Source organism: Coffea arabica, chromosome 1c (genome assembly GCF_036785885.1).
Source record: "Coffea arabica cultivar ET-39 chromosome 1c, Coffea Arabica ET-39 HiFi, whole genome shotgun sequence".
Lineage (NCBI taxonomy): Eukaryota > Viridiplantae > Streptophyta > Magnoliopsida > Gentianales > Rubiaceae > Coffea > Coffea arabica.
Window position 1 is genome coordinate 26,695,905 of NC_092310.1, and position 576,716 is coordinate 27,272,620.

Sequence of the window (576,716 nt, forward strand, 5' to 3'; positions counted from 1 at the left end):
AGATTTAAGTGCAAGGTTGCTCCATCTCTTTGGTTACTAAGGTGAGTTGAGAAGGACCCCTCTCCTCCCTCTAATGATGTTAAATTCATGCTTGGTGATAGTAGGAGATGCAAGTTTATGGATTAAAACTTGATTTTGGTTGAATTGGTGAATTTTTTTATTTTTTTGAGGAATTTTCTGGTTTAATGTGATCATGGTGTTGTGGTCATGTATGATGATTGGAAATGATGTTTAATGACTCTAGGAGGTGGAAAAAGTGATTAAGTGCAATCAATTTCTGTTTTGGAAGAAATTTCAGAAAATTAGGTTTTGTAGTTCTTCATTCTGCCCGAATTTATTGCACTATGCTAGAGGCCGAATTGGCCTTTACTCAAAACATTAAAGTTGTAGGTATTGGTGAGTTTGAAGTGCCTCCAAAATTTCAGGTCATTTGGATATGTGTAGAGTGAGTTATGCCGAAATTACTGTAGCTGTTCTGCTTTGATCAGAATGCGAAAACTGCGATAGTAATTGGCCATTTTGACTGGAATTGGTTTGGATTTTGGAGTTGGTGTCTTCTGATGAAATGTAGCTGGATGTCTTAGCTAACTTATGCCTTTGTAATTTCGGCATTTGGACTTGTATGGACTGAGATATACCGATTATAGTTTTCTGTGTTTTGCAAACCTGTTTCGGTGATTCTGGTTTAGTGTTTGGCATTTTTGACCTAGTTGGGCTAGGAACTGGATTGAGTGACCTTCTACATTGTTGTAGCCCTGTTTCATAGCTTCGAAACGGTGGGTCTTACACCCCCAACCGATAATTGTAGTGAGAGTTGTGCCATTACCGCATTATGACGTCAAAACTGTTTTTCTGGTTTTGAGCTTAACCTTCATTTCCTGACTTTTCTCTAGCTTGACTTGTCTTTGTACTACTTGGAGCTTGCTGAATGGATATTAGATGAACTTATTTGTGTGACTTTGGAACTGGCTGGAGTAATAATGAAGCCATGATGGCTGGAAAAGTTAGCAAATGTAGGGGAAGTGCTGTCCGAACTTTGAAGGGACTTGTTTGCATTGGGTTTGTGATCTAAGGCTTGGAGTTGAGCAAGGCAATGATACATGATGGATGGTTTCTGAGCCGTGGAGGTGAGTGACCCTAAACTGTTTCCAAAGTTATTTATGAACCGTTTCTTGCACTATTTACTTGATTGCATATCACGAGTGCTTGCATGTGGCCCATGACATGTTTTGGCTTAAATGAGTACTTGGAATTCGTGTGCTGAACACCAACGTCTCCACCTCTGTGTACTGTTCGTCTGGAGCAAATGGCTCCCCCTCTGATTGTTTACTGTTAAATGTTTGTTTGGAGCGTTGGGTGTTTAAGTACAACGATTTCACTGGCTCAAGAGAGCAATAAACGTACATGTGATTACCGATTCATGACATCATTGAAATGAACGATTGTGAAATATATTTGATTACTGATTTTTACTGGTTACTCGCTGAGCTTTTAGCTCACCCCCAAAATGCTTTATTCCCCTCCACAGGGCTCGTGGCGAAGGAAAGGCTTGTAGTACTTGTTCATGTGACCGGATGAGTTATCTCTTGTACAGTTTAGATTTGGATTTATTCTATGTACGAGTTGGGCTTGTATCAATATTTGGAATTGAAACGGATGTAAGTATACATCCCACGATTGGAATTAGTTTCCGCTGCATTTGTGATATGTAATTATTGGAGAATTTGATGTAATTTTGAGAGTTATATTGTAATATATTTGAGGATTGTAGTGAACGACTGAGTCCCGGCGAGAGCTGGGCAGGCGGCCCGCCGAACCCTCTGGTTCGCCTTAGGGGGAGGTGGGGCCGTCACACATACCATTTCATGTCATTCAAGCATTTGATTCATTCAATCATTCATTTCATTTCAATCAATTCAATCATGAGTTATTTATTTCAAATGAGAACGAGTGTGGTAAAGTACACACTCGACTCCATTTTCAAAATATCCAATCATTAATAACAGTTAAATATGTATCAAGTTCACATACACTTGATACTCACCAAATAATTCAAGAAGTAAAGTACACTTGAGGGTTCAGGCGTCTACCGTGCGATCCTCTCGAAGGTCCTCTTGAGTGCTTGAGCAATTAATAATAACTATTACACACTATCGCTTAAAACCCCTAATTATCGAAGAAGATTGTACTAGTGTATAATCTAAGAAGATATCACGAAAATGAACCTTAATTACTCGCAAATCGAGGCTCAAAAGTGGGGTTTTAAAACACAAGAGAAATTTGATTTTCATCTTTGAAATCAAGTGTAAAACGGTCAAGTGGTATCGAAGGAATATGAGGAGTTCTAAAAGCACAATTTCCTTTAAGTTCGGAACTTTTAGATTTGACAAGCAATCTTTGAAAAATCACATCTCACTCTCTGAAGGTTCAAAATTGGAAAACTTGGTACCGTCCGAAACTACTTCCAAAGTACTAAAAGTTCCTAGAAGAAATTTTCCATCATTCAAAATGCATGACATTCAAAATCCAGCTCAAAGTTGCTATTTTGGAATATCAAGACAGTTTCGAGGTTGGTTTTTGGCCAACTTTGAAAATTCGGCAAAATTCATAGAATGCGAACTAGCCTCTGAAATTTGCAACTCAATTAGAGTTACAATCAAAGTTTAAAAAACAATAAGCAAAACAAGAATTGGAGTTTTGAGCGCCAAGATATAGCAGCTCAAAGTTGCTGAAAATTTCTCACTGCACAAGGGTTTTCCAGATTTAAAGCATGAACTTTGAGACTTTGGTTGTGCATAAAAATGGACTTGGAATGGTACAAAATTTGGTAGTATTACCCTACCATATAAGGGTTATTCCTCTGTAAAATTTCATATAAAAATTCGTAGGGGAATTCAGTTAACAAAGACACTAAAGTTCCAAGAATTTCCAAGGCAAATCTGCCTTGTACTTCCGTTTTCCCGTTTTCCCAAGGAATAAGGGGAATGACAGGAGAACGAACGAACGAACGAACGAATAGCTCCATGTGAGCCCGTATCCTTTTAATGAATGTGTTATTATCGCTTTCCATTGTAAATGTTTCTTGAACTATTGATACTCTATATTTAATGTATTGGATTGATTGTTTGATTATGGGTTCAAAACCTCACTGAGCTTTTAGCTCATTCCTTTAGTTTTGTTTTCCTTATCAGGGGACGGCGAGCAGGATGAGAGCTCTGTATAGAGTAGCCTAGTCTAGTTCTTTGATTTTGTAATGGTTCTCGCCCTGATGCTTGGCACGGGTTGGATATGTGGTGAATTGAGAACCTTTGTATATTCGATGTTTGTACTCCCTTTTGAGATAGTGATGTATATAAGTTTTGCTTTAAGTTTTGGATTGTCGTTATATTTATTCTTGTGGGTTTATTCTGGTTTTGTTTGAGGGTTGAAGTGAACGACTGAGTCCCGGCGAGAGCTGGGCAGGCGGTCCATCGAACCCTTTGGTTCGCCTTAGGGGGAGGTGGGGCTGTTACTGTGACGGCCCCACCTCCCCCTAAGGCGAACCAGAGGGTTCGGCGGGCCGCCTGCCCAGCTCTCGCCGGGACTCAGTCGTTCACTACAATCCTCAAATATATTACAATATAACTCTCAAAATTACATCAAATTCTCCAATAATTACATATCACAAATGCAGCGGAAACTAATTCCAATCGTGGGATGTATACTTACATCCGTTTCAATTCCAAATATTGATACAAGCCCAACTCGTACATAAAATAAATCCAAATCTAAACTGTACAAGAGATAACTCATCCGGTCACATGAACAAGTACTACAAGCCTTTCCTTCGCCACGAGCCCTGTGGAGGGGAATAAAACATTTTGGGGGTGAGCTAAAAGCTCAGCGAGTAACCAGTAAAAATCAGTAATCAAATATATTTCACAATCGTTCATTTCAATGATGTCATGAATCGGTAATCACATGTACGTTTATTGCTCTCTTGAGCCAGTGAAATCGTTGTACTTAAACACCCAACGCTCCAAACAAACATTTAACAGTAAACAATCAGAGGGGGAGCCATTTGCTCCAGATGAACAGTACACAGAGGTGGAGACGTTGGTGTTCAGCACACGAATTCCAAGTACTCATTTAAGCCAAAACATGTCATGGGCCACATGCAAGCACTCATGATATGCAATCAAGTAAATAGTGCAAGAAACGGTTCATAAGTAACTTTGGAAACAGTTTAGGGTCACTCACCTCCACGGCTCAGAAACCATCCATCATGTATCATTGCCTTGCTCAACTCCAAGCCTTCGATCACAAACCCAATGCAAACAAGTCCCTTCAAAGTTCGGACAGCACTTCCCCTACATTTGCTAACTTTTCCAGCTATCATGGCTTCATTATTACTCCAGCCAGTCCCAAAGTCACACAAATAAGTTCATCTAATATCCATTCAGCAAGCTCCAAGTAGTACAAAGACAAGTCAAGCTAGGGAAAAGTCCGGAAATGAAGGTTAAGCTCAAAACCAGAAAAACAGTTTTGACGTCATAATGCGGTAATGGCACAACTCTCACTACAATTATCGGTTGGGGGTGTAAGACCCACCGTTTCGAAACTATGAAACAGGGCTACAACAATGTAGAAGGTCACTCAATCCAGTTCCTAGCCCAACTAGGTCAAAAATGCCAAACACTAAACCAGAATCACCAAAACAGGTTTGCAAAACACAGAAAACTGTAATCGGTATATCTCAGTCCATACAAGTCCAAATGCCGAAATTCCAAAGGCATAAGTTAGCTAAGACATCCAGCTACATTTCATCAGAAGACACCAACTCCAAAATCCAAACCAATTCCAGTCAAAATGGCCAATTACTATCGCAGTTTTCGCATTCTGATCAAAGCAGAACAGCTACAGTAATTTCGGCATAACTCACTCTACACTAATCCAAATGACCTGAAATTTTACAGGCACCTCAAACACATCAATACCTACAACCTTCATGTTTTGAGCAAAGTCCAATTCGGCCTCTAACCTTATGATATAAAACCGGACAGAATTAGGGGTTTATGAACCCTAACTTTCCAAAATTTATTCCAAATCCAAAATTGGTTGCAAATATCAATCATTTCCATCCACTAGAGTCATAACCCCTCATTATCAATCATCATAAACAACCACAACACCATAATCCAATTAAACCAGAAAAATCATCATAAAATTGAAAACTTCACCAAATCACTTCAAACCAAGATAAAAACCAGAAATTTCAGCACTCTAATCACTACTAATCATATCTTAAGCATCAATAGGTGTAGGTGGAAGTTTAAGCTTCACTTACCAAGAAACAAGAGAGAGAGAGATGTTGGCCACCTTAGACCTTCAAACAAACTTCACTACAACACTTACTAGCACTAGAAGAAAGGTTTTTATGGAGTAGAATCTAATCTAGGCTTTTGTTTGTGGGAGATTGAAGCAAATGGAGCTTGAAAGTTGAAGAAATGCACTTCCTTCTTGAGCTAGGGAGATCCGGCCACCAAGAGAAGAAAATGGTGATTTTTGTGCATTTTTTTTGATATTTAATCCTTTGGTCAAAAAAGTCAAGAAAGTGAATAGTAATTCTTAAAGTCCAACCAATGAGAATGTGACACTTGTCACCTCATTAAATGCATTCCTATCCTTTTTTTTCTTCTCTCACATCAATCATTTCACACACTCTACTTGTCTATTAACACCCGATAAATTTTACACAGTATCCGGAATTTAACCTAATTGGCCGAATTTTTCCGAACTTTTCGCACTAGTGGGTCCCACGTCCAATACATATTCTTAATTTTTTAAAAACTCACTAATGCTAGAAAAATCATCTAAAAACTTTAGTTGCTCATAAAATCCACCCAGATAATATTTCTAAGCCAGAAATGCAAAAATTATGCAATTAAAGGAACTAAAACCCTAGGAAAATATTAGGGTTTTTACGGGTTCTCACACTCTTTTTTTTCGGGGCGTCACAATCTCCCCTCCTTAAAAGAATGTCGTCCTCGACATTCCATCTTGTACTAATCAAGTCAAGTCATCCCGCAAGAATCACTAATATTTCAAACCAAGCCCACAGTCCGGCATCCTAGACTTCAAGCTTAGGATACACTACAGAGATCTGAAGCCTAAGCTCTGATACCAACTGTGACGGCCCCACCTCCCCCTAAGGCGAACCAGAGGGTTCGGCGGGCCGCCTGCCCAGCTCTCGCCGGGACTCAGTCGTTCACTACAATCCTCAAATATATTACAATATAACTCTCAAAATTACATCAAATTCTCCAATAATTACATATCACAAATGCAGCGGAAACTAATTCCAATCGTGGGATGTATACTTACATCCGTTTCAATTCCAAATATTGATACAAGCCCAACTCGTACATAAAATAAATCCAAATCTAAACTGTACAAGAGATAACTCATCCGGTCACATGAACAAGTACTACAAGCCTTTCCTTCGCCACGAGCCCTGTGGAGGGGAATAAAACATTTTGGGGGTGAGCTAAAAGCTCAGCGAGTAACCAGTAAAAATCAGTAATCAAATATATTTCACAATCGTTCATTTCAATGATGTCATGAATCGGTAATCACATGTACGTTTATTGCTCTCTTGAGCCAGTGAAATCGTTGTACTTAAACACCCAACGCTCCAAACAAACATTTAACAGTAAACAATCAGAGGGGGAGCCATTTGCTCCAGATGAACAGTACACAGAGGTGGAGACGTTGGTGTTCAGCACACGAATTCCAAGTACTCATTTAAGCCAAAACATGTCATGGGCCACATGCAAGCACTCATGATATGCAATCAAGTAAATAGTGCAAGAAACGGTTCATAAGTAACTTTGGAAACAGTTTAGGGTCACTCACCTCCACGGCTCAGAAACCATCCATCATGTATCATTGCCTTGCTCAACTCCAAGCCTTCGATCACAAACCCAATGCAAACAAGTCCCTTCAAAGTTCGGACAGCACTTCCCCTACATTTGCTAACTTTTCCAGCTATCATGGCTTCATTATTACTCCAGCCAGTCCCAAAGTCACACAAATAAGTTCATCTAATATCCATTCAGCAAGCTCCAAGTAGTACAAAGACAAGTCAAGCTAGGGAAAAGTCCGGAAATGAAGGTTAAGCTCAAAACCAGAAAAACAGTTTTGACGTCATAATGCGGTAATGGCACAACTCTCACTACAATTATCGGTTGGGGGTGTAAGACCCACCGTTTCGAAACTATGAAACAGGGCTACAACAATGTAGAAGGTCACTCAATCCAGTTCCTAGCCCAACTAGGTCAAAAATGCCAAACACTAAACCAGAATCACCAAAACAGGTTTGCAAAACACAGAAAACTGTAATCGGTATATCTCAGTCCATACAAGTCCAAATGCCGAAATTCCAAAGGCATAAGTTAGCTAAGACATCCAGCTACATTTCATCAGAAGACACCAACTCCAAAATCCAAACCAATTCCAGTCAAAATGGCCAATTACTATCGCAGTTTTCGCATTCTGATCAAAGCAGAACAGCTACAGTAATTTCGGCATAACTCACTCTACACTAATCCAAATGACCTGAAATTTTACAGGCACCTCAAACACATCAATACCTACAACCTTCATGTTTTGAGCAAAGTCCAATTCGGCCTCTAACCTTATGATATAAAACCGGACAGAATTAGGGGTTTATGAACCCTAACTTTCCAAAATTTATTCCAAATCCAAAATTGGTTGCAAATATCAATCATTTCCATCCACTAGAGTCATAACCCCTCATTATCAATCATCATAAACAACCACAACACCATAATCCAATTAAACCAGAAAAATCATCATAAAATTGAAAACTTCACCAAATCACTTCAAACCAAGATAAAAACCAGAAATTTCAGCACTCTAATCACTACTAATCATATCTTAAGCATCAATAGGTGTAGGTGGAAGTTTAAGCTTCACTTACCAAGAAACAAGAGAGAGAGAGATGTTGGCCACCTTAGACCTTCAAACAAACTTCACTACAACACTTACTAGCACTAGAAGAAAGGTTTTTATGGAGTAGAATCTAATCTAGGCTTTTGTTTGTGGGAGATTGAAGCAAATGGAGCTTGAAAGTTGAAGAAATGCACTTCCTTCTTGAGCTAGGGAGATCCGGCCACCAAGAGAAGAAAATGGTGATTTTTGTGCATTTTTTTTGATATTTAATCCTTTGGTCAAAAAAGTCAAGAAAGTGAATAGTAATTCTTAAAGTCCAACCAATGAGAATGTGACACTTGTCACCTCATTAAATGCATTCCTATCCTTTTTTTTCTTCTCTCACATCAATCATTTCACACACTCTACTTGTCTATTAACACCCGATAAATTTTACACAGTATCCGGAATTTAACCTAATTGGCCGAATTTTTTCGAACTTTTCGCACTAGTGGGTCCCACGTCCAATACATATTCTTAATTTTTTAAAAACTCACTAATGCTAGAAAAATCATCTAAAAACTTTAGTTGCTCAAAAAATCCACCCAGATAATATTTCTAAGCCAGAAATGCAAAAATTATGCAATTAAAGGAACTAAAACCCTAGGAAAATATTAGGGTTTTTACGGGTTCTCACACTCTTTTTTTTCGGGGCGTCACAGTTACAGTTGGTATGTGACAGCCCCACCTTCCTCTAAGGCGAACCAAAGGGGTTAGCGGACTGCCTGCCCAGCTCTCGCCAGGACTAACGGTGCAGATTAGAGCTATCTAATGCGTTCCGGAACTTACCAACGAGCGTAAGCAAGTCAAAATGGCAAAATAACCCAAAATAAGAAAAATGAAATCCGGAGTCGGCCATGAGAGTAACCGACCCGTCAGAACCCAACCGAAAGAGCACGCAAACATTCACATCTGAACTTTAGCGATTACAATCCAAAATTACAATCCAAAATGACATACAAAAGTTTTCAAAAGTTAATACATATACACGGTTTGCCAAATCAAAAGAGAAAACGCCCCAAAAGTACACTTAGGGTTTTAATACATGAGCTATACAAAAGATATGTTCAACTAGCTCAATTTGGCAGTCATTTGTCAAATCCAGACCAAAAGGGTTTATTTTCCTGTAAGGAAAACAAAAGGGTACAGAAAGGGGTGAGCTTGCGCTCAATGAGGTACCAAACAGATAGTAATAAAATCATGGCATTTCACGTTTAGCAAATCAAGTACACATGCCAGATGTAAAGCAAAGGAACCAATGATTCAAATCAGAAGGATACGGGTGGCTCTCAGGAGCCAAATTTCCAGCGCAGTACTTGATCCAAACCAGTTGACTCTCCATCAACGTATATAGAACCAACGCGTCCGTAGACCCCTCTTCACACCGAATTCCGTCCACCAAACACCCCTTTACCGGGCCTGCTCACCTCAACAGAAACAGAAATGGTAATACTCGAGTATACCGGAATCAAGGGTTTCAATACCCAAAGATCCCAAACAGACTACCGTGGTTCGTTATCTAATCGTCCAGGCCCTTGCCGGCCCGACTCGAATAACTTAGCCACAGGATTTGAGCTCATAGGTCACAGAAAGGTCGTTGGACTCAAGCTTCCAAACGACGTCAGAACAGATACAGATAACAGATCCAGATACAGATAACAGATACAGATACAGATACAGATACAGATAGCAGATTCAGATACGCGTTCAAAATTGGCATATGAACAGACCAGAGAACGAGTGTGATAAAGTACACCCTCGCCTCCATTTTATCAAAACAGTATTTGGCTTCAATAGTCATAAATCAAGTATTCAGATATTCAGATATTTCACATAACGGGTAGCAGGTAGTGGAACACTCACCGGCTCAACTTCAAAAGTTTTCACTTCAGATTGGCCTTAATTGCCAAGAAACCCTAAAATAATCAAAATAAACCAATTGAAGGTTTCACTTCCAGAATCGAGTAAACAGAATGCACATGTGAGGCTCGACTACTAGTCGTATGCCTCGCCAAATAATTACTAATGCAAGGGTGCAAAACATGATTTTTTGGAACAAAAAGGTAACATGAAGACCTAGGTTTAACAACCCAAAAGCCCTTCATTTCTACCAAAAGGCAAATCCAACTTAAAGGAACCAAACGTCCTCGAAAATCAGGCAGCACTTCCCCTAAAATTCTTACTTTTCCAGCCATTAAGGCTTCATTATTTCCTCGAATCAGTCCCAACATCTCACACAAAATTCACCTCATTTCCCAAAAGCCGTTCACTAGGCTGAAAGTAGTACAAGTACAAAAGTTAGCTAGGAAATGACCGGAATAAGAGTAAGCCTTAAAACATGTAAACAAATACAATGAGACTCGATAACGAATCATAAATCAATGCCAAATATGACCCCAATAGGGTTCCATAAACATATACAAACATTAGAGAAAACCAGAAAATTCGGAAATGCAATTAGCTTTGGCCTTGAAAAAAAACAGTTTTTGACCTCTTTTTGCGGTAATGGCACCAAATGCCCTACAATTATCGGATGAAGGTGTAAGACCCACCATTTCGAAGCTAAACGACAGGGATACAACATCACAGAAGGTTACTCAACCCAGTTTTGAGTGCAAACAGGTCAAAAATGCAAGATACCACATCAAAACGTAAAACAGAATCACCAAAACGCATTCTAGCGGAAACATCATAACTCAGGCTCTACAAGTTCAAATCCAGAAATTCCAAAACCATCTGAAAGCTAAGAAACAGGGCTAAATTTCATCAGAAGGCCTCAACAACTCATTCGGAAGCAATCCAGACCAAAACAACCAATTACAGAAGCAAATCCCAATTTCGGGTAAAACCAGAACAGCAATAGTAATTTCGACTTATCTCATTCTACACTACTCCGATTGACCTGAAATTTTGTAGGCACCTATAAAATATCATTCCCTACAACTTTCATGTTTTGAGCTAAGGCCAATTCTGTGACGGCCCCACCTCCCCCTAAGGCGAACCAGAGGGTTCGGCGGGCCGCCTGCCCTGCTCTCGCCGGGACTCAGTCGTTCACTACAATCCTCAAATATATTACAATATAACTCTCAAAATTACATCAAATTCTCCAATAATTACATATCACAAATGCAGCGGAAACTAATTCCAATCGTGGGATGTATACTTACATCCGTTTCAATTCCAAATATTGATACAAGCCCAACTCGTACATAAAATAAATTCAAATCTAAACTGTACAAGAGATAACTCATCCGGTCACATGAACAAGTACTACAAGCCTTTCCTTCGCCACGAGCCCTGTGGAGGGGAATAAAAACATTTTGGGGGTGAGCTAAAAGCTCAGCGAGTAACCAGTAAAAATCAGTAATCAAATATATTTCACAATCGTTCATTTCAATGATGTCATGAATCGGTAATCACATGTACGTTTATTGCTCTCTTGAGCCAGTGAAATCGTTGTACTTGAACACCCAACGCTCCAAACAAACATTTAACAGTAAACAATCAGAGGGGGAGCCATTTGCTCCAGACGAACAGTACACAGAGGTGGAGACGTTGGTGTTCAGCACACGAATTCCAAGTACTCATTTAAGCCAAAACATGTCATGGGCCACATGCAAGCACTCGTGATATGCAATCAAGTAAATAGTGCAAGAAACGGTTCATAAATAACTTTGGAAACAGTTTAGGGTCACTCACCTCCACGGCTCAGAAACCATCCATCATGTATCATTGCCTTGCTCAACTCCAAGCCTTAGATCACAAACCCAATGCAAACAAGTCCCTTCAAAGTTCGGACAGCACTTCCCCTACATTTGCTAACTTTTCCAGCCATCATGGCTTCATTATTACTCCAGCCAGTTCCAAAGTCACACAAATAAGTTCATCTAATATCCATTCAGCAAGCTCCAAGTAGTACAAAGACAAGTCAAGCTAGGGAAAAGTCCGGAAATGAAGGTTAAGCTCAAAACCAGAAAAACAGTTTTGACGTCATAATGCGGTAATGGCACAACTCTCACTACAATTATCGGTTGGGGGTGTAAGACCCACCGTTTCGAAGCTATGAAATAGGGGTACAACAATGTAGAAGGTCACTCAATCCAGTTCCTAGCCCAACTAGGTCAAAAATGCCAAACACTAAACCAGAATCACCAAAACAGGTTTGCAAAACACAGAAAACTGTAATCGGTATATCTCAGTCCATACAAGTCCAAATGCCGAAATTCCAAAGGCATAAGTTAGCTAAGACATCCAGCTACATTTCATCAGAAGACACCAACTCCAAAATCCAAACCAATTCCAGTCACAATGGCCAATTACTATCGCAGTTTTCGCATTCTGATCAAAGCAGAACAGCTACAGTAATTTCGGCATAACTCACTCTACACATATCCAAATGACCTGAAATTTTGCAGGCACTTCAAACTCACCAATACCTACAACTTTCATGTTTTGAGTAAAGGCCAATTCGGCCTCTAACATAGTGCAATAAATTCGGGCAGAATGAAGAACTACAAAACCTAATTTTCTTAAATTTCTTCCAAAACAGAAATTGATTGCACTTAATCACTTTTTCCACCTCCTAGAGTCATTAAACATCATTTCCAATCATCATACATGACCACAACACCATGATCACATTAAACCAGAAAATTCCTCAAAAAAATAAAAAACTTCACCAATTCAACCAAAATCAAGTTTTAATCCATAAACTTGCATCTCCTACTATCACCAAGCATGAATTTAACATCATTAGAGGGAGGAGAGGGGTCCTTCTCAACTCACCTTAGTAACCAAAGAGATGGAGCAACCTTGCACTTAAATCTTCCAAATCACTTCACCAAGAACCTTAATCCAACCAAGAGAAGAGTTTTTATAGAGTAAAACTAAAATTAAACGGTTAAAAGTGAAGATTAAGCAAGCTTGGAGCAAAGAAATTGGAGAGCTTCTCTTCCCTTATTGCTTGAAGGTGGCCGGCCATATGAAGCTTAGCAATGAAGATATTTTGGTCAATTTTTGAAGTTATTATGGTAAATGGTAAAAGGTTGAATAGTAAGTCAAAGTCCAAGACTTAATCTTATGGTGACACTTGTCACCCTTAGGTTTAAAACTTATCTTTTGTCTCTCCAATTACAAATATCTTAACACCTTGTAAAATAATATCACTTAATACAAAATTCCAACAAGTTGTAAAACAAATATAATGCATTTACCGCACTTGCGGGTCCCACGTCCAAAATACGCTTTTAATTTCTCAAAAACTAACCGATACTAGAAAAATCATTTTAAAACTATTTTTGCTCATAAACTTTATCTGGAAAATTTTTCTAATCAAGAAAATGTAGAAAAGGCGGGCAATTAAAAAAAATAAACCCTAGAAAATTAGAAAATTTTCGGGTTCTCAAACTCAGTTTTTTTTCGGAGCGTCACAAATTCGGCCTCTATCTATGACCTAAAATTTCGGACAGAATGAAGAACCAAGGAACCCTAATTTTCCAGATTTCTTCCAAAACAGAAATTGATTGCAATTGTCCACTTTTTCCACCTCCCAGCTTCCTCAAATATCATTTCCAAACATCATACATAACCACATAATAATAATCATATGAAAACAGAAAAATCCTAATTAAATAGAAAGTGTCATCAATCTCAACCAAAATCATGAAATAACACCGAAGATCATCACTTTAACTCACTTAGGTTGCTCATTAAGCATTATTGGAAAGAGAAAAGGAGTTTCTTCAGTACTCACCTTGATACCCAAAGGAATGGAGCAACCTTGCACTTAAATCTTCCAAATTACTTCACAAAACAACTCACTATCACTCCCTTAAGGGTTTCTATGGAACAAAAACAAGATTAAACGGTTGATTGGTTGAATTTGAGCAAGATTGAAGCAAGAGTTTGGAGAGTTTTTCTTTCCCTTTTGTTGTTTGAAGAGAATCGGCCAAGGAGAGAAGAAAATAAGGAAATTTTTGGTCAATTTTGATATTAATTTGGTAAAGACATGAATAGTGGTCATACAAGTCAATCCAACCAAATGGTGACACTTGTCACCTAATTAATGAATCTCTATCTCTTTGTTCCCTCTCACACCAATCCCTTGGTAACCTCTAAATATCTCATAACACCCGGTAAAATAATTCCAGTATTCAAAACTTAATCTAGTTGGCCGAATTTTTCCGAACTTTTCGCACTAGTGGGTCCCACGTCCGGTATACGCTCTTAATTTCTCAAAATCCATTTGATACTAGAAAAATCATCTAAAAACTATATCTGCTCATAAAATTTATCTAGAAAAATTTTCCGGATACAGAAAGTGCAGAAAACAAGCCATGAAAAATGCGAAAATCGAGAAAATGCAAATTACGGGTTCTCACATGGTATCAGAGCCTGCTTCGCGTGATCTCTGCGCGGAGTGAGATTGGGCTAAGTGGTGAATAAGTATGAAGGATTAAGTGCTCGTTGAGCTTAAGCTATGGAGTCATGAATTGTTATTAGGCTTTAAATCTTTCTCCCAGTATTTGAGGACAATTGATAGGTATGTCAGGTAGGAATCTCGATTGTAGATAGTTTACTCTTGGGACTGGCCAGCTCAAGATGTGAATTATCTTATTTCGGATTCTCGTGCCTGAGTACTCCAGAGTTGAGGGTGATTTTCACTGAGTGTGGGACGACAAGTCGCGTTTTCTTTCGTTTTGCCCTTACATTGCTCCTACATGTCATTTACTTGTGGTATGTTAATACCTACATATATAGTACTTGCTACACTTGACTTTGTCTAACTTGAAATGTCTCTTGGTGTATATGGTGCATTATATTGTGTATATGTCTCCTTGTATATTTGGTGTGTTATATCTTGTTGTTTTAGTCAATTTACTGTGTTACATACTAAATCACCTTTTGAAAAAGAATTTCGAGGACGAAATTCTTTGAAGGAGGGGAGATTGTGATACCCCAACTTTCAGGATCATCTTTTATTTAGTCTCAAAGAGGATATTACGATTTCTTTAGTTTATTTTTATTTTGAAAACATTATTTTGTTTTAAAGAAGAAACTAAAGTTATTTTTTTGGGTTTGATTTAAAACCTTGTTTTATTTTAAAAGACTAGAAACCCTAAACATCTAATCAAAACCCTAGGTTCACTTGTGACTGACCGTTTTTCAAATTTCGTATATTTTAACCAAAACCCTAAATTCAATTTATGGGATTGTAAAACCCCTCACATTTTTCTTAAAAATCCCATTTTATTTGGAACTTATGATTTTATAATAGCCCTACTACCCAATCACACCACAATAAGTGTAAATGAATATAGAAGTAAGAGTTTTCGTTGTCCGTTTCCAAGTTAGAGCGAATTAGGGTTTTCACGTTTTTTCGTAGTGTGCCTATTCGGTACGGAGTGAGGATCAAATTTGGTAGGTAAGAGTGACTTTTGGATGAGGAAATATTATATGATTTGAAATGATAATAATAAGTTGATTAGAAGGTAAAAACCGTAGTATACGCGGTTTAAGAAGAATCGGCTCAAACCGACGGGTATCGTTCACTATCGATTGAACCCACCACTTGACCACCATTTCCTTACCACCACATACCCTTGATATTTTTGCAAAATATCCCCCCTCATCCTCAGCCATATGACCAAAATATGTGGCCCAAAATGCAAGGAAAAGAAAGCAAAATTTGGATGGTTTAGGTGGTGACAAGTGTTGCAAACCTATGGTTCCTTGACCAAGATAATTTTCTTTGCTTCTTATCTTCACATTGGCTCCATTTCTTCACTATTTTACCCTGGTCTGGCCGAGCTTAAGAGAGAGAGAGAGAGAGAGAGAGAGCAAGAGAAACAACTCCAATCCATCTTGAGTTTGAACCATTTGAGTGCAACCAAGAAAAACTAAACTGATTAATCACTAGTTTGGAAGCTTGGCAAGCTTAAGGAACCAAAAATTTCAAGGAGATGTGATGGATCATCCTTGCAAGCTCTTGTCTTGAGGTATAATGGCTGATCAACCTTTCTTTCTCCATTAATCATGATTAAGTCGGGTATTAATGCTAGTATTGTGCTTGTGATGCTTGTTTCAAGTGATTTTGATGATTAGATGGATGACTTTTGAGTTAGGGTTTCTTGTGGGTTAGGTGTTGTATGATGTATATATATGGTATATGATCATGTAAAGGTGAAAGTAGTGGTAGTTTCAAGGTAAAAATGAGAAGTATAGCTTGAATATAGCAAAATTCCAGATTTCTGGAAATTGTAGATTCAGTTCTGCCCGGTTCCAGTTCTTCATGTTAGAAGCCAAATTAGGCTTAGCATAAAACATGAAAGTTGTAGATCATGATATTTTATAGTTTTCTACGAAATTTCAGCTCAATCGGAGCAACGTAGCCTGTGCAAAAGACAAAAAAACTCCTGACTCTCATAGGTTTAGTCCAGTGGACAATTTTGATATTTCACAACACTAACCGTGTCTGTTCACCCTGATGTGTACAGAATTAGCCTTTGGCCAAAACATAAAAGTTGTATTACTATGTCTTATATTTCCAACGCCCCTGGAATCACCTCGATTGGAGTTCGGTAGCCTGAGTTATTGTCATTTAAACATAGCATGGTTAACTGACCTATTTGTGTGATTCTGGTTCAGTAATTTCAAATTTCGACCCAGATACACTATGAACTGGACTAGGTAGTCTTCATAAAAGGTGTAGCTCTATTCCTTAGCTTCAAAACAGTATAAATTTCACCCCAATCCGATAAGCGTAGCTTCAGTTGTGTGCATTACGCAAAAAAACATCAAATCTGTCTTTTGTTTCTTGACACAAACTTCATTTCCGCAAATGCTCCTAGCTTGATTTTGTACTTGTATGACTTGGACCCTATGGAATGGCTATTGAAATGAGATGATTTTGTATATGACTTTGGGTTTGACTGAGGAAAATAATGAAGCCATAAATGGCTGGAAAATAGGTAAATACAAAGGGTGTGCTGCCCAAATTTACGCTCGAGAACTAGGTCGATATACTTGCGACTTGAGTAAGGTTTGAGAGCGAATACCACGTGAACCATCTAGGGTATTTATGTTTTCTTTGCCACTTCGACTCAAATAGCTATTTTAAAGTTTTACAAGTGAGTCTAAGTTTTACAAATATTTTACTTATGTCCTTTGGTTTCAATGTACTCTTTTCACTACCAAAACCATATTTATACTTTGTACTAGTACGTATTCAACTTTTCTTTGACTCACTTACATCTTTGATGGTTGAAGCATAATGTGTTCATTTGATTATATTAGGATACCTTGGTGATTGAGGTGTATCCGGAAGGAAACTTTGGACGTTATTTTGCTTAACTAGGTGAGTGTTCCTTGTTTGCTATATTTTCCTTGACTTCATGGCTTGTGTTATTATTTGATAATGTGTTAAGTGCTTTCAAGGATTTCCAAAACAAGTTTTCTAGGCAAGCGTGTACTTTATCGTGCTCGACCTAATTGAACGTTGGTATACTCGAGTATTACCCTGGTGTCGGGTGTAGTCCGGCCAACATCCGGATGGGGGTGAAATGAAATGAATGAACGAGTGGCAATGAATGAACGAATGAGGGTTTTAATTACAAAAATGCATTTTCAAATAATTGGAGGACTAAGGGGAATGACAGGAGAATGAACGAACGAACGAACGAATGAACGAACGAATAGCTCCATGTGAGCCCGTATCCTTTTAATGAATGTGTGATTATTGCTTTCCATTGTAAATGTTTCTTGAACTATTGATACTCTATGTTTAATGTATTGGATTGATTGTTTGATTATGTGTTCAGAACCTCACTAAGCTTTTAGCTCATTCCTTTAGTTTTGTTTTCCTTAACAGGGGACGGCGAGCAGGATGAGAGCTCTGTATAGACTAGCCTAGTCTAGTTCTTTGATTTTGTAATGGTTCTCTCCTTGGTGCTTGGCACGGGCTGGATGTGTGGTGAATTGAGAACCTTTGTATATTCGATGTTCGTACTCCCTTTAGAGATAGTGATGTACATAAGTTTTGCTTTAAGTTTTGGATCGTCGTTATATTTATTCTTGTGCGTTTATTCTAGTTTTGTTTGGGGTTGAAGTGAATGACTGAGTCCTGGCGAGAGCTGGGCAGGCGGTCCACCGAACCCTTTGGTTCGCCTTAGGGGGAGGTTGGGCTGTCACAGTTGGTATCAGAGCCTGCTTCGCGTGATCTCTGCGCGGAGTGAGCTTGGGCTAAGTGGTGAATAAGTATGAATGATTAAGTGCTCGTTGAGCTTAAGCTATGGAGTCATGAATTGTTATTAGGCCTTAAATCTTTCTCCCAGTATTTGAGTACAATTGATAGATACGTCAGGTAAGAATCTAGATTGTAGATAGTTTACTCTTGGGACTGGCCATCTCGATATGTGAATTATCTTATTTCGGATTTTCGTGTGTGACGACCCCACCTTCCCCTAAGGCATACCAAAGGGTTCGGCAGACCGCCTGCCCAGCTCTCGCCAGGACTCACTCACTCGTATCACGTGCGTACATCCGTTGACCATAAATAACATCGCAATTCAAGCTTATAATTTATATTGATGCACAATCAAGATACAAAGCCTCAATATACCCAAACTGGTTCAAAGTGTATACAATCCAGATACAAAACATTCTATTTGAGTTATAGCGCGAGTACAAGTCAAAAGTCTAAACAACTAGACTATGCTAGTCTTTACACGTCTCACGCCTCGCTCGTACCCCTATAAGGAAAACAAAACTAACGGAGTGAGCCAAAGTTCAGTGAAGTTCCAAATATCAAATTTGCCATCAAACAAAGTAGTAACAGTTTAATAGTGAAATAGCGAGCAAACAAGTCCAATAAAAGAGATGATACTTCAGGTAGTCAAGAAATATATGGATCATATTCACATGTAAGGATACAGTGGCTCATGTCTCGGCTCCATCCCAGCTTGATCGATTGGTAATTGACACTCCGTCAACTTTCAAGTAATAACTAGTCCAGAAAGAAAACCCCACTTCACTCCAGTCTCTGTCCACCGATCAACCCCCTTTTCCGGGCCTGCACGCCACACGAAACACGGGTGGTAATACTCGAGTATACCGATTAGCCGAGGAAATAACACTCCACTCGACATTACTAGTTACCCAGGGTTCGTTATCTAATCGACCAGGCCCTTGCCGGCTCAACTCGATTAACTAGCCACAAGGTTTCTAGAATTCCAGACAAGATACAATTCATATGCATGTAGAGCAAGTCAAATGAAATCGATAAACAAGAACAATTCTCGTTAGGGCAGGTGTGATAAAGTACACCCTTGCCCGATCAAATCACTTATATATCATGTAATCACATTGGTCAAAGATAAATCACAAATATCAAGTTCAATCAGATATTTGGAAGCACCCACCAAAAGTAGTGCCTCTAGTGTTCGCGTCTGGGTGGTACTCCGTGTTTGGAGTCCAAATCTGCGATAAAACTTGACTTAAAAACTTTGAAAATCGATTAAGGTTCAAAACTTAGAAGTTTCGTTCACTAAGAATCAAGAAATTGAAATTCACTTGGAGAGTGTCCGTGAAATAGTTGCTCGCTTTTCAAACTGAAAAATTCTGTAACATGTTTACTTGGAAATAACTTTTGAGTCGAAAGTGCAAGGAAAACAGATTTATAGTGATTATTACCGATTTTCCTAAGGGTACAAGTTCGGCTAGGTCCTTACTTATATACCTCGAAAAAAGAAGACGCAAATCCTAGATGATTCAAGTAGTGATCACTCTTAACCCTTGCTCAAGTCGCAAGTATATTTCTCTAGTCCTCGAGCGTAAATTTGGGCAGCACGCCCTTTGTATTTTCCTATTTCCAGCCATTTATGGTTTCATTCTTTTCCTCAATCAAACCCAAAGTTACACACAACACAAATTCATTTCAATAGCCGTTCAATAGGCTCAAGACAATACAAGGACAAAAATCAAGCTAACAACAAGTACGGAAATGAAGTTTAACAAAAGACAGATTTGATGGATTTTTGCGGAATGGACACATCTGAAGCTACGCTTATCAGATTGGGATGGAATTTATATTTTTTCGAAGCTAAGACAGAGGGCTACAATTTTGATGAAGACCACTTAGTCCAAATCCCAGTGTAACCTAGTCAAATTCCCAATTCACATAACCAACTTCCAACTAACCGGCTAGTTAACCGTACTACATTTAAATGACCATATCTCAGGCTACCAAAGTCCGTTTAAGGCGTTCTTAGAGGAGTTGAAAAGCTAAGATAGAGTACTAAAACTTTCATGTTTTGGTAAATGGCTAAATCAGCACGGATCATAGTGAATAGACACAGTCAACTGGATGAACTGTCTAAAACGGATCACTGGATGCATCCTAGGACAGTGAGGGTATTTTGGTCTTTTAACAGGCTACATTGCTCCGATTGAGTTGAAATTTTGTAGGAAACTATAAAACATCATTCTATACAACTTTCATGTTTTATCCTAAGCCTAATTCGGCCTCTAACATCATGAACTAACACCAGACAGAACTGAACTACAATTTTCCAGAAATCTGAAATTTTACGGTTTCAAAGGAAACTTTCTTCATTTCTTGCTTCAATCACTACCACAACCTCTTATATAAGCTTAAATACAACATATAATATCCATACAGCAAGTATAGGCAGAAAATCCTTCAAACCCTAACTCATATAACTCAAGAACATACACTATATCCATCCAAATCATTATAATAGCTATCATGCACCACAATTTTATGCCAAGTTAAGCAAGATTAGGAGTAAGAAATGGTAAATCAGCATTATTACCTTGCTAAAGATACTACCAAGAGCAGCCCTAGCTTTTCCTTCCAAAATTTCACCAACACACCACTAGCTAAACACTCAAAGAAGGTTTTAATCGGTTTAGTTTCTTGTTTCCTCACTTGGATGGCTCAAACTCAAGATGGATTGGTGAAGCTCTCCCTTGGTTTTTCTCTCCCTCTCTCTCGGCCAAAGCAAGCAGGAAATGAGGAAGAAAGGAAGCTAAATGGTGATAAGAAGGCAAAACAATTTGGTCTTGGTCAAGGCCCTAGATGGCCAACAAGTGTCACTACCAATTTCCACTCATTTTTTTGTTTCTTTTCCTTGCCAATTTGGTCAAACTTTTCGCCCAAAGCCAGCTGAGAACGAGGGGAAATTTTACTCAAATATTAATGAGCTTATATGGTAAGAAAGTGGTGACCAAGTGGTGTGTTCAATCGGTAGAGCACGGTACACGTCGGTTCGCACCATTTTTCCTTAAATCACACGTACTAGGGTTTTTACTTCCTATTCACTAACTTTTTATCATTGCTTCTAATCACATATTATTTCTCACCTAAAAGTCACTCTTAAGCACCAAATTTGATCCCCACTCCATATCAAAAAATCACCCTACAGAAAAACGTGAAAACCCTAACTTGCTCGAACTTGAAAACGAAAAGTGAAACCCTACTTTCTAGGTTCATTTGCACTTATTGTGGAATGATTGGGTAGGAGGCTATAATAAATGAATAATTTCCAAATAAAAGGGCATTTTTGAGAGAAATATAAGGAATTTGCGAGTCCTCACACTCTCTCCTCATTAAAAGAATTTCGACCTCGAAATTCATACCTTTCATCGTGAACAGGTCGGGATATTTCTCTTGCATGTCTTTTTCTAGCTCCCAGGTTGCTTCTTCCACTTCATGATGCTTCCATAGAACCTTTACTAATGGAATCTGCTTGTTTCTCAGGTCCTTCACCTTTCGATCCAATATTTGAATGGGTCGTTCTTCATAGGTTAAGGACTCATCGAGTTCAACATCTTCGGGTGGCAAAATGTGAGTCGGATCCGGATGGTATTTCTTAAGCAAAGAAACATGGAAAACGTCATGGATCCGAGACAAACTAGCTGGTAACTCAAGTTGATAAGCCACCTTTCCTATTCGCTGGAGTATATTGAAAGGTCCTATGTATCGTGGTTGCAATTTCTTCCCTTTTCCTGCTCTAATTTTTCCTTTCAACGGGGTAATCCGAAGAAACACCTTATCCCCTATCTCAAACTCCAAATCCTTCCTCCGATGATCGGCATAACTCTTTTGTCGGCTTTGGGCTGTTTGAAGTCTCTAGCGGATCACCTTTACCCGTTCGTAGGCTTCCTCAACCCATGGTACTGTAGTCGGATCTATAATCTTTCTCTCTCCTACTTCATCCCAATGGATTGGGGATCGACATCGTTGTCCATACAAGGCTTCATATGGGGCCATTTGAATGGAGGAATGATAACTATTGTTATATGCAAATTCAACCAAGGTTAAGTATCAGCTCCAACTTCCTCCAAAGTCCACAATACAGGCTCTCAGCATATCCTCAAGAGTTTGAATGGTTCTCTAAGATTATCCATCAGTTTGCGGGTAATATGTTGTACTATAATTCAACTTAGTTACTAGAGCCTCTTGGAATTTCTACCAGAATCGGGATACAAACCTAGGGTCTCTATCGGATACAATGCTCACTGGTACCCCATGTAGTCTCACCACTTCATCCATATAAAGTTTGGCAAGTTTCTCCAAAGAATATTTCATATTTACTGACAGGAAATGTGCGGTCTTAGTTAATCGATCCACTATTACCCAAATTGCATCATGCCCCTTTTGTGTTCGTGACAACCCTGATACAAAATCCATCGTTATGTGCTCCCATTTCCATTCAGGGATCTCTAAAGGCTGTAACAGACCTGATAGTTTTTGATGCTCAGCTTTCACTTGTTGGCACGTAAGACACCTTTGTACAAACTGGGCAATCTCCGCCTTCATATTCTCCCACCAATACAGACTTTTGAGATCTTGGTACATCTTATTATTCCCTGGGTGCACCGTATACCTAGAGCAGTGTGATTCCTCCAAAATCTCCCTCTTTAACTCCTCCTCCCTAGGTACAACGACACGATTTCGGAACTTCAAGATTCCATCAGGACCTAGGTTAAAGTTAGGCAACTCCCCTTTCTTCACATTTTCCACCCACTTTTGCACCATTGTGTCCTTCACTTGGGCCTCTTTGATCTGATCCAACAGTGTCGACTTCATCTCAATATTTTCAAAAATCACCTTCTTCGGTTCCAGACGAGGTTTCCACTCACATACATCTTCCAACAAGCTCCACTCTCTCACCATGGAACTTGCTAGTTGAGCCTTTCGGCTTAAAGCATCTGCTACAACGTTGGCCTTTCCGGGATGATAGTTAATCGTGTAATCATAATCTTTTAAGAACTCCACCCACCGACGTTGTTTTAGATTTAGCTCCTTCTGAGAAAATAGATACTTAAGACTCTTGTGATCCTTATATACCTCGAAAGTCACACCTTATAGATAGTGTCGCCATTTTTTCAAAGCAAACACAACAGCTGCAAGCTCCAAGTCATGGGTTGGATAGTTTTGCTCATGAGGTTTTAACTTCCGAGATGCATAGGCAATCACATTCCTATTTTACATCAACACACACCCTAACCCCTCTTTTGAAGCATCGGTATAAATCGTGTAGCTATCGTTCCCATTGGGCAAAACCAACACTAGAGCCATAGTCAATTGCTTCTTAAGCTCTTGGAAACTACTCTCACAGTTAACATCCCAAATGTACTTTTCTTGTTTCTTGGTCAAGTTAGTTAAGGGTCCCATAATTCTCGAGAAGTTCTTTATAAATCGGCGGTAGTACCCTGCTAAACCTAGAAAACTTCACACCTCTGTAGGATTCTTTGGTCGCTTCCATTTGGCTACAGCTTTCACTTTCGCCGGGGCTACAGCAAGCCCATCTTTTGAAATTATATGACCTAGGAACGCCACTTTTTCTAGCCAAAATTCACACTTGCTGAACTTAGCGAACAATTGGTGCTCTCTTAGGGTTTGTAGCACTATTCGCAAGTGTTGTTCATGCTCCTCCCTTGATTTCGAATATACTAGGATATCATCAATGAACACCACTACAAACCTATCCAAGTAAGGTTTAAACACTCGATACATTAAGCCCATGAATGCCGTCGGGGCATTGGTTAAGCCAAAAGGCATTATCGCAAACTCAAAATGCCCATATCGAGTGTTAAACGCCGTTTTTGGCACATTCTCCTTTCTGATTCTTAACTGATAGTACCCTTGTCGCAGATCCAATTTCAAAAACACCACAGTCCCTTGTAACTGATCAAACAACTCATCAATGTGGGACAAAGAATATTTATTCTTAACAGTTACTGCATTCAGCCCTCGATAGTCAATGCATAACCTTAAACTCCCGTCCTTCTTTTTAACAAATAGCACTGGAGCTCCCCATAGTGACTCGCTCTCATGTATGAACCCCCATTCTAGCAAATCCTGCAATTGCACCTTTAACTCCTTATACTAAGCAGGTGCCATTCGATAAGGGGTTTTAGAGATGGGAGTAGTTCCGGGTACTAGATCAACCTTAAATTCAATCTCCCTTTCGGGTGACAGTAACCCCAACTCCTCCGAAAATACATCCGGGTATTCACTGATTACCGGCATGTCCTCCAACTTCATCTTTTCTCCCGGAGTGTTAACTAGAAAAGCTAGACAACCGCATGCCCCATGACTAAGCAATTTCTTAGCCCTTATTCCCGAAAAGAGCGCAGATGAGGCTAACATACCCCTCACGTCTAACTTCAAAGTTGCCTCATCTGGTATGTAAAACTCTATCACTTTCATCCTACAATCTACCCGAGCATGGTAATGACCTAGTCAATCCATACCTAGAATGACATCGTACCCCTTAATGGCTAGACTAATGAGGTCGACTACCAATTTCCGTTCACCAACCCAAATATCACAATTCCTGTACACCTCATTCGCAAGTTGATGTGAAACCCCGATCTAGACAACCAAAACACCATGGTTTAGGCAGTGAAAATCTGACCCAACTAATCCCTAGAAGTCATGAACAATTTTGATATTATCTCAACCCGTCATTACTCGAATTAACGAACCAAATTGGAGGTAGTAGAACGCCACAATCAAGGAGATACTCGATTGATAAGTTCAGGTGAATAACTTGAGAAGATTCTCAAGTATTCAAAGGAAGCTCTCTTGCCAAAGAGAAAGTGAAAACTCACTAATTGTATTTAATAGTCAAAAACTGATCTGAAACAAAGAGAAAGTGGGGCTATTTATAGCCCTTACAAGCATTAACCCTAATCCAAAAAGTTGACCAAACTACCCTACATACTTAAGAAAGATTTTGGTCCTTACTTACTAACAAATGGGTCGCAATTAAACTAGCTTAATTACCGAGACTTTCTAAAGCGAGAAATAACCAAAATCGACGAGAAAAATCAAATAATCCTACTAAACTCAAGCATTCGTGCAATCAACTAGTTTTCACTTGAATCTTCCAATTCCCCATGTGCTTGAATGGGCCTTGGTCTTTATATTCTCATCATTCCCCTCCTCTTAAAGGTGATTTGTCCCCAAATCATGACTCCCTTACAAAACAAAAGTGAAGAGAGCATGTGTATAGTCACCAAGCAGCCTGCATGTCGCCGTCTTAAGCGAAGAATGATCATGACATCCTTGGGTGGAACAAGGACAACTCGTGGTGGTGGTAGATATATGTTGCGGACAGCAAGATTTCCATGAAAATGGTCACACAAGCGACGTCTCAACCGTATGGGTGGATTGTGGGCGGACGCCCGGTGAACCGAAGTTTGGTTGGGCTGTGAGTTGTACGCATCAAGACGTGCAAAAACTGCATCAAAGGCCAATGTAACTCGACTAGTGTTGGTTGGAATTACTTGACCAGCACTCTCTTCGCAGATCTCTATGGTTGCGGGTATTGCACACTGCAAGATGAAGGATATCTGACCACGAACAACCTGCACAAATGAAAACACGTTAAACATCACAAAGATGGAACAATCCAGCTCCCAGTGCCCGATGTTGTCCTCAGGTTTAGCGAGCATGATCAATGTTCGCCCTTTCTTTTCCTTGCCTTCTAATCGATCCAACTCACATTCCCTCTGTAAAACATTTTGGTCCTCTCGAACTTGTGTAGGTGAGAGTGGAACAAGTATGACCCTTGTCCCTTTATGCATGAACGAGTATTTGTTGGAATGACCTTCATAAGTAACCTCGCGATCAAATTGCCAAGGTCTTCCAAGAATAAGATGGGCAGCTTGCATAGGAACCACGTCACACACCAACTCATCCTCATATCTCCCAATGTTAAACTTCACAGAAACCTGCTTGGACACTCGCACTTCGCCGCAATCACTAAACCATTGAAGTTTATATGGTGTAGGGTGATCTTGGACAGGTAGGTGTAACTTCTTGACAAATAAGGCACTGGCGACATTGGTACAACTTCCTCCGTCGATAATCAAGCTACACACTTTCCCGTTAACTAGACATCGGGTATAGAAGATGTTGGTACGCTGCTCTTCTTCATTTGTGCGTTGAGCACTCAATGCCAACCTTGTAACAAGGCCTAGTCCAACTGGTTGGTCAGGGGCAATTATCTCTTCTTCCTCAACCAATGGTGGCATGCCTTCATACTCATCCTCCTCATCCGTTAGCACTTCACCACTTGGAAACATGAGCATGGTCCTTCGGTTTGGGCATTGGGACGCGATGTGACTGAAACCTTGACACTTAAAGCACTTAGTGTCGTGGTTTCTAGGTTTAAATGCCCCTAGATCAGCCTTAAATTCGGCCCTTTGGGTCGGTGTTGAAGATAACGAACCAGGCACCCATGCTCCATTCGAAACCCCACTTGCCTTGGCTGACTTTTACTCACTCGTGTGGGTAATCTAGCCTTTATACTGCTGAGTTCTCCAATTTCCAGATTGGACGTTGGAGCTTTGGTGGGGGATACCCCTCCTCTTGAGCCTCTTTTCCACCTTGATAGCTTTGTCCAATAATTCATCCATGTCAAGGTAATGTTGGAGCTCCACAACATCTGCAATTTCAGTGTGTAGTCCTCTCAAGAAACGTGCCATGGTTGCCTCTATATCCTCCCGAACATCAGCCCGCAGCATGGCCATCTCCATCTCCTTGAAGTAATCCTCAACCGTCATACTACCTTGGGTGAGAGTTTGCAATTTATGGTGCAAATCCCTGTGGTAATACGCTGGTATGAAGCGCTTCCTCGTGATCCTTTTGAGTTCTTCCCAGGTGCGAATGAGTGGTGTTTCATTTCTCCTTTGTCTGGTGCGAATCTGATCCCACCAAACGGCTGCGTATTCAGTGAACTCAATGGTTGCCAACTTTACTTTTTGGGACTCTGAGTAGTGGTTGCAGTCAAAGAACATCTCAGTCTTCCTCTCCCATTCCAAATATGTTTCAGGGTCCGACTTGCCTGGAAAGGTAGGAATTTTGAGCTTGATTCCCTTTAGTTCATCATCCCCTTGATTAGGGATGCGTTTATAATTTCGGAATCAGTTTCCATCTGTCATGTCCTCCTCATTGTTCGAATCACCTAACTCCTCCACGTATGGTTGTCTCTTGGAGGCATTCTTGCCTAGGGTTGATTGCTCCACCTTATCCTCCAGTGTATCAATTCTCTGAGCCATGCGATCAATGGCGCCTGTTAATGCTTCAAGAACATGTTTCATGTCATAAGGGTCACTTGTCGCATGAGTTTGAGACATGTTTATAGAGTACCTGCAAGGCTCAACAAACAGTTAGTAGAAACTGCCTCACTCACTCCCTTAGTGTATCACTCACCCTCGTGTATGTCACTCAAAGTGCTCCAATGGACTTACCAAACACCTTTACCTGTTGGGTTAGGTAGTTTGAGAAATGCTGCTCAAGCCCAAATAATTGTTACCAACTTCTTCCTCAAGAGTAATCACGGAGATGTAGGAGAAAGTGTATGGAAGTGTTCCTAAAAGCTAGGAGAAAATATAGGAGAAAGTGTAGGAGAGTGTTCCTAAAATCTAGGAAGAGAATATAGGAGAGTTTCCTAAAGTGGATGAGAGAATATAGGAGAGTTTCCTAAAGTGGATGAGAGAATATAGGAGAGTTTCCTAAAAATGTATGAGAGAATTTAGGAAAGTTTCATAAAAATACATGGGAGACTTTAGGAAAGTTTACAAAAGAAATGGATGAGAGAGTTTAGGAAAGTTTCCTAAAAAAAATGGATGAGAGAATTTAGGAAAGTTTCCAAAAAAAAAAAATCGATGAGAGAATTTGGGAAAGTTTCCTAAAAAGGTAGCAGAGAGAGTGTTCAAATGAGTACAAAGAGTTATCCAAGTGCTTTACTTAGTTTCCTAATTGATTTTGGAAAAAAGTTAGTTTTTGGAAATCCTTTGAAAATCCTTTTCCTCTTGAACAACTTTTGGTAACCTTCTACTTTTGGTAATCTTCTTGAAACAACCTTTGGTAATCTTCTTGAAACAACTTTTGGTAACTTCCAAATTCTACTCCAAGAAAGATTGCACAAATCAGATTTGGTTCCCTATTCAAAACAATTCGGTTGCCACTTTCTTTCCTTTCCATTTTTTTTTTCGACTACAACTATCAACCACGACACAAAACAAGGAAGTCCACAAATAATAACTACCAAGAACTCCAAGATCTTTCAAGAACTTTCAAGGAAGTTGTCAGGAACTTCAGAAATTTCAAGATTGTGATCAAGAATGCAAGAAGCTCAAGATTATTGTAAGTTCTCTTCAAGATTCACAAAATTCCAACAAGTTTTGCCAAAATCCAAATTTGAAAACTAAGTAAACAAGTTGGATAACACAAACAACAAGGCTGGACAGATTTGTATTCGGATGAACAGTAACTATGAACAGTGTCGGTGAACAGTATGATGAACAGTGTTGGTGTGAACAGTACCGGTGAACAGTGACTCTTTTTTTTTTTTTTTTGGTTCTAAACAAACGAACAGATTGGGATAAACATATATGACTCGAAATACACGAAAAAAAAAAAGATATAACCTGGTGGTTGTCGACTAGCTCTGGTACCAACTGATGTGAAACAAAGAGGAAGTGGGGCTATTTATAGCCCTTACAAGCATTAACCCTAATCCAAAAAGTTGACCAAACTACCCTACATACTTAAGAAAGATTTTGGGCCTTACTTATTAACAAATGGGCCGCAATTAAACTAGCTTAATTACCGAGACTTTCTAAAGCGAGAAATAACCAAAATCGACGAGAAAAATCAAATAATCCTACTAAACTCAAGCATTCGTGCAATCAACTAGTTTTCACTTGAATCTTCCAATTCCCCATGTGCTTGAATGGGCCTTGGTCTTTATATTCTCATCACAAGTAAAATTTGGTTACCCGTAGGTGTCCTTACTTCTAAGTCATAAGGTAGCCTTTCAACTTTCATGTCAATTCCAAGCATAAATGTAGGGTTAACAAAAGAATGAGTAGCACCGGGGTCTATCAAAATTTTGGCTAACCGGTGAAAAACAGGGATCGTACCTTCTACTACTTCCGTTGGTTCAGGCACGGATTGTTGGTCCAGCGAATACACTCTGGCCGGTACCCTCGACCTGGTCCCTCCGACATTGGTCGGCTTTGGGTTTGACGTGGCAGTCGACTGAGTATCACTAATCAACGGGCAGTTGACTATCTGGTGCTCCGTACTTCCACAGACTTCTGAGCCTTTCTCCAGCATTCATCCTCTGTATGGTTCGATTTTCCACAATATCTGTATGTTACTCGGGGAGTGGAGGTCTGGCCTCCCTGTGGGATTCCTCTACCTTGTCCCCTACCACTTTGACCTCCTCTCTAGGCACCTCCTCTCTGAGCACTTTCCCTAGATGCACTCGAAAATTGTCCACCTCCAGCCCCACGACCGGATTTAGCAGGTGGCATGTTCCGATCACTCCGCACTGACCCTTGGGCTCCACTAGGTACCCCTTTTCGTTTGGCGTGGAAATTTCTCACTTGTACCCTGGCAGTCTCTATCCTTTGGGCCTTCTCCAAAACCTCCGTAAACGTATTAATCTGAGCTGCCGCCAAGGCCTCTTGTATCTCCACATTGAGCCCTTGCACAAATCTCCGTACTCTTCTTTGCTCCGTAGCGATCAGCTCAGGAGCAAATTTTGACAATTTCGTAAACTGAGTCTCATACTCAGCTACGCTAGAAGTTCCTTGCCGGAGGTTAATAAAATCGTCCTCTCTTCTCTCCTGGACGATAGGCGGAAGGTATTTTTCGTTAAACTCCCGTACAAAGTTTAACCAGGTCCATGCAGTTCCCTCTCTCTTCCGTTTGGCCCTAACTACATTCCACCAAGCCCTGTCTGGACCTTCGAACTGAAAAATAGCGAATTGCACTTGCCTCTCCTCTGTATAGTTTAAAGCGGCAAAGATGTTAATCATGGCCTCCAGCCATTTCTTGGCTCCGTCCGGGTCTGGTCCTCCCAAGAATTTAGGTGGAGAGAACTTCTGGAATCTCTCTAAGGCCCTATCTTGCCCATTATCGGGATCCCTAGGTTGATTTACAGGAGCTTGACCCTGTTGTTCCACTAAATGGGCCAGAATATTGGTCATTTGCTGGATGGCAGTTGCCACTTGATCTCCCCCTGCAACCTGGGGTTCAGGTTGTGGCTCAATCGTTGCCTCTCTCTCCTCTCTCGATTCTTGCACCGGTTCTTGTGCTTGTCTACCCCCGCGGCCACGACTAGGACCTCATCCTCGGTTAGTTCCTCTGGATTGACTTCTTCTACCCTCCATGTTTTGGATTTAACCAACTATGGACATATAAACAAAGTAAGGTATGACTCATATAACACGTTGCAAAAGGATAAATAAAGGTAATAAAACGCATTATAAACAAGTACTTTATATACGTAGCAAACAAGTCACATATACATGCCAACCTAGGCAAGTCAAAGGCTATACTAGCCAAGGAACATAGAACAAAAGAAACCCTATTTACATCCACCGTGACACGTCAAAGTCTAAAACAAAAGAAAACGTGTCGTCCTACTATGTTCCTAACTATCCCACAAAAATCTCCTTAGTTCTCAATCCTAAAAAGTCGTCTGGCTAGACGCCGACCCAATTGACTTCGCGGATGCACTCGGCTCCTCCTCTAGGTCCTCCTCAGGATCCTCCTCCGGATCCTCCTCAGGAGCACCAGGAACCTCAGGGACTACAGTCACTTGACCCTCCTCGGCCAAGTCCTGTATCACATCCTCTACCAGTGCCTCGCACTCGGTCAGGATATGGCCGGTCCGGTCTCGGATGTCCTCAACCACTTGCATGAGGCGTCCAGTAGTCGCCTAAGCCTGCTCGCGGAAGGCATCAGTTCGCTGCTGCTCCTCCAAAACCGAGGCCTCCAGCTCTCGGATCCTAGCTCCCTGGACTCGAAGAGTAGCATGGAAACACTCTATCTCCGACTGGCACCTACGATTGGCGCTACCCAATCGTCTCCGCTCGTCGCCCACCGCAAGCACTACCCGATCAGGGTAGGAGTAGGTCTTCCAGCAGTCGCAGCGTCGGATCTTGCGCGCTGGGGACCACCGCTACACTGGCCCACCGGGGCTCTCTTGGTACGTGATCACGCGACAGACGGGCCCCTCCAGATATGGCTCATCAGTAGGAACGTCAGTAGGTACATCAGTAGGCACGAGCTGAGACGGCCCCGCACCCCCAGAAGCGTCGGTACCCGCCATCACCTATGTTTGCAAGTAACATTGCAAAAGTAAGTACACAACACGTAGAAAACAAGGCTAAAGGCTAATCTTAAGAATAAAACCCTAGCCTATCGTATCAAGCTCTCAGTCTATCCAGATCAATTCACAACCTAGGCTCTGATACTACCTGTGACGACCCCACCTTCTCCTAAGGCGTACCAAAAGGTTCGGCGGACCGCTTGCCCAGCTCTCGCCAGGGCTCACTCACTCGTATCGTGTGCGTACATCCGTGGACCATAAATAACATCGCAATTCAAGCTTATAATTTACATTGATGCACAATCAAGATACAAAGCCTCAATATACCCAAACTAGTTCAAAGTGTATACAATCCAGATACAAAACATTCTATTCGAGTAATAGCGTGAGTACAAGTCAAAAGTCAAAACAACTAGACTACGCTAGTACCCCTGTAAGGAAAACAAAACTAACGGAGTGAGCCAAAGCTCAGTGAAGTTCCAAATATCAAATTTGCCATCAAACAAAGTAATAACAGTGTAATAGTGAAATAGCGAGCAAACAAGTCCAATCAAAGAGATGATACTTCAGGTAGTCAAGAAATATATGGATCATATTCACATGTAAGGATACAGACCCTTGCTCGCTCAACTCGATTAACTAGCCATAAGATTTCTGGAATTCCAAACAAGATACAATTCATATGCATGTAGAGCAAGTCAAGTGAAATCGATAAACAAGAACAATTCTCGTTAGGACAAGTGTGATAAAGTACACCCTTGTCCGATCAAATCACTTATATATCATGTAATCACATTGGTCAAAGATAAATCACAATTATCAAGTTCAATCAGATATTTGGAAGTACTCACCAAAAGTAGTGCCTCTAGTGTTTGCGTCTAGGTGGTACTCCGGGTTTGGAGTCCAAATCTGCGATAAAACTTGACTTAAGAACTTTGAAAATCGATTAAGGTTCGAAACTTAGACGTTTTGTTCAATAAGAATCAAGAAATTGAAATTCACTTGGAGAGTGGTCGTGAAATAGTTGCTCGCTTTTCAAACTGAAAAATTCTGTAACATGTTTACTTGAAAATAACTTTTGAGTCGAAAGTGCAAGGAAAACAGATTTATAGTGATTATTACCGTTCTTCCTAAGGGTACAAGTCCGGCTAGGTCCTTACTTATATACCTCGAAAAAAGAAGACGCAAATCCTAGATGATTCAAGTAGTGATCACTCTTAACCCTTGCTCAAGTCGCAAGTATATTTCTCTAGTCCTCGAGCGTAAATTTGGGCAGCACGCCCTTTGTATTTTCCTATTTCCAGCCATTTATGGTTTCATTCTTTTCCTCAATCAAACCCAAAGTTACACACAACACAAATTCATTTCAATAGCCATTCAATAGGCTCAAGACAATACAAGGACAAAAATCAAGCTAACAACAAGTGTGGAAATGAAGTTTAACAAAAGACAGATTTGACGGGTTTTTACGGAATGGACACATCGGAAGGTACGCTTATCAGATTGGCATGGAATTTATACCATTTCGAAGCTAAGATAGAGGGCTACGATTTTGATGAAGACCACTTAGTCCAAATCCCAGTGTACCCTAGTCAAATTCCCAATTCACAGAACCAACTTCCAACTAACTGGCTAGTTAACCGTACTACATTTAAATGGCCATTTCTCAGGCTACCAAAGTCCGTTTAAGACATTCTTGGAGGCGTTGAAAAGCTAAGACAGAGTACTAAAACTTTTATGTTTTGGTAAATGGCTAAATCAGCAGGGATCATAGTGAATAGACACGGTCAACTGGATGAACTGTCTAAAACGGATCACTGGATGCATCCTAGGGCAGTGAGGGTATTTTGGTCTTTTCACAGGCTACATTGCTACGATTGAGTTGAAATTTTGTAGGAAACTATAAAACATCATTCTATACAACTTTCATGTTTTATTCTAAGCCTAATTCGGCCTCTAACATCATGAACTTGAACCAGACAGAACTGAACTACAATTTTCCAGAAATCTGAAATTTTACGGTTTCAAAGGAAACTTTCTTCATTTCTTGCTTCAATCACTACCACAACCTCTTATATAAGCTTAGATACAACATATACTATCCATACAGAATGTATAGGCAGAAAATCCTTCAAACCCTAACTCATATAACTCAAGAACATACACTATATCCATCCAAATCATTATAATAGCTATCATGCACCACAATTTTATGCCAAGTTAAGCAAGATTAGGAGTAAGAAATGGTAAATCAGCATTATTACCTTGCTAAAGATACTACCAAGAGCAGCCCTAGCTTTTCCTTCCAAAATTTCACCAACACACCACTAGCTAAACACTCAAAGAAGGTTTTAATCGGTTTAGTTTCTTGTTTCCTCACTTGGATGGCTCAAACTCAAGATGGATTGGTGAAGCTCTCCCTTGGTTTTTCTCTCCCTCTCTCTCGGTCAAAGCAAGCAGAAAATGAGGAAGAAAGGAAGCTAAATGGTGGTAAGAAGGCAAAACAATTTGGTCTTGGTCAAGGCCCTAGATGGCCAACAAGTGTCACTACCAATTTCCACTCATTTTTTTGTTTCTTTTCCTTGCCAATTTGGTCAAAATTTTCGGCCAAAGCCAGCTGAGAATGAGGGGATATTTTGCTCAAATATTAATGAGCTTATATGGTAAGAAAGTGGTGACCAAGTGGTGTGTTCAATCGGTAGTGCACGGTACACGTCGGTTCGCACCGTTTTTCCTTAAATCACACGTACTAGGGTTTTTACTTCCTATTCACTAACTTTTTATCATTGCTTCTAATCACATATTATTTCTCACCTAAAAGTCACTCTTAAGCACCAAATTTGATCCCCACTCCATATCGAAAAATCACCCTACGGAAAAACGTGAAAACCCTAACTTGCTCGAACTTGAAAACGAAAAGTGAAACCCTACTTTCTAGGTTCATTTGCACTTATTGTGGAATGATTGGGTAGGGGGCTATAATAAATGAATAATTTCCAAATAAAAGGGCATTTTTAAGAAAAATATAAGGAATTTGCGAGTCCTCACATCGTGCCTGAGTACTCCAGAGTTGAGGCGCTGCTAAGTACTTGAGACTTGCATTTTGGGAATATGAACAGGCTTTGTCCGGCTAGAGTGAGTACAAAAGATCAATGGGCACCTTGGGAAGGGGAGTAGGAAACCGAACGGTGGTGATTTTCACTGAGTGTGGGACGACAGGTCGCGTTTTCTTTCGTTTTGCCCTTGCATTGCTCCTACATGTCATTTACTTGTGGTATGTTAATACCTACATATATAGTACTTGCTGCACTTGACTTTGTCTAACTTGAAATGTCTCTTGGTGTATATGGTGCATTATATTGTGTATATGTCTCCTTGTATATTTGGTATGTTATATCTTGTTGTTTTAGTCAATTTACTGTGTTACATACTAAATCACCTTTTGAAAAAAAATTTCGAGGATGAAATTCTTTGAAGGAGGGGAGATTGTGATGCCCCAACTTTTAGGATCATCTTTTGTTTAGTCTCAAAGAGGATATTACGGTTTCTTTAGTTTATTTTTATTTTAAAAACATTATTTTGTTTTAAAGAAGAAACTAAAGTTATTTCTTTGGGTTTGATTTAAAACCTTGTTTTATTTTAAAAGACTAGAAACCCTAAACGTCTAATAAAAACCCTAGGTTCACTTGTGACTGACCGTTTTTCAAATTTCTTATATTTTAACCGAAACCCTAAATTCTATTTATGGGATTGTAAAACCCCTCACATTTTTCTTAAAAATCTCCTTTTATTTGGAACTTATGATTTTATAATAGCCCTACTACCCAATCACACCACAATAAGTGTAAATGAATATAGAAGTAAGGGTTTTCGTTGTCCGTTTCCAAGTTAGAGCGAATTAGGGTTTTCACGTTTTTTCGTAGTGTGACTATTCGGTACGGAATGAGGATCAAATTTGGTAGGTAAGAGTGACTTTTGGATGAAGAAATATTATATGATTTGAAGTGATAATAATAAGTTAGTGATTAGAAGGTAAAAGCCCTAGTATACGCGGTTTAAGAAAAATCGGCTCAAACCGACGGGTATCGTTCACTGCCGATTGAACCCCACCACTTGACCACCACTTCCTTACCACCACATACCCTTGATATTTTTGCAAAATATCCCCCCTCATCCTCAGCCATATGACCGAAATATGTGGCTCAAAATGCAAGGAAAAGAAAGCAAAATGTGGATGGTTTAGGTGGTGACAAGTGTTGCAAACCTATGGTTCCTTGACCAAGCTAATTTTCTTTGCTTTTTATCTTCACATTCGCTCCATTTCTTCACTATTTGCCCCTAGTCTCGCCGAGCTTAAGAGAGAGAGAGAGAGCATGAGAAACAACTTCAATCCATCTTGAGTTTGAACCATTTGAGTGCAACCAAGAAAAACTAAACCGATTAATCACTAGTTTGGAAGTTTGGGAAGCTTAAGGAACCAAAAAGTTCAAGGAGAGGTGACGGATCATCCTTGTAAGCTCTTGTCTTGAGGTATAATGGCTGATCAACCTTTCTTTCTCCATTAATCATGATTAAGTTGGGTATTAATGCTAGTATTGTGCTTGTGATGCTTGTTTCAAGTGATTTTGATGATTAGATGGATGACTTTTGAGTTAGGGTTTCTTGTGGGTTAGGTGTTGTATGATGTATATATATGGTATATGATCATGTAAAGGTGAAAGTAGTGGTAGTTTCTGTAGACACCAAATTTTTGGTGTAATTTCATTTACTGTTTATTTTTATTTTTTATTTTTTATTTGTCGTGTTAGTTTTATTCGATTTTTAGTTTTTAGTTTATAGTTTTATTTTTATTTTTATTTTTAAGTTTTTAGCATAGAATTTCTTGAAAAAAAAAAAGAAAAAAGGAAAAATCATAAAAAAAAGGAAAAAAAAAAAGAGGAAATTTTGTTCACAAAAATATGTTTATTTCTTTAAATTCAACCTTTTTGCACTTTAGTTATTTTTATTAAGTTATTTGAAAAAAAAAGGGAAAAGAAGAAAATTTGAAAAATGGACATTTTTGTTGTTTTTATTTATTTAGTTTGTTTTTTTTATTTATTTGTTTTCATTCTTATTATTATTACATGGTTTTGTCATTTTGTTATTATTATTATTATTATTTATATGCTGTATTTTAAAAAAAAAAAAAAAAAAAAAACCAACGCGCAGCATGCAAGCTGCGTTTTTGCCGCAGCTTGCAAGTGAACTTTGGGTAGCTCCTTAGCTGCAAATATATCAGAAAGGGCTGGGGTTTAGGTTTTGGGGTTTGCTCATATAAAAGCCAAGAGAAAGGGGACGGCTGCAAACGGAAGAAAATAACACAGAGAAAAGAAAAACGGCAAAAAAAAGGATCGATACACAGAGGGAAAAAGAAGAAAGGAATCTGGAAAAGGAGGAGGGTTTGGGAGAGCCAGAAATTTAGAGAACGAGAGAGAGAGTGGAGAGTTCTGCAAAGGGGTGGCGGACAGAAAACAAAAGAAGCTAATGGCCAAATCAGGAAGATTGCTGGGCAGAGGGAAAAGAAATCCATTATCGGGCTATTGATGCTTTGCGTTCAGATTGAAGTATTCAGCCGCCAAATCTGAGTTCCAAGTAGCAGTTCCTCCAACGCTAGGCGCTCCTGAGGGTAACTCTCTCTTCATTAGATAGGGTTCGTATGTCTCACCTGGGAATTTTGTGACTTGTCTCAACCATAAGGTGTTGAAGGTAATCCCTTTGCCTTTGATCTCTCACGCAAGTTCAGATTTTTATTGAGTAGGTCAAGGAAAAACCTTGTTGCATCTTGTTCCCTTTGTGTTTTGTTGCATGATGTGTGTCTGAGGTTTGTCCTTGCAAACAAAGTCTGATGTTTGTTTAGGAAGTATAGTTTGGTTTCGAATGGGCTGTGTGGTCCTATTCTTGAAGCAGACATCTGAGATTATGAATTCCTATCCTTGTGTGCCGTTTGTTTTTCATGGTCTTGGCTAGTTATATTTCTATGTTTAGTTGCTTCGATGGGTTTGAGCTTGGTGACCGTATTTGAATGATAAGGGACTGTATTATGGGTTGTTATTTCAATTTTTGGCCAGCACTGGAACGATGAAGACTGCAGGAAAATATGAGGTTCCGACAAAGCTCATTTCCTACTGTCTCTTTGATTATTGCCGCCTCCCTCTTTGTTGTTGCGTGGGTAGTTGCGGTTTTGGGTTTGCATGCTTAGGGACTGGAATACTTGAATCATGTTCAAATGTTTGATGAAAAAGTAAATTTCAGATTGCTAAGTCACTGTCACACGAATGTTTTGTCCAGAATTTTTCCACCAATTTTTGCCATGTTTTTCTTGTTATTTGGATGACTGAGTCGAGTGTTTTGTTGTTTAGCTTAAAACTATGATTTTGGTTAACATTTTCTACTTGAGCAAAGCTATGTGTTTGAGTTTGAAATCTGATTTCCAAAGCATAGCTAATGGTAACTGAAAAATTGCAGCAAGAACTCTGCGAAAATATTTGGAACTTGCTAGTTTTATTCATTTTTAGATTTCCTTTGTTTGCATGTTTAATTTTGCATTTTGATAAGAATCTAGGGAGTCTGAATGTTGGACATGAATCTCTGTTTCAAATTGTCTTGAGCTGCATGGGTTACTAAATGCCGCAAGTTGCAAGAGCTTGCTAATGAAAATTGCAGGAGTTTGACTGCTGAAAGTTCTCTTGTTGGTGGAATATTTCTCAATTAACTTGTATGAAAAAGCTTCTAAGAATTGCATTGCCATGAGGTGTTTAGTCATGTTTTGTTTAGAGTTAGTTCAAAGTTTGTTAGTTGAAGGTTTGAAATGAAACTTGCGTGTGAAATGGAAGCTGCCAATACATTTTGTTTGAAAGGCAGTAGGCTTCATCTTAAGTTGCAGAAATTTGCAACAAGAAATCTGGTTCTATGGTCACATCTTGGCTTTGTTTCATTGCGCTTTGCATGATTAGTTTTTGGGCATGATGTTGGTCTTAAGGAAGCTAATAAACGTTGCATTTGAAGCCCTGTCCAAGATGTTTGGGTGACTAGTAAAATGTTTGAGTTTGCAGAAAATATAGCAACCAGAAATGAAGAAGCTGTCCGTATGCATGCATGTAAATGTTCAAGAAAATTGCATTAAACCCCCCCAAGTCTCCCCTTGTTCCACCATGACCCAACCAATTGAATGTTTTCTCAATTTGGTCCTTGGTAGTTTTTAATTTTACAACTTCATTGCTTGTTTGCTTCAATTAACTACTATGCTTTGTTTAAATTGCACCTCATGCATGAATTTAAGAGCTTTATGACCATGTGAGCCCGTGTTTGCATGTTTTCTTTAATTTTTCTTAAATAAAGTGGTACCTTGACCTTTTTATTGTTTTGAAGCCATTTTTACTTCATTTGATTACCAACTCAAGGGAGGTATAACTTTCTTTTACCTTTTATTTGTCTCTCCTATGTGATCCAATGTGCTAAGTGAATTGCATGACTACTTTGCTTTCTTTACATTTCTTAAATTCCTTTCATTCCTTTCATTTACTTTTGCTTTATTAAGTTTTTTTCTTTTATGGGGTATGTGTACACCTCTTGGCTTGTAATAGATAGGGCTTTGCCGAGCAGTTTGGTCCATTTTCCCCTTCCCCTTTGTTTTAGTTAGTGAATGTAAAGTTCATTAGCTTGGTTGCATGCTTATGTGTTACGTGCTACTTGTTTTATTAGGTTTTGCATCTAGTCGAGCATGTTAAGTGTTACGTGCTACGTGTTTATGAGTGTTTGGCATGTCTACTAGCTTTCTGTAGTGTAGATGAATGGAATGGATGAATGTACGTTTCCACTAGTCCAACGCTAGTCGGAATTCATAGAATGGACTAGTCCAACGCTAGACCCTTAGGGATTTCCCCTCGTTAGTACATGTTTGCATGTTCATTACATGTCATGCATTCTTTTTAGTTTTGTCATTTTTTGCATGCCCCCGACTCCCTTTCCCCTCACTTTAGGACTTGCATCTCATGCTAGTTAGGGTACATTTGCCTGAAGAGTCCCCTTCTGATAAGGGAAACGAGCGAGTGTGGCTACTCGATAGCCTTAGCACGCTAGTTTTGCTTTCTAATCAAAGGGAAAATCGAAGTCGAAAAGTTAGTAGTCATTCCCATACCCGACCTGATGCATTCCTTTAGGTTCATTCATTCTCATTTATCACTTACTCATTTTTTTTCCAATTCACATTTCCTCATCACTTTTCCTTTCCTTATTGTTCAATTTGATTTCTACTTCACAAAATTGCACTTAATTACACCTATATGCACTTATCACTATATTTCATACACTTGCACACAAACACTTGGATTTTTCATACAATTTCACACATGCACCTTTTCATACACTTGCACACAAACACTTGGATTTTTCATACAATTTCACACGTTCACCTTTTTATACACTTGCACACTTGCACTTTAGCCATCATTTGCATTAATCGGCCTCTATAAGGTTTTCCTTTATTGGCCGCCACAATTCATGTGGTTGGGACCAAAAACCTTACAAGAGACATTTTAGAATTTAGGTTTGCATTTTTTCCTTCTTTTTGCATTCATGTAGTGCATCCAAATGTAATAAATTCTTTGGTTAAAACAAGAAAATCTTTGATTAAATCATGCAACTAGCCTTGGCTAGGTCAAAGGGGTGCCTTGGATTTTATCCTTGCCTTCCCCTTTGTCAAATGTGACTCCCGAACCTTTTTCATTGGTTTACGTAGATTAGGAGTCGTTTAAAAAGGGTTTCTCACTACTTTTTCCTATTTTTCTTTAAAAATACATTTTTTAGGTGACTTTGTACACCTTAACTCATTACCAAGTGGCGACTCCGTATTTAGTTTTAAAAACCCTTTTTAAACTATAATTTTGGGTCAAATCGTTGCATTCTCAAAACCCCATTTAGACCCATTTTTCTTTTAAATCACGATTCATTTTACAATCACAAAAATACATTTTTAAACAATTCATTTACTTATCAAAAAATGGGGCGCGACAGTTGGCGACTCCACTGGGGAATTTCGAGAGTCCGAGCAAATTTGATTTAATCAACCTTTTTCTTCTTTTAACCTTTTCATATATCACATTTGGGTGTTTTAGGGTTGCATTTTTTCCTTTTTTAGGATTTTGCATTTCACGCGTGTCCAACTAATCCCTCGACTCATGAATGTATGTTTGAATGAATGTTTACTTGTTATCTCGCGCTTGCATTGCATTTTGGGAGGTATGGGTCACCCTAGAGCCTCGCGTTGGTTCTTGACCCTTCCCCTCCAAACGAGCACTAGCATACGAGCATACGCTTTACTTCTTTTATCCCTTTTATTTTTCTTTAGTGGCTTGTCACGCCACTCCACCCTATTAGGATTAGGTGACTCACTTGGCCATGTGATCACGACACGATGTGTGTGTAGCATGTTCCAATGAGTCACTCAATCTTCCGCTTTAAGCTATGGGTTGATAGCCTTTAGCTTTTAGTCGAAGGTTGAGGATTTTGATAGATTCACTCAAACACGTAGCCGTGACACGATGTGTGCGTAGCGGTGTTTGGGGAATCGCTCGAGCCACCGACAAAGAACCTTGGGATTGATGACCCTTGGTTTCTAAGTCTGAAGGCTCGGGGACCTGAGCTTATCGAGTCTAGATGCATTAGCGAACCCCAGGCTCATGCATCCATATTAGAATTGCCTAGGGTAGAGTCGGCCTTATCCTGAGCTAGGCACACTATTCACGAGGGGAGGGGTCCAACCCCTTTCTCCCTTTTATTGCTTTATTTCTTTGTATTGATTTCGTTGCTACAATGTGTTATGTGTATTTATCTGGCTGAACTAACTTTTCTTGGTTTTATGTCCCCATTGCATTCACAAACCCTATCAAATAAGAGGTCTGGCATGACCTTCTTTTAGAACCTACCCTCGTAGATAGGTTATTGCACGTTTAAAGATTTTGGTATATTGCATTCATAGATTTTGGTAATTGCATAGCATTTTAGGCCTACCCTGGCAAATAAAGGGTTCCTTAGGTCACGTTTCATTTCGAATTGCACATTTTATCGCTTTAATAACTGGCATCATGCATTAAACCCTAGAAAGGGAATGCCATTTAGGGGATCCCATATTAGGAATAAACCGCCTTGTGTCTCGGATACTTAATCCAAAGAGATTTGCACGTTTACATTTTGTACCATCCAAAGGGGTAGTGCACAAGGTAAGGTAGGATCCGATCATCTTCATAAGAGCGATTTTTGGAATATGAGCATCTAATAATCACTTTTTGGCCATTCTTAAACCTAATTGGTAAAACTCCCTTGCGTAAAAGGACATTAATTTGAAGAAATTTCACAAATGATTCCTCATTGTTGAGACGATAAATTGAGGCCAAATCGTGATTTTGGAAGGCTCATAGACTAATTTTTTTGAAACCATCAATGGCCGGCCGATTCAATTGATCCTTTTTTGTCAATTCATAATCAATTTTGAATAAACCATCTTTTGACCAATTTACCCTTTTTAGGGTCATTTGGTCGATTTTGAATAAATCGTCAATTCATTTGACCAATTTACCCTTTTTAGGGTCATTTGACCAATTTACCCTTTTTAGGGTCATTTGGTCGATTTTGAATAAATCGTCAATTCATTTGATCAATTTACCCTTTTTAGGGTCATTCGGCCGATTTTTGAATAAATCCCTAATTCAATTTCATTCATTTGACCAATTTACCCTTTTTAGGGTCATTTGACTAATTTACCCTTTTTAGGGTCATTCGATCGATTTTGAATAAATCATCAATTCATTTGACCAATTTACCCTTTTTAGGGTCATCCGGTCGATTTTGAATAAATCGTCAATTCATTTGACAAATTTACCCTTTTCAGGGTCGTTCGGCCGATTTTTGAATAAATCCCTAATTCAATTTCATTCATTTGGCCAATTTACCCATTTTTAGGGCAACCGAGCCGATTTTGAATAAATCAAGTTTCGTTCAATCTATTTGATCAATTTACCCTTTTTAGGGTGATCTGATTAATTTTGGATAAATTAAATTTTATTCAATTCATTTGACCTGTTTCCCTTTTTAGGGTAATCCCGTCGATTTTTAATAAACTGTCAATTGCATTTGACCAATTAGAATTTCAATGTCATTTTCAAATAGGGGAACCTAGTCAATTTTGAGAAAATCATCAGTTGGAGTTTTGATCCGTGCTTCACTGAGAAAGTTTGTCAACGAATTCCAATCTCTTCGATAGGAAGTTCGTCAAGGTCATACCCGTACGTTTTTTGCAAATTCTTATATCGATCAAAAGTGATCAATCCCTTCGGACGAGGTCCTCATTTTGACCAACGTCTCTTCTCATTCCAATGGGCCAAATTTTTCAAATTATTTTTCACTCCATGAGTTGATCAGATCCATCAGGTATTGTATAGTGCCTACTCTAGCGGATTGCATTTTCATGCTAGGCCTACCCTTGGCACAAAAAGGGTTCCCCCATAGGACATGCATACCGATTTTGCAACTTTGCCTACTAACTCTGGGTATTTTTCTTTTGTTTTCCCCCTCCCCTGCATTCATAAAAATGTTTCAATAAGATGAAAATATTCTTCTATATCTGATGATAATTTTAATCCAATAAAGTTTGAAGATTACAAGTGTTATTTGATTCTGGGGCAGATCCTACAATGAAAACATAAATGATCTATCTGGAAGCTCTACACTAAAGCCTCTGAGAGATTTTGTAATTGTTTTCCAAAGGAAAATTTTGTATATTTGATTTGTTAATACATTTGGTTTCAAAAGAAAAGGAGACAAAAAGTGTATATGTGGAGCTCTTTACAAGTTTCTCTCTTCTCATTTGTATCGTAATTGAATGAGAAATTTTGTTTCAAACTTTTTCAGTAATAAAATTTTTGGACAATCATTGTTTTGTGTATATTTATGTACATTTCATTCTTTATTCTTACTCATTGGAGATTTCATGATGAATTTTGAAAAATAAAACTAAGTTGAGATTTTTTCAACCTCCAGCCTGAATTTCACAAGTGTATACTCTCCTAAAATCATTACACTCGATTGGCAATCCGAGCCATACAATAAGAGTGCTCAGGAAAAGAGGTGAATGGTCACTCAAAAGGCCCAATGAGATACCTTCACTTAACCCCAAAATAAAATCAGTCACATTGGTTGATAAATTGATAAATTGGAGCCATCTTTGCTTGAAAATATCCATTGTGTTTCACCGATTCAGTTCACATCTAAGTGAAAGCAAAAAAATGTGCATTACTCTTGTTTGTTTTGAAAATTTGGAATGATACTTCGAGCATTCTTTTCTCTACCTATACACATTTTATCATTTGCTCTCCCATTTGAGCCTTTGAAAGAATAATTTCGCTTCAAATAAGAGCCTTAATGATCACTACCCTACATTGGGAAGATTTTCAAAAGAGGAATGGATTTTCAATGACCATTTCACTACTTTGGTTGTCATGAGGTGTAAGAATGATATTTTGGCCATCGTTTCTACAATCTAAACACCATTTATCCCTTGCATCCTCATTTGAGCCAAAAAATTGGTGGTTCTTTTCGAGTGCACATATGATCGCACCCCACATTGGGGAAGGAGATTGGGGAATTTTAAAAAAAAAGAAAAAGGAAAAGGGGAAAGGGAACCGCGAATTGGGGAAATTTGATTCCACTTGGGTTCCAATTTTCGAAAAAGAAGAAAAGGAAGGGTTTTGTCCGACGAACCACTTATGGAGAGTCTTCCTCAGTCAATTAATTCAGATACATGCCAGAAATTTTGGCGTTAATGAAAGTTTCCTTTCAGAGTTATTGTAAGGATCAGAATAAAAGTCAGGCCCTCTTCTTTTCCAATCAAACATTCTATCCCTCGTTATCCCTTTTGAGCCTTCAGAATAAAATACTTCATTTGGCAACCCCTGAGAATCGCAAACCCCACACTGGGGCAAGTTTGAAAAAGAAAGAAAAGTCCCAAGAGGTGAAAAGTGATAAAGCAACAAAATCAAAAGGGAAAAAGAAAACCTCGGTTAAGCATAAACTGGGGCAAATTTTGTGAAAATGCAAAAGAATGGCAAAAGGTCGAAAAATCAAAAGAAAATGAAAGAGAAAAAGCCTCAATTGAGCATAAACTGGGGCAAATTTTGATTTAACCCTAAAATAGGGTTGGCACAACAATGCGATCTCAGATTACTTAAACCATTCTTGAAATCTGCTTTCAAGCCTTAACTCTTCTAAACACCCCACCAAACCCCATTACAAAAGCCGAAAGTCCTGACTTCTGTTCTTTGCAATGGCCCTGTCAAGAAAATTTCTGATGCCGGAAAATTTTAGCTGTATTTCTGAATTGCCTGGGTATGGGATTGATGCTACTCACCAGGTAAAAATCCACCAAGTTGAGGAAAAGAGGCAAAAAGCAAAGCAAGAAAAGTAAATGTAAGAAAATGCAGAAAAATTCGACGCTGAAGTCCCTGGTGAGTGATGAGAAAAATGCAAACAAAGTTTGAGATCTTTAAGTTCAAAATAGGGGCAATTTTGGGAAAATGCGATTTTCGGTGCAATGTCCTTGAAAGTTTTATTCTTTAACTATCGTTTCAAGCCGCATTACAAGCCAATAAAGTCCATCGTTGACTTATTCCTTCATGACAATCCAAAGGGAGGATCATGCTCATAAGAAATTCATCAAATCATTTGTGATCATAAGGGTATAACCCTTTTCCACATGTTTAGCTATCACTTCTGTCCATACGTTACAAGCCTAGAAGCTTGCATGTTGACTACGTTTTCTTAAGAAATGAGGGTGACAAACTATTTGCTTTCACTAAGATGTGACATTGAATGGATTAGATACAATTGGGGCACAAAAAAAAAAAACAAAAACAAAACACAAACAAAAAAAAAATGAGACAGATTCTGACCTCCCATTTCCTTAGCCATTTCAAAAATAAAGTCACTTGATTGGTCCTGAAAAGATGAGCCAACCAGAAATGGTGACACATTACCCAAAACACCAATGCTAAAAGTGAGGAAGAAATCTTCTTGATTTGGTGTTATTTCGAGGAATTCATCATGAAGTTTCTGCATGAGTTCAAACTTGACGTTTAAAGTTTCTTCACATTGTTGTATATGTGCATTCTTTTCTAAATTTTAGAAAGTGCGGTTTTTCTTTGTTCAAATAAATGGGAAATCATCTGAACAAATATTTGCAATCAAGGGAGCCCACACAGGGGCAAATATTTTTGTTAGTCCAATTGAGGATTTCGCCCAAGAATCAAATAATGCATCTTTCAAATCAATCACGCTGCTCTTTTCATGTAAATGTGAATGCATGTCATATTTTGGTAAGCCCCATGTGCAGGTATTCATTGTTGAAATCGACGAAAGAGCATCTGGTCGATGTGGAAGGCCGATGCCGAAGAAAGAGAAAAAGAAGGGAAAAGGGCCCTACACTGGGGCAAATTATTTTTGAAAAAGATTCTTACACAAAATCAGAAAAATTCAAAAATTTCAAAAGTCAAAAATCAAGTTCAAATTCTTGTTTCTTGGAAAATCAAATTTAATTGCTTGTTTCTTGGCAAATCAAATTCAATTTCTTGACCAATTGGATGGCAGGATTGGGTTTTATCCCACTGACCATTCGCAAAAGCACGTTGGGACCGGGTTTTATCCCGCTGACCGCTTACCTCGGCAGGACCGGGTTTTATCCCGCTGACCGCTTACTTCGGCAGGACCGGGTTTTATCCCGCTGACCGCTTACTTCGGCAGGACCGGGTTTTATCCCGCTGACCGCTTACCTCGGCAGGACCGGGTTTTATCCCGCTGACCGCTTACTTCGGCAGGACCGGGTCTTATCCCGCTGACCGCTTACCTCGGCAGGACCGGGTTTTATCCCGCTCTTATCCCGCTGACCGCTTACCTCGGCAGGACCGGGTTTTATCCCGCTGACCGCTTACTTCGGCAGGACCGGGTTCTATCCCGCTGACCGCTTACCTCGGCAGGACCGGGTCTTATCCCGCTGACCGCTTATCTCGGCAGGACCGGGTTTTATCCCGCTGACCGCTTATTTCGTTGGGACCGGATTTTATCCCGTCAACCTTGACAGGCTCGGGTTTAATCCCACTGACCAATTCATTATACTGGGGCGAGTTATTTCGACAAGTCTCTCTCAGTCAAAAAAATAAAAAAAAATCAATAAAAAAAAAATCAATAAAAAAAAATAAAAAAAAAAAATCAAAGTCAAAAATCAAATCATGTTCATCACTGCAGGCTCGGGTCTATCCCGTTTTAAGTTTCCTGTTCGGGTCTATCCCGTTTTAAATTTTCTGTCTGGGTCTATCCCATTTACATTTCTGTCCGGGTCTATCCCGTGGGTCTATCCCATTTAAATTTCTGTCCGGGTTTATCCCGCTTTAGATTTCATGTTCGGGTCTATCTCGTTTTAAATTCCTGTTCGGGCCAGTCCCGTTTTAAATTTCCCGTTTGGATCAATCCCATTTTAAAGTTTTCATTTAAAAAAAAAAAAAAAAAAAAAACAAATTTCTGTTAAAGAGGTCAGTCCTCGTTTCAGAAGCGTCCGTCGTCCGGATCGTTTGCAGCCGAATAACACAGGTAAGTATTTGGTGTCTACTTCTTTGTCTCAAGTTTTTTCAAAACTCAGACAAAGAGGGGCAAACTGTAGACACCAAATTTTGATTATTTTTAATTTCATTTTTTATCATTTATTATTTATTTATCTATTTATTATTTATTATTTATTATTTATTTTTAATTGGGTTAGATTCATCATTTTCATTTTTGTAAGATGTTAAAAGTGGCCTTAATTCTCTTAAATTTGGTTTGAAAATTGTTAATTTATTTTTAATTGATTTTTGAAGAAAAATGAAAGTGACAAAATAGGTGGAAATGTGCATGTTGAACAAGTGTACAAAACAATCATTAGACAAGTGTCTAAGGAATTATAGGACAAGTGTATAGGGGGTAGGTGTCAAGGACACTTGTTAGGCTTAGGGATTATTTTGGAAACAAAAAGGGAAAAGAAAAAAACAACAGCAAAAAAGGGGGAAAGCAAAAGAAAAAGGAAATAGAGAGGTTGGAGCTACGGAGGGCTGGGGTGAGGGACGGAGATGAAAAAGAGCGGCGGCGAGGTTTGAGGAAACAAAAAAAAAAACAGAGGAAAGGGGGCCGCGGCCGCAAACAAAAAAAAAAAAAAAAAAAAAACAACAGAGCAACGCAGCGAAAGAGCTGAAGGAGAAGGGCCGAATGCTGCAAGGATGTTTTCCTCTAGATTTGATCCAAGGTGCACAGGTTTTACTTCTCGAATTAGATCTTCCAGCAGTTCACCAGATAATACCGTCTCTTTTTTCATTCTTCTCGTCGAGATTTTGTCAGCAGAAGAGGGCAGACTCGTCGGCTAACCTAAAAACCAAAGATGCTAGCAGAGTGTTGAGACCAAAAAAAGAAACAGGGGAGACCGAGAGAGTTGAAAAATTGAGAAAGGGGAGGAAAAGCTTCGGTTGGATCAAGAGCAAAAAAAAAAAAATGAAAGAAAGGAAATAGAGGGAGCCGGAAGGAAGGCCGAGAGAGGTTTGGGTTCGAAAACAAAAGCAAAGGGAAAACAGGGGGAGGTCGGCGAAGGTTTCGGCTAAGAGAAAACAGAAAAAGAAAAGTTTCGGCAAAGCAACGCAAAAACAGAGCAAGGAAAGTTCATCAGATGCTGCCACCGGAATTTGCCGCCACCACCTCACTGGAACCGCCACTGGTCGCTCCCTCCGTCGACCACCACCAGTGTAACAGCCCCACCTTCCCCTAAGGCGAACCAAAGGGGTTAGCGGACTGCCTGCCCAGCTCTCGCCAGGACTACGGAGCGGTTACACGCGTTCTAAAACGATTCGGAAATGCAAAAGTGCGCTCGGACAAGCCACAAGAACCAAAATAACAAAATAATAAGCAAAAGGAAAACAATGAATAGTGCCTGGAATAGGGGAAACCGAGAACCCACCAAACAGTAATACATAGCAATTCAACATTTACAACTACACTTGGCATGTCAAAAACTATACATATGGTATACACATATTCGGTTTGCCATTCAGAAGATGAACCCAATACACATTAGGGTTTCATGAGATGAGCTATTCAAAATAGACATATACATGGCTCAATTTGGCAACCAACAAGTATGAGCTTCCAAAAGTGATTATTTTCCTGTAAGGAAAACAAAAGGGAACAGAAAGGGGTGAGCTTGCGCTCAATGAGGTACCAAACAGATAGCAATAAAATCATGGCATTTCACGTTTAACAAATCAGATACACATGCCAGATATAAAGCAACGGAACCACTGATTCAAATCAGAAGGATACGGGTGGCTCTCAGGAGCCAAATTTCCAGCGCAGTACTTGATCCAGACCGGTTGACCCTCCGTCAACGTATATAGAACCAAAGTGTCCGTAGACCCCTCTTCACTCCAAATTCCGTCCACCAAACACCCCTTTACCGGGCCCGCTCACCATATCAGTAACAGAAATGGTAATACTCGAGTATACCGGAACCCAAGGGTCTCAATACCCAAAGATCCCCGAACAGACTACCGTGGTTCGTTATCTAATCGTCCAGGCCCTTGCCGGCCCGACTTGAATAACTTAGCCACAGGATTTGAGCTCATAGGTCACAGAAAGGTCGTTGGACACAAGCTTCCAAACGACGTCAGAACAGATACAGTTTCAGATACAGATAACAGATTCAGTACAGTTTCAGATACAGATACAGATAACAGATTCAGATAGACGTTCAGAATTGGAATATGAACAGACCAGAGAACGAGTGTGATAAAGTACACCCTCGCCTCCACTTTATCAAAGCAGTACTTGGCTTCAATAGTCATAAGTCAAGTATTCAGATATTCAGATATTTCACATAAAGGGTAGCAGGCAGTGGTACACTCACCGATTCAACTTCAAAAGTTTCACTTCAGATTGGCCTTAATCGCCAAGAAACCCTAAAATAATCAAAATAAACCAATTGAAGGTTTCATATCTAGAATCGAATAAACGGAATGCACAAGTGAGACATACTAATGCAAGGGTGCAAAAACATGATTTTCTTGAAAACAAAAAGATAACATCAAGACCTAGGCGCAAACAACCCAGAAGCCCTTCATTTCCATCAAAAGGCAAATCCAACTTAAAGAACCAAACGGCCTAGAAAATCGGGCAGCACTTCCCCTAAATTTCTTACTTTTCCAGCCATTAAGGCTTCATTATTTCCTCAAATCAGTCCCAACACCTCACACAAAAGTCATCTCATTCCCAAAAGCCGTTCACTAGGCTCAAAGTAGTACAAGTACAAAAGTTAGCTAGAAAATGACCGGAATAAGAGTAAGCCTTAAAACCATGCCAACCAATAGGGTTTCATAAAGCCATGCCAATCACAACCCCAATAGGGTTTCATATACATATATAAGCATAATAGCAAACCAGAAATTAGAAAATGACCTTAGTCTTGGCCCCAAATAGAAAACTGTTTTACACTCATTATGCGGTAATGGCGTCAAATTCTCTACGGTTATCGGATGGGGGTGTAAGACCCACCGTTTCGAAGCTATGAAACCGGGCTACAATAATGTAGAAGACCACTCAATCCAGTTCGTAACACAACTAGGTCAAATATGCCAAATACTAACCCAGAATTCCTAAAACAGGTTCACAAAACACAAAAAACTGTAATCAGTATATCTCAGTCCATACAAGTCCAAATGCCGAAATTCCAAAGGCATATGTTAGCTAAGACACTCAGCTACATTTCATCAGAAGACATCAACTCCAGAATCCAAACCAATTCCAGTCAAAATGGCCAATTACTATCGCAGTTTTCGCATTCTGTCCAAAGCAGAACAGCTACAGTAATTTCGTCATAACTCATTCTACATTAATCCAAATGACCTAAAATTTTACAGGCATCTCCATCACATCAATACCAACAACTTTCATGTTTTGAGCAAAGTCTAATTCGGCGTCTAACCCAGTGATCTAAAACCGGACAGAATTGGGGTTCAAGAACCCTAACTTTTCAAATTTCACACCAAATCCAAAATTGATTGCATTTAACCACATTTCACATCCACTAGAGCCATTTCCAACCATTACAATTCATCATACAAGCCCCCAACATCAAGATCATATTAAACCAGAAAAATTCCCAATAAAATAAAAACTTCACCAAAACAAGCCAAATCAAGAAACAAATCATATATTCCTTCTCTCATGCCCCCATTAAGCACAAAATAAGCATTATTAGATGTAGTAGGGTGTTTCAAGCTTCACTTACCAAGAACCAAGAGAGAGGAAGATGTGGAGCACCTTAGTCCTTCAAACAAAGTTCACTAAAGCTCTCACTATCACTAAAAGGTAAGATTTTATGGAGCAAAAACTAAGTTAATCACATGAGTTGGTGGATTTGGTCTTGTTAGAAGCTTGAATGTTGAAGAGTTTTGTCTTCCTTGGAGCTTAAGAGGGCCGGCTATGGTGGAGAGAAAATGAGGAAATTTTAATGAATTTTTGAGATATTTAACCTTTGGTCAAAAAGTCAAAATTTGGAATAGTAATTCTTAAAAAAGTATCCAATAAGAAAGTGACATGTGTCACTCTATTCAATGCAACCTTATCATTCTTTTCTCTCTCACATCAATCACTTCACACACTCTACTTATCTCTTAACACCCGATAAATGATATACAGTATCTAAAAATTAACCTTATTGGCCGAATTTTTCCGAACTTTTCGCACTAGTGGGTCCCACGTCCACTATTTATTCTTAATTTTCTAAAAACTCACCAATGCTAGAAAAATCATCTAAAACTTATATTTACTCATAAAAATTATCTAGAAAATTTTCCGGATACAGAAAGTGCAGAAAACAAACCATTGAAAATAAGAAAACCTGGAAATATAATAAAACCTAGAAAATGGAAAGATTACGGGTTCTCACACTCTCTCCCCCTTAAAGAAATTTCGCCCTCGAAATTTTACCTTCACAATTTAAAGTAACCAATGGCCTGTACCTTCTCCGTCTTCAGAGTCAGAAGAAATAAGGTTCTTCATTTTAGTCCCTTTTCCACTTGACGGGCCAGGGTCGGTCTTGGTTGGCTGCTGGTTCCTTTCTTTTCGCGCAATAACCCCCGGGCAATTAGCAACCAAATGCTCGGCGCTCCCACAACACAGACATCTCCTCCCCTTTTTCCAGCAATCCACTTCAATATGATTGGATTTTCTACAATATCCACAAATTATCTCACCTCTCGCTCCACGGCCCTTCTTCACAATTGATCTACCAGCTTTACCCTTTTTCTTTGCATGGAAGATCTTCAGTTGTGGCTTTGCAATTCCCGTCCTTTGAGCTTCCTCTGGTGTTCCCATAGATGTATTACCTTGTGCCATTGCTACGGTCTCCTTGGAAATCTCTTCGTATTTCCTCTTTAACTCCATATTTTGGTGTAAGAGCTCAAGTTTCTCCGAATACTCTTGCTTCCATTGCCTTTCCCAGTACTCGGTCAGCCTCCTTTGAACCTCTAATTCATCTTGGAGAACCAAAATTTCCTGATACGGATCAACCCAATGTGCCATCTTACTGAAGTGCTGGAACTCGGATGCTAGCCTGCCGGGCAAAACAATGGGTCATAATACATTCTTAAGTACAAGTGGCACTCCCGGTCCTTGTCCAGCTATTGTTTCCCTTTTCTTTTCTTGATTCCTGGCCTCATTTAGTTCCACGTCCACGACGACATCTTCCTCACATATATATATATATATATTTTTTCTCTCTTTTCTTTTTCCCCTTTCCCACAGTACTGCAACGCATAACTACAGTAAAGTGACAAAAGTAATCGAATTCTAGCACACCAATTACACCAAAGACATATACACATATAACACGCCATGTATCAAGAAAACGGATAACCAAGTACACCAACACATGCCAATTAGACAGATAATCCTATGCACAATACCCAAACCACTGTCATGTCATAAGGGTATCAAGCAAATCAAGAGTAAAGGCGATATAGTCCCAGACCCAATTAAAATAACCCCGTCCGATCCCTCACGTCACTTACTATGCAAATTAGATATCCAATAACCTCTTGGACTCATTCTAGCCAAACAAAGCCTATTCATGTTCCCAAAATGCAAATTCCACATACTTAACACCGCCTCTACTCTGAAGTACTCAGGCACAAGAATCCGAAATAAGACAATTCACCTCTCGAGCTGGCAGTCCCAAGAGTAAACCATCTACAATCGAAATTCCCACCAGACGTACCGATCTATGTTCCTCAGATACCACAAGAAAAGTTAAGGCCTATAACATTCACAATTCAGAACTTAGGCTCGATCGAGCACTTATTCCTTCATACCAATTCACCACATAGTCCAGGCTCACTCCGCGCAGAGACCACGCGAAGCAGGCTCTGATACCACCTGTAACAGCCCCACCTTCCCCTAAGGCGAACCAAAGGGGTTAGCGGACTGCCTGCCCAGCTCTCGCCAGGACTACGGAGCGGTTACACGCGTTCTAAAACGATTCGGAAATGCAAAAGTGCGCTCGGACAAGCCACAAGAACCAAAATAACAAAATAATAAGCAAAAGGAAAACAATGAATAGTGCCTGGAATAGGGGAAACCGAGAACCCACCAAACAGTAATACATAGCAATTCAACATTTACAACTACACTTGGCATGTCAAAAACTATACATATGGTATACACATATTCGGTTTGCCATTCAGAAGATGAACCCAATACACATTAGGGTTTCATGAGATGAGCTATTCAAAATAGACATATACATGGCTCAATTTGGCAACCAACAAGTATGAGCTTCCAAAAGTGATTATTTTCCTGTAAGGAAAACAAAAGGGAACAGAAAGGGGTGAGCTTGCGCTCAATGAGGTACCAAACAGATAGCAATAAAATCATGGCATTTCACGTTTAACAAATCAGATACACATGCCAGATATAAAGCAACGGAACCACTGATTCAAATCAGAAGGATACGGGTGGCTCTCAGGAGCCAAATTTCCAGCGCAGTACTTGATCCAGACCGGTTGACCCTCCGTCAACGTATATAGAACCAAAGTGTCCGTAGACCCCTCTTCACTCCAAATTCCGTCCACCAAACACCCCTTTACCGGGCCCGCTCACCATATCAGTAACAGAAATGGTAATACTCGAGTATACCGGAACCCAAGGGTCTCAATACCCAAAGATCCCCGAACAGACTACCGTGGTTCGTTATCTAATCGTCCAGGCCCTTGCCGGCCCGACTTGAATAACTTAGCCACAGGATTTGAGCTCATAGGTCACAGAAAGGTCGTTGGACACAAGCTTCCAAACGACGTCAGAACAGATACAGTTTCAGATACAGATAACAGATTCAGTACAGTTTCAGATACAGATACAGATAACAGATTCAGATAGACGTTCAGAATTGGAATATGAACAGACCAGAGAACGAGTGTGATAAAGTACACCCTCGCCTCCACTTTATCAAAGCAGTACTTGGCTTCAATAGTCATAAGTCAAGTATTCAGATATTCAGATATTTCACATAAAGGGTAGCAGGCAGTGGTACACTCACCGATTCAACTTCAAAAGTTTCACTTCAGATTGGCCTTAATCGCCAAGAAACCCTAAAATAATCAAAATAAACCAATTGAAGGTTTCATATCTAGAATCGAATAAACGGAATGCACAAGTGAGACATACTAATGCAAGGGTGCAAAAACATGATTTTCTTGAAAACAAAAAGATAACATCAAGACCTAGGCGCAAACAACCCAGAAGCCCTTCATTTCCATCAAAAGGCAAATCCAACTTAAAGAACCAAACGGCCTAGAAAATCGGGCAGCACTTCCCCTAAATTTCTTACTTTTCCAGCCATTAAGGCTTCATTATTTCCTCAAATCAGTCCCAACACCTCACACAAAAGTCATCTCATTCCCAAAAGCCGTTCACTAGGCTCAAAGTAGTACAAGTACAAAAGTTAGCTAGAAAATGACCGGAATAAGAGTAAGCCTTAAAACCATGCCAACCAATAGGGTTTCATAAAGCCATGCCAATCACAACCCCAATAGGGTTTCATATACATATATAAGCATAATAGCAAACCAGAAATTAGAAAATGGCCTTAGTCTTGGCCCCAAATAGAAAACTGTTTTACACTCATTCTGCGGTAATGGCGTCAAATTCTCTACGGTTATCGGATGGGGGTGTAAGACCCACCGTTTCGAAGCTATGAAACCGGGATACAATAATGTAGAAGACCACTCAATCCAGTTCGTAACACAACTAGGTCAAATATGCCAAATACTAACCCAGAATTCCTAAAACAGGTTCACAAAACACAAAAAACTGTAATCAGTATATCTCAGTCCATACAAGTCCAAATGCCGAAATTCCAAAGGCATATGTTAGCTAAGACACTCAGCTACATTTCATCAGAAGACACCAACTCCAGAATCCAAACCAATTCCAGTCAAAATGGCCAATTACTATCGCAGTTTTCGCATTCTGTCCAAAGCAGAACAGCTACAGTAATTTCGTCATAACTCATTCTACATTAATCCAAATGACCTAAAATTTTACAGGCATCTCCATCACATCAATACCAACAACTTTCATGTTTTGAGCAAAGTCTAATTCGGCGTCTAACCCAGTGATCTAAAACCGGACAGAATTGGGGTTCAAGAACCCTAACTTTTCAAATTTCACACCAAATCCAAAATTGATTGCATTTAACCACATTTCACATCCACTAGAGCCATTTCCAACCATTACAATTCATCATACAAGCCCCCAACATCAAGATCATATTAAACCAGAAAAATTCCCAATAAAATAAAAACTTCACCAAAACAAGCCAAATCAAGAAACAAATCATATATTCCTTCTCTCATGCCCCATTAAGCACAAAATAAGCATTATTAGATGTAGTAGGGTGTTTCAAGCTTCACTTACCAAGAACCAAGAGAGAGGAAGATGTGGAGCACCTTAGTCCTTCAAACAAAGTTCACTAAAGCTCTCACTATCACTAAAAGGTAAGATTTTATGGAGCAAAAACTAAGTTAATCACATGAGTTGGTGGATTTGGTCTTGTTAGAAGCTTGAATGTTGAAGAGTTTTGTCTTCCTTGGAGCTTAAGAGGGCCGGCTATGGTGGAGAGAAAATGAGGAAATTTTAATGAATTTTTGAGATATTTAACCTTTGGTCAAAAAGTCAAAATTTGGAATAGTAATTCTTAAAAAAGTATCCAATAAGAAAGTGACATGTGTCACTCTATTCAATGCAACCTTATCATTCTTTTCTCTCTCACATCAATCACTTCACACACTCTACTTATCTCTTAACACCCGATAAATGATATACAGTATCTAAAAATTAACCTTATTGGCCGAATTTTTCCGAACTTTTCGCACTAGTGGGTCCCACGTCCACTATTTATTCTTAATTTTCTAAAAACTCACCAATGCTAGAAAAATCATCTAAAACTTATATTTACTCATAAAAATTATCTAGAAAATTTTCCGGATACAGAAAGTGCAGAAAACAAACCATTGAAAATAAGAAAACCTGGAAATATAATAAAACCTAGAAAATGGAAAGATTACGGGTTCTCACAACCAGGCCACCACCAGTCTGCATCCGCTGCTGCTCGCTCCATCCATCGACCACCACGAGCGGACTTTCACTTGGAGAGGGTGTACGGTAAGCCGCCATTGTCTTTCAAATTTCAGTTTTATTCAAGCTTGCAAAGCCTGTTTTTGTATTTTTGTTTTCACGTTTGTGGCTTGTAGCAATTGTTTCTGTTGAATTATTCATGAATTGGGAATATTTATGCTTTGGATGTCGGCTGGACTGAAGTTTTTTTGTTTATGACAAATTTTTGGGGCTGATCATTACACCTTTTGAACAGAGAAATTGCTGAATTTGTAATGCCCAGTAGCTGCTCGATTAAATGCCTAATTGAAAGTTCTCTTTGAAAGACAATTCACTTGCATTTTAACGTGTGAAGAAAAATGAGCATTTGGTTTGCTCAGCTGCTTGTCCGAACATAATAACCAATTTTTCATGGGAAAATAGTGTTGGACCGTTCGTACCTTTTCTGTTTTATTTTCTTTCCTTATGCTTGAATCCGAATTGATGTGATAAGAGGAAGTGTCGTGCGCTTCATTGATTGTTGGAAGTAATTGGATTTGAAACCAGATTTTCTGGTATTGCTGACCAAAAAGGGATCCAAAAGGCTAAACTGATGTTAAGCTCGTTGGAGAAGACAATCCATTGTCTAAAATGGCGTTCTCAACCCATACATTTTTGCTTCTGCTGGGATATAATTCCAAAAGTTTTGAACTCTATAATTTGCCCCCGAATTTGTTATAATTCCTTCAATTAGATCCCTGTTTTGTTGCATTTGACCCCCTCAAGTTCCCCCCCTTATTCTGATATGATCCTAAAAATTGGAAAATCTGAACTAATTTTGCCCTCTTAAGCTTAATCCTCTGTTTGCATATTTTATGTGATTTCTGGATAGATTAATGCTGTGTTTTAATGCATAATCAAAGCTTTATTAATTTTTAGTTGGGTTTTATCTTGTTGGGTTTGATAACATTTGTTTGGTTTTCTTGTTGGGCTTAGGAAAGTAAAAATTCAAAGCTTTTGATTGGATTGGGCTGGAATGATAAAAGATGGGTTAATCTGATTTTTTTTAGGCTTTCGGTTTGGGCTTGTGGAAGGAGCCCAGATGTTTTGGTTGGACCAATCAACAGGCCAGCCCATCTGTTTTTCTTGGATTTTCTTTGAAGGGCTGAAGATAGTTTTGGCCCAAACGAATAAGCAAATGGTCCAATAGTTTGATCCATTAAGAAACCAGAAAACTATTTTTGCAGATCAGTCCCTGTATTTTCCTTTAACTCTACTGTGGCCCTCAAAACTTTCAGTTTCTTTCGATTAGGTCCTTAATTTAATTGTCATTGGGTCCCTAAACTTTATTTCTCTTTAATTGTGACCCCAAAATTTTGTCAATTTGTGCAATCAAGTCCTTTCTTCTTTTGACTTCTTCAATGTGAGTTGCTTACATGATTCAATTGATTCAATTTCAAGTTTACCATTTTATTTTTTATGATTATTTGTTAAATAAAGTGATGCCTTGACTCGTTTATTATTTTGGAGGGTAAATAAGTGGTTTTACTCCATTGGAGCCCCAATTCAAGGGAGGTATAATTTCTTTTATCCCTCTTTGTGTCTTTCCTATGTGACCCAACGTGCTAAGTGCATTGCATGTCTACTTTGCTTTCCTAGCTTTTCTTTAATTCCTTTTACTTATATCATTCACTTTTTGTTTTCATTAAATTATTCTTTTAATGGGGTATGTGTACACCTCTTGGCTTGTAATAGATAGGGCTGTGGCGAGCAATTTGGTCCATTTTCCCCTTCCCCTTTTGTTTTAGTTAGTGAATGTAATAAGTTCATTAGCTTAGTTGCATGCCTATGTGTTACTTGTTAATTGCTTTATTAGGGCCTTGCATCTAGTCGAGCATGCTAAATGTTACGTGCTACGTGTTTATGAGTATTTGGTATGTCTACTTGCTTTCCATAGTGTGGATGAATGGAATGGATGAATGCACGTCACCACACTAGTCCAACGCTAGTTGTGGCTTCTTTTATCGTTTCCACTATTCCAACGCTAGTCGGAATTCATAGAATGGGCTAGTCCAACGCTAGACCCAATAGGCTTTTTCCTTTCTTTTCATTAGTGCATCATTTGCTTGTTCACCACATATCATGCAACTTTCTTTAGTTTTATCATTGGGCATGCCCCTCAAACCCCTTTTCCCACCATTTTTAGGGTTTTTGCATCTCATGCTAGCTATAGGGTTCACTTTGCTTGAGTGTCCCCTCCGATAAGCGAAACGAGCGAGTGTGGCTACTCGATAGCCTTAGCACGCTAGTTTTGCCTTCTAATCAAAGGGAAAATCGAAGTCAAAAAAAGTTAGGAGTCATTCCCATACCCGACCTGATGCATTCCTTTAGGTTCATTCATTCTCATTTTATCACTTATTCATTTTTCAATTCACATTTCCTCATCACTTTTCCTTTCCTTATTGTTCATTTTGATTTCTACTTCACAAAAGTGCACTTAATTAAACCTATATGCACTTATCACTATATTTCATACACTTGCACACAAACACTTGGATTTTTCATACAATTTCACACGTGCACCCTTTTATACACTTGCACACTTGTACTTTAGCCATCATTTGCATTAATCGACCTCTATAAGGTTTTCCTTTATTGGCCGCCACAATTCATGTGGTTGGGACCAAAAACCTTACAAGAGACATCTTAGAATCTAGGGTTTTGCATTTCATGTAGCACATCCAAATGTAATAAATTCTTTGGTTAAAACAAGAAAATCTTTGATTAAATCACGCAACTAGCCTTGGCTAGGTCAAAGGGGTGCCTTGGATTGTATCCTTGCCTTCCCCTTTGTCAAATGTGACTCCCGAACCTTTTTCCTTAGTTTACGTGGACTAGGAGTCGTTTAAAAGGGGTTTCTTACTAATTTTTTTCTCATTTTTCTTAAAAAATTCATTTTTTAGGTGACTTGGTACACCTTAACTCATTACCAAGTGGCGACTCCGTTCTTCATTTCAAAAACCCTTTTTAAACTATAATTTTGGGTCAAATCGTCGCATTCTCAACCCCCCATTGAGGCCCACTTTTCTTTTAAATCACAATTCATTTTTTTTTTTCAAATCAAAACACAATTCTTCCAAACCATTTTATTTATTTATCAAAAAATGGGGCGCGACAGTTTCAAGGTAAAAATGAGAAGTATAGCTTGAACATAGCAAAATTCCAGATTTCTGGAAATTGTAGCATCAGTTCTGCCCGATTCCAGTTCTTCATGTTAGAGGCCGAATTAGGCTTAGCATAAAACATGAAAGTTGTAGAGAATGATATTTTTGTCTACAAAATTTCAGCTCAATCGGAGCAACGTAGCCTACGAAAAGACAAAAATACCCCTGACTCTCATAGGTTTAGTCCAGTGGACAATTTTGATATTTCACAACACTAACCATGCCTGTTCACCCTGATGTGTACTAAATTAGCCTTTGGCCAAAACATAAAATTGTATTACTATGTCTTAGCTTTCCAACGCCCCTAGAATCACCTCGATTGGAGTTCGGTAGCCTGAGTTATTGTCATTTAAACATAGCATGGTTAACTGACCTGTTTGTCCGATTCTGGTTCAGTAATTTGAAATTTTGACCAAGATACACTATGAACTAGACTAGGTGGTCTTCATAAAAGTTGTAGGTCTCTTCCTTCGCTTCGAAATGGTATAAATTTCACCCCAATCTGAGAAGCGTAGCTTTAGTTGTGTCCGTTACGCAAAACAACGTCAAATCTGTCTTTTGTTTCTTGACACAAACTTCATTTCCGCACATGCTCCTAGCTTGATTTTGTACTTGTATGACTTGGACCCTATGGAATGGCTATTGAAATGAGATGATTTTGTATATGACTTTGGATTTGACTGAGGAAAAGAATGAAGCCATAAATGGTTGGAAAATAGGTAAATACAAAGGGCGTGCTACCCAAATTTACGCTCGAGAATTAGGTCGATATACTTGCGACTTGAGTAAGGTTTGAGAGCGAATACCACGTGAACCATCTAGGGTATTTATGTTTTCTTTGCCACTTTGACTCAAATAGCTATTTTAAAGTTTTACAAGTGAGTTTAAGTTTTACAAATATTTTACTTATGTCCTCCGGTTTCAATGTACTCTTTTCACTACCAAAACCATATTTATACTTTGTACTAGTACGTATTCGACTTTTCTTTGACTCACTTACATCTTTGATGGTTGAAGCATAATGTGTTCATTTGATTATATTAGGATACCTTGGTGATTGAGAGTGTATCCGGAAGGAAACTTTGGATGTTCTTTTGCTTAAATAGGTGAGTGTTCCTTGTTTGCTATATTTTCCTTGATTTCATGGCTTGTGTTATTGTTTGATAATGTGTTAAGTGCTTTCAAGGATTTCCAAAACGAGTTTTCTAGGCGAGCGTGTACTTTATCGCATTTGACCTAAATGAAACGTGAAATTTTCAATGATTTAATGATTGATACATTAGTTGTGCATGATGTAAGCCTTTTGGCTGAACTGGGCCCTGCCCTTCGTTACCGATCGACTCGAGCCAGAAGCGGACTCGGTCGGGCGATATGGTGACCCTGGGTGTGAACGTTGGTATACTCGAGTATTACCTTGTTGTCGGGTGAAATCCGGCCAACGTCCGGATGGGGGTGAAATGAAATGAATGAACGAGTGGCAATGAATGAACGAATGAGGGTTTTACTTACAAAAATGCATTTTCAAATAATTGGAGGAATAAGAGGAATGACAGGAGAACGAACGAACGAACGAATAGCTCCATGTGAGCCGTATCCTTTTAATGAATGTGTTATTATCGCTTTCCATTGTAAATGTTTCTTGAACTATTGATACTCTATGTTTAATGTATTGGATTGATTGTTTGATTATGGGTTCAAAACCTCACTGAGCTTTTAGCTCATTCCTTTAGTTTTGTTTTCCTTAACAGGGGACGGCGAGCAGGATGAGAGCTCTGTATAGAGTAGCCTAGTCTAGTTCTTTGATTTTGTAATGGTTCTCACCCTGGTGCTTGGCACGGGCTGGATGTGTGGTGAATTGAGAACCTTTGTATATTCGATGTTTGTACTCCCTTTTGAGATAGTGATGTACATAAGTTTTGCTTTAAGTTTCGAATCGTCGTTACATTTATTCTTGTGGGTTTATTCTGGTTTTGTTTGAGGGTTGAAGTGAACGACTGAATCTCGATGAGAGTTGGGCAGGCGGTCCGCCGAACCCTTTGGTTCGCCTTAGGGGGACGTGGGGCTGTCACACCTACTGCTCCAGATGCTGTAAACAAGGCCATGCTGCCCCAGACTGTCAGCACTGCTCGAAGCGTAGGGAGAATAGCGGAGCGGCATAGTTGGCTCTGGGATCCGCCGTCACGGACGTTGCACAGCCAGTGCCTGCCAAAGCGGGTCAAGAAACCAGGGTGATGGGTGCCGCCTCCCTCACTCCAGGGCCATGCACAGATGGAAATGGCGTAGCCAATGGATCTGCACAGGCCACCCCCACCTTCCAACCAGGCGTTTCTGGTGCCCAGCGTCTAGGGGCGGGGGCCATAGTATCGAGGGCATTAGCGCAAGAGGGCCAGGTGGCGGGTAGCGGTGCCTCCTCTCTTGCGCCGAAGCAGCACTCCGACGGACACGCTGCTGCTGAGGGGCCAGCTCAGGTTGCCATCATTCCAGTTTTGCTGTTTGGTGCTCTCCCAGGGACGAGGTTGCCAGCGCAACCTAGTGGAAACAGTGCTTGGGCCAATGCAATACATGACTTCCCTGCTACCATTCCTACTGATAGGCATACGCGGGGTCTTCTGGATGACATGATACACTCTTACACCATCAGGGAGGCAAAGGGAAGCCGTGCCTCCTCAGGCACAGAGGGAGAGGCAGCGCGGGCTCCTAGTGAGGACCGCGGCCTGCTGACCTCCTCTCTCAGGAAGTTTAGCGCCTCCTTGGCTCAGCGCCTTCCACTACTTGCCCGAGATGAAGACAGATTTGTTATCGTGACCTCGAGGAAGTCTCGAAAGAAAAGGAGTCACATCAAACTTCCACGGCAAATTCTCACGAGGCAAGCTTCTAAAGCCGTTGTTCCTTCTTCCTTTTTTTTTCAAATGAATAATTTCCTAATTTGGAATATAAGGGGGGCGGTGAGTAAATCGTCTATCTGTCACCTGAAGCACTTAGTTCATTCTCACAATATTTCTGTTCTGGTCCTTCTTGAGCCGTTGGCAGATGCCGCCCGATAGAAGGTCTTCGTTTCAAACTTTCTTTTGATTTTAGTTTGTTCAATGTCTCTAACAAAATTTGGCTTTTGTGGAGATCTGGTTTCCACTTTACTGTTTTATGCAACTCTGAGCAATTCCTCCATGTCATGATGACACACAACTGTTGACCTAATCTGGGGATTGCTACTTTTGTCTACGCCAAATGCATACGGGTGGAGCGTCAATCACTGTGGTCAGACCTGGTTTCGATCGCTAATACGGTCGTGCGGCCGTGGTTGGTAGGTGGGGATTTCAACGTCATTTCGCCGATTATAGAATATGTAGGGCGATCTGTCCAAGATCTAGGGGCGATCACTGACTTCAATGAAGCAATAAGAGTTGCTCTCTCACGGAAGTGCCCTTTTCGGGCTGCTCCTTCACGTGGGACCAGGATTAGAGTTGGTGCACGAGTGTGGAAGCGTCTGGACAGTGTGCTAGTCAACCAAGCTTGGCTTGACTTTGCGGCCAACACAGCTATCCAACACCTTAGTCGCACTTCCTCAGATCACTCCCCCCTGCTGCTCACTATTCGAAAGGATTGTACTCGCGTCCCAAAGGCTTTTAAATTCCAAAATTTTTGGCTTTCGGGCAGCAATTTTCTACAAGTGGTCCGCGATAATTGGCAGCTCCCTGTCCAGGGGTATGGCATGCACTCCCTATCGAATAAACTCAGGAGACTTAAGAGATGCTTGAAAGATTGGAATAGACAGCATTACGGGAATATCTTCCACATGGTGAAACAGCAAGAGTTGGAGGTACAACAACGGGAGGCCAAATACAAAGCCCAACAAACAGATGATGCTAGATGCGCGCTTCATCGTGCCCAAGCTCAGTTCCTTTCCAGCCTGAGGAATGAAGAGGATTTTTTGCAGCAAAAGGCGAGAATCAAATGGGCTAAGGAGGGGGACCGTAATACCCGTTTTCTCCAAGCCTCCGTTCGGGACAAACGGGCCAAACTCGCCATCCATAAAATCAAGGACGAAACAGGGTCGTGGGTGGAAGAGGAAGACCAAATTGCAGCAGTGGCTGAAAAGTTTTTCAAGGACTTGCTCACCACTAATGAACCGGTTGAGGTCGAATAATTGATACGGGATATTCCTGTCCTTGTGACTGGGGATTAAAATAACCAGTTACTGGGGGACGTGTCCCTCAAAGAAGTGAGACAGGCGGTATTTGCTCTGGATGGCAAAAGCGCTCCGGGCCCGGATGGCTTTTCTGGTACTTTCTTCACTTACTGCTGGGATATTATAGCAGACGATGTCCTGCAGGCAACCAGAGACTTCATGGCGGGAACCCCAATCCCGAAGGGCATCAGTAGTACTCTCATTGTCTTGATCCCGAAGAAACCGAACCCCTCCTCCTTCTTGATTTTTCGGCTTATTAGCTTGTGCACATTCGTTAGCAAGGTCTTTACTAAAGTCCTCGCTAACAGACTGCGAGATTTTCTATCGGCTCTTATCTCGCCAGAGCAATCCGCCTTTGTCCCAGGTTGGGACATTGCGGAAAACATTCTTCTTGCACAACAGCTAGTTGGGTCCCTCAACAGGAAAGCATGGGGCCACAACTGCATTCTCAAGCTCGACATGATGAAGACATTTGACAGGGTCTCTTGGTTTTTTCTCGAGCAGCTCCTGGGGAAGTTCGCTTTTCACCCCCGTTTTATTTGCCTCATCACCAATAACCTTTCCCATAGCTGGTTCTCGGTTTTGGTGAACGGTAGTCCAAAGAGGTTCTTTCAGGCAACCCAGGGGCTCAAACAGGGAGATCCTCTCTCTCCGCTGCTGTTTATTCTTGTCTCTGAAGCCTTGAGTCGGGGGTTGACTAGGCTTGCTCAGGAGGGCAGCATCACCCTTTCGCTCTGCCACGGGGTTGTTTTCCCATTACGCACCTCTCTTTCGCCGAAGACGTTGTTGTCTTCACGAGGGGCGATCGGCACTCCTTGATGTGCTTGATGGCTTTCTTGGACACCTTCCAGCGAGGGTCGGGTCAGAAAATGAATAAGCAAAAAGTTCCTTTATTACCCCCACACTGTACGGAGTGGCTCCTATTTGCAGGATCCAGCACATCACCGGTTTCAGGCACGGCTCGCTTCCATTTGTGTACCTGGGCTGCAATCTCTATAATGGCCGCCGAAGGAAGGAATATTTCCAATATCTAACAGAGAAGCTGTCGGCTAAGGTTGCGGGATGGAAGAAGAAGCTTCTTTCCCCGAGAGGGCGTCTAATCCTAATTCGGCACGTCCTCTCTTCCATTCTTCTGCATGTGTTGGCGGTCATGGACCCTCCAGCAACTGTGCTTAGGAATTTTGACAAAATTATTGCTGATTTTTTCTGGAGTGAGTCGGAAGAGGACCCCCGGCACCATTGGCGGGCCTGGCAGGATTTGTGTTACCCCACTACTGAGGATGGACTGGGTTTGCGGAGTTTTCATGATGCCCAAGTGGCGTTTAGTTGTAAGCTTTGGTGGAGATATCGGATCGTGGAGTCGCTGTGGGCTAGGTTCATGCATTCTAAATACGGTTCGGGCCAGATACGCAGCGCCCCCTTAAGGGTATGAAGGCGGATGCTCACCGTGCAGTCCACCGTTGACCGTTTCTCTGAGGACTTGGACCTCCAAGAGGGGAAACGCGTCTGGACTCTCACGGCCTCTGGGAGCTTTTCCATCTCCTCTGCCTACGAAGCAACCAGGGAGGCACGGGCGACCCTACTATCCAGGAAGTTAGTATGGGACCGGCGCCTTCCCTGCAAGGTCTCCATCTTTATGTGGAAGATGCTGAATGAGTACCTTCCCTTCCCTGAAACCTTGCGCAGGATAGGCTTCTAGCTCCCCTCTAAGTGCCTTTTCTGCCCCAGCGAGAAAACATGTGGTCATTTGGGGTTCTTTTCCTATGCCCTCGGCCTCCCAAGGTTTTCATCGAATGGCGTCCTGATGAGATTGCAACACTGGTGGTCCAATGCTTCTTTCAACTCAGCCAAGGGATTGGTGTTTATACTTTTGCCATCTATCATTTGCTGGGAGGTTTGGAAGGTTAGGAGCCACCTATTCCACAATGGTGGCAATGCTTGTCCGTCACAAGTTTGTCGCCAAATTCAGCTGAGTGTCTTGTCCATCTCGCATGTGTTCCCTTTTGTGTAGGCTACACCGGAGGACTCAAAGCTCATGTCTCTGGGGTTGGTTTCTCGCCTCTCTCGGCCTAAGCCAAAAGTCCCTGTCCCAATACTGTGGAAATGGCCGTCTCCAGGCACAGTCAAACTCAATGTGAATGGCTCATCCCTAGGGAACCCGTGCCTCTCTGGCGGCGTTACCGTGGTGCGGAGCCCATCAGAGGACATTCTGTTTAGCTTCACAAAGTTTTTTGGGATTAGAACAAACATGGAGGCAGAGGCCCTAGCACTTCTGGAGGGGATAATGCTTTGTATGGACCACGGCCTCACCACAGTAGATATTGAAACATATTAAAAAACCCTAGTGCTTATGTTGCAGGGCAAGTCTCAGGTCCCTTGGAGGCTATGGCAGTCCTTCTCTCACATTCAACAACTGGCCCTAGGCAAGCAGTTCACCTTCACCCACATCTTCCGGAAGGCCAATGCGGTGGCCAATGCCCTTATAGCCCTCGCAAGCTCTTCTCAGCACTCTTCGGTCCTCTCACCGACACAACTCCCAAGCACATCATAGGTCTAGTTGCTTTAGACAGAGCCCAACTCCCTTATATTAGGATAGTTCATCCCCATGACTATATACTGGAGTAACCCTCCCTCTCTCTTTCTCCCAATGTACCCCCATTTTTTAAGTGGAATAAGATCTCTTTTTTCTTTAAAAAAAAACTTGAGTACTTAATCATAAAAATAACTATTTTAGAGATATAAACATGAGTCCTCACATGAGTCTAGTATTAATTTCTCAAATCTCCAATAAATTTTTATCAGCGTGTCATTCGGAAAACTATCGACGCGCGAGCGGTATACGCTTAATTAGAACTCACTCACCTCTAATTCCTCAATTAACTTTTCTTAATCTACTATTGATCATTCTTAATTCCCCAAGATAATTGCACTCTCGGATAGAATATCACCTCGAGACACGTGTACTCATTATTCCTCACTTAAACGAACCTCCGAAAAATTAAATTTGCTAACAGAACGTTTTAAAAACATAAGGAAGACATCGTTCCATACGAATGGACTTAAAATGGCTGAAATAAATTATTCAGAGAAAACGGGTGAATAAATATTTAAATAAACCAATAGCACTTGATAAAAATAAGAAAATTTTCGGGTCCTCACAACTTTTCCCTCCAATCTTCAAAGACAAGCCACAACACACAACTCTCTCATTTCTCTCTCTCCATTCTCGGCCAACACAAGAAAAGAAAAGGGAAGGAAGAAACTTCATCTTCTAGCTTTCATTTCACTCACAAATTCTCCACCAAATCACTCACAACTTGGAGTACCACTCTAGCTAGGAGCAAGGAGCAATCTTGTGGATTTTCTTAGAGAATTTTCGGTGGAAAAATCTGATATTCATCTAGGGTTCCAAGGGTAATCACTTCCTCTCTTTAATCTTTCCATTTCCCCAAAGTTTAGCGATTAATCTTCATGGGTTTGAAACCCTAACCGTGTTGTAGGCTAGCGGATTTTGGGAAACCATTTATTTCGCTTTAAATCATAGGCTAGCTGTCTTGATGAGGCCTTTAGGTAGCTGACTTGATGTTTTAATGTGTGATTATGGTTGTTTATGTGATGAATGAGATGATTTCAGTTAGAAAGTGGACAGAAATCGAATGAAAGTTGTGAAGGCAAGCTGGCCGAAAATTTTGTCCGTGTTGTTCTGTTTTATTTTGAAATTTTGAAGCTTGGTTGGCTGTGAAATTGATTGGTATATGTTGTATATTGTGTGTACATAGTGCCTTTCAAAAAGTATATTGAATGGTTGTGTAAAACTTGAGTTTTGATGAAGATTCAAATATGGAAAACACATAGCAGGGTACTCGGACAGTGCTTTTTTGTCCTAACGTAACACTTTGTACAAAATTGAAAATTGAGTGCCGTTTACAGAATTCAAAACTAGACATTCAAAGCTTTCCAACGGTATAAAAATCCCCTGCTAGTTCATTTTGAGTGATCCGTAGCAAATCGGCAAAGTCGGCTATTCTGCTTTGCCTATGTGTTCAAATGAAACGGGGAAGCTGCATCTTGTGGCTCGATTTTGTCCCACTTGTGAAAATATTTTTGTGATGACCCCACCTCCACCCTAGGGCGTACCCTAGGGTTTAGCGAGTCGGTTTGCCCAGCTCTCACCAGAACTCACTCACGTTTAACTCGAGAAAAGAACTTACAACCATAGAAAAGAAATAAACAACGATTCCAAGCTTAACATATACATTGATGCTCAAATCCAGATACAAGACTTATACATGCCCAAATATATCAAGGTGTTTACAATCCAGGTGCAACCAACACTAGTCGAGCACTAGCGCGAGTAAAATTTCAAAATCCAAAAAAACTAGACTACGCTAGCCTGTACAATCTCACGCCTCGCTCGTATCTCCTGTAAGGAAAACAAAACTAAAAGAATGAACTAAAAGCCCAGTGAGGTTCTATACACATAATCGAGCAATTAAATCCAGAACATTAATCATTTAATAGCAAATAATCTAGAAAATATTTTACATATAAAAGCAATAATAACCCACTCATTAAAAGGATACATGCACACGAGGAGCCATTCGGTCATTCGTTCACCAACTATTTTCCTTATTCATCCAACATTAGAAAACATTTGCAAGTGAAAACTATGTTCTTGACATTCATTTATTCATTTCATTTCCCGCCACTAGCCAATTCACTGGCCCGTCTCCACCAATCTTCATGGTCGTACTCGAATATACCAAAACACTGTTCCAGGATCGCCAGCCGCCCGACCGAGTCCGCTTTTGGCTCGAGTCGACTGGCAATGAAGGGCAAGGGCCCAGTTCAGCCAAAAAGCTTACATTCATGCACAAATAGCATTCAATCATTGAAAATTCACTTTGGTTTGGGTCGAGTGCAATAAAGTACACACTCGCCCAACGAAAATCCATTTAGCAATCCTTGGAAAGCATTTAACATTCAAGCAAACATTCACAAATAGTCACATAGTCACTTATTGTACAAACACACAAGGAACACTCACCAGTTTAAACAAAATAACATCAAAAGTTTCCTTCCAGATTATGCCCTCGATCACCGACAAACCCTAAAAATAACCAAGAGAAAATATTATGGTTCAATTAATCAAAATCTAGATGAACCATCAAAAATCCATAAATTACTAGTACAAATATGAAAATACAGTTTAGAGTGAATAACAATATTTGAACTTCCAAATCACGAAAAATCTTGAGCCATTTCTCAAATTCAAACATAATGAAAGAAAATTCCGGGGATCAGTAGTTGAAACCAATCCCAAATTGAAGTGAGCAAATGTAATTCAAAGTTTTCGAGATAAAACTAATACTTGTCATCTTAGTTGATACCAAATCTTGGTCAAAAACAAATCACATACTACTATTGAAGTGCATTCAAGGATACATATGTAACTTAAGATCCAACTAACTCTAAAATTAAACCTTACATCTTACTAATATTCATAAGAGCAAGTAATAGAAATTTGGGCAGCATGCCCTTTGTATTTAGCTATTTTCCAGCCACTTAGGGCTTCATTTCTTTCCTCAACTCAACCCAACTTCAACATAAAAGCAAGATTAACAAGATAGCTCTTCAGCTAGGCTTAAGATCATCCAATTATAAGTCAATTCTAACAATAAAACCATCAAAACCAAACTAGAAACTAGTATTAAAGAAGAATGCCTAAGCAGCAGGTTTGACATCTCTCGGCGTTTTAGTCACAACTAAAGCTACACTTATCGGATTGGGATAAATTTTATGGAGTTTCGAAGCTCAGACAGAGAGCTACATTTCTTATCAGACATCAATACCCAGTTCGTGCATTTTCAAGGTCAAAATGTGAAATCTCAGAGAAAATAGAAAGTTGCCCATGAAATAGGGGTATTTTAGTCATTTCACACTCTACAGTGCTCTGATTGAGTTGAAATTTTACAGGTAGATAGTTAACTCCATTCCTTAAAAATTTTATGTTTTGAGCAAGGACGGATTCGGCCATTATCATGGACGAATGTGTAGGTCAGTGTGGTTCTTAAAACAGGGCAAATTAGTACTAAGTGCTGGAAAATTCTACCGACTTCACAACTTCATGATATCTTCCATAAAACTTCCATATTCAAGTCATCTATCCAATAAAATACAACATAAGAAAGTGAAGAAGAGTTTCTTAGCTTAATACCTTCAAACCTCAAGGAAAAACACAAAACCAAGGCTGCTTATGCAAAATCACTCCACCTCAAGCTTCCTTATCACCTTGTTGCACCTTTGTTCGGATTAGATTTGTGGTTCTTGTTGATTTCTCTCCAAATCAATCAAAACCCAAGATGAAATTTGAAGTTTCTCCTCTCTTTTCTCTCTCTCTAGTTCGGCCAAGGAAGGAAGAAAATGAATAGGCTTTGAGGAGAGTTTACAAGATAAAGACTAGAATGGTCTTTGGTCAAAGTTGACTTGATGACCACCACTTATTTTTATTCTTATTTTTGTTCTTTTTCCTCTCTTTTTTGGTCAAAAATTTTGACCATCTTAAGATAAAATTAAGGAAAGGAAAAATAAAATAAAAACAAAGAGATTATGGTAAGAAAGTATTGGTCAAGTGTGGTACTCAACCGGTAACAAACGGCGCACGTCGGTTCAAGCCTATTTCCTTCACTCTCTTGCATTTGTGTTTTAACTCATGATTCACTAATTTATTATTAGCACTTCTAATCACACACTTTCTCTTACTTAATACTTGTTCTTATCCACCAAATTTAATGCACACACCTCACCAATTAATCACACTCTCGAAATACGCAAAAATTGTAATTTACGCTAACTATAGAAGTAATGATGAAACTCTTAATTCTATGATTCATTGCAACTATGAAGGATATAAATGAGTAGTAAAGCTATTATAAAGTAATTTATTCAAAATAAAAGGGAATTTTAAAAAAATAAGAAGAATTTTGCAAGTTCTCACAATTTTCAAAACGAAGTCTTCTGATAAATTGTAGCATTTTGAACCTAGTTTCCAACGCCATAAACCATTTTCAATTTGGAGTTGTATAGAGCTAGGTATGGTTTGATTTCGAAAATACAACAAAGCTGGAAATTGGAAATTTTCCCTTCCTTGCTGACCGAATGGTCAAATCTGTTTTGGGATGTTATATTTCAAACATTTTAGTGTCATTTAACCATCAATTGCTTATTAAATGTTTCTGGAATCTTGGTTCCAAAAATGGAGTGAATTGGGGCTGATTTCGTCAGACAAAACATTTGAAAAAAAAGAGAAGTAGGATGGTAGATTAGCTTTGACACATTTCACAAACTTTGGTCATTTTGTTAACTGAGTCTTTATCTAAATTTTGATAGATAGGTATTCCATATATCGAGGTTTAAGTGTACCAAATTTGGCATAATTTCAATACCATTTCGATACCCAAATGATGCCCCAGAGATTGCTCTTCAAATCTGAAAATTCACTGATCAAGTCGTGAAAATCAATTGACTTTAAACTGTTATATCTTGTTGTTCAAAACTCCGAATTTTGTTCCATTTGTTGTGTTTGAAACTTTGTTTGGGACTCTTATTGTGTTATAAATTTCAGAGACTGATTCATTTTCTGGGAATTTTACCGAATTTCCAAACATCGCCAAAAACCAAGACTGGTTCTGTCTTGCTTTCTTGAATCAACAATTTTGAGCTGAAAAATGAATGGCTTCTGTTTGGAATCTTGGAAAAGTGTCTTCTAGAAACTTTTAGTAGTTTGAATCTAGTTTCCAATGGTATAAAGTTTTCCATTTTTGGACGTGCCAAACTCAAGATCTAATTTTACCAAGTTAATCGCGAAAAGCTGAAAATTCATGATTTCTTGGGAAATGAGATTTTGAGAACTTTTCATTGTCTTTCGATATCGATCATCCGTTTTAAACTCATTTTCATGGAGGATGCAATTTTCTCTTGTGACTTTAAATCCTTACTTTTGAATCTCGATTTTTGAGATATTAAAGTTCTTTTAAGGCATTGTCTTAGTATTATGCAAGTGTACATTCTTCCTTGTTTGGCAAGGGGTTTGTAAGTATTTGTAAGTGATAGTTAATTGTTATTTCTTCAGGCACTCAAGAGGATCTTGAAGAGAATCTTGGAGCTGATCACTAAAGATCTTATTTGCACTTACTCACTTATTTTGAATTGGTGAGTGTCAAGTGCATGAATAGTTGCAAATTATGTGAATTGCTTCTTATTGATTAAGTGATTTACAATTGTCGAGTTGAGTGTGTACTTTATCGCAGTCATTCTCTTTTAATTGGTTATGTAATTGAATTGCTCATAGTTGAATTTATAATTGTGGTTGAATATGGCGATTGGAGTGAATCTCATCGGCTTATATTTGTATTTGTCTTTTGGAGTGAACCTCATCGACTTATAATGAAAATCAGGGGATGCCCAAATCTCAATTGGCCGACCTTGCAACTCGAGCCAGCATGGGTTTGGTCGAGAAGTTCGGTGAACCATGAGATAATTAAAAACTTGATCTATTAAGAGATCTCGCTTGACATACTGGTAGAGTAGTGCCTTTTATAAAAGAAGTGTGGGCCCGGGACAGGGGGTGTAATGGTGAACGGTAATTGTCGCGCCCCATTTTTGATAAATAAATAAATGGTTTAAAAATGTATTTTTTGATTCAATTTGTGATTGGAAAATGAATTATGATTTAAAAGAAAAATGGGTCTAAATGGGGGTGAGAATGCGACGATTTGACCCAAAATTATAGTTTAAAAAGGGTTTTTGAAATAAAAAATCGGAGTCGCCACTTGATAATGAGTTAAGGTGTACCAAGTCACCTAAAAATGAATTTTTAAAGAAAAAATAAAAAAAATAGTAAGAAACCCCTTTTAAACGACTCCTAGTCCACGTAAACCAATGAAAAAGGTTCGGGAGTCACATTTGACGAAGGGGAAGGCAAGGATAAAAATCCAAGGCACACCTTCGACCTAGCCAAGGCTAGTTGCGTGATTTAATCAAAGATTTTCTTGTTTTAACCAAAGAATTTATTACATTTGGATGCACTACATGAATACAAACCCTAGACCTAGGGGGATTGGGGCAAAATTTCTCTCCAAAGCTTGAGTGATGCCAATCACATTAATTGTGAAGCCCAATAATGATTCTTTGGAGAGGTCACATATAATCCTAAATGACGTAAAAATGAATGAAATGAATGCGTGCCATGTGAAAATGTGAGTTTGTGTGAAGTGGAAAAGTGATAAAAACAATAGCGTGTAAGTGAAAGTGTGCAAATGAAGATAAAAGTGTTTGTGTGCAAGTGAAAAGATATAGAGGTGTACGTGTGAAAATGAGAGGAAAAATGAAAGTGTAATAAGCATATAAAATGATAGAGTGGATTTAAAATGTATGCGCCTAGGGAATGTATGCATGTTGGGCACGGGGAGACCTAAATCGTGACTCAATTTTCCCTTTGATAGAGGGAATACAAGCGTGCTAAGGCTTAGAAAAAGCCACACTCGTCTATATCCCATATTTAAGGGGACTCTCAAGCAAATGTACCCTATCACTAGCATGAATATGCAAAACCTAAAGTGAGAGGGAAGGGATTAGAGGGGCATGCCAAATGATAGAAAAACTAGGAAATATGCGTGAAATGAAGTGAAACACGCAAATATGCACCTACGAAAGGGGACGCCCTATTGGGTCTAGCATTGGACTAGCCCTTTCTATAAATGAGCCACAACTAGCGTTGGACTAGTGTGGTGACGTACATTCATCCATCACATTCATCCATGGCTATAGAAAGCAAGTAGACATGCCAAACACTCATAAACACATAGCACGTAACACTTAGCATGCTCGACTAGATGCAAGAGCCTAATAAAGCAAATTAACACATAGCAACAAAGGTAAGCAACCAAACTAATAAATCTATTACATTTGCTAGTTAGGCACACGTCTTCAATAGGTCTTCATCAAATGCTCCTTCAAGCCCTATCTATTACAAGCCAAGAGGTGTACACATACCCCATAAAAGAATAACTTAACAAAAAGCAAGAGTAAATGAAATAAAGGAACTAAAGAAAAGCAAGGAAAGCAATTTAGACATGCAATTCTCACTTAGCACGTTGGATCACAAAGGAGAGACAAAAAAAGATAAGAGAAGTTATACCTCCCTTGAGTTGGTGCCTTAAACAGTGTGAAATCACTTATTTATCCTCCAAAATAAAAGAAATGGTCAAGGTACCAATTTATTTGGAAAACTTAAAAGAAATGCGCAAAACAAAGCTCACTTAATCGTAAAGCCCCTAAAGTTATGACTAAGTGGAATTGACAAAGCATGGTAGTTAATTGAAGCAAAGCAAGCATTGCAATTTCAAGGATTAAAGCTGCCAAGGACCAAATTGATGACATTATTCAATTGGTTGGGTCATAGTGAAATGAAGGGGAACTTGGGGGGTCAAAAATGCAATTTTAGAAACTATTTCTTCATGCAAAGCATGCATACGAAGAAAATTTCTGCATTTTAAAGCTTTCTGCAACTAGAATGCCGGCTGCACTCATGCAGGAAAACAGCAAGCCTTCAATTAATTCCACAAGTCCCATCTTAACACAAATCATACAATGACACAAGATCAAGAATTCAAGATCCCTTCTCCTCAACAGATTCGCAGAAACCAGAAAAAACACTGCCAGAAACCGAAATTTGGAAAGAGAGATCATGCTGCAATTTGGAAATTTTTCGGCCATTTGAGCTTTCATTCCCAAAAACCACCAGAAAATTTGCAGCCCAACATTCATTAGATTTCTCATGTGCACACAATGGACAATGCAATCAAGGAAGACTAAAAAAAAACTGCCCAGTTGAAATGCATTCATACTTTTCTTGCTGCAATTTGCAGATCACACTCGCGCCAACGAATTACCAAGGCAAGGAAACAAGAAACGGAAAAGCAGCAATCAAGACAACATCAAAACATACTTGCCGAAACTTCATACTATATTTCTGAGCTGCATCTGACCGGCAGCAAACAAACAACTTGGAGCATCAGAGATCATTAAAGGAGGAAAACCCATGGCTCAACCCATTTCATTTTCATGAAGGAAAGAAAACGCAAAAGCTGATAGCTTTTAGTTGACGAAATCCCAACCAAACATGTTCAACAAACAACTACCGAAGTTATGCTAACAAACAATGCATTCTGCAGACAAACCATGTATTCTAATGGCCCAGATACTAGTCACGCTCATCAAGCAAGAAACCTACGTCTAGTTTTTAGAAGAAACAGAACAAAATAAGGTTTAAGACTACCTCTTTTCTGTCTTTTAGAATCAAACCACCGTGGATATGCTGGGATGAGCAAAAATTCACAGAGTCCAGCTCGCAAACTCTGATGGAGGGCTGTGAAGCTCCAATCTTCAGGTCCGCAGCCTCCTCCTTTTCTCCAATAGCCTTCCTTTTGTATTCTTTCTCTAACTCAGCCGCCACTAGCTATCTTCAAAAACCCTCGGCCAAAAACCTCCAGCTTTCTCTCAGTCCCCCGTTCTCTCGGTCTCACTCCCTCTTTTGCCGTTACTCTCTATTGCCCCTTCTAACCGTCACCTCTTCTCCCTTCTGTTTGCTAGCTTTCTGTTTTCAGATCTTCATCCTCCCATAAACTCTTCCCTTTCTCCTTCAGTTTCTCTCTAGCCCTCCGCCGCTTGCTAAACCTCTCTCGACCTCTTGTTTTTCCTTATGCAGCCGTCCGTTCCTTTTCTTTTCCTTTTCCAGATCCTTTTGCCGTTATCCTAAAAACACTCTCAGCCATTGCTACCAAAGACCTCCCAAAACCTTTCTGCCCAACCACCCTAGCCTCTTCCTTAGCCGTCCCTCCTCCTTCCGTTTTTTTTTTCGCCGCCAACTAGCCCCTTAATCTCTCACTTTATCCCCTTTCCAGCCACCACAAAAACTGCGCTCTTTTCTTCTAAGACCCTAGTCGCTCATCTCTCTCCACCAGCCGTCAAGTCTTCTCTGGTTTTTTCTTTTCTTCGCCGTCCCTTTCTCTCGGCCTCTCCAGATTTTTCCAGCCGTTCCCCCCTTGTCTCTTACTCTCGCTCAGCCGTCATCCAAAACCTCCCTCTCGGTCTCACTCGGCTGTCCCTATCTATCCCCTCTTTTTGTTTTCTTTTCCTTTTCTAGCTGTCCAAACTCCCAAAACTTCCCCCTGCTTGCGGCTGCTGTTTTCCCAAAATGCAAATCCAATTTTCCCCTTTTTTTCATTTTCCATTTTCATCGTTTTTCTCATTTTTCTCTTTTTTTTCTTTTTTTTCTTTTTTTTTTTGATATTTTATGCTAAAATGTCTAAAAATGAGATTAGTAAAACCAAACTAAAATAAATATCAATAAAACTAATAATAAAAAAAATAATGTAAAAAATTTGGTGTCTACAGTTTGCCCCTCTTTGTCTGAGTTTTGGAAAAACTTGAGACAAAGAAGTAAACACCAAATACTTACCTGCGTTATTCGGCTGCGAATTACGCAAACGATGGTGACTGACCCCTGACAGGAAATTTTAAAAATCGGGACTGACCCGAGACAGAAATTTAAACGAGACTGACCCGAACAGGAATTTAGACGGGACTGACCCGAACAGGAATTTAAACGGGGCTGACCCGAACAGGAATTTAAACGGGACTGACAGGAATTTAAACGGGACTGACCCGAACAGAAACGAAAATCATGGGACTGGCCCGAATAAAATGAAAATCATGAGACGCACGCTAGTGGGACTGACCCACGGCTAGCGGCGATGAAAATGAAATGCACACTGGCGGGACTAACCTCACGCTCCGGCGGCAATGAAAATGAAATGCTCACTGGCGGGACTAACCTCACGCTCCAGTGGCTGTGAAAATGAAATGTCTTAACAATCGGACAGTGGGATCAAACCCGAGCCTGCCGTGATGAACTTGATTTGATTTTTGATTTTTTGATTTTTTTTTTTGACTTTTGATTTTTTTTTATTTTTGATCTTTTGATTTTTTTTGATTTTTTGATTTTTTGATTTTTTTTGATTTTTTATTTTTTTTTGATTTTTTGATTTTTGATTTTTTTTCGAGAGAATCTTTTTCAAAAATAATTTGCCCCAGTACGATGAATTGGTCAGTGGGATTAAACCCGAGCCTGCCTCAGTTGCACAGAATCTAAGCCCAATCGGGATGTTGGCGGCATAAAGTCCAGGCCCAACGGGATCTTTGAAATGTTGGCGGCACGAAATCCAGGCCCAACGTGCTATTTGGAATGTTGGCGGCACAAAGTCCAGGCCCAACTTGATATTTGGAATGTTGGCGGCACGAAATGTTGGCGGCACGAAATCCAGGCCCAACTTGATCTTTGGAATGTTGGCGGCACGAAATCCAGGCCCAACTTGCTATTTGGAATGTTGGCGGCACGAAATCCTGGCCCAACGTGAACTTTGTGAAGTTGGCGGCACCAAGTCCAGGCCCAAAGTGCTTTTTGTGAAGTTGGCGGCACGAAATCCTGGCCCAACGGGATGTGATGTTGGCGGCACGAAATCCAGGCCCAACTTGATGTTTGAAATGTTGGCGGCACAAAATCCAGGCCCAACGAGATTTTTGAGATGTTGGCGGCACCAAGTCCAGGCCCAACTTGATCTTTGAGATGTTGGCGACACCAAGTCCAGGCCCAACGTGGTCTTTGTGATGTTGGCGGCATTAAATCCAGGCCCAACAGGATGTGATGTTTGGGATGTTTGTGAATGGTCAGTGGGATAAGACCCAGTCCTGCCATCCAATAGGTCAAGAAATTGAATTTGATTTTTCAAGAAACAAGAATTTGAACTTGATTTTTGAATTTTGAATTTTTCTGATTTTTCGAGAGAATCTTTTTCAAAAATAATTTGCCCCCAGTGTAGGGCCCTTTTCCCTTCTTTCTTCTCTTTCCACGACATTGGCCTTCCACATCACCAGATGCTCTTTCATTGATTTCAACTATGAATACCTGCGCAGGGGGCTTATGACATGCACTTGAATTTCATGAAAAGAGCAGCGTGATTGATTTGAAAAATGTATTATTTGCTTCTTGGACGAAGTCCTCAAATGTGTTACAAAAATATTTGCCCCAGTGTAGGCCTATTTAATTGCAAAAAATTTGTTTGAATGACCCTCCATTTATTTGAACAAAGTAACACATCATGTGAAGAAAATTGAATGTCTTGCTTAAACTCATATAGCAAATTTCATGATGCATTTCTCAAAATAACGCCAAATTACCAAAGATTTCTTCCCCACTTCAGCATCTGTGCTTTGGGTAACGGGTCACCACTTCTTGTTGGCTCATCTTTCAGGACCAATCAAGTGACTTTATTTCTGATTTTGAGGTGGCCAAGGAAAATGAGAGGTCAAGATTTGTCTGGTTTTTTGTGCCCAAATTGTATGTAATCCCTTCAATACCACATCTTAGTGAAAGCAAAGAGTTTGTCACCCCTATTTCTTAAGAAAACTTAGTCAACACATAGGTTTTGTATGCTTGCAACAGTGGGGTAGAAACGATAGCTAAACATGCGAAAACTGGTTATACCCCCATGATCACAAATGATTGATGGACTTCTTATGGGCATAATACTCACTTTGGGTTGTCATGAAGGAATAAGTCAACGATGGACTTTGTTAGCTTGTAATATGGTTTGAAACGATAGTTGAAGGATAAGACTTTCAAGGACATTGCACTACAGATCGCATTTTTCCAAAATTGCCCCTATTTTGAACCCGAAGATTCTGAACTTTGTTTGATCACTCAATAGGGACTTCACCATCGAATCTTTTGTATTTCATTTTTCCTTTTTGCTTTTCCGTTTTCTTTTCTTTGATCTGGTGGGTTTTTACATGGTGAGTAGCGTCAACCCCATACCCAAGCAATTCAGAAATACAGCTAAAATTTTCCGGCATCAGAAATTTTCTTGACAGGACCATTGCAAAGAACAGAAGTCAGGGTTTTTGGTTTTTGTAATGGGGTTTGGTGGAGTGCTTAGAAAAGTTAAGGCTTGAAAGCGGATTTCGAGAGTGGTTTAAGTAATCTGAGATCGCATTGTTGTGCCAACCCTATTTTAGGGTTAAATCAAGACTTGCCCCAGTTTATGCTCAATTGAGGCTTTTTCACTTTCATTTTCTTTCTTCTTTTGACTTTTCGGCCTTTTGCCATTCTTTGGAAACTTTCACAAAATTTGCCCCAGTTTATTTTTGAACTGAGGTTCTCTTTCTCTTTTCTTTTGGATTTTGTTGCTTTATCACTTTTTTCACTTCTTGAAATTTTTCCTTTTTTCAAGTCAAACTTGCCCCCAGTGTGGGGTTTGCGATTCTCAGGGGTTGCCAAATGAAGTATTTTATTCTGAAGGCTCAAAAGGGATAACTAGGGATAGAATGCTTGATTGGAAAAGAAGAGGGCCTGACTTTTATTCTGTTCCTTACAATAACTTTGAAAGGAAACTTTCATTAATGGGAAATTTCTGGCATGTATCTGAATTAACTGACTGAGGAAGACCCTCGTTCATCCATATTTGTGAAACATAGGCGGTCCGTGCGGACAAATCTCCTTATTTTCTCTTTTTTTTTTTCCTTTTTTTTTCAAAATTGGAACCCAAGTGGAATCAAATTTTTCCCAATTTGCGGTTCCCTTTCCCCTTTTTTTCAAAATTTCCCAATCTTCTTCCCCAAAGTGGGGTGCGATCATATGTGCACTCGAAAAGAACCACCAATTTTTTGGCTCAAATGAGGATGCAAGGGATAAATGGTGTTTAGGTTGTAGAAACGACGGCCAAAACATCATTCTTACACTTCATGACAATCAACGTAAGGCAATGCTCATTGAAAATCCACTCCCTTTTGATATTTGAAAATTTTCCATGTAGGGTAGTGATCATCAAGGCGCTCATTTGAAACGAAATTATTCTTTTAAAGGCTCAAATGGGAGAGCAAATGATAAAATGTGTATAGGTAGAGAAACGAATGCTCAAAGTATTATTCCAAATTTTCAAAACAAACAAGAATAATGCACATTTTTGCTTTCACTTAGATGTGAGTTGAATATAATTAGACACATCGGACACTTTCAAGCCAAGGTTGCCCCAATTTGCAATTTATCAATCAATGTGACTGATTTTATTTTGGGGTTAAGTGAAGGAGAAAAGGTATCTCATTGGGCCTTTTGAGTGACCTCTTTTATTTTTGAGCACTTTTATTGTACAGGTTGGATCACCAATCGAGTGTAAGGATTTTAGAAAGCATACACTTGTGAATTTTCAGGCTGGAGGTTGAGGAAACCTCAATTTGGTCTTATTTATCAAAATTCATCATGAACTCTCCAATGAGTAAGAATAAAGAATGAAATGTTCATAAATATACACAAAACAATAATTGTCCAAAAAATTTTATTGCTGAAAAAATTTGAAACAAAATTTCCCGTTCAATTATGATACAAATGAGAAGAGAGAAACTTGTAAAGAGCTCCACATATATACACTTTTTGTCTCCTTTTCTTTTGGAACAAAATGTATTAACAAATCAAATATACAAAATTTTCCTTTGGAAAACAATTACAACATCTCTCAGAGGCTTTAGCGTAGAGCTTCCAGATAAATCATTTATGTTTTCATTGTAGGATCTGCCCAAAAATCACACAATACTTGCAATTTTGATACTTTATTAGATCGGAAGTGCCATCAGATATAGAAAAACATTTTCCCTTTATTGAAGTATTTTATGAATGCAGGGAAGGGGGAAAACAAAAGAAAAATACCCTGAATTAGCAAGAAAGAATATAAAATCGGTATGCATGTCCTATGGGGGGACCCTTTTTGTGCCAAGGGTAGGCTTAGCATGAAAATGCAATCCTCTAGGGTAGGCACTATACCATACCTGATGGATCTGATCAACTCATTGAGTGAAAAATAATTTTGAAGAATTTGGTCAATTGGAGAGACGAAAGACATTTGTCAAAATAAGGACAATGTCCGAATGAATTGATCACAAATGCACGGGTTTGACCTTGACGAACTTCCTATCAAAGAGATTGGAATTCATTGACAAATTTTCTCAGTGAAGCATGGGTCAAAACTCCAACTGATCAAACGGCTAAATGCAATGGATGGTCTTCTCAAAATCGACTAGGTTTCTCAATTTGAAATTCGACACTGAAACCCTGATTGGTCAAATGGGTTGAATGCCATTGACAGTTTATTTAAAATCGACCAAATTACCCTGAAAAGGGAAACGGGTCAAATGAATTGAATGAAATCGAGAATTTATTCAAAATTGACCAGATCGCCCTAAAAGGGTAAACTGGTCCAATGAATCGGACGAAATAAATGATTTATCAAAAATCGCCAAAATTGCCCTAACTAATCAAATGAATTGAATGAAATTGGTGATTTATTCAAAAATTGACTAGATTGCCCTAAAATTGAGTGAATTAGCCAAATGAAATGAAAATTTATTCAAAAATCGACCGGATGACCCTAAAAATGAGTGAATTGGCCAAATGGAATGAAAATTTATTCAAAAATCGATCGGATGACCCTAAAAAGGGTAAATTGGTCAAATGAATTGATGATTTATTCAAAAATCGACCGGATGACCCTAAAAAGGGTAAATTGGTCAAATAAATTGATGATTTATTCAAAAATCGACCGGATGACCCTAAAAAGGGTAAATTAGTCAAATGAATTGATGATTTATTCAAAAATGGATCGGATGACCCTAAAAAGGGTAAATTGATAAAATAGACTGAATGAAATTGATGAATGAAATGGTTCAATGGATTGAATAGAAAACATCAAGCTATCCACTGGTAGTTTCAAAAAATTATTGCAATGCATTAACCTATGAGCCTTCTAAAAATCAAATTTTGACCCCAATTTATTTATCATCTCAATAGGAGGAATTATTTGTGAATTTTCTAATTAATGTCCTTTTTGCAAGGGGTTTTTACCAACTTTGATAAAATGGCCAAAAAGTGATTATTAGACGCTCATATTCCAAAAATCGCTCTTATGAAGACGATCGGATCCTACCTTACCTTGTGCACTACCCCTTTGGATGGTACAAAATGTAAACGTGCAAGTCTCTTTGGATTAAGTATCCGAGACACAAGGTGGTTTATTCCTGACACGGGATCCCCTAAATGGCATTCCCTTTCTAGGGTTAATGCATGATGCCAGTTTATTAAAGCTATGTAAATATGTGACAAATATGACCTAAAGGACATAAATAATGCATCGAGGGGGAAAAGGTTTAAAATGTAATGTATTTATTAAGTATAATGACTGAAATTTAAACATGTGAGTTATCTAGTGGGTAAGTCACTAAAAGAGTGCCAAAAAAGCCTCTTATTGCTAAGGCACATGAATGCAAGCCAAGAAAACAAAAGAATGGTTAGTGCAATTGATAATACACATAACATATTGGGAGCAATTAAGAAAAAGAATGACAATAAAGCAAGTAAAAGGGGTGGAACCCCTTCCCTCGTGCCTAATGTGCTTAAAATAGGGTGAGGCTGACTCTAACCTAGGAAAATTCTAACATGGATGCATGAGGCTGGGGCTCACTAATGCAACTAAACTCGATAAGGCTTCGGCTCCCAAGCCTTCAGACCTAAAGGCAAAGGGTCATCACTCCCAAGGCCCTTGGTCGGTGGCTCGAGTGATCCCTTAGGTAGCGCTATGGGCGCAGCGCACACCATCCGCCTACCCAAGGCGATCGATCCTAATCCTACAAGGCGGTGTGGGAAAAGCCCACGAAAATAAAATAAAATGGGATAACAATAAATAAACGTGCACGTATGAAGTGCTCCCTATTTTGAGGGAAAGGGTTGAGAACCAACGCGAGGCTCTAAAGGTGACACACACCCCCCCCCAAATGCAATGCAAGCGCGAGATAAACAAGTAAACATACATCCAATCAACCAATCATACATTCGTGAGGGAGTAATTTGAGACGCGTGAGATGCAAAATCCTAAAAAAGGAAAAAAATGCAACCCTAAAACACCCAAATGTGATATATGAAAAGGTTAAAAGAAGAAAAATGTTGATTAAATCAAATTTGCTCGGACTCTCGAATGTCCCCAGTGGAGTCGCCAACTGTCGCGCCCCATTTTTGATAAATAAATAAATGGTTTAAAAATGTATTTTTTGATTCAATTTGTGATTGGAAAATGAATTGTGATTTAAAAGAAAAATGGGTCTAAATGGGGGTTTGAGAATGCGACGATTTGACCCATAATTATAGTTTAAAAAGGGTTTTTGAAATAAAAAATCGGAGTCGCCACTTGGTAATGAGTTAAGGTGTACCAAGTCACCTAAAAATGAATTTTTAAAGAAAAAATAAAAAAAAATAGTAAGAAACCCCTTTTAAACGACTCATAGTCCACGTAAACCAATGAAAAAGGTTCGGGAGTAACATTTGACGAAGGGGAAGGCAAGGATAAAAATCCAAGGCACCCCTTCGACCTAGCCAAGGCTAATTGCGTGATTTAATCAAAGATTTTCTTGTTTTAACCAAAGAATTTATTACATTTGGATGCACTACATGAATACAAACCCTAGACCTAGGGGGATTGGGGCAAAATTTCTCTCCAAAGCTTGAGTGATGCCAATCACATTAATTGTGAAGCCCAATAATGATTCTTTGGAGAGGTCACATATAATCCTAAATGACGTAAAAATGAATGAAATGAATGCGTGCCATGTGAAAATGTGAGTTTGTGTGAAGTGGAAAAGTGATAAAAACAATAGCGTGTAAGTGAAAGTGTGCAAATGAAGATAAAAGTGTTTGTGTGCAAGTGAAAAGATATAGAGGTGTACGTGTGAAAATGAGAGGAAAAATGAAAGTGTAATAAGGATATAAAATGATAGAGTGGATTTAAAATGTATGCGCCTAGGGAATGTATGCATATTGGGCACGGGGAGACCTAAATCGTGACTCAATTTTCCCTTTGATAGAGGGAATACAAGCGTGCTAAGGCTTAGAAAAAGCCACACTCGTCTATATCCCATATTTAAGGGGACTCTCAAGCAAATGTACCCTATCACTAGCATGAATATGCAAAACCTAAAGTGAGAGGGAAGGGATTAGAGGGGCATGCCAAATGATAGAAAAACTAGGAAAAATGCGTGAAATGAAGTGAAACACGCAAATATGCACCTACGAAAGGGGACGCCCTATTGGGTCTAGAATTGGACTAGCCCTTTCTATAAATGAGCCACAACTAGCGTTGGACTAGTGTGGTGACGTACATTCATCCATCACATTCATCCATGGCTATAGAAAGCAAGTAGACATGCCAAACACTCATAAACACATAGCACGTAACACTTAGCATGCTCGACTAGATGCAAGAGCCTAATAAAGCAAATTAACACATAGCAACAAAGGTAAGCAACCAAACTAATAAATCTATTACATTTGCTAGCTAGGCACACGTCTTCAATAGGTCTTCATCAAATGCTCATTCATGCCCTATCTATTACAAGCCAAGAGGTGTACACATACCCCATAAAAGAATAACTTAACAAAAAGCAAGAGTAAATGAAATAAAGGAACTAAAGAAAAGCAAGGAAAGCAATTTAGACATGCAATTCTCACTTAGCACGTTGGATCACATAGGAGAGACAAAAAAAGATAAGAGAAGTTATACCTCCCTTGAGTTGGTGCCTTAAACGGTGTGAAATCACTTATTTATCCTCCAAAATAAAAGAAATGGTCAAGGTACCAATTTATTTGGAAAAATTAAAAGAAATGCGCAAAACAAAGCTCACTTAATCGTAAAGCCCCTAAAGTTATGACTAAGTGGAATTGACAAAGCATGGTAGTTAATTGAAGCAAAGCAAGCATTGCAATTTCAAGGATTAAAGCTGCCAAGGACCAAATTGATGACATTATTCAATTGGTTGGGTCATAGTGAAACTATTTCTTCATGCAAAGCATGCATACGAAGAAGATTTCTGCATTTTAAAGCTTTCTGCAACTAGAATGCCGGCTGCACTCATGCAGGAAAACAGCAAGCCTTCAATTAATTCCACAAGTCCCATCTTAACACAAATCATACAATGACACAAGATCAAGAATTCAAGATCCCTTCTCCTCAACAGATTCGCAGAAACCAGAAAAAACACTGCCAGAAACCGAAATTTGGAAAGAGAGATCATGCTGCAATTTGGAAATTTTTCGGCCATTTGAGCTTTCATTCCCAGAAACCACCAGAAAATTTGCAACCCAACATTCATTAGATTTCTCATGTGCACACAATGGACAATGCAATCAAGGAAGACTAAAAAAAAACTGCCCAGTTGAAATGCATTCATACTTTTCTTGCTGCAATTTGCAGATCACACTCGCGCCAACGAATTACCAAGGCAAGGAAACAAGAAACGGAAAAGCAGCAATCAAGACAACATCAAAACATACTTGCCGAAACTTCATACTATATTTCTGAGCTGCATCTGACCGGCAGCAAACAAACAACTTGGAGCATCAGAGATCATTAAAGGAGGAAAACCCATGGCTCAACCCATTTCATTTTCATGAAGGAAAGAAAACGCAAAAGCTGATAGCTTTTAGTTGACGAAATCCCAACCAAACATGTTCAACAAACAACTACCGAAGTTATGCTAACAAACAATGCATTCTGCAGACAAACCATGTATTCTAATGGCCCAGATACTAGTCACGCTCATCAAGCAAGAAACCCACGTCTAGTTTTTAGAAGAAACAGAACAAAATAAGGTTTAAGACTACCTCTTTTCTGTCTTTTAGAATCAAACCACCGTGGATATGCTGGGATGAGCAAAAATTCACAGAGTCCAGCTCGCAAACTCTGATGGAGGGCTGTGAAGCTCCAATCTTCAGGTCCGCAGCCTCCTCCTTTTCTCCAGTAGCCTTCCTTTTGTATTCTTTCTCTAACTCAGCCGCCACTAGCTATCTTCAAAAACCCTCGGCCAAAAACCTCCAGCTTTCTCTCAGTCCCCCGTTCTCTCGGTCTCACTCCCTCTTTTGCCGTTACTCTCTATTGCCCCTTCTAGCCGTCACCTCTTCTCCCTCCTGTTTGCTAGCTTTCTGTTTTCAGATCTTCATCCTCCCATAAACTCTTCCCTTTCTCCTTCAGTTTCTCTCTAGCCCTCCGCCGCTTGCTAAACCTCTCTCGACCTCTTGTTTTTCCTTATGCAGCCGTCCGTTCCTTTTCTTTTCCTTTTCCAGATCCTTTTGCCGTTATCCTAAAAACACTCTCAGCCATTGCTACCAAAGACCTCCCAAAACCTTTCTGCCCAACCACCCTAGCCGCTTCCTTAGCCGTCCCTCCTCCTTCCGTTTTCTTTTTTCGCCGCCAACTAGCCCCTTAATCTCTCACTTTATCCCCTTTCCAGCCACCACAAAAACTGCGCTCTTTTCTTCTAAGACCCTAGTCGCTCATCTCTCTCCACCAGCCGTCAAGTCTTCTCTGGTTTTTTCTTTTCTTCGCCGTCCCTTTCTCTCGGCCTCTCCAGATTTTTCCAGCCGTTCCCCCCTTGTCTCTTACTCTCGCTCAGCCGTCATCCAAAACCTCCCTCTCGGTCTCACTCGGCTGTCCCTATCTATCCCCTCGTTTTGTTTTCTTTTCCTTTTCTAGCCGTCCAAACTCCCAAAACTTCCCCCTGCTTGCGGCTGCTGTTTTTGTTTTCTATTTATATCAAAACCCACACCCTCAAACCCTTCTCTCAAGGGTGAGGATGAGAGTGCCAGTTTGTTCAGCATCCTAAGGCCATCCGATGGCTACCAATGAATTTTCCAAGCTTCTGCAAATCTGATGCATGCGGATCTTTTTTTTTTTTTAATTAAATAATAAAAATTAAAAACAAAAACAATTAAATTAACATTAGAAACAACAAAATGCAAATCCAATTTTCCCCTTTTTTTCATTTTCCATTTTCATCGTTTTTCTCTTTTTTTTTTTCTTTTTTTTCTTTTTTTTTTTTGATATTTTATGCTAAAATGTCTAAAAATGCGATTAGTAAAACCAAACTAAAATAAATATCAATAAAACTAATAATAAAAAAAAATAAAGTCAAAATTTTGGTGTCTACAGTAATTGTAGAGTAAGTGGAGTTCTACGGACTTAATACCTACCCGATTTTGACAGAGTGTCATCCGGTGGAGGTATTTGATCGAGCCTTGGCGAAGATAGTGGAATCTAGCTCTTGAGAGCTTCTGTATCCTTATTAAGTGTGTTAATATTATTCATGGGTTACTTGAACTTCCTTGTTTTACTTCTCGTACAAATGCCATTGTTACATGAACTATGTGTTTGCATGTTTTCTTGGCCTCACTAAGCGTTAGCTCACCCCATTAATTTGTTTTCCTTAATAGGAGCTCGGAATGGAAAGAATTTTGAAGAAGCCGACTGAATTACTTTTGATTAGAATCTTGGAATATAATTGATTAGTCGACTTCTAGTGGTTGTATTTTGGGAAAAGTTGATGTACTTTTGGTGACTTATGATGTAAGATTTGAATGTTCCATTAAGGAAGCGACTTTGCTTCATTTCAACTTTTATTATTGGTCGTGTACCTTTAAGTTTAAATTTGACTTGTATCGAGTCCTGCGAGAGCTGGGCTGGCGTTCCGCGGATACTCTTGGATTCGCCCTTGGGAGAAGTGGGGGCGTCACCGTTGGTATTAGAGTTTAGGTTTTAGATCTCTGTAGTGTATCTTAGGCTAAAAGTTTAGGATGCCGGACTGTGGGACTAGTTTGAAAATTAAGTGACCGCTTGTAGGGATGAAAATTAGAGTCTAGATTTGAATTAGTGGACAAGGGGTTTTGATCTTGTGGGAGATATGTGGGATAGTATGAAACGATCAAATCTAGTTTGTTTAGTATATTTGGATCCATCTAAGCTTTTAATTTTAAGTGTGAGTTATGGAATGTAATGGTGGTATTGAGCTGTCTTGGGGGCGTCTTCCGGTGGTCCATTGTCGAACCCAACTCGCCGAACTAGGACTTCATGTGACTGCTAGAGGACTTACTCATACCCCAATAACATGGTGTTAGCAGCAATCAATCACCGAAGGTGGTTGTCCAAGGAAACTAGGGTAGTTCGAGAGGATAATAGAGGACTGAGGGCAACCGTGGATGCCCAGACTATTAGAATTCATGAATTGGAGACGGAGGTACTCGAGGAGCGAAGAAAAGACTAAGGCTCCTTATGAGCAGCTCTAGGAGGTTAAGAGTCGACTTGTTAGGGTAGTACACGAAATTAGAGACCGGACGGATGGGTTGATGGCTGGGTGTGTTACTTTGGTCGAGCAAGTGGTGGATGGCAAGACAATTGACGGGGAAAGTGAGGAAGAAACTCCTAGTGCTGAAAGTGAAGATGATACTAAAGTAGCAGAGACTTCTGACCCCGCAAACCACCAAGCTAGTGATCTGGTCTACTTTAGTAGTTTTTTGTCAAGAATAATCGGGGTGGTGCTTGTTCAAAGGCCATCACATTTTATATTTTGCTTAACTATGCTTCCTACCTTTTTAAGGCAATTGAACGTTACTTATGAGATGCTTGACTTTATTGCTTTATGACTTCAAATCTTTGCTATGGGTTGTACACATTTGCAATTATTTCAGTGTCTCCCTTATTATTTTTGTTTTGCATGATCAAAGTGTCATTTTCAAATTTCACTTATGTGTACTCATTTTACGTCATGCTTTTATAAATGTTAAATTTATGGGCGGCCAAAAAAGTAAGGGGCCGAGGGCAAGGGGTTAGGCAACCCCAAGTTCAAGGGAATGATTAGGGAACGGCTGTTAGACCAAACCCAAAACCCTAGGAATGAAGGGGATAACCAAGTAACTTCTGCTATTAACCATATGATTGATATCTTAGTATGATTAGTTAAGCACCAAAGCCCTAAACCAATCAACCAACCTAGGAACCAAGAGAGGTGTGAGGATAGAGCGATTCTTGAAGTTCGTCCATCTAAGTTTCACGGAGGATCTAACCTCGAAACAGTAGAAATTGGTTTGAGGGAATGAAATAAGGCACTAGTGAGAGCAAGATGTTAGAGCTTCTTCTTGAGCAACTTTGTAAGTGAATATTGGAGAGTGAATTAGAGTGTGAAACTTTTATATTAAGGACGAAGATCTCAGTATTTTGTTATAAGTGATGATAGTAATCTTGTGGAGACTCAAAAGTTCGTCCATATTAAGCAGAGAATAGTTAAGATTTATTTTTTGGGGTAACCTATAACCAAATGAATGAAAGAGTAATATGGTCAGAGTTTCCATTGTGAATAGTGTGACGCCCCCACTTCTCCCTAAGGTGAACCAAAGGGTATCCGCGGGACGCCTGCCCAACTCTCGCCAGGACTCGATTCAAATCCCTTTCAAGCTTAATACAATACTTGCAATCACAACAAGACAAAGTAAGAAAGATAAGTCGCTTCCATAAATAACATTAAAATTTACACCACGAGTTCCAAAATATATCAATCATCCAATTCTTACATTAGTTCCCACAAGATACATCAATCCTCAAAATATACAACAACCACAAAGTCTAGTCAATTACATTTGGAATCCTAACACAAAAGCACAACAGAAGGGTTTCTCCGAGTTCACTCCAAGTCCATGCCTGTTAAGAAAAACAAAACTATAGGGTGAGCAATTGCTCGTGAGGTCAAGAAACACACATGCAAGCACATTGTCCAAATAACAATCCCAATTAGCAAGAAAATGATAATAATCAAGTAATTTATAATTCAAGTGAAATATAAACAGAAACAATTCAAGGATATGGTAGCTCTCAAGAACTATGTTCCACTTGCTTTGCCATGTCTCAATTGTATACCTTCCTGTGGTGACTCTCCATCAACCGAGTCGGTATATCCAATCCGTAGAACTTCACTTACCTCTCATGTCCGTCCACCTTACAAACCCCCACCGGGCCCAAACGAATATAAAGGCGCTATTGCACGAGTAGGCCAAGCAAGATCTCTCCAATAGATCAAGTTTATCATGTTATTCTCATGGCTCATCGAGGTTCCCGACCAAACCCATGCCTGCTCGAGTCCCAAGTTTGGCCTATGAGTTTGGGCGTCTCCCATGTAACATTTGTGAGTCGAGGAGATTCACTCCAATGGTATATGCAGCCATAGCATACCATTTCATTTCATTCAAGCATTTAATCATTCATCTCATTCAATCAAGTCATTCATAATTCATTCGTTTCATTTCAATCAATTCAATCATGAGTCATTCATTTTAAATGAGAATGAGTGCGATAAAGTACACACTTGCCTCTATTTTCAAAATCTCCAATCAATTATAAAAATTAAACATGTATCAAGTACTCATACACTTAACACTCACCAAGTAAAACAAAGGAGAAATTGTCACTCGAAGGTTTAGGCGTCCACCGTGGGATCCTCTTGAAGGTCCTCTTGTGTGCCTGAGCAAGTAATAACGAACTACTACTTAGAAACCCCAATTATCCAAGAAGATTGCACTAGCATACAATCTAAGAAAATCTTATGAAAAATGAGCCTTAATTACTCGTAAATCGAGGCTCAAAGGTGGTGATGTGTGCACGGACCTTGGCCCGCCCAATGATCCAGTCCGAGTTCCATTGGGTCCAGTCACACGTGCACGGGCCAAGCTCTTGAAAGAATCCCTCCAAGGCCTTGTCCGAATTGTCCAAGACCAACATGGAGTCCATAGAGATATTGAAGGCTTACGAGGAGACAATCAAGCTATCTACACCACGATCCAAGCCCATGAGAAAACAAGTGGACTTCTAAGAGAGTTGGTCAAGTAGGGCCTTAGGCCTTAGTGTTTAATAGAGTTGGATTAGTTTACTTAGTAGAACATGGGCCGGCCCATCTTGACACCAAGATGGCCGAAATTCCCTTTCCTCTTTTCCTTAGGGTTTTAGTAACCCTTAGCCTATAAAATGGCTTGCTTTGTAAGGTTTTGGGGCAGACGTGTTATCAATAAAGTTTGATTATTTTCGATTCTTCTTGTTAAGAGAGATTTGAGCCTTCTACTTGCTTTGGCAAGGGTTATTGAGCAATCTTACGTCTTGTCCTTGATTGTTCTACCGACCTATCCACTTGAGTAACCACCTAGATTGGAGTCATCGTTCTACCACTTTTAACCGATTCGTGTCGTCCGTGTTGGTTTTAGGACCCGCAATCCAAGCGTTGGACAACCCCACTAGATCCTTGGGCAATGTGCTACGTGTCTCGAAACGAGTTGATCGAGGACCGTATCAGTTGGCTTCAGAGCTTTGGTGGAGGTATCTTCCGTTATATCCGTTGTTTTGTCTTTATTTGTTATCTAGAATTCCTTGTTTCCACTACCGTGTTTAAAAAAAAAAATTCTGTTCGTTATCGTGTTGTTCTCGTTGCGTCGTTTTCGTTGGAAAAATTCTGTCTGCACTTTTCTTTCTTCGTTGTGTCAAATCTGTACGAAATTTTGCTTGGTCTTTGTGAGTCCAATTTCTGTCCATTTGTCCATAGTTGTTGTAGACAAATCTGTCCGCAAATTGTTTCGTGGTATTGAGTCCTTTGTTGCATCAAATTTCTACCCGTATGTGTTTCCATCGTTGCTTCTAAACCTGTCCGTAAGTATTGCTCATTGTTTTGCATCAAACCTGTCCATGCATGTGTCGTTGTTGCCGTTGCTAATCTGACCGTATCTTGTGTCCTTGTTGCATCCAAAACTCTGCCCAAGTTGATAGTCCAAGCCGAAGCTACAAGAAAGCAAGTAGGCGACGGCTAGGGTTTAGCTTTGACGGCTAGGGTTTTATATTCCAAATCTGTCCACATCGGTTCATGAGTCATCCAAACTATTTTCTTAATTTTCTAATCTGATGTTGGGTTAAAAATTGTTGGTGTTGTGCAATCTTGAAGAGAATCTACAAGATTTTAGGGTTTTTTTAAGTTCTTGGTTACTACCTAGAAGTTCTTGAAATTCTTGAAAGTATCTTGCTAGTTCTTGAGGGACTTGGGTTGTGCGTTATTGCGAGTTGAGGGCCTGACATTATTTCTGAAATTTTACTACTTCAGCCGAGTATATGTGTTGTTCTTTAAGTTAAAAAAAATAGAAACGAAAAGAAAAGAAAGAAAGCCATCGGGTGGCAAGAAAAAGAAAAAAAGAGAAAACAAACGAAACCAAACGAGGGAGTTGAAATTTATTGCCAAATCAGTCTCTTACATCGTGCTTGTACCCCAAACAGAAAATTCGAACAAAAAGGAAAGAAACTCAAAAGTTTTGGCCTACCTCTTCTTGCAATTCTTGATCACCTTGTGCCTTGATAACTTGAACCACCCTTCGAGGTTCTTGAATTTCTTGACCACCTTGTTTCTTGAAAAATTGAACCTCCCTTCAAATAAACAACTTCCTATACTCTCTTGCGGTGATGAAGGGCTTCCTTGGCCTAGGAGTAAAATTCTTGGGAGCATCTTGAGCAACCCGTGGGGGTGAAGCTTGCGTGAGGGCACTTGCATCTTCTTGCCACGAAGCCATAGTCGAAACTATCTTGGTTGTTGCGCAAGGTGGGAGGGAAGCTGAATCTCGTTTGTGTATGTGAGAGCTCGGGTTGTGTGTGAGAGGAGTCGGCAGCTTTGGAGAACTTTATAGAATCCCAACCGACATTGGTAAAGTGATTTGGAAGGAGAAAAAATCTGGAAATTTTCGGTTAGCATAGGTAGAAACCAAATCTGATTTGCAAGTCTACTTGGAGAGGGATTTGGGAGTTTCTAAAGGTTGTGCAAGAAAGGTTTTCTAAAGAGTTTCTAAAACCAACTTGTTTTCCAAATCAATTTAGGAAACTAAGTAAAAACACTTGGATAACCCCTTTGTTTCCCTCTTGGCCACTTTCCTATATTCTCTCCTACGTTTTAGGAACCCACTCCTACACTTTAGGAAACTAGGATTTCTTTCTCTTTGTGTTCACATTGGCACCTTTTCCTTGCTGTCTGCCACCCCATCTTTTACAAATTTGCCCTTTCTACTTCATTTTGCACTCCCATTTGTGTCTTGCCTTCTTGATTACTCTTGTGAAAAGAGTTGGTGACGATTATTGGACTTGAGCAGCATTTCTCACCTACCTAAACCGACAGGTAAAGGTATTGGGTAAGATCTTTAAAGAGTGCTTTGTGTGATAAACACGAGAGAGAGTGACACACTAAGGGAGTGAAGTGAGGATATACTTGCATTATTTTTCGTGCTACTAACCTTTTGCAGGGCATAAAGAGGGACATGGAGCAACAACACCCAACCACAGGCTACTCCTTGATGTTCACCTCCATGAAGAACGAGCTCAGGCGAATTAGTGAGCAACAAATGGTGGAGTTGCACTCGCGGTTTGACGAGCTATCTAAGAGTCTCACACGAGGTTCCCGTTCAAAGTCTCACAACCAGAGTAACCATGGCATCAAAGAGGCAAATAGTGAGGGATACTCTGCTAGCGAGGATGAAGGATGACCCGATAAGCCTAGAGGGGACACGTCTAAGAACGAATTCAAGGGACTTAAAATTCTAGTACCCACGTTCAAAGGCAAGAGTGACCCTGAAGCTTACTTGGAATGGGAAGGCCGCATCGAGATGATCTTCGATTGCTATGATTATAGTGAGGAACAAAAAGTGAAAGTTGCCACCGTTGAGTTCACCGACTACGCCTTAGTCTGGTGGGACCAAGTGAGGACCCATAGGAGGAGAATGGGAGAACCACGAGTCCAAACTTGGTGAGAACTCAAGGCATTGATGCGTAAGAGATTCGTTCTAAGCTACTACAATCGAGATCTCCACTCCAAACTGCAAACCCTCGCTCAAGGCAACACGAGTATGGAGGACTATTACGAGGAGATCGAGATGGCCATGATGAGGGCGAACATTCAAGAAGATGGTGAAGCGACCATCGCCAGGTTTCTTAGAGGTCTCAATCCTGACCTTCAAGAAGCCTTGGAGCTCCAACATTATTTGGACATCAATGACCTTCTTGAACCAGCCATCAAGGCTGAAAGGGGAAAGAAATTGAGGCGTGGACCCGTACCTTCCAAACTTCCAACTCTCCTTTCTGGAAGGGAAATCTACCACTGAGAACAACCCACGAAGTTGGAAATTCGGCTACACCAACTCCTTCTAGCCGAATTCAAGGTAATGCCTCTAATCGTAATACCAATTTTACCCTTAACAAAACTGTTGATGCATCCAGGTCTACTTTTAAGGCATCACATGAGACTCCTAAGACTAAGAGTAGGGACATCAAGTGTTTTAAATGCCAAGGGTTTGGACATATTCAGTCTTAATGTCCCAACCAAAGGGTCATGTTAATCACTCACAATGGCGAGATCGTGTCCGATGATGATGATTGTGAGGAGATGCCTGGATTGATCAAAGGTGACTGCCTTGAGGCAGACTCGGCAGAGGAAGATTGCTCTCCTACACAAGGAGAAGTAAGTTGCTTAATGGCACGACGAGTGCTAACCGCTCGAGTTAAGGAGGACAAGCAACTATAAAGAGAGAACTTATTTTACACTCGTTGTAAAGTAGGTGACAAAGTATGTAGCCTTATCATCGATAGTGGGAGTTGCACGAATGTGGCGAGCTTGCTCATGGTTGAGAGTTTAGGGCTCCCAACTACTAGACATCCACACCCTTATCGCCTCCAATGGCTAAGTGAGGATGGAGAGGTATGCGTCTTCAAACAGGTACGCGTTCCCTTTTCAATTGGTACTTACATTGATGAAGTCGTGTGTGACATAGCGCCTATGCATGCTGCACATGTCATCTTGGGGAGAGCCTGGCAATTTGACAAACATGTCACATTCGATGGAAGGGCAAAATAAGTACACACTTTTACACGATGGCAAATGTAAGGTCCTCACACCACTCACACCTGCACAAGTGTATGAGGACCAACTTAAGTTGTAAAAAGAGTGTGAACAAGACCGTCAAAGGAGGAAACAAAAGGCGGTCGATCCTGGCAAAAGCTCCACTTCTACAAGTGAGCAATTACCAAGGGTCAAGGGAGCACACCTAGTGTTACGCATGACAATTCACCCACTACACCTACCACTAGGAAGCAAAATATGATCATTAAGGCTAAGGACGTTAGAAAAGTTGTGAATTCTGATCAGCCTGTACTTTTCATGATTTGCAAACATGTGCTCTTAGATGTTGCTGAGCTCGATAAGGCATTACCTTTGAATATAGTTGCCCTTTTACAGGAATTCGAGGATGTATTCCCTGATGAGGTCCCTGATAGTTTATCACCCATTCGAGGGATTGAGCACCAAATAGACCTGATTCCTGGAGCACCACTATCCAGTAAACTGGCTTACCGCATGGGTCCAGAGGAGACAAAGGAGTTTCAACGACAAGTTGATAGCCTGTTAGGTAAGGGTTGGGTGAAAGAAAGTCTAAGTCCTTGTGCTGTGCCTGTAATACTTGTTCCCAAAATGGATGGTACTTGGCGCATGTGCACTGACTGTAGGGCCGTCAATGCTATTACTGTTAAATATCGTTATCCCATTCCTAGACTAGATGATATGCTTGATGAACTCGATGGTGCTGTTATATTCACTAAAATTGATTTAAGGAGTGGCTATCATCAAATTAGGATGAAAGAAGGCGATGAATGGAAAATGGCCTTCAAAACCAAACATGGTTTCTATGAGTGGCTAGTCATGCCTGTTGGGTTGACTAACGCCCCTAGTACATTCATGCGGTTAATGAACCATGTTTTGAGACATTTCATTGGAAAATTTGTCATTGTTTACTTTGACGATATTCTAATATATAGTTGCAGTGAACAAGAGCACATGGAGCATGTGAGATTAGTTCTTGAGACACTTCGACAAGCGCGTTTATATGCTAACCTTAAGAAGTTCACCTTTTGTACTAACGAACTTATGTTTTTAGGATATGTAGTTGTAGACACCAAATTTTTAATTTATTCTTATTTTTATTTTTAGTGATAATTATTATTTATTTTTATTTACTAATCTCATGATTTTTGTTTCTGGCATTTTTTTTAGCATGTTATAGTATTTTAGATTATTATTATTTATTATTTTATTCTAGTTTTTGTTTATTTTTCTATATTTATTGTTGCTCGTTTAGTCGTTTAATTTTATTGTAAGACTTTTAGTATTAAGCTTTGTCGGAAAAGGAAAATTGTTCAAAAAAAAAAATGCTTTATATTTGATTTAACTAATTATAAAAAAAAAGAAAAAAAGAAAACCAAGCTCATACACCAGGAGCCACACAGGATCCGAGCCCTTGCCTTCATTTTTTACCAGCACAAGGTACAAAGCGGCGAAGGAAACTCTAGTTTCATTTATTCACTCCATTTTTCCCCTCCGTCTGATTGGTTCCAACAAAAATCCCTAGCTTGATCCAAGGTTTGTCATAAATCATGAAGATCTAAGGTTGTAAAAATGTGCAAAGAATGGAGTTTATTTGTGTGCCTTAGATGTTAGGTTTCGGGAGTAAGTTGCTGGTATAAAAGCTGGGAGAAAGCAACCGAGAGAAAAGGTGGTGGGGAGGTGGCTGGAGTCTAATAGAAAGGAGAGAGAAACTGGAGAGTTGGAGTGGCGGCGGTGGTTGAGAAAACTGGACGAGGGAGAACTGAGAGTGAGAGTGAGAGAGGAAGCTATCATTGTCTTCATCGTGCTGTCATCCGTTGCAAATCTGCATCGAGAGGAAAAGCAAGGGAATAGGCTACGGAGAACAAAGGAGAGGCAGAGGAAGAAGAAGCTGGTTCTTGTTGGAGTCCATTTCTCCGCTGTCCAGGCGTTGTTCGACCATTCAACAGAGGGTTAAAGGTAATCCTTCCATCATATTCGTTCATGGGTTATGGGATTCTATATCAGAAAAACATTAAAATTTCTGCCGCTATAACTGTGGCCGTGCTCTTTTGCTGTCTTCTTTCTTTATAAACTTGCTAGTTGTGGATCTGATATAGGGGTGGCAATTTTCGACACGACCTGAAAACACGACACGAATCTAACACGAAATTAATGGGTTTGGGTTGAGGTTTTGGGAATTCGGGTCAGAATCGGGTTGGACCCGATGAACCCGAAAAGAAAACAGGTCGATTTCGGGTCAACCCGTGGTGACATGATATGACCCGATATGACCCGTTTACGAATTAAAAATAATTTAATAAATATAAAAATAATTTTATCTAACTAACCTAAGTTATTCTTTTTTTCAAAGGCATTAATTACTTAATCATAAATGAATTTATTTAATTTGTGTGAAGTTGAAATTATTATATTTGGACAAATAATATATTATATTATTTTTTACTTTTATACTGTTTTAATTTATTTTATATTTTGTTTGGGATAAAACACTTTTACGGTGTTTAATTTATTTTAGATTTGGTTTGGAATTACTTATTTAAATTTTTATTACTTGATTATGTAATTAGTTTTGTGAGAAATTGATTTTATTAGAAATTACAGTGATAAATTAATAAATTAAAATTAAGTTTCGGGTCATTTCGGGTCCACCCGCCAACCTGTCAACCTGAAATTTTCGGGTTCGGGTCAGCATACCTGACCGTCACGGGTTGGCGGGTCGGGTTCGGGTCAACAGATTTTCTGGCGGGTTGACCCGAACCCGACCCGCCAACCTGATTTGGACCCGAATTGCCACCCCTAATCTGATAGGGCGGGGAATGAGTTGACCCATATTGTTTTGTGTTTCTTTGTTGTGAAAAATTGACCAAAGTTGTTCCAATACATCTCTCGTGACAGTTTATTGCTTCCTTTGTTGTTCGTTTCCTATGAGAGTGATTAAATGGTTCGGTTAAGTTTTTCTGTTGAGATTTTACGTAGAGAGTAGGCTTGGTAGTCGTGTTTAGGCCGAGAGTTGGTATTTATAGGCTTATGAGTATAACTAGAAAGAATTTGCAGAAAAAGAAACCAGGGTTTTTGTATGACAGTTTGTAGGCTTAGGTGCTTTGAGTCAATGCATGTTTAAGTAGGTTTGGGACTATCAATGAGGCGCCGAGAGACGCTGCAATAAAATTAGAGTCCTCTACCTTGCTAAAGCAAATAAAATTCTGATTTTTTGGGTTGCTGCAGTTTCGGGAATGGCTGGGATTTCCTTGTTGCTTTGTTTGATGTTTGATAGTGAATTATGTATGCGTTTAAAACAGCAATCAATGGTAACGCAGATCTGCTGCCTTTTGTTTGTGCTGCCCCCATTTTGTTTCCCATTGTTCATTTAGTTTGCTTAAGTCGTTGTTTTCTTACACCTCTGTGGAATCTTGCTCAGTAGCTTTTCTTGAAGGATTTTTTGGTTTGGTTGGTATTAGGAGAGTTTGGAGTGGTTGAAGCCATCGGCTTCTGGGTTTATTTATCTTGTTTTGGGTTTGTTTTCTCGCAAGTTTGGTGAAATTGTAGCAGATTTTGAGGTTTATTGTTCTTCCTCTTGTGTTTTATCATGTTCATGATCTAAGTGTTCATGTCTTGTTGGCGACTTGTGAACCAAAAAGCCACTAGCTTTTACATTTCTCTCTCCCCATGAAGCTGGAACTGATGTTATCCGTTGGTTCCTCCTTTGGTGATATTCGTGGTTTTAAAAAAAGAAAAAAGAAAAGAACTTGGTTTTATGGCTTACGTTTACCTGAAAATTTGGAAACGATTTGAAGTTTGATGGTTTGAGTGAAGTGTTTGAAAAATTTCTTTTGTTCCTGATGATCCCCCATTAATTCATCAGAAACCAACTGCAGTTTTCTTTAGCCTACAATTCCCTCATGTTTTCATTCGCTTGGATTGTCAGTGGCCATGGTGTTCATCAAAGGGTGTTGAGGGTTTCTAGGGGATCTGTGTTGATGAATGTTTGCTTTCGATTTGAGTTTGGTATCAGAAATGCGTTGCCTTGTTTTATTGTTCCTCTCTCTTATCCCAAGTTTTTGCATTCTGTGTTTAGCTAGCGAACCAATTAGAACTCTCTTGTGATGTTCGGCATGTATGCATCTAAGCTGCATAAAAAGTGCGTAAAATGGTTGCAGAAGAAGGAATTGCAGAACCTTCAAGAAAATAACGTCTCTTTGGTTTGCATGCATGAAGATCTTTCACAATTTGCATTTCAACCTCACATGTTTCTCCTCGTTCTACAAAGGCCCAATTATGTTCTAATCTCTTGCAATTAGGTCCTAGAATATTGTGTCAGTCCCACAGACAACCAAGAGGGGGGGTGAATTGGTTTGATTAAAATCTTAACCAAGTTTATGCACTTTTTCTTTAATGAAAATTTACCTTCCTTTTTAGTAATGATCAACCAAGTAGATTAGAAGACAATAGCAATATTGATCAGAGAAGCAAGTATAGATAAGCAATGAAGATTTTATTAAACAGAAATGTAAAATAGAGAAACAAACCAAGTGTCTACCAAGCTTTACCCAAACTTGAAGACCAAACACTAGGAAGAGCAACTTCTCTTTGATGAACGAAGATCAACTAGATGTACAATGGAGGGAGCACTTCCTCCTTGCCCTAAGCCTCACTTAGTCAAGCTAGGAAGTTTTACAATCACACAGAAAACCCTCAACAAAGCTACACTAAAGATCCTTTCAACCACAAAAGAAATGCTCAACAGAAATTCACACCACTTTAAAACAAATCTGCTTTGGAGACTATTTTCTAGCTAAAATATCTCACTAGATCTTGTAAACAAAGTGTGCAATGATTTTTCGATTATTCCTAATTTTGATCTTAGATGAATGAACTGTTCTAATGGCAAAGCTTTCGTAAAAATATCAGCAAATTGATCTTTAGAACAAACATAATTTACACAAATTTCACCTTTTTGAACAAGATCACGAATAAAGTGATGCTTTATATCTATGTGTTTTGTCCTAGAATGATGAATAGGATTTTTGGTCAAATTGATAGCACTAGTATTATCACAGAATACAGGCATGCAGTCATACAACAATCCAAAATCATTCAAAGTGTGCTTCATCCATAGAAGTTGAGCACAACATGCACTAGCGGCAATATATTCCGCCTCGGTGGTAGACAAAGAGATTGCACATTGTTTCTTGCTAAACCAAGAGACTAAACAATTTCCAAGAAAATGACAAGTTCCACTCGTACTCTTTCTATCCACATGACAACCTCCAAAATCAGCATCCGAATAACCATATAGAGCAAACTCATTAGATCTAGCATACCAAAGACCATAGTCTAATGTACCTTTCAAATACCTAAAAATTCTTTTTACAGCATTCAAATGTGATTCTTTTGGACAAGATTGAAATCTAGCACACAAGCAAACAGCAAACATAATATCAGGTCTACTTGCGGTTAAATAAAGTAGGCTTCCGATCATACCTCTATAATGCTTTTCATCCACATGATTACCTTCTTCATCTTTGTCAAGCTTTGTAGAAGTGCACATTGGAGTTCCAACTTGTTTTGAGTCCTCCATGCCAAACCTTTTCAGCAATTCCTTGGTATATTTTGGTTGATTTATAAAAATTCCCTCAAGAGCTTGATGTATTTGAAGTCCAAGGAAGAAATTTAATTCTCCCATCATACTCATTTCAAATTCATTTTGCATAGTGGTGGAAAACTCCTTACATAGATACTCATTAGTAGCACCCAAAATAATATCATCAACATATATTTGCACAATAAGAAGGTCTTTCAACACATGCTTAGTAAAAAGTGTGGTGTCCACAACACCCCTTTTGAAACCTTTTTCAATCAAGAACCCACTTAATCTTTCATACCAAGCTCTTGGAGCCTGTTTTAAACCATATAAAGCTTTAGAAAGTTTAAACACATGACTTGGAAATTTTGTATTTTCAAAACCGGGGGGTTGATCCACGTACACTTCTTGATCAATAAAACCATTTAAAAAGGCACTTTTAACATCCATTTGAAACAATTTGAAACCTTTGAAGCAAGCAAAAGCAAGAAGCATTCTAATAGATTCTAATCTTGCTACGGGAGCAAATGTTTCATCAAAATCAATTCCTTCTTCTTGTGCATATCCTTTAGCAACTAATCTGGCTTTATTTCTTACAACAACACCTTTATCATCCAACTTATTTCTAAAAATCCACTTTGTGCCAATGATAGGCTGATTTTGAGGTCTATCAACAAGTGTCCAAACTTCATTTCTCTCAAATTGATTAAGTTCCTCTTGCATAGCCAAAATCCAGTTTTCATCCTTTAAAGCATCATTGATATTTTTAGGTTCAAAAAGAGAAACTAAAGCAAAATTATCAATCAATTTTCTAGATGAGGAACGAGTGTTTACCTTCTCGGATGGATCACCAATTATAAGTTCTTTTGGATGATTTTGGCTGAATTTCCAAGCCTTGGGAAGATCTTTGAGTGGATCATCATTTTTGTCTTCATCTTCCACTTCTTGATCATTATGAACTTCATTTTCCATTTCAGTTGCTGCTGGTTTAGAACTTCCTTCATTCCCAATTGATAACTTTTCCATTCCTTCTCGAACACCTACATCATCATCCTCACACAAACTTTTGGAATTATCATCATTGGCTTCATCAAATGTTATATGTATAGCTTCTTCAATCACAAGAGTCCTTCTATTAAAAACTCTATATCCTCTTTTATTTTCACAATATCCCAAAAATATTCCTTCATCAGATTTTTTATCAAACTTACCAAGATGTTCCTTTAGATTCAAAATAAAGCATTTACAACCAAATACTTTGAAATAACCAACCGTAGGTTTCTTATCAAAAATCAGTTCATAAGGAGTTTTCTTCAAAATAGGTCTCAAGAGAATTCTATTCATCACATAACATGCAGTGTTTACCGCTTCAGCCCAAAGGTATTTAGGCAATCTACATTCATTCAACATAGTTCTAGCAGCCTCTTGGAGAGTCCTGTTTTTCCTTTCCACAACACCATTTTGCTGTGGAGTCCTTGCAATAGAAAACTCATGAGTTATACCATTATAATCACAAAATTCTGGAAAACCACAAAATTTGAATTCGGTTCCATTATCACTTCTAATTCTAACAATTTTTAAACCAAGCAGATTTTGCACTTTAGCAAACAATGAAGTAAAATTCTTGAAGGCATCATCTTTATGAGCAAGAAATATCACCCAAGTGTATCTAGAATAATCATCCACAATCACAAAACAGTATTTCTTACCACCCAAGCTAGAGATTTGAGTAGGGCCAAATAAGTCAAGATGCAAGAGTTCTAAGGGTTTTGAAGTAGATACACACTTCTTTGTTTTAAAAGAAACTTTTGTTTGCTTACCAAATTGACATGCATCACATATTTTATCCTTTTCAAAACTGATTTTTGGCAAGCCTCTAACTAGTTCCTTTTTCGAAATTTCCTTTAGTAAGTCCATGTTAAAATGACAAAGTCTTCTATGCCACAACCAAGGATCTTCATTTGAAGCTTTAAGACATTTTAAGCTAGAAGAATCAACTTTATCAAGAATCACAATATATATGTCATTAAACCTCTTTCCTTTGAACACAACATTATATTTGGAATCAAGTACAATGCATTCAAGCTTTTTAAACAACACATACAAGTCTTTATCACACAATTGACTAACACTAAGCAAGTTATAACCTAAGTTATCAACCAAGAGCACATTATGAACAAAAGTTTCACCATCCTTACCAACATCACCTATTCCAATTGTCTTAGCTTTCACATCATCACCAAATGTTACCTTTCCACTTGATTTTGATTTCAGCTTTATGAACAAGGAAGGATCACCGGTCATGTGCCTTGAGCAACCGCTATCAATGAACCATTTGGACTTGTTTGAGCATTTTTCCTGAAAAGAAAGGGTTTTTGGTACCCTTTTTAATTTTTGGGTCCATAATAGTTAGCATTGTATCTAACTAACCACATGCACTTCATCCCTTTGTTCAGATTTCTTTTCACATAGCAATTACCTTTCAAATGCCCTCTTTGACAACAAAAACCACACAAAATGGAAGAGTCCTTAACATGTACTGGTTTGATATATCTCAATCCACCTCTTCTATATGTTGTGAACCCATGTGCAATTTTGTTGTGTGCAAATGTTCTTTGAAAAGTAGTAGGATGGGTAAATAACATGTTCCTTTTGCTAAACTCCTGCTTTCTTGCTTTCAGAGTCTCATCCAAGTTGTCCATCCTTTTTTTCAAATCACCCTGTCTTTCCTTCAGCATTTCACAAATATTTGTCTTTCTATCAAGCTCATCTTGAACATTACATCCGGCTCTTACAAGACTTTCATTGTCGGTCTTTAGTTGTTTATTTTGTTGAAAAAGACTTGCATTTTCTTGAATGAGAAAAGCCATTTTCTGTTTTAACTGCTTGTTTTTATCATAAGATTCCTTCAAGGCATTATGCAGCTTTTCAACAAAAGATTCAAGATCATCATCTTCATCATTATCACTTTCAGATTGAGAGTGTGTGGAAGTTACCTCATTATTTCCAATAGCCATGAAGGCCATTTGAGCAGATTCTTCTTCTTCTTCAACTTCTCCTTCGGAGTTGCATTCATTCCAAGTAATCTGAAAATTGTTGAATCTTGGCTTTCGATCAGCTTTTCCATCTTTCATCTTCTTCATGGGGCATTCGTTTGCATAATGTCCAATCTGTCCACATTCGAAGCATTTGTCCAACTGTTTCTTGTTGAAATCTTGTTTACCTTTATACTTTGTGATAGATGGCTGATTCTGGAATTGATTGCTAGGTCCTCCCCTTCTAAACTTTCTTTTATTCAAGATTCTCTTGAAGCCTCTGGTGATGAGAGCAAGATCATTATCATCACCATCTGAGTCTTCATCATCCAAGTGAGCTGTATCATCTTCACCTTGAGTAGTCTTTAGAGCAATGTTTCTCTTTGCTCTAGCATCCTCTTCCTCCTGCACTTTAGATCTCAGTTTCAACTCATAAGAGGTTAATGAGTTAATGATAGATTCAATAGGCACAGAACTTAAATCCTTAGCCTCTTCTATTGCAGTCACTTTATTTTCCCATTCTTTGCCCAAAGCATTGAGAATTTTCCTGTTCTTCTCTCCCAAGGTGTACTCTTTGCCCAACGCCTCGAGATCTTTGATCAAGTCAGTGAACCTGCAATACATTTTGTCAATATCCTCAAGAGGTTCAATTTTAAATGATTCATATTTTGTGACCAAGATGGCTTTTTTCTGTTCTTTCACATTGTCACCACCCTCATGGATTTCTCTTAGTTTATCCCACATTTCTTTAGCCGATTTGCAGCCTTTTACTCTGATTGATTCATTTGAATCTAGGGCACTATAAATAACATTCATGGCCTTGGCATTCAATGTGAGGTTAGTTCTATCTTGAGCATTCATTTCAGCTCTCATTTTTGGCCGAAGCAACCCTGTATCTGCATCAAGAAAGTTAGCTTCATGCGGTCCTTCACTCACAATAAACCATAGTTCAATATCAATAGATTGTAAAAAGATAATCATCCGTTCTTTCCAGCTAACATAGTTAGAGCCATTGAACATGGGAGGCCTAGTAACAGATTGCCCCTCAACATGGAAGCTAAAAGACAGGGCTACAACATCACAGAAGGTCACTCAACCTAGTTTTGAGTGCAAACAGGTCAAAAATGCAATATACTATATCAAAAACGTAAAACAGATTCACCAAAACGCATTCTAGCGGAAACATCATAACTCAGGCTCTACAAGTCCAAATCCAGAAATTCGAAAGGCATATGGTAGCTAAGACATCAAGATACATTTCATCAGAAGACCTCAAAGGCCAAATCATGCATTTTCATGGTCGAAAATGGAAGACTACACGAAAACAGAAATCTGGGCGCGAAACAGGTTTCGAAAACAGTCAAGGGTGTTTCGGTCATTTCACATGCTACAGTGGTCGGATCAAGTTGAAAATTTACAGGCAACTAGTTTATAGCCTTGGTTACAACTTTCATGTTTTGGAAAAAATCTAATTCGGTGAGGATCAGGGTGAAAAGTCACGGTTAAATTGAGTGAAAAGGCAACCCTGTTCGCAGCACCCCTTCCTGGATCAGTCTCGGTATTTTTGACTTATCGCATTCTACACTACTCCAATTGTCCTGAAACTTTACAGGCACCTCAAAAACATCAATACCTACAACTTTTATGTTTTAAGCAAAGGCCAATTCGGCCTCTAACCATATGATACAAAACCGGACAGAATTGGGGATATAAAACCCTAGCTTTCTCAAATTCCTTCCAAATCCAAAATTGGTTGCAATTACCAATCATTTACACCTACTAGAGTCATTAAACATCATTTCCAACCATCATGGACAGCCACAACATCATGATCAAATTAAACCAGAAAAATCATCACTAAATTAAAAACTTCACCAATTCATCTCAAACCAAGAAATAAACCACAAATTTCAGCACTTTAGCTACCACTAAGCACAACTTAAGCTTCATTAAGTGTAGGAGGGAATTCACACACCACTCACCTAGTAAACAAGAGAGGGAGAGTTGTAGGACACCTTATCTTCTCCAAACACTTCACCAAAGCATTTACTAACACCAAATAGAGAGGTTTTATGGAGTAGAATCAAAGTTGGATGGTTGAGTAAGTTGATTGAAGCAAGAGTGAACCCAAAATCTTGAAGAGTTTTCTTCCTTTTGTTGCTCAAGAGATTCGGCCAAGAGGTTGAAGACAAGAGTGAATTTTTGTTCAATTTTTGAGATATTTAATCAAATGGGCAAAAGGTCAAAAAAATGAATAGTAAGTCATAAGTTACCACCAACCTCATAGTGACACATGTCACCTCCTTTAATGCAATCCTATCCTTATTTTTCCCTCTCACATCAATCACTTCACATCCTCTACTTATCTCTTAACACCCGATAAATTTCCACCAGTATCCGGAATTTACCCTAATGGCCGAATTTTTCCGAACTTTTCGCACTAGTGGGTCCCACGTCCATTATATATTCTTAATCTTTCAAAAACTCTCCAATGCTAGAAAAATCATCTAAAAACTATAATTACTCATAAAAGTCACCAGAAAAATTTTCCTAAGCTAGAAAATGCAGAAAACATGCCATTAAAGGGGAAAAACCCTTGGAAAATTATTAAGAGGAATTTACGGGTTCTCACACATTTGTATATTATTATTTTCTTTACTTTTTCTTTCTTTCGAGTTTCATGAATTGCATTATTCGTGACTTATTCGAAGAGTCTTTATTGGGCTTCACAATTAATGTGATTGGCACCAAATAAGCTTTGAAGATACATTTCGACCCCCGATACCCTCCTAGGTTTAGGGTTTGCATTCATATAGTACATCCAAATGTGATAAATCTTTAGGTTAAAAATAAGAAAATCCTTGACTAAATCGCGCAACTAGCCTTGGCTAGGTTGAAAGAGTGCCTTGGATTCTTATCCTTGCCTTCCCTTTCTTCAAATGTGACTCCCGAATCTTTTTCCCTGATTTTTTGTAGACTTGGAGTCGTTTAAAAAGGGTTTTTTTACTTTTTCCTTTAAAAATTCATTTTTAGGTGACTTGGCACACCTTAACTCTATACCAAGTGGCGACTCCGATTTTTCACTCAAAAACTGTGACGACCCCACCTCCCCCTGAGGCGTACCAAAGGGTTTGGCGGACTGCCTGCCCAGCTCTCGCCAGGACTCACTCACTCGCATCACGTGCATTCATTCAGGGACCATAAATAACATTCACATTTCAAGCTTAGAATTTACATTGAAGAAAATCAAAGTACAAAACCTCAATATACCCAAACCGGTTCACAACGGATACAATCCAAATACAAAACATTCTATTCGAGGAATAGCGCGAGTACAAGTCAAAAGTCAAAACAACTAGTCTACGCTAGTCTTTACATATCTCACGCCTCGCTCGTACCCCCTGTAAGGAAAACAAATAGCGTGGTATGAGCTAAAAGCCCAGTGAGGTTCCAAATAGCAAATTGATCATTATTTATAGGTACAAGTTTTCGATATAGCAAAGTAACGAGCATGAAGAGTTCATAAAAGCGAACAATAACACTTCAAGTAGCAATCTCAAAATGAGCGAGTGTAAAAGTTTTTCAAACTCAACAATAATCCAATAAGCAATAATCAATCCAAAGCATAAGGATACGGATGGCTCTCATGAGCCAACTTCCATTCATCATCAGGAGCTTGATCACGTAGTAGTTGACACTCCGTCAACTTTCAAGTAAAGGAACCAATCCAGTAGAGCACCACTTACACGACTCTCCGTCCACCGTTCACACCCCCTACTGGGCCCAAAATCCTCAATAAACACGGGTGGTAATACTCGAGTATACCGATTAGCCGAGGAGGTATCACTCCACTCGACAAAACAAGAGACCCAGGGTTCGTTACCCAATCGACCAAGCCCTTGCCGGCTCGACTAGAGTAACTCGCCACAGGGTTTCTGGAATTCCAGGAAGTGCGCACATCAAGTATATCAAGTCAATTGCAATCAATAAACAAGTATATCACGTAAGGGCAAGTGCGATAAAGTACACTCTTGCCCTATCAATTCACGTATATAACATGTACTCATATTGGTCACGTATCAAGTTCAAGCATCTAGTGCAATTCGGTATTTGAAAGCACTCACCACAAGATATAGTGCCTTTACTGGTCACTTTCAGGTTATACTCCGGGTTCGGAGTCCAAATCTGCGATAAAACTCAGGGCTTGTTTGGAAGTGAAGTTTTTGGCCAAGTTTTTTAGCTACTAGTTTTTTAACAACTTTTGCTACAGGAACCCCAAAAAACTTATCAAAGTTTTTTACTTACACACTTCAAAATAATATACATAAAAACTTTCCCTTTAACTTTTCTTCTTTTTCCTCCCCCACCCAACCGGCCACCACCTCCACCACTGCTTCCGGCGCTGGTAACTATTCCGGCCAACTTTTGCCGGCCTTCCTCTTTTTTCTTTTTCTCTCTCTCCCCTCCCCCTTTGACCGATATGTTGGTTTCCAAAATCTCTTTTTTCTTTTTTTTTTTAATTCTCCCTCCCCCCTCCCCTCTTTCCCTCTGCCTTTCCCCGCCACCTTCCCCCTCCCGCAGCTTGGAGAGAAGGAAAATTGTAAAAAAAAAAAAAAATTACACTCGGCTGTTGCTGCTTATTCTGCCAGCAAGATAAGGAGAGGAGAGGGAGATGGAACATTGGAAAAAAAAAATCATTTCTGTTGCTGCAAAACTCAGGTGGAGGGAGAGGGAGGGGTGGCGGGAGGTGGCATTGGTGGAGTTGTTGTTGGGGGTGGCGGAGGTAACGGGGAAGGGGGAGGGGGAAGGAAGAAGAAGAAGAGAGGAAAGAAAAGAAAAAGGAAAGAAAGAGAAAGAAAAAAAAAGTTTTTCACCTTAAAAAACTTCTATAAAATTTTTCACCTTACAAAAATTTCTACAAAATTTTTTTAAAAATTTTTACAGTGCACTACAGTAAAGTTTTAGACAAACTCCAAAAAAACTCAGGTTCCAAACAGGCCCTCAGTTTGAGAACTTTGAACATGACTAGAATTCGAAACTTAGGCGTTTCGTCAATAAAGATCAAGAAATTGAAATTCACTTGGAGAGTAGTCGTGAAACACTTGCTCGCTTTTTAAACGATAAAACTTTGTAACATTTATACTTGAAAATGTCATGTGAGTCCAAAGTACAAGGAAAACATATTTCGAGCAATCATTATTTCATTTCTCAAGGGTACCAGTTCGGCCAAGTACTAATGTATAACCCTCGATAAACAAAGTAGCAAAGGTCACCGCTAGTTCAAGTGATAATCACTTAACCTTTACTCAAGTCGCTAGTATAGTTTTCTAGTCCTCGAGTAAAAATTCGGACAGCATGCCCTTTGTGTTTACCTAATTTTCCAGCCATTTAGGCTTCATTGTTTTTCTCAAACACAACCCAACATCATTCATATCAGCAATTTATGTCAAGAGCCGTTCCATAGGCTCACAATATCATAATAACAAGAATCGCATTAAGTACAAGTGCAGAAATTCAATTCAATACAAGACAGATTTGACGTACAAATGCGGGAATAACATATCCGAGGCTACGCTTATCGGATTAAGACGAAACCTGTGCTGATACGAAGATAAGACACAGAGCTACAATGTTCATGAAGGTCACTTAGTCCATTTCCTAATGTATCTTAGTCAAATTCTCAAATTACTAAACCAGAAACCAATTCGTCGGCTGTTTAGACGCAGAACACTGTAATGGACATAACTCAGTGTACACAGATCCTAATTAGGTTTTCTTAGAGGCATTTTAAAGCTACTTCAGAACACTACAACTTTCATGTTTTGGCCCAGAGCTAAATCAGAATGGATCCTGGTCAAAAATCGTGATAAACTGGACTGAACTGAAGAAACGGACTGCTGGGAAATACTTAGAACAGTAGGGGTATTTTGGACTTTTCACGTTCTATGTTGCTCCGATTGAGCTGAAATTTTGTAGGCACCTATAAAATGCCATTATATACAACTTTTATTCTTTGACCTAAGGCCAAAACAGCCTCTAACATATAGATAAAAATTCGGACAGAATGTTAGGACCATTTTCCAGATTTTGGAAATTTTGAGTTTCTAGTGAATCTTTCCTTAATTTCTTGGTCCAATCACTACCAAAACACCATATAACACCTCAATTGCAACATATAAACATCATACAATCATTTGGGCAGAATTTCTATAAGCCCTAGTTCATCAAATAAATTGGGGAAAACTACTAAAACATGCTAATCATCCATAATCTCACCATAATATCAAGTTACTAGGCTTAATTTAACAAGATTAGAAGTGAAACTTGGAGAGATAAACTCTCTTACCTTGAATAAAAGTCACCAAGAGTAGCACAAGCTCTCCCCCTCAAGAATCACACCACAACTCACTAGCTAGTCACTCAATAACAAGTTTAATCGGTTTACTTTGCTCGATTCCTCACTTATTTGTTGGATTTGGAGATGAAATGAAAGATTTTCCCTTGGAGTTTCTCTCCTTGTTGTTCTCAGCCAGCACCAGCAGAAATGAGGAAGAAATTGCTAAGTGTTGGATTTAAATGGTTAATAATGGTCTTGGTTAAGAAACCATGAGGTGACACTGTCACCACCACCACCCTTTCTTTTTCTCTTTCTTTCTTGCCTTTCTTGGCCACTAATTTCGGTCAAGGCTGCTACAATATAAGAAGATATTATGTACAAAAGTCAACAAACTTGTTGGGTAAGAAAAATGGTGGTCAAGTGGTGCGTTCAATCGGTAATGCGCGGGATCCGCCGGTTCGCGCCGTTTTTCTTAAAAACTCACGTACTAGGTTTTTCACTTCCCATTCACTAACCTTATACCATTGCCACTAGTCACATACTATTCCTCACTTAAAAGCCACTTTTAATCCCCAAATTAATTCTTACTCTGTACCGAAAATTCATCCGGCGAAAAATCGCGAAAACCCTAATTTGCTCCAATCTTGAAAACGAAAAGTGAAACCCTACTTTCTAAGTTTATTTACACTTATTGTGGAATGATTGAGTAGTAGGGCTTTAATAAATAATGAATTTCCAAATAAAAGGAACTTTTTAAGAAAAACGTGAGGAATTTTCCAATTCCAGTAATTCAAATTAGGGTTTCAATAAAAATATGAGAGATTTAGGAAAACCGGTTAGTCACAAGTAAACTAGGGTTTTTAGCTACAATTTTAGGGTTTCTAGTCTTTTTAAAACAAAATTAGGTTTTAATCAAACCCAAAGAAATACACTTTAATATTTTCTTCACAACAACCTCCTAATATTCGGGATGTTACAATCTCCCCTCCTTAAAAGAATTTCGTCCTCGAAATTCATACATATACTTCGAAATGACGTAGGGTATTTTCCTTATATATTCGTTTCCAGCTGTTAGGTCTCATTATGGCCAAACTTAGTTAAACAATAGAAATTACGAATCGTACCTTCTACTATCTCTGTTGGTTCAGGTACTGCCTGTTGGTTCAAGGCATACGCTCTAGCTGGCACTTTTGGCTTAGTCCCTCCTACACTTGCTTGTTCAGGGTTTAGGCGTGATCTACGGGGACAGGTTGCAAGCTGGTGTTCGGTGCTACCACACCATAAACATTTTCCCGCCTTCCGCCAACAATCACTCTCCACGTGATTGGTCTTCCCACAGTACCCGCAAGGTACTTGAGGCGTTGAGGTCTGACCTCCTTGTGAGGCACCTCTTGCTTGGCCCCAACCACGCGAAACTCCTCTTGGAGTACTTTCCTTAGCCGTCTTTGATATTTTCTCACCACCATCTCCTCGACCTATTTTAGAAGGTGGCATATCTAAATCACCTTGCCCTTGCCATTGATTTCCACCAGGTGCACCTCTCTTTTTTGCATGAAAAGCTCTCACTTGTGCCCTAGCAGTCTCTATCCTTAGGGCCTTCTCTAGAACCTCCGTGAATGTATTAATTTGGACTGCCGCTAAAGCTTCTTGTAACTCCACATTCAGCCCTTGTATAAACCTCCGTACTTTCCTTGGTTCCGTAGCAATCAGCTCAGGGGCAAATTTTGACAATTTCGTAAACTGGGTCTCATACTCAGTTACACTCATTATTCCTTGACGAAGTTTAATGAAATCGTCCTCTCGTTTTTTTTGGACGATAGGAGGAAGATATTTCTCGTTGAAATCCCGTACAAAGTTTAACCAAGTCCATGCAGCCCTCACTACATTCCACCAAGCCCTAGCTGGCCCCTCAAACTGAAATACAGCGAATTGGACTTGTCTCTCCTCCGTATAGTTTAGGGCAGCAAAAATATTTATCATGGCCTCCAGCCATTTCTCAGCCTCATACGGGTCTGGCCCTCCTAAAAACTTGGGTGGAGAGAACTTTTGGAATCTCTCCAAGGCCCTATCTTGTCCATTACCAGGGTCCCTAGGTTGATTTACAGGGGCTTGACCCTGTTGTTCCACTAAACGGGCCAGAATATTGGTCATTTGCTGGATGGCAGTTGCCACTTGATCTCCCCCTATAGCTTGGGGTTCAGGTTGTGGCTCAACCGTTGCCTCTCTTTCCTCTCTCGGTTCTCGTACTGGTTCCTGGGCTTGTCTACCCCCACGGCTACGACTAGGACCGCGTCCTCGGTTAGTTCCCCTAGCTTGACTTCTTCTACCCTCCATGGTTTGTAGCGAATCAACTATGACAATAACCAACTAATCAATAATAGAATATAGCCACTAAGTAACTATATAAATATAAACAGTACAAAACAGAATAATGCAAATCATAAACCCTTCTAAATCATAAAACAAGGCAATACAATACATTCAATCAAAACAAGTCACATAACTTATAAAGCATTAACCCTAGGTATCGCTCAAGCACTACATTTAATCAAGGCTCGAAACACGTGAATAAGAAGGATCCTAAATCCCATGAATATCTTCAAGATATCTCAAGTCCAAACTATTCGCATTCCCCGTGCTTTTGCTTCCTCAATCCAAACTTATCCCAATATTACGCGAGATCTCAACTGATCGTAAAGGTGTTACTCCTTGGTATTCGGGGACAAGAATCCAAAAATATGATAATTCACCACTCAAGCTGGCCAGGCTCAAGAGCAAATCACCCGTATTAGAGATTCCTACCCAACATACATATCTAAGGTCCCCAACAATAAACAGTTGTTCCACACTTAACAAGTCAATCCCCACAGTCCGAGAACCCTCTCCCGGCACGAGCTCAATAGGAGCTCTGATACCATCTGTGACGACCCCACCTCCCCCTGAGGCGTACCAAAGGGTTTGGCGGACCGCCTGCCCAACTCTCGCCAGGACTCACTCACTCGCATCACGTGCATTCATTCAGGGACCATAAATAACATTCACATTTCAAGCTTAGAATTTACATTGAAGAAAATCAAAGTACAAAACCTCAATATACCCAAACTGGTTCACAACGGATACAATCCAAATACAAAACATTCTATTCGAGGAATAGCGCGAGTACAAGTCAAAAGTCAAAACAACTAGTCTACGCTAGTCTTTACATATCTCACGCCTCGCTCGTACCCCCTGTAAGGAAAACAAATAGCGTGGTATGAGCTAAAAGCCCAGTGAGGTTCCAAATAGCAAATTGATCATTATTTATAGGTACAAGTTTTCGATATAGCAAAGTAACGAGCATGAAGAGTTCATAAAAGCGAACAATAACACTTCAAGTAGCAATCTCAAAATGAGCGAGTGTAAAAGTTTTTCAAACTCAACAATAATCCAATAAGCAATAATCAATCCAAAGCATAAGGATACGGATGGCTCTCATGAGCCAACTTCCATTCATCATCAGGAGCTTGATCACGTAGTAGTTGACACTCCGTCAACTTTCAAGTAAAGGAACCAATCCAGTAGAGCACCACTTACACGACTCTCCGTCCACCGTTCACACCCCCTACTGGGCCCAAAATCCTCAATAAACACGGGTGGTAATACTCGAGTATACCGATTAGCCGAGGAGGTATCACTCCACTCGACAAAACAAGAGACCCAGGGTTCGTTACCCAATAGACCAAGCCCTTGCCGGCTCGACTAGAGTAACTCGCCACAGGGTTTCTGGAATTCCAGGAAGTGCGCACATCAAGTATATCAAGTCAATTGCAATCAATAAACAAGTATATCACGTAAGGGCAAGTGCGATAAAGTACACTCTTGCCCTATCAATTCACGTATATAACATGTACTCATATTGGTCACGTATCAAGTTCAAGCATCTAGTGCAATTCGGTATTTGAAAGCACTCACCACAAGATATAGTGCCTTTACTGGTCACTTTCAGGTTATACTCCGGGTTCGGAGTCCAAATCTGCGATAAAACTCAGTTTGAGAACTTTGAACATGACTAGAATTCGAAACTTAGGCGTTTCGTCAATAAAGATCAAGAAATTGAAATTCACTTGGAGAGTAGTCGTGAAACACTTGCTCGCTTTTTAAACGATAAAACTTTGTAACATTTATACTTGAAAATGTCATGTGAGTCCAAAGTACAAGGAAAACATATTTCGAGCAATCATTATTTCATTTCTCAAGGGTACCAGTTCGGCCAAGTACTAATGTATAACCCTCAATAAACAAAGTAGCAAAGGTCACCGCTAGTTCAAGTGATAATCACTTAACCTTTACTCAAGTCGCTAGTATAGTTTTCTAGTCCTCGAGTAAAAATTCGGACAGCATGCCCTTTGTGTTTACCTAATTTTTCAGCCATTTAGGCTTCATTGTTTTTCTCAAACACAACCCAACATCATTCATATCAGCAATTTATGTCAAGAGCCGTTCCATAGGCTCACAATATCATAATAACAAGAATCGCATTAAGTACAAGTGCAGAAATTCAATTCAATACAAGACAGATTTGACATACAAATGCGGGAATAACATATCCGAGGCTACGCTTATCGGATTAAGACGAAACCTGTGCCGATACGAAGCTAAGACATAGAGCTACAATGTTCATGAAGGTCACTTAGTCCATTTTGTGACAGCCCCACTTTCCCCTAAGGCGTACCAAAGGGGTGAACGGACTGCCTGCCCAGCTCTCGCCAGGACTAACGATGCAGACCAGAACTATCTATAGCGATCCGAAACTTACAAACGAGCGTAAACAAGTCAAAATGGTAAAATAACCCAAAATAAAAAATGAAATCCGGAGTCGGCCATGAATAGTAACCGACCCGTCAGAACCCAACCGAAATAGCTAACAAACATTCACATCTGAACTTTAGCGTTTACAAATCAAAATGACATACAAAAGTTTTCAAAAGTTAATATATACACATGGTTTGCCAAATCAAAAGAGAAAACGCCCCCAAAAGTACACTTAGGGTTTTAATACATGAGCTATACAAAAGATATGTTCGACTAGCTCAATTTGGCAGCCATTTGTCAAATCCAGACCAAAAGGGGTTTATTTTCCTGTAAGGAAAACAAAAGGAACAGAAAGGGGTGAGCTTGCGCTCAATGAGGTACCAAACATATAGCAGAAAAATCATGGCATTTCACATTTTACAAAATCAGATACACATGCTAGATGTAAAGCAAAGGAATCAAGGATTCAAATCAGAAGGATACGGGTGGCTCTCAGGAGCCAAATTTCCGGCGCCGTACTTGATCCAAATCGGTTGACTCTCCGTCAACGTATATAGAACCAATGCGTCCGTAGACCCCTCTTTACACCGAATTCCGTCCACCAAACACCCCTTTACCGGGCCCGCTCACCGTAACCGAACAGAAATGGTAATACTCGAGTATACCCGGAATCAAGGGTCTCAATACCCAAAATCCCCGAACAGACTACCGTGGTTCGTTATCTAATTGTCCAGGCCCTTGCCGGCCCGACTCGAATAACTTAGCCACAGGATTGAGCTCATAGGTCATAGAAATCCGAACAGATGCAGACACAGATAACAGATTCAGATACAGATACAGAATAGCAGATTCAGATAGCAGATTCAGATAGGCACTCAAAATTGGCATATGGACAGACAAGAGAACGAGTGTGATAAAGTACACCCTCGTCTCCAACAATTAAACAGATTGCAGAGCAAAAATCAAGTTAAACAGCAATGGAGGGGAGTGGTACACTCACCGGCTCAACTTCAAAAGTTTTCACTTCAGATTGGCCTTAATCGCCAAGAAACCCTAAAATAATCAAAATAAACCAATTGAAGGTTTTACTTCCAGAATCGAGTAAACAGAATGCACATGTGAGGCTCGACTACTAGTCGTATGCCTCGCCAAATAATTACTAATGCAAGGGTGCAAAACATGATTTTCTTGGAAACGAAAAGATAACATCAAGACCTAGGCGCAAACAACCCAAAAGCCCTTCATTTCCATCAAAAGGCAAATCCAACTTAAAGAACCAAACGGCCTAGAAAATCGGGCAGCACTTCCCCTAAATTTCTTACTTTTCCAGCCATTAAGGCTTCATTATTTCCTCAAATCAGTCCCAACACCTCACACAAAAGTCATCTCATTCCCAAAAGCCGTTCACTAGGCTCAAAGTAGTACAAGTACAAAAGTTAGCTAGAAAATGACCGGAATAAGAGTAAGCCTTAAAACCATGCCAACCAATAGGGTTTCATATACATATATAAGCATAATAGCAAACCAGAAATTAGAAAATGGCCTTAGTCTTGGCCCCAAATAGAAAACTGTTTTACACTCATTATGCGGTAATGGCGTCAAATTCTCTACGGTTATCGGATGGGGGTGTAAGACCCACCGTTTCGAAGCTATGAAACAGGGCTACAATAATGTAGAAGACCACTCAATCCAGTTCGTAAGACAACTAGGTCAAATATGCCAAATACTAACCCAGAATTCCTAAAACAGGTTCACAAAACACAAAAAACTGTAATCGGTATATCTCAGTCCATACAAGTCCAAATGCTGAAATTCCAAAGGCATAAGTTAGCTAAGACATCCAACTACATTTCATCAGAAGACACCAACTTCAAAATCCAAACCAAAACCAGTCAAAATGGCCAATTACTATCGCAGTTTTCGCATTCTGTCCAAAGCAGAACAGCTACAGTAATTTCGTCATAACTCATTCTACATTAATCCAAATGACCTGAAATTTTACAGGAACCTCCAACACATCAATACCTACAACTTTCATGTTTTAAGAAAAGTCTAATTCGGCCTCTAACCCAGTGATCTAAAACCGGACAGAATTGGGATTTTATGAACCCTAACTTTCCATTTTTCACACCAAATCCAAAATTGATTGCATTTAACCACAATTCACACTCACTAGAGTCATTTCCAACACCATTACAATTCATCATACAAGCCCCCAACATCAAGATCATATTAAACCAGAAAAATTCCCAATAAAATAAAAACTTCACCAAAACAAGCCAAATCAAGAGATAAATCACATTTTCAAACACTCAAGCCACTTCTAAGCATCATATAACCATTATTAGAGGTAGTAGGGTGTTCAAGCAACACTTACCAAGAAATCAAGAGAGAGAGGGATTGTGGACACCTTAGCTTCTCCAAAAAATTTCACCAAATCACTTACTAGCACCAACTAGAGGGAATTTATGGAGTAGAAACTAGTTTAAGTAATTTTCTTGGAAGATTTGAGCTAGTTTGAAGCTTGAAACTTGGAGAAGTTTTCTTCCTTTTCCTTGCAAGAGGTTCGGCCATGAGAGAGAGAAGAAATGGTGATTTTTGTGAAATTTTAAGATATTTAATCACTTGGTAAAAAAAGTCAAAAAGTGAATAGTGTCCAACCAATCAAATGGTGACACTTGTCACTTCATAAATGAATCTCTATCTCTTTGTTTCCCCCTCATACCAATCCAAATAACATCCTCTACTTATCTCTTAACACCCGATAAATTAACTCCAGTATCCAAAACTTAACCTTATTGGCCGAATTTTTTCGAACTTTTCGCACTAGTGGGTCCCACGTCCATTATACACTCTTAATTTTCCAAAACTCTCCAATACTAGAAAAACCATCTAAAAACAATAATTACTCATAAAATTCACTAAGAAAATATTTCTACGCCAGAAAATGCAGAAAACATGCAATTAAGGGGAAATAAACCCTAGGAAAATAATTAGGGTTTTACGGGTTCTCACACATTTCCTAATGTATCTTAGTCAAATTCTCAAATTACTAAACCAGAAACCAATTCGTCGGCTGTTTAGACGCAGAATACTGTAATGAACATAACTCAGTGTACACAGATCCTAATCAGGTTTTCTTAGAGGCATTTTAAAGCTACTTCAGAACACTACAACTTTCATGTTTTGGCCCAGAGATAAATCAGAATGGATCCTGGTCAAAAATCGTGATAAACTGGACTGAACTGAAGAAACGGACTGCTGGGAAATACTTAGAACAGTAGGGGTATTTTGGACTTTTCACGTTCTACGTTGCTCTGATTGAGCTGAAATTTTGTAGGCACCTATAAAATGCCATTATCTACAACTTTTACTCTTTGACCTAAGGCCAAAACAGCCTCTAACATATAGATAAAAATTCGGACAGAATGTTAGGACCATTTTCCAGATTTTGGAAACTTTGAGTTTCTAGTGAATCTTTCCTTAATTTCTTGGTCCAATCACTACCAAAACACCATATAACACCTCAATTGCAACATATAAACATCATACAATCATTTGGGCAGAATTTCCATAAGCCCTAGTTCATCAAATAAATTGGGGAAAACTACTAAAACATGCTAATCATCCATAATCTCACCATAATATCAAGTTACTAGGCTTAATTTAACAAGATTAGAAGTGAAACTTGGAGAGATAAACTCTCTTACCTTGAATAAAAGTCACCAAGAGTAGCACAAGCTCTCCCCCTCAAGAATCACACCACAACTCACTAGCTAGTCACTCGATAACAAGTTTAATCGGTTTACTTTGCTCGATTCCTCACTTATTTGTTGGATTTGGAGATGAAATGAAAGATTTTCCCTTGGAGTTTCTCTCCTTGTTGTTCTCGGCCAGCACCAGCAGAAATGAGGAAGAAATTGCTAAGTGTTGGATTTAAATGGTTAATAATGGTCTTGGTTAAGAAACCATGAGGTGACACTGTCACCACCACCACCCTTTCTTTTTCTCTTTCTTTCTTGCCTTTCTTGGCCACTAATTTCGGTCAAGGCTGCTACAATATAAGAAGATATTATGTACAAAAGTCAACAAACTTGTTGGGTAAGAAAAATGGTGGTCAAGTGGTGCGTTCAATCGGTAATGCGCGGGATCCGCCGGTTCGCGCCGTTTTTCTTAAAAACTCACGTACTAGGTTTTTCACTTCCCATTCACTAACCTTATACCATTGCCACTAGTCACATACTATTCCTCACTTAAAAGTCACTTTTAATCCCCAAATTAATTCTTACTCTGTACCGAAAATTCATCCGGCGAAAAATCGCGAAAACCCTAATTTGCTCCAATCTTGAAAACGAAAAGTGAAACCCTACTTTCTAGGTTTATTTACACTTATTGTGGAATGATTGAGTAGTAGGGCTTTAATAAATAATGAATTTCCAAATAAAAGGAACTTTTTAAGAAAAACGTGAGGAATTTTCCAATTCCAGTAATTCAAATTAGGGTTTCAATTAAAATATGAGAGATTTAGGAAAACCGGTTAGTCACAAGTAAACTAGGGTTTTTAGCTACAATTTTAGGGTTTCTAGTCTTTTTAAAAAAAAATTAGGTTTTAATCAAACCCAAAGAAATACACTTTAATATTTTCTTCACAACAACCTCCTAATATTCGGGATGTTACAAAAACCCTTTTTAAACTATATTTTGGGTCAAATCGTCGCATTTTCAAGTCCTATTTAGACCCATGTTTTTCATTTTCTTTAAAAATCAAAAATTCATTTTCCTAAACTAATTTATTTTTCTTATAAAAATGGGGCGCGACACCCTCTTAGATTGTAGTAGGCATCCCCCGAATGTAATAGTTAGGGTTTTATTTTCTTTATTTGCCTTATGTGTGTTTTGCCTGTCTATGTGCTATGTGTTACCGCTTTCTTAGGTTCTTGCATCTAGATATCATGCTTATGTGTTATGTGCTATATGTGATTTATGTGTTTACATGCTTTTATTAGGTCTTACATGATTTATTTGATTGTAACCAATGTGTGACGTCACCACACTAGTCCAATGCTAGTTGTGGCCCTTTGTTCCAACTTTTCTCACTAGTCCAATGCTAGTGGGAAATTGTAGGCATGGGCTAGTCCAACGCTAGACCCTTAGGAGCCCCTCGCACGTTAGATCATGATTGTGTGATAAAATCACTTCATCTCACTCATATTTTCACTTTTTAGGGTCTTTTATCACTTTTTGCATGACATCCCTCCTTATACGTATATCCCTTCCCCCATATTTTCCCTTATATATATTACTTACCCCTTTGTATGAAAACATAACATCAAACTTGCATTTCATTTAAAAAATAGAAACTAGGTTAGATCATTTGCGTGCTAGATTAGGAAAATCCCTTGGGTATGGGATATGGACGAGTTTGGCTTTTTAGCCTTAGCACGCTCGTATTCCCTCTATTAAAGGGAACATTAAGTCACGAATATTAGTCCCCCGCACCCGACATGATGCATTCCCTTAGGTCACGTATATTTTTATAATTATTTTTATTTTTCTTTTCTTTTCTTAAAGTCTCATTTTTTTGCATTATTCGTGACCTCTCCAAAGAGTCTTTATTGGGCGTCACAATTAATGTGATTGGTACCAAGTAAGTTTTGAAGATATATTTCGACCCCCCGATACCCTCTTAGGTCTAGGGTTTACATTCATATAAATGTGATAAATCTTTAGGTTAAAATAAGAAAATTTTTGACTAAATCGCGCAACTAGCTTTGGCTAGGTTGAAAGGGTGCCTTGGATTCTTATCCTTGCCTTCCCTTTCTTCAAATGTGACTCCCGAATCTTTTTCTCTGATTTTCGTAGACTTGGAGTCGTTTAAAAAGGGTTTTATACTTTTTCCTTTAAAATTCATGTTTAGGTGACTTGGTACACCTCAACTCAATACCAAGTGGCAACTCCATTTTCCATTCAAAAAACCCTTTTTAAACTATATTTTGGGTCAAATCGTCGCATTTTCAAGTCCCATTTAGACCCATGTTTTTTATTTTCTTTTTTAAATCAAAAATTCATTTTCCAATCAAAAATCGAATCAAAAGCCATTTTCCTAAACTCGTCTTTTATTTTTCTTATAAAAATGGGGCGCGACAGTAGTGAGCTCACAGGGAATCAAAGTGGACGAGTCCAAGATTGAGGCCATCAAGCAATGGCCAACTCCAACATCCGTCCATGAGGTGCGCAGCTTCCATGGATTAGCAGGTTTCTACCGACGATTTGTAAAATACTTCAGCACCATTACTGCCTTATTGACTACCGTGACCAAGAAGAATGACAAATTCTATTGGGGGGAAACCCAAGAACAAGTATTTCTTACCCTCAAGGACAAACTCACACATGCACCTATTCTAACATTACCTAACTTTAACAAGACTTTTGAAATAGAATGTGATGCTTCTGGTGTAGGTATTGGTGCTGTCCTCATGCAAGACAAGAGGCCTTGTGCATTTTTAGTGAGAAGCTGGGAGGTGCTGCTTTGGACTACCACACGTATGACAAAGAGCTTTATGCACTTGTACGAGTATTGGAGACCTGGCAACACTACCTCTGCCCAAGGGAGTTCGTGATACACACTGATCACGAATCCTTGAAATTTCTCAAGAGCCAACCAAAGTTAAGCAAGCACCATGCCAAATGGGTAAGTTTTATCGACGCCTTCTCCTATGTCATTAAGTACAAAACCGGCAAAACGAATGTGGTATGTTATGCTTTATCTCGTAGACATTCTTTGCTTGCTGTTCTTGATGCCAAGTTGTTAGGGTTTGAGATGCTCAAGGAGATATATGCCCATGACCATGACTTTGGGGAAGTCTATGCATCTTGTATAAAGAGTCCACATGGAAAGTACTTCTTGCACAATAGATTTTTGTTTTATGTGGATAAATTGTGTGTCCCTAACTCTTCTATTCGTGATCTTTTGATTCGAGAGGCACATAGTAGTGGTCTCATGGGACACTTTGACATTGTTAAGACTCTAGCCATGTTACAAGAGCACTTTTATTGGCCTCACATGCATAGGGATGTCGAACGCATGATTGGTAGATACGTCACTTGTCATAAGGCGAAGTCCAAAACAAATCCATATGGCCTATATACCCCATTGCCTATTCCTCACTATCCTTGGGTAGACTTGTTTATGGACTTTGTCTTAGGACTACCTAGGTCACCAAGGGGTAATGATTCCATCTTTGTCGTAATTGATAGATTCTCTAAGATGGCACATTTTATCCCCTGTCACAAAAATAACGATGCATCTCACATTGGTAATTTGTTCTTCAAAGAAATTGTCCGTCTGCATGGCATGCCTAAGACCATTGTTAGCGATAGAGATGTAAAGTTCTTGAGTTACTTTTGGAAGACTTTGTGGTCTAAACTTGGCACTAGATTATTATTCTCCACCACCAGTCATCCACAAAGCGATGGACCAACTGAAGTTGTCAATCGCACACTTGGCACTCTACTTCGGGTTTTGATTAAAAAGAATCTTAAAATTTGGGAAGAGTGTTTGCCTCATGTTGAATTTGCCTACAATCGAACTGTTCATAGTACCACACACTACTCACCTTTTGAGATTGTTTATGGCTTTAACCCGCTGACCCCCTTTGATTTAGCACCCTTACCTTCCTCTGAGCACACAAGCTTAGATGGGAAAAAGAAAGCTGATTTTGTGCGCAGGTTACATGAAGCCCTTCGAGCAAACATTGAGAGGCATACTCAGCAATACATCCAGCAAGCCAACAAGCACCGTCGTAAGATGATTTTTGAGCCTGGAGATTGGGTTTGGCTACACTTGAGCAAAGAGAGATTCCCCAAGCAGCGTCAAAGCAAGTTGTCCCCAAGAGGTGATGGACCCTTTCGAGTGCTCCAACGAGTCAATGACAACGCTTACAAATTGGAGTTACCTAAGGAGTACAATGTTAGTGTGACCTTCAATGTCGCGGATTTGAGCCTATTTCTTGACGAGAAGGAACCAGATTTGAGGGCAAATCCTTCTCAAGAGGAGGGGACTGAAGTGTGCACGGACCTTGACCCGCCCAATGACCCAGTCTGAGTTCTATTGGGCCTAATCACACGTGCACGGGCCAAGCTCTTCAAAGAATCCCTCCAAGGCCTTGTCCGAATTGTCCAAGACCAACATGGAGTCCATAGAGATATTGAAGGCTTAGGAGGAGACAATCAAGCTATCTACACCACGATCCAAGCCCATTAGGAAACAAGTGGACCTCCAAGAGAGTTGGTCGAGTAAGGCCTTAGGCCTTAGTGTTTAATAGATTTGGATTAGTTTACTTAGTAGAACATGGACCGGCCTATCTTGACACCAAGATGGCCGAAATTCCCTTTCCTCTTTCCCTTAGGGTTTTAGCAACTCTTATTCTATAAAAAGGCTTGCTTTGTAAGGTTTTGGGGCAGACGTGTTATCAATAAAGTTTGATTATTTTCGATTCTTCTTGTTGAGAGAGATTCGAGCCTTCTACTTGTTTTGGCAAGGGTTATTCAGCAATCTTGCGTCTTGTCCTTGATTGTTCTACCGACCTATCCACTCGAGTTACCACCTCGATTGGAGTCGTTGTTCTACCACCTTCAACCGATTCGTGTCATCCGTGTTAGTTTTAGGACCCGCAATCTAAGCGTTGGACAATCTCGCTAGATCCTTGGGCAATGTGCTACGTGTCTCGAAATGAGTTGATCGAGGACCGTATCAGGTGGGGTTTTAAAACATGAGAAATCTTATTTTCATCTTTGAAATCAATTGTAAAACGATCAAATGATATCAAAGGAAAAGAGAGAGTTTGAAAAACTCCATTTCCTTTAAGTTAGGAATTTTCATATTTGTTACATGTACTTTGAAAAATCGTATCTCACTCTCTACAAGTCCAAAATTTGAAAACTTGATACCGTTGAAAACTAATTTCAAAGTACTAAAGTTCATAAATGATACTTTTCCATGATTCCAAATAGAATATATTCAAAATTTGCCTCAAAATTGCTGTTTTGGAATGCCAAGACAGATTTGGGTTGATTTTCGGCAAAGTTTGGAAATTCAGCAAAATTCACACAATTCGAACTAGCCTCTGAAATTCGGAACACAATTAGAGTTACAATCAAAGTTTTCAACACAACAAGTGGAACAAGAATTGGAGTTTTGAGCACCAAGATATAATGGCTCAAATAAGCTTGAGCTTTGGTACTTTAGTTGGCATCGAAATGGACTTGAAATGACACTAAATTTGGCAATATTACACTACCATATAAGAGCTATTCCTCTATAAATTTTCATGCAAAAATTCACATGGAAAGTCAGTTAACCAAGTCATTAAAACTCCAAGAATTTCCAAGGCAAAACTGCCTTGTCATTCCGTTTTCTTTTTCCCTAAACGTTTGGCCAATAACAACATCTCAAATATGATTCATTTGTGTAGAAAATGTCTAAGAAACATCCAAGATATATTTGGTAGCTGATTAACACCAAGGATTTCGAATAACAAGTCCCAAATCAAGATTAGCTATAAATCAGTCCAGAATTAGGGTTTACTTTCACGAAGACAGCTCTGTAATCTGGCCACAACTCACTCAATTCAACTCAGAATTGAGCGTGGTTGGTGGCGTTGAAAACTACATTCATAAGGATACAATTTCTTAGAAGGAATCATTTAAAATTCTATCCACAACTAGCTCACATTTGAGCATCAAGTCGCAGCTCAAAACAGGGCTTCTAGTACAGACGAGAAACAGAACAGGCAACTTTACAAGGTTGATAGGCTCACTCAGGTGGAATCAGGGCATGCACTTTGTACTATTGGAAAACTAGAAATTTCTAGTTTCTAGTGCCACAAACAGCACTCGATTTCGACGTCGGGGCAAAGAGTTATAGCTATTTGAAAATCACTGCCAGAGCAATACGAGACATAATTCCAGTTTTGGTAAAATTTTGAAATCTCAACATTTTCTCATCCAAATCACGTAATATTTTGTAGAAACTTTCCACAAAACCTATATTACACATTTACATAAAAAAAGTCAATTGGACCACAAAAAAATGCACCAAAGTGCACGGTAATAGTAGAGGCAGAAACAATAAAATTTCCCTTTCACTTCCTTTGAGTTTTCTTCCACAATACAACTTATTTTCACTAGATTAAGCACTAATCCAACATAATTAACATCAAATCTCATCAAATCAGTTCATCAAGCTATTGTGGAATTTTATAGAGCCCACTCACAAGATTTCCAACAATATAAAACTACCCATGTGAATCTATGAGCTCATAAGTGCAAGATAACTTCCATAAACTAAGATTTAAGAGGTTGATCATTGTTTACCTTTGTAGATGACTAAAACAGAAAATTTTGGTCCTTGGAAGCTAAAGAAAATTGTGAGAAGCAAGCCCTTTTCCTAGCTTAGGTTGATCTTCAAGTGGTTTGCAAGTTGTGTGTAGATTTTGGAGTGATTTGGGTGAGATTTGAGTGATGAAATGCAGAAGAATTTTGGTAGCTTTCTTCCTCCTTGTGGCTGGCTGCTATGGTGAGAAAGAGAGAGTGTGTTTTGCTGAAATGAAGCTTCCTTGAAAAACTTAAGTGTGTGGTTCAAATTGCCTCAAAAGTCAACTCTCTCCTCGCGCACACACGCACACGTTCCGTGCTCGATTCCTCTCGAGTTTGTTTCACTTGTGCACTAAATCTCTAATGCACTTGTGAGAACCCGTAATTTTTCCAATTTCTAGGTTTTATTATATTTCTAGGTTTTCTTATTTTCAATGATTTGTTTTCTACACTTTCTGTATCCGGAAAATTTTCTAGATTATTTTTATGAGTAAATATAGCTTTTAGATGATTTTTCTAGTATCGAAGAGATTTTGAGAAATTAAGAGCGTATACCGGACGTGGGACCCACTAGTGTGAAAAGTTCGGAAGATTTCGGCCAACTAGATTAAGTTTTGGATACTGGAATTATTTTATCGGGTGTTAAGAGATAATTAGAGGAAGCTATTATGATTGATGTGAGAGAGAAAACGAAGTGATAAGATTGCATTAATGGAGTGACAAGTGTCACACAACCATTGGTTGGACTTTGTTGGCAACTATTCACACTTTTGACTTTTGACCAAATTGAGTAAATATCTTGAAAAAAATTGTTCAAAAATCACCATTTCTTCTCCTCATATGGCCGGCCCTCTCTCTCCAAAAGGAAGCAAGAAACTCTTCAAGTTTTAGCTCCAATCTTGCTCAAGGTGAACCATCCAACCATTTGATCTTGCAATTTCTCCATAAAATCCCTTTATTTAGTGATAGTGAGTGATTTGGTGAAGCTTTCTTGGAGAGCTAAGGTGTCCTCCTACTTCCTCTCTCTTGTTTTCTTGGTAAGTGATGCTCAAACTTCCTCCTACACCTAATGATGCTTAAGTTATGCTTAGTAGTGTTTAAAGTGCTGAAATTTCTGGTTTTTATCTTGGTTTGAAGTGATTTGGTGAAGTTTTTCTATTTTTGAGGAATTTTCTGGTTTAATATGAATGTGATGTTGTGGTCATCTATGATGGTTGATGATGAGGGGGAATGACTCTAGTAGATGTGAATTAGTGATAATTACAACCAATTTTGGGTTTGGAATGAATTGTGAAAATATAGGGTTTCAAAACCCCTAATTCTGTCCGGTTTTAGATCATAGGGTTAGAGGCCGAATTGAACTTTGCTCAAAACATGAAAGTTGTAGGTATTGATGAGTTTGAAGTGCCTGAAAAATTGCAGGTCATTTGGAGCAGTGTAGAGTGAGATATGTCGTTTTTACTATTGCTGATCTGGGTTGATCAGAATGCGAAAACTGCACTTGTAATCGGCCATTTTGACTGTAATTGGTTTGGATTTTGTTGTTGGTGTCTTATGATGAAATGTAGCTGGATGTCTTAGATAACATATGCCTTTGGAATTTCGGCATTTGGACTTGTATAGACTGAGTTGTGTTCATTACAGCATTGTGTGATTTGTAAACCTGCAATTACGGTTCAGGTTGTGGTATTCTGCATTTTTGACCTAGTTGTGCTAGGATTTGGACTGAGTGGCCTTCTACATTGTTGTAGCCCTGTCTTTTAGCTTCGAGATGGTGGGTCTTACACCCTCATCTGATAAGCGTAACGCATTTTGTGTCATTACCGCAAAAGTATGACGAAAACTGTTTTTTTGTTAAGGCCTAAGCTAATGCCATTTCTTAATTTCTGGTTTGCTATAATGCTTATATATGCATATGAAACCTTATTGGGGTTGTGGTTGGCATGGCTTTATGACTCGTTATCGAGTCTCATTGTACTTGCTTACATGTTTTAAGACTTACTCTTATTCCGGTCATTTCCTAGCTAACTTTTGTACTTGTACTATTTTGAGCCTAGTGAACGGCTTTTGGTAAATGAGATGAAATTTGTGTGAGATGTTGGGACTGATTTGAGGAAATAATGAAGCCTTAATGGCTGGAAAAGTAAGAATTTTAGGGGAGGTGCTGCCCGATTTTCTAGGCCATTTGGTTCCGTCAAGTTGAATTTGCCTTTTGGTGGAAATGAAAGGCTTTTGGGTTGTTTGCGCCTAAGTCTTCATGTTACCTTTTCGTTTCCAAGAAAATCATGTTTTGTACCCTTGCATTAGTATTATTTTGGCAAGGCATACGACTAGTAGTCGAGCCTCATGTGCATTGTGTTTACTCGATTATGGATGTGAACCTTCAATTGGATTTATTTTGGTTATTTTAGGGTTTCTTGGCGATTAAGGCCAATCTGAAGTAAAAACTTTTGAAGTTGAGCCGGTGAGTGTACCACTCCCCTTCATTGCTGTTTAACTTGATTTTTGCTCTGCAATCTGTTTATTTGTTCGAGACGAGGGTGTACTTTATCACACTCGTTCTCTAGTCTGATCATATGTCAATTTACTATGCAAAATTTGAATCTGTTATCTATGTCTGCATCTGTTCGGATTTCTATGACCTATGAGCTCAATCCTGTGGCTAAGTTATTCGAGTCGGGCCGGCAAGGGCCTGGACGATTAGATAACGAACCACGGTAGTCTGTTCGGGGATTTTGGGTATTGAGACCCTTGATTCCGGGTATACTCGAGTATTACCATTTTGTTCGTTTGAGGTGAGCGGGCCCGGTAAAGGGGTGTTTGGTGGACGGAATTCGGTGATAAGAGGGGTCTACGGACGCGTTGGTTCTATATACGTTGACGGAGAGTCAACCGGTTTGGATCAAGTACTGCGCTGGAAATTTGGCTCCTGAGAGCCACCCGTATCCTTCTGATTTGAATCATTGGTTCCTTTGCTTTACGTCTGACATGTGTGTCTGATTTGTTAAATGTGAAATGCCATGATTTTAATGCTATCTGTTTGGTACCTCATTGAGCGCAAGCTCACCCCTTTCTGTTCCTTTTGTTTTCCTTACAGGAAAATTTTGCCCTTTTGGTCTGGATTTGGCAAATGGCTGCCAAATTGAGCTAGTTGAACATATCTTTTGTATAGCTCATGTATTAAAACCCTAAGTGTACTTTTGGGGCGTTTTCTCTTTTGATTTGGCAAACCGTGTATATGTATTAACTTTTGAAAACTTTTGAATGTCCTTTTGGATTGTAATCGCTAAAGTTCAGATGTGAATGTTTGCGTGCTCTTTCGGTTGGGTTTTGACGGGTCGGTTACTATTCATGACCGACTCCGGATTTCATTTTTTTTTATTTTGGGTTATTTTACCATTTTGACCTATTTACGCTCGTTTGTAAGTTTCGGATCGCTATAGATAGTTCTAGTCTGCCTCGTTAGTCCTGGCGAGAGTTGGGCAGGCAGTCCGCTAACCCCATTGGTTCGCCTTAGGGGAAAGTGGGGCTGTTACAGCACTTCTATTCATACTATTACTATTTACTCTTAATGGTCTAAAAATAAGGGTCTAAAGTCCCTCAATTAATCGCGCATGTAGAAACGCGTATTTCCAATTTGTGCGCGATAAAGTGGAAATTCCAAGAAATTCTTATAACGATAGTATCACTAACTAATACTTAAGCATTTAAACATAAAATACCTATTTCAAGACTAATGTACAAGTCTCCAATTTTTCACGTTTATTGTATCCTCGATTCGATTATTGTCTCCAACGCGCATTCACTATTCACTCTAAATGAGCTTTCAAAAATAAATTTTCGAATCAAGGCATTTTTAAAATACTTGTAGGTCATAATTCCATGTAATTGAGTATAAAAAGGTTGAAATGAAATATTCGAAGTAAATGGCCAAATAAATATTTAAATGACCTCATAATAGGAATTTAAAATAAGAAAATTTGCGAGTCCTCACAAATAGTTACTTATTTTGATCTCTTGATTTGCCTGATAGGCTAGCAGTTGATTTAAGCCAACTGGTGAGATGACAAATTTGGGAGAGATGTGTAAGGAAATGGACATTCTTCGGAAGGAAGTAGAATTTTGAAAGAAATTGGCTGACTACTGGGAAGGAAGGTGGAAAAAAGAATATGCAAAGAAAATTGAATTGCTACGCAAGAACATGGAATTGGAGAAGAATACAAAGGGAACTCTCAAGCTGGTTAGGCCATGACATCTCGTGTGACTTGTGGATACTGTGATAAACCCAACCACACGGAGAATGAATGTTGGAAGAAATCGGGAAAGTGCTTGTATTGTGGTAGTGCCGAACGTCAGATTTCAAGTTACCTTAGTACCCCTAAAAAAAGGAAATACCCAATAGCTTGCTAGATCTACTTCAAAACAATCGAGTGTCAGAATAAGTGATTAATACCAATGATTGTAAGAGAGATCCAATTAGTAAAAACTGTGCAAATAGGAATGGATTTGACTCCACTCGAGAGATTTGGGGTTGTAGTTTTACCTTAATTTAAACTGGCACCTTTAGAAGTTGTAATCTTTTGTGTAGGGGATAAAGTCCTTTTGTTATTTTATACATTTGCAACTTAGCACGTTTTCTATGATTTTTTTGTATCTCCTTTCTTTTGAAATGATTTGATGAATTATCTTCACTTGGTGTAGCTATTATAATATTTTATGACTTATAAGATTTTACCTTACTTTATTTGATTTTATGACTTATATGTATATTTAATTTATTGTTTTCCCAACTTTAGACTTGTAATAAAATCATGAACGGCACCTGAGAATAGTTTACAAACCCCGAGAGAGCGCCAACTTTCATTAAGTTCAATAAATGTGAATTTGGTTAGAAGAAGTAGCCTTTCTAGGTTATACAATATCTAAGGAAGGAATTACTATGGACTCAGCTAAGGTGGAAGCTGTTTTAAGAGGAAATGACCAGAAAAAAATTCACTGAAGTTCGGAGTTTCTTAGGGTTAGTCGGATATTACCGTCGGTTTATCAAGTACTATTCTAAAACTGCAAGACCCTTAACTTAGTTGACTAAGAAGTATGGTAAGTTTATTTGGGATTCTAAATGTGAGGAAGGATTTCAAGAGTGAAAAAGTGCTTAACCAAGACACTTGTGTTAGCCTTACCAAGCGGAGGAGATGGTTTTGTAATTTATACAGATGTTTCAAAAATGGTTTAGAATGTGTATTGATACAACATGATAAGGTGATTACATATGCCTTTAGAAAGTTAAAACCTCACGAGAGAAATTATGCAACTCATGATTTGGAGTTAGCGGCTGTGATATTTTCATTGAAGAAGTGGAGACATTTCCTCTATAGGGTGACGTTTGAAGTTTTACTGACCACAAAAGCCTTAAGTACTTATTTTTTCCACAAGAGTTAAATTTGAGACAACGTAGATGGATGGAGTTTAGAGAATTATGATTGTACGATTAATTATCACCCAGGGAATGTGGTAGCCGATGCTTTATTTCAGCAAGTGCAAGAAGCAGGGATTGATGATCAAAGAATTTCACTTATTGAAAGAGGTCATATGCCGTTTGAATGATAGTAAATAGATTGACTATATCTGCTCAATTTCTAATGATTAATATGAAATACTCACTAGAGAAGCTAGCTAAACTATATCTGGATGAGATTATAAAGCTACATGGGATACCAGCAAGTATTGTATCTGACTGAGACTGTGAGAACCCGTAAAAACCCTAATATTTTCCTAGGGTTTATTTCCCCTTTAATTGCGTAATTTTTTGCATTTTCTGGCTTAAAAATATTTTCTTAGTGGATTTTATGAGCAATTATAGTTTTAAGATGATTTTTCTAGTATTGGAGAGTTTTTAGAAAATTAAGGATAAATAGTGGACGTGGGACCCACTAGTGCGATAAGTTCGGAAAAATTCGGCCAATAAGGTTAAGTTTCGGATACTGTGTAAAATTTATCGGGTGTTAAGTGATAAGTAGTGTGTGTGAAGTGATTGATGTGAGAGAGAAAAGAATGATAAGATTGCATTTAATAGAGTGACACATGTCACTTTCTTATTGGATACCTTTTATGAATCACTATTCACCTTTTGACATTTTTTTTGACTTTTGACCCAACTAAGTAAATATCCAAAAATTCACCAAAAATCATCATTTTTCTTCTCTTGTTGGCCGGCTCTCCTTAGCTCAAGAAGGAAGGGAACTTCTCCATTTTTCAAGCTTCCACTTGGTCCAATCTACCACAAACCAAAGCCTAGAGTTGATTTCACTCCATAAAAACTTTCCTTCTAGTGTTAGTAAGTAGTTTGGTGAGATTTGTTTGAAGGCCTAAGGTGCTCCACATCATCCTCTCTCTTGGTTCTTGGTAAGTGAAGCTTGAAACACCCTACTATCTCTAATGATGCTTATTTGGTGCTTAATGGAGGCATGAGAGGAGTAATATGTGATTTGTTTCTTGATTTGGCTTGTTATGGTGAAGTTTTTATTTTATTGGGATTTTTTCTGGTTTAATATGATCTTGATGTTGGGGGCTTGTATGATGAATTGTAATGGTTGGAAATGACTCTAGTGAGTGTGAATTATGGTTAAATGCAATCAATTTTGGATTTGGTGTGAAATTTGAAAAGTTAGGGTTCTTGAAGCCCCAATTCTGTCCGGTTTTAGATCACTGTGTTAGAGGCCGAATTTGACTTTGCTCAAAACATGAAAGTTGTAGGTATTGATGAGGTTGATGTGCCTGTAAAATTTCAGGTCATTTAGATTAATGTAGAATGAGTTATGACGAAATTACTGTAGCTGTTCTGCTTTGAGCAGAATGCGAAAACTGCGATAGTAATTGGCCATTTTGACTGGAATTGGTTTGGATTTTGGAGTTGGTGTCTTCTGATGAAATGTAGCGGAGTGTCTTAGCTAACATATGCCTTTGGAATTTCGGCATTTGGACTTGTAAGGACTGAGATATACTGATTACTGTTTTTTGTGTTTTACGAACCTGTTTTAGGAATTCTGGGTTAGTATTTGGCATTTTCGACCTAGTTAAGCTAGGAACTGGATTGAGTGGTCTTCTACATTATTGTAGCCCTGTTCCATAGCTTCGAAACGGTGGGTCTTACACCCCCAAACGATATTTGTAGTGAGAGTTGTACCATTACCGCATAATGAGTGTAAAACAGTTTTCTATTTGGGGCCAAGACTAAGGCCATTTTCTAATTTCTGGTTTGCTATTATGCTCATTTATGCATATGAAACCCTATTGGGGTTGTGTTTAGCATTGCTATATGACTCGTTATCGAGTCTCATTGTATGTGTTATATGTTCTAGGGCTTGAAGGTAGTGCACGACGGCTTGGTGATCGTGGTACATGAAATACCACTTACTTGCTTGGTGAGTATACTACTCACTTACTTGTTATAATGTGGCTTTGTGCTATGTGTATTTGATGCCTTGAAGGCTTATTTGGTTATTGGAAATGATTGAGGTGAGGGTGTCCTTGATCGCCCTCACCCCTCATGACTTTATTCGTGGCTATTGATTGTTTTACTGAAATACTGCACTGGATATATGAAATACTGCATTCCATTCATGGAAACTGATTTGGTGTCGTTGGACGAGTATCCAATGGCTTTACTGCATTTATGAGCTCAACCCCGTATGGTAGTTAATTGGATCGAGCCGGCGAGGGCTTGGTCGTGAAAATTATCATGCCACGGGGACTGTACTGGGGAACCTTGTGGTAATGAGACCCTTGGTTCCGGTAAACTCGAGTATTACCAAAAATATTACTGAATGGAGTGCGGGCCCGGTTGGGGTATGATAGGTGGAAGGAATGGAAGTAAAGAGTTGTCTACGGTTTGGTATTTTAACATTGACGGAGAGTCAATGAGGTTGGTTCAAGATTGCAAGCGTGGAAATGGGCTCTTGAGAGCCGACCGTATCCTTTTACCGTTTTGCTTCATTGCTTATTTGTGCACTTTAAATGAAGGTTCATTCTTATATGACTTTGATTGCTTATTGGGTGGTATACCACTGGGCTTTGGCTCATTCCGTGTTATTTGTTTTCCTTACAGGGATATAATTGCTTTTGAAAATGGACTGGATAGTCAATTGCCATACTGAGCTTGTAAATGTCTTGTGTATAGCTCTTGAAGTGAAACCCTAATGTATAACGGGTTCATTTCCTTTTGATAGGCAAATCGAATGTGTACTCCTTAATGAATAGTTTTGGCATGCCATTATGGTTGTAAATGTTGATTTCCGTTGTACATATATGCTTGGCTATGGTTTAGATAAATTTCGGCTTCGGTTTTCGTTTTAATTTTTTTTTTTATTTTGTGATTTTGACTCATTTGCGCGCATTGTTATGTTCCAGAACGTAATAGACCGACGTAAACTGTACCGTTAGTCCTGGCGAGAGCTGGGCAGGCAGTCCGCTAACCCCTTTGGTTCGCCTTAGGGGAAGGTGGGGCTGTCACAGGTGGTATCAGAGCCTAGGTTTGAATTAGCCTGGGTGTAATAGAAGTGCTCGACTTGAGGGTTTTATTGATTATGGTTTTTAAGGTTATTCATGTTATTTATTCCTTTGCTATAGGATGGATGCCAGTGGTGACCCGAGTGACCGTCCGGCAGGAGATCTTCCTCGTAGCACGTTGCCGCCGATTAGGTATCAACTTAGGCAGAAGGGGGCCGTGGTCCGTTGGAGCCCGGCCAGCCGCGTTCGACAGTGTGAGTGTCGTAGCAACTTTGCCTACCCAAATACGCTAGTTTTGTCGGTGGCAAAGGAACGCGAGGAGTTTGCTAAGGAAAATACTAAGCTTGAAGCTACGGTTGCTACATTGGAGGCTGAGGTGGCTCAGGCGAAGGCGACCAATGACAAGTAAGCCGCACGTATCATGGAGCTTGAGTATGACGTGAATGAGGCGGAGGACCGAGTTAATGACTTATGTGATCAACTCAGGGATGGTCGCGAGCGTGAGGTCAAGCGAGCTCGCAAAGTGAGGGGTCGTGCTGAGGCGATCCTTAACTTATGCGACGATGGACTCGAGGAATCTAGCGATGAGGCCTCGTATGCTGGGGCCGAGGCTGGGGAGGAGTCTACCCCATCGCCTGGGTCTCAGACCCCGGCAACCGACTAAACTATGATATCTAGGCACCTTTTGGCTAGTGGTGGCTTTTGAATGTACATAGGGATAGGGATAGAGCCTTAGCTAACCGTTTTTGATGTAGAGTTAGCTACGTGTAAATCTCTTTTGATAGGCCTATCCTCAGGTGGATCTTTTGTGTACGTACGTGCTTTGGCCGTACCTGACTGACTGCTTGTATATATGTGTTTGGCATGTATATATGTGTGATTGTGTTTATGCTTGGACTGTATAAATGTGTTTTTGTGCAAAACTTAAGTGTTACTTATATGCTTTGTTATTGCTTTGGTTTAGTACTTTTGCCTAGACCAAGTATACCTTATGGAAGGAACACGGAGTGGACGGGGACGTGGGCGTGGTAGGCAACCCACACCAGTTAGGGAAATGGGGGAAGCTTCTACTGGACCAAATCCTGAACCCCAGATAGACCCCAACGTTCAAATAGCTGCTGCTATGCAGCAAATGACCAACCTACTTGCACAGGTAGTGCAACAACAGGGCCAAAACCCAAACCCTAACCCCGGAAATCCTGGTAACCACGTTGAGAGCGAGGATAGAGCTCTTGAGCGTTTTCAAAAGTTTTCCCCACCAAAGTTTATTGGGGGACCCGACCCTGACGTCGCCGAGAAATGGCTGGAGAAGATGGTTGATATATTTGCGGCTTTACACTACCCGGACAAACGGCAGGTCACTTTTGCCGTGTTTCAACTGGAAGGAGCTGCCCGTTCCTGGTGGAACGTAATTAGGCAGAAATGGGAGCGAGAGCAGACACCGAGGACATGGGTGAACTTTATACGAGAGTTTAATGCCAAGTTTTTCCCTCCTCTAGTCCAGGAGAGGAAGGAAGACGAGTTTATCCGGCTCCGGCAAGGGGCTCAGACGGTGGCGGAGTACGAGAGCCAGTTTACCCGCCTGTCCAAATTTGCGCCTGAATTAATCATGACTGAGCAAAGACGAGTGAGGCGCTTCATTCAGGGCTTGAACGTTGAGATCCAGAAGGACCTCGCGGCGGCTCAAATTACCACGTTTAGCGAGGCTATGGAAAAAGCCCAACGAGTTGAGAGTGCACGGCTTCAGGTCCGAAACTTCCAGGCTAAGAAGCGTGGATTTCCTGGGAGTACGTCTGGACAAGGTGAGAAGAGCAATCCTTCCAAGTTTGGACGAGGAACTGGAGGTGGTCGTCATTCTGGACCAGGCAGAGGGACTCCGTTCAGGGGCGGCCAAGCTGGGCGAGGGCAAAGGGGAAACATCCAGAGTGGCTCGGCTTCGGCACCTCGTGGTCCCTGTGGGCACTGCGGAAAGACAAACCACACCGAGGACAATTGCTGGAGGAAACTGGGGAAATGTCTGCGGTGTGGAAGTGCGGACCATCAACTAGCTACATGTCCAGTCCTGAAACAAGACGGAAAGGGGGGCCAACTACCGTCGAGGACCAATACTGGATCGGCCAAGGGAGACGGATCCAAACCAAAAGTTCCGGCTAGGGTATATTCCTTAGAGCCTCACCAGATCCCAGAGTCTTCCGAGGTGGTGGAAGGTACGATCCCTATTTTCCACCGCTTTGCCAAAGTTTTAATTGATCCTGGTGCCACTCATTCGTTTGTTAACCCTGATTTCATGTGTGGCATCGATATAAAACCTGCTAGCTTACCATATGACTTAGAGGTTAGTACACCTACGGGGAACCAACGTTTGGTGACTAGTATGGTTTATAGAGATTGCGATGTTTGGGTAGGTGAGCGGAGGTTTTTAGGAGACCTGATTAGCTTGTCCATTAAGGGGTACGACGTGATTCTGGGAATGGACTGGTTAGCCAAATATAACGCCCAACTGGATTGTAAAACGAAAATAGTAGAATTTCGCATTCCTGGCGAGGCAACCTTAAGGATAGATATAAGGGGTAGGTTAGCCTCATCTGCTCTCATTTCGGGCAGTCGAGCTAGGAAACTGATAAGTAAAGGGGCGCAAGGATTTTTGGCCTTCTTAATTAACACCCCTACGGATAAGTTAAAAGTGGAAGACGTGGCCGTAGTGAGGGAATTTCCGGATGTGTTTCCTGATGAGTTAGTGGCCTTACCTCCGGAAAGGGAGATAGAATTCCGAATAGATCTTTTACCTGGAACCGCACCTATCTCCAAAACCCCTTACCGAATGGCGCCTGCAGAACTTAAGGAGCTTAAGTTGCAATTACAAGACCTTTTAGAGCGGGGATTCATCCACGAGAGTGAGTCTCCTTGGGGAGCTCCGGTCCTATTCGTGAAGAAAAAGGATGGAACTTTGAGGATGTGTATTGACTATAGGGGGCTGAACAACGTGACGATCAAGAATAAGTATCCACTGCCCCACATCGACGAGTTGTTTGACCAGCTGCAAGGAGCAGTGGTCTTCTCGAAGTTGGACCTCCGACAGGGATACTACCAGTTGTTGATTAGGAAGGAGGACATTCCGAAAACTGCTTTCAATTCAAGATACGGGCATTACGAGTTCGCCGTTATGCCCTTCGGACTGACTAATGCTCCCGCCGCCTTCATGGACTTAATGCATAGGGTTTTTAAACCCTACCTGGACCGATTTGTCGTGGTGTTTATTGACGACATTTTGGTCTACTCTAAGTCACGCGAGGAGCATGAGGAGCATTTAAGAATGGTGTTGCAGACATTGAGGGAACATCAGCTATACGCCAAGTTCAGTAAATGCGAGTTCTGGTTGGAGAAAGTAGCGTTTCTAGGGCACGTGATTTCCCACGAAGGTATTTCGGTGGACCCGGCGAAGGTTGAAGCTGTGACCAATTGGAAGAGGCCAGAAACCCCCACGGAGATTCGTAGCTTTCTAGGGCTAGCTGGGTATTACCGAAGGTTTATTAAAGATTTTTCCAAGTTAGCCGGACCATTAACTGACTTGACGAAGAAGCATGGCCAGTTTATCTGGAGCGGCCGATGCGAAACAAGTTTTCAGGAATTAAAGAAAAGATTGACCATGGCTCCGGTACTGGTCTTGCCAAATGGAGTGGACGGGTTTGCAGTATATGCAGACGCGTCGCGAGAAGGATTGGGATGCGTTTTGATGCAGAACCGGAATGTGATTGCTTTTGCCTCTAGGAAATTGAAGCTTCACGAGCAGAACTACCCGACTCATGATCTAGAATTAGCTGCAGTTGTGTTTGCTTTGAAAAAGTGGAGGCATTACCTATATGGGGTGACCTTCGAAGTGTATTCGGATCACAAGAGTCTGAGATATCTCTTCTCCCAGAAGGAACTGAATATGAGACAACGGCGATGGATGGAATTCCTGGAAGATTACGACTGTACGATCAATTACCATCCGGGAAAGGCAAATGTGGTAGCAGATGCCTTGAGTCGTAAAGTGCAAGTGGCAGGGCTAATGATTAAGGAGTGGGATTTACTAGAATCAGTGTGTGAGTGGAAACCCTGTCTTGGGAGTCATAAGGTGATATTTAGCAATGTAAGGGTGACCTCCACTCTACTGGAACGTATAAAAGAGGGGCAAGGCGAGGATTTGATGGTACGGAAGTGGAGAGAGAAAGTGGAAAAAGGAGAAACAACGGACTTCAATTTGAGTCCTGAGGGTCTTCTGAAGTATCGGAACCGAATTGTAGTACCAAAGGACGAATCATTGAAAGCAGAAATTCTGGAGGAAGCTCATAGGTCTAAGTATACAATCCATCCGGGTAGCAGTAAGATGTATCAGGACCTGAAAGGGACCTATTGGTGGGATAATATGAAGAGGGAAATAGCTCAATACGTGCAGAAATGTCTTATTTGCCAGCAAGTGAAGGCAGAGCATCAAAAACCATCGGGTCTGTTACAACCCTTGGAGATACCCGAGTGGAAGTGGGAAAACATCACAATGGACTTCGTTTCCGGTTTACCGAGGACGCAAAGAGGACACGATGCCGTTTGGGTGATCGTTGATCGATTAACCAAATCGGCCCATTTCTTGCCGGTGAACATGAAGTACTCAATGGACAAATTGACCCGCTTGTACATGGATGAAATTGTAAGGTTACACGGCGTGCCTGTGAGCATCGTCTCCGATCGGGATCCACGGTTCGTATCACGATTTTTGCAGAAATTTCAAGAAACCCTGGGGACGAAACTCAATTTGAGCACTACTTATCACCCTCAGACGGATGGCCAGTCGGAACGGACGATTCAAACTCTTGAGGACATGCTACGAACGTGCATTCTGGACTTTGGAGGCAGTTGGGGTTAGCACATGACCTTGGTAGAGTTCGCGTACAACAATAGCTTCCATTCGTCAATTCAAATGGCTCCGTACGAAGCTCTCTACGGACGCAAGTGCCGCTCACCGATTTACTGGGATGAGGTTGGTGAAAAGAAGGCACTGGACCCGACAACTATTCCATGGATGGAAGAGGCTCACGAGAAGGTCAAGTTGATAAAGCAACGGCTTCAAACCGCCCAGAGTCGCCAAAAGAGCTACGCGGATAACCGAAGGAAGGATTTGGAATTTGAAGTTGGAGATCAAGTATTTCTGAAGATCACACCCTTACGAAGTCTTACAACGGGGAAAGGAAAGAAGCTTCAACCGCGGTACGTCGGACCCTACAAGATCCTTCAAAGGGTTGGAGCGGTCGCGTATCGATTGGAACTGCCATCCAGTCTATCTCGAATCCACGATGTCTTTCACGTCTCGATGCTAAAGAAGTATCATCCAGACCCATCTCATGTGTTGCAACCGGAGGATATCGAAGTGGATGAATCACTGGCTTATGAAGAGAAACCAGTCCAAGTACTCGATCGAAAAGTCAAAGAGCTCAGAAACAAGAAGATTCCGCTAGTGAAAGTGTTATGGAGAAACCACGGAGTGGAGGAAGCTACTTGGGAAATGGAAGAGGAAATGCGAAAGAAATACCCAAACCTTTTCGGGAATTAAGGTGAGAAATTTCGAGGACGAAATTCTTTTAAGGGGGGGGAGAGTGTGAGAACCCGTAAAAACCCTAATATTTTCCTAGGGTTTATTTCCCCTTTAATTGCGTAATTTTTTGCATTTTCTGGCTTAAAAATATTTTCTTAGTGGATTTTATGAGCAATTATAGTTTTAAGATGATTTTTCTAGTATTGGAGAGTTTTTAGAAAATTAAGGATAAATAGTGGACGTGGGACCCACTAGTGCGATAAGTTCGGAAAAATTCGGCCAATAAGGTTAAGTTTCGGATACTGTGTAAAATTTATCGGGTGTTAAGTGATAAGTAGTGTGTGTGAAGTGATTGATGTGAGAGAGAAAAGAATGATAAGATTGCATTTAATAGAGTGACACATGTCACTTTCTTATTGGATACCTTTTATGAATCACTATTCACCTTTCGACATTTTTTTTGACTTTTGACCCAACTAAGTAAATATCCAAAAATTCACCAAAAATCATCATTTTTCTTCTCTTGTTGGCCGGCTCTCCTTAGCTCAAGAAGGAAGGGAACTTCTCCATTTTTCAAGCTTCCACTTGGTCCAATCTACCACAAACCAAAGCCTAGAGTTGATTTCACTCCATAAAAACTTTCCTTCTAGTGTTAGTAAGTAGTTTGGTGAGATTTGTTTGAAGGCCTAAGGTGCTCCACATCATCCTCTCTCTTGGTTCTTGGTAAGTGAAGCTTGAAACACCCTACTATCTCTAATGATGCTTATTTGGTGCTTAATGGAGGCATGAGAGGAGTAATATGTGATTTGTTTCTTGATTTGGCTTGTTATGGTGAAGTTTTTATTTTATTGGGATTTTTTCTGGTTTAATATGATCTTGATGTTGGGGGCTTGTATGATGAATTGTAATGGTTGGAAATGACTCTAGTGAGTGTGAATTATGGTTAAATGCAATCAATTTTGGATTTGGTGTGAAATTTGAAAAGTTAGGGTTCTTGAAGCCCCAATTCTGTCCGGTTTTAGATCACTGTGTTAGAGGCCGAATTTGACTTTGCTCAAAACATGAAAGTTGTAGGTATTGATGAGGTTGATGTGCCTGTAAAATTTCAGGTCATTTGGATTAATGTAGAATGAGTTATGACGAAATTACTGTAGCTGTTCTGCTTTGAGCAGAATGCGAAAACTGCGATAGTAATTGGCCATTTTGACTGGAATTGGTTTGGATTTTGGAGTTGGTGTCTTCTGATGAAATGTAGCTGAGTGTCTTAGCTAACATATGCCTTTGGAATTTCGGCATTTGGACTTGTAAGGACTGAGATATACTGATTACAGTTTTTTGTGTTTTACGAACCTGTTTTAGGAATTCTGGGTTAGTATTTGGCATTTTCGACCTAGTTAAGCTAGGAACTGGATTGAGTGGTCTTCTACATTATTGTAGCCCTGTTCCATAGCTTCGAAACGGTGGGTCTTACACCCCCAACCGATATTTGTAGTGAGAGTTGTACCATTACCGCATAATGAGTGTAAAACAGTTTTCTATTTGGGGCCAAGACTAAGGCCATTTTCTAATTTCTGGTTTGCTATTATGCTCATTTATGCATATGAAACCCTATTGGGGTTGTGTTTAGCATTGCTATATGACTCGTTATCGAGTCTCATTGTATGTGTTATATGTTCTAGGGCTTGAAGGTAGTGCACGACGGCTTGGTGATCGTGGTACATGAAATACCACTTACTTGCTTGGTGAGTATACTACTCACTTACTTGTTATAATGTGGCTTTGTGCTATGTGTATTTGATGCCTTGAAGGCTTATTTGGTTATTGGAAATGATTGAGGTGAGGGTGTCCTTGATCGCCCTCACCCCTCATGACTTTATTCGTGGCTATTGATTGTTTTACTGAAATACTGCACTGGATATATGAAATACTGCATTCCATTCATGGAAACTGATTTGGTGTCGTTGGACGAGTATCCAATGGCTTTACTGCATTTATGAGCTCAACCCCGTATGGTAGTTAATTGGATCGAGCCGGCGAGGGCTTGGTCGTGAAAATTATCATGCCACGGGGACTGTACTGGGGAACCTTGTGGTAATGAGACCCTTGGTTCCGGTAAACTCGAGTATTACCAAAAATATTACTGAATGGAGTGCGGGCCCGGTTGGGGTATGATAGGTGGAAGGAATGGAAGTAAAGAGTTGTCTACGGTTTGGTATTTTAACATTGACGGAGAGTCAATGAGGTTGGTTCAAGATTGCAAGCGTGGAAATGGGCTCTTGAGAGCCGACCGTATCCTTTTACCGTTTTGCTTCATTGCTTATTTGTGCACTTTAAATGAAGGTTCATTCTTATATGACTTTGATTGCTTATTGGGTGGTATACCACTAGGCTTTGGCTCATTCCGTATTATTTGTTTTCCTTACAGGGATATAATTGCTTTTGAAAATGGACTGGATAGTCAATTGCCATACTGAGCTTGTAAATGTCTTGTGTATAGCTCTTGAAGTGAAACCCTAATGTATAACGGGTTCATTTCCTTTTGATAGGCAAATCGAATGTGTACTCCTTAATGAATAGTTTTGGCATGCCATTATGGTTGTAAATGTTGATTTCCGTTGTACATATATGCTTGGCTATGGTTTAGATAAATTTCGGCTTCGGTTTTCGTTTTATTTTATTTTTTTTTATTTTGTGATTTTGACTCGTTTGCGCGCATTGTTATGTTCCAGAACGTAATAGACCGACGTAAACTGTACCGTTAGTCCTGGCGAGAGCTGGGCATGCAGTCCGCTAACCCCTTTGGTTCGCCTTAGGGGAAGGTGGGGCTGTCACAGAGACCATCGGTTTGTTTCTCGGTTCTGGCAGAAGGTGCAAGAAATGCTAGGAACTAAATTGAGTTTTAGCACTACCTACCACCCACAGACTGATGGATAGTCAGAGAGGACAATTCAGATCCTTGAGGACATGTTGAGATCATGTATCTTGGTTTTTGGAGAAAGTTGAAGTACTTGACACTGGTGGAATTTGCTTAGCTAAGGTTCTAAGTGACCATGATACGACACACTCTTTTGCAAACCTTGAATTTATGAGTGGGGTAGATATGAGGCCGGTTAAATTACCCTATGACTTGGAAGTTAAAACGCCTATTGGAAATTAAAGTTTAATTGCTAATTGGGTGAATAGAAATTGTGAAATATGAGTTGAAGAGTGTAAGTTTTTGATCGATTTGATAAACCTAGGGATATGATGTTATCCTAGGTGTGAATTTCGAAAATGAAATTTCTTTTAAGGAGAGGAGGATGTGAGGACCCAAAAAATTTTCTTACTTTTATCTTCTTTTACCGGATTATTTAATTATTTATTCAACTATTTACTCTGAATAATGTATTTCAACCATTTTAAATCCATTTACATGGAATAATGCCTTATATTTTTAAAATGTCTCATTAGCAAATTTAATTTTTTTGCGGTCCGACTAGTAAGGAATAGCGAATATACATTTTTCGAGGCGATATTCGATCTGAGAGTACAATAATCTTGGAGAATTAAGAATGATTAATAGTAGATTAAGAAAATTTAATTGAGAAATTAGAGGTGAGTGAGTTCAAGTTAAGTTTTTACCGCGCGTGCGTCGAAAGTTTCTCGAATGTCGCATCACGCGACTAATTGGAGATTTGAGGCTTTAATATTAGACTAGTAAGTGTGAATAATTATAGTGTTAAAGGAAATACTTTGGAGGATTAATGCATGAGTGTTAAAGGAAATACCTTTTGAGTGATCCATAGCGAATCGACAAAGTTAGCTATTCTGCTTTGCCTATGTGTTCGAATGAAACAGGGAAGCTGCATCTTGTGGCTCGATTTTATCCCACTTGTGAAAATATTTTAAAAACAAAGTCTTCTGATAAATTGTAGTATTTTGAACTTAGTTTCCAAAGGCATACTCAATTTGGAGTTGTATAGAGTTAGATATGGTTTAGTTTTGAAAATGCAACATAGCTGGAAATTGGAAACTTTTCCCTTCCTTGCTGACCGGATGGTCAAATCTATTTTGGGGTGTTATATTTCGATAATTTTAGTGTTATTTAACCATCAATTGCTTATTAAATGTTTCTGGAATCTTGGTTCAAAAAATAGAGCGAATTGGGGCTGATTTCGTTGGACAAAACGTTTAAAAAAGAAAGAGAAGTAGGATGGCAAATTAGCTTTGAAACATTTCATGAACTTTGGTCATTTTGTTAACTATCTTCCCGTATGATTTTTTATCTAAATTTTGATAGAGAGGTAGTCCATATACCAAATTTTTCGTAATTTCAATACCATTTTGATACTCAAATGATGCCCCAGAGATTGCTCTTCAAATCTAGAAATTCAGTGATCAGGTTGTGAAAATCAACTGAATTTAAACTGTTATATCTTGTTGTTCAAAACTCTGAATTTTGTTCTATTTGTTGTGTTTGGGACTCTTATTGTGCTATAAATTTCAGAGACTGATTCATTTTCTGGGAATTTTACCGAATTTCCAAACATCACCAAAAACCAAGACTGGTTTTGTCTTGCTTTCTTGAATCAGCAACTTTGACCTGAAAAATGAATGCCTTCTGTTTAGAATATTGGAAAAGTTCTTCTAGGAACTTAGTAATTTGAATCTAGTTTCCAACGGCAAAAATTTTTCCATTTTTGGAAGTACCGAACTCAAGATCTGATTTTACCAAGTTTATCGTGCAAATCTGAAAATTCATGATTTCTTGGGAAATGAGTTTTTGAGAACTTTTCATTGTCTTTCGATATTGATCATCGGTTTTAAACTAATTTTCATGGAGGATGCAAGTTTCTCTTGTGACTTTAAATCCTCACTTTTTAATCTCTATTTTTGAGATATTAAAGCTCTTTTAAGACATTGTCTTAGTATTACGCAAGTGTACATTCTTCCTTGTTTGGCAAGGGGTTTGTAAATATTTGTGAGTGATAGTTAATTGTTATTTCTTCAGGCGCTCAAGAGGATCTTGAAGAGAATCTTGGAGCCGACCACTAAAGATCTTATTTGCACTTACTCACTTATTTTGAATTGGTGAGTGTCAAGTGCATGAATAGTTCCCAATTATGTGAATTGCTTCTTATTAATTAAGTGATTTACAATTGTCGAGTCGAATGTGTACTTTATCGCAGTCGTTCTCTTTTAATTGATTATATAATTGAATTGCTCATAGTAGAATTTATAATTGTGGTTGAATATGGCGATTGGAGTGAATCTCATCGGCTTGTAATTGTATTTGTCTTTTAGAGTGAATCTCATCGATTTATAATGGAAATCGGGGGACGCCCAAATCTCAATTGGTCGACCTTGCTACTCGAGCCAACATGGGTTTGGTCGAGAAGTTCGATGAACCATGAGATAATCAAAAACTTGATTTATTAAGAGATCTTACTTGGCATACTGTTGGAGTAGTGCCTTTTATAAAAGAAGTGCGGGCCCGGGATAGGGGGTGTGTAACGGCCCCACCTCCCCCTAAGGCTTACCAAAGGGTTCGGCGGGTCGCCTGCCCAACTCTCGTCAGGACTCACTCACTCGTTTCTCACACATACATCCATATACAATAAATAACATCACAATTCTAACTTATAATATACATCAATGCACAAATCCAGATACAAAACTTCTACACACCAAAAGTCTTCAAAGTGTTTACAATTCGAGTACAAATCACCCTAGTCGAGATATGGCACGAGTACAAATTCAAAACTCAAAATAACTAGACTACGCTAGCCTGTACACGTCTCACGCCTCGCTTGTACCCCCTGTAAGGAAAACAAATAGCGTGGAATGAGCTAAAAGCCCAGTGAGGTTCCAAATAACAAATTGACCATTTTAAAAGTACGAATATCAACGGAGCAAATTAATGAGCATCAAAAGTTTGTAAAAGTGAACAATAATACTTCAAATAGCAAATCTCAAAGTGAGTGAGTATAAAAGTTTTTCAGAAGAAACAATAATCCAATAAGCAATAATCATTCCAAAGTATTAGGATACGGAGGGCTCTCAGGAGCCAAATTCCCATTGCATCACCAGAGTTTGATCAAGTAATAGTTGACACTCTGTCAACCTTCAAGTAAGTAACCAATCCAGTAGAGCACCGCTTACACTACTCTCCGTCCACCATTCACATCCCCTACTGGGCCCAAAATCCTCAATAAACACTGGTGGTAATACTCGAGTATACCGATTAGTCGAGGAGATAACACTCCACTTGACATCACTAACTACCCACGGTTCGTTATCTAATCGACCAAGCCCTTGCCGGCTCGATTCGATTAACCAGCCAGTAGGGTTTACGGTCCCCAAAAAGTCGATGAGGTAACACTCCAATCGACTGAATTAAAATAAAAGTACGGAGACGGGAATGAGAGGCACCTCCCACTCGGATTGAGTGTCGTACATACTGCCGCTCCGCACTTACAACTCAAGTACAAGTATATCAAATCAGTTGCAACAATAAATAAGTATATATCATATTAGGGCAAGTGCGGTAAAGTACACTCTTGCCCGAACAACAAATTACATATCATTAAATCACATTGGTCAAGTATTGAAAACAGTGTCCTGTTCAATCATGTATTTGGAAGCACTCACCAAAAATCTAGTGCCTCTCAAAAATCACGTTCCGGTCCAACTCATTGGTTGGAATCCAAATTTGCGATAAAATATCATTTACAAATGTAAAGCTTTCTAGAGTTCGAAACATAGGAGTTTCGCTCCAAGAAAATTAAGTAAATGCAACTCATTAGGTAGTATTCAAGATACTTATCAAATTCCAAAAAATTCATGCTCGCTCATTTAGTTTTAGTAAGGAAGCGGTTAAAACTTTAGAACTCCCATTGGAGTCGAAAGAACGAGGAAAACATATTTCAAGTAGTCGTTATTCCCATTTTTTTCCAAAGGGTACAAGGTTCGGCCAAATTCTAGCTTAAAGACCTCAATAAACAAGATGCAAATATCCTAGATGGTTCATGTGGTATTCGCTCTCAAGCCTTACTCAAGTCGTAGTATCTCTTTCTAGTCCTCAGGCGTAAATTTGGGCAGCATGCCCTTTGTATTGCCCTATTTTCCAGTCATTTATGGCTTCATTCTTTTTCTCAATCAACCCCAAAGTTACACACAAAATAATCTCATTTCAACAGCCGTTCAATAGGCTCAAGGTCATACAAGTACAAAATCAAGCTAGGAACATATGCGGAAATGAAGTTTGAGTCAAGAAACAAAAGATGGATTTGACGTTGTTTTGCGTAACGGACACAACCGATGCTACGCTTATCGGATTGGGGTTAAATTTATACCTTTTCAAAGCTAAGACAGAGAGCTACAACTTTGATGCAGATCACCTAGTCCAGTTCGTAGTGTATCTAGGTCAAAATTTCAAATTACTAAACCAGAAGCGCACAAGCAGGTCAGTTAACCGCGCTATGTTTAAACAACAATAACTCAGGCTACTGAAGTCCAAACGAGGTGATTCTAGGGGCATTGGAAAGCTAAGACATAGAAATACAACTTCTCTGTTTTGGATAAATGCTAATTCAGTACACATCAGGGTGAACAGACACGGTTAGTGTTGTGAAATATCAAAATTGTCCATTGAACTAAACCTATGAGAGTCAGGGGTATTTTTGTCTTTTCACAGGATACATTGCTCCGATTGAGATGAAAATTTTCAGAAAACTATAAAACATCATTCTATACAACTTTCATGTTTTATGCTAAGCCTAATTCGGCCTCTAACATAATGAACTGGAACCGGGCAAAACTGAAGCTACAATTTCCAGAAATCTGGAATTTTGTTATATTCAAGCTATAAGTCACATTTTTACCTTACAACTACCATTACTTTCTCCTTTACAAGATTATATACCATATATATACATCATATAACACCTAACCCACAAGAAATATAAGTGAATCAATCAAAACCCTAACTCAAAATCATCACTCCAATCATCAAAACCATTTGAAACAAGCATCACAAGCACAATTCTAACATTAATACCCAATTTAATCATGATTAATGGAGAAAGAAAGGTTGATCAGCCATTATACCTCAAGACAAGAGCTTGCAAGAAAGATCCTCCACTTTTCCTTGAAATTTTTGGTTCCTTAAGCTTCCCAAGCTCCCAAACTAGTGATTAATCGGTTTAGATTCCTTGTTTTCTCACTTAAGTGGATCAAACTCAAGATGGATTGTGGTTTCTTTCTCTTGGATTTTCTTCCTCTCTCTCTCGGCTGGTGTACTGAAAATGAGGGGTAAATTGAGTAGTTTTAGTGATAAAGATGGTGGAAATTAATTAGTCAACAAACCAATAGATGGCTGCCACTTGTTGCTTTAAGATTAACCTTCAAATTTTGTCCTTTTTCCTTGTTTTTTGGTCAAATATTTCGGCCAAGCTTAGCTGAAAAATGGGGTGATATTTGCACTCATATCACTGGTATTGTATGGTAGGAAAGTGGTGGTCAAGTGGTGTGTTCAATTGGTAGTGAACGGTACCCGTCGGTTCTAGCCGTTTTTCCTTAAATCGCGTATACTAGCGTTTTAACTTATAATTCACTAACTTATTATTATCACTTCTAATCATATAATATTTCCTCATCCAAAAGTCACTCTTACCTACCAAATTTGATCCTCACTCCGTACCGAATAATCACACTATGGATAGGCGTAAAAACCCTAATTCGCGCTAACTTAAAAACCAAAGGAAAAACCCTTAATTCAATGTTCATTTGCACTTATCGTGGGATGATTAGATAGTAGGACTATTATAAAGTAATAATTTCCAAATAAATGAGAATTTTTAAGAAAAATATAAGGAATTTGCAAGTCCTCACACTCTCTCCCCCTTAAAGAAATTTCATCCTCGAAATTTTCTTACCATCAGGACTATAAAACCCTAAGTTAAATGGCATATCGTACCTTCTACGTTCTCTTCCTCCTTCGATGGTCCAAGGTTGGTCTTGGTCATTGTCGGGTCCCTTTCTTGTCCCATAATAGGACCAGACAATTAGTGATCCAATGCTTGGTGCTCCTACATCGCAGGCATTCTCCCCATCTTTTCCAACAACTCTCCTTAGTATGGTTGATTTTTTCACAATAGCCACAAGATAAATGGAGGATTGAGGTTTGATCTCCTTGTAAGACAGCTTTCAGTCGCTGTCTTCCACCTAGGGCTCCTCTCGGAGTATCTTCTTTAGATGTCCCCAAAATTTTCACACCACTAGCTCCTCGACCTACCTTAAAGGGTGGCTTACATCGTTCACCTTGTTCTTGACTTTGATTTTCACTAGGTGCACCTCTTTTCTTTGCTTGGAAGCCCTTCACTTGTGCCCTTGCAATTTCTATCATTTGGGCTCTTTCCGGATCCTTCGTAAAAGTTTTACTTTGTGCCATTGCTAAAACCTCTTCAGGAATCCCTTCGTATTGCTTTTTCAGTTCTATGTTCTCATGCAATAGCTCAATTTTCTCCGAATATTCGTGTTTCCATCGCCCTTCCCAATACTCGGCTAGTCTCTTTTGGACCTCTATTTCATTTCGGAGAATCTCGAGTTCCTTATATATATCATCCAAATATGCCATCTCACGGATTCACTGGGACTCAAATGATAGCCAGCCAGGCAGATCAATGGATAAGAGTAAGTAACTGAGCACAAGTGGCAGTCTAACCATATAACTGTTAAGTTCCTTAACTCCCAATCCACCCACGGAAGATCAAATGAAACGGACGGAAAAGAAGAATATAATTAGGGCAATATCTGAAAATACTAGGCATCAAGGGAGCATAACCAAGAGTAGAAGAAAGAAATCAGTCTTCGGTGAGACTTTCTCGACATATACTATAACCTAATCATCCTCTATAGGAACCCTAGCCAAACTATTACTCGATTTGTCCATGATAACACTCCTGGGTATTCAGGTACAAGAATCCACAAGAAGATAATTCACAACTCGAGCCGGCCGGTCCCAAGAGTAAATCACCCGTAATAGAGATTCCTACCCAGCATACATATCTAAGATCCCCAACAACAGATCTGTGTTTCACACTTAGTAAGCCAATCCCCACAGTCTGAGAACCCTCTCCTGGCATGAGCTCAATAGGAGCTCTGATACCATCTGTGACGGCCCCACCTCCCCCTAAGGCATACCAAAGGGTTCGACGGGTCACCTGTCCAACTCTCGCCAGAACTCACTCACTCGTATCTCACGCATACATCCATATACAATAAATAACATCGAAATTCAAACTTATAATATACATCGATGCACAAATCCAGATACAAATCTTCTACACGCCAAAAGTCTTCAAAGTGTTTACAATTCGAGTACAAATCACCCTAGTCGAGATATGGTGCGAGTACAAATTCAAAACTCAAAATAACTATACTACGCTAGCCTGTACACGTCTCACGCCTCTTTCGTACCCCCTGTAAGGAAAACAAATAGCGTGGAATGAGCTAAAATCCCAGCGAGGTTCCAAATAACAAATTAACTATTTTAAAAGTACGAATATCAACGTAGCAAATTAATGAGCATCAAAAGTTCATAAAAGTGAACAATAATACTTCAAGTAGCAAATTTCAAAGTGAGCAAGTGTAAAAGTTTTTCAGAAGAAACAATAATCCAATAAGCAATAATCATTCCAAAGTATAAGGATGCGGAGGGCTCTCAGGAGCCAAATTCCCATTGCATCACCAGAGTTTGATCAAGTAATAGTTGACACTCCGTCAACCTTCAAGTAAGTAACCAATCCAGTAGAGCACCGCTTACACTACTCTCCGTCCACCATTCACATCCCCTACTGGGTCCAAAATCCTCAATAAACACTGGTGGTAATACTCGAGTATACCGATTAGTCGAGGAGATAACACTCCACTCGACATCACTAACTACCCATGGTTCGTTATCTAATCAACCAAACCCTTGCCGGCTTGACTCGATTAACTAGCCAGTGGGGTTTGGGGTCCCCAAAAAGTCGATGAGGTAACACTCCAATCGACTGAATTAAAATAAAAGTACGGATACGGGAATGAGAGGCACCTCCCACTCGGATTGAGTGTGATACATACTGCCGCTCCACACTTACAACTCAAGTACAAGTATATCAAATCAATTGCAACAATAAACAAATATATATCATATTAAGGCAAGTGCGGTTGTCGCGCCTTATTTTTTGAAAATAAAGGAAAATAAATAAAAGACGGGTTTAGAAAAATGGCTTTTGATTGAAAAATGAATTTTTGATTTAAAAAGAAAATGAAAAATATGGGTCTAAATGGGACTTGAAAATGCGACAATTTGACCCAAAATATAGTTTAAAAGGGGGTTTTTTGAATGAAAAATGGAGTCGCCACTTGGTATAGAGTTAAGGTGTACCAAGTCACCAAAAATGAATTTTTAAAGAAAAAGTAGAAAAACCCCTTTTTAAACAACTCCAAATCTACGAAAATCAGAGAAAAAGATTCGGGAGTCACATTTGAAGAAAGGGAAGGCAAGGATAAGTATCCAAGGCACCCTTTCAACCTAGCCAAGGCTAGTTGCACGATTTAGTCAAAGATTTTAAGATTTATCACATTTGGATATACTATATGAATGCATACCCTAGACCTAGGAGGGTATCTTGGGGTCAAAATTTCTCTTCAAAGCTCAATTGATGCTAATCACATTGATTGTGATGCCCAATGTGGACTCTTTGGAGAGGTCACGAGTAATGCAACAATATGAGACTCTAAGAAAAGAAAAGAAATAATATACAAATATATATGACCTAAAGGGATGCATTATAATGGGCACGGGGGACTAATGTTCGTGACTCAATGTTTCCTTTAATAGAGGGAATACGAGTGTGCTAAGGCTAGAAAGCCAAACTCGTCCATATCCCATATCCAAGGGGTATTCCCTAATCTAATCAAGCAAATGCACTACCCTACCCCTAATTTCCTAAATGAGATGTAAATCTATATGTTATATATACATAGGGGTAAGGGATATTTTACTAGGGGAAATATTATGTAAGAATGATAAAGATCCTAAAAAATGGAAAAATATGCATGAAGTGTAATGTAATCATACAAACATGATCTAGCGAGGGAGGTCCCTAAGGGTCTAGCATTGGACTAGCCCATATTTATGAATTCTCACTAGCACTGGACTAGTGAGAAAAGTCGGAACAAAGGACCACAACTATCGTTGGACTAGTGTGTATTCGGGAAAGGGACCACAACTAGCATTGGACTAGCATGGTGACGTCACACCTTTATTACAATCAAATAAATCATGTAAAGGCTAATAAAGCAAATAAACACATAAATCACATATAACATATAACACATAAGCATGGTATCTAGATGCAAAGCCCTAAGAAAGCAAGTAACACATAGCACATAAGCATACAAATCACACAGGGCAAATAAAGCAAAGGAAGCCCTATCTATTACATTAGGGAGGCCCTACTACAATCTAAAGGGGAGACAAAATAAATAAATCTCTAGCTATTACAATTTTGGCATTCAAGTGCCTTTCAAATGATCAAAATTGAACTAAAATAAATATTCAAAACTAAAGCCAATAAGTAAGTAAATGATGAAGACAAAACACTTTCAATAGACATGCAATTAAACACATAAAGTCACATAGGGCATGTAGGATCAAACAAAGTGAGAAATAAGGGATAAGGTGTACCTCCCTTGAGTTGGGGCCCTAATTGAATGAAATCACTTATTTATCCTCCAAAATAAAAGAAAAGGTCAAGGCATCTCAAATAATCACGTTAATACGAAATTGAATCATTAAATGCATTCAAATGTCTAAACAGCCCATATTCACAAGATTAGGATCCAATTGAAAGGAAAAAGAAAGTTCGAGGGGGCAATTTGATTGATTTTTAATCTATTTGGGCCATAGCGAAACAAAGGGAGACTTAGGGGCCAAAGCACAATTTTCTGGAAATTGTTCATGCAAAATGCATGCAAATGTAACGAGGAAGCCTTCTGCAACGGAAACCATTCAACAACTCTTGAAACTTTCTGCAACTCTCGGCTTCCATTCACGCAGGAAAATAGCCATGAACACGAAATTAAATGAAACATGCAAGCCTGTCAACTGGTTCCACAAAACTCAACTTAACACAAATCATACAATGACACAAGATCAAGGATTCAAGATCCCTTCTCTCCAACAGATTCGCAAAGACCGCAAAAACATCTTTTGTTGCTTCTACTAAATTCTAGCATGTTGGGTTCAAATTCTGGTGGATTCTTGGAAGCATTTTATGCAAGTTCTTATGAAAACCATGAAGAAAACAAGCGTATGTTTCAGCCACCGAAGATGAAACCTGCTGCATTTTTTGTTTACCAGCACATACTTCTGGTTCAAATGCATGACTTTGATCTAAACTTTTGCACCAAACATCAAATCTCTAAACTAGGCAACCAAATACCATTGTCTACTTCACTGAAATCAACAAGGAAACCGAGCATAGGATCAGCAAAAGAAAAGGAACTTGGGGCAGCGAATGATTTACTCATTCTACAAAACAAAGTTTAAGTTATGGCCTGCTATTATACCACACTTTGCTGAAATAAATTGCAACAAACGCACACAATGGCATCACCATCCAACAACGAACAGACCCAACAGAAAAATATCGAACCAAAACATCATTTTAGTCATCCAAAGGAACCAGTCTTGCCGACCTCGCTGCAATAAGCCAAAACTTTGAGTTTGTTGCAGCAAAAATTATGTGCAAAAAACTGTTAAACAACATTTGAATTCAGCCGACAAAATCCTCAAACAGTCTTCCTACTTTGCAGACGTAAAACCTTTGAATTTAAGCACAAAATCCAGAGAAAATATGCAACTCTAACCATATTCTGAAGCTTTAACATCTTAACCAATCTCACTTGATAGCAAAAATTTTTTAACAAGGAAGATCTAACCCCAAGTTTATCATCAAGGTGTAATAACAAACACACAAAAGGAAAGAAAATCTGAACTGGGGAAAAACTTGCCCAGATTCATTCATGACCTTCCTACAAATTCCTGAGTTTTCACCTGACCGGCAGCAAACAAACAACTTGGAGCATCAGAGATCATTAAAGGAGGAAACCCATGGATCAACCCATTTCATTTTCATGAAGGAAAGAAAACGCGAAAGCTGATAGCTTTTTAGTTGACGAATTCCCAATCAAACACGTTCAAAACACAACTACTAAAGTTATGCTAACAAACAATGCATTCTGCAGACAAACAATGCATTCTAATGGCCCAGATACTAGTCATGCTAATCAAACAAGAAGCCCACGTCAAGTTTTAGAAGAAACAACACAAAAATAGGGTTTAAGACTACCTCTTTTTCTGCCTTTTGGAGTCGAATCACCGTGGATATGCTGGGATGAGCAAAATGCACCGAATCCAGCTCGCAAGCTCCGATAGAGGGCTGTGAATCTCCGATCTTCAAGTCCGAAGCGTGCCTCTTTCCTCCCCACAACCTCTCTCGCTTCCTTTTTCCGTTTACTCTTAGCTCTCCTTTTTCTTCAATCGTCACATTTTTTCTTTTTGTCCAGCCGTCAGCCCCCCTTTTCCTTCCCCTTCTTTTCTCTCTCTCTAAAACCTCTGCTCAAAAACCCCAATCTTTTTTTAGCCGTCCCATTCACTCCTCCTAGCCTCCCAAACCCTGGCCGTCACCTCTAGTTTTTCTCCCTGCCTTTTCTTTTTTTCTTTTCTTTTCAAATCAGCAACCTACAAGTGTCTCACTCTCCCCCTCCCTAAATGATGTGTTGTCCCCATAAAAAAGGGACACTTGGCCTATTGTATATTCTCCACTTGTCTAGCATGCAAATTTCCACATATTTCACACATTTCCCTTATTATATTTTTGTATATTTTCTCTTTTTTTTTCTTTTTTCCAATAAAGTTTAATAAAAATTAAAAGACTAATGACCAAAATGGATAATAAAATAAAAACCCTAGAATTGAAACAAATAAAGAAAAAAAAATAAATTAATTAAACCAATAAAATTAAAAAATCAAAAATTTGGTGTCTGCAGCGGTAAAGTACACTCTTGCCCGAACAACAAATTACATATCATTAAATCACATTGGTCAAGTATTGAAAACAGTGTCCAGTTCAATCAGGTATTTGGAAGCACTCACCAAAAATCTAGTGCCTCTCAAAAATCACGTTCCGGTCCAACTCCTTGGTTGGAGTCCAAATCTACGATAAAATATCATTTGCGAGTGTAAACCTTTCTAGAGTTCAAAACATAGAAGTTTCACTCCAAGAAAATTAAGTAAATGCAACTCGTTAAGTAATATTCAAGATACTTATCAAATCCCGAAAAATTCATGCTCGTTCGTTTAGTTTCAGTAAGGAAGCGGTTAAAACTTTAGAACTCCTATTGGAGTCTAAAGAAAGAGGAAAACATATTTCAAGTAGTCGTTATTTCCATTTTTTTCCAAAGGGTGCAAGGTTCGGCCGAATTCTAACTTATAGACCTCGATAAACAAGACGCAAATATCCTAGATGGTTCATGTAGTATTCGCTTTCAAGCCTTACTCAAGTCGTAGTATCTCTTTCTAGTCCTCGGACGTAAATTTGGGCAGCACGCCCTTTGTATTGTCCTATTTTCCAGCCATTTATGGCTTCATTCTTTTTCTCAATCAACCCCAAAGCTACACACAAAATAATCTCATTTCAATGGCCGTTCAATAGGCTCAAGGTCATAGAAGTACAAAATCAAGCTAGGAACATGTGCGGAAATGAAGTTTGAGTCAAGAAACAAAAGACGGATTTGACGTTGTTTTGTATAACGGACACAACCGATGCTACGCTTATCGGATTGGGGTGAAATTTATATCATTTCGAAGACAAGGCAGGGAGCTACAACTTTAATGAAGATCACCTAGTCCAGTTCATAGTGTATCTAGGTCAAAATTTCGAATTACAAAACCAGAAGCGCACAAACAGGTCAGTTAACTGCGCTATGTTTAAACAACAATAACTCAGGCTACCGAAGTCCAAACGAGGTGATTCTAGGGGCGTTGGAAAGCTAAGACAGCACTAAAACTTTTGTGTTTTGGTTAAATGCTATTTCAGTACACATCAGGGTAAACAGACATGGTTAGTGTTGTGAAATATCAAAATTGTCCATTGGACTAAACCTATGAGAGTCAGGGGTATTTTTGTCTTTTCACATGCTACATTGCTTCTATTGAGCTGAAATTTTGTAGGAAACCATAAAACCTCATTCTCTACAACTTTCATGTTTTATACTAAGCCTAATTCAGCCTCTAACATAATGAACTGGAACGGGGCAGAACTGAAGCTACAATTTCCAGAAATCTGGAATTTTGTTATATTCAAGCTATAAGTCACATTTTTACCTTACAACTACCACTAATTTCTCCTTTACAAGATTATATACAATATATATACATCATATAACACCTAAACCACAAGAAAGATAAGTGAATCAATCAAAACCCTAACTCAAAATCATCACTCCAATCATCAAAACCATTTGAAACAAGCATCACAAGCACAATTCTAACATTAATACCCAACTTAATCATGATTAATGGAGAAAGAAAGGTTGACCAGCCATTATATCTCAAGACAAGAGCTTGCAAGAAAAATCCTCCACTTTGCCTTGAAATGTTTGGTTCCTTAAGCTTCCCAAGCTCCCAAACTAGTGATTAATCGGTTTAGATTTCTTGTTTTCTCACTTAAGTGGATCAAACTCAAGATGGATAGTGGTTTCTTTCTCTTGGCTTTTCTTCCTCTCTCTCTCGGCTGGTGTACTGGAAATGAGGGGTAAATTGAGTAGTTTTAGTGATAAAGATGGTGGAAATTAATAGTCAACAAACCAATAGATGGCTGCCACTTGTTGCTTTAAGACTAACCTTCAAATTTTGTCCTTTTTCCTTGGTTTTTGGTCAAATATTTCGGCCAAGCTTGGCTGAAAAATGGGGTGATATTTTACACTCATATCAATGGTATTGTATGGTAGGAAAGTGGTGGTCAAGTGGTGTGTTCAATCGGTAGTGAACGGTACCCGTCGGTTCTAGCCGTTTTTCCTTAAATCGTGTATACTAGCATTTTAACTTATAATTCACTAACTTATTATTATCACTTCTAATCATATAATATTTCCTCATCCAAAAGTCACTCTTACCTACCAAATTTGATCCTCACTCCGTACCGAATAGTTACACTATGGATAGGCGTAAAAACCCTAATTCGCGCTAACTCAAAAACCAAAGGAAAAACCCTTAATTCTATGTTCATTTACACTTATCGTGCGATGATTAGATAGTAGGGCTATTATAAAGTAATAATTTCCAAATAAAAGGGAATTTTTAAGAAAAATATAAGAAATTTGCAAGTCCTCACAGGGTGTAACGGTGAACAGGAATTGTAGAGTAAGTGGAGTTCTACGGACTTAATACCTACCCGATTTTGACGGAATATATCCCGTGGAGGTATTTGATCGAGTCTTGGTGAAGCGAGTGTAATCTAGCCCCTGAGAGCTCCTGTATCCTTATTAAGTGTGTTAATGTTATTTATGGGTTATTTGAACTTCCTTGTTTTATTTCTTGTACAAATGCCATTATTACATGAACTATGTGTTTGCATGTTTTCTTAGTCTTACTGAGCGTTAGCTCACCCCATTAATTTGTTTTCCTTAATAGGAGCTTGAAATGGAAAGAATTTTGAAGAAACCAGCTCACTTACTTTTGATTAGAATCTTGGAATATAATTGATTAGTCGACTTCTAGTGGTTGTATTTTGGGAAAAGTTGATGTACTTTTGGTGGCTTATGATGTAAGATTTGAATGTTTCATTAAGGAAGTGACATTTCTTCATTTCGACTTTTATTATTGGTTGTGTACCTTTAAATTTAAATTTGACTTGTATCGAGTTCTGGCAAGAGTTGGGCAGGCATTCCGTGGATACCCTTGGGTTCGCCCTTAGGAGAAGTGGGGGGCATCACATTGTATCCATACAAAAGTATCTAAATGTGATAAGTTTTAACAGTTATATTAGAAAATATTTTTAACTAAATCTCGCAACTAGCCTTGGCTAAATTTTAAAAGGGTGCCTTAAATTTGAGTCAATCAAATCTTTGTCTTTTGTTTCTTCAACCATGACTTCCGAATTCTTTTTTCTTATTATCAAAGACCTGGAGTCATCTAAAAGAGTTTTATTTATTTTTTATTTTAAAATAATATTTTGGGTGACTTGGTACACCTAAAATTGTTACCTAGTGGTGATTCTCTTTTTCTAAAAATCCTTTTTAGACTAATATTTTGGGCCCAAATTGTCGTATTCTCTAACTCCCATTTTAGGTCCCTTTTCTTTATTTTCTAAAATCAAAAACTCATTTTTTAATGCCTTTTTCTTTTATTTCAAAAAATGGGATATGACAACTTGGCGACTCCACTGGGAATTACTAGTAAGTCTGAACACTTCGTTTAGTCGTCTTTTCCTTTTAAAACCTTTTACATATCACATTTGGATGTTTTAGGTTGCATTTTTCTTTTTAAGGTTTCTTACATCTCATACTCGTATTCGTCCCCTATTATTCATGTATATAATGAATAGTTTGTTTATATGCATTTATTTACTTGTATTCACTTACTCGTATTGTGCTTTTCATTTTGGGATAGGAGGTGATATTACCCGAGAGTCTTCATGTGTGTTTAATGATGTTAATCCCTCCATTCAAAGAAGTACTTCATACGTGTATACATTATTTTTTTATAACCCTTCTGTGAGGACCCAAAAATTTTCTTAATTTTATAGAATACTACTGGGTTATTTAAACAATTATTCACTCATTTTCTCCAAATCATTTATTTCAACCATTTTAAATCCATTCATATGGAACAACGCTCCTTTTATGGTTTTAAAGTGTTTTGTCGGAAAAATTGACTTTTTGAAAATTCGTTTAGTTCGGAATAACGAGTACATGTTTTTCGAGGCTATACTTGAATCGGGAGTGTATTAATATTGGAGAATGAAGAATGATCAATAGTAGATTAAAAAAGGTTAATTGAGGAATTAATACTAGACGCATGTGACGACTCACAAAAATTTATTATTTTAAATTCCTATTTCGAGCTTATTTAAATATTTACTTGCCTGTTTGCTCCGAATATTATTTTCTAACTTCTTCAGATCTAACTACATGGATCTATAGCTTAATTGTATCTTAAAAATTACTTGATTGAAAAATTTATTTTTGGAAGCTCGTTTAGAGTGAATAGCGAATACGCGTTTGGAGATTATAGTCGATTTGGGAGTACAATAAGTTTGGAAAATTGGAGACTTGTACAATGGTCTTAAAAATAGGTATTTTATGTTTAAGTACTTAAGTGATAGTTAGTAGTATTATCGTTATAAGAATTTCTTGGAGGTTTCACTCTATCGCGCTTAAATCGGAAATACGCGTTCCACACGCGTGATTTAATTGAGGGACTTTAGACCCTTATTTTGGGACAATTAAGAGTGAATAATATTAATATGAATACAAGTGCAATAGAGGTTTAGTGCACTAGTAAAACAAATTCGAGAGGAATCGAGCACAAAATGCGCGCATTCGCGCGCGGGGAGAGAGTTGACTTTTGGGCAATTTTGGACCACACATTAAAGCTTCTCTTGGAAGCTTCATTTGATCAAACACACTCTCTCTCTTCCCTCTCATTCAGCCACCCATCAAGCAAGAAAAACAACACCAAAGTTCATCAATTTCCTCTTCATTTCGTTCACCAAATCTTCTCCATTTCACCTCAAAATTTAGCCACACTTCACTAAACACTTGGTGATCATTATAAGCTACAAAAGGGAGCTGCTTTCCACGGTTTTCTTGGGTTTCATTGGACCGAAAATTCTGTCTTAGTTCATCTAAGAAGGTAACCCACGATCAACCCTTCAAATCTTGCTTTATGGAAGTAGTAGTGCACATATAAGCTCATGCATGCATGTGGGTAGCTTGTTTATGTTGGAAAAATTGTTGTGTGGGCTCTATGAACTCCCATTTTGGTTGGATGGACTGGTTTGATAAATGATGATATTATTAATGTTGGTTTAGTGCTTAAATTAATGGAATAAGGCTATATTGTTGGTTGAAACTCAAAGGAGGTGTAATGGACAAAAGTGACCGTTTTACCCCTGCCATGTTCGTGCACTTTAGTGCAAAATTTTGAGATTCTAATGACTTTTTTTTTATGTATACATGTTATATGGAGGGCGTAGAAAGTTTTATTGAAAAATAATATGGTTTGGTTGGCCAAATGTATTGATTTGTAAAGGATAGCAAAACTGGAAAATTTTCCCGGATTGCTCAGGTAGTCCTTTTGTTTCGGCTATAACTCTTTACTCTGATGTTGAAATCGAGTGCCATTTGTGGTGTCGCGCCCCATTTTTTGATAAGAAAAATAAATGGTTTGAGAAAGATGTTTTTGATTCAATTTGTGATTGGAAAATAAATTGTGATTTAAAAGAAAAAAATGGGTCTAAATGGGGTTTTGAAAATGCGACGATTTGACCCAAAATTATAGTTTAAAAAGGGTTTTTAAAATGAAGAACGGAGTCGCCACTTGGTAATGAGTTAAGGTGTACCAAGTCACCTAAAAAATGAATTTTTTAAGAAAAATGAGAAAAAATTAGTAAGAAACCCCTTTTCAACGACTCCTAGTCCACGTAAACCAAGAAAAAAGGTTCGGGAGTCACATTTGACAAAGGGGAAGGCAAGGATACAATCCAAGGCACCCCTTTGACCTAGCCAAGGCTAGTTGCGTGATTTAATCAAAGATTTTCTTGTTTTAACCAAAGAATTTATTACATTCGGATGTGCTACATGAAATGCAAAACCCTAGATTCTAAGATGTCTCTTGTAAGGTTTTTGGTCCCAACCACATGAATTGTGACGGCCAATGAAAGAAAACCTTATAGAGGTCGATTAATGCAAATGATGATTCAAGTGCAAGTGTGCAAGTGTATAAAAAGGTGCATGTGTGCAATTGTATGGAAATCCAAGTGTTTGTGTGCAAGTGTATGAAATATAGTGATAAGTGTATATAGATCGTAATTAAGTGCAATTTTGTGAAGTAGAAACCAAAATTGAACAATAAGGAAAGGAAAAGTAATGAGGAAATGTGAATTGGAAAAGTGAGTAAGTGAAAAATTGAGAATGAATGAACCTAAAGGAATGCATCAGGTCGGGTATGGGAATGACTCCTAACTTTTTCGACTTCGATTTTCCCTTTGATTAGAAGGCAAAACTAGCGTGCTAAGGCTATCGAGTAGCCACACTCGCTCGTTTCCCTTATCGGAGGGGACACTTCAAGCAAATGTACCCTAACTAGCATGAAATGCAAGACCTAAAGTGAAGGGGAAAGGTTTAGAGGAGCATGCCAAATGATAAAACTAAGGAAAATTGCATGATATGTAGTGAACATGCAAACTATGCACGAATGAAAAGGAAATGGACCTATTGGGTCTAGCGTTGGACTAGCCCATTCTATGAATTCCGACTAGCGTTGGACTAGCGAAAACGTACATTCATCCATCACATTCATTCATGGCTATGGAAAGCGAGTAGACATGCCAAACACTCGTAAACACGTAGCACATAACATTTAGCATGCTCGACTAGATGCAAGGCCCTAATAAAGCAAATTAACACGTAGCAACTAAGCATGCAAGACACATAAAGCAATTAAAGCCCTAACTATTACATTTGCTAGCTAGGCACATGTCTTCAACAGGTATTCATCGAATGCTCCTCCAAGCCCTATCTATTACAAGCCAAGAGGTGTACACATACCCCATAAAGAATTACTTAAATAAAAAGCAAAAGTAAATGAAGTAAATGAAAGGAATTAAAGAAAAACAAAGGAAGCAAGTAGACATGCAAGTTTCACTTAGCACGTAGGAGCACGTAGGGTCAAATAAAGTGCAAATGAGGGATAGAGTGTACCTCCCTTGAATTGATGCCCTAATGAAGTGAAATTACTAATTTACCCTCCAAAATAATAAACGGGTCAAGGTACCACTTTAATTAAGAAAAATGCAAAAACAAAGCTCACTTGATCGTAAAGCTCTCAAAGTCATGACTTAAGTGCAATTGACAAAGCATGGTAGCTAATTGAAGCAAAACAATCAATGAAATTTCAAAAACTAAAACTGCCAAGGACCAAATTGAAGACATTATTCAATTGGTTGGGTCAAATTAGAGTTACTTGGGAGTTGGGGAGTTTAAAAAGTAATTTTTAAAACATCTGCATGCATGCATACGTAGAAGACTTAGACTTCCGCAATTAAAACTAAAACAACCTGCTGCATTTTTAGTTCAAGGCTTAAGGGGAATTTCCAGCCACGAGTCTATCCAATTCATTATGCACAAAGGTTTTTCCAACACCAAGATTCTATCCATCATCCACTAAACATGCAGCTTCATTGAAAGGGTGAAACAAAAAAATTGGAACTGACCATTAAGGGGAAAGAACTAACAGCGAAAGAAAGAAAAAGATTGCTGCAAATTTCTAACTTCAACGAATCCCTTTTCCCGCAACCAAAGTTCATGCCATTTCCTTACTCAAATTAAACACATTCATGCCAACAAACCAGGAAGAAACATGCTGGAATTATTATCTAATAAAAAAACAGCAAAGCTTGGAACCGAAATGGAAGGAAACAACAAGACAAGGCCGTAAGTTTCTGGTTCAGCAAAACTGAAATGCATTTCCCAGCAAGTACTTGGGCATGATTCAGATGTTTTTTTTTATTTTGTAAACCCAAAGCCATAAACTCAGCACTAAGCTCTCCAACTCATCTCTTCAACACAAAATTAAACATGCAACCCAAGTGCAAACTCAGAGAGCAGCCATGGACAGAAACAGTAAAAAAAAATGCAGCAACTTTTACTTCTTTCATTTCAGCTTAGATATATTTGCGTACAAACATTCAAACAAGCTCTACCAATATGTCATCTAAAAACAAATGCAAGGAATTCACCCCCCAATTACCATCAAATACCACCCAAGCATAAACTGCCTTGAAGATTCAAACAAAGCCAAAGGACAAAAAATGCAGCAAAAGAAAGAATAAAACTCGGCAAATTTCCAGCCATGTTTCCTGTAATTCTTGTGTTCATTTTAATGCAACTTTTCCACCCCAAACACAGCTAAAATCTCAACCAAACAGAACAACAATGTCAACCGAACACTAAAGATAACATAACATGTAAAACCAAAACTTGAACAATAAAGAAAAGAAAGAAAATCATGGCTGCCGCCGGCCTTCAGCTGCTTGAGGCAGTTTAATGGTACACCACACCTTGCTACTCGAAGTGGCAGCAAGTGTGAGGCCCCAGTTCGTACTATGTTGATATATTCATTAATTTGGCGGTAACGTTTGGTTTTGGGAGTATTTCGAAAACCCTAAGTAGGGAGTAAGATTTAAACCCTAGTTTTGTATTCGAACAAGTTTGAGTGGTGATTAAAGTTAGTTATGTTAATGTGTGTTTTAGTGTGGGTAAGTATAGGATTTAATCCATTTTGTATAGATTAATTAAGTTTAAGAAGGTTAGAAACCCGAAGTGAACAAAAACCCTAATTTCCGGTTAAGATTGGAAACTCGTCTTTTCTACATTTTTCTGTATTAGAAAAATTCCCCAGATAATTTTTATTGAGTAAATGGAGTTTTTAGATGATTTTTCTAGTATTAGTTGGTTTTTGAGAAATTAACAACGTATATCGAACGTGGGACCCACGAGTGCGAAAAGTTCGGAAAATTTCGGCCGATTAGGTTAAGTTTCGAATACTGGGTTTAATTTACCGGGTGTTAAGAGATAAGTAGAGATTGCAATTTGGATTGATATGAGAGAGAAAAGTTAGGTAGATATTTCAAAAAAGGTGACAAGTGTCACCATAAGATTAACTCTTACAATAAGATTTACTATTCCATTTTTTGACTTTTGACCCAATTGGTTAAATATCTTAAAATTAACCAAAAATCACCATTTTTCTCTTACCTTTGGCCGGCCCTCTCTCTTGCAAGAAGGAAGAAAACCTCTCTCAATTCCTTGCTCTAATCTTGCCCAAATCAACAACTTAACCGTTTAATCTTGAATTCCTTCCATAAAACCTCTTAGTTTAGTGCTTGTAAGGTGTTGTGTGGAGTTGTTTGGAAGCTTAAGGTGCTAAGTGGTCTCTCTTCTTTGGTTCTAAGGTAAGTGACTATGGAACCCCTCTCTTCTATCTAAAGATGCTTAATAAATGACTTGTGGTTGTTATGAGTGTGATTTTGTGGACTATTTCTTGATTTTAGTTAAGATTGATGAAGTTTTCTATTTATTTGGAATTTTTGCTGGTTGCATATGATCACTATGATGTGGCTATGTATGATGATTGGAAATGAGGGGTAATGACTCTAGTAAGTGCAAATGAGTGATAATTGCAAGTAATTTTGGATTTGGAGGAAATTTCAGCAACTTAGGGTTTCACCACCCCCTTTTCTGTCCGGTTTTGTATCTCCTACTTAGAGGCCGAATTGGCCTTTTCTTAAAACATGAAAGTTGTAGGTATTGATGTGTTTGAGGTGCCTGTAAAATTTCAGGTCATTTGGAGTAGTGTAGAGTGAGATATGTCGATTTTACTGTTGCTGTTCTGGGTTGATCAGAATGTGAAAACTGCACTTGTAATTGGTTGTTTTGGCTGGTATTGCTTCAGAATTAGTTGTTATGGTCTTCTAATGAAATGTAGCTTGATGTATTAACTACCATATGCCTTTGGAATTTCTGGATTTGGACTTGTGTAGGCTGAGTTATGATGTTTGCACTAGAATACGTTTTGTGAATCTGTTTTTGCGATTCTGGTATAGTATATTGCACTTTCGACCTGGTTGCACTCGAAACTAGATTGAGTAGCCTTCTTCAACATTGTAGCCCCTTGAGTCCTGTGTATGCCTGTAAAATCTCAGGTTAAACGGATTAGTGTATCATGAGTTATAGATGAAATGCTCAAGCCTGTTTTGAACATCAGATTTGGTACGTCTTTTAGTTTAGCTTCTGCCCGTGATCTTTCGGTTTTGATACAGTACGATTTGGGTGTCAACTCCTTCATAAGAAATTTAGATCTTGGTCTCAGCTTCGAAACGGTATAAAGTACGTTGAAATCTGAGTTCCGTAGCTCCGGTTTTGATCAAAACAATATCGATCGTCAGAACTGCCCGGTATTTGGACAGTTCTGACGGGTATTTTGGCATTCGATTTTCGTTCTGTTCTGAATGGATTCAGGTCTTGGCCAAAACATGAAAGTTTTAGCCTTATGTCCCAGATTTCTAACGCCTTTGGAATTTCTTGATTTCGATTTCTGAGCCATGAGTTACGGCCTTGTAAACAGGGCCTGTTTGGTAACTCGCCATGAAACAGCTGGCACAATTTCGTGCATTTTTGACCTATATCTATTGAGATCTGGGTTGAGATGTCTAAAGGGAAGTTGTAGCCCTTCCTCTTAGCTTCGCAACGGTACCTCATGTACCTTGATCCGACACTCCTAGCCTAACTTTTGACCAAAACGGTTTGAGATGGCAGATTTGGCCGTCCCGTTTGCCGTTCCGCGCGCGCGCGTGTGCCTTTTTTGTCGTTTCCGCACTTGCGCGTGCCAATTTTGCCGTTTTGCTTGTTTTAAGTACGTTAGTTGCCGTTTGTGATATATTGTGACATAATCTTCGATTTCAGACAGTGGTGAGCTAGGCGGAGCCGGTGGGGCCCACTACTAGCCAACACACAAAGTGAATTCCGCCTTTGTACTACTTTTGTATTTGGAGTAAGTATTCAGGCCGCTCTTACGTGTTAGTTGCTTATGTGTTTCGATATGTATGAAAAGGGTACCTAGGCGAGGGTGTACTTTATCGCACTCGACCTAAACCCTAATTTGAATGTATAATTGTACTTGGCATATGTATATGAACCTTTTGGAACCAAAACCCTTGAGCTTGTGGCTCGGGGCGACTTTCGAATAAAGTTTGGGAAGTTTGCAAAGTTTGTGATTTTGAATAATTTTGTGAAGTTTGTGAGTTTGGGGCGAACTCTTGACCTGGTTGGACTATTCGAGCCGGTTAGGGCTTGGTCGAAGTCAGTCCAACTTAGTCTGAGGTCACCAAGTTTGTAGGTTCATGTTATGAACCAATTTTGTGAATCCGGTTCACCGAGAAGGTGACCAAGTTTGTGACCCGAGCTTGTGACTCAAGCTCAAGTTTGTGATTTCGTTCGCCCGGGCAAGTTTGTGAGGTGACTGGCCAGTGAGGGTGATAAGGTGTCGGTGGGTGTACAAGTGAAGTTCTACGGACTATTATTTGCAGTCGACGGAGTGTCGGCAGGAGATCACGCATGGCACATGAGTTGGCTTTGGAGCCACCTGTATCCTTATTATGTGATGTTACTTTTCTGCTTTTGCTTTACTCTTATTGTGTAACTGTTACGTGAAATTTATGCTTTCGCCCCTGTTTACTTACTAAGCATATAGCTTACCCCATTCCTTTTGTTTTCCTTAGCAGGGGCCGACGCGGGGACTTTTGGCTCGTATACTAGTATAGTTAGTTTGGCTTGTAATAGTTGAACAGTTAGGATGTTTGTTTTTGTTTTGGTGGTTTGACTCGATACTTTTGGAGAATGTAATTATAACTCTTTTGGGATTGTATATATTGTTTTTAGTGCTCTTTCGAACTTTAAGTTTTGAGTCCTGGCGCGAGCTAGGCAGGCGGCCCGCCGATACCCTTGGGTTCGCCCTTGGGAGAAGTGGGGTCGTCACAGCAAGCACACACACGGGACACCATGAAACAACAAACAAAACCCCATAGGTAATTTAGGCCATTCTGGAAAACCTTCTCAGCCTAAAAGATTGATTTTTCCCTCAAAAACTGCTGTTATAAAAACAGAATTTCGAACCTGTTGCAGCAATCTTTCATACACAACCATAACCAAACTAAGACTCAAACAAACCTCATGGATTCATTGGTTAACCATCATAGAAAATCCTAAACCCCTGTTCTTAAACATACTCATCTTTTAGACTTCTACTGCATCCTATCTTAGCAAATGAGCAACATGGCAGAGTCAAAAACATCGAAAATTTGAACCAGCATCAACTCAAGAAACCAGAGACAACATGGGTTTGTTGCTGGCTAAGAGAAAACAGAGATAACTCCTATGCAAACAGTCTTGGGAATGCACGCTAATGCAAAGCCTAGATGCTACCACATGATACCCATATTGGAGTCAATCAGCGCATGAAAATAAAATAAAATAACCGCAAGACTGAGAACAAAAATCAAGTAGCCCAGATTTTGATTACAGAGGGGGTGTGCAGGCGGAAGAGGATAAGCAAGTTGTTACCTTGGGAGCCCTAAACAACTGCTGTGTAAAACGCTTGAGCTTGAAACGATTGAACTCCTCGAAACTGCTATGACCTTGATGAGGCACTTGTCGGCGAAAGTTTTGGATGTTCTCGATCTTCTCCGTTTGCCCGAAACCCAGCTCCTCTATTTCCTTCCTCTGTTTTTTCTTAAGTTTTGCAGCCGTCACTTGATGCCCATTCTCTCTAGTTTCTGTTTTCTCTTGTTGTTTTTCAGATTTTTTTTTTTTTGCGGCCGTCGCTCTCTATCTTCCCCCCTTTCTCCAAAACTCTCCTTCCTTCTCAAACCTTTTGCCGTCTGTTTTCTCTCCTTTCTATCCTCTCTCCCTAGTAACTCTCTCCTTGCGGCTGAATCCTCTTTTTCTATTTATATGGGAGCCCTAAAACCCTCACACATCTTTCCTGAAATTGCAGTTAAAGGAGCCGTTCGGTCCTCCCTTGCAAGCTGCGACAAATACGCAGCTTGCATGCCGTGCGTTTTTTTTTTTTTATAATATAAATACATAATATAAATAATAAATAATAAAAACAAAAATAACAAAATGACAAAACCATGTAATAATAATAATAATAAAAACAAACTAAACAAATAAAAACAACAAAAATGTCCATTTTTCAAATTTTCTTCATTTTTCCCTTTTTTCTTTTCTCAAAATAACTTAATAAAAATAACTAAAATGCCAAAAGATTGAATTTGAACGTATTTTTGTGACCAATTTTCCTTTTTTCTCTTTTTCCATGATTTTTCCTTTTTTTCTTTTTCATGATTTTTCCATTGTTTTCTTTTTCTTTTGAGAAATTCCATCCAAAAAGCTTAAAAATAAAATAATGACATGAAAACTAAAAAAACTAAAAACTAAAAATGAATAAAACAAACATGACAAAAACAAAAAACTAAGAAATAAAGAGTAAATGAATTTGAGCTAAAATTTGGTGTCTACATGTGGCACTGGAAACTATACATTCCTAGCTTTCCTTTGGTATAAAATGCACATCCTAGTTCCACTTGAATGAGCCAAACCATTTATTTGAAAATTGCTGTCCTGTTTCATTGGTTCATTAGAGGGCAGAACATGAACTACAATTTGATGCTCAAATGTGGACTAGTTGTGAACGGATTTTGAAAATGGTTTCTTCTGAGAAATTGTAGCTTTATGAATGTGTTTTTCCAACGTCATTAACCAAGCTTAATTCCAATTTGAATTGAGTGAGTTGTGGCCAAAGTTTGAGACTGACTAAGTGATAGGATTCTTCATTTTGGACGGATCCTTAACTAATCTTCGATTGGGACATGGTATACGAAATTCTTAGTATAAATCACCTACCAAATGTATTTTGAATCCTCACTAGACCTGATTATCATAAACGAGACATGTTTTAGGCATTTTTCCTTGGTCAAAAGTTTAGAAAAAGGAAACTTTCACACACAAGGCAGTTATGCCTTGAAATCTTCGAAACTTGAGTGATTTAGTTAAGTGACTTCTTGTGCTTATTTGTCTATGAATTTTGGTAGAGATGTATCCCTTATATAGTAGTATAATCATACCAAATTTGCCGCTATTCCGACCCATTTTGTGGTTAAACTAAACTTCCAAAGTTCATGATTTGGGTTTGGAAAACCCTTGTTTAACAAGGAAATTTTGGTAACTTTGGGTCACCATATCTTGGTGCTCAAAACTTCAATTCTCATCTGCTTGTTTTGTTTTAAACTGGGCTTGTATCTCTAGTAGAGTACCAAATTTCAAAGGCTAGTTCAAATTGAGTGAATTTTGCCAAAATTTCAAAGTTGGCCAAAAACCAACCTAAATCTGTTTTGATAACTCAAGTTATCAACTTTGAGCCAAAATTTGAACATCTTCTACTTGGATTCATGGAAAGGTGTCTTCTAATAACTTTTAGTACTTTGAAATACGTTTCCAATGGTACTAAATTTTCCAATTTTGGACCTTCTGAGAGTAAGTTATGATTTTTCAAAAAATACCCAAAAATTGGAAATTCTTGGCCTTTTGAAAAGAAATCCGCAGGGGAAACTGTTCACCAGAATCCGGCCTTGAATCCAGCCAATTCTTGGTCAGATTTGGGTTGGGATTTGAAAAAAAAGGGAGCTTGGTCACTGCCTCCAATCCGGCCAGGAATCCAGCTGGATTGTGACGTGGCCACTTTGATTTCGACTTCGGTCATTCGTTTTGAAACCTTTTTGCACGTACTCGTTCCCATCCAAAGATTTTAAGGATAACAGTCCATTTTTACTCGAGTTTTGAAACCCTTTTGAGCATCAGTATTCAAGGGAAACCTAGGCTCAATTTTTGAGATATTTTCTAGATTGTACTACTGTACGACCTTCCTCATCGTTCGGGGTTTATCAGTACCAGTCCATTGTTAATTGCTCAAGCACACAAGAGGAACTTCAAGAGGATCCCATGGTGGATGCTTGAACTTCAAGTGCCATTCTTTCTTGTTTTACTTGGTGAGTGTCAAGTGCATGTTTACTTGAACTCCTGTGAACTTGATACATGTCTAGTTGTTACCAATGATTTAAGTTTTGAAAATGGAGTCGAGTGTGTACTTTATCGCACTTGTTCTCATTCGAAACTAATAATTTGTGAATGACTTGCTTTACATGTAATGAGTGACCTGCTGGATATGACATGGAAACTAGAATGTTTCAAATGCTTGCTAAACATGAAATAGTATGCTATGGCTGCATACTTCGCTGGAGTGAATCTTCTCGACACACAAATGTACATGGGGGACGCCCAAACTCATAGGCCGACCTTGGACTTGAGCCGGCATGGGCTTGGTCGGGAACCTTGGCGATCCATGAGATAAATAAGCTCGACCTAATGATAGGTCTTGCTTGGCATACTCGTGGAGTATCGCCTCACAAATGTCTTGCGGGCCCAGGAGGTGTACAGTGGTGATCTACGGAATGGAAATACTGACCCGGTTGACGGAGTGTCATCGCGGGAAGGTATATGACCGACATCGGCAAAGCAAGTGAAACTTAGCTCCTGAGAGCTACCATATCCTTGAATTGCTTCTGTTTATATTTCACTAGAATTGTGAATTTCATGTATATTCTCATTTGACCTGTTACCTGGACTTGTTACTTGGATTATGTGCTTGCATGTGTGGTCTTGGCCTCACTAGCGTTTTGCTCACCCTGTAGATTTGTTTTCCTTAACAGGATTGGGCATGGAATGAAACTTGGAGGAACCCTTTTGATGCACTTTTGGCTTAGGGTTTCTAATGTTTTTTGGGCTAGACCTCTTATTGGTTGTACTTTTGGGAACCTAATGTATGATTTGGATATTTGATGTACCTGAATGTTGTATATTTTGGGTATTGATATAACTTTTGGGAATTTGATGCAAGGATTGGATAATCGTTATATATATTGTTAAGTTTGGAAGTTTTTCGCACTTTCTTACTTATCTAGTGTTGTTGAATAGTATTGTGCTAAGCTTGAACGGATATTGCCATGAGTCCTGGCGAGAGATGGGCAGGCATCCCGCGGATACCCTCTGGTTCGCCTTAGGGACTTGTTGGGGGCATCACAGTTGGTATCAGAGCTTAGGCTTTAGATCTCTTTAGTGTATCCTAGCGTTAAAAGTTTAGGATGCCGGACTGTGGAATAGGTTGGGAATTAAGTGACAGCTTGAGAAATTGAAAATTAGAACCTAGGTTTGAATTAGTGGATGACAAGGAGTCTTGATCTTTTGTGATACATGTGGGATAGTACGAAATGATCAGATCTAGTTTATTGAATATATCTAGACCTACATGAGCTTTTACTTTTAAGGGTAAGCTATGGGAGGTAAGGGTGATATTAAATTGTCTCGGGACGCCTTCTGGTGGTCCATTATCGAGAACGACCTAAGGGAGAATTGGAGAGATAATCCAATTCACAGAACTAGGACTTCATGTGATTTTCGAAGGACTTGCTCGCACCCAAATAATGGGGTGTTAATAGTGGTCGATCATTAAAAGTGGCTATCCGAGGAAACTAGGGTGATTCGAGGCGATAATCGAGAACTGAGGGCAATTGCGGATGCCTAGACTACTAGAATTCCTGAAGTAGAGATTGAGATACTTAAGGAGCGAGGAAGACAAAGGCTCCTTGTGAGAAACTTTAAACAGCTAAGAATCGACTTGTTGGGGTGGTGTCTGACATTAAAGACAGGATGGATAAGTCGATGGCTGGATGTGTTGCCTTGGTTGAAAAAGTGGAGAATGACAAGATATTCGATAAGGGACATTAGATTAAAACTCCTAGTGCTGGAAACGAAAATGATCCTATGGGATAGTAGAGACTTTTGGCTCCACCAATCACTAAACCCGTGACTTAGTCTACATTAATGGTTTTGGCAAAGTGGTCGGGGTGATGCCTACTCAGAGGCCATTGCACTTTGTGTTTTGCTTGATTATGTTTACTACCCTGTGAAACAATTGGATGTTACTCATGATATGCTTGACTTTACTGCTTCATGATTTCAAATCCATGATTGGGTTGTATACATTTGCGATTATTTCGGTATCTTCCCTTTTATTCTTGTATTTGTTTGGCGTGATAAAGGTATCCCTTTTCAAACTCCGTTTATATGCACTCACTTTATGTCATACCTTTAAACATGTTAAATTTATGGGTGGTCAAAGGAGTGAAAAAGGATCGAGGGCGAGGGGTTAAGCAACTCCCAGCTCAATGGGGCCATTATAGAGTGACTGCTGGACTAAACCAAAACCCTAAAAATGAAGGAAAATAATCGCGTAGTTATTGCTTTTAACCAGACGATTGATGCCCTAGCACGATTAGTGGAGCACTAAAGCTCTAAACCAATCAACCAACCTAGGGACCCAGCGAGATGTGAAAATGGAATGATTCTTGAAGTTCGTCTATCTAGGCTTCACGGAGAACCTAACTTCGAAATAGTAAAATTGATTTGAAAGGATACAATAAGGCACTAGTGAGAGCAAGAGGTTATGATTTCTTCTTGAACAACTTTGTAGATAAGTATTGGAAAGTGAACTAAGACATGGAACCTTCATATTAAGGAATAAGGCCCCGTATCTTGTTGTGTTTGTAAATGATGATAGTAATCTCGTGGAGACCTAAGAACTTGCCCGTATTAAGCAGAGAATAGTTAAAATTTATATGCCGGGGTAACCTATAGGTGAAAGAATGCAAGAGTAATACGGCTCGAGCTTCCATTATGAATAGCTATTCATTTTGATCCTTTGATTGCCTGGCAGGTTAGTATTTGACTTAAGTCAATTGGTAAGATGACAACTTTGAAAGAAATGCATAAAGAGATAAACATTCTTCGAAATGATGTAGAATTTCAAAAGAAATTGGCTGACTACTGGGAAGGGCGGTGGAAACAGGAATATGCAGAGAAAACTGAGTTGCTACGTAGGAATGTAGAACTGGAGAAGGAATACAAGAAAAATCCTCAAATTGGTCAAGCCGTCACTTCTCACGCAAATTGTGGATACTGTGGCAAGATTAACCACACTGAAAACAAGTGCTGGATAAAGCAAGTAAAGTGTCTGAGATGCGGTAGTATCGAGCATAAGATTTCAAATTGCCCTAGTGCATCTAAAAAGAGGAAATACTTAGCGGCTAGCTAGATTTGCTACAAAGAAATCGAGTGCCAGAAAAGGGTCTAAGTGCTAGAAGTTTTCGAGTGGGGGTAGATAACTCCACTCGAGGGATAGAGGTTGTAGCTTTACCCTAAACTAGACTAGCACTTTTGAAGATTTAATCTTTTGTATAAGGGAAAGTTTTTTGTTATTTTGTATCTTGGCAACTTGACACGTTTTGGTACAATTTTATTGTTTTTCTTTTCCTTTTGAAATGATTCGATAAACCTATTCCGAATTGATGCAACTATTATGATTTTTCCATGACATATGGAGATGTACCTTATTTTTAATTAATCTCATGGTTTATATGTACAGTTACACTTTGCCCTACACCTTTAGACTGATAATAAGACGTGAACAGTAGTGGACGTGATCGAGATTGTACGTGAGAGGGTAGGTAAATTTGAGATCTTGGAGGTAACCAGGGATCGTGACCAAATCAAGAACTTGGTGTTGAAGTTGGGACCCAATGTTTTATTGCCAATTTGATATATTAATACTGTGAGACTTGGGTTAGTGAAAGGAAATCTTTGGTAGATTTGATGAGCATAATGATTGAGGGATCGGATATTATAATTGGAATGGAAGATTGAGGCTATATATATATATATAGATTATCGAGACTTCAACTGTGACAGCCCCACCTTCCCCTAAGGCGAACCAAAGGGGTTAGCGGATTGCCTGCCCAGCTCTCGCGCAGGACTAACCGGACAATTTAAAGCGATCTAAAACATTCCGGAACACACAAACGGGCGTAAACGAGTCAAAATAGCATACAAAAGTTATCCCATAAGTTTATACAAGTACGGTTTACAAATTACAACTCAACATTTTGATTGGATCAAAATACACTTAGGGTTTTGCCCAAAAGGAGCTATTTCAAAATACATTTACATAAGCTCAACTCGGCAACCAACATTCATGCCCTTTCCAAAAGTATTCAATTTCCTGTAAGGAAAACAAAAGGAATAGAGTGAGCTTACGCCCAGTGAGATACTACCACTCAAGCAGCAAAGTTCATATAAGCACAAAGCTTTTCATTCTAATTCATCAAAAGTAAGCCAATAGCACACATCAATAGAGTTGATAAAAGGATACGGATGGCTCTCAAGAGCCCCTTTCCTCGCTTGCAATCTTGATCGGATTTCATTGACCCTCCGTCAATGTTTAAGAGTAACCAACCGTAGGCTCTACTTTACTTCCATTCCTTCCACCCAACATACCCCTACCGGGCCCGAACTCCAAACAGTAGAAATTTGGTAATACTCGAGTATACCGGAATCAAGAGTCTAATACTACAAAATTCCCTATAACAGTCCCCATGGCTCGTCAATTTTCACGACCAAGCCCTCGCCGGCTCGATTCAATCGACTACTAATGGGGTTAAGCTCCGTAGTACAGTAATGGCCGTTGGATACTCGTCCAATCGACACCAAATCCAGTTTTTCATGTACCCCTCAATTATCACAGTAAAACAGTGGACAGTCACATATAATACAAAATGGGTGAGGGCGATCAAATACACCCTCACTTTAATCAGTTTCAACGGTGCACATAAGCATTCAAGGCATCACGTTCAAGTATAACAAAGTGATATTGTAACAAACAAGTGAGTAGTACACTCACCAAGCAAGCAAATGGTATTTCATACACCTCCGCCCAAAGAGCGTCTTGAACCACCGTCACGTCCTAAAACATTCAAATAAGCACAATAAGACTCGATTACAAGTCATAAACCAATTCCACATACTACCAAAATAGGGCTCCAAAAGAACGTATAAGTAGTAGAGTAGACTAGGGAAAGTCCGGAAATGAAATTAAGTTCTAAACCCTAAAAATAGTTTTTGACATCATTTAGCGGTTTTGGCACCATTGGCACTACGATTGTCAGATGGAGGTACAATATACACCGTTTCGAAGCTGAAAGAAAGGCCTACAATTTTGAAGAAGGCCACTCAGTCCAGTTTGTAATTTAACTAGGTCAAAAATTCAATGTACTGAGCCAGAACCGTAAAAACAGGTTAACAACCAACATTCTGGTTAAATAACCATAATTTAGGCTACTAAAGTCCAATTCAAGTGATTCCAAAGCCATCTGAAAGCTAAGATACCAGGATATGTTTCTTAACAAGACACCCACAACCAAATCAGAAGTATTCCCAATCAAATTAGCCAATTACAGAAGCAATTATCAAATTTGGGTAGAAACAGGGCAGCAGGGGTATTTCAGTCTTTTCACAAGCTACGTTACTCCAATTGAGCTGAACGTTTGCAGGCATCTCTAAAATATCATTCCCTACAACTTTTATGTTTGAACCCAAGGCTAATTCGGCCTCTAACTATGAGGAACAGTGCCGGGCAGAATGAGGGGAAATGAAACCCTAACTTCCACAATTTCCTTTAAATGCGAAAATTTCCTACAATTAACCACAATTTACACCTTCTAGCTTCATTCTAGATCATTTCCCATCACCATACAAAGCCACACCATATTACACATATGAAACAGAAAATTCATGGAATAAATAGAAAAATTCACCAATCTCAACCCAATTCAAGAAATCTTTCACCCAATCACACATTTAATCAACACAAATCATTACTTTGACATTATCAAGACCAAAGGAAGCATTCCCTAGCTACTCACCTTGAAATGCAAGAAAAGGAACAACTTGGCACCTTAATCCTTCAAACCACTCCACTAATCACTTCACAACCACTCACTTAAGGAGTTTTATGGAGAAAATACAAGATTAAATGGTTGGTTTGTTGGATTTGAGCAAGATTGAACAAGAATTTGGAGAGCTTTTCCTTTCTTTTTGCTTGGAGTTGGCCGGCCACAAGAAGCTTGGAAATGAAGAGATTTTGGTTAATTTTTTGATTTATTTGGTAAAAGGGTGAATAGTAGTCAAAAAGTAAAATTAATCTCCAAGTGACACTTGTCACTTTTAGTAAATGCATGGTTATCTCTTTGTTCCTCTCACACCGCTCCACTTGGTAACCTCTAATTATCTCATAACACCCGGTAAATTAAACCCAGTATCCAAAACTTAACCTAACTGGCCGAATTTTCCGAACTTTCCGCACTAGCGGGTCCCACATCCGGTATACGTTCTTAATTTCTTAAAAACTAACCGATACTAGAAAAATCACCTAAAAACTATATTTACTCATAAAAATTATCTATAAATTTTTTCTAATAAAGAAAATGCAGAAAAACATGCCATTAAATATAACAAAACCTAGAAAATAGGAAAATTACGGGGTCTCACACCCTTTCCCCCTTAAAAGAATTTCGCCCTCGAAATTCCTCACCTTAACTCATGAAAAGTTCAGGGTATTTCTTTCTCATCTCTTCTTTCACTTCCCAGGTAGCTTCCTCTACCCCATGGTTTCTCCACAGTATCTTAACCAACGGAATCTGCTTGTTTTTCAGCTTTTTGATTTTCCGGTCAAGCACTTGGACAGGTTTCTCTTCGTAAGCAAGCGATTCATCTACATCGATTTCCTCTGGCTGTAAGATATGGGATGGGTCGGGATAGTACTTCTTGAGCATCGAAACGTGGAAAACGTCGTGAATTCGAGAGAGACTGGATGGCAGCTCTAACCGATACGCCACCGTACCTATTCTCTGGAGAATCTTGTAAGGTCCAACGCACCTCGGTTGGAGCTTCTTTCCTCTACCTGCTGTAATGCTCCGTAATGGTGTGACTTTAAGAAACACATGGTCTCCAACCTCGAACTCCAAGTCTTTTCTTCGATTGTCTGCGTAGCTCTTTTGTCGGCTTTGAGCGGTTTGGAGTCGTTGTTGTATCAACTAACCTTTTCTCGAGCTTCCTCCATCCATGGAATAGTTGCTGGATCTAATGTTTTTCTCTCGCCAACTTCATCCCAGTAGATCGGTGACCGGCATTTTTGTCCATATAGTGCTTCATATGGAGCCATTTGAATCGACGAATGGTAGCTGTTGTTGTACGCAAACTCTACTAAGGTCATGTGTTGACCCCAGTTGCCTCCAAAATCCAGAATGCAAGTCCATAGCATGTCCTCGAGAGTTTGGATTGTCCATTCCGATTGTCCATCCGTCTGAGGGTGATAAGTCGTGCTCAAGTTGAGTTTAGTCCCCAGAGTTTCTTGGAATTTCTGCCAAAACCTTGATACGAAACGAGGATCTCTATCAGAGACGATGCTCACAGGAATGCCATGGAGCCTCACGATCTCATCCATGTACAGCTGAGCCAACTTGTCCATGGAATACTTCATGTTTACTGGCAAGAAATGGGCCGATTTAGTTAATCGATCGACGATTACCCAAACGGCATCGTGTCCTCATTGCATTCGCGGCAAACCTGAAACGAAATCCATTGTGATGTTTTCCCACTTCCACTCGGGTATCTCAAGGGGTTGTAACAAGCCCGATGGTTTTTGATGCTCTGCTTTCACCTGTTGGCAAACGAGACATTTTTGCATGTACAAAGCGATTTCCTTCTTCATATTGTCCCACCAATAGGTTCCTTTCAGGTCTTAATACATCTTGCTACTACCTGGATGGATTGTATACTTAGACCGATGAGCTTCCTCTAGAATCTCCGTTTTCAACGCTTCATCCTTCGGCACCACTATTTGCTTTCGGTATTTTAAAATACCCTCAGGACTAAAATTGAAATCCGTTGTTTCCCCTTTCTCCACCTTCTCTCCCCACTTCTACAACATCAAATCCTCCTTTTGTGCTTCTTTAACGCGTTCCAGTAGAGTGGAGGTCACTTTAACATTGCCAAAACTCACTTTATGACTTCTAAGACAAGGTTTCCACTCACAAACGGATTCTAACAAATCCCATTCTTTGATCATCAACCCTGCTACTTGAACCTTACGACTTAAGGCATCGGCTACCACATTTACCTTCCTCGGATGGTAGTTGATTGTGCAGTCGTAATCTTCTAGAAATTCCATCCACCGTCGTTGCCTCATATCCAATTCCTTTTGGGAGAAAAGATACCTAAGGCTTTTATGGTCTGAGTACACCTCGAACGTTACCCCATATAGGTAGTGCCTCCATTTCTTGAGAGCGAACACAACCGCGGCTAACTCCAAATCATGGGTTGGGTAGTTTTGCTCGTGGAGTTTCAGCTTCCTAAAGGCAAAAAAAATCACATTACGGTTCTGCATTAAAACGCATCCCAAGTCTTCTTGCGACGCATCAGTATAAACAGCATATCCGTCTACCCCGTTAGGCAAGACTAGAACTGGAGCCATGGTCAATCTCTTCTTTAGCTCTTGAAAACTTGTCTCACATCGGGCGTTCCATACGAATCGACCATGTTTCTTCGTCAGGTCAGTTAAAGGACCTGCTAATTTGGAAAAGTCTTTAATGAAACGTCGGTAATACCTAGCCAACCCTAGAAAACTGCGGATCTCTATGGGGTTTTCTGGCCTCTTCCAATTGGTCACAGCCTCGACTTTCGCCGGGTCAACCGAAATGCCTTCTTGGAAAATTACGTGCCCTAGAAAAGCGATTTTCTCCAGCCAAAACTCGTACTTACTGAACTTGGCGTATAACTAATGCTCCCTTAGGGTCTGCAAAACAACTCTCAAATGCTGCTCATGCTCCTCGTGAGTTTTGGAGTAGACCAAGATGTCATCAATAAAAACAATGACAAATCGGTCCAAATAGGGCTTAAAAACCCTATGCATTAAGTCCATGAAGGCGGCAGGAGCATTGGTTAGTCCGAAGGGCATAACTACGAACTCATAATGCCCATATCTTGAATTGAAAGCGGTTTTCGAAATATCCTCCCTCCTAATCAACAACTGGTAATACCCCTGGCGGAGGTCCAGTTTCAAGAAGACCACTGCTCTTTGTAGCTGGTCGAACAACTCATCAATGTGGGGCAGTGGATATTTATTCTTAACCGTGACGTTGTTCAGGCCCCGGTAGTCAATACACATTCTCAAACTACCGTCCTTTTTCTTTACAAACAGGATAGGAGCTCCCCAAGGAGACCCACTGTCTTGAATGAATCCCTGCTCCAGAAGGTCTTGTAATTGCAACTTTAACTCCTTGAGCTCTGCAGGGGCCATTCGGTATGGGGTTTTTGAGATAGGTGATGCTCCAGGTAGCAGGTCTATCTTGAATTCTATCTCTCTTTTCGGAGGTAGGGCTACTAACTCATCAGGGAATACATCCAGAAATTCCCTTACAATGGCTACGTCCTCTACCTTTAACTTTTCCGTGGGGGTGTTAATCAGAAAGGCTAAAAATCCTTGCGCCCCTCTACTTAATAGTTTTCTAGCTCGAATGCCCGAAATGAAAGCAGATGAGGCTAACCTGCCCCTTATGTCCAACCTTAAGGTTGCCTCACGAGGGATGCGGAATTCTATCACTTTCCTTTTACAATCCAGTTGGGCATTATACTTGGCTAGCCAGTCCATACCTAAGATCACATCATGCCCCATAATGGAAGGGCTTATCAAATCTCCTAACAATCTCTTCTCTCCTACCCACACTTCACAGTCCCTATAAACCATACTAGTAATCAAACGTTGATTCCCCGTAGGTGTACTAACTTCTAGGTCGTATGGTAAACTAGCAGGTTTTATATCGATGCCACACATGAAATCAGGGTTAACAAAGGAATGGGTGGCACCAGGATCAATTAAAACTTTGGCAAAACGGTGGAAGATAGGGATTGTACCTTCTATGACCTCCGAGGAATCTGCGACCTGTTGGGGCTCTAACGAATACACTCGAGCTGGCACCTTAGGTTTAGTCCCTTCTCCTTTAGCTGGTCCAGCATTGGTCCTCGATGGTGGTTGGCTCCCTTTCCATCCTGTTTTAGGACGGGCCAAGTGGTTAACTGGTGGTCTAAACTTCTGCATCGCAGACATTTGCCCTCCTTCTTCCAGCAATTATCCTCGGAGTGATTCGGCTTTCCGCAGTACCCACAAGGCCCGCGGGACGCCGAACCAGAACTCTTCTGGAAGTTTCCGCCTTGGCCTCTCCCGGCTGAGCCACCCCTGGGCTGAGCCTTTCTACCAAAACCCGATTGTCGACCACCTCCCATTCCTCGTCCGAACTTGGAGGTGGTACCTTTATCCCCTTGCCCCGAACTGCTTCCAGGAAAGCCATGCTTCTTTGCCTGGAAGTTCCTTACTAGCAACCTAGCACTCTCTACCCGTTGAACCTTCTCCACGACCTCGGTAAAAGCATTGATTTGAGCCACTGTGAGGTCCTCCTGGATTTCGACATTCAAGCTCTGGATAAATAGCCTGATCCGCCGTTGCTCGGTCATGATCAACTCAGGAGCAAATTTGGACAAGTGGGTGAATTGGCTCTCGTACTCTGCCACAGACTGGGCCCCTTGACAAAGTCGGATAAACTCGTCTTCCTTCCTCTCCTGAACTAGAGGAGGGAAGAATTTCGCATTGAACTCCCGCATAAAGTTCACCCAGGTTCTAGGCGTTTGTTCCCGTTTTCATTTTTGTCGAATAACGTTCCACCAGGAACGGGCCGCTCCTTCCAGCTGGAAAATAGCAAAAGTCACCTGCCGTTCTTCGGTATAGTGCAGGGCAGCGAAAATGTCTACCATTTTCTCAAGCCACCTTTCGGCGACATCCGGGTCGGGTCCCCCCAACGAATTTCGGTGGGGCAAACTTCTGGAATCTTTCAAGTGCCCTGTCGTCGCTCTCGACGTGGTTGCCAGGGTTTCCAGGGTTAGGATTAGGGTTCTGACCCTGTTGCTGCACCACTTGTGCCAGCAGGTTGGTCATTTACTGTATAGCGGCAACTATTTGCACGTTGGGGTCAACTCTCGGTTCAGGATTAGGTTAAGAGGAGGTTTCCCCAGCACCCCTATCCGGCGTAGGTTGTCTATTCCCGTGCCCATGTCCCCGTCCACTACGTGTCCCTTCCACCAGTCCAAATCAATCTAGGCAAACGTACTAGAGCAATAAAATAACAATGCATGTAAGTAAAATCCCAAAAGCTTTTACAATCACACATATATATATACATTCCAAACAAGATCAAACAACACACATGTCAACAACCAGTCAAGCCAGGTACAGTCAAGTCAAGTACAAACCTGGACAATCCATAAGGGAATGGCCTCATAAAAAAAAATATATATATATACACGTAGCTAAGCCAAATGTACAAAACGGCTAGCTAAGGCTCTTTCCCTATCCGTCCTATATACAGGAAACAAAACTATCCAAAAGCTCTAAGAGTCACGACCTAGTCCGTCGTCGGGCTGGTGGACCTACCCGATGGGGTGGATTCACCTCCTGCCCCGGCCCCTGTGCACGACGCCTCGTCGCTCACTCCCTCGAGCACGTCGGCGCAGAGGTTCAGGATTGATGCGGCTCGAACCTTAACCTTCCGAGTTGGCTTAGTCTCACGCTCACGTGCCTGCCTAAGTTGAGTGCAGAGGTCGTCTACCCTATCTTCTACCTCAAGCACGTCGTACTCCAGCCCCTTAATGCGCTCAACCTGTTTCTCGTTGGTCGCCCTAAGCTGGTTCACCTCGGCCTCAAGCCTAGCGTTATCTTTGGCCAACTCCTTCCGTTCTTCGGCCACGGCCAGCACTAAGGCGTTAGGATAGGCGTACGTGTGACGACACTCGCAACGTCGGAGGCAGTTAGCCAGGCTCCAACGCACAACGGCCCCTCTTGGCTGAATCTGGTATGGGATCACTGGGAGCGTTCCATGAGGTCGCTCGCCGGCTGGGCTACCACTCGGCCCACTAGACTCGTCCATCCTACACCAAAAGGGTAAATAAATGTAAATAACCTTAAGGGACATTCTCAAAATAATCCTCAAATCGAGCATTTCTAATACACCCAGGCCAATTCAAACCTAGGCTCTGATACCACCTGTGACAGCCCCACCTTCTCCTAAGGCGAACCAAAGGGGTTAGCGGACTGCCTGCCCAGCTCTCGCCAGGACTAACGGGACAATTTAAAGCGATCTAAAACATTACGGAACACACAAACTCGCGTAAACGAGTCAAAATAGCATACAAAAGTTATCCCATAAGTTTATACAAGTACGGTTTACAATTTACAACTCAACATTTTGATTGGATCAAAATACACTTAGGGTTTTGCCCAAAAGGAGCTATTTCAAAATACATTTACATAAGCTCAACTCGGGAACCAACATTCATGCCCTTTCCAAAAGTATTCAATTTCCTGTAAGGAAAACAAAAGGAATAGAGTGAGCTTACGCCCAGTGAGATACTACCACTCAAGCAGCAAAGTTCATATAAGCACAAAGCTTTTCATTCCAATTCATCAAAAGTAAGCCAATAGCACACATCAATAGAGTTGATAAAAGGATACGGGCGGCTCTCAAGAGCCCCTTTCCTCGCTTGCAATCTTGATCAGATTTCATTGACCCTCCGTCAATGTTTAAGAGTAACCAACCGTAGGCTCCACTTTACTTCCATTCCTTCCACCCAACATACCCCTACCGGGCCCGAACTCCAAACAGTAGAAATTTGGTAATACTCGAGTATACCGGAATCAAGAGTCTCACACTACAAGATTCCCTATAACAGTCCCCATGGCTCGTCAATTTTCACGACCAAGCCCTCGCCGGCTCGATTCAATCGACTACTAATGGGGTTAAGCTCTGTAGTACAGTAATGGCCGTTGGATACTCGTCCAATTGACACCAAATCCAGGTTAACAACCAGCATTCTGGTTAAATAACCATAATTCAGGCTACTAAAGTCCAATTCAAGTGATTCCAAAGCCATCTGAAAGCTAAGATACCAGGATATGTTTCTTAACAAGACACCCACAACCAAATCAGAAGTATTCCCAATCAAATTAGCCAATTACAGAAGCAATTATCAAGTTTGGGTAGAAACAGGGCAGCAGGGGTATTTCAGTCTTTTCACAAGCTACGTTGCTCCAATTGAGCTGAAATTTTGCAGGCATCTCTAAAATATCATTCCCTACAACTTTCATGTTTGAACCCAAGGCTAATTCGGCCTCTAACTATGAGGAACAGTGCCGGGCAGAATGAGGGGAAATGAAACCCTAACTTCCACAATTTCCTTTAAATGCAGAAATTTCCTGCAATTAACCACAATTTACACCTTCTAGCTTCATTCTAGATCATTTCCCATCACCATACAAAGCCACACCATATTACACATATGAAACAGAAAATTCATGGAATAAATAGAAAAATTCACCAATCTCAACCCAATTCAAGAAATCTTTCACCCAATCACACATTTAATCAACACAAATCATTACTTTGACATTATCAAGACCAAAGGAAGCATTCCCTAGCTACTCACCTTGAAATGCAAGAAAAGGAACAACTTGGCACCTTAATCCTCCAAAGCACTCCACTAATCACCTCACAACCACTCACTTAAGGAGTTTTATGGAGAAAATACAAGATTAAATGGTTGGTTTGTTGGATTTGAGCAAGATTGAAGCAAGAATTTGGAGAGCTTTTCCTTTCTTTTTGCTTGGAGTTGGCCGGCCACAAGAAGCTTGGAAATGAAGAGATTTTGGTTAATTTTTTGATTTATTTGGTAAAAGGGTGAATAGTAGTCAAAAAGTAAAATTAATCTCCAAGTGACACTTGTAACTTTTAGTAAATGCATGGTTATCTCTTTGTTCCTCTCACACCACTCCACTTGGTAACCTCTAATTATCTCATAACACCCGATAAATTAAACCCAGTATCCAAAACTTAACCTAACTGGCCGAATTTTTCCGAACTTTCCGCACTAGCGGGTCCCACATTCGGTATACGCTCTTAATTTCTTAAAAACTAACCGATACTAGAAAAATCACCTAAAAACTATATTTACTCATAAAAATTATCTAGAAATTTTTCCTAATAAAGAAAATGCAGAAAAACATGCCATTAAATATAATAAAACCTAGAAAATGGGAAAATTACGGGGTCTCACATGAACGATGTGACCATTAAGAACAAATACTCCATTGTCTCACATAGCCGGGATTTTGACCAATGGCAAGGAGCCGTGATATTATTCAAGTTGAATTTAAAGTAGAGCTATTACCAGTTGAGGATCCTAGAAACTGATGTTTTTAAAATCACTTCCAATTCAAGATAGGGACACTTTGAATTTTCAATTATGCCGTTGGGTTGACCAATGCACTAGCAGCAATTATGACCTGAATGCATCGGGGTTTTAAATTGTAATTGGATTAATCTGTGGTGGCATTTATTGATGATATATCGGTATACTCTAAGGTTTGAGGAGATCATGAAAGATACTTGATGATATTTTACAAACCTCAATAATGCACCAACTTTCGTTAAGCTCAATAAATGTGAGTTCGATTAGAAGGAAATAGCCTTTCTAGGTTATACAATATCTAAAAAAGGAATTATTGTTGACTCAACTATAGTGGAAGTTGTTAAGAGGAAACGACTAGAAAATCCTACCGAAATTTGGAGTTTCTGGAGGTAGTCGGACCTTTCCTTCAGTTTGATCAAGGAATTTTCTAAGAGTGCAAGACTTGGCAAGTTATTTGGGATTTTAAATGTGAGGAAGAATTTTAAAAGTGAAAGGTGTTTAACCGATGCACTTGTGTTAGTCCTACCAAGCGGAGGAGGTAGTTTTGTGATTTATCCAGATACTTTAAAGGATGGATTAGAATGTATATTAACGATACATGATGAGGCGATTGTGTATGTCTTTAGAAAGTTAATATATCACGAGAGAAAGTAGCCAACTCATGATTTGGAGTTAGTGGCAGTAATAGTAGCATTAAGAATGAAGGCGTTACCTATGTGAGGTAGACATAAGGCCGATTATGTTGCCCTATAACCTGGAAATTAAAATATCTAATGAAGAAAATCAAGGTTTGATTGCTAGTTGAATGAATAGAAATTGTGAAGCATGAGTTGGAAAAACGTAAGTTAGTGATTGATCTGGTAGACTTAACCATTAAGAGAATGATATTATCCTAGGTGTGAATTTCGAGGATGAAATTCCTTTCAAGGAGGAGAGGATGTGAGGACCCGAAAATTTTCTTAATTTTATAGAATACTACTGGGTTATTTAAATAATTATTCACTCATTTTCTCCGAATCATTTATTTCGACCATTTTAAATCCATTCATGTGGAACAACGCTCCTTTTATGGTTTTAAAGCGTTTTGTCGGAAAAATTGACTTTATGAAAATTCGTTTAGTTCGGAATAACGAGTACATGTTTTTCGAGACCATACTTGAATCGGGAGTGTATTAATATTGGAGAATTAAGAATAATTAATAGTAGATTAAAAAAGGTTAATTAAGGAATTAATACTAGACTCTTGTGACGACTCGCAAAAATTTATTATTTTAAATTCCTATTTCGAGCTTATTTAAATATTTAATTGCCTGTTTGCTCTGAATATTATTTTCTAACTTCTTCAGATCTAACTACATGGATCTATAGCTTAATTGTATCATAAAAATGACTTGATTCGAAAATTTATTTTTGGAAGCTCGTTTAGAGTGAATAGCGAATACGCATTTGGAGATTATTGCCGATTTGGGAGTACAATAAGTTTGAAAAATTGGAGACTTGTAAAATTGTCTTAAAAATAGGTATTTTATGTTTAAGTACTTAAGTGATATTTAGTAGTATTATCGTTATAAGAATTTCTTGGAGGTTTCACTCTATCGCGCTTAAATCGGAAATACACGTTCCACACGCGTGATTTAATTGAGGGACTTTAGACCCTTATTTTGGGACAATTAAGAGTGAATAATATTAATATGAATACAAGTGCATTAGAGATTTAGTGTACTAGTGAAACAAACTTGAGAGGAATCGAGCACAAAACGCGCGCATTCGCGTGCGGGGAGAGAGTTGACTTTTCGGCAATTTTGGACCACACATTAAAGCTTCTCTTGGAAGTTTCATTTGATCAAATACACTCTCTCTCTTCCCTCTCATTCAGCCAGCCATCAAGCAAGAAAAACAACACCAAAGTTCTTCAATTTTCTCTTCATTTCCTTCACCAAATCTTCTCCATTTCACCTCAAAATTTAACCGCACTTCACTAAACACTTGGTGATCATCTTAAGATACAAAAGGCGGCTGCTTTCCACAGTTTTATTGGGCTTCATTGGACCGAAAATTCTGTCTTAGTTCATCTAAGAAGGTAACCCACGATCAACCTGTGACAGCCCCACCTTCCCCTAAGGCGAACCAAAGGGGTTAGCGGACTGCCTGCCCAGCTCTCGCCAGGACTACGGAGCGGTTACACGCGTTCTAAAACGTTTCGGAAATGCAAAAGTGCGCTCGGACAAGCCACAAGAACCAAAATAACAAAATAATAAGCAAAAGGAAAACGATGAATAGTGCCTGGAATAGGGGAAACCGAGAACCCACCAAACAGTAATACATAGCAATTCAACATTTACAACCACACTTGGCATGTCAAAACTATACATATGGTATACACATATTCGGTTTGCCATTCAAAAGATGAACCCAATACACATTAGGGTTTCATGAGATGAGTTATTCAAAATAGACATATACATGGCTCAATTTGGCAACCAACACGTATGAGCTCCCAAAAGTGATTATTTTCCTGTAAGGAAAACAAAAGGGAACAGAAAAGGGTGAGCTTGCGCTCAATGAGGTACCAAACAGATAGCAATAAAATCATGGCATTTCATGTTTAACAAATCAGATACACATGCCAGATATAAAGCAATGGAACCACTGATTCAAATCAGAAGGATACGGGTGGCTCTCAGGAGCCAAATTTCCAGCTCAGTACTTGATCCAGACCGGTTGACCCTCCGTCAACGTATATAGAACCAAAGCGTCCGTAGACCCCTCTTCACTCCAAATTCCGTCCACCAAACACCCCTTTACCGGGCCCGCTCACCGTATCAGTAACAGAAATGGTAATACTCGAGTATACCGGAACCCAAGGGTCTCAATACCCAAAGATCCCCGAACAGACTACCGTGGTTCGTTATCTAATCGTCCAGGCCCTTGCCGGCCCGACTTGAATAACTTAGCCACAGGATTTGAGCTCATAGGTCACAGAAAGGTCGTTGGACACAAGCTTCCAAACGACGTCAGAACAGATACAGTTTCAGATATAGATAACAGATTCAGTACAGTTTCAGATACAGATACAGATAACAGATTCAGATAGACGTTCAGAATTGGAATATGAACAGACCAGAGAACGAGTGTGATAAAGTACACCCTCGCCTCCACTTTATCAAAGCAGTACTTGGCTTCAATAGTCATAAGTCAAGTATTCAGATATTCAGATATTTCACATAAAGGGTAGCAGGCAGTGGTACACTCACCGATTCAACTTCAAAAGTTTCACTTCAGATTGGCCTTAATCGCCAAGAAACCCTAAAATAATCAAAATAAACCAATTGAAGGTTTCATATCTAAAATCGAATAAACGGAATGCACAAGTGAGACATACTAATGCAAGGGTGCAAAAATATGATTTTCTTGAAAACAAAAAGATAACATCAAGACCTAGGCGCAAACAACCCAAAAGCCCTTCATTTCCATCAAAAGGCAAATCCAACTTAAAGAACCAAACGGCCTAGAAAATCGGGCAGCACTTCCCCTAAATTTCTTACTTTTCCAGCCATTAAGGCTTCATTATTTCCTCAAATCAGTCCCAACACCTCACACAAAAGTCATCTCATTCCCAAAAGCCGTTCACTAGGCTCAAAGTAGTACAAGTACAAAAGTTAGCTAGAAAATGACCGGAATAAGAGTAAGCCTTAAAACCATGCCAACCAATAGGGTTTCATAAAGCCATGCCAATCACAACCCCAATAGGGTTTCATATACATATATAAGCATAATAGCAAACCAGAAATTAGAAAATGGCCTTAGTCTTGGCCCCAAATAGAAAACTGTTTTACACTCATTATGCGGTAATGGCGTCAAATTATCTACGGTTATCGGATGGGGGTGTAAGACCCACCGTTTCGAAGCTATGAAACAGGGCTACAATAATGTAGAAGACCACTCAATCCCGTTCGTAACACAACTAGGTCAAATATGCCAAATACTAACCCAGAATTCCTAAAACAGGTTCACAAAACACAAAAAAACTGTAATCAGTATATCTCAGTCCATACAAGTCCAAATACCGAAATTCCAAAGGCATAAATTAGCTAAGACACTCAGATGCATTTCATCAGAAGACACCAACTCCAGAATCCAAACCAATTCCAGTCAAAATGGCCAATTACTATCGCAGTTTTCGCATTCTGTCCAAAGCAGAACAGCTACAGTAATTTCGTCATAACTCATTCTACATTAATCCAAATGACCTGAAATTTTACAGGCATCTCCATCACATCAATACCAACAACTTTCATGTTTTGAGCAAAGTCTAATTCGGCCTCTAACCCAGTGATCTAAAACCGGACAGAATTGGGGTTCAAGAACCCTAACTTTTCAAATTTCACACCAAATCCAAAATTGATTGCATTTAACCACATTTCACATCCACTAGAGCCATTTCCAACCATTACAATTCATCATACAAGCCCCCAACATCAAGATCATATTAAACCAGAAAAATTCCCAATAAAATAAAAACTTCACCAAAACAAGCCAAATCAAGAAACAAATCATATATTCCTTCTCTCATGCCCCCATTAAGCACAAAATAAGCATTATTAGATGTAGTAGGGTGTTTCAAGCATCACTTACCAAGAAATCAAGAGAGAGAGGGATGTTGGCCACCTTAGACCTTCAAACAAACTTCACTAATCAACTTACTAACACCTAATGGAAGGATAATATGGAGTAGAATCTAGTATAGGCAATTTATTTTGGTGGATTGAACCATATGGAAGCTTGAGAGTTGATGAAATTCTTCCTTCTTGAGCTTGAGAGAGGGCCGGCCATAAGAGGTAAGAAAATGGCAATTTTTGTGCATTTTTTTTGATATTTAATCCTTTGGTCAAAAAAGTCAAGAAAGTGAATAGTAATTCTTAAAGTCCAACCAATGAGAATGTGACACTTGTCACCTCATTAAATGCATTCCTATCTTTCTTTTCTCTCTCACATCAATCACTTCACACCCACTACTTATCTCTTAACACCCGATAAATTTTTCACAGTATCCGAAACTTAACCTTATTGGCCGAATTTTTCCGAACTTTTCGCACTAGTGGGTCCCACGTCCACTATTTATTCTTAATTTTCTAAAAACTCACCAATGCTAGAAAAATCATCTAAAACTTATATTTACTCATAAAAATTATCTAGAAAATTTTCCGGATACAGAAAGTGCAGAAAACAAACCATTGAAAATAAGAAAACCTGGAAATATAATAAAACCTAGAAAATGGAAAGATTACGGGTTCTCACACAACCCTTCAAATCTTGCTTTATGGAAGTAGTAGTGCACATATAAGCTCATGCATGCATGCGGGTAGCTTGTTTATGTTGGGAAAATTGTTGTGTGGGCTCTATGAACTCCCATTTTGGTTGGATGAACTGATTTGATGAAGGATGATGTTATTAATGTTGGTTTAGTGCTTAAATTAGTGGAACAAGGCTATATTGTTGGTAGAAACTCAAAGGAGGTGTAATGGAAAAAAGTGACCGTTTTACCCCTGCCATGTTCATGCACTTTAGTGCAACTTTTTGAGGTTCTAATGACTTATTTTTTATATATACATGTTATATGGATGGTGTAGAAAGTTGTATTGAAAAATAACATGGTTTGGTTGGCCAAATGTATTGATTTCTAAAGGATAGCAAAACTGAAAAATTTTCCCGGATTGCCCAGGCAGTCCTTTTGTTTCGGCTATAACTCTTTACTCTGATGTCAAAATCGAGTGCCGTTTGTGGCACTGGAAACTAGACATTCCTAGCTTTCCATTGGTATAAAATACACATCCTGGTTCCACTTGAGTGAGCCAAACCATTCATTTGAAAATTGCTGTCCTGTTTCGTTTGTTCACTAGAGGGCAGAACATGAACTACAACTTGATGCTCAAATGTGGGCTAGTTGTGAACGGATTTTGAAAATGTTTTCTTCTGAGAAATTGTAGCTTTATGAATGTGTTTTCTAACACCACTAACCAAGCTCAATTCCAATTTGAATTGAGTGAGTTGTGGCCAAAGTTTGAGACTGACTTAGTGATGGGATTCTTCATTTTGGATGGATCCTTAACTAATCTTGGATTGGGACATGGTATACGAAATTCTTGGTGTAAATCAGCTGCCAAATGTATTTTGACTCCTTACTATACCTGATTATCATAAACGAGACATGTTTTAGGCATTTTTCCTTGGTCAAAAGTTTAGAAAAAGGAAACTTACACACACAAGGCAATGCCTTGAAATCTTAGAAACTTGAGTGATTTAGTTAAGTGACTTCCCATGCTTATTTGTCTATGAATTTTGGTAGAGGAGTAGCCCTTATATAGTAGTATAATCATACCAAATTTTGTACTATTCCGAGCCCATTTTGTGGTTCAACTAAACTTCCAAAGTTTATGATTTGGGCTTGGAAAACCCTTGTTTAACAAGGAAGTTTTGGTAACTTTGGGTCACCATATCTTGCTGCTCAAAACTTCAATTCTCACTCTGCTTGTTTTGTTTTAAACTTGGATTGTAACTCTAGTAAAGTACCAAATTTGAAAGGCTAGTTCAAATTGAGTGAATTTTACCAAAATTTCAAAGTTGGCAAAAAACCAACCTAAATCTGTTTTGATAACTCAAGTTATCAACTTTGAACCAAAACTTGGATTCATGGAAAGATGCCTTGTAGTAACTTTTAGTACTTTCAAATACGTTTCCAACGGTATGAAATTTTCCAATTTTTGACCTTCTAAGAGTAAGTGATGATTTTTCAAAGGGTACCCAAAAATTGAAAATTCGTGGCCTTTTGAAAAGAAATCTGCGCAGGAAACTGTTCACCAGAATCCGGCCTTGAATCTGGCTAGTTCTTGGCCGGATAGTGGGCCAGATTTGTGTTGGGATTTGAAAAAAAGGGAGCTTGGTCACTGCCTCCAATCCGGCCGGATTGTGACGTGGCCACTTCGATTTTGACTTCGGTCGTTCGTTTTGAAACCTTTTTGCACGTACTCGTTCCCATCCAAAGATTTTAAGGATAACGGTCCATTTTTACTCGAGTTTTGAAACCCTTTTGATCATCGGTATTCAAGGGAAACCTAGGCTCAATTTTCGAGATATTTTCTAGATTGTACTAGTGTATGACCTTCCTCATCGTTCGGGGTTTATCAGTAACAGTCCATATTAATTGCTCAGGCACACAAGAGGAACTTCAAGAGGATCCCACGTTAGATGCTTGAACTTTGAGTGCCATTCCTTCTTGTTTTACTTGATGAGTGTCAAGTGCATGTTTACTTGAACTCCTGTGAACTTGATACATGTCTACTTGTTACCAATGATTTAAGTTTTGAAAATGGAGCCAGGTGTGTACTTTATCGCACTTGTTCTCATTCGAAACTAATAATTTGTGAATGACTTGCTTGACATGTAATGAATGGCCTGCTGAATGTGACATGGATACTAGAATGTTTCAAATGCTTGCTAAACATGAAATAGTCTGCTATGACTGCATACGTCGCTGGAGTGAATCTCCTCGACACACAAATGTATATGGGAGACGCCCAAACTCATAGGCCGACCTTGGACTCGAGCCGGCATGGGCTTGGTCGGGAACCTTGGACAGCCATGAGATAAATAAGGTCGACCTAATGAGAGGTCTTGCTTGGCATACTCGTGGAGTATCGCCTCATAAATATCTTGTGGGCCCGGGAGGTGTACGGTGGATGGAGGGAAGTACGTGGTGATCTACGGAATGGAAATACTGACCCGGTTGACGGAGTGTCATCGCGAGAAGGTATATGACCGACATCGGCAAAGCAAGTGGAACTTTGCTCCTGAGAGCTACCATATCCTTGAATTGTTTCTGTTCATATTTTACTAGAATTGTGAATTTCATGTATATTCTCATTTGACCTGTTACCTGGACTTGTTACTTGGATTATGTGCTTGCATGTGTGTTCTTGGCCTCACTATCATTTTGCTCACCCTGTAGATTTGTTTTCCTTAACAGGATTGGGCATGGAATGAGACTTGGAGGAACCCTTTTGATGCACTTTTGGGTTAGGGTTTTTAGTGTATTTTGGGTTAGACCTCTTATTGGTTGTACTTTTGGGAACCTAATGTTTGATTTGGATATTTGATATACCTGGATGTTGTATATTTTGGGTGTTGATGTTACTTTTAGGAAATTTATGTAAGGATTGGATAATCGTTATATATATTGTTAAGTTTGGAAGTTTTCCGCACTTTCTTACTTATCTAGTGTTGTTGAATAGTATTGTGCTAAGATTGAACGGATATTGCCATGAGTCCTGGCAAGGGCTGGGCAGGCGTCCCGCGGATACCTTCTGGTTGGCCTTAGGGACTTGTTGGGGCGTCACAGCTTCATATTTTTTCTTTTAGTGGTTGTCATACCACTCATTCTTATTTGGATTAGGATAGATCTATTTAGATATGTGGCCATGGCATGACGTACATATAGCAATGTCTAAGGGATCACTCAAGTTACTGACTTGGGGCCTTGGGATTGATGACTCTTTGCTCTTTGGTTTGAAGGTTTGGGGACTAGAAATCTTATCGAATCTAGATGCATTAGTGAGTCCAATTTCATGCATCCACATTAGAAATAATCTAGAATAGAGTCTACCTTACCCTATTCGGAACACTAAACACCACAAGAGGGATTCTACCCCTTTTTTTTCTCTACTTTATATTTTTATATCATTTTATTGGTCAAATGTGTTATGTGCTATTTATCAACTGAACTAACATTCCTTTTTCTTCCCTTTTCTTGCATTCATCAGCCTTAGAAATAAGAGTTTTGGTATGGTACTCTTTTAAGGGCTCACCTTGTTAGCTAGGTTATTACACATTTAAATTACAGTTTATTGCATTAGTAGCTTAATAATTGCACATCATTTTTAGACCTAGTCCAGTATATCAAGGGGATTCCTTTAGGTCATGTTTAATTTCTGTTATTGCATATTTACTCGCTTCAATAAACTGGCATCATGCATTAACCTTAGAGAGAATGCCACATAAGGAAAATCCCATTCTAGAAATATGCCAACCTTATCTTTCCTTGGGTATCTAATCCCTTATGAGATTTTCATGTTTAATTTTTGCTAAAACTGGAGAAGTGAGGTCCATGGGTAAGGTATTTGACCTAAACTTCATGCTTCAAATTGATATACCTCAATAAGTTAAACAATTATTGGTGGTTCCGGATTAGCCTTTATTTTACCTATTTTTAGTTAAGCTTAAGGGTAAGTTTTTGGCGTGTTTTAAGTTAAAATTGAAGAATTGAATTCCTTTATAAGTTACTTTTCATGCAAGTAGTGTTACTCAACCAAAACATGCAAAAGTGTGGGTTAATATGTAAATTTATGTTATTTTTGTAGGTTTCGGTACCTTATGAAGAGTTTCAAGTCAAAAAGAGTTTGACAACTTTGATACATCCTGATATTTTGGCTATATCTTGAGTTACAAGTATTGGATTGAGATGATTCTTGAGTCATTTTGAAGACAAGACATAGGTCTACAATTCTTACGCAGACATCAAAATCCATTTCATTGAATTTCCTAGTCAAATAGTCAAAATATAGTCAGGAAAATATCTATCAAAAGCTGAAATAGAGCATTTACCAATTAGGGATATTTTGGTTGTTTATTAGTCTACAGAGATCCAAATTAGACAATTCCTGATGCATTGGAAATCTAACTCAAAGAGATACGACTTTCATGTTTTGTTCAAGAGTTAATTCAGTTTCCATCATCAAGAAAATTGCAGTTGAAGTTGGACCAAAAATAGAACAAAGTTGAGTTTTGAACTGAATGTACAAAACTGAAGACAAAGAAGATCCACAAGGCGATCTGCGAGGTAGCAGGTCGCAGATCCACCTCCTGGATCCCTGAGACAGAATTGTAAGTTGCTTTTGCAACTTAAATTCATTTCCCACTGTTTTTTGGATCAATTTTTCAGATAAAATTTGATTGGAAACAGCTAAACTTGAGTTGGAAAAATTAAGAACAACTTTTTGACCATATGACGAGTACATTTTCTTATCCAAAAATATCTATAAATACTCCTTGTATCTCATTCATTTGAGGCATTCTTGAACATCTTATAGCACCTTATAGTAAGAAGTATAGTAAAGTAGAAGCAGAAATAGAAGTAATTTTAGTTCTACTTTCATATTGTAAGTTTCAAAGTTAGTTTAAAAGATTTGAGAGGAAGATGAGAAACATTCTTGTATCAAGCTTATTTTGAGAGATTGACTTGTGAAGAAATTCAAGGATTCAAACTACAAGACATTGAATAAGAATTCTTCTTCCTAAACTTTGTCTCTTGTTCTTATTTGCCATGCTTTGTTACAAGTTTGTCTCATACTTAGATGTTCTTAATATGATATCTAGTTAAGTTTTTCATATCCTAGGGTGAAGATGAACTTGTTATAGTTTTGGTTTGAATCACTTAAGGCATGATGATGCTTTTTTATGATTTGTTAGTTTGAGAATTTGTGCTTATGATTTATAGTTGTTTGGCCATCAATTATGATTAATTTGATAATTGTTGAGAAATGAAAGTTGCCTTCTAATAAATCTAAACTCTTAAGCATTAACTTTATTCTCACGAAAGTAGTGAATAAAGGTTTGTTGGATTCATACAATAACTTCATTGAGTTTATTTAACTTGTTTCTTACCTTTTCTCTATGAACATAGGCAAAGGATGATTCAAGGAGTTAAAGAAATTGGCAAAAGCAATTTCGAGAGGAATTAGCCACGGCGGTTTCTGTGAGGCCCTAGTCAGTTCTTAAGTTTGATATTAGGGTTTTCCATTATTTTGTGCGGCTAATTGGGGTTTTTGGGTAAGAAGGAAACCCTAATCTCGGTTAAGATTGAAAACCCTAACTTTGCTTATGATAAAACCCTAGTTTATGTATTATTCGTAAGCTCGAGCTATAGTTTATATTCGGTATCCTAGTGTGTGTTTTGGCACAAGTAAAAATAGGATTCGTTATAGTTTACAGAGGTTTAACAAGTTTGAAAATAGTTAGCAAACCCTAGATTAGCAAACCTCTAGTGTTATAAATTATTAGAAAGCTTATGTTGGGTTTAAAAACCCTAATTTTGCCAATATTATAAAAGTTGTTGTTTAATTGTTTTATTTATGGAGAAAGTATATTTAAGTATAGGTGATTAAGATGGGAAAGTGATTAGTGAAGTACTTAAGTGTGATTATGTGTTTTAAACTAGATTAAGCTATAACCTATGGAGTAAATTGAAAGATTATCAAATGTTTGAGCGAAAATGTATAAGAAAGAGAAAGTTGGAGTGCAAGGGTTAAAAGTGCAATTGAGGAACTTTTATATGATTGGTTAAGCTTAACAAATATCTTTTCTTGTCTTTGACTATTTAACACCTTAGGATTATGAAATAATCACAAGACAAACAAGACAAACTTGGAGAGCAAGAGAGGGAGAGAAGAGCCGAGATTGAGAGAGTGAAAAAGAAGAGAAAATTCTTCAAAAATCTTCAAATTTTAGCTTTCATCTTGCCTTTGGATCTTGTGGGAACAACTTAAGAGCTTGATTGTCAAAGATTGATATTCTACCTAACTCACTTGAAGGTATGTTATCTTCTTTAAAAGAGAAAGTTTGGGGTTTTACTCTCTAAGCTATGGAAATGATGTAGTATGTTATGATTATGGATTTATATGGTGGATTTGATGTTTATATTGAAGTTTCATGGTTAATTTTAGTGTTGTTTTGCTGTTGGAAATTCGATCAAGAAGAGAAAATTTAGGGTTTCTTGCTTTAATGCTTTCCTTAGTTGCTTTGAGTGAGAAATTGATTTGTAGTGGTTGTGTTTGATAAATTGCTTCATTTGATTGGTTGGTTTCTAGCAAAAATTTGATTTGGGTTAAGAAACTCTAGACTCCATTAGGTTAGTTGTGAGGACCCGTAATTTTCTTAATTTCTAGGGTTTTAATTTCTTTTAATTATACGTTTTTCCACCTTTTCTTTATTCAAAAAAATTGTGCAAATAAATTTTATGAGTAAATATAGTTTTTTAAATGATTTTTCTAGTATTGGTTAGTTTTTGAGAAATTAAGAGCGTATATCGGATTTGGGACCCGCTAGTGCGAAAAGTTCGGAAAAATTTGGCCAACTAGGTTAAGTTTTGGATACTGGGTTTAAATTATCGGGTGCTAAGAGATAATTAGAGGTTGTTATATGGATTGGAGTGAGAGGGAACAAAGAGATAGAGATGCATTAATGAGGTGACAAGTGTCACCATTTGATTGGGTTGACTTGTTGGACAACTATTCACCTTTTACCATTTGATCAAATAAATCAAAAAAATAACCAAAATTCACCATTTTTCTCTCCTTCTTGGCCGACTTTCCCAAGCACCAAAAGAAAGAAAAGCTCTTCAAGTTTTGCTCCAATCTTGCTCAAATTCAACAATCCAACCATTTAATCTTGCAATTACTCCATAAAACCTCTTCACTTAGTGTTTGTGAGTTGTTTGGTGGAGTTATTTGGAAGGCTAAAGGGATTAGTTGCTCTCTCTCTTGGGTTGCTAAGGTAAGTTGTTAAGGACCTCTCTCCTGTGAGAACCCGTAAAAACCCTAATATTTTCCTAGGGTTTTAGTTCCCTTAATTGCATAATTTTTGCATTTTCTGGCTTAGAAATATTTACCTGGTGGATTTTATGAGCAATTATAGTTTTTAGATGATTTTTCTAGTATCGAATGGATTTTGAGAAATTAAGAACGTATATCGGACGTGGGACCCACTAGTGCGAAAAGTTCGGAAAAATTCGGCCAATAAGGTTAAGTTTCAGATAATGTGTAAAATTTATCGGGTGTTAAGAGATAAGTGGAATGTGTGAAGTGATTGATGTGAGAGGGAAAAAGAAAGATAAGAATGCATTAATGATTGTGACAAGTGTCACAATATGGTTGGTTGTGACTTAAGAAACACTATTCACCTTTTGACAATTTTTTTGACTTTTGACCACTTAAGTAAATATTCCAAAAATTCACAAAAAAACACCATTTTCTTACCTTGTGTTGGCCGGCCCTTCTAGCAAGAAGAAAGAAGAAACTTCATCAATTTCAAGCTTCCAATTGGTCCAAAATCCACCAAATCAAGTGTTTAGTTAGATTTCACTCCATAAAACCTTACCTTCTAGTGCTAGTAAGGGTTGTAGTGAAGTTTGTTTGAAGAGCAAAGGTGTCCACAATCCCTCTCTCTCTTGATTTCTTGGTAAGTGTTGCTTGAACACCCTACTACCTCTAATAATGGTTATATGATGCTTAGAAGTGGCTTGAGTGTTTGAAAATGAGATTTATCTCTTGATTTGGCTTGTTTTGGTGAAGTTTTTATTTTATTGGGAATTTTTCTGGTTTAATATGATCTTGATGTTGGGGGCTTGTATGATGAATTGTAATGGTTGGAAATGACTCTAGTGAGTGTGAATTGTGGTTAAATGCAATCAATTTTGGATTTGGTGTGAAAAATGGAAAGTTAGGGTTCATAAAATCCCAATTCTGTCCGGTTTTAGATCACTGGGTTAGAGGCCGAATTAGACTTTTCTCAAAACATGAAAGTTGTAGGTAGTGATGTGTTTGAGGTGCCTGTAAAATTTCAGGTCATTTGGATGAGTGTAGAGTGAGTTATGCCATTTTTACTGTAGCTGTTCTGTTTTGATCAGAATGCGAAAACTGCGTTAGTAATTGGCCCTTTTGACTGGAATTGGTTTGGATTTTGAAGTTGGTGTCTTCTGATGAAATGTAGCTGAATGTCTTAGCTAACATATGCCTTTGGAATTTCGGCATTTGGACTTGTATGGACTGAGATATACCGATTACAGTTTTCTGTGTTTTGCAAACCTGTTTTGGTGATTCTGGTTTAGTATTTGGCACTTTTGACTAAGTTGTGTTAGGAACTGAATTGAGTGGTCTTCTACATTATTGTAGCCCTGTTCCATAGCTTCGAAACGGTGGGTCTTACACCCCCAACCGATAATTGTAGTGAGAGTTGTACCATTACCGCATTATGACGTCAAAACCGGTTTTCCTATGAAGGCTTAAGTTCAAGCCCTTTCTTAATTTCTGGTTTGCTATTATGCTTGTACATGCATATGAAACCCTATTGGGGTTGTGTTCAGCATTGCTATACGACTCGTTATCGAGTCTCATTGCATTTGTTGCGTGATTCTAGGGCGTGACGGTAGCTCACGACGTCTTGGTGACCTCGGTGTATGAAACACCACTTTCTCACTTAGTGAGTATACTACTCACTTACTTGTTATAATATGGCTTTGCTCTATGTGTATTTGATGCCTTGAAGGCTTAATTGGTTATTGGAAGTGATTGAGGTGAGGGTGTACTTGACCACCCTCACCCCTTGTGATTTCATTCATGACTGCTTACTGTTATACTGAAATACTGCACTGGCTATATGAGTTATTGAATTGCAATCTTGGAAAACTGATTTGGTGTTGTTTGGACGATGTCCAACGACCTCACTGTATTACTGAGCTCAACCCCGTTTGGTGGTCATTTGGATCGAGCCGGCAAGGGCTTGGTCGTGATAAGTGACATACCACGGGGACTGTACTGAGGAACCTTGTAGTAATGAGACTCTTGGTTCCGGTATACTCGAGTATTACCAAAAGCTACTGAATTGGAGTGCGGGCCCGGTTGGGGTATGTTGGGTGGAAGGAATGGAGTGAAGTGAGATCTACGGTCGGGTATTCTTAAACATTGACGGAGGGTCAATGAGATTGGATCAAGAATGTAAGCGTGGAAACGGGCTCTTGAGAGCCATCCGTATCCTTTTACCGACTTGTTTACTTCTTAAGTGTGTACTTGAAATGAAAGATTATGCTTATGTGATCTTTACTGCTTATGTGGTAGTAACTCACTGGGCTTTAGCTCATCCCGTTCCATTTGTTTTCCTTACAGGGATATAATTACTTTTGGGACTGATTTGGATAGTCGATTGCCAAGTTGAGCTAGTGTAAATGGCTTTTGTTTAGCTTGTTGAATGAAACCCTATTGTGTATTGGGTTCATTTTCTTTGATTGGCAAACCGAGTATGTATATTCATGATAAATGGTTTTTGGCATGCCACTATGGTTGTAAAAGTTGAATTTCAATGTATATATATGTTTGGTTGATGATTGGATGGATTTCGGATCTAGACGCATTTCAAACGGAGAAGGAAAAAATTTGGCGGGAATGAACAGGACCGAATCCGGCCAGGAATCCGGCCAGAAACTGGCCGGATTGCCGGCCGGATTAGGAAGGATTTTGGAAAAATTTTGGATTGCTCTCGGCCTTGTATCCGGCCGGAAATCCGGCCAGATTCCGGCCGGATTCTGACGTGTCCTGCACTATTCATTCCGGCTTCGATTTTCGTTTTTTTTTATTTAGTGATTTTGACTTGTTTGCGCGCTTTGGTATGTTTCTGAACGTAATAGAACGACGTAAACTGTACCGTTAGTCCTGGCGAGAGCTGGGCAGGCAGTCCGCTAACCCCTTTGGTTCGTCTTAGGGGAAGGTGGGGCTGTTACAAGTGGTATCAGAGCCACGTCGCGTGGTCTCTGCGCGGAGTGAGACTGGGCCAAGTGGTGTTGTGGTCCTAAATTCGTGAATATGTCTAAGTGCTCGTTTGAGCATAAGTTATGAACCGGGCATGTAATAAGTGTACGAATCATTATCATGGGACTCGAGGAAGTTAGGTGTGTATGTCGGGTAGGAATCTTTAATAAGGATGGTTTACTCTTGGGACCGGCCGGCTCGAGATGTGAATTATCTTAGACGAGATTCTCGCGCCCGGATACGAAAGATATGAAGGCCTAGGTTAGAAAGGATTTGGTGAACTAGATAGGCGATTCTATGGAACTTCGTGTGGTTTGTTCGGGTGGTTAAGCGTGATCGACCTTGATTAAGATATAAATATTTGGACGAAGCCCTAGAAGGGGAAAAGCTTTTCGTGAGTCCTTTTGTACTTGTGACCTAGGTGCCTATAGTACTTTTGGAAGACCCTATTGTTTCATGCAATGACTTCATATGTACTTGACTGACTGTTCCGTATGATTGCTTAACCTGGTTATGTGATCTATGTATACGTGTTATGTGTTTAAATGCTCTTCACAGTAAATGTTTGAGTTGTTTATTCTTGTTTCATTGTTCCTGTCTGGTACTACGGAAAGGAGGGTTAGGTGCCCTTTAACAGTATATTTATTTGGTGACCTAGATTGACTTAGATTGATGGAAGGCACTCGGAGTGGTCGAGGCCGTGGACGCAGAACTAGACAACCTACACCGGTTAGGGGAATGGGGGAAATGTGAGGACTCGCAAAATCCTTACATATTTCTCAAAAATTCCCTTTTATTTGAAAATTATTTGAAAATTATTATTTCATGTCATTCATGGTTCAATCACCCTAGAAAAGTGCCAATGACCATAGGAAATTAGGGTTTTCCTATTCGTTTTCAATTCAAGGTGAAATCGGATTTTTCGTGTAACCGCAGTATAATTATCCGGTACCGAGTAAGGATCAAATTTGGTGCTTAAGAGTGACTTTTAAGTGAGAAATAATATGTGATTAGGAGCAATGATATAAAGTTGGTGAATAGGAAGCAAAAATCCTAGTACGGGGGATTTAAGGAAAAACAGTGCGAACCGACGTGTACCGGGTACTACCGATTTAACCACCACTTGACCACCACTTTCTTGCCATACAAGCTTATCACTGATTGAGCAAAATATCTTCCCTCTCATGATTACTTATTGACCAAAATATGTGGCCCAAAATGCAAGGAAAGAAAGAGAAAATTGTGTGGTTGAGGTTGAGCCAAGTGTTGGCCAAACTTGTGGTTAGAATTAAGTCTTATCTTTCTACCTTCTTATAAGACAAACTTAGTTTAATCTCCTTCATTTTATTCTTCATCTTGGCTGAGCAAGAGAGGGAGAAAGGGAGAGCAAGAGAAAACAAATTCCTTCTTGATTTACACCAACCAAGTGCTAAAATCGAATTCTAAACCGATTGATTGTAAGTTTGGAAGCTTGGGAAGCTAAGGGAACCAAAAACTTCAAGAAATAGTGGAGGATCACTCTTGCAAGCCTTCTTTTTGAGGTATAAAATCTGATCTATGGCTTTGATCCTTTTATTCTTGTTTAAGATGTTAAATAGTCCATGTTTTGGGTTTGATTACAAGTGATGCAAGTTGTTGTGGTGATTTTTGGATGAAATATGTAAGTTAGAGTTTGATTAATTTCTGCCTAAACTTGTTGTATAGTTAGTATATGTTGTATATAAGGTTATATAGGGGGTTTTGGTAGCAAGTGTAGCAAGAAATTAAGAAAACTATCATTGAAACCAAAAGATTTCAGATTTCTGGAAATTTTCATCCTATTCTGTCCGAATTTGAATCCCTATGTTAGAGGCCGAATTGGCCTTAGGTCAAAGAAGTAAAGTTGTATAGAATGGTATTTTATAGGTGCCTACAAAATTACAGCTCAATCGGAGCAACGTAAGATGTGAAAAGTCCAAAATACCCTTACTGTTTTAAGTATTTCCCAAGCAGTCCGTGTGATCAGTTAAGTCCAGTTTATCACGTTTTTCGACTAGGATCCATTCTGATTTAGTTTTTTTCCAAAACATGAAAGTTGTAGTATTCTGAATTAGCTTTCAAATGCTTCTAAGAACACCTGATTCAGACTTGTGTACTCTGAGATATGTCCATTACAGTGTTCTACGTTTAAACAGCCGACGAATTGGTTTGTGGTTTAGTAATTTGCGAATTTGAGTAAGTTACATTAGGAACTGGACTAAGAGACCTTCATGAATGTTGTAGCCCTGTGTCTTAGCTTCGAAACGGCATAATGTTCATCCCAATCCGATAAGTGTAACTCCGGTTGTGACCATTATGCATGAACCCGTCAAAACTGTCTTTTGTCAAATTGCATTTCCGCACTTGTTATTACTTTGATTTTTGTTCTTATATTGTCTTGAGCCTATGAAATGGCTATTATGATGAGTTTGTGCTGTACATGACTTTGGGTTTGGCTGAAAAAAAAATCATGAAGCCATAAATGGCTGGAAAATTAGGTAAACACAAAGGGCATGCTGCCCAAATTTTCGCCCGAAAGCTAAGTTCTATTTGAACTTGTATAATACTATGACCGTTTTTCCATCTTAAAACATGATCCTTCTTCAATTGGAAACTCCAAATGTTTACTTACTCTTATCAAATAAAGAGGAGTAGTTTAGGATTTTCTTGAGTATTTTGTCCTCTCTTTTTCATGAATTTCATTAAGACAATTAGTCTACAATATCTACTTGAATATGAGATAAGTTTCAACCATATAAACGATTCCAAAAACGGTATTTCTTAGTCTATCTAGTTGGATTTTGACTTGTCTTTAGTTCAAGTGTTTCCATTAGAAAATTTTATAACCCTTTTGAGTTTGGTTTTATATGTGGTCTATGAAACCCTAGTTATTTTTGTCCACGGGTCCAAATGTTCTCGTTCCACTTTAAAGTCTTTTATTACGTTCTACTCATCATTCGTCGAGCCTCTTTGATTGCACCTAATTGGTTGTGATAAATGAGCTGTAATATTCTTTTCGTTTAATCTTAGGTTTTCTCGGTGATTAAAGATAATATCCGGAGTGATATTTTGCCATTGTTTTTCATACGTAGGTGAGTGTTCTATATATGTTTTGTTTCTATGACTATGTGGATTGTTGGGTCTATGTGATTATTTGTGACTATTTGATTAAATGTTACTTGTTTTCTATGATTTCTAAAATGAACTTTTTCTAGGTGAGTGTGTACTTTATCGCACTCGACCTAAATAAATATGAAATTTTCAATGATTTAATGATGGAAACATTAGTTGCGCATGATGTAAGCCTTTTGGCTGAATTGGGCCCTGCCCTTCGTTACCGATCGACTCGAGCCAGAAGCGGACTCGGTCGGGCGATATGGTGACCCTGGGTGAATTTGGTATACTCGAGTATTACCTTGTAGTCCGGCTACGTCCGGATGGGTGGAGTCCGGCCAATGTCCGGATGGGTGGAGTCCGGTCAACGTCCGGAAAAGGGGATGAACGAACAAAAGGATGAACGAGGGATTCTACTTACAAAAAATGTATTTTCAAACGATTGGAGGAATAAGGAGAAATGTCAGGGGAACGAAAGAACAAACAAATAGCTCCTCGTGAGCCTGTATCCTTTTAATGAATGTATTATCATTGCTTTATATTGAACATGTTTTCTGGATTAAATGTTATTACATGACTAATGTTCCTTGTTTAATTACTTGTTTATATATATAGAACCTCACTGGGCTTTTTAGCTCATACCACGTCAATTGTTTTCCTTAGCAGGGGAAGGCGAGCAAGGACGAGCGTTCTGTATAGTCTAGTTGATCTAGTTCTTTGGCCTTGTAATGGTTCTCGCCCTAGTGCTTGGCACGGACTGGTTGTATGAGGAATGAGAACCCTTGTATATTCGATGTTTGTACTTGAATGGTAAAAACTTTGAAGACTTCTGGTGTGTAGAAGTTTCTTATCTTTTACTTGAGCATCTATTGTCTATGGATGTATATACATGATTCGAGTTCCATAGTGAGTGAGTCCTGGCGAGAGCTGGGCAGGCGACCCGCTGAACCCTGGGGTACGCCCTAGGGGGAAGTGGGGCCGTCACAGGTGGTATCAGAGCCATATGCCGACAATTGGGACTTTACGTCCTTCGTCTGGAAAAGCCCCGAGCCTCTTGTTCGTGAAGAGTCACGAAGCGAAACTCTCCGTAGGGGATGCCCGCGTGCGGGTGGCAAGCTGATAGGTACCCCGTGATGTGACCCTGAGAACTGTCACAGGTGGTATCAGAGCTTAGGCTTCAGATTTCTGTAGTGTATCCTAGGCTTAAAGTTTGGGATGCCGGACTGTGGGATTTGATTTGATTTGAAAGGTAAGCAATTGAGGGATAAAACCTATAGCTGCTTCGTGTGGTCTTTGCGCGGAGTGAGCCTGGACTAAGTGGTGAATAAGTATGAAGGATTAAGTGTTCGTTCGAGCATAAGTTATGGATCATAAATGTTATCGGCCTTAAATCTTTCTCATGGTATCTGAGGACCATAGATAGGTACGTCAGGTAGGAATTTCGATTGTAGATAGTTTATTCTTGGGACTGCAGCTCGAGATGTGAATTATCTTATTTTGGATTCTCGTGCCCGAGTACTCCAGAGTTGAGGCGATGCTAGCTACTAGGTACTTGAGACTTGTATTTTGGAATATGAACAGGCTTTGTCCGACCAAAATGAATATAAGAAATCTACGGACATCGAGTGACTAGGAAGTGACATGAGAGACCGGACGGGGTCATCTTAGCTGAGTCTGGAAAATAGTGTAACCCAAAAGATCCTTGTGGTGAGATTGAAATGATTCTTAGTACGTGATAAACTTTCGAGAACTATTTTGATCTGATTAGTGCGAGTTGGAATTTCGAGGTCGAAATTCTTTTAAGGGGGAGAGAGTGTGAGGACTCGCAAAATCCTTACATATTTCTCAAAAAATCCCTTTTATTTGAAAATTATTATTTCATGTTATTCATGGTTCAATCACCCTAGAAAAGTGCCAATGACCATAGGAAATTAGGGTTTTCCTATTCGTTTTCAATTCAAGGTGAAATCGGATTTTTCGTGTAACCGCAGTATAATTATCCGGTACCGAGTAAGGATCAAATTTGGTGCTTAAGAGTGACTTTTAAGTGAGAAATAATATGTGATTAGGAGCAATGATATAAAGTTGGTGAATAGGAAGTAAAAATCCTAGTACGGGGGATTTAAGGAAAAACAGTGCGAACCGACGTGTACCGGGTACTACCAATTTAACCACCACTTGACCACCACTTTCTTGCCATACAAGCTTATCACTGATTGAGCAAAATATCTTCCCTCTCATGATTACTTATTGACCAAAATATGTGGCCCAAAATGAAAGGAAAGAAAGAGAAAATTGTGTGGTTGAGGTTGAGCCAAGTGTTGGCCAAACTTGTGGTTAGAATTAAGTCTTATCTTTCTACCTTCTTATAAGACAAACTTAGTTTAATCTCCTTCATTTTATTCTTCATCTTGGCTGAGCAAGAGAGGGAGAAAGGGAGAGCAAGAGAAAACAAATTCCTTCTTGATTTACACCAACCAAGTGCTAAAATCGAATTCTAAACCGATTGATTGTAAGTTTGGAAGCTTGGGAAGCTAAGGGAACCAAAAACTTCAAGAAATAGTGGAGGATCACTCTTGCAAGCCTTCTTTTTGAGGTATAAAATCTGATCTATGGCTTTGATCCTTTTATTCTTGTTTAAGATGTTAAATAGTCCATGCTTTGGGTTTGATTACAAGTGATGCAAGTTGTTGTGGTGATTTTTGGATGAAATATGTAAGTTAGAGTTTGATTAATTTCTGCCTAAACTTGTTGTATAGTTAGTATATGTTGTATATAAGGTTATATAGGGGGTTTTGGTAGCAAGTGTAGCAAGAAATTAAGAAAACTATCATTGAAACCAAAAGATTTCAGATTTCTGGAAATTTTCATCCTATTCTGTCCGAATTTGAATCCCTATGTTAGAGGCCGAATTGGCCTTAGGTCAAAGAAGGAAAGTTGTATATAATGGTATTTTATAGGTGCCTACAAAATTGCAGCTCAATCGGAGCAACGTAAGATGTGAAAAGTCCAAAATACCCTTACTGTTTTAAGTATTTCCCAAGCAGTCCGTGTGATCAGTTAAGTCCAGTTTATCACATTTTTCGACTAGGATCCATTCTGATTTAGTTTTTTTCCAAAACATGAAAGTTGTAGTATTCTGAATTAGCTTTCAAATGCTTCTAAGAAAACCTGATTCAGACTTGTGTACTCTGAGATATGTCCATTACAGTGTTCTACGTTTAAACAGCCGACGAATTGGTTTGTGGTTTAGTAATTTGCGAATTTGACTAAGTTACATTAGGAACTGGACTAAGAGACCTTCATGAATGTTGTAGCCCTGTGTCTTAGCTTCGAAACGGAATAATGTTCATCCCAATCCGATAAGTGTAACTCCGGTTGTGACCATTATGCATGAACCCGTCAAAACTGTCTTTTGTCAAATTGCATTTCCGCACTTGTTATTACTTTGATTTTTGTTCTTATATTGTCTTGAGCCTATGCAATGGCTATTATGATGAGTTTGTGCTGTACATGACTTTGGGTTTGGCTGAAAAAAAAATCATGAAGCCATAAATGGCTGGAAAATTAGGTAAACACAAAGGGCATGCTGCCCAAATTTTCGCCCGAAAGCTAAGTTCTATTTGAACTTGTATAATACTATGACCGTTTTTCCATCTTAAAACATGATCCTTCTTCAATTGGAAACTCCAAATGTTTACTTACTCTTACCAAATAAAGAGGAGTAGTTTAGGATTTTCTTGAGTATTTTGTCCTCTCTTTTTCATGAATTTCATTAAGACAATTAGTCTACAATATCTACTTGAATATGAGATAAGTTTCAACCATATAAACGATTCCAAAAACGGTATTTCTTAGTCTATCTAGTTGGATTTTGACTTGTCTTTAGTTCAAGTGTTTCCATTAGAAAATTTTATAACCCTTTTGAGTTTGGTTTTATGTGTGGTCTATGAAACCCTAGTTATTTTTGTCCACGGGTCCAAATGTCCTCGTTCCACTTTAAAGTCTTTTATTACGTTCTACTCATCATTCGTCGAGCCTCTTTGATTGCACCTAATTGGTTGTGATAAATGAGCTGTAATATTCTTTTCGTTTAATCTTAGGTTTTCTCGGTGATTAAAGATAATATCCGGAGTGATATTTTGCCATTGTTTTTCATACGTAGGTGAGTGTTCTATATATGTTTTGTTTCTATGACTATGTGAATTGTTGGGTCTATGTGATTATTTGTGACTATTTGATTAAATGTTACTTGTTTTCTATGATTTCTAAAATGAACTTTTTCTAGGTGAGTGTGTACTTTATCGCACTCGACCTAAATAAATATGAAATTTTCAATGATTTAATGATGGAAACATTAGTTGCGCATGATGTAAGCCTTTTGGCTGAATTGGGCCCTGCCCTTCGTTACCGATCGACTCGAGCCAGAAGCAGACTCGGTCGGGCGATATGGTGACCCTGGGTGAATTTGGTATACTCGAGTATTACCTTGTAGTCCAGCTACGTCCGGATGGGTGGAGTCCGGCCAATGTCCGGATGGGTGGAGTCCGGTCAACGTCCGGAAAAGGGGATGAACGAACAAAAGGATGAACGAGGGATTCTACTTACAAAAAATGTATTTTCAAACGATTGGAGGAATAAGGAGAAATGTCAGGGGAACGAAAGAACAAACAAATAGCTCCTCGTGAGCCTGTATCCTTTTAATAAATGTATTATCATTGCTTTATATTGAACATGTTTTCTGGATTAAATGTTATTACATGACTAATGTTCCTTGTTTAATTACTTGTTTATATATATAGAACCTCACTGGGCTTTTTAGCTCATACCACGTCAATTGTTTTCCTTAGCAGGGGAAGGCGAGCAAGGACGAGCGTTCTGTATAGTCTAGTTGATCTAGTTCTTTGGCCTTGTAATGGTTCTCGCCCTAGTGCTTGGCACGGACTGGTTGTATGAGGAATGAGAACCCTTGTATATTCGATGTTTGTACTTGAATGGTAAAAACTTTGAAGACTTCTGGTGTGTAGAAGTTTCTTATCTTTTACTTGAGCATCTATTGTCTATGGATGTATATACATGATTCGAGTTCCATAGTGAGTGAGTCCTGGCGAGAGCTGGGCAGGCGACCCGCTGAACCCTGGGGTACGCCCTAGGGGGAAGTGGGGCCGTCACAGGTGGTATCAGAGCCATATGCCGACAGTTGGGACTTTACGTCCTTCGTCTGGAAAAGCCCCGAGCCTCTTGTTCGTGAAGAGTCACGAAGCGAAACTCTCCGTAGGGGATGCCCGCGTGCGGGTGGCAAGCTGATAGGTACCCCGTGATGTGACCCTGAGAACTGTCACAGGTGGTATCAGAGCTTAGGCTTCAGATTTCTGTAGTGTATCCTAGGCTTAAAGTTTGGGATGCCGGACGGTGGGATTTGATTTGATTTGAAAGGTAAGCAATTGAGGGATAAAACCTATAGCTGCTTCGCGTGGTCTTTGCGCGGAGTGAGCCTGGACTAAGTGGTGAATAAGTATGAAGGATTAAGTGTTCGTTCGAGCATAAGTTATGGATCATAAATGTTATCGGCCTTAAATCTTTCTCATGGTATCTGAGGACCATAGATAGGTACGTCAGGTAGGAATTTCGATTGTAGATAGTTTACTCTTGGGACTGCAGCTCGAGATGTGAATTATCTTATTTCGGATTCTCGTGCCCGAGTACTCCAGAGTTGAGGCGATGCTAGCTACTAGGTACTTGAGACTTGTATTTTGGAATATGAACAGGCTTTGTCCGACCAAAATGAATATAAGAAATTTACTCAAGGAGAGGTGAAGGATCATCCTTGCAAGCTTGTGTCTTGAGGTATAATGGCTGATTAACCTTTCGTTCCCCTTTAATCATGATTAAGTTGGGTATTAATGTTAGTATTGTTCTTGTGATGCTTGTTCCAAGTGATTTTGATGATTAGATGGATGACTTTTGAGTTAGAGATTTCTGGAAATTGTAGCTTCAGTTCTGCCCGATTCCATTTCATCATCATAGAGGCCGAATCTGTGACAGCCCCACCTCCCCCTAAGGCGAACCAAAGGGTTCGACGGACCGCCTGCCCAGCTCTCGCCGGGACTCAGTCGCTCACTACAGTCCTCAAATAGATTACAATATAAATCTCAAATATACATCAAATTCTCCAATAATTACATGTCATAAGCGAAGCATCCACGCTTAGAATTAGTTTCCGTTTCATACATCCATGCGATTCTTAATACCAACTATTATACAGGAGGAAGTTCAAAATTCAAAGTACACAAACATCCACTTCAATTCCAAATCTAAACTGTACAAGATATAAGCCATCCAGCCACGTGAATAAGTACTACAAGCCCTTCCTTCGCCTCGAGCCCTGTGGAGGGGAATAAAATAGTTTTGGGGTGAGCTAAAAGCTCAGTGAGTAACCAATAAAATCAGTAATCTAATATATTTCACAATCGTTCATTTCAATGATGTCATGAATCAGTAATCAAATGTACGTTTATTGCTCTCATGAGCCAGTGAAATCATTGTACTTAAGCACCCAATGCTCAAATAGATTACTTAACGTTAAACAATAAGGGGAAGCAACGTTGGTGCTCTAGATCATGTCATGAACAATAAACAGGAGTGGAGACGTTGGTGTTCAGCACAAGACTCCCCAAGAACTCATTTATGCCAAATCATGTCATGAACTCATATGCGCGCACACATGATATGCAGTTGAGTAAATAATGCAAGAAACAATTCAAAAGTACTTTGGAAACAGTTTAGGGTCACTCACCTCCACGACTCAGAAACCATCCATCATATATCATTACCTTGCCCGAGTCCAAGCCCTAAATCACAAACTCAAAGCAATCATACATTCTCAAAGTTCGGACAGCATTTCCCCATAAATGCTTCATTTCCAACCTACAATATATTACCAATCACACATACGGTTAATAAGTAATAAAATATATCCAATTAGGCCACAATATCCCTCAATCAAAGCTAATTAGAAGCTTAAGAGCCACCATTAGAAAAACCCCCAATTAAACCCTAGAAACCGGAATTCATTCCCTCAAGCGTAAATTTTCCGCAACGATCGCAGTTAACGTATAAAAGTTCCGTTTAACACCTTTCGGCACAATAACCATAACAGAAGCTACCCTTATCAGATTGAAACGAATCTTATGGCGTTTCGAACCCAAGACATATACCTACATTCCTTATGAAGACCTTCAAGGCCAAATCATGCATTTTCATGGTCAAAAATGAAAATTTTCACGAAAATAGAAATCTTGGTGCAGAACAGGGTTCATGGGCAGTCAAGGGTATTTCAGTCATTTCACATGCTACAGTGCTCTGTTCGAGCTGAAATTTTGTAGGTACCTAGTTAACACCATTTACTACAAATTTTATGTTTTAACCTAAGCCTGAATTGGCCTCTAACATGCTTGAATAAATCTAGTCAGAACAGGGCAAATGTAAACCCTAAACCTGGAATTTCGTATCAAACTAGAAATTTTCCGCAAACAACTTCAACTAACATGTACAAGCTTTATTTTACACCATTACCAGCCATCATACCATGATCAAACCATGATCCTCATACAAAACAGAAAAATAACAATAATAAATCAAAATTCATCAAACCTTCACTTCCAACCATAAACAAACCATAATCACACCATATGTCATCATATTAAACCAATAGAGCCACCAATTGAACATTATCAAAGCTAAAGGGAAAGATTCTTAATAACTCACCTTGTAACCTCAAGACAACGAGCAACTTAGCACCTTTGCTTCTCAAACCACTTCACCACTCACCTTAATCCTACCAAGAGAAAGGTTTTTATGGAGCAAATCAAAGTTTTAACGGTTGGTTTGTGAGATCAAGGCAAGATATGGAAGAAACAAGTTGAGAGCTTTCTTTTCTTTTCTTGTTGAGAGGGCTGGCCAAAGGAGCTAAAATTGAAGAAATAAATTGGCCAAAATTAGCTTTAAGAAAGTAAAAATATCTTGGTCAAAAGTCCAAGGATGAATTGAATGGTGACACTTGTCACCTTTTGCTTAATGCTTATCTCTTTGTCTCTCTAATACTAATCCATATAGGTAACTTCTAATTATCTCTTCGCACCTTATAAAATAATATCACTTAATATAAAACTCCAACAAGTTGTCAAAAATTTATCGCATTTACCGCACTAGCGGATCCCACGTTGATAATACACTTCAAACTTAACGTGGACTACCTTGTATCAAGGAAATGATTTGAAAACTATATTCCCTTATAAAAATGTATAAGAAATTAATATATTGAAGAAAGGCATAAAATTATAGACAAGGAAACAAAATAATGTCTCAAAAATATATAAAAATTTTCGGGTTCTCACACTCATTCTTTCGGGGAGTCACAGAATCAGGCTTAGAATAAAACATGAAAGTTGTAGAGAATGACATTTTATGGTTGCCTACAAAATTTCAGCTCAATCGGAGCAACGTAGCCTGTGAAAAGATGAAAATACCCTGACTGCCCTAAGAGTAAAATCAGCGGACAGTTTTGACAGTACACTAAGTTGGTTGCATTTGTTCACCTTGATACGTGCTGAACTAGCTTTTAGCCAAAACATGAAAGTTTTAGTACTTTGTCTTAGTTTTTCAACTCCTCCAAGAACGTCTTAAACGGACTCTAGTAGCTTGAGATATAGTGATTTGAAGGTAGTATAGTTAACTAGCCGATTAGTTGGAATTTGGTTCTGTGAATTGGGAATTTGACTGGGTTACACTGAAATTTGGACTAAGTGGTCTTCATCAAAATTGTAGTCCTTTGTCTTAGCTTCGGAACGGTATAAGTTGTACCCCAATCCGATAAGTGTAGCTTCAGTTGTGTCCGTTACGGAAAATCATGTCAAATCTGTCTTTTGCTAAACCTTTTCCGCACATGTCGTTAGCTTGATTTTGTACTTGTATTACCTTGAGCCTATTGAACGGCTATTGAAATGAGATTGTTTTGTGTGTAATTTTGGATTTGATTGAGGAAAAGAATGAAGTCATAAATGGCTGGAAATAGGAAAATACAAAGGGCGTGCTGCCCAAATTTACGCTCAAGGGCTAGGTAGACATACTTGCAACTTGGGTAAGGGTTAAGAGTGATTACTACTTGAGCCATCTAGGATATTTGCATCTTCTTTTACCGAGGTATATAAGTAAGAACTTGGCCGAACTTGTACCCTTGGGAAATAAAATAATGACTGCTCAGAGTATGTTTTTGTGAGGACTCGCAAAATTTACTTATTTAATCTCCTATTTCTAGCTTATTTAATTATTTATTTGGCCTTTTACTCCGAATATTATTTTCTAAGCTCTTGAGACCTAATTACATGGAAATATAGTTTCATTATATTTTTAAAGTGACTTGTTTCAAAAATTAATTTCCGAAAGCTCGTTTAGTGAAAATAGTGAACACGTCTTTGAAAATCTTGACCAATTGAGAGTACAATAAGTTTGGAATATTGGAGACATGTACAATGGACCTAAATTAGGTATTTTAATGCTTAAATACTCAAGTGATAGTTATTAGTATTGTCGTTATAAGAATTTCTCGGAAGTTTCGCGTTATTGCGCTTAAATTGGAGATACGCGTTTTCACACGCGCGATTTAAACTTAGGAACTTTAGACCCTTATTTTGGGACAATTGAGAGTGAATAATATTATATAAATATAAGTGCATTAGAGGTTTAGTGCACTAGTGAAACAAACACGAGAGGAATTGAGCACGAAACGCGCGCGAGTGCGCGCGGTAGTAGAGTTGACTTTTGCACAAATGGGCCACACACTTGAAGCTTCTCTTGGAAGCTAAAATCTGATCACTCTCTCCTCTCTCCTCTCACCATTTCAGCCGGCCATCTCTCTCTCTGAAACCACCATTGCTCTCTCAATTTTTACTTCACAAAACCTCACCAAATCTTCACTCAAATCCTACCAAAATTTCACCACACTTAGCTTAACACTTGAGGAGTATTTTGAGCTGCAAAAGGGAGCTGAAAAGCCACGGTTTTCTGGAGCAAAGAGTGACCGAAATTCTGCTCTTGAACCTCCAACCAAGTGAGTGATGATCCAACCTTAGAAACTTGTCATTTGGAGGTTATCTTACCTAGTTAAGTTCATTTATGCCATTGGTTAGCTTTGTTTATGGTATAAAATGAAATGGGTGGGCTCTATGAACTCCCACCTTTGTCTTGAAGGCTGATCTTATGCTTGATGATGGATTTAATGTTGGTTTAGTGCTCAAAATGGTAGATTAATGGTGTATAACTAGTAGAAACTTCAAGGAGCGCATGGAGTAAAAAGTTTCGATTTTGCCCCTGTTTTGATCGTACCCTTTTCTGCAGAATTTTGAGGGTTTAATGGCTTTTATATGATGTTTATATGTTGTATAGATGGTGTATAAAATTTCATTGAAAAATATTGAGGTTTGGTTGGTCAAATGAATTATTTTCGTGAAGCTAGTGAACCTGGGAACTGTTCCCGTAATGCTCAGACAGCTTGCTTGTTTCATTCATAACTCTGTATTCCAATGTCCAAATTGAGTGCTGTCAGTGGCATCTGAAACTAGACATTCCCAGCTTTCCATTGGTACCAAATTCACGTTCCGGTTCCACTTGAGTGAGCCACACCATTCGTTTGAAAATCACTGCCCTGTTTCGTTGCTCTCCAGGAGACAGGACAGAAATTACTTCTTGATGCTCAAAAACGAGTTGTTTGTGGATAGAATTTGAGAATGGTTTCTTCTGAGAAAATTCAGCTTTATGAGAGATCGTTCCAACACCATCAACCACGCCCAATTCCAAGTTGAATTGAGTACGTTGTGGCCAAAGTTTAAAACTGCTACAGTGATAGAATTTTCCACTTGGATAGATTTGTAACTAACAATGTTTGGGACTTGTTTTCCGAAGCTTCTTGGTATAAAGCACCTATCAAATGTACCTTGGACATATTTTAGACATTTCGTACTGGAATGGACCATGTTTGATATGTGCCCGGGCCAAACATTTGAAAAACGGCAAAACGTACGTTCAAAGGCAACTTAGCCTTAGAATTTCTTGTGGTTTCATTAACCGACTTCCCGTGCATATTTTTCTATGAAATTTTGCTATTCCAAGGTCGTTTTGATGTTCAATCAAATGTCCAAAGTTCATGATTTAAGTTTGAAAACCCTTGTTTAACAAGGAAATTTTAGTAACTTTGGGTCACCATATCTTGGTTCTCGAAACTCCGTTTCTTGTTCCGCTTGTTTTGTTATACTCTTGGATTGCAACACTAATTGATTTCTAAATTCCAAAGGTTAGTTCAAAACAAGTGAATTTTGCCGAATTTCCAAAGTTGGCCAAAAACCAACTTAAATCTGTCATGGTAATTCAAGTTACCAACTTTGAGCCAAAATTTGAGTGCCTTTCACTTACATTCGTGGAAAAGTGTCTTCTAAGAACTTTTAGTACTTTCAAAGAGGTTTCCAATGGTACCAAGTTTTCAAATTTTTGACATGTAGAATGTGAGATACGATTTTTCAAAATATCGTATCAAACCTGAAAATTTTCCGAATTTCCAAGGGAAGGGAGTTTTCAAATGCTCCTTATTCCTTCGATATTACTCGAACATTTTATACTTGATTTCCAAAATGAAAACTCGATTGCTCATGTACTTTAAGAAACTCCTCCTGAACCTCGATTTACGAGTAATTGAGGTTCATTTTCATAAGATTTCCTTAGATTGCTCTAGCGTACAATCTTCCTCGATAATTAGAGATTTGTAGTGATTTTGAGTGGTAGTTGATTATTGTTTGCTCAGGCACTCGAGGGGATCTCGGAGCGGACACCTAAAACGCTTGTTTGAGAACTACTCGCTTGTTTTGACTAGGTGAGTGTTCCATATAGGAATATGTAATTGAATAAGTCTAGGACATGCTCATTTCATGATTATTAAGTGTTAAGTACTATGTGTTAAGTATTTACCATACTCATGCCTATATAAATAATGTATACTTGCATTGCATATCGACATGAATTGGTTAAATGATTAACCATATCAAATGACCATATGAACTCGATACATGCTTAACTTGCTAGATTGCTTGCTTAGCCTACTCGATTTTGAAAAATGGAGTCGAGTGTGTACTTTATCGCACTCGTTCTCTTTTGAGATGAATAAATCATGCTTCGAAATGCTCGAATAACATGACTTGGTATGCTATGGTTGCATACGTCGTTGGAGTGAATCTTCTCGACTCTCACATGGTAAAAATGGGATAACGGCCAATGATGGCCTATTAATATGACAAATGCCTGTCAATTAACCGTCACTACTCAACCGTTAACAGTGAACCGTTTACCAACCCACATGCCTACCTGATTACTTGATTATTTGCTCACATGATTTCCAATCTACATGACTAGTCGATATCCGTGAATTACATGCTCCCATGAAATCAACTTGTATTGCTTACGTGCTTACGTGCTAAGTATCCACTTGATTACTTGATTATCATGAATCACATGTTATATGAAGCTGTCCATCATTGTTAGGCGAGTGTGTACTTTACCTTACTCGACTTACTCAAATGATGAATTTTACCTTCTGTCGAATTACTTCGTCACCTGTGCATGTTGTAAGCTCTAAGCTGAACTTGGGCCCTGCCCTTGGTTACTGACCTACTCGAGCCAGGACTGGGCTCGGTCGGGTAGGTTGGAACCCTGGGCCACCGCTTCAGTATAGTCAAACCGAGGGGATCTGGAAGTCATAAGGTGCAGATGACTGACAGAGTTCCACTGGAACACCGTATCCTACCATATATGTTTACCTCGTATCATGATAATCGTTTCATGCTAAAGTGTCAACATGAAATCCTGAGCCATGCCTGTGATATGCTCCCTACCTGTTACCTATCCAATGTACTCATATCATGATACATGTTTCATGTTAATGCTCCATACCTTAACATGCTTAATTACTCGCACCTGTAATAAGCTCCAATCACTCGTGAACTATACATGCCAATATCTTGAACCATGATAACTGTCTCATGATAAATTTCTCATACCATGACACATGTCTCAAATTACCCGTACAATGATTATCACCTCATGATAACACGCCATTGTGTAACCTTGAACCATGCATATGATATGCCCAACTTACTTGATTTATTTGAACTGTTAAAGTGTCTTGGAACCTCATTGGGCTGTGTAGCTCATCCCATGTTGTGATTTTCTTTTACAGGGTTCGAGACCAAGGGTGCCTGTGAGTAGTACTAGATTGTTTTCTTTTGAAGACTTTAAGTTATATTATAACGGATGGCTATTGTACCCTTTTCCGTTGGGTTGTATTTAAGCTTGAAAGCTGCATAATTGTAAGTGTGAGATATTTGGAGTACTTTAGTTATGTATTGAAGTTATTTGAAGTAGTCCTAGTCTTGAATTGTGGATTGTACCGAGTCCTGGCGAGAGTTGGGCAGGCGTCCCGCGGATACCCTTTGGTTCGCCTTAGGGAGAAGTGGGGGGCGTCATTGTTGGTATCAGAGCTTAGGTTTCAGATCTTTGTAGTGTATCCTAGGCTTAAATGTTTAGGATGTCGGACTGTGGGACTGGTCTAAAAGTTAAATGATTGCTTGTAGCGATGAAATTTAGAGCCACTTCACGTGGTCTCTACAAAGGAGCAAGATAGGGCCAAGTGGTGTTATGGTCCTTACTATATGATTGAGTAAATGCTTAAGTGCCCTTCTAGAAATATAAGTTGTGAATCATGAATGTTATAGGTTGTAAAACCTTTATCTTGATAATTGGAGGGAATTTGATATGTATGTTGGGTAGGAATGTGAGGCCCCAGTCAGTTCGTAAGTTGATATTAGGGTTAGGGCTAAGAAGAAAACCCTAATCTCGGTTAAGATTGAAAACCCTAGTTTATGTATTATTCGTAAGTTCAAGCTATAATTTATATTCGGTGTTCTAGTGTGTGTTTTGGCATAAGTAAATCTAGGATTCGTTTTAGTTTACAAAGGTTTAGCAAGTTTGAATTTGGTTAGCAAATCCTAGATTAGCAAACCTCTAGTGTTATAATTTATTAGAAAGCTTAAGTTGGGTTTAAAAACCCTAATTTTGCCAATGTTATAAAAGTTGTTGTTTGATTGTTTTATTATGGAGAAAGAATGTTTAAGTATAGGTGATTAAGATAAGAGAGTGACTAGCAAAGTAATTAAGTGTGATTACATGTTTTAGACTAGATTAAGTTATTATTTATGGAGTTAATTGAAAGAGTTCAAAATGTTTGAGGGCAAGAGTAGAACAAAAGCTAAGTTGAAGGTGTAAAGGCTTGAGAGCAAATTGGGAGCTTTTATATGATTGGTGTAGTAGAAAAATATCTTCTCAAGTCTTGACTAGACTTATGACTAAGCTTATATCTAGAAGATTCAAGAGAAACTCAGCTATTAAACAACAAAAATAAGAAAGAAATAGAGAGAGAGAGAGCCGGATTTGAGAAAGCAAAGAGAGGAAAGAAATTCTTCAAGTTCTTCATCTTCTAGCCTTTCATCTTGCCTTTGAAGCTTGAGGGAACAACTTAGAAGCTTGATTGTTGAAGTTTGATCATCTACCAAACCTATTTTAAGGTAAATCATCTTCTTTGAAAGTTAAGTTTTGGGGTTTTTAATCTTTGAGCTATGGAAGTGATGTATTTTGTTGTGATTATGGATTTGTATGGTGGATGTGATGTTTATAGTGAAGTTTCATGTTTTAATTATGATGATGATGTTGCTGAAATTTTGATTAAGCTTATGAAAGAATTAGGGTTTCATCTAAATAAGTTAATTAGCTTTAATTTTGTGCTATGAAGATTGTAGTGGTTGTGTTTGATGATTGGTTTCTTTGGGTTGATGAGTTGGTGGTAAAAAAACTGATTTGGGTTAAGAAACCCTAGGCTTTCTTAGGTTATTTTAGCTTGGCTAATGTTTAGTTGGTTAGGGTTTGGTTAGTGGGGTGTTAGATCAAGTTCCTTAGTGCAAATGAAGTTAGGTTAGGGATTATGGTTCGTGTTTGGTAATTTTGTGGTAAAATAAGGAGAGAATTTTGGACCATTAATAGACCTTTTAGAAGCTGGTATATGTGTGTTTCATTGGTAGGAAACTTGTATAAGAACCATAGAAACGGAAGGTGCGGTTGTGGCGCGCAAAACCGGCAAATCTGGAAAACTTGGGCAGTTCAGCATCCGAATTTTGGCTTCAGTTTTCTTGATGTTACGTATGGATTCAGAAGTTCCTAAAAACATGAAAGTTGTAACCTCATAAGTCCTGAATATGCCTGTAAAATTTCAGGTCAAACGGATTAGTGTATCCTGAGTTATAGACAAAAAACTCATGCCTGTTTTGAACATTGGTTTGTGCTGCGTTTTGAAGTCAGCCTCTGACCGTGCATTTTTCCGTTTTGATCCCGTACAATCTGGGTGTCAACTCCTTCATAAGAAATGTAGATCTTGGTTTTGGATTTGAAACGGTATAAAGTGCGTCAAAATTCGAGTTCCGTAGCTCCTGTTATGACCAAAACAAGATCGATCGTCAGAACTGCCTTGAATCTGGACAGTTCTGACGGGTACTTTGACACTCAACTTTCGTTCTGTTCTGAGTGGATTCAGGTCTTGGCCAAAACATCAAAGTTTTAGCCCTATGTCTCAGCTTTCTAATGCCTTTGGAATTTCCTGATTTGGATTTGTGAGTTGGGAGTTATGGTCCAGCAAACATACCCTGTTCGTTACTCTAAAGTTCGAATTCCTGGAACGGTTTTCTGTACTTTCAACCTATTTCCGTTTAGATCCGGATTGAGGTGTCTTCATGAAAACTGTAACCCTTCCTCTTAGCTTCGTAACGGTACCTCATGTACCTTGATCCGACACTCGTAGCTTCAATTAGGCTCAAAACAGTTTTGATGGCAAAGCGATTAGGTTACCATTCCCGTTTCCGTATGCCGTTTCCGCACTCGTATGTGCCGATTTTGCCGTTTTGCTTGTTTTAGGCATATTAGTAGCCGTTTATGATATTATGTGATGCAATCTTCTATTTCAGACGGTAGTGAGCTAGGTGGAGCCGGTGGGACCTACTAGCTACTCCTCGCGGCACAAATTTCGAACTTTTGCTCTTTTGTTCGTTGAGTAAGTATTCAGGCCGTTCCTATGTGTTAGTTGCTTATGTGTTTCGATATGTATGAAAAAGGTACCTAGGCGAGGGTGTACTTTATCGCACTCGACCTAAACCCTAATTTACACACATATTTGTACATGGCATATGTATATGAATCATTTTGGAACTAAACCCCTTGAGCTTGTGGCTCGGGGTGACTTTTGAGTAAATTTTGTGAAGTTTGTGAGTTTGGGGCCCGGTCTCATGACCTAGATGGACTATTCGAGCCGGTTAGGGCTAGGTCGAAGTTAGTCCAACCTGGTTTGAGGTCACCAAGTTTGTGAATCCGGTTCACCGATTATGTGGACCAAATTTGTGACCGGAGCTTGTGAACCAAGCTCAATTTCATTCGCTCGAGCAAGTTTGTGAGGTGTCTGGCCAGAGAGGGTGATAAGGTGTACGGTGGGAGTACAAGTGAAGTTCTACGGACCATTATTTGTGGTCGACGGAGTGTCGGCAGAAGGTCACGCATGGCAAACGATCTGGCTTTGGAGCCACTTGTATCCTTATTATGTGATGTTACTTTTCTGCTATTGCTTTACTCTTACTGTGTAACTGTTGTTACGTGAAATTTACGCTTTTGCCCCTGTTTACTTGCTAAGCATATAGCTTACCCCTTTCCTTTTATTTTCCTTAGCAGGGGCTGACGCGGGGACTTTTGGCACATACACTAGTATAGTTAGGTTTGCTTGTAATAGTTGGATATTAGGATGTTTGTTTTTGTTGTGGTGGTTTGTCTAAGGACCCTCCCTAGGGTCTACTATTTGGTTTTGGTTATAATTATAAGGATGTAATAGTATGAGCAGGTACTTTTGAAGAATGTAATTAGAACACTTTTGGGTATTGTATATAGTGCTCTTTCGATTTATCTAGTTTTATTACTTTAAGTTTTGAGTCCTGGCGAGAGCTAGGCAGGCGGCCCGCCGATACCCTTGGGTTTGCCCTTGGGAGAAGTGGGGTCATCACAAGGAATCTCGAATGTGGTGATTTTCTCTTGGGACCGGCCGGCTCAAGTTGTGAATTGCCTTATTTCGGATTCTTGAATCCGAGTACTTGAGAGTGGAAAGCAACCCTAAGGACTTGATATCTCCATTTGTGGGGAATAGGAATGAATTGATATTTCATGAGAATGGTTACAGGAAACCACTAATTGTTTGGTTAAGGTGGCACAATAATTAAGAGTGGAAGATGGAAAATATCGTAACCCAAAAGATCCTTGTGTTGGGATTGAAATCGAGCATGTTAGGGAATGAGAATCGTCTAGTTCTAATTAATCTAGTGAATCTCTACTTGTGATCTTTATAGTGAGATGATGGGAGTAGAACTTAAGAGTTTGCGCCTTGGAGAGATGAATGTACTTGTGATAATCACTTGTTTATTTTTGTTATTGACTTTGACTTGGCATGAACTTTACTTGGCCATAACTTGTTTTATGATTTAATGAACTCTAGTTTGTGTTTACTTGCATAGTAATAATGATATTTGTATATGTGATTTCTTTTCCTTTAAAGGTTGTTACTAGCATATGTGTGTAGTTCGACTATGGCTTAGTGTGAGATTTATACATATGTGTATAGATTAGCTATGAACATGGAAACTAGAGGACAACGAAAGGGACGTCAACCTAGACAACCCCGAAATGAAAGAGTAGATAATGGATCTGATATTGACCAAAATGCCGAGCTAAGTGCTGGGAGAGGAAATGACCAAATGGGACAAGTTTTAACTCGCATGACGAATATCCTAGAGCTCTTAGTAGCTCAACAAGGTCAAGGTGCTGGACAAGGAAACCAACGTGAAAACCAAGAAATAGGGGAGGATCGAGCTTTAGAGCGGTTTTAGAAATTTTTCCCGCCCAAGTTTGCTGGAGGACCTGATCCAGAGGTGGCTGAGAATTGGTTAGAGAATATAAGAAGTATATTCGATGCCTTGGATTACACAGAGGAAAGACAAGTCACCTTTGCTGTATTTCAACTTGAAGGAGCAGCCCGAGCCTGGTGGAATGTTATAAGAAACAAGTGGGAAAGGGATCAAACCCTAAGGACTTGGGTAAACTTTGTACGTGAATTTAATGAGAAATTTCTTCCTCCACTTATCCAAGAAAAGAGAGAAGATGATTTATAAAGCTTCGTCAAGGAACTTTGAGCGTAGCTGAGTATGAAACACGCTTTACGAAGTTATCTACATATGGCCTAGAATTGGTGGCTACTGAACGGAAGAGAATAAGACGGTTTATCCAAGGATTAGATTTGGAAATCCAAGATGCCCTTGCCGCAGCACAGGTTGAAACATTTAGTGACACTCTCGAAAAAGCGTAAAGGGTAGAAAGCACAAAATCTCAATAGAGAGCTTTTCAAGCAAGGAAAAGAGATGCATCTGACAGTACACTGGAGAAAAAGGACCACCACCCAAAGTTAGAAAAGAAGTGGATGGAGTAGGACTGTTACTTCCGGCACCACTCATGATAAAGGAACCAAAAGGAACTATGTCGCGAGGGACTTCAGTGGGACAAATACGATTAAAGAAAATCTCGTAAGCCAGTCAGGTCACAACACCTCGTCCGACTTGTGGATATTGTAGAAGGACGAATCACACTGAAGAAAACTGTTGGCTAAAGGGACGAAAGTGTATGGGGTGTGGGAGTACTAACCATAAAGTTCATGACTGTGAGGACCCGTAAAAACCCTAAATTTTTCCTAGGGTTTTAGTCCCTTAAATTGCATGTTTTCTGCATTTTCTGGCTTAGAAATATTTTCTTGGTGGATTTTATGCGCAATTATAGTTTTAAGATGGTTTTTCTAGCATTGGTGAATTTTTAGAAAATTAAGAATATATATTGGATGTGGGACCCATTAGTGCGAAAAGTTCGGAAAAATTCGGCCAATAAGGTTAAGTTTCGGATACTGTGTAAAATTTATCGGGTGTTAAGAGATAAGTAGAGTGTGTGAAATGATTGATGTGAGAGAGAAAAGAAAGATAGGAATGCATTTATGGAGATGCCACATGTCATCCTCTTATTGGTTGGACTTTAAGAGTTACTATTCACATTTTTGACTTTTTTGACCAAAGGATTAAATATCTAAAAATTGCTCAAAAATCACCATTTTCTTACCTCTTATGGCCGGCCCTCTTAGCTCAAAGAAGAAGGAAAAATCTTCAACTTCAAGCTTCCATATGCTTCAATCTTCCACAAACAAAAGTTTAAGTTAGTTTTACTCCATACAATCTTTCCTTTTGGTGATATTGGTTGGTTTATTGAAGCTTTTTGGAAGAGTTAAGGTGTCCATCATCTTCCTCTCTCTTGTTATTAGGTGAGTGATGCTTCAACCTCTTCCCTATACTTAATGATGGTTATATGATGCTTAATGGTGGCTTGAGTGATGAAATATATGATTTATTTCTTGATTTGATGAGTTTTGGTGAAGTTTTTATTTTATTGGGAATTTTTCTGGTTTAATATGAATGGAAGGTTGTGGCCTTGTATGATTAATGGTTATGGCTGATAATGACTCTATGAGGTGTATTGGATAAGAAAATGCAACCAATTTTGGATTTGGTGTGAAAATTGAAAAGTTAGGGTTCATAAAACCCCAATTCTGTCCGGTTTTGGATCATAGGGTTAGAGGCCGAATTGGACTTTGCTCAAAACATGAAAGTTTTAGGTATTGATGTGTTTGAGGTGCCTGTAAAATTTCAGGTCATTTGGATGAGTGTAGAGTGAGTTATGCCGTTTTTACTGTAGCTGTTCTGTTTTGATCAGAATGCGAAAACTGCGTTAGTAATTGGCCCTTTTGACTGGAATTGGTTTGGATTTTGAAGTTGGTGTCTTCTGATGAAATGTAGCTGAATGTCTTAGCTAACATATGCCTTTGGAATTTCGGCATTTGGACTTGTATGGACTGAGATATACTGATTACAGTTTTCTGTGTTTTGCAAACCTGTTTTGGTGATTCTGGTTTAGTATTTGGCACTTTTGACTAAGTTGTGTTAGGAACTGGATTGAGTGGTCTTCTACATTATTGTAGCCCTGTTCCATAGCTTCGAAACGGTGGGTCTTACACCCCCATCCGATAACCGTAGTGAATTTGACGCCATTACCGCATAATAAGGGCAAAACAGTTTTCTATTGGGGGCCAAGGCTAATGCCATTGTTTGAATTTCTGGTTTGCTATAATGCTTGTATATGCATATGAAACCCTATTGGGGTTGTGTTCAGCATTGTTATGTGACTCGTTATCGAGTCTCATTGCATTTGTTTACGTGTTCTAGGGCGTGACGGTGGTTCACGACATTCTCCTGACGGAAGTGCATGAAATAGCACTTAATTGATTGGTGAGTATACTACTCACTTAAATGTTATTATGTGGCTTTGCTAAATGTATATGTGATGCCTTGAAGGCTTACTTGGATATTGTAATTGATTAAGGTGAGGGTGTACTTGACCGCCCTCACCCCTTTTGATAGTATCACTGATTGTCCACTGTTTCACTGTCTTACTGAACTTGATATATGAGTTATTGCAATTCATTTTATGGAAACTGATTTGGTGTTGTTTGGACGATGTCCAACGACCTTACTGTATTACTGAGCTCAACCCCGTTTGGTAGTCAATTGGATCGAGCCGGCGAGGGCTTGGTCGTGAAGATTGAATTGCCACGGGGACTGTACTGGGGAACCTTGTGGTATTGAGACCCTTGGTTCCGGTATACTCGAGTATTACCAAAAGCTACTGAATTGGAGTGCGGGCCCGGTTGGGGAATGTTGGGTGGAAGGAATGGAAGTAAAGAGTTGTCTACGGTTGGTTATTATTTAACATTGACGGAGGGTCAATGAGGTTGGATTAAGACATAAGCGTGGAAATGGGCTCTTGAGAGCCGTCCGTATCCTTTCACTGATGTGATTTATTGCTTATTTGCATACTTGAACTGAACGGTTGTGCTTATGTGATCTTAGCTGCTATGGTGGTTGTATTCTCACTGGGCATATAGCTCACCCCGTTTCTTTTGTTTTCCTTACAGGAATATGACTCTTTTGGAATGAATTTTGGTTAAATGGTTGCCGAATGAACTAGATGAATGCCTCTTTTGTATTGTATATAAAATGGGACCCTAAATGTTTCATTAGGGCCGTTTTCACTTTTGTTTTGGCAACCCACATATGTAGTGACTTTTGTATCACTTTTAAAGGCCATTGTGGCTTGTAAATGGTTAATGTTATGTTGTATATGTTTTCGAGGTTTGGTTGGGTTTCGGACGGGTCGGTTACTATTCGTGGCCGACTCTGGATTTCGTTTCTTTTATTTTGGGTTATTTTGCCCTTTTGCCTTGTTGCGCGCATTATAAGTTTCAAAACGTGATAGATCGCTTTGTACTGCACCGTTAGTCCTGGCGAGAGCTGGGCAGGCAGTCCGCTAACCCCTTTGGTTCGCCTTAGGGGAAGGTGGGGCTGTTACAATGACTGTCCAAGGAGGTATCCACGAGAAACTACTGCTCAACAAGGAAATGAAACTGTCCCTCGACAAGTCAATGGAAGGAGAAACCGACCAGTGACATCTGAAAGAACGCATGACATGAACACACCACACGGTTCAGAGTTGTCGAAGATTACAAAAGGTATGAATTTCTGAATTTCGAGGACGAAATTCTTTTAAGGAGGGAAGGTTGTGAGGACTCGCAAAATTTACTTATTTAATCTGCTATTTCTAGCTTATTTAATTATTTATTTGGCCTTTTACTCCGAATATTATTTTCGAAGCTCTTGAGACCTAATTACATGGAAATATAGTTTTATTATATTTTTAAAGTGACTTGTTTCAAAAATTAATTTCCGAAAGTTCGTTTAGTGAAAATAGTGAACACGTCTTTGGAAATCTTGACCGATTGAGAGTACAATAAGTTTGGAATATTGGAGACATGTAAAATGGACCTAAATTAGGTATTTTAAAGTTTAAATACTCAAGTGATAGTTATTAGTATTGTCGTTATAAGAATTTCTCGGAAGTTTCGAGTTATTGCGCTTAAATTGGAGATACGCGTTTTCACACGCGCGATTTAAATTTAGGAACTTTAGACCCTTATTTTGGGACAATTGAGAGTGAATAATATTTATATGAATATAAGTGCATTAGAGGTTTAGTGCATTAGTGAAACAAACGTGAGAGGAATTGAGCACGAAACGCGCGCGAGTGCGCGCGGTAGTAGAGTTGACTTTTGCACAAATGGGCCACACACTTGAAGCTTCTCTTGGAAGCTAAAATCTGATCACTCTCTTCTCTCTCCTCTCACCATTTCAGCCGGCCATCTCTCTCTCTGAAACCACTATTGCTCTCTCAATTTTTACTTCACAAAACCTCACCAAATCTTCGCTCAAATCCTACCAAAATTTCACCACACTTAGCTTAACACTTGAGGAGTATTTTGAGCTGCAAAAGAGAGCTGAAAAGCCATGATTTTTTGGAGCAAAGAGTGACTGAAATTCTGCTCTTGAACCTCCAACCAAGTGAGTGATGATCCAACCTTAGAAACTTGTCATTTGGAGGTTATCTTACCTAGTTAAGTTCATTTATGCCATTGGTTAGCTTTGTTTATGGTGTAAAATGAAATGGGTGGACTCTATGAACTCCCACCTTTGCCTTGAGGGCTGATCGTATGCTTGATGATGGATTTAATGTTGGTTTAATGCTCAAAATGGTAGATTAATGGTGTATAACTAGTAGAAACTTCAAGGAGCGCATGGAGTAAAAAGTTCCGATTTTGCCCCTGTTTTGATCGTACCCTTTTCTGCAGAATTTTGAGGGTTTAATGGCTGGTATATGATGTTTATATGTTGTATAGATGGTGTATAAAATTTCATTGAAAAATATTGAGGTTTGGTTGGTCAAATGAATTATTTTCGTGAAGCTAGTGAACCTGGGAACTGTTCCCATAATGCTCAGACAGCTTGCTTGTTTCGTTCATAACTCTGTATTGCAATGTTGAAATTGAGTGCTGTTAGTGGCATTTGAAACTAGACATTCCCAGATTTCCATTGGTACCAAATGCACGTTCTGGTTCCACTTGAGTGAGCCACACCATTCGTTTGAAAATCACTGCCCTGTTTCGTTGCTCTCCAGGAGACAGGACAGAAATTACTTCTTGATGCTAAAAAACGAGCTGTTTGTGGATAGAATTTGAAAATGGTTTCTTCTGAGAAAATTCAGCTTTATGAGAGAGCTTTCCAACGCCATCAACCACACCCAATTCCAAGTTGAAATTGAGTACGTTTTGCCTAAAGTTTGAAACTGCTACAGTGATAGAATTTTCCACTTGGACAGATTTGTAACTAACAATGATTTGGGACTTGTTTTCCGAAGATTCTTGGTATAAATCACCTATCAAATGTTCCTTGGACATATTTTAGACATTTCTTACTGGAATGGACCATGTTTGAAATGTGCCCGGGCCAAACATTTGAAAAACGGCAAAACGTAAGTTCAAAGGCAACTTAGCCTTAGAATTTCTTGTGGTTTCATTAACCGATTTCCCGTGCATATTTTTCTATGAAATTTGGTAGAGGAATAACCCTTATATGGTCATATGTACATACCAAATTTGGTGCTATTCTGAGGTCATTTTAATATTCAATCAAACTTCCAAAGTTCATGATTTAAGTTTGAAAACCCTTGTTTAACAAGGAAATTTTGGTAACTTTGGGTCTCCATATCTTGGTGCTCGAAACTCCGTTTCTCGTTCCGCTTGTTTTTTTATACTCTTGGATTGCAACACTAATTTATTTCCAAATTTCAAAGGTTAGTTAAAAACAAGTGAATTTTGCCGAATTTCCAATTTGGCCAAAAACCAACTTAAATCTGTTTTGGTAATTCAAGTTACCAACTTTGAGCCAAAATTTGAGTGCCTTTCACTTACATTCATGGAAAAGTGTCTTCTAAGAACTTTTAGTACTTTCAAAGAGGTTTCAAATGGTACCAAGTTTTCCAATTTTTGACATGTAGAATGTGAGATACGATTTTTCAAAATATCATATCAAACCTGAAAATTTTCCAAATTTCCAAGGGAAGGGAGTTTTCAAATACTCCCTATTCCTTCAATATTACTCGAACATTTTATACTTGATTTCCAAAATGAAAACTCGATTGCTCATGTACTTTAAGAAACTCCTCCTGAACCTTGATTTACGAGTAATTGAGGTTCATTTTCATAAGATTTCCTTAAATTGCTCTAGCGTACAATCTTCCTCAATAATTAGAGATTTGTAGTGATTTTGAGTGGTAGTTGATTATTGTTTGCTCAGGCACTCGAGGGGACCTTCAAGAGGATCTCGGAGCGGACACCTAAATTGCTTGTTTGAGAACTACTCACTTGTTTTGACTAGGTGATTGTTCCATATAGGAATATGTAATTGAATAAGTCTAGGACATACTCATTTCATGATTATTAAGTGTTAAGTACTATGTATTAAGTATTTACCATACTAATGTCTATATAAATAATGTATACTTGCATTGCATATCGACATGAATTGGTTAAATGATTAACCATATCAAATGACCATATGAACTTGATACATGCTTAACTTGCTAGATTGCTTGCTTAGCCTACTCGGTTTTGAAAAATGGAGTCGAGTGTGTACTTTATCGCACTCGTTCTCTTTTGAGATGAATAACTCATGCTTGGAAATGCTCGAATAACATGACTTGGTATGCTATGGTTGCATACGTCGTTGGAGTGAATCTCCTCGACTCTCACATGGTAAAAATGGGATAACGGCCAATGATGGCCTATTAATATGACAAATGCCTGTCAATTAACCGTCACTACTCAACCATTAACCGTGAACCATTTACCAACCCACATGACTACCTGATTACTTGATTATTTGCTCACATGATTTCCAATCTACATGACTAGTCGATATCCGTGAATTACATGCTCCCATGAAATCAACTTGTATTGCTTACGTGCTTACGTGCTAAGTATCCACTTGATTACTTGATTATCATGAATCACATGTTATATGAAGCTGTCCATCATTGTTACGTGAGTGTGTACTTTACCTCACTCGACCTACTCAAATGATGAATTTTACCTTCTGTCGAATTACTTGGTCACCTGTGCATGTTGTAAGCTCTAAGCTGAACTTGGGCCCTGCCCTTGGTTACTGACCTACTCGAGCCAGGACTGGGCTCGGTCGGGTAGGTTGGAACCTTGGGCCACCGCTTCAGTATACTCGAGTATTACCACTGGAGGGATAAGGTGATGGCCAGTCAAACCGAGGGGATCCGGAAGTCATAAGGTGCAGATGACCGACAGAGTTCCACTGGAACACCGTATCCTACCGTATATGTTTACCTCGTATCATGATAATTGTTTCATGCTAAAATGTCAACATGAAATCTTGAGCCATGCCTGTGATATGCTCCCTACCTGTTACCTGTCCAATGTACTCATATCATGATACCTGTTTCATGTTAATGCTCCATACCTGTAACATGCTTAATTACTCGCACCTGTAATAAGCTCCAATCACTCGTGAACTATACATGCCAATGTCTTGAACCATGATAACTGTCTCATGATAAATGTCTCATACCATGATACATGTCTCAAATTACCCGTACAATGATTATCACCTCATGATAACACGCCATTGTGTAACCTTGAACCATGCATATGATATGCCCAACTTACTTGATTTATTTGAACTGTTAGAGTGTCTTGGAACCTTACTGGGCTGTGTAGCTCATCCCACGTTGTGGTTTTCTTTTACAGGGTTCTAGACCAAGGGTGCTCGTGAGTAGTACTAGATTGTTTTCTTTTGAAGACTTTAAGTTATATTATAATGGATGGCTATTGTACCCTTTTCTGTTGGGTTGTATTTAAGCTTGAAAGCTGCATAATTGTAAATGTGAGATATTTAGAGTACTTTAATTATGTATTGAAGTTATTTGAAGTATTCCTAGTCTTGAATTGTGGATTGTACCGAGTCCTGGCGAGAGCTGGGCAGGCATCCCGCGGATACCTTTTGGTTCGCCTTAGGGAGAAGTGGGGGGCGTCATAGTTTTCCTTGTACTTTCGACTCAAATGGCATTTCCAAGTATAAATGTCACAAAGTTTTATCGTTTAAAAAACGAGCAAGTGTTTCACGACTACTCTCCAAGTGAATTTCAATTTCTTGATTCTTATTGAACAAAACGTCTAAGTTTCGAAATTTAGTCGATTTTCAAAGTTCTTAAGTCAAGTTTTATCGCAGATTTGGACTCTAAACCCGGAGTACAACCCAGACGCGAATACTAGAGGCACTACTTTTGGTGAGTGCTTCCAAATATCTAATTGAACTTGATATTTGTGATTTATCTTTGACCAATGTGATTACATGATATATAAGTGATTTGATAGGGCAAGAGTGTACTTTATCGCACTTGCCCTAACGAGAGTTATTCTCGTTCATCGATTTCAATTGACTTGGTCTACATGTGTATGAATTATATCTTGTCTGGAATTCCAGAAACCCTGTGGCTAGTTAATCGAGTTGAGCTGACAAGGGCTAGGTCGATTAGATAACGAACCCTGGGTAATTAGTGATGTCGAGTGGAGTGTTATCTCCTCGGCTAATCGGTATACTCGAGTATTACCACCCGTGTTTCGTGTGGCGTGTGGATCCGGTAAGGGGGTTGATCGGTGGACGGAGACTGGCGTGAAGTGGGATTTTTCTGGACTAGTTCATTACTTGAAAGTTGACGGAGTGTCAACTACCAATCGATCAAGCTGTGATGGAGCCGAGATATGAGCCACTGTATCCTTACATGTGAATGTGAACCAGATATTTCTTGACTATCTGAAGTGTTATCTCTCTGATTTGACTTGTTTACTCGCTATTTCACTATCACGCTGTTATTACTTTATTTGCTGGCCAATTTGATATTTGGAACTTCACTGAGCTTTGGCTCACTCCGTTAGTTTTGTTTTCCTTACAGGGGTATGAGCGAGGCGTGAGATGTGTAAAGACTAGCGTAGCCTAGTTGTTTTGATTTCTGACTTGTACTCGCTGTGACGCCCCCACTTCTCCTCAAGGCGAACCAAAGGGTATCTGCGGGACGCCTGCCTAGCTCTCGCCAGGACTCAAGCAATTCCATTCAAGCTTATTATCGAACTATACAACACACGTAAATAACTTAAATACAGTAAATGCGGAAGCGTTCAGGCTTAACAATATTCATCCATTAACCAACCCGCACGTCGGGTGTTCAGAGTACATCATGAATCCCAAATATACATCACACCCCAAAAGTTACATTCAATTCCAGAAGTACAACCCAAAACCAAGGGCATAGCCAAAATATAATAGAAATCCTAAACAAAAGCACGTCAGGAGGGTTTCTCCAGTACACCTCCAAGTTCAACCCTGTTAAGGAAAACAAATCTACAGGGTGAACAAAACGCCCGTGAGGCCAAGAACACACATGCAGGCACATAGTTCAGGTAACAAGCTCAAGTAACAGTTCAAGTGATAACTTGCAAGTAATTAATAATGCCAACAAAATGTAAATAGAAACAATTCAAGGATATGATAGCTCTCAAGAGCTAAGTTCCACTTGCTTTGCCAGTTCATTCGTATATCTTCCCGCGATGACTCTCCGTCAACCGGGTTGATATTTCCAAACCGTAGATCACCACTTACTTCCCATCCGTCCACCATACACCGCTTCGGGCCCGCACGACATTTATAAGGCGATACTTCACGAGTATGCAAGCAAGATCTCTCAATAGATCAAGCTTATCATGTGAATCTCATGGCTCACCGAGGTTCCCGACCAAGCCCATGCCGGCTCGAGTTCCAAGGTCGGCCTATGAGTTTGGGCGTCCCCCATGTATCATGTAAGTGTCGAGGAGATTCACTCCAACGACGTATGCAGCCATAGCATACCATGTCATGTATTCAAGCATTTGACAGGTTTAAGCATGTATTTCAGGTCATGTAAACCAGGCAAACCATGTTTAACATGAGTCATTTGTTTCAAATAAGAACGAGTGTGATAAAGTACACACTCGACTCCATTTTTGAAAACCAGGTAGGCTAATCATGTAATCAGGTAAGCCAAGCATGAATCAAGTCCATAGAGTTCAAGTAGTCATACACTTGACACTCACCAAGCAAATCAAGAAAAAATATTTTCCGGAAGTTCAAGTGTTCACTGTAGGATCCTCTTGAGGGTTCTCGTGTGTGCCTGAGCAAATAATAGTGAAGCATCACTCATATATCCCAATTATCAAGGAAGATTATACACTAGTACAATATAAGGAAATTTAATGAAAACGAACCTCAATTACTCGTAAATCGAGATTCAACTAGAGTTTTTTAAAGTACAAGAGCGATCGAGTTTTCATTTTTAAAAATCAAGAAAAAAAAACGTTCAACTAATATCGAAGGAATAAGGAGTGCTTGAAAAATCCCTTCCTTTGGAATTCGGAAAATTTTCAGTTTTGATACGATATTTTGAAAAATCGTATCGCACACTCTACATATCAAAAATTGGAAAACTTGGTACCGTTGGAAACCTCTTTAAAAGTACTAAAAGTTCGTAGAAGACACTTTTCCATGATTCTAAATGGAAAATATTCAAAAATGGGCTCAAAGTTACTGTTTCAAAGTACTTAAGGTTGTGTTGGGTTGGTTTTTCGCTAACTTTGGAAATTCGGCAAAATTCACACGTTGCGATCTAGCCTTTGAAATTCGTAACTCAACTAGAGTTAAAATTAAGGTTTATAACATAAAAAGCGGATCAAGAATCGGAGTTTCGAGCACCGAGATATGGTAGCTCAAAGTTAGGGAAAAATCCAAAACTGGTGAACAATTTCCAGATTTGAGCTTCCAACTTTGGAACTTTAGTTAGGTATTGAAATGAACTTGGATTGGTACAAAATTCAGCAGTATAATACTCCTATATAAAGAGTATCCCTCTATCAAATTTCATGGAAAAATACCTTCGGGAAGGTAGTCAATCAAACAACCAAATTTTCAAAAATTCCAAGACAAAACTGCCTTGACCCTTTTGTTTTCCATTCCAAACATTTGGTCAAGGAAAAATCTCTCAAACATGGCTCATTAGTGTAGGCAAGGCCTAAGGAACATTCATGGTACATTCGGTAAGTGTTTAGCACCAAAATATTCAGTTAGCAAGTCTATACCAAACCGTGCATCAAATCTGTCCAAAAGTCAGGGTTTTCAAGAGCTGGGCGGGCTCCGTATTTGGGTCACAAATCACTCAACTTAACTCGGAATTGGGCATGGTTTATGGAGTTGGAAAACACATTCAAAAAGATAAAATTTCACAGAAGAAATCATTAGGAAATTTGGCACACAACTAGCTCGAATTCGATCCACAAGTTGCAGCCTCAGCATTTCGTTCCAGTAAAACAGAGAAACAGAACAGCCGACTTTAAATGGTTGGTTCGGCTCACATACATGGAACTAGAATGTGCATTTTATACTGTCGGAAAGGTGGGAATATCTAGTTTCAAATGGCACTGATGGCACTTGATTTTGATGTCGGAAAACAAAATTATGGCCGAAACACGAAAACTGGTCAGAGCATTACGGGAACAGTTCCAGATTTACTAGTTTTGTGTAATTGATTCGTTTGACCAACCAAACTCAATATTTTTCAATGAAATTTTATACACCAACTATGCAACATATAAACATCATAAATAAGTCATTACAACCTCAAAATTCCGCAAAAAAAGGTATGTTCAAGGCAGGGGCAGAATTGGAACTTTTTCCCTCATGCATCTCTTGAAGTTCATACGACTAATACACCATTAATCTACCATTTTGAGCACGAAACCAACATTTAACCCATCATTAATCATCACATCAGCCATCAAGACAAGGGTGGGAGTTAATAGAGCCCACCTTCAAAATTTTCCAACAATCACAACCACCCATATGGATACAAGAGCTTAAAGGTGTTAGACAACCTCTATAAACCAAGATTAAAGTGTTGGATCATTACCTAATTTAGTTGAAGACCAAGGCAGAATTTTCGGTCCTTAGAAGCTTCAAGAAAACCGTGAAAACTCCTTCTTTTTGATAGCTAGATGAACTCTCCAAGTGACAAGCTAGGTGGTCTTCAATTTTGGTGTGAATCTATGAAGGTTTGGTGCAAGAATTGAAGATGAGAAATGACAACTTTGTGTTGTGTTTTGCAGCTGAGAATTCGGCCAAGAGAGAGACTAAGAGAGAGAGTGTTTGGTCCAATATTAGCTTCCTAAGGAAGATACAATGTGTGGTGCAAAATCATTCCCAAAGTCAACTCTCAATAGGGCACGTTTGGGCTCGATTTCTCTCTCATTGTTTCACTAGTGCACTAAACCTCTAATGCACTTATATTCACACAAATATTATTCACTCTTAATTGTCCCAAAATAATGGTCTAAAGTCCCTCATTTAAGCGCGCACGTGAAAACGTGTATTTCCAATTTAGGCGTGATAAAGTGAAACCTTCAAGAAATTCTTATAACGATCGTACCACTAACTATCACTTGTGTACTTAAACCTAGAATTACCTATTTTAGGACTATTGTACATGTCTCCAAATTTTCGAACTTATTGTACTCCCAATTGGCTAAAGTTTTTAGACACGTTTTCACTATTTTCATTAAACGAGCTTCTAAGAAATTAATTTTTGAAACGAATCACTTTAAAAATATAATGAAGTCATAACTCCATGTATTTAAGTCTAATAAGACTAGAAAATAATAATCGAAGCAAATATCCGAATAAATAATTAAATGAGCCAAAAAATAGGAGTCGAAAAGTAATAATTTTACGAGTCCTCACATCCTCTCCCTCTTAAGAAAATTTCGTCCTCGAAATTTACCTTGATTGGTGAACAGGCCAGGATACTTTTCTCGAATTGCTTCTTCAACCTCCCAAGTTGTTTCCTCCAACCCATGGTTCTTCCAGAGGACCTTTACTAATGGTATCTGTTTATTCATCAATTCCTTCACCTTCCTATCCAAAAGCTTAACCGGTTTCTCCTCATAGGTCAAAATCTCATCAATTTCAACATTTTCCGGTCGTAAGATGTGAGAAGGGTCCGGATGGTACTTCTTAAGCATAGATACATGAAACACATTATGGATTCGAGATAAACTCAGCGGTAACTCCAACTTATAGGCTACATTCCCCACATGTTGGATAATCTTGTAAGACCCTACAAACCTTGGCTGTAACTTCTTTCCTTTTCCCGACATCAACCTTGCTTTCAAAGGTGTAATCTTGAGAAATACCAAATCTCCAACAGTAAACTCCAAATCCTTTCTTTGATTATCGGCATAACTCTTTTGGCGGCTCTGGGCGGTCTGAATTCTCTGGCATACCAACTTTACTTTCTCACTAGCTTCCTTAATCCATGACACTGTGGTCGGATCTAAGATTTTTCGTTCACCTATTTCGTCCCAACAAATTGGAGACCTATATTTCCGACCATAAAGTGCCTCATGCGGGGCCATCTGAATAGAAGAGTGGAAGCTATTGTTGTGGCAAATTCTACTAAGGTCAAAAATTTACTCCAATTCTCACCAAAGTCCAGAGCACAAGTCCTTAACATGTCCTCAAGTGTTTGAATTGTTCTCTCCGACTGTCCATCAGTCTGGGGATGATAAGTGGTACTAAAGTTCAACTTAGTCCCCAATACCTCTTGCATCTTTTGCCAGAACCTCGAAACAAATCTCAGATCTCTATCCGACACGATACTGACAGGGATTCCATGTAACCTAATGATCTCGTCCAAATACAGTTTGGCTAACTTCTCCAATGGGTACTTCATGTTAATCGGCAGAAAATGAGCCGACTTGGTCAATCTATCCACTATTACCCAAATCGCATCATGGCCTCTCTGTGTTCTTGGTAATCCCGATACAAAATCCATGGTGATATTCTCCCATTTCCATTCAAGTATTTCTAGAGGTTGCAAAAGTCCTGATGGTTTCTGATGTTCGGCTTTAACCTGTTGACAAATTAAGCATGTTTGGACAAATTTAGCAATCTCCTTCTTCATGTTCTCCCACCAATACAGACTCTTTAAGTCTTGGTACATTTTATTCCTCCTGGATGTACCGTGAACTTTGATCGGTGTGCTTCTTCTAAAATTTCCTTTTTGAGCCCTTCATCCTTTGGCACAACTACCCGATTCCGAAATCTCAATACACCATTCGATCCCAAGTTAAAGTCCAACTTGTCCCCCTCTTTAACTTTTTCCAACCATTTCTGCACTTCAGTGTCATTTCTTTGAGATTCCTTGATACGTTCCATCAAAGGAGAATTCAATACAATGTTCCCCAAGATTACTTTCCTCGGTTCCAGTCGAGAGTTCCACTGACTAACTTCTTCCAACAATTCGAATTCTTTAATCATCAATCCAGCCATCTGTACTTGACGACTCAAAGCATCAGGCACTACATTAGCTTTCCCTGGATGGTATTTAATTATACAGTCATAGTCTTCCAGAAATTCCATCCATCTACGTTGCCTCAAATTCAGCTCCTTTTGAGAAAACAAGTACTTGAGACTTTTGTGGTCTGTAAAAACCTCAAATGTCACTCCGTACAGATAATGCCTTCATTTCTTCAAAGCAAAAATCACAGCTGCTAACTCCAAATCATGAGTCGGGTAATTCCCTTCATGCGATTTTAATTTCCTAGCAGCATATGCTATCACTTTGTCATTTTGCATCAAAACACATCCCAAACCTTCCTTAGATGCATCTGTGTAAACTACAAAACTATCATTTTCGTTTGGCAAAGCTAACACAGGCGCCCTTGTCAACCGTCTTTTCAACTCCTGAAAACTTTCTTCACACTTAGGATTCCATAGAAACTTCCCATTCTTCTTGGTCAATTTAGTCATGGGTCCAGCAATTTTTGAAAAATCCTGGATGAATCTCCGGTAATACCCTACTAATCCTATAAAACTTCAAACTTCCGTTGGATTTTTCGGTCTTTTCCACTTTGAAACAGCTTCAACTTTAGCTGGATCCACCTTAATCCTATCCTTAGAAATTATATGTCCCAAGAAAGTCACTTCTTTTAACCAGAGCTCACACTTGCTAAACTTAGCATATAATTGGTGTTCCCTCAACGTTTGCAAAACAATTCCCAAATGCTTCTCATGATCCTTCACATTTTTAAAATACACCAATATGTCATCAATAAAGACCACCACAAATTGATCTAGATAAGGTTTAAAGATCCTATGCATTAAATCCATAAAAGCAGCAGGTGCATTCGTTAACCCAAACGGCATCACGGCAAATTCAAAATACCCATATCTCGAGTTAAAAGCAGTCTTGGGTATGTCCTTTTCCAAAATCCTCAACTGATAATAACCCTGTCTCAAATCCAATTTCGAGAATACTACCGCCCCTTGCAATTGGTCAAACAACTCGTCAATGTGGGGTAGTGGGTATTTATTCTTAATTGTAACATCATTCAAGCCTTGGTAGTCTATACACAATCTCAGACTCCCGTCCTTCTTCTTAACAAACAAAACTGGGGCTCCCCACGGTGAATCACTTTACCATATAAAATCCCATTCTAACAAGTCCTGTAGTTACAATTTCAACTCCTTCAATTCAGTTGGGGCCATTCGATATGGCGTTCTAGAAATAGGAGCTACTCCCGGAGTTACATTGATCTTAAAGGATATTTCCCGTTCTGAGGGTAGGGACTCCAATTCTTCAGGAAAAACATCAGGAAAATCTTTCACTACAGGTATGTCCTCCAAATTCACCTTATCACTAGGGGTGTTAATAAGAAAAGCTAAATACCCTTGAGCTCCTTTACTTAATAATTTTCTAGCCCGGATTCCTGAAATAAGTGCAGACGAAGCTAATTTACCCCTTACATCCAGTTTTAGGGTTGCTTCTCCTGGAATACGCAACTCTACAATCTTCGTCCTACAGTTTAACCGAGCATTATAACGGGCTAACCAATCCATCCCCAAGATTACATCGTATCCCTTAATCGTCAATCCCATCAAATCAACCAATAATTTTCGTTCCCCAATCCAGACATCACAATCTTGATACACCAAGTTAGCAATTAGACTTTGATCCCCAGTAGGCGTTTTAACCTCTAGATCATATGGTAACTTAATTGGCTTCAAGTCTATCCCACTCATGAAGTTAGGGTTTACAAAAGAATGTTTAGCACTTGGATCAATTAAAACCCTAGCTAAACAGTGAAAGATTGGGATTGTACCTTCTACCACCTCAGTTGCCTCAGGAACTTGTTGATAATCCAGTGCATAAACCCTGGCCGGTACTTTCGGTCGACTCCCTCCGGCACTGGTTTGCTTAGAGGCTGACTTTTCCGGTCTCTGGGTATCACCTCCTGTCTTCATTTTGTTTGGACAATTCACAAGCTGGTGCTCAATACTACCACAAGCCAAGCACTTCCCAGACTTCCTCCAGCAGTCATTTTCAGAATGGTTGGATTTTCCGCAGTACCCACACGTAACTTGAGGGGTCACCGCTGAATCACTAGAAGGCGCTCTCCTAGCCTGCGTTAGTCTACTGCGAGCTCCTCTAGATAAAGCCCCTCTCGAAGCTCCAGCAGTCCTTGGCCCTCCCGCTCCTCTTCCCATTTTGGAAGGCAGTGCACTTTTACTAGCTTGTCCAGAGGTATGGCTGGAAAAGTTTCTCTTTCTATTGTGGAAGTCTCTCACTTGAAATCTTGCACTCTCAACCCTTTATGCCTTCTCTAAAGCTTCAGTAAATGTAGAGATTTGGGCTGCGGGCAAGCCCTCTTGTATCTCCACATTAAGTCCCTGAACAAACCATCTAATCCTTTTTCGCTCATTGGCCACCAATTCGGGAGCGTACTTTGAAAGCTTAGTAAATTTTCCTTTATACTCCGTTACACTAAGAGTTCCCTGTTTCATCTTGATAAATTCATCCTCCCTCTTCTCTTGGATTAATGGCGGAAGAAACTTTTCATTAAATTCCCTTGTGAAATTCTCCCAAGTCCAAGGGGTTTGGGTTCTCTCCCATTTTCCTTTTATCAGATCCCACCAAGCACGGGCTACTCCCTCAAATTGGAAAGCAGCGAAATTCACTCGCCTATCTTCAGTGTAGTCTAAAGTAGCGAATATGTTGGTCATCCTTTCTAACAAATTCTCCGCTACCTCAGGATCAGGTTCGCCAAGGAACTTAGGCAGGTTAAATTTCAAGAACCTCTCTAAGACTCTATCCTCCCCTCTTTCCTAACCCCTAGGTTGGTTGAACGGGCCAGGGTCTTGTCTATCAGCTAAGCGCTCTAGGATATCAGTCATTCTATTAATAGCGGTGGCCACTTGATTACCCTCAATATTTTCCTGACCTTGGGTCGGTCCAGTCCCTCGCCCACGACCTCGACCACTTCTTAGTCCTTCCATAATCTAGGCGTGCCTAGTGCAAGAAATAAATAAATAAATAAATTATGCGGTGCATAGGAGAGAGCAGGAATCAATCAAGAAAATATCGAAAATAACAATTGTGGCAGCCCCACCTCACCCTAAGGCGAACCAAAGGGTTCAGCGGACCGCCTGCCCAGCTCTCACCAGGACTATGGAGTCGATTCACACAAACCCTATATAGTACGCACGGGAACTCAACGAAAACGAACAATTGGAGACCACCAAACCATACGGAAGTACGGGACGCCGATTAAACACTTATACATATATTTATATTGGAGTCTTGAACAAATGAACCAAAATACAAGTCAGAGTATTCACGCTATACAAAATACAATTAGGGTTTCAGTTACAGATGAGCATAAACAAGAGAAGTCCTACTACTAGCTCAACTCTTTTCTTCCAAAAATCTTGGTTTCAAAACATGGAACCCTGTAAGGAAAACAAAGGTAACAGAAAGGGGTGAGCTTGCGCTCAATGAGGTACCAAACATATAGCAGTAAAATCATGGCATTTCACGTTTAACAAATCAGGTACACATGCCAGATGTAAAATAAAGTAGTTAGACACAACGATTCAAATAGGAAGGATACAGGTGGCTCTCAGGAGCCAAATTCCCATTCGCTTCTTCAGAGCTTGATCGAAATAATAGTTGACACTCCGTCAAAGCTAACGGAGTAACCAATACCGTAGACTCCACTTTCTCCAATTCCTTCCACCGCACATACACCTACCGGGCCCGAACTCCAATCAGATCAGAAATGGTAATACTCAAGTATACCCGGAATCAAGGGTCTCAATACCCAAAGATCCCAAAACAAACTACCGTGGTTCGTTATCTAATCGACCAGGCCCTTGCCGGCCCGGCTCGAGTAACTTGCCACAGGGGTTGAGCTCAGAGGTCACAGAAAGGTCGTTGGATACAGTTTTCAAACGACGTCCGAACAGATACAGATACAGATACAGATATCAGATACAGATACAGATTCAGATTCGCACCAAAATTGGCATATGAACAGACAAGAGAACGAGTGTGATAAAGTACACCCTCGTCTCAAACAACTTAAACAGATAGTGCAGTCATTTAAATCACAGATTGCAGGGCAGAAATCAAGTTAAACAGCAATGGAGGGGAGTGGTACACTCACCGGTTCAAGTACGGATACTTCAAAAGTTTTCACTTCAAACTGGGTTTAATCGCCAAGAAACCCTAAAATAACCGAAGTAAAATAATTGAAGGTTCCATTTCCAAAATCGAGTAAACAGAATGCACATGTGAGGCTCGACTACTAGTCGCATGCCTCGCCAAATAATTACTAATGCAAGGGTGCAAAACATGATTTTTTGGGAACGAAAAGGTAACATGAAGACCTAGGGCTCAAACAACCCAAAAGCCCTTCAGTTCTATCAAAAGGCAACTCAAACTTAAAGGAACCAAACGGCCCAGAAAATTTGACAGCATTTCCCCTTAATTTGCTTACTTTTCCAGCAATCATGGCTTCATTGTTTTTCCTCAAGTCAGTCCAATTCAACACATAAGAAATCTCAATACAATAGCCCTTCAACTAGGCTCAAGTCCATCCAAACACAAAGCAAGTCTAGGAATGCAACTAGAAATCAAGTTTTTAAAGACAAAAGCTAAATAGCAGGTTTGATGTCTCTTAGCGGAACAGACACAACTGAGGCTACGCTTATCGGATTGGGGTGAAATGTATACCGTTTCGAAGCTAAGTCAAAGGCCTACAACTTTGATGAAGAACACTCAGTCCAGTTCATAGTGTAGCAAGGTCAAAATTGAAATATACGAAACCAGAATCTCACAAACAGGTTGGCTAACCGCACAATTGTTAAACAGCAATAACTCAGGCTACCGAAGTCCGATTGAAGTGTATCTTATGGTGTTTCGAAGCCAAAGAACAACACTACATTTCTCATGCAGACCTCCAAGGCCAAATCATGCATTTTCATGATCAAAAATGGAAAACTACATGAAAACAGAAATCTGGGCGCGAAACAGGTTTCATGGATAGTTAAGGGTATTTCGGTCATTTCACATGCTACAGTGGCTGGACCAAGCTGAACTTTTGTAGGAAACTAGTTTATACCATTGGCTACAACTTTGATGTTTTGACCAAAATCTAGTTCGGTAAGGATCAGGGTGAAAAGTCACGGTCAGGTTGGGTGAAATGACAACCCTGTTTGCTGAACTCCTACCTAGGCCAGTCTGGGTATTTCCGAATTTTCACAAGCTACCAATCTCAGATTGGGCCGAAATTTTACAGGAACCTATATAACATCATTCTCTACAACTTTCATGAAGACCATTTAGTCCAGTTCTCACCCTAACTAGGTAAAATTTACCAAAACAACCCCAGATTTTTCTGTTCGAAATTCACTGCAGAATTCAACTAGCAGTCCTGATTCATTCACTCATATCTCAGCATACACAACTCCAATTCAGGTAATTCCAAATCCATTTGAAAGCTAAGATACAAGGTTAGAATTCTTAAGAAGACATCAATAACCAAATCGATAGTATTCCCAGTCAAACTACCCAATTACCAAAGCTGATTACTATTCTTGGATAGAAACAGGGTAGCAGGGGTATTTTGGTCATTTCATATGGTACGTTGCTCTGATTGAGCTAAAATTTTGTAGGCTGTTATAAAACATCATCCTCTACAACTTTCATGTTTTGTGCTAAGGCCAATTCAGCCTCTAACTAGGTGTAACAGCACCAGACAGAATAAGAAAAATTGAAAACCCTAAACTGGAATTCATGCCTTCAAGTGTTAATCTTCCACAAAACAACATCTAAAACAACTAAAAACCACTAATAAGCAATGAATTGAAGTAAAGAGGATGTTCTTGGCAAAATACGTTATCTCCCTAAGAAAGATGGTAGCTTAGGCTTTGTCCTCCAAAAATAACTCCACAAACACCTTGGAAACTACTTGGAAAGTAAGTTTTATGGAGTAGTTTGCAAATTAATCGGTTAAAACTCAAGATTTGGACAAGAAATTGAAGTGGAAGATGAAGGAATTTTCTCTCTTTTCTCTCTCTCTAATTCAGCCAAGGAAGACAAGAAAATGAATGAATTTTGGTCAATTTTTGATTTATTGGTAAAGGTAAAGTTAAATGGTCAAAGTCCAAGAGTGAATAGGATGGTGACACTTGTCACCTTTTGCTTAAAACTTATCTCTTTGTCTCTCTAATACTCATCCATATAGGTAACTTATAATTATCTCTTAACACCTAGTATATTAATCCCGGTATACAAAACATAACCTAATCGGTCGAATTTATCGCGCTTAACGCCACTAGTGGGTCCCACGTCCAATATGCACTCTTTATTTCTCAGGAACTAATATATACTAGAAAAATAGTTTAAAAACTATATTTACTTATAAAATCTCAAAAATATAAATATAATATGGTATAATGACGAAAAATGCAGGCGAGGAAATGAAATAAATAATATATAAAATTAGAAAAATTTACGGGTCCTCACACTCTCTCTCCCTTAAAGAAATTTCGTCCTCGAAATTTCCTTCTCACGAATCTATCAAAATCTGTGTTAGATGGCGGATCATACCTTCTACGTCCTCAGACGAGACAGAGACTTGAAGTTGCTCTAGGGAATTCACCGAGCCAGTACTTTTGATCCAGTCCCTTTTCCCTCCGTCAGTCCAGGGTTAGTCTTGATTGGTTGCTGGGTTCTTTTCCCTTCGCGTAGTACAACTGGGCAGTTCTTATGATACTATACCAAGTATCACGTGTATACAGATTAAAACCTTAAAGCATACTTCGTATATCAAGAGTTTCACACCTTATGCCACATCTTTGTCTTCACAAGCTCTCTACTTACTTCCAAAACTCTCAATCTCGATACGCTAATAATCAGACCAAGTTTATACGAAAACATTATTGGATGGGTATTAAGGAATTACAGGAAAGGTAGTTCGTCGAGGACCAAGCTACAGTTATTAGATATTCAAAGTGAGGTAAAACCTAGATCATTACAGTCAAGCCATCTCAAATCAAATAAAGACTTACCAAGTCCTCACGGTCATAGTAAAAGGAAACAGGTCTTAGGTGTGAATTTCTCAATGTACCCTACAATCTAGTCACCCTCCAGAAACCCTAGCCAGACGAGTATGAGATCCGTCCATAATAACACTTCCATATCCAATCTTCTCAATCGGTCTAATTACTAGGTCAAATGTAAGAGCTCTCATACCTTGGCCTTTGCCATCAAGACTTACTTCAAATTCAATCAAGGTACAGACCCTTATTTCAGCACTCTCCACCCTTTGGTACTCAGGTCCAAAAATCTAAAATAAGATAATTCACAACTCGAGCCGGGCGGTCCCAAGTGTAAATCATCCATAGTATAGATTTCTACACGACATACATATCTATCTTCCTCAAGTTCCATGATAGAGATTTTACACTTATAACATGCACAGTTCATAGCTTATGCTCAAAAGAGTACTTAACACTTTAAACACCTTCACCAAAAGCAGGACCATAACACCACTTGGTCCAATCTCACTCCGCGCAGAGACCACGCGAAGTAGCTCTGATACCACTTGTGACAGCCCCACCTCACCCTAAGGCGAACCAAAGGGTTCAGCGGACCGCCTGCCCAGCTCTCGCCAGGACTATGGAGTCGATTCACACAAACCCTATATAGTACGCGCGGGAACTCAACGAAAACGAACAATTGGAGACCACAAAACCATACGGAAGTACGGGACGCCGATTAAACACTTATACATATATTTATATTGGAGTCTTGAACAAATGAACCAAAATACAAGTCAGAGTATTCACGCTACACAAAATACAATTAGGGTTTCAGTTACAGATGAGCATAAACAAGAGAAGTCCTACTACTAGCTCAACTCTTTTCTTCCAAAAATCTTGGTTTCAAAACATGGAACCCTGTAAGGAAAACAAAGGTAACAGAAAGGGGTGAGCTTGCGCTCAATGAGTTACCAAACATATAGCAGTAAAATCATGGCATTTCACGTTTAACAAATCAGGTACACATGCCAGATGTAAAATAAAGTAGTTAGACACAACGATTCAAATAGGAAGGATACAGGTGGCTCTCAGGAGCCAAATTCTCATTCGCTTCACCGGAGCTTGATCGAAATAATAGTTGACACTCCGTCAACGCTAAAGGAGTAACCAATACCGTAGACTCCACTTTCTCCGATTCCTTCCACCGCACATACCCCTACCGGGCCCGAACTCCAATCAGATCAGAAATGGTAATACTCGAGTATACCCGGAATCAAGGGTCTCAATACCCAAAGATCCCAAAACAGACTACCGTGGTTCGTTATCTAATCGACCAGGCCCTTGCCGGCCCGACTCGAGTAACTTGCCACAGGGGTTGAGCTCAGAGGTCACAGAAAGGTCGTTGGATACAAGTTTTCAAACGACGTCCGAACAGATACAGATTCGCACCAAAATTGGCATATGAACAGACAAGAGAACGAGTGTGATAAAGTACACCCTCGTTTCAAACAAATTAAATAGATAGTGCAGTCATTTAAATCACAGATTGCTGGGCAGAAATCAAGTTAAACAGCAATGGAGGGGAGTGGTACACTCACCGGTTCAAGTACGGATACTTCAAAAGTTTTCACTTCAAACTGGGTTTAATCGCCAAGAAACCCTAAAATAACCGAAGTAAAATAATTGAAGGTTCCATTTCCAAAATCGAGTAAACAGAATGCACATGTGAGGCTCGACTACTAGTCGCATGCCTCGCCAAATAATTACTAATGCAAGGGTGCAAAACATGATTTTTTGGGAACGAAAAGGTAACATGAAGACCTAGGGCTCAAACAACCCAAAAGCCCTTCAGTTCTATCAAAAGGCAACTCAAACTTAAAGGAACCAAACGGCCCAGAAAATTTGACAGCATTTCCCCTTAATTTGCTTACTTTTCCAGCAATCATGGCTTCATTGTTTTTCCTCAAGTCAGTCCAATTCAACACATAAGAAATCTCAATACAATAGCCCTTCAACTAGGCTCAAGTCCATCCAAACACAAAGCAAGTCTAGGAATGCAACTAGAAATCAAGTTTTTAAAGACAAAAGCTAAATAGCAGGTTTGATGTCTCTTAGCGGAACAGACACAACTGAGGCTACGCTTTGCAGGTTTGCTAACCGCAAATAGGTTGGCTAACCGCACAATTGTCAAACAGCAATAACTCAGGCTACCGAAGTCCGATTGAAGTGTATCTTATGGTGTTTCGAAGCCAAAGGACAACCCTACATTTCTCATGAAGACCTCCAAGGCCAAATTGTGAGGCCCCAGTCCGTTCGTAAGCTGATATGAGGGTTATTTGTTGATCGGTGGGGTGGAATTAGCGTTTTAAGGCTAAGGAGAAAACCCTAACCTCGATTAAGATTGAAAACCCTAGTTCATTTTAGTAGAAAGCTTAAGTGGAGTTTGATTGTTCACCCGTCTTTTGATATTTTCTTTATTAGAAAATTCCCCAGATTATTTTATTGAGTAAACATAGGTTTTAGATGATTTTTCTAGTATCGGTTAGTTTTTGAGAAATTCGGAATGTATATCGGACGTGGGACCCACTAGTCCGAAAAGTTCGGAAAAATTCGGCCAACTAGGTTAAGTTTTGGATATTGGGTTTAAATTATCGGGTGTGAAGAGATATTTATAGGTATTAAGTGGATAGGTGGAGGAGAGAGAAAAAAAAAGGGTAGGCAAGTCATTATGAGGGACAAGTGTCACCATTTGAGTGGTCCAACCTTAAGACCACTATTCATTGTCTTACCATTGACTAAATAAATCATAAAAATGACCAAAAATCTTCAAAAAATACCAAGAAGTGGCCGGCCCTCTCTCTCATTCTTTCTCTCTCTCTTACTCCAAGCACAAGGAAGAAACACTTCAATGTTGTCCCAAATCATCAAAACCAACCATCCAACCTTGATTTTGCTCCATAAAACACCTTCAAGTGGTGGTTGTGAGTTGTTTTGTGGGTTTGTTTGGAAGAGCTAAGGTGGTCTACAACTCCTCTTCTCTTGTATACTAGGTAAGTGATGATTGAACATACTCCTACACCTAATGATGCTTAAGTTATGCTTAGTAGTGGCTAAAGTGATGATATTTGTGATTTATTTCTTGATTTGAAGTGATTTGGTGAAGTTTTTATATTTTTGAGGAATTTTCTGGTTTAATATGAATGTGATGTTGTGGTCATTTATGATGGTTGATAATGAGGGGGAATTACTCTAGTAGATGTGAATTAGTGATAATTGCAACCAATTTTGGGTTTGGATTGAATTGTGGAAAGTTAGGGTTTTATCACCCCTTATTCTGTCCGGTTTTGGATCATAGGGTTAGAGGCCGAATTGGATTTTTCTTAAAACATGAAAGTTGTAGGTATTGATGTGTTTGAGGTGACTGTAAAATTTCAGGTGATTTGGATTAGTGTAGAGTGAGATATGTCGATTTTACTGTGGCTGTTCTGGGTTGATCAGGATGGCAGAACTGCGTTTGTATTTGGCTATTTTGACTGGAATTACTTTGGATTTGGATGTTGGTGTCTTCTGATGAAATATATAGGAATGTTTTAGCTACCATATGCCTTTGGAATCAATGCATTTGGACTTGTATAGACGGAGTTGGACTCATTACAGCATTATGTGATTTGCAAACCTGTTTTGGTAATTCTGGTTTCGTATTTTGCATATTTGACCTAGTTGTGCTAGGATTTGGACAAAGTTTCTTTCTTCAACTTTGTAGCCCCTTAAGTCCTGGATATTCCTGTAAAATTTCAGGTTAAACGAATTAGTATATCCTGAGTTATAAACGAAATACTCAGACCTGTTTTGACCGTCAAATTTTGTTACGTTTTTGGAAAGTTTCTGACCGTGACTTTTCGATTTTGATAGAGTACGATCTGGGTGTCGACTCTGTCATAAGAAGTGTAGATATTGGTCACAGCTTCAAAACGCTATAAAGTGCGTCAAAATCCGAGTTCCGTAGCTCTAGTTATGATCGAAATAAGAATTCATGTCAGGACTGTTCTTATATCCGGACAGTTTACGACTGGAACTTTGGCTTCACATTTGACTGGGTTACAAGCTGTTTGGGCTTGCGACCAAAACACCAAACTTATAGCCCTATATCAGAGCTTTCTAACGCCATTGGAATTTCATGAATCGGATTTATAAAACCTGAGATATAGCCGAGCAAACAAGGCCTGCCCGTGAAAATGACCAATTTCTGGTCAGATCTGTTTTGGTCCTGATGACCAATTTCCGTTCCGAATTTGGATTGCCAACCTTCATGAAAGTTGTTCCATTTGGAATGAACTATCTAACTGCCAATTTTCAGCTCTTTTGACCATGTGTAGCATAGAAAACAGTTTGCACTCAAAACTGGCCATTTGTGCATTGGCCAGAGTTCGTAAGTGATTGTGTTTGGTTCATTTGGGACTGAAGCCTCCAGTTTCAGTTCTGGATGTCTTCATAAAAGTTGTTGTTCATCCTTTAACCTTCGATATGGCTTCTTATACGCCTTAATCTGATATTCGTAGCTCAACTTATGAGTAAACTAGAAACGAGTGTCAAATCTGCCGTTTCCGTTTCCGTCCGTCATATTTACGTGCGCACGTGTCGTTTTTGCTGTTTTGCTTGTTTTAGGCACGATAGTAGCCGTTTGCTATATTATGTGACACAATCTTCTATTTCAGACGGTGGTGAGCTGGGCGGAACTGGTGGGGCCCACTACTAGCTGTTCATTTCGATCCGACTTCGTACTTTTGCTATTTCAGTTTCTGAGTAAGTATTCAGGCCAGTTTGGTGTGTTTTCTTTGCTATGTGTTTGAGATGTGTGAAAAGGGTACTTAGGCGAGGGTGTACTTTATCGCACTCGACCTAAACCCTAATTTGAATGTATAATTGTACTTGGCATATGTATATGAACCTTTTGGAACCAAAACCCTTGAGCTTGTGGTTCGGGGCGACTTTCGAGTAAAGTTTGTGAAGTTTGCAAAGTTTGTGAGTTCGTGGGCCCGATCTAAGACCTGTATGGACTATTCGAGCCGGTTAGGGCTTGGTCGAAGTCAGTCCAACTTAGTCTGAGGTCACCAAGTTTGTAGGTTCATGTTATGAACCAATTTTGTGAATCCGGTTCACCGAGAAGGTGACCAAGTTTGTGACCCGAGCTTGTGACTCAAGCTCAAGTTTGTGATTTCGTTCGCCCGGGCAAGTTTGTGAGGTGACTGGCCAGTGAGGGTGATAAGGTGTCGGTGGGTGTACAAGTGAAGTTCTACGGACCATTGAGTGTGGTCGACGGAGTGTCGGCAGGAGATCACGCATGGCATATGAATTGGCTTTGGAGCCACCTGTATCCTTATTATGTGACGTTACTTTTCTGCTTTTGCTTTACTCTTACTGTGTAACTGTTGTTACGTGAAATTTATGCTTTCGCCCCTGTTTACTTACTAAGCATATAGCTTACCCCTTTCCTTTTGTTTTCCTTAGCAGGGGCCGACGCGGGGACTTTTGGCTCGTATACTAGTATAGTTAGATTGGCTTGTAATAGTTGAACAGTTAGGATATTTGTTTTTGTTTTGGTGGTTTGTATAAGGACCCTTCTTAGGGTCTATCTTCTGCTGGTTGTGGTTATAGTGTATTAGAGTAGTTTGACTCGAGACTTTTGAAGATGTAAATATAACTTTTGGGATTGTATATATTGTATATAGTGCTCTTTCGATTTATCTAGTTTTATTGCTTTAAGTTTCTAGTCCTGGCGCGAGCTAGGCAGGCGGCCCGCCGATACCCTTGGGTTCGCCCTTGGGAGAAGTGGGGTCATCACACAAATCATGCATTTTCATGATCAAAAATGGAAAACTACATGAAAACAGAAATCTGGGCGCGAAACAGGTTTCATGGACAGTTAAGGGTATTTCGGTCATTTCACATGCTACAGTGGCTGGATCAAGTTGAAATTTTTCAGGCAACTAGTTTATACCAATGGCTACAACTTTCATGTTTCGGACAAAATCTAATCCGGTAAGGATCAGGGTGAAAAGTCACGGTCAGGTTGGGTGAAATTACAACCCTCTTTGCTAAACTCCTACCTAGGCCAGTCTGGGTATTTCCGAATTTTCACAAGCTACCAAGCTCCGATTGGCTGAAAATTTACAGAAACCTATACACCATCATTCTTTACAACTTTCATGAAGACCATTTAGTCCATTTCTCACCCTAACTAGGTCAAATTTACCAAAACAACCCCAAATTTTCCAGTTCGAAATTCACTGCAGAATTCAACTAGCAGTCCTGATTCATTCACTCATATCTCGGCACACACAACTCCAATTCAGGTAATTCCAAAGCCATATGAAAGCTAAGATACAAGGTTAGAATTCTTAGGAAGACATCAATAACCAAATCGATAGTATTCCCAGTCAAACTACCCAATTACCAAAGCTGATTACTATTCTCGGATAGAAACAGGGTAGCAGCGGTATTTTGGTCTTTTCATATGTTACATTGCTCTGATTGAGCTGAAATTTTGCAGGCCGTTATAAAATATCATCCTCTACAACTTTCATGTTTTGTGCTAAGCCCAATTCAGCCTCTAACTCGGTGTAACAGCACCGGACAGAATAAGAAAAATTGAAAACCCTAAACTGGAATTCATGCCTTCAAGTGTTAATCTTCCACAAAACAACATCTAAAACAACTAAAAACCACTAATAAGCAATGAATTGAAGTAAAGAGGATGTTCTTGGCAAAATACCTTATCTCCCTAAGAAAGATGGTAGCTTAGGCTTTGTCCTCCAAAAATAACTCCACAAACACCTTGGAAACTACTTGGAAAGTAAGTTTTATGGAGTAGTTTGCAAATTAATCGGTTAAAACTCAAGATTTGGACAAGAAATTGAAGTGGAAGATGAAGGAATTTTCTCTCTTTTCTCTCTCTCTAATTCAGCCAAGGAAGACAAGAAAATGAATGAATTTTGGTCAATTTTTGATTTATTGGTAAAGGTAAAGTTAAATGGTCAAAGTCCAAGAGTGAATAGGATGGTGACACTTGTCACCTTTTGCTTAAAACTTATCTCTTTGTCTCTCTAATACTCATCCATATAGGTAACTTATAATTATCTCTTGACACCTAGTATATTAATCCCGATATACAAAACATAACCTAATCGGTCGAATTTATCGCGCTTAACGCCACTAGTGGGTCCCACGTCCAATATGCACTCTTTATTTCTCAGGAACTAATATATACTAGAAAAATAGTTTAAAAACTATATTTACTTATAAAATCTCAAAAATATAAATATAATATGGTATAATGACGGAAAATACAGGCGAGGAAATGAATTAAATAATATATAAAATTAGAAAAATTTACGGGTCCTCACAACAATAATTTACATTTATTAGCATTTCAAGTTCATACAATTAGCAAGTCATGGGGTAGTCACAAAAATATAGCACACAGGTGCCACAAGAGTACTTTTAGTCACAGAAGACTAAAGTAAAGGCAAGTGCTTCAAAATAAGCCTCACAGTCATGCAAAATACAATGGCCTCAGCACTTAGCGTCACCCCAGCTAATTCTAGCTATACTGGTCAAAAGAGTCAAAAGAGAGGTCTAACTGCCTAGACCTAGTCCACAGTAGGACTATCAGGAGGAACCTCCTCCTCAGAGTCCTGGGCTACACCCATAGCCTCATCAACTAGCCTAGTGGCATCAGCTAGGATCCCGGAAGCCCTATCACGAACCTCCTCCCTCAACCTAGCAAGCTGAGCCCTAGTGCTCCGAAGCTTCTCATTAACCACAGCAGACGTAGCTACCTCGCCCTCAAGCACCTCCTCGATCTCGGCGATCCTCTCGCCCTGAGCGCTAACCATCTGTCGAAGCTCATCCACCTCAGCCTGTAAGTCCAAGTTGGCATTCACCAACCGACGATGCTCGTCGTCCAAGGCTAGTACAACATGATTTGGGTAAGCAAAGGTCACCCTACAAGCACATCAGGGGTATCGAGTATCAGGCGAGTAGCGTACACGAGTTTCCCCACCTAAAGCTCAGTAGTAGATAGGCCTAGGTGGCACTACAAGACCATTCACATGGCCATTCCCGTTAGCTGCCGGAAGTCCATTTCAGTTGTGACAGCCCCACCTTCCTCTAAGGCGAACCAAAGAGGTTAGCGGACTGCCTGCCCAGCTCTCGCCAGGACTAACGGTGCAGTATAAAGCAATCTATCACGTTTTAAAACTTATAACGCGCGCAACAATGCAAAAGGGCAAAATAACCCAAAATAAAAGAAACAAACTCCAGAGTCGGCCATGAATGGTAACCGACCCGTCCGAAACCCAACCAAGCATTTAAAAACATATACAACATAACATTAGCCATTTACAAGCCACAACGGCAAACCAAAACCCTTCACTAACAAGTACACATTCGATTTGCCTATCAAAAGGAAATGAACCCGTTATACATTAGGGTTTCACTTCAAGAGCTATACAAAAGACATTTACAAGCTCAGTATGGCAATTGACTATCCAGTCCATTTCAAAAGCAATTATATCCCTGTAAGGAAAACAAATAACACGGAATGAGCCAAAGCCCAGTGGTATACCACCCAATAAGCAATCAAAGTCATGTAAGCATGAACCTTCATTTAAAGTGCACAAATAAGCAATGAAGCAAAACAGTAAAAGGATACGGTCGGCTCTCAAGAGCCCATTTCCACGCTTGCAATCTTGATCCAACCTCATTGACTCTCCGTCAATGTTAAAATACCAAACCGTAGACAACTCTTTACTTCCATTCCTTCCACCCAACATACCCCAACCGGGCCCGCACTCCATTCAGTAATATTTTGGTAATACTCGAGTTTACCGGAACCAAGGATCTCATTACCACAAGGTTCCCCAGTACAGTCCCCGTGGCATGATAATTTTCACGACCAAGCCCTCGCTGGCTCGATCCAATTAACTACCATACGGGGTTGAGCTCATAAATGCAGTAAAGCCATTGGATACTCGTCCAATGTCACCAAATCAGTTTCCATGAATGAAATGCAGTATCTCATCTATCCAGTGCAGTATTTCAGTAAAACAATCAGTAGCCATAACTAAAATCACAAGGGGTGAGGGCGATCAAGTACACCCTCACCTCAGTCATTTCCAATAACCAAGTAAGCCTTCAAGACATCAAATACACATAGCACAAAGCCACATTATAACAAGTAAGTGAGTAGTATACTCACCAAGCAAGTAAGTGGTATTTCATGTACCACGATCACCAAGCCGTCGTGCACTACCTTCACGCCCTAGAATCATGCAATACATACAATAAGACTCCATGCCGAGCCATAAACAACACCAATTCACAACCCTAATAGGGTTTCATATGCATAAATGAGCATAATAGCAAACCAGAAATTAGAGAATGGCCTTAGTCTTGGCCCCAAATAGAAAACTGTTTTACACTCATTATGCGGTAATGGTATAACTCTCGCTACAAATATCGGTTGGGGGTGTAAGACCCACCGTTTCGAAGCTATGGAACAGGGCTACAACAATGTAGAAGGTCACTCAATCCAGTTCTTAACACAACTAGGTCAAATATGCCAAATACTAACCCAGAATTCCGAAAACAGGTTTGCAAAACACAGAAAACTGTAATCGGTACATCTCAGTCCATACAAGTCCAAATGCCGAAATTCCAAAGGCATATGTTAGCTAAGACACTCAGCTACATTTCATCAGAAGACACCAACTCCAAAATCCAAACCAATTCCAGTCAAAAAAACCAATTACTATCGCAGTTTTCGCATTCTGCTCAAAGCAGAACAGCTTCAGTAATTTCGTCATAACTCATTCTACATTAATCCAAATGACCTGAAATTTTACAGGCACATCAACCTCATCAATACCTACAACTTTCATGTTTTGAGCAAAGTCAAATTCGGCCTCTAACACAGTGATCTAAAACCGGACAGAATTGGGGCTTCAAGAACCCTAAATTTCCAATTTTCCATCCAAATCCAAAATTAGTTGCATTTAACCACATTTGACATCCATTAGAGCCATTTCCAACCATTACAATTCATCATACAAGCCCCCAACATCAAGATCATATTAAACCAGAAAAATTCCCAATAAAATAAAAACTTCACCAAAACATGCCAAATCAAGGGGTAAATCATATAATCCTTCACTCATGCCACCATTAAGCATACTATCACCATCATTAGAGGTAGTAAGGGGTTTAAGCAACACTTACCAAGAAATCAAGAGAGAGAGAGATGTTGAACACCTTTGCTCTTCAAACAAAGTTCACCAACACACTTACTATCACTAGAAGCAAAGTTTTTATGGAGTAGAATCTAGTCTAAGCCTTTGTTTATGGAAGATTGAGGCTTATGGAAGCTTGAAAATTGGAAAATTTCCTTCTTCTTTGAGAGAGAGAGAGCCGGCCATCCAAGAGAGAAAATGGTGATTTTTGGTGAATTTTTGGATATTTAATCCTTGGTCAAAAAAGTCAAAATTATGAATAGTAACTCTTAAAAGTCATCCAATAAGAAGGTGACACTTGTCACCTTCATAAATGCATCCCTATCTTTCTTTTCTCTCTCACATCAATCATTCACACATTCTACTTATCTCTTAACACCCGATAAATTTTACACAGTATCCAAAACTTAACCTTATTGGCCGAATTTTTCCGAACTTTTCGCACTAGTGGGTCCCACGTCCACTATTTACTCTTAATTTTCTAAAATTTCTCCAATGCTAGAAAAATCATCTTAAAACTATAACTGCTCATAAAATCCTCTCAGAAAATATTTCTAAGCCAGAAAATGCAAAATTATGCAATTAAAGGGGAATAAACCCTAGGAAAATAATTAGGGTTTTACGGGCTCTCACACTCTCCCCCCCTTAAAAGAATTTCGTCCTCGAAATTTCTCACCTTAATTCCCGAAAAGGTTTGGGTATTTCTTTCGCATTTCTTCTTCCATTTCCCAAGTAGCTTCCTCCACTCCGTGGTTTCTCCATAGCACTTTCACTAGCGGAATCTTCTTGTTTCTGAGCTCTTTGACTTTTCGATCGAGTACTTGGACTGGTTTCTCTTCATAAGCCAGTGATTCATCCACTTCGATATCCTCCGGTTGCAACACATGAGATGGGTCTGGATGATACTTCTTTAGCATCGAGACGTGAAAGACATCGTGGATTCGAGATAGACTGGATGGCAGTTCCAATCGATACGCGACCGCTCCAACCCTTTGAAGGATCTTGTAGGGTCCGACGTACCGCGGTTGAAGCTTCTTTCCTTTCCCCGTTGTAAGACTTCGTAAGGGTGTGATCTTAAGAAATACTTGATCTCCAACTTCAAATTCTAAATCCTTCCTTCGGTTATCCGCGTAGCTCTTCTGGCGACTCTGGGCGGTTCGAAGCCGTTGCCTTATCAACTTGACCTTCTCGTGAGCCTCTTCCATCCATGGAATAGTTGTCGGGTCCAGTGCCTTCTTTTCACCAACTTCGTCCCAGTAAATCGGTGAGCGACACTTGCGTCCGTAGAGAGCTTCATACGGAGCCATTTGAATCGATGAATGAAAGCTATTATTGTACGCGAACTCCACCAAGGTCATGTGCTGACCCCAACTGCCTCCAAAGTCCAAAATGCAAGTTCGTAACATGTCCTCGAGAGTTTGAATTGTCCGTTCTGACTGGCCATCCGTCTGAGGGTGATAGGTGGTGCTCAAATTGAGTTTCGTCCCCAGGTTTTCTTGGAATTTCTGCCAAAATCGTGATACGAACCGTGGATCCCGATCGGAAACGATGCTCACAGGAACACCGTGTAGTCTTACTACTTCGTCCATGTACAGTCGGGCCAACTGATCCATTGAGTACTTCATGTTCACCGGCAAGAAATGGGCCGATTTGGTTAATCGATCAACGATCACCCAAACGGCATCGTGTCCCCTTTGCGTCCTTGGTAAACCTGAAACGAAGTCCATAGTGATGTTTTCCCACTTCCACTCGGGTATCTCCAAGGGTTGTAACAAACCCGATGGTTTTTGATGCTCCGCCTTCACTTGCTGACAAATGAGACATTTCTGCACGTATTGAGCTATTTCCCTCTTCATATTATCCCACCAATAGGTCCCTTTCAGGTCTTGATACATCTTGCTGCTACCCGGATGGATTGTATACTTGGACCGATGAGCTTCCTCCAGAATTTCTGCTTTCAATGACTCGTCCTTTGGTACTACAATTCGGTTCCGATACTTCAGAAGACCCTCAGGACTTAAATTGAAGTCCGTAGTTTCTCCCTTTTCCACTTTCTCTCTCCACTTCCGCACCATCAAATCCTTGCCTTGCACCTCTTTTATACGTTCCAGTAGAGTGGATGTAACCCTAATATTGCCAAATATCACCTTATGGCTCCCAAGACAGGGTTTCCACTCGCACACGGATTCTAGCAAATCCCATTCCTTGATCATTAGCCCTGCCACTTGCACTTTACGACTCAAGGCATCTGCTACCACATTTGCCTTTCCCGGATGGTAATTGATCGTACAGTCGTAATCTTCCAAGAATTCCATCCATCGCCGTTGTCTCATATTCAGTTCCTTCTGGGAGAAGAGGTACCTAAGACTCTTGTGATCCGAAAACACTTCAAAGGTCACCCCATATAGGTAGTGTCTCCACTTTTTCAGAGCAAACACAACCGCAGCTAATTCTAGATCGTGAGTCGGGTAGTTCTGCTCGTGAAGCTTCAATTTCCTAGAGGCAAAAGCAATCACATTCCGGTTCTGCATCAAAACGCATCCCAATCCTTCTCGCGACGCGTCTGCATATACTGCAAACCCGTCCACTCCATTTGGCAAGACCAGTACCGGAGCCATGGTCAATCTTTTCTTTAATTCCTGAAAATTCGTTTCGCATCGGCCGTTCCAGATAAACTGGCCATGCTTCTTTGTTAGGTCAGTTAAAGGTCCTGCCAGTTTGGAAAAATCTTTAATAAACCTTCGGTAGTACCCAGCTAGCCCTAGAAAGCTACGAATTTCCGTGGGGGTTTCTGGCCTCTTCCAATTTGTCACGGCCTCAACCTTCGCCGGGTCCACCGAAATACCCTCATGAGAGATCACGTGCCCTAGAAATGCCACTTTCTCCAACCAAAACTCACATTTGCTAAACTTAGCATACAGTTGATGTTCCCTCAATGTCTGCAACACCACTCTCAAATGCTCCTCATGCTCCTCGCGTGACTTGGAGTAGACCAAAATGTCGTCAATGAATACCACGACAAATCGGTCTAGATAGGGTTTGAAAACCCTATGCATTAGGTCCATGAAAGCGGCGGGAGCATTAGTCAGTCCAAAGGGCATAACGGCAAACTCGTAATGCCCGTATCTTGAATTGAAAGCAGTTTTCGGAATGTCCTCCTTCCTAATCAACAACTGGTAGTATCCCTGTCGGAGGTCCAACTTCGAGAAGACCACTGCTCCTTGCAGCTGGTCAAACAACTCGTCGATGTGGGGCAGTGGATACTTATTCTTGATCGTCACGTTGTTCAGCCCCCTATAGTCAATACACATCCTCAACGTTCCATCCTTTTTCTTCACGAATAGAACAGGAGCTCCCCAAGGAGACTCACTCTCGTGAATGAATCCCCGCTCCAAAAGGTCTTGTAATTGCAACTTAAGCTCTTTAAGTTCTGCAGGCGCCATTCGGTAAGGAGTTTTGGAGATAGGTGCGGTTCCAGGTAAAAGATCTATTCGGAATTCTATCTCTCTTTCCGGAGGTAAAGCCACTAACTCATCAGGAAACACATCCGGAAATTCCCTCACTATGGCCACGTCTTCCACTTTTAACTTATCCGTAGGGGTGTTAATTAAGAAGGCCAAAAATCCTTGCGCCCCTCTACTTATCAGTTTCCTAGCTCGAATGCCCGAAATGAGAGCAGATGAGGCTAACCTACCCCTTATATCTAACCTTAAGGTTGCCTCGCCAGGAATGCGAAATTCAACTACTTTCGTTTTACAGTCTAGTTGGGCGTTATATTTGGCTAACCAGTCCATACCCAAAATCACGTCGTACCCCTTAATGGATAAGCTAATCAAGTCCCCTAAAAACCTCCTTTCACCTATCCATACCTCGCAATCCCTATAAACCATACTAGTCACCAAACGTTGGTTCCCCGTAGGTGTACTAACCTCTAAGTCATATGGTAAACTAGCAGGTTTTATATCGATGCCACACATGAAATCAGGGTTAACAAACGAATGAGTGGCACCAGGATCAATTAAAACTTTGGCAAAGCGGTGGAAAATAGGGATCGTACCTTCCACCACCTCGGAAGACTCTGGGATCTGGTGAGGCTCTAAGGAATATACCCTAGCTGGCACTTTAGGCTTAGATCCGTCTCCCTTGGCTGGTCCAGTATTGGTCCTTGACGGTAGTTGACTCCCCTTTCCATCTTGTTTCAGGACCGGGCATGTAGCCAGTTGATGGTCCGCACTTCCACACCGCAGGCATTTACCCAGTTTCCTCCAGCAATTATCCTCAGTGTGGTTTGTCTTCCCACAGTGCCCACAGGGACCACGAGGTGCCGAAGTCGGGCCACTCGGAGCATTTCCCCTCGGTCCACGCCCAGCTTGACCACCCCTGAACGGAGTCCCTCTGCCTGATCCGGACTGTCGACCACCACCCATGCCTCGTCCAAATTTGGAGGGAGTGCTCTTCTCACCCTGTCCAGAGGTACTCCCAGGAAAGCCACGCTTCTTAGCCTGGAAGTTTCGGACCTGTGACCGTGCACTTTCCGCTCGTTGGGCCTTTTCCACGACCTCGCTATACGCGTTGATTTGAGCCACCGCAAGGTCTTTCTGGATCTCAACATTCAAACCCTGGATGAAGCGCCTAATCCGTCGTTGCTCAGTCATGATTAGTTCAGGCGCAAATTTGGACAGGCGGGTAAACTGACTCTCGTACTCCGCCACAGTCTGAGTTCCTTGCCGAAGCCGGATAAACTCGTCCTCTTTCCTCTCCTGGACTAGAGGAGGGAAAAACTTGGTATTAAATTCTCGGATGAAGTTCACCCAAGTCCGCGGTGTCTGCTCCCGCTCCCATTTCTGTTGAATTATGTTCCACCAGGAACGGGCTGCCCCTTCGAATTGGAAAACGGCAAAAGTCAACTGCCGTTCATCGGTGTAGTGCAAGGCCGCAAAAATATCAACCATTTTCTCGAGCCATCGCTCGGCGACGTCCGGGTCGGGTCCCCCAACAAACTTCGGTGGGGCAAACTTTTGGAAGCGTTCGAGAGCTCTATCATCGCTCTCGTTATGGTTACCAGGGTTTCCGGGGTTTCCAGGATTAGGGTTTGGGTTCTGGCCCTGTTGTTGCACTACTTGTGCTAATAAGTTGGTCATTTGCTGCATAGCAGCGGCAATTTGCACAGTTGGGTCTATTTGTGGTTCTTGCACATTAGGGTCTATCTGGGGTTCAGGATTTGGTCCAATAGAAGCTTCCCCCGTTTCCCTAATCGGTGTGGGTTGCCTAATACCGCGCCCACGTCCCCGTCCACTCCGTGTTCCTTCCATAAGGTATACTTGGTCTAGGCAAGATTACTAAACCAAAGCAGTAACAAAGCATGTAAGTAACACATAAACTTTCACTTAGCACATATAGATGCATTTCAAACAAGATCAAAAGCACACATATATACAAGCCAAACATATATACAAGCAGTCAGTCAGGTACGGCCAAAGCACGTACGTACACAAAAGATCCTCCCGAGGATAGGCCTATCAAAAGAAATTTACACGTAGCTAACCCTACATCCAAAACGGTTAGCTAAGGCACTATCCCTATCCCTATATACATACAAGAGCCACCACTAGCCAAAAGAAGCCTCTAAGATCAAGGCCTAATCAGTCGCCGGGGTCTGAGACCCAGGCGATGGGGTAGACTCCTCCCCAGCCTCGGCCCCAGCATACGAGGCCTCGTCACTAGACTCCTCGAGTCCGTCGTCGCATAGGTTGAGGATCGCCTCAGCACGACCCCTCACTTTGCGAGCTCGCTTAGTCTCGCGCTCACGTGTAGTCCTCAGCTGATCGCAGAGGTCGTCCACTCGGTCCTCGACCTCAAGCACGTCATACTCTAATTCTTTAATACGCGAGGCCTGCTTCTCGTTAGTGGCCTTCACCTGGGCCACCTCGGTCTCCAACGCCGCAACCACAGCTTCCAGCTTAGTATTTTCCTTAGCAAACTCCTCACGTTCCTTTGCCACCGACAAAACTAGTGTATTTGGGTAGGCAAAGTTGCTACGACACCCACACTGTCGAACGCGGCTGGCCGGGCTCCAACGAACCACGGCCCCCTTCTGCCTAAGTTGATACTTAATTGTCGGTAGCGTGCTACGAGGACGATCGCCTACCGGACGGTCACTCGGGTCACCACTGGCATCCATCCTATAGCAAAGGAAGAAATAACATGAATACACTTAATAGGCATAAACAATAAAATCCTCAAGTCAAGCATTCCTATAACACCCAGGCTAATTCAAACCTAGGCTCTGATACCACCTGTGACAGCCCCACCTTCCTCTAAGGCGAACCAAAGAGGTTAGCGGACTGCCTGCCCAGCTCTCGCCAGGACTAACGGTGCAGAGGGCAAAATAACCCAAAATAAAAGAAACAAACTCCAGAGTCGGCCATGAATGGTAACCGACCCGTCCGAAACCCAACCAAGCATTTAAAAACATATACAACATAACATTAGCCATTTACAAGCCACAACGGCAAACCAAAACCCTTCACTAACAAGTACACATTCGATTTGCCTATCAAAAGGAAATGAACCCGTTATACATTAGGGTTTCACTTCAAGAGCTATACAAAAGACATTTACAAGCTCAGTATGGCAATTGACTATCCAGTCCATTTCAAAAGCAATTATATCCCTGTAAGGAAAACAAATAACACGGAATGAGCCAAAGCCCAGTGGTATACCACCCAATAAGCAATCAAAGTCATGTAAGCATGAACCTTCATTTAAAGTGCACAAATAAGCAATGAAGCAAAACAGTAAAAGGATACGGTCGGCTCTCAAGAGCCCATTTCCACGCTTGCAATCTTGATCCAACCTCATTGACTCTCCGTCAATGTTAAAATACCAAACCGTAGACAACTCTTTACTTCCATTCCTTCCACCCAACATACCCCAACCGGGCCCGCACTCCATTCAGTAATATTTTGGTAATACTCGAGTTTACCGGAACCAAGGATCTCATTACCACAAGGTTCCCCAGTACAGTCCCCGTGGCATGATAATTTTCACAACCAAGCCCTCGCTGGCTCGATCCAATTAACTACCATACGGGGTTGAGCTCATAAATGCAGTAAAGCCATTGGATACTCGTCCAATGTCACCAAATCAGTTTCCATGAATGAAATGCAGTATATCATCTATCCAGTGCAGTATTTCAGTAAAACAATCAGTAGCCATAACTAAAATCACAAGGGGTGAGGGCGATCAAGTACACCCTCACCTCAGTCATTTCCAATAACCAAGTAAGCCTTCAAGACATCAAATACACATAGCACAAAGCCACATTATAACAAGTAAGTGAGTAGTATACTCACCAAGCAAGTAAGTGGTATTTCATGTACCACGATCACCAAGCCGTCGTGCACTACCTTCACGCCCTAGAATCATGCAATACATACAATAAGACTCCATGCCGAGCCATAAACAACACCAATTCACAACCCTAATAGGGTTTCATATGCATAAATGAGCATAATAGCAAACCAGAAATTAGAGAATGGCCTTAGTCTTGGCCCCAAATAGAAAACTGTTTTACACTCATTATGCGGTAATGGTATAACTCTCGCTACAAATATCGGTTGGGGGTGTAAGACCCACCGTTTCGAAGCTATGGAACAGGGCTACAACAATGTAGAAGGTCACTCAATCCAGTTCTTAACACAACTAGGTCAAATATGCCAAATACTAACCCAGAATTCCGAAAACAGGTTTGCAAAACACAGAAAACTGTAATCGGTACATCTCAGTCCATACAAGTCCAAATGCCGAAATTCCAAAGGCATATGTTAGCTAAGACACTCAGCTACATTTCATCAGAAGACACAAACTCCAAAATCCAAACCAATTCCAGTCAAAAAAACCAATTACTATCGCAGTTTTCGCATTCTGCTCAAAGCAGAACAGCTTCAGTAATTTCGTCATAACTCATTCTACATTAATCCAAATGACCTGAAATTTTACAGGCACATCAACCTCATCAATACCTACAACTTTCATGTTTTGAGCAAAGTCAAATTCGGCCTCTAACACAGTGATCTAAAACCGGACAGAATTGGGGCTTCAAGAACCCTAAATTTCCAATTTTCCATCCAAATCCAAAATTAGTTGCATTTAACCACATTTGACATCCATTAGAGCCATTTCCAACCATTACAATTCATCATACAAGCCCCCAACATCAAGATCATATTAAACCAGAAAAATTCCCAATAAAATAAAAACTTCACCAAAACATGCCAAATCAAGGGGTAAATCATATAATCCTTCACTCATGCCACCATTAAGCATACTATCACCATCATTAGAGGTAGTAAGGGGTTTAAGCAACACTTACCAAGAAATCAAGAGAGAGAGAGATGTTGAACACCTTTGCTCTTCAAACAAAGTTCACCAACACACTTACTATCACTAGAAGCAAAGTTTTTATGGAGTAGAATCTAGTCTAAGCCTTTGTTTATGGAAGATTGAGGCTTATGGAAGCTTGAAAATTGGAAAATTTCCTTCTTCTTTGAGAGAGAGAGAGCCGGCCATCCAAGAGAGAAAATGGTGATTTTTGGTGAATTTTTGGATATTTAATCCTTGGTCAAAAAAGTCAAAATTATGAATAGTAACTCTTAAAAGTCATCCAATAAGAAGGTGACACTTGTCACCTTCATAAATGCATCCCTATCTTTCTTTTCTCTCTCACATCAATCATTCACACATTCTACTTATCTCTTAACACCCGATAAATTTTACACAGTATCCAAAACTTAACCTTATTGGCCGAATTTTTCCGAACTTTTCGCATTAGTGGGTCCCACGTCCACTATTTACTCTTAATTTTCTAAAATTTCTCCAATGCTAGAAAAATCATCTTAAAACTATAACTGCTCATAAAATCCTCTCAGAAAATATTTCTAAGCCAGAAAATGCAAAATTATGCAATTAAAGGGGAATAAACCCTAGGAAAATAATTAGGGTTTTACGGGCTCTCACAAGAGTACATCATGAATCCCAAATATACATCACGCCCCAAAAGTTACATTTCAATTCCAGAAGTACAACCCAAAACCAAGGGCATAGCCAAAATATAATAGAAATCCTAAACAAAAGCACGTCAGGAGGGTTTCTCCAGTACACCTCCAAGTTCAACCCTGTTAAGGAAAACAAATCTACAGGGTGAACAAAACGCCCGTGAGGCCAAGAACACACATGCAGGCACATAGTTCAGGTAACAAGCTCAAGTAATAGTTCAAGTGATAACTTGCAAGTAATTAATAATGCCAACAAAATGTAAATAGAAACAATTCAAGGATATGATAGCTCTCAAGAGCTAAGTTCCACTTGCTTTGCCAGTTCATTCATATATCTTCCCGCGATGACTCTCCGTCAACCGGGTTGATATTTCCAAACCGTAGATCACCACTTACTTCCCATCCATCCACCATACACCGCTTCGGGCCCGCACGACATTTATAAAGCGATACTTCACAAGTATGCCAAGCAAGATCTCTCAATAGATCAAACTTATCATGTGAATCTCATGGCTCACCGAGGTTCCTAACCAAGCCCATGCCGGCTCGAGTTCCAAGGTCGGCCTATGAGTTTGGGCATCCCCCATGTATCATGTAAGTGTCGAGGAGATTCACTCCAACGACGTATGTAACCATAGCATACCATGTCATGTATTCAAGCATTTGACAGGTTTAAGCATTTATTTCAGGTCATGTAAACCGGGCAAACCATGTTAAACATGAGTCATTTGTTTCAAATGAGAACGAATGTGATAAAGTACACACTCGACTCCATTTTTCAAAACCATGTAGGCTAAGCATGTAATCAGGTAAGTCAAACATGAATCAAGTCCATAGAGTTCAAGTAGTCATACACTTGACACTCACCGAGCAAATCAAGAAGAAATATTTTCCGGAAGTTCAAGTGTTTACTGTAGGATCCTCTTGAAGGTCCTCGTGTGCGCCTGAGCAAATAATAGTGAAGCATCACTCATATATCCCAATTATCAAGGAAGATTGTACACTAGTACAATCTAAGGAAATTTCATGAAAACGAACCTCAATTACTCGTAAATCGAGGTTCAACTAGAGTTTCTTAAAGTACAAGAGCGATCGAGTTTTTGTAGACACCAAATTTTGGTGTATTTTCATTTACTATTTATTTTTTTAGTTTGTGCTTGTTTTATTCACTTTTTAGTTTTTAGTTTTTTTAGTTTTTTATGTTGTTATTGTTTTTAAGTTTTTAGCATAGAATTTCTCGAAAAGAAAAGAAAAAGCATTCAAAAAAAAATATTATGTTTTAATTGTTTTGATTTAAATTCAATGTTTTCTTGGAAAAAATGAAAAAAAATGAAAATTGAAAATGAAAAAGGGAAGAAAAGAAAAATGATAAAAATTGCAACTTTGCTGTTTATTATTTCTAGTTTATTTATTTATTTTTATCTGATGTTAATCAAATTGTTGGTTTTTACTTAATTTTATTATCATTTTTGCTAAATTATTTAAAAAAAAAGAGAAGAAAAAAAAAAGAAAAAAAAAAGGAAAAATTGTTGCCGCAGCATGAAAGCTGCGGACTTGCGCCGTTTGCAAAGAAACCTGGGGCGGCTCCTGAAGCTGCAAATACAGAAGGATTGCTGGGGTTTTAGGGTTGAAGGGCTCTCATATAAATAGCAAAAGAAAATGGCAGCCGCAGGGAGGGAGAGTTTTGGAGGGGAGAGAGTTTGAAACGGCAAGAGAAGGAAAAAGGAGGCGCGGCTGAGAGAGTTGTACGGGAAGAAATAGGACCGGAAAACTGGGTAGCTGGCGTGGAGTTTTGGTAGGGAAGCTGAGGGAAGAAGAAGGAGGAGGAGAATTCACGGGAGAAAGGGGAAAGAAACCAGAAAAATGGGGGAAGTTCTCGGATGAGCAGAAAGAAAATCAGCGGCGGAAAAATCTGAGAAAAGAAAAGAAAAGAAAGACCAGAAGGAGGAGATAGAGAGGTTCTTGGTGAGCAACTAAGAGAGCGAGGGAGAGCTGCAGTTGCGGCCGAGAGTAAAAGAAATCAAAAGAGGCCAACGGAGGGAGGCCTTGAACCAATAGCAAAACAACGGATGGAGAGCTGGAAGTAGCCATCGCTTGCCAAGACCCACCGCCATCGCCATCGAAATTTTGAGAAAAACACTGTAATGGATTCTTCCTCCCTCTTATCCTTAACATTTGCTAGCAAAAGGATGAAAATCAGAGTTATTAACTTGCTTGTCTTCTCTGATGATTGCTTATGGGGAGAATCAAGTTGGTTTTCTGCTATTTCCTTACGTTTTGCTTGCATTCTACAAGACAAAGATGCTTCCTTTTCGTTGTTTACCTGTGTTTTGGGTGCAGTTTTTGCTTGATCATTTTGTCTCTTGGGATTAGATGACATTGGGGGTGGGATTTTGTGTGCACAAGTCGGCTGCAGTGAGCTTGAAGCTTTCGGCTCATGGCAGCTGCAGCCATTTCATTGTGGTTAGGTTGTAATTTCGCATTTATGCTATTTTCATTCCCCTTGATTCCTGTTTACTCTTTATACAATGATCTGTTCCTTTCCTTGCAAACTTGGGTAACCTGTTTGAGTTTCCTTTCGGTGGCTATGCTGAGATTTGAGGATTATATGAAACAAAATGATGGGTTTGGTTGGAAAGTCCTCAGAGGAAAATCTGCTATAGCTTTGCCCATTGCGATTAGGCTGCATTTTACTTCCTTTTGTTTGCTGTTTTCTTTTGTAAGTTGGATTATCATGATTATGGTTATTCAGTTTAGATAATGTTCCATCGTAGTGTTATGAAAATGAAGTTTTGACTGAACTTGCTCATGGAATCTGTGGACCTTTTGTTGGGCCAAGGTTACAAACGCAAAAGCTGCAATAAGCATGAAATTTTCAGCTCATTGTAGCAATATATGCGGACAGTTGTTTGCTCCTTTTGTTTGATTGAACTTGTGGTTTGATTAACATGTTCCCTCGTTTTGTTATCTGACTGTTAGGTTATAAATATTATCTAGCAATTAGTTTGAACATGAAGGGAATATTAACTAGACAATTAGTATCCATTTCTTGGTTGGAAAATGAACTCCAGGTTATCAAATCATGTTTCATGACATCCTGTCCAGATTTTGTTTTCTTGTGGCATCGATTGCTGTTATGTTTCTTGCTTGTTTGATCATTGAAGTTATGGGCTTTGTTGTTTAGTTTCATGCCATGATTTTGATCAAAGAATTGGTTTTCAAGGCAAATCTGCATTCGGATGTGTATTTTTGGCTGCTGAATGTTTAAGGGAGTTGTTGCAGACGCCTGTTTTCTCTTCGTAGATTGCATGAGCTGCATAAAATTTTAGGAGCTTGCATTGTTTCTTTCTATGTTTGTTGATTGTTTGAGTTGTAGTATTGTTGTGGTTTTTGCCTTAATCCAAAGCTTTTGATGCTTGGTTGAAAAATCCTGCTGCATGAATTTGGGTTGCCGAAAGCTTTCAGCAGAAATTTCTGCTGCAAAATGTTGTTTATCAGGTTGTTTTTCACGTAGCTTGCATGAAGATTGCATGATATAACTTTCAGAAATTGCCTCTTTAACCCCCCAAGTCCCCTCTTGACTCACTATGGCCCAAGTAATTGGAATACTTAATCAATTTAATCCCTCAAGCTTCTCCATGTTCCACAAAAGCCCAAGCATGTTCTAGTTTTCTTGCAAATAGGTCCTAGAATAATTGCATTTTAACCATTGATTGTCCTTTTCGTTACTTATGGACCCGTGAACTTCCCAAAATGTGTTAATTGAGCTTTGAATGATTAGTCAATTTTGCAATTGGGGCCTTGATAGTTTTTCCATCTTAAAAGTTTGACCAATAGTTTTTACTTTCTTGGAAATTATGCATTATTTGATTGCATTTACGTTGCAATTAGGAAGGCTTTGGTGATTTTGTTTATATTTTACTTTTAAATTGGTGCCTTGACCCCTTTATTGTTTTGAAGCCATTTTTCCTTCATTTGCTTATCATTGCAAGGGAGGTACACTCTATCCCTCATTTGCACTTTATTTGACCCTACGTGTTCCTACGTGTTATGTGAATATGCATGTCTACTTGTTTTACTAGTTTTTCCTTAATTTCTTTTATTTATGTCATTTACTTTCGCTTTTTTTTTATTTATTTAAGTTATGCTTTATGGGGTATGTGTACACCTCTTGGCTTGTAATAGTTAAGGATTTAATTATTTTATTCCTTTTTCCCCTTTTTAGATGGTAGTCTCCCTAATGTAATAGATAGGGCTTGGAGGAGCATCCAATGAAGACCTATCGAAGACGTGTGCCTAGCTAGCAAATGTAATAGTTAGGGCTTTAATTGTCTTATGTGTCTTGCATGCTTAGTTGCTACGTGTTAATTTGCTTTGTTAGGGCCTTGCATCTAGTCGAGCATGCTAAATGTTATGTGCTATGTGTTTACGAGTGTTTGGCATGTCTACTCGCTTTCCATGGCCATGAATGTGATGGATGAATGTACGTTTCCACTAGTCCAACGCTAGTCGGAATTCATAGAATGGGCTAGTCCAACGCTAGACCCTTAGGGATTTCCCCTCGTTAGTACATGTTTGCATGTTTCACTCCATTTCATGCATTTTTCTTAGTTTTATTATTTTGCATGCCCCTCGAACCCCTTTTCCCTCCATTTTAGGATTTTTGCATTTCATGCTAGTTAGGGTTCATTTGCCTGAAGAGTCCCCTTAAATATGGGATATAGACGAGTGTGGCTTTTTCTAAGCCTTAGCACGCTTGTATTCCCTCTATAAAAGGGCAAATTGAGTCACGATTTAGGTCTCCCCATACCCAATATGCATGAATTCCCTAGGCTCATGCATTTTTAAATCCATTCTACCATTTTTTTACCCTCATCGCACTTTCATTTTTCCTCCCATTTTGCACACGTGCACCTTTATGTTTCTTCACTTGCACACGAACACTTTTATCATCACTTGCACACATGCACTTCATAGTATCATTTCACATACCGTACCTTACCCACTCACGTGCACATTTTCATTTACATATTTATTGTTTTTATTACTTTTTCAAACTCATGTCCTCACATTGCATACATGCATTCCATTCATTTGCATCCCACTTGCATTATTCGTGACTTCTTCAAAGGATCGTTATTGGGCTTCACAATTAATGTGATTGGCACCACTCAACCTTTGAAGAGAAATTTCCCCCAATACCCCTAGGTCTAGGGTTTGCATTCATGTAGTGCATCCAAATGTAATAAATTCTTTGGTTAAAACAAGAAAATCTTTGATTAAATCATGCAACTAGCCTTGGCTAGGTCAAAGGGGTGCCTTGGATTTTATCCTTGCCTTCCCCTTTGTCAAATGTGACTCCCGAACCTTTTTCGTTGGTTTACGTGGACTAGGAGTCGTTTAAAAGGGGTTTCTTACTACTTTTTCCTATTTTTTTCTTTAAAATTTCATTTTTTGTGACTTGGTACACCTTAACTCATTACCAAGTGGCGACTCCAATTTTCATTTCAAAAAACCCTTTTTAAACTATAATTTTGGGTCAAATCGTCGCATTCTCAAATCCCCATTTAGACCCATTTTTCTTTTAAACCACAATTCATTTTCCAATTACAATTTGAATCAAAAATACATTTTTTAAACCATTTTATTTATTTTATCAAAAAATGGGGCGCGACAGTTGGCGACTCCACTGGGGACATTCGAGAGTCCGAGCAAATTTGATTTAATCAATCTTTTTCTTCTTTTAATCTTTTCATATATCACATTTGGGTGTTTTAGGGTTGCATTTTTCCTTTTTTAGGATTTTGCATCACTCGCGTCTCAAATTACTCCCTCGCTCACGAATGTATGATTGATTGATTGGATGTATGTTTATCTCGCGCTTGCATTGCATTTGGGGGGGGTGTCACCTTTAGAGCCTCGCGTGGTTCTCAACCCCTTCCCTCAAAATAGGGAGCACTTCATACGTGCACGTTTACTTATTGTTATCCCATTTTATTTTATTTTTCGTGGGCGCTATCCCACACCGCCTTGTAGGATTAGGATCGATTGCCTTGGGTAGGCGGCTGGTGTGCACTGCGCCCATAGCGCTACCTAAGGGATCACTCAAGCCACCGATCGAAGGCCTTGGGAGTGATGACCCTTTGCCTTTAGGTCTGAAGGCTTGGGAGCCGAAGCCTTATCGAGTCTAGTTGCATTAGTGAACCCCAGCCTCATGCATCCATGTTAGACTTGCCTAGGGTAGAGTCGACCTTACCCTATTAAGCACATTAGGCACGAGGGAAGGGGCTCCACCCCTTTTATTTGCTTTTATTGTATTTCTTTTATTGCTCCCAATGTGTTATGTGTACTATCAATTGCACTAACCATTCTTTTGTTTTCCTGACTTGCATTCATGTGCCTTAGCAATAAGAGGCCCCTTGGGCACTCTTTTAGTGACTTACCCACTAGATAACTCACATGTTTAAATTTCAGTCATTACACTTAATTTTCAGTAAATACATTTTTCATTTTTAGACCTTTTTCCCCGATGTATTATTTATGTCCTTCAGGCCATATTTGTGACATATTTACATCGCTTTAATAAATGGCATCATGCATCCACCTTAGAAGGGAATGCCACATAGGGAATCCTGTTTTAGAAATCAGCCACCCCATGTCTCGGATATATAATCCAATGAGACTTGCATGTTTACATTTTGTACCATCCAAAGGGGTAGTGCACAAGGTAAGGTAGGATCCGATCATTTTCATAGGGTGATCTTTGGAATATGAGCATCTAATAATCACTTTTTGGCCATTTTATCAAAAATTGGTAAAAATCCCTGGCGTGAAGGACATTAATTTGAAGAAATTCACAAATGATTCCTCCAATTGAAACGATAAATAAATTGAGGCCAAATCGTGATTTTAGAAGGCTCATAGACTATTTTTTTGAAACTACCAATGGCCGAACGATTCAGTCGATCCGTTTTGTCAATTAATTTTGAATGAACCATCATTTTACCAATTTACCCTTTTTAGGGTCATTCGGTCTACTTTTGAATAAATTAATTTCATTTGACCAATTTACCCTTTTTAGGGTCGTTTGGTCAATTTTTGAATAAATCAATTTCATTCATTTCGTTTGACCAATTTACCCTTCTAGGGTCATTTGGTCGATTTTGGAATAAATCAAATTCATTAATTCATTTGACCAATTTACCCTTTTTAGGGTCATCTGGTCGATTTTTGAATAAATCTTCATTTCATTTCATTTGGCCAATTCACCCATTTTTAGGGCAATCTAGTCGATTTTCTGAATAAATCACCAATTTTTCCATTCTTAGGGCGATCTTATCGATTTCGAGTAAATCATTAATTTCGTCCGATTCGTTTGACCAGTTTACCCTTTTAGGGCGATCCGGTCAATTTTGAATAAATTCTCGATTTCGTTCAATTCATTTGACCAAGTTCCTTTTTTTTTTTTAGGATAATCCGGTCAATTTTGAGTAAGTTTTTAAATTTCACTCAATTCATTTGACCCGTTTCCCTTTTTAGGGTAATCCGGTCGATTTTAAATAAATGGTCAATTTCATTTGACCAATTAAGGTCTCGATGTCGAAATTCAAATATGGAAACTTAGTCGATTTTGAGAAAACCATCCTTTGCATTTGATCAGTTGGAGTTTTGACCCGTGCTTCACTGAGAAATTTGTCAACGAATTCCAATCTCTTCGATAGGAAGTTCGTCAAAGTCAAACCTGTGCGTTTTTGCAAATTCTTGTATCAATCAAAAGTGATCAATCCCTTCGGACGAGGTCCTCGTTTTGACAAGTGTCTCGTCACTCCAATTGACCAAATTTTTCAAAAATTATTTTCACTCAATGAGTTGATCAGATCCATCAGGTATGGTATAGTGCCTACCTCAGAGGATTGCATTTTCATGCTAGGCCTACCCTTGGCACAAAAAGGGCTCCCCCGTAGGACATGCATCCGATTTTTTTTAGATATTTACTAACTCTTGTCTTTTTCTTTTCCTTTTCTTTATTTTCTTGGAATAACTAAGCGAGGGTTAAATCTAAAGGCAATTTTTCAAAAATTTTCAGGTAATATTTAAACATAGCTTCTCGTCGAAGCCCCATCATAACACGATCCCGTAGTCAAGTCCAAAGGAATCGTGTAAACATGAGTTCACAACCAGAACAGTCAGATAGGTCTGCTACTACCGCTCAACCCGAGACTGCAAGTTTGGGGATTCAGTTGACTGAGATGCTTACCAAGTTTGGAGAGATGGCGTCTGAGATGGCCGCCCAAGGGAAGTTGAATGATGAGCTAATTAGCAGCGGAATTCAACCCGAACCTGTACCCGCCAGACAGCCTGAACAAGAGCCATTTGTCCTACCTTCGGCCCATGCCACTGTTACTCCATCATTTCCTATTGCACTCGAAGAAACTTTCACCTATCCCACCACAAATTTGTCATACACTTACCCTCCTCATCCTTCATCTTTTCTTACTCACATGCGAGGTCCACAACCCCAACTTACTTCAAATATACCACCTGAGCCACATACCTTTTATTACCCTGCTGCTGAGCCATTCCTGCCGGACCAGACTTTTCAAACCAAGCCAGAAATGGGGGAATCTTCCGCTCCCGTTGATATGAAGCTGCTTAAGCGCCTTGATCATTTTGATGAATTTATAAGGAAGAGTCAGGGGGTGAACAAGCAAGGAGTCCTGGATTACGATGAGCTTTGCCTTTTCCCGAATGTGCAGTTGCCTGAGGGGTTCAAAACTCCGAAGTTTAACAAGTATGATGGGACGGGCAATCCCAAGACACACCTCCGACTGTTCGCCAACAAGTTGGGTAGGCCAACAGATGATGAAAATCTGCCTTTGAGGCTATTCCCAGAAAGTCTGGAGGGGGATGCACTCGACTGGTATTCCAAGCTGAAACCTGAAGAAGCAAAGACCTGGCTGGACCTGTCCAATGCGTTTGTAAAGCAGTACGAGTATAATTGCGAGTTGGCTCCAACACGAACCACGTTGGAAGGGACAAAGAGGAAGCCATCTGAAGATCACAAGACTTATGCCAAGAGGTGGAGGAAAATAGCTGCAAAAGTCGAGCCACCGATGACTGAGGACGAAATCATACGCACTTTCATTAAGGCACATGATCCTCCATATTTCGAAGAAATTTTTCGCATGACTGGATGCTCGTTCGCTGCTATTGTTAATAAACTTGAGGAGTACGATGACTTCGTGAAAGCTGGAAAGATTGTTAATGTCTCTACCCTCAAGTCACAGTTGGATGCTTTGCAAGGTCAGGGGACTAGTGGGAAGAACCCGCAATTCCAAAAGAAAGAGGGGGAAACTACCTTCACCTGGAGTCAAAACCCTGTCCCAAGACCCAGACTTCAACAATACCCTACCTACTCAAACCCTTACCCCTACTACTCAAATCCTCGTCCTGTTTACCACACCAATATCACCCATCCTCGACCTCGCCCAAATTATGCTAACCCGCCTACAACTCCTTTCCAAATATTTCAACCAAGCTTTCAACAAGCTCGTCATCGGGCTCCTTACCACCAAAGATTTTCCCTACCAAATAGACCCACCTACAACTATCCCCGACCCACTGAAACCTACAATCAAAGCCGTACCCGAACCTTCGCCAACCTAGGCAGGCCTTTGGACCAATTGTATGAGCAATTGAAGGCTGCCAACAAAATAGGCGTGATTTCCCCTCCAACTTACCTTCATGGCATGCCTGTTGGGTACAATCCACATGCTATTTGTGCCTATCATTCGGGAGTACCCGGTCACTCAACTGCCGATTGCAGGGCACTTAGGCACAAAGTCCAAGACATGATCGAGGCAGGGGAAATAATGCTGGGGAAAAGAGGTGAACCAGGGCCGAGCATAAGTACAAATCCTTTCCCTGAACACAAGGACACCTTCGAGGCATCCACTTCCAATGACGAAATTTGAAAATCCTGAAGGAGCTTTGCATAATTTGAATGGCCGAGTATCTTCCCTCTCGAAGGGAATTTCGGTAAATCTAGGGGTTGTTATTTACTAAGGTTCACGAAAACCATTTCTTGCATATGTGAATAGCTTAATGAAAACATCTTTTGCAACTAAGTTTTTGTCTTGTTTCCGTTTTAATTAGTTTTTCCATCAAATGCATAATTTGTTTTTTCTGTTTATTTGATTATTGTCCCGAATTTTTAATTCTTTTAGATGGCCAAAGATGGAATTATTTGACCATTTGAATATCACTGTTCTGGATTCCGATAATACCATTCATTCAGAAATTTCTTCGTGGAAAATTCCTTTGTTGAAAAGGCCAAAAATCCCTTCGTTTGAAAAGGCCACGAATCCCTTCGTTTGAAAATGCCAAAAATCCCTTCGTTGAAATTCCTTCATTGAGAATCCCTTCATTGAGAAATTCCTTCATTGAGAAAGCCTTCATTGAGAAATCCCTTTATTAAGAATTCGTTCATTGAGGAAGCCTTCATTGAAAAATCTCTTCATTGAGAAAATCCCTTCCTTGCCAAGTTCGAAGCTGATTGATTAAAGCAGCGTCACCGACAATTGATTTTGATGGATGAAAAGCAGCTGAACGCCATGTGCCATGGCTAATGTTATCAAAGTGCGTGGCCTGTGTTCATAACAAAAAGGTCTGCCTCCGAGCCTTTAGAGAAGGAGGACAAAGAGTTAAAGCGAGTTTTGCCAATGCAAGATGAAGTCAAAAATGAATTTGATCTAAACGTGTAAGGACATTTGTCATTCAAAAAGGTGCCACCGAGTGGAGCACTTATCCTTGAAGAGATGGATGGGCAAACGTTCTCTCAACCTATCAAATCAGACATGTGTAAGAAGTCTTTATTTTTGATTATGCAAATTTCTTTTGGGAAATCATGCAAGGGACGAGGTAAAAGTCAGGCCATCTTCCTTTCCAATCAAAACATTTCATCCCTAGTTATCCCCTTTGAGCCATCAGAACAGTAATTTTCGTTTGGCAGCCCCTGAGAGTTGCAAACCCCACACTGGGGCCAAGTTATTTTGGAAAAGAGATGATCAAAAGAAAAGAAAACCCTACACTGGGGCAAATTTATTTTGAAAGAGAAAGAAAAAGCAGAAAACCCTACACTGGGGCAAATTTCCCTCAATTTCGTTCGAAATTGAAGATGCTTTCAAATGATATAATCTCAAGTTATTTCACCTCTCATAAGAACAAATTGCGTTCAAGCCTTAACTTTTCTTGAAACACCCCACCTGACCTCATTACAAAAGCCCAAAAGTCCTGGCTTTCGTTCTTTGCTGTATCTCTATCAAGAAAATTTGCTAATCAACTGGCAGGTGATGTCCGTAATGTTTTCGCCTAATCTCATAAGGGAAGTACATTCTACTGATGCCAGAAATCTTCAAATCATGTTTCTAAGTCGATCATGGTCGAGATATTTCTTTGTTCTTTAGGTGAAAATCCGAAAGGGCGGAAAGAAAAAGAAGAAAAAGGAAAAAAGGGTGAGGGCAACCTTGGTGAAAACCCGAAAGGGCGCCAAGGCAGGTTTTTGGCAGCAAGCAAGCATGAAAAGGAACAGCTGATGACTTGGTTCATTTGGATTTTCTCCTTATTTTTGTCATACCTCAGCCAACATTGAATTCCAGAGCAAAGATGTCCAGAGAATTGAATATGACATCCGTTGGCTAAAGCTGTGTCATTTTGTAAAAACATTCTTTTGCAAATACATTCTTAGGAAACTCATTTTTTCCAAATTACTTGCATTTATGGCATTTTTGTAGAATTTAAGCACAAATGGTTATGTGTGCATTCTGGTGCATATTCTTTCTTACATGACATGTGAATTTTCTTGCATACCTCATTCTTTATCATTGAATTTTGGTGAATAACAATTCCAGTGGTTTATTTCAAAAGTATGCTTGGATTCAGTCATCTTTTGGGAATAGTTGAAATTCAGCCAAGCCAGCAACACAGACTTCGCAATATGGCAAAGCACATACCTGGTCAGTTTGAAAATCGGAAAAGCCTTAGGGTGAGAAATCCAACTCAATCGACAGCCGCAGCAAAAGTTGATAAAGGCCTTGAAAGACTCATGTTTACACGATTCTCAAAGGAAAACGGATCAAATGATGGTGGCAATTTCTTTGTTTTTTCTCTCTTTTGCAGAAAATTGCATACACAGATGAAAGTAAGCACACCTCGCACTGGAATCGGTGTCGGAAAGAGTCCTCCGGTGAACAAAGGCAGATTGAAAATGTCGCAAGCAAATTTCATCAAAAATGCTGCAGCATGGCGATACAGAATCAACTCTGGACTCACATTGCAAAAATTCATCAAACTGGGGCAAATTAATATTTTTTTTTTTTTTTTTTGGAAAGATTTTCAAAAGTCAAAAAGAAGAGCAAAAGAAAAAAATCATCAATCAAAAATCAACACAAATTTTATCACGGCAGGCTCGGATTTAATCCCACTGACCTATTGTCAAAGCATTTTCGGGTCAGTCCCATGATCAAAAGCATTTTCGGGTCAGTCCCGCGATTAAAATCTTATTCGGGTCGGTCCCACGATCAAAAGCATTTTCGGGTCAGTCCCACGATCAAGAGCTTGTCCGGGTCAGTCCCATGATCAAAAGCTTATTCGGGTCAGTCCCACGATCAAAAGCATTTTCGGGTCAGTCCCATGATCAAAAGTATTTTCGGGTCAGTCCCATGATCAAGAGCTTATTCGGGTCAGTCCCATGATCAAAAGCATTTTCGGGTCAGTCCCACGATCAAGGGCTTGTCCGGGTCAGTCCCATGATCAAAAGCTTATTCGGGTCAGTCCCACGATCAAAAGCATTTTCGGGTCAGTCCCATGATCAAAAGTATTTTCGGGTCAGTCCCATGATCAAGAGCTTATTCGGGTCAGTCCCATGATCAAAAGCATTTTCGGGTCAGTCCCACGATCAAGGGCTTGTCCGGGTCAGTCCCATGATCAAAAGCATTTTCGGGTCAGTCCCATGATCAAGAGCTTGTCCGGGTCAGTCCCATGATCAAAAGCATTTTCGGGTCCGGGTCAGTCCCATGATCAAAAGCATTTTCGGGTCAGTCCCACGATCAAGAGCTTATCCGGGTCAGTCCCACGATCAAAAGCATTTTCGGGTCAGTCCCACGATCAAGAGCTTATTCGGGTCAGTCCCACGATCAAAAGCATTTTCGGGTCAGTCCCATGATCAAAAGCATTTTCGGGTCAGTCCCGTGATTAAAATCTTATTCGGGTCAGTCCCACGATTCAAAGCTTATGCGGGTCAGTCCCGCGATTCAAAGCTTATTCGGGTCAGTCCCGCGATTAAAGCTTGTTCGGGCCAGTCCCATGATTTGAATTTCCTTCTCTAGTCAGTCCCAATTTTAATTTTTCTGTTCGGATCAGTCCCGTTTTAAATTTCTATCTGGGTCTATCCCATTTAAATTTCTGTTCAGGTCTATTCCGTGGGTCTATCCCATTTACATTCCTGTCCGGGTCAGTCCCGTTTTCAATCCATGTTCGGGTCAGTCCCGTTTTAAATTCCTGTTCGGGTCAGTCCTGCTTTAAGTTCCTGTTTGGGCCAATCCCGTCTTTAAATTTCGTTCGGGTCAATCCCGCTTTAAATTTCCTGTATAAGTCAATTCCATTTTAAAAGTTTTGCCAAAAAGGGGTCAGTCCTTATTTCTAAAACGTCCACCGTTCGTGACGTTTGCCACCGAATAAAGCAGGTAAGTATTTGGTGTCTACTTCTTTGTCTCAAGTTTTTTCAAAACTCAGACAAAAGGGGCAAACTGTAGACACCAAATTTTGGTGTATTTTCATTTACTATTTATTTTTTTAGTTTGTGCTTGTTTTATTCACTTTTTAGTTTTTAGTTTTTTTAGTTTTTTATGTTGTTATTGTTTTTAAGTTTTTAGCATAGAATTTCTCGAAAAGAAAAGAAAAAGCATTCAAAAAAAATAATATGTTTTAATTGTTTTGATTTAAATTCAATGTTTTCTTGGAAAAAATGAAAAAAAATGAAAATTGAAAATGAAAAAGGGAAGAAAAGAAAAATGATAAAAATTGCAACTTTGCTGTTTATTATTTCTAGTTTATTTATTTATTTTTATCTGATGTTAATCAAATTGTTGGTTTTTACTTAATTTTATTATCATTTTTGCTAAATTATTTAAAAAAAAAAGAGAAGAAAAAAAAAAGAAAAAAAAAAGGAAAAATTGTTGCCGCAGCATGAAAGCTGCGGACTTGCGCCGTTTGCAAAGAAACCTGGGGCGGCTCCTGAAGCTGCAAATACAGAAGGATTGCTGGGGTTTTAGGGTTGAAGGGCTCTCATATAAATAGCAAAAGAAAATGGCAGCCGCAGGGAGGGAGAGTTTTGGAGGGGAGAGAGTTTGAAACGGCAAGAGAAGGAAAAAGGAGGCGCGGCTGAGAGAGTTGTACGGGAAGAAATAGGACCGGAAAACTGGGTAGCTGGCGTGGAGTTTTGGTAGGGAAGCTGAGGGAAGAAGAAGGAGGAGGAGAATTCACGGGAGAAAGGGGAAAGAAACCAGAAAAATGGGGGAAGTTCTCGGATGAGCAGAAAGAAAATCAGCGGCGGAAAAATCTGAGAAAAGAAAAGAAAAGAAAGACCAGAAGGAGGGGATAGAGAGGTTCTTGGTGAGCAACTAAGAGAGCGAGGGAGAGCTGCAGTTGCGGCCGAGAGTAAAAGAAATCAAAAGAGGCCAACGGAGGGAGGCCTTGAACCAATAGCAAAACAACGGATGGAGAGCTGGAAGTAGCCATCGCTTGCCAAGACCCACCGCCATCGCCATCGAAATTTTGAGAAAAACACTGTAATGGATTCTTCCTCCCTCTTATCCTTAACATTTGCTAGCAAAAGGATGAAAATCAGAGTTATTAACTTGCTTGTCTTCTCTGATGATTGCTTATGGGGAGAATCAAGTTGGTTTTCTGCTATTTCCTTACGTTTTGCTTGCATTCTAGAAGACAAAGATGCTTCCTTTTCGTTGTTTACCTGTGTTTTGGGTGCAGTTTTTGCTTGATCATTTTGTCTCTTGGGATTAGATGACGTTGGGGGTGGGATTTTGTGTGCACAAGTCGGCTGCAGTGAGCTTGAAGCTTTCGGCTCATGGCAGCTGCAGCCATTTCATTGTGGTTAGGTTGTAATTTCGCATTTATGCTGTTTTCATTCCCCTTGATTCCTGTTTACTCTTTATACAATGATCTGTTCCTTTCCTTGCAAACTTGGGTAACCTGTTTGAGTTTCCTTTCGGTGGCTATGCTGAGATTTGAGGATTATATGAAACAAAATGATGGGTTTGGTTGGAAAGTCCTCAGAGGAAAATCTGCTATGGCTTTGCCCATTGCGATTAGGCTGCATTTTACTTCCTTGTGTTTGCTGTTTTCTTTTGTAAGTTGGATTATCATGATTATGGTTATTCAGTTTAGATAATGTTCCATCGTAGTGTTATGAAAATGAAGTTTTGACTGAACTTGCTCATGGAATCTGTGGACCTTTTGTTGGGCCAAGGTTACAAACGCAAAAGCTGCAATAAGCATGAAATTTTCAGCTCATTGTAGCAATATATGCGGACAGTTGTTTGCTCCTTTTGTTTGATTGAACTTGTGGTTTGATTAACATGTTCCCTCGTTTTGTTATCTGACTGTTAGGTTATAAATATTATCTAGCAATTAGTTTGAACATGAAGGGAATATTAACTAGACAATTAGTATCCATTTCTTGGTTGGAAAATGAACTCCAGGTTATCAAATCATGTTTCATGACATCCTGTCCAGATTTTGTTTTCTTGTGGCATCGATTGCTGTTATGTTTCTTGCTTGTTTGATCATTGAAGTTATGGGCTTTGTTGTTTAGTTTCATGCCATGATTTTGATCAAAGAATTGGTTTTCAAGGCAAATCTGCATTCGGATGTGTATTTTTGGCTGCTGAATGTTTAAGGGAGTTGTTGCAGACGCCTGTTTTCTCTTCGTAGATTGCATGAGCTGCATAAAATTTTAGGAGCTTGCATTGTTTCTTTCTATGTTTGTTGATTGTTTGAGTTGTAGTATTGTTGTGGTTTTTGCCTTAATCCAAAGCTTTTGATGCTTGGTTGAAAAATCCTGCTGCATGAATTTGGGTTGCCGAAAGCTTTCAGCAGAAATTTCTGCTGCAAAATGTTGTTTATCAGGTTGTTTTTCACGTAGCTTGCATGAAGATTGCATGATATAACTTTCAGAAATTGCCTCTTTAACCCCCCAAGTCCCCTCTTGACTCACTATGGCCCAAGTAATTGGAATACTTAATCAATTTAATCCCTCAAGCTTCTCCATGTTCCACAAAAGCCCAAGCATGTTCTAGTTTTCTTGCAAATAGGTCCTAGAATAATTGCATTTTAACCATTGCTTGTCCTTTTCGTTACTTATGGACCCGTGAACTTCCCAAAATGTGTTAATTGAGCTTTGAATGAGTAGTCAATTTTGCAATTGGGGCCTTGATAGTTTTTCCATCTTAAAAGTTTGACCAATAGTTTTTACTTTCTTGGAAATTATGTATTATTTGATTGCATTTACGTTGCAATTAGGAAGGCTTTGGTGATTTTGTTTATATTTTACTTTTAAATTGGTGCCTTGACCCCTTTATTGTTTTGAAGCCATTTTTCCTTCATTTGCTTATCATTGCAAGGGAGGTACACTCTATCCCTCATTTGCACTTTATTTGACCCTACGTGTTCCTACGTGTTATGTGAATATGCATGTCTACTTGTTTTACTAGTTTTTCCTTAATTTCTTTTATTTATGTCATTTACTTTCGCTTTTTTTTTATTTATTTAAGTTATGCTTTATGGGGTATGTGTACACCTCTTGGCTTGTAATAGTTAAGGATTTAATTATTTTATTCCTTTTTCCCCTTTTTAGATGGTAGTCTCCCTAATGTAATAGATAGGGCTTGGAGGAGCATCCAATGAAGACCTATCGAAGACGTGTGCCTAGCTAGCAAATGTAATAGTTAGGGCTTTAATTGTCTTATGTGTCTTGCATGCTTAGTTGCTACGTGTTAATTTGCTTTGTTAGGGCCTTGCATCTAGTCGAGCATGCTAAATGTTATGTGCTATGTGTTTACGAGTGTTTGGCATGTCTACTCGCTTTCCATGGCCATGAATGTGATGGATGAATGTACGTTTCCACTAGTCCAACGCTAGTCGGAATTCATAGAATGGGCTAGTCCAACGCTAGACCCTTAGGGATTTCCTCTCGTTAGTACATGTTTGCATGTTTCACTCCATTTCATGCATTTTTCTTAGTTTTATTATTTTGCATGCCCCTCGAACCCCTTTTCCCTCCATTTTAGGATTTTTACATTTCATGCTAGTTAGGGTTCATTTGCCTGAAGAGTCCCCTTAAATATGGGATATAGACGAGTGTGGCTTTTTCTAAGCCTTAGCACGCTTGTATTCCCTCTATAAAAGGGCAAATTGAGTCACGATTTAGGTCTCCCCATACCCAATATGCATGAATTCCCTAGGCTCATGCATTTTTAAATCCATTCTACCATTTTTTTACCCTCATCGCACTTTCATTTTTCCTCCCATTTTGCACACGTGCACCTTTATGTTTCTTCACTTGCACACGAACACTTTTATCATCACTTGCACACATGCACTTCATAGTATCATTTCACATACCGTACCTTACCCACTCACGTGCACATTTTCATTTACATATTTATTGTTTTTATTACTTTTTCAAACTCATGTCCTCACATTGCATACATGCATTCCATTCATTTGCATCCCACTCGCATTATTCGTGACTTCTTCAAAGGATCGTTATTGGGCTTCACAATTAATGTGATTGGCACCACTCAAACTTTGAAGAGAAATTTCCCCCAATACCCCTAGGTCTAGGGTTTGCATTCATGTAGTGCATCCAAATGTAATAAATTCTTTGGTTAAAACAAGAAAATCTTTGATTAAATCATGCAACTAGCCTTGGCTAGGTCAAAGGGGTGCCTTGGATTTTATCCTTGCCTTCCCCTTTGTCAAATGTGACTTCCGAACCTTTTTCGTTGGTTTACGTGGACTAGGAGTCGTTTAAAAGGGGTTTCTTACTACTTTTTCCTATTTTTTTCTTTAAAATTTCATTTTTGGTGACTTGGTACACCTTAACTCATTACCAAGTGGCGACTCCAATTTTCATTTCAAAAAACCCTTTTTAAACTATAATTTTGGGTCAAATCGTCGCATTCTCAAATCCCCATTTAGACCCATTTTTCTTTTAAACCACAATTCATTTTCCAATTACAATTTGAATCAAAAATACATTTTTTAAACCATTTTATTTATTTTATCAAAAAATGGGGCGCGACAGTTTTCATTTTGAAAAATCAAGAAAAAAAACGTTCAAATAATATCGAAGGAATAAGGAGTGCTTGAAAACTCCCTTCCTTTGGAATTCGGAAAATTTTCAGTTTTGATATGATATTTTGAAAAATCGTATTTCACACTCTACATGTCAAAAATTGGAAAACTTGGTACCATTGGAAACCTCTTTAAATGTACTAAAAGTTCGTAGAAGACACTTTTCCATGATTCTAAATGGAAAATATTCAAAAATGGGCTCAAAGTTACTGTTTCAGAGTACTTAAGGTTGTGTTGGGTTGGTTTTTCGCTAACTTTGGAAATTCGGTAAAATTCACACGTTGCGAGCTAACCTCTGAAATTTGTAAATCAACTAGAGTTGCAAGTAACTTTTATAACAGAAAAAGCGGATCAAGAATCGGAGTTTCGAGCACCGAGATATGGTAGCTCAAAGTTAGGGAAAAATCCAAAACTAGTGAACAATTTCCAGATTTGAGCTTCCAACTTTGGAACTTTAGTTAGGTATCGAAATGAACTTGGATTGGTACAAAATTTGGCAGTATAATACTCCTATATAAAGAGTATCCCTCTATCAAATTTCATGGAAAAATACCTTCGGGAAGGTAGTCAATCAAACAACCAAAGTTTCAAAAATTCCAAGACAAAACTGCCTTGACCCTTTTGTTTTCCATTCCAAACATTTGGTCAAGGAAAAATCCCTCAAACTTGGCTCATTTGTGTAGGCAAGGCCTAAGGAGCATTCATGGTACATTCGGTAAGTGTTTAGCACTAAAATATTCAGTTAGCAAGTCTATACCAAACCTTGCATCAAATCTGTCCAAAAGTCGGTTTTCAAGAGCAGGGCAGGCTCCGTATTTGGGTCACAAATCACTCAAATTAACTCAGAATTGGGCATGGTTTATGGCGTTGGAAAACACATTCATAAAACTAAAATTTCACAGAAGAAATCATTCAGAAATTTGGTACACAACTAGCTTGAATTCGAGCCACAAGTTGCAGCCTCAGCATTTCGTTCCAGTAAAACAGAGAAACAGAACAGCCGACTTTAAATGGTTGGTTCGGCTCACATACATGGAACCAGAATGTACATTTTATACTGTCTGAAAGGTGGAAATGTCTAGTTTCAAATTCCGCTGACGGCACTTGATTTTGACATCGGAAAACAAAATTATGGCTGAAACACGAAAACTGGTCAGAGCATTATGGGAACAGTTCCAGATGTACTAGTTTTGTGTAATTGATTCGTTTGACCAACCAAACCTCAATATTTTTCAATGAAATTTTATACACCATCTATACAACATATAAGCATCATAAATAAGTCATTACAACCTCAAAATTCTGCAAAAATAGGTATGTTCAAGGCAGGGGCAGAATTGGAACTTTTTCCCTCATGCATCTCTTGAAGTTCATACGACTAATACAGCATTAATCTACCATTTTGAGCACGAAACCAACATTTAACCCATCATTAATCATCACATCAGCCATCAAGACAAGGGTGGGAGTTCATAGAGCCCACATTCAAAATTTTCCAACAATCACAACCACTCATATGGATACAAGAGCTTAAAGGTGTTAGACAACCTCTATAAACCAAGATTAAAGTGTTGGATCATTACCTAATTTAGTTGAAGACCAAGGCAGAATTTTCGGTCCTTAGAAGCTTCAAGAAAACCGTGAAAACTCCTCCTTTTTGATAGCTAGATGAACTCTCCAAGTGACAAGTGTCGCGCCCCACTTTTTGAATGGTGAATGAATGTGTGTGATGATGTGAGATGTGAAGTGTGGTGTGAATGTGTGTAAAATTAAAAGTAAAAGGCCATGGGACTTTGGAAAGCGACGATTTAGCCAAATGAAATTTAAAAAGGGTTTTTTAAATATGAAAAACGGAGTCGCCACTTGGTATAGATTTGGGGTGTACCAAGTCACCCAAAAAGTGTTTTTAAAGACAAAGTAGTAAAACCCTTTTTAAAACGACTCCTAGTCCACGTAAGCCAAAGAAAAAGGTTCGGGGGTCACGTTTGACAAAGGGGAAGGCAAGGATAGAATCCAAGGCACCCCTTTGACCTAGCCAAGGCTAGTTGCGCGACTTAACCTTACCTTTCCTAATTTTCTACCCAATGTATGTTCGCACGTTGGATATGACTAGTTGAATGCAAAAAGAAAGAAAAAATGCAAACCTAAATTCTAAAATGTCTCTTGTGAGGCTTTTGGTCCCAAACCACATGAATTGTGGCGGCCAACAAAGGAACACCTCATAGAGGTCGATTAATGCAAATGAGATTCAAGTGTGCAAGTGTGAAGGTGTATGAAAGATGCAAGAAATGTAAGTGCAAGTGTGCGAAATTGTATAAAGGTGCTTGTGTGAAATTGTATAAAGTTCAAGTGTTTTTCGTGTGCAAGTGTATGAAAATAGAATAATAGATATATAAGGTAAAGTGGAATTTCATTTGTGAAGTGAAAATAAGCAAGTGATAGGTAAAATGTAGTAAAAGTATGGTTTGAGAAATGTGAAGAAATGTGGTTAAGAGAGTATGTAGGTGATAAAAATGAAAGTATGACCCTAGAGGAATGCAACAAGTCGGGTACGGGGGTGGACTCCTAACTTTTCGACTTGATTTTCCCTTTGATTAGAAGGCAAAACTAGCGTGCTAAGGCTATCGAGTAGCCACACTCGCTCGTTTCCCTTATCAGAAGGGGACACTCAAGCAAAATGAACCCTATAACTAGCATGAAATGCAAAAATCCTAAAATGGAGGGAAAACGGGTTCGAGGATCATGCCAAATGATAAAACTAAGGAAAATGCGTGATATGTGGTGAACAAGCAAATGATATGCTAATGAGGGGAAATCCCTAAGGGTCTAGCGTTGGACTAGCCCATTCTATGAATTCCGACTAGCGTTGGACTAGCGGAAACGTACATTCATCCATTCCATTCATTCATGGCTATGAAAGCAAGTAGACATGCCAAAACACTCGTAAACACATAGCACATAGCACTTAGCATGCTCGACTAGATGCAAGAGCCTAATAAAGCAATTAAACATGTAGCAACAAAAACAAGCAACCAAGGGGAAGGGGAAATGGATCAGGTGCTCTCCGAGCCCTATCTATTACAAGCCAAGAGGTGTACACATACCCCATGAAAGCATAAAGGGGAAGGGAAAATGGACCAGATGCTCTCCGAGCCCTATCTATTACAAGCCAAGAGGTGTACACATACCCCATGAAAACTTAAATAAAAGTAAAAAGCAAGTAAATGCACGCAGGGAGGTAAGGAAAGCGAAGTAGACAGGCATATTCACATAACACATAAGGTCACATAGGAGAGACAAAAAGGGATAAGAGAAATTGTACCTCCCCCCCATGTGTAATGCTAGTAAGGTGAACAAGACTCAACTTGGGCTGTGGTCACTAAAGAAGAAGCTAATTTGGGCTAAAACCATTCAAAGGAAAGGATTAATGCACCAATATAATGATAAAAGACAAATATGACAATCGGAATCCATCAAACATCGAATCCGTCCTCACTTTGCAACTTAGAAATGATCAAATAAAAAAACAAATTAGACCAACCGATCATCTAAACCATCTCAACATGAATATTAACAACCCCTCAAGTCCAATTAATTATTATAGAATTTCAAAGGCCCAAGATCAAATAAGGGTCAATGAGTGGTTTCACTTGCATTTTAGGATCCAAAAGCAACCATCAATCAATCAAACCAAAACCAATTAAAACGTTTTAAGAACTTTAAAGGTCCAAAAGCAAGAAAAAGCCAAGTAATCAACTTATTTTAGGGAAATTAAAGGAAATAGGCAATCACAAGCTCATTTAGACACAAGGTTCACCAATCCATACATTAAGCATCACCTTAGCAAAACATGGTAACCAATGAAAGCAAACAAGCAATTGAATTAAAACATTAATGCTACCAAATACTTAAATGTGAACACTAACCAAACATTCAAGCTTAATTAAACACTTTTAGGAACTTCAAAGGTCCAAAGGCAAAGAAAAGGTTGAGGAATGGTTCAATTTCAATTATCATAGGGTCTTATTGCAAGAAAATGGAACCTAGTTGGGTCTTCGTAGCATTGCTGCAAAAAACACAGGGCCCCAATTGATTAATTTTTCTAATTATTTGGGCCATAGTGAGTCAAGGGGAAACTTGGGGGGTCAAAGTGAAATTTTAGAAATTGATTTCATGCAATCTTCATGCAAATGATACGAAAACAAGCTTCTGCAACTAAGGAAGCTTTCATTTTGCAATCCTGGGCTTTCAAACGTACACTTCATACAAGATTTCAAACAAAAGCCAAAGAAACCATCACTCAACATACCCAATCGTGATCAACACAACCCAAGTGTGAAAATCAAAACATCCAAGATCAAGTGAAGAAACAAACAGAAAGACATATACGGCAATGGAAGAACAAAAACCAGCTTTCTAAAATTCTAAAATGGAGCTTCATCATTCAACCAAGAGGTCTGTTGTGAAGTAACTCAAACGAAGCTTATTAAATCAAACCCCCAGATGCCATAACTTCATCCCATTGTCATTACATGATCACCTATCCTTTAAGATCCAATCAAATCAACCAAAACAAAAAATGCAGCAAGGGAAGGAGTGAAACTTGTGGCAAAGTCAATTATGGGCAGGATCGATTCATTCCATTAAGGCAGATGAAAAAAGACACCAAACTGCACAATCTTGAAATGGAGTATGAGGATCAACAAGGATTACTTTTCATTCTTCAGCATAGTAATTAGCATATACAGATTCAAATGGGTCGAGCAAATCTGGAAATGAAATGCAACCCCCAGCCATAGCATTCAGGACAACATACGCAGCCAATAAAATCCAACAAAACAGCAATGACAAACCTCATGGACTCTCACGAACCCCATCCACTACAACCTATAGAAAAGATCCCAAACTTACGCCCCCTAAAACCCAGGTATACAACTACTATCAAACCAGATTCTTACAACAAGACTTCCATCCATTTTATTATCAAACATGCATATTCAAAGACTCAAATTCCAAGCAGACAGCCAAAACTTATCGTTCACTCCATTTAACATCAAAATCTAAACATAATCAACACAGAAAAACAGCGGAACAGCAGCCTAAAAAAAACATCAAAAACAGACTTGACCGCAATTCGAACCATTTCTGAATTTTTTGCCTATTCAAACGCCAAGATAATTGTAAATATTTGGCAGCAAATCATGGATTTGTTAGACAGCCATTATAGAAAAATCCTAAACCCCATGTACTTAATCAGATTCATCTCATGGGTTTCTACTGAATCAGTCCTTAGCAGTAAGCAAAATGGCAAAATCAGAGAATCAGCGGAAGATTAACCCAGTAGAAAACGAAAAATTCTCATCCGATAGTTTTATTTTCATGGCACATGTTGAAATCCATCAGAAACAAACATTTTTACCTGAGAATGCTAGCACGGTTGAACGGCTTTAAAATCTACCCAGCGGTGCGTACGGGCTCCCAAAATGCAATCGAGAACTTCTGCTGCAAAAGTTGCCGCTTCGTCAAGCCGTTCTCTTGCTCTTGCTATCAGCTGCACAGACTTTTCCAAACTTTTCCCAGATTTACTTTGTACAAAGACCTTTTCTTTTTCAGCTTATTGCTGCCCAGCCACCCTCTCGATTCTATTCCCAGCACTCGCTAGTTTTCTGGTTTACCTTTGTTGGACAGCCGCAAACTCCAGCCCTTGCTTCTCGGTTTCCTTTTTCCTTTTATAGCCGTATCCTCTGTTTCAGTCCCTCAACTTAGCTGTTCACTCCCTCTTTTGCTGTTCCCAGAAACCTCCCAAACTCTCCTTGCTCTCTCTCGGTTTCTTAGCCGTCAAAAGAACCTCTGCCGAATGTTTTCAGTTCAGTCGTCACCCCCGCAAAAACTACGGGACTGACCCGAACATGATAAATAAAACGGGACTGACCCGAACCAGAATTGAAAACGGGACTGACCCGAACAGAAATTTAAAACGGGACTGACCCGAGCAGGGATTTAAAATGGGACTGACCCGAACAGGAATTTAAACGGGACTGACCCGAACAGGAATTTAAACGGGACTGACCCGAACAGAATTTAAACGGGACTGACCCGAACAGGATTTAAACGGGACTGACCCGAACAGGAATTTAAAACGGGACTGACCTGAACATAATTTAAACGGGACTGACCCGAACAGGAATTTAAACGGGACTGACCCGAACAGGAATTTAAAACGGGACTGACCCGAACAAGAATTTAAACGGGACTGACCCGAACAGGAATTTAAACGGGACTGACCCGAACAGGAATTTAAACGGGACTGACCCGAACAGGAATTTAAAATGGGACTGACCCGAACAGGAATTTAAACGGGACTGACCCAAACAGGAATTTAAACGGGACTGACCCGAACAAGAATTTAAAACGGGACTGACCCGAACAGGAATTTAAAACGGGACTGACCCGAACAGGAATTTAAAACGGGACTGACCCGAACAGGAATTGAAACGGGACTGACCCGAACAGGATTTAAACGGGACTGACCCGAACAGGAATTTAAACGGGACTGACCCGAACAGAATTTAAACGGGACTGACCCGAACAGGAATTTAAACGGGACTGCCCCGAACAGAAATTTAAAACGGGACTGACCCGAACAGAATTTAAACGGACTTCACTGGGGAAGTTTGAGACAATGAATTGAGTTTTTTTTTTTTTTTTTTTTTTTTTTACCTGAGAGTAGCTCAAATTTTGTACCTAGAAGGAGATTGGATCTCTGTAGTTGAAGCGATGGCTGATGTTGGTCCTTATAATCCAACTTTGCGAATAACATTGCTTTAGGTTTGCAAAAGAGAATGATCGCTTTCATTTGTGAACGCAGTGTTCCTGCAAGAAAAGAATAAATAATAATGGATTTGCCACCATTATTTGATCCGGTTTGCCTTGAGAATCGTGTAAACATGAGTCTTGTACTATTTTTGCCTCTGTTCCGCGGCATCCGTCTTGGTCGAACTTGTGACTTTACAAATTCTGAGACTGATAAAATACGGATTTACCACGTCACCCAATCCAGGTGGCAGCCTTGTTGCATGTCACTCACTATAACTGATGATTGAATCCCTTATCTTTGCACAAACATTAGGGTTTATCATTCATTTGAATTCAATGGTGAAAGAATGATGCGTGAAATTTATCATATAACGATCAATGCATATGCAAGATTATTTCCTATGTCAGGCACAAATGAGCATGCGAAAGAATGTAGACAATCATAAGCAGTCATACACAAATAATTGAGAACAATCAAAAAGGTTCATGAAGATACATTTTGCAAAAGAATATTTGTAAAGAACAATACAAATTTAGCCAACGAAAATCATATTCAAGACTTTGGATATTTTGCTTCGGAATCCGATACTGGCAAAAGTATTACAAACATGAGGGAAAAACCCCAAACGAACCAGGTCACCAGCTGTTCCTTCTCGCGCTCGTCTGTTGTGAAAAACCCGCCTTGGCGCCCTTTCGGGTTTTCACCAAGGTTGCCCCTACCCTTTTTTGTTTTTGCTTCTTTTTCTTTTTTTTTTCTTTTTGTTTTTGTTTTTCTTTTTCTTTTTTTTTTTTTTTTTTTTTTTTTTTACAAGGCGCCCTTTCGGGTTTTCACCTAAAAAAAAACACATCTTGACCATGATCGACTCAGAAATATGAGTTAAAGGTTTCAGGCATCAGTAAAATGCACTTCCCTTGTAGATTAGGCGAAGGCATTACGGACATCACTTGCCAGTTGATTATCAAATTTTGCTAATAGAAATGCTACAAATGACGGAAGCCAGGACTTTGGGCTTTGTAATGAGGTCAGGTGGGGTGTTTTTCCAGAAAGGTTAAGGCTTGAAAGCAAATTCGATGCCAGGGGTAAAATAAACTGAGATTGCTCTATTCTGAAATCATTTCCGATTTTGAACGAAACCGGGGAAAATTTGCCCCAGTTTGATCGGATTTTCACTCTTTGCATTTTCTTCATTGCATTTCCCTCACTTTTGCATTTTTCTTTGAAAACTAAATTTGCCCCAGTGTAAGGGTTCTTTCTTCTCTTTTTTTTTCCGAAATAAATTTGCCCCAGTGTGGGGTTTGCAATTCTCAAGGGTTATCAAACGAAAATTTTGTCAATTCTGATGGCTCAAAGGGGACAAGTAGGGATAAAATATTTTAAGTGTAAAAGAAGATGGCCTGACTTGCATTTCGCCATTTGCATGAATTTCTGAAGAAAATTTGCATTATCAAATGAAAAACTTTTTGCACATATCTGAGTTGATGGGTTGAGGGAATGCTCGTCCATCCATTTCTGCTAAAATAAGGGCTCCGCCAGGTAATACCTTTTGGACAATGAACGGCCCTTGCCAATTCGGAGCAAATTTGCCTTTAGCTTCATCTTGCATCGACAAAATTCGCTTTAGCACTTTGTCACCTTCTTCAAATGCACGCCGATGGACCTTTTTGTTGTAAGCTCGGGCCACCCGTTTCTGATAGCACTGACCATGACAGATAGCGTTGAATCGCCTTTCATCGATCAACGTCAATTGCTCATGGCGCTGCTTTATCCAGTCAGCCTCCTCCAATTTAGCCTCCATAAGGATTCGCAACGAAGGAATTTCAACTTCGGCTGGTAATACAGCTTCCATTCCATACATCAGTAAATATGGCGTTGCCCCAGTCGATGTCCGGATAGAAGTCCGATACGCCATTAGTGCATAAGGCAACTTGTCATGCCAATCGCGATGCCTTTCAGTCATTTTGCGGATAATCTTCTTCAAATTCTTATTCGCGGCTTCTACAGCTCCGTTCATCTGAGGCCTATAAATGGCGGAGTTGCGGTGTCTGATCTTGAACTGCTCGCATAGTCCATCCACCATGTCATTGTTCAGATTCTTGGCATTGTCAGTGATAAGCGTTTCAGGCACCCCAAATCGACAGATGATGTGATCTCTCAAGAAATTGGCAACTACTTTCTTCGTCACATGTTTAAACGACTCTGCTTCAACCCACTTGGTAAAGTACTCAATCGCCACCAATATAAATCGATGTCCATTTGAAGCAGGAGGATCGATTGTACCAATCACGTCCATACCCCACATTGAACAGGGCCACGGGGCGGTCATGCTATGCAACTCAGTGGGTGGAGCGCGTATAATGTCACCGTGCATTTGGCATTTTATACATCTCCGGACAAAGTCTATACAATCATGCTCCATAGTAAGCCAGAAGTATCCGGTTCTCATGATTTTCTTCGCTAGCAAATGGCCATTCATGTGAGGTCCACAAACGCCACTATGCACTTCTTTCATCATATATTGAGCTTCATCTTCATCAACACACCTTAAAAGGTTCAAATCCGAGGTTCTTTTGTACAACACTTCTCCATTTAAGAAAAATTTTGAAGCCATTCTACGCAGAAAACTCTTGTCTTTTGTACCAGCATGCTGAGGGTAGGACCCAGTTTTGAGAAACTCTTTAAGATCATTAAACCAAGGAGTAGTATCCGAGGACTCGTCTGCAGCCCAGCAGTGGGCTGGCTTGTTTTGAAGTTGAATTTGGATTGGTTCGATCTTCAATTCATCTGGATATTGGATCATGGAAGCCAAGGTGGCCAAAGCATCAGCAAATGCGTTTCGGGCTCTCGGGAGATGCCTAAACTCCAAATTTTGAAACTGCTTGGCCAAAGTGAGCAGACTACAATGGTAGGGTAGAATTTTCGAATCTTTGGTTATCCATTGCTTCAAAGTTTGGTGTACGAGCAAATCTGAATCACTAAAAGCTATCAACTCCTTGATTTCCATCTCCAAAGCCATTTTGAGACCAAAAATGCAGGCTTCATATTCAGCCATGTTATTCGTGCAAGCGAATTGCAATTTGGCAGCGGCAGGGTAGTGCTTCCCTTCGGGTGACACCAAAACAACTCCAATTCCAGCTCCGAGAGAATTCGAAGCTCCATCGAAGAAAAGCCTCCATTCAGGACTTTGTTCACTTATATCATCTGCAGCGCCTACAAATAGGACCCTCTCGTCAGGGAAATAAGTACGGAGTGGTTGATAATCATCATCCCTTGGATTTTCCGCCAAATGATCAGCTATAGCTTGCCCCTTGACCGCCTTTTGTGAGGTGAAAACAATATCGAATTCTGAGAGAATTATCTGCCATTTCGCCAAACGCCCAGTCAGCATCGGCTTCTCCAAAAGATACTTCAAAGGATCAGACCGGGAAATAAGATACGTGGTATGACTCAACAGATAGTGTCTCAACTTCTGGGCTGCCCAGGCCAATGCACAGCAGCTTTTCTCAATGAATGAATAATTAGCCTCGTACTGCGTGAACTTTTTGCTTAGATAGTAAATGGCTTGTTCTTTCCTTCCAGAGTCATCGTGCTGACCTAGAACACACCCTACTGCTCCTTCAAGCACGGATAAATACATAATCAAAGGTCGGCCCGGTTTGGGCGGCACTAAGACTGGTGGATGCAACAAATAATCTTTAATCTTGTCAAAAGCCTGTTGGCACTCCTCATTCCAATACAACGGCACGTTCTTCCTCAATAATTTGAACAACGGCTCGCATGTGGCAGTTAGTTGGCCAATGAACCTCCCGATAAAATTGATCTTCCCTAAAAAGCTTTTCACGTCCTTCTGAGTTTTTGGCACTGGCATGTCTCGAATTGCTTTGATTTTTGCCGGATCTATTTCTATGCCCTTCTTGCTAACAATGAATCCCAACAGCTTACCCGCAGGTGCTCCGAAGGCGCATTTCGCAGGATTTAGCTTTAAATTGTACTTCCGCAACCTCTCGAATAATTTCTTCAGATCAATCAAGTGGTCCTCTGCCCTTTTAGACTTGATTATAATGTCATCCACGTAGACCTCCATCTCCCGGTGGATCATATCATGAAATAGGGTTGTCATGGTCCTCTGATATGTTGCTCCAGCATTCTTTAAACCGAAAGGCATGACTCGGTAGCAAAAGGTACCCCAAGGGGTAATGAACGCAGTCTTCTCCCTATCCTCCTCTGCCATCAAAATTTGGTGGTAGCCAGCAAAACAATCGCAAAAGGTTTCAATCTCATGTCCGGCAGTATTGTCTAAGAGAATGTGAATATTTGGTAGAGGGAAATCATCTTTAGGACTGGCTTTATTAAGGTCTCTATAGTCAACACAAACTCTCACCTCTCCACTCTTTTTTGGAACAGGGACTGGATTTGAAAGCCAAATTGGGTAATGGGAAACAATGATAATATTGGTTTTGAGTTGTTTTTCAATTTGCTCTTTTATTTTGAGGCTCATATCTGGTTTGAATTTTCGGGGTTTTTGTTTTACGGGTGGAAAAGAAGGGTCTGTGGGTAACCTATGCACTACCACATCGGTTGAAATGCCCGTCATATCGTCGTAGGACCATGCAAAGACATCCTGGAACATAGTCAAAAATTCAATCATCTCCTTTTTCTGCCTTTCATTCAAATGAATACTGATTTGCACCTCTTTAACTTCATCCTTAGTGCCAATGTTTACTGTTTCTGTCTCTTCCAAGTTCGGTTTTGGTGTTTCCTCATATTGTTCAAAATCCTTTGCAAAAGAATCGAATACCTCTTCATTATCACTCTCGCTTTGGAACTCGGATTCCTCCAAGTCGTGAGTGATATAGAAATTGTCATTATTGAATTCCAGAACAGTAATATCCAAAGGGTCAAATATTTTTATTTTTGGCCATCTGAAAGAATTAACGAATGTGGGATAATAAGCAAATAAGCATACAACAAACAAATGAACAAACCATATGAATATAGACAACACAACATGACAAGAACAACTTGTGCATTTTCATAAAGACCTTTGATTGAAAGCAAGTGAAAATGAAAATTTAACAATATTTACATGCGCAAAAGGAAAATTGTTTTCATTGGCTATTTACAGATGCAAAAGTATTTTTCATGAATTCATATGAATGATAAACCCCTTTCAGTTTACCGAAACTCCTTCCGAATAGGCAGAAATCCAGCTGTCCAATTGGAAATCGACCCTTCAGGGATGTCAGGAAATTCGGCCTCGTTCGGGAAATTGTCTTCAAATATTGCCCCAATGAACAGTTGGGACAAACTATCCTCGATTTCTTCAGTTGAATTACCCTCTGATGTGATTATTTCAGCTGGCCGGGGAAAAGTATACCGTAGCGGTGGAATATCGAAAACCCTTTGCCGGCCCTCTTTTTCTGCTCTTTTACGCTCCTTCATCTCCTTGAAATCCTTGGCGGTTGGTCTGAAACCCAAACCGAAGGTATCCCTCTTTTCTACTATCTTCACTGGCTTCAGGATCCCTTGCAGTTCACGCCCCAACCCCTTGTCGAATTTGTATCCTCCACGAATCATTTCTCTGGCCATCATTACACTGGCCTTTGAGAGAGTTTGTTCCTCCGTGGTTATCCAACTTACGGAGACTATATCGGATGTGCTGTGAGGGGACATGGTAACACTTTGACTACCCTCCTCTTTAACTCCAGAATCGGTGATCACCAGGCAGTCCTCTTCAGCAAAGATAGTGATTAGTTTGTCATTTACCACGAACTTGAGTAATTGATGCAACGAAGACGGCACGGCCCCAGACTTGTGAATCCATGGCCTTCCAAGTAAAATATTATAAATGCTCGGGAAGTTCATGACTTGGCAAGTTATTTGAAATTGGGCGGGCCCCATCTCGATTACTAAATCTGCCTCTCCTATTGGCTCCCTCTGCGCTCCATCAAACCCTCTAACGATAGTCCCTGAAGGCCTCAGCTTGATGTCTTGCAACCCTAGTTTCTCTAAGGTACTCCAAGGACAGATATTCAGTGCGGATCCATTATCGATTAACACCTTAGGCAGCATTTTTCCATTGCACCTCACTGTTATGTACAACGCCCTATTATGTCCGATGCCCTCCGTCGGCAATTCATCGTCAGAAAAAACAATTTGCTTGTTGAATAATACGCTCCCCACCACGTTTGAAAAATTATCAACAGAAATGTCCCTCGGAATTTGAGCTCTTGTTAATACGTCGATCAATGCATCCCTATGCACGTCCGAAGAGAAAAGTAGGTCCAACATGGTTATCTGGGCAGGTGATTTGCTTAGCTTTTCCACTATGTTGTATTCACTTCTCTGGAGTCGTTTAAGGAAATCCACGGCTTCTTTCTCGGTGATTGTTGGTTTGATGGGTGGCTCAGAACTATTGGCTTGAATTGGAGTAGTAGTCTCAAATGGATTTACAGTCTTCCCCGATCTGGTAACTACTGACACTTCCTTCTTTGCGGTTGAATTCTCCCCGATCTGTATGCTAGGCTCATCGTAATTCCACGGCACTTGTTGCAGACTTAATACGGGCTCCTGCTTCGGGAATTCGATGACTACCGGTTTCAAAGCTTCATTCTCTGCTGGCGTGAGGTCCAAGACAAAAGGCTTGTTATCTTCTTCGAATGGCAACTCTATGACAAACGGTTGGTCCGTGACCCCAAACACTTCAGCTTCTATTGCCAATTTCTTGATTTGTTCCTCGTACTCCGCATCGTCCATAATAACCCCAACATGCTCTGGCAAGGGGTTTTGATTTACGTTTGGCCCTTGCGGCTCCCTCTTTCTGATCACGATTTCTCCAGACTCAACCATATCCTGAACTTTATGCTTTAGCGCCTTGCAATCCAAAGTTGCATGCCCAGGGGCCCCCGAATGATATGCGCAAACAGCTTGCGGGTTATACCAGGCGGGCATGCCATACGGATAGGTAGGAGGGGGTATTCCCCAGATAAAGTTTATGAGCAAAAACAGTTTTAAAATGATTTTCCTAGTATTGGAGAGTTTTTAGAAAATTAAGAATATATAACGGACGTGGGACCCACAAGTGCGAAAAGTTCGGAAAAATTCGGCCAATTAGGTTAAATTTCGGATACTGTGTAAAATTTATCGGGTGTTAAGGGATAAGTAGAGGATGTGAATTGATTGATGTGAGAGGAAAAAAAAAAAGATAAGATTGCATTTATGGAGGTGACAAGTGTCACCATTGTATTGGAAATAGCTTATGACTTACTATTCATTTTCTTGACTTTTTGACCAATTGCTTAAATATCTTAAAAATCACACAAAATTCATTCTTGTCTTCAACCTCTTGCCTGATTCTCTCTCTAGCAAAGAAGGAAGAAAAAACCTCTTCAAAGTTTGGCAATTATCTAGCTCAAATCCTCCAAAACACTTGCTTGATCTAGTTTCTACTCCATAAAACCTCTTCTTTTAGTGATAGTGAGTTGTTTGGTGAAGTTGTTTGGAAGCTTAAGGTGACAAGTAGCTCTCCCTCTTGTTTTGCTAAGGTAAGTGGGGGATGAACACCTCTCCTTCCTCTAATGATGTTCAATTCATGATTAGTGGTGTTATAAGATGCAATTTCATGGATTATTTCTTGAGTTTGGTTGAATTGGTGAAGTTTTATTATTTTTGGGGATTTTTCTGTTTTCATAGGGATATGATTGGGTGGTCATGTATGATGATTGGAAATGATGTTTAATGACTCTAGGAGGTGGAAAAAGTGATTAAGTGCAATCAATTTCTGTTTTGGAAGAAATTTCAGAAAATTAGGTTTTGTAGTTCTTCATTCTGCCCGAATTTATTGCACCATGTTAGAGGCCGAATTGGACTTTGCTCAAAACATGAAAGTTGTAGGTATTGATGATTTTGAAGTGCCTGTAAAATTTCAGGCCATTTGGATTAGTGTAGAGTGAGATATGCCGATTTTACTGTTGCTATTCTGGGTTGATCAGAATGCGAAAACGGCACTTGTAATTGGCCATTTTGACTGGAATTGCTTTGGATTTAGGTGTTGGTGTCTTCTGATGAAATGTATCTGGATGTCTTAGCTACCATATGCCTTTGGAATTTCGGCATTTGGACCTGTATAGACTGAATTATAGTAATTACAGCATTATGTGATTTGTAAACCTGTTTTTGGTGTTTCCGGTTGAGTACTTGGCACATTTGACCTAGTTGTGCTAGGATTTGGACTGAGTGGCCTTCTACATTGTTGTAGACCTATCTCTTATCTTCGAAACGGTGGGTCTTGCACCTTCTTCCGACAATCATAACGCCTTTGGTACCATTACCGCAAAATGACGTCAAAACTGTTTTTCTGGTTTTGAGCTTAAGTTTCATTTCCGGATTTTTTTTTCCCCTAGCTTGACTTGCACTAGTATTACTTGGAGCTTGCTGAATGACTATGGATGAACTTGTTGTTGTGTGTGTACCTTTGGGACTGGCTGAGGAAATAATGAAGCCATGATGGCTGGAAAAGTTAGCAAATGTAGGGGAAGTGCTGTCCGAACTTTTAAAGGATTTGTTTGCATTGAGTTTGTGATCTAAGACTTGGGTTTGAGCAAGGCAATGATACATGATGGATGATTTCTGAGCCATTGAGGTGAGTGACCTCAAACTATTTCTGAAGTTACTTTTGTACCGTTTTCTTGCATTATTTACTTTTAAACTATTTCCAAAGTTACTTTTGAACTGTTTTCTTGCATATCATGCGTGCTTGCATATGAGTGTTCCTTGTTTGCTGTAATTCTTGACTTATTGGCTTGTTATTATTGATTGATAATGTGTTAAGTGCTTTCGATGATTGTTAAAACGAGTTTTCTAGGCGAGTGTGTACTTTATCGCACTCGACCTAAATAAATATGAAATTTTCAATGATTAATGATTAAATGCTAGTTGCGCATGATGTAAGCCTTTGGGCTGAATTGGCCACTGCCCTTTGTTACCGATCGACTCGAGCCAGAAGCGGACTCGGTCGGGCGATATGGTGAGCCTGGGTGAATTTGGTATACTCGAGTATTACCTTGTAGTCCGGCTACGTCCGGATGGGTGGAGTCCGGCCAACGTCGGATGGGTGGAGTCCGGTCAACGTCCGGAAAAGGGGATGAACGAATAAAAAGATGAACGAGGGTTTATTTATAAAAATGAAATTTTCAAATAATTGGAGGAATAAGGGGAAATGTCAGGGGAACGAACAAATGAATAGCTCCATGTGAGCGGTATCCTTTTAATGAATATGTTACTATCGCTTTCCATTGTAATTGTTTCTTGAATTATTGATTATTGATGGTTAATGTGTTGGCTTTGTTATGAAATTTCATGTTCGGAACCTTATTGAGATTTTAGCTCATTGAGCTTTGTGGAATTACCATGTGGTGTCATTTTCTGCTTTTGTTTTACTCTCACTGTGCAAATGTTGACCTGTAACAAAATTACATTTTTACCCCCGGTTACTTATTAAACTTCTAAAACATTACAATGATTTCACTGGCTCACGAGAGCAAAAATACGTACATCTGATTTCTGAACCATGACATCAATGAAATGAATTTTTGTGAAAACTATTTGATTACTGATTTTACTGGTTACTCACTGGGCTTTTAGCTCACCCCAAAAATGTTTTATTTCCCCCCCCATAGGGCTCAAGGCGAAGGAATGGCTTGTTGTGCTTATTCACGTGACTGGATGGCTTATATCGTGTACAGTTTAAGTTTGGATCTATTTTATGTACGAGTTGGTCTTGTATAAATATTTGAAATTGATATGGATGCAAATATACATTCCACGATTGGAATCAGTTTCCGCTGCATTTGTGACATGTAATTATTGGAGACTTGGATTTATGTTTGTGGACCATGTGATGTATATTTGAGATTTATATTGTAATTCATTTGAGGATTGTAGTGATCGACTGAGTCCCGGCGAGAGCTGGGCAGGCACTGTGCCAATTTTTCCGGAGGCCCTTAACTGGTCATATAATTGGTCTAAAGGCCTGTCTAAATTGGTAAAAGTACGGCTAGGGGGTCTGTTGTAGGGTTCAGTGGGTTGAGGATAGTTGTAAGCAGGTCTATTTGGTGGAGGAAATCTTGGGTTAAATGGAGGTCGAGGTCGGTTTTGGGGTGGATTTGGTTGAGAAATTTGAAAAGGGGCTGAAGGTGGGTTAGTATAGTTTGGGCGAGGTCGAGGGTGGTGGATGTTGGTAGTATATACAGGGTGTGGGTTTGAGTAGTAATGGTAAGGTTGCTGGTAGGTTGGGTTGTGCTGGTATCGGGGTCGGGGTGAAGGATTGTGGTTCCAAACAAAGGTTGTATCTCCTTCTTTCTTTTTGAATTGTGGTTTCTTTTCACTGCTTCCTCGCCCTTGCAAAGCTTCCACTTGCGATTTCAGGGCAGACACATTAACAATTTTCCCGGCTCGTACAAAGTCGTCGAATTCTTCAAGTTTATTTACAATTGCCGCGAATGAACATCCAGTCATACGGAAAATTTCTTCAAAATATGGAGGATCATGGGCCTTGATGAAAGTACGGATGATTTCTTCCTCGGTCATCGGAGGCTCCACCTTGGCAGCTATTTTCCTCCACCTCTTGGCATAAGTCTTGTGATCTTCGGAGGGTTTTCTTTTGGTTCCTTCCAAGGTGGTTCTAGTCGGTGCCAACTCACAATTATACTCATATTGCCTTACGAAAGCCTTGGACAAGTCAATCCAGGTTCTTACGTCTTCAGGTTTCAGATTTGAATACCAGTCAAGTGCGTCCCCTTCCAGACTTTCGGGGAACAACCTTAGAGGCAAGTTTTCATCGTCCACAGGCTTTCCCAATTTGTTTGCAAATAGTCGGAGGTGCGTCTTGGGATTACCCGTCCCATCGTATTTGTTAAACTTAGGAGTTTTGAACCCCTCAGGCAGTTGCACATTCGGAAAGAGACACAGCTCATCGTAATCCAAAACTCCTTGCTTGTTCAGCACCTGACTCTTCCTCATGAATTCATCGAAACGGTCCAGGCGCTTTAATAACTTCACATCAATGGGAGCAGAGGATCCTCCCACCTCTGGTTTGGTTTGAATAAAATGGTCCGGCAGATAAGGCTCAGTGGTGGGGTAATAAAAAGCTTGTGTCTCAGGTGGTATATTTGCAGTGACTTGAGGTTGTGGGCCTTGCATATGAGTAGGGAAAAATGAAGGATTAGGAGGGTAAGTGTATGGCAGATGAACGGTGGGGTAGGTGAAAGTCCCTTCGGGTGGACCTTGCATGGGAACAGTAGTTTGAACTGTAGGAATAACAAAGGGTTCAGATTGCAATTGTATTACGTGCGGAAGCTCCGGCTGTACCCCGCTACTGACAAGCTCATCTATTAATTTCTTTTGGGCGGCCATTTCAGAGGCCATTTCCCCAAACTTAGCAAGTAACTCGGCCAACTGGACTCCAGGACTCGTGACTTCCGGCTGTGTAGTCGCTGTAGTCTTGTCGGATGATTCTGGTTGAATATTCATGTTTACACGATTCCTTTGAGCTTTACTTCGGGATCGCGTAATAATGGGGCTTTTCCGGAAAGCTATTTTTGGAAATTTTACCTGAGAGTGCAAAAGACTGCTTTAGATAAACCAATCGTTATTGAATTTCTGCAAGTCATTCAAAAGAGAAAAAGAAAAAGAAAAAGACATGAGTTAGTAACTATTTGAACAATTCGGATGCATGTCCTATTTGGGGGGCCCTTTTGTGCCAAGGGTAGGCCTAGCATGATGCAAACCTTCGGGGTAAAATCCCATTTTCAAACCTGTAAGTGAATATAAAAGCAGGAATTCTCATTAAAATACGGATAAACTCAGTTCTTCTTTACAACTTCATTGATGGTTCGACTGACCATTCTTACAAAATCTTCATGCCTGGCTAGTCTAGTGTGTTGGGATTCCCTAGAACTCCCGATACTAAGCTTTCGAATTTCATCTTGGATTTTATCAAATGCACTCAATGCCTTTTCCAACTTCTCGGTCTTCCTTGCCTCTTTCCTCAATTGCGCACGGGCTGCTTCCAATGTTTGGTCAGCCACCATGATCTGCAGCTGATGGTCTTCCAATTCTCTCCTCAATTTCTCATTCTGCTCTTCTAAAGTAATAGCGACTGACGGTACCCTTTCTCTTCCTTGTTCTATTATTGATTTGATCCAGTCGTTGTACTCCAAGACGACCCTAGGCTCTTCTTTATTCACTTGGTCCAAATGCAGGTTGTCCAAACTACACAGATTCCCCCAAGCTTCCAACACCATACTTCGGCATTCAGCAACTGTATTAAGCTCGATACTTCCCATTTCTTGTATGATTGGCACTCTCTGCGGGTACCCGAACTGTCTCATAACTCGTTGTGGAATGTACATAATCAACCCACTGGTACTTGCTAACGGAATGAAGTCAAATTGCGTAGTCTTGAAAGCCGGATCCCTTACTTTCGTCCAATCGAGAACCCACTGTATCTTATCCGAAGTCAGAGCATTGAATTCCTGAATAAACAAGCTTGGAGACGCTATTCGATAGTATCTGCTAACCCTTTCTCGGTGCGACTCGACCCAGTTTGCTGTTGGAAGACAGGACCCCAATGGATTTAGCGCTCTTTTTGACAGATGTTCCATGGCCCACATTTGGAGCACCAGGTTGGATGCATAGAAAAACCCCCTCTTCTTTTGGCATTCAGTAACGGCAGTGAAGATATCAGCAATGATGATAGGCACCAAAGTAGGGGTCTTCTCCTTAATTCCTAGAAACACGCTTTGCATCATGTTGATTGTTGAAAAGGTAACCTTCCCATGCTTTTGCGGGAATAAAAGTAGACTAGTCAAGGCTAGTCCAAAGACTTGGACTCGCTTTCCTTCCCACTCCTCTTTGCTAATGAAGAAGTCGTCATGGTGTTGATCATAAGAGTCCCTTCTCCCAAATCGTTCGTACAAGAACTCCAGTGGACATGATTTTGCGTCCGGGTGCTGGTTCATACTAGCTCGTCCCAAACCCAGAAACTTGCAAAACTGCTCTCTAGTGCCACTAGTTGGGTACACCATAGGGCTTCCCTTCCCAGGCATCTGCAACAATCCTTCTATCTCTTCTAGAGTGAGTGTTAACTCGCATTCCCCAAATCGAAAAACAGAGCCTTTAGGATCCCAATACTCAAGTAGTGCTTCAATGATTGCCATGTTTGGGGCTATGTTCAAAAGACTCGGTAGATGCCCTATGTATGGGAACAATCGGTTCACCTCATGCGCCATGTTGTTCTTCCAATCTATCAGCTCACGAGGTATATGGTTTAACATTCGGCATGGAGCCATCTGAGGAAGAATTCACTTTTTAGTACCTTACCTTGGAATTTTACCCCGAAGGTTAAGCAAAATTGTAAACATGCAAGTCTCGTTGGATTAAGTATCCGAGACACAAGGTGGCTTATTCCTAAACCCGGGATTCCCTATGTGGCATTCCCTTTCTATGGTTTATGCATGATGCCATTTATTGAAGCGATATAAATATGTGACAAATATTGCCTAAAGGATATAAATAATGCATCGGGGGGAAAAAGGTCTAAAATGAAATGTATTTATTGGAAATCAAGTGCAATAACTGAAATTTAAACATGTGAGCTATCTAGTGGGTGAGTTACTAAAAGAGTGCCAAAAAGGCCTCTTATTGCTAAGGCACATGAATGCAATCCAAGAAAACAAAAGAATGGTTAGTGCAATTGATAGTACACATAACACATTGGGAGCAATTAAGAAGAAAAAAAAAAAAACAATAAAGCAAGTAAAAGGGGTGGAACCCCTTCCCTCGTGCCTATTGTGCTTAAAATAGGGTGAGGCTGACTCTAGCCTAGGAAAATTCTAACATGGATGCATGAGGCTGGGGTTCACTAATGCCTAGACTCGATAAGCTTCGGTTCCCAAGCCTTCAGACCTAAAGGCGAAGGGTCATCACTCCCAGGGCCTTTGGTCGGTGGCTCGAGTGATCCCTTAGGTAGCGCTATGGGCGCAGAGCACACCATCCGCCTACCCAAGGCAATCGGTCCTAGTCCTACAAGGCGGTGTGGGATGGCGCCCACGAAAATAAAAATAAAATGGGATAAAGCAAGTAAACATGCACGTATGAAGTGTTCCCCTATTTGAGGGAAGGGGTGAGAACCACGCGAGGCTCTAAAGGTGACACACACCCCCCCAAATGCAATGCAAGCGCGAGATAACAAATAAACATTCATTCAAACATACATTCATGAGTCGAGGAATTGGTTTGATTACGTACATAAGACAAAAGGTCCTAAAAATGAAAAATGCAATCCTAATATCCAAATGCAATGCATAAAAAGGGTAGAAAAAGGAAACGAATGGCTAAGTCAAATGCTTGGACCCACTTAGGAAGTCCCCAGTGGAGTCGCCAACTGTCGCGCCCCACTTTTTGAATGGTGAATGAATGTGTGTGATGATGTGAGATGTGAAGTGTGGTGTGAATGTGTGTAAAATTAAAAGTAAAAGGCCATGGGACTTTGGAAAGCGACGATTTAGCCAAATGAAATTTAAAAAGGGTTTTTTAAATATGAAAAACGGAGTCGCCACTTGGTATAGATTTGGGGTGTACCAAGTCACCCAAAAAGTGTTTTTAAAGACAAAGTAGTAAAACCCTTTTTAAAACGACTCCTAGTCCACGTAAGCCAAAGAAAAAGGTTCGGGGGTCACGTTTGACAAAGGGGAAGGCAAGGATAGAATCCAAGGCACCCCTTTGACCTAGCCAAGGCTAGTTGCGCGACTTAACCTTACCTTTCCTAATTTTCTACCCAATGTATGTTCGCACGTTGGATATGACTAGTTGAATGCAAAAAGAAAGAAAAAATGCAAACCTAAATTCTAAAATGTCTCTTGTGAGGCTTTTGGTCCCAAACCACATGAATTGTGGCGGCCAACAAAGGAACACCTCATAGAGGTCGATTAATGCAAATGAGATTCAAGTGTGCAAGTGTGAAGGTGTATGAAAGATGCAAGAAATGTAAGTGCAAGTGTGCGAAATTGTATAAAGGTGCTTGTGTGAAATTGTATAAAGTTCAAGTGTTTTTCGTGTGCAAGTGTATGAAAATAGAATAATAGATATATAAGGTAAAGTGGAATTTCATTTGTGAAGTGAAAATAAGCAAGTGATAGGTAAAATGTAGTAAAAGTATGGTTTGAGAAATGTGAAGAAATGTGGTTAAGAGAGTATGTAGGTGATAAAAATGAAAGTATGACCCTAGAGGAATGCAACAAGTCGGGTACGGGGGTGGACTCCTAACTTTTCGACTTGATTTTCCCTTTGATTAGAAGGCAAAACTAGCGTGCTAAGGCTATCGAGTAGCCACACTCGCTCGTTTCCCTTATCAGAAGGGGACACTCAAGCAAAATGAACCCTATAACTAGCATGAAATGCAAAAATCCTAAAATGGAGGGAAAACGGGTTCGAGGATCATGCCAAATGATAAAACTAAGGAAAATGCGTGATATGTGGTGAACAAGCAAATGATATGCTAATGAGGGGAAATCCCTAAGGGTCTAGCGTTGGACTAGCCCATTCTATGAATTCCGACTAGCGTTGGACTAGCGGAAACGTACATTCATCCATTCCATTCATTCATGGCTATGAAAGCAAGTAGACATGCCAAAACACTCGTAAACACATAGCACATAGCACTTAGCATGCTCGACTAGATGCAAGAGCCTAATAAAGCAATTAAACATGTAGCAACAAAAACAAGCAACCAAGGGGAAGGGGAAATGGATCAGGTGCTCTCCGAGCCCTATCTATTACAAGCCAAGAGGTGTACACATACCCCATGAAAGCATAAAGGGGAAGGGAAAATGGACCAGATGCTCTCCGAGCCCTATCTATTACAAGCCAAGAGGTGTACACATACCCCATGAAAACTTAAATAAAAGTAAAAAGCAAGTAAATGCACGCAGGGAGGTAAGGAAAGCGAAGTAGACAGGCATATTCACATAACACATAAGGTCACATAGGAGAGACAAAAAGGGATAAGAGAAATTGTACCTCCCCCCCATGTGTAATGCTAGTAAGGTGAACAAGACTCAACTTGGGCTGTGGTCACTAAAGAAGAAGCTAATTTGGGCTAAAACCATTCAAAGGAAAGGATTAATGCACCAATATAATGATAAAAGACAAATATGACAATCGGAATCCATCAAACATCGAATCCGTCCTCACTTTGCAACTTAGAAATGATCAAATAAAAAAACAAATTAGACCAACCGATCATCTAAACCATCTCAACATGAATATTAACAACCCCTCAAGTCCAATTAATTATTATAGAATTTCAAAGGCCCAAGATCAAATAAGGGTCAATGAGTGGTTTCACTTGCATTTTAGGATCCAAAAACAACCATCAATCAATCAAACCAAAACCAATTAAAACGTTTTAAGAACTTTAAAGGTCCAAAAGCAAGAAAAAGCCAAGTAATCAACTTATTTTAGGGAAATTAAAGGAAATAGGCAATCACAAGCTCATTTAGACACAAGGTTCACCAATCCATACATTAAGCATCACCTTAGCAAAACATGGTAACCAATAAAAGCAAACAAGCAATTGAATTAAAACATTAATGCTACCAAATACTTAAATGTGAACACTAACCAAACATTCAAGCTTAATTAAACACTTTTAGGAACTTCAAAGGTCCAAAGGCAAAGAAAAGGTTGAGGAATGGTTCAATTTCAATTATCATAGGGTCTTATTGCAAGAAAATGGAACCTAGTTGGGTCTTCGTAACATTGCTGCAAAAAACACAGGGCCCCAATTGATTAATTTTTCTAATTATTTGGGCCATAGTGAGTCAAGGGGAAACTTGGGGGGTCAAAGTGAAATTTTAGAAATTGATTTCATGCAATCTTCATGCAAATGATACGAAAACAAGCTTCTGCAACTAAGGAAGCTTTCATTCTGCAATCCTGGGCTTTCAAACGTACACTTCATACAAGATTTCAAACAAAAGCCAAAGAAACCATCACTCAACATACCCAATCGTGATCAACACAACCCAAGTGTGAAAATCAAAACATCCAAGATCAAGTGAAGAAACAAACAGAAAGACATATACGGCAATGGAAGAACAAAAACCAGCTTTCTAAAATTCTAAAATGAAGCTTCATCATTCAACCAAGAGGTCTGTTGTGAAGTAACTCAAACGAAGCTTATTAAATCAAACCCCCAGATGCCATAACTTCATCCCATTGTCATTACATGATCACCTATCCTTTAAGATCCAATCAAATCAACCAAAACAAAAAATGCAGCAAGGGAAGGAGTGAAACTTGTGGCAAAGTCAATTATGGGCAGGATCGATTCATTCCATTAAGGCAGATGAAAAAAGACACCAAACTGCACAATCTTGAAATGGAGTATGAGGATCAACAAGGATTACTTTTCATTCTTCAGCATAGTAATTAGCATATACAGATTCAAATGGGTCGAGCAAATCTGGAAATGAAATGCAACCCCCAGCCATAGCATTCAGGACAACATACGCAGCCAATAAAATCCAACAAAACAGCAATGACAAACCTCATGGACTCTCACGAACCCCATCCACTACAACCTATAGAAAAGATCCCAAACTTACGCCCCCTAAAACCCAGGTATACAACTACTATCAAACCAGATTCTTACAACAAGACTTCCATCCATTTTATTATCAAACATGCATATTCAAAGACTCAAATTCCAAGCAGACAGCCAAAACTTATCGTTCACTCCATTTAACATCAAAATCTAAACATAATCAACACAGAAAAACAGCGGAACAGCAGCCTAAAAAAAACATCAAAAACAGACTTGACTGCAATTCGAACCATTTCTGAATTTTTTGCCTATTCAAACGCCAAGATAATTGTAAATATTTGGCAGCAAATCATGGATTTGTTAGACAGCCATTATAGAAAAATCCTAAACCCCATGTACTTAATCAGATTCATCTCATGGGTTTCTACTGAATCAGTCCTTAGCAGTAAGCAAAATGGCAAAATCAGAGAATCAGCGGAAGATTAACCCAGTAGAAAACGAAAAATTCTCATCCGATAGTTTTATTTTCATGGCACATGTTGAAATCCATCAGAAACAAACATTTTTACCTGAGAATGCTAGCACGGTTGAACGGCTTTAAAATCTACCCAGCGGTGCGTACGGGCTCCCAAAATGCGATCGAGAACTTCTGCTGCAAAAGTTGCCGCTTCGTCAAGCCGTTCTCTTGCTCTTGCTATCAGCTGCACAGACTTTTCCAAACTTTTCCCAGATTTACTTTGTACAAAGACCTTTTCTTTTTCAGCTTATTGCTGCCCAGCCACCCTCTCGATTCTATTCCCAGCACTCGCTAGTTTTCTGGTTTACCTTTGTTGGACAGCCGCAAACTCCAGCCCTTGCTTCTCGGTTTCCTTTTTCCTTTTATAGCCGTATCCTCTGTTTCAGTCCCTCAACTTAGCTGTTCACTCCCTCTTTTGCTGTTCCCAGAAACCTCCCAAACTCTCCTTGCTCTCTCTCGGTTTCTTAGCCGTCAAAAGAACCTCTGCCGAATGTTTTCAGTTCAGTCGTCACCCCCGCAAAAACTCTCCTATCCTCTGCTGTTTTCTTTTCTATCTCTTTCCCCCCTCTTGTTCACTATCTTTCTTTTCCTGATGCAGCCCTAACTCCCCCTCTCTCGTTCCTTCTCTCCTCCTAGAAAACTCTCTCGGCTCTCTCTCTGGTTTTTTAGCCGTCAACCAAAAATTCCCTTTGAAAAACTCTCTGCGGCTGATGTTTTCTTTCTGCTTTTATATGGAACTCCAAGGCCCTTAAACCCTCCACTGAATGGTCAGGATGAAGGCCAGCCTCTGCCTTCATCCTGCCCTTCAATGGCACGTACGAAGTTGGCCCTTTGCAAGCTGCCAAAAATGCAGCTTGCAGGCCACGATCCTTTTTTTTTTTTTTTTTTTTTTTTTAGAAAAAGAAAACTAATACAACTTGATAATTACAGAAATGATAATAACAAAATTACACAAACCAGGTAATAATAATTATAACAAAACAAAAATAATTTTAAACAAAACACTAAACAAAAAATGGCCATTTTTTGATTTTCAATTTTTCTCTTTTCATTATTTTCTTTTTCTCAAAATAACTTAATAAAAATAACTAAAGTGCCCAAAGATTGCATTTAAAGAAATAAGCATATTTTGTGAACAAATTTTCCCTTTTTTCCTTTTTTTTTTCCTTTTTTTCATTTTTCCAATCCAACAACAGCCTATTTTTTGAATTTTTCTTTTCAAGAAAGCATTGAACAAAATAACTACAACATATTTTTGATGTTTTCCTTTTCTTTTTCCTAAAAACTCTACGCTAATTTTAAACTTAAAAGCTAAAACTAAAAATTAAAACTAAAAGTAAACAACGAATGCAAGCAATCTAAAATGAAAATCATGAAATAGATGCCACATAAAATTATTCAAAATTTGGTGTCTACAACAAGCTAAGTGGTCTTCAATTTTGGTGTGAATCTATGAAGGTTTGGTGCAAGAATTGAAGATGAAAAATGACAACTTTGTGTTGTGTTTTGCAGCTGAGAATTCGGCCAAGAGAGAGACTAAGAGAGAGAGTGTTTGGTCCAATATTAGCTTCCTAAGGAAGATACAATGTGTGGTGCAAAATCATCCCCAAAGTCAACTCTCAATAGGGCGCGTTTGGGCTCGATTTCTCTCTCATTGTTTCATTAGTGCACTAAACCTCTAATGCACTTATATTCGCACAAATATTATTCACTCTTAATTGTCCCAAAATAATGGTTTAAAGTCCCTCATTTAAGCGAGCACATGAAAACACGTATTTCCAATTTAGGCGCGATAAAGTGAAACCTTCAAGAAATTCTTATAATGATCGTACCACTAACTATCACTTGCGTACTTAAATCTAGAATTACCTATTTTAGGACCATTGTACATGTCTCCAAATTTTCGAACTTATTGTACTCCCAATTGGCTAAAGTTTTTAGACACGTTTTCTCTATTTTCATTAATCGAGCTTCAATGAAATTAATTTTTGAAACGAATCACTTTAAAATATAATGAAGTCATAACTCCATGTATTTAAGTCTAATAGGGATAGAAAATAATAATCGAAGCAAATATCTGAATAAATAATTAAATGAGCCAAAAAATAGGAGTCGAAAAGTAATAATTTTACGAGTCCTCACACTCGCGCTATCACTCGATTAGAATGATTTGTATTTGGATTGTATACACTTTGAACCAGTTTGGGTATATCGAGGCTTTGTATCTTGATTGTGCATCGACGTAAATTAAAAGGTTGAATTGCGATGTTATTTATTGTCTATGGGTGTATGCATGTGATACGAGTGAGTGAGTCCTGGCGAGAGTTGGGCAGGCGATCCGCTGAACCCTTTGGTATGCCTTAGGAGGACGTGGGGTCGTCACAGGTGGTATCAGAGCCTAGGTTGTGAATTGATCTGGATAGGATAGGCTAGGGTTTTATTCTTGTGCTTAGCCTTTAGCTTTGTTTTCTACGTGTTGTGTACTTACTTTTGCAATGTTACCTGCAAACATAGGTAATGGCGGGTACTGATGCTTCTGGGGGTGCGGGGCCGTCTCAGCCCGTACCTACTGACGCTCCTACTGACGAACCATATCTGGAGGGGCCCGTTTGTCGCATGATCACGTACCAGGAGAGTCCCGGTGGGCCAGTGCAGCAGTGGTCCCCAGCGCGCAAGATCCGACGCTGCGACCACTGGAAGACCTACTCCTACCTCAATCGGGTAGTGCTCGCAGTGGATGATGAGCGGAGATGATTGGGTAGCGCCAATCGTAGGTGCCAGTCGGAGATAGAGCGTCTCCAGGCTGCTCTTCAAGTTCAGGGAGCCTGGATCCGAGAGTTGGAGGCCTCAGTTTTGGAGGAGCAGCAGCGGACTGATGCTTTCCACGAGCAGGCTTAGGCGACTATTGGACGCCTTATACGAAGGGTTGAGGACATCCGAGACCGGACCGGCCATATCCTGACTGAGTGCGAGGCACTGGTGGAGGATGTGACACAGGACTTGGCCGAAGAGGGTCAAGTGCCTGTAGTCCCTAATGTTCCTGGTGCTCCTGAGGAGGATCCGGAGGAGGAGCCGAGTGCATCATCGGAGTCGGTTGGGTCGGCATCTAGCCAGACGACTTATTAGGATTGAGGAGATTTTTGTGGGATAGTTAGGAACATAGTAGGACGACACATTGTTTTTGACTTTGACGTGTCAAGGTGGATGTAAATAGGGTTTCTTTTGTTCTATGTTCCTTGGCTAGTATAGCCTTTGACTTGCCTAGCTTGGCATGTATATGTGACTTGTTTGCTATGTATATAAAGTACCTGTTTATTGTACGTTTTATTGCCTCTGTTTATCCTTTTGAAACGTGATATACGAGCCATACCTTACCTTGTTTACATGCCTATAGTTGGTTAAATCCAAAACATGGAGGGTGGAAGAAGTCAAACCAGGGGAACTAACCGAGGACGCGGTCCTAGTCGTGGCCGTGGGAGTAGACAAGCGCAGGAACCGGTGCGAGAACCGAGAGAAGAGGAAGAGGCAACGATTGAGCCACAACTTGAACCCCATGTCGCGGCCCACTTTTTGAAAATATGGTTGTGTGTGAGTGTGGTGTGTGAGTAGTGTGAAATATGTATGTGAACGTGTGAAAGTGAAAAATAAAGGCCGTGGGATTGTGAAATGCGACGGTTTGGCCAAATAAAGTTCAAAAAGGGTTTTGGATGAATAAATGGGGTCGCCACTTGGTATAGAGTTAGGGTGTACCAAGTCACCCAAAAATGATTTTTGTTTTGTTTTTTGAAAGAAAAAGTAAGCAAACCCTTTTAAAGAACTTTTTAGGTCTACGTAACCAAAGAAAGGGATCGGGGGTCACATTTGATAAGGGAGAAGGCAAAGGCAAAGCCTAAGGAACTCCCTTACCCTAGCCAAAGCTAGTTGCGTGACTTAGCTCTACTTTTCCTAATTATTCTACCCAAGGTATGTATCGCATGTTGGATATGACTAATGGATGCGAAAAGGAAAGAAAAATGCAATCCTAAATCTAAAATGTTTCTCATGAGGCTTTTAGATCCCAACCACATGAATTGTGGTGGCCAATAAGGAAAGCTCTCATAGAAATCGTGATTAATGCAAGTGAGGACTCAAGTGTAAGTGTGCAAGTGTGAGAAAATAAAGGTGCTTGTGTGCAAGTGAATAAAATAGGATAGTAGATACATATAAGTGCAATTGGGTGCCATTTGTGAGATAGAAAAATAAATAAGTGATAGGAAGAAAGTGGTGAGAAAGTGTAGATTGAGAAAAAGTCTAAGTAGTGAGAAAATGTGGATAAAAGAGTGTGGATGTGATATAAAAAGAATGCAAGTGTATGACCCTAAGGGAATGCATCAGGTCGGGCACGGGAAGGACTCCTAACTTTACGACTTTGATTTTCCCTTGGATTAGAAGGAAGAACTAGCGTGCTAAGGCTATTTTGTAGCCAAACTCGCTCGTTTCCCTTATCGAAAGGAGACTCTCAAGCAGATGTTCCCTATAACTAGCATGAGGATGCAAAAAGCCTAAAATGAGGGGAAAAGGGTTGGAGGAGCATGCCAAATGATAAAAACTAAAAAAAAATGCATGAAATGTAGTGAACATGCAAGTATGCACTAACAAAAGGGGGACGGCCTATTGGGTCTAGCGTTGGACTTGCCCTTCCTATGAATTCTTAACAGAATAATGAGCCACAACTAGCATTGGACTAGTGTGGTGACGTACATTCATCCATCATATTCATCTACGACTATAGAAAGCAAGTAGACATGCCAAACACTCATAAACACATAGCACATGACACTTAGCATGCTCGACTAGATGCAAGAACCTAATAAAGCAAATTAACACATAGCCACAAAAGCAAGCAACCAAGCTAATGGACCTATTACATTGGCTAGCTAGGCACACGTCTTCAATAGGTCTTCATCAAATGCTCCTCCAAGCCCTATCTATTACAAGCCAAGAGGTGTACACATACCCCATTAAAAGAATAACTTAATGAAAGTAAGAGTAAATGAAATAAAGGGAACTAAAGAAAGACAAGGATAGCAAATTAGACATGCAATTCTCACTTAGCACGTTGGATCACATAGGAGAGACACAAAAAGGGATAAAAGAAATTGTACCGCCCCCTTGGAATGGTGTCCAAATGAAAGAAAAATGGCTTCAAAACAATAAAAAGGTCAAGGTACCACTTTAATTGAGAAAAATTAAAAGAAATGCAAAAATCCAAAGCTCACTTGATCGTAATGCCCCCTAAAGTCATGGCTTAAGTGCAATTGACAAAGCATGGTAGTTAATTGAAGCAAAGCAAGCAATGAAATCGCAAAAACTAAAGCTGCCAAGGATCAAATTGAAGACATTATTCAATTGGTTGGGTCAAAGTAGCATTAGTTAGAAGCCAAGGGGTCAAAGTGAAATTATCAAAAGTTGTTTTACATGCAAAACAAGACAATCACGTTGGAGGCTTTCTGCAACACTTCCCATCTAACTTCAGCAACCGAAATCGAATTCAAGCACACAGCTTTGTTTAAAAAATCAGATTCCAAATCCAAATGCATAGCTTTAAACTAGGCAGCAACCACATCATTGTCATCATCCAAACAGGTAGAAAACTTAGAAAATCTCATGCAAAGATTCTGGAAAAACTATGCAAACATTTGAAGAATAAAAACTGCTGCAACTTCATGAGCTCACAGTACAATTTTCTCAGCTCATACATCAAGAATCCAAGCAACGAAATGTACCATTTTGACATCCAAATAAATAGCAAAATGAAGTTACCGAAACACAATCCTTTAAACAAGACAATTCTGAGGAGTCTTTCATGCAAATGTTACGAAGAAAGCAACAGAAAGGAATGCTTGCTGCAAATTTTCATTCCAATCAAGACGCATTGACATGGAACAACTCAACCCAAAACAAACTCCCATGCAATGACCCCAAGCCCATGTTGTTAATCTCACCCCAAGCACAATCGAAACCACCGAGCATAAAGTGCAGAAAAGCAACGTGAGGATTTGCAACAACCTCGCTCACCTCGCTCTGGTTTCATGAATGAAAGTGAGCTAATAGTTTTGTTCGTGCATAAAGAAGATTATCACAAGAGAATTTCTGTTTGGACTAGTACTATCTTAGCACAAAATAGGGAGGAACTGAATACATGAACTGCCATCATCATGCCATGAAACAAAGAACAACTGAAACATTTTCTTTTGAAACCAAAACCCATGCAAACATTCAGCCTGCATTCTCACAGCAACAAACACCCAACGTAGAACAGATTTTCATTAATTTTTTTTCTTTTGACCCCGAGCTTATTAACCAAAACTTGCTAAAACTTCATCACAGCATTGTTGGTAAAACACAGGATGCACCTACCTATTCCTAATAGGTTCCATCATGCTACTAGATATGAAAATGCAACACAGATGTAAAGCAAGGGATTCACGGCAAGCATGCACATGGTACTCTGTCAAATAACCAGCAATCCCAACACTTCAAACGACTAACGAATTCCAGCAACCAAAGAAAGACAAGACTGTCCATGCTGCTGCAATAAACCGAGAACCTCAAGCTTGTTGTAGCAGCGGATTCCTATACACAAACTTCAACCTAAGATAATCTGATTCCAGGATACAAGATCATCAAACAAAGTCATACAACAAGTAACCAAGTAAACTACAAAAAGGGAACACCTTTATCCTATGAAATGCACGGCAACGTAAGGGAATAGCAGAAATAAACCATCTCTCTTTGGCTATTCTCATGGACTCACCTTCGGTGAAGATCTGCTGGTGGCGATGGAGGGCTGAAATGAGGCAGTAGTGAATCTCGACTTCAATGGCCACCGCAGCTTTCCTTCCTTCGCCGCCTCCTTTGCTTGTGAAGCCCTCTGCCTTTCCCTTAATTTTCAGCTGGTCCTTTTCCTTCCTTGCCTCTGTAGCCGTCAACCTTCCGTCCTGTTTTGTTTCTTTCTTTTTGCCCTCCAAAACCTCTTTTGCTCTCTTGGTAGCAGCCCTCACTTTCCAGATGTTCTCTCTCAGAATTTTCAGTTCAGCCCTCACTCTCATCTGGTTTCTCTCTGTTTTTCAATCTTAGCCGTTGCTCTTTTGTTTTCCTTTGCCGTCAGTCTCCCCCCTCTAATGCAGCCGCCCCCTCTTGCTCTCTTTCTCTGGCTTGGTTTCTTTCTTTTCGCCGCCCACTAGATCCTCCCTCTCGGTTTCTTTTCTTCGCTGTATTTTTCTTTTTGATCTTCCCCAATTTCTCGGCCTTTCTTTTCACTCTCTTGGTTTCTAGTTTTCTTACCAACCTTAGCCGTCAAACTCTCAGATGAAGCCCCCACCCCTGTTTCTTCTTTTCTCCGCTTTTTATAGCTGCCGATACCTCCAAAACCTAGAACAAAGGGAGGAGATTGGAGCCGCATTTTTGTAAGAATTTTGAGCCCTTAGATGGGCATTGATTCTGGAATTTAACCCCAGATGCATTGGCCTTGTACTGAGAGTACTTGGAGGAAAAGAAAATGCAACGGAAAATATGGAAAAAAATGGCCCGCTGCAAATTATGTTTCTGCGTTCTGTTAACATGCCTGGCTTCTTTTTTTTTCATGATTTTTCTCTTTTCCCTCTTTTATTTCTTTTCTTTTTTTTTCTTTTGAATTGGTAGATAAAATAAATGTTCGTAAACTAATTAAAATAAGAAACACGAAACAGGAATCAACTAAAATAAACCTAAAATTGAAACAAATAAATCTCAAATTAAACTAATTAAATAAATAAAATTCAAAAACCAAAATTTTGGTGTCTACACCCCAGACTGTAGGGGGAGATCAAGTGGCAACTGCAATCCATTAAATGACTAATATTCTGGCCCGTTTAGTGGAACAACAGGGTCAAGCCCTTGTAAATCAACCTAGGGACCCCGATATGGGGCAAGATAGGGCCTTAAAGAGATATCAGAAGTTCTCTCCACCTAAATTCTTGGGAGGACCAGACTCGGACGGAGCCGAGAAATGGCTGGAGGCCATAATCAACATCTTTGCCACTTTAAACTATACAGAGGATAGGCAAGTACAATTCACTGTTTTCCAGTTCAAAGGTCCAACTAGGGCTTGGTCTAATGTAATTAGGGCCAAATGGGAGAGAGAGGGAGCTGCATGGACCTGGTTAAACTTTGTACGGGAGTTTAACGAGAAATACCTTCCACCTATCGTCCAGGAGAAGAGAGAGGACAATTTTATTAAGCTCCGGCAGGGAACTTCTAGTGTAGCTGAGTATGAGACTCAGTTTACGAAATTATCAAAATTTGCTCCTGAACCGATAGCTATGGAGCAAAGAAGAGTACGGAGGTTTGTGCAAGGGCTCAATGTGGAGATACAAGAGGCCTTGGCGGCAGCCCAGATTAATACGTATATGGAAGTTTTGGAGAAGGCCTAAAGGATAGAGACTGTCAGGGCACAAGTGAGAAATTTCCACGCAAAACGGAGAGGGGCACCTAGTGGGGTTCAAGGGTCAGTGCAGAGTGATCGGAACATGCCACCTACTAAATCCGGTCGTGGAGCTGGAGGTAGACGATTTTCGAGTACATCTAGGAGAGGTGCTCAGAGAGGAGGTGCCCAGAGGGGAGGTCAAAGTGGTAGGGGACAAGGTAGAGGCATTCCACAGGGAGGCTAGACCTCCACTCCCTGAGTAACGTGTGGATATTGTGGGAAACCGAACCATACAGAGGATGAATGCTGGAGAAAGGCTCGGAAGTGCCTGAGGTGTGGAAGTACGGAGCACCAGATAGTCAACTGCCCGTCGATCAGCGATACTCAGTCGACTGGCAAGTCAAAGCCAAAGCCGACCAATGCCGGAGGGACCAGGTCGAGGGTACTAGCCAGAGTGCATTCGCTAGACCAACAATCGGTGCCTGAACCAACGAAGGTAGTGGAAGGTACGATCCCTGTTTTTCACCGGTTAGCCAAATTTTTGATAGACCCCGGTGCCACCCATTCTTTTGTTAACCCTACATTTATGCTTGGAATTGACATAAAAGTTGAAAGGCTACCTTATGACTTTGAAGTAAGAACACCTACGGGTTAACCAAATTTTACTTGCGAATCAGGTGTACAGAAATTGTGATATTTGGGTTGGTGAACGGAAATTGGTAGTCGACCTCATTAGTCTAGCCATTAAGGGATACGATGTTATTCTAGGTATGGATTGGCTAACTCATTACCATGCTCGGGTAGATTGTAGGATGAAGGTGGTAGAATTTTGCATACCAGGTGAGGCAACTTTAAAGTTAGACGTAAGGGGGGGTATGTTAGCCTCATCTGCGCTCATTTCGGGAATAAGGGCTAGGAAATTGCTTAGTCGTGGGGCACGCGGTTATTTAGCTTTTCTAGTTAATACTCCGGGAGAAAAGATTAAGTTGGGGGACATGCCAATAATCAGTGAATATCCGGACGTATTTCCGGAGGAGTTGGGGTCACTGCCACCCGAAAGGGAGATTGAATTTAAGGTTGATCTAGTACCCGAAACTGCTCCCATCTCTAAAACCCCTTATCCAATGGCACCTGCTGAGTTTAAGGAGTTAAAGGTGCAATTACAAGATTTGCTAGAACGGGGGTTCATACATGAGAGCGAGTCCTCATGGGGAACTCCAGTGCTATTTGTTAAAAAGAAGGACGGGAGTTTAAGGTTATGCATTGATTATCGAGGGTTGAATACAGTAACTGTTAAGAATAAATATCCTTTGCCCCACATTGATGAGTTGTTTGATCAGTTACAAGGGGCTGTGGTGTTTTCTAAATTGGATCTTCGACAAGGGTACTATCAATTGAGAATCAAAAAGGAGGATGTACCAAACACGACATTTAACACTCGATATGGGCATTTTGAGTTTGCGGTAATGCCTTTTGGTTTAACCAATGCCCCAGCGGCATTCATGGATTTAATGCATCGAGTGTTTAAACCTTACTTGGATAGGTTTGTAGTGGTGTTTATTGATGATATCCTAGTATATTCGAAGTCAAGAGAGGAGCATGAACAACACTTGCGAATAGTGTTGCAAACCCTATGACAGCATGTAACGCCCGCAGGAAAAGAAAAGGGAAATTTTCTTTATTTATTTATTTTTTCGCGTGCATTTTTCTTACTTTATTTTATTATCAAAATTTTCCAGAGACTTTTATAAGTGAATATGGTTTTCCAATCATTTTTCTAGTATAAATTAGTTCTTGAGAAATAAAGAGTGTATATTGGGCGTGGGACCCGCTAGTGGCGTTAAGTGCGATAAATTCGACTAATTAGGTTATGTTTTGTATACCGGGATTAATATACTAGGTGTTAAGAGATAATTAGAGGTTACTTAGCTGGTTTAATCTTGGAGAGACAAAAGGATAAGATTAAAACCCTAATATGGCCAAGTGTCATGAAACCAATGGAGGGTGGACTTTGACCACTATTCATCACCTTTATTAAATACCCAAAATTGATCAAAACCATCTTCATTCTTCAAGCTTCTTGGCCAACCTTCACCTTGAGAGAAAAGAAAAGAAAACTTCACCTATATCTTCCATTTCTTGCACAAATCTTGAAATCTAACCAATTAAACCTTGAATTAGTCCACACAAAAGACTTGCTAAGGGAGTTTGAAGATCTTGGTGGAGTTGTTTTGGAAGAAAAACCACTAAGCCACTACCTTCTTGAGGGGTTAAGGTATTTGGCTTGGAACTCACTCTTTGTTCCTAATATGGTCAATTGGTGACTTATGGTAGCTAACTAGGTGATTTTATGGAAGATTTCATGGATTAAAGTGAAGTTAGTTAAATTTCTGATTTTTTTGGAATTTTTCTGTTTTAATATGATGATTATGGTTGGCCTTGGATTGATGGCTCTAAAGTGTGTTAAATGGATCCCTTGTGCATCAATTGCGGTTATTTGCGAAAAATTTCAGCTTGTGCGGAAAATTTCAGGTTAGGGTTTCAAATCTGCCCTGTTCTGACCGGATTTATTTGAGCATGTTAGAGGCCGAATCAGGCTTTGGTTAAAACATGAAAGTTGTAGAAAATGGTGTTAGATAGCTTTCTACAAAATTTCAACTCGATCCAAACACTATAGCATGTGAAATGACTGAAATACCCTTGACTGCCCATGAGCCCTATTTCGCACCCAGATTTTTGTTTTCATGGAGTTTTTCATTTTTGACCCTGAAAATGCATGATTTGGCTTTGGAGGTCTTCATAAGAAATGTAGGTTTATGTCTTGGCTTCAAAACTCCATAAGATTCGTTTCAATCTGATAAGGGTAGCTTCAGTTATGGATATTGTGCCGAAAGGTGTATTTGATAGTTTATGATGTGTATATGGTTGATTTGAGATGAAATGGTGTTGCTTATAGGATGGAAAAGGAAATTAAGTGGATATGCTGTCCGATCTTTGAAAACATTTGATTGCTTTGAGTTTGAGTTGAAGGGCTTGGATTTGGGCAAGGCAATGATATATGATGGATGGTTCCTGAGCCATGGAGGTGAGTGACCCTAAACTATTCCCAAAATTACTTATGAACTGTTTCCTGCATTCTTTATTCAATTACATATCATGCGTGCTTGCATGGGAGTTCATGGCATGATTTGGCTTCAATGAGTTCATGGGCAGTCTTGTGCTGAACACCAATGTCTCCACCACTTGTTTATGTTCACCTGGAGCTCAAAAAGGGGCTCCCTCTTACTGTTCAACGTGAAATGATATATTTGAGCGTTGGATGTTTAAGTGCAATGATTTCACTGGCTCACCAGAGCAAAAATACGTACATTTGATCTCGGAATCATGACATCATCAAAATGCATTATTGTGAAATATATTTGATTACTGATTTTACTGGTTACTCACTGAGCTTCTAACTCACCCCAAAACTATTTTATTCCCCTCCACAGGGCTCGAGGCGAAGGAAGTGCTTGTAGTACTTATTCATGTGGCTGGATGGCTTATCTCCTGTATAGTTTGAGTTTTAGATTTCTCTTGTATAATAGTTGGGTTTGTATGAATGTTTGGACTTGAATGGATGTGCGTGTACGTTCCACGCTTGGAAATTAGTTTCCGCTGCGTTGGTGATATGTAATTCTTGGGGAATTTGATGTAAATTTGAGATTTATCTTGTAATTTAATTGAGGACTATAGTGAACGACTGAGTCCCGGCGAGAGCTGGGCAGACGGTCCGCCGAACCCTTTGGTTCGCCTTAGGGGAAGATGGGGCTATCACAGAGCACCAGTTGTTCGCTAACTTCAGCAAGTGTGAATTTTGGCTGGAAAAAGTGGCATTCCTAGGCCATATAATCTCAAAAGATGGGCTTGCTGTAGACCCGGCGAAAGTGGAAGCTGTAGCCAAATGGAAGCGGTAAGAGAATCCCACAGAGGTGCGAAGTTTCTAGGTTTAGCAGGGTACTACCGCCGATTTATAAAGAACTTCTCGAGAATTGCAGGACCCTTGACTAACTTGACAAAGAAACAAGGAAAGTACATTTGGGATGTTATGTGTGAGAGTAGCTTCCAAGAGCTTAAGAAGCAATTGACTATGGCTCCAATTTTAGCTTTGCCCAATGGGAACGATAGCTACACGGTTTATACTGATGCTTCAAGAGAAGGGCTAGGGTACGTGCTGATGCAAAATAGGAATGTGATTGCCTATGCATCTCGGAAGTTAAAACCTCATGAGAAAAACTATCCAACCCATGACTTAGAGCTTGCAGCTGTTCTGTTTGTTTTGAAAAAATGGCGACATTATCTATACCGTGTGACTTTCGAGGTATATACGGATCACAAGAGTCTTAAGTATCTGTTTTCTCAAAATGAGCTAAATCTAAGACAACGTCGGTGGGTGGAGTTCTTAGAAGATTATGACTGTCAATTAACTATCATCCCGCAAAGGCCAACGTTGTAGCAGATGCTTTAAGTCGAAAGGCTCAACTAGCAAGTTCCATGGTAGGAGAGTGGAGCTGTTAGAAGATGTATGTGAGTGGAAACCTCATCTGGAACCGAAGAAGGTGATTTTTGGAAATATTGAGATGAAGTCGACACTGTTGGATCGAATTAGAGAGGGCCAAGTGAAGGACCCAATGGTGCAAAAGTGGGTGGAAAAAGTGAAGAAAGGGGAGTTTCCTAACTTTAACCTAGGTCCTGATGGAATCTTAAAGTTTCGAAATCGTGTCGTTGTACCTAGGGATGAGGAGTTAAAAAGAGAGGTTTTGGAGGAATCTCACCGCTCTAGGTATACGGTGCACCCAGGGAGTAATACGATGTACCAAGATCTCAAAAGTCTGTATTGGTGGGATAATATGAAGGTGGAGATTCCCAGTTTGTACAAAAGTGTCTTACGTGCCAACAGGTGAAAGTTGAGCATCAAAAACCGTCAGGTCTGTTACAGCCTTTAGAGATCCCTGAATGGAAATTGGAGCATATAATGATATATTTTGTATCGGGGTTGCCACGAACACAAAAGGGGCATGATTCGATTTGGGTAATAGTGGACCGATTAACTAAGACAACACATTTCCTACCAGTAAATATGAAATATTCTTTGGAGAAACTTGCCAAACTTTATATGGATGAAGTGGTGAGACTACATGGGGTACCAGTGAGTATTGTATCCGATAGAGACCCTAGGTTTGTATCTCGATTCTGGCAGAAATTGCAAGAGGCTCTAGGAACTAAGTTGAACTATAGTACAGCGTATCACCCACAAACTGATGGACAATCTGAGAGAACCATTCAAACTCTTGAGAATATGCTGAGAGCCTGTATTGTGGATTTTGGAGGAAGTTGGAGCCAATACTTAACCTTGGTTGAATTTGCATATAACAATAGTTATCATTCCTCTATTCAGATGGCCCCATATGAAGCCTTGTATGGACGACGGTGTCGATCTCCAATCCGTTGAAATGAAGTAGGAGAGAGAAAGATTATAGATCCGGCTACAATATCATGGATTGAGGAAGCCTACGAAAGGGTAAAGATGATCCGCCAGAGACTTCAAACAGCCCAAAGCCGACAGAAAAGTTATGTCGATCATCAGAGGAAGGATTTGGAGTTCGAGATAGGCGATAAGGTGTTTCTTCAGATTACCCTGTTGAAAGGAAAGATTAGAGCAGGAAAAGGGAAAAAGTTGCAACCACGATACATAGGACCTTTCAATATACCCCAGCGAATAGGAAAGGTGGCTTATTGACTTGAGTTACCAGCTAGTTTGTCTCGGATCCATGACATTTTCCATGTTTCTTTGCTTAAGAAATATGATCCGGATCCGATTCACATTTTGCCACCAGAAGATGTTGAACTCGACGAATCTTTAACCTATGAAGAACAACCCATTCAAATATTGGATCGGAAGGTGAAGGACCTGAGAAACAAGCAGATTCCATTAGTAAAGGTTCTATGGAAGCATCATGAAGTGGAAGAAGCAACCTGAGAGCTTGAAAAAGACATGCAAGAGAAATATCCCGACCTGCTCATGACGAAAGGTATGAATTTCGAGGTCGAAATTCTTTTAAGGGGGAGAGAGTGTGAGGACTTGTAAATTCCTCATATTTTTCTTAAAAATGCCCTTTTATTTGGAAATTATTCATTTATTATGGCCCTACTACCCAATCACCCCACAATAAGTGTAAATGAATATAGAAGTTAGGGTTTTCGTTGTCCGTTTTCAAGTTAGAGCGATTAGGGTTTTCACATTTTTCCGTAATGTGACTATTCGGTACGGAGTGGGGATCAAATTTGGTAGGTAAGAGTGACTTTTGGATGAGGAAATATTATATGATTTGAAGTGATAATAATAAGTTAGTGATTAGAAGGTAAAAACCCTAGTATACGCGATTTAAGAAAAATCGGCTCAAACCGACGGGTATCGATCACTACCGATTGAACACACCACTTGACCACCTCTTCCCTACCACCACATACCCTTGATATTTGTACAAAATATACCCCTCTCATCCTCAGCCATATGGCCAAAAATTGCGGCCCAAAATGCAAGGAAAAGAAAGCAAAATTTGGATGGCTTTGGTGGTGACAAGTGTCGGCTATCTATGGCCCTTGACCAACCTTTTTGTCTTGCCTTCTTATCTGTCATTTCAGCTCATTTTCCCTCATTTTTTTCTGGTTTGGCCAAGAGCAAGGAGAGGGAAGAGAGTGAGGAGAGTTCTTCAAATTTTAACCTTGAATCCAACCTTTTGAGTGCAACCAAGAAAAACTAAACCGATTAATCACTAGTTTGGAAGCTTGGGAAGCTTAAGGAACCAAAGATTTCAAGGAGAGGTGAAGGATCATCCTTGCAAGCTTGTGTCTTGAGGTATAATGGCTGATTAACCTTTCTTTCCCCTTTAATCATGATTAAGTTGGGTATTAATGTTAGATTGTGCTTGTGATGCTTGTTCCAAGTGATTTTGATGATTAGATGGATGACTTTGAGTTAGGGTTTCTTGTGGGTTAGGTGTCATGTGATGTATATATATGGTATATAATCTTGTAAAGGAGATAGTAGTGGTAGTTTCAAGGTAAAAATGTGAATTATCGATTGAATATAGCAAAATTCCAGATTTCTGGAAATTGTAGCTTCAGTTCTGCCCGATTCCATTTCATCATGTTAGAGGCCGAATCAGGCTTAGCATAAAGCATGAAAGTTTTAGAGAATGATATTTTATGGGCCTACAAAATTTCAGCTCAATCGGAGCAACGTAGCCTGTGAAAAGATGAAAATACCCTGACTGCCCAAGGAGTAAAATTAGCAGACAGTTTTGACAGTATACTAAGTTGGTTGCATTTGTTCACCTTGATACGTGCCGAAATAGCTTTTAGCCAAAACATGAAAGTTTTAGTACTTTGTCTTAACTTTTCAACGCCTCCAAGAACGTCTTAAACGGACTCTGGTAGCTTGAGATATAGCTATTTGAAGGTAGTACGGTTAACTAGCCGATTAGTTGGAATTTGGTTCTGTGAATTGGGAATTTGACTGGGTTACACTAGAATTTGGACTAAGTGGTCTTCATCAAAATTGTAGCCCTTTGTCTTAGCTTTGGAACGGTATAAGTTGCACCCCAATCCGATAAACGTAGCTTCGGTCGTGTCCGTTACGCAAAATCATGTCAAATCTGTCTTTTGCTAAACCTTTTCCGCACATGTCGTTAGCTTGATTTTGTACTTGTATTACCTTGAGTGTGATACCCCAACTTTTAGGATCATCATTTGTTTAGTCTCAAAAAGGATATTACGGTTTCTTTAGTTTATTTTTATTTTAAAACATTATTTTGTTTTAAAGGAGAAACTAAAGTTATTTCTTTGAGTTTGATTTAAAACCTTGTTTCACTACAAGAATTTTGGTCTTCAATGACAACTACTTTTCATCACAAAAAAGCAAAAAGTCGTCACTGATGACTTTTATTGACAACATTTCGGTTGTCACAGAGTCGTCACTGAATCTCCATCGGTAAAAGATACAGTGACGACTTTAAAGTCGTCAGTGAATAAAAACTTTTTTATGACAAGATATGTTGTCAATAAAAGCTACAAATTTAGTGACGACATGCTTTCTTGTCAATGATGCATGAAGCAACATAGTCAGTGTATATATTAATTAGTGACAACTTTGTTGTCAATAAACCCCTTATCAACTGTGACAACTTCTTATCAATGAATAGTTTTGATTCAGTGACAACAACAATTGTCAATAAAGACAACCTGCTTGAGAAATGCTACTCATTTACAACACCTTGCAATGTGTAGTTTGATGATTTTCCTACTACAATAATATCTAAAAAATGAAAACATCAGCAATGTTTAATAAATAACAAACGTAGACACCTGTTACAATAGGAAATGCCATAATAACATATTAAATATTCAAATGTCATAAATAAGTGCAACATCACACTACAAATAGTTTGATAAGTTTCAATAGAGCAAATTTTGCCATATAAGTCAAGGCTACACTAAAAAACAATTCCAAGTCCCAAAACATTTTTCGTGCTACCGAAACATTTTCTAAACTTAAGATAGCACTATAACCATAGTTTTTGAGTCGACACGTAAGCCGTACTGCTAATCTTCCAAACCTCTAAAATGAGCAATATATCTGCAATAAAATAGTAAAGTTATTAGTAGATGATAGAAAAATTAAAACAAGGAAAATTAGTTAGGGAGTCACCAAAAAATAAAGTGAATCATTTGTTTTAAGTCTCATCTAGATAGTGGCTATACAAAGAGTAGAAAAAGAGACATTATATGGGTAGTTCGGAAACAGAGTCTACTAGAGGATGGAAGTTTAATAACATTCATTAAGAGCCAAGGATTATATGGGCAGAATTGTTCCACTTCTTTATTTTAATATTAAGATGTCAAAGGACAGCAACAAACGATTCCACATTTATGAGAAACAACTTTGCAAACTTCACTGTGTTTTAGACCAAAAGTAGTCTTTGAAGCTTTGAATGTCATAGGATTTCATATATCTAAAAATATGTAACTATACATAAGGTGTAATAAACAAGAAAAAGCAGCCTTATCACCTACCAAGCACTTTTGAGGCTTGATACTACAAGTTAATATTGTCACCTACCAAGCACTTTTGAAGGATACTAATTTGTCCATTACTTGAGACATGAATCCAACTACTGCCTACAAGAATAGTGAAATCAGCATATATAGCAACAAGATAAAAAGCAAGTCCAAGCACCGTACACATGATTGCAAGTTGGCTAATTGAAGAGACAAATTGGATATCCTAATAGCTGGAAGCTATAAGAGCTACACCTAGAGCCAAAAAGTCAAACTTTATCCGAGTCCATGTTAATAGTAACCTGTGGACTTATTGCCAGAATAATTACTTTTAAGACTCCAACAGTGGCAGGGGGAGAGAAAGTGCTACTACAAGAAGCAGAAACATATTCAAAACTATCATCTTTTAACTAAAGTGAGTTAGCAACTAGTGTTCATTAAGCACATTTGTCAATATCATAATTATGCAGACACAATACTTAGGTTAGGATACACAGGAATGTCAAAGCCATTATTTACAAGTTACAAATCACATACAACAAATTGTAGTGACCAGACTTGTAATTCATTGTTTGAAAACCACAAATTGATTACCAAAAAACATGAAAAAGTAATCATTTTCAAGATTTTTGAGACTTTAGGCAGGCAAAAGCAAGCCCTGAGTCTTAAATACGTTTGGAATTTTTTTAATCTAGTTTTTCATTTTCTTGCCTGTACTCTGCTACCAATGGAACGCATTGCAAATTCCAGTAGTTCAAAGAAGTAGTACAACATACATGACTAATTTGTGCTGTGACATCTGCCAAAGATTGTCTTCATGACACGATTTTGTGCATTGACAGAATGATTTAGACTCATGCAGGACATATTTGCTTCATTTCGAATGTCTTTCCCTTGTTTTTCTGTCTTTAGTTTAGATAGAATCAGGATATCAACTAGCTTCACACTCAATTTTGTATCGCAAGTGGAGATTCTTCACCAAGATTCTACTCATTCTAAAGCACTTACCAAAAGATACTTCATATGAATTAAATATACATCATCAAAGCAGCCATTCAATCGAATTACTTGCCGCATGGGAAGTTTCTACTTCAATTTTAGCAGAGTCAATAGCACTTCAGAATGGATATTGCTTCAGAAAAATTAACACAGTAGAAGCAGAAAATGCAATAAACTTTAGAGATTCTTATGCAACCCAGCAAGTATTAACCATAAAACAGATAGAAGGCATTCATTCAAATTACTTGCTGCATGGGAAGTTTCTCCTTCAATTTTAATAGAGTCAATAGCACTTCAGAACAGAAATTGCTTCAGAAAAATTTGCACAGTAGAAGCAGGAAATGCAATAAACTTCAGAGGTTTTTACGCAACTCAACAAGTATTAACTGCACAACAGATAGAAATGAGACGTAATGTCAAAGTACTTACCACTTTCAACTCCATCAATCCATCAAATGGCTGATAAGTTGCTATTCCACTAATACTCATGTCCTGTCCCAATATTGATTCCTTGGCATTCTCTGCTAGCCATTCTTGAACCAAATCTAGTGACAACTGGTACAATAAACAAAAAAAAATCTTACAAGTAATTACACTCCATCCTTAAACTTAAAATCAGCATATAAACAAAAGCGAACATTTAAGTGCAACTATATATTGTTATTAATGAAAAATTCTGATTCAATAATAACTCTTTATCACCATGAAAATTGAAAATTTTCCTACAACAATTATATCTATAAATGGAAAAAAATGACAATGATTTATAATTAGCAAATGAATTCATCCATTGCATTACGAAATGTCAAAATATCATATAAGCATTCAAATATCATAATGAAGTTCAACAACACCCTATAGCCAAGGTTGCCAAATTTGTCAAATCTGGGACAACTTTTAAGAAGAAAGCCAAGAAGATCCGGACCAAAGTTACCTTCCATCGTCCTAAGACATTGACAAAGGACGGGAACCTGAAGTACCCACGCATCAGTGCTCCTCCTAGGAATAAGTTGGACCATTATCAGATTCTCAAATATCCTTTGACTACTGAATCTGCCATGAAAAAGATTCAAGATAACAATACCATGGTATTCATAGTTGACATCTGTTATTCTTGGTTTTGATGATCACAAAAGTTTGTTTATACAGACCAAGAAAGTGAACACCTTGATCAGGTCTGTTGGAACAAAGAAAGCATATGTTCGTTTATCTCCTGACTACGTTGCTTTGGATGTGGCAAACAAGATTGGAATAATATGAATGAATTTAGTCATTGTTTTGTTTCGATCAAAGATATTGTCTTTTAAGTATGTCTAGTTTGTCATTCTTGGTACTTTGAAATATTTGTCTAACCTTCTTCAAATACAAGTGTTTTTTGTCCATCCAAGAATCAGGTTCAAATATGTCATGAAATGCAAAACAACCAAAATGAGAAGCAAAAACAGGACAATCAGGTCGGACGGCCGAAAGGAAACTGTCGGACGTCCGAAAAGATAAAGAACATCAGGAAGAAAGCACCGTCGGACGCTCACATGGAAGCATCGGACGTCCGGAAGGATCGGACGCTTGCCATCGGACGCTCATCAACCGCATCGGACGTCCGAAAAATTCCAAGATAACTTGCTAGCTCTCGGCCCAAGGTCGGACGCTGTGCTGTCGGACGACAAAAAACTTATCGGACGTCCGAACCTCAACTTGGCTATCATCGGACGATTGGTTCGGACGATGATTCGATCGTCGGACGTCCGACAGCCCCAACGGCTAGTTGACTCTTCAGCTGCCTTCTATCCGTTGGAAGCATTGATGAAGCCCATTTCTGGATCCCTTTAAAATCAAACTGGTCTGAACCAAGCAAAAGACTTTTGCACACTTTGTTTACAAGTTCTCAAGAGATATTTTAGCTAGAAAATAGTCTCCAAAGCAGATTTGTATTAAAGTGGTGTGAATTTCTGTTGAGCATTTCTTTTGTGGTTGAAAGGATCTTTAGTGTAACTTTGTTGAGGGTTTTCTGAGTGATTGTAAAACTTCTTAGCTTGACTAAGTGAGGCTTAGGGCAAGGAGGAAGTGCTCCCTCCATTGTACATCTAGTTGATCTTCTTTCATCAAAGAGAAGTTGCTCTTCCTAGTGTTTGGTCTTCAAGTTTGAGGATAGCTTGGTAGACACCTGGTTTGATTCCCTATTTTACTTTTCTGTTTAACAAAATTCTCATTGCTTTTCTATACTTATTTTTCTGATCAATATTGCTCCTGTCTTCTAATCTACTTGGTTAATCATTACTAGAAAAGAAGGTAAATTTTTATTAAAGAAAAAGTGCATAAATTTGGTTAGGATTTTAATCAACCCAATTCACCCCCCCTCTTGGTTGTCTTTGGGACTTACAATTGGTATCAGAGCTTGGTCTCCTTGAGATTAAGCTCTAACGGCTTGGAGTAAAGATGACAACCAGTCATGCTATGTTTGTTGAGGGGCAATCTGTTACTAGGCCTCCCATGTTCAGTGGCTCTAACTATGTTAGCTGGAAAGAACGGATGATTATCTTTTTGTAATCTATTGATATTGAACTATGGTTTATTGTGAGTGAAGGATCGCATGAAGCTAACTTTCTTGATGCAGATACAGGGTTGCTTCGGCCAAAAACAAGAGTTGAAATGAATGCTCAAGATAGGACTAACCTCACATTGAATGCCAAGGCCATGAATGTTATTTATAGTGCCCTAGATTCAAATGAATCAATCAGAGTAAAAGGCTGCAAATCGGCTAAAGAAATGTGGGATAAACTAAGAGAAATCCATGAGGGTGGTGACAATGTGAAAGAACAGAAAAATGCCATCTTGGTCACGAAATATGAATCATTTAAAATTGAACCTCTTGAGGATATTGACAAAATGTATTGCAGGTTCACTGACTTGATCAAAGATCTCGAGGCGTTGGGCAAAGAGTACACCTTGGGAGAGAAGAACAGGAAAATTCTCAATGCCTTGGGCAAAGAATGGGAAAATAAAGTGACTGCAATAGAGGAGGCCAAGGATTTAAGTTCTGTGCCTATTGAATCTATCATTAACTCACTAACCTCTTATGAGTTGAAACTGAAATCTAAAGTGCAGGAGGAAGAGGATGCTAGAGCAAAGAGAAACATTGCTCTAAAGACTACTCAAGGTGAAGATGATACAGCTCACTTGGATGATGAAGACTCAGATGGTGATGATAATGATCTTGCTCTCATCACCAGAGGCTTCAAGAGAATCTTGAATAAAAGAAAGTTTAGAAGGGGAGGACCTAGCAATCATTTCCAGAATCAGCCATCTATCACAAAGTACAAAGGAAAACAAGATTTCAACAAAAAACAGTTGGACAAATGCTTCGAATGTGGACAGCCTGGACACTATGCAAACGAATGCCCCATGAAGAAGATGAAAGATGGAAAAGCTGATCGGAAGCCAAGATTCAACAACTTTCAGATTACTTGGAATGAATGCAACTCCGAAGGGGAAGTTGAAGAAGAGGAAGAATCAGCTCAAATGGCCTTCATGGCTATTGGAAATAATGAGGTAACTTCCACACACTCTCAATCTGAAAGTGATAATGATGAAGATGATGATCTTGAATCTTTTGTTGAAAAACTGCATAATGCCTTGAAGGAATCCTATGATAAAAACAAGCAGTTAAAACAGAAAATGGCTTTTCTCATTCAAGAAAATGCAAGTCTTTTTCAACAAAATAAACAACTAAAGACCGACAATGAAAGTCTAGTGAGAGCCGGATGTAATATTCAAGATGAACTTGATAGAAAGACAAATATTTGTGAAATGCTGAAGGAAAGACAGGGTGATTTGAAAAAAAGGATGGACAACTTGGATGAGACTTTGAAAGCAAGAAAGCAGGAGTTTAGCAAAAGGAATATGTTATTTACCCATCCTACTACTTTTCAAAGAACATTTGCACACAACAAAATTGCACATGATTTCACAACATATAGAAGAGGTGGATTGAGATATATCAAACCAGTACATGTTAAGGACTCTTCCATTATGTGTGGTTTTTGTTGTCAAAGAGGGCATTTGAAAGGTAATTGCTATGTGAAAAGAAATCTGAACAAAGGGATGAAGTGCATGTGGTTAGTTAGATACAATGCTAACTATTATGGACCCAAAAATTAAAAAGGGTACCAAACACCTTTTCTTTTCAGGAAAAATGCTCAAACAAGTCCAAATGGTTCATTGATAGCGGCTGCTCAAGGCACATGACCGGTGATCCTTCCTTGTTCATAAAGCTGAAATCAAAATCAAGTGGAAAGGTAACATTTGGTGATGATGTGAAAGCTAAGACAATTGGAATAGGTGATGTTGGTAAGGATGGTGAAACTTTTGTTCATAATGTGCTCTTGGTTGATAATTTAGGTTATAACTTGCTTAGTGTTAGTCAATTGTGTGATAAAGACTTGTATGTGTTGTTTAAAAAGCATGAATGCATTGTACTTGATTCCAAATATAATGTTGTGTTCAAAGGTAAGAGGTTTAATGACATATATATTGTGATTCTCGATAAAGTTGATTCTTCTAGCTTAAAATGTCTTAAAGTTTCAAATGAAGATCCTTGGTTGTGGCATAGAAGACTTTGTCATTTTAACATGGATTTACTAAAGGAAATTTCGAAAAAGGAGTTGGTTAGAGGCTTGCCAAAAATTAGTTTTGATAAGGACAAAATATGTGATGCATGTCAATTTGGGAAGCAAACTAAAATTTCTTTTAAACCAAAAATGTGTGTATCTACTTCAAAACCTTTGGAACTCTTGCATCTTGATTTATTTTGTCCCACTCAAATCACTAGCTTGGGAGGTAAGAAATATTGTTTTGTAATTGTTGATGATTATTCTAGATACACTTGGGTCATATTTCTTGCTCATAAAGATGATGCCTTCAAGAATTTTACTTCAATGTTTGCTAAAGTGCAAAATCTGCTTGGGTTAAAAATTGTTAGGATTAGAAGTGATAATGGGACGGAATTCAAGTATTGTGGTTTTTCAGAATTTTGTGATCATAATGGTATAACACATGAGTTTTCTATTGCAAGGACTCCACAGCAAAATGGTGTTGTAGAAAGGAAAAATAGGACTCTCCAAGAGGCTGCTAGAACTATGTTGAATGAATGTAGGTTGCCTAAATATCTTTGGGCTGAAGCGGTAAACACCGCATGTTATGTGATGAACAGAATCCTCTTGAGACCTATTTTGAAGAAAACTTCTTATGAACTGATTTTTGATAAGAAACCTACGGTTGGTTATTTCAAAACATTTGGTTGTAAATGTTTTATTTTGAATCTAAAGGAACATCTTGGTAAGTTTGACAAAAAATCTGATGAAGGAATATTTTTGGGGTATTGTGAGAATAAAAGAGGATATAGAGTTTTTAATAGAAGAACACTTGTGATTGAAGAAGCTATACATATAACATTTGATGAAGCCAATGATGATAATTCCAAAAGTTTGTGTGAGGATGATGATGTAGGTGTTCGAGAAGGAATGGAAAAACTATCAATTGGAAATGAAGGAAGTTCTAAACCAGCAGCAACTGAAATGGAAAATGAAGTTCATAATGATCAAGAAGTGGAAGATGAAGACAAAAATGATGATCCACTCAAAGATCTTCCCAAGGCTTGGAAATTCAGCCAAAATCATCCAAAAAGAGCTTATAATTGGTGATCCATCCGAGAAGGTAAACACTCGTTCCTCATCTAGAAAATTGATTGACAATTTTGCTTTAATTTCTCTTTTTGAACCCAAAAATGTCAATGATGCTTTAAAGGATGAAAACTGGATTTTGGCAATACAAGAGGAACTTAATCAATTTGAGAGAAATGAAGTTTGGACACTTGTTGATAGACCTAAAAATCAACCTATCATTGGCATAAAGTGGATTTTTAGAAATAAGTTGGATGATAAAGGTGTTGTTGTAAGAAATAAAGCCAGATTAGTTGCTAAAGGATATGCACAAGAAGAAGGCATTGATTTTGATGAAACATTTGCTCCCGTAGCAAGATTAGAATCTATTAGAATGCTTCTTGCTTTTGCTTGCTTCAAAGGTTTCAAATTGTTTCAAATGGATGTTAAAAGTGACTTTTTAAATGGTTTTATTGATCAAGAAGTGTATGTGGATCAACCCCCCGGTTTTGAAAATACAAAATTTCCAAGTCATGTGTTTAAACTTTCTAAAGCTTTATATGGTTTAAAGCAGGCTCCAAGAGCTTGGTATGAAAGATTAAGTGGGTTCTTGATTGAAAAAGGTTTCAAAAGAGGTATTGTGGACACCACACTGTTTACTAAGCATGTGTTGAATGACCTTCTTATTGTGCAAATATATGTTGATGATATTATTTTTGGTGCTACTAATGAGTATCTATGTAAGGAATTTTCCACCACTATGCAAAATGAATTTGAAATGAGTATGATGGGAGAATTAAATTTCTTCCTTGGACTTCAAATACATCAAGCTCTTGAGGGAATTTTTATAAATCAAGCAAAGTATACCAAGGAATTACTGAAAAGGTTTGGCATGGAGGACTCAAAGCAAGTTGGAACTCCAATGTGCACTTCTACAAAGCTTGACAAAGATGAAGAAGGTAATCATGTGGATGAAAAGCATTATAGAGGTATGATCGGAAGCTTACTCTATTTAACTGCAAGTAGACCGGATATCATGTTTGCTGTTTGCTTATGTGCTAGATTTCAATCGTGTCCAAAAGAATCACATTTGAATGCTGTAAAAAGAATTTTTAGGTATTTGAAAGGTACATTAGACTATGGTCTTTGGTATGCTAAATCCAGTGAGTTTGCACTATATGGTTATTCGGATGCTGATTTTGGAGGGTGTCGTGTAGATAGAAAGAGTACTAGTGGATCTTGTCACTTTCTTGGAAATTGTTTAGTCTCTTGGTTTAGCAAGAAACAAAATGCAATCTCATTGTCTACAACCGAAGCGGAATATATTGCCGCTAGTGCATGTTGTGCTCAACTTTTATGGATGAAGCATACCCTGAATGACTATGGATTGTTGTATGACTGCATGCCTGTATTCTGTGATAATACTAGTGCTATAAATTTGACCAAAAATCCTATTCAGCATTCTAGGACAAAGCATATTGAAATAAAGCACCACTTTATTCGTGATCTTGTTCAAAAAGGTGAAATTTGTGTAAATTATGTTTGTTCTAAAGATCAATTTGCTGATATTTTTACAAAAGCTTTGTCATTAGATCAATTCATTCATCTAAGATCAAAATTAGGAATGTTCGAAAAATCATCATAAATTTTTCATTGCCTTCGGACGTCCGAAAGAGGATGAACGGACGTCCGATGATGTTCTTCAGCCATTTTCCAGATTGCGCCTGTTCGGACGCAGCTGTCGGACGCACAACTTCGTTCGGCCGTCCGACAGTGCAACGACTCATTTTTTAAAACTACTTTCTTCCTCATTTGCTTCAGACTTTTCCTATTCTATTTCCTCTCGGACGAAAACCCTCTCATCTCTCACTCTCAAATTCACATCATTCTGAGACCCTCATTTCAAAATTGACTCAACCAAAACAGTTCCTGATCAATTGCGAGTCATTTTTCCTGATCATTTCACAGAATCATCTATCATTTCACAAATTCCCAAATTTTCCTCTAAACCCTACATTCTTATAACCGCTCTGACAAATCTTGTTCAAACCCTTTTTTGTCCAAAAATTTCTGTGCGATTCACTTCCTTACTACTGTGTGCATCATTTGCATCCTGCATTCCGTACATTTCACACAATGGTGAATCTTAGAGGAGGAAAAGTTACTGCCGGACGCAAGCATCCACTCAGGGATGAAGATGAGGATCTTCCTACTGTCAAACGGACATCCAAACGCTTCAAAAGGGGAGCTATCAAGGGTCAAATGTCACGGCCTACACCACAACCCTCATCTCAGCCTGAATCTGGTCAGGGAACATCTTCTCAACTGCTTCCAAAATCAGCCACTCTCCCTACTTTCTTTGATGATGCGGCGAAAGAAAAATACTCCTGGATATCCCAGAAGGGTATCATTCCTCAACGAACTGTAAACCCCTCTGAATTTCGCTCCATAGGTTTAGATTCCATTCTGAGTCTATTTGCTTTTCAAAAATGGTCTCATCTGATCTCTATGCCCAATGTCTACTATCCTGAAATGCTGCATCAATTTTTTGCAAATCTTAGGAAAGGCACGGATGGAACTGAGATCATGTCCAGGGTAAATGGGGTAGACATACTCTTTGATTCTGATACTGTGAATTCAATTTTAAATACTACCATTGAACGTTTATGCAAAGATAAAGTTGCTAATTTCTTTTCATATGAAGAGCTCCCTACTACTGCTAATCATTTTGATGGGACAAAAATGTTAACTTATTTCAAAAGAAGTTTTTCCTCACCCACTGATGCTAAACTAAATGATCTTGCTCCGGTGAATCTTATTGCCTTTTCAATCATTTCAAACCTACTTGTACCCACTGATGGACACAGAACTGATGCAAATAAAATGGAGTTGTATCTGTTTTATTGTTTTCGAGAAAAAATTCGCATTGATTTTGGGTTTGTCATGTGCAAGTTTTTACTTCGTTACACCACTGATTCTCGCAGAAAATTGTCTTATGGCAAGTTTCTTCAAAAGATTTTTGAGTTTTACAAAGTTCAAACTCTAGGTGTTTGTCCAAAAGAAGCATCTTCTTATGTCTTTACCAAGGCATATTTTGAAAGGAAAAATCTTGTTTATAAGGATAATTTGTGGGCATATAAGGGGGCACAATCTAGTGAACAGAGGGTTTAAGTACTGGTGGTCTAAGTATCTTGATGGATGTTATTGGTGATGTTTAAGTACTGGTGATGTTTGTCTATTCTGTTTGTGTGAATGGAATGAATTGTTTTTGGTTTGCATTTGTGGATAAGATGTATTTGTCTATAAGATGGATGTTTTTGGTTTGCCCTTTTGTGATGACAAAAAGGGGGAGAGATCTGATTGATGATTGATATGTTGGATTTGATGATGTTGGATATGTTGAATTGATTGATGGTTTAATTAAAATTGGATTTTGATGATGGATTGAACTGGTAATATGTTGGTTGTGAGTTGCTTAATTGTCATGTTTTTGGAACTCGGTTGGGCAGCCTAGTGAGGGGGAGGTTTTCAAATTTTTTATGATTCACTAAGAAAGGGGGAGTTCTAGTCTATTTAGAAAGGGGGAGTTTTCATTGCAATCAATCAAAATTCATTTCAAACTTTTGTTTTGTCATCATCAAAAAGGGGGAGAATGTTATTCTTGGTTTTGATGATCACAAAAGTTTGTTTATACAGACCAAGAAAGTGAACACCTTGATCAGGTCTGTTGGAACAAAGAAAGCATATGTTCGTTTATCTTCTGACTACGTTGCTTTGGATGTGGCAAACAAGATTGGAATAATATGAATGAATTTAGTCATTGTTTTGTTTCGATCAAAGATATTGTCTTTTAAGTATGTCTAGTTTGTCATTCTTGGTACTTTGAAATATTTGTCTAACCTTCTTCAAATACAAGTGTTTTTTGTCCATCCAAGAATCAGGTTCAAATATGTCATGAAATGCAAAACAACCAAAATGAGAAGCAAAAACAGGACAATCAGGTCGGACGGCCGAAAGGAAACTGTCGGACGTCCGAAAAGATAAAGAACATCAGGAAGAAAGCACCGTCGGACGCTCACATGGAAGCATCGGACGTCCGGAAGGATCGGACGCTTGCCATCGGACGCTCATCAACCGCATCGGACGTCCGAAAAATTCCAAGATAACTTGCTAGCTCTCGGCCCAAGGTCGGACGCTGTGCTGTCGGACGACAAAAAACTTATCGGACGTCCGAACCTCAACTTGGCTATCATCGGACGATTGGTTCGGACGATGATTCGATCGTCGGACGTCCGACAGCCCCAACGGCTAGTTGACTCTTCAGCTGCCTTCTATCCGTTGGAAGCATTGATGAAGCCCATTTCTGGATCCCTTTAAAATCAAACTGGTCTGAACCAAGCAAAAGACTTTTGCACACTTTGTTTACAAGTTCTCAAGAGATATTTTAGCTAGAAAATAGTCTCCAAAGCAGATTTGTATTAAAGTGGTGTGAATTTCTGTTGAGCATTTCTTTTGTGGTTGAAAGGATCTTTAGTGTAGCTTTGTTGAGGGTTTTCTGAGTGATTGTAAAACTTCTTAGCTTGACTAAGTGAGGCTTAGGGCAAGGAGGAAGTGCTCCCTCCATTGTACATCTAGTTGATCTTCTTTCATCAAAGAGAAGTTGCTCTTCCTAGTGTTTGGTCTTCAAGTTTGAGGATAGCTTGGTAGACACCTGGTTTGATTCCCTATTTTACTTTTCTGTTTAACAAAATTCTCATTGCTTTTCTATACTTATTTTTCTGATCAATATTGCTCCTGTCTTCTAATCTACTTGGTTAATCATTACTAGAAAAGAAGGTAAATTTTTATTAAAGAAAAAGTGCATAAATTTGGTTAGGATTTTAATCAACCCAATTCACCCCCCCTCTTGGTTGTCTTTGGGACTTACAACATCCGTGCTGATAAGAAGAAAATCAAAGATGCAGTGAAGAAGATGTACGACATACAGATCAAGAAAGTGAACACTTTGATCAGGCCTGATGGAACAAAGAAAGCATATGTTCGGTTGACTCCAGACTACGATGCTTTGGATGTGGCAAACAAGATTGGAATAATATAAACGAATTTAGTCATTGTTTTGTTCCGATAAAAGATACTGTCTTTTAAGTGTGACAATTTGCTAGGCTGTTTTGTCGTGAAAAAAAAATACCAAATTTCAACACAAGGGGGAATTTTTAACATCAGACAAAATTTCACTAAACCTTGCCATTTCCCAATTTCACTATATCTCTTGTAGTTCGGTTGCTTAGCTAAAATTTGCAATCCAATAAGAACCTCAATAATTAAAGCTGGACATTCAAAATCAGCCCCAAAGAAAATCAAAAGCAGGCCCAAACTAATGCACCAAATTAGCTCAAGAAATAAGTACTGCTAGTAAACTTCAGCCTCAAAGGAATAATATAACAAGTTGATAAGGCAACAAGCACTACTATAACAAGTACTGATATAAGTACTGCTATGAACAATATAACCAGTTGATAAGACGATAAGCACAACACTAAAGGAAAAGCAACTTCAGTTCACTTGCTTAGCTAAAACATTCAAATAAACTAAACTAAACTAAACCAAAACAATCCAAACTAATGCACCACAGAGGATACAAGGTGTCAAGTATGATAACCAAAGTAATGTCGATCATGATATAAGGTGTCAAGTAGGAGCAATGTGTACCAACATAACTAGAATGTTTCTTTTCCATTTAAAAGCAAAAAACAACTTTCTTGTTCTAGATCTCTAAAATTACTTTTGCTGTTTGTCATGGTGTATTAATTCCATAGAAAACCAGCACCCCTTAATATTGTATTCCAATCAAACTAGTAAGTTAGGCAAGTGGCGGGACATTGCAAAACATTCACAATGAAATTTACTTCAAGAATGGCACCAAAAATGGGAACCATTCATGTGAAAAGAAAAGGTATTACCTCAAGGAATGCCTTCAAAACCCACATAAAAGTTAGTATTATTACTCCGTTAACAGAAAATCCAACCTACATCCAGCAAAAAGTTTGTGATTATATAGTATAAAATAATGCTATATGGAGAACAAACTACCATGTAAGACATGAAACTTAAATTCCAGGAAAGCAAGCAAAACAGATTTTACAAAGTACTTATTCTTACTCGAACTAGAAAACTACCATAAAGATCACCGTTGTGCAAGTTGATTGAGAATTACTTATATCACAAATAATATAGCAGTATCCTCTTGCACTAAGCTCTAGCACTCAAGCATCATCCTCTCTAGTCTAATTACTGAGTACGTAGTATAGCCTTTTAAAATGTTATGGAATTGTGAATCAAATTCTTCCAACTCCTGAAGAAACACCCACTACCAACTGCAAATGCCAACTTATAGCTCTAGTTCATAATTTGGCATGTGATTTGCAATTTGGCCGCAGGTTTACCATTCAAAATGGCACCTTTCCTCATTTAGTCGGAAACTTATCTCAACGCCAGCCATATCTACATGTGAAAGAAGATCTAGAACAGATACCATAGAAAACGAGAAAACAAGTGATTGCTATGCTTATTACAAGCATTTCACCAAGACAACACCAAAAAGATACATAAATCACTGCCAATTACATGATTCAATTTTTTTAGCAACAGTTGCAAATACAGAATATGAGCACAAAAGCAAAATAAAAGGTACATTGTTAATTTACACCAAAAATAAAACGTCAATTTTCCTTATCTGAAACACTAACAAAAACTAACATGGTAGAACAAACTAAAATCAAGAAACCAGAAATGCGACAAGAATGCCAACAAAAATCATCTGAACAGCCCAGGAGGAAATAAACATCACCAACCTCTGAGCATTCCTATTCCTCACATAGACAATAACATGAGTAACAAAAGCCAGCAACAATCCCACCACAGTGTACAAGAACCCAACCGCGAACCCTTTAGCTCCCAATTGCATCCCAGACCCCCTGATAAAAGAAAACCAACTTCCCAGGGTCATTCCTATCAACCAAAAACATGGGTATTTTCCTAATTATGTTATGCATTGAACCGGAGACACTGAAAAAGTAGACAAAAATCTCTCCGGTCATCCAAATACTCTTATTGTGCAAAAGGGTGTTCCCATAAATCACTTTTTTCACCAAGAATGGAGCCGAAATCAGAATAACAGCAATGAGAAACATCAATTGCTTCTTAGAAATCAAAGAGGGGCGATCAATTGGCCCAATGCTCAGCTTCGTTTTGGCCTTGACAAATTCAGCCATGGATTCGGCGAGCCTCGAGAAATCTGATGCATTTATCTGGACGGAGTCTTTCTTGACATCGGTGTGGGGCAGAGAATTTACTCCGAAAAGGGCGAAAAAGGACTGGAATTCTTGAAATTCGATGTCGAAGAAGAAGAGTTTTGAGTGAGAAGTTGGAGGGTTGTTGGCTAAAAAGGATTTAGAGACGAGGGAGAACTCGGATTTGAGAGAAGGGAGGGAGAGTTCGGGTTTGGAGTGGAGTTGTTGGGCGTCGAAGAAGACGAGGAAAGTACAGGGACGATGAGTTGGAATGGATAGAATCCGTTTGAGGGAATCAGTGAGATGGATAACGCCGCCTTTAGGGGACTGGGATTGGAGGGATTCGAGCTGCAAGAGCAAATCCGAACTGGGGTCTTGAGAATTGGTGGAGATCGGGAGGAGGGTGATGAGGAAGAGGATGACGAAGATTGGGGCTTTTGTGAAGGCCATTTTGCAACCTAATATAAGTTAATGTCCGTCTAAATTCTTTTTTGGGCGAAAAGGAAAAAAATTGGTGGTAAAAAAATGGTGGGAAAACGAAAACTTTTCCTGATGAATTGACGTGGGCAAAAGTAGAAAAATATGTTTAAAGTAGCAGTGCTTTTGAAGGATATTTGCCTGACGAATTGCCTTTTAATGCTATAGTATTATTCTTTATTTTTTAGCAAAAAATAAAAATTTTCATCAACATAGGTGGCAAAATTTGTTAATTTCATATAATTGAAAATGTACTTTTATAATTTGCTAATATTTTATACTAATTTCTTATAATTGCAGCACTAAAGAACATGTTCACAAGCAAGCAGGTTAAAATCCCGCCTACATAATAACGCTGAAACCCGCAAGCGGGATTCTGTGTTTTTTCTATTTCAAGGTTAGCTCGCATGCTGGTTAATGTTATATTTGAGCGCGAGAAGAAAAAATTGGTAATTAGGCTCTTTGGGCATTATAAGTAAATATTTAAATTAATGGCAGTTTTATTACATCAATATTATTGTATTATCATTATTATGATTATTGTATTATTTCTTATGCAAATATAACATTTAATTATTTAAATTTGATTTTATTTTTACAATTTATAAAATTTTTATCACTTATATAATATTTTTAAAACCCTAATACATCTAAATTTGATTTTATTTTTCAAATTTATAAGATTTTTATTTAAAAAAATGGGATACAGATAAGATATCCGGTTGGTTCGATTTGCATAGGTGCATATGAGAATATCCGAATACTCTTTAAACCCGCATGCTGGTTTAAGGAGATTATGGCAACTCTCTGACACACTAGTTACCCAATCCAACTTGTGTGTAACTAAAATATATTTAAATAATATATTTCATATTTTTGTTATTTAGAGTTTAACAAAACATTAATATTGGGTAGATTTGAGGGATATGCATAATTTTGCATATTTGTAGGAATATTAGAAAATGGAAAATTTGGGTAAATTCCCAAATTTTGGAGGTAAGGTGCAATCCAAGAACTAAAACAGTCATTTATAAAACCTTAACAGTAATAAGGTGCAAACCAAAACTGCAATCCAAGAGTAATATCATTACAAATTTCATAACCATACATTAAATAAATAGAAATGCAATCCAATACTATCCAAAACACAAAATGTCTTGGGTATAATAGTAATTTTGCATTATATGATGTCAGCAATTGGGTCCCAAGTTCTGCTAGGGGAGGTCAGTGTAATTGTGGAAACCTCAGGGGAGGTCAGTGAAATTGTCAGAAACCTCAGGGGAGGTTTCTGAAATCATCCCTTTTTAATATTGTCAATTGCTAGTTTTTAATAGTTTTGTGAAAATATTGATAATGGTTGAGAAAATTTTGTTACATTACTGCAAGTAATAAATGTGCTTTTGTTCTTTTTCAAACATTTATTTTAATGTTTAATTTTGTTTAAAACTATTGTACTAGTATAGATTTGCAAGACAAAACTTAAGTTCTCAATAGTTAAAAAATTCATTACAGAGAAAACACAAAGTAGTAGTTGCAAAATGTGTATAAATTACAGATATTTTAATGTGTATAAATTACAGTTTATTTTAATGTTTAATTTTGTTTGAAACTATTTTACTAGTTTAGATTTGCAAGACATAGATTTATGGGTAATTTCTTTTTTTTTTTTTGCTTTCACATATTTAATTTATGTTAAATACAAAACCTACCAGTTTCCCTTTCAAAAAAATATTAGTGCAACACTTTTTGAATTTTACTTACAAACATATATGTATTTAACATAAATTAAATGATTCAGAGTGAAATGCCCATAAAGAGCAGAATATTTGTTCATGTAATGGAGAAAACCCACAAAGAGTTGGAACTTTATGGGTCATTTCTTTTTTTAAAAAAATTTAATTTATGTTGAAAAGATAACCTGCCAGTTTTCGTTTTGTAAGAAATCAGTGTAACACTTTTTAAATTTTACTTACAAACATTTATAAATTTATCATAAATTATATGTTTGAAAGTAAAATACCCATAAAAAGTTGGTACTTTGAATAGATAATGCTCATTTGCCCATAAACTACACTCTCTGAAGGCTATTTTGTTAATTACTTTGTAGTACTTTGTTATTCCTTTGCTAATACTACTTGGCATGTAGTACAAAAGATAAATCTGGCATAAATTTCTTATTCCATTGATAAAAAGACCTGCCTGCCTTATAACTATTGTAATGAAAGATATATCTTTAGAGTTTATAACAAATTATTACTTAAGTTTGAGAAAATTATAAAATATTTATGCATAGTTTATCAAGATACCATTCGCAATTTCCTAATAAAAAAATAGGGGCTAAATTGTAAAAGCTAGGGTGCCATAATAGAAATAATAAAATTGGTGTATTACATATGAGGGTTAAATTGCAAAAGTTAGAGTGCCATAATAGAATTAATGAAATTGATGAATTACATATGGGGCTAAATTACAAAAGTTAGGGAGTAATAATAGAATTAAAGAAATCGGTGTACTACATCGGTGTTCTACATATGGAGCTAAATTGTAAAAGTTAAGGTATCATAATGGAAATTTTTACAACATTTGGGGCTAAATCGCAAAAGTTAGGGTGACACAGTAGAATTAATGAAAGTGACTTAAAAATAATTACTTTAAACAGTGACAATTAATTCTTGTCACTAAATCCGAATCGGTAGAGTGACAGTGACGATATTAGAAGTTGTCACTATAGAGATCATTTTAGTGACAACTTTTTCAAGGTCGTCACTGAAGACTTAGTTTGTAACATCCCGAAATTAGGAGATTGTTTGTGAAGAAAATATTAAAGTATATTTCTTCGGGTTTGATTTAAAACCTTATTTTGTTTTAAAAGACTAGAAACCCTAATGTTTTAATCAAAAAACCCTAGTTTACTTGTGACTAAACGGTTTCTTAAATCTCTCATATTTTACTAGAGATTCTAATGTTAATTATTGAAATTGTAAATTCCTCACGTTTTCTTAAAAATTTCCTTTTATTTGAAAATTATTATTTATTAAGGCCCTACTACCCAATTGTTCAACAATAAGTGTAGATGAACCTGAATATAGGGTTTTACACTTCAGTTTCAAGATTTGAGCAAAATTAGGGTTTCGCAATTTTTCCGCCGGATGAATTTTCGGTACTGGCCGAGGATCAATTTGATGAGTAAAAGTGACTTTTAAGTGAGAAATAATATATAAGTAGTAGCAATGATATAAGGTTAGTGAATGGGAAGTAAAAACCCTAGTACGTGAGTTTTAAGAAAAACGGCGCGAACCGGCGGGTCCCGCGCATTACCGTTTGAACGCACCACTTGACCACCACTTTCTTACCCTACAAGCTCATTGACAATTGAGCAAAGTATCTTCTTATATTACAGCTAAGGGGACCGAAATTAGTGGCTAGAAAGCAAGGGAAAGAAAGAGAAAAATTAGTGGCCAAGATTAGGCCAAGTGTTGGGCAATTTGTGGACACCATTAGTTCTAATCCTTTTGGCTTTGTTATAAGACAACTTAGCTCCATTTCTCTTCATATTTCTGCCAAGGGAGCCGAGAGAGAGAGAGAAGAAGAACAAGGGAGAAATTTCTTCATTTCTTCTTGATTCAAGCTACAAAGTGAGAAATCCAAAGAACTAAACCGATTAAACTTCTCCTTGGGTGATTAGCTAGTGATTGGTGGTGAAATTTTGGAGAGAGAAAGCTTGGACTACACTTGGAGAACCCAAATCAAGGTAAGAGGATGATATCTCTCTAACTTTCTCTTTCAATCATGGTTAAAGTAAGCTTAGTAGCTTGATTGGTGGTGGATTCATGGATGCTAGCATGTGTAGAAGTTTTTCCCCAATTTAATTGATGAACTAGGGCTGTGGAATTTCTGCCCAACTTGATGTGTGATACTTGTATGTTACAATTGAGGTTTTATAAGGTGTTTTGGGAGTGATTGGAGTGAGAAATTAGAGAAAGTTACACTAGAAACTACAAATTCCAGATTTCTGGAAAATTCTTGATCATTTCTGTCCGAATTTGTATCTATGTGTTAGAGGCCGAATTGGCCTTGGGTCAAAGAAGGAAAGTTGTAGGGAATGATTTTTTATAGGTGCCTATAAAATTTCAGCTCAATCGGAGCAATGTGGGATGTGAAAAGTCCAAAATACCCCTACTATTTTAAGAATTTCCCAGCAGTCCGTTTCTTCAGTTCAGTCCAGTTTATCACGTTTTTTGACCAAGATCCATTCTGATTTAGCTTTGGGCCAAAACATAAAAGTTGTAGTGCTCTGAAGTATCTTTAAAATGCCTCAAATAAAACCTGATTCGGACTTGTGTACACTGAGTTATGTCCATTACAGTGTTCTGCATTTAAACAGCCGGTGAATTGGTTTCTGGTTTAGTAATCTGAGATTTTGACTAAGTTACATTAGGAAATGGACTAAGTGACCTTCATGAATGTTGTAGCTTTGTGTCTTAGCTTCGAAACGGCATAGGTTTCGCCATAATCCGATAAGCGTAGCCTTGGATATGTTATTTCCGCATTGGTACGTCAAATCTGTCTTGTGCCACGTTGAACTTCTGCACTTGTACTTAATACGGTTCTTGTTATTATGATATTGTGAGCCTATGGAACGGCTCTTGACATAAATTGCTGATTTGTATGCTGTTGGGATGTTGTTGAAGAAAAATAATGAAGCCTAAATGGCTGGAAAATTAGGTAAACACAAAGGACATGCTGCCCGAATTTACGCTCTAGGACTATATAAATACACTTGCGACTTGGGTCGAATTGATATGAATAGTACTTGAACCATCTAGGGTACTTGAGTATTTTGTTCCGGGGTATATAAGGAAGGACTTGGCTGAACTTGTACCCTTGAGAAATGAAATAATGATTGCTCGGAGTATGTTTTCCTTATACTTTCGACTTGCATGGCATTTTCAAGTATAAATGTTACAAAGTTTTACTATTTAAAAAAAACGAGCAAGTGTCTCACGACTACCATCCGAGTGAATTTCAATTTCTTGATTTTACTGAACGAAACGTCCAAGTTTCGAATCTTAGTCATGTTCAAAGTTCTCAAACTGAGTTTTATCGCAGATTTGGACTCCGAACCCGGAGTATAACTTGAAAGTGACCAGTAAAGGCACTATATCTTTTGGTGAGTGCTTTCAAATACCGAATTGAACTTGATACTTGAACTTGATACGTGACCAATCTGATTACATGTTATATACGTGAATTGTAAGGGCAAGAGTGTACTTTATCGCACTTGCCCTTACGTGATATACTTGTTTATTGTTGCAATTGACTTGATATACTTGTTTATGATGCGCGCACTTCCTGGAATTCCAGAAACCCTGTGGCGAGTTACTCTAGTCGAGCCGGCAAGGGCTTGGTCGATTGGGTAACGAACCCTGGGTCTCTTGTATTGTCGAGTGGAGTGATATCTCCTCGACTAATCGGTATACTCGAGTATTACCACCCGTGTTCTTGAGGATTTTGGGCCCAGCTGGGGGTTGAACGGTGGACGGAGAGTCGTTTAAGTGGTGTTCTACTGGATTGGTTACTTACTTGAAAGTTGACGGAGTGTCAACTACTACGGGATCAAGCTTCTGGTAATGCAATGGGAATTTGGCTCCTGAGAGTCATCCGTATCCTTATACTTTGGAGTGATTATTGTTTATTGGATTATTGTTTCTTTTGAAAAATTTTCTACATTCGCTCATATTAAGATTACCACTTGACGTGTTACTGTTCACATTTATGAACACTTTATGCTCGTTACTTTGCTATATCGAAAACTCGTACTTATAAATAATGGTCAGTTTGCTATTTGGAACCTCACTGGGCTTTTAGCTCATTCCACTCCATTTGTTTTCCTTTCAGGGGTACGAGCGAGGTGCGAGATATGTAAAGTCTAGCATAGACTAGTTGTTTAATTTTTGACTTGTACTCGTGCTATTCCTCGAATAGAATGTTTTGTATTTGGATTGTATACGCCTTGAACCAGTGTGAGTATATTGAGACTTTGTACCTCGATTTCTATCAATGTAAATTATAAGCTTGAATAGGGATTGTTATTTATGGTTCATGGATGTGTGTACATGACTCTATTGAGATAGTGAGTGAGTCCTGGCGAGAGCTGGGCAGGCGGTCCGCCGAACCCTTTGGTACGCCTTAGGGGGAGGTGGGGTCGTCACATAGTTGCTTTGAGCAATTATGACAACTTTCCTTGTCATCACTAAACAAACACGTTTTGTGACGACATTTGTCGTCACTAAAAAATGTTGTCACTAATGACCATATTTCTTGCATGTAGTTTGTGACGAAAATAACGGGTCGTCACTAAACATTTGGTTGCTTTGATGCAATTGTGACAACTTTAGGTGTCGCGACTAAAGAAGCTCCTTTTGTGACGACTTATTGTCATCACTACAAAATGTTGTCACTAATAACCATTTTTTTCGTGATCAGTGACGACAACAAAAAGTCGTCCGTAAATAACTTAAATTAATATTTAAGTAACTATGACTAGTTTAATAAATCATCAAATTTTAAAAAAATATTAAATTAATATTGAGGCTCACAATTAAATAAAATCATAGTTAATAAATCATCAAATTTAAAAAACATAAATTAATATTGAGGTTCACAATTAAATAAATGCATTAGAGATGTTCAAGTTAGTGATGATACTTATGTTGTCACTAACTACACTATAGTTTTATTGACAAAAATTGGTCGTCAATAAACATAAACAGTGACAACAACGAAAAGTTGTCAAAGAAAGTGGTAGAATTACTGACAACTTTTATCAAGTCGTCACTATCGCAAAACTCGCGCCTTCCAAGTCCCATGGCGCGAAGTAGTTTTGTGACGACAATTAAAAGTTGTCACTGAAAACTCAGTTGCTTTGAGTCAATTGTGACAACCTTCAAAGTCGTGACTAAACAACCTCATTTTGTGACGACTTTTTGTCGTCACAAAGAAATGTTGTCACTAATGACCTTTTTTCTTGTAGTGTTTTGTTTTAAAAGACTAGAAACCCTAAAAGTCCAATCGAAACCCTAGTTTCATTTGTGATTGACCATTTTCTCAAATTTCTCATATTTCAACCGAAACCCTAAATTCAATTTGTGGAATTGTAAAACCCTAACGTTTTTCTTAAAAATGCCCTTTTATTTGGAAATTATTAATTTATAATAGCCCTACCATCCAATCATTCCACAATAAGTGCAAATGAACCTAGAAAGTAGGGTTTCACTTTTCGTTTTCAAGTTGGAGCAAGTTAGGGTTTTCACGTTTTTCCGTAGCATGATTATTCGGTACGGAGTGAGGATCAAAATTGGTAGGTAAGAGTGACTTTTGGATGAGGAAATATTATATGATTAGAAGTGATAATAATAAGTTAGTGAATTAGAAGTTAAAACCTTAGTATACGCTATTTAAGGAAAATCCTCTCGAACCGACGGGTATCGATCGTTATCTATTGAGTGCACCATTTGACCACTATTTTATTACCTTAATTTCCTTATTATTAATTGAGCAAAATTAGCCCTAAATATCCTCTCATTCCAGCCAAAATTGTGGACCAAATTAAGAGAGAGAAAAGCAAAATTTGAGATTTCATCTTGAAGCGACAAGTGGCGAACATCCAACGGTTGTTTGACCAAACTAATTCCAACCTTATTATCCTTTCTTGAGCTTCATTTCTTCCTCATTTTTGCCTTTTCTGATCGTGAGTTTGAGGGAGAAAGTGTGAAGAGAGTTTCTAATTCCAACCTCAAATCAAGAGTTGTGAGTGAAACCAAGCAAAACTAAACCGATTAATCACTAGTTTGGAAGCTTGGGAAGCTTAAGGAACCAAAATTTTCAAGGAGTAGTGGAGGCTCACTCTTGCAAGGCCTTGTCTTGAGGTATAATGGCTGATCACCCTTTCTTTTTCCATTAATCATGATTAAGTTGGGTATTAATGTTAGAATTGTGCTTGTGATGCTTGTTTGAAATGGTTTTGATGGTTAGATGGATGACTTTTGAGTTAGGGTTTCTTGTGGGTTAGGTGTGGTATGATGCATATATGTGGTATATGATCTTGTAAAGGTGATAGTAGTGGTAGTTTCAAGATGAAAATATGAATTATAACTTGAAATAACAAAAATTCCAGATTTCTGGAAAATTTAGCTTCAGTTCTGCCCGAGTATATTTCATCATGTTAGAGGCCGAATCAGGCTTGGCACAAAACATGAAAGTTGTATATAATGACATTTTATGATTACCTACAAAATTTCAGTTCAATCGGAACAATGTATGACAAAACTACCCCTGACTCTCATAGGTTTAGTCCAATGGACAGTTTTGACATTTCACCAATCTGACCATGTCTGTTCAGCCTGATGCGTATTGATTTAGCCTTTGGCCAAAACATGAAAGTTGTAGTGCCATGTCTTAGCTTTTCAACGCCCCTATAATCACCTTGATTGGGATTCGGTAGCCTGAGTTATTATCGTTTATGTATAAGATGGTTAACAAGTTCGAATGTGAGATTCTGGTTCTGTCATTGGAGATTTTCACTTAGATACACTACAAAAGGGATTGAGTGGTCTTCATCAAAGTTGTAGGCCTTTGTCTTAACTTCGAAACAGTATAAATTGCACCCCAATCCGATAAATGTAGCTTCATTTGTGCTCGTTACGCTAGGAGACATCAAAGCTGCCATTCGCTTATTTGTCTTTGAACTTGATTTCCGATTAGCATGTTAGTACTTGCGTTGTAGTTGGGGTATTTTGAGCATAGTTGATGGGCTATTGTGTTACCATTGCATATGTGTGACTTTGGGACTGATTTGAGGAAAATATTGAAGCCATAAATGGCTGGAAAATAGGTAAACACAAGGGGCATGCCACCAAATTTTTGCTAGAGGAATTAACCTAGCCTTTGGAGTTCTAGTTCTATATTTTGCAAATGTGACTTGAATACACTAAAAAACTGGGTCGAGGTGTCTTCATGAAAGTTGTAACATTTTGTCTAAGCTTCGAGACACTATCTAATACATTTTGATCCGATAACCACAGCTCCAATTATGATCAAAATCGTGTAACACTTTTTGTACCATTTTTTTATTATTTTTGACCGTTTTCGACCGTTCTGAATCGTTTAAGTTATAAACTGCTATTGTATAGCCGGTGTCAAGCTCAGTGACTTGTATCATTTTTCGTGCCAAGCTTTATCAAGTGAGTAATTGGGTTATTTATTGATGTGGAATTGTTGAAGTACCTTGTATATGTTAAATGGAAACTTAGGCGAGGGTGTACTTTATCACAATCGACCTAAGCCCATCCTTTGTTTTGATTTTCTATGTGAGAATACATGCCTTATGTTGAGTATCACCCTTTTGCTGTGTGCTGAGGAGGGTGATTACATGACTTGGGTATAACCCTCTTGCTGTGTGCTGATGGGGGTGATTACATGACTTGAATTGAACCCCATTTGTTGTGTGCTGTTTGGGGTAAGTACTTTGTTGTGTACTTTGTTGAAAGATACCATCTATTGAGAGATCGGATATCTCAGGGCTTGGTTCCAACCCGGTTCCAAGGGTTAGACGAACTATTCGAGCCAGCTGGGGCTTGGTCGAAGATAGTTCCATGCTAAACTTGGGATTTAGCTCCTTGTTAAAGCTTTGTCGAAAGCTAAGTTATATTTTTCGCTCGAGCTGCTGTGTGCTGTTGACTGGCCAGCGGGGGTTGATAAGGTTAACGGGGAAGTTTGAGTGGAGTCTACGGACCATGAGTACTTTGGTTGACGGAGTGTCAACAGGCGTTCAAGCTCGGGGAATTGAACTGCCTTTGGAGCCACCCGTATCCTACCATTGTGATGTTACTTTTTGTCATTGATGTGAAATATCCTAATTTACTTGTTTAATTATGTGAGTTTACATTTTTCCCCCTGATTACTCACTAAGCATATAGTTTACCCCATTCTATTTGTTTTCCTTAGCAGGGGCCGATGCAGGGATCGCTCGGGAAGGGGTTTAGTGTTTTGATTATAGACGAGATGAACTTGTACTTGTTATAAGTTGACAAGTAAGATGTATATAGCTGTCGTGATGGTTGTAGTTTTCAGCTTTTCTAGGGTCTACTTTCTGGTACTCGTGGTATGCATGACTTGATGTACTAGGTTGTGTAACTTTTGAAGATGTAATCATTCTGACAGAATTTTCTTTTGGCGTGAATCCATTTTCTAGTTTTATGAGTGAGCCCCGGCAAGAGCTGGGCAGGCGACCCGCTGAACCCTGGGGTACGCCCTAGGGAGAAGTGGGGCCGTCACAGGTGGTATCAGAGCCTGCTTCGCGTGGTCTCTGCGCGGAGTGAGCTTGGGCTAAATGGTGAATAAGTACGAAGGATTAAGTGTTCGTTGAGCTTAAGTTATGGAGTCATGAATTGTTATTAGGCCTTAAATCTTTCTCGTGACATGTGAGGCCAATAGATAGGTACGTCAGGGAGCAATTTCGATTGTAGATAGTTTGCTCCAGAGTTGAGGTGCTGCTAAGTACTTGAGACTTGTATTTTGGGAACATGAACAGGCTTTGTCTGGCTAGAGTGAGTACAAGAGATCAATGGGCACCTTGGGAAGTGGAGTAGGAAACCAGACGGGGGTGATTTTCACTGAGTGTGGGACGACAAGTCGTGTTTTCTTTCATTTTGCCCTTGCATTGTTCCTACATGCCATTTACTTGTGGTATGTTAATGCCAACATATATAGTACTTACTGCACTTGACTTTGTCTAACTTGAAATGTCCCTTAGTGTATATGGTGCTTTATATTGTGTATATTTTGGTGTGACTTGTATATATATGTACACATTTTGATCTTTTGAATATTTCATGCATTTTATCACTTTTCAACACTTTGATCTCGTGCCCTATTTGGCCCCAATTATAGAAACTATAAAACCATCAAATGGAGACTCGTGGTAGAGGACAAGGACAAGGAACCAAAGGAGTAACCAATGAAAATGCGAATATACAAGCCGAAACCCAGGTAGCTACAGCCATAAAGCGAATGGCTGATTTATTAGAACAAATGATCAACCAACAGGGTCAAGGCCAAGTACAGCATCCTGGAAATCATGAGGGAGAGGACCGTGCCTTCGAACGGTTCCAGAAATTTCTACCGCCAAAATTCTTGGGTGGACCTAGCCCTAATATAGCAGAGAGGTGGTTGGAGCGAATGTTAGACATTTTTGCTGTGTTAGGATACTTAGAGGGACGGCAGATAGCTTTTGCCATTTTTCAATTTAAGGGAGCGGCTCGTGCCTGGTGGAATGTGATTCGAGCCAAATGGGATAGAGAGCAAACCCCATGGACATGGGTGAATTTCACTCGTGAGTTTAATGAGAAATACTTACCGCCACTTGTTTAGGAAAGGCGAGAGGATGAGTTCATATGCCTACGTCAAAGGATTATGAGTGTGGCGGAGTACGAGACACAGTTTACCAAACTTTCTCGTTTTCCTCCAGAATTAGTACTGACAGACCAAAGGAGAATTCGCCGGTTTGTTCATGGTTTGAATGTGAAGATTCAGGAAGCACTGGCAGCTGCTCAATTGGAGACTTACAGTCAAGCGATTGAAAAGGCACAAAGAATTGAAAGTACCAAGAGTCAAGTAAAGGCCTTTTATGATAAGAAAAGAAGGCACCCAAATACAAAGTAGTTATATTGAGGGATAGAGCTCGAGGAGCGAGCCACCACCTAAGAAGGGTCGAGGAAGAGGTGGACCACGATCCACTGGGATGCCAAATCAAGGAAATGTTGAGAAAAATCAGGTAGGGAAAGAGACCCAAGGGGGTAACTCACGAGGAGAACCGACATCAGGACCTAGAATGGCATGCGGATTTTGTGGGGCTGCTAATCACATACAAGATAATTGTTGGAAGAAAGGACAAGTACGGAAATGCTACCGATGTGGTAGTGCTGAGCATCTGATTGCTCAGTGCCCTCACCTGCCAAAAGAAAGAAATTTGCCAAGTGTGATACCCCAAAGTTTAGGATACTATTTTTGTTTAATCTCAAAGAAAAGATTATGGTTTTTTTTATTTTATTTTTGTCTTAAAACATTGTTTTATTTTAAAGACTAGAAACCCTACTTGTACTTTAAAACCCTAGTTTACTTGTGACTAGCAGGTTATGTTTAAATCCCTCATATTTGACTCAAAACCCTAATTTTATTCTATGAAATTGTAAAATTCATCACACTTTTCTTAAAATTCCTTTTATTTGGAAATTATTCATTTAATATGATCCTACTACTCAAGTACTCCACAACAAGTGCAAATGAACCTAGAAAGTAGGGTTTCACTCTTCGTTTTCAAGATTGGAGCAAATTAGGGTTTTCGCGATTTTTCGCTGGATGATTATCCGGTACGGAGTGAGGATCAAATTTGGTGCTTAAGAGTGACTTTTGGATGAGGAAATATTATATGATTTGAAGTGATAATAATAAGTTAGTGATTAGAAAGTAAAAACCCTAGTATACGCGATTTAAGTAAAATCGGCTCGAACCGACGGGTACCGTTTGTTACCGGGTAAACACACCACTTGACCCATACTTTATTACCTTAATCTTCTTATTTTATTTCAGCTAATTAACCCTCAAAATATCTCATACACCAGCCACAATATTTGACCAAGAAAACAAGAGAAAAGAAAAAATTTGACTACCAATCAACTTGTGACACTTGTCACCTTTGACCCAAATCAATTCCTATCCTTTTAACCTTCTTTGAAGCTTCAATTGCACTTCATTTCAGCCTCTATTTCTGCCATATGAACCGTGAGAAAGAGAGGGAAAAGCCAAGAGAAAGAAATCATAATCCATCTTGAGTTTGGTCCACTTAAGTGAGAAAACAAGAAATCTAAACCGATTAATCAATAGTTTGAGAGCTTGGGAAGCTTAAGGAACCAGAAATTTCAAGAGGAGATGAAGTATTACTCTTGCAAGCCCTTTTGTTGAGGTATAAGGTCTGACCCATGGCTTTGGTTCTTTTATTTTTGTTTAAGATGTTATATAGCTTGTGTTTTGGTTAGATTAGTAGCTATACAAGTTGTTGTGATGATTTTGGGGTGATGTATATGACTTTGGGTTTGACTGATTTCCTTCTTATACTTGTTGTAGGAGTGGTATATGATGTATATAGGCTTGTATAAGAGGTTGTGGTAATGATTGAATCAAGAAAATGAAGAGATTGCCCCTGAAATCCCAAATTTCCAGATTTCTGGAAAATATGACTTCCATTCTGTCCGGTTTTAGTGCTCCATGTTACAGGCCGAATTAGCCTTAGGTTAAAACATGAAAGTTGTAGGGAATGATGTTTTAGAGATGCCTCCAAAATTTCAGCTCAATCGGAGTAACGTAGCCTGTGCAAAGACTAAATTACCCCTGCTTCCCTGTTTCTACCCGAATTTGATAATTGCGTCTGTAATTGGATTATTTTGGTTGGGAATACTTCGGAATTGGTTTTTGAGGTCTTCTGATGAATTGTAGCCATGTTTCTAAGATTTCGTATGGCTTTGGAATTTCTGGATTTGGACTTATGTAGGCTGTTTTATGATGTTTGTACTAGAATATGGCTTGTGAACCTGTTTTGCAATTCTGGTGTAGTATATTACATTTTTCATATAGTTACACTCGAAATTAGACTGAGTGGCCTTCTTAAATATTGTAGCCCCTTAAGTCCTGTATATGCCTGTAAAATTTCAGGTCAAACGGATTAGTGTATCATGCGTCATAGATGAAATACTCAAGCCTGTTCTGAACTTCAGATTCTGTGCGTTTTTAGTTTAGCTTCTGCCCGTGACTTTTTCGGTTTTGATACCGTATGATCTGGGTGTTGACTCCTTCATAAGAAATGTAGATCTTGGTTTTAGCTTCGAATTGGTATAAAGTACGTCGAAATCCGAGTTTCGTAGCTCCCGTTATGACCGAAACAAGATTTATCGTCAGAACTGCCTTTGAATCTGGACAGTTCTGACAGGTACTTTGGCACTCCATTTTCGTTCTGTTCTGAATAGATTCAGGTCTTAGCCAAAACATCAAAGTTTTATCCTTATGTCTCAGATTTCTAATGCCTTTGGAATTTCCTGATTTGGATTTGTGAGCTGGGAGTTATGGTCCAGCAAACAACCCTATTTGTCACCCTAAGACGTAAATTTCTGGTATTGTTTTCTACAATTTCGACCTGCTTCCATTCAGATCTAGATTAAAGTTTCTTCAGGGGATTTGTAGCCCTTTCTCATAGTTTCGAAACGGTATCTCGTTCACTTTGATCCGACATTCCTAGCCTAATCTTTGATCAAAACGGTTTGAGATGGCAGATTTGGCCGTTTCCTTTTGCCGTTCCGCGCACTTGCATGTGCCAATTTTGCCGTTTCCATACTTACGTGTGTTGGCTTTTGCTGTTTTGCCTGTTTTGGGTCTGTTAGTAACCTTTTGTGATATAATGTGATAAAATCTTTATTTCAGACCGTGGTGAGCTAGGCGGAGCCGGTGGGGCCCACTACTAGCCAACACACGAAGTGATTTCCGCTTTTGTACTACTTTTGTATTTTGGGTAAGTATTCAGGCCGCTCTTGTGTGTTAGTTGCTTATGTGTTTCGATATGTATGAAGATGGTACTTAGGCGAGGGTGTACTTTATCGCACTCGACCTAAACCCTAAATTTGCGCACATATTTGTACATGGCTTGTGTATATGAGCAATTTTGGAATTAAAACCCTTGAGCTTGTGGCTCGGGATGATTTTGGAATAATTTTGTGAAGTTTGTGAGTTTGGGGCCCGATCTCAATACCTAGATGGACTATTCGAGCCGGTTAGGGCTTGGTCGAAGTCAGTCCAACTTGGTTTGAGGTCACCAAGTTTGTGAATCCGGTTCACCGAGTATGTGGACCAAGTTTGTGACCCGAGCTTATGACTCAAGCTCAAGTTTGTGATTTCGTTCGCCCGGGCAAGTTTGTGAGGTGACTGGCCAGTGAGGGTGATAAGGTGTTCGGTGGGTGTACAAGTGGAGTTCTACGGACCTTATTTGTGGTCGACGGAGTGTCGGCAGGAGGTCACGCATGGCAAATGACTTGGCTTTGGAGCCAACCTGTATCCTTCCTTTGTATTGTTACTTTTGCACTTGACTTGGCATTTTGTGAAATAATTGCTTATCTAAATGTGAAATTTACGCTTTTACCCCTGTTTACTTACTAAGCATATAGCTTACCCCTTTCCTTTTGTTTTCCTTAGCAGGGGGCCGACGCGGGGATCGCTCGGGAAGGTGTTTAGGGTTTCGATTATAGACGAGTGAACTTGTACTTGTTTTAGGTTGACTAGTAAGATGTATATATTTGTTGTAATGGTTATAGTTCTCAGCTTTTCTAGGTTTTACTTTCTGGTACTCGTGATGTGAATTGGATGTAATAGCTGAGATTTATCTTGAAATTCATTTGAGGACTGTAGTGTTTGAGTGAGTCCCGGCGAGAGCTGGGCAGGCGACCCGCCGAACCCTGGGGTACGCCCTAGGGGGTGGTGGGGCTGTCACACCAAGGGCAGAAGGGAACACATCTAAGCCGACTAATGCTAAAGGGTAATCGACCGAAAGTGCCGGCAAGGACCTATGCAATAGGAAGCCAAGAGGTGACAGACCCATTGGTAATCACCAAAGGTACCTTTCCTATTTTCCATCGTATTGAGGTTTCCTTCTACTCGTTTTACAAGATACTTAAAGACCATTGAGACTGTGAGATAAGGATTATACGGTTGGATCTTGGATTACGATACATAGAGTTACTAATTTTTGAGGTAATTCTTACCACTACTGATGAACTCGAGTATTCCAACCCTTAGCTCGTTGATTGAAATTTTGAGGACGAAATTCTTTGAATGAGGGAAGATTGTGATACCCCAACTTTTAGGATCATCTTTTGTTTAGTCTCAAAAAGGATATTACAGTTTCTCTAGTTTATTTTTGTTTTAAAACATTATTTTGTTTTAAAGAAGAAACTAAAGTTATTTCTTTGGGTTTGATTTAAAACCTTGTTTTGTTTTAAAAGACTAGAAACCCTAAAAGTCTAATCGAAATCCTAATTTCATTTGTGATTGACCGTTTTCTCAAATTTCTCATATTTCAACTGAAACCCTAAATTCAATTTTTGGAATTGTAAAACCCTAACGTTTTTCTTAAAAATGCCCTTTTATTTGGAAATTATTAATTTATAATAGCCCTACCACCCAATTATTCCACAATAAGTGCAAATGAACCTAGAAAGTAGGGTTTCACTTTTCCTTTTCAAGTTGGAGCAAGTAAGGGTTTTCACGTTTTTCCGTAGCATGATTATTCGGTACGGAGTGAGGATCAAAATTGGTAGGTAAGAGTGACTTTTGGATGAGGAAATATTATATGATTAGAAGTGATAATAATAAGTTAGTGAATTAGAAGTTAAAACCTTAGTATACGCGATTTAAGGAAAATCCGCTCGAACCGACGGGCATCGATCGTTATCGATTGAGTGCACCACTTGACCACTATTTTATTACCTTAATTTGCTTATTATTAATTGAGCAAAATTAGCCCTAAATATCCTCTCATTCCAGCCGAAATTGTGGACCAAATTAAGAGAGAGAAAAGCAAATTTTGAGATTTCATCTTGAAGCGACAAGTGGCCAACATCCAACGGTTGTTTGACCAAACTAATTCCAACCTTATTATCCTTTCTTGAGCTTCATTTCTTCCTCATTTTTGCCTTTTCTGATCGTGAGTTTGAGGGAGAAAGTGTGAAGAGAGTTTCTAATTCCAACCTCAAATCAAGAGTTGTGAGTGAAACCAAGCAAAACTAAACCGATTAATCACTAGTTTGGAAGCTTGGGAAGCTTAAGGAACCAAAAATTTCAAGGAGTAGTGGAGGCTCACTCTTGCAAGGCCTTGTCTTGAGGTATAATGGCTGATCACCTTTTCTTTTTCCATTAATCATGATTAAGTTGGGTATTAATGTTAGAATTGTGCTTGTGATGCTTGTTTGAAATGGTTTTGATGGTTAGATGGATGACTTTTGAGTTAGGGTTTCTTGTGGGTTAGGTGTGGTATGATAAATATATGTGGTATATGATCTTGTAAAGGTGATAGTAGTGGTAGTTTCAACGTGAAAATATGAATTATAACTTGAAATAACAAAATTTCCAGATTTCTAGAAAATTTAGCTTCAGTTCTGCCCGATTTTATTTCATCATGTTAGAGGCCGAATCAGGCTTGGCACAAAACATGAAAGTTGTATATAATGACATTTTATGATTACCTACAAAATTTCAGCTCAATCGGAACAATGTATCCTGTGAAAAGACAAAACTACCCCTGACTCTCATAGGTTTAGTCCAATGGACAGTTTTGACATTTCACCAAACTGACCATGTCTGTTCACCCTGATGCGTACTGATTTAGCATTTGGCCAAAACATTAAAGTTGTAGTACTATGTCGTAGCTTTCCAACGCCCCTAGAATCACCTCGATTGGGATTTGGTAGCCTTAGTTATTGTCATTTATGTATAAGGTGGTTAACAAGTCCGAATGTAAGATTCTGGTTCTGTCATTGGAGATTTTAACTTAGATACACTACAAACAGGATTGAGTGGTCTTCATCAAAGTTGTAGGCCTTTGTCTTAGCTTAGAAACAGTATAAATTGTACCCCAATCCGATAAATGTAGCTTCTGTTGTGCTCGTTACGCTAAGAGACATCAAAGCTGCCATTCGCTTATTTGTCTTTGAACTTGATTTCCGATTACCATGTTAGTACTTGCGTTGTAGTTGGGGTATTTTGAGCATAGTTGATGGGCTATTGTGTTACCATTGCATATGTGTGACTTTGGGACTGATTTGAGGAAAATATTGAAGCCATAAATGGCTGGAAAATAGATAAACACAAGGGGCATGCCACCAAATATTTGCTAGAGGAATTAACCTAGCCTTTGGAGTTCTAGTTCTATATTTTACAAATGTGACTTGAATACACTAAAAAACTGGTCGAGGTGTCTTCATGAAAGTTGTAACATTTTGTCTAAGCTTCGAGACACTATCTAATACATTTTGATCCGATAACCACAGCTCCAATTATAATCAAAATCGTGTAACCCTTTTTGTACCATTTTTTTATTATTTTTGACCGTTTTCGACCGTTCTCAATCGTTTAAGTTATAAACTGCTATTGTATAGCCGCTGTCAAGCTCAGTGACTTGTATCATTTTTCGTGCCAAGCTTTATCAACTGAGTAATTGGGTTATTTATTGATGTGGAATTGTTGAAGTACCTTGTATATGTTAAATGGGAACTTAGGCGAGGGTGTACTTTATCGCACTCGACCTAAGCTCATCTTTTGTTTTGATTTTCTATGTGAGAATACATGTCTTATGTTGAGTATCACCCTTTTGCTGTGTGCTGAGGAGGGTGATTACATGACTTGGGTATCACCCTCTTGCTGTGTGCTGATGGGAGTGATTACATGACTTGAATTGAACCCCATTTGCTGTGTGCTGTTTGGGTAAGTACTTTGTTGAAAGATACCATCTATTGAGAGATCGGATATCTCAGGGCTTGGTTCCAACCCGGTTCCAAGGGTTAGACGAACTATTCGAGCCAGCTGGGGCTTGGTCGAAGATAGTTCCATGCTAAACTTGGGATTTAGTTCCTTTTTAAAGCTTTGTCGAAAGCTAAGTTATTTTTTTCGCTCGAGCTGCTGTGTGCTGTTGACTGGCCAGCGGGGGTTAATAAGGTGAACGGGGAAGTTTGAGTGGAGTCTACGGACCATGAGTACTTTGGTTGACGGAGTGTCAACAGGCGTTCAAGCTCGGGGAATTAAACTTCCTTTGGAGCCACCCGTATCCTACCATTGTGTTACTTTTTGTCATTGATGTGAAATATCCTGATTTACTTGTTTAATTATGTGAGTTTACATTTTTTCCCCCTGATTACTCACTAAGCATATAGTTTACCCCATTTTATTTGTTTTCCTTAGTAGGGGGCCGATGCAGGGATTGCTCGGGAAGGGGTTTAGTGTTTTGATTATAGACGAGTTGAACTTGTACTTGTTATAAGTTGACAAGTAAGATGTATATAGTTGTCGTGATGGTTGTAGTTATCAGCTTTTCTTGGGTCTACTTTCTGGTACTCGTGGTATGCATGACTTGATGTACTAGGTTGTGCAACTTTTGAAGATGTAATCATTCAGATAGAATTTTCTTTTGGCGTGAATCTATTTTCTAGTTTTATGAGTTAGTGAGTGAGTCCCGGCGAGAGTTGGGTAGGCGACCCGCCGAACCTTGGGGTACGCCCTAGGGAGAAGTGGGGCCGTCACATTGAGCCTATTGAACGGCTATTGAAATGAGATTGTTTTGTGTGTAACTTTGGGTTTGATTGAGGAAAAGAATGAAGCCATAAATGGCTGGAAATAGGAAAATACAAAGGGCGTGCTGTCCAAATTTACGCTCAAGGGCTAGGTAGACATACTTGCAACTTGAGTAAGGGTTAAGAGTGATTACTACTTGAGCCATCTAGGATATTTGCGTCTTCTTTTACTGAGGTATATAAGTAAGAACTTGGCCGAACTTGTACCCTTGGGAAATAAAATAATGACTGCTCGGAGTATGTTTTCCTTGTACTTTCGACTTAAATGGCATTTCCAAATATAAATGTTACAAAGTTTTATCGTTTAAAAAGCGAGCAAGTATTTCACGACTACTCTCCAAGTGAATTTCAATTTCATGATTCTTATTGAACGAAACGTCTACGTTTCGAACCTTAGTTGATTTTCAAAGTTCTTAAGTCAAGTTTTATCGCAGATTTGGACTCCAAACCCGGAGTACAACCCAGACGCGAGCACTAGAGGCACTACTTTTGGTGAGTGCTTCCAAATAACTGATTGAACTTGATATTTGTGATTTATCTTTGATCAATGTGATTACATGATATATAAGTGATTTGATAGGGCAAGGGTGTACTTTATCGCACTTGCCCTAACGAGATTTGTTCTTGTTCATCGATTTCAATTGACTTGGTCTACATGTGTATGAATTATATCTTGCCTGGAATTCCAGAAACCTTGTGGCTAGTTAATCGAGTCGAGCCGGCAAGGGCTAGGTCGATTAGATAACAAACCCTGAGCAATTAGTGATGTCGAGTGGAGTGTTATCTCCTCGGCTAATCGGTATACTTGAGTATTACCACCCGTGTTTCGTGTGCCGTGCAGGCCCGGTAAGGGGGTTGATCGGTGGACAAAGACTGGCGTGAAGTGGGGTTTTTCTGGACTAGTTCATTACTTGAAAGTTGATGGAGTGTCAACTACCAATCGATCAAGCTGTGATGGAGCCGAGATATGAGCCACTGTATCCTTACATGTGAATGTGAACCAGATATTTTTTGAATATCTGAAGTGTTATCTCTCTGATTTGACTTGTTTACTCGCTATTTCACTATCACGCTGTTATTACTTTATTTGCTGGCCAATTTGATATTTGGAACTTCACTGAGCTTTGGCTCACTCCGTTAGTTTTGTTTTCCTTACAGGTGTACGAGTGAGGCGTGAGATGTGTAATGACTAGCGTAGCCTAGTTGTTTTGACTTTTGACTTGTACTCACGCTATCACTCGATTAGAATGATTTATACTTGGATTGTATACACTTTGAACCAGTTTGGGTATATCGAGGCTTTGTATCTTGATTATGCATCGATGTAAATTATAAGTTTGAATTGCGATGTTATTTATTGTCTATGGGTGTATGCACGTGATACGAGTGAGTGAGTCCTGGCGAGAGTTGGGCAGGCGGTCCGCCGAACCCTTTGGTACGCCTTAGCGGGAGGTGGGGTCGTCACATAGGGACCACCCAATATTCCCCTCAGCCAGATCCCGGATTTTCGCCAAGTTACGCCATATGGCAGATGGACAGTGTACAGCCACCAGAGAAGGATGGTTTGTGACGACCCCACTTCTCCCAAGGGCGAACCCAAGGGTATCGGCGGGCCGCCTGCCTAGCTCGCGCCAGGACTCAAACCTTAAAGCGATAAAAACCAGAAAATCCAAAAGAGTACCTTACATACTATATACAAATCCCAAAAGAGTTATAATTACATTCTCCAAAAGTATCGAGTCAAACCACCAAAACAAAAACAAACATCCTAACTGTTCAACTATTACAAGCCAATCTTACTATACTAGTATACGAGCCAAAAGTCCCCGTGTCGGCCCCTGCTAAGGAAAACAAAAGGAATGGGGTAAGCTATATGCTTAGTAAGTAAACAGGGGCGAAAGCATAAATTTCACGTAACAGTTACACAATAAGAGTAAAGCAAAAGCAGAAAAGTAACATCACATAATAAGGATACAGGTGGCTCCAAAGCCAACTCATGTGCCATGCGTGATCTCCTGCCGACACTCCGTCGACTGCAAATAATAGTCCGTAGAACTTCACTTGTACACCCACCGACACCTTTTCACCCTCACTGGCCAGTCACCTCACAAACTTGCCCGGGCGAACGAAATCACAAACTTGAGCTTGAGTCACAAGCTCGGGTCACAAACTTGGTCACCTTCTCGGTGAACCGGATTTACAAAATTGGTTCATAACATGAACCTACAAACTTGGTGACCTCAGACTAAGTTGGACTGCCTTCGACCAAGCCCTAACCGGCTCGAATAGTCCAACCAGGTCAAGAGTTCGCCCCCAACTCACAAACTTCACAAAATTATTCAAAATCACAAACTTTGCAAACTTCACAAACTTTATTCGAAAGTCGCCCCGAGCCACAAGCTCAAGGGTTTTGGTTCCAAAAGGTTCATATACATATGCCAAGTACAATTATACATTCAAATTAGGGTTTAGGTCGAGTGCGATAAAGTACACCCTCGCCTAAGTGCCCTTTTCACATATCTCAAACACATAGCAAAGAAAACACACCAAACTGGCCTGAATACTTACTCAAAATATAAAAGTAGTACAAAAGCGGAAATCACTTCGTTTGTTGGCTAGTAGTGGGCCCCACCGGCTCCGCCTAGTTCACCACCGTCTGAAATCGAAGATTGTGTCACAATATATCACAAACGGCAACTAACGTATTTAAAACAAGCAAAACGGCAAAATTGGCACGCGCAAGTGCGGAAACGACAAAAATGGCACACGCGCGCGCGCGGAACGGCAAACGGGACGGCCACATCTGCCATCTCAAACCGTTTTGGTCAAAAGTTAGGCTAGGAGTGTCGGATCAAGGTACATGAGGTACCGTTGCGAAGCTAAGAGGAAGGGCTACAACTTCCCTTTAGACATCTCAACCCAGATCTCAATAGATATAGGTCAAAAATGCACGAAATTGTACCAGCTGTTTCATTGCGAGTTACCAAACAGGCCCTGTTTACAAGGCCGTAACTCATGGGTCAGAAATCGAAATCAAGAAATTCCAAAAGCGTTAGAAAGCTGGGACATAAGGCTAAAACTTTCATGTTTTGGCCAAGACCTGAATCCATTCAGAACAGAACGAAAATCGAGTGCCAAAATACCCGTCAGAACTGTCCAAATACCGGGCAGTTCTGACGATCGATATTGTTTTGATCAAAACCGGAGCTACGGAACTCAGATTTCAACGTACTTTATACCGTTTCGAAGCTGAGACCAAGATCTAAATTTCTTATGAAGGAGTTGACACCCAAATCGTACTGTATCAAAACCGAAAGATCACGGGCAGAAGCTAAACTAAAAGACGTACCAAATCTGATGTTCAAAACAGGCTTGAGCATTTCATCTATAACTCATGAGACACTAATCCGTTTAACCTGAGATTTTACAGGCATACACAGGACTCAAGGGGCTACAATGTTGAAGAAGGCTACTCAATCTAGTTTCGAGTGCAACCAGGTCGAAAGTGCAATATACTATACCAGAATCGCAAAAACAGATTCACAAAACGTATTCTAGTGCAAACATCATAACTCAGCCTACACAAGTCCAAATCCAGAAATTCCAAAGGTATATGGTAGTTAATACATCAAGCTACATTTCATTAGAAGACCATAACAACTAATTCTGAAGCAATACCAGCCAAAACAACCAATTACAAGTGCAGTTTTCACATTCTGATCAACCCAGAACAGCAACAGTAAAATCGACATATCTCACTCTACACTACTCCAAATGACCTGAAATTTTACAGGCACCTCAAACACATCAATACCTACAACTTTCATGTTTTCAGAAAAGGCCAATTCGGCCTCTAAGTAGGAGATACAAAACCGGACAGAAAAGGGGGTGGTGAAACCCTAAGTTGCTGAAATTTCCTCCAAATCCAAAATTACTTGCAATTATCACTCATTTGCACTTACTAGAGTCATTACCCCTCATTTCCAATCATCATACATAGCCACATCATAGTGATCATATGCAACCAGCAAAAATTCCAAATAAATAGAAAACTTCATCAATCTTAACTAAAATCAAGAAATAGTCCACAAAATCACACTCATAACAACCACAAGTCATTTATTAAGCATCTTTAGATAGAAGAGAGGGGTTCCATAGTCACTTACCTTAGAACCAAAGAAGAGAGATCACTTAGCACCTTAAGCTTCCAAACAACTCCACACAACACCTTACAAGCACTAAACTAAGAGGTTTTATGGAAGGAATTCAAGATTAAACGGTTAAGTTGTTGATTTGGGCAAGATTAGAGCAAGGAATTGAGAGAGGTTTTCTTCCTTCTTGCAAGAGAGAGGGCCGGCCAAAGGTAAGAGAAAAATGGTGATTTTTGGTTAATTTTAAGGTATTTAACCAATTGGGTCAAAAGTCAAAAAATGGAATAGTAAATCTTATTGTAAGAGTTAATCCTATGGTGACACTTGTCACCTTTTATGAAATATCTACCTAACTTTTCTCTCTCATATCAATCCAAATTGCAATCTCTACTTATCTCATAACACCCGGTAAATTAAACCCAGTATTCGAAACTTAACCTAATCGGCCGAAATTTTCCGAACTTTTCGCACTCGTGGGTCCCACGTTCGATATACGTTGTTAATTTCTCAAAAACCAACTAATACTAGAAAAATCATCTAAAAACTCTATTTACTCAATAAAAATTATCTGGGGAATTTTTCTAATGCAGAAAAATGTAGAAAAGACGAGTTTCCAATCTTAACCGGAAATTAGGGTTTTTGTTCACTTCGGGTTTCTAACCTTCTTAAACTTAATTAATCTATACAAAATGGATTAAATCCTATACTTACCCACACTAAAACACACATTAACATAACTAACTTTAATCACCACTCAAACTTGTTCGAATACAAAACTAGGGTTTAAATCTTACTCCCTACTTAGGGTTTTCGAAATACTCACAAAACCAAACGTTACCGCCTAACTAATGAATATATCAACGTAGAACGGACTGGGGCCTCACATGGTTGCTTTTGATATATTTACTATGCATATATGTCGCCCAAATTGTCTTGTTCTCGCTCAGGTACCACCATAATTTACACGAAAATGCGTCGATCACAACTTCAAATGAGCGGAATCCCAATCCTGCCTCCCCCACTGGGTAACATACCTTTTCCCAAGCAATCTAGTGAATCCGTCTTCACTCAATAGAGTTATCGTAGAGAAAGGCGTTGTAGATTTTACCCAGTGATGCAACCGCAGCTCCTGGCGGGGAAAGGACCTATAACCAATAGATGGGGAGAGAGCATGGAACATGATGCATGAGGACTATTTTACCGCTTATTGACAGCATCTTTGAGCTCCAATGAAATAAACTGTGCTGCATCTTAGACAATAGTCCATCAAACAAAGCACAAGTAGCCCTGGCTCTGAACAAAAGTACTCCCAAATAAGTAAAGGGTAATTTTTGTTCCCTGAACCCAAGAATTGACCGAACCAGACTGCAGTGAGCTTCCGTCATTTTTTATGACAAAGAAAAATAACTCTTGGCCACATTTACCTGCTGCCCAGAGCAGGATTGATAGAGGTGCAAGAAATCTCTAATCGATGTCAAGGCGTCAACTGAGCACCTGGAGAAGATAATCATGTCATCCGCAAATGTGAGATACGGGACGCTCGAGCCAGAAGACACATAAAATCGACTACTCGTATCTGTGCATAGTTGCTGTAACCCCCTCCCAAGAAACTTGGCCACGAATAGAAACAATTCTAGGGATAGAGGATTGCCTTGCCTTACCCCTTGAGTAGACTTGAAGAATCTTGAAGGTTCCCCATTGATCAAGATCGAGAACCATGAATTGGAGAACATTTTAAACAGCAAATCAACCACCTGTTCATCGAACACAAACTGCCTAAGCATGAGCATCAAGAATGACCAATCCACCCTGTCATATGCCTTCTCCATATCCAATTTTAGAACCAAATTCGGGTTAGCCAGCCTCCTATCCAAATCAAGGATTAGTTCTTGCGCCAATAAGATGTTATCAGAGATCCCGCGCCCCGTAACGAAACTAGTTTGCCAAGGCAAAATCAGATTCGGGAGAAGCCTATTCAACCGGTTAGCTAAAATCTTAGAAATAATTTTTGAGCTAACATTGCATAGGCTAATCTTCCTAATCTGTGGAATGTTAGCTAAATCACCGAAGATCGCTGGTCACTACATATATCCTTAGGGGATGCCCCAAAGTCGACAAAAGTTTTAGCAATTGGTTTCTTTGGAAGAACGGGATAGGCAGACCTGAGAAGCTTACCCAAACCAGAGCTATGGCAATCTCTTGATCCGTCCTGCGACACAAGTTAATACCTTTATGGAAGTTCTGGAGAAAACCCATATGATAGAAATTGTGAGAGCACAGGTGAGGGTTTTTCATGCAGAAGGGAGGGGTGCACTTAGTGGAAGTTAGAGGCAGGTACAAGGTGATTGGGGCATGCCATCCCCTAAAGTGGGTCAAGGAGCTGGCGGTGAAAGAATTTCAAGGACATCTAGGGGAGTTACTCCGAGAGGAGCCCCAGGTAGAAGGGAACAAGCAAGAAGTGCCTCGCAGGGAGGCCAGGCATTCGCCCCTTGAGTGTCTTATAGGTATTGTGGGAAATCTAACCACACCGAGGATAATTGCTAGCGAAAGGCTCGAAAGTACTTATGGTATGGAAGTATTGAGTACCAGATCTCCAATTGTCCACTGATTAGTGATGCCTAGCCAGCTGACAGATCAAACCCTAAACCGACTAATTTAGGAGGGACTAGGCCAAGGGTACCAGTTAGGGTATACGCCTTGGACCAATAGTCGGTACCTGGACCATCGGAGGTAGTGAAAGGTACGATTCCTGTTTTCTATCGTTTGGCCAAGATTTTGATAGACCCTAGTGTAACGCATTCTTTTGTCAACCCCACATTTTTGTATGGAATTGATGTGAAAGCCAAGAGACTACCATATGACCTAGAAGTAAGAACACCTATGGATAACAAATCTTTACTTGCTAATGAGGTGTATAGGAATTGTGACATTTGGGTTGGTGAGCAAAAATTGGTAGTCGACCTTATAAGTCTATCCATTAAGGGGTATGACATTATTATAGGGATGGATTAGCTAGCTCGCTATCATGCTTGGGTGAATTGTCGCACAAAGAGTTCTGCATACCCAGTGAAGCAACCTTAAAACTAGATGTGAGGGGTATTCTAGTCTCATTTGCCCTTATTTTGAGAATTAGGGCTAGAAAATTGCCAAGTAATGGGGCACGGGGATATCTAGCCTTTCTGGTTAACACTCCAAGAGAGAAGGTTAAACTAGAAGATATACCGGTGATAAGTGAATATCCAAATATATTCTCGGATGAATTGGTATCATTGCCACCCGAAAGAGAAATCGAGTTTAAGATTGATGTAACACCTGGAACTACTCCCATCTCAAAAATCCCTTATCGGATGGCGCCCGCAGAACTTAAGGAGTTGAAATTTCAAATGCAAGACTTGCTAGAACAAAGATTTATACATGAGAGTGAGTCATCTTGGGCGCTCTAGTACTTTTTGCCAAGAAGAAGGACGGCAGTTTGAGGTTGTGTATCGATTATCGAGGGTTGAATACAGTGACTATTAAGAATAAATATTGTGAGAACCCGTAATTTTCTTATTTTTCAGGCTTTATTTTATTTTATTATATGCCTTTTATACATTTTCTTGACTAGGAAAAATTTCCAGATGATTTTTGTGGGTAACTAGGATTTTTAAATCATTTTTTTCTAGTAAAAGTTAGTTCATGAGGTTTTAGGAGTGTATACCGAGCGTGGGACCCGCTAGTGCGGAAAGTTCGGTAAAAATTCGGTCGATTAGATTAAGATTAGTATTCAGTGATTAATTTACTAGGTGTTAAGAGATAATTAGAGGTTACCAAATGGATGAGAGTTGGAGAGACAAAAGGATAGCTTTGCATTAAAGAAAGTGACAAGTGTCACTTTCTTATTTCTTCTTGGACTTTGACCAACTTACTAACTTTACTAAATAATCCAAAAATTGACCAAAATTCATCATCTTACAACCTTCTCTTGGCCGACTCCTCTCAAGGAGAAAAGAAAAGAAAACTCTCAACTTTCTTGCCTCTAATCTTGCTCAATCTCCCAAATCAACCGATTAAACTTGAAATTCCTCCATAAAAACTCTAAGTTTAGTGGTAGTGAGGTTGGTTGTGAAGTGGTTTGGAAGGAAGTGGTACTAAGTTGGCTCCTTTCTTGAGTTGGTAAGGTGAGTAGCTAAGGAACCTCTCTTTTGTTCTCAATAATGTTTAATTAGTGGCTTGTGGTAGTCATAGAGGTGATTTTGTGTAAGATTATGTGCCTTTTGGTGGAGATTGGTGAATTTTTATATTTATTCTTGATTTTTCTATTTTTATATGTTTAATATTGTGTGGCCATGGATGATGGCTTGGGATGGTCTAGAATGAAGCTATAGTGCGTAAATGGTAGCTATTTACGGAAAATTTCCGCTTTGTACCGAAATTTCCAGATTAGGGTTTCAATTAACCCCTGTTCTGCCTGGTTCTGTTCGGCTAGGTTGGAGGCTGAATCAGCCTTAGGTTAAAACATGAAAGTTGTAGGAAATGATGTTTTATAGTTTCCTGTAAATTTTCAGCCCAATCTGAGCTCCGTAGCCTATGAAAAGATATAAATACCCCCAGACTGCCCTAGGTAGAGTTCGGTGGACAGAGTTGACACTTCACCCAATCTGACGGAGACTTTTCACCCTGATCCTTACCGAATTAGAATTTGGCCAAAACACAAAAGTTGTATTGCTGTGTCTTAGCTTTCCAACGGCCATGGAAAAACCTCAATTGGACTTCGGTATCCTGATTTATGGTCATTTAACCATAATGCGGTTAGTTAACCTGTTTCTGCGATTCTGGTTTGGCACATTGAAATTGTGACCTAGCTACAATATGAACTGGACTGAGTGGCCTTCATCAAAGTTGTAACCCTTTATCTTAGCTTCGAAACGGTGTAAATTGTATCTCAATCCGATAAGTGTAGCTTCAGTGGTGTTCGTTCCGCTAAACAACGTCAAATCTGTCTTTTGTTTTCCAACCTTAACTACATTTCCGCACATGTCTTTGCTTGATTTTGCACTTATACGTTCTATTTGGTCTTACTCTAATAGTATGTGGATTCAGTTTATGACTCGTATTCGAGTCTCATTGTGTTTTATTGGATGTCTTAGGACGTGCCGGTGACGCGGAGCGCTCGTTGGACAGAAATTTGTGATTTCACTCTGTGTTTGCTTGGCGAGTGTACTACTCACGTGATTGTTGTTTCATGGCTTTGTTATACCTGAAATTTATGGCTTGAATGCTTATGTATATGGATGAAATTGGTCGAGACAAGGGTGTACTTTATCACTCTCACGCTCTATGGCTTATGTGACTGTTTACTGTATCAATTAAATTGCACTTGAACATATTTGAATTGGTGTCATTTGAACGTGTATCCAACAACCATTACTGTTATCACTGAACTCAACCCTATTGGTGGTCAATTGAATCGAGCCAGCAAGGGCTTGGTCGAGAAAATTGACAAGCCATGGGGACTGTTTATGTGGAATCCTTGAGTATGAAACTCTTGATTCCGGTATACTCGAGTATTACCATTTATTGAACTGTTTGGAGTTCGGGCCCGGTAGGGGTATGTGAGGTGGAAGGAAATTGGAGTAAACTGGGGTCTACGGTATTGGTTACTTTTATACATTGACGGAGCGTCAATGAGGTGAGATCAAGTATGCCAAAAGTGGAAAAGGGCTCTTGAGAGCTGACCGTATCCTTTTACAAATCTTCTTGGAATGTGATGGTTGTGTGCTCACTTGATGAACTTATTTGAATAGTGTATCATTGTGATTTCGTACTCCTTGAATGACTGAGTGATGGTACCTCATTGGGCGAAATCTCACTCCATTAAATTTTGTTTTCCTTACAGGGAACAACTTTTTGAAGACTATGATGTTTTGATGTACGAGTTGAGCTAGTTTTAATATATTCTTATGTAAAGCTCCTCGATGGTTGGAAACTCTGAATGTACTTGGATCCAAATATTTTCCTTTTATTTGTAAATTACAAACGTATGTGTATAAAACTATTTACCCTTGTTCATGTATCCTATTTGGTTCGGAAATGTTCATTCTCTAGAGTTATGTAACGTTATTGGTAGTTGATTGGATTCGGTCTGGTTGGTGACGTGGCAGTCACTATTCATTGGCGGTTTCATTTTTTTGTTTTTTCATTTTGCGATTTTGATTCTTGTAAGCACGCTACTTTATCCCAGAACATCTTAGAATGTAATTAACTGCCTCGTTAGTCCTGGCGAGAGCTGGGCAGGCAGTCCGCTAACCCTTCTGGTACGCCTTAGGAGGCGGTGGGGCTGTCACAAATATCCTTTGCCCCATATTGATGAGTTACTTGACCAGTTACAAGGGGTTGTGGCATTTTCTAAATTAGATTTCTGACAAGGATATTATCAATTGAGAATTAGGAAAGAAGACGTGCCAAAAACTGCCTTTAACACTCGATATGGGCATTACGAATTTGCTGTGATGCCTTTTGGCTTAACCAATGCCCCAGCTGCATTCATGGATTTAATACATCGGGTGTTTAAACCTTATTTGGATAGGTTCGTGGTAGTATTTATTGATGATATTCTGGTGTATTCTAAGACAAAAGAGGAGCATGACCAATATTTAAGAATAGTATTGCAAACCCTAAGAGAGCACCAGTTGTTTGCTAAGTTTAGCAAGTGTGAGTTTTGACTAGAGAAAGTGACGTTTCTAGGCCATATAATCTCAAAAGATGGACTCACTGTAGATCCGGCTAAAGTTGGAGCTATTGCCAAATGGAAACGGGCGGAGAATCCTACTGAGGTTCGAAACTTTTTCGGTCTAGTGGGGTATTACCATCGGTTTATAAATAATTTTTCAACAATTGCGGGATCCTTAATGAATTTGACAAAGAAACAAGGAAAATATATTTGGGATGCTAAATGTGAAACTAGTTTCCAGGAGCTTAAGAAGCAATTGACCATGGCTCCAGTGTTGGCTTTGCCAAATGGGAAGGATAGCTATACGGTATATATCGATGCTTTAAGAGAATGATTGAGGTGTGTTTTAATACAAAATAGGAACGTAAAATAGGTATATGGTATATACCTATGCTTCTCGGAAGTTAAAATCTCATGAGCAGAACTATCCAACCCATGATTTAGAACTTTCAGCTGTTGTATTCGCTTTGAAAAAATGGCGGTATTTTTGTATGGGGTGACGTTTGAGGTATATGCAGACCATAAGAGCATTAAGTGCTTATTCTCCTAGAAAGAGCTAAATCTGAAACAACGTCGGTGGGTGGAGTTCTTAGAAGATTACAACTGTACCATTATCATCCAAGAAAGGCCAATGTTGTAGTAGATGCTTTAAGTTGGAAGGCTCAACTAGCAAAATTAATGGCGGGAAAGTGGAGCTTGTTTGAAAATGTTTGTGAATGGAACCCTTGTCTTGAGCTGCAGAAAGTTATCTTCGAGAATATTGAGGTGAAGTCAACATTATTGGATCTAATTAAAGAGGGTCAAAAGAAAGAGCCAACAGTACAAAAGTGGGTGGAAAGAGTGAAGAAAAGAGAATTATCCGATTTTAACCTAGGCCTTGATTGAATTCTAAGGTTTCGAAATCACGTTGTGGTACCCAAAGATGAGGAGTTGAAAAGGGAGATTTTGGAAGAATCTCACCGATCTAGGTACACGGTGCATCCATGTAGTAGCAAGATGTACAAGGATCTCAAAAGTCTGTATTGGTGGGACAATATGAAAGCGGAGATTGCCTAATTTGTTCAAAAGTGCCTTACGTGCCAACAAGTGAAAGCTGAGCATAAAACATCATTGGGTCTGTTACAATTTTTAGAGATACCGGAATGGAAATAGGAGCACATAATGATAAATTTTGTATCAGGACTGTGACGCCCCCACTTCTCCTAAGGGCAAAGCCGAGGGTATCGGCGGAACACCTGCCTAGCTCGCGCCAGGACTCGATTCTAAAAACAATAAAATAAATTTCAAGCTAAAAGAAAGTTCTATATATACCATTACTTCTTGAAAAGTTAGATAAACTTTTACATCAGGCCATACACACCACTAGTACTAGAAAGTAAACCCTAGGAAAGCTGATAACTACAACTACCACAACATACACATACATCATACTAGTCAACTTATAACAGGTACAAAGTCAACTATTTTATAACCAAAAGTCTATACACCTTCCCGAGCGATCCCCGCGTCGGCCTCCTGCTAAGGAAAACAAATGGAACGGGGTAAGCTATATGCTTAGTGAATAATTGGGGGTAAAAATGTAAAAGCACATTCAAATAAACATATAAATCCAAATATTTCACACCAATATAGAAATGTAACATCACAATGGTAGGATACGGGTGGCTCCAAAGCCAGTTCAATTCCCCGAGCTTGAACGCCTGTTGACACTCCGTCAACCAAAGTACTCATGGCCTGTAGACTCCACTTACTTTCCCCGTTCACCTTATCAACTCCCGCTGGCCAGTCAACAGCACATAGCAGCTCGAACGAAACAAAATTACTTAGTTTTAATCAAAGCTTTAACAAAGAACAAAATCCCAAGGTTAGCATGGAACTAACTTCGACCAAGTCTTGGCTGGCTCGAATAGTTCGTCTACCCTTGGAACCGGATTGGAACCAAACCCTGAGATATCTGATCTCTCAATAGATGATATCTCTCAACAAAGTACACAACAAAGTACTTACCCCAAATAGCACACAGCAAAAGGGGTTCAATTCAAGTCATGTAATCACCTCATCAGCACTCAGCAAAAGGGTGATACGCAACATAAGGCATATATTCTCACATATGAAATCAAAACAAAGGATGGGCTTTGGTCGAGTGAGATAAAATACACCCTCGCCTAAGTACCCATTTAACATATACAAAGCACTTTAACAATTTCACATCAATAAACAACCCAATTACTCACTTGATAAAGCTTGGCACGAAAAACGATACAATTCACTGAGCTTGACTGCCACCATCAAAAGCCTCACAGTCTGTATTGACAGATTATATACACACATAAGTGAAACAGCCATACAATAGCAGTTTATAACTTAAACGATCGAAAACGGTCAAAAATAATCAAAAAAGGTAAAAAACGACATTAAGGCCAAAAGAATGTCGAAATCGGGCGAAACGGCTGGAATGGTAACAAAATAACAAAAATAGTTCTAAACGGTCCAAAACAGCAAAAACGGTTGAGAAATGCACGTGCGCGTGCATGCAAATGAAAACGGTTGCGCGTTCGCACCCAAAGGCGCAAACGGACATTTCACAGTTTTGACACCTTTTACGGTTTTAATTATAACAGAAGCTGTGGTCGTCGGTTTAAGGTGTACGAGATACCGTTTCGAAGCTAAGACAAAGAATTACAAGGTTTATGAAGACTGTTTAACCCATATCAGAAGGTATCTAGGAGAAAATGCAAATTACAATAGCGAATCAGTCATGGTCAGTCCCATGTCAGATCTGATTTCAAATAGCAATAACTGGAGCTATGGTTATCGGACTAAGATGCACAAGGTGGTGTTTTGAAGCTAAAACAAAACTCTACAACTTTTATGAAGATCGTAAACTGAAAAAGAAATGAAAAGCTGCAATGTTTTCGACCAAAGGCTGATTATAAGCCATGTTTCAGATCAAATTTCCCTTTGATCTTTGGTTATTTTAAGCAAATCTCAGGTTCTGCACTAACTAGGACGTAAGGGGAGAAGGTTTCGTTCAGAAATTGTTGGCAGAAAACATCGAATGAACCTTTGAATTTGCCCCAAAGATCGCTACTTGACTTCGCCGGTGCGGTTTCGGAGCTGTAATAGGACAGTTTCAGCCGCTCTTTCACGGCGTTTCCCATCCGGATTTTGATCCAACAAGCTTCACCAGGTACTCTTCTGAACTAATCTTATAGTTCCTCCCCTTGTCACTTGTTGGTTTATTCATTTGCAGTTCTCTTTCGTTCCCTTCCCTGCCATTGGTTTGTATTTTATGTTCTATCTTGATTTCCTATTTGTTTGGTCTACTTCAAAGCTGATGTTATAAGAATAGGATATGAGGCAGCTAGATGGTTTCGTATGTTTGAGAATTATTGGACATTTTGTTGAAAGTTGATAAAGGTCCAAACTTTGGGATTGGACCCTTGTTGGTCGAACATTTGCTGTTGTGTATGACTGGTTAATATGTCAAAGCTTTAGAATATGGTTAGAGTTGTATGTTTTCTTCGGATTTGGTGCTTAAATCCAAAGGTTCTTATGTTGTGAGTTGAAAATAATGCTTAGTAATACGGACTTCTGCTTTGTTGTTTCATTTCCCATGATAACCAGTGACTTCATGACCTTATTTTGCTAGTTAATCTGGAATTTGGAAGAGGTAGTCGAATGATTGAAAGGGAGTTCGTTTGTTTGGTCAAACCTATAGATGGTTTTAGTGCGAAAGCCACGCGAGTTGAAGCTACAAGAATTTGCAGCAAAACAGAAGCTTTTGCATTATCTTTGCTATTTTCTTCTCTACAACTGCTCATTAAGTTTCGGCCATCCCATTTGTTCACTGATCTTATGTTGGAACGAGGAATTGGATAAAGTGATATTGAGCTTGCATGTTTGGGGACTGAAATACTTGAACTGTGATAGAATACTTTGCTGGAAAATGAACAAGCAGGATTGCCAAACCATTTTGCATAAAATTCTCCAGCATTTGCATAATTTCCTTCAATGTTTGGTTTGTTGGATGAGGAGTTTATTTGCTTTGCTCGTTAAGTTCAAAGTTGGACAGATGAAATGGCTATACTCAAAGCTGCCTAGAATCCATTTGGAAACGAAAATGCAGCAGACCTCTCTTTCGGTTGCAGAAGCTCATTTGTCACATAAAACTTGCATGAAACTCTTTTAAGAATTGCTTGATTTAGTGATGTTTAGACATGTTTTAATTAGAGTTAGTTCAAGTTTTGTTTGCCAAAGGTTTTATGGATGAAGCTTGCGGATAGATTATCTTAGCTGCCGAAGTGCTTTTGGTTATTGCAGAAGCTTGTTCATTCGTAGCTTGCATGCAAATTGCATGAAATAACTTTTTGGAAATTGCACTTTGGCCCCTCAAATCTCCCTTTGTTTCACCATGGCCCAAACAATTGGAAAAATCAATCAAATTGATTCCTCAAACTTTCTTTTTCCTTTCAATTGGATCCTAATTTTGTAAATATGAATTGTTCAGTTATTTAAATACTTTTAATGGTTCAATTTCATATTTATCTGGTTATTTGACATGCCTTGACCTTTTCTTTGTTTTTGGAGGATAAATAAGTAACTTCACTCCATTAGAGCTCCAACTCAAGGGAGGTACACCATATCCCGTATTTCTCACTTTATTTGACCCTACGTGCACTACGTGACTTTACGTGTTTAAATTGCATGCCTCTTGAATTTTATTTATATATTTATTTTCTTTATTGGCTTTAGTTTTGTATATTTACTTTAGTTCAATTTTGATCATTTGAGGGCATTTGAACCCCAATTTGTAATAGTTAGGTTTTGGCGCCTCTCTTGAAGACATGTCTTAGCTAGTCAATGTAATAGTTAGGATTTGTTTTTCCAAGTTTTCCCCCTTCCAGATTATTTAGGCCTCCCCAATGTAATAGATGGGGCTTATTTGTTTGTTTGTTTCGTTTTGCTTGCGTGTTTGCCTACCTATGTGTTTAATTGCTTTCCTTAGGCTTCTGCATTTAGATAAGCATGCTTATGTGCTATGTGCTATGTGACACTATGTGCTTTGCATGTCTATTTGCTTTTAGTATTATATCTGCTTATGTGGATGGAATGCACGTTATCGTGGATAGTCCAATGCTAGTCATGGTCTTCCCCTCGAGCTCTTACAAGTCCAATGCTTGTGAGAGAGCATTAGTAAAAGGGCTAGTCCAATGCTAGACCCTTAGAAATCTTTCTACGCGTTAGATCATGATTGTGTGATAAATCACTTCATCTCATGCATATCTTTACTTTCTAGGGCCTCTTTTACCATGTTGCATGACGCTTTCCTTATATATGTATATCCCTTCCCCATATTTTCCCTTATATTTATATTTCTTGCCCCTTTGTATGGAAATATAACATTAGACTTGCATTTCATTTAAGAAAGAGAATTAGGGTAGTGCATTTGCTTGATTAGATAAGGAAATACCCCTTGCGTATGGGATATGGACGAGTTTTGCTTTCTAACCTTAGCACGCTCGTATTCCCTCTATAAAAGGGAAAATTGAAGTCACGAACATTAGATCCCCGCACCCGTTATGATACATTCCTTTTAGGCATGTATATTTGTATAATTATGATTATTTTTATTATCTTCCTTTCCCTTTTCTTAGAGTCTCATGTTTTTTGCATTATTCGTGACTTCTTCGAAGACCCTTTATTGGGCGTCACAATTAATATGATTGGTACCAAGTAAGCTTTGAAGATACATTTCGATCCCCCAACACCCTCCTAAGTCTAGGGTTTGCATTCACATAGTATGCCTAAATGTTATAAATCTTTAGATTAAAATAAGAAAATCTTTGACCAAATCACGCAACTAGCTTTGGCTAGGTTGAAAGGGTGCCTTGGATTTTATCCTTGCCTTCCCTTTCTTCAAATGTGACTCCTGAACACGTTTCTTTGATTTTCGTAGACTTGGAGTCGTTTAAAAAGGGTTTTTCTACTTTTTCTTTAAAAATTCATTTTAGGTGACTTGGTAAATCTTAACTCAATACCAAGTGGCGACTCTGATTTTTTCATTCAAAAACCCTTTTTAAGCTATAATTTGGGCTAAAATCGTCACACTTTCAAACCCCATTTAGGCCGTTTTTATTTTCTTTATTTATTTTCTTCAAAATCAAATATTCATTTTTCAATCAAAGATAAACCAAAGTTCATTTTTAAAACACATTAATTTTTATTTTTTTAAAAAACATGAGGCGTGGCAGAGAGCCTTAATTACTCATAAATCGAGACTCACTAGTGGGGTTTAATAACACAAGGAAAATTGATTTTCTTCATGAAACCAAGTTTACCTCGAAGAGACCTTTCTATGATTCTAAACGGAAGACATTCAAATTTCAGCCCAAAGTGGCTGCTATAAGCACACAAGACAGTTTTAGTCTTGTTTTTTGGCAAATTTTGGAAATTCGGTAAAATTCACAGGAGGTGAACTAGCCTCTGAAATTCGTACTACAATAAGAGTTATAAAAAAAGTTTCAAACACAACAAATGGAACTAAATTTGGAGTTTTGAGTGCCAAAATATAGCAGCTCAAAGTTGGCCCAAAAATGAAGACTATTGGTAAATTTTCTAGATTTTGAAGAACAACTTTGGCCTATCATTTGTATATCAAAACAGTCTTAGAATGGCACTAAAATTGGTACAATTCAACTTCCATATGAGAGCTACTCCTCTATCAAATTTCACGAAAAACGCGTATGGGAAGGTAGTTAACAAAACAACCAAAGTCCAAGAAATTTCGAAGACAAATCTATCTTCTTGTTTGCTTTTCCCTTTTCAAACATTTTGCCCAAAGAAATCAACTCCAATTTGGTTCATTGGTGACACTAAAGTCCAGGAAACATCTAATATACATTTGGTAGGTGTTTGACACCAAAAGTTTTGAAACAACATGTCCCAAGTCAAACTAGGCCATTCGGCTAGCAAAATTAGGGTTTTCCAGCTTTGGTATAGTTTGGGAATTGGGCTATATCTCATTCAATACAACTTTAAATTGAGCGTGGTCAGTGGCATTGGAAACTAGATTCACAATTCTACATTTCATCAGAAGAAATTGTTTTGAAATTCAATTCGTAAATGAGAGAAATTAGAGCTACAAATGGTAGCTTCTACCTTTCTCTCGGATGGGCTAACAGAACAGGGCAGCTGACTTTGATCAATCACTACAGATGACTCAGTTCGAATTAGAAGGTGAATTATACACCATCAGAAAACTACTGATGTCTAGTTTTGAATGCCACTGACAGCACTCAATTCTGACATCTGAGCAGAGAGTTATGTTCTTTCAAAGATGCTCTGTCCGGACCACCTAAACACATTTTTCCAGATTCCTACAATTTCGAAATTTCAACTTTTACTCAACCAAATCAAATGATTTTTGGTAGAAACTTTCGTCACCTCATACAAAACATATCTACATCAGTTTCAAAGTCATTTGAGCAACAAAAATGTGAACCAAAGGCCCGGCAAAAACATGACAGATTGCGGCCGTTCTTCCTATGCATTTTCCTTCGGTTTTCCTTTCACTTTTCTAACTAATATCATCTTGTTTAACACATAATTAACACAAACAACACTTATTGTCATCATAACAGCCCATCCAACCAAGGTGGGATTTCATAGATGTGACAGCCCCGCCTTACCCTAAGGCGAACCAAAGGGTTCGGCGGACCACCTGCCCAGCTTTCGCCGGGACTCAGTCATACCTCAATCAATTTCGAAATAAAACCACAAGAATTCGTATAACCATAATCCAAAACTTAAAGCAAAACTCATATACATTGCTATCTCAAAAGGGAGTACAAACAGCGAATATACAAAGGTTCTCAATTCTTCCTACATCCAATCCGTGCCAAAAGGTAGGGTGAGAACCATTACAAAATCAGAAACTAGTCTAGGCTAGTCTAAACTGAGCTCTCGACCTTGCTCACCTTCCCCTATTAAGGAAAACAAAACTAAAGGGATGAGCTAAAACCTCAGTGAGGTTCCGAACACATAATCAAACAATAAAGCCAATGCATTAATCATAAATAGCAAGTAATGCAAGAAACATGACAATATAAAGCAATAATAACATTTATTAAAAGGATACGTGCTCACAGGGAGCCATTCATTCGTTCGTTCATTCATTCTCCTTTCATTCCCTTATTCCTCCAACATTTGAAAATGCATTTTTGCAAGTAAAACCCCTCATTTCATTGGCAGTCGTTCGTTCATTTCATTTCACCTCCTCCTGGACGTTGGCCAGGCTCCACCAGACTACAAGGTAATACTCGAGTATACCAAACGTTCACCCAAGGTCACCAAATCACTCGACCGAGTCTGCTTCTGGCTCGAGTCGACAGGTAACAAAGGGCAAGGGCCCAATTCAGCCAAACAACTTACATTCATGCGCAACTAGCATTTAATCATTTAATCATTGAAAATTTCACATTTATTTAGGTCGAGTGTGATAAAGTACACATTCGCCTAGTAAAATTCATTTTAACAGTCATTGATAACATGGAACATGTAATCATATATCCACCACAAGCCATATAGTCAAGAACAGGCCATATAGTCAATGAAAATATAACAAACAAGGAACACTCACCTATTTACGCAAAATAATATCCAAAATATCTTGCCGGATAATACCGTCAGTCACCGATGAACCCTAATATAATCAAAAGAACACATTATGCTTCAACTATCAAAGATTTAAGTGATTCAAAGAAAATTCGAATACGTACTAGTACAAAATATAAATATGATTTTGGTAGTGAAAAAAGTACATTGAAACCAAAGGACATAAGTAAAATATTTGTAAAACTTATGCTCACTCGTAAAACTTTAAAATCTCCATTTGAGTCGGAGTGACAAAGAAAACGTATTTCTATTAGTTGTAAATTTCATTTTTTCCAAGGGTACAAGGTTCGGCCGAAATCCAACTTATGTACCTTGATAAAAGAGGTTGCAAATATCCTAGATGGTTCAAGTGGTATTCACTCTCAAGCCTTATTTAAGTCGCAAGTATCTACCTAGTCCTCGAGCGTAAATTTGGGCAGCACGCCCTTTGTATTTATCTATTTTCCAGCCATTTATGGCTTCGTTCTTTTCCTCAATCAGCCCCACAGTTACACACAAAATAATCTCATTTCAATAGCCGTTCACTAGGCTCAAACTCATACTGTGATACCCCAACTTTTAGGATCATCTTTTGTTTAGTCCCAAAGACGATATTACGGTTTCTTTAGTTTATTTTTATTTTAAAAACATTATTTTGTTTTAAAGAAGAAACTAAAGTTATTTCTTTGGATTTGATTTAAAACCTTGTTTTATTTTAAAAGACTAGAAACCCTAAAATTCTAATCAAAACCCTAGTTTCACTTGTGACTGACCGTTTTCTCAAATTTCTTATATTTTAACTGAAACCCTAAATTCAATCTATGGAATTGTAAAACCCCTCACGTTTTTCTTAAAAATTCCCTTTTATTTGGAAATTATTAATTTATAATAGTCCTACTACTCAATTACTCCGCAATAAGTGCAAATGAACCTAGAAAGTAGGGTTTCACTTTTCGTTTTCAAGTTAGAGCGAATTAGGGTTTTCACTTTTTTCCGTAGTGTGACTATTCGGTACGGAGTGAGGATCAAATTTGGTAGGTAAGAGTGACTTTTAGATGAGAAATAGTATGAGATTAGAAGTGAGAATAATAAGTTAGTGAATTATAAGTAAAAATCCTAATACGTGCGAGTTAAGGAAAAACGGGTGGAACCGACGTGCACCGTTTGTTACCGAGTGAGTGCACCATGTGAACACCACTTTATTACCTTAATACCCTTGCTATTAATTGAGTCAAATCAGCCCCAAAAATCTGATAAAGCAATCGAAAAGTTGGACAAAAAACAAGAGAGAGAAAAGAAAATGTTGACCACCAATCAAATTGTAACATGTGTTAAACTTTGACCAAGTTTTTTTCTTGCTTTCTTATCTTTCCTTGGGCTGCATTTCTGTACATTTTGCCGTGAGAGTGAGGAGAGAAAAGGAGAGAAAGAAACACTTCATTCCATCTTGATTTCTTGCTCAATCTTGCAAACTAACCGATAGATTCACCAAATAATCCATGGAAGTTGCTTAGGAAGGTGGATTGCCATCTTGGAGTGGAGAGTTTTGGTGGTTCAAGCTTCCTAGAGGCTGTTGTGCTTCTCCAATACTAGGTAAGGAAGGTATTAGTTCATGGTTGTACTACTTAATGGTTTACAAGTGAAAGTTATGGTTTGTTGGGTAGATCTCATGGTTTAGTAGTAGATTTGGTCAATTCCAGCTTTGTAGTGTAAAATTTCAGCTTTGGGTTTGAATGATTTTCTTCTTATACTTGCTGTATGGATGGTATATGATGTATATAAGCTTGTATATGAGGTTGTAGTGCTGGATATGAGGATATTGGCGTATTCTTTTATCGAGGTATATCAGTGAGGATTTGGTCGAACTTGTACCCTTGAGAAATAAAATCATGACTACTAGGAGTATGTTTTCCTTGTACTTTCGACTCAAATGGCATTTCCAATTATAAATGTTACAAAGTTATATAGTTTGAAAAGCGAGCGAGTGTTTCACGAATACTCTCCAAGTGAATTTCCATTTCTTGATTCTTATTGAACGAAATGTTTACGTTTCGAACCTTAGTCGATTTTTAAAGTTCTGAAACAAAATTTTATCGCAGATTTGGACTCCAAACCTGGAGTATAACCCAGACGTGATTACTAGGGGCACTTTATTTTGGTGAGTGCTTCCAAATACCTGATTGAACTGGACACTTGTTTCCAATACTTGATCAATATGATTAAATGATGTATGATTGGTTTGATCGGGCACGAGTGTACTTTATCGCACTTGCCCTTACTTGATATATACTTGTTTATTGTTAAAACTGATTTGATATACTTGTTTATGATGTGCGCACTTCTTGGAATTCTAGAAACCCTGCGGCAAGTTACTCGAGTTGAACCGGCAAGGGCTTGGTCAATTGGGTAACAAACCCTGGATCTCTTGATTGTCGAGTGGAGTGATATCTCCTCGACTAATCAGTATACTCGAGTATTACCACCCATGTTTATTGAGGATGTTGGGCCCAGTAGGGGGTTTGAATGGTGGACGGAGAGTAGTGTAAGTGGTATTCTACTGGATTGGTTACTTATTTGAAAGTTGACGGAGTGTCAACTATTACGTGATCAAGCTCCTGGTGTTGCAATGGGAATTTGGCTCATGAGAGCCCTCCGTATCCTTATACTTTGGAACGACTATTGCTTATTGGATTATTGTTTCTTCAAAAAAAAACTTTTACACTCGTTTATTTTGAGATTGCTACTTGACGTGTTATTGCTCACTTTTATGAACTCTTCATGCTCGTTACTTTGCTATATCGAAAACTTGTACTTATAAATAATGGTCAATTTGCTATTTGGAACCTCACTGGGCTTTTAGCTCATTCCACGCCATTTGTTTTCCTTACAAGAGTACGAGCAAGGCGTGAGACGTGTACAGACTAGCGTAGTCTAGTTGTTTTGAATTTTGTAATTGTACTCGCACTAGTCGCTCGATTAGGGTTGAATGTACTGAGACCTTAAATCTTTTGATGTATTTGGGACTGTATGGATGGTTGAGATAAAAATGAGTGTATTTGTATGTTCCAAACTTGGGAACCATTATTTCGTTTATTATTGAGGTTGCACCTTATTTTAATGGATACGAGTGAGTGAATCCTGGCGAGAGGTGGGCAGGCGGTCCGCTAAACCCTAGGGTACGCCCAGGGGGAGGTGGGGCCATCACACATACAAGGACAAAATCAAGCTAAGGACATGTGCGGAAATGAAGTTTAAGTTGAAAACAAAAGACAGATTTGCTGTTGTTTTACGTAACGGACACAACCAAAGCTACGCTTATCGGATTGGGGTGAAATTTATATTGTTTCGAAGCTAAGTCAGAGAGCTAGAACTTTGATGAAGACCACTTAGTCTAGTTTGCAATGTATCCAAGTCAAATTCACAAATTACCATACCAGATTCCTACCTACAGGCCAGTTAACCATACTATGTTTCAATGGCCATAATTCAGGCTACCGAAGTCCGATTGAGGTGTTATCGGTGGCGTTGGAAAGCTAAAACATAGAGCTAAAAGTTTCATGTTTTAGCCAAAGACTGCTTTGGTACGAAACAAGGTGAAAAACGCAGCCAACATGAGGAAATGTCAAAACTGTCTGCTGGACTCTACCTAGGGCAGTCTCAGGGGTAATTTTGTCTTTTCATGAGCTACAGTACTCTGATTGAGTTAAAATTTTGTAGGAAACTATAAAATATTATTCCATACAACTTTCATATTTTGTGCTAAGGCTGATTCGGTCTCTAACATACTCAAACAGAAACGGGCAGAACTGAACCATAAGAAATCTCAATTCTGGAATTTCAAGAATTTAATGTGCAACTTCACATTTCTAGCTTAAAACCACTACTACTACCTTCTATACAAGCCTACATACACCATATACCATCCAAACAACCATCATTCCAACAACCAAAGCTGAATTGTTTTACACTATAGAGCTGGAATTTACCTAAACTAATACTAAAACCATGAAAGTTACCTGACAAGCCATAACTTTCACTTGTAAACCAATAAGTAGCACAACCATGAAATAATACCATCCTTACCAAGAATTGGAGAAGCACAACAGCCCCTAGGAAGCTTGAACCACCAAAACTCTCCACTCCAAGATGATAATCCACCCTCCTAAGCAACTTCTATGGATTATTTGGTGAATCTATCGGTTAGTTTGCAAGATTGAGCAAGAAAGCAAGCTTGAATGAAGTGGTTTCTTTCTCTCTTTTTCCTCTCTAAATTTCGTGCACAATGAAGCTTAGAAGACAGAAATTGAGCTCCAAGAAAGGGATAAGAAGCTTAGACTTGAGTTGGTAAAAAATGGGTGGATGCTTGCCAAGTGTCATCACAAGATTACATCTCACTTTTTTTTCTTTCGTCTTTTTCTTTGGTCAACAAAGATGGCTGAATTAAGGGGTAATTTAGGGCTGATTAGTCAAGTAAACATAAAGGGATTAAGGTAATAAAGTGATGGTCAAGTGGTGTATTCCGTCGGTAACAAACGGTACCCGTTTTTTCGTATTTCGCACATACTAGGGTTTTCACTTATAATTCACTATCTTATGGTTATTACTTCTATTCACACACTTAATATCATCTAAAACTTACCCTTAATCACCAAATTTAGTACATATTCCGTACCGGCTACTCATACTACAAAAAGACGGAAAACCCTAATTCATGCTGACTTAAAACACGAAAAGTGAAACCCTACTTTCTAGGTTCATTTGCACTTATTGTGGGGTGATGAGTAGTAGGGCTATTATAAATGAATAATTTCCAAATAAAAGGGCATTTTTAAAAAAAATATAAGGAATTTGCAAGTCCTCACAATAGAGCCACATCAATCATTCCAATTCAAATAACAACCTAATAATGAAGCTACAAGCTTCATAGCCAAGATTAACTCACTAAAGCCAAGATTAAAAGTTTAGATGATTACCTCATAATCCTTGACACAAATCAGAAATTTTTTCACCTCTAAAGCCCCAAGAAAACCGTGAGATGATGCCTTTCTTCTAACTTAAGTGGATCTCCAAGAAATTTTGAGGTTGGATGCAAAGTTTAAGGTGATTTGGAGTGAAATGGTGAGGAGTTTTTTTCTTCTTCTTTTCTTGGAGGTTGGCCGGCAATGGTGAGGGAAGAGAGAGAGAAAGGCTGATCAATGAAGCTTCTTGGAGAAGCTTATGAATTTGTGGTTAAAATTCCTTCAAAAATCAACTCTTAATAGTGTGCGCACGCGCGCATTTTGAGTCCGTTTTCTCTCGGGTTTGTTTCACGTGTGCACTAAACCTCTAATGTGCTTCCTTTAACATTATAATTATTCACTCTTAGTAGTCTAGAATAAATTTCTTAAATCACCAATTAACCACTCCGACTCGACATACACGAACTTCCAATTTGCGCGCGATAAAGCGAAAACTAAAAGGAATTCTTATAACAATAATATAAGTAACTAATGCTAGGGTAATTAATCATAAAAATAACTATTTTAAGACTAACGTATGAGTTCTCAAATCTCCAAGGTCACTGTACTCTCAGATCTTATATTGCCTCCAAATCAGTATTCGCTAAATCTTACTAAACGAGCTTCCGAAAATTAAATTTACTAACGGGATGTTTTAAAAATACATGTAAGTCATAGTTCCATGTAAATGGATTTAAAATGGTTGAAATCAATTATTCGGAGAAAACGGGTGAATAATTATTTAAATAAGCCAGTAATATGAGATAAAATAAGAAAATTTTTGGGTCCTCACGCTCCTAGCTTACTAACACTCTTGATGTAAGTTTAATCGGTTTAGTTTTTGTGATTCAACTCAAACAAAGCTAAAATCAAGGTTGGAATTGCAAGTTTTCTTTTCTCTTTCTCCTCTCCTAAAATCAAGGTTGGATAAGTGGAAATAAGATATATATGCTTTAAATATGTGTAATTTTCCGATTTTTGGTAAAAAGGTGAGTTTTACTTGAATTTCAAACTTGAAAATTTGTGAATAACTAATGAGTTGTTGAACTTTGTATATGATGGGTTAATACAAGATTTACATTTTCTAAACTAAGTTTTCCCCTTGATTGTATATTGGTGTAACCTGACACTTGAATTTGTCCATGCTTTACACGAAGAAAAATATATATATATATCCTGAGTTTTCGAAAGAATGGCAAGCTTATGTTTAATAATGTGAATCCTGAACTTGATAAGATTTCTGATTACTTGAAATACCCTTCTTATGTTTTAAAATTCTTGACTTTCAAGAAGAGTGAGCCAATTTTAAATGTACGGACTGAGGCAACTTTGAGATATAGAGCAACTGCATTCAAGAGTACAGGTTAGTGTGAATTGATTTGGTTTCCATTTGGCACGTAAGGTAGCAAGTTGTACTTATTCTTGGGTTGGAACTTGGAGCTTGAAACTTTAATTACAAAACCCTAAGACTGGTTATTTTTGGAGATGATGGTGTTCCGACTGGTGGCTGGTTATTAAAGATTTTGAACTCCGAATGGATAATCTTGGTTTTAGCTTGTGTTATGGCTTTATTGGATCTAATTTCGTAAAGGCGTGTGATCTGATTGAAATTAGTGACGTCTGGACCCCTTGGGTTTAACTATGGACTTAGAAAAGGGTAGTGCACGCTGTGAGGCCTTTTGTATCCTGCTTGTATGTACTTCTATATTTTTGTGGCACTTAATTGCCTATGTGCAATATTGGACATATTGGTCTTGTTTTGTAACTTCTAACCGTGCTATAACTTTTGATACATGTAATGAATCATGACCTGATTTTAAATGTTTTTGCAACTTGTATACGCGTTACGCTCTTATGCTTAGTTATGCCTTTTCCTGTGCTTATAGACTTTTCTTAAGTAGGGTAGCAGGAATGAGAAAAGGGGACCGTGACCGAGGGCTTAGACAACCCTGTACTTGTGAGACAAATTGATAGACAGTTTCATATAATTTAATAGGTCCCTAGTACTGAATATGAATCGAACATAAACCCGAAGATCCGATCTACTAGTGTATAATGGATTAACCTAACCGGAAACTTGGTGAGATTTTCTTGTGCGCAACATATGTTATGATTGGTTCTGTGCCAATATTTCAATCTTAGGAAGTTTGAACTCCGAAAGTATTGCAGTGGGTTGGTAAGAGAACTCGAACTGCCTGAAACCGATTAGACTGAGCTTACTGGAGACTTGAACCTGTTTAGGCTAGTGTGCTCTTGCGTATCCTCAATGGACCTAATTTGACTGAATATATGGAATGTGGACTTGAATTTTGTGACTGTTTAAGAATGTGAATTGCTGGACAGAGGTTAGGCCAGTGTGTTCTTACTCGTACTCATGACCCTTGAATTTGAACTTGAACTTGCACTTGAACTTGAACTTATACTTTTGTTCGTACTTATACACCATGAACCTGAAGTATTTGGCTCTGCTTTGACCCTACTCTTGAACTTATTCGTACTGGTGTGGTTGTAGACCGGCTACTACTCTTCTGTAGCGGCTGAACTGAACCTCTCTAGTGGGGCATTGCTTGTTGTGTTGTCCAGTACCACCAGGGATGAACTTTTGATTTGAAGCTTCGCTATATCCTGAATTTCTTCCAAATGTCTGGGACTCTACGTCCGACTTCAAGCCTTTTGCCTGTTTTATCTGATTACGCGATTAATTCCCTATTGGACCATGACTATTTGATAGGTTGGATTGGTGTGATATGTAGTACTTGAACCTGATAAGTGATTATTAAATAAGCCATGCTTTGCTGGATGTAAGGGGTAAGTTAGCCTCGTCTGCACTTATTTCGGGAATTCGGGCTAGAAAATTGTTAAATAAGGGAGTTCAAGGATATTTGGTTTTTCTTATTAATACCCCTAGCGATAAGGTGAATCTGGAGGACACACCGGTAGTGAAAGAATTTTCTGATGTTTTCCTGAAAAATTGGAGTCTCTACCCCCGGAACGGGAAATAATTTTTAAAATTGATGTAGCTCCGGGAACAGCACCTATATCAAGGACACCATACAGGATGGCTCCAGCTGAGTTGAAGGAGTTGAAGTTACAATTACAGGATTTGTTGGAACGGGGTTTCATACGAGAGAGTGATTCTCCGTGGGGAGCCCCAGTTTTGTTTGTAAAGAAGAAAGATGGGAGTTTGAGGTTATGTATAGATTATCGAGGTTTAAATGATGTTACGGTTAAGAATAAATATCCACTACCCCACATTGATGAACTGTTTGACCAACTGCAAGGGGCGGTAGTGTTTTCAAAATTGGATCTAAGGCAAGGTTACTATCAATTGAGGATTTTGGAGAAGGACATACCTAAGACTGCTTTTAACTCGAGGTATGGGCAATTCGAGTTTGCAGTAATGCCTTTTGGGTTAACCAATGCACCTGCCGCTTTCATGGATTTAATGCATAGGGTTTTTAAGCCTTACTTGGATCAATTTGTGGTGATCTTCATTGATGACATTTTGGTGTATTCTAAGAATGTGAAAGATCATGAGAAACATTTGAGAATTGTTTTACAAATTTTGAGGGAACATCAGTTATATGCTAAGTTTAGCAAGTGTGAATTCTGGCTAAAAGAAGTGACTTTCCTAGGGCATATAATTTCTAAGGATGGGATTAAAGTGGATCCAGCTAAAGTGGAAGCTGTTTCGAAATGGAAACGACCGGAAAATCCAACGGAAGTTCGGAGTTTTATTGGATTGGCAGGGTATTACCGGAGATTCATCCAGGATTTTTCAAAAATTGCTGGACCTATGACTGAGTTGACCAAGAAAAATGGAAAAATTTATTTGGAGTTCTAAGTGTGAAGGAAGTTTTCAGGAGTTGAAGAGACGGTTGACTAGAGCGCCTGTTCTAGCTCTACCAAATGGACATGATAGTTTTGTGGTTTACACAGACGCATCTAAGGAAGGTTTGGGATGTGTTTTGATGCAAAATGATAAAGTGATAGCTTACGCCTCTAGAAAATTGAAGCCGCATGAAGGAAACTATCCGACCCATGATTTGGAGTTAGCGGCTGTGGTCTTTGCTTTGAAGAAATGGAGACACTATTTATACGGAGTGACATTTGAGGTTTTTGCAGATCACAAAAGCCTTAGGTACTTATTTTCTCAGAAGGAGCTGAATTTGAGGCAACGTAGATGGATGGAATTTTTGGAAGATTATGACTGCATTATTAAGTACCATCCTGGGAAGGCCAATGTAGTGGCCGATGCTTTGAGCCGTCAGGTACAAATGGCTGGATTGATGGTTAAGGAATTTCGATTGTTGGAGGAAGTTAGTTATTGGAATCCTCGATTAAAACCAAGTAAAGTGATTTTGGGGAATATTGTGATAACCTCCACTTTATTGGGACGTATTAAGGAATCTCAGGAAAAGGACCCTGAAATGCAAAAGTTGGTGGAGAAAGTCAAGATGGGAGACCACACCGATTTCACTTTGGGATCAGATGGAATATTGAGATTTCGAAATCGGGTGGTTATGCCAAAGGATGAAGAGCTTAGAAAAGAAATTTTAGAAGAGGCACACCGATCAAAGTTTACAGTACATCTAGGAGGGAATAAAATGTACCAAGAGTTGAAAAGTCTATATTGGTGGAAAAATATGAAGAAGGAAATTGCCCAATTCGTTCAGACATGCTTGGTTTGTCAACAGGTCAAAGCCGAACATCAGAAACCATCTGGGCTTTTGCAACCTCTAGAAATACCTGAGTGGAAATGGGAAATTATTACCATGGATTTTGTATCAGGCTTACCAAGGACACAGAGAGGCCATGATGCCATTTGGGTGATAGTAGATAGATTGACTAAATCAGCTCATTTTCTGCCGATTAATATGAAATATCCATTGGAGAAGTTGGCCAGATTGTACTTGGATGAGATCATCAGACTACATGGTATACCTGTGAGTATTGTGTCGGATAGGGATCCAAGATTTGTTTCGAGGTTTTGGCAAAAGATGCAAGAAGTGTTGGGGACTAAGTTGAACTTTAGTACCACCTATCATCCCCAGACTGATGGACAATCTGAAAGAACAATTCAAACTCTTGAGGACATGTTGAGGACTTGTGTACTGGACTTTGGAGAGAATTGGAGTAAGTTTTTGACTTTAGTGGAATTTGCCTATAACAATAGTTTCCACTCTTCTATTCAAATGGCTCCGTATGAGGCACTGTATGGTCGGAAGTGTAGATCCCCAATTTGTTGGGATGAAGTAGGTGAACGGAAAATCTTAGACACGACTACTGTATCTTGGATTGAGGAGGCTAATGAAAAGGTGAAATTGGTACGGCAAAGAATTCAAACCGCTCAGAGTAGACAAAAGAGTTATGCCGACAATCGGAGGAAGGATTTGGAGTTCACTGTTGGAGATATGGTATTTCTCAAGATTACGCCTTTAAAAGCAAGTTTGATGTCCGGAAAAGGGAAGAAACTACAACCAAGTTTTGTAGGGCCTTATAAGATTATTCAGCGAGTTGGGAATGTAGCCTATAAGCTGGAATTACCACCGAGCTTATCTCGTATTCATAACGTGTTTCATGTGTCCATGCTTAAGAAATATCATCCAGACCCCTCTCATGTTTTACAACCGGAGAATATTGAGATTGATGAAACCCTGACCTATGAGGAGAGACCGGTAAAACTTCTGGATCGAAAGGTGAAGGAATTGAGGAACAAGCAGATACCACTAGTGAAAGTTCTATGGAAGAACCATGGAGTAGAGGAAGCAACATGGGAAGTTGAAGAGACAATCAGAGAGAAGTATCCAAACTTGTTCATCAACCAAGGTAAATTTCGAGGACGAAATTTTCTTAAGGGGGAGAGGATGTGAAGACTCGTAAAAACTATTATTTTATGCCTAATTTATGGCTTAATAAATTATTTAATTGGGTTTTATTTCCAAGGAATATTTTCTAGTCTTATTAGACCTAAATACGTGGTAATGTAACTTCGTTATATTTTTAAAATGATTCGTTTCAAAAATTAATTTCCTAGAGCGCGTTTCGTAAAAATAGTGAATAGTGCTTGGAGATTTTATCCGCGTAGTAGCACAATAAGCTTGGAATATTGGAGACTTGTACTATGGTCCTAAAATAGGTAATTTTATGAATAAATATTCAAGTGATAGTTAGTAGTGCAATCGTTATAAGAATTTTTCGAAAGTTTCGCGTTATAGCGGTAAAATTGACGGTACGCGTTTTCACACGCGCGACTTCATTTGAGGGACTTTAGACCCTTATTTCGGGACAATTAAGAGTGAATAATATTTACATGAATATATATGCATTGGGGGTTTAGTGCACTAGCGAACCAAACGCGCGAGAAAAATCGAGTCCAAACGCATCCTAATTGCACTATTTCAAGTTGACTTTGAGATGGGTTTTGCACCACACAATGAATCTTACTTAGGAAGCCACAATTGAACCAACACCTTCTCTCTCCTCACTTCATTTGGCCGTGCAACAAGAAAGGAGAAGAGCTCTCCATTGTTCTTCATTTTTCATCTTCAATCCATGCACCAAAATTCATCCAAATCACACCAAACTTGGAGACCACTTATCAAACCACTTGGAGACTATATCTAGCTAAGGAAGAGGGGAGCTTTCACGGTTTCTTGGAGCTTCAAGAGGGCCGAAAATTCTGACCTTGCAAACCAAAGGAGTAGGTAATGATCAACCCATGGATTCTTACTTTTGGAGATTATATGGCAAGATTAAGCTCATGCATGCACTTAGTTACTTGATTATGGTGTAAAAATGTGATTGTGGGCTCTTGGAATTCCCACACTTGGGTTGTTGTTGCTGATGTGATAATTAATGGTGATTATATTGTTGGTTTAGTGATTATAATGATGCATTAGTGGTGGGTAATTAGTAGGAACTTCATTGGGTGCAAGAAGCAAAAACTTCCGATTCTACCCCTGTTTTATTCGGCCATTTTAAGGCCAGTTTTTAATGAACTAATGGCTTGAACTCGATGCTTATATGATGTATTAGAGGTGTGGAAAATTTCATTGAAAAATAACGAGGTTTGAATGGGCAAATGAATTTTTTTTAGAAACCAGCAAATCTGGAAACTGATTCGCGTATGACTCCGACCAGCAGTAGTATTTTGGCTATAACTCTGTCCTCGGATGTCGAAATCATGTGCCGTTGGTGGCGTTTGAAACTAGACATTCCTAGCTTTAATTTGGTATAAAATACACGTTCTGATTCTTTGTGAGCAAGCCGAACCAAATGTTTTAAGTTCGCTGTCCTGTTGCTCTGTTCGTCTGGAATGAAGTGGTCAGGCAGCAACTTGATGCCCGAATTTGAACCAGTTGGGTGCCGAATTTGGAAATGATTTCTTCTGTGATATTTTAGTCCTATGAATGTATTTTCCAACGGCGTAAGCCATGCTCGATTTCGAGCTATATTGACTGATTTGTGACTGAAACAAGTGGACTGCTCTGTTTTGGAAAACCCTAATGTTTGGACTGGTTTGGAACCAAATCTTGGAGTGAACTTGTTAGTTGATGTTTTTGATATTAAACACTTACCAAAGATATTATGGGTGTATCTTAGACCCTTATTTCACAAATGAACCATGGTTGGATAACTTTCTTGGTTAGACGATTGGAAATTGGGAAATGCAAGTCAAAGGCAGATTGCCTTAGGATTTTTCTTGAACTTTGGTGGGCTAATTAACTACCTTGCCGAAGGTATTTTTCCTCGAAATTCGATAGAGAGATACTTTCCATATAGTATTGAAATACTGCCAATTTTGGTGCCAATTCAAGTTCGTTTCGATACCCAATTGAATTACTAAAGTTAGAGGTTAAAATCTGGAAATTTTTCTCCAGTCTTGAATTTGCCCAACTTTGAGCTACCGTATCTCGGTGCTCGAAACTCCGATTCTTGATCCGCTTGTTTTGTCATACACCTCACTTGCAACCATAATTGAGCTGCAAATTTCAGAGGCCGGTTTGCAACGTGTGAATCGTGCCGAATTTTCAAAGTTGGCCGAAATCCAACTTAATTCTGCCATGAAAACCGACCCTGCGTCTTCAAGCTCATTTTTGACCACTTTTCACTTCGATTCATGGAAAAGTGTCTTCTAGGAACTTATAGTACTCTCTAAGAGGTTTCCAACGGTATAAAGTTTTCCAATTCTCGACTTATACCGAGCGAGTTATGATTTTTCAAAGATTCATCATAAAACTGAAAAATTTTCCAATTCCAAAGAAATAGAGTTTTTCAAAAACTCTTTGTTCTTTTGATATTCTTAAATGTTTTGCTTACGATTTTCAAGATAAAAACTCAAATATTATTGTACATAATAAAAGGCAAGTTGAACCTCGATTTACGTGTAATTGAGGTTCCTTTTTGCGAAATAATCCTTAGATTGTACTAATGTACAATCTTCTTGATAAGTGGGTTAATTGTATGATTATTCGCTATTAAATTGCCAGGCACGCAAGGAGACCTTCAAGAGGATCTCACCGCGGACACTTGAACTCCCAGAAAATAATTCTTATTGAATTGCTCGGTGAGTGTCAAGTGTGTGAATTTTGATACTTGTTAATTGTGGTATTTGTTGAAAGTTTTAAAAATAAGGGCGGGTGTGTACTTTATCGCACTCGTTCTAATTTCAAATGAATGAATGGAATGTATTGAATGAATGAATGAAATGCAATGTTATGTCATGAATGCTTGTGTCGTTGGAGTGAACCTCCTCGACCTTCAAATGAATGGGGGACGCCCAAACTCATAGGCCAACCTTAGACTCGAGCCGGTAATGGGCTTGGTCGGGGACTGGGGCGAGCCATGAGGTACACATAAGCTGGACCTAATAAGAGGTCTTGCTTGGCATACTCGTAGAGTATCGCCCAATAATAGACTTGTGGGCCCTTGGGGTGTACGGTGGACGGAGGAAAGTAAGTGGTGATCTACGGAAATGGAAATACCGACCCGGTTGACAGGAGGGTCAATGCGGGAAGGTATACGAATGACAACGGCAGATCGAGTGGAACTTAGCTCCTGAGAGCTACTATATCCTTGAATTGTTTCTGATTACTTTTCCTGTTTGAATAATTGATTGTTGAAAAGACGTGATTTTATTTATTAAACTTGGGATTGTTATTTGGCTAAGTGCTTGCATGTGTGTTCTTGGCCTCACGAGCGTTAGCTCACCCTATAGTTTTGTTTTCCTTAACAGGACCGACTTTTGGAGAAATATGGAGAAACCATCCGTTGTAATTTTGTTAAGACTCCTGTTATAAATTTTGACTAGGCCCTGGTTTGGGTTGTACTTTTGGAAATTGTAAACTTGAAAAGTTTGGGCCCTGATGTGTACTTTGAATTTAAGTCGTTTCATGACTACCCGATGTACTGGTGATACATTAAGTGACTTGTTAAGCTTGAACGCTTCCGCATTATTGTATTCGTGTTGATCTCATCGAAGTGTTTAGTTCGATTTTAAATTGAATGGAATTGCTTGAGTCCAGGCGTGAGCTGGGCAGGCGTCCGCGGATACCCTTTGGTCCGCCTTAGGGAGATGTGGGGCGTCACAGCATGGTGGTTCCAGCTAGCCACACTTCTTGGTTTCATAGGTTGTTTATGCTAAGTTAGGTTGGTTGGTGCATCATGGTGCAATGGTGGTTGGAGTTGTGTTGCATGTGTAGTTTTGTTGCAAAATGTGATACACCGACTTTTAGGATATTACGGTTTCTATATTTTATTTTTTTTGTTTTAAACATTAGAAACCCTAAATTCTAATCAAAAGGAAAAAAAAAACCCTTGTTTACTTGTGACTACCGGGTTTTCCTAAATCCCTTATATTTTAATCGAAACCATAATTGTAACCAATGGAATTGTAAAATCCCTCATATTTTTCTTAAAATTCCTTTTATTTAGCATTTATTCCGTTATAATAGCTTTACTACTCATTCATACCCTCAGTAATTACAATCCACCATAGAATCAAGGGTTTTCCCTTTAGGTTCTTCGTTCGGGTAAATTAGGGTTTTTTGCGTATTTTGACCGTGTGCTCACTCGGTGAGATGTGTGCACTAAATTTGGTGATTAAGAGTGATTTTTAGATTATATTAAGTGTTTGATTAGAAGTAATAACCATAAGATAGTGAATTATAAGTGAAAACCCTAGAACGTGCGAAATAAGGAAAATCGGGTTGAACCGAAATGTACCGTTCGTTACCGACTGGGTGCACCACTTGACCCATACTTTATTATCTTAATCTCCTTGTTATTAATTGAACAAAATCATACCTAAATATCTCCTTAAGCCAACCAAAATTGTGGACCAAAATAAGAGAGAGAAAAGAAAATTTTAAAAGCTAATCTCATCGCGACAAGTGGCAACCATTCCATGGTTGTTTGACCAACTTAATTCCTACCTTCTTATCTGTCTTCTTAGATGATTTTTCTTCATTTCTTGCTGGTCTTGGTCATGGCTTTTGTGACAGCCCCACGTTCCCCTAAGGCGAACCAAAGGGGTTAGCGGACTGCCTGCCCAACTCTCGCCAGGACTACCGGTGTGGTTTAGAGCGATCTATTGCGTTCCGGAACTTACAAACGCGCGTAAACAAGTCAAAATGTCAAAATAAAAAAAAGAAATCTGGAGTCGGCCATGAGTAGTAACCGACTCGTCAGAACCCAACCAAATATCGAGTAAACATTCACATCTTGAACTTTAGTATTTACAATCCAAAGTGGCATACAAAAGTATTCAAAAGTGGATACATGTATGGTTTGCCAAAACAAAAGAGAAACGGACCCAAAAGTACATTTAGGGTTTCAATAAATGAGCTATACAAAAGATATGTCCAACTAGCTCAATTCGGCAACCAACTATCAATTGCAGTCCAAAAGTATTTATTTTCCTGTAAGGAAAACAAAAGGGAATAGGGTGAGCTAATTGCCCAGTGATAATACTACTCAAGCAACCAAGTTCATATATGCATCAAGCTTTTCAGTCCAATTCATCAAAAGTAAATAAAGACACACATCAATAATGATGATAAAAGGATACGGGCGGCTCTCAAGAGCCCTTTTTCCTCGTTTGCATTCTGATCGGATCTCATTGACTCTCCGTCAATGTTTAAAAGTAACCAACCGTAGACTTCACTTTACTTCCATTCCTTCCACCTAACATTCCCCTACCGGGCCCGAATTCCAAACACTTGCACTGTGGTATTACTCGAGTATACCGGAATCGAGAGTCTCTCATACTACAAGATTCCATAACAGTCCCCAAGGTTCATTAATCGGCACGACCAAGCCCTTGCCAGCTCGATTCAATCAATTACCAATGGGGTTGAGCTCAATGGTAACAATCAGGGTCGTTGGATACTTGTCCAAACAACACCAAATCAAGTACTTTCATTTCATGTAACATTTCATGTAACATTCCAATAACATGATAAGCAATAAGGGAGAGTGATAAAGTATGCTCTCACTTCAATCATTTAACATTCAACGCATCAAGTTCAAGTATCAAAGCCATATAGTAACACACAAGTGAGTAGTACACTCACCAAGCTTGCAAATGGTGTTTTATGCACTTCCGTCAAAAGAACGTCGTGAACCACCGTCACACCCTAAAACATGCAAAAAGTACAATGAGACTCGCTAACGAGTCATAAACCAATGCCAAATATGACCCCAATAGGGTTCCATAAGCATATACAAGCATTAGAGGAAACCAGAAAAATCCGGAAATGGAATTAGCTTTTGCCCTGAAAAAATAGTTTTTGACCTCATTTTACGGTAATGGCACCAAAGGCACTACGATTATCAAATGAAGGTGCAAGACCCACCGTTTCGAAGCTAAAAGATAGGGCTACAATATTTCAGAAGGCAACTCTATCCAGTTTCAAGCGTAACAAGGTCAAAAATGCAAGATACTACACCAGAACCGGAAAAACAGATTCACAAAACGCAGTCTGGTGTAAACATCATAAAACAAGCTACCTAAGTCTAAATCCAGTAATTCCAAAGCCATCTAAAAGCTTAGAAACAGGGATACATTTGATCAGAAGACCTCAACAACCAATTTTGTAGCATTCCTAACCAAAATAACCAATTGCAGACGGAATTCTCAAATTTGGGTAAAACCAGGAAAGCAAGGGTAATTTCGACTTTTCTCAAGCTACGCTAGTCCGATTGACCTGAAATTTTGTACGCACCCCTAAAATGTCATTACCTACAATTTTCATGTTTTAACTCAAAGCCAATTCGGCCTCTAAACATGAGCTACAAAACTGGGCAGAATGTATAACTTTGAAACCCTAGTTTTTCAATTTTCTTCCAAAACAGAAATTGCTTGCAATTAACCACTTTTCCCACCTCCTAGCTTCATTACATACCAATTCCAATCATCATACATGCCCACATAATCATATTCATATTAAATCAGAAAAATCCCCAATAATTACAAAACTTCATCAATTCAACCACAAATCAAGATATAATCCATAAATTTGCATCTTATACTACCACCAATCATGAATTTAACATCATTAGAGGGAGGAGAGTGGTTCTTCACAATTCACCTTAGAAACAAGAGAGAGAGAGCAACTAGTCCTCTTAGCTTTCCAAATAACTCCACAAAACACCTCACTATCACTCCCTTAATGTTTTCTATGCAGCAAAAACAAGATTCAATGGTTGATTTGGTAGATTTGAGCAAGATTGAAGGTAAGAAAATGGAGTAGTTTTTCTTCTTTTTGCTTGAGAGAGAGCCGGCTTCAAGAGCTTGAAATGAAGCTAATTTTTGGTGATTTTTGGTTTATTTGGTTATTTGGTCAAATGGTCAAAAAAATGAATAGTTGTCATAACTCAAGACTTAATCATAGGGTGACACTTGTCACCCTATTTAATGCATCAATATCCTTTTGTTCGCTCTTACTCTAATCCATAAGGTATCCTCTAATTATCTCTTAGCACCCGATAAATTAAACCCAGTATCCGAAACTTAACCTAATTGGCCGAATTTTTCCGAACTTTCCGCACTAGCGGGTCCCACGTCCGATATATACTCTTAATTTTGCAAAAACTATTCAATACTAGAAAAATCATCTAAAAACTCTATTTACTCGCAAAAGTTATCTAGAAATTTTCCTAATCACGAAAATGCAAAAAACAAGCCATGAAAGATACTAAAACCTAGAAAATGGAAAAAAAATTATGGGTTCTCACACTCTCTCCCCCTTAAAAGAATTTCGCCCTCGAAATTTCTCACCTCAACTCATGAAAAGCTCAGGATACTTCTTTCGTATTTCTTCTTCCACTTCCCAGGTAGCTTCCTCTACCCCATGATTTCTCCACAGTATCTTTACCAACGGAATCTGCTTGTTTCTTAGCTCTTTGACTTTCCGGTCAAGCACTTGGACAGGTTTTTCTTCATAAGCAAGTGATTCGTCCACGTCGATCTTCTCTGGTTGTAAGATATGGGAGGAGTCGGGATAGTACTTCTTGATCATCGAGACGTGGAAGACGTCGTGAATTCTCGAGAGACTTGACGGCAGCTCTAGTCTATATGCTACCGCGCCTATCCTCTGTAGGATCTTGTAAGGTCCGACGAACCTCGGTTGCAATTTCTTTCCTCTACCCGCCGTGACACTCCGTAACGGTGTAACCTTGAGGAAAACACGGTCTCCAACTTCGAATTCCAAGTCTTTTCTTCGGTTGTCTGCGTAGCTCTTTTGTCGGCTTTGAGCAGTTTGGAGTCGTTGCTGTATCAACTTGACCTTTTCTCGAGCCTCTTCTATCCATGGAATAGTGATTGGATCTAATGCCTTCCTCTCACCAACTTCATCCCAGTAAATTGGTGACCGGCATTTTCGTCCATATAATGCTTCATATGGAGCCATTTGAATCGACGAATGGTAGCTGTTGTTGTATGCAAACTCAACTAAGGTCATGTGTTGACCCCAGTTGCCTCCCAAATCCAGAATACAAGTCCGTAGCATGTCCTCGAGAGTTTGGATTGTTCGCTCCGATTGTCCATCCGTCTGAGGGTGATAGGTCGTGCTCAAGTTGAGTTTTGTTCCTAGAGTTTCTTGGAATTTCTGCCAAAATCGAGATACGAAACGTGGATCTCGATCGGAGACGATACTGACTGGAACGCCGTGTAGCCTTACGATCTCGTCCATGGACAGCTGGGCCAACTTATCCATGGAATACTTCATGTTTACCGGCAGGAAATGGGCCGATTTGGTTAACTGGTCGACGATTACCCAAACGGCATCGTGTCCTCGTTGCGTTCGTGGAAAACCTGAAACGAAGTCCATGGTGATGTTTTCCCATTTCCACTCGGGTATCTCAAGGGGTTGTAACAAGCCCGATGGTTTTTTATGCTCCGCTTGAACCTGTTGGCAAACAAGACATTTTTGCACGTACAGAGCAATTTCCTTCTTCATATTGTCCCACCAATAGGTTCCTTTCAGGTCCTGATACATCTTGCTACTACCCGGATGAATTGTATACTTGGATCGATGGGCTTCCTCTAGAATCTCCGTTTTCAACGCTTCATCCTTCGGCACCACTATTCGGTTTCGGTATTTTAAAATACTCTCAGGACCAAAATTGAAATCAGTGGTTTCTCCTTTTCCCACTTCTCTCCCCATTTCTGCACTAGTGAATCTTCCTTTTGAGCTTCTTTAATTCTCTCCAAGAGAGTGGAAGTCAATTTAATATTGGCAAAAATCACCTTATGGCTCCCAAGGTAGGATTTCCACTCACAAACCGACTCGAGTAAATTCCACTCTTTAATCATTAACCCGGCTACTTGCGCCTTGCGACTCAAAGCATCGGCCACTACGTTCGCCTTTCTTGGATGGTAGTTAATGGTACAGTCGTAATCCTCCAAAAATTCCATCCATCGTCGCTACCTCATGTTTAATTCCTTCTGTGAGAAGAGGTACCTCAGGCTTTTGTGATCGGAGTAAACCTCGAAGGTTACCCCATATAGATAATGTCTCCACTTTTTAAGAGCGAAAACAACGGCAACTAGCTCCAGATCGTGGGTTGGATAGTTCTGCTCGTGGGGTTTCAACTTCCTAGAGGCAAAAGAGTTCACATTACGGTTCTGCATTAACACGCAACCCAGGCCTTCTCGTGAGGCATCAGTATACACAGCAAATCCGTCCACTCCGTTTGGCAAGACTAGCACTGGAGCCATGGTCAATCTTTTCTTTAGTTTGTCAAAACTCGTCTCGCTTCGGGCATTCCAAAGGAACCGACCATGTTTCTTTGTCAAGTCGGTTAAGGGACCGGCCAGTTTGGAAAAGTCCTTGATGAAACGCCTGTAATATCCAGCCAGTCCTAGAAAGCTACGGACCTCGGTGGGATTTTCTGGTCTCTTCCAATTAGTCACAGCCTCTACTTTCGCCGTGTCAACTGAAATACCCTCTTGAGAAATTACGTGTCCCAAAAAAGAAATTTTCTCCAGCCAAAATTCGCACTTGCTGAACTTGGCGTATAGTTGATGGTCTCTTAGGGTTTGTAAGACAATCCTCAAGTGCTGCTCATGCTCTTCACGTGTCTTGGAATAGACTAGAATGTCGTGGATGAAGACTACAACAAATCGATCCAAGTAGGGCTTAAAAACCCTATGCATTAAATCCATGAAGGCGGCAGGAGCATTGGTTAGTCCAAAGGGCATAACTGCGAACTCGTAATGCCCATATCTCGAGTTGAAGGCGGTTTTCGGAATATCCTCCTTCCTGATTAATAACTGGTAATACCTTTGGTGGAGATCTAGTTTTGAGAAAACCACCGCTCCTTGCAACTGGTCAAACAACTCATCTATGTGGGGCAGTGGATACTTATTTTTCACCGTAATATTATTCAGGCCCCGATAATCGATACACATCCTCAACCCATCGTCCTTTTTCTTCACAAACAGTACAGGGGCTCCCCAAGGAGACCCACTCTCTTGAATGAATCCCCGCTCCAAAAGATCCTGTAATTGCAACTTTAGCTCCTTGAGCTCAGCAGGAGCCATTCGGTATGGTGTTTTTGAGATAGGTGAGGATCCCGGTAGCAGGTCTATTTTGAATTCAATCTCTTTTTCCGGAGGGAAAGCGACTAGCTCATCAGGAAACACGTCCGGAAATTCCTTCACTATGGGTACGTCCTCCACTTTCAACTTATCCGTGGGGGTATTAATCAGAAAGGCTAAAAATCCTTGCGCCCCTCTACTTAGCAGTTTCCTAGCCCGAATGCCCGAAATCAAAGCAGATGAGGCTAACCTACCCCTTATATCCAACCTTATGGTTGCCTCACCAGGGATGTGGAATTCTACCAATTTTGTTTTACAGTCCAGTTGGGCATTATACTTGGCTAGCCAATCCATACCCAATATCACATCAAACCCTTTGAGGACTAAGCTTATCAAGTCCCCTAACAATCTCTTCTCTCCTACCCACACTTCACAATCCTTATAAACCATACTAGTAACCAAACGTTGATTCCCCATAGGCATACTAACTTCTAGGTCGTATGGTAAACTAGCAGGTTTTATATCGATGCCACACATGAAATCAGGGTTAACGAAAGAATGAGTGGCACCAGGATCAATTAAAACTTTGGCAAAGCGGTGGAAAATAGGGATCATACCTTCTACGACCTCCGAGAAATTTGGGACCTGTTGGGGCTCTAAGGAATACACTCAAGCTGGCACCTTAGGTTTGGACCCATCTCCCCTAACTGGTCCAGCATTGGTCTTTGGCGCGGTTTGAGCCCCCTTTCCGTCTTGCTTTAAAAGTGGGCAGGTAGCAAGCTGGTGGTCTGCGCTTCCGCAACGCAAACATTTGCCCCATTTCTTCCAGCAACTATCTTCGGAGTGATTCGGCTTTCCGCAGTATCCACAAGGCCCACGGGATACCGAACCGGAACCCTTCTGGAAGTTTCCGCCTTGGCCTCTTCCGGCTGAGCCACCCCTAGACTGAGCCCCTCTGCCGAAACCTGTCTGTCGTCCACCTCCAGCTCCTCGTCCGAACTTGGAGGGAGTACTTTTATCCCCTTGTCCTGAGCTGCTTCTAGGAAAACCCCGCTTCTTTGCCTGGAAGTTCTGTACTTGGACCCTGGAACTCTCTACTCGTTGGGCTTTCTCAACGGCCTCGCTAAAAGCATTGATTTGAGCCACTACGAGGTCCTTTTGAATATCCACGTTTAGGCCCTGGATAAAACGCCTAATTTTTCCGTTGCTTTGTCACAATCAACTCAGGCGCAAATTTGGACGGGCGGGTGAACTGGCTCTCGTATTCCGCCACCGATTGAGCTCCTTGGCAGAGTCGGATGAACTCATCTTCCTTCCTATCCTGAACCAGAGAAGGGAAGAATTTCGCGTTAAACTCTCTCATAAAATTTACCCAAGTCCTGGGCGTTTGTTCCCGTTCCCATTTTTGCCGTATGACATTCCACCAGGAACGGGCCGCCCCTTCCAGCTGGAAAACGGCAAAAGTCACCTGCCGTTCTTTGGTATAGTGCAGGGCAGAGAAAATGTCTACCATCTTTTCGAGCCACCTTTCGGCGACATCCGGATCGGGTCCCCCAATGAACTTGGGTGGAGCAAATTTTTGAAATCGTTCGAGAGCTCTGTCTTCGCTCTCGACATGATTGCTAGGGTTTCCAGGGTTTCCAGGATTAGGGTTTGGATTCTGGCCTTGTTGCTGCGCCAATTGTGCTAGCAGGTTGGTCATTTGTTGCATAGCGGCAGCTATCTGTACATTGGGGTCAACTCTCAGTTCAGGATTGGGTCCAGAGGAGGTTTTCCCAGCACCCCGGTCTGGCGTAGGTTGCCTATTCCCGCGCCCACGCCCCCGTCCACTACGTGTGCCTTCCATAAGTTCTATTTGATCTAGACAAACGTACTAGAACAATAAAATGACAATGCATGTAAGTAAAATCCCAAAAACTTTTACAACCATATATATACATTCCAAACAAGGCAACAACACACATATAAACAACTAGCAGTCAAGTCAAGTACAAACATGGACAATCTCCAAGGGAATGGCCTCATCATAAGAAATATACACGTAGCTAATCTAGACGTACAAAACGATTAGCTAAGGCTCTTTCCCTATCCGCCCCATGTACAGAAACAAAACTATCTCAAAAACCCTAGGAGTCGTAACCTAGTCCGACGACGAGCTAGTAGACCCACCAGACGGAGTGGATCCAACCCCAGCCTCAGGCCCCGCACAAGAGTCCTCGTCACTCACGCCCTCGACCACGTAAGTACAGAGGTTCAGGATCGAGGCAGCTCGAACCTTCACCTTTCGGGCTCTCTTAGATTCGTGCTCACGGACTTCCCTAAGCTGAGTGCAGAGGTCATCCACCCTATCGTCTACCTCAAGCACGTCGTACTCCAAGCCCTTAATACGCTCGGCCTGTCTCTCATTGGTCGCCCTAAGCTGGGTCACCTCGGCCTCAAGTCGAGCATTCTCTCCGGCCAACTCCTTAAGCTCCGCGGCCACGGCCAACACCAGAGCATTAGGGTAAGCATACTTATGTCGGCACTCACACCGTCTGAGGCGGTTAGCCGGGCTCCAACGAACCACGGCCCCTCCTGGCCGAATCTTGTATGGAATCACTGGAAGCGCTTCACGAGATCTCTCGCCCGGAGGACTATCACTAGGCTCACCCTGTCCGGCCATCCTACACTAAAAGAGCAATTAACCATAAATAAACTTAAAGGCCATAAACAAAGAACCCTCAAATCAAGCAATTCTAATACACCCAAGCCAATTCAAACCTAGGCTCTGATACTACCTATGACAGCCCCACCTTCCCCTAAGGCGAACCAAAGGGGTTAGCGGACTGCCTGCCCAACTCTCGCCAGGACTAACGGTGCGGTTTAGAGCGATCTATTGTGTTCCGGAACTTACAAACGCGCGTAAACAAGTCAAAATGTCAAAATAAAAAAAAATAAAAAAAAAAATCCGGAGTCGGCCATGAGTAGTAACCGACCCGTCAGAACCCAACCAAATATCAAGTAAACATTCACATCTTGAACTTTAGTATTTACATTCCAAAGTGGCATACAAAAGTATTCAAAAGTGGATACATGTATGGTTTGCCAAAACAAAAGAGAAACGGACCTAAAAGTACATTTAGGGTTTCAATAAATGAGCTATACAAAAGATATGTCCAACTAGCTCAATTCGGCAACCAACTATCAATTGCAGTCCAAAAGTATTTATTTTCCTGTAAGGAAAACAAAAGGGAATAGGGTGAGCTAATTGCCCAGTGATAATACTACTCAAGCAACCAAGTTCATAGATGCATCAAGCTTTTCAGTCCAATTCATCAAAAGTAAATAAAGACACACATCAATAATGATGATAAAAGGATACGGGCGGCTCTCAAGAGCCCTTTTTCCTCGTTTGCATTCTTGATCGGATCTCATTGACTCTCCGTCAATGTTTAAAAGTAACCAACCGTAGACTTCACTTTACTTCCATTCCCTCCACCTAACATTCCCCTACCGGGCCCGAACTCCAAACACTTGCACTGTGGTATTACTCGAGTATACCGGAATCGAGAGTCTCTCATACTACAAGATTCCATAACAGTCCCCAAGGTTCATTAATTGGCACGACCAAGCCCTTGCCGGCTCGATTCAATCAACTACTAATGGGGTTGAGCTCAATGGTAACAATCAGGGTCGTTGGATACTCGTCCAAACGACACCAAGTCAAGTACTTTCATTTCATGTAACATGATAAGCAATAAGGGAGAGTGATAAAGTACGCTCTTACTTCAATCATTTAACATTCAACGCATCAAGTTGAAGTATCAAAGCCATATAGTAACACACAAGTGAGTAGTACACTCACCAAGCTTGCAAATGGTGTTTTATGCACTTCCGTCAAAAGAACGTCGTGAACCACCGTGTGACGACCCCACCTCCCCCTGAGGCGTACCAAAGGGTTTGGCGGACCGCCTGCCCAGCTCTCGCCAGGACTCACTCACTCGCATCACGTGCATTCATTCAAGGACCATAAATAACATTCACATTTCAAGCTTAGAATTTACATTGAAGAAAATCAAAGTACAAAACCTCAATATACCCAAACTGGTTCACAACGGATACAATCCAAATACAAAACATTCTATTCGAGGAATAGCGCGAGTACAAGTCAAAAGTCAAAACAACTAGTCTACGCTAGTCTTTACATATCTCACGCCTCGCTCGTACCCCCTGTAAGGAAAACAAATAGCGTGGTATGAGCTAAAAGCCCAGTGAGGTTCCAAATAGCAAATTGATCATTATTTATAGGTACAAGTTTTCGATATAGCAAAGTAACGAGCATGAAGAGTTCATAAAAGCGAACAATAACACTTCAAGTAGCAATCTCAAAATGAGCGAGTGTAAAAGTTTTTCAAACTCAACAATAATCCAATAAGCAATAATCAATCCAAAGCATAAGGATACGGATGGCTCTCATGAGCCAACTTCCATTCATCATCAGGAGCTTGATCACGTAGTAGTTGACACTCCGTCAACTTTCAAGTAAAGGAACCAATCCAGTAGAGCACCACTTACACGACTCTCCGTCCACCGTTCACACCCCCTACTGGGCCCAAAATCCTCAATAAACACGGGTGGTAATACTCGAGTATACCGATTAGCCGAGGAGGTATCACTCCACTCGACAAAACAAGAGACCCAGGGTTCGTTACCCAATCGACCAAGCCCTTGCCGGCTCGACCAGAGTAACTCGCCACAGGGTTTCTGGAATTCCAGGAAGTGCACACATCAAGTATATCAAGTCAATTGCAATCAATAAACAAGTATATCACGTAAGGGCAAGTGCAATAAAGTACACTCTTGCCCTATCAATTCATGTATATAACATGTACTCATATTGGTCACGTATCAAGTTCAAGCATCTAGTGCAATTCGGTATTTGAAAGCACTCACCACAAGATATAGTGCCTTTACTGGCCACTTTCAGGTTATACTCCGGGTTCGGAGTCCAAATCTGCGATAAAACTCAGTTTGAGAACTTTGAACATGACTAGAATTCGAAACTTAGGCGTTTCGTCAATAAAGATCAAGAAATTGAAATTCACTTGGAGAGTAGTCGTGAAACACTTGCTCGCTTTTTAAACGATAAAACTTTGTAACATTTATACTTGAAAATGTCATGTGAGTCCAAAGTACAAGGAAAACATATTTCGAGCAATCATTATTTCATTTCTCAAGGGTACCAGTTCGGCCAAGTACTAATGTATAACCCTCGATAAACAAAGTAGCAAAGGTCACCGCTAGTTCAAGTGATAATCACTTAACCTTTACTCAAGTCGCTAGTATAGTTTTCTAGTCCTCGAGTAAAAATTCGGACAGCATGCCCTTTGTGTTTACCTAATTTTCCAGCCATTTAGGCTTCATTGTTTTTCTCAAACACAACCCAACATCATTCATATCAGCAATTTATGTCAAGAGCCGTTCCATAGGCTCACAATATCATAATAACAAGAATCGCATTAAGTACAAGTGCAGAAATTCAATTCAATACAAGACAGATTTGACGTACAAATGCGGGAATAACATATCCAAGGCTACGCTTATCGGATTAAGACGAAACCTGTGCCGATACGAAGCTAAGACACAGAGCTACAATGTTCATGAAGGTCACTTAGTACATTTCCTAATGTATCTTAGTCAAATTCTCAAATTACTAAACCAGAAACCAATTCGTCGGCTATTTAGACGCAGAACACTGTAATGGACATAACTCAGTGTACACAGATCCGAATCAGGTTTTCTTAGAGGCATTTTAAAGCTACTTCAGAAAAATACAACTTTCATGTTTTGGCCCAGTGCTAAATCAGAATGGATCCTGGTCAAAAATCGTGATAAACTGGACTGAACTGAAGAAACGGACTGCTGGGAAATACTTAGAACAGTAGGGGTATTTTGGACTTTTCACGTTCTACGTTGCTCCGATTGAGCTGAAATTTTGTAGGAACCTATAAAATACCATTATCTACAACTTTTATTCTTTGACCTAAGTCCAAAACAGCCTCTAACATATAGATAAAAATTCGGACAGAATGTTAGGACCATTTTCCAGATTTTGGAAATTTTGAGTTTCTAGTGAATCTTTCCTTAATTTCTTGGTCCAATCACTACCAAAACACCATATAACACCTCAATTGCAACATATAAACATCATACAATCATTTGGGCAGAATTTCCATAAGCCCTAGTTCATCAAATAAATTGGGGAAAACTACTAAAACATGCTAATCATCCATAATCTCACCATAATATCAAGTTACTAGGCTTAATTTAACAAGATTAGAAGTGAAACTTGGAGAGATAAACTCTCTTACCTTGAATAAAAGTCACCAAGAGTAGCACAAGCTCTCCCCCTCAAGAATCACACCACAACTCACTAGCTAGTCACTCGATAACAAGTTTAATCGGTTTACTTTGCTCGATTCCTCACTTATTTGTTGGATTTGGAGATGAAATGAAAGATTTTCCCTTGGAGTTTCTCTCCTTGTTGTTCTCGGCCAGCACCAGCAGAAATGAGGAAGAAATTGCTAAGTGTTGGATTTAAATGGTTAATAATGGTCTTGGTTAAGAAACCATGAGGTGGTGACAAGTGTCACCACCACCACCCTTTCTTTTTCTCTTTCTTTCTTGCCTTTCTTGGCCACTAATTTCGGTCAAGGCTGCTACAATATAAGAAGATATTATGTACAAAAGTCAACAAACTTGTTGGGTAAGAAAAATGGTGGTCAAGTGGTGCATTCAATCGGTAATGCGCGGGATCCGCCGGTTCGCGCCGTTTTTCTTAAAAACTCACGTACTAGGTTTTTCACTTCCCATTCACTAACCTTATACCATTGCCACTAGTCACATACTATTCCTCACTTAAAAGTCACTTTTAATCCCCAAATTAATTCTTACTCTATACCGAAAATTCATCCGGCGAAAAATCACGAAAACCCTAATTTGCTCCAATCTTGAAAACGAAAAGTGAAACCCTACTTTCTAGGTTTATTTACACTTATTATGGAATGATTGAGTAGTAGGGCTTTAATAAATAATGAATTTCCAAATAAAAGGAACTTTTTAAGAAAAACGTGAGGAATTTTCCAATTCCAGTAATTAAAATTAGGGTTTCAATTAAAATATGAGAGATTTAGGAAAACCGGTTAGTCACAAGTAAACTAGGGTTTTTAGCTACAATTTTAGGGTTTCTAGTCTTTTTAAAACAAAATTAGGTTTTAATCAAACCCAAAGAAATACACTTTAATATTTTCTTCACAACAACCTCCTAATATTCGGGATGTTACACACCATCACGCCCTAAAACATGCAAAAAGCACAATGAGACTCGATAACGAGTCATAAACCAATGCCAAATATGACCCCAATAGGGTTCCATAAGCATATACAAGCATTAGAGGAAACCAGAAAAATCCGGAAATGGAATTAGCTTTAGCCCTGAAAAAATTGTTTTTGACCTCATTTTACGGTAATGGTACCAAAGGCACTACGATTATCGGATGAAGGTGAAAGACCCATCATTTCGAAGCTAAAAGATAGGGCTACAATATTGCAGAAGGCAACTCTGTCCAGTTTCGAGTGTAACAAGGTCAAAAATGCAAGATACTACACCAGAACCGGAAAAACAGATTCACAAAACGCATTCTGGTGTAAACATCGTAAAACAAGCTACCTAAGTCCAAATCCAGTAATTCCAAAGCCATCCGAAAGCTTAAAAACAGGGATACATTTCATCAGAAGACCTCAACAACCAATTCTGTAGCATTCCTAACCAAAATAACCAATTGCAGACGCAATTCTGAAATTCGGGTAAAACCAGGACAGCAAGGGTAATTTTGACTTTTCTCAAGCTACGCTAGTCCGATTGACCTGAAATTTTTTAGGAACCCCTAAAATGTCATTCCCTACAATTTTCATGTTTTAACTCAAAGCCAATTCGGCCTCTAACCATGAGCTACAAAACCGGGCAGAATGTATAACTTTGAAACCCTAGTTTTTCAATTTTCTTCCAAAACAGAAATTGCTTTCAATTAACCACTTTTCCCACCTCCTAGCTTCATTACATACCAATTCCAATCATCATACATGCCCACATAATCATATTCATATTAAATCAGAAAAATCTCCAATAATTACAAAACTTCATCAATTCAACCACAAATCAAGATATAATCCATAAATTTGCATCTTATACTACCACCAATCATGAATTTAACATCATTAGAGGGAGGAGAGTGGTTCTTCACAAATCACCTTAGAAACAAGAGAGAGAGAGCAACTAGTCCTCTTAGCTTTCCAAATAACTCCACAAAACACCTCACTATCACTCCCTTAATGTTTTCTATGCAGCAAAAACAAGATTCAATGGTTGATTTGGTAGATTTGAGCAAGATTGAAGGTAAGAAAATGGAGTAGTTTTTCTTCTTTTTGCTTGAGAGAGAGCCGGCTTCAAGAGCTTGAAATGAAGCAAATTTTTGGTGATTTTTGGTTTATTTGGTTATTTGGTCAAATGGTCAAAAAAATGAATAGTTGTCATAACTCAAGACTTAATCATAGGGTGACACTTGTCACCCTATTTAATGCATCAATATCCTTTTGTTCCCTCTCACTCTAATCCATAAGGTATCCTCTAATTATCTTTTAGCACCCGATAAATTAAATCCAGTATCCGAAACTTAACCTAATTGGCCGAATTTTTCCGAACTTTCCGCACTAGCGGGTCCCACGTCCGATATATACTCTTAATTTTGTAAAAACTATTCAATACTAGAAAAATCATCTAAAAACTCTATTTACTCACAAAAATTATCTAGAAATTTTTCTAATCACGAAAATGCAGAAAACAAGCCACGAAAGATACTAAAACCTAGAAAATGCAAAAAAATTACGGGTTCTCACAGCTTTGGAGGGAAAAAACAAGTGAAAGAGAGTTTCAATCCATCTTGGGTTTTGCTTGATTGAGTGCAAACAAGAAAAACTAAACCGATTAATCACTAGTTTGGAAGCTTGGGAAGCATAAGGAACCAAAAATTTCAAGGAAAAGTGGAGGATCACTCTTGCAAGCTCTTGGCTTGAGGTATAATAGCTTATCACCCTTTCTTTCTCCATTACTCATGATTAAGTTGGGTATTAAGTTTAGAATTGTGCTTGTGATGCCTATTTCAAGTGGTTTTGATGATTGGAGTGATGAATTTTAAGTTAGGGTTTTGATTGATTTACTTATAATTCTTGTTGGTTAGGTATTATATGGTGTATATATATGGTATATAATCTTGTAAAGGAGAAAGTAGTGGTAGTTTTAAGGTAAAAATGTGAATTATAGCTTGAATATAACAAAATTCCAGATTTCTCGAAATTGTAGCTTCAGTTCTGCCCGGTTCCAGTTCATTATGTTAGAGGCCAAATTAGGCTTAGCACAAAACATGAAAGTTGCAGAGACTACAAAATTTCTGCTCAATCGGAGCAACGTAGCCTGTGAAAAGATAAAAATACCCTGACTGCCATAGGAGTAAAGTCAGTGGACAGTTTTGACAGTACACTAGGTTGGTTGCGTTTGTTGACCTTGATACGTACTGAACTAGCCTCTAGTCAAAACATGAAAGTTTTAGTACTATATATTATCTTTCCAACGTCCCTAAGAACACCTTAATCAGACTTCGGTAGCCTGAGTTATTGTCATTTACACATACTGTGGTTAACTAGCCCGAATGTGAGATTCTGGTTCTGTAATTTGAAATTTTGACCAAGATACACTACGAACTGGACTGAGTGGTCTTCATCAAAGTTATAGGTATTTATCTCAGCTTCGAAACGGTATAACTTACACCCCAATATGATAAGTGTATCTCTGGTTGTGTCTGTTCCGCTAAGCGATGTCAAATCTGTCTTTTGATTTATCACTTAAACTTCATTTCTGCACATGTTCCTAGCTTGGTTTGGTACTTGTATGACTTTGAGCCTATTGAACGATTATGGAAATGAGATGATTTTGTGTGTGACTTTGGGACTGATTGAGGAAAAGAATAAAGCCATGAATGGCTGGAAAATAGGTAAATACAAAGGGCATGCTGCCCAAATTTACGCTCAATGACTAGGTAGAAACACTTGCGACTTGAGTAAGGCTTGAGAGCGAACACCACTTGAGCAATCTAGGATATTCGCGTCTTCTTTTATCGAGGTATATAAGTTAGAATTTGGCCGAACTTGTACCCTTGGAAAACATGAAAGTAGCGACTATTCGAAATACATTTTCTCCATTTTTTCGACTAAAATGGTATTTCAAAATATACTTGCTTCCAATTTTCCACGTTTTAAGAGCGAGCATGAGTTTACAAATATTCAACAAATAAGTTTCAATTATGTGATTCTCGTTAAACAAAACGTTTAAGTTTCGAACCTTAGTTACTTTCAAAAGCTCTTAAACAATATTTTATCGCAGATTTGGACTCCACACACGGAGTAATACCTGAACGTAACTCGTAAAGGCACCGCATCTTTTGGTGAGTGCTTCTAAATACCTGATTGAACTGGACACTTGTTTTCAATACTTGACCAATGTGATTTAATGATATATCATTTGTTTGGTCGGGCAAGAGTGTACTTTATCGCACTTGCCCTAATATGAGATATAATTGTTCATTGTTGCAATGGATCTGATATATTTGTGTATATGGTACGCACTTCCTGGAATTCCAGAAACCCTGTACTCGAGTCGAGCCAGCAAGGGCTTGGTCGATTGGGTAACGAACCCTGGGTCTTTTGTTTTGTTGAGTGGAGTGATATCTCCTCGACTAATCGGTATACTTGAGTATTACCACCCATGTTTTTTTGAGGATTTTGGGCCTAGTGGGGGGTTTGGATGGTGGACGGAGAGTAGTTTAAGTGGTATGCTACTGGATTGGTTACTTGAAAATTGATGGAGTGTCAACTATTACTTGATCAAGCTCTGGTGATGCAATGGGAATTTGGCTCCTGAGAGCCATCCGTATCCTTATACTTTGGAATGATTATTGTTTATTGGATTATTGTTTCTTCTGAATATTTTTATACTTGCTCACTTTGAGATTTGCTGCCTGAAGTATTATTGTTCACTTTTGTGAACTTTTGATGCTCATTAATTTGCTACGTTGATATTCGTACTTTTAAAAAATGGTCAATTTGTTATTTGGAACCTCACTGGGCTTTTGCTCATTCCACGCCATTTGTTTTCCTTATAGGGGTACGAGCGAGGCGTGAGACGTGTACAGGTTAGCGTAGTCTAGTTATTTTGAATTTTGAAATGGTACTCGCGCTAGTACTCGACTAGGGTTGATTGTACTCGAATTGTAAACATTTTGAAGTATTTTGGTGTGTAGAAGCTTTGTATCTGGATTTGAGCAGCAATGTATATATGAATTGAAGTGGATGTGTTATGCATTTTTCTATGGACGTACGTTATTTTTCTTGAGCTATGAGTGAGTGAGTCCTGGCGAGTTGGGCAGGCGGTCCGCTAAACCCTAGGGTACGCCCTTGGGGGAGGTGGGACCGTCACAGATGGTATCAGAGCTCCAATCAAGCTCATGCCGGGAGAAGGTTCTCGGACTGTGGGGATTGGCTTGTTAAGTGTGAAACAAATGTCTATTGTTGGGGACCTTAGATATGTATGTTGGGTAGGAATCTCAAAAGTGGTTGATTTCCTCTTGAGCATAGCTAACTCGGGTGGGGAATGATTATATTTTTGGATTCCTGTACTCGAGTACCAAAGAGTGATACCTTTATGATAAATCGATATCTCGAGTACTATTAGGATAAGGTTGGATGGCTAAAGCCAAGGCACGGGGAATGCAAATAATCTGGACTTGGGATATATTGAAGATATTAGTGAGAATTGGAACCTTTAGCATGCAAGTGTACGTACTTGGTTGTACTTCTTCAAATTTTGATTAAGTGTAGTGCCTGAGCAATACCTAGAGTTAATGTCCCGTAGGATGTGTGAATTGCTATGATATTTATATAAAGAAAGTATGTTATTTTCAATGTGTTTTGAAAATGCTTTTATTGACCCTTATAGCTATTTTATTTTGCTTATACTTATTTACGAATAAATGAATGAATTTCGAGGGCGAAATTCTTTTAAGGAGGGGAGATTGTGATACCCCGACTATTAGGATATTACGGTTTCTATATTTTATTTTTTTTGTTTTAAGACATTATTTTGTTTTAAAGATTAGAAACCCTAAATTCTAATCAAAAGGGAAAAAAAACCCTAGTTTACTTGTGACTACCGGGTTTTCCTAAATCCCTTATATTTTAATCGAAACCATAATTGTAACCAATGGAATTGTAAAATCCCTCATATTTTTCTTAAAATTCTTTTTATTTAGCATTTATTCCTTTCTAATAGCTTTACTACTCATTAACACCCTCAGTAATTACAATCCACCATAGAATCAAGGGTTTTCCCTTTAGATTCTTAGTTCGGGTAAATTAGGGCTTTTTGCGTATTTTGCCCGTGTGCTCACTCGGTGAGATGTGTGCACTAAATTTGGTGATTAAGAGTGAGTTTTAGATGATATTAAGTGTTTGATTAGAAGTAATAACCATAAAATAGTGAATTATAAGTGAAAACCCTAGTACGTGCGAAATAAGGAAAATCGGGTTGAACCGAAGTGTACCGTTCGTTACCGACTGAGTGCACCACTTGACCCATACTTTATTACCTTAATCTCCTTATTATTAATTAAACAAAATCATACCTAAATATCTCCTTAAGCCAACCGAAATTGTGGATCAAAATAAGAGAGAGAAAAGAAAATTTTAAAAGCTAATCTCATCACGATAAGTGGCAACCATTCCATGATTGTTTGACCAACTTAATTCCTACCTTCTTATCTTTCTTCTTAGATGATTTTTTTCAATTCTTGCTGGTCTTGGTCATGGCTTTGGAGGGAAAAAACAAGAGAAAGAGAGCTTCAATCCATCTTGGGTTTTGCTTGATTGAGTGCAAACAAGAAAAACTAAACCGATTAATCACTAGTTTGGAAGCTTGGGAAGCCTAAGGAACCAAAAATTTCAAGGAAAAATGGAGGATCACTCTTGCAAGCTCTTGTCTTGAGGTATAATGGCTGATCACCCTTTCTTTCTCCATTACTCATGATTAAGTTGGGTAATAAGTTTAGAATTGTGCTTGTGATGCCTATTTCAAGTGGTTTTGATGATTGGAGTGATGAATTTTAAGTTAGGGTTTTGATTGATTTACTTATAATTCTTGTTGGTTAGGTGTTATATGGTGTATATATATGGTATATAATCTTGTAAAGGAGAAAGTAGTGGTAGTTTTAAGGAAAAAATGTGAATTATAGCTTGAATATAACAAAATTCCAGATTTCTCGAAATTGTAGCTTCAGTTCTGCCCGGTTCCAGTTCATTATGTTAGAGGCCAAATTAGGCTTAGTGTAAAACATGAAAGTTGTAGAGAATAATAATTTATGGTTTCCTCCAAAATTTCAGCTCAATCGGAGTAACATAGCTTGTGAAAAGATGAAAATACCCTGACTGCCATAGGAGTAAAGTCAGTGGACAGTTTTGACAGTACACTAAGTTGGTTGCGTTTGTTCACCTTGATACGTACTGAAATAGCCTTTAGTCAAAACATGAATGTTTTATTACTATGTATTATCTTTCCAACGCCCCTAAGAACACCTTAATCAGACGTCGGTAGCTTGAGTTATTGTCGTTTACGTACAGTGCGGTTAACTAGCCCGAATGTGATTTTCTGGTTCTGTAATTTGAAATTTTGACCTAGATACACTACGAACTGGACTGAGTGGTCTTCATCAAAGTTGTAGGTCTTTATCTTAGCTTCGAAATGGTATAACCTTTACCCCAATATGATAAGTGTATCTCCTGTTGTGTCTGTTCCGCTAAGCGATGTCAAATATGTCTTTTGATTTATCACTTAAACTTCATTTCCGCACATGTTCCTAACTTGGTTTGGTAATTGTATGACTTTGAGCCTATTGAATGGTTATGGAAATGAGATGATTTTGTGTGTGACTTTGGAACTGATTGAGGAAAAGAATAAAGCCATGAATGGCTGGAAAATAGGTAAATACAAAGGGCGTGCTGCCCAAATTTACGCTCGAGGACTAGGTAGAAACACTCGCGACTTGAGTAAGGCTTGAGAGCGAATACCACTTGAACAATCCAGGATATTTGTGTCTTCTTTTATCGAGGTATATAAGTTAGAACTTGGCCGAATTTGTACCCTTGGAAAACATGAAAGTAACGACTACTCGAAATACGTTTTCTCTATTTTTTCGACTCAAATGGTATTTCAAAGTATACTTGCTTCCAATTTTTCACGTTTTAAGAGCGAGCATGAGTTTACAAATATTCTACAAATAAGTTTCAATTATGTGATTCTCGTTAAACGAAACGTTTAAGTTTCGAACCTTAGTTACTTTCAAAAGCTCTTAAACAATGTTTTATCGCAGATTTGGACTCCACACACGGAGTAATACCTGAACGTAACTCGTAAAGGCACCACATCTTTTGGTGAGTGCTTCTAAATACCTGATTGAACTGGACATTTGTTTTCAATACTTGACCAATGTGATTTAATGATATATCATTTGTTTGGTCGGGCAAGAGTGTACTTTATCGCACTTGCCCTAATATGAGATATAATTGTTCATTGTTGTAATGGATCTGATATATTTGTGTATATGGTGCGCACTTCTTGGAATTCCAGAAACCCTGTGGCGAGTTACTTGAGTCGAGCCGGCAAGGGCTTGGTCGATTGGGTAACGAACCCTGGGTCTTTTGTTTTGTCGAGTGGAGTGATATCTCCTCGGCTAATTGGTATAATTGAGTATTACCACCCATGTTTTTTGAGGATTTTGGGCCTAGTGGGGGGGTTTGGATGGTGGACGGAGAGTAGTTTAAGTGGTGTGCTACTGGATTGGTTACTTGAAAATTGACGGAGTGTCAACTATTACTTGATCAAGCTCTGGTGATGCAATGGGAATTTGGCTCCTGAGAGCCATCCGTATCCTTATACTTTGGAATGATTATTGTTTATTGGATTATTGTTTCTTCTGAATATTTTTATACTCGCTCACTTTGAGATTTGCTACCTGAAGTATTATTGTTCACTTTTCTGAACTTTTGATGCTCATTAATTTGCTACGTTGATATTCGTACTTTTAGAAAATGGTCAATTTGTTATTTGGAACCTCACTGGATTTTTAGCTCATTCCACGCCAATTGTTTTCCTTACAAGGGGTACGAGCGAGGCGTGAGACGTGTTGTGACAGCCCCACCTCCCTCTAAGGCGAACCAAAGGGTTCGGCGGACCGCCTGCCCAGCTCTGCCGGGACTCAGTCGTTCCTTAATCAAATCCGGAATACAACCAAAGGAATAACATACAACAATCCAAAACTTAAGTGAAACTTATATATACATTGCTATCTCAAAAAGAAGTACAACCATCAAATGTACAAAGGTTCTCATTTCCATACAACCAGCCCGTGCCAAGCACTAGGGCGAGAACCATTACAAAAACAAAGAGCTAGACCAAGCTAGTCTATACCAAGCTCTCATCCTTGTGTGCCTTCCCCTGTTAAGGAAAACAAAACTAAAGGAATGAGCAAAAGCTCAGTGAGGTTCCGAACACATAATCAAATAATCAATCCATTTCATTAAACATAGAGCATCAATAATTCAAGAAACATTTACCATGGAAAGCGATATTAACACATACATTAAAAGGATACGGGCTCACAAGGAGCCATAAATTCGTTCATTCGTTCGTTCTCCTGACATTTCCCCTTATTTCTCCATTCTTTTGAAAAATGCATTTTGTAATTAAAGCCCTCGTTCGTTCTTTCGTTTCATTCACCCCCTCCTGGACGTTGGCCAGGCTTCACCAACCTACAAGGTAATACTCGAGTATACCGACGTTCACACCCAGGGTCACCATATCGCCCGACCGAGTCCGCTTCTGGCTCGAGTCGATCGATAACGAAGGGCAGGGCCCAGTTCAGCCAAAAGGCTTACATCATGCGCAACTAATGTATTAATCATTAAATCATTGAAAATTTCACGTTTCATTTAGGTCGAGCGAGATAAAGTACACGGTCGCCTAGAAAATTCATTTTGGAAATCATTGGAAACACTTAACACATTATCAAACAACAACAACAAATCATGAAGTCAAGGAGAATATAACAAACAAGGAACACTCACCTATGTACGCAAAACAACGTGTAAAATATCCTTCCGGATATTATCTTTAGTCACCGAGAAAACCTAAGATTAAACAAAAAGAATATTACAGCTCATCTAGCACAAACAATTAAGTGAAATCAAAGAAACTCGACGAATGATGAGTAGAACGTATAAAAAGACTTTAAAGTGAAACGAGGACATTTGCACCCGTGGACAAAAATAACTAGGGTTTCATAGACCAAACGTAGCACCAAACTCAAAAGGGTTATAAAATTTTCTAATGGAAACACTTGAACTAAAGACAAGTCGGAATCCAACTAGATAGGCTAAGAAATACTGTTTTCGGAATCATTTATATGGTTCAAAATCATCTCATATTCAAGTAGATATTATAGACTAAATGTCTTAATGAAATTCATGAAAAAGGGAGGACAAAAATACCCAAGAAAACCTTAAACCACTCCTCTTTATTTGGTAAGAGTAAGTAAACAGTTGGAGTTTCCAATTGAAGAAGGATCATGTTTTAAGATGGAAAAATGGTCATAGTATTTGCCAAACGAAAATATACAAATTCAAATAGAAACTTAACTCTCGAGCGAAAATTTGGGCAGCACGCCCTTTGTATTTACCTATTTTTCCAGCCATTTATGGCTTCATTGTTTTCCTCAATCAATCCCAAAGTCACACACAACATAAATAGCCACTCAATAGGCTCAATGTCATATGATTACCAAATCAAGCTAGGACATGTGCAGAAATGACGTTTAGGTTGGAAAACAAAAGGCAGATTTGCTGTTGCTTAGCGGAACTAACACAACTGAAGCGACACTAGTCGGATTGAGGTACGATGTACACCGTTTTGAAGCTAAGAGAAAGGGCTACAACTTTGATGAAGCCTACTCAGTCCAGTTTACAATGTATCTAGGTCAAATTTACCAAAACAACCCCAGATTTTCCAATTCAAAGTTTACTGTGGCAGTCCTGATTCATTCAGTCATATCTCAGCATATACAACTCCAATTCAAGTGATTCCAAAGCCATTTGAAAGCTAAGATACAAGGTTATAAGTATTAAGGAGACATTGACAACCAAATCAGTAGTATTCCTGGTCAAAACCACCAATTACAGAAGCTGATTAGCATGCTCGGATAGAAACAGGGCAGCAGGGGTATTTCGGTCTTTTCACAAGTTACGTTGCTCCGATCGAGTTGAATTTTTGTAGGTAACTATAAACTATCATTCTCTATAACTTTCATGTTTTATGCTAAGGCCAATTCTGTGACGCCCCGAAAAAAAAAGAGTGTGAGAACCCGTAAAAACCCTAATATTTTCCTAGGGTTTTAGTTCCTTTAATTGCATAATTTTTGCATTTCTGGCTTAGAAATATTATCTGGGTGGATTTTATGAGCAATTATAGTTTTAAGATGATTTTCTAGCATTGGTGAGTTTTTAGAAAATTAAGAATAAATATTGGACGTGGGACCCACTAGTGCGAAAAGTTCGGAAAAATTCAGCCAATAAGGTTAAGTTTCGGATACTGTTAAAAGTTTATCGGGTATTAAGAGATAAGTAGGGTGTGTGAAGTGATTGATGTGAGAGAGAAAAGAATGATAAGGATGCATTTAATAGAGTGACACATGTCACTTTCTTATTGGTTGAACTTTTAAGAATTACTATTCATTGTCTTGACTTATTTGACCAAGGGATTAAATATCCAAAATTCACCAAAAAATCACCATTTTTCTCTCCTTGTTGGCCGGCCACCTTGAGCAAGAAAGGAAGGAGATTTCTTCAATTTTCAAGCTTCTACTTGGTGCAAATCAACCAAAAACATTTGCTTCCATCCATTTCACTCCATAAAATCCTATCTTCTAGTGTTAGTGAGTGTAGAGGTGAACTTTGTTTGAAGGATTAAGGTGCCCAACATCCTCCTCTCTCTTGGTTCTTGGTAAGTGAAGCTTGAAACACCTTACTACCTCTAATGATACTTATTTTGTGCTTAATGGGGGCATGAGAGAAGGAATATATGATTTGTTTCTTGATTTGGTGAAGTTTTCCATTTTATGATGATTTTTCTGGTTTAATTGGATTATGATGGTGTGGTTGTTGGTGATGATTGGCAATGGACTAAAATGACTCTAGTGGGTGTGAAAGGTGGATAAATGCAACCAATTTTGGATTTGGTGTGAAAACTGAAAAGTTAGGGTTCTTAAATCCCCAATTCTGTCCGGTTTTGTATCATAGGGTTAGAGGCCGAATTTGACTTTACTCAAAACATGAAAGTTGTAGGTATTGATATGATTGAGATGCCTGCAAAATTTCAGGTCATTTGGATTAATGTAGAATGAGTTATGACGAAATTACTGTAGCTGTTCTGCTTTGATCAGAATGCGAAAACTGCGATAGTAATTGGCCATTTTGACTGGAATTGGTTTGGATTTTGGAGTTGGTGTATTCTGATGAAATGTAGCTGGATGTCTTAGCTAACTTATTCCTTTGGAATTTCGGCATTTGGACTTGTATGGACTGAGATATACCGATTACAGTTTTATGTGATTTGCAAACCTGTTTTGGTAATTCTGGTATTGTATTTGGCATTTTCGACCTAGTTAAGCTAGGAACTGGATTGAGTGACCTTCTACATTGTTGTATCCCTGTTTCATAGCTTCGAAACGGTGGGTCTTACACCCCCAACCGATAATTGTAGTGAGAGTTGTGCCATTACCGCATTATGACGTCAAAACTGTTTTTCTGGTTGTGAGCTTAACCTTCATTTCCGGACTTTTCCCTAGCTTGACTTGTCTTTGTACTACTTGGAGCTTGCTGAATGGATATTAAATGAACTTATTTGTGTGACTTTGGGACTGGCTGGAGTAATAATGAAGCCATGATGGGTGGAAAAGTTAGCAAATGTAGGGGAAGTGCTGTCCGAACTTTGAAGGGACTTGTTTGCAGAGGGTTTGTGATCTAAGGCTTGGAGTTGAGCAAGGCAATGATACATGATGGATGGTTTCTGAGCCGTGGAGGTGAGTGACCCTAAACTGTTTCCAAAATTACTTATGAACCGTTTATTGCACTATTTACTTGATTGCATATCATGAGTGCTTGCATGTGGCCCATGACATGTTTTGGCTTAAATGAGTGCTTGGAATTCGTGCGCTGAACACCAACGTCTCCACCTCTGTGTACTGTTCATCTGGAGCAAATGGTTCCCCCACTGACTGTTTACTGTTTAATGTTTGTTTGGAGCGTTGGGTGTTTAAGTACAACGATTTCGCTGGCTCACGAGAGCAATAAATGTACCTTTGATCTTGAAATCATGACATCACTGAAATGAACGACTGTGAAACTGAATTGATTACTGATTTTAATGGTTACTCGCTGAGCTTCTAGCTCACCCCAAAAATGTTTTATTTCCCCCCCACAGGGCTCAAGGCGAAGAAAAGCTTGGAGTGCTTATTCACGTGACTGGATGGCTTATATCGTGTACAGTTTAAATTTGGATTTATTTTATGTACGAGTTGGGCTTGTATCAATATTTGGAATTGAAACGGATGTAAGTATACATCCCACGATTGGAATTAGTTTCCGCTGCATTTGTGACATGTAATTATTGGAGAATTTGATGTAATTTTTAGAGTTATATTGTAATATATTTGAGGATTGTAGTGAACGACTGAGTCCCGGCGAGAGCTGGGCAGGCGGCCCGCCGAACCCTCTGGTTCGCCTTAGGGGGAGGTGGGGCCGTCACAGTTGGTATCAGAGCTTAGACTTCAGATCTCTGTAGTGTATCCTAGACTTGAAGTTTAGGATGCCGGACTTTGGGTTTGGTTTGAAATATTAGTGATTCTTGCGGGTTGACTTGACTTGATTAGTACAAGATGGAATGTCGAGGACGACATTCTTTTAAGGAGGGGAAATTGTGACGCCCCGAAAAAAAAAAGAGTGTGAGAGCCCGTAAAAACCCTAATATTTTCCTAGGGTTTTAGTTCCTTTAATTGCATAATTTTTGCATTTCTGGCTTAGAAATATTATCTGGGTGGATTTTATGAGCAATTATAGTTTTAAGATGATTTTCTAGCATTGGTGATTTTTTGGTGAATTTTGGATATTTAATCCCTTGGTCAAATAAGTCAAGACAATGAATAGTAATTCTTAAAAGTTCAACCAATAAGAAAGTGACATGTGTCACTCTATTAAATGCATCCTTATCATTCTTTTCTCTCTCACATCAATCACTTCACACACCCTACTTATCTCACACGCCTCGAAAACTCGTTTTGGAAATCATTATAAGCGCTTAACACGTTATCAACCAAAATACAAGTCATGAAGTCAAGAAATATAGCAAACATGGCACACTCACATGCCAGCACGCATGATATGCAAGAAAACATTTCAAAAGTAACTTTGGAACCACTAAGAGGGTGACACTTGTCACACCAATAATGCAATCTTATCACTTCCTTTTCCTCTCACATCAATCATTTCACACACTCTACTTATCTCTTAACACCCGATAAATTTTACACAGTATCCGGAATTTAACCTAATTGGCCGAATTTTTCCGAACTTTTCGCACTAGTGGGTCCCACGTCCATTATATATTCTTAATTTTCCAAAAACTCTCCAAGGCTAGAAAAAACATCTAAAAACTATAATTACTCATAAAAATTCCTCAGGAAAATTTCCTAAGCCAGGAAATGCAGAAAACATGCTATTAAAGGAAATAAAACCCTCGGAAAAGATTAGGGTTTTTACGGGTTCTCACACTCATTTTTTTTTCGGGGCGTCACAATCTCCCCTCCTTAAAAGAATGTCGTCCTCGACATTCCACTTGTACTAATCAAGTCGAGATATCCCGCAAGAATCACTAATATTTCAAGCCAAGCCCACAGTCCGGCATCCTAAACTTCAAGCCTAGGATACACTACAGAGATCTGAAGCCTAAGCTCTGATACCACTTGTAACGGCCCCACCTCTCCCTAGGGCATACCCTAGGGTTCGGCGGACCGCCTGCCCAGCTCTCGCCGGGACTCAGTCGCTCACTACAGTCCTCAACCCAATTACAATATAAATCTCAAAATTACATCAAATTCTCCAATGATTACATATTACAAATGCAGCGGAAACTGATTCCAATCGTGGAACGTATACTTACATCCATATCAATTTCAAATATTTATACAAGACCAACTCGTACATAAAATAGATCCAAACTTAAACTGTACACGATATAAGCCATCCAGTCACGTGAATAAGCACTCCAAGCTTTTCTTCGCCTTGAGCCCTGTGGGGGGGAAATAAAACATTTTTGGGGTGAGCTAGAAGCTCAGCGAGTAACCATTAAAATCAGTAATCAAATCGGTTTCACAATAGTTCATTTCAATGATGTCATATAGCAATGATGTCATAAATCAAATGATAAATCCGGAAACAACTACAACATTTGCAAAACAGTAAATATGGATTATCAATAATTCAAGGAACATTTGCAATGGAAAGCGATAGTAACATTCATGAAAGGATACATTCATTCTCCTGACATTTCCTCGCTCATTTGATCATTTATTTCATTTCATTCACCCCGTCCCTGGCTTTTGGCTAGGCTCCACCAACCTACATAGGTAATACTCGAGTATACCAAACGTTCACCCAAGTTCCTAATCGCCTGACCGAGTCCGCTTCTGGCTCAAGACGACCGGTAACAAGGGGCAATGGCCAGTTCAGCCCAAAAGGCTTACATTCTTGCGCAAGTAACATTTCAATCGAAAATTTCACATTTATCGAGGTCGAGTGCGATAAAGTACACACTCGCCTCGAAAACTCGTTTTGGAAATCATTATAAGCGCTTAACACGTTATCAACCAAAATACAAGTCATGAAGTCAAGAAATATAGCAAACAAGGCACACTCACATGCCAGCACGCATGATATGCAAGAAAACATTTCAAAAGTAACTTTGGAACCACTAAGAGGGTGACACTTGTCACACCATTAATGCAATCTTATCACTTCCTTTTCCTCTCACATCAATCATTTCACACACTCTACTTATCTCTTAACACCCGATAAATTTTACACAGTATCCGGAATTTAACCTAATTGGCCGAATTTTTCCGAACTTTTTCGCACTAGTGGGTCCCACGTCCATTATATATTCTTAATTTTCCAAAAACTCTCCAAGGCTAGAAAAAACATCTAAAAACTATAATTACTCATAAAAATTCCTCAGGAAAATTTCCTAAGCCAGGAAATGCAGAAAACATGCTATTAAAGGAAATAAAACCCTCGGAAAAGATTAGGGTTTTTACGGGTTCTCACACTCATTTTTTTTTTCGGGGCGTCACACATTCCCATTAGCTGCCGGGGCTCCATTTCCGTCATCCATCCCTGCAAAATAATAATACTTTTCAGGCTAGAAACTTAGATCACTACCTAGTTCCAATATCCTGCAATGCATGCCTAACTTAATCGTTGGCTCATCCCAATTGTCACCTGAGGTAGGACTAACTTAGTTGCTAGCTCGCCTCAAGTATCACTTAGGGTAGGATTAAGTCATCCCATAACGAGTCTTAAAGGTAGAGTATCTAATATGTCTCCCATATTGACCTCTAACCTAGTGCTCTGATACCAACTGTGACGCCCCACATCTCCCCAAGGCGAACCAAAGGGTAACCGCGGACGCCTGCCCAGCTCTCGCCAGGACTCAAGCAATTCCATTCAATTTAAAACTGAACTAAACACTTCGAAGAGAGCAACATGAATACAAACAATGCGGAAGCGTTCGAACTTACCAAGTCACTTAACATGTAACCATTACATCGGTAATCATAATACGACTTAAATTCAAAATACACGTCAGAGCCCAAACTTTTACATTTCAATTCCAAAAGTACAACTCAAACCAGGGCCTAGTCAAAATATAGCAGGAGTCTTAACAAAAGTACAACGAAGGGTTTCTCCATACTTCTCCAAGATTCGGTCATGTTAAGGAAAAGAAAACTATAGGGTGAGCTAAACGCTCGTGAGGCCAAGAACACACATGCAAGCACATTGTTCAAATAGCAATCCCAAATTTATTAAACAAAACCGTGATATTTCAATAATCAACCATTCGAGCAAGAAAAGAAATCAGAAACAATTCAAGGATATGGTAGCTCTCAGGAGCTAAGTTCCACTCGCTCTGCCAATGCCATTCGTATACCTTCCCGCGTTGACCCTCCTATCAACCGGGTCGGTATTTCCATTTCCGTATATCACCACTTACTTCTCTCCGTCCACCGTACACCTCAAGGGCCCACAAGTCATTTATAAGGCAATACTCCACGAGTATGCCAAGCAAGACCTCTCATTAGGTCGAGCTTATATATATCTCATGGCTCGCCCAAGTTCCCGACCAAGCCCATTTCCGGCTCGAGTCCAAGGTCGGCCTATGAGTTTGGGCGTCCCCCATTCATTTGAAAGTCGAGGAGGTTCACTCCAACGACATATGTAATCATAACATAACATTGCATTTCATTCATTCATTCAATACATTTCAATCATTCATTTGAAATTAGAACGAGTGCGATAAAGTACGCACCCGCCCTTAATTTTTAAAACTTCCAACAATTACCACAAATAAGCAAGTATCAAAGATTCACACACTTGACACTCACCGAGCAATTCAATAAGAATTATTTTCTGGGAGTTCAAGTGTCCACAGTAAGATCCTCTTGAATGTCTCATTGTGCGCCTGGCAATTAATAGCGGATAATCACACAAATAACCCACTTGTCAAGAAAGATTGTACATTAGTACAATCTAAGGAATATTTCACAAAATGAACCTCAATTACTCATAAATCGAGGTTCAACTTGCCTTTTATTAAGTACAATATTATTTGAGTTTTTATCATGAAAAGCGAGGGCAAAACGTTTGAATAATACTAGGAGAATTAAGAGTTTTGGAAAAACTCCTTTGCCTTGAAATTTGAGAAATTTCAGTTTTATCCTATATCTTTGAAAATTCGTATCTCTCTCGATATAAGCCCAAAACTGGAAAACTTTATACCGTTGGAAACCTTTTGGAAAGTGTTAAAAGTTCTTAGAAGACACCTTTCCATGAATCTAAGTGGAAAGTACTCAAAAATGAGCTTGAAGGTACAGACTCGGCGTACAAGGCAGAATTAAGTTGGATTTCGGCCAACTTTGGAAATTCGGTACGATTCACACGTTGCGAACCGGCCTCTGAAATTTGTAAATCAAGTAGTGTTGCAAGTGAGGTTTATAGCAAAGCAAGCGGATCAAGAATCGGAGTTTCGAGTACCGAGATACGGTAGCTCAAAGTTGGGGAAATTCAAGACTGGAGAAGAATTTCCAGATTTGAACCTCCAACACTAGAAATTTAATTAGGTATCGAAACGAACTTGGATTGGTACCAAAATTGGCAGTATTTCACTCCTATATGAAAGGTATCTCTCTATCAAATTTCAGGGAAAAATACCTCGGAAAAGTAGTTAACTAGTCATCCAAAGTTCCGGAAAATTTCTAAGGCAATCTGCCTTTTGACTTTCATTTCCCAATTCAAATCGTTTAATCAAGAAAGCTATCCAACCATGGTTCATTTGTGAAATAAAGGTCTAAGGTACATCCATGATACCTTCGGTAATGGTTTAGCATCAAAATCTCAATTAATAAGGTCACTCTCGGGTTTTGTCCCAAATCAGTCCAAATATTTCGTTTTTCCAAAACAGGGCAGTCTTCTTGTTTTGGTCACAACTCGGTCAATTTAACTCAGAATTGGACGTGGTTTATGGCGTTGGAAAATAAATTCAGAGGACTAAAAGTTCACAGAAGGAAACGTTTTGAAATTTGGCAAGCAACCAGCTCGAAATTGAGCCTCAAGTTGCTGCCTCTACAAACCATTCCAGCAGATCCGAAAGACAGGACAGCTATCTTAAAATGAATGGTTCGGCTCACTCACAAGGAATCAGAACGTGCATTTTATCTCAAATTAGAGCCTGGAATGTCTAGTTTCACACGCCACTGACGGCACATGATTTCGATATCCGAGGACAGAGTTATGGTCAACATGCTACCGCTGGACAGGGTTATCCGAAAATAATTTTCCAGCTTGCCTACTTCACGAATAAATCCATTTGCCCATCCAAACGTTAATGTTTTCAAATGAAATTTTTTACACATATAACATATCATATAAGCATCAGGTTCAAGCCAATAAATCACCAAAATTTGGCCTTATCATGGCCGAACAAGACAAGGGCAGTTTCGGAAATTTTTGCTTCTTGCACCCAATGAAGTTTCTATCAATTACACACCATTAATCCATCATTTTAACCACTAAACCAACAATATATCCACCATCAATCATCAAATCAGCAACAACCCAAGTGTGGGAATTCCTAGAGCCCACTTTTCAAATTTCCAACAATATCAAGTCACCCATACACATGCAATAGCTTAAAGATGTATTTCTATCATCATAATCCAAGTTTAAGGTGTAGGATGAGGTTATACCTCCTTAGTGCTTTGAACCAGAAATTTTCGGTCCTCAAGAGCTCCAAGAAACCGTGAATTGCAGCCTTCTAGTTAGCTAAACCCAACCTCCAAGTAGTTTGCTAGGTGGTCTTCAAGTTTGGTGAAGATTGATTGAAGTTTTGGGTTGATTTGATGAAGGAATTTGTGAAGCAAGAGAGTGAGAGAGAGGGAAGGCTGGCCGGCTGTTAGTGAGAGAAGAAAGAGTGAATTTTTTATCTAAGTTAGCTTCCAAGAGAAGATTAAAATGAGTGGTGTAAATTCACTCCAAAGTCAACCCTCCTTAGGAGGCGTTTGGCGCGATTATGGCTCGATTTTCTCGCGTGTTTGGTTCACTAGTGCACTAAACCTCCAATGCATATATATTCATGTAAATATTATTCACTCTTAATTGTCCCGAAATAAGGGTCTAAAGTCCCTCAAATAAAGTCGCGCGTGTGAAAACGCGTACCGTCAATTTTAACGCTATAACGCGAAACTTCCGAGAATTTCTTATAACGATTGTACTACTAACTATCACTTGAGTATTTATTCCTAAGATTACCTATTTTAGGACCGTAGTACAAGTCTCCAATATTCCAAGTTTATTGTGCTCCTACGCGGATAAAATCTCCAAGCACTATCACTATTTTTACTAAACGCACTCCAGGAAATTAATTTTTGAAACGAGTCACTTTAAAAATATAACGAAGTTATATTATCATGTATTTATGTCTAATAAGACTAGAAAATATTCCTCGTGGCAAAAATCCAATTAAATAATCTATTAAGCCATAAATTAGGCTTAAAAAAATAATAGTTTTTATGAGTCTTCACAATAATATTTCCTCATCCAAAAGTCACTCTTAGCTACCAAATTTGATCCTCACTCGGTATCGAATAGTCACACTACGAAAAACGTGAAAACCCTAATTCGCTCTTTCTTGAAAACGAAAAGTGAAACCCTAGTTTCTAGGTTCATTTGCACTTATTGTGGGATGATTGGATAGTAGGGCCATATTAAATGAATAATTTCCAAATAAAAGGGTATTTTTAAGAAAAATATAAGGAATTTACAAATCCTCACACGTGTACAGGCTAGCGTAGTCTAGTTATTTTGAATTTTGAAATGGTACTCGCGCTAGCACTCGACTAGGGTTGATTGTACTCGAATTGTAAACACTTTGAAGTGTTTTGGTGTGTAGAAGCTTTGTATCTGGATTTGACCAGCAATGTATATATGAAGTTGAAGTGGATGTGTTATGCATTTTTCTATGGACGTACGTTATTTTTCTTGAGCTATGAGTGAGTGAGTCTTGGTGAGAGTTGGGCAGGCGGTCCGCTAAACCCTGGGGTACGCCCTAGGGGGAGATGGGGCCGTCACACAAAACCTAAGTGTGGGTTGATGTAACCTACTTTAGGTAGTGTATGATAGCTACATTGATGGTATTGCATGTATTTTGGTTGTTTATAAATGTGTTTGAAGTCACAAATGTGACTTAAGTTTGGTTAGGGCATTTTGGTGCCAAACCAGAAAATTCGGGCAGTGTGAAGCCCTGCTTTTGGCTTCATTTTCTGATATGAATCATATCTAATCTGTTTTGGGTCAAAACATAAAAGTTATAGCCCTATGTGAGAGCTTTCTAAAATGGCAAAAATCACCCCAAACGGATTTGTGTGCACCGAGTTATGGCCATTGAAAGTCAGACTGTTGGACATTTTGTCCTCAGTTCTGACAAGGCAAATTCTGAGATTGTCATTTGCATTTTTGACCGAGCCAAAGTGTAAATTTGTGACGGCCCCACCTCCCCCTAAGGCGTACCAAAGGGTTCGGCGAACCGTCTGCTCAATTCTTGCCAGGACTCACACACTTGTATCTCATGCATACATCCATAGACAAGAAATAACATTGCAATTCTGTGATACCCCGAAAATTAGGAGGTTGTTTGTAAATAAAATACTAAAGTGTATTTCTTTGGGTTTGATTTAAAACCTTATTTTATTTTAAAAGACTAGAAACCCTAAGATTTTAATCAAAAACCTTAATTTACCTGTGACTAACCGATTTTCTTAAATCTCTCATATTTTAATTGAAACCCTAATTTTAATCACTGGAATTGTAAAATCCCTCACGTTTCTCTTAAAAACTTCCTTTTATTTGGAACTTATGATTTTATTATAGCCATACTACCCAATCATTCCACAATAAGTGCAAACGAACCTAGAAAGTAGGGTTTCACTTTTCGTTTTCAAGTTGGAGCAAGTTAGGGTTTTCACGTGTATCCGTAGTGTAATTATCTGGTACAGAGTGAGGATCAAATTTGATAGGCAAAAGTGACTTTTGGATGAGGAAATACTATATGACTAGAAGTGATAATAATAAGTTAGTGATTATAGGATAAAAACCCTAGTATACGCGATTTAAGAGAAATCGCGTTAAACCGACGAGTATCGATCACTACCGATTGAACCCACCATTTGGCCACCACTTCCTTACCACCACATACCCTTGACATTTTTTCAAAATATCCCCCCTCATACTCATCCATATGGCCGAAATTTGTGGCCAAAAATGCAAGGGAGAGAGAGAGAAATTTGCATGGCTTTGGTGGTGACAAGTGTCACCCACCTATGGAGCTTGGATCAATTTTTTTTTCTTGCCTTTTAACCCTCATTTTAGCTCATTTTCCTTCATTTCTTTCTGTCTTGTGTGAAGACCCGAAAAATTTCTTATTTTATCGAATATTAATGGTTTAATTAAGTATTTATCCACCTGTTTTCCCCAAATAATTTATTACGACCATTTTAAATCCATTCGTATGGAATAATGTCTTCATTATGTTTTTAAAATGTCCTGTTAACAACTTCAATTTTCGGAAGGATTGGTTAGGCGAGAAATAGTGAACACGAGTGTTTCGAGGTGATATTATATTCGAAAGTATGATTATCCTGGGAAATTAAGAACGGACAATAGCAGATTAAGAAAAGTTAATCGATAATTAAAGGTGAATAAGTTTTAAGTGAACATATACTACTCACGCGTGGATAGTTTTCCAAAAGATGTATGGATACAATTATTGGAGATTTGAGGAGTTAATACTCGACTCATGTGAGGACTCGTAAAAACTATTATTTTATTTAAACCTAAATTTATGGCTTAATAAATTATTTAATTGGATTTTTGCCACGAGAAATATTTTCTAGACTTATTAGACCTAAATACATGATAATATAACTTCGTTATATTTTAAAAGTGACTCGTTTCAAAAATTAATTTCCTAGAGCGCGTTTCGTAAAAATAGTGAATAGTGCTTGGAGATTTTATTCGCGTAGTAGAACAATAAGCTTGGAATATTGGAGACTTGTACTATGGTCCTAAAATAGGTAATTTTATGAATAAATATTCAAGTGATAGATAGTAGTGCAATCGTTATAAGAATCTTTTCGAAAGTTTCGCGTTATAGCGGTAAAATTGACGGTACGCGTTTTCACACGCGCGACTTCATTTGAGGGACTTTAGACCCTTATTTCGGGACAATTAAGAGTGAATAATATTTACATGAATATATATGCATTGGAGGTTTAGTGCACTAGCGAACCAAACGCGCGAGAAAAAATCGAGTCCAAACGCATCCTAAATGCACTATTTCAAGTTGACTTTGAGATGGGTTTTGCACCACACAATGAATCTTACTTAGGAAGCCACAATTGAACCAACACCTCCTCTCTCCTCACTTCATTTGGCCGTGCAACAAGAAAGGAGAAGAGCTCTCCATTGTTCTTCATTTTTCATCTTCAATCCATGCACCAAAATTCATCCAAATCACACCAAACTTGGAGACCACTTAGCAAACCACTTGGAGACTATATCTAGCTAAGGAAGAGGGGAGCTTTCACGGTTTCTTGGAGCTTCAAGAGGGCCGAAAATTCTGACCTTGCAAACCAAAGGAGTAGGTAATGATCAACCCATGGATTCTTATCTTTTGGAGACTATATGGCAAGATTAAGCTCATGCATGCACTTAGTTACTTGATTATGGTGTAAAAATGTGATTGTGGGCTCTTGGAATTCCCACACTTGGGTTGTTGTTGCTGATGTGATAATTAATGGTGATTATATTGTTGGTTTAGTGATTATAATGATGCATTAGTGGTGGGTAATTAGTAGGAACTTCATTGGGTGCAAGAAGCAAAAACTTCCGATTCTACCCCTGTTTTATTCTGCCATTTTAAGGCCAGTTTTTAATGAACTAATGGCTTGAACTGGATGCTTATATGATGTATTAGAGGTGTGGAAAATTTCATTGAAAAATAATGAGGTTTGAATGGGCAAATGAATTTTTTTTTAGAAACCAGTAAATCTGGAAACTGATTCGCGTATGACTCTGACCAGCAGTAGTATTTTGGCTATAACTCTGTCCTCGGATGTCGAAATCATGTGCCGTTGGTGGCGTTTGAAACTAGATATTCCTAGCTTTAATTTGGTATAAAATACACGTTCTGATTCTTCCTGAGCAAGCCGAACCAAATGTTTTAAGTTCGCTATCCTGTTGCTCTGTTCGTCTGGAATGAAGTGGTCAGGCAGCAACTTGATGCCCGAATTTGAACCAGTTGGGTGCCGAATTTGGAAATGATTTCTTCTGTGATATTTTAGTCCTATGAATGTATTTTCCAACGGCGTAAGCCATGCTCGATTTCGAGCTATATTGACTGATTTGTGACTAAAGCAAGTGGACTGCTCTGTTTTGGAAAACCCTAATGTTTGGACTGGTTTGGAACCAAATCTTGGAGTGAACTTGTTAGTTGATGTTTTTGATATTAAACACTTACCAAAGATATTATGGGTGTATCTTAGACCCTTATTTCACAAATGAACCATGGTTGGATAACTTTCTTGGTTAGACGATTGGAAATTGGGAAATGCAAGTCAAAGGCAGATTGCCTTAGGATTTTTCTTGAACTTTGGTGGGCTAATTAACTACCTTGCCGAAGGTATTTTTCCTCGAAATTTGATAGAGAGATACTTTCCATATAGTATTGAAATACTGTCAATTTTGGTGCCAATTCAAGTTCGTTTCGATACCCAATTGAATTACTAAAGTTAGAGGTTCAAATCTGGAAATTTTTCTCCAGTCTTGAATTTGCCCAACTCTGAGCTACCGTATCTCGGTGCTCGAAACTCCGATTCTTGATCTGCTTGTTTTGTCATACACCTCACTTGCAACCCTAATTGAGCTGCAAATTTCAGAGGCCGGTTTGCAACGTGTGAATCGTGCCGAATTTTCAAAGTTGGTCGAAATCCAACTTAATTCTGCCATGAAAGCAGACCCTGCGTCTTCAAGCTCATTTTTGACCACTTTTCACTTCGATTCATGGAAAAGTGTCTTCTAGGAACTTATAGTACTCTCTAAGAGGTTTCCAACGGTATAAAGTTTTCCAATTCTCGACTTATACCGAGCGAGTTATGATTTTTCAAAGATTCATCATAAAACTGAAAAAATTTTCCAATTCCAAAGAAATAGAGTTTTTCAAAAACTCTTTGTTCTTTTGATATTCTTAAACGTTTTGCTTACGATTTTCAAGATAAAAACTCAAATATTATTGTACATAATAAAAGACAAGTTGAACCTTGATTTACGTGTAATTGAGGTTCCTTTTTGCGAAATAATCCTTAGATTGTACTAATGTACAATCTTCTTGATAAGTGGGTTAATTGTATGATTATTCGCTATTAAATTGCCAGGCGCGCAAGGAGACCTTCAAGAGGATCTCACCGCGGACACTTGAACTCCCAGAAAATAATTCTTATTGAATTGCTCGGTGAGTGTCAAGTGTGTGAATTTTGATACTTGTTTAATTGTGGTATTTGTTGAAAGTTTTAAAAATAAGGGCGGGTGCGTACTTTATCGCACTCGTTCTAATTTCAAATGAATGAATGGAATGTATTGAATGAATGAATGAAATGCAATGTTATGTCATGAATGCTTGTGTCGTTGGAGTGAACCTCCTCGACCTTCAAATGAATGGGGGACGCCCAAACTCATAGGCCAACCTTAGACTCGAGCCGGTAATGGGCTTGGTCGGGGACTGGGGCGAGCCATGAGATACACATAAGCTCGACCTAATAAGAGGTCTTGCTTGGCATACTCGTAGAGTATCGCCCAATAATAGACTTGTGGGCCCTTGGGGTGTACGGTGGACGGAGGAAAGTAAGTGGTGATCTACGGAAATGGAAATACCGACCCGGTTGACAGGAGGGTCAATGCGGGAAGGTATACGAATGACAACGGCAGATCGAGTGGAACTTAGCTCCTGAGAGCTACTATATCCTTGAATTGTTTCTGATTACCTTTCATGTTTGATTGATTGATCATTGAAAAGACATGGCTTTATTTATTAAATTTGGGATTGTTATTTGACTAAGTGCTTGCATGTGTGTTCTTGGCCTCACGAGCGTTAGCTCACCCTATAGTTTTGTTTTCCTTAACAGGACCGATTCTTGGAGAAATATGGAGAAACCATCCGTTGTAATTTTGTTAAGACTCCGGTTATAAATTTTGACTAGGCCCTGGTTTGGGTTGTACTTTTGGAAATTGTAAACTTGAAAAGTTTGGGCCCTGATGTGTACTTTGAATTTAAGTCGTTTCATGATTATTCGATGTACTGGTTATACATTAAGTGACTTATTAAGCTTGAACGCTTCCGCATTATTGTATTCGTGTTACTCTCATCGAAGTGTTTAGTTCGGTTTGAAATTGAATGGAATTGCTTGAGTCCTAGCGTGAGCTGGGCAGGCGTTCGCGGATACCCTTTGGTCCGCCTTAGGGAGATGTGGGGCGTCACATCTTGGCCGAGCTTAAGGGAGAGAGAGAGAGAGCAAGAGAGAAAAAAACTTTCAATCCATCTTGAATCCAACCATTAGAGTGCAACCAAGGAAAACTAAACCGATTAAAACCTTCCTTGAGTGTTTAGCTAGTGGTGTGTTGGTGAAATTTTGGAAGTGAAAGCTAGGGCGAGGCTGCTCTTGGTAGTGACTTTAGCATGGTAATAATGCTGATTTCCCCATTTCTTACTCATAATCTTGCTTAACTTGGCATAGCACCTTAAATTTGTGGTGGATGATAGCTATTATAATGATTTGGGTGGATATAGTGTATATTTTCTTGAGTTACATGAGTTAGGGTTCGAAGGATTTGCTGCCTATACTTGTTGTATGGATAGGATATGTTGTATCTAAGCTTATATAAGAGGTTGTCGTAGTGATTGAGGCAAGAAATGAAGAAAGTTTCCTTTAAAACTGTAAAATTTCAGATTTCTGGAAAATTGTAGTTCAGCTCTGTCCGGTTCCAGATCGTGATGTTAGAGGCCGAATTAGGCTTAGTATAAAACTTGAAAGTTGTAGAGAATGATATTTTATAGTTTCCTACAAAATTTCAGCTCAATTGGAGCAACGTATCCTGTAGAACGACTAAAATACCCTCGCTGCCTTAGGATGCATCCAGTGATCCATTTTAGACAGTTCATCCAATTGACCATGTCTATTCACTATGATCCGTGCTGATTTAGTCATTTGCCAAAACATGAAAGTTTTAGTACTCTGTATTATCTTTTCGATGCCTCTAAGAACGCCTTAAACGGACTTTGGTAGCCTGAGATATGGCCATTTAAAGGTAGTACAGTTAACTAGCCGGTTAGTTGGAAGTTGGTTCTGTGAATTGGGAATTTGACTAGGTTACACTGGAATTTGGACTAAGTGGTCTTCATCAAAATTGTAGCCCTATGTCTTAGCTTAGAAACGGTGTAAATTACATCCCAATCCGATAAGCGTAGCTTCAGATGTGTCCGTTACGTAAAACACATCAAATCTGTTTTTTGTTAAATCTAATTTCCGTCCATATTGTTAACTTGATTTTGTACTCATATGACTTTGAGCCTATTGAATGGCTATTGTGATGAATTTATATTGTGTATAACTTTGGGATTGGCTGAGGAAATAATGAAGCCATAAATGGCTGGAAAATTTGGTAAACACAAAGGGCGTACTGCCCAAATTTATGCTCAAGGACTAGAAAACTATACTTGGGACTTGAGTAAAGTTGGTAAATGAATATCACTTGAACCATCTAGGATATTTGCATCTTCTTTTACCGAGGTATATAAGTAAGGACTTGGCCGAACTTATACCCTTGAGAAATAAAATAATGACTGCTCGGAATACGTTTCCTTTGTCACTTCGACTTAAATGGAGATTTCAAAGTTTTACGAGCAAGCATAAGTTTTACAAATATTTTACTCGTAGCCTTTGGTTTAAATGTACTCTTTTCACTTCCAAAACTATACTTAAACTTTGTACTAGTAGTTATTCGGATTTTCTTTGGTTCACTTAAACTTTGGAGGGGTTTAACTGTAATATTTTCTCTTGGCTATTATTAGGGTTTCTTGGCGATTGAGAGTGTTATCCGAGAGGATACTTTGGACATTATTTTGCTTAAATAGGTGAGTGTTCTATATACGTTTTGTTTCTATGACTATGTGGATTGTTGTGACTATGTGATTATTTGTGAATATTTGATAAAATGTTAATTGTTTTCTATGATTTCTAAAATGAACTTTTGCTAGGTGAGTGTGTACTTTATCGCACTCGACCTAAATAAATATGAAATTTTTGGTGATTAAATGTTAAAATACTAGTTGCGCATGAATGTAAGCCTTTTGGCTGAACTGGGCCCTTGTCCTTGTTACTGATCGACTTGAGCCAGAAGCGGATTCGGTCGGGCGATTTGGTGACCTCGGTGAACGTTTGGTATACTCGAGTATTACCTTGTTGTCAGGTGGAGTCCGGCCAACGTCCGGATGGGGGTGAAAAGCCTGGCCAACGTCCAGGAGGAGGTGAATGAGAATGAACAAACGAACGTCAAAAACGAGGGGTGTGAGAACCCGTAATTTTCTCATTTTCTAGGTTTTATTCTCTTTAATAACATGTTTTCTACATTTTCTTTATTAGAAAAATTTTTTCGATAATTTTTATGAGTAAATATAGTTTTTAGATGATTTTTCTAGTATCGATTAGTTTTTGAGAAATTAAGAGCATATACCGGATGTGGGACCCGCTAGTGCGAAAAGTTCGAAAAAATTCGGCCAACTAGGTTAAGTTTTCGATACTGGGTTTAAATTATCGGGTGCTAAGAGATAATTAGAGGTTACCAAGTGGATTGGTGTGAGAGGAAACAAAGTGATATGCATGCATTAAATAGGGTGACAAGTGTCACCATATGATTAAATCTTGCATGTTGACTACTATTCATCTTTTTACCAATTGACCAAATAAACCAAAAAAATGACCAAAAACACTTCATTTCCAAGCTCTTGTGGCCGGCCATCTCTCCAAGGAAGAAAGAAAGAAAAGCTCTCCAAATTCTTGATTCAATCTTGCTCAAATCCAACAAACCAACCATTTAATCTTGCATTTACTCCATAAAAACCCTTAAGTGAGTGGTTGTGAGGTGATTAGTGGAGTTGTTTGGAGGATTAAGGTGCCAAGTTGCTGTTTTTCTTTGGTTACTAAGGTGAGTAGTGAAGGAACCCCTCTCCTCTATCTAATGATGTCTAATTAATGACTTGTGGTAGCCTAAGAGGTAATTTTGTGGATTATATCTTGATTTTGGGGGAAATTGGTGAAGTTTTATAATTATTCATGATTTTTCTGTTTTAATATGATTCATATGTTGTGGCCATGGATGATGATTGGAAATGATATTGAAGGAAGCTAGAAGGTGGAAAGTGTGGTTAATTGCAGAAAATTTCTGTTTTGGAAGGAAATTGTGGAAACTAGGGTTTCATTTCCTCTCATTCTGCCTGGCACTGTTCATCATAGTTAGAGGCCGAATTAGCCTTGGGTTAAAGCATGAAAATTGTAGGGAATGATATTTTAGAGATGCTTACAAAATTTCAGACCAATTGGAGTAGTGTAGCTTATAAAACGACTTAAATACCCCTGCTGCCCTGTTTCTACCCAAACTTGATAATTGCTTCTCTAATTGGTTATCTCGGTTGGGAATACTTCTGATTTGGTTGTTGACATCTTCTTAAGAAATGTAGCCTGGTGTCTTAGCTTTTGGATGGCTTTGGAATCACTTGATTTGGACTTAGGTAGCCTGAATTACGGTTCGTTAACCAGAATACGATTTGTTCACCCATTTTTGCGGTTCTGGTTTAGTATACTGAAGTTTTGACCTAGTTGCACTATGAACTGGACTGAGTGACCTTCTGTAACATTGTAGCCCTATCTGTTAGCTTCGAAACGGTGTATCTTGTACCTCCATCCGATAATCGTAGTGCCAATGGTGACAAAACCGTAAAATGATGTCAAAAACTGTTTTAGGGTTTAAAGTTAAACTTCATTTCCGGACTTTTCCTAGGTTACTCTAGTACTTAACATTCTAGGGGAACCTTATTTTTGGTGGTATGTGGATTTGGTTATGACTTGTAATCGAGTCTTATTATGCTTATTTGAATGTTTTAGGACGTGACGGTGGTCCAAGACGCTTTTTGGATGGAAATTGATGAAATTTCACTTGCTTGCTTGGTGGGTGTACTACTCACTTGTTTGTTTACAATTTGGCTTTGCTATACTTGAACTTGATGCCTTGAGGGCCTATTTGCCATTGAAACTGATTAAAGTGAGGGTGTACTTGATCGCCCTCACCCCTTTTGGTACTATATACGACTGTTTACTGTTTCACTGTGGTATTTAAATGGTACCTGATATACTGGATTTGGTGTCGTTTGGATGAGTATCCAACGGCCATTACTGTTACTACTGAGCTCAACCCCATTGGTAATCAATTGAATCGAGCCGGCGAGGGCTTGGTCGTGAAAATTGACGAGCCATGGGGACTGTTATATGGAATCTTGTAGTAGTGAGACTCTTGATTCCAGTGTACTCGAGTATTACCAAATTTTCTACTGTTTGGAGTTCGGGCCCGGTAGGGGTATGTTGGGTGGAAGGAATGGAAGTAAAGTGGAGCCTACGGTTGGTTACTCTTAAACATTAACGGAGAGTCAATGAGGTCCGATCAAGAATGCAAGCGAGGAAAGGGCCTCTTGAGAGCCGCCCGTATCCTTTTATCAACACTATTGATGTGTGCCTTGGCTTACTTTTGATGTATTGGAATGAGAAACGTGATGCTTATATGAACTTTGCTGCTTGAGTGATAGTATCTCACTGGGCGTAAGCTCACTCTTTTTCTTTTGTTTTCCTTACAGGAAATTGAATACTTTTGAAAAGGCGATTAATATGGATTGCCGAGTTGAGCTTATGTATATATATATTTTGAATAGCTCCTTTTAGGGCAAAAGCCTAAACGCATTTTGACCCAACCCATCGTTGAATTGTAATTTGCAACCGTACATGTATAAACTTAAGGGATAATTTTGTAGCCATTTTGGTATGTAAATGTTGAATTTCGAGATGTGTATGCTTGCGTGATGTTTGGCCAGATTCTAACGTGGCCGGTACTGTTCATGGCCGGCTCCGATTTTCGTTTTTCTTATTTTGTGATTTTGACTTGTTTATGCGCGTTGGTATGTTCTGGAACGATTTAGATCGATGTAAGCTGAACCGTTAGACCTAGCGAGAGCTGGGCAGGCAGTCCGCTAACCTCTTTGGTTCGCCTTAGGGGAAGGTGGGGCTGTCACAGGTGGTATCAGAGCCTAGGTTTGAATTGGCCTGGGTGTATTAGAAATGCTCGATTTGAGGATTCTTTTGATTGTGTCCGTTAAGATTATTGATGCTAATTATTCTTTTGGTGTAGGATGGACGGAAGTGGTGAGCCTGGTGATAGCCCTACTGTGACGACCCCACTTCTCCCAAGGGCGAACCCAAGGGTATCGGCGGGCCGCCTGCCTAGCTCGCGCCAGGACTCAAAACTTAAAGCAATAAAACTAGATAAGTCGAAAGATCACTATATACAATCCCAAAAGTTATATTTACATCTCCAAAGTCTCGAGTCAAACCACTCTAATATACTACAACCACAACCCGCAGAAGATAGACCCTAAGAAAGGTCCTTATACAAACCACCAAAACAAAAACAAACATCCTAACTGTCCAACTATTACAAACAAACTTAACTACACTAGTGTAAGTGCCAAAATCCCGGCGTCGGCCCCTGCTAAGGAAAACAAAAGGAATGGGGTAAGCTATATGCTTAGTAAGTAAACAGGGGCGAAAGCATAAATTTCACGTAATAACAGTTACACAGTAAGAGTAAAGCAAAACAGAAAAGAACAACATCATATAATAAGGATACGGGTGGCTCCAAAGCCAATTCATATGCCATGTATGATCTCCTGCCGACACTCCGTCGACCACACTCAATGGTCCGTAGAACTTCACTTGTACACCCACCGACACCTTATCACCCTCACTGGCCAGTCACCTCACAAACTTGCCCGGGCGAACGAAATCACAAACTTGAGCTTGAGTCACAAGCTCGGGTCACAAACTTGGTCACCTTCTCGGTGAACCGGATTCACAAAATTGGTTCATAACATGAACCTACAAACTTGGTGACCTCAGACTAGTTGGACTGACTTCGACCAAGCCCTAACCGGCTCGAATAGTCCAAACAGGTCTTAGATCGGGCCCACGAACTCACAAACTTCACAAAATTCACAAACTTTACTCGAAAGTCGCCCCGAGCCACAAGCTCAAGGGTTTTGGTTCCAAAAGGTTCATATATATATGCCAAGTACAATTATACATTCAAATTAGGGTTTAGGTCGAGTGCGATAAAGTACACCCTCGCCTAAGTACCCCTTTCACATATCTCAAACACATAGCAAAGTAAACACATCAAACTGGCCTGAATACTTACCCAGAAACTGGAATAGCAAAAGTACGAATCGGATCGAAATGAACAGCTAGTAGTGGGCCCCACCAGTTCCGCCCAGCTCACCACCGTCTGAAATAGAAGATTGTATCACATAATATCGCAAATGGCTACTATCGTGCCTAAAACAAGCAAAACGGCAAAAACGGCACGCGCGCACGTAAATATGACGGACGGAAACGGAAACGGCCGTTTGCGGAAACGGCAGATTTGACACTCGTTTCTATTTTAATCATAAGTTGAGCTACGAATATCGGATTAAGGTGTATGAGATGCCATATCGAAGCTTAAAGGATGAACAACAAATGTTATGAAGACATCCAGAACTGAAACTGGAGGCTTCAGTCCCAAATGAAGCAAACACAATCGCTTACGAAATCTGGCCAATGCACAAATGGTCAGTTTTGAGTGCAAACTGTTTTCTATGCTACACATGGTCAAAAGAGCTGAAAATTGGCAGTTAGATAGTTCATTCCAAATGGAACAACTTTCATGAAGGTCGGTAATCCAAATTCGGAACGGAAATTGGTCATCTGGACCAAAACAGATCTGACCAGAAAATGGTCATTTTCACGGGCAGGCCTTATTTGCTCGGCTATATCTCAGGTTTTATAAATCCGATTCATGAAATTCCAAGGGCGTTAGAAAGCTCTGATATAGGGCTATAAGTTTGGTGTTTTGGTCGCAAGCCCAAACAGCTTGTAACCCAGTCAAATGTGAAGCCAAAGTTCCAGTCATAAACTGTCCAAAAACGTAACAGAATTTGACGGTCAAAACAGGTCTGAGTATTTCGTTTATAGCTCAGGATATACTAATCCGTTTAACCTGAATATTTACAGGGATATCCAGGACTTAAGGGGCTACAATGTTGAAGAAGGAAACTTTGTCCAATTTTGAATGTAACAAGGTCAAAAATGCAAGACACTATACCAGAATTGCAAAACAGGATCACAAACCGTATTTGACCTTAATATGCGGTAATGGCACCAAATTCACTACGGTTATCGGATGGGGGTGTAAGACCCACCATTTCGAAGCTATGGAACAGAGCTACAACAATGTAGAAGGTCGCTCAATCCAGTTCCTAACACAACTAGGTCAAATATGCAAAATACTATACCAGAATTCCCAAAACAGGTTTGCAAATCACACAAAACTGTAATTACTATAACTCAGTCTATACAAGTCCAAATGCCGAAATTCCAAAGGCATATGTTAGCTAAGACATCCAGCTACATTTCATCAGAAGACACCAACTTCAAAATCCAAACCAATTCCAGTCAAAACAGCCCAATACCAACGCAGTTTTCGTATTCTGACCAAAGGAGAACAGCTACAGTAATTCCGTCATAACTCACTCTACACTAAACCAAATGACCTGAAATTTTGTAGACACTTTAAAATCATCAATACCTACAACTTTCATGTTTTGAGCAAAGTCCAATTCGGCCTCTATCTATGACCTAAAATTTCGGACAGAATGTTCAACCAAGAACCCTAATTTTCCAGAAATTCTTCCAAATTCAAAATTGATTGCAATTTCCTATCAAATGCACCTACTAGAGCCAAAGCCCCTTATTACCAACCATCAAAAACAACCACACCATCAAGATCATATGAAACCAGAAAATTCAAAAAAAAAATAAAAACTCAACCAATCATTCCAAACCATGAAATAAACCACAATTTCTAACACAATAGCCACCATTAGGCATAAATTCAACATCATTAGATATAGGAGGGTGTTCATATACCACTTACCAAGTAACCAAGAGAGAGGAAGATGTTGGACACCTTAAGTCTTCAAACAAACTTCAATTGACCACTCACAAGCACCCAAAGGATAGATTTTATGGAGTAGAATCTAAGTTATGTGGTTGGTTTTGGAAGATTGAGTGAAATGGAAGCTTGAAAGTTGAAGAATTTCTTTCTTCTTGAGCTTGAGAGGTTCGGCCATCAAGAGGTGAAAAATGGTGATTTTTTGTGAATTTTTGGAGATATTAACTAATTTTGGTCAAAAGTCAAAAATGTGAATAGTAAACCATAAAGTCCAACCAATCATATTGTGACACTTGTCACACTCATTAATGCATTCTTATCTTTCTTTTTCCCTCTCACATCAATCACTTCTCACTCTCTACTTATCTCTTAACACCCGATAAATTTTACACAGTATCCGAAATTTAACCTAATTGGCCGAATTTTTCCGAACTTTTCGCACTAGTGGGTCCCACGTCCGATATACGTTCTTAATTTCTCAAAAACTAACTAATACTAGAAAAATCATCTAAAACTCTATTTACTCAATAAAAATTATCTGAGGAATTTTCTAATAAAGAAAATGTAGAAAAACGGGTTTTCAATCTTAACCGGAACTTAGGGTTTAAATCTTAATCCCTACTTAGGGTTTTCGAAATACTCCCAAAACCAAACGTTACCGCCCAATTAATGAATATATCAACGTAGAACGAACTGGGGCCTTAGCTAATCGTTTTGTACGTTTGGATTAGCTACGTGTATATTTTGTTGATGAGGCCATTCCCTTATGGATTGTCCATGTTTGTACTTGACTTGACTGTACCTGGCTTGACTGGTTGTTGATAGGTGTGCTGTTTGACCTTGTTTGGAATGTATATATATGTGATTGTAAAGTTTTTGGGATTTTACTTACATGCATTGTTATTTTATTGTTCTAGTACGTTTGCCTAGATTGATTTAGACTGATGGAAGGGGCACATAGTGGACGGGGATGTGGCCGCGGGAATAGACAACCTACGCCGGACATGGGTGCTGGGGAAACCTCATCTGGACCTAATCCTAAACCAAGGGTTGACCCCAACGTGCAAATCGCTGCCGCTATGCAGCAAATGACTAACATGCTGGCACAAGTGGTGCAGCAACAGGGTCAGAACCCTACTCCTAACCCTGGAAACCCTGGCAACCACGTCGAGAGCGAAGATAGAGCTCTCGAACGATTTCAAAAGTTTGCTCCACCCAAGTTTATTGGGGGGCCCGATCCGGATGTCGCCGAAAGGTGGCTTGAGAAGATGGTCGATGTTTTTGCGGCCCTGCACTACGCTGAAGAAAGGCAGGTGACTTTTGCTGTCTTTCAACTAGAGGGGACGGCCCGGTCCTGGTAGAACGTCATTCAACAAAAATGGGAATGGGATCAAACGCCCAGGACTTGGGTAAATTTTATAAGAGAATTCAACGCGAAATTCTTCCCTCCTCTAGTTCAGGAGAGGAAGGAAGACGAGTTTATCCGACTTCGCCAAGGGGCCCAGTCGGTGGCGGAATACGAGAGCCAATTCACCCGTCTGTCCAAATTTGCTCCTGAGCTGATCATGACCGAGCAACGGCGGATCAGGCGATTTATCCGGGGCTTGAATGTCGAAATCCAGAAGGACCTCGTAGTGGCTCAAATCAATGCTTTTAGCGAGGTCGTATAGAAGGCCCAACAGGTAGAGAGTGCTAGGTTGCAGGTAAGGAACTTCCAGGCGATGAAGCGTGGCTTTCCTGGAAGCAGTTCGGGGCAAAGGGACAAAGGTACGCCCTCCAAGTTTGGACGAGGAATGGGAGGTGGACGACAGTCGGGTACAGGCAGAGGGACTCCGTCTAGGGGTGGCCAAGCTGGGCGAGGCCAAAGAGGAAATTTTCAGGGAGGCTCAGCTTCAGCACCTCGCAGTCCCTGTGGGCATTGTGGGAAGCCAAACGACACAGAAAATAACTGCTGGAGGAAGGAAGGTAAATGTCTGCGTTGCGGAAACGCAGACCATCAGTTGGCCACTTGCCCGATCCTAAAACAGGATGGAAAGGGGAGCCAACCACCGCTGAGGACCAATGCTAGACCTGCTAAGGGAGATGGGTCCAAACCTAAGGTGCCAGCTCGAGTGTATTCATTAGAACCCCAACAGGTCCCAGATTCCTCAGAGGTCGTAGAAGGTACGATCCCTATTTTCCACCGTTTTGCCAAAGTTTTAATTGATCCTGATTTCATGTGTGGCATCGATATAAAACCTGCTAGTTTACCATAAAACCTAGAAGTTAGTACACTTACGGGGAATCAACGTTTGGTTACTAGTATGGTTTATAGGGATTATGACGTGGCCGGTACTGTTCATGGCCGGCTCCGATTTTCGTTTTTCTTATTTTGTGATTTTGACTTGTTTATGCGCGTTGGTATGTTCTGGAACGATTTAGATCGATGTAAGCTGAACCGTTAGACCTGGCGAGAGCTGGGCAGGCAGTCCGCTAACCTCTTTGGTTCGCCTTAGGGGAAGGTGGGGCTGTCACAGGTGGTATCAGAGCCTAGGTTTGAATTGGCCTGGGTGTATTAGAAATGCTCGATTTGAGGATTCTTTTGATTGTGTCCGTTAAGATTATTGATGCTAATTATTCTTTTGGTGTAGGATGGACGGAAGTGGTGAGCCTGGTGATAGCCCTACTGGGGAGCGACCACAGGGGGTACTTCTGGTGATTCCGTACCAGATCCGGCCCAGAGGGGCCGTTGTGCGTTGAAGCCCGACTAACCGCCTCCGACGTTGTGAGTGTCGACACACGCACGCCTACCCTAATGCCTTAGTGTTGGCCGTGACAGAGGAACGTAAGGAGTTGGCCGCAGATAACTCTAGGCTTGAGACCGAGGTGAATCAGTTGAGGGGGGACAATGAGAAACAAGCCAAACGAATCAAGGATTTAGAGTACGATGTGCTTGAGGTAGAGGATCGGGTGGATGACCTGTGCACTCAGCTTAGGGAGACACGTGAGCGTGAGACTAAGCGAGCGCGGAAGGTTACGGGTCGAGCCGTGTCGATTCTGCACCTCTGTGATGATTTGACCGATGACGAGAGCGACGAGGCCTCGTGTGCGGGGCCCGGGACTGGGGTCGAATCCACCTCGTCAGGTACAGGCAGAGGGACTCCGTCTAGGGGTGGCCAAGTTGGGCGAGGCCAAAGAGGAAATTTTCAGGGAGGCTCAGCTTCAGCACCTCGCAGTCCCTGTGGGCATTGTGGGAAGCCAAACCACACGGAAAATAACTGCTGGAGGAAGGAAGGTAAATGTCTGCGTTACGGAAACGCAGACCATCAGTTGGCCACTTGCCCGATCCTAAAACAGGATGGAAAGGGGAGCCAACCACCGCCGAGGACCAATGCTAGACCAGCTAAGGGAGATGGGTCCAAACCTAAGGTGCCAGCTCGAGTGTATTCATTAGAACCCCAACAGGTCCCAGATTCCTCAGAGGTCGTAGAAGGTACGATCCCTATTTTCCACCGTTTTGCCAAAGTTTTAATTGATCCTGATTTCATGTGTGGTATCGATATAAAACCTGCTAGTTTACCATACGACCTAGAAGTTAGTACACTTACGGGGAATCAACGTTTGGTTACTAGTATGGTTTATAGGGATTATGAAGTGTGGGTAGGAGAAAAGAGATTTTTAGGAGACTTAATAAGCTTGTCCATTAAGGGGTATGATGTGATCTTGGGTATGGACTGACTAGCCAAGTATAATGCCTAACTGGATTGTAAAACGAAAGTGGTAGAATTCCGCATTCCTGGTGAGGCAACCTTAAGGTTGGACATAAGGGGTAGGTTAGCCTCATCTGCTTTGATTTCGGGCATTCGGGCTAGGAAATTGCTAAGTAGAGGGGCGCAAGGATTTCTAGCCTTTCTGATTAACACCCCTACAGATAAGTTAAAGGTGGAAGACGTGGCCATAGTAAAGGAATTTCCGGATGTATTTCCTGATGTGTTAATAGCCCTGCCTCCGGAAAGAGAGATAGAATTCAAGATAGACCTGCTTCCTGGAACCTCACCTATCTCAAAAACACTATACCGAATGGCCCCCGCGGAGCTCAAGGAACTAAAGTTGCAATTACAAGATCTCCTGGAGCGGGGATTCATTCAAGAGAGTGGGTCTCCTTGGGGAGCTCCTGTCCTGTTTGTCAAGAAAAAGAACAGAAGTTTGAGGATGTGTATTGATTATTGGGACCTGAACAACGTCACGGTTAAGAATAAATATCCACTGCCCCACATTGATGAGTTGTTCGACCAGCTGCAAGAAGCAGTGGTCTTCTCAAAACTGGACCTTCGACAAGGGTATTACCAGTTGTTGATTAGGAGAGAGGATATTCCGAAAACTGCTTTCAACTCGAGATATGGGCATTATGAGTTCGCAGTTATGCCCTTCGGACTAACCAATGCTCCTGCCGCCTTCATGGACCTAATGCATAGGGTTTTTAAGCCCTATTTGGACCGATTTGTCATTGTTTTTATTGATGACATCTTGGTCTACTCCAAAATGCGCGAGGAGCATGAGCAGCATTTGAGAGTGGTGTTACAGACCCTACGGGAGCATCAGTTGTACGCCAAGTTTAGTAAGTGCGAGTTTTGGCTGGAAAAACTCGCTTTCCTAGGGCACGTAATCTCCCACGAAGGCATCTCGGTTGATCCGGCGAAAGTAGAGGCCGTGACGAATTGGAAGAGGCCAGAAAACCCCACAGAGATCCGCAGTTTTGTTGGGCTAGCTGGGTATTACCGACGTTTCATTAAAGACTTCTCCAAGTTAGTAGGTCCTTTAACTGACCTGACAAAGAAACATGGTCGGTTCGTATGGAATGCCCGATGTGAGACAAGTTTTCAAGAGTTAAAGAGAAGATTGACCATGGCTCCAGTGCTAGTCTTGCCTAACGGAGTGGACGGATTTGCTGTGTATACTGATGCATCGCAAGAAGGCCTGGGATGCGTTTTAATGCAGAACCGTAATGTGATTTCTTTTGCCTCTAGGAAATTGAAGCTCCACTAGCAGAATACCCGACCCACGATCTAGAACTAGCCGCCGTTGTTTTCGCGCTGAAAAAGTGAAGGCACTACCTATATGGGGTGACCTTTGAGGTTTACTCGGACCACAAGAGTCTTAGGTACCTCTTCTAACAGAAGGAATTGAACATGAGGCAACGACGGTGGATGGAATTTCTAGAAGATTACGACTGTACAATTAACTACCATTCAGGGAAGGCAAACGTGGTAGCCGATGCCTTGAGTCGTATGGTTCAAATAGCAGGGTTGATGATCAAAGAGTGGGATTTGTTAGAATCCGTTTGTGAGTGGAAACCCTACCTTGGGAGTCATAAGGTGAGTTTTGGCAATGTTAAAGTGACCTCCACTCTACTGGAACGCATTAAAAAAGCACAAAAGAAGGATTTGATGGTGCAGAAGTGGGGAGAGAAGGTGAAAAAAAGGAAACAACTAATTTTAATTTTAGTTCCGAGGGTATTTTAAAATACTGAAACCGAATAGTGGTACCAAAGGATGAATAATGGAAAACAGGGATCTTAGAGGAAGCCCATCGGTCCAAGTATACCATCCATCCGGGCAGCAGCAAGATGTATCAGGACCTGAAAGGAACCTATTGGTGGGACAATATGAAGAAGGAAATTGCTTTGTACGTGCAGAAATGTCTCGTTTGCCAACAAGTTAAGGCAGAGCATCAAAAACTATCGGGCCTATTACAACCCCTGGAGATACCCGAGTGGAAATGGGAAAACATCACAATGGATTTCGTTTCAGGTTTGCCGCGAACGCAAAGAGGGCACGATGCCGTTTGGGTGATCGTCGATCGATTAACCAAGTCGGCCCATTTCTTGCCGGTAAACATGAAGTATTCCACGGACAAGTTAGCTCAGCTGTACATGGATGAGATTGTGAAGCTACATGGCATTCCTGTGAGCATCGTCTCCGATAGAGATCCCCGGTTCGTATCTCGGTTTTGGCAGAAATTTCAAGAAACTCTGGGGACTAAACTCAACTTGAGCACGACTTATCACCCTCAGACGGATGGACAATCAGAGCGGACAATCCAGACTCTCAAGGACATGCTACGGACTTGCATTCTGGATTTTCGAGGCAACTGGGGTCAACATATGACCTTAGTAGAGTTTGCATACAACAACAACTACCATTCATCGATTCAAATGGCTCCATACGAGGCACTATATGGACGAAAATGCCGGTCACCGATCTACTGGGACGAAGTTGGCGAGAGGAAAGCGCTAGACCCAGCAACTATTCCTTGGATGGAGGAAGCTCGAGAAAAAGTTAAATTGATACGACAACGACTCCAAACCTGTGACGACCCCACCTCCCCCTAAGGCGTACCAAAGGGTTTGGCGGACCGCCTGGCCAGCTCTCGCCAGAACTCACTCACTCGTATCACGTGCATTCATTCATGGACCATAAATAACATCGCAATTCAAGCTTAGAATTTACATTGATGAAAATCAAGGTACAAAGCCTCAATATACCCAAACTGGTTCAAAGCGGATACAATCCAAATACAAAACATTCTATTCGAGGAATAGCGCGAGTACAAGACAAAAGTCAAAAGTTAAACAACTAGACTACGCTAGTCTTTACACATCTCACACCTCGCTCGTACCCCCTGTAAGGAAAACAAATAGCGTGGAATAAGCTAATAGCCCAGTGAGGTTCCAAACAACAAATTGACCATTTTAAAAGTACGAATATCAACGTAGCAAGTTAATGGCATCAAAATTCATAAGGGTGGACAATAATATTTCAAGTCCCAATTTCAAAGTGAGCGAGCTTAACAAGTTCATGAAGATGAACACTAACACTTCAAGTAGCAATTTTCCAAATGACCAAGTATAAAGTGCTTTTGGTTTTCAAAAGGAACAACAATCCGATAAGCAATAATCATTTTCAAGTAGAAGGATACGGAAGGCTCTCAGGAGCCAAATTCCCATTGCATCTCCAGAGCTTGATCAAGTAATAGTTGACACTCCGTCAACTTTCAAGTAAGTAACCAATCCAGTAGAACACCACTTAACGACTCTCCGTCCACCGTTCAAACCCCCAGCTGGGCCCAAAATCCTCAAGAAACACGGGTGGTAATACTCGAGTATACCGATTAGTCGAGGAGATATCACTCCACTCGACAATACAAGAGACCCAGGGTTCGTTACCCAATCGACCAAGCCCTTGCCGGCTCGACTAGAGTAACTCGCCACAGGGTTTCTGGAATTTCAGGAAGTGCGCACATCATAAACAAGTATATCAAGTCAATTGCAACAATAAACAAGTATATCACGTAAGGGCAAGTGCGATAAAGTACACTCTTGCCCTAACAATTCACGTATATAACATGTAATCATATTGGTCACTTATCAAGTTCAAGTATCTAGTGCAATTCAGTATTTGAAAGCACTCACCAAAAGATATAGTGCTTCTAGTATTCACGTTCAGTTATACTCCAGGTTTGGAGTCCAGATCTGCGATAAAAATTCAATTTGAGAACTTTGAAACATGACTAAGATTCGAAACTTAAACGTTTCGTTCAATGAGAATCAAATAATTGAAATTCATTTGAGAGACATTCGCGAAACACTTGCTCGCTTTTCAAATCGTAAGATTTTGCAATATATTTACTTGGAAATAACATTTGAGTCGAAAGTGCAATGAAAACGAGTTTACATTGGTCATTATGTCCTTTCCTCAAGGGTACAAGTTCGGCTAGGTTTTAACGTATAACCCTCAAACCAAGATAGCCAAAGTTCTAGATGATTCAAGTGATACTCATACTAACTTTACCCAATTTGCAAGTGTATTTCTATAGTTCTCGAGCGTAAATTTGGGCAGCATGCCCTTTGTGTTTACCTAATTACCAGCCATTATGGCTTCATTCTTTTAATCAATCCAACCCAAAGTTATCCATAACACAATTTCAGTTCAATAGCCATTCCATAGGCTCAAAACAATACAAGAACAAAATTTAAGCTAATATCAAGTGCGGAAATGAAGTTCCAAAAGACAGATTTGACGGGTTTTTGTGGAACGGGCACATTCGAGGCTATGCTTATTGGATTGAGGTAAACCTTATACCAATTCGAAGCTAAGACAAAGGTCTACAACTTTCATGAAGAGCACTTAGTCTAATTTTCAGTGTAACCTGATCAAATTCCCAACTCACATAACCTGGCTTCAACTATTCGGCTAATCAATCGTACTGCATTCAGGTGACCATATCTCAGTCTACCAAGGTCCATTTAAGTCGTTCTTGGTGGCGTTGCAAATCTAAGACAGGGTACTGAAACTTTTATGTTTTGGTGAAAGGCTAAATCCAAACGGATTATAATGAATAAATGCAATCAAATAGACTAAACTGTCCACGCGGAACTCTGGAAAGTGACCTAGATCAGCGAGGGTATTTTCATCTTTTCACAAGCTACGTTGCTCAGATTGAGCTGAAATTTTGTGGGAAACTATAAAATATCATTCTATACAACTTTTATGTTTTGACCTAAGGCCAATTAGGCCTCTAACATGAGGCAACAAAACCGGACAGAAAGGGGGAAAATTTTCCAGAAATCTGGAATTTTCAGTTTTCAATCCAACCTTCCTTGATTTCTTACTTCCAACACTACCAAAGCCCCTTATATAACCTTATATACAACATATACTAGCTATACAACAAGTTTAGACAGAAATTTATTAGACCCTAACTTGCATATATCATCCAAAAATCATCACAACAACTTGCATATCTTGTAATCAAGCTAAAACAGGAGCTAACTATCATCTGAAACCAAAATTTAAATGGACAACAACCATGATCAGATTTTATACCTCAAAACAAAGCTTGGAAGAGTGATACTCCACCTCCTTTGGAAATTTTTGTTTGCCCTAGCTTCTTAAGACCACAGCTAGTACTTTAATCGGTTTGGAAGTTGATTTTCCCACTTGGATAGCTAAGATCAAGAAGAAGGAAATTGTTTTCTTGCTCTCACTTTCTCTCTCTCTTTGGTCGGCCAAGAAGCTGAAATAATGAAGAGGAAAGGTGCAAAAATTGGGTTAAGAAGGATGGTAATTCTCTTGGCCAAGAAACAGTGTCGCCACCACCACCTTTCATTTTTTTTTTCTCTTTCTTTCCTTGCTATTTCTAGCCTCTAATTTCGGTCAAGATAGCTGGAAATTGAGAAGATATTTTGCTCAAATATTAATAAGCTTGTATGGTAAGAAAGTGGTGGTCAAGTGGTGCGTTCAACCGGTAGTGCGCGGGACCCGCCGGTTCGCGCCGTTTTTCTTAAAAACACACGTACTAGGGTTTTTACTTCCTATTCACCAACCTTATCTCATTGCTCCTAATCACATATTATTTCTCACTTAAAAGTCACTTTTAATCACCAAATTTGATCCTTGCTCCATACCGAAAATTTATCCGGCGAAAAAATCGTGAAAACCCTAATTTGCCCCAATCTTGGAAACGAAGAGTGAAACCCTACTTTCTAGGTCCATTTGCACTTATTGTGGAATAGTTGGATATTAGGCCTTTAATAAATAATAATTTTTAAATAAAAGAAAATTTTTAAGAAAACGTGAGGGATTTTACAATTTCAATGATTAAAATTAGGGTTTCAATTAAAATGCGAAAGATTTAAGAAAACCGGTTAGTCACAAGTAAACTAGGGTTTTTGACTACAATTTTAGGGTTTCTAGTCTTTTAAAACAAAATAAGGTTTTAATCAAACCCAAAGAAATACACTTTAGTTTCTTCTTTACAAACAACCTCCTAATATTCGGGGTGTCACAAAACCGCTTAAAGTCGACAAAAGTGCTACGCGGATAATCGAAGAAAAGACTTGGAGTTCGAAGTTGGAGACCATGTGTTTCTTAAAGTTACACCATTACGGAGCCTCACAGCAGGTAGAGGAAAGAAGCTCTAACCGAGGTACGTTGGACCTTACAAGATCCTCCAGAGGGTAGGAACGGTCGCGTATCGATTAGAGCTGCTGTCCAGTCTCTCTCGAATTCACGACGTCTTCCATGTCTCGATGCTCAAGAAGTACTATCCCGACCCATCTCATATCTTACAACCAGAGGAGATCGACGTAGACGAATCGGTTGCTTACGAAGAGAAACCTGTCCAAGTGCTTGACCGGAAAGTCAAAGAGCTAAGAAACAAGCAGATTCCGTTGGTTAAGATACAGTGGAGAAACCATGGGGCAGAGGAAGCTACCTGGGAGATGGAAGAAGAGATGCAAAAGAAATACCCTAAACTTTTCGTGAGTTAAGGTGATAAATTTCGAGGGCGAAATTCTTTTAAGGGGGAGAGAGTGTGAGAACCCGTAATTTTCTCATTTTCTAGGTTTTATTCTCTTTAATGGCATGTTTTCTGCATTTTCTTTATTAGGAAAATTTTTCCGATAATTTTTATGAGTAAATATAGTTTTTAGATGATTTTTCTAGTATCGGTTAGTTTTTGAGAAATTAAGAGCGTATACCGGATGTGGGACCCGCTAGTGCGAAAAGTTCAGAAAAATTCGGCCAACTAGGTTAAGTTTTGGATACTGGGTTTAAATTATCGGGTGCTAAGAGATAATTAGAGGTTACCAAGTGGATTGGTGTGAGAGGAAACAATGTGATATGCATGCATTAAATAGGGTGACAAGTGTCACCATATGATTAAATCTTGCATGTTGACTACTATTCACCTTTTTACCAATTGACCAAATAAACCAAAAAAAAAATGACCAAAAACACTTCATTTCCAAGATCTTGTGGCCGGCTATCTCTCCAAGGAAGAAAGAGAGAAAAGCTCTTCAAATTCTTGATTCAATCTTGCTCAAATCCAACAAACCAACCATTTAATCTTGCATTTACTCCATAAAAACCCTTAAGTGAGTGGTTGTGAGGTGATTAGTGGAGTTGTTTGGAGGATTAAGGTGCCAAGTTGCTCTTTTCCTTTGGTTACTAAGGTGAGTAGTGAAGGAACCCCTCTCCTCTATCTAATGATGTCTAATTAATGACTTGTGGTAGCCTAAGAGGTAATTTTGTGGATTATATCTTGATTTTGGGGGAAATTGGTGAAGTTTTATAATTATTGATGATTTTTCTGTTTTAATATGATTCATATGTTGTAGCCATGGATGATGATTGGAAATGATATTGAAGGAAGCTAGAAGGTGGAAGGTGTGGTTAATTGCAGAAAATTTCTGTTTTGGAAGGAAATTGTGGAAACTAGGGTTTCATTTCCCCTCATTCTGCCTGACACTGTTCATCATAGTTAGAGGCTGAATTAGCCTTGTATTCAAACATGAAAGTTGTACAGAATGATATTTTAGAGATATCTACAAAATTTCAGGCCAATCGGAGTAGTGTAGCTTATGAAAAGACTTAAATACCCCTGCTGCCCTGTTTCTACCCGAACATGATAATTGCTTCTGTAATTGGTTATTTTGGTTGGGAATACTTCTGATTTGGTTGTTGACATCTTCTTAAGAAATGTAGCCTGGTGTCTTAGCTTTCGTATGGCTTTGGAATCACTTGATTTGGACTTAGGTAACCTGAATTACGGTTCGTTAACCAGAATACGATTTGTTCACCTGTTTTTACGGTTCTGGTTTAGTATACTGAATTTTTGACCTAGTTGCACTATGAACTGGACTGAGTGACCTTCTGTAACATTGTATCCCTATCTGTTAGCTTCGAAACGGCATATCTTACACCTCCATCCGATAATCGTAGTGCCAATGGTGCCAAAACCGCAAAATGATGTCAAAAACTGTTTTAGGGTTTAAAGTTTAACTTCATTTCCGGACTTTTCCTAGGTTACTCTAGTACTTAACATTCTAGGGGAACTTTATTTTTGGTGGTATGTGGATTTGGTTATGACTTGTAATCGAGTCTTATTATGCTTATTTGAATGTTTTAGGACGTGACGGTGGTCCAAGACGCTCTTTGGGCGGAAATTGATGAAATTTCACTTGCTTGCTTGGTAAGTGTACTACTCACTTGTTTGTTTACAATGTGGCATTGCTATACTTGAACTTGATGCCTTGAGGGCCTATTTGCCATTGAAACTGATTAAAGTGAGGGTGTACTTGATCGCCCTCACCCCTTTTGGTACTATATACGGCTGTTTACTGTTTCACTGTGGTATTTAAATGATACCTGATATATTGGATTTGGTGTCGTTTGGACGAGTATCCAAGGACCATTACTGTTACTACTGAGCTCAACCCCATTGGTAGTCAATTGAATCGAGCCGGCGAGGGCTTGGTCGTGAAAATTGACGAGCCATGGAGACTGTTATATGGAATCTTGTAATAGTGAGACTCTTGATTCCGGTATACTCGAGTATTACCAAATTTTCTACTGTTTGGAGTTCGGGCCCGGTAGGGGTATGTTGGGTGGAAGGAATGGAAATAAAGTGGAGCTTACGATTGGTTACTCTTAAACATTGACGGAGAGTCAATGAGGTCCGATCAAGAATGCAAGCGAGGAAAGGGGCTCTTGAGAGCCGCCCGTATCCTTTTATCAACGCTATTGATGTGTGCCTTGGCTTACTTTTGATGTACTGGAATGAGAAACTTGATGCTTATATGAACTTTGCTGCTTGAGTGATAGTATCTCACTGGGCGTAAGCTCACTCTTTTTCTTTTGTTTCCCTTACAGGAAATTGAATACTTTTGGAAAGGCGATTAATATGGATTGCCGAGTTGAGCTTATGTATATATATATTTTGAATAGCTGCTTTTGGGGCAAAAGCCTAAACGCATTTTGACCCAACCCATCGTTGAATTGTAATTTGCAACCGTACATGTATAAACTTAAGGGATAATTTTGTAGCCATTTTGGTATGTAAATGTTGAATTTCGAGATGTGTATGTTTGCGTGATGTTTGGCCAGATTCTAACGTGGCCGGTACTGTTCATGGCCGGCTCCGATTTTCATTTTTCTTATTTTGTGATTTTGACTTGTTTACGCGCGTTGGTATGTTCCGGAACGATTTATGTGACGCCCGAAGGAAAAGAAAAGGAAAATTTTCCTTATTTATTTTATTTTCTGCGTGCATTTCTCTTACTTTATTTTATTATCCAAATTTTCCAGAGACTTTTATAAATGAATATAGTTTTCCAATCATTTTTCTAGTATAAACTAGTTCATGAGAAATAAAGAGTGTATATTGGACGTAGGACCCGCTAGTGGCCTAGTGGCGTTAAGTGCGATAAATTCGACCAATTAGGTTATGTTTTGTATACCGGGATTAATATACTAGGTGTTAAGAGATAATTAGAGGTTACTCAAATGGATGGGTGTTGGAGAGACAAAAGGATAGCTATGCATTAAAGAGGTGACAAGTGTCACTTTGTGATTCAAGTTGGACTTTTGACCATCTTACCTCAACTTTACTAAAACCAAAATTTGACCAAAAATCAAGCCATTTTCTCCTTCTTATGGCTGAAACTTTGAGAGAAAGAGAGAGAGAAAAACCTTCATCTTTCACTCCAATTTTTTACTCCAATCTTAAGTTCTAATCGATAGAATTGCAAATTGCTCCATAAAAGTTGTTTACTAAGGAGATTCCAAGGTGTTTGTGGAGGTAATTTGGGAAGAAGAACTCTAAGCCATCACCTTTCTTGAGATTTCAAGGTATCATGTCTAGCAATCCATTCTTTGTTCTTAATAATGGTTTATTAGTGACTTGTGTTGGCTTAAGAGGTGATTTTATGGAAGATTTCTTGGATTAAAGTGAAGTTAGTTAAATTTTTGATTTTTTTTGGGATTTTTCTGTTTTCCTATGATGGATATGGTTAGCCTTGAATTGATGGTTCTAAATGGTGTTAAATGGCTCTCTTGTGCGTTAATTACGGTTATTGCGGAAAATTTCAATTTTGTGCGGAAATTCCAGTTTAGGGTTTACATTTGCCCTGTTCAGACTGGATTTATTTGGGAATGTTAGAGGCCAAATCCGGCTTAGGTTAAAACATGAAAGTTGTAGTAAATGGTGTTAACTAGTTGCCTGTAAAATTTCAGTTAAATCTGAACACAGTGGTATGTGAAAAGACCAAAATACCCTTGACTGCCCATGAACCCTATTTCGCGCGCAGATTTTTGTTTTCGTGGAAACTTCCTTTTTGGACCTTTAAAATGCATGATTTGGCTTTGGCGGTCTTCATAATAAATGTAGGGTTATGTCTTGGCTTCGAAACGCCATAAGATTCGTTTCAATCCGATAAGTGTAACTTCAGTTATGGATATTGTGCCGAAAGGTGTATTTGATAGTCTATGATGTGTATGTGGTTGATTTGAGATTAATTGGTGTTGCTTGTAGGATGGAAAAGTAAGGAAATGTAGGGAAAATGCTGTCCGATCTTTGAAAGCATTTGATTGCTTTGAGTTTGAGTTGAAGGGCTTGGACTTGAGCAAGGCAATGACGTATGATGGATGGTTCTTGAGCCGTGGTTGGTGAGTGACCTGAAACTGTTTCCAAAGCTACTTATGAATTGTTTCTTGCATTATTTACTCGATTGCATATCATGTGTGCTTGCATGTGAGTTCATGACATGATTTGGCTTAAATGAGTTCTTGGGAAGTCTTGGGTTTAGAACCAACGTCTCCACCACTGTTTACTGTTTACCTGGAGCAAATGGCTCCCTATTCCTGTTTCACTGTTTATTGTTAATTGATCTATTTGAGCGTTGGACGTCTAAGTACCATGATTTCACTGGCTCACGAGAGCAATAAACGTACATGTGATTACTGATTCATGACATCATTGAAATGAACTATTGTGAAGCTAATTTGATTACTGATTTTACTGGTTACTCGCTGAGCTTCTAGCTCACCCCAAAAATATTTTTTTCCCCCCCACAGGGCTCGAGGCGAAGGAATGGCTGGTAGTACTTACTCACGTGACTGTATGGAATTGAAGGAAGTGCTTGTAGTACTTATTCATGTGCCTGAATGGATTATCTCCTTTATAGTTTGAGTTTTGGATTTCTCTTGTGTAATAGTTGGGTTTGTATGAATATTTGGACTTGAATGGATGTACGTGTGCGTTCCATGCTTGGGAATTAGTTTCCGCTGCTTTTGTGATATGTAATTCTTGGAGAATTTGATGTAAATTTGAGATATATCTTGTAATTCAATTGAGGACATTAGTGAACGACTGAGTCCCGGCGAGAGCTGGGCAGGCGGTCAGCCGAACCCTTTGGTTCGCCTTAAGAGGAGGTGGGGCTGTCACAGTTGGTATCAGAGCTTAGGCTTCAGATCTCCGTAGTGTATCCTAGGCTTAAAGTTTAGGATGCTGGACTGTGGGTCTGGTTTGAAATATCAGTGATTTCTTGTGGGATTGAAAATCAGACGAGTGGGATTAGAGTCACTCTTAGTGCTTGCTTGGAAATGCTCGTTTGACTTTTGTGGGATTTCTTGATCTGATTCGTACAAGTTGGAATGTCGAGGACGACATTCTTTTAAGGGGGGGAGTTTGTGACGCCCGAAGGAAAAGAAAAGGAAAATTTTCCTTATTTATTTTATTTTCTGCGTGCATTTCTCTTACTTTATTTTATTATCCAAATTTTCCAGCGACTTTTATAAATGAATATAGTTTTCCGATCATTTTTCTACTATAAACTTGTTCATGAGAAATAAAGAGTGTATATTGGACGTAGGACCCGCTAGTGGCGTTAAGTGCGATAAATTCGACCAATTAGGTTATGTTTTGTATACCGGGATTAATATATTAGGTGTTAAGAGATAATTAGAGGTTACCCAAATGGATGGGTGTTGGAGAGACAAAAGGATAGCTATGCATTAAAGAGGTGACAAGTGTCACTTTGTGATTCAAGTTGGACTTTTGACCATCTTACCTCAACTTTACTAAAACCAAAATTTGACCAAAAATCAAGCCATTTTCTCCTTCTTATGGCTGAAACTTTGAGAGAAAGAGAGAGAGAAAAACCTTCATCTTTCACTCCAATTTTTTACTCCAATCTTAAGTTCTAACCGATAGAATTGCAAATTACTCCATAAAAGTTGTTTACTGAGGAGATTCCAAGGTGTTTGTGGAGGTAATTTGGGAAGAAGAACTCTAAGCCATCACCTTTCTTGAGATTTCAAGGTATCATGTCTAGCAATCCATTCTTTGTTCTTAATAATGGTTTATTAGTGACTTGTGTTGGCTTAAGAGGTGATTTTATGGAAGATTTCTTGGGTTAAAGTGAAGTTAGTTAAATTTCTGATTTTTTTTGGGATTTTTCTGTTTTCCTATGATGGATATGGTTAGCCTTGAATTGATGGTTCTAAATGGTGTTAAATAGCTCTCTTGTGCGTTAATTGCGGTTATTTACGGAAAATTTCAGTTTTGTGCGGAAATTCCAGGTTTAGGGTTTACATTTACCCTGTTCTGACCGGATTTATTTGGGAATGTTAGAGGCTGAATCCGGCTTAGGTTAAAACATGAAAGTTGTATTAAATGGTGTTAACTAGTTTCCTGTAAAATTTCAGCTCAATCCGAACACAGTAGTATGTGAAAAGACTAAAATACCCTTGACTGCCGATGAACCCTATTTCGCGCCCAAATTTTTGTTTTCGTGGAAACTTCCATTTTGGACCTTTAGAGAACACATAATGATTACAAAAAATTAGGAGTAATAGTTGCAAAAAGCAATAAATATTTTAAACCAAACAGTGACAAGACTAGGTTGTCACTGATGGCTATACAATATTATCAGTGACAACAATTACAAAGTTGTCAAAGAAAGTGCTATTAATACTGACAACTTTTAGAAAGTCGTCACTGTTGCAGTTCCCGTTCTCTCCATGACTCCTGGCGGGAATCGAATTGTGACAACAATGCAAGGTTGTCACTGATGTATTGGCTCCCTTGACTCAATTGTGACAACTTGCTGTATTGTGGTTAAAGGACGCCATTCTGTGACGATTTTTTTTCGTCACTAAGAAATGTTGTCACTAATTACCAAATTTCTTGTAGTGATAGCTGAGCAGTGGTTAGAGGCAATGATTAATATCTTCGCAGCTTTGAATTACATGGAGCAAAGACAAGTAAATTTTGCTGTATTTCAATTCGAAGGACCAGCCAGCGCGGGGTGGAATGTAATTAAGGCCAAGTGGGAAAGAGAACAGACGGTATGGACATGGGCGAACTTTGCAAGGGAATTTAACGAAAAGTATCTCCCACCTTTGGTCCAAGAAAGGAGAGAGGACGAATTTATTGGGTTGCGTCAGGGAACCCTGAGTGTGGCCGAATATGAGACCAAATTTACTAAACTGTCTAAATTCGCTTCCGAATTGGTGGTTACGGAGCGAAGGAGAATAAGACGATTTATACAAGGACTAAATTTGGAAATCCAGGAGGCATTAGCGGCGGTTCAAGTTAATACGTTTACAGAGGCTCTTGAGAAGGCTCAAAAAATTGAGGATGTGAAAGCCCAAGTAAAAGCTCTTCAAATGCAGAAAAGAGATACATCCAGCAGCATACCTGAGAAATTCGGAGAAAAGATAATGCTCTCTAAAGTACAAAAAGTCAACCATTCACCTCGCCCACCTTGGACATTAAGAGCATTAGATGAAAGGTCTACGAAAGGAAGTCAGGTCGGATCAAAGGACATTTCTCGAGAAGGTCAAATAGTAGCTCCTCGATTGGTTAGTGGATACTGTGGAAAGTGATGAGAATATAAAGACCAAGGCCCATTCAAGCACATGGGGAATTGGAAGATTCAAGTGAAGACTAGTTGATTGCACGAATGCTTGAGTTTAGTAGGATTATTTGATTTTCCTCGTTGATTTTGGTTATTTCTCGCTTTAGAAAGTCTAGGTAATTAAGCTAGTTTAATTGCAGCCCATTTGTTAGTAAGTAAGGCCCAAAATCTTTCTTAAGTATGTAGGGCAGTTTGGTCAACTTTTTGGATTAGGGTTAATGCTTGTAAGGGCTATAAATAGCCCCACTTCCTCTTTGTTTCAAATCAGTTTTTGGCTATTAAATACAATTAGTGAGTTTTCACTTTCTCTTTGGCAAGAGAGTTTCCTTTGAGTACTTGAGAATCTTCTCAAGTTATTCACCTGAACTTATCAATCGAGTATCTCCTTGATTGTGGCGTTCTACTACCTCCAATTTGGTTCGTTAAGTCGAGTAGTTACGGGTTGAGATAATATCAAAATTGTTCGTGACTTCTAGGGATTAGTTGGGTCAAATTTCCGCTGCCTAAGCCATGGTGTTTTGGTTGTCTAGATCGGGGTTTCACATCAGTTGGTATCAGAGCTAGTCGACAACCACCAGGTTATATCTTTTTTTTTCTGTGTATTTCGAGTCATATATGTTTATCCCAATCTGTTCGTTTGTTTAGAAAAAAAAAAAAAAAGAGTCACTGTTCACCGTTACTGTTCACACCAATACTGTTCATCGTGCTGTTCACCGACACTGTTCATAGTTACTGTTCATCCGAATACAAATCTTTCCAGCCTTGTTGTTTGTGTTATCCAATTTGTTTACTTGGTTTTTAAATCTGGATTTTGGCAAAACTTGTTGGAATTTTGTGAATCTTGAAGAGAACTTACAATAATCTTGAGCTTCTTGCATTCTTGATCACAATCTTGAAATTTCTGAAGTTCCTGACAACTTCCTTGAAAGTTCTTGAAAGATCTTGGAGTTCTTGGTAGTTATTATTTGTGGACTTCCTTGTTTTGTGTTGTGGTTGATAGTTGTAGTCAAAAAAAAAACACAGAAAACAAAAACGAAAAGAAAAAGAAAGAAAAGAGGAATCGGTTGGCAAAAAAAAAAAAGGAAAGGAAAGAAAGTGGCAACCGAATTGTTTTGAATGGGGAACCAAATCTGATTTGTGCAACCTTTCTTGGAGTAGAATTTGGAAGTTACCAAAAGTTGTTTCAAAAAGATTACCAAAGGTTGTTTCAAGAAGGTTACCAAAAGTTGTTCAAGAGAAAAAGGATTTCAAAGGGTTTCCAAAAACTAACTTGTTTCCAAAATCAATTAGGAAACTAAGTAAAGCACTTAGATAACTCTTTGTACTCACTTGGACACTCTCTCTGCTACCTTTTTAGGAAACTTTCCTAAACTCTCTCATCCATTTCTTTTGGAAACTTTCCTAAAGTCTCCCATCTATTTTTAGGAAACTTTCCTAAATTCTCTCATACATTTTTAGGACCTTTCCTATATTCTCTCATCCACTTTAGGAAACTCTCCTATATTCTCTCATCCACTTTAGGAAACTCTCCTATATTCTCTTTCTAGATTTTAGGAACACTCTCCTACAATTTCTCCTATATTTTCTTCTATATTTTCTCCTAACTTTTAGGAACACTTCCCTACACTTTCTCCTACATCTCCGTGATTACTCTTGAGGAAGAAGTTAGTGACAATTATTTGGGCTTGAGCAGCATTTCTCAAACTACCTAACCCAACAGGTAAAGGTGTTTGGTAAGTCCATTGGAGCGCTTTGAGTGACATACACGAGGGTGAGTGATACACTAAGGGAGTGAGTGAGGCAGTTTCTACTAACTGTTTGTTGAGCCTTGCAGGTACTCTATAAACATGTCTCAAACTCATGCGACAAGTGACCCTTATGACATGAAACATGTTCTTGAAGCATTAACAGGCGCCATTGATCGCATGGCTAAGAGAATTGATACACTGGAGGATAAGGTGGAGCAATCAACCTTAGGCAAGAATGCCTCCAAGAGACAACCATACGTGGAGGAGTTAGGTGATTCGAACAATGAGGAGGACATGGCAGACGGAAACCGATTCTGGAATTATAAACGCATCCCTAATCAAGGGGATGATGAACTAAAGGGAATCAAGCTCAAAATTCCTACCTTCCCAGGCAAGTCGGACCCTGAAGCATATTTGGAATGGGAGAGGAAGATTGAGATGCTCTTTGACTGCAACCACTACTCAGAGTCCCAAAAAGTAAAGTTGGCAACCATTGAGTTCACTGAATACGCAGCCGTTTGGTGGGATCAGATTCGCACCAGACAAAGGAGACATGAAGAACCACTCATTCGCACTTGGGAAGAACTCAAAAGGATCATGAGGAAGCGCTTCATACCAGCGTATTACCACAGGGATTTGCACCATAAATTGCAAACTCTCACCCAAGGTAGTATGACGGTTGAGGATTACTTCAAGGAGATGGAGATGGCCATGCTACGGGCTGATGTTCGGGAGGATATAGAGGCAACCATGGCACGTTTCCTGAGAGGACTACACGCTGAAATTACAGATGTTGTGGAGCTCCAACATTATCTTGACATGGATGAATTATTGGACAAATCTGTGAAGGTGGAAAGGAGGCTCAAGAGGAGGGGTATTCCCCACCAAAGCTCCAGCGTCCACTCTGAAAATGGGAGAACTCCACCGTATAAAGGCGAGATTACCCACACGAGCGAGCAAAAGTCAGCCAAGGCAAGTGGGGTTTCGAATGGAGCATGGGTGCCTGATTCGTCATCTTCAAAACCGACCCAAAGGGACGAATTTAAGGCTGATCTAGGGGCATCTAAACCTAGAAACCGCGACACTAAGTGCTTTAAGTGTCAAGGTTTCGGTCACATCGCGTCCCAATGCCCAAACCGAAGAACCATGCTCATGCTTCCAAGTGGTGAAGTGCTAACGGATGAGGAGGATGAGTATAAAGGCATGCCACCATTGGTTGAGGAAGAAGAGATAATTGCCCCTGACCAACCAGTTGGACTAGGCCTTGTTACAAGGTTGGAATTGAGTGCTCAACGCACAAATGAAGAAGAGCAGCGTACCAACATCTTCTATACCCGATGTCTAGTTAACGGGAAAGTGTGTAGCTTGATTATCGACGGAGGAAGTTGTACCAATGTTGCCAGTTCCTTATTTGTCAAGAAGTTACACCTACCTATCCAAGATCACCCTACACCATATAAGCTTCAATGGTTTAGTGATTGCGGCGAAGTTCGAGTGTCCAAGCAGGTTTCTGTGAAGTTTAACATTGGGAGATATGAGATGAGTTGGTGTGTGACGTGGTTCCTATGCAAGCTGCCCATCTTATTCTTGGAAGACCTTGGCAATTTGATCGCGAGGTTACTTATGAAGGTCATTCCAACAAATACTCGTTCATGCATAAAGGGACAAGGGTCATACTTGTTCCACTCTCACCTACACAAGTTCGAGAGGACCAAAATGTTTTACAGAGGGAATGGGAGTTGGATCGATTAGAAGGCAAGGAAAAGAAAGGGCGAACATTGATCATGCTCGCTAAACCTGAGGACAACATTGGGCACTGGGAGCTGGATTGTTCCACCTTTGTGGTGTTTAACGTGTTTTCATTTGTGCAGGTTGTTCGTGGTCAGATATCCTTCATCTTGCAGTGTGCAATACCCGCAACCATAGAGATCTGCGAAGAGAGTGCTGGACAAGTAATTCCAACCAACACTAGTCGAGTTACATTGGCCTTTGATGCAGTTTTTGCACGTCTTGATGCGTACAACTCACAGCCCAACCAAACCTTGGTTCACCGGGCGTCCGCTCACGATTCACCCATAGGATTGAGACGTCGCTTGTGTGACCATTTTCATGGAAATCTTGCTGTCCGCAACATGTATCTACCACCACCACGAGTTGTCCTTGTTCCACACAAGGATGTCATAATCATTCTTCGCTTAAGACGGCGACATGCAGCTACTTGGTTACTATACACATGCTCTCATCACTTTTGTTTTGTAAGAGAGTCATGATTTGGGGACAAATCGCCTTTAAGAGGAGGGGAATGATGAGAATATAAAGACCAAGGCCCATTCAAGCACATGGGGAATTGGAAGATTCAAGTGAAGACTAGTTGATTGCACGAATGCTTGAGTTTAGTAGGATTATTTGATTTTCCTCGTTGATTTTGGTTATTTCTCGCTTTAGAAAGTCTAGGTAATTAAGCTAGTTTAATTGCGGCCCATTTGTTAGTAAGTAAGGCCCAAAATCTTTCTTAAGTATGTAGGATAGTTTGGTCAACTTTTTGGATTAGGGTTAATGCTTGTAAGGGCTATAAATAGCCCCACTTCCTCTTTGTTTCAAATCAGTTTTTGGCTATTAAATACAATTAGTGAGTTTTCACTTTCTCTTTGGCAAGAGAGTTTCCTTTGAATACTTGAGAATCTTCTCAAGTTATTCACCTGAACTTATCAATCGAGTATCTCCTTGATTGTGGCGTTCTACTACCTCCAATTTGGTTCGTTAATTCGAGTAGTTACGGGTTGAGATAATATCAAAATTGTTCGTGACTTCTAGGGATTAGTTGGGTCAAATTTCCGCTGCCTAAGCCATGGTGTTTTGGTTGTCTAGATCGGGATTTCACATCAGAAAGGCAAATCACACTGAGAATGATTGCTGGCGGAAAGGGGGAAAATGTTTGATGTGACGGCCCCACCTCCCCCTAAGGCGAACCAGAGGGTTCAGCGAACCGCCTACCCAGCTCTCGCCGGGACTCAGTCTGTGAGGACTCGCTAATTTCTTGTATTTTTCTCAAAAATACCCTTTTATTTGAAAATTATTATTTGTCAAAGCCCACTACCCAATTATTTCACAATAAGTGTAAGTAAACCTAGAAAATAGGGTTTTACGCTTCGGTTTCAAGTTTGGAGCAAAATTAGGGTTTTCGCGATTTTTCGCCGGATGAATTTTCGGTACAGAGTAAGGATTAAATTTGAGGATTAAAAGTGACTTTTAAGTGAGAAATAATATGTGATTGGTAGCAATGATATAAGGTTAGTGAATGGGAAGTAAAAACCCTAATACGTGAGTTTTTAAGAAAAACGGCGCGAACCGGCGGGTCCCGCGCACTACCGATTGAACGCACCACTTGACCACCATTTTTCTCACCAAACAAATTTATTGAACTTGAGCAAAATATCTTCTCTCTTGGCAGCAAGGTTGACCGAAAATTAGTGGCTAAAATGACAAGGAAAGAAAGAGAAAAAAAGAAAGGTGGTGGTGGCGACACTTGTCGCCACCATAGAGCTTCTTAATTAAGACCAAGACCATCTATTTAAACACCAAAACTTAGCAACTTTCTTCTTCATTTTGTTGCTGCTGGCTGAGAGGAGCAAGAAGAAAAACAACAAGGGAAAACATTCCATTTCATCTTCAATCCAACAACCAAGTGAGAAATCAAACAAAACAAACCGATTAAACTTGTCCTTGAGTGATTAGTTAGTGACTTGTCGTGTGATTTTTGAAAGAGAAAGCTTGGGCTACTCTTAGTGAACTCTAGTCAAGGTAAGAAAGCTTATCTCTCCAAGTTTTACTTTCAATCTTGTTAAATTAAGCTTAGCAACTTGATTTTGTGGTGGACTCATGGATATTATCTTGTTTTGGAAGTTTTCCCCAATTTATATGATGAACTAGGGCTTGATGAATTTCTGCCCAATTTGTTGTATGAAGTATATATGTTGAAATTAAGGTTATAAGAGAGGCTTTGGTAGTGATTAGACCAAGAAATTAAGGAAAGTTCCACTAAAAACTAGAAATTCCAGAATCTGGAAATTTTTCCCAACATTCTGTCCGAATTTGAATCCCTATGTTAGAGGCCGAATTAGCCTTAGGTAAAAGAAGGAAAGTTGTAGAGAATGGTATTTTATAGGTGCCTACAAAATTTCAGCTCAATCGGAGCAACGTAGGACGTGAAAAGTCCAAAATACCCTTACTGTTTTAAGTATTTCCCAAGCAGTCCATGTGATCAGTTAAGTCCAGTTTATCACGTTTTTCGACTAGGATCCATTCTGATTTAGCTTTTTGCCAAAACATGAAAGTTGTAGTATTCTGAATTAGCTTTCAAATTCCTGTAAGAACACCTGATTCGGACTTGTGTACTCTGAGATATGTCCATTACAGTGTTCTGCGTTTAAACAGTCGACGAATTGGTTTCTGGTTTCGTAATTTGAGAATTTGACTAAGTTACATTAGGAACTGGACTAAGTGACCTTCATGAATGTTGTAGCTCTTTGTCTTAGCTTCGAACCGTCATAGGTTTCGTCTCAATCCGATAAACGTAGCTTCGGATATGTTATTTCCGCATTCGTACGTCAAATCTGTCTTGTGCTAAGTTGAATTTCTGCACTTGTGATTGTTGTAATTCTTATTCTTATGATGTTGTGAGCCTATGAAATGGCTCTTGACTTGAATTGCTTATGTGTGATGTTGGGTTGTGGTTGAGAAAAAATAATGAAGCCAAAATGGCTGGAAAATTAGGTAAACACAAAGGGCGTGCTGCCCAAATTTTCGCTCGAGGGCTAGGTTTCTATTGGAACTTGTATACTTTTGTTTGGCCAATACCATGACCGGTTTTCCATTTAAAAAAAAAAACATGATTTTTCATCCTGGGGTTCAAACAACCCTCTTCTTACTTGAAAGTCATCTTTACACGTTTTACTCCTAATTAGTCGGGTTTCTTTGTTTCCCTTAAATGTTTTGCTCGATAAACTGTAATATGTTCTCTTGTTCAACCTTAGGTTTCATTGGTGACTAAGGGTAATATCCGGAAGGATATTTTGCACGTTATTTTGCATATCTAGGTGAGTGTTCCTTATTTGACTTTATGGCTTGTTGTTATCATTTGCTAATGTGTTAATTGCTTTGAATGATTTCCAAAACGAGCTTCTAGGCGAGTGTGTACTTTATCGCACTCGACCTAAATAACTGTACAATTTTCAAGGATTTATTGATCGAAATGTTACTTGCGCATGAATGTAAGCCTTTTGGGGCTGAACTGGCCATTGCCCCTTGTTACCGGTCGTCTCGAGCCAGAAGCGGACTCGGTCGGGCGATTAGGGACTTGGGTGAACGTTTGGTATACTCGAGTATTACCCTGTAGGTTGGTGGAGACTGGCCAACGGCCAAGACGGGGGTGAATGAATGAACGAACGAACGAACGATGGTTTATTGATAAACGAAAAATGCATTTTCAAATGATTGGAGGAATAAGGGAAATGTCAGGAGAACGAATGAACGAATGAACGAATTGCTCCTTGTGAGCCGTATCCTTTTAATGAATGTTACTATTGCTTTCCATTGTAAATGTTTCTTGAATTATTGATACTCCATGTTTAATGTATTGAATTGATTGTTTGATTATCTGTTTGGAACCTCACTGAGCTTTTAGCTCACCCCTTTAGTTTTGTTTTCCTTAACAGGGGACGGCGAGCAGGATGAGAGCATAGACTAGCCTAGTCTAGGTCTTTTGTTTCTTTTGTAATGGTTCTCGCCCTAGTGCTTGGCACGGGCTAGTTGTATGGTGAAGTGAGAACCTTTGTACATTTGATGGTTGTACTTCCTTTTGAGATAGCAATGTATATAAGTTCCACTTTAAGTTTGGATTGCTGCCCTATTTATTCTTGTGATTTGTTCCGGATTTGATTAAAGAACGACTGAGTCCCGGCGAGAGCTGGGCAGGCGGCCCGCCGAACCCTCTGGTACACCTAAGGGAGAGGTGGGGTCGTTACACAGTCGAACCTCAATCAAATCCGAAATAAAACCACAAGATCAAACCAAATAACAATCCAAAACTTAAAGCGAAACTTATATACATTTCTATCTCAAAAGGAAGTACAATTATCGAATATACAAAGGTTCTCAATTCGTCATTCATCCAGCCCATGCCAAGCACTAGGGCGAGAACCATTACAAAACAAAAAACTAGACTAGGCTAACCTACACTGGGCTCTCGTCCTTGCTCGCATTCCCCTGTTAAGGAAAACAAAACTAAAGGGGTGAGTTAAAAGCTCAGTGAGGTTCCGAACACATAGGCAACAAGAAGTTCAAAGCATTCATTACATATAACCAATAATTCAAGATACAAATACAAAATAAAGCGATAAACACATTCATTAAAAGGATACGGCTCACATGGAACCATTCGTTCGTTCGTTCGTTCATTCATTCTCCTGACATTCCCCTTATTCCTCCAATCATTGAAAATACATTTTGTAAGTAACACCCTCGTTTGAATTGACATTCATTCATTCATTTCAGTCACCCCCTCCTGGACGTTGGTCAGGCTCCACCCGACAACAAGGTAATACTCGAGTATACCAAACATTCACCCAGGGTCACTAAATCGCCCGACCGAGTCCGCTTCTGGCTCGAGTCGATCATCAACGAAGGGCAAGGGCCCAGTTCAGCCAAACGGCTTACATTCATGCGCAACTAGCATTTGATCATTTAATCATTGAAAATTTCACATTCATTTAGGTCGAGTGCGATAAAGTACACACTCACTTAGAAAACTCATTTTAAGCAATCATTGAAAGCACTTAACACATTATCAATCAATAATAACAAGCCAATAAGTCAAGGAATATAACAAACAAGGAACACTCACCTAGTTAAGTAAAATAATGTCCAAAGTATCCTCCCGGATAACACTCTCTATCGCCAAGAAACCCTAATAATAGCCAAGAGAAAATATTATAGTTAAACCCCTCCAAAGTTTAAGTGAACCAAAGAAAATCCGAATAACTACTAGTACAAAGTATAAGTATAGTTTTGGAAGTGAAAAGAGTACATTTAAACCAAGACTATGAGTAAAATATTTGTAAAACTTATGCTTGCTCGTAAAACTTTGAAATCTCCATTTAAGTCGAAGTGATAAAGAAAACGTACTCCGAGCAGTCATTATTTTATTTCTCAAGGGTATAAGTTCGGCCAAGTCCTTACTTATATACCTCGGTAAAAGAAGATGCAAATATCCTAGATGGTTCAAGTGATATTCACTCTTAACCCTTACTCAAGTTGCAAGTATAGTTTTCTAGTTCTTGAGCATAAATTTGGGCAGTATGCCCTTTGTGTTTACCTAATTTTCCAGCCATTTTGGCTTCATTATTTTTTTCTCATTTAAACCCAAAGGTACATACACAACAATCTAACTTCAATAGCCATCCAATAGGCTCAAGACAATACAAGGACAAAAATCAACTAACAACAAGTGCGGAAATCAAATTTAACAAGAGACAGATTTGATAGAGTTTTGCATAACGGACACAACCGAAGCTACGCTTATTGGATTGGGGTGCAACTTATACCATTTCAAATCTAAGATGAAGTCCTACAACTTTCATGAAGATCACTTGGTCAAATTTCCAGTGTAACCTAATCAAATTCCCAGTTCACAGAACCAGGTTCCAACTAATTGGCTAATTAACTGTACTACATTTAAATGGCCATATCTCAAGCTACCAAAGTCCCTTTAGGGTATTCTTGGAGGCGTTGAAATGCTAAGACAAAGACCTACAACTTCCATGAAGACCACTCAGTCCAGTTCTCACCCTAACTAGGTCAAATTTACCAAAACAATTCCAGAGTTTCCAGTTCGAGATTCACTGCAGAAATCAACTAGCAGTCCTGCTTTATTCACTCATATCTCAGCACACACAACTCCAATTCAGGTAATTCCAAAGCAATTTGAAACCTAAGATACAAGGCTATAATTATTAAGAAGACATCATCAACCAAATCAGTAGTAATCCTAGTCAAACTAACCAATTACAGAAGCTGATTAGCATGTTCGGGTAGAAACAGGGCAGCAGGGGTATTTTGGTCTTTTCATAGGCTATGTTGCTCTGATTGGGCTAAAATTTGGTAGCCAACTATAAAACATCATTCTATACAACTTTCATGTTTTACGATAAGGCTAATTCGGCCTCTATCATGATGAAACAAAAAAGGGCAGAATGGTTTTTGTGAGAATTTAAACCTGGAATTAGAACTTTGTTGCTAGAATTTCATGTTTGTTAGGTTTAAATCATCAAGACCTCCAACTGGAAACTTCATAACATCAATTAAAGGATATGTGATCATAATCAAAGCTGAAAATGAAACCCTAGCTAATCATCCCCCCAACTCCAACAAAACTCACTAATTAACCGTTGTAACTCAAAATTAAAAGCTTCTAGCCATATTTAACCAAAATTGGGAAAAAGAAAAGGGTGAAAAGCCATGATACCTTCCTAGGATGCTTGTAGGAGAAGACCACAACCTTTCCTTCAAAATCTTGCCATACAAAGCTCTAATCTTCCCTAAAGAGTAGTTTTTGTGAAGTGATTCACAAGATTTATGGTTGGAGTTTAAGATTAAGCAAGAAATTTAGTTGGTGAAGATGGAGTTTCTCTCCCCTTTTTCTCTCTCTATTTTCGGCCAAGGTGGTGAAGAAATGGAGAAGATTTGGTTAAATTCTTGTTTTATGATGGTTGATACAAATTAGTCAAAGCTCCTTCCAATAAGGGCTTGACATGTGTCCTTTCTAGAGTTTTCTTTCTTCTTCCTTTGGCCCACCATGGTGACTCATGTATAAGATATTTTAAGGCTAATTAGTCAAAATAAAATGAGGAGATTAAAGAAAGTCAGTTCTATCCGTTTTCCTTAAATTACACGTACTAGGGTTTTTACTTTCTATTCACTAACTTTATATCATAGCTTCTAATCACATATTATTTCTCATCTAAAAGTCACTCTTAAGCACCAAATTTGATCCTTACTCCAAATTTGATCCTTACACTGTGGATACACGAAAAACCCTATTTCACTTTGATTTGAAATCGGAAAGGAAAACCCTAATTTCCTATGATCATTGGCATTTTTTTTCTAGGGTGATTGAGTAGTAAGATGGTATAGAATAATATTTTCCAAATAATTTTCAAATAAAAGGAAAATTTCAAGAAATATATAAGGAATTTGCAAGTCCTCACATTTGATTTGTGGGGATAGCAATCATCAACTTAGCAATTGCCCGAAGAAACAGCCATGAGAGGGTAGTACTCAACAAGTGGAAGGAACCAAACCGAAACAAACTAATGAAAGAGGAAACCGAACAAAAGTATCAGCACAAGTTTATGCCGTGGATCAGCAACAAGTTCCGGGGTCCTGTGAGGCAACGGAAGGTAAAAATTTCGAGGATTGTTTAATTTGATTAATGCCAGTTGGAATTTCGAGGACGAAATTTTTTGAAGGAGGGGAGATTGTGATACCCCGAAAATTAGGAGGTTTTTTATTTTATTTTTTTTACTTGAGAATCTCATTCTTCATTAGACAATTTTGGAACGCTCAGACTAAGTATTCTCCACCTTGATTAAATCTTGGTGTTTTAATACTTCACCATGGATCATATCTAGGTGTTATAATATTTTCACCTTTTTATTTCTCTACTTTATACTCAAACCCCTTAACTTCCCAAATGCATTGGATTTGTGGTCAAAAAGCACATGTATCCATCCTTTGAGTTTTTTTTTTTTTTTTCACAAACACATCTTTTTATTCAATCCAAAAAACAGTTACAAGCGATTTCGAGCCTCCTATCCCTTACTCAAGTACTAATCTAAAAGCCGGGACTTGGGCAGCATCCATAGCAATACGTCCCCGAACCTCCCGCGGTAACAGCTGAGGAGAGTTAAAAACCGTACTCGGACATCCCTGCAGAGCAGCTAACCCATCTGCAACCCCGTTTGCCTCTCGGTATATATGCCTAAACGACATCGCAAGCTGATCCAACAGACGACGAATCCGCCTTATGACATTGCAATGCAACCAAACCCCCAGTGCCGAGGATTTGACTAAAGACACAAGAACCGCCGAGTCCACCTCCACTAGAATCCCAGATAACCCCCTTGTCCCACAGAGTAAGAGCCCCTCTAAAACAGCCAAAGCCTCAGCCTGCAGAACGCCTTTTTCCCCAAACTCCTTATAGAATGCAAAGATAACTCTACCATGCGAATCCCGTAACACCCCTCCTCCACTAGCCTTACCGTTGACCACACTCGCATCCGTGTTCAGCTTGTAACACAGCGACGGGGGAAACTCCCATATTACCACCACTGGTCGCCGTTTTCGTGCCATACCCACTGCTAACCTTGCCCACTCACAATCCCGGTCACCACGGAACTGTACCTTATCCAACATATTTGCTCTTCCCAGGTCGTGCAAGTAGTTACTAACCTCAATGATAACCCCGCGGGCCGAAAATGCCTGCCCTTCAAACCTTGCCTTGTTACGGCCCCGCCATAAGAACCATGAAACCACTAACGGCAGCAAACACCGAATATGATGCGGAGGGATGTGAGTCAGCGAAGTGGCCCACCTCCTCCACAGCAGCTGAATATCTTCAGGAGGCCCTTGAAGTATGCCGAACATACTGGCAAAATGCCCCCAAACTTCCCTCGCCACTGGACCAGTAACGAAAAGATGTGACAATGATTCCGCCTCCTCCAGACAGCAGGAGCACCTGGAAACCAAGGGCAGCCCTCTTCTACGCATCACCGAGTCCAAAGGTACAAAATTACCCAGCAACCTCCAAGCAAATAATGAAATTAGGAGGTTGTTTGTAAAGAAAATACTAAAGTGTATTTCTTTGGGTTTGATTTAAAACCTTATTTTGTTTTAAAAGACTAGAAACCCTAAGATTTTAATCAAAAATCCTAATTTACTTGTGATTAACCGGTTTTCTTAAATCTCTCATATTTTAATTGAAACCCTAATTTTAATCACTGGAATTGTAAAATCCCTCACGTTTCTCTTAAAAACTTCCTTTTATTTGGAACTTATGATTTTATTATAGCCCTACTACCCAATCATTCCACAATAAGTGCAAATGAACCTAGAAAGTAGGGTTTCACTTTTCGTTTTCAAGTTGGAGCAAGTTAGGGTTTTCACGTGTATCCGTAGTGTAATTATCCGGTATGGAATGAGGATCAAATTTGGTATTTAAGAGTGACTTTTGGGTGAGAAATGTGATTAGGAGCAATGATAAAAAGTTAGTGATTATAAGCTAAAAGCCCTAGTATACGCGATTTAAGAGAAATCGCGTCAAACCGACGGGTATCGATCACTACCGGTTGAACCCACCACTTCCTTACCACCACATACCCTAGATATTTTTACAAAAATATCCCCCCCTCATTCTCACCCATATGGCCGAAATTTGTGGCCAAAAATGCAAGGGAAAGAGAGAGAAATTTGCATGGCTTTGGTGGTGACAAGTGTCACCCACCTATGGTGCTTGGATCAATTTTTTTTTCTTGCCTTTTATCCCTCATTTTAGCTCATTTTCCTTCATTTCTTTCTGTCTTGGCTGAGCTTAAGGGAGAGAGAGAGAGAGCAAGAGAGAAAAAACTTTCAATCCATCTTGAATCCAACCATTTGAGTGCAACCAAGGAAAACTAAACCGATTAAAACCTTCCTTGAGTGTTTAGCTAGTGGTGTGTTGGTGAAATTTTGGAAGTAAAAGCTAGGGCTACTCTTGGTAGTGACTTTAGCAAGGTAATAATGCTGATTTCCCCATTTCTTACTCTTAATCTTGCTTAACTTGGCATAGCACCTTAAATTTGTGGTGGCTGATAGCTATTATAATGATTTGGGTGGATATAGTGTATGTTTTCTTGAGTTACATGAATTAGGGTTCGAAGGATTTGCTGCCTATATTTGCTGTATGAATAGGATATGTTGTATCTAAGCTTATATAAGAGGTTGTGGTAGTGATTGAGGCAAGAAATGAAGAAAGTTTCCTTTAAAACCGTAAAATTTCAGATTTCTGGAAAATTGTAGTTCAGTTCTGTCTGGTTTCAGCTTGTGATGTTAGAGGCCAAATTAGGCTTAGAATAAAACATTAAAGTTGTACAGAATGATGTTTTATAGTTTCCTACAAAATTTCAGCCCAATCGGAGCAACGTAGCTTGTGAAAAGACCAAAATACCCTCACTGCCCTAGGATGCATCCAGTGATCCGTTTTAGACAGTTCATCCAATTGACCATGTCTATTCACTATGATCCGTGCTGATTTAGCCATTTTCCAAAACATGAAAGTTTTAGTACTCTGTCTTAGATTTTCAACGCCTCCAAGAACACCTTAAAAGGACTTTGGTAGCCTGAGATATGGCCATTTAAATGTAGTACGGTTAACTAGCCGGTTAGTTGGAAGTTGGTTCTGTGAATTGGGAATTGACTAGGTTACACTGGAATTTGGACTAAGTGGTCTTCACCAAAATTGTAGCCCTATGTCTTAGCTTCGAAATGGTATAAATTGCATCCGAATCCAATAAGTGTAGCTTCCGATGTGTCCGTTACGCAAAACACGTCAAATCTGTCTTTTGTTAAATTTCATTTCCGCACTTGTTATTAGCTTAATTTTTGTCCTTGTATTGTCTTGAGTTTTTTGAACGACTACTGAAATGAATTGGTGTTGTGGGTAACTTTGGGTTTGATTGAGAAAAAGAATGAAGCCATAAATGGCTGGAAATAGGAAAATACAAAGGGCATGCTGCCCAAATTTATGCTCAAGGACTAGAAAACTATACTTGCGACTTGAGTAAAGTTGGTAAATGAATATCACTTGAACCATCTAGGATATTTGCATTTTCTTTTACCGAGGTATATAAGTAAGGACTTGGCCGAACTTATACCCTTGAGAAATAAAATAATGACTGCTCGGAGTACGTTTTCTTTATCACTTCGACTTAAATGGAGATTTCAAAGTTTTACGAGCAAGCATAAGTTTTACAAATATTTTACTCATAGTCTTGGTTTAAATGTACTCTTTTCACTTCCAAAACTATACTTATACTTTGTACTAGTAGTTATTCGGATTTTCTTTGGTTCACTTAAACTTTGGAGGGGTTTAACTATAATATTTTCTCTTGGCTATTATTAGGGTTTCTTGGCGATTGAGAGTGTTATCCGGGAGGATACTTTGGAAATTATTTTCCTTAAATAGGTGAGTGTTCTATATACGTTTTGTTTCTATGACTATGTGGATTGTTGTGACTATGTGATTATTTGTGAACATTTGATTAAATGTTAATTGTTTTCTATGATTTCTAAAATGAACTTTTGCTAGGTGAGTGTGTACTTGATCACACTCGACCTAAATAAATATGAAATTTTTGGTGATTAAATGTTGAAATACTAGTTGCGCATGAATGTAAGCCTTTTGGCTGAACCGGGCCCTTGCCCTTGTTACTGATCGACTCGAGCCAGAAGCGGACTCGGTCGGGCGATTTGGTGACCTGGGTGAACGTTTGGTATACTCGAGTATTACCTTGTTGTCGGGTGGAGTCCGGCCAACGTCCGGATGGGGGTGAAAAGCCTGGCCAACGTCCAGGAGGAGGTGAATGAGAATAAACAAATGAACGTAAAAAACGAGGGGTTTTACTTACAAAAATGTATTTTTTAAATAATTGGAGGAATAAGGGAATGTGTGAGGACCCGTAATTTTCTTAATTTCTAGGGTTTTATTTTCTTTTAATTGCACGTTTTTCCATATTTTCTTTATTCGGAAAAATTTTAAAAATAATTTTTATGAGTAAAGTTAGTTTTTAAATGATTTTTCTAGTATTGGTTAGTTTTTGAGAAATTAAGAGCGTATACCGGACGTAGGACCCACTAGTGCGTTAAGTGCGGTAAATGTTGTTCATTTGGAGCAGCTTTGTATACATGGACTATATTACATGGTGTTATGAGATAATTAGGGGTTTGGCTAGTTCATTAATTCTTGCAAGACAAAAGAAATGAGATAAGCTTGAGATGGACACATGTTGCATTGTGATTGGAGCTTGGCATTTGACTAGTCTTTCTTTACCTTTACTAAACCAATTTTGACCAAAAATTAGCTTCCATTTTCATCCTTTTGGCCGGCCACTCTTGGAGAGAAACAAGAGAAAACTCTTCAACTTTTGCTTCCTTTTCTTGCCCAAATCTCGAAATCCAACCGTTTATTTCTCAAATTCCTCCATAAAACTTACTTGCTAGGAGTGATTGAAGTGCTTGGTGGTTTTTGTTTGGAGGGAAAGACTCTCATCTACCTTGTATCTAGTGTTTGTAAGGTAAGTGGTTAAGAAATTGTTTCCTTGTTGGTTATGAGGTGAAATTAGTAGGTGTGATAGTTAAAGATGAAATTTTGTGGAGTATTTCATGACTTTTGGTGGTGTTTGATGGATTTTTGATTTTATGCATAATTTTTCTGTTTTCTATGATTCATGTGGTGTGGCCATGTATGATGATTGGAAATGATCTAGAATGAAGCCTTGGTGTGTGAATGGTAGCTAATTGCAGAAAATTTCTGTTTTGGAAAGAAAATTTGAAAGTTAGGGTTTCATTCCTCTTATTTCTGCCCGGCACTGTACCTCATAGTTAGAGGCCGAATTGGCCTTGGTTTAAAACATGAAAGTTGTAGGGAATGATATTTTAGAGATGCCTACAAAATTTCAGGTCAATCAGAGCAACGTAGCTTGTGAAAAGAGTGAATTACCCCTGCTGCCCTGTTTCTACCCGAATTTGATAATTGAGTCTGTGATTGGTTAATTTGAGTGGGAATGCTTCTGATTTGGTTGTTTATGTCTTCTGATGAATTGTAGCCTTGTATCTTAGCTTTCGTATGGCTTTGGAATCACCTGATTTGGACTTAGGTAGCCTGACTTATGATGTTTTAACCAGAATGCGGTTTGTGAACCTATTTTTGCGGTTCTGGTGTAGTATATCGTATATTTGACCTGGTTACACTCGAAACTGGACTGAGTGACCTTCTACAATTTTGTAGCCCTATCTCTTAGCTTCGAAACAGTGTATCTTACACCTCCATCCGATAATCCTAGTGCCTATGGTGCCAAAACCGTAAAATGACGTCAAAACTGTTTTTGGGTTTTAGAGCTTAACTTTCGTTTCCGGACTTTTCCCTAGCTTGAATTTGTACTTGTACTACTTGGAGCTTATTGAATGGCTATTGAATGAAAATATTTGGTGTGTGACTTTGGGGATTGATTGAGGAAAAAGGGAAGCCTTGATGGCTGGAAAAGTAAGCAAATTTAGGGGAAGTGCTGTCCAATTTTCTAGGCCGTTTAGCCTCTTTAGGTTTGAGTTGCCTTTTGAAAGAAATGAAGGGCTTTTGGGTCATTCAAACCCTAGGTCCTCTCGTTACTTTTGTTTCCAAAAACATCATGTTTTGCACCCTTGCATTAGTAATTATTTGGCGAGGCATAAGACTAGTAGTCGAGCCTCATTTGTGCATTCTGTTTACTCGATTTTGGAAGTGGAACCTTCAATTGTTTTACTTTGGTTCTTTTAGGGTTTCTTGGCGATTAAAGCCAGTTTGAAGTGAAAATTTTGAAGTATCCGTACTTGAACCGGTGAGTGTACCACTCCCCTCACTTGTTGTTTAACTCGGTTTCTGTACATGCAATCTATGATATGAACGTCTGAACAATCTATTTATTTGTTGGAGACGAGGGTGTACTTTATCACACTCGTTCTCTTGTCTGTTCATATGCCAATTTTGGTACTAATCTGAATCTATTATCTGTATCTGTATCTGTTATCTGTATCTGTATTTGTTCTGATGTCGTTTGGAAACTGGTATCCAACGACCTTTCCGTGACCTCTGAGCTCAACACCTGTGGCTAGTTACTCGAGTCGGGCCGGCAAGGGCCTAGTCGATTAGATAACGAACCACGGTAGTCTGTTTTGGGATCTTTGGGTATTGAGACCCTTGATTCCGGTATACTCGAGTATTACTATTTCTGAACTGATTGGGGTTCGGGCCCGGTAGGGGTATGTGAGGTGGAAGGAATCGGAGAAAGTGGAGTCTACGGTATTGGTTACTTCTTTAACGTTGACGGAGTGTCACCTATTATTTCGATCAAGTTTCGGTGAAGCAAATGGGAATTTGGCTCCTGAGAGCCACCCGTATCCTTTCTGTCTATGGTGTTTGTTCACTTCTTTATTTGATTCGCATATGTGACTAATTGAATATGAAGTTCCACTTTTCTTACTTGCTATTATTTTGGTACCTCATTGAGCGTAAGCTCACCCCCTTTCCGTTATCTTTGTTTTCCTTACAGGGAACCACTTTTGAGGCTAAGATGTTTTGAAGCACGAGTCGAGCTAGTTTTAATATATTTTTGTAAAGCTCCTCGATAGTCGGAAAACCCTAAATGTATTTTGATCTAATTATCTTCTTTTGTTTCGTAAATTACAAACGTATGTGTATAATACTATTTACCCTGTTCATGTATCCTATTGGGATTGGGAATGTTTTCCCGAGTTATATGGCCATATCTGTATTTGTTTGGCTCCTAGTTGGATGGTGACGTGGCAACCACTATTCATTGTGGTTTCGATTTTCGTTTTGCCATTTGGCGACTCTGAATCGTTTGAGCGCGCTATTACCTTCCTGAACATTTTTTATTTCATTTAACTACTCGATAGTCCTGGCGACAGTTGGGCAGGCAGTCCGCTGACCCCTTTGGTACGCCTTAGGGGAAGGTGGGGCTGTCACAGAATGAATGGGGAACGAACGAACGAATTGCTCCTTGTGTGCCTGTATCCTTTTAATGAATGTATTATCATTGCTTTATATTGGACATGTTTTCTGGATTATTTGTTATTACATGATTAATGTCCTTGTTTAATTACTTGTTTCTGTGTATAGAATCTCGCTGAGCTTTTAGCTCATTCCTTTAGTTTTGTTTTCCTTAGCAGGGAAAGGCGAGCAAGGATGAGAGCCCGTATAGACTAGCTTGGTCTAGCTCTTGATTTTTTTTTAAATGGTTCTCGCCCTAGTGCTTGGCACGGGCTGGTTGTATGGTGAATTGAGAACCTTTGTATATTCGACGGTTGTATTTCCTTTTGAGATAGCAAGGTATATAAGTTTCGCTTAAGTTTTGGATTGTTGTTATGTTGTTACTATGGTAGTATTCCGGATTTGATTGAAGTGAACGACTGAGTCCCGGCGAGAGTTGGGCAGGCGGTCCGCCGAACCCTTTGGTTCACCTTAGGGGGAGGTGGGGTTGTAATGATAAAATTTGTATGGGTAGAGAAACGAACACTCGAAGTATCATTCCAAATTTTCAAAACAAACAAGAATAATGCACATTTTTGCTTTCACTTAGATGTGAATTGAATATAATTAGACACAGTGGACATTTTTCAAGCAAATATTGCCCCAATTTGCAATTTATCAATCAATGTGACTGATTTTATTTTGGGGTTAAGTGAAGGAGAAAAGGTATCTCATTGGGCCTTTTGAGTGACCATTCACCTTTTTTCTTTTTTTTACTCTGAGCACTCTTATTGTATGGCTCGGATCACCAATCTAGTGTACATAAGGATTTTAGAAAGCATACACTTGTTAATTTTCAGGCTAGAGGTTGAGGAAATCTCAATTTAGTTTTATTTCTTAAAATTCACTATAAAATCTCCAATGAGCAAAGAATGAAATGTACATGAATATATACAAAACAATAATTGTCTAAAAACTTTATTGCTGAAAAAGTTTAAAACAAAATTTCTCGTTCAATTATAATACAAATAAGAAGGGAAAACTTCTAAAGAGCTCCACATATATACTTTTGTCTCCTTTTCTTTTGGGACAAAAATGTATTAACAAGTCAAATATACAAAATTTTTCTTTGAAAAACAATTACGAAATCTCTTAGAGGCTTTAGCCTAACGCTTCCAGATACATCCTTCATGTTTTCATTGCAAGGCCTGCCCAAGAATCAAGTAATACTTGTAATTTTCAAATTTTATCAGACATAGAAAAATATTTTCACCTTATTAAAGCATTTTTTATAAATGCAGGATAGGGGGAAAAACAAAAGAGAAAAAAGCCCTGAGTTAGTAAGCAAGACAATAAAATCGGTATGCATGTCATATGGGGGAACTCTTTTATGCCAAGGGTAGGCCTAGCATGAAAATGCAATCCTCTAGGGTAGGCACCATACAATAGCTGATGAATCTGATCAACTGATTGAGAGAAAAATGATTTGAAAAATTTGGCCAATTAGAGTGAGAAGAGACATTTGTTCTAAAAAATGAGGACGAAGTCGGAATGGATTGCCTGCTTTGATCAATGCATAAAATGATGTGTAAAAGAGATTGCAAATGTTTCGATTAATTTATTCAGTGAACCTTAGACTTAAACTCTAAAGGGGAGAAAGTGGGTCAAATGGGTAGGATGAAATTGATGATTTATGCAAAATCTACCGAATTGCACTAAAAATAGGTAGACTGGTCAACTGAATTGAATGACATTGATGATCTCTTCAAAATTGACTCGATTGCCCTAAAAATGGGTAAATTGGCCAAATGAATGAAATGGAGTTAATAATTTATTAAAAAATGATTAGATTGTTCTAAAATTGAATGAATTGAAAAAACGAATTGGATGAAATTGATGGTTTATTCAAAATCGACCGAATTGCCCTAAAAATAGGTAAACTGGTCACATGAATTGAATGAAATTTAATTTATTCAAAATTGACCGAATCACCCTAAAAAAGGGTAAATTGGTCAAACAAAATTGATGATTTATTCAAAATTGACTTAGATGGTCCTAAAAGTGAAGAAATAGGAAAAAATGGATTGGATGAATTTGATGAATAAAATGGTCCAATGAAATTGATGGTTTATTCCAAAAATTGATTGAATTATCTACCCATTGGTAGTTTCAAAAAATCATTGCAATGCATTAGTCTATGAGCCTCCTAAAATCAAGATTTGGCCTCTATATTTATCGCCTCAACAATGAGGAATCATTTGTGAATTTCTTCAAATTAATGTCCTTTACGCAAGGGAATTTTTTACCAACTATGTTAAAATTGGCCAAAAAAAATGATTGTTAGGCGCCCATATTCTAATGTGCAAAAATTGCTTTGCCGTCTTTGAAAAGATCGGATCCTACCTTACCTCGTGCACTACCCCTTTAGATGGTACAGGAAATACAAACGTGCAAGCCTCATTGGATTATATATCCGAGACACAGAGCGGTTTGTTCCTAACACGGGATTCCCCAAATGGAATTCCCTTCTAAGGTGGATGTGTGAGGCCCCAGTCAGTTCGTAAGTTGATATTAGGGTCATTTATTATTCGGTGTGGTGAAATTAAGGTTTTAGGGCTAAGGAAAAAACCTAAGTTAGGCTAAGATTGAAAACCCTAACTTTGCTTATGATAAAACCCTAGTTTATGCGGTATTCTAGTGTGTGTTTTGGCACAAGAAAAAAATAGGATTCGTTATAGTTTGCAGAGGTTTAACAAGTTTTAAAATGGTTAGTAAACTCTGGATTAGCAAACCTCTAGTGTTACAATATTAGAAAGCTTAAGTGGAGTTTTATTTATCGCCCGTCTTTGTCCATATTTTCTTTATTAGAAAAATTCCCCAGATAATTTTTAGGAGTAAATATAGGTTTTAGATGATTCTTCTAGTATCGGTTAGTTTTTGAGAAATTAAGAACGTATATCGGACGTGGGACCCACTAGTGCGGTAAGTTCGGAAAAAATTCGGCCAGTTAGGTTAAGTGTTGGATACTGGATTTAATTTATCGGGTGTTATGAGATATTTAAAGGTACCAAGTGGATAGGTGTAAGAGAGACAAAAAAAGTTAGGCAAGCATTAAATATGGTGACAAGTATCACCAAATGGTTGGAGGAACTTTAAGACCACTATTCATTGTCTTACCATTGATTAATAAATCATAAAAATCACCAAAAATTCCTCATTTTTCTCTAAGCTTGGCCGAATCTCTCTCTCAAGAAAGGAAGAAAGAAAACCTCTTCAACTTCTTGATTCTCTCTTGCTCAAATCCAAGAATTCAACCATCTAAACTTGTTTTTGTTCTATAGAAACACTTAAGGGAGTGATAGTGAGTTGTGTTGTGGAGTTGTTTGGAAAGCCAAGAAGACTTATTGCTCTCTCTCTCTTGTTTCTAAGGTGAGTTGTGAAGAACCACCCTCCTCCCTTAATTGATGCTTTAATCATGATTAGTGGTGATATGAGATGCAATATTATGGTTTATTACTTGATTTGTGGTTGATGTGATGAAGTTTTATTATTTTTGGGGATTTTCTGTTTTAATATGAATATGATTGTGTGGTTATGTATGATGATTGGAAATGGTATGCAAGGGATCTAGGAGGTGGGAAAAGTGGATAATTGCAAGAAATTTCTGTTTTGGAAGAGAAATTGGAAATTAGGGTTTCATTGTTCTTCATTCTGTCCGGTTTTATAGCTCCTAGTTAGAGGCCAAATTGGCCTTGGATTAAAACATGAAAGTTGTAGGGAATGATATTTTAGAGATGTCTACAAAATTTCAGGTCAATCGGATTAGCGTATCCTGATTTATAGATGAAATGCTCAAGCCTGTTTTGAACATCAGATTCTGTGCGTTTTTAGTTTAGTTTCTGCCCATGACTTTTTCGGTTTTGATACCGTACGATCTGGGTGTCAACTCCTTCAGAAGAAATGTAGATCTTGGTTTTGGCTTCGAAACAGTATAAAGTGCGTTGAAATCCGAGTTCCGTAGCTCCCGTTATGACCAAAATAAGATCGATCGTCAGAACTGCCTTTGAATCTGGACAGTTCTGACGGGTACTTTGACAGTCAAATTTCGTTCTGTTCTGAGTGGATTCAGGTCTTGGCCAAAACATCAAAGTTTTATCCTTATGTCTCAGCTTTCTAATTCCTTTGGAATTTCCTGATTTGGATTTGTCAACTGGGAGTTACGGTCCAGCAAACATACCTTGTCTGTTACTCTAGAGTGAGAATTCCTGGAACGGTTTTCTATATTTTCGACCTATTTCTGTTTAGATCCGGATTGAGGTGTCTTCATGAAAATTGTAACCCTTCCTCTTAGCTTCGTAAAGGTACCTCATGTAATTTGATCCGACACTCGTAGACTCAATTAGACTCAAAACAGTTTTGACGGCAAAGCGATTAGGTTACCATTTCCGATTTCCGTATGCCGTTTCCGCACTCGTATGTGCCGATTTTGCCGTTTTGCTTGTTTTAGGTATGTTAGTAGCCGTTTATGATATTATGTGATGCAATCTTCTATTTCAGACGGTGGTGAGCTAGGTGGAGCCGGTGGGGCCTACTAGCTACTCTTCGCGACGCGAATTTTGTCCTTCTGTTATCCTTGTTCGTTGAGTAAGTATTCAGGCCGCTCTTACGTGTTAGTTGCTTATGTGTTCCGATATGTATGAAAAGGGTACCTAGGCGAGGGTGTACTTTATCGCACTCGACCTAAACCCTTGTTTGCGCACATATTTGTACATGACATATGTATATGAATCATTTTGGAACTAAACCCCTTGAGCTTGTGGCTCGGGGTGACTTTTGAATATATTTTGTGTAGTTTGTGAGTTTGGGGCCCGATCTCATGACCTAGATGGACTATTCGAGCCGGTTAGGGCTTGGTCGAAGTCAGTCCAACCTGGTTGAGGTCACCAAGTTTGTGAATCCGGTTCACCGATTATGTGGACCAAGTTTGTGACCCGAGCTTGTGAACCAAGCTCAATTTCGTTCGTTCGAGTAAGTTTGTGAGGTGTCTGGCCAGAGTGGGTGATAATGTGTACGGTGGGAGTACAAGTGAAGTTCTACGGACCATTAATTGTGGTCGACGGAGTGTCGGCAGGAGATCATACATGGCACATGAATTGGCTTTGGAGCCATCTGTATCCTTATTATGTGATGTTACTTTTCTGCTTTTGCTTTACTCTTACTGTGTAACTGTTGTTATGTGAAATTTACGCTTTCGCCCCTGTTTACTTACTAAGCATATAGCTTACCCCTTTCCTTTTGTTTTCCTCAGCAGGGGCCGACGCGGGGACTTTTGGCACGTACACTAGTATAGTTAGGTTTGATTGTAATAGTTGGACATATAGTATGTTTGTTTTTGTTTTGTTGGTTTGTATAAGGACCCTCCTTAGGGTCTATCTTCTGCTGGTTGTGGTTATAGTATATTAGAGTGGTTTGACTCGATACTTTTGAAGATGTAAATAGAACTTTTGGTTGTTGTATATATTATAAACAGTTCTCTTTTGGTTTAATATAGTTTTATTAGTTTTGTGTTTCGAGTCCTGGCGCGAGTTAGGCAGGCATGCCGCCGATACCCTAGGGTTTGCCCTTGGGAGAAGCGGGGGCGTCACAGGTGGTATCAGAGCGCCTAGGTTAGAGGACTTGGGCAAGTGGGACATACGCAATAGGCACTAGGCATATGTGACCCTTTTAAGTTGAATGATATATTTTAAGCTGAAATGCCGGTTGACTGACGATTTAATGTTTTGTAGGTATGTATCCGGGCAGTTCGAGTGGTGCGGGACCCAGTGGCGTGGGATCGAGATTTCCGAGTACGAGAGGCGTAGAGGATCGAGTGCTGCGTAAGCGGGCGATCCGCTCTCGGCAGAGACCTGGAGAGCCTTACACTTTATACTCCCCTTTTGGTCAGGTGGCGCACCGACCTTGTGGATGTTGGTACACATACTGTTATCCTGACGAGATCGTCCTGGCTGTGGACGACGAGCGACGCAGCCTGATTAGACAGCTAGACGAGGCTAGAGAGGTTGGCCTTGGGCAGGCGATGCGTATTAGGGACTTGGAACAGGGTCTCCGAGAGGAGAGGGAGAGGACGGATGCTTTGCACCATCAGCTTCAGGACACACACCAGCACCTCTTTGCTATGAAGAGGCAGCTGAGGGATAAGGCTCGGAGTATGTCTGTCGACTGCGAGCTCCTACTAGATCTAGCCGCAGAGGCACCGCCACAAGCCACCGGTCCAGAGAGGATGGACGAGGTGGACACGTTAGGTTCCGTTGGGAACCTGGGCCCTAGGGGAGGCGATTAGGGTCGCTTTTGTACTTTTGTTTAGCTAGTGTATGACTTTTGTTAGAACTAGCATGACTACACACTTTTGTTATTTGGTTGGCTGACTAGATTTTGGAGCCAGTGCTCATGTGTACATTGGGTTTTGTACCGACTGAAGGTCGGTAATCTGTAAATCTTTTGGTGTGACTTTGTAAATATATGTATATATTTGAAAAGCATTTTGAACTTATCTTTTGTGTGTCTTCTATGCATACGCTTTACGTCCGTACTTTTGCTCATAGTCTGGATAATAAGTATATGTAATGTTCCGATCTATAGACTTTTGCACTTAAATGGCCTCCGGTACTCGAGGTGGAGGTAGAGGGCGAGCACGAAGCCCTGAAAGAGAACGAGGACAAGAGCCAGATCAATTCGCTACAGCCATCCAGCGGATGGCCGATCTACTAGAGCGAATGACAAATCAACAGGGCCAGGGAAGCAGTATTGGGAATCCTGGACATAATCCGGGAAATAATCCAGGCAATCAGGAAGGAGAGGACCGTGCTTTAGAACGGTTCCAAAAGTTTGCACCTCCTAAGTTTATAGGTGGACCCAATCCTGACCTAGCAGAGGCCTGGATAGACGGTATGTTAGATATATTTGCCGCGCTTAGGTATTCGGAGGAGCGGCAGATATCTTTTGCTGTTTTCCAGTTTGAAGGGGCCGCTCGAGCCTGGTGGAACGTGATTAAAACCAAGTGGGAGCGCGAACAAACCCCCTGGACCTGGATCAACTTTACACGGGAATTTAATGAAAAATATTTACCACCCATTGTGCAAGAAAAATGGGAAGATGATTTTATCCGCCTGCGTCAAGGGGCATCTAGTGTGGCGGAGTATGAGACTCAGTTCACTAAACTCTCTCGCTTTGCCCCAGAGCTGGTACTAACAGAGCAAAAGCGAATTCGTCGCTTTGTCCAAAGCTTGAATGTAGAGATCCATGAGGCTCTAGCAGCTGCTCAGTTGGACACATTTAGCCAAGTGCTAGAAAAAGCACAACGGATTGAGACTGCTAGGGGACAGGTTAAAGCCTTCCATGACCGGAAAAGGAGGCAACCCAGCTCGAATGACACAACGGCTGGACAGAGTTCGCGAAACGAGCCACCAGCTAAGACGAGTAAAGGCACAGATGGTCCACGACCTACAAGAACCCTGAATAGCTTTGGGCGAGGTCAGATAATGCAAGAGCCCCAGAGGAGTGCCCAGCGTGGAGGGTCAAGTACGGCCACTAAGCCAACCTGTGGTTTCTGTGGGGGCAATCACACCGATGACAATTGCTGGAAAAATAGTTCGGTACGGAAATGTTTCAAATGTGGTAGCACCGAACATTTGATTGCCCGGTGCCCTAAGATGCAGAAGGAAGGACTCAAACCACCAATAGAAGGGACCACAACGAAGCCGTCAAATGCAGGGGAAAATCGACCCAAAGGGCCAGCAAGAGTGTATGCAATGGGTCAACAAGAGGTGACTGACCCTTCGGCGGGATTCGAAGGTACGCTTTGACCAAAGAATTAATTTCGATGATGAAATTGTCCTAAGTGGGGGAGATTGTGAGGCCCCAGTCAGTTCGTAAGTTGATATTAGGGTCATTTATTATTCGGTGTGGTGAAATTAAGGTTTTAGGGCTAAGGAGAAACCCTAAGCTAGACTAAGATTGAAAACCCTAACTTTGCTTATGATAAAACCCTAGTTTATGCGGTATTCTAGTGTGTGTTTTGGCACAAGAAAAAAATAGGATTCGTTATAGTTTGCAGAGGTTTAACAAGTTTGAAAATGGTTAGTAAACTCTGGATTAGCAAACCTCTAGTGTTACAATATTAGAAAGCTTAAGTGGAGTTTTATTTATCGCCCGTCTTTTTCCACATTTTCTTTATTAGAAAAATTCCCCAGATAATTTTTAGGAGTGAATATAGGTTTTAGATGATTCTTCTAGTATCGGTTAGTTTTTGAGAAATTAAGAACGTATATCGGACGTGGGACCCACTAGTGCGGTAAGTTCGGAAAAAATTCGGCCAGTTAGGTTAAGTGTTGGATACTGGATTTAATTTACCGGGTGTTATGAGATATTTAAAGGTACTAAGTGGATAGGTGTAAGAGAGACAAAAAAAGTTAGGCAAGCATTAAATATGGTGACAAGTGTCACCAAATGGTTGGAGGAACTTTAAGACCACTATTCATTGTCTTACCATTGATTAATAAATCATAAAAATCACCAAAAATTCCTCATTTTTCTCTAAGCTTGGCCGAATCTCTCTCTCAAGAAAGGAAGAAAGAAAACCTCTTCAACTTCTTGATTCTCTCTTGCTCAAATCCAAGAATTCAACCATGTAAACTTGTTTTTGTTCCATAGAAACACTTAAGGGAGTGATAGTGAGTTGTGTTGTGGAGTTGTTTGGAAAGCCAAGAAGACTTATTGCTCTCTCTCTCTTGTTTCTAAGGTGAGTTGTGAAGAACCACCCTCCTCCCTTAATTGATGCTTTAATCATGATTAGTGGTGATATGAGATGCAATATTATGGTTTATTTCTTGATTTGTGGTTGATGTGATGAAGTTTTATTATTTTTGGGGATTTCCTGTTTTAATATGAATATGATTGTGTGGTTATGTATGATGATTGGAAATGGTATGTAAGGGATCTAGGAGGTGGGAAAAGTGGATAATTGCAAGAAATTTCTGTTTTGGAAGAGAAATTGGAAATTAGGGTTTCATTGTTCTTCATTCTGTCTGGTTTTATAGCTCCTAGTTAGAGGCCAAATTGGCCTTGGATTAAAACATGAAAGTTGTAGGGAATGATATTTTAGAGATGTCTACAAAATTTCAGGTCAATCGGATTAGCGTATCCTGATTTATAGATGAAATGCTCAAGCCTGTTTTGAACATCAGATTCTGTGCGTTTTTAGTTTAGTTTCTGCCCATGACTTTTTCGGTTTTGATACCGTACGATCTGGGTGTCAACTCCTTCAGATGAAATGTAGATCTTGGTTTTGGTTTCGAAACGGTATAAAGTGCGTCGAAATCCGAGTTCCGTAGCTCCCGTTATGACCAAAACAAGATCGATCGTCAGAACTGCCTTTGAATCTGGACAGTTCTGACGGGTACTTTGACAGTCAAATTTCGTTCTGTTCTGAGTGGATTCAGGTCTTGGCCAAAACATCAAAGTTTTATCCTTATGTCTCAGTTTTCTAATTCCTTTGGAATTTCCTGATTTGGATTTGTCAGCTGGGAGTTACGGTCCAGCAAACATACCTTGTCTGTTACTCTAGAGTGCGAATTCCTGGAACGGTTTTCTATACTTTCGACCTATTTCTGTTTAGATCCGGATTGAGGTGTCTTCATGAAAATTGTAACCCTTCCTCTTAGCTTCGTAAAGTTACCTCATGTACCTTGATCCGACACTCGTAGACTCAATTAGACTCAAAATAGTTTTGACGGCAAAGCGATTAGGTTACCATTTCCGATTTCCGTATGCCGTTTCCGCACTCGTATGTGCCGATTTTGCCGTTTTGCTTGTTTTAGGTATGTTAGTAGCCGTTTATGATATTATGTGACGCAATCTTCTATTTCAGACGGTGGTGAGCTAGGTGGAGCCGGTGGGGCCTACTAGCTACTCTTCGCGACGCGAATTTTGTCCTTTTGTTATCCTTGTTCGTTGAGTAAGTATTCAGGCCGCTCTTACAGTTGCTTATGTGTTCCGATATGTATGAAAAGGGTACCTAGGCGAGGGTGTACTTTATCGCACTCGACCTAAACCCTTGTTTGCGCACATATTTGTACATGACATATGTATATGAATCATTTTGGAACTAAACCCCTTGAGCTTGTGGCTCGGGGTGACTTTTGAATAAATTTTGTGAAGTTTGTGAGTTTGGGGCCCGATCTCATGACCTAGATGGACTATTCGAGCCGGTTAGGGGCTTGGTCGAAGTCAGTCCAACCTAGTTGAGGTCACCAAGTTTGTGAATCCGGTTCACCGATTATGTGGACCAAGTTTGTGACCCGAGCTTGTGAACCAAGCTCAATTTCGTTCGCTCGAGCAAGTTTGTGAGGTGTCTGGCTAGAGAGGGTGATAAGGTGTACGGTGGGAGTACAAGTGAAGTTCTACGGACCATTAATTGTGGTCGACGGAGTGTCGGCAGGAGATCATACATGGCACATGAATTGGCTTTGGAGCCACCTGTATCCTTATTATGTGATGTTACTTTTCTGCTTTTGCTTTACTCTTACTGTGTAACTGTTGTTACGTGAAATTTACGCTTTCGTCCCTGTTTACTTACTAAGTATATAGCTTACCCCTTTCCTTTTGTTTTCCTTAGCAGGGGCCAACGCGGGGACTTTTGGCACGTACACTAGTATAGTTAGGTTTGATTGTAATAGTTGGACATATAGTATGTTTGTTTTTGTTTTGGTGGTTTGTATAAGGACCCTCCTTAGGATCTATCTTCTGCTGGTTGTGGTTATAGTATATTAGAGTGGTTTGACTCGATACTTTTGAAGATGTAAATTGAACTTTTGGTGGTTGTATATATTATAAACAGTTCTCTTTTGGTTTAATATAGTTTTATTAGTTTTGTGTTTCGAGTCCTGGCGCGAGCTAGGCAGGCGTCCCGCCGATACCCTAGGGTTCGCCCTTGGGAGAAGCGGGGGCGTCAGAGGATGCATGATGCCAGTTTATCAAAGCGACTAAATATGCAGTACACCAATGAAACGTGTCCTAAAGGAACCCCTTTTTGTATGCCGGGGTGAGCCTAAAATGAAATGCATTTATGCTGCCAATGCGAAATATTGAATTTAAATGTGCCACATCAAATAGGGTAGGCTCCTAGAGAGTACCATGCTAGGATTCTTATTTTCTAGGCTTATGAATGCAATGGAGACAAAAACCAAGAAAAGTTAGTTCAATCAGAAAAATACACATAACACCTTTGTAGCAAAGCAATACAAAGAGATAAAGCAATAAAAGGAATAAATGGGTTGGATCCCTCCCCTCGTGAATGATGTCCCTAATAGGGTAAGGCAGACTCTACCCTAGGCAAACTATCATGGATGCATGAGGTATTGGCTCACTAATGCATCTAGACTCGATAGGTTTTAGGTCCCCGGGCCTTCAGACTTGGAAACCAAAGGTCATCACTCCCAAGGTTCCTTGTCGGTGGCTTGAGCGATTCCCCAGACACTGCTACGCACACATCGTGTCACGGTTACATGTCATGAGTGAATCTATCAAAAATCCTCAACCTTCGACTAAAAGCTAAAAACTATCAACCCAAAGTTTAAAATGGAAGATTGAGTGAACCCTCGGATCATGCTAAACACACATCGTGTCACGATCACATGTCCAAGCGGGTCGCCTAATCCTAATAGGGTGAAGTGGCGTGACAAGCCACTGAAAGAAAAATAAATGAGGGATAAAAAATAATAAAAGCGTATGCACGTATGCAACTGCTCGTTTGGAGGGGAGGGATCGAGAACCAACGCAAGGCTGTAGGGAAATATCCACCCAAATGCAATGCAAGGCGCGAGATCACATCACATAAATAAATCATCCATCCATCAAATCAATCGTACGCAAATAGGTGAGGGTGTGAGTTGATACGTGAAATGCAAAAATCCTAAAAAAGGAAAAATGCAACCCTAAACATCCAAATGCGATACATGAAAAGGGTAAAAAAGGAAAAGAATAACTAAATCAAGTGCTCGGACCCACTTAGGAAGTCCCCAGTGGAGTCGCCAAGCTGTCGCGCCCCATTTTTTTTAAAAAAATAAAAATTAATGTGTTTTAAAAATGAATTTTGGTTTATCTTTGATTGAAAAATGAATATTTGATTTTGAAGAAAATAAATAAAGAAAATAAAAAGGGCCTAAATGGGGTTTGAAAGTGCGACGATTTTGGCCCAAATTATAGTTTAAAAAGGGTTTTTGAATGAAAAAATCGGAGTCGCCACTTGGTATTGAGTTAAGGTGTACCAAGTCACTTAAAATGAATTTTTAAAGAAAAAGTAGAAAAACCCTTTTTAAACGACTCCAAGTCTACGAAAATCAAAGAAACGTGTTCGGGAGTCACATTTGAAGAAAGGGAAGGCAAGGATAAAATCCAAGGCACCCTTTCAACCTAGCCAAAGCTAGTTGCGTGATTTAGTCAAAGATTTTCTTATTTTAACCTAAAGATTTATCACATTTGGACGTATTATGTGAATGCAAACCCTAGACTTAGGAGGGTGTCGGGGGGTCGAAATGTATCTTCAAAACTTACTTGGAACCAATCACATTAATTGTGACGCCCAATAAAGACTCTTCGAAAAAGCCACGAATAATGCAAAAAACATGAGACTCTAAGAAAAGGGAAAGGAAAATAATAAAAATAATCATAATTATACAAATATACATGTCCTAAAGGAATGCATCATAACGGGTGCGGGGATCTAATGTTCGTGACTTCAATTTTCCCTTTTATAGAGGGAATACGAGTGTGCTAAGGTTAGAAAGCAAAACTCATCCATATCCCATACGCAAGGGGTATTTCCTTATCTAATCAAGCAAATGCACTACCCTAATTCTATTTCTTAAATGAAATGCAAGTCTAATGTTATGTTTCCATACAAAGGGGTAAGGAATATACATATAAGGGAAAATATGGGGAAGGGATATACATATATAAGGAAAGTGTCATGCAACATGGTAAAAGAGGCCCTAGAAAGTAAAGATATGCATGAGATGAAGTGATTTTATCACTGTGACAGCCCCACCTTCCCCTAAGGCGAACCAAAAGGGTTAGCGGACTGTCTGCCCAGCTCTCGCCAGGACTAACGGGATAGTTTGAAGCGATCTAAAACGTTCCGGACATACAAGCGCGCTTAAACAAGTCAAAATTCCAAAAAAAAAATGAAGATCGGAGCCGAACATTAGTCAAACATGTACACCCTGAAATGTAGCATTTACAAACCAAAATAGCATACAAAAGTTATCCCATAAGTTTATACATATACGGTTTGCAAATCTCAACTCATCGAATGGGTTGGATAAAACGCGTTAAGGGTTTCGCCCCAAAAGGAGCAATTCAAAATATATATGTACATAAGCTCAACTCGGCATTCCATATTCATAGCTTTTCCAAAAGTACTCAACTTCCTGTAAGGAAAACAAAAGGAATAGAGTGAGCTTACGCCCAGTGAGATACTATCACTCAAGCAACAAGGTTCAAATAAGCGTATAGCAGATCATTCCAATTCCTCTAGTAAGAAGTATACCAAGAACACACATTAATATAATTGGTAAAAGGATACGGATGACTCTCAAGAGCCCCTTTTCCTCGCTTACATTCTTGATCGGACCTCATTGACCCTCCGTCAATGTTTAAGAGTAACCAACCATAGGCTCCACTTTACTTCCATTCCGTCCACCCAACATACCCCTACCGGGCCCGAACTCCAAACAGTAAAATTTTGGTAATACTCGAGTATACCGGAACCAAGAGTCTCATACTCAATGATTCCTTATAACAATCCCCGTGGCTCGTCAATTTTCACAACCAAGCCCTCGCCGGCTCGATTCAATTGACTACCAACGGGGTTAAGTTCAGTAGTGACAGTAATGGCCGTTGGATACTCGTCCAAACGACACCAAATCAAGTATTTCATGTACCATTCAAGTATCACAGTAAAACAGTGGACCGTCATATATAGTACAAACGGGGTGAGGGCGATCAAGTACACCCTCACTTTAAGCAGTTTCAACGGTGCACATAAGCATTCAAGGCAACACGTTAAAGTATAACAAAGCCATCTAGTAACAAGCAAGTGAGTAGTACACTCACCAAGCAAGCAAATGATATTTCATACACCTCCGCCCAAAGAGCGTCTTGAACCACCGTCACGTCCTAAAACATTCAAATAAGCACAATAAGACTCGATTACAAGTCATAAACCAATTCCACATACTACCAAAATAGAGCTCCATAAAAACGTATAAGTACTAGAGTAGACTAGGGAAAGTCCGGAAATGAAGTTAAGCTCTAAACCCTAAAACAGTTTTTTTGACATCATTTAGCGGTTTTGGCACCATTGGCACTACGATTGTCAGATGGAGGTGAAATATACACCATTTTGAAGCTAAAAGAAAGGTATACAATGTTGAAGAAGGCCACTCAGTCCAGTTTGTAGTGCAACTAGGTCAAAACTTCAATGTATTGAACCAGAACCGCAAAAACAAGTTAACAAACCGCATTTTGGTTAAATTACCACAACTCAGGCTACCGAAGTCCAAATCAAGTGATTCCAAAGCCATCTGAAAGCTAAGATACCAGGTTATATTTCTTCAGAAGATATCAACAGCCAAATCAGTCATATTCTCAATCAAATTAGCCAATTACAGAAGCAATTATCAAGTTCGGATAGAAACAGGGCAGCAGGGGTATTTCAGTCTTTTCACAAGCTACGTTGCTCCAATTGAGGTGATATTTTGTAGGCATCTCTAATATATCATTACCTACAACTTTTATGTTTTAACCCAAGGCTATTTCGGCCTCTAACCATGAGAAACAGGGCTGGGCAGAATGAGGGGAAATGAAACCCTAACTTCCAAAATTTCTTTCCAAAGCAGAAATTTTCTGCAATTAACCACACTTTACACCTTCTAGCTTCCTTCAATATCATTTCCAACCATCATACATGGCCACACAACATTAATCATATGAAAACAGAAAAATCATGAACAAATAGGAAAAATCACCTATTTCAACCAAAAGTCACAAAATAGCACCTAAATCCATCAATTTGTCTCATATAAGGCATCAATTAAACATTATTGAGAAGGAGGAAAGGTCCCTTAGTTACTCACCTTAACAACTCAAGAAAAGAGCAACTTAGCACCTTAATCCTCCAAACCTCTCCACTAATCACCTCATAATCACTCACTTAAGGGTTTTTATGGAACAAAAGCAAGATTAAATGGTTGGTTTGTTGGATTTGAGCAAGATTGAAGCAAGAACTTGGAGTGCTTTTTCCTTTCTTTTGCTTGGAGAGAGAGCCGGCCACAAAGCTTGGAAATGAAGTGATTTTGATCAAATTTTTTGGTTTATTTAGTCAAATGGTAAAAGAATGAATAGTAGTCAAAAAGTAAGAACAAGTCTCCAAGTGACACTTGTCACTATAATTAAGACATGGCTATCCTTTTTGTCCTCTCACACCAATCCATTTAATAACCTCTAGTTATCTCTTAACACCCGGTAAATTAAACCCAGTATCCAAAACTTAATCTAAAGGGCCGAATTTTTTCGAACTTTTCGCACTAGCGGGTCCCACGTCCGATATACGCTCTTAATTTCTCAAAAACTATTCGATACTAGAAAAACATCTAAAAACTATATTTACTCATAAATATTATCTAGAAAATTTTCCTAATAAAGAAAATGCGAAAAACATGCCATTAAATAAAATAAAACCTAGAAAATGAGAAAATTTACGGGTTCTCGCACTCTCTCCCCCTTAAAAGAATTTCGCCCTCGAAATTTCTCACCTTAGCACACGAAAAGTACATGGTTTTTCTTTTGCATCTCTTCTTCCACTTCCTAGGTAACTTCCTCTACCCCATGGTTTCTCCACAGTATCTTAACCAACGGAATCTGCTTGTTTCTCAGCTCTTTGATTTTCCGGTCCAGCACTTGGACAGGTTTCTCTTCGTAAGCAAGCGATTCATCTATGTTGATATCCCCTGGCTGTAAGATATGGGATGGGTCGGGATAGTACTTCTTGAGCATCGAGACGTGGAAGCCGTCGTGAATTCAAGAGAGACTAGACAGTAGTTCCAGGCGATACGCTACCTTGCCAACCCTTTGGAGAATCTTGTAAGGTCCAACGAATCTCGGTTGGAGCTTTTTTCCTCTACCCGCCGTGACACTCCGTAACGGTGTGACTTTAAGAAACACATGGCCTCCGACTTCGAACTCCAAATCTTTTCGTCGATTATCAGCGTAGCTCTTTTGTCGACTTTGATCGATTTGGAGTCGTTGTCGTTTCAACTTAACCTTTTCTCGAGCTTTCTCCATCCAAGGAATAGTTGCTGGGTCTAGCATTTTTCTCTCGCCAACTTCGTCCCAGTAGATCGGTGACCGGCATTTTCGTCCATATAGTGCCTCATATGGAGCCATTTGAATCGACGAATGGTAGCTATTGTTGTACGTAAACTCTACCAAGGTCATGTGTTGACCCCAGTTGCCTCCAAAATCCAGAATGCAAGTCCGTAGCATGTCCTCAAGAGTTTGGATTGTCCGCTCCGATTGTCCATCCGTTTGAGGGTGATAAGTCATGCTCAAGTTGAGTTTAGTCCCAGAGTTTCTTGGAATTTCTGCCAGAACCTAGATACAAAACGAGGATCCCTATCAGAGACGATGCTGACTAGGACGCCATGTAGCCTCACGACCTCGTCCATGTACAGCTGGGCCAACTTGTCCATGGAATATTTCATGTTTACTGGCAAGAAATGGGCCGACTTGGTTAATCGATCGACAATCACCCAAACGGCATCGTGTTCTCGTTGCGTTCGCGGCAAACCTGAAACAAAGTCCATTGTGATGTTTTCCCACTTCCATTCGGGTATTTCAAGGGGTTGTAACAAGCCCGATGGTTTTTGATGCTCCGCTTTAACCTGTTGGCAAACGAGACATTTTTACACGTACAGAGCGATTTCCTTCTTCATATTGTCCCACCAATAGGTTCCTTTCAGGTCCTGATACATCTTGCTACTACTCGGATGGATTGTATACTTGGACCGATGGGCTTCCTCTAGAATCTCCATTTTCAACGCTTCATCCTTCGGCACCACTATTCGGTTTCGGTATTTTAAAATACCCTCAGGACTAAAATTGAAATCTGTTGTTTCCCCTTTCTCCACCTTCTCTCCCCACTTCTGCATCATCAAATCCTCATTTTGTGCTTCTTTAACGCGTTCCAGTAGAGTGGAGGTCACTTTAACATTGCCAAAATCCACTCTATGACCCCTAAGACAGGGTTTCCACTCACAAACGGATTCTAACAAATCCTACTCTTTGATCATCAACCCTGCTATTTGAACCTTACGACTTAGGGCATCGGCTACCACGTTTGCCTTCCCCGGATGGTAGTTGATTGTGCAGTCGTAATCTTCCAGAAATTCCACCCACCGTCATTGCGTCATGTTCAATTCCTTCTGTGAGAAGAGGTACCTAAGACTCTTGTGGTCCGAGTAAACCTCAAAGGTCACCCCATGTGAGAACCCGTAACTTTTCCATTTGTTAGGTTTTATAATCTTTCTAGGTTTTCTTATTTTCAATGGCTTGTTTTCTACACTTTCTGTATCCGGAAAATTTTCTAGATTATTTTTACGAGTAAATATAGTTTTTAGATGATTTTTCTAGTATCGAATAGATTTTGAGAAATTAAGAATGTATATCGGACGTGGGACCCGCTAGTGCGAAAAGTTCGGAAAAGTTCGGCCACTAAGGTTAAGTTTCGGATACTGTGTAAAATTTATCGGGTGTTAAGAGATAAGTAGAGAGTGAGATTTGATTGATGTGAGAGGAAAAGAAAAGATAAGATTGCATTTATGAGAGAGACAAGTGTCACTATATCATTGGTTTTGACTTAAGAACACTATTCACTTTTTTGACTTTTGACCAAACTTGATTAAATATCTTTAAAATTCACAAAAAATTACCATTTCTTACCTCTATAGTGGCCGGCCATCTTGAGCAAGGAGGGAAGAAGAAACTCTTCAACTTTTTGCTTCCATTTGGTTCAATCTTCCAAAACCAAGTGTTTGATCTTGATTCTACTCCATAAAATCCTACCACTTGGTGCTAGTGAGTGCTTTAGTGAAGTTTTCTTGGAGAGCTAAGGTGGTCTACAACTTCCTCTCTCTTGTTTACTTGGTAAGTGATGCTAAACTTCCTCCTTCACCTAATGATGCTTAAGTTATGCTTAGTAGTGGCTAAAGTGATGTTAGTTGTGATTTATTTCTTGATTTGAAGTGATTTAGTGAAGTTTTTATTTTTTTGAGGAATTTTCTGGTTTAATATGAATGTGATGTAGTGGTCATCTATGATGGTTGATAATGAGGGGTAATGACTCATGTGGGTGTGAATTGGTGATAATAGCAACTAATTTTGGGTTTGGAGTGAATTGTGAAAAGTGAGGGTTTGATAACCCCTAATTCTGTCCGGTTTTGGATCATAGGGTTAGAGGCCGAATTGGATTTGCTTAAAAAATGAAAGTTGTAGGTATTGATGTGTTTGAGGTGCCTGCAAAATTTCAGGTCATTTGGATTAGTGTAGAGTGAGATATGGCGTTTTTACTGTTGCTGTTTTGGGTTGATCAGAATGCAAAAACTGCACTAGTAATTGGCCATTTTGACTGGAATTGGTTTGGATTTTGTTGTTGGTGTCTTCTGATGAAATGTAGCTGAATGTCTTAGCTACCATATGCCTTTGGAATCATTGCATTTGGACCTGTATAGACCGAGTTGTACTGATTACAGTTTGTGTGATTTGTAAACCTGTAATTACGGTTCAGGTTGTGGTATTCTGCATTTTCGACCTAGTTGTGCTAGGATTTGGACTGAGTTGCCTTCTATATTGTTGTAGCCCTGTTTCATAGCTTTGAAACGGTGGGTCTTGTACCCCCATCCGATAACCGTAGTGAAAGTGGTGTCATTACCGCATTATGAGGTCAAATACGTTTTTTTTTTGTTAAGGCCTAAGTTAAAGCCATTTCTTAATTTCTGGTTACCTATGATGCTTATTTATGCATATGAAACCCTATTAGGGTTATAATTGGTATGGCTATATGACTCGTTATCGAGTCTCTTTTAGGGCTTGCTTTCATTTCGGTTGTTTCCTAGCTAACTTTTGTACTTGTACCACTTTGAGCCTAGCGAACGGCTTTTGGGAAATGAGATGAATTTTGTGTGAGATGTTGGGACTGATTTGAGGATATAATGAAGCCTTAATGGCTGGAAAAGTAAGAAATTTAGGGGAAGTGCTGCCCGATTTTCTAGGCCGTTTGGTTCCTTTAAATTGGATTTGCCTTTTGGTAGAATGAAAGGCTTTTGGGTTGTTTGCGCCTAGGTTTTCATGCTACCTTTTCGTTTCCAAGGGAATCATGTTTTTGCCTTCTTGCATTAGTATTTATTTGGCAAGGCGTACGACGTGTAGTCGAGCCTCACATGTGCATTCTGTTTACTCGATTCTGGAAGTAAAACCTTCAATTGGTTTATTTTGATTATTTTAGGGTTTCTTGGCGATTAAGGCCAATCTGAAGTGAAAAATTTTGAAGTTGAGCTGGTGAGTGTTCCACTACCTGCTATCCATTATGTGAAATATCTGAATATCTGAATACTTGATTTATGACTATTGAAGCCAAATACTATTTTGATAAAATGGAGGCGAGGGTGTACTTTATCACACTCGTTCTTCTATCTGCTCATATGCCAATTTTGAGTGCCTATCTAAATCTGCCGTCTGAATCTGCTATCTGAATCTGCTATCCTGTATCTGTATCTGAATCTGTTATCTGTGTCTGCATCTGTTCGGATTTCAATGACCTATGAGCTCAATCCTGTGGCTAAGTTATTTGACTCGGGCCGGCAAGGGCCTGGACGATTAGATAACGAACCACGGTAGTCTGTTCGGGGATTTTGGGTATTGAGACCCTTGATTCCGGGTATACTCGAGTATTACCATTTCTGTTCAGTTACGGCGAGCGGGCCCGGTAAAGGGGTGTTTGGTGGACGGAATTCGGTGTAAAGAGGGGTCTACGGACGCGTTGGTTCTATATGCGTTGACGGAGAGTCAACCGGTTTGGATCAAGTACTGCGCTGGAAATTTGGCTCCTGAGAGCCACCCGTATCCTTCTTATTTGAATCATTAGTTCCTTTGCTTTACATCTGACATGTGTATCTGATTGGTTAAATGTGAAATGCCATGATTTTATTGCTATCTGTTTGGTACCTCATTGAGCGCAAGCTCACCCCGTTCTGTTCCTTTTGTTTTCCTTACAGGAAAAATAAATACTTTTGGACTGGATTTGATAATCGGTTGCCGACTTGAGCTAGTTGGACATATCTTTTGTATAGCTCATTGATTTAAACCCTAAATATAGTTTGGGTCCGTTTCTCTTTTGGATTTGGCAAACCGTACATGTATCCACTTTTGAATCATTTTGGTATGCCCCTTTTGGGTTGTATATGCGAACTTGTGAGATGTAAATATTTGCTTGACGTTTGGTTGGGTTTTGACGTGTCGGTTCCTCTTCATGGCCGACTCCGACTTTGTTTTTTTTTTATTTATTTTTGTGGGTTTGACTTGTGCACTCGCGGTTGTATGACCCGAAAAGTATTAGATCGCGCTAATCTGAACCGTTAGTCCTGGCGAGAGCTGGGCAGGCAGTCTGCCAACCCCTTTGGTTTGCCTTAGGGGAAGATGGGGCTGTTACAAGTGGTATCAGAGCCACTTCGCGTGGTCTCTGCGCGGAGTGAGACTGGGCCAAGTGGTGTTGTGGTCCTAATTTCATGAATATGTCTAAGTGCTCGTTTGAGCATACGTTATGAACTGGGAATGTGATAAGTGTACGAATCATTATCATGGGACTCGAGGAAGCTAGGTATGTATGTCGGGTAGGAATCCTTAATAAAGATGGTTTACTCTTGGGACCGGCCGGCTCGAGTTGCGAATTATCTTAGATGGGATTCTTGCGCCCGGATACGAAAGATATGAGGGCCTAGGTTAGAAAGGATTTGATGAACTAGAAAGGCCATTCCTCGGTGGATCGTCTATGTTTGTACTTGACTTAACTGGCTGTATGTATGTGTGTGGCTTAATTTTGACCGGCTTGTGTATATATGTTTGATCTTGTTTGGAATGTATAAATGTGTGTTATCATAAAAGTTTTGAGTGTTACTTACATGCATCGTGCTTATTTTGGTTTAGTATTATTGCCTAGACCAAGTAAAACTCATGGAAGGTACACGGAGTGGACGGGGCCGTGGGCGTGGAAATAGGCAACCTATACTTGAAAGGGGTACTGGGGAAACCTCATCTGGACCAAACCCTGAACTTAGGGTTGACCCCAATGTTCAAATAGCTGCTGCTATGCAGCAAATGACAGACTTGCTAGCACAAGTGGTGCAGCAACAGGGCCAAAACCCAAACCCTAACCCTGGAAACCCTGGTAACCATATCGAGAGCGAAGACAGAGCTCTCGAACGATTCCAAAAGTTTGCTCCGCCAAAGTTTGTTGGGGGACCTGACCCAGACGTTGCCGAAAGATGGCTTGAAAAGATGGTGGATATATTTATAGCCCTACACTACCCTGACGAACGGCAGGTGACTTTTGCCATGTTCCAGCTTGAGGGGGCAGCCCGTTCCTGGTGGAACGTAATTCGGCAGAAGTGGGAACGAGAACAGACACCTAGGACTTGGGTGAACTTCATCAGAGAGTTCAATGCGAAGTTTTTCCCTCCTCTAGTTCAGGAGAGGAAGGAAGACGAGTTCATTCGACTCCGCCAAGGAGCTCAAACTGTGGCGGAATATGAGAGCCTATTCACCCGCCTATCCAAATTTGCGCCCGATCTCATCATGACTGAGCAGCGGCGAATAAGGCGTTTTATCCAGGGCTTGAACGTAGAAATTCAAAAAGATCTGGCGGTAGCTCAACTTAATGCCTTTAGTGATGCGGTGGAAAAAGCCCAGCGCGTTGAAACTGCAGGGTTACTGTGAGAACCCGTAAATCCCTTAATAATTTTCCTAGGGTTTATTTCCTTTAATGGCATGTTTTCTGCATTTTCTGGCTTAGAAAAATTTTCCTGGTGAATTTTGTGAGTATTTATAGTTTTTAGATGTTTTTTCTAGTATTGAAGAGTTTTGGAAAAATTAAGAGTATATAACGGACGTGGGACCCACTAGTGCGAAAAGTTCAGAAAAATTCGGCCAAATAGGTTAAATTCCGGATACTGTGTGAAATTTATCGGGTGTTAAGAGATAAGTAGAGAAGGTGATTTGATTGTTGTGAGAAGGAACCAAGTGATAAAGATGCATTTATGGAAGAGGACAAGTGTCACCTTGTGAGAGGTTAGACTTGGTGACAACTATTCATGCTTTTGACCTTTTGACCCTTTGATTAAATATCTCAAAAATTGAACAAAAATTCACTCTTGTCTTGCACCTCTTAGACGAATTTCTCAAGCTCAAGAAGGAAGAAAACTTCATCAATTTTCAAGCTTCCATTTGGTTCAATCTTCCAAAAACAAATGCCTAAACTAGATTCCACTCCATAAAATTCCTCCCTTGGGTGCTAGTAAGTAGTTTAGTGAAGTTTGTTTGAAGAGCTAAGGTGTCCAACATCTCTATCTCTCTTGTTTACTTGGTAAGTGATGCTTAAACTTCCTACTACACCTAATGATGCTTAAGTTATGATTAGTAGTGGCTAAAGTGATGGATTATGTGATTTATTTCTTGAATTGATGTGATTTGGTGAAGTTTTTATTTTTTTTGAGGAATTTTCTGGTTTAATATGAATGTGATGTTGTGGTCATCTATGATGGTTGTTAATGAGGGCTAATGACTCATGTGGGTGTGAATTGGTGATAATAGCAACTAATTGTGGGTTTGGTTTGAGTTATGAAAAGTTAGGGTTCTTAAACCCCTAATTCTGTCCGGTTTTGGATCATAGGGTTAGAGGCCGAATTGGACTTTGCTCAAAACATAAAGGTTGTAGGTATTGATGAGTTTGAAGTGCCTACAAAATTTCAGGTCATTTGGATTAGTGTAGAGTGAGATATGTCGATTTTACTGTTGCTGTTCTGGGTTGATCAGAATGCGAAAACTGCACTTGTAATTGGCCATTTTGACTGGAATTGGTTTGGATTTTGTTGTTGGTGTCTTCTGATGAAATGTAGCTGGATGTCTTAGCTATCATATGCCTTTGGAATCAATGCATTTGGACTTGTGTAGACTGAAATAGACTAATTACAGTTTTGTGTGATTTGTAAACCTGCAATTACGGTTCAGGTTGTGGTATTCTGCATTTTTGAACTAGTTGTGCTGGGATTTGGACTGAGTGGCCTTCTATATTTTTGTAGCCCTGTCTTTTAGCTTCGAAATGGTGGGTCTTACACCTTCATCCGATAATCATAGGGCATTTGGTGCCATTACCGCAAAAAGAGGTCAAACACCGTTTTTCAAGGCCAAAGCTAATTGCATTTCCGAAATTTCTGGTTTCCTTTAATGTTTGTATTTGTTTATGGAACCCTATTGGAGTCATATTTGGCATTGGTTTATGACTCGTTATCGAGTCTCCTTGTATTTGTTTGCGTGTTTTAGGGATTGTTTTCTTTCCGGTCATTTCCTAGCTAACTTTTGTACTTGTACTACTTTGAGCCTAGTGAACGGCTTTTGGGAAATGAGATGACTTTTGTGTGAAATGTTGGGACTGATTTGAGGAAATAATGAAGCCTTAATGGCTGGAAAAGTAAGAATTTTAGGGGAGGTGCTGCCCGATTTTCTAGGCCGTTTGGTTCCTTTAAGTTGGATTTGCCTTTTTGGTGGAAATGAAAGGCTTTTGGGTTGTTTGCGCCTAAGTCTTCATGTTACCTTTTTGTTTCCAAGAAAATCATGTTTTCCACCCTTGCATTAGTAATTATTTGGCGAGGCATACGACTAGTAGTCGAGCCTCATGTGCATTGTGTTTACTCGATTATGGATGTGAAACCTTCAATTGGTTTACTTTGATTATTTTAGGGTTTCTTGGCGATTAAGGCCAATCTGAAGTGAAAACTTTTGAAGTTGAGCCGATGAGTGTACCACTCCCCTCCATTGCTGTGTAACTTGATTTCTGCTCTGCAATCTGTTTAATTTGTTTGAGACGAGGGTATACTTTATTACACTCGTTCTCTTGTCTGTTCATATGCCAATTTTGAGCGCCTATCTGAATCTGCCGTCTGAATCTGCTATCTGAATCTGCTATTCTGTATCTGTATCTGAATCTGTTATCTGTGTCTGCATCTGTTCGGATTCCTATGACTTATGAGCTCAATCCTGTGGCTAAGTTATTCGAGTCGGGCCGGCAAGGGCCTGGACGATTAGATAACGAACCACGGTAGTCTGTTCGGGGATTTTGGGTATTGAGACCCTTGATTCCGGTATACTCGAGTATTACCATTTCTGTTCGGTTACGGTGAGCGGGCCCGGTAAAGGGGGTGTTTGGTGGACGGAATTCGGTGTGAAGAGGGGTCTACGGACGTTTTGGTTCTATATACGTTGACAGAGAGTCAACCGGTTTGGATCAAGTACTGCACTGGAAATTTGGCTCCTGAGAGCCACCCGTATCCTTCTGATTTGAATCATTGGTTCCTTTGCTTTACATCTGACATGTGTATCTGATTTGTTAAATGTGAAATGCCATGACTTTAATGCTATCTGTTTGGTACCTCATTGAGCGCAAGCTCACCCCTTTCTGTCTCTTTTGTTTTCCTTACAGGAAAATAAACACTTTTGGTCTGGATTTGACAAATGGCTGCCAAATTGAGCTAATGGAATATATCTTTTGTATAGCTCATTTATTAAAACCCTAAGTGTACTTTTGGGGCGTTTTCTCTTTTGATTTGGCAAACCGTGTATATGTATCAACTTTTGAAAACTTTTGTATGTCATTCTGATTTGTAATCGCTAAAGTTCATATGTGAATGTTTGTTAGCTATTTCGGTTGGGTTCTGACGGGTCGGTTACTATTCATGGCCTACTCCGAATTTCTTTTTTTATTTTGGGTTATTTTACCATTTTGACTTGTTTACGCTCGTTTGTAAGTTCCGGATCGCTATAGATAGTTCTAGTCTGCATCGTTAGTCCTGGCGAGAGCTGGACAGACAGTCCGCTAACCCCTTTGGTTCGCCATAGGGGAAAGTGGGGCTGTCACAAGTGGTATCAGAGCCAGATTACGGTTTCAACTTCCTTGAGGTAAAAGAGATCACATTACGGTTCTGCATTAAAACGCATCCCAGGCCTTCTCGCGACGCATCAGTATACACAGCAAATCCGTCCACTCCGTTAGGCAAGACTAGCACTGGAGCCATGGTCAATCTTTTCTTTAACTCTTGAAAACTTGTCTCACATCGGGCATTCCATACGAACCGACCATGTTTTTTTGTCAGGTCAGTTAAAGGACCTGCTAATTTGGAGAAGTCTTTAATGAAACGTCGGTAATACCCAACTAGCCCTAGAAAACTGCGGATCTCTGTGGGGTTTTCTAGCGTCTTCCAATTGGTCACGACCTCTACTTTTGCTGGGTCAACTGAGATGCCTTCGTGGGAGATTACGTGCCCTAGGAAAGCGATTTTCTCCAGCCAAAACTCGCACTTACTGAATCTGACGTACAACTGATGTGCCCTTAGGGTCTGGAACACTACTCTCAAATGCTACTCATGTTCCTCGCTCATTTTGGAGTAGACCCAGATGTCATCAATAAAAACAACGACAAATCGGTCCAAATAGGGCTTAAAAACCCTATGCATTAAGTCCATGAAGGCGGCAGGAGCATTGGTTAGTCCGAAGGGCATAACTGCGAACTCATAATGCCCATATCTTGAATTGAAAGCGGTTTTTGGAATATCCTCCCTCCTAATCAACAACTGGTAATACCCCTGGCGGAGGTCCAGTTTCGAGAAGACCACTGCTCCTTGCAGCTGGTCAAACAACTCATCAATATGGGGCAGTGGATACTTATTCTTAACCATAACATTGTTCAGGCCCCGGTAATCAATACACATTCTCAAACTTCCGTCCTTTTCTTCATAAACAGGACAGGAGCTCCCCAAGGAGACCCACTCTCTTGAATAAATCCCCGCTCCAGGAGGTCTTGTAATTGCAATTTTAGCTCCTTGAGCTCCGCGGGGGCCATTCGGTATGGTGTTTTTGAGATGGGTAAGGTTCCAGGTAGCAGGTCTATCTTGAATTCTATCTCCCTTTCCAGAGGTAGGGCTACTAACTCATCAGGGAATACATCCAGAAATTCCCTTACAACGGTCACGTCCTCTACCTTTAACTTATCCGTGGGGGTTTTAATCAGAAAGGCTAAAAATCCTTGAGCCCCTCTACTTAGCAGTTTTCTAGCTCGAATGCCCGAAATCAAAGCAGATGAGGCTAACCTACCCCTTATGTCCAACCTTAAGGTTGCCTCATCGGGGATGCGGAATTCCACCACTTTCGTTTTACAATCCAATTGGGCATTATACTCGGCTAGCCAGTCCATACCTAAGATCACATCATACCCCATAATGGACAGGCTTATCAAATCTCCTAACAATCTCTTTTCTCCTACCCATACTTCACAATCCCTATAAACCAGACTAGTAACCAAACGTTGATTCCCCGTAGGTGTACTAACTTCTAGGTCGTATGGTAAACTAGCAGATTTTATATCGATGCCACACATAAAATCAGAGTTAACAAAGGAATGAGTGGCACCAGGATCAATTAAAACTTTGGCAAAATGGTGAAAGATAGGGATTGTACCTTCTACGACCTCCGAGGAATCTGGGACTTGTTGAGGCTCTAACAAGTACACTCGAGCTGGCACCTTAGGTTTAGACCCATCTCCCTTAGCTGGTCCAGCATTGGTCCTTGGCGGTTGCTGGCTCTCCTTTCCATCTTGTTTTAGGATCGGGCAAGTCGCCAACTGATGGTCTGCGTTTCCGCATCGCAGACATCTGCCCTCCTTCTTCCAGCAATTATCCTCAGAGTGATTCGGCTTTTCGCAGTATCCACAAGGCCCGCGGGACGCCGAACTAGAACTCTTCTGGAAGTTTCCACCTTGGCCTCTCCCGGCTGAGCCATCCTTGGACTGAGCCCCTCTATCGAAACCCGATTGTCGTCCACCTCCCATTCCTCATCCAAACTTGGAGAGGATACCTTTATCCCCTTGCCCTGAACTGCTTCCAGGAAAACCGCGCTTCTTCGCCTGGAAGTTCCTTACTTGCAACCTAGCACTCTCTACCCGTTGGGCCTTCTCCATGACCTCGCTAAAAGCATTGATTTGAGCCACTGCGAAGTCCTTCTGGATTTCGACATTCAAGCCCTGGATAAAACGCCTGATCCGCCGTTACTCGGTCATGATCAGCTCAAGAGCAAATTTGGACAGGCGGGTGAATTGGCTCTCGTACTCCGCCACAGACTGAGCCCCTTGGTGGAGTCGGATAAACTCATCTTCCTTCCTCTCCTGAACTAGAGGAGGGAAAAATTTTGCGTTGAATTCTCTCATAAAATTTACCCAAGTCCTGGGCGTTTGTTCCCGTTCCCATTTTTTCCGTATTACGTTCCACCAGGAACGGGCTGCCCCTTCCAGCTGGAAAACGGCAAAAGTCACCTGCCGTTCTTCGGTGTAGTGCAGGGCAATGAAAATGTCTACCATCTTCTCAAGCCACCTTTCGGCAACATCCGGGTCGGGCCCCCCAATAAACTTGGGTGGAGCAAACTTTTGGAATCGTTCGAGAGCTCTGTCTTCACTCTCGACATGGTTACCAGGGTTTCCAGGGTTAGAATTAGGGTTCTGACCCTGTTGCTGCAACACTTGTGCCAGCAGATTGGTCATTTGCTGCATAGCGGCAGCTATTTGCACGTTGGGGTCAACCCTCGGTTCAAGATTAGGTCCTGTTGACACCAAAATTTTAGTGTAATTTGCATTTACTATTTTTGTCTTAATTTTTATTTGTCGTGTTAAGTTTTATTCACTTTTTAGTTTTTAGTTTTTTAGTTTTTATTTTATTATTTTTATTTGTAAGTTTTTAGCATAGAATTTCTCGAAAAAAAAAGAAAAAAAAAGAAAAAGGAAAAGCATTCAAAAAATATATTTTAGTTGTTTTGATTTAAATTCCATGTTTTCTTGAAGGAAAAAAGAAAAAAAGATGAAAAATTTGAAAAAAAAGAGAAAAATCATAAAAAAGGAAAAAGGAAAAAAAGGAAGATTTGTTCACAAAAATATGTTTATTTCTTTCTTTTGGCACTTTAGTTATTTTTATTAAGTTATTTTGAGAAAAGAAAAGAAAAAAGAAAAAAAGGAAAAATGAAGAAAATTTGAAAAATGGACATTTTTGTTGTTTTTATTTGTTTAGTTTGTTTTTTTATTTATTTGTTTTCATTATTATTACATGGTTTTGTCATTTTGTTATTATTATTATTATTTATATTCTGTATTTATTAAATTAAAAAAAAAGAAGCTACGTGCATGCAAGCTGCATTTTTTACAGCTTGCAAAGGAACTTTGAGGCAGCTCCTTAGCTGCAAATACAGAGGAAGTTGTTAAGGGTTTAGGAGGGGGTTTCTGGTATAAATAGAAAAAGAGGGGACAGCCGCAGGGGGAGAGAAAAAGGGTGAACGGAAAAAGTGAAAAGAGAGGTTTTTCATCAAAAAAAAAAAGAGGGTACGGCTGTAGAAAATTTCAAGGAAGCTGCGGAGCTTGAAAGGTGACGGCTGAGAATAGAACAGAGAGAGAGGAGAGAGATTTCTGGGTTGACGTCTGAACCAATAGAAAGGGACGACGGCTACAAAAGAAAAGATGGAAATCTGGAAGCAAGGAAGATAGAAACACAGAAAAGAAAAAGAAAGGAAGGATAGCAAGGGGACGGCAAAAACAAAAAGGAAAAGACTGGGGTTTTAGGGCTGGAAGAAAGAGGAGAAAAATGGACGGTTTAGAGGGAGCCTGAAAAGAGGAGGAAGGGTCTTCGGTTGAGGGCCGAGAGAGTTGAGAACAGAGGGAAAAACTTGGAAATTGGAGGGGAAATTCTGAGAGAAAAACTGAAAGAGAGAGCTGGGGCTGGGGGTGGTAGGAAGAAAAAGGACTTGGAAACTCTGAAGAAAACGAGAGAGAGAGTCGGGGGGGAGAAGAAAACAAAAAAAAGAGGAAGCTTTTCTTTGAGGAACGGCTAAGGAAAAACCGAGAGCAAAGGAGAGAAATCTGGGCTGAGGTCTGAGAGAGAAAGAGAGTGGAGAATGAAGCTGGGATAGATTCGGAGCAAAAGAAAAGGGAGAGGCTACGGCTGAAAGAGAAAGGGAGCAGCAACCAAAGCAGAGAGGAGGAGGGATTGCCGGAACTTTCTTCATCGGCTGTCTTTGTTCTTTCACAGACTACACTAGCTTCTATCCGTCTTTCAAGGTATATTTCCAAGCTATCCATCAAAGCTATGTTTTAGATTTTTACCTGAAGTCAGGATTGTTTATCTTGCTTCCGTTGTCAAGGATCTTATGGGAAAGGCTAGATTTTTTTTCCGTTGATCAAAACCCCTTAGCAGCAATCTTGATAAAAATTTGATCTTTCGGGCTACTAAACCATTTTATGTGAATGTATTGTTCAGAATTTCTTTGTTGCATCTTTCATTGTTGTTTGTTTATTTGGAGCTTTAAAGTTAAGCAGCTTGTGGTTTGGTTACCTGAATCTGGTTTGCTTGATGAAATGGAAAGCCGCGGCTGGGTAAAATTGCAGAAAAACTTGCGGCACTTTGTTTCTTTCTTCCTATCGTTGTTTTTGCTGTTTACTTTCATGTTTTGTTGGTTAGCTTCATTTTTCTGTTTTCAATCCTGCTACAAAGTTGCGTGTTTAGTTGATGATGGATAGGTAGAATTCTGGTTCCTTGTTGAATCTGTTTGCATGATAAACTAGAAATTCTGGACACAAGTCGCGGCTGAAAACTGCAGCAAAGCTTCTGATTTTCCAGATTTGCGTGATAGCTTTCTTGAGTTTTTTGTTTCCTTGTTTGGGCTTGCGGTTTGGCTAGCTGTTGTTTAATCTAAAGCCTTTGATGCTTGGTTAAAAATCCTGATTCATTATGGGTTGTCGAAAGCTTCCTAGCTTTGCAGAAATTCTTGCGGCATGCTGTCTTGTTGTTTTTCTTTATCTTGGGCGGTCATCAACTTAGATTTGCCATCTTAATCTTGCAAACAAATTGTCATGTTTGATTTGGGTCAATAATTTCTGTTTTGATGAACTTGTTTGTATGATGAATTGGGTGTAGTTGTTGCTAGACATTGCCGAAGCTTTGTGCATACAAGGAAGCAGCCTTTGTTTTTTTAGTTGCAGAATTTTAAGCTTCTACGTATGCATGCTTGAGCTAATTCTTCAAAATTGCCTCTTAACCCCCTCAAGTTTCACCTTATGCTATTATGACCCACAAAATTGAGAAAACTAATCAATTGGGTCCCTGTGATTTTTGCAGCAATGCATTATGGCCCAATTACATTCCATGATCTTGCAATTAGGTCCTAAGATATTTGCATTCAAACCATGGCTGGATCTTTTCTTGGCTCTTAGGACCTTTGAATTTCTTGAATGTTTTGATTCATTTTGAATGGTTGATTGATGTTGACAATTGGGTTCTTGGTTTGCAATTAGGTCTTAAGGTAGGTGCAAGTTGAGTCATTATTTGGCTTTCTTTTATTTTTTTTTTTGACCTTTGAAGTTCCTAAAAGTGTTTGACTAAGCTTGAATGCTAGTTTAGTGTTCACAGTTGAGTCTTTGGTAGTATTAATGCTTCAATTCAATGGCTTGTTGGCCTTCATGGGTTACCATGTTTTGCTAAGGTGATGCTTAATGCATGGATTTATGAACCTTGTGACTAAATGAACTTATGGTGACCCATTTTCTTTACTTTCCCTAAATAAGTTGATTAATTGACTTTTCCATGCTCATGGACCTTTTGAGTTCTAAAATGTTTCATTTGGCTTTGAATGGTTGATTAATGCTTGCATTTGGGTCCTTGGTGGATTCCTTTATTGGAAACTATGTATTGTTTGATTTCATTTAAATTGCAATTAGGAGAGATTTGGTGACTTTGTTATACTTTACTATTTGAGGTACCGTGACCTTTTTATTGTTTTGAAGCCATTTTTCTTTCATTTGGACACCATTCCAAGGGGGCGGTATAATCTCTTTTATCTTTTTGTCTCTCCTATGTGATCCAATGTGCTAAGTGAATTGCATGTCTACTTTGCTTTCCTAGCTTTTCTTTAATTCCTTTTACTTATGTCATTTACTTTTTGTTTTCATTAAGTTATTCTTTTAATGGGGTATGTGTACACCTCTTGGCTTGTAATAGATAGGGCTTTGGCGAGCAATTTGGTCCATTTTCCCTTTCCCCCTTTTGTTTTAGTTAGTGACTGTAATAGATAGGGCTTGGAGGAGCATTCAATGAAGACCTATCGAAGACGTGTGCCTAGCTAGCAAATGTAATAGTTAGGGCTTTAATTGTCTTATGTGTCTTGCATGCTTAGTTGCTACGTGTTAATTTGCTTTGTTAGGGCCTTGCATCTAGTCGAGCATGCTAAATGTTATGTGCTATGTGTTTATAAGTGTTTGGCATGTCTACTCGCTTTCCATAGCTATGAATGAATGGAATGGATGAATGTACGTTTCCACTAGTCCAACGTTAGTCGGAATTCATAGAATGGGCTAGTCCAACGCTAGACCCTTAGGGATTTCCCCCCGTTAGTACATGTTTTCATGTTCATTACATGTCATGCATTTTTTTTAGTTTTTCTATCATTTGGCATGTCCCTCTAATCCCCTTTCCCCTCACTTTAGGTCTTGCATCTCATGCTAGTTAGGGTACATTTGCCTGAAGAGTCCCCTTTTGATAAGGGAAACGAGCGAGTGTGGCTACTCGATAGCCTTAGCACGCTAGTTTTGCCTTCTAATCAAAGGGAAAATCGAAGTCGAAAAAGTTAGGAGTCATTCCCATACCCGACCTGATGCATTCCTTTAGGTTCATTCATTCTCATTTTTCACTTACTTACTTTTTTTTAACTCACATTTCTTCATCACTTTTCCTTTCCTTAATTGTTCATTTTGATTTCTACTTCACAAAATTGCGCTTAATTACATCTATATACACTTATCATTATATTTCATACACTTGCACACAAACACTTGGATTTTTCCATACAATTGCACACATGCACCTTTTTATACACTTGCACACTTGCACTTGAATCATCATTTGCATTAATCGACCTCTATAAGGTTTTCTTTCATTGGCCGCCACAACTCATGTGGTTGGGACCAAGAACCTTACAAGAGACATCCTAGAATCTAGGGTTTGCATTCATGTAGTGCATCCAAATGTAATAAATTCTTTGGTTAAAACAAGAAAATCTTTGATTAAATCAACGCAACTAGCCTTGGCTAGGTCGAAGGGGTGCCTTGGATTTTTATCCTTGCCTTCCCCTTCGTCAAATGTGACTCCCGAACCTTTTTCGTTGGTTTACGTGGACTAGGAGTCGTTTAAAAGGGGTTTCTTACTACTTTTTCCTATTTTTTCTAAAAATTCATTTTTTTTGGGTGACTTGGTACACCTTAACTCATTACCAAGTGGCGACTCCGATTTTGATTTCAAAAACCCTTTTTAAACTGCATTTTGGGTCAAATCGTCGCATTCTCAAAACCCCATTTAGACCCATTTTTTCTTTTAAATCACAATTCATTTTTCAATCACAAATTGAATCAAAAAATACATTTTTAAACATTTTATTTATTTATCAAAAAATGGGGCGCGACAGTTGGCGACTCCACTAGGGACATTCGAGAGTCCGAGCAAATTTGATTTAATCAACCTTTTTCTTCTTTTAACCTTTTCATATATCACATTTGGGTGTTTTAAGGTTGCATTTTTTCCTTTTTTTAGGATTTTGCATTTCATGCGTGTCCAACTACTCCCTCCCTCGCTCGCGAATGTATGATTGGTTGATTGGATGAATGTTTACTTATTTATCTCGCGCTTGCATTGCATTTGGGGGGGTGTGTGTCACCTTTAGAGTCTCGCGTGGTTCTCAACCCCTTCCCTCAAAATAGGGAACACTTCATACGTGCACGTTTACTTATTGTTATCCCATTTGATTTTATTTTTCGTGGGCGCTATCCCACACCGCCTTGTAGGATTATGATTGATTGCCTTGGGTAGGCGGATGGTGTGCACTGCGCCCATAGCGCTACCTAAGGGATCACTCGAGCCACCGACCAAGGGCCCTGGGAGTGATGACCCTTCGCCTTTAGGTCTGAAGGCTTGGGAGCCGAAGCTTTATCGAGTCTAGTCGCATTAGTGAACCCCAGCCTCATGCATTCATGTTAGAATTTTTCCTAGGTTAGAGTCAGCCTCACCCTTTTTTAAGCACATTAGGCACGAGGGAAGGGGTTCCACCCCTTTTACTTGTTCTATTGTATTTCTTATTCTTAATTGCTCCCAACATGTTATGTGTACTATCAATTGTACTAACCATTCTTTTGTTTTCTTGGATTGCATTCATGTGCCCTAGCAATAAGAGGCCTCTGTGGCACTCTTTAGTGACCTACCCACTAGATGACTCACATGTTTAAATTTCAGTTATTACACTTTATTTTCAATAAATACATTTCATTTTTAGACCTTTTTCCCCCGATGTATTACTTATGTCCTTTAGGCCATACTTGTCACATATTTACATCGCTTTAATAAATGGCATCACACATAAACCATAGAAAGGGAATGCCACATAGGGAATCCCGTGTTTAGGAATAAGCCACCTTGTGTCTCGGATACTTAATCCAAAGAGACTTGCACATTTACATTTTGTACCATCCAAAGGGGTAGTGCACAAGGTAAGGTAGGATCCGATCGTCTTCATAAGAGCGATCTTTGGAATATGAGCGTCTAATAATCACTTTTTGGCCATTTTGTCAAGTTGGTAAAAATCCCTTGCGTAAAAGGACATTAATTTGAAAAAATTCACAAATGATTCTTCCTATTGAGACGATAAATAAACTGAGGCCAAAATTTGATTTTAGAAGGCTCATAGACTAATGCATCAAGCCATTCAGTCCATTGGATCATTTGATTCCTCAATTTCATCCAGTCCATTTTATCAATTTGTTCATTTTTAAGGCAACCTAGTCGATTTTGAATTCATTTGACTAGTTTATCCATTTTAGGGCAATCTAGTCGATTTTTGAATAAGATCACCGATTTCATTCATTTGACTAATTTACCCTTTTTAGGGTCATCTGGTCAATTTTGAATAAATCGTCAATTCATTTGACCAATTTACCCTTTTTAGGGTCATTTGACCAGTTTACCCTTTTTAAGGTCATCTGGTCAATTTTGAATAAATCGTCAATTCATTTGACCAATTTACCCTTTTTAGGGTCATTTGACCAATTTACCCTTTTTAGGGTCATCTGGTCAATTTTGAATAAATCGTCAATTCATTTGACCAATTTACCCTTTTTAGGGTCATCCGGTCGATTTTGAAGAAATCGTCAATTCATTTGACCAATTTATCCTTTTTTAGGGTCATTCGGCCGATTTTTGAATAAATCACTAATTCAATTTCATTCATTTGGCCAATTTACCCATTTTTAAGGCAATCGAGCCGATTTTGAATAAATCAAGTTTCGTTCAATCTATTTGATCAGTTTACCCTTTTCAGGGTGATTTGATTAATTTTGGATAAATTAAATTTCATTCAATTCATTTGACCTGTTTCCCTTTTTAGGGTAATCCGGTCGATCTTTAATAAATTGTCAATTTCATTTGACCAATTAGGATTTCAATGTCGAATTTCAAATAGGGAAACCTAGTCGATTTTGGAAAAACCATCCATTGCATTTGATTAGTTGGGATTTTTGGACCCGTGCTTCACTGAGAAAACTTGGTCAATGAATTCCAATCTCTTCGATAGGAAATTCGTCAAGGTCAAACCCGTGCGTTTTTGCAAATTCTTGTTTCAATCACAAGTGATCAATCCATTCGAACGTTGACCTCATTTTGACGAATGTCTCTCGTCACTCCAATTGACCAAATTTTTCGAAATTATTCTTCACTCAATAAGTTGATCAGATCCATCAGGTATAGTATAGTGCCTACCTCAGAAGATTGCATCCTCATGCTAGGCCTACCCTTGGCACAAAAAGGGTTCCCCCATAGGACATGCATCCGAATTACTTTAATTGTTACTAACTCCTGTCTTTTCCTTTTTCCTTTTTCTTTTCTTTTTGACAGCAGTCAATCAAGAAGGGTATCTAATAAGGGTTTTCCTACATTCTCAGGTAGTATATAGCTACCCGAAAAAGCCCCATTATCACCCGATCGCGTAATCGAGCTTCAAGAGATAGTGTAAACATGAGTACCCATCCAGAATCATCTGATAGGCCCGCAACTACATCACCGACTGACTTGACAAATCTGGGAGCTCAACTGCGTGAAGTTCTAAACCGATTTAATGAGCTGAGCGTTGGAATGATGGCCCAACGGCGAGTAATCGATCAATTGGTAGCTAGTGGTGCTAGCGGTGAACAACATGAGCCCCTACCTCCTGGCCAATCTGAACCTCAACCCATATTTTTACCTTATATTCAAACCTCTGTTACTTCACAAGTCATAAACCCACCTGAGGAAGTCTTTACTTATCCCACTCATGGCCCACAACCTGCTTATGCACCTTACATCCAAACTAACCCTCCTCATGTCCAAATTCCCCAAAATTATCCACCAATTACTATGAGCATGCCATTCGAGCCACAGGGACCTTATTATTACTCTACCGCTGAGCCATTCACCCTAGATACCGCTGTTCAAGGGAAAGTTGAAACCGGGGAATCATCCGCACCAGTGGATAAGAATTTGCTAAAGCGATTAGATCGGTTTGAGGAGTTCATAAGGAAAAGCCAAGGCTTGAACAAACAAGGAGGGTTAGACTACAACGAGCTGTGCCTATTTCCGGATATGCAATTGCCCATGGGTTTCAAAACGCCCAAGTTTAGCAAGTATGATGGAACGGGCAACCCCAAGACGCACCTTCGAATGTTTGCCAACAAGTTGGGCAAGCCGATAGATGATGAGAACTTACCTGTACGTTTATTTCCCGAGAGCCTAGAAGGCGATGCGTTGGATTGGTATTCCAATTTGAAGCCTGAGGATATGAGATCTTGGATAGATTTGTCAACTGCTTTTATGAGGCAGTACGAATATAATTGCGAGCTTGCTCCAACGAGGGCCACACTTGAGGGGACTAAAAGAAAACCATCTGAGGACCACAAGACGTACGCGAAGAGATGGAGGAAATTGGCCGCCAAGGTGGAGCCTCCTATGATTGAAAACGAGATTGTTCGCACGTTCATCAAAGCTCATGACCCGCCTTACTTTGAGGAAATTTTTCGAATGACCGGGTGTTCCTTTGCCGAAATTGTCAACAAATTGGAAGAATTTGATGAGTTTGTGAAGGCAGGAAAAATTGTTAATGTGTCAACATTGAAGATGCAACTAGAGGCTCTGCAAGGCCAGAATGACAGTGGGAAAAAATCCCAATCTAAGGGAAAAGAAGAGGAAACTGCTTTTGTTAGGGATCAGGGCCCCTCGGCCAGACCTAGATTTTCAAACCACCTTGCTTATTCATCACCCTATCCATACTACCCAAACTCCCGTCCTATCCCTCATACTACCATTAACCATTCTCGACCTCGACCTAATTATCCAAATGTGCTCACACCACCCTTTCAAAATCCTCAACCAAATCTCCAAACTAGACCTCGCCCTCCTGTCAACCCAAGACCTATTCCACCCTCTAGCCCAAATTACTACTACCAACAAACCAGTGACACCCAAAATTCAACGTCACATCGAACCTTCACCAATCTAGGTCGGCCTGTTGACCAATTATATGAGCAATTGAAAGCTGTCGGGAAAATTGGTGTTATACCTCCTAAGATCTATTCTAAGCGCTTTCCTTCCGACTATGACCCTCAAGCAGTCTGCGCTTATCATTCTGGAGCTCCCGGGCATTCCACCAACGATTGTCGGGCATTGAAACATAAAATCCAGGATATGATCGAAGTCGGAGAAATAGTGCTAAGGAAAAATGGTGAACAAGGACCGAGCACCCTTTCCCGAACACAAGGACGTCTTTGAGGCATCCAACCCCAATGAAGAAATCTGAAAATCCTGGAAATGGCTGAATTAGTGAGGTTCCTTTTGAAGGGAAGTTTTGATAAATTTGGGGAGTTGTTTTTGTTAAAACATATGAAAATCGTTCATACATGTGTCTTTTGTTTAAATATGTTTTTTGTAAATAGTTTTCAATCAAGTGACTGCTAAAGACACGTTCCATGATATTAAGTCTGGTTTTTCAATAAAATGTACAGTCTTATATATTATGACTTACACATTCTTTTCAGATGGCGCAGAATAAAACCGTCTGACCCTTTGGATATCACTGTTCAGAATTTTGATGGCAGTAATCTCATAAATGTGAATGTGAATTTCAAAAATGAGATGAGTGGGGAAGAGGCATCCGAAATGTTTCAAAGAAGCCCGAATGGAATAAAAGAAGTCCAAGCCGAATCGGGATCAAGATTAGGAATAAGAAGCAGTTGAACACAGTCCGTCGTGGTCAATATGATCAAGAGGATTGGTCTGTGATTACCACTAAAGGGTCAAATCATGACCATTCAGACGAGAAGGCAAAACATTAAGGTGATTTTTATCAGTACAAAATGAAGCCAAAAGGAGAGTTTGCCGCAAATTGTTGAGGTGCTCTTATCATCAAAAAGGTATCGCCTGGTGGAGCACTTGTTCCCTCAGCCAACCAATTCGGAGATGTGTAAGAAATTTTCATCTGATAAACGAAAGTTTTCTTTTAGAGTTAATGCAAAGAACGGAATGAAAGTCAGGCCCTCTTCTTTTCCCATTAAGACATTATATCCCTAGTTATCCCTTTTGAGCCTTCAGAATAAAATACTTCATTTGGCAACCACTGAGAATCGCCAACCCCACATAGGGGCAAAGTTGAGTTAAAAAAGAAAGAAAAGTCCCAAGAAGTGAAAAGCGATACAGCAACAAAATCAAAAGAAGAAAAAGAACCTCAGTTGAGCATAAACTGGGGCAAATTTTGTGAAGAATTCAAAAGAAAGGCAGAATGTCGAAAAATCAAAAGAAGAAAGAAAATGAAAGAGAAAAGCATCCATTGAGCATAAACTGGGGCAAATTTTCAAAAGATGGATGAAAAAGGGAGAAAATGAAAGAACAAAGAATCTCAGTTGAAAATAGACTGGGACAAGTTTTGGTTTAACCCTAAAATAGGGTTAACATGAAAATGCGATCTCAGATCATTTGAACTACTTTTTGAAGTCTGCCTTCAAGCTTTAACCTTTCCTAGCACCTCACCAGACCCCATTACAAAAGCCAAAAAGTCCTGGCTTCCGTTCTTGGCATTACCTCTTTTAAGGAAATTTTCTAAGTCACATGGCAAATGATGTCAATACGCCTTCACTCATGTTGTAAGGGAAGGGTTTGTCGCACTGATGCCATTATTTCTTAAAACACATTTTTTGAGTTACCTTTGAAAAGAAAAGGAAAAGAGAAGAAGAAAAGAAAAGAAAGAAAAAAAAAACAAAAAGAATGAAAAATGAAAAGAAAAAAGAAAAAGAAAAAGAAAGGAAAAAGAAAAAAAGAAGTGGGAATAGCCTTAGTGAAAACCTAGAAGGGCGCTATGGTAGAGTTTCATGAGAAAAGTGAGATTGGAATTAGAAAACTGGTGATTCGGTTCATTTGGGATTCCTTCTCGCATTATGATTTTTCTGTTGCCGACATTGAACTCAGGGCAGATGATATCTAAAGGGTCAAGCGTGGCATTTTATTTGAAATCGGAATACTTTGGTTTTTCAAGCGTAATTTGTTGAAATTATAGATTCATTTCTTTAAAATTAATTTTCTTTCAATAAATGATTGTTTTCATGTTACAGAAGTTTTTGTCATTTTTTTTTGTGTAAATAGAGTATTCTTTCATCGGTTTCATGGTCTTATTTATCTTTTTAGTCTCGTCGGCTGGCAATCCCCCTGATTTATCGAAAATCCCTGGATACCAAGGGCCTTATTAGCATTGGAAATCAATGGAATTTGATCAGATCACAGAGCAAAGTTGAGTTTTCAAAGTATCAAGGGGAAAACATCAAAGTACTCATGTTTACACATTTCTTGAAGGAGGAATTGATCGAATGGTGGTGGCATTATTTGTTCTTTCTTTTGCAGATTCATACACGTTTCAAAGGATGAAACTAGGGCAACTTTTTGAATTGAGAAATGTCGCCCAAGAATTTTTATGTGACTGAGGGGTTCGGACCGAGGAAAAGGTGAATCAAAGTTTTAAGGAGGAGCAACCCTGCCATAATGCAAATCAAGTGATTGGTTGTACAATAATTGGTGGAGACTGGGGCAAAATTATTTCTTGAAAAGTTTTTCGTTAAAAAAAAAATTAATCAATAAATCAATCAAAATTAGGTTTAACTTCTTATTTTTTGAAGAAATCAATTTCAAATCTCAACCTTTTAAATTCTTGTTGTCTTTTTTGGCAAAATTTCAGCGTCTGCCACACACCCTCCTATCCCTCACTTTCGTGACAAGCACACTCAATTTCTTGACCAATTGAATGGCAGGATTGGGTTTTACCCCAAATATCAAGTTGGGCCTGGATTTTGTGTCGCCAACATTTCAAAAATCACGTTGGGCCTGGATTTCGTGCCGTCAACATTCCAAGATCACGTTGGGCCTGGACTTCGTGCCGCCAACATTCCAAAAGATCACGTTGGGCCTGGGTGTCGTGCCGCCAACGTTCCAAAGATCACGTTGGGCCTGGATTTCGTGCCGCCAACGTTCCAAAGATCACGTTGGGCCTGGATTTCGTGCCGCCAACATTCCAAGATCACGTTGGGCCTGGACTTCGTGCCGCCAACATTCCAAAAGATCACGTTGGGCCTGGATGTCATGCCGCCAACATTCCAAGATCACATTGGGCCTGGATTTCGTGCCGCCAACATTCCAATATCAAGTTGGGCCTGGATTTCATGCCGCCAACATCTCAAAGATCCCGTTGGGCCTGGATTTCGTGCCGCCAACATTCCAATATCAAGTTGGGCCTGGATTTCATGCCGCCAACATCTCAAAGATCCCGTTGGGCCTGGACTTTGTGCCGCCAACATCCCAAACAGTCCAAAAATCACGTTGGGCCTGGATTTCGTGCCGCCAACATCTCAAAGATCCCGTTGGGCTTGGACTTTATGCCGCCAACATCCCGATTGGGCTTGGATTCTGTGCAACTGAGTCAGGCTCGGGTTTAATCCCACTGACAAATTCATCATACTGGGGCAAATCTTCGGATAATTTTCCAAGCAAGTCTTATACAGTTTCTTCATACATACCAGCATTTTCATTTTTTCGTTGCCACTAGCCGTGGGTCAGTCCCACTAGTGAGCATTTTCACTGCCACTAGCCGTGGGTCAGTCCCACTAGTGAGCATTTTCTTTTGCACTGCCACTAGTCGTGGGTCAGTCCCACTAGTGAGCATTTCATTTTCCCTCGCTGCTAGCCGTGGGCCAGCCTCACTAGGGTCAATCCCATGATTTTCGTTTCATTCGGGTCTATCCCGTTTTAAATTTCCTGTTCGGGCCAGTCTCGTTTTAAATTTCTTGTTTGGGTCTATCCCGTTTTAAATTTTCTGTTCGGGTCTATCCCGTTTTAAAATTTTGTTCGGGTAAGTCCCGTTTAAATTCCTGTTCGGGTCAGTCCCGTTTTAAATTGCTGTTCGGGTCAGTCCCGTTTAAATTCCTGTTTGGGTCAATCCCATTTCAACATTTAGATAAAGAGGTCAGTCCTTGTTTCAAGGGCGGCTATCGTTGGAATCATTCGCAGCCGAATAATGCAGGTAAGTATTTGGTGTCTACTTCTTTGTCTCAAGTTTTTCCAAAACTCAGACAAAGAGGGGCATGTAGACACCAAATTTTTGGTGTAATTTCATTTACTGTTTAGTTTTTTATTTGTCGTGATAGTTTTATTCGATTTTTAGTTTTTAGTTTTTAGTTTTAGTTTATTTTTAAGTTTTAGCATAGAATTTCTTGAAAAAAAAAAGAAAAGAAAAAATCATGAAAAAGAGAAAAAAAAGGAAAATTGGTCACAAAAATACGTTCAAATTCAATCTTTTGGCACTTTAGTTATTTTGAGAAAAGAAAAGAAAAAAGGAAAAAAAGAAAAAAAATAACAAATGGAAGATTGCATGTGAGACAAGTGTCTCTTTTGTTTTGACAACACCTCACCTAGTTGCTGAGGTGTCTAGACACTTGTAGGGGAGTTGGTTTTGCAAGAAAAAGAAAAAGGAAAAAGGGGGGCTACGGAAAAAAAACAAACAAAAGAAAAAGCAGAGAAATTGGGAATTAAGACACGGGAGGCAGAGGCAAGAAAAAAGCAAGAAAGGAACCAAAGGATTTGAGACGGCAGCGGCGGATGAAAAGGAAAAAAGAAAATTGGAGGAAGCGGCTGAAATGGGGGGAATCAAAAAATAGAGCAGAGAAAAAGAACGAAAACAGAGAGAGGGGAGGTCGGTGAAGGTTTCGGCTAAGAGAAAAACAGAGAAAGAAAGAAAGGAAACAGGGGAGGATTTCATCTTGAGAGCTGCGGGGGTCTGGGAAGGAAAAACAGAAAAAAGGAAAAAACAAAGTGAGAGGGGAACCGGGGGGAATTGAAGGAGGAGCAATTGACGGCGGCAGTAGGAAAATTAGAGGGAAAAGCATCGGCCAAAAAACAGAGAGAAGAGGGATGGCGGTGGACGAAGAGGCTTGCGGTTGAAGAGTAGCCGGAACCACCAGTCTGCATCCGCTACTGCTCGTCTGAATCCAGCACCGCCACTCGCAGGTCACCGTAAGTCATCCCTTTTATTTACAATTCAGTTTTCCCTCACACATAGGCCGCTAGAAATTTTCAGAATATGGCTGCCGTACCTTTGTGCCGTGCTGCTTTTCTTGTTGTTTGTTCGTGAATTTCAGAACATACATGTTTTGTGTATTGATTGGGTTGAATTGTTGGGCATTTCTGATAATTTTGGGGTGGGTTCTAGGGACAATTTATCAAAATTTGCTGAAGTTTTTCATGCCCATCAATTGTTTGTTAAAGTGTCCGAGTGAAAGTTTTGATTGAAAGACAATTGGCCGGCATTTCTTGCAAGCCCGTGGGCTCCTTCCTTGCATTTGAGAAGTCCTGTGAATTAGTGTTTTTGCAGTTTTGTTTTTGGTTTGTCGTTTCACTACGAATTAATGCTAGGGGATGAAGCTTTGTTTAGAATGTTGGGAATGATTGCAATTGAAGTTAAAAAATCTGGTATTGCCAATTGGAAAGAACGGAAATGGAAATGGATGATAACTCGGTGAAGAAGAAGATGATTTCTCCAAAATTACTAAATCAGACCCTTTGTTGTCTCCTTCTTCGTAATTTAGCCCCAAGGTTTTAGGCCTTTACAATTTGACCTTAAATCTTTCATAATTCTTTCAATCAAGTCCCTGTTGTTATTGCACTGAAACCCCTCAAGTCACCCCTTTGTTTTAATATGACCTGGAAAATTGGGAAAAATGAACTTGTTTCTCCCTTCAGATTTTAAATCATTTTTTAATAAGCATGAGTAGTCCTTTAATTAGATTAATTCTTGTTTTTGGGATGTAACTGTGGCTTAATAATTTTTATTGATTTTATCATGTTGGGATGCTTGTGGAAAGGTGATTTGGGCTGAGAAGTTATTATCTTGGGTTTTGGTTTGGGCCAGAGGATCATGACCCATCTGTTTGGGTTGGCTAATTTTGGGTCAAAAGAGTTAAGCTAGCCCATCTGTTTTTTGCTTGAGTTTTCGGTTGGGCTAGGAAGAGTTTGGCCCAAACGAACAAATAAAATGGCCCATTTCCTTTTTGTTCTGAATTTCCATTGGGCTGGGAAGCTTTGGCCCAAACAAATAATAAATGGCCCCATGGCCTGGTCCATTAAGAAACCAGAGAATGCATTTGCAGATCAGTCCCTGTACTTTTCTTTAATTTCACTGGGGCCCTGGATATTTTCAACTACTTTCAATTCGGTCCTTAAATTAATTGCAAATAGGTCCCTGAACTTTATTTTTCTGTAATTTTGACCTCCAAACTTTGTTAATTTGTGCAATCAAGTCCTTTCTTCTTTTGACTTCTTAAATATGGGTTGTTGACATGATTTAATTGATTCAAATTCATGTTTATTTTTATCCTTTGTGATTATTTGTCAAATAAATTGGCACCTTGACTCCTTTATTATTTTGGAGGGTAAATAAGTTGATCTCACTCCATTAGAGCACCATTCCAAGGGGGCGGTATAATCTCTTTTATCTTTTTGTCTCTCCTATGTGCTCCTACGTGTTACGTGAATATGCATGTCTACTTTGCTTTCTTAATTCCTTGCATTTATTTCATTTACTTTTACTTTTATTTAAGTTATTCATTATGGGGTATGTGTACACCTCTTGGCTTGTAATAGATAGGGCATAGCAAGTAATTTGGTCCATTTTCCCTTTCCCTTTTGTTTTAGTTAGCAAATGTAATGGTTGCATGCCTATGTGTTATATGTTAAATGCTTTATTAGGATTTTGCATCTAGTCGAGCATGCTAAATGTTACGTGCTACGTGTTTATGAGTATTTGGTATATCTACTTGCTTTCCATAGTATGGATGAATGGAATGGATGAATGTACGTCACCACACTAGTCCAACGCTAGTTGTGGCTTCTTTTATCGTTTCCACTAGTCCAACGCTAGTCGGAATTCATAGAATGGGCTAGTCCAACGCTAGACCCTTAGGGTTTTTCCCTCGTTAATACATCATTTGCTTGTTCACCGCATATCACGCATTTTCCTTAGTTTTATCATTTGGCATGATTCTCGAACCCCTTTTCCTCTCATTTTAGGTTTTGCATCCCATACTAGCTATAGGGTTCATTTTGCTTGAGTGTCCCCTTAAATATGGGATATAGACGAGTGTGGCTTTTTCTAAGCCTTAGCACGCTTGTATCCTCTCTATCAAAGGGTAAATTGAGTCACGATTTAGGTCTCCCCGTACCCAATATGCATGCATTCCCTAGGCTCATGCATTCTAAATCCACTCTATCATTACACTTTCACTTCTCTTCTCATTTGCACACGTACACCTTTTTATCCCTTCACTTGCACATGAACATTTTTGTCCCATTTTGTACACATGCACCTTTATGTTTCTTCACTTGCACACGAACACTTTTATCATCACTTGCACACATGCACTTCATATTATCATTTCACATACCGTACCTTGCCTACTCACTTGCACATTTTCATTTACATATTTATTATTTTTTTATTACTTTTTCAAACTCATGTCCTCACATTGCATACATGCATTCCATTCATTTGCATCCCACTCGCATTATTCGTGACCCCTTCAAAGGATCGTTATTGGGCTTCACAATTAATGTGATTGGCACCACTCAACCTTTGAAGAGAAATTTCTCCCAATACCCCTAGGTCTAGGGTTTGCATTCATGTAGCGCATCCAAATGTAATAAATTCTTTGGTTAAAACAAGAAAATCTTTGATTAAATCAACGCAACTAGCCTTGGCTAGGTCGAAGGGGTGCCTTGGATTTTTATCCTTGCCTTCCCCTTCGTCAAATGTGACTCCCGAATCTTTTTCTTTGTTTGCGTGGACTAGGAGTCGTTCAAAAGGGTTTCTTACTTTTTTCCTTAAAAATTCACTTTTTGGGTGACTTGGTACACCCTAACTCTATACCAAGTGGCGACTCCATTTTTCATATAAAAAACCCTTTTTGAACTATTTTTCTTGGGTCAAATCGTCGCATTTTCAAACCCCCATTTAGACCCATTTTTCTTTTAAATCACAATTCATTTTTCAATCACAAATATATTTTTCAAACCATTTATTTTATTTATCAAAAAATGGGGCGCGACAGTTGGCGACTCCACTGGGGACTTGAGAGTCCGAGCAATCGATTTAGTCAATTCTTTTCTTCTTTTAACCTTTTCATTCATCACATTGGATGTTTAGGATTGCATTTGTCCCTTTTTTAGGATTTTTGCATTTCGCATATCAACTCACTTCCTCACACATTCGCCTACGATTGTTTGGATGGATGGATGATTTATTTATGTATGATTTTGCGCTATGCATTGCATTTGGGTGGGGGACATCACCTTAGAGCCTTGCGTTGGTTCTCGATCCCTCCCCTCCAAACGAGCACTAGCGTACGTGCATTCGCTTTATTATTTACCCTTCATGTATTTTTCTTTTAGTGGCTTGTCACGCCACTCCACCCTACTAGGATTAGGTGACTCACTTGGCCATGTGATCACGACACGATGTGTGTGTAGCATGTTCCAATGAGTCACTCAATCCTCCGCTTTAAGCTATGGGTTGATAGCCTTTAGCTTTTAGTCGAAGGTTGAGGATTTTGATAGATTCACTCAAACACGTAGCCGCGACACGATGTGTGCGTAGCGGTGTTTGGGGAATCGCTCGAGCCACCGACAAAGAACCTTGGGATTGATGACCCTTGGTTTCTAAGTCTGAAGGCTCGGGGACCTGAGCTTATCGAGTCTAGATGCATTAGCGAACCCCAGCCTCATGCATCCATATTAGAATTGCCTAGGGTAGAGTCGGCCTTATCCTGAGCTAAGCACACTATTCACGAGGGGAGGGGTCCAACCCCTTTCTCCCTTTTATTGCTTTATTTCTTTGTAATGATTTCGTTGCTACAATGTGTTATGTGTATTTATCTGGCTGAACTAACTTTTCTTGGTTTTATGTCCCCATTGCATTCACAAACCCTATCAAATAAGAGGTCTGGCATGACCTTCTTTTAGAACCTACCCTCGTAGATAGGTTATTGCACGTTTAAAGATTTTGGTATATTGCATGCGTAGATTTTGGTAATTGCATAGCATTTTAGGCCTACCCTGGCAAATAAAGGGTTCCTTAGGTCACGTTTCATTTCGAATTGCACATTTTATCGCTTCAATAACTGGCATCATGCATTAAACCTTAGAAAGGGAATGCCATTTAGGGGATCCCATATTAGGAATAAACCGCCTTGTGTCTCGGATACTTAATCCAAAGAGACTTGCACGTTTACATTTTGTACCATCCAAAGGGGTAGTGCACAAGGTAAGGTAGGATCCGATCATTTTCATAGAGTAATCTTTGGGAATATGAGCATCTAATAATCACTTTTTGGCCATTTTATCAAAAATTGGTAAAAATCCCTTGCGTGAAGGACATTAATTTGAAGAAATTCACAAATGATTCCTCCTATTGAGACGATAAATAAATTGAGGCCAAAATCGTGATTTTAGAAGGCTCATAGACTAATTTTTTTTTTTTTGAAACCATCAATGGCCGGCCGATTCAATCGATCCATTTTGTCAATTCATAATCAATTTTGAATAAACCATCATTTGATCAATTTACCCTTTTAGGGTCACCCGGTCGATTTTGAATAAATCGTCAATTCATTTGACCAATTTACCCTTTTTAGGGTCATTTGATCAATTTACCCTTTTTAGGGTCACCCGGTCGATTTTGAATAAATCGTCAATTCATTTGACCAATTTACCCTTTTTAGGGTCATTTGACCAATTTACCCTTTTTAGGATCACCCGGTCGATTTTGAATAAATCGTCAATTAATTTGACCAATCTACCCTTTTTAGGGTCATCCGGTCGATTTTTGAATAAATCTTCATTTCATTTGGCTAATTCACCCATTTTTAGGGCAATCTAGTCGATTTTTGAATAAATCACCGATTTCATTCAATTCATTTGATTAGTTAGGGCAATTTTGTCGATTTTCGATAAATCAACAATTTCGTCCGATTCATTTGACCAGTTTACCCTTTTAGGGCGATCCGGTCCATTTTGCATAAAATTCTCAATTTCATTCGATCAAATTCCTTTTTTAGATGATTCGGTCATTTTAAGTAAATTTTTAAATTTCACTCAAATCATTTGACCCGTTTCCCTTTTTAGGGTAATTCGGTCGATTTTAAATAAATTGTTAATTTCATTCAACCCATTTGCCCAATTAGGGTTTTCAATGTCGAATTTCAAAATGGAAAACCTAGTCGATTTTGAGAAAATCGTCCATTGCATTCAGCCATTTGATCAGTTGGGGTTTTTACCCATGCTTCACTGAGAAAATTTTGTCAACGAATTCCAGTCTCTTCGGTAGGAAGTTCGTCAAGGTCAAACCCGTGCGTTTTTGCAAATATCGATCAAAAGTGATCAATCCATTCGGACGTTGACCTCATTTTGACAAATGTCTCTCCTCACTCCAATTGACCAAAATTTTCAAAATTATTTTTCACTCAATGAGTGGATCGGATTCATCAGGTATGGTATGGTGCCTACTCTAGCGGATTGCATTTTCATGCTAGGCCTACCCTTGGCACAAAAAGGGTCCCCCTATAGGACATGCATACCGATTTTATATTCTTGTTTACTAACTCAGGGTATTTTTCTTTTGTTTTCCCCCTCCCCTGCATTCATAAAAACACTTCAATAAAAGAGAAAATATTTTTCTATATCTGATGGCACTTCCGATCTAATAAAGTGTCAAAACTGAAAGTGTTATTTGATTCTTGGGCAGATCCTACAATGAAAACATAAATGATTTATCTGGAAGCTCTACGCTAAAGCCTCTGAGAGATTTGTAATTATTTTCCAAAGGGAAGTTCTGTTTATTTGATTTGTTAGTATATTTTGTTCCAAAAGAAGAGGAGATGAAAAGTGTATATGTGGAGCCGTTTACAAGTTTCTCTTTTCTTATTTGTATCATAATTGAATGAGGAATTTTGTTTCAAACTTTTTCAGCAATAAAATTTTTTTTGGACAATTATTGTTTTGTATATACTTATGTACATTTCATTCTTTATTCTTACTCATTGGAGATTTCATGATGAATTTTGAAAAATAAAACTAAATTGAGATTTTTTCAACCTCCAGCTTGAAAATTCACAAGTGTATGCTTCCTAAAATCCTTACACTCGATTGGTGATCCGAGCCATACAATAAAAGTGCTCAGAAAAAGGTGCATGGTCACTCCAAAGGCCTCATGGGATACATTTTCTCCTTTACTGTACAATTCACTGTACAATTCATATTTTGCCCATTTCATTCAATCACAAAATAAAATCAGTCACATTGATTGATAAATTGCAAATTGGAGCAACTTTTTGCTTGCAAATGCCCATTAGTTTAACCAGATTCAATTCACATTTAAGTGAAAGCAAAAATGTGCATTATTCTTATTTGTTTTGAAAATTTGGAATGATGCTTTGAGCATTCTTTTCTCTACCTATACACACTTTATCATTTTGCTCTCCCATTTGAGCCTTTGAAAGAATAATTTCGTTTCAAATAAGAGCCCTAATGATCACTACCCTATATTGGAAAATTTTCAAATATCCAAGAAGGGGAATGAATTTTCAATGAGCAATTCGTTACTTTGGTTGTCATGGAGTGTAAGAATGATACTTTGGCCATCGTTTCTACAATCTAAACACAATTTACCCATTGCATCCTCATTTGAGCTAAAAATTGGTGATTCTTTTCGAGAGCACCTATGATCGCACCCCACATTGGGGAGGGAGATCGGAGATTTTTCCAAAAAAAAAAAAAAAAAAAAAAAAAAAAAAAAAAGCTAAAACTCAAAAGGGGAACCGCAAATTGGGGAAATTTGATTCTACCTGAGCTTCAATTGTGAGAAAAAGAAGAGTGAAGAAAGAAAAGTTGTCTGGCGGATCCTCTATGTTTCACGGATATGGATGACCAAGGGTCTTCCTCAGTCGGTTGATTCAGGTGCATGCCAAAGATTTCCCATTAACGAAAGTTTCCTTTCAGAGTTATTGTAAGGAACGGATTTAAAGTCAGGCCCTCTTCTTTTCCGATCAAGCATTCTATCCCTAGTTATCCCTTTTGAGCCTTCAGAATAAAAATACTTCGTTTGGCAACCCCTGAGAATCGCAAACCCCACACTGGGACAAGTTTGCAAAAGAAAGGGAAAATTCAAGAAGTGAAAAAGTGAAAAGTCGCAAAATCAAAAGCAAAAGCAAAAGAGAACCTCAGTTCAAAATAAACTGGGGCAAATTTTTGAAAATTTCAAAGGAATGGCAAAAGGCCGAGGGAAAAACAAAATGAAAGAGAAAAAGCCTCAATTGAGCATAAACTGGGGCAAATTCTGATTTAGCCCTAAAATAGGGTTGGCAACAATGCGATCTCAGATTATTCAAACCATATTTAAAATCTGCCTTCAAGCCTTAACTTTTCTAAAAACACCACACCTGACCCCATTACAAAAACCGAAAGTCCTGACTTCTGTTCTTTGCAATGACCCTGTCAAGAAAATTTCTGATGCTGGAAAATTTTGGCTGTATTTCTGAATTGCTTGAGTATGAGGTTGACGCTACTCACCATGTGAAAACCCCATCAGCTCGAGGGAAAAGGAAAAAGAAGAAAAGAAGCAAGAAAGGAAAATGCAGAAAAATTCGACACTGAGGTCCCTGGGGAATGATGAGAAAATCCAAACAAAGTCTGAAATCTTTTGAGTTCAAAATATGGGCAATTTTGGAAAAAAGCAATCTATGCTGCAATATCCTTGAAGGTCTTAAACTATCGTTTTCAAGCCACATTACAAGCTAATAAAGTCCATCGTTGACTTATTCTTTCATGACAATCCAAAGTGAGGATCATACTCATAAGAAATTCATCAAATCATTTGTGATCATAAGGGTATAACCCGTTTCCACATGTTTAGCTATCAATTCTGTCCATACGTTACAAGCCTAGAAAGCTTGTATGTTGACCAAGTTTTCTTGAAAAATAAGGGTGACAAACTCTTTGCTTTCACTAAGATGTGATGTTGAATGCATTACAATTTTGGGCACAAAAGCCAAACAAATTCTGACCTCCCATTTCCTTAGCCATTTCAAAAAAAATAATAAAGTCACTTGATTGGTCCTGAAAGATGAGCCAATCAGAAGTGGTGACCCGTTACCCTAAACGCCAATGCTAGAAGTGAGGAAGAAATTTTCTTGAATTTGGTGTTACTTCGAGGAATTCATCATGAAATTTCTGCATTCAACGTTCAAATGATTACTTTCTAAATTTTGGAAGGTGCGATTTCTCTTTGTTCAAATAAATGGGGAATCATCTGAACAAATTTTTTGCAATCAAATGGGCCCACACAGGGGCAAATTTTCATTTGAGAGATTTTTGCAATTAAATGTGCCCACACTGGGGCAAGTTTTCATTGGAGGGATTTTGTAAAATAAGCCTACACTGGGGCAAAATTTTCCGCAATACATTTGAGATTTTCGCCCAAGAGTCAAGCAAGACATTTTTCGGACCAATCACGCTGTTCTTTCCAAATAAGAAATTTGAATGCATGTCATACTTTGAGGAACCCCTTGTACAGGTAATCATGGTTCAAAAGGACGAAAAACATCCAGTGAGGCGGAAGGCCGATACTGCAAAGAGAAGCAAGAAGAAGGAGGAAATGGACTTGACACTGAAAAGAAAAAATCAAAAATCAAAAATGCAAAAATCAAAATCAAAATCAATCAATCAGGAAAAATCAAATTCAATTTCTTGTTTCTTGAAAAATCAAATTTGATTTCTTGTGGGCAAAGCTTCAATGCACGCTGCGCATCATTCTGTTCCCCCATTCTCTCAACATTTCCAAAATCTCGTTGGGCCTGGATCTTGTGCCGCCAACATTCTCCAAAATCAAGTTGGGCCTGGACCTGGTGCCGCCAACATTCTAAAAATCTCGTTGGGCCTGGATCTTGTGCCGCCAACATTTCCAAAATCAAGTTGGGCCTGGACCTGGTGCCGCCAACATTCTAAAAATCTCGTTGGGCCTGGATCTTGTGCCGCCAACATTTCCAAAATCAAGTTGGGCCTGGACCTGGTGCCGCCAACATTCTAAAAATCTCGTTGGGCCTGGATCTTGTGCCGCCAACATCTCCAAAATCAAGTTGGGCCTGGACCTGGTGCCGCCAACATTCTAAAAATCTCGTTGGGCCTGGATCTTGTGCCGCCAACATTTCCAAAATCAAGTTGGGCCTGGACCTGGTGCCGCCAACATTCTAAAAATCTCGTTGGGCCTGGATCTTGTGCCGCCAACATTTCCAAAATCAAGTTGGGCCTGGACCTGGTGCCGCCAACATTCTAAAAATCTCGTTGGGCCTGGATCTTGTGCCGCCAACATCTCCAAAATCAAGTTGGGCCTGGACCTGGTGCCGCCAACATTCTAAAAATCTCGTTGGGCCTGGATTTTGTGCCGCCGACATCCTATTGAGTCTGAAATTTGTGCCGCCAGTGCAACCAAGGCAGGCTTGGGTGTAATCCCACTGACCAATTCATCATACTGGGGCAAATTATCTTTGGAAAGTTTTTCAAAAAAAAATAAAAAAAAATCAAAAAAAAAATAAAAAAAAACCAAAAAATCAAAAAAATCAAAAAAATCAAAAAGTCAAAAAATCAAATCAAGTTCATCACGGCAGGATCGGGTTTAATCCCACTGTCCGATTGTCAAAGCATTTCATTTTCAAAGCCACTGGAGCCTGAGGTTAGTCCCGCCAGTGAGCATTTCCTTTTCGTTCGCCACTAGCCGTTGGTCAGTCCCACTAGTGATCATTTCATTTACATCACTAACAAACATGGGTCGGTCTCATTAACACTTCATTTCACTGCTTTCATTTGCATCACCAATAAACATGGGTCAATCCCACCAACACACCATCTCACTTCAATTCATCTCGTTTAAATTCTGTTCGGGTCAGTCCCGTTTTAATTTCTGTTCGGGTCAGTCCCGTTTAATTCCTGCTCGGGTCAGTCCCGTTTTAATTTCTGTTCGGGTCAGTCCCGTTTAAATTCTGTTCGGGTCAGTCCCGTTTAAATTCCTGTTCGGGTCAGTCCCGTTTAATTCCTGCTCGGGTCAGTCCCGTTTTAATTTCTGTTCGGGTCAGTCCCGTTTAAATTCTGTTCGGGTCAGTCCCGTTTAAATTCCTGTTCGGGTCAGTCCCGTTTTAAATTCTGTTCGGGTCAGTCCCGTTTAAATTCTGTTCGGTTCGGGTCAGTCCCGTTTTAAATTCTGTTCGGGTCAGTCCCGTTTAAATTCTGTTCGGTCCGGGTCAGTCCCGTTTTAATTTCTCTTCGGGTCAGTCCCGTTTAAATTCTGTTCGGGTCAGTCCCGTCTAAATTTCTATTCGGGTCAGTCCCGTTTAAATTCTGTTCGGGTCAGTCCCGTTTTAATTCTGGTTCGGGTCAGTCCCATTTTAATTCTAGTTCGGGTCAGTCCCGTTTAAATTTCTGTTCGGGTCAGTCCCGTTTAAATTCTGTTCGGGCCAGTCCCGTTTAAATTCTGTTCGGGCCAGTCCCGTTTAATTCCTGTTCGGGCCAGTCCCATTTTTAATTTTTGTTCGGGCCAGTCCCGCTTTTAATTTCCTGATCTAAATCAATTACACTTTAAGTTTTGTCAAGAGGGGTCAGTCCCCATTTCTAAAAACGTCCACCGTTCATGACGTTCGCCACCAGATAAAGCAGGTAGGTATTTGGTGTCTACTTCTTTGTCTCAAGTTTTTTCAAAACTCAGACAAAGAGGGGCAAACTGTAGACACCAAATTTTTGGTGTAATTTCATTTACTGTTTAGTTTTTTATTTGTCGTGATAGTTTTATTCGATTTTTAGTTTTTAGTTTTTAGTTTTAGTTTATTTTTAAGTTTTAGCATAGAAATTCTTGAAAAAAAAAAAGAAAAGAAAAAATCATGAAAAAGAGAAAAAAAAGGAAAATTGGTCACAAAAATACGTTCAAATTCAATCTTTTGGCACTTTAGTTATTTTGAGAAAAGAAAAGAAAAAAGGAAAAAAAGAAAAAAAATAACAAATGGAAGATTGCATGTGAGACAAGTGTCTCTTTTGTTTTGACAACACCTCACCTAGTTGGTGAGGTGTCTAGACACTTGTAGGGGAGTTGGTTTTGCAAGAAAAAGAAAAAGGAAAACGGGGGGCTACGGAAAAAAAACAAACAAAAGAAAAAGCAGAGAAATTGGGAATTAAGACACGGGAGGCAGAGGCAAGAAAAAAGCAAGAAAGGAACCAAAGGATTTGAGACGGCAGCGGCGGATGAAAAGGAAAAAAGAAAATTGGAGGAAGCGGCTGAAATGGGGGGAATCAAAAAATAGAGCAGAGAAAAAGAACGAAAACAGAGAGAGGGGAGGTCGGCGAAGGTTTCGGCTAAGAGAAAAACAGAGAAAGAAAGAAAGGAAACAGGGGAGGATTTCATCTTGAGAGCTGCGGGGGTCTGGGAAGGAAAAACAGAAAAAAGGAAAAAACAAAGTGAGAGGGGAACCGGGGGGAATTGAAGGAGGAGCAATTGACGGCGGCAGTAGGAAAATTAGAGGGAAAAGCATCGGCCAAAAAACAGAGAGAAGAGGGATGGCGGTGGACGAAGAGGCTTGCGGTTGAAGAGTAGCCGGAACCACCAGTCTGCATCCGCTACTGCTCGTCTGAATCCAGCACCGCCACTCGCAGGTCACCGTAAGTCATCCCTTTTATTTACAATTCAGTTTTCCCTCACACATAGGCCGCTAGAAATTTTCAGAATATGGCTGCCGTACCTTTGTGCCGTGCTGCTTTTCTTGTTGTTTGTTCGTGAATTTCAAAACATACATGTTTTGTGTATTGATTGGGTTGAATTGCTGGGCATTTCTGATAATTTTGGGGTGGGTTCTAGGGACAATTTATCAAAATTTGCTGAAGTTTTTCATGCCCATCAATTGTTTGTTAAAGTGTCCGAGTGAAAGTTTTGATTGAAAGACAATTGGCCGGCATTTCTTGCAAGCCCGTGGGCTCCTTCCTTGCATTTGAGAAGTCCTGTGAATTAGTGTTTTTGCAGTTTTGTTTTTGGTTTGTCGTTTCACTACGAATTAATGCTAGGGGATGAAGCTTTGTTTAGAATGTTGGGAATGATTGCAATTGAAGTTAAAAAATCTGGTATTGCCAATTGGAAAGAACGGAAATGGAAATGGATGATAACTCGGTGAAGAAGAAGATGATTTCTCCAAAATTACTAAATCAGACCCTTTGTTGTCTCCTTCTTCGTAATTTAGCCCCAAGGTTTTAGGCCTTTACAATTTGACCTTAAATCTTTCATAATTCTTTCAATCAAGTCCCTGTTGTTATTGCACTGAAACCCCTCAAGTCACCCCTTTGTTTTAATATGACCTGGAAAATTGGGAAAAATGAACTTGTTTCTCCCTTCAGATTTTAAATCATTTTTTAATAAGCATGAGTAGTCCTTTAATTAGATTAATTCTTGTTTTTGGGATGTAACTGTGGCTTAACAATTTTTATTGATTTTATCATGTTGGGATGCTTGTGGAAAGGTGATTTGGGCTGAGAAGTTATTATCTTGGGTTTTGGTTTGGGCCAGAGGATCATGACCCATCTGTTTGGGTTGGCTAATTTTGGGTCAAAAGAGTTAAGCTAGCCCATCTGTTTTTTGCTTGAGTTTTCGGTTGGGCTAGGAAGAGTTTGGCCCAAACGAACAAATAAAATGGCCCATTTCCTTTTTGTTCTGAATTTCCATTGGGCTGGGAAGCTTTGGCCCAAACAAATAATAAATGGCCCCATGGCCTGGTCCATTAAGAAACCAGAGAATGCATTTGCAGATCAGTCCCTGTACTTTTCTTTAATTTCACTGGGGCCCTGGATATTTTCAACTACTTTCAATTCGGTCCTTAAATTAATTGCAAATAGGTCCCTGAACTTTATTTTTCTGTAATTTTGACCTCCAAACTTTGTTAATTTGTGCAATCAAGTCCTTTCTTCTTTTGACTTCTTAAATATGGGTTGTTGACATGATTTAATTGATTCAAATTCATGTTTATTTTTATCCTTTGTGATTATTTGTCAAATAAATTGGCACCTTGACTCCTTTATTATTTTGGAGGGTAAATAAGTTGATCTCACTCCATTAGAGCACCATTCCAAGGGGGCGGTATAATCTCTTTTATCTTTTTGTCTCTCCTATGTGCTCCTACGTGTTACGTGAATATGCATGTCTACTTTGCTTTCTTAATTCCTTGCATTTATTTCATTTACTTTTACTTTTATTTAAGTTATTCATTATGGGGTATGTGTACACCTCTTGGCTTGTAATAGATAGGGCATAGCAAGTAATTTGGTCCATTTTCCCTTTCCCTTTTGTTTTAGTTAGCAAATGTAATGGTTGCATGCCTATGTGTTATATGTTAAATGCTTTATTAGGATTTTGCATCTAGTCGAGCATGCTAAATGTTACGTGCTACGTGTTTATGAGTATTTGGTATATCTACTTGCTTTCCATAGTATGGATGAATGGAATGGATGAATGTACGTCACCACACTAGTCCAACGCTAGTTGTGGCTTCTTTTATCGTTTCCACTAGTCCAACGCTAGTCGGAATTCATAGAATGGGCTAGTCCAACGCTAGACCCTTAGGGTTTTTCCCTCGTTAATACATCATTTGCTTGTTCACCGCATATCACGCATTTTCCTTAGTTTTATCATTTGGCATGATTCTCGAACCCCTTTTCCTCTCATTTTAGGTTTTGCATCCCATACTAGCTATAGGGTTCATTTTGCTTGAGTGTCCCCTTAAATATGGGATATAGACGAGTGTGGCTTTTTCTAAGCCTTAGCACGCTTGTATCCTCTCTATCAAAGGGTAAATTGAGTCACGATTTAGGTCTCCCCGTACCCAATATGCATGCATTCCCTAGGCTCATGCATTCTAAATCCACTCTATCATTACACTTTCACTTCTCCTCTCATTTGCACACGTACACCTTTTTATCCCTTCACTTGCACATGAACATTTTTGTCCCATTTTGTACACATGCACCTTTATGTTTCTTCACTTGCACACGAACACTTTTATCATCACTTGCACACATGCACTTCATATTATCATTTCACATACCGTACCTTGCCTACTCACTTGCACATTTTCATTTACATATTTATTATTTTTTTATTACTTTTTCAAACTCATGTCCTCACATTGCATACATGCATTCCATTCATTTGCATCCCACTCGCATTATTCGTGACCCCTTCAAAGGATCGTTATTGGGCTTCACAATTAATGTGATTGGCACCACTCAACCTTTGAAGAGAAATTTCTCCCAATACCCCTAGGTCTAGGGTTTGCATTCATGTAGCGCATCCAAATGTAATAAATTCTTTGGTTAAAACAAGAAAATCTTTGATTAAATCAACGCAACTAGCCTTGGCTAGGTCGAAGGGGTGCCTTGGATTTTTATCCTTGCCTTCCCCTTCGTCAAATGTGACTCCCGAATCTTTTTCTTTGTTTGCGTGGACTAGGAGTCGTTCAAAAGGGTTTCTTACTTTTTTCCTTAAAAATTCACTTTTTGGGTGACTTGGTACACCCTAACTCTATACCAAGTGGCGACTCCATTTTTCATATAAAAAACCCTTTTTGAACTATTTTTCTTGGGTCAAATCGTCGCATTTTCAAACCCCCATTTAGACCCATTTTTCTTTTAAATCACAATTCATTTTTCAATCACAAATATATTTTTCAAACCATTTATTTTATTTATCAAAAAATGGGGCGCGACAGGGCAAACTGTAGACACCAAAATTTTAGTGTAATTTGCATTTACTATTTTTGTCTTAATTTTTATTTGTCGTGTTAAGTTTTATTCACTTTTTAGTTTTTAGTTTTTTAGTTTTTATTTTATTATTTTTATTTGTAAGTTTTTAGCATAGAATTTCTCGAAAAAAAAAAGAAAAAAAAAGAAAAAGGAAAAGCATTCAAAAAATATGTTTTAGTTGTTTTGATTTAAATTCCATGTTTTCTTGAAGAAAAAAAGATGAAAAAATTGAAAAAAAGATAAAAATCATAAAAAAGAAAAAAGGAAAAAAAGGAACATTTGTTCACAAAAATATGTTTATTTCTTTCTTTTGGCACTTTAGTTATTTTTATTAAGTTATTTTGAGAAAAGAAAAGAAAAAAGGAAAAAAGGAAAAATGAAGAAAATTTGAAAAATGGACATTTTTGTTGTTTTTATTTGTTTAGTTTGTTTTTTTATTTATTTGTTTTCATTATTATTACATGGTTTTGTCATTTTGTTATTATTATTATTATTTATATTCTGCATTTATTAAATTAAAAAAAAAAAAGAAGCTACGTGCATGCAAGCTGCATTTTTTGCAGCTTGCAAAGGAACTTTGAGGCAGCTCCTTAGCTACAAATACAGAGGAAGTTGTTAAGGGTTTAGGAGGGGGTTTCTGGTATAAATAGAAAAAGAGGGGACAGCCGCAGGGGGAGAGAAAAAGGGTGAACGGAAAAAGTGAAAAGAGAGGTTTTTCATCAAAAAAAAAAAAAAAGGGTACGGCTGTAGAAAATTTCAAGGAAGCTGCGGAGCTTGAAAGGTGACGGCTGAGAATAGAACAGAGAGAGAGGAGAGAGATTTCTGGGTTGACGTCTTAACCAATAGAAAGGGACGACGGCTATAAAAGAAAAGACGGAAATCTGGAAGCAAGGAAGATAGAAACACAGAAAAGAAAAAGAAAGGAAGGATAGCAAGGGGACGGCAAAAACAAAAAGGAAAAGACTGGGGTTTTAGGGCTGGAAGAAAGAGGAGAAAAATGGACGGTTTAGAGGGAGCTTGAAAAGAGGAGGAAGGGTCTTCGGTTGAGGGCCGAGAGAGTTGAGAACAGAGGGAAAAACTTGGAAATTGGAGGGGAAATTCTGAGAGAAAAACTGAAAGAGAGAGCTGGGGTTGGGGGTGGTAGGAAGAAAAAGGACTTGGAAACTCTGAAGAAAACGAGAGAGAGAGTCGGGGAGGGAGAAGAAAACAAAAAAAAGAGGAAGCTTTTCTTTGAGGAACGGCTAAGGAAAAACCGAGAGCAAAGGAGAGAAATCTGGGCTGAGGTCTGAGAGAGAAAGAGAGTGGAGAATGAAGCTGGGATAGATTCGGAGCAAAAGAAAAGGGAGAGGCTACGGCTGAAAGAGAAAGGGAGCAGCAACCAAAGCAGAGAGGAGGAGGGATTGCCGGAACTTTCTTCATCGGCTGTCTTTGTTCTTTCACAGACTACACTAGCTTCTATCCGTCTTTCAAGGTATATTTCCAAGCTATCCATCAAAGCTATGTTTTAGATTTTTACCTGAAGTCAGGATTGTTTATCTTGCTTCCGTTGTCAAGGATCTTATGGGAAAGGCTAGATTTTTTTTCCGTTGATCAAAACCCCTTAGCAGCAATCTTGATAAAAATTTGATCTTTCGGGCTACTAAACCATTTTATGTGAATGTATTGTTCAGAATTTCTTTGTTGCAATCAGTTCTTTCATTGTTGTTTGTTTATTTGGAGCTTTAAAGTTAAGCAGCTTGTGGTTTGGTTACCTGAATCTGGTTTGCTTGATGAAATGGAAAGCCGCGGCTGGGTAAAATTGCAGAAAAACTTGCGGCACTTTGTTTCTTTCTTCCTATCGTTGTTTTTGCTGTTTACTTTCATGTTTTGTTGGTTAGCTTCATTTTTCTGTTTTCAATCCTGCTACAAAGTTGCGTGTTTAGTTGATGATGGATAGGTAGAATTCTGGTTCCTTGTTGAATCTGTTTGCATGATAAACTAGAAATTCTGGACACAAGTCCGGCTGAAAACTGCAGCAAAGCTTCTGATTTTCCAGATTTGCGTGATAGCTTTCTTGAGTTTTTTGTTTCCTTGTTTGGGCTTGCGGTTTGGCTAGCTGTTGTTTAATCTAAAGCCTTTGATGCTTGGTTAAAAATCCTGATTCATTATGGGTTGTCGAAAGCTTCCTAGCTTTGCAGAAATTCTTGCGGCATGCTGTCTTGTTGTTTTTCTTTATCTTGGGCGGTCATCAACTTAGATTTGCCATCTTAATCTTGCAAACAAATTGTCATGTTTGATTTGGGTCAATAATTTCTGTTTTGATGAACTTGTTTGTATGATGAATTGGGTGTAGTTGTTGCTAGACATTGCCGAAGCTTTGTGCATACAAGGAAGCAGCCTTTGTTTTTTTAGTTGCAGAATTTTAAGCTTCTACGTATGCATGCTTGAGCTAATTCTTCAAAATTGCCTCTTAACCCCCTCAAGTTTCACCTTATGCTATTATGACCCACAAAATTGAGAAAACTAATCAATTGGGTCCCTGTGATTTTTGCAGCAATGCATTATGGCCCAATTACATTCCATGATCTTGCAATTAGGTCCTAAGATATTTGCATTCAAACCATGGCTGGATCTTTTCTTGGCTCTTAGGACCTTTGAATTTCTTGAATGTTTTGATTCATTTTGAATGGTTGATTGATGTTGACAATTGGGTTCTTGGTTTGCAATTAGGTCTTAAGGTAGGTGCAAGTTGAGTCATTATTTGGCTTTCTTTTATTTTTTTTTTTTGACCTTTGAAGTTCCTAAAAGTGTTTGACTAAGCTTGAATGCTAGTTTAGTGTTCACAGTTGAGTCTTTGGTAGTATTAATGCTTCAATTCAATGGCTTGTTGGCCTTCATGGGTTACCATGTTTTGCTAAGGTGATGCTTAATGCATGGATTTATGAACCTTGTGACTAAATGAACTTATGGTGACCCATTTTCCTTACTTTCCCTAAATAAGTTGATTAATTGACTTTTCCATGCTCATGGACCTTTTGAGTTCTAAAATGTTTCATTTGGCTTTGAATGGTTGATTAATGCTTGCATTTGGGTCCTTGGTGGATTCCTTTATTGGAAACTATGTATTGTTTGATTTCATTTAAATTGCAATTAGGAGAGATTTGGTGACTTTGTTATACTTTACTATTTGAGGTACCGTGACCTTTTTATTGTTTTGAAGCCATTTTTCTTTCATTTGGACACCATTCCAAGGGGGCGGTATAATCTCTTTTATCTTTTTGTCTCTCCTATGTGATCCAATGTGCTAAGTGAATTGCATGTCTACTTTGCTTTCCTAGCTTTTCTTTAATTCCTTTTACTTATGTCATTTACTTTTTGTTTTCATTAAGTTATTCTTTTAATGGGGTATGTGTACACCTCATGGCTTGTAATAGATAGGGCTTTGGCGAGCAATTTGGTCCATTTTCCCTTTCCCCCTTTTGTTTTAGTTAGTGAATGTAATAGATAGGGCTTGGAGGAGCATTCAATGAAGACCTATCGAAGACGTGTGCCTAGCTAGCAAATGTAATAGTTAGGGCTTTAATTGTCTTATGTGTCTTGCATGCTTAGTTGCTACGTGTTAATTTGCTTTGTTAGGGCCTTGCATCTAGTCGAGCATGCTAAATGTTATGTGCTATGTGTTTATAAGTGTTTGGCATGTCTACTCGCTTTCCATAGCTATGAATGAATGGAATGGATGAATGTACGTTTCCACTAGTCCAACGTTAGTCGGAATTCATAGAATGGGCTAGTCCAACGCTAGACCCTTAGGGATTTCCCCTCGTTAGTACATGTTTGCATGTTCATTACATGTCATGCATTTTTTTTAGTTTTTCTATCATTTGGCATGTCCCTCTAATCCCCTTTCCCCTCACTTTAGGTCTTGCATCTCATGCTAGTTAGGGTACATTTGCCTGAAGAGTCCCCTTTTGATAAGGGAAACGAGCGAGTGTGGCTACTCGATAGCCTTAGCACGCTAGTTTTGCCTTCTAATCAAAGGGAAAATCGAAGTCGAAAAAGTTAGGAGTCATTCCCATACCCGACCTGATGCATTCCTTTAGGTTCATTCATTCTCATTTTTCACTTACTTACTTTTTTTTTAACTCACATTTCTTCTTCACTTTTCCTTTCCTTAATTGTTCATTTTGGTTTCTACTTCACAAAATTGCGCTTAATTACATCTATATACACTTATCATTATATTTCATACACTTGCACACAAACACTTGGATTTTTCCATACAATTGCACACATGCACCTTTTTATACACTTGCACACTTGCACTTGAATCATCATTTGCATTAATCGACCTCTATAAGGTTTTCTTTCATTGGCCGCCACAACTCATGTGGTTGGGACCAAGAACCTTACAAGAGACATCCTAGAATCTAGGGTTTGCATTCATGTAGTGCATCCAAATGTAATAAATTCTTTGGTTAAAACAAGAAAATCTTTGATTAAATCAACGCAACTAGCCTTGGCTAGGTCGAAGGGGTGCCTTGGATTTTTATCCTTGCCTTCCCCTTCGTCAAATGTGACTCCCGAACCTTTTTCGTTGGTTTACGTGGACTAGGATTCGTTTAAAAGGGGTTTCTTACTACTTTTTCCTATTTTTTCTAAAAATTCATTTTTTTGGGTGACTTGGTACACATTAACTCATTACCAAGTGGCGACTCCGATTTTGATTTCAAAAACCCTTTTTAAACTGCATTTTGGGTCAAATCGTCGCATTCTCAAAACCCCATTTAGACCCATTTTTTCTTTTAAATCACAATTCATTTTTCAATCACAAATTGAATCAAAAAATACATTTTTAAACATTTTATTTATTTATCAAAAAATGGGGCGCGACAGGTCCAGAGGAGGTTTCCCCAACACCCCTGTCCGGCGTAGGTTGCCTACTCCCGCGCCCACGTTCCCGTCCACTATGCGTTCCTTTCATGAAATCTACTTGATCTAGGCAAACGTACTAGAACAATACAATAGCAATGCATGTAAGTAAAATCCCAAAAACTTTTACAATAACATATATATGCATTCCAAACAACGCACATATCAACAACCAGTCAAGTCAAGTACAGTCAAGTCAAGTACAAACATAGACAATCCACGAGGAAATGCCTCAACAAAAAGAATATACACGTAGCTAAGCCAAACATACAAAACGGCTAGCTTAGGCTCTTTCCCTATCCGTCCTATATACAGAAAACAAAACTATCCAAAAGCCCTAAGAGTCACGACCTAGTCCGTCGTCCGGCTAGTGGACCCACCCAACGGGGTGGATTCACCTCCTGTCCCGGCCCCTGTGCACGACGCCTCGTCGCTCACTCCCTCGAGCACGTCGGCGCAGAGGTTCAGGATCGATGCGGCCGACCCTTAACCTTCCGAGCTCGCTTAGTCTCACGCTCACGTGCCTCCCTAACCTGAGTGCACAGGTCATCCACCCGATCTTCTACCTCAAGCACATCGTACTCCAACTCCTTAATGCGCTCAGCTTGTTTCCCGTTGGTCGCTCTAAGCTGGTTCACCTCAGCCTCAAGCCTAGCGTTATCTTTGGCCAACTCCTTCCGTTCCTCGGCCATGGCCAGTACTAAGGTGTTAGGGCTCCAACGCACAACGGCCCCTCTTGGCCGAATCTGGTATGGGATCACTGGGAGAGCTCCACGAGGTCGTTCGCCGGCTGGGCTATCACTCGGCCCACTAGACTCGTCCATCCTACACCAAAAGGGTAAATAAACGTTAATAACCTTAAGGGACATACTCAAAATAATCCTCAAATCGAGCATTTCTAATACACCCAAGCCAATTCAAACCTAGGCTTTGATACCACCTGTGACAGCCCCACCTTCCCCTAAGGCGAACCAAAGGGGTTAGCAGACTGCCTGCCCAGCTCTCGCCAGGACAAACAGGATAGTTTGAAGCGATCTAAAACGCTCCGGACATACAAGCGCGCTTAAACAAGTCAAAATTCCAAAAAAAAAAATGAAGATCGGAGCCGAACATCAGTCAAACATATACACCCTGAAATGTAGCATTTACAAACCAAAATAGCAAACAAAAGTTATCCCATAAGTTTATACATATACGGTTTGCAAATCTCAACTCATCGAATGGGTTGGATAAAACGCGTTTAGGGTTTCGCCCCAAAAGGAGCTATTCAAAATATATATGTACATAAGCTCAACTCGGCAATCCATATTCATAGCTTTTCCAAAAGTACTCAACTTCCTGTAAGGAAAACAAAAGGAATAGAGTGAGCTTACGCCCAGTGAGATACTATCACTCAAGCAACAAGGTTCAAATAAGCATATAGCAGATCATTCCAATTCCTCTAGTAAGAAGTATACCAAGAACACACATTAATATAATTGGTAAAAGGATACGGACGGCTCTCAAGAGCCCCTTTTCCTCGCTTACATTCTTGATCGGATCTCATTGACCCTCCGTCAATGTTTAAGAGTAACCAACCGTAGGCTCCACTTTAGTTCCATTCCGTCCACCCAACATACCCCTACCGGGCCCGAACTCCAAACAGTAAAAATTTGGTAATACTCGAGTATACCGGAACCAAGAGTCTCATACTCAATGATTCCTTATAACAATCCCCGTGGCTCATCAATTTTCACGACCAAGCCCTCGCCGGCTCGATTCAATTGACTACCAGCGGGGTTACGTTCAGTAGTGACAGTAATGGCCGTTGGATACTCGTCCAAACGACACCAAATCAAGTATTTCATGTACCATTCAAGTATCACAGTAAAACAGTGGACCGTCATATATAGTACAAACGGGGTGAGGGCGATCAAGTACACCCTCACTTTAAGCAGTTTCAACGGTGCACATAAGCATTCAAGGCAGCACGTTCAAGTATAACAAAGCCATCTAGTAACAAGCAAGTGAGTAGTACACTCACCAAGCAAGCAAATGATATTTCATACACCTCCGCCCAAAGAGCGTCTTGAACCACCGTCACGTCTTAAAACATTCAAATAAGCACAATAAGACTCGATTACAAGTCATAAACTAATTCCACATACTACCAAAATAGAGCTCCATAAGAACGTATAAGTACTAGAGTAGACTAGGGAAAGTCCGGAAATGAAGTTAAGCTCTAAACCCTAAAATAGTTTTTTTGACATCATTTAGCGGTTTTGGCACCATTGGCACTACGATTGTCGGATGGAGGTGTAATATACACCGTTTCGAAGCTAAAAGCAAGGTCTACAATGTTGAAGAAGGCCACTCAATCCATTTTGTAGTGAAACTAGGCCAAAAATTCAATGTATTGAACCAAAACCGCAAAAATAGGTTAAGAAACCGCATTCTGGTTAAATAACCACAACTCAGGCTACCGAAGTCCAAATCAAGTGATTCCAAAGCCATCCAAAAGCTAAGATACCAGGATATATTTCTTCAGAAGACATCAACAACCAAATCAGTCATATTCCCAATCAAATTAGCCAATTACAGAAGCAATTATCAAGTTCGGGTAGAAACAGGGCAGCAGGGGTATTTCAGTCTTTTCACAAGCTACGTTGCTCTAATTGAGGTGAAATTTTGCAGGAATCTCTAAAATATCATTCCCTACAACTTTTATGTTTTAACCCAAGGCTATTTCGGCCTCTAACCATGAGGAACAGTGCCGGACAGAATGAGGGGAAATGAAACCCTAACTTCCAAAATTTCTTTCCAAAGCAGAAATTTTCTACAATTAACCACACTTTACACCTTCTAGCTTCCTTCAATATCATTTCCAACCATCATACCTGGCCACACAACATTAATCATATGAAAACAGAAAAATCATGAATAAATAGGAAAAATCACCTATTTCAACCAAAAGTCACAAAATAGCACCTAAATCCATCAATTCATCTCATATAAGGCATCAATTAAACATTATTGAGAAGGAGGAAAGGTCCCTTAGTTACTCACCTTAACAACTCAAGAAAAGAGCAACTTAGCACCTTAATCCTCCAAACCTCTCCACTAATCACCTCACAATCACTCACTTAAGGGTTTTTATGGAACAAAAGCAAGATTAAATGGTTGGTTTGTTGGATTTGAGCAAGATTGAAGCAAGAACTTGGAGAGCTTTTTCCTTTCTTTTGCTTGGTGAGAGAGCCAGCCACAAAGCTTGGAAATGAAGTGATTTTGATCAATTTTTTTAGTTTATTTAGTCAAATGGTAAAAGAGTGAATAGTAGTCAAAAAGTAAGAACAAGTCTCCAAGTGACACTTGTCACTATAATTAAGACATGGCTATCCTTTTTGTCCTCTCACACCAATCCATTTAATAACCTCTAGTTATCTCTTAACACCCGATAAATTAAACCCAGTATCCAAAACTTAACCTAAAGGGTCGAATTTTTCCGAACTTTTCGCACTAGCGGGTCCCACGCCCGGTATACGCTCTTAATTTCTCAAAATCTATCCGATACTAGAAAAATCATCTAAAAACTATATTTACTCATAAATATTATCTAGAAAATTTTCCTAATAAAGAAAATGCAGAAAAACATGCCATAAAATAAAATAAAACCTAGAAAATGAGAAAATTTACGGGTTCTCACAATCACACAATCATGATCTAACGCGTAGAAAGATTTCTAAGGGTCTAGCATTGGACTAACCCTTTTACTAATGCTCTCTCACAGGCATTGGACTTGTGAGAGTTCGAGGGGAAGACCATGACTAGTATTGGACTAGCCACGGTAACGTGCATTCCATCCACATAAGCAGATATAATACTAAAAGCAAATAGACATGCAAAGGACGTAGTGTCACATAGCACGTAGCACATAAGCATGCTTATCTAAATGCAGAAGTCTAAGAAAAGCAATTAAACACATAGGCAGGCAAACACGCAAGCAAAACGAAACAAACAAACAAATGAGCCCTATCTATTACATTGGGGAGGCCTAAATAATCTGGAAGGGGGAAAACTTGGAAAAGCAAATCCTAACTATTACATTGGCTAGCTAAGACATGTCTACAAGAGAGGCGCCAAAACCTAACTATTACAAATTGGGGTTCAAATGCCCTCAAATGATCAAAATTGAACTAAAGTAAATATACAAAACTAAAGCCAATAAAGCAAATAAATAAATAAATGAAATAAAGAAATAAATAAATAAAATTCAAGAGACATGCAATTTAAACACGTAAAGTCACGTAGGGCACGTAGGGTCAAATAAAGTGAGAAATACGGGATAGGGTGTACCTCCCTTGAGTTGGAGCTCTAATGGAGTGAAGTTACTTATTTATCCTCCAAAAACAAAGAAAAGGTCAAGGCATCTCAAATAACCAGATAAATATGAAATTGAACCATTAAAAGTATTTAAATAACTGAACAGTCCATATTTACAAAATTAGGATCCAATTGAAAGGAAAAAGAAAGTTTGAGGAATCAATTTGATTGATTTTTCCAATTGTTTGGGCCATGGTGAAACAAAGGGAGATTTGAGGGGCCAAAGTGCAATTTCCAGAAAGTTATTTCATGCAATTTGCATGCAAGCTACGAATGAACAAGCTTCTGCAATAACCAAAAGGACTTCGACAGCTAAGATAATCTATCCGCAAGCTTCATCCATAAAACCTTTGGCAAACAAAACTTGAACTAACTCTAATTAAAACATGTCTAAACATCACTAAATCAAGCAATTCTTAAAAGAGTTTCATGCAAGTTTTATATGACAAATGAGCTTCTGCAACCGAAAGAGAGGTCTGCTGCATTTTCATTTACAAATGGATTCTAGACAGCTTTGAGTATAGCCATTTCATCTGTCCAACTTTGAACTTAACCAGCAAAGCAAATAAACTCCTCATCCAACAAACCAAACATTGAAGGAAATTATGCAAAGACCACCGAGTCTTGGTCAAAACAATTCATATACTAGTATTGAAGTGCATTCAAAGATAAATATGTAACTTAAGATCCAACTAACCCTAAACTCAAACCTTACATCTCACTAATATTCATAAAAGCAAGTAATAGAAATTTGGGCAGCGTGCCCTTTGTATTTCGCTATTTTCCAGCCATTTATGGCTTCATTATTTTTTTCAACTCAGCCCAAAGTCACACATAAGCAATATTAACACAATAGCCCTTCAACTAGGTTTAATGTCATCCAAATACAAGACAAGTCTAGCAATGCAACCGGAAACCAATTTTAAAGACGAACAGCTAAATAGCAAGTTTGGCATCTTTCGGCGTTTTGGTCACAATTGAAGCTACGCTTATCGAATTAGGGTAAATTTTATGGTGTTTTGAAGCTAAGACAGAGATCCACATTTCCTATGAAGACATCAACACCCAGTTCATGCATTTTCAAGGTCAAAATGTGAAATATCAGAGAAAATATAAAGCTGCCTGTAAAATAGGGCATTTGGCAGTCAAGGGTATTTTAGTCATTTCACATGCTATAGTGCTTCGATTGAACTATGCAGGTAGATAGTTAACTCCATTTCCTACAACTTTTATGTTTTGAGCAAGACCTGATTTGGCCTTTATCATGGACTTATACAGTGCAGAAACAGGGCAGATTCTACTACAATTGCTGGAATTTGATGTTTCAATGCTTAACACTAACATTCATGTCTTGAATCACTACCCAAGTCCCTATCCAAGCTCATCAATATCATATACTATATAAACAACAATAATCACAACTGAAATTTTCAAACCCTAGCTAAACATTTCACCATATCACTCAAAACTAAATAATTAACCATAGAAAACCAAGAACATAAGTTTATTTCCCAATTTTAACATGACTAAGTACAAGAAAAGGAAAGGAAACCATTATACCTTACAAAGCTGCTTGTAGGTAAAAAACTAACCCCTTTCTTCCAAAAATTTTACCACACAAAGCTTGCCAAACACCACAAGATAAGTTTAATCAGTTTAGATTTTGAGATTTCACTCAAACAAGATGGATTCAAGGTGAAAGTTGAACTTTTCTCTCTTGTGTTTTTTTCTCTCCTCAAGCTCGGCCAAGAAGTCAGAAATGGAGAAGAACTGAAGCTAAAAGAAGGATAAGAAGATGGGAATTTGTTTGGTCAAAGTTAATTTTGATTTCCACCAAGTGTCGTTTTAGGGCTAGATCTCAATTTTTTTCGTTTTCTCCCTTTTTTTGGTCAAAGATTGTGGCTGGTTAAGGGATATTTTAGGGTTAATTAGCTGAAATAAAAACAAGGAGATTAAGGTGATAAAGTAGTGTTTAAGTGGTGGGTTCAATCGATAGCAAACGGTACACGTCGGTTCAAGCCGATTTTCCTGAACTCGCCCTACTAGTGTTTTAACTCATGATTTACTAACTTATTATTAGCACTTCTAATCACACACTTTCTTTTACTTAATACTTGTTCTTATCCACTAAATTTAGTACACACACCTCACCAAGTAATCACACTATCGAAATACACAAAAAACCCTAATTTACGCTAACTATAAAACTAAAGCTGAAACTCTTGATTCTATGATTTATTGCAACAATAAAGGATGTAAATGAGCAGTAAAGCTATTATAAAGTAAGTTATTCAAAATAAAAGAGACTTTTAAGAAAATAAGTAGAATTTTACGAGTTCTCACACTCTCTCCCCCTTAAGAAAATTTCGTCCTCAAAATTTTTACCTTCCATTTCCTCAAATAACTTCGGAGTGTGTTGCTTGTCCAAGGCATATACCCGTGCTGGTACTTTTGGTTGGTTACCTCTGTCATTAGATTGTCTAGATTTGGTTCTATCCACTTGTTGAGCACTATTCCCTCCTGGCTGCTTTTTCGGGCAGTTGTTAATTTGATGGTCGGTACTCCCGCAAATCAGACACTTGCGCCCCTTCACCCAGCATTCATCCTCAATATGATTTGTCTTCCCACAATATCCACAAACCAAGCGAGGAGCCACTTTTGGCTTTCTCAAGGAATTCCCTCTTGTTGCCCTTTTCCTATTTGAATTCCTCTTGAAGAACCTTCTTCCAATTGTCCTAATGGCCAGGGTGGGTAGTGCGGAAAGTGCATTCTTCTTACTTTTGAGGGAGTTACATTTTCCTTAGATTCCTCAGGTGTACTAGTAGGTGTATTCCTCTTTTTCGCATGAAAAGCCTTCACTTGCGCCCTCGCAATTTCAATTCTTTGAGCTTTTTCAAGAGCTTCCGTGAATGTATTAATTTGTGCTGCCGCCAAAGCTTCTTGCATTTTCACATTTAACCCTTGTACAAATCGTCTCACCCTCCTTTGCTCCGTAGCTATTAATTCAGGAGCAAATTTGGACAATTTAGTGAATTGTGTTTCATATTCGGCCACAATTAGAGTTCCTTGGCGTAACCTAATGAAATCATCCTCTCTTTTCTCTTGGACCAAAGGTGGGAAGTATTTCTCATTAAATTCTCTCATAAAGTTTACGTCGTCTATTCTCTTTCTCACTTCGCCCTAATAACATTCCACCATGCTCTAGCCGGTCCTTCAAATTGAAAGACGACAAAAGCCATTTATCTTTCCTCTGTATAATGCAAGGCTAAAAAAATATTTATCATTACCTCCAACCAGTTTTCAGCTACTTTCGGGTTAGACTCTCTAAAGAATTTCGGTGGAAAAAACTATTGGAAACGCTTTAAGGCCCTGTCCTCTCCTATCTCAGGGTTCCTAGGCTGATTCACTGGAGCTCGGCCTTGTTGCTCTACCAATTGCGCTAAGATATTAGTCATTTGTTGTATTGCCATTGCTATTTGGTCCCTTGCTTTGATCCTTGGTTCCTGTTGCTGCTCTATCGCTGCATCTCTTGTTTCTCTTGGTTCTTGTACTTGCCTACCGCCACGTCCACAGCTAGTCCTATGTCCCCGACTAGCCCCTCATCCTTGACTTCGTCTACCCTCCATACCCTTCTCTCTCTTTTCTTTTTTGAAAAGGTGATATAGTACGTAAACAAAATAAATTGGCTAAAGTGACAAAATAAAGACAATTTTAAACCATAACCAAGGATAAGGAAACACGCTTAGCATATCTATAACACACCAAATTCACAAAGATACATATCAAATTGAACAAAATCAAGTGCAGCAAGTATTGACATGTCACGAGCAAAATACATACAGTGGCAATAAAGTGGCAAAACAAGAAGAAAAACATGACATGCTATCCCAGTCACCCTAGCTTACTTCCTACAACCTCAACGTCTTACGTTTCTAGCTTAGGTCATCACTAAACCAGCTGATTCCACTTCTCTCTGGCCAATATTGTCCCACACTCAAATAAAATATTCTCCGTCCGATCTTTCACTTCTCTTACTACCCGAATTAGACACCTGTTGACCCCTTGCACTTGCTCTCGCAAAACATTAGCCCGTTCTTGTTCCCCGCAATGGAGATCTCAAATCCTTACCATTGCCCTCAACTCTTAAGCACTCGAGTACAAGAATCCAAAATAAGATAATTCACAATTCGAGCCGGCCGGTCCGAAGAATAAATCATCACATTTGAGATTCCTACCCAACATACATATCTAATTTTTCCCAAGTATCAAGATGAAGGGTTTATACCTATCATATTCATGATTCACAGCTTCCGCTCTAGAAGAGTACATAAGCCTTTACTCATTCACATAACACCACTTGGCCCAAACTCACCCTCCGCAGAGACCACGCGAAGTGGCTCTGATACCACCTGTGATGACCCCACCTCCCCCTAGGGCGTACCCTAAGATTTAACGAGTCGCTTGCCCAGTTCTCGCCAGGACTCACTCACGTTTAATTCGAAAAAAGAACTTACAACCATAGAAAAGGAATAAAACAACAATTCAAGCTTAACATATACATTAATGCTCAAAATCCAGTTACAAGGCTTATACACGCCCAAATATATCAAAGTGTTTACAATCTAGGTGCAACCAACCCTTATCGATTACTAGTGCGAGTACAATTATAAAATCCTAAAAAAAAACTAGACTATGTTAGTCTGTACAAATCTAACGCCTCGCTCGTACGTCCTATAAGGAAAACAAAACTAAGGAATGAGCTAAAAGCCCGTGAGGTTCCCATACACATAATCAAGTAATTAAAACAAGAACATTAATCATTTCAGAACAACCAATCAAGAAAACATTTACAATATAAAACCAATGAGAACACACTCACTAAAAGGATACATGCTCACGTAGAGCTATTCGTTCATTCATTCACCAACCATTTTGCTTATTCCTCCAATTATTAGAAAAACATTTGCAAGTGAAAATTCCTCCAGTTTCTTGACATTCATTCATTGATTTCATTTCCCACCACTAGCCAATTCACTGGCTAGTTCTCTAACAGTTCCTCGACAATATTGTCCCACAGTTTGACACCCCATGGGGTCGTGGGTTTTGTTCTTGGCGGTGCTGGATAACACAACAGGCACCTGCAGGCTACCTCACCAAAAGGCCTCGTCGAGGTGGGAGAGACCACTACAGACTTATCAAAACGGCCCAGACTCTCTCCCTAGCCGATATGGGAGCATGACACTCCACCTTCCTTAGGGAACCCAGCGCCTTCGCTAGCACACCGGGATCGGGAGTCGGGTCTGATACCAACTCTAATAGTCCCTCGACAATATTGTCCCACAGTTTGACACCCCGTGGGACCGTGGGTTTTGTTTTTGGCGGTGCTGGATAACACAACAGGCACCCGCAGGCTACCTCACCAAAAGGCCTCGTCGAGGTGGGAGAGACCACTACAGACTTATCAACGCGGTCCAGGTTCTCTCCCTAGCCAATGTGGAACATGACCCCGACTTTTAGGATATTACGATTTCTATATTTTATTTTTTGTTTTAAGATATTGTTTTGTTTTAAAGATTAGAAACCCTAGTTTTACTTGTGACGAACAAGTTTTTCTTAAATCCTTTAGATTTTAATCAAAACCCTAATTTTAATCTATAGAGTTATAAAATCCCTTGTATTTTTCTTAAAATTCCCTTTAATTTGGAATTTATTACTTTACAGTAGCTTTACTACACATTCACTCCCCCAATAGCTACAAATAATTATAGAAATAAGGGTTTCCTTTTTACTTTCATCGTTACGATAAATTAGGATTTTTACGTCTTTTCGTAGTATGAGAAATTGGTACGGAGTGTATACTAAATTTGGTGATTAAGAGTGAGTTTTTGATAAGAAAAAGTGTGTAATTAGAAGTCATAATAATAAGTTAGTGAATATGTGAGAACCCGTAATTTTTCCAATTTCTAGGTTTTATTATATTTCTAGGTTTTCTTATTTTCAATGATTTGTTTTCTGCACTTTCTGTATCCGGAAAATTTTCTAGATAAATTTTATGAGTAAATATAATTTTCAGATGATTTTTCTAGTATCAAATAGATTTTTAGAAATTAAGAGCGTATACCGGACATGGGACCCACAAGTGTGAAAAGTTCGGAAAAATTCGGCCAACTGAATTACGTTTTGGATACTGGAATTATTTTATCGGGTGTTATGAGATATTTTGAGGTTGCAAATTTGGATTGATGTGAGAGGAAACAAAGTGATAGACTTGCATTAAATTAGGTGACAAGTGTCACCATTTGATTGGGTTACCTTTAAGACTACTATTCCATGTCTTACCATTGACCAAATAAATCACAAAATTAACCAAAAATTGCACCATTTTCTCCTCTCAAGTGCCGGCCCTCTCTCTCAAAGGAAGAAAGAAAACCTCTTCAAGTTTTGGCTTCAATCTTGCTTCAATCACCAAAACCAACCATCCAACCATGATTTTTCTTCATAAAACACCTTCAAGTAGTGGTGGTGAGTTGTTGTGTGAAGTTATTTGGAAGGTTAAGGTGACCCATAGCTCTCTCTCTCTTGTTTTAAAGGTAAGTTGTGAAGAACCACCCGCCCCTTTAATTGATGCTTAAATCATGCTTAGTGAAAGTAGAAGATGCAAGTTTATGGATTATTTCTTGATTTGTGGTGGAAATGATGAAATTTTATTATTTTTGGGGATTTTTCTGTTTTAATATAAGCATGATTGTGTGGCTATCTAGGATGATTAGAAATGGTCTCTAATGACTCAAGGAGGTGGGAAAAGTGATTAATTGCAACCAATTTCTGTTTTGGAAGAAAATTGAAAACCTAGGGTTCTTAAGTGGAGCATTCTGTCCGAAATTTTAGGTCCTAGATAGGGGCCGAATTGGCCTTAGCTCAAAACATGAAAGTTGTAGGGAATGACATTTTAGAGGTGCCTACAAAATTTCAGGTCAATCGGAGTAGTGTAGAATGAGAAAAGTCGAAATTACTATTGCTGTTCTGGTTTTACCCGAAATTGGGATTTGCTTCTGTAATTGGTTGTTTTGGTCTGTCTTGCTTCAGAATTAGTTGTTGAGGCCTTCTCAAGAAATTTAGCCCTGTTTATTAGCTTTCATCTGGTTTTGGAATTTCTGAATTTGGACTTGTAGGGCCTGAGTTATGATATTTCCGCTAGAATGCGTTTTGGTGAATCTGTTTTACGGTTTTGATGCAGTATTTTGTATTTTTGACCTGTTTTCACTCAAAACTGGGCTGAGTGACCTTCTGTGATGTTGTAACCCTGTCTTTTAGCTTCGAAATGGTGGGTCTTGTACCCTCATCCGACAATCGTAGTGCCTTTGGTGCCAAAACCGCAAAATGACGTCAAAAACTGTTTTCTTGGGTTAAAGCTTATTTCCATTTCCGGATTTTTCTGATTTCCTTTAATGCTTATATATTCTTATGGAACCTTATTTTGGTAATACTTGGCCTTGGTTTATGACTTGTAAACAAATTTTATTGTGTTTATTTGAATAGTTTTAGGGCTTGTTTTTATTCCGATCATTTCCTAGCTAACTTTTGTACTTGTACTACTTTGAGACTAGTGAACGGCTTTTGGGAAATGAGATGAATTTTGTGTGAGATGTTGGGACTGAATTGAGGAAATAATGAAGCCATGATGGCTGGAAACTAGGTAAACACAAGGGTTATGCTGCCGAAATTTTATTGGATTTACTTGTGATTTGAGCAAAGGACTTTTGGGTTGTTTGTGCCTAGGTCTTCATGTTACCTTTTCGTTTTCAAGAAAATCATGTTTTCCACCCTTGCATTAGTAATTATTTGGTGAGGCATACGACTGGTAGTCGAGCCTCATGTGCATTTTGTTTACTCGATTATGGATGTGAAACCTTCAATTGGTTTATTTTGGCTATTTTAGGGTTTCTTGGCGATTAAGGCCAATCTGAAGTAAAAACTTTTGAAGTTGAGCCGGTGAGTGTACCACTCCCCTTCATTGCTGTTTAACTTGATTTTTGCTCTGCAATCTGTTTATTTGTTCGAGACGAGGGTGTACTTTATCACACTCGTTCTCTAGTCTGATCATATGCCAATTTACTATGCAAAATTTGAATCTGTTATCTATGTCTGCATCTGTTCGGATTTCTATGACCTATGAGCTCAATCCTGTGGCTAAGTTATTCGAGTCGGGCCGGCAAGGGCCTGGACGATTAGATAACGAAACACGGTAGTCTGTTCGGGGATTTTGGGTATTGAGACCCTTGATTCCGGGTATACTCGAGTATTACCATTTTGTTCGTTTGAGGTGAGCGGGCCCGGTAAAGGGGTGTTTGGTGGACGGAATTCGGTGATAAGAGAGGTCTACGGACGCGTTGGTTCTATATACGTTGACGGAGAGTCAACCGGTTTGGATCAAGTACTGCGCTGGAAATTTGGCTCCTGAGAGCCACCCGTATCCTTCTGATTTGAATCATTGGTTCCTTTGCTTTACATCTGACATGTGTGTCTGATTTGTTAAATGTGAAATGCCATGATTTTAATGCTATCTGTTTGGTACCTCATTGAGCGCAAGCTCACCCCTTTCTGTTCCTTTTGTTTTCCTTACAGGAAAATTTTGCCCTTTTGGTCTGGATTTGACAAATGGCTGCCAAATTGAGCTAGTTGAACATATCTTTTGTATAGCTCATGTATTAAAACCCTAAGTGTACTTTTGGGGCGTTTTCTCTTTTGATTTGGCAAACCGTGTATATGTATTAACTTTTGAAAACTTTTGTATGTCCTTTTGGATTGTAATCGCTAAAGTTCAGATGTGAATGTTTGCGTGCTCTTTCGGTTGGGTTTTGACGGGTCGGTTACTATTCATGACCGACTTCGGATTTCATTTTATTTTTTTATTTTGGGTTATTTTACCATTTTGACCTGTTTACGCTCGTTTGTAAGTTCCGGATCGCAATAGATAGCTCTAATTTGATCTGTAGTCCTGGCGAGAGCTGGGCAGGCGACCCGCCAAACCCTCTGGTTCGCCTTAAGGGGAGGTGGGGCCGTCACAGAATAATAAGTGAAAACCCTAGTACGTGCAAAATAAGGAAAATCGGGTTGAACCGATGTGTACCGTTCATTACCGATTGAGTGCACCACCTGACCACTACTATATTACCCTAATTTTCTCACTTTTATTTCAGTAAAATTGGCCCTAAATATCTCCTCCAAAGGGCCAAAAATATTGACCCAAAAAGAAAGGAAAAGAAGAAAAATTCAAGATGGCATCTTGGGGTGACAAGTGGCAAACATCCAAACGTTGTTTGACCAACCAATTTCCTTCATTTTTATCACAAACTTTACTTCATTCCTTCTTCATTTCTGCATCTTGTGGCGAGTGCAATGCTCCCACATCAGCTAGGGAGAGAGCTTGGGCCACTTTGATAAGTCTATAGTGGTCTCTCTCACCTCGATGAGGCCTTTTGGTGAGGTAGCCTGCAGTTGCATGTTGTGTTGTCTAGCACTGCTGAGAACAAAACCCCTGGCACCATGGGATGTCAAACTGTCGGACAATATTGTCAAGGGAGTGTTAGAGTTGGTATCAGAGCCGACTCCCGACCCCCGTGTGCCAGCGAGGACGCTGGGTTCCCCAGGGGGGTGGTGTCATGCTCCCACATCGGCTAGGAAGAGAGCCTGGGCCGCTTTGATAAGTCTGTAGTAGTGTCTCCCATCTCGAAGAAGCCTTTTGGCAAGGTAGCCTGCAGGTGCCTGTTATGTTGTCCAACACCGCCAAGAACAAAACCCACGGCCCTACGGGGTGTCAAACTGTGGGACATTATTGTCGAGGGACTGTTAGAATTGGTATCAGAGTCGACTCCTAACCCCGGTGTGCCAGCGAGGACACTGGGTTCCCAAGGGGGGTGGAGTGTCACACTCCCATATCGGCTAGGGAGAGAGCCGAGGCCGCTTTGATAAGTCTGTATTGGTCTTTTCCACCTCGACGAGGCCTTTTGGTGAGGTAGTCTACAGCTGCCTGTTGTGTTGTCTAGCACCGCAAAGAACAAAACCCACGGCCCCACGGGCTGTCAAATGGTGGAACAATATTGTCGAGAGACTGTTGGAGTTGGTATCAGAGTCGATTGCTAACCCCGGTGTGCCAGCGAGGACGCTAGGTTCCCTAGGGAGGTAGAGTGTCATGCTCTCACATCGGCTAGGAAGAGAGCCAGGGCCGCTTTGATAAGTCCGTTGTGACAGCCCCACCTTCCCCTAAGGCGAACCAAAGAGGTTAGCGGACTGCCTGCCTAGCTCTCGCCAGGACTAACGGTGCAGTTTAGAGCGATCTATTTCGTTCCGGAACTTATAAACGCGCGTAAACAAGGCAAAAGGGCAAAATAACCCAAAATAAAAAAATGAAATTCGGAGTCGGTCATGAATAGTAACTGACCCGTCAGAACGCAACCAAATATCGAACAAACATTCACATCTTGAACTTTAGCAAATACAATCCAAAGTGACATACAAAAGTTGTCAAAAGTGAATATATACACGGTTTGCCAAATTGAAAGTGAAAACGGCCCTAAAGATACATTTAGGGTTTCACTTCATATACCATACAAAAAAATATACATCTAGTTCATTCGGCAACCATCTATCAAGATTCATTCCAAAAAGTGTCATATTCCTGTAAGGAAAACAAAAGAAACGGTGTGAGCTAATTGCCCAGTGAGATACTATCACTTACGCAACCAAGTGCACATAAGCATCAAGCTTTCATTCAATATAGTAAAATAAGCAAAGGCACACGTCAAATATGGTGATAAAAGGATACAGATGGCTCTCAAGAGCCCTTTTCCTCGTTTGCATTTCTTGATCGGACGTCATTGACTCTCCGTCAATGTTCAAAAATAACCAACCGTAGACCCCACTTTACTTCCATTCCTTCCACCTAACATTCCCCAACCGGGCCCGAAATCCAAACACTTGCATTGTGGTATTACTCGAGTAAACCGAAATCGAGAGTCTCTCATACTACAAGATTCCATATAACATTGCCCCAAGGCACATTAATTGGCACGACCAAGCCCTCGCTAGCTCGATTCAATCAATTACCAATGGGGTTGAGCTCAAAGATAACAATTGTCGTCGTTGGAGACTCGTCCAAACGACACCAAGTCATGTATTACATTTCATATAACATTCCAATCACTTTCCAATAACATGCAAAACAATAAGTGAGAGTGAAAAAGTACACTCTCACTTCACTCAATTAACATTCAACACCTCAAGTTCAAGTATCAAAGCCATATAATAACACACAAGTGAGCAGTACACTCACCAAGCTCGCAAATGTGGTTTCATGCACTTCCGTCAAAAGAACGTTGTGCACCACGGTCACGTCCTAAAACATGCAAACAAATACAATGAGACTCGATAACGAGTCATAAACCAAGGCCAAACATGACCCCAATTGTGACAGCCCCACCTTCCCCTAAGGCGAACCAAAGGGGTTAGCGGACTGCCTGCCCAGCTCTCGCCAGGACTAAAGGTACAGTTTACGTCATTCTATTACGTTCCGGAACATACCATTGCGCGCAAACAGGTCAAAATTGTAAAATAAAAAAAAATGAAAATCGAAGCCGAAATTTATCCAAACCACAGCCAAACATATACATACATTGGAAGTCAACATTTACAACCATAGTGGCATGCCACAAACATTCATTAAGGAAGTACATATTCAGTTTGCCTATCAAAAGGAAATGAACCCGTTACACATTAGGGCTTCATCTCAAAAGCTATACAAAAGACATTTACAAGCTCAACTTGGCAATTGACTATCCAATCCATTCTCAAAAGTAATATATATCCCTGTAAGGAAAACAAATAACACGGAATGAGCTAAAGCCCAATGGTATACCACTACATAAGCAACCAAAGTCACATAAGGATGAACTTTCATTTAAAGTGCACAAATAAGCAGTGAAACAAAACGGTAAAAGGATACGGTCGGCTCTCAAGAGCCCAATTCCACGCTTGCCATCTTGATCCAATCTCATTGACCCTCCGTCAATGTTAAGAGTACCAAACCGTAGACCTCACTATACTTCCATTCCTTCCACCCAACATACCCCAACCGGGCCCGCACTCCAATTCAGTAGTTTTTGGTAATACTCGAGTATACCGGAACCGAGAGTCTCATTACTACAAGGTTCCTCAGTACAGTCCCCGTGGCATGAGAATTTTCACAACCAAGCCCTCGCCGGCTCGATCCAATTGACTACCAAACGGGGTTGAGTTCAGTGATACAGTAAAGCCGTTGGACAATCGTCCCAAACGACACCAATTCAGTTTCCATACATGGAATTCAGTATCTCATATAACAAATGCAGTATTTCAGTAAAACGGTAAATAGCTATAAAGGAAATTACAAGGGGTGAGGGCGGTCAAGTACACCCCCACCTCAATCATTTCCAATAACCAATTAAGCCTTCAAGGCATCAAATACACATAGCACAAAGCCACATTATAACAAGTAAGTGAGTAGTATACTCACCAAGCAAGAAAGTGGTGTTTCATACACCGTGGTCACCAAGACGTCGTGAGCTACCGTCACGTCCTAACACATGTAACACATTCAATGAGACTCGATACCGAGCCATATAGCAATGCCAATCATAACCCTAATAGTGTTTCACATGCATAAATAAGCATGATAGCAATCCAGAAATTAAGAAAGGGCTTTAACTTAGGCCTTGATAAGAAAACCGGTTTTGACGTCATAATGCGGTAATGGCACAACTCTCACTACAATTATCGGATGGGGGTGTAAGACCCACCGTTTCGAAGCTATGGAACAGGGCTACAACAATTTAGAAGGTCACTCAATCCAGTTCCTGACCCAACTAGGTCAAAAATGCCAAACACTAAACCAGAATAACCAAAACAGGTTTGCAAAACACAGAAAACTGTAATCGGTATATCTCAGTCCATACAAGTCCAAATTCCGAAATTCCAAAGGCATAAGTTAGCTAAGACATCCAGCTACATTTCATCAGAAGACACCAACTCCAAAATCCAAACCAATTCCAGTCAAAATGGCCAATTACTATCGCAGTTTTCGCATTCTGATCAAAGCAGAACAGCTACAGTAATTTCGTCATATCTCACTCTACACTAAACCAAATGACCTGAAATTTTACAGGCACCTCAAACACATCAATACCTACAACTTTCATGTTTTGAGCAAAGTCTAATTCGGCCTCTAACCCTATGATCTAAAACCGGACAGAATTGGGGTTTTATGAACCCTAATTTTCCATTTTTCCATCCAAATCCAAAATTGATTGCAAATACTTATCAAACATACCTACTAGAGCCATTATAGTCCATTGCCAATCATCAAAGATGGCCACAACATTCATTTCATATTAAACCAGAAAAATTCCCAATAAAATAAAAACTTCACCAAAACAAGCCAAATCAAGAGATAAATCACATATTCCAACACTCAAGCCACTTCTAAGCATAATAATACCATCATTAGGTGTAGTAGGGTGTTCAAGCATAACTTACCAAGAAACAAGAGATGTAGAGAGGTGTTGGACACTTAGCTCTTCAAACAAACTTCACTACAACCCTTACTAGCACTAGAAGATAGGATTTTATGGAGTGAAATCTAGTATAAGCTTTTGTTTATGGAAGATTGAAGCTTATGGAAGCTTGAAAGTTGGTGGAATTTGTGAGAACCCGTAAAACCCTAATATTTTTCCTAGGGTTTATTACCCCTTAATTGCATAATTTTTGCATTTTCTGGCTTAGAAATATTTTCTGGTAGATTTTATGAGCAATTATAGTTTTAAGATGATTTTTCTAGCATTGGTGAGTTTTTAGAAAATTAAGAGTAAATAGTGGACGTGGGACCCACTAGTGCGAAAAGTTCGGAAAAATTCGGCCAATAAGGTTAAGTTTCGGATACTGTGTAAAATTTATCGGGTGTTAAGAGATAAGTAGAATGTGTGAAGTGATTGATGTGAGAGGGAAAAAGAAAGATAAGAATGCATTAATGAGTGTGACAAGTGTCACAATATGATTGGTTGGACTTTAAGAAACACTATTCACTTTCTTGACTTTTTTGACCAAAGGATTAAATATCAAAAATTGCACAAAATTCACCATTTTTCTCTCCTTGGTGGCCGGCTCTCTAAGCTCAAGAAGGAAGGAGATTGCTTCAACTTTCAAGCTTCCATATGCTTCAATCTTCCATAAACAAAAGCTTAGACTAGATTTCACTCCATAAAATCCTATCTTCTAGTGCTAGTAAGGGTCTTAGTGAAGTTTGTTTGAAGCTCTAAGGTGGCCAACCTCTCTACATCTCTTGTTCTTAGGTAAGTGATGTTTTACTACTTCCTTATACTTAATGATGGTTATTTTGTGCCTAATGGTGGCTTGAGTGATGAAATATGTGATTTATTTCTTGATTTGAAGAGTTTTGGTGAAGTTTTCCATTTTATGATGAATTTTCTGGTTTAATATGAAATGGATGTTGTAGCCATCTTTGATGATTGGCAATGGACTATAATGACTCTAGGAGGTGTGAATTGTTGATAAATGCAATCAATTTTGGATTTGGATGGAAAATGGAAAGTTAGGGTTCATATTTTTCCCAATTCTGTCCGGTTTTAGATCATAGGGTTAGAGGCCGAATTGGACTTTGATCAAAACATGAAAGTTGTAGGTATTGATGTTTTTGAGGTGCCTGTAAAATTTCAGGTCATTTGGATTTGTGTAGAGTGAGTTATGTCGTTTTTACTGTTGCTGTCCAGGGTTGCTCAGAATGCGAAAACTGCGATAGTAATTGGCCATTTTGACTGGAATTGGTTTGGATTTTGGAGTTGGTGTCTTCTGATGAAATGTAGCTGGATGTCTTAGCTAACTTATGCCTTTGGAATTTCGGCATTTGGACTTGTATAGACTGAGTTATAGTAATTACAGTTTTGTGTGATTTGCAAACCTGTTTTGGGAATTCTGGTATAGTATTTTACATATTTGACCTAGTTGTGTTAGGAACTGGATTGAGTGACCTTCTACATTGTTGTAGCTCTGTTTCTTGGATTCGAAATGGTGGGTCTTACACCCCCATCCGATAATTGTAGTGAGAGTTGTGCCATTACCGCATTATGAGGTCAAAACCGGTTTTCTTATCAAGGCTTAAGTTAAAGCCCTCTCTTAATTTCTGGTTTGCTATCATGCTTGTATATGTTTATAAAACCCTATTGGGGTTGTGATTGGCCTTGCTTTATGACTCGTTATCGAGTCTCATTGTACTTGTTGTGTGTTCTAGGGCGTGACGGTGGTTCACGACGTCCTTTTGAAGGAAGTGCTTGAAACAACACTTGCTTGATTGGTGAGTGTACTACTCACTTGTGTGCTATTATATGGCTTTGATATTTGAACTTGAGATGTTGAATGTTAATGGATTGATGTGAGAGTGTACTTTATCACTCTCACTTATTGTTTCACATGTTATTGAAAAGTTGTTGGAAAGTTATATGAACTGTTATATGAAATGAAATACATGACTTGGTATCGATTGGACAAGTATCCAACGACTACAAATGTTATCATTGATCTCAACCCCATTGGTAGTTGATTGAATCGAGCCGACAAGGGTTTGGTCGTGACAATTAATGAGCCTTGGGTAAAGTTATAAGGAATCTTGTTGTATGAGAGACTCTTGATTCCGGTATACTCGAGTAATACCACAGTGCAAGTGTTTGGAGTGCGGGCCCGGTAGGGGGATGTTTGGTGGAAGGAATGGGAGAGAAGAGGAGTCTACGGTTGGTTACTCTTCAACATTGACGGAGGGTCAATGAGGTTGTGTAGACACCAAATTTTTGGTGTAATTTCATTTACTGTTTATTTTTAGTTTGTTTATTTGTCGTGTTAGTTTTATTCGATTTTTAGTTTTTAGTTTATAGTTTTATTTTTATTTTTTAGTTTTTAGCATAGAATTTCTTGAAATGAAAAAAGAGAGAAAAAGGAAAAATGATGAAAAATGAAAAATGAAAGAAAAAGAATGAAAATGGCAAAAAATAGGTGGAAGTGTGCATGTTGAACAAGTGTACAAAACAATCATGGGACAAGTGTCCCTTTTGTTTAATTGACAACACAACATTTAGGAGGACACTTGTTTAGCTTAGGAGGGGTTTTTTTTTTTGAGAGAGAAAAAGTGGAACGGTTAAGGAAAGCTGAGAAGAGAGAGACGAAGGGAAGCTTACGGCTGAGGAGATTTGGGGAGCTACGGGAAAAAACAAAACAGAGAGAAAAACAGAAGAGAGGCTGGCGGTTGAGTCAAGGGGGGGTAAGCTGGAAAAATAGAGAGAGCAGGAATGGGGAGCTGGGTCGACAAGGAAACAATTGGGGAGGAAGCTTCAGCAGGCAGGAACGGAAAAAAAGAAGAGCAGAAACAAAAGGGGGAAAATAGGGGAGGCTTCGGTGAAGAAAGGAAAACAGGGGAAGGGGTTTCGGCAAAAGAAAAGGAGAGCAAGAGCAGAAAAATCTGGGAAATTGGAGAGGATTTCTGGGAATTAAAATGAAAAGAGCGGCGGACAAGAAGGAAATCGAGAGAGGTCTAGGATTGCTTTGGCCAAAGGTGAAATGGAAACAAGAAAAGCAACGGCAGCAGCAACACAACGGCTGAGACAGGAGGAACAAAGAGAAAAGGCAAGGCTGGGTCTAGGAGCAACGGATATAGGAGGGAGGACCGGAAACCATCACCAGCACCGCCACCATCTAGTCCTCATTCGCTGCTGCTACTGTTCGCTAGCATCCGCCCAGCACACAAATTTCCCCAACCCCTCTCTCTCTCCCCGTCGTACAAATCCACTGCGACCAAGGCTTCCGATTCATTTTCAGGCGACATCAATGGCGGGCCATCATCACCTAATGATTGACTTGCGAGCCAACTGGGAAAATTTCTTTTGCAAAGGAAAGCACCCATTACACCATGCTAAACCCAAAGCAAGAGAAAGGACAAATGCAACCCAGAAATAGCAAACAAGTCCCAAAAGTTAATCAAACCAAAAACTTCAGCAACCCAAGAGAAAAAGAAATCTGTTCGCACTGCTGCAGAGAGCTTCGACCCTTTTTCAGCAAAATTTTATGCACAAATCTAAGCCAAACTCAAAGTGAACCCGGGCGACAGAATCATCAATCATTCCTCCTACTTTTCAAATGTAAAAGCCTTGGATTTAAGCATAAAAATCCGGAGAAAACATGCAACTCTAGCCATATCCTGAAGTTTTGACATCTTAACTAATCTCACACGACAGCAAAATTTTTAACAAGGATCGAACCCCCAAGTTTATCATCAAGATGTAATAACAAACATACAAAAGGAAAGAAAAATCTGAACTGGGGAAAAGCTTGCCCAGATTCATTCATGACCTTTTTACAAATTTCTGAGTTTTCGTCTGACCCGAAGCAAACAAACAACTTGGAGCATTAGAGATCATTAAAGGAGGAAACCCATGGATCAACCCATTTCATTTTCATGAAGGAAAGAAAACGCAAAAGCTGATAGCTTTTAGTTCACGAATTCCCAATCAAACAAGTTCAAAACACAACTACTGAAGTTATGCTAACAAACAATGCATTCTGCAGATAAACAATGCATTCTGATGACCCAGATACTAGTCATGCTAACAAACAAGAAGCCCACGTTCTAGTGTTTAGAAGAAATAGACAAGAGCAGGGTTTAAGACTACCTCTTTTGCTGCCTTTGGAGTTAAATCACCGTGGGTATGCTCGGATGAGCAAGATTCACCGAACCCAGGTCGCAAGCTTTGACAGAGGGCTTTGAAGCTCCGAGCTTTAGGTCTGATTTCTGAAGAATGTCTCCTTTCTCTCCACAACCTCTCTTTTGCTCTCCGCATTTTTTCTCCCAAAAAAATCTCTCCTTTCTTTTTCACTTTCCTCCCCGGTTTCCTCCAACGGGTTTCTCTTCCTCTCAGCCCGAGACTCTTCTTCCTCTCTTTCTAGTTTCTCCCAAGCTTTCTCCACCACTCTGTTTCCTTTTTTCAGCCGTCACTCGATGCTCTCTTGATCTCTTGTTTTTTTTTTCCTCAACCAGCCGTCATTCCCCTTTTTCTAAAACCTCCTTTTCTCAGCCGTCATGCCCCCTTTTCTCTTTTTGTCCGTTCCTTTTTTACCGCTGTTCCCCTTTTCTTTTTTCTTGTTATTTCCTTTTTTATCCGCACCTCTTGGACATCCAAGTGTCTACCCCTTAAACCTTGAGGTGCCTTGTTGTCTAATACCCCAAAGGGACACTTGTCCCAATGCGTGCCTTTCACTTGTCATCATTTTTTTTACTTTTCTTTTTCTCTTTTCTTTTTTTTTTCCGAAATTTAGTATGAAGACCAAAAATAAATAAAATAAAGCAAAATAAAGCAAAAACCTAAAATTGAAACAAAAGAACTTAAAATTAAATTAATTAAACAAATAAAGTTAAAAAAAATCAAAAATTTGGTGTCTACAGAGACTTTAAGTTTTTATTTTAGTAGAAATGTGTGACGACCCCACCTCCCCCTATGGCGAACCAAAAGGGTTCGGTTCACCGCCTGTACAGCTCTCGCCAAGACTACGGAATCAAATCACATAAAACCCTGTACAACACGCAATAGAGCCCAAAGAAAACAAATAATCGGACACTACTAATCCGGAAACACGATTACCAAACTATGTAGTACGATGGTACTTCGATTAAACACTACAATGGAAAGAAAATAAAAACAAAAAAAATTGAACGAAACATGGTCACGTCACAATCCGGCCAAGATCTGGCCGGATTTCTGGTCGGATTGGCTGCCGGATTCAAGTCAGTGGCTAAAACTAAAACACATCCAAACTCCCCTGCAAATCTGGCCAAGTATCCGGCCAAGAACAGGCTGGATATATGGCCGGATTCTCTTGCAAACTTTCCCGCCAGAAATTTTCTTTCCTCATTCAAATGCTGTGCTCACTCGACCTTTCTAAAGGTTACATGAAAAGTTCACCAAAGCCATAGAAGCGTAACACCTCAAATGATTGCACTTAATAGACAAGATTAAATACTTATACATGTATTTACATCGGAGTCTTCAACATTTTAACTTGAAGTACAAGCTAAAGTGTTCATACTAGTCAAAATACAATTAGGGTTTCGGTTATAAATGAACTTAACAAAATAACATATACATTAGCTCGACCCTTTCTTCCAAAACCATGGTTTCAAAGTTTGTCCCCTATAAGGAAAACAAAGAGAACGGGAAGAGGGTGAGCTTACGCTCAATGAGGTACTAGAAGTATAAACAGTAAAGAATCATGTAACTTCATTTTCATCAATCATATACACACATCAGATAGAATGGGAAATAGTTAAACACAGTGATTCAAATCGAAAGGATACAGGTGGCTCTCAGGAGCCAAATTCCCATTTGCTTCACCGGAGCTTGATCACATAATAGTTGACACTCCGTCAACTTCCAAATAAAGTAACCAGTCCAGTCCAGTAGACCACCACTTTACACCAAAATTCGTCCACCAAACATACCCCTTACCGGACCCGAACACCTTAACAGAAATAGAAGTGGTAATACTCGAGTATACCGAAAATCCAGAGACTCCAATACCCAAAGATTTCCTAGAAACAGACTACCGTGACTCATTATCTAATCATGGGACTGACCCGAATAAAATTCAAAATCATGGGACTGGCCCGAATAAAATTAAAATCATGGGACTGACCCGAATAAAATTTAAAATCATGGGACTGGCCCGAATAAAATTTAAAATCATGGGACTGACCCGAATAAAATTTAAAATCATGGGACTGGCCTGAATAAAATTTAAATCATGGAACTGACCCGAATAAAATTAAAATCATGAGACTGGCCCGAATAAAATTTAAAATCATGTGTCTTATTCTTGTACTCAAATTGTATGTAATCCATTCAACATCACATCTGAGTGAAAGCAAATAGTTTGTTACCCTCATTTCTTAAGAAAATTTAGTCAACATATAAGCTTTAACCTTGCAACATATGGATAGAAACGATAGCTAAACATGTGAAAACTGGTTATATCCTTATGATCACAAATGATTGATGGATTTCTTATGAGCATAATCCTCACTTTGGGTTGTCATGAAGGATAAGTCAGCAATGGACTTTATGAGCTTGTAATGTGGCTTGAAAACGATAGTTAAAGAGATAAGACTTTCAAGGATATTGCACCGAAGATCGTATTTTTCCAGAATTGCCCCAATTTGGTCTCAAAGACCTTGGATTTTGCTTGACTTTTATCATTACTTAACGGGGACTTCAACATCGAATCTTTTCAAATCCTTTGCATTTATTTCTTGCTTTCTCTCTCTTTTTTTTTTCCAAAGGTGCCCTGCGGGTTTTCACATGATGAATAGTGCCAACTTCATACCTAATCAATTCAGATATATTTAAAAAAAATTCTTGGCATCAGTATAGGAACATCACTTGCTAATTAGAAAATTTCTTGACAGAGATATTGCAAAGAACAGAAGTCAGGACTTTCGGCTTTTGTAATGGGGTCAAGTGGGGTGCTTAGAAAGGTTAAGACTTGAAAGCGGATTTCAAAAGTGGTTTGAATGACCTGAGATCGCATTCTTTTCCGGCCTTCTGCCAAAAATTTGCCCCAGTTTATGTTCAACCGAGGTTCTCTTTTCTTCTTTTTTTCTTTTAATTTTGCTGCTTTATCACTTTTCATTTCTTTTGGGACTTTTCTTTCTTTTTCCAGCTCAAACTTGCCCCAGTGTGGGGTTTGCGATTCTCAGAGGTTGCCAAACGAAGTAATTTATTCTGAAGGCTCAAAAGGGATAACTAGAGATAGAATGTTTGATTGGAAAAGAAGAGAGCCTGACTTCCAATCCGCTCCTTACATTAACTCTGAAAGGAAAATTTTCATTAATGCGAAATTTTTTGCATGCATCTGAATCAACTAGGATGACTTCCGTTCATCCATATCTGCGAAACATAGAGGATCCGCCGGACAACTTTTCTTTCTTTTCTCTTTCTCTCTTTTCTTTTCTCTTTTTCCCAAAATTGAAGCCCAGGTAGAATAAATTTTCCCATTCGGGGTTCTCTCTTTCTTTTAATTTTAGCATTTTGCTTTTTCTCCTTTTTGGGAAAATTCTCCAATCTCCTTCCCCAATGTGGGGTGGGATCATAGGTGCTTTGAAAAGAACCACCGATTTTAGCTCAAATGAGGATACAAGGGTAAAACAGTGTTTAGGTTGTAGAAACGATGGCCAAAGCATCATTCTTACGCTTCATGACAACCAAAGTAACGAATTGCTCATTGAAAATCCATTTCCTTTTGATATTTGAAAATTTTCCAATGTAGAGTAGTGATCATTAAGGCTCTTATTTGAAACGAAATTATTCTTTGAAAGGCTCAAATGGGAAAACAAATGATAAAAATCTGTATGGGTAGAGAAACGAACGCTCGAAGTATCATTCCAAATTTTCAAAATAAACAAGGATAATGCACATTTTGCTTTCACTTAGATGTGAATTGAATATAATTAGGCACAGTGGACATTTTTCAAGAAAAGATTGCCCCAATTTGCATTTTATCAGTCACTGGACTGATTTTATTTTGGGGTGCTTTTGTGAAGAAGAAAAGGTATCTGATTGGGACTTTTGAGTGACCTATCAGTTTGAGCGGCTTCTTTTTAATTCCAGGCACTCTTATTGTACAGTTTGGATCACTAATTGAGTGTACATAAGGACTTTAGAAAGCATACACTCATGAAATTTCAAGCTGGAGGTTGAAGAAATCTCAATTTAGCTTTATTACCCAAAATTCATCATGAAATCTCCGATGAGCAAAAGAATGAAATGTACATGAATACAATAATTATCCAAAAACTTTATTGCTGAAAAAGTTTGAACAAAATTTCTTGTTCAATTACAATACAAATGAGAAAAACTTCTAAAAAGCTCCACATATACACTTTTTGTCTCCTTTTCTTTTGGAACAAAAATGTATTAACAAACAAAACTTTCTTTGACTAACAATTATGAAGTCTCTTAGACGCTTTAGCCTAACGCTTCCAAATAAATCTTTCATGCTTTACATTGTAGGATCTGCCCAAGAATCAAGTAATACTTTTCAAACTTTATCGGATCAAAATTGTTATCAAATATAGAAAAATATTTCCACCTTATTGAAACATTTTTATGAATGCAGGGGAAGGGGGAAAAATAAAAGAAAAAACACCCTGAGTTAGTAAGCAAGACTATAAAATCGGTATGCATGTCCTATGGGGGGAGCCCTTTTTATGCCAAGGGTAGGCCTAACATGAAAATACAATCCTCTAGGGTAGGCACCATACAATACCTGATGAATCCGATCAACTGATTGAGTGAAAAATAATATGAAAAAGTTTGATCAATTGGAATAAAAAGAGACATTTGTCCAAAAAATGAGGGCAAAGTCCGAATGGATTAACTGCTTTGATCAACACATAAAATGATGTGTAAAAGGGGTTGCAATGTCTCGATTACTTTTATTCAGTGAACCTTAAACTCAAACCCTAAAGGGGAAAAAGCGGGTCAAATGGATTGGATAAAATTGATGATTTATTAAAAAACGACCGAATTGCCCTAAAAATAGGTAAGCTGGTCAAATGAATTGAATGAAATTTGATTTATCCAAAATTAATCGGATCACCCTAAAAGGGTAAATTGGTCAAATAGATTGAATGAAACTTGATTTATTCAAAATCGGTTCGATTGCCCTAAAAATGGGTGAATTGGCCAAATGAAAGAAATAGAGTTAATGATTTATTCAAAAATGATTAGATTGTCCTAAATTTGAATTGACAAAATGGATTGGATGAACTTGATGGTTTATTCAAAATCGATAAGATTGCCCTAAGAATGGGTAAACCAATCAAATGAATTGAATGAAATTGGTGATCTATTCAAAATAGACTAGATTGCCCTAAGAATTGGTAAACTAGTCAAATGATTTCAAAATCGACTGTTGTCCTAAAAATGAACAAATTGATAAAATGGACTGGATGAAATTGATGAATAAAATGGTCTAATGGATTGAATGGAATTGACAGCTTATTTTAAAATCAATCTATCCACCGGTAGTTTCGAAAATTTATTACGATGAATTAGTCTATGAGCCTTCTAAAATCAAATTTTGGCCTCAATTTATTTATCGTCTCGATAGTGAGGAATTACTTGTGAATTTCTTCAAATTAATGTCCTTTAAGCAAAGGATTTTTACCAATTTTGATAAAATGGCCAAAAGGTGATTATTAGACGCTCATATTCCAAAGATCGCTCTTGAAAATGATCGGATCCTACCTTACCTCGTGCACTACCCCTTTGGATGGTACAGGAAATATAAATGTGCAAGTCTCGTTGGATTATATATCCGAGACACAGGGCGGTTTAATCCTAGCACGGGATCCCCTAAATGGCATTCCCTCTAAGGTGGATGCATGATGCCAGTGTATTAAACCGATAAAACATGCAATTTGAAATGAAATATGACCTAAGGAACCCTTTATATGCCAGGGTAGGCCTAAAATGATATGCTATTATTAATTTACGAATGAAATATACCAAAATTTCTAAACGTGCAAATAGCCTATCTATAAGGGTAGGTCCTAAAAGAGGATCATGCCAGACCTCTTATTTCCTAATGTTTGCGAATGCAAGAGATAAGAGACAAGGAAACGTCAGTTCAACACATAATCACATAACACGTTGGATAATTAGATGATATAAAAAGCAGCAAAGATAAATAAGGAAAAAGGGGTGAGATCCCTCCCCTCGTGCCTAGTGTCCCTAATAGGGTAAGGTCGACTCTATTTTAGGCAATTCTAATATGCATGCATGAGGTTTGGCTCACTAATGCATCTAGACTCGATAGGTCTTAGGTCCCCGAGCCCTCAGATTTGGAAACCAAAGGTCATCACTCCCAAGGTTCCTTGTCGGTGGCTCGAACGATTCCCCAAACACTGCTACGCACACGTCGTGTAACGGCTGCGTGTTTGAGTGAATCTATCAAAAATCCTCAACCTTCGACTAAAAGCTAAAGGCTATTAACCCAAAGCTCAAAGCGGAAGATTGAGTGACCCATTGGATCATGCTACGCACACGTCGTGTCGCGATCACATGTCCAAGTGGGTCGCCTAAAGTCCTAATAAGGAGGAGTGGCGTGACAAGCCACTAAAAGAAAAATAAATGAGGGATAAAAAAATAAAGCGTATGCACGTATGCTAGTGCTAGTTTGGAGGGGAGGGATCGAGAACCAACGCGAGGCTCTAAGGTAGTATCCCCACCCAAATGCAATGCAAAGCGCGGGATAAGCATAAATAAACCATCCATCCATCACATCAATCGTACGCAAATGGTGAAGGAGTGAGTTGATACGCGCGAAATGCAAAAATCCTAGAAAGGAAAAATGCAACCCTAAACATCCAAATGTAATATATAAGAAGGTTAAAAGAAGAAAATAATAGACTAAATCAAATGCTCGGACTCTCTAACTCCCCAGTGGAGTCGCCAACTGTCGCGCCCCATTTTTTATAAAATAAATAAATAAAAAGAAATGGTTTTAAAAGGTGAATTTTTGTTTTGGAAAATGAATTTTGATTTACAAGGGAAAATGAAGAAAAATATGGGTCTAAATGGGACATGAAAATGTGACGATTTAACCCAAAATATAGTTTAAAAAGGATTTTTTGAAATAAAAATCGGAGTCGCCACTTGGTATAGAGTTAAGGTGTACCAAGTCACCTAAAAATGAATTTTAAAGGAAAAAGTAGAAAACCCTTTTTAACCGACTCCAAGTCTATGAAAATCAGAGAAAAAGATTCGGGAGTCACATTTGAAGAAAGGGAAGGCAAGGATAAGAATCCAAGGCACCCTTTCAATCTAGCCAAGGCTAGTTGCGCGATTTAATCAAAGATTTTCTTATTTTAACCTAAAGATTTATCACATTTGGATGTTCTATATGAATGCAAACCCTAGACCTAGGAGGGTGTCAGGGGATCGAAATTTATCTTCAAAGCTTACTCGGTACCAATCACATTAATTGTGACGCCCAATAAAGACTTTTCGAAGAAGTCACGAATAATGCAAACCAGGAGACTTGAAAGAAAGGAAAAGTAAAGAAAATAGTAATATACAAATGTGTATGACCTAGAGGAATGCATCATGTCGGGTGCGGGGAACTAATGTTCGCGACTCCAATGTTCCCTTTAATAGAGGGAATACGAGCGTGCTAAGGCTAGAAAACCAAACTCGTCCATATTCTATACCCAAGGGGTTACTCCCTATCTAATCAAGCAAATACACTACCCTAATTCTAATTCTTAAATGGAAATGCAGGTCAAATGTCATGTTTTCATACGAAGGGGTAAGGAATATACATATAAAGGGAAATACGGGAAAAGGGATATACGTATAAGGAGGGATGTCATGCAAAAATGATAAAAGACCCTAAAAAGTGGAAAAATATGCATGAGAATGTAATGTAGTCATGCAAACATGATCTAGCGTCGGAGGTCCCTAAGGGTCTAGCATTGGACTAGCCCATGTCTATGGATCCTCACTAGCATTGGACTAGTGGGAAATCGGAACAAAGAGCCACAACTAGCGTTGGACTAGTGTAGATTCGGGAAAGGGGGCCACAACAAGCGTTGGACTAGTGTGGTGATGTCACACATCCATTATAATCAAATAAATCATATAAAGCCTAATAAAGCGAATAAACACATAAATCACATATAGCACATAACACATAAACATGGTATCTAGATGCAAGGCCCTAGGAAAGCGAGTAACACATAACATGTGACAGCCCCACCTTCCTCTAAGGCGAACCAAAGAGGTTAGCGGACTGCCTGCCCAGCTCTCGCCAGGACTAACGGTGCAGTATAAAGCAATCTATCACGTTTTGAAACTTATAACGCGCGCAACAATGCAAAAGGGCAAAATAACCCAAAATAAAAGAAACGAACTCCAGAGTCGGCCATGAATGGTAACCGACCCGTCCGAAACCCAACCAAGCATTTAAAAACATATACAACATAACATTAGCCATTTACAAGCCACAACGGCAAACCAAAACCATTCACTAACAAGTACACATTCGATTTGCCTATCAAAAGGAAATGAACCCGTTTAACATTAGGGTTTCACTTCAAGAGCAATACAAAAGGCATTTACATGCTCAATCGGCAATTGACTATCCAATCCCTTCTCAAAAGTAATTATAACCCTGTAAGGAAAACAAATAACACGGAATGAGCTATAGCCCAGTGGTATACCACCCAATAAGCGATCAAAGTCACATAAGCATGAACTTTCATTTGAAGTACGCAAATAAGCGATAAAGCAAAACGGTAAAAGGATACGGTTGGCTCTCAAGAGCCCAATTCCACGCTTGTAATCTTGATCCAACCCCATTGACCCTCCGTCAATGTTAAAAGTACCAAACCGTAGACCACACTTTACTTCCATTCCTTCCACCTATCATACCCCAACCGGGCCCGCACTCCATTCAGTAATATTTTGGTAATACTCGAGTTTACCGGAACCAAGGGTCTCATTACCACAAGGTTCCCCCGTACAGTCCCCGTGGCAATTCAATCTTAACGACCAAGCCCTTGCCGGCTCGATCCAATTGACTACCAAACGGGGTTGAGCTCCGTAATGCAATAAGGCCGTTGGACATCATCCAAACGACATCAATTCAGTTTCCATGAAATGGAATTCATCAACCAATATATCAAGTTCAGTAATGCAATAAAACGGTAGCCATTCAGTGACAATATCAAAAGAGGTGAGGGCGGTCAAGTACACCCTCACCTTAATCAATTCCAATATGCAAGTAAGCCTTCAAGGCATCACATAAACATTTAACAAAGCCACATAGTAACAATTTAGTGAGTGGTATACTCACCAAGCAAGTAAGTGGTATTTCATGTACCACGATCACCAAGCCGTCGTGCACTACCTTCAAGCCCTAGAACATATAACACATACAATGAGACTCGATAACGAGTCATATAGCAACGCTAAACACAACCCCAGTAGGGTTTCATATACATAAATGAGCATAATAGCAAACCAGAATTTAGAAAATGGCCTTAGTCTTGGCCCCAAATAGAAAACTGTTTTACACTCATTATGCGGTAATGGTACAACTCTCACTACAAATATCGGTTGGGGGTGTAAGACCCACCGTTTCGAAGCTATGGAACAGGGCTACAATAATGTAGAAGACCACTCAATCCAGTTCCTAGCTTAACTAGGTCGAAAATGCCAAATACTATACCAGAATTACCAAAACAGGTTTGCAAAACACAGAAAACTGTAATCGGTATATCTCAGTCCATACAAGTCAAAATGCCGAAATTCCAAAGGCATATGTTAGCTAAGACCCTCAGCTACAATTCATCAGAAGATACCAAATCCAAAATCCATACCAATTCCAGTCAAAATGGCCAATTACTATCGCAGTTTTCGCATTCTGTCCAAATCAGAACAGCTACAGTAATTTCGTCATATCTCATTCCACATTAATCCAAATGACCTGAAATTTTACAGGCATCTACATCACATCAATACCAACAACTTTCATGTTTTGAGCAAAGTCTAATTCGGCCTTTAACCCAGTGATCTAAAACCGGACAGATTTGGGGTTCAAGAACCCTAACTTTTCCAATTTCACACCAAATCCAAAATTGATTGCATTTAACCACATTTCACATCCACTAGAGCCATTTCCAACCATTACAATTCATCATACAAGCCCCCAACATCAAGATCATATTAAACCAGAAAAATTCCCAATAAAATAAAAACTTCACCAAAACAAACCAAATCAAGAAACAAATCATATATTTCAACTCTCATGCCTCCATTAAGCACTAATTAAGCATCATTAGAGGTAGTAGGGTGTTTCAAGCTTCACTTACCAAGAAACAAGAGAGAGAGGGATATTGGACACCTTTGATCTTCAAACAAACCTCACCAATACACTTATTAACACTAGAAGCAAAGTTCCTATGGAGTGAAATGGATGGAAACAATTGATTTTGGTTGATTTGCACCAAGTGGAAGCTTAAAATTTGAAGAGCTTTCTTCCTTGTGGAGCTTGGGAGGGCCGGCCAAGAGGGAAGAGAGAAGAGTGAGTTTTTTTGTAATTTTTTGAGATATTTAACCTTTGGTCAAGAAAGTCAAATTTGTGAATAGTATTTCTTAAAAGGTAACCAATAAGAAAGTGACATGTGTCACCTCCATAAATGCATTCCTATCTTTCTTTTCTCTCTCACATCAATCACTTCACACACACCACTTATCTCTTAACACCCGATAAATTTTTAACAGTATCCGAAACTTAACCTTATTGGCCGAATTTTTCCGAACTTATCGCACTAGTGGGTCCCACGTCCACCATTTACTCTTAATTTTCTAAAATTTCTCCAATGCTAGAAAAATCATCTTAAAACTATAACTGCTCATAAAATCCTCTCAGAAAATATTTCTAAGCCAGAAAATGCAAAAACAAGCAATTAAGGAGGAATAAACCCTAGGAAAAAATATTAGGGTTTTACGGGCTCTCACATAACACATAAGCATGCAAAAACACGCAAGGCAAATAAAGCGAATAAAGCCCTAACTATTACATTCGGGAGGCCCTACTACAATCGAGGGGGAAAGAAATAAATAAAATAAAATAACAACCTAACTATTACAACCTTGGCATTAAATTGCCTTTCAAATAATCAAATTGAACTAAAATAAATATACAAAGCCAATAAAGCAAATAAATAAGTAAATGAAATGAATAAACAACATTCAAGAGGCATACAATCAAACATGTAAAGTCATATAGGGCGCATAGAGTCAAATAAAGTAAGAAATAAGGGATTAGGATGTACCTCCCTTGAATTGGGGCCCCAATGAAATGAAATCACTTATTTGCCTCCAAAATACAAGGAAAAGGTCAAGGCATCGCTTTACTTGACAAATAATCGCAGAAATGGAATAAGCATCAATTAAATTAGTCAAAGGCACTTGAAAGAAGGCAGATAATCCATGCTTAAGAAATTAAAACAAAGTAGAGACTTGATTGCAAAAATTAAAGAAATTTAAGGGATTAAATTGATCGATTTCGCAATTATTTGAGCCATAGTGAAACAAAGGGAGATTGGGGGGCCAAAATGCAATTTTAGAAAGTTATTTCATGCAATCTTCATGCAAAGACGTGAGAAACATTCTGCAACAAAGTTTCACAAACTTATGAAGCTTTCGGCAAAAGACTTCAACCAAATCCATCAAAACATTGCCCAACACTCATTATTTATCAATCCAAATTCACGTAACTCCACAAATCCTCAACTCAAACATAGTTGTTCAGCTTTGATGAATCCCTCGGATAGAAAACGAGCCAAGAAAACAAAGACAAAGCAGCAAAATGCAGCAAAGGAATCCAACCAAAACTTCATTTAGAGCAATTGGAGTCCTTTTCCTTTTAATGCAGATAGTTACAATGGATTCACAGTATTGCAGCAATTCATCTTTTATTATGTTCTTGACTGGCACATGCACAACACAATCCAAACAACAAATGAGAACAGGTCACAACAAGAGTGATAAGCTCATGAAGCTTTGGAACCTCAACAACCTTATGTGGCAAACAAAAGGTTCTAACAAAGAAGAAAAGTTCGATCTCCAGGTTCTCATTAAGCTTCATAAATTCATCATCAAGATACCATACAAGGGAGATAAAGATTTAGAGTGAAAAAAGAAACTTGCGACATTCAAGTTTATCTAACAACTTTCCACTAGCTGCTAGATTTTAGATGCAGTCTTTCACTTTACGAAACATAACTTGAATCACAACCAACATTGGAATTCTGGTTTTGAGCAGCAAAATTACAGAAATTTGATCATTCAATCATGCAAACCTTGAACAAGAAATTTCTGCGATATTCCTACTATCGTTTTTCGTTTTATTCCATTCAGACATACTTCACAAAGTTAAACCACAACTAGTAAGCTAATCAGCCAAAACCCATTAAATCCGCAACTCATCTTTGTTAAACTCATGGAAATGCAACCGCCTCCCTAAAAGACCCAACTATGTGACGGGGTATGAAACACAATCGAAACAGAAAGAAAAAGGCTCACAGTACATGCGTACATAATATATCAATCAAGCTACAAGTAAACCCCAAATTGCTGTCCCCAAACCCCAGATCAAGACCACGAATTTCCCAGCCAAAACAGAAAAAACTAAACCTTCCTTAAATAACAGAATCCCGCCATGAAACAGAGAGCGTTAGACGGAACGCAACAAAGGGCGGATATAGTTGTCTCTTGGGTGAAGAACAGATTTTAGAAACCAAATGGCAAGAGCAGAAAGACCATCTAATCATGCAAGGGAAAGCGCAAGAAAACTGTAGCGACAGATTCAATCTCAAGAACATTGGCAACATTCAAACCAGATTCACATGGCCATCAACCAAATCCCATAAGAACCACATCCCCATCAACAATCCGCACAACAACATGAAATCACAGCCTCAGATCTCCTACCCCAGATAACATTATCCATCGAAAGGTAAAGTCATGCCAAGCAATAATAAGAACCCGAAAGGCACAGATTTCATGTATTGTAATTTGTTCAGTAATTAGAATGAACAAGAAATGGAATTATGATTACCTAATGATGATTCTTGGGCAGGGTTGAGTCCGAAAAAAAACGAGCAGAAGTTGATCTCTGGAAACACTCCTGGTTTCTTCCTTGCTCTTTTTTCCGCAGCCTTTCCCTCCCCCTCTGCTCTTCAGCCGTTTCTCCCTTTTTGCTTTTCCTTTTCTTTTTCCTCCAACTCTCAGCCCGTAAACTCTCCTCACTGCTTTTTCCTAACCATCCTCCCGCCGTCAACTTCTCTCTTTTGTTTCTTTTTTTCTCTCCCCAAAACCCCCCTGCTCTCAACCGTCCTCTCCCAGATTCCTTTTTTTCCTTTTCTAAAACCTAGCCGTCACCCCCCAGATTCCTCTCCCTTTGCTAGCTACCTTTTCAAGCATTTAAAGGAGCCTCCAACCTAAACCTACGATGGAAGGCTGAGATCTCAAATCCCAAAATGGGTTTATGTGGCCTGGTCTTGCCCCTTTGATCCCATTCATGAATGGAGTGAGCTGGACTTATCTTGAGAATCGCTCGGAGGAACGAATGAAATGGGAAGAAAAAGCCAGCCGCAATTTTTCTGTACTGTACACGTATTTGGTTTCTGATATGAAGTTGAGGAAGGGCTTGGATCTAGTGCAGCATGGTGCATGAGATCTCTTTTTTTTCTTTTTTTGTTAACAAAATAAACAACAAACCTTCCTAATTTGAATCTAAAAATTTAAAGAATATTTTTTTTGTGAGCAATTCTCTTTTTCGAAAAATCTTAAAATAAAATAAAGTAAGCAAAAAAATGAATAAAATTAACAAATAAAACTAAATTAAAAGATTTGATGTTCAAAAATGCTTAAAAAATGTCTAAGATAAAATTTTGAGATAATTAAACAAAAATAGTGAATAAATAAAAGAGTAAAAATTTGGTGTCTACAGCATGTCAACCAAGTAGGTTGGAATGAAATTTCTGGTTGGATGGTCTTGTGATGTTGTTCGAACTTAATTTTGGATCAATATTGTTAAATAATTAATTATTTTGATCATGCATGAAGTTGATATGAGTCGTGGATATAAAAAAAAAAAGGAAAAGAAATCTGGAATTTGTGGCCTAGAAAAGGTGTTGAACATTTGATTAGTTTTCCTTCGAACTTTAGCTAAGATTGTCATGTTGGATGTTGAAGATTTGCTTGTAGCTTGCTAATTACCTTCTTGCATGTTGAGTTGAAAAAAAAATTTGAAGAAAACTATGGACAAAAAACACTATAAATAGATTACTATATTGCTGGAAATTGGATATGGTGGTGGCCGAATTAATCAAGGTTTTTGTGTGAGATGATTTTCTGGAATCATGTGTTATTTATTTTGGTTTGGATTGGACAGATTATGAGTTGTATATTTGATGTGTCAAACAAATAAAAGATGGGATTTGAAGGATGTTTTGAATTGGTAAATTACTAGAGTTTCTCGTGGTTGTTAAAACAAGGGAAAATTTGAATTCTTAGAATTAGTTGGAAGTTAGGTTGGCTGTGGTTTTCTCTTCATTGTGGATTGAAATTTTGATTGAATTGTGATTGGAAGTGATTGTTTGTTGTCAAGAGCTAATGATTGATGAAGCTCTTGGCCATTTGAGTAGTTTTTGCAAGAATTTAATTTTGGGTGAATTTGTTCAAGTGGTTGGCTGAAATGTACTTGGAAGGTCCATGGTTTGTGATTTGGAATTTGTTGTGATACCTTGGATTTCCTTTGCTGAATTTTGTTTGGAATAAAATCTGTTGAGACCTAGAGCTAATGATTGATGAAGCCCTAGCGAGATTTATATTTGAATTGCGTTTTAGCTATATTGGCAACTTGGAATACAATGTGCGTATGAATTGGAGTCTAAAGTCCGTTTTAGTCTTTTGAATACAAGTACTTTTAAATCAAGCCTTGTGGGTGTATATTGTCTTAATATTAAGTTATATATATATTAAGTATAATACGTTAATATTAAAATTTAGATATCGGGACTTTTAAAACCTTGCCGACTAGTGAATTCTTTTCTTCTGTTTAAACTAGTTTTATTGCCTTTAGGGAATAATTGTATTAATTTCCAAACTTTAAGTTTTTCATAAAATTATCCTTGACCGGTTGTTTTAAAGAAAATTTGTTAAAAACACTAGATTTGAATAATTTCAAATAAAAGACATAGAAAACTTGTTCGGCAAGAAATCTTGTTTAAATTAATTTGGTTCTAGTTTGCTTCTAGAAAGGAAATACCTTTAAAGAAACCTCACGAAACATTTTATTCCTTTTCCAGCTTTAATTTTAAGAGAGTTATTGATTTGTTTCGATGCATTAAACTAGTTTTATACAAGATAATTTTTTTTTTGTATTTATAAACCAAGGGTTTGTTTGGTAAAACTTATAGTTTTTTTAAAAAACTTGAATTTTTAGGGTTTAGCAAGGACGTGGACTTCGATTCTCAGCTTGACCTTTGAACTTCACTTTTGGTGAGTATCCGTGCTTGTTCTATGACTAAAGTGTTAAAGTGCTTTCTTGACTTGTTATGTGATATTTGGAAAGTGGTTTTCCTGAACCATCGAAGTGGCAGTGTGTACTTTATCGCACTAGCCTTTCGCGTGGTGACTTGCTTGAAATGTTTTCTCGAATATCTTGCAATTGTTGACTGGAGCGTGGACTCGTCAACTAAATCACTAGGTAGGGGAATGTTCCACACCTTAAGGGTGGGAGGGCCTTTTATCTTGACCTAGTAACCACATGTTGGACGCAACGTTGTTGGGTGAATCCCTCGACCAGTCTATAATAGGTATACTCGAGTAGTACCAAACTCTCTCGTGTGGCGTGCGGGCCCGGTAGGGGGAGTAAGTTGGTTGGATCGTGTTTAGATAAAAAAAATAATGAATCTACATGGACTTTAGATAGTGAGAGTTGACGGAGGGTCAACTGCGGTTCATTTTGATCAAGTGCGGGGAAAATGGCTCCTGAGAGCCCCTGTATCCTACCTTGTGCTATTATACGCTTTCCTATTTGTGAATTTAAGCTTGGAACTATTATTTGCTATTTGTTTATATGATTGCATGTTTTGGGCACCACTGAGTTTTAGCTCACCACACGATATTTGTTTTCCTTAAAAGGTTCTGGAAATCGAGAGACTTGTAGCCTATTTTTTTCGTTTTTGTAAATATTATTTCGGATTGTCCTTGTATCTTTGTTTTGGTTTGTCACTTGAAGCTGGAAAAGTGCAAACCTTAAGTTTTGGCTTGTATGAATTTATTTGAGCTTTATGAATTTACTGTGTGGTTGGTAATGTATATTTGTAGTTTGTGTTGAACTAGTCGGAGATATATTTAAGAGTGAACGGTTGGATGTTCATTGGTAATGCTATCTCTGAAGTTAAAGTGTTTTAGTATTCCAGTCGTTTAAAGGTTTGGCATGTCCGAGTGACAAATTGTGTTTTGGTTTAAGTCATATATGGATTAGTGGTCGGTTTGCTTGCGTGAGTCCTGGCGAGAGTTGGGAACGCGACCGCCAACCCTCTGGTTCGCCTTAGGGAGAAGTGGGGCCGCCACAGGTGGTATCAGAGCCTAGGTTAGAAGATTTCTTGAATGATTCCTTAGAAGTGTTAGAAAACCTAAACCTTTTTAGAGTTAAGAGGCAGGATAATTAGATGCATTTTAAAGTAGTACTTGAGTAAGTTAGTTATTTAAGTATTAACCTTTGGATTTTGGTTATTCTGCAGGTATGGAAAATGGAAATGGACATGCCAATGGTAATGGAGTGGCTAATGGACATGTTGAGCCTCTTAGGTCCATCTCCTATAGGCCACGAGACGGAGGACCTCGTATACGTTATACACCAGCTGATAGGTTTCCCCGATGCCAGTGTAGGGTCACGTATGCTTACCCTAATGAGCTAGTGTTGTCTTTGGACGATGAGCGTCGCCAGCTGAGGGACGCTAATCACATTTTGGCTCAGGATGTCGAGGAATTGAGCATCATGGTTGACACTCAGATGGATCGTATTGCTGAGCTCGAGTAGAGGCTAGCAGCTGAGAGGGCTAGGTTAGAGGCTGCTTGTGAGGAGTTAGGGAGACAGAGGTCTCGATTGACTCGAGTAGCTGAGGAGGTTCGAGATAGGAGTGCGGGTATTAGGGCTGATGCTACTATGATGATAGATGAGGTCATGGGTATTATTAAGGAGACCGGCCAAGCAGGTGTTGAGGAGGACCCGGAGGAGGACCTTGAGGAGGATGTTGCTCCTGGCAGCCCTGCTGAGGGTTAGACTAGGCTTGCTTTGCTTGTAAATAGGTATCTAGGGTTAGTTAGGGTGACACTAGTTTAGGTCATAGCATTTTGTCTAGCTAGATGGCTTACCTTTGAGGCACTATATCCCTATTTTTGGTTTAAGGAATTGTTTGTATATATTTGCTAAACTTGTGTGCCATACTTTTAGAAGGCACCCTAACCTGTTAGTTGTATGAACTTTGGTATGTGAGTATATGCCTTAAGTGCTTTATTTTCTTTCTCTTGATATTCATGTTGTCTTTACTTAATAATAATAAATAAATAACCATGTTTTCTCTTAATCGTCTTATTTATATCAATAGGCATAACTAGGCTATGGATCGGCAAGTTAGAGGTAGAGAACGTGGGAGATCAATTAGACAACACCCCGAGGGTAGTGGTGATAGGGAACCTAAGGTCAATCAAGACCATGGTCAGGGAAATGTGGCCGGAGACTCAGTGGCCACCGCAATCAATAGGATAACCGATGTTCTAGAGCGCATGACTGAGCACCAAGCCTAGGGGGCGGTGCATCACCAAGGAGGCCCAATTGATACTGAGGACCGGGCATTAGAGAGATTTTTGAAGTTTGGACCACCTAAGTTCTACGGAGGTCCAGAACCTGAGGTAGCTGATGGTTGGTGGGAGAGGATCTCTGATATTTTTGCCACTCTAAATTATACGGAAGTGACTTTTACAGCATTCCAGTTTGAGGGAGTTGCTCGTTCCTGGTAGAACCTAGTTAGGGTTAATTGGGATAGGAATCATACTCCCAGGACCTGGGCGAATTTCACACGAGAGTTCAACGCTAAGTTTCTACCCCCTCTCATCCAAGAGAAAAGAGAGGATGACTTTATCAAGTGTAGGCAGGGGGTGGTGAGTGTCGCCGAATATGAAATTCAATTTACAAAATTGTCCCATTTTGCTCCTGATTTGGTAGCCACGGAGCAAAAGCGTGTAAGGAGGTTTGTACAGGGACTAAACGTGGAAATCCAGGAGGGATTAGCCGATGTTCGGTTAGATACCTTTGCTGATGCTGTTGAGAGAGCTCAGAGAGTAGAAATTGCCAGAGCTCAAGTAAAATCTTTTCAGGCTAAGAAAAGATTTGCCCCTAGCAGCAGTCGGGAGCCGACTTATGGAAATGCTCCACCGGTCAAAGTGGGTCGAGGAATGAGTGGAGTAAATAATACTGGAGCCCTACGAGGCGCTCTAGCAAGAGGAGCTGGGGCGAGAGGTGCCGGAAGAAGAGATATCGGTACTAGAGGAGGACCAAGTGGAAGGAATCAAACTAGAAACGCCCCGCAAGGAGGTCGTTTGATCACCCCTCAGGTAACTTGTGGGTATTGCAGGAGGGCTAGCCATACTGAGGATGAATGTTGGAAGAAAGGAGGAAAGTGCTTGAGGTGTGGAAGCAGTGAGCACCAGATCTCCGGTTGCCCGAAAATGCAAGACGATGGTACCCTGAATGCTAGACAAGTTACTTCTGGAGGAAGTAGGCCAAAAGTTCCGGCTAGGGTGTACGCTATAGACGATCAACCTATACCTGATTCCTCGGAGGTCGTGGAAGGTACTCTTCCAATCTTTCACCGATTAGCTAGAGTACTAATTGATCCTGGCACAACTCATTCATTTGTGAATCCAATTTTTATGTCCCTAAAGTTGGATGTGAAAGGTAGGTTAGCATCATCTGCTATGATTTCGGGAGTTCGGGCAAGGAAAATGTTGTGTCAAGGAGCGCAAGGTTTCTTAGCCTTCCTGATTAACGCTCCTAGTGACCAAGTAAAGTTGGAGGATGTACCAGTCGTAAAGGAATTTCCAGATGTGTTTCCCGAAGAATTAAAAACATTACCTCCAGAAAGAGAAGTGGAGTTTAAGATTGAACTAGTGCCGGGAATGGCCTCGATTTCTAAGACTCCGTACCGGATGGCTCCTGCAGAGCTTAAAGAATTGAAATTATAATTACAGGATTTATTGGAGAGAGGTTTTGTTAGAGAAAGTGATTCGCCATGGGGCGCACCTATGCTATTTGTAACAGCCCCACCTTCCCCTAAGGCGAACCAAAGGGGTTAGCGGACTGCCTGCCCAGCTCTCGCCAGGACTAACGGTGCAGTACAAAGCGATCTATCACGTTTTGAAACTTATAATGCGCGCAACAAGGCAAAAGGGCAAAATAACCCAAAATAAAAGAAACGAAATCCAGAGTCGGCCACGAATAGTAACCGACCCGTCCGAAACCCAACCAAACCTCGAAAACATATACAACATAACATTAACCATTTACAAGCCACAATGGCCTTTAAAAGTGATACAAAAGTCACTACATATGTGGGTTGCCAAAACAAAAGTGAAAACGGCCCTAATGAAACATTTAGGGTCCCATTTTATATACAATACAAAAGAGGCATTCATCTAGTTCATTCGGCAACCATTTAACCAAAATTCATTCCAAAAGAGTCATATTCCTGTAAGGAAAACAAAAGAAACGGGGTGAGCTATATGCCCAGTGAGAATAC

The 576,716-nt window shown here is 39.3% G+C and overlaps 2 long non-coding RNA genes and 1 pseudogene across 2 annotated transcripts; 2 read left to right on the plus strand and 1 right to left on the minus strand.

Moving 5' to 3' along the window:
- The first annotated feature begins 127,242 nt into the window (after positions 1-127,242).
- LOC140006416 (uncharacterized) lies at positions 127,243-128,165 on the plus strand. The gene is made up of 2 exons (XR_011814019.1): positions 127,243-127,312; positions 127,946-128,165. It is a non-coding gene; the product is annotated as an uncharacterized lncRNA (long non-coding RNA).
- Positions 128,166-321,303: 193,138 nt separating this feature from the next.
- LOC113720200 (probable dolichyl-diphosphooligosaccharide--protein glycosyltransferase subunit 3B) lies at positions 321,304-336,215 on the minus strand (annotated as a pseudogene).
- A 12,852-nt stretch (positions 336,216-349,067) lies between these two features.
- On the plus strand, positions 349,068-351,624 carry LOC140006417 (uncharacterized). The gene is made up of 3 exons (XR_011814024.1): positions 349,068-349,263; positions 350,772-350,859; positions 351,537-351,624. It is a non-coding gene; the product is annotated as an uncharacterized lncRNA (long non-coding RNA).
- Positions 351,625-576,716: the final 225,092 nt, after the last annotated feature.